Source organism: Leucopleurus acutus (assembly GCF_964270905.1).
Source record: "Leucopleurus acutus genome assembly, chromosome: 2".
Taxonomy (NCBI): Eukaryota; Metazoa; Chordata; class Mammalia; order Artiodactyla; family Delphinidae; genus Leucopleurus; species Leucopleurus acutus.
The window spans coordinates 157,499,324-158,070,143 of record NC_139143.1 but is presented as its reverse complement, the minus strand read 5'-3'; the positions used below and the strand labels follow the sequence as shown (position 1 = coordinate 158,070,143).

At 48.5% G+C, this 570,820-nt stretch overlaps 10 protein-coding genes and 2 pseudogenes across 17 annotated transcripts; 11 read left to right on the top strand and 1 right to left on the bottom strand.

The window, feature by feature from the left end:
• Positions 1-18,058: 18,058 nt before the first annotated feature.
• Positions 18,059-104,341, top strand: PTPRF (protein tyrosine phosphatase receptor type F). Of its 2 annotated transcripts, XM_082834744.1 has the most exons (34): positions 18,059-18,231; positions 25,536-25,612; positions 32,664-32,799; positions 41,680-41,825; positions 42,007-42,148; positions 54,262-54,450; positions 62,999-63,109; positions 72,514-72,783; positions 74,306-74,887; positions 75,107-75,243; positions 75,677-75,821; positions 79,370-79,675; positions 80,315-80,508; positions 84,028-84,054; positions 85,390-85,507; positions 85,587-86,165; positions 86,835-86,932; positions 87,112-87,365; positions 87,457-87,550; positions 88,169-88,384; positions 88,662-88,816; positions 91,398-91,513; positions 95,820-95,917; positions 98,789-98,912; positions 99,084-99,259; positions 99,961-100,080; positions 100,398-100,552; positions 100,631-100,916; positions 101,017-101,195; positions 101,408-101,534; positions 101,706-101,831; positions 102,096-102,250; positions 102,337-102,472; positions 102,751-104,341. In XM_082834744.1, exons 3-34 carry the CDS (start codon positions 32,709-32,711, stop codon positions 102,817-102,819), a joined length of 5,721 nt encoding a protein of 1,906 aa, XP_082690870.1. In that variant the 5' UTR covers positions 18,059-18,231; positions 25,536-25,612; positions 32,664-32,708; the 3' UTR covers positions 102,820-104,341. The 2 variants fall into 2 exon arrangements, with proteins under 2 accessions (XP_082690870.1, XP_082690871.1); XM_082834745.1 differs by lacking the exon at positions 84,028-84,054.
• A 17,585-nt stretch (positions 104,342-121,926) lies between these two features.
• Positions 121,927-164,158, top strand: KDM4A (lysine demethylase 4A). 2 transcript variants are annotated; one of them, XM_082863536.1, is made up of 22 exons: positions 121,927-122,004; positions 124,851-125,027; positions 125,653-125,828; positions 128,672-128,786; positions 130,787-130,980; positions 133,048-133,097; positions 133,821-133,924; positions 134,330-134,467; positions 135,180-135,430; positions 136,521-136,720; positions 138,010-138,386; positions 146,995-147,115; positions 150,508-150,689; positions 152,241-152,445; positions 152,918-152,994; positions 153,683-153,738; positions 155,394-155,502; positions 155,843-156,028; positions 158,815-158,985; positions 162,377-162,496; positions 163,011-163,103; positions 163,239-164,158. In XM_082863536.1, exons 2-22 carry the CDS (start codon positions 124,890-124,892, stop codon positions 163,377-163,379), a joined length of 3,204 nt encoding a protein of 1,067 aa, XP_082719662.1. In that variant the 5' UTR covers positions 121,927-122,004; positions 124,851-124,889; the 3' UTR covers positions 163,380-164,158. The 2 variants fall into 2 exon arrangements, with proteins under 2 accessions (XP_082719662.1, XP_082719663.1); XM_082863537.1 differs by lacking the exon at positions 121,927-122,004 and adding an exon at positions 122,283-122,299.
• A 2,644-nt stretch (positions 164,159-166,802) lies between these two features.
• ST3GAL3 (ST3 beta-galactoside alpha-2,3-sialyltransferase 3) lies at positions 166,803-403,798 on the top strand. 2 transcript variants are annotated; one of them, XM_082834380.1, is made up of 12 exons: positions 166,803-166,880; positions 192,888-193,032; positions 275,906-275,953; positions 305,629-305,671; positions 332,990-333,082; positions 376,410-376,504; positions 380,040-380,103; positions 380,995-381,090; positions 381,365-381,551; positions 397,755-397,901; positions 398,080-398,226; positions 403,435-403,798. In XM_082834380.1, exons 2-12 carry the CDS (start codon positions 192,918-192,920, stop codon positions 403,522-403,524), a joined length of 1,125 nt encoding a protein of 374 aa, XP_082690506.1. In that variant the 5' UTR covers positions 166,803-166,880; positions 192,888-192,917; the 3' UTR covers positions 403,525-403,798. The 2 variants fall into 2 exon arrangements, with proteins under 2 accessions (XP_082690506.1, XP_082690505.1); XM_082834379.1 differs by lacking the exon at positions 166,803-166,880 and adding an exon at positions 169,766-170,965.
• On the top strand, positions 298,390-298,634 carry LOC309958480 (small ribosomal subunit protein eS27-like; annotated as a pseudogene). The gene has a single exon. The product of its transcript is annotated as a small ribosomal subunit protein eS27-like (transcript).
• Positions 403,799-409,417: 5,619 nt separating the features above from the next.
• On the top strand, positions 409,418-410,455 carry ARTN (artemin; the record flags this gene model as incomplete). The annotated part of the gene is made up of 3 exons (XM_082832515.1): positions 409,418-409,477; positions 409,771-409,915; positions 409,989-410,455. 3 exons carry the CDS (start codon positions 409,418-409,420, stop codon positions 410,453-410,455), a joined length of 672 nt encoding a protein of 223 aa, XP_082688641.1.
• Positions 410,456-420,161: 9,706 nt separating this feature from the next.
• On the top strand, positions 420,162-439,885 carry IPO13 (importin 13; the record flags this gene model as incomplete). Of its 2 annotated transcripts, XM_082865640.1 has the most annotated exons (20): positions 420,162-420,855; positions 422,632-423,368; positions 428,553-428,693; positions 428,784-428,925; positions 429,018-429,184; positions 429,389-429,509; positions 429,596-429,743; positions 430,184-430,365; positions 430,451-430,477; positions 430,650-430,784; positions 430,960-431,103; positions 432,430-432,510; positions 433,055-433,192; positions 433,384-433,480; positions 436,402-436,454; positions 438,706-438,772; positions 438,861-438,919; positions 439,072-439,161; positions 439,454-439,635; positions 439,725-439,885. In XM_082865640.1, the coding sequence occupies exons 1-20, from the start codon at positions 420,772-420,774 to the stop codon at positions 439,819-439,821; spliced, it is 2,892 nt and encodes a 963-aa protein (XP_082721766.1). In that variant the 5' UTR covers positions 420,162-420,771. The 2 variants fall into 2 exon arrangements, with proteins under 2 accessions (XP_082721766.1, XP_082721767.1); XM_082865641.1 differs by lacking the exon at positions 439,725-439,885 and having other exon boundaries at positions 439,534-439,602.
• A 2,251-nt stretch (positions 439,886-442,136) lies between these two features.
• On the top strand, positions 442,137-445,185 carry DPH2 (diphthamide biosynthesis 2; the record flags this gene model as incomplete). The annotated part of the gene is made up of 6 exons (XM_082864926.1): positions 442,137-442,283; positions 442,457-442,569; positions 442,831-443,054; positions 443,253-443,936; positions 444,030-444,206; positions 444,287-445,185. The coding sequence occupies 6 exons, from the start codon at positions 442,137-442,139 to the stop codon at positions 444,409-444,411; spliced, it is 1,470 nt and encodes a 489-aa protein (XP_082721052.1). The 3' UTR covers positions 444,412-445,185.
• A 1,670-nt stretch (positions 445,186-446,855) lies between these two features.
• Positions 446,856-450,057, top strand: ATP6V0B (ATPase H+ transporting V0 subunit b). Its single transcript, XM_082862130.1, has 8 exons — positions 446,856-447,000; positions 447,691-447,739; positions 447,954-448,037; positions 448,165-448,242; positions 448,456-448,525; positions 448,645-448,696; positions 448,917-449,107; positions 449,777-450,057. The coding sequence occupies exons 1-8, from the start codon at positions 446,934-446,936 to the stop codon at positions 449,801-449,803; spliced, it is 618 nt and encodes a 205-aa protein (XP_082718256.1). The 5' UTR covers positions 446,856-446,933; the 3' UTR covers positions 449,804-450,057.
• A 2,839-nt stretch (positions 450,058-452,896) lies between these two features.
• Positions 452,897-460,774, top strand: B4GALT2 (beta-1,4-galactosyltransferase 2). The gene is made up of 6 exons (XM_082856536.1): positions 452,897-453,215; positions 453,429-453,664; positions 457,017-457,207; positions 457,350-457,472; positions 457,592-457,696; positions 460,281-460,774. The coding sequence occupies exons 1-6, from the start codon at positions 452,912-452,914 to the stop codon at positions 460,429-460,431; spliced, it is 1,110 nt and encodes a 369-aa protein (XP_082712662.1). The 5' UTR covers positions 452,897-452,911; the 3' UTR covers positions 460,432-460,774.
• Positions 460,775-461,917: 1,143 nt separating this feature from the next.
• On the top strand, positions 461,918-465,191 carry CCDC24 (coiled-coil domain containing 24; the record flags this gene model as incomplete). 2 transcript variants are annotated; one of them, XM_082832342.1, is made up of 8 exons in its annotated part: positions 461,918-462,043; positions 462,278-462,453; positions 462,595-462,711; positions 463,401-463,478; positions 464,072-464,126; positions 464,611-464,680; positions 464,792-464,870; positions 464,954-465,191. In XM_082832342.1, the coding sequence occupies 8 exons, from the start codon at positions 461,918-461,920 to the stop codon at positions 465,189-465,191; spliced, it is 939 nt and encodes a 312-aa protein (XP_082688468.1). The 2 variants fall into 2 exon arrangements, with proteins under 2 accessions (XP_082688468.1, XP_082688467.1); XM_082832341.1 differs by having other exon boundaries at positions 462,278-462,498; positions 463,404-463,478.
• A 1,396-nt stretch (positions 465,192-466,587) lies between these two features.
• SLC6A9 (solute carrier family 6 member 9) lies at positions 466,588-491,969 on the bottom strand (the record flags this gene model as incomplete). Its single annotated transcript, XM_082833637.1, is given in 16 exon segments — positions 466,588-466,782; positions 466,895-467,065; positions 469,952-470,052; positions 470,142-470,241; positions 470,348-470,482; positions 470,573-470,810; positions 471,217-471,320; positions 471,417-471,551; positions 471,747-471,879; positions 477,579-477,849; positions 478,252-478,383; positions 478,967-479,123; positions 485,500-485,579; positions 485,582-485,611; positions 485,614-485,644; positions 491,940-491,969. Coding segments are annotated over 16 exon segments (2,043 nt in total).
• A 5,192-nt stretch (positions 491,970-497,161) lies between these two features.
• Positions 497,162-569,518, top strand: LOC309974797 (annotated as a pseudogene). The gene is made up of 5 exons: positions 497,162-497,386; positions 508,143-508,159; positions 508,684-508,776; positions 568,796-569,010; positions 569,249-569,518. The product of its transcript is annotated as an uncharacterized misc_RNA (transcript).
• Positions 569,519-570,820: the final 1,302 nt, after the last annotated feature.

The following is a 570,820-nucleotide window of genomic DNA, read 5'->3' as shown; positions in this document are numbered from 1 at the left end:
CATGCATGGACCTCAGTGCTGTGGGGCAGCCTTTTTGAAACTGTACCAACTGCTTCCACGGTCCATTTACGAGGCACACAGGATTCTGTGTGATACCCGATAATCGGGGCGATGTCCTAGAGTAGGACATTTGGGCCATAAGAGGAGCCTCATACCCTCCCTGCTAGAAGGATCCACTTCTTCCCCTTCACTGTCAACCACAGCTCACTTCCTGGCAGAGCTCTTTGCTGACTCCCCACCTCCATCTGGGGAGGCACAGTTGGGTTATGTAATTCAAGGTTGTAAGTACAGCTTCTGAGGGTTGCCCCAGGCCGTCAGCCAAGCCTCTTTTCCAGACCCCTTTGCCATTCCAAATGGCCTGCACTCCCTCATTAAAGATGGTCTCAGCGACCTGAGAACATGACCTTTGCAATGTAGCAGCTGCACCTTCAGAGCAGATGATAACAATGCTGGAATTACAGGCCCCTGGAGCTTCCATCCAGCTTACCTCTTCATACCCAATTCGGTACTGGAAAATGAGGCAGGGAGCAACCCATGCCAGGAAGGGTACACCATACTCATATTCCTTAAATGTATTCTTGGTAATCCACTTCAGCATTAAAAACTCTATAGTCTGTTAATGGGGTCTTGGGCCTCACTGCCAGGTGGGCTTTGATGAGCAGTGTCACAGTTTTATTATTCCCATAGACCCAATATTACATCATCTTCCATCTTCTTGTCCTAGACCAAGGTTGTCTGTCTGCCTGGCATACTTTCCTGTAGGGAACCATCCCCCCTCTAATTCCATGGGGTTTAGGTGTCACTGAGCCCCACTCAGTCCCCAGTCCCAGAGCCCAGAGATGGGTATGTGACACAGGCCTGCAGATCATTCCATTTCACTAGCCTTAGTGATTAGTTCAGGGATGGGCACATAGCCAAGCTGGGCCAACCTGACGCTTCCCTGAGAGTTTTCTGTCAGCTCCATCAAGAAAATGCTCCCTTCTTTTCTGAGAGTTCAAGCTGGAGCCACCTGTGGCCATTTCACTGTCCCCATGGAGGAAGAATTCTACAGTAGAAGAGAATGAAGCCAACAAGTCAGCTGAACCAGAGATCAAGTAGAGATGAGAGATGAAGAGAGACACAGACAGAGACAGAGAAAGAGAGCACTTTGATGACCATATTTGAGCCCCTGGACCCAACCATGTCTGAGTATCAATCCTTTGAGGAAATAAAATATTATAAGCCCCCAATCTCTTATTTCATGTATGTTTAGAAATGTAGTTGAAACAACAAATAAGGAATCTTGAGAGAAGGAGAAGTTATTGCCATGAGGGCTTTTGAGAAGGCAAAGCATTGGGCTGGATATAATTTTTGTGTGGCAAAGATTAGGAGTAAGTTGAAAGGTACAAGGAATACATAGAGAGAAAGGGGGGGAGGCGAGAGGGAGGGAGGGAGAGAGAATATTAACCGTATGGAGTTAAGATCTTATTTCAAATTACATTTATTCTTATTTTATATCTTGTCATGGTGATATTGAGTAGTTTGTATGCAAGAAGTTCTATAAAATTCTATTCTAACTACAATCGTTTATTGTTTTATAACCCTTAACCTTGAGACTATGATGCTTGTTTATTGTAGGAAATTGTACTTACTCATTGTAAGTTTGTTATAGGAAATTGAACTTTCCATCAACCTTGTAATATTTAACCTGCTGAGTATGACTTCAGTGCTTTTGTTTTATTTAAACCAACCAGCAGTGTAAGTATGGTAGAGTTTCTTGTCATTTGGAAAAACAATTTGTAAGTTTTTTCCCCCTTGCAGAAATTATGTAAGAAAAACAAGTACTAATTATAGCCAACTCACATTAAAAACACAATGCAGAATTTAAACTTTTTCTTCCACACCCTGGACTTTTCAGTTACACAGACCAATGCATTGTACTTTCTCTGCCATGTGCAATGGAAAGAATCCTGACTAATGTACCTTCCAAGGAGGAGTGGTGAGGGAGGCCGGTCAAGTGGGTCAGCAGGGCCATCCAGGAGCACAGAGTAGCTGATCCCTGGGGTTCTGAGTACGCTGCCCTCTTTCAGGGCCTGTGGCTACCCCAGATATTTTAGAGATCACTGAGCATCGGCACTGACCTAACATTGATTCCCAGAGCTCCTGATACCAGTAGGTCCACTGGTTAGAGTGGGAGTGTGTGGGGCTGGGGGCAAATGGAGATCTGAACCTGAGTCCACCTCACAGAAGCCCCAGTGAGGCCCCGACACTATCTGCAGCCATTCCCCTCAGGTGTAGCCGGGACCCAGAGCTCCAGCAGCTCCTGACCCCCACCCAGATCCCTGCCCTGGATGGATGAAGAGCTTTTTTCACAGGAGGGACCTAGTGTGAGCTCCTGGATTCTCCCTCTCCATCTAAACAAAATAAAAGGTATCCTAGGGGGCTTCCCTGGTGGCGCAGTGGTTGAGAGTCCGCCTGCCAATGCAGGGGACACGGGTTCGTGCCCCGGTCCGGGATGATCCCACATGCCGTGGAGCGGCTGGGCCCGTGAGCCATGGCTGCTGAGCCTGCGCGTCCGGAGCCTGTGCTCCGCAACGGGAGAGGCCACAACAGTGAGAGGCCCACGTACCACAAAAAAAAAAAAAAAAAAAAAAGGTATCCGATATCCCTGGGACAATTACGTATGTTGGTGAAACCACTAATAACTTGAAATATACAGGATTCGTGATTTCCATCACATACCAATGCTTCCTCATTTCTTTCGGCCCTAGCCTTGGAGAATGGCAGTGGATCATCACACGCTTCCTTAGTGACACTGTTTGCATCTGTTGCTCCAGATGTGCTCAGATCATACATGTGCACGCAGCTCCCTGCACGGCTGCCTCCCCTAGACGTTGTCTGGGGCTGCCTGGTTGAACCATCCATGCTCGACAATTACACCCTCCAGCCACTCCGGAGCCAGGTGTGACTGTAACCTCTCGCTCCCCCCTACCCCGCCGCTGGCCCCACCCCGGGTCTCTCTTCTTTTTCCTTCCATTGCTGGATGCCCTTTTTTCCTCCTTACCGTTCCTAGGATATCACAGTGGGGAACATTGGGATGAACAGTAGCATGGTGGGGCTGCCAGCCTCGGTCGATACTTCTGGGTGGTTTTCACTGACACTACTCAACACGACTCTGTAAACGTGGAAGTGAGGGAGAAGTAGAGTTTACTGTAAACAACTGTACTATTAGAAAAAGGCATATACCTAAAGCACTAAAACCATCATTGACTTCTGACTTGAGTTTTTCTTCCAATCTGTACAGTGTATCCAGAGAACTTTCAAGAATGGCTGGACCCTAATAGCGGCGCAGTCAGCAAGGGCCTTTTCGTGCAGGCTCTCAGCGCACCCCAAACCACCACCCTCTTGAGCCTGGGAGGAAGAAAACCCTCTCCTGAACCCTGTCTCTCTCTTCTCTGGCTTCCCCCGTTTGTGTCTTGTCTCTCCTTCCCTGGTGCAGGAGCCTGCCTCCTTGAGCTCTGGTTCAGGCTGTCAGTGGTTCAGTTCTGTGGTTTTAGTCCAGACGAGTAGGAGTGGGGTGCAGATGGGGGCCGTTGGTTGGGAGAATATCAAGAAAGAAAGACTCTTCCTACCACCATTGCAATCTCCTCTTGCGTGTTGTTATGTACAAAGGGCTCTTGTCTCTTTGGTCAGGAGTCACACGGCCACATGCCCTTTTGGTCACTCAGGCCTTTGTATGTCTCATGCTTCAGGAAGGCATATATGGGCCCAGAGAGGACCTTGTGCCACCACAGTTGTCATTTCTATCTCAGAGTGGTTTCCACAATTTCCGCCTGACTTTGAGATGGGATTCCAAACTTCATCACAGCTCAGACCTGATCAATCTTCATTTCTTGGTACCATACATCTGCAAGCTTGGCAGTCACAGTGAGGTTGGGCTCTGGAATTTGAGAAGAATGATTTAATCCAAGATGCAGGTAAGTACCACCCATCGGGTAAAAAAATGCCGGTCGAGACCCAGCCTTTAATCCCCACATGACTGGATCTCCCACAGCCACTGCTTCTGCCACCCTCTGCCAGACAGGAAGTTGGTCTCTGCACACCATGAAATCTCCCCAAATACAAACCCACCTCCCATGTGACCAAAAGTTTCTTGGAGCACTGAAGAGAAAGGTGCATGACCTTTCTCTTCATTCATGCACAGCAGAATCCCCTTGGGTCCTCACTCCTTCAGCACCTGTCCTCACGGCAGAACCCACACTCACCCCTTCTACCCCCATCCATCCACATTTCAGCCTCTCCCTGCCAGCCTGACCTCCCTTCCCTGCCCTGTATATCAAAATCCTGTCAGCCTGAACATACCACTCAGCAAAGAGAAGCCAGCCAAAGGGTGCTTTGTGAAACAGAAGCCCAGTTGTTAGCCGAACAGCTAAACTAACCAAATGTTGTTCCCCAAACGAGAGTGACCCTGGGGGGCCGAGTTTATCCCACCACTCCCCATTCAAAAGTTAGAAAAAGTCGAAACATATCTATGTTAAACTGGTTCCTATTTTTTTAAAATAAAATTTCCACTCTTATCCCCAACCCATCTTTTTGCCCCTGTTCTCAATGTGTGATGTTATGAAAGCAGACTGAAGAGTTCCATCCCTGCCAAGGTTGGGCCAGAATCACTCTTTCACCAACGTTCTGAACTCCAAACTCTTTTTTTAAATTAATTTTTATTGGAGTACAGTTGCTTTACAATGTTGTGTTAGTTTCTACTGTACAGCAAAGTGAATCAGCTATACGTATATGTATATCCCCTCTTTTTTGGATTTCCTTCCCGTTTAGGTCATCGCAGAGCACTGAGTAGAGTTCCCTGTGCTGTACAGTAGGTTCTCATTAGTTATCTATTTTATACCTAGTATCAGTAGTGTATATATGTCAATCCCAATCTCCCAATTCATCCCACCCCCGCCTTTCCCCCCTTGGTGTCCATACATTTGTTCTCTATTGAACTCTAAACTTTTATTTGTTTTTCCTAAACTCTCTAGCCTAGCACCACCCAGTAGAACTTTCTGCAGGGATGGAAGTGCTCTATAGATGCACCGTCCAATATGGTAGCCACCAGCCCAGGTGGTTCCTGAGCACTTGGGATGTGGCTCGGGTAACGGAGAAATGAAATTTCTAATTTTATTTAATTTTCATTTCAATGGCCACATGCAACTCTGGCTACCACATCGGGCAGCACAACTCTAGCCTAATTCCACCAATGACAATGAGGGATGTTCTAGGAAACTGTCAAAGAAAACGCCATAGGATGTTGACTGGTTCCTATATTGCCCGCTCACTAGGAAAAAATCGTCTCAGGTCTAAGGAACTGAAAAGGCAAAGCTGCTCTTAACCAGTTAGTCTTGTTTTGTTTTTAATCTTAAGGACAAGATTAAATTGCATACTCAACTTGTTTCCTTTTCCCCTTTGGCTGTCAGAAAGCACAGCCAAATTTAGAGCCCACCTCTACCTATGTACCCTTGGATACTAGCATCACCCTCAGTTCCATTATTTTTTTCCTACCCTGTTGTCTTGTATGGGATGGGATGTAGAATGTCAACACCCTTCCCCACAAGAATAATCTTTGGGAGGAGGTGCCAACTTGAGCATTACTGATCAACTTGCTGAAGGCTGCAGACATGACTTACAAGTTATCCTGGGGAACTGAATGGGGGAAGGGAAGGGATCTAGGGAGTTAGACCCCCATCCCGGTGGGGAAGGAAGGGATTTTCTGTGTTGCAAGGGGGAGTTGACGAAGGATGCAGTTCAGAGAAAACCTGTATAAAGGAGGGGAGGAGAGTGAAACCCTCATTTGATTCTTGAGATACTTTTCTCTCTGGTCTCAGGGAAAATCCCAGTTATTACCCAGCTATAATTTTTCTCTTTCTTCACTGTGTGTGTTTGTGTGTGTGTGTGTGTGTGTGTGTGTGTGTGTGTGTGTGTGTGTAGCGTTAAATGATTCTTAGTAAAATTACAGAATTGTGCAACTATGGCCACAAAACATTCCCAGCACCTCGAAAAGAATCCTTGCGCTCATTTCTAGTCACTCCACATTCCCACCGGCAACCACTAATCTATTCTCTGTTTCTGTAGGCTTGCTTTTTCTGGACTTTTTATATACATGGATTCATATAATATGTGATCTTTGGCTTCTTTCACTGAGTATAATGTTTTTGAAGTTCATCTGTAGAATCTATTAGTACTTTATTCCTTTTTATTGCCAAGTAGTATTCTACTGTACAGATAGACTACATTCTGTTTATCCATTCACCAGTTGATAAACATTTGGGTTGTTTCTTCTTTTTGGCTATTGTGAATACTGCTGCTATGAACTTTCACATATAAGTTCTGTGCACATATGTTTTCATTTCTCTAGGGCTGTTACCCTGAAGTGAAATTGTTGGGTCCATGGTAAATTTGTGTTAAGAATCTCAAACTGGGGCTTCCCTGGTGGCGCAGTGGTTGAGAATCTGCCTGCTAATGCAGGGGACACGGGTTCGAGCCCTGGTCTGGGAAGATCCCACATGCCGCGGAGCAACTAGGCCCAGAGCAACTAGCCCCGTGAGCCACAATTACTGAGCCTGCACGTCTGGAGCCTGTGCTCGGCAACAAGAGAGGCTGCGATAGTGAGAGGCCCGCGCACCGCAATGAAGTGTGGCCCCCGCTTGCCACAACTAGAGATAGCCCTCGCACAGAAACGAAGACCCAACACAGCAAAAATAAATTAATTAATTATTAAACTCCTACCCCCATCATCTTCTTCAAAAGAAAAAAAAAAAGAATCTAAAACTGTTTTCCCAAGTGCTGCACTATTTCATGTTCCCACAAGTAATGTGTGAAGACTCTAGTTTCTCCACATCCTCATCAACACTTGTTACTTGACTGTGTTTTTGATCACAGCCATTGTAGTTGATGTGTAGTGCTATCTCATTGTGGTTTTAATTTGCATTTCCCTAACAACGAATGATGAGCATCTTTTTATGTGCTTATTGGCCATTCATATGACTTCTTTGGTGAAATGTCTGTTCAATTCTTTGCCCATTTTTTAAAATTTTTATTTTATTTATTTTTGGCTGCGCTGGGTCTTCATTGCTGCGCGCGGGCTTTCTCTAGTTGTGGCGAGCGGGGGCTACTCTTTGTTGCCGTGCGTGGGCTTCTCACTGCGGTGGCTTCTCTTGTTGCGGAGCACGGGCTCTAGGCGTGCAGGCTTCAGTAGTTGTGGCTCGCAGGCTCTAGAGTGCAGGCTCAGTAGTTGCTGCACACGGGCTTAGTTGCTCCACGACATGTGGGATCTTCCCGAACCAGGGATCACACCTGTGTCCCCTGCATCAGCAAGCGGATTCTTAACCACTGCGCCACCAGGGAAGCCCCTTTGCCCATTTTTAAATTGAGTTATTTGTCTTATTATTGAGTTTTAAGAGTTCTTTACATTTTCTAGATACAATTTCTCTTATCGGGCATGAGATTTACAAATATTTTCTCCTAGTCTGTGACTTGTTTTCACTTTTTTTTTTTTAATCTTTTTAGTTTTAGCTACGTTGGGTCTTCATTGCTGCGCATGGGCTTTCTCTAGTTGCAGAGAGCGGGGGCTACTCTTCTTTGCTGTGCGGAGGCTTCTCATTGTGGAGCATGGATTCTAGGCGTGTGGGCTTCAGTAGTTGCGGCTCACGGGCTTAGTTGCTCCGTGGCATGTGGGATCTTCCAGGACCAGGGCTCAAACCCGTGTCCCCTGCATTGGCAGGCAGATTCTTAACCACTACGCCACCAGGGAAGCCCATGTTTTCACTTTCTTAATGGTGTTTTCTGAACTGAAAAGTTTTTAATTTTTGTGAAGCCCAATTTATTACTTTTTCTTATATTGCTTGTGTTTTAGTGTCATATCTAAAAACTCTTCCCAACCCAAAGTCCTGAAGATTTACTCCTATGTTTTCTTCTAACAGTTTTATAGTTTTAGCTCTTACATTTAGGTCTATGACCCATTTTGAGTTAGTTTTTGCATATGGCATCAGACAAGAGTCTAAATTCATATTTTTGCATGTGGGTATCCAATTGTCCTAGAACCATTTGTTGAAAAGACAATCCTTTCCCCCATCGAATTGTCTTGGCACCTTTGTCAAAATCAGTTGACCATAAATGTAAGGGTTAATTTCTGGGCTCTCAAGTCTGTTCCATTGATTTGTAGGTCTATCCTTATGCCAATATCACACTGTCTTGATTACTGTCCTTCTTTTGGGTGTTTTCTTTTTTTCCAGCCTTTTCATATACTTCAATTTTTATTTAACTGGGAGAATAGGCCAACCCCCTTCTCTTTCCCCAGATTGATATTAGCTCTTGGCAAGAATATAACTGAGGCGTCCTAAAATCAAGCCATCAAATCCTCGCTTGTGAAAATCACTGAGAAATCATTAAAGGGACTATGACCATATTCTTATTCAAACAAATCCCAATGGGGATGAAGAAGGGCACAGACATTCTAGCCTTGCCACAATAATCGGATTTACTGATTCCCAGGGAAAAGGGAAGACACGATGCTAATTATGAGGCCGTTTAGAAATTACTTCCTTTCTCAATATGGTTTTAGAATGTACTAGACCTAAGAAGTAAAATCTTTGAGCTATGGGTATGAATGTATTTGTTTAGCAACTTCAGTATTTAAGGAAACCAGTATGGATAATGAATATTGAAAAGAATATTTTCATTTTATTTATTTATTTATTTTTTGGGCTGCATTGGGTCTTCGTTGCTGTGCGCGGGCTTCTCCCTAGTTGTGGCGAGTGGGGGCTACTCTTCGTTGTGGTGCACGGACTTATCATTGCAGTGGCTTCTCTTGTTGAGGAGCACGGGCTCTAGGTGCACGGGCTTCAGTAGCTGTGGCACTGTGGGCTCTAGAGCGCAGGCTCAGTAGTTGTGGTGCATGGGCTGAGTTGCTTTGCGGCATGTGGGATCTTCCTGGACCAGGGCCCTTGAAGAAAAGAAACCCGCCTTAAAGAATGGGAATTAGAATGCCAAAGCTCTTCCCCACAAGAATAATCTTTGGGAGGAGGTATCAATTTGAGCATTACTGATCAACTTGATGAAGTCTGCAGATATGACTCAGGAGTTATCTTGGGGAACTGAATGGGGGAAGGGAAGAGATCCAGGGAGTTACACCCCCATCCTGGTGGGGAAGGAAGGGATTTTCTCAGTTGCAAGGGAGAGCTGATGAAGGATGCAGTTTAGAGAAAACCTGTATAAAGGAGGGCAGGAGAGTGAAGTTAGTATTTGATTTTTTTTCCTTTTTCCTTTTTTTTTTTTTTTGGCCGTGCCACGCGGCATGCGGGATCTTAGTTCCTGGACCAGGGATAGAACCCCCACCCACTGCAGTGGAAGCACGGAGTTTTCTTAACCAGTGGATGGCCAGGGAAGTCCAGCATTTGATTCCTGAGATACTTTTCTCTCTGGTCTCAGGGAAACTCCTAGTTATTACCCAGCTGTAATTGTAATTCTTTTAAGCTGCCCTTCCCTGCATTAGAGCAAGTCACATATAGCAACTCAGCCTCATGTAACGGTCTTGCACAGAACAAAAAGGTGCCGTGGTGAGGGGGCAGGGGGCTTGCTCCGCCTCCCACCTCTTTGCTGGGGTTCAAGGGGAGGAAGCAAAGTGTTCTTGAGTTATCTACATCCCAGGCTCCAGGTGGTGACTAGCATTATGAGATGTGATCCCCTGCAGAGCCTAGAAGAACATTTAAAATGGTGCACCAGCTTCTAATGGAACAACTCAAGGGAGGTCTAAGACTGAACCTTCTACTTGTCTGTTTATGTTAGATGAAACCTCTGAAGGGGGGATTGGGGAGAGGGGAACTTCTATGTAACTTTTTTTTTTTTTTTTTTTTTTTTTTTTGCAGTACACGGGCCTCTCACTGTTGTGGCCTCTCCCGTTGAGGAGCACAGGCTCCAGACGCGCAGGCTCAGCAGCCATGGCTCACGGGCCCAGCCGCTCTGCGTGGCATGTGGGGTCTTCCCGGACAGGGGCACGAACCCGTGTCCCCTGCATCGGCAGGCGGACTCTCAACCACTGTGCCACCAGGGAAGCCCTATGTAACATTTTTAAATGTATTCATTTATTCACAAGTATAAGAGAGTCCTACTATGTACCAAGCATCTTATATTACATGTTTTTAATGTCACCCAAGCCCTTTCAGAAAGAAGGTAGAGTAGAGAAAGAGGAAAAAGCACTCAATAAATCTTGGTTGAATCAATGAATTTCAAGAGCCAGATGGCGTGAACCTTAAATGAGCAGGAATTTTTCTGAGAGGCTGAAGGAATATGATCTGGGAGTGGCTTTTGTGAGAGGGAAGGCTCTGCCCCCGCCTCTTTACTCTGCACTTGTGGAGAATGGCAGCTTCCCTGGAGATAGTTGCTGGGTCCTCAGTGAGGCAGGAATTGGAGGAAGGACTTCTGAAGAGGCTGAGGGTATACAGAGGGCTACAGGGGAAGGCTGGGGAGGGAGCAGTGAAAAGTTGGATGGGGGGGACGAAGTGCAGAAGGAGGTTGATGAATGAGGAAGCTGGCTCTCATTCAGACAGTAGCTGAAGATTACCAGGATATGGGACCCAGTGGGATTAGCTTCTAAATGGTCCTCCAAACCGATGCTTTTAGAGGCTTGATTATGCTAATTCTACTAATCATCAAATACCTTCTATTTTCAAGAACCTGTGATGTGAAGCGCAGATGAAGCTCTTTACAAACACGATTTTATGGCAGTTTTACAATGCTGCAAAGTAAGTAGTATCCCCTTTTTACAGAAGAGGAAAGTGAGGCTTAGGCAGAGAAGTAATTTGCCCAAGACCAGATAGCTGGTAAGTGCCACAGGTATAATTCAGACCAGGTCTGTATGTCTCCAAACGCCGGCCTGCCCCGCAACTGGTCTGTCCTGACTGGGGCCAGTTCAGCCCGGGACATCCAGTGTCATCGACAGCTTGTGGGGAGCCCCTGGAAGCGTGGAGGTGTCCATGATATACACCTGTGCAGCTCCAAGCCCCTGGTCAGAAGCCCCCACTACACTTACTTCTTTTATATTGATTTATTTATTTGGCTGCAGCGGGTCTTAGTTGCGGCACGTGGGACCTTAGTTGCCATGTGCGGGATCTTCTTTGCGGCATGTGGGATCTTTAGTTGTGGCATGCGAACTCTTAGTTATGGCATGTCGGATCTAGTTCCCTGACCAGGGATCAAACCCGGGCCCCCTGCCTTGGGAGCACAGAGCCTTAGCCACTGGACCACCAGGGAAGTCCCCCATGACGCTTATGAATCCCAATGCCCACATGGCCTGGAACCCCCATGGACTCCACCCACATCCCACACAGGGTGAGGGGCTCAGAGAGATATGTATGTAATATAATTATATATGGAAGAAACAGGACACAGTAAGAATGTGTAACAAACAACCCTGACCTACAACAGGGAAGGTTGCCCCAAGGAAATGATGCTTGAGTGAAAAGTGAAGAATGAATTAAAAAGTGAAGTGATGGAGTAGAAAAGTCTTCTAGAAAGAATGTGCAAAGGCCTGGTGGTTGGGATGGGTGGGGGCACATATGTGTGTTTGAGGAATTGAAAGGAAGCCAGTGCAGCTGGAGGGCACTGAGCAGTGGGGAGCGGGGAGCAGTGATGCTGGACTGGTGCTGGGGGCAAGGGGAGGGCCTTTAGTACTTGTTAATGGGTTGGCTCTTTATCCCAGGAGCAATGGGAAGTCATTAGAAGGTTTTAAAAGGGGAGTGAGTGACGTGATAAGACTGGATAAGGACAGGGCAGACACAGTAGGATCAATTAGGAGCCGCTGTAGGAATCCAGATAAGAGGTAACAGGAGATTAGAGAGATGCTTTGGAGGTAAAATTAACAGGATTTGGTGATGGTTCCTAAGATTCTGGCTTGCCTGTTAGATGGACAATGGTACCATCCACTGAGAAAGAGAACGCTGGGAAGGTGAGAGAATGAGGACCACGAGTTAGGTCTCAGACGTGTTGCGGTTGAGGTCCTCTGAGAAATGGAGGTGGAGATGATGAAGCCATTGGCTAGGCTCCCGCTGGAGCTTAGACAGGAAGTTCTCCAGGCTGGAGACATGAAGGTGTGAATCATCAGCAGATGAACGGTAACTGAAGCTATAGCATGGATGAGATCACCAGGGAGGGTCCACAGTGAGAGGGGGAAAGGCCTAGGAATGGGCTTGAGGAACACCAGCATTTAAGGGAGGAGCAAAGAAGACTGAGAAGGAGACCAAGGAGCTAAGAGACAAACCAGGAGGGTATGGTGTCAAGGGAGTCAAAGAAGCTAATGTTTTAGGAGTTGAATAATCAGGAGGTCTAATAAGATGAATACTGGGAAAGATGCCCATCCAGTTTTGAGACATGGAGGTCCTAGCTCAAATATCATGTTTTGGGGAAGTTGTGGAAGATGAAAGCAATATAAGACTGAATGTTGGAGTGGACAGGAATGCCCAACGACCAACAGTGGGGGAGGGAGCCAGGGTTAAGGTTGCAGGGGCAGGTTGGTGGGAAGGAGAGCTCAGAGAGGGAGAGGATAATGGATAGAGAAGCAGCAGGGGCTAGGGAGTCAAGGGTGGGCAGCAGCCCTGGCCTGAGATAGGAGGAGGGGTGCTTCCTCTGAGGCAGCAGGAGAGGGGGCAGGTGTAGGGAGATGTGTGACTGAGTTAGTAGGAAACTGGGTGGTGGGGGCGGGGGTGCGCGGGTTTCTGTCTGTGGCTTTAATCCTGTAAAGGAGCAGTCGAGGTCACATCTGCCAGCAAGGAGGAAATGGGCTGGTTGGAGGCTTAAAGAGAAAACGGCAAAGGTTGAAAACAGCCACTGCAGAGAAGGGGGTTCCAAGCTGATGGGAGAAATGTGTCGAGGGCCCATATGCAGTCAGCAGCTATGATTTATGGGAACATCACTCTGACCTGTGGAGTTCCTTGGCTGTTTGAGCACAGCACAAGAATGCAGACAGGAGGGCTCATCCGGCGCTGGGGGCTTGCCAGACAGATACGATCAAAAGGCAGAGAGGCAGAGGGGCTCGGGGTATTGACGAGAGTGTTATCAAAATGTTAAGCCTTGAAATCCAGGTGGGACAAGAAGAAAAGCAATGGAAGGAGAGAGCAGATGCATTAGGAGAACACAGAGAGGTCCACGGTGGAGAGGTCTGAGGAGACCCAACAGTTATCTCATCTTGAGGTCACCTGAGCAGGTGGTGCAGTGAGGGACGGGACGAGGCCCAGCAGGTGATGGTGTGAACAGGTGACCCAGTGGCCTGCAGATGGGGATTCGACAAGGAGGTCAGGAGCTGGTCTGTGTGTGCTGACACTGAAGGGACTGAAGTAGCAAAGGCCACTGAGAGGTCCACTAAGCTGCAAACGCGCAAGGTCGTTGGATTGGGCAAAAGGGAGGTGAATAGTCATCATGTCAAGAGCAATTTCAGAGGGGTGTTGGTCCCGAACGCTGTGTCATAGTGGACTGAGTGTGTACAGGAGACGGGAGGGCGGAGGCTCCCTGTGTCAACAGCTCTTGGGTTTGCTGTGAAGGAGAACAGAGAAACGCTCCATCTCTCCCACTCTGGACAGGCCGGTGGGGTCCAGGGAGGGGACTTTTTAGGGTGGGAGAGACCTGAGAATGACTGCAAGTCGATGGGAATGGTACAGTAAAGAGGAGGCAGGTGGGGTCAGCCCCTGCCATGACACGGCGCATCTCAGGAGGGAGAGAGAGAGGAAGGAGTAGATGGGGTGGATTTGTGGATTTGATAGTGGGGGATGGAGATGTCCTCCCCGTTAGCCTCTGTTTTCTCAGAGAAGCTTGAGGAGAAGTCATCAGCAGAGTGTTCTATTGAGACATTAACTCCTATCTCATTCACACACCCCGCCCCCCACATAGTGACTCACCAGGAAGGAGTGAAAGGCATTAGCATTCTAGGGTCTGGGCCTTTTTCCTCCCACTCCACACCTGAGATGGTACACAGACCGTTTTGCGGTGCTGGCATCTGAGTTCTTTCTGACGGACTGAGAGGGAGAACATCACCGCGTCTTAGGGAGTTGATTCTCCATCATGGAAGAGACGGGCAGGAGGACGGGCATTCCCTGTCCCACCCTGGCATGCACCCCTCTCCCCCCAGGAAAATGGCTGTGTGTGACTGCAAATGCCAAGGTCTAAGGGCTGCAACTTTGAGGGTCTACGGGAGAGACCCCCATAGAGCCAGGGATGGGGGAGTGGCCCTGAAGGTGGGGGACAAATAGTGGGAGGCCCACAGCAGGGACGACTAACGTCTGCAATGGCAGCGCTGGCCTGAAATAGACCTCAGCCCTTCTCTGCAAAGAGGAGCACAGACTGAGCATATTTGGGGCTGTGCAAGCCCCTGGCATTCTTGGACCATTGGAGGGGAGGTGGAGAGCTGTGAGTGATATGGAATTCTCACAGATCTGCTGGGCAGGGACTCAAGCTGAATTTAATTTGATTGAGACCAACTAAGAGATGACTAAGGGTTGTATTTACGTCATGAGTTTGAGCAGTGTCCAGTGGGCCTGGGACCTGGACACAGGGTAAACAGTGAGTGGGAGCTGACATCTGGCTCTCCCCTCACCCTGCCCCCTGGGGCTGGAGCCCGACAGACACAGATCTACCATGTGGTAGCACTCGGCCTTCACAGATGAGCACAAGGCCGTCCCTCCCCACCAGGCCCAGGAGCAGAGCAGCGGGTCGAGTCCACATGGACCCCGAGCTCAGAGTTTGGCCGTCTGGACAGAGCCGTGGCTCCTCTCTTTCCACGGCTCTCAGGCATTCACAGGCCCAGCCACCTGAGGCTCTTGTCTCTGTGGCCCCAGGGCCTGGGCCTCTGGTCCCTTTACTTCGGCCTTGTGTCCAGTTCCAGGCGCTGGGCGTGCTGAGATCTGGGCAGGCTGCTTGCAGCCAACCGCACGCCCCACCTCAGCAAACACCTGACCACACGTGGTACTGAAAGGTGGGTGAGCAGGGGGTCAGAGACCAATGGCTTGAGATTCTGAGAACCCTCTGTCCCTGTGAGGGTTGAAGCAGGAGGCTGGTTGGCCCAGCAGTGAGTGGGTCTGCTGACTTCAGCCATAGGAGTGCAAGGCCCCTGGCCCACGGGCCTTCCAAGTATTTAGGTCACAGATTAGGCAGTGCTGGACAGAGGGAACTAGGCTGCCAGAGCTGCAGACCCACTGAGGCCCAGGCTAAAGGCACACAGGTCAGCAAACACCACAAGCCCCTCTCAGGGCATGCCAGGCCAACAGAAGCCCCAGGTGTGGACGAGCTCTGAGGCTTGGTCAGGGAGCTTTCCCCACCTGATCACTTATGTCTGATGGTCCCTGAGCACAGAAGAGGAAAAGCTATCTTTTTATTCCTTTAACAAATATGTACTGAGCACCTTTTGTGTATCAGGGCCCAGTACTGGCCCTGGGATATGGCAGTGGACAAGGCAGGCTCATCCCTCCTGCCCTGCCCTCAAGGGACCCACAACCTATAAGGTGTGGGGCCGGGGCGGGGACAGACACAGATACTGATGGTGGTGACACCCCGTGTTTAGAGTTTGGGCAGGCAAGCCCTCAACTCAGCCAGGGGTTAGAGGTGGCTCCCTGGAGGAAGTGATGGTTCTAAATAGGTACCATTGGTTCCAGGGTACTGACGCTACTCAACACAGAGTAAGTCTTAAGGGGCGTTTTTTATGACTTATGTGTGAGAGACTTTATGACCAACTTGATTTTGTGTGAACCAAAACCCAAAAGTCAGAAGCTCTCTGTCTCTGTCTCTCTCCCATCTCTTCCCCTCCCCCCCTCTTTCTCTCTCCCTCCCCGACTCCTGCCCATCTCCCTCTGGGATGATCTCTAGTCCCTTTTTACATTTCAAGATTTGCAGGCTTCATTAGATGAGGGTGCAGGAGGGAAGATGCCCTGTTTCTGGCCCAGTGACTGAGTGAATGAGGTGTTGCTGCCTGAGATGGGACTGCTGGAGGCCAGAGGCCAGAGAGAGGGTGAATTCAGTTTACCTGACGAACATCCGGGGAGTGATCTAGAGAAGACTCTTGGATATATGGGTCCTGAGCTCAGAAGAAAGGCCCACACTGGAGACAGAGATTTGGAAGTCATCAGCATTTGGTTGGTGGTGGTAGAGATGGTCCAAGGGACAGGAGGCAGAGGGGAAGAAGGGACGGCCTAGGATAGACCTCGGAAGGAGGAGGAGATGGTTAAAGAGATAGAGAAACGGTAGCCAGGGAGGAGAGTGTAGGCCATTGAAGCCAAGAGTAACTGTTTTCACGAGTCAGCAATGAGCAGGTATCACCGGCCAAAAAGCATACTTTAAAATTTAGAAGAATCCCACCCCCCGAAAGCCTAAACCCACTCCAGTACTGAAAAACAGGCCAAAACGTCTAAAGATGCACGAAATTTGCAATGCCTCCTCCACAGGACACCAAAATTACCAATGGATAAAAAAACCACGGACTAGGAATGTTCATTTTTGATCCGTTTGTCATCCGGAATCCGTATCTAATTGTTTGCCCAGAATCACTGGAGCCAGTCCCATCCCCTTCTCACGCACCAGGGGGCGCACACGCACCGTTTCTAAATCCAAGTCCAGGGCAAATGCAGGCAGTGAATTAGGTGATAACCAGAACTTGACCCCTCAGCCCAGATCCCTAGACCCGCATCTCTCCCCCTGCCCTGCACATTACACTATGATCCCCAAGTCCAGATGCCTCAACAATTCCCAAACTTTCTCACCTAACCTCCAGACTCACAGTGGTATCACAGAGACTCCATAGATCAGAGATCCCATAGGGGTCCTCATCTTACCTAGAGCAGTAGGGGTAGGCACCCCGTCTTTCATGAGGTGGGCAGGCAGGAGACAGCTGGTGTGACACAGACTGGACGATACGTCTGGGGCCGGAGGCTTTGGTGCCAAGGTGTGGCTCTTGGTTTGGAGCTTACCAAGTTCCTGAGTTAGGACTTGGAATAAATCTTCAGGTAAGTTATTGGTTTAGCCCAGAAATTTATAGGGTCAGCATTTGAGTTTGATATGAGGAGTCAGAAACTCAATACTGAGGTTTATATCAGGCTTGGGGGACATTATCAAGTCCTGAACTCAGGGGCCAACTCACAACGTGACTCAGGTTCACAGTTGGAATTGGTGTAGATATTGAGGTGTTGGCCAGGCTCTGGGGTTGACATCGGGTCAGAGAAGTAGAGAGCGAGTATGGGGATTGAGTGGATTTGTGTGGAGTTTCTGCAAAGCCAGTCTCATAAATCTTGGGTTCCAAGATTACCATTAGAGGTGAGTCAATGTAGGGTCTTAAATGGGCCCCCATATGGATGAGGTTTGAGGTCAGTATTTGTATTAGGGTCCTTTTCTGGTGACTCAATCCCAGTTCAGAAAGGGTGTTGGTGTTGACCTGGGATTAGGACTGCAGTATTAGAGGTTTATGTAAGGCTTGGGGTTCAGAAAAGAGTGCTGGGGTCCATAAGAAGGGAGCCATTGGACTTTAGGTTTCATACAGGGATCAGGGATCAGCGTTGGTACTGGGGTCCATTTAAGGACCAGGGTTGGTGATGGGGTCACTATCAAGTAGAGGTGATAAAGGGGTTTAGAGTCAGAATTGGTATTTGAGGTCAATATAGGGGTTCGGATTGAAATTATTACTTGAGCCAATTTCGGGGCACATTTAGGGGTTTGGACTTACTATTGAGTTTGGGGGTGGGTCTGGTCTAGGTATCAGGTTCACATCGAGGGAATGGGGTCCTAGAGTAGTATCAGGTTCATATTTGGATTGAGAGCCTCTAACTGGATCCGGACTTCGTATGGGAGTTTGGGTCTGTCCATGCTCATTTTGGGGTTCCGGCTCGGTACTGGAGCCCGCGTCGGTTTAGGCTCGGGGTTGGGCTGAGGCCTCGTCGGGCCTACGCGTCTCAGCAGCTCTACGAGCGAGAGTGCACGAGGGGAGGGGCGGCGCCGGGGACGCGCACGGCAGGGGCAGGGGCGCGGGCGCGGGCGCGCGGCTGGAGCTGGCGCGGGAGCGACGGGAGCGGTGGCGGCGGCGGCAGAGGCGGCGGCTCCGGCTCCGGCTCCGGCTCCAGCTCGGGTGGCTGTGGCGGGAGTGGGATTCGGTGGCGGCGGCGGCGGCAGAAGAGGAGCAGGAGCAGCGGCCCCAGCGGCTTGGGGGGGACATGCGGACCGACGGCCCCTGGATAGGCGGTGAGTGACCCCCGGGCCCCTTTCCAGTCCCCTCCGCATCCGTCCTTTCCCACTCCCCCGCCCTCTCTCCGCGTCCGCCGAGCGGAGCTGGGGGCGGTCCCGGGGGGCTGGGGGGTGCCGATTAGGCCGGGCCGCGCCCCCACCTCCCGCGCCCGCAGCCTCGGCTAAGCCCCCCCGCCCCAAGCCCGGCGGCTCCTCCCTGCGTTACCCCGCGGCAGACGCGCCCCCCCACCCCGCCGCCGGCTGGCTAGCTCCCCGCCGCCCCTCGCCGCCTTTCCCTTCCTCCCCCTGTCCCCCTCCCTCCCGCCGCACCTGAGCCGCAGCCCGCGCCCCCCTACCCAGCGCAAAGTTTCCCTTTTGCATCCGTGCTTCCCTTCCTGGGTCCCGCCTCGTCTCCCCCTACTACCAGCGCGGACGCGCTCCGGGGGCGGCCCTCGACCTCCCTCAGCCACCCCAGCTCCGGGCGGGTCCAGGCCGCGCCCCCGCCTCACAGGCGCCCCCTCCCAGTCGGCAGGGGATCCGCAGCCGCCGCGCCCCCGTCTCGCTCGCGGCTCGGGCGCACGTGCGGTCCCGGGGTGCGCGGGGCGTGAGTTTGGAATCCCCCACCCCGCGGGGTCGCCGGCGCGGGCTGTGGAGGGAGGGGCCGGACCGGGCTGTTCCCGCCCCCACCCGGGTGCCACGACCCGAAGGCCCTGGAGCGATCTGTCCCGTGAGGACGTGTCCACTCGGACCCGCTCCGGAAAGTTCACTCAGTCGCCGCCCCGCGTCCCGTCCCGTGCTGGTGTGTGCCGCGGTCCTCATCGCTGGCCCACGATCCTGTCTCAGCTTCTTTCTCCGTTTCCCTCCGTGTGTCGGTGCCTCTCTGTGCCCTTCCACGTCTCTGTATCTCTGTCTCCCTGTGTCACGGCCTCCCAGTCTTATCCCCACCCCACCCCCTCCCCCGCCCCAGTAATCCCGGAGTCTCTCAGCTGGCTGCGACTCTCTCGGGGTCTCCCTGTTCTCGCTCCCTGGGTCTCTGTGTTCTTTCTCCCGGCTCTCTGTGCTCTTTGCCAGGTCTCTGTGTTCTCTCCCCGGGTCTCTCTGTGCTCTCCCCGGGTGTCTTTTCTCTCTTCCCAGGTCTCTCTGTGCTCCCTCCCCCATCCCTGGGTCTCCCTTCCCGGGTTTCTGTCGTGTCTCTCGCTGGTCTCTTGGTGTCTCTGTCTCCCACTGACTGGAGTCTCTGCCGCCCCTCTGCTGGCTGGCCTCCTCACCGTTTCTCTGGAATGCTGCCCCTCTGGTTCTTCCACCCCAGGGTGGGGGAGGGGCAGTTTTTCTTCCGTTTTCAACACCCCCCCCACCCCCAGTGCAGGGCCCCGAGTTGGAGCAGGTTGGTGGGTGGGAGCCTGGTACCTGTCTGAGCTGTGAAAAGGAAGGGAGGCTGCTGGCAGGAGGAGAGGGAGGAGGTGGTCCTCTGGATTCCCCTGGGGGCAGCGGGGCAGGCCTGGGAGGCTGGACTGCTGCGTGCTGGTGATGCAGGCTCCACTTCGGCTCCTGAGCAGATGGGGGCAGGGATCCAGAGTGACCTGGTGCGGGATCTGGCCAGAGAATCCCGAGAAGTGCGTTGGGGTGTGAGGCCTGGAGAAGGATCAACGGCTGATGCTTCCAGGGGGATCCTCAATGGTGAGGGATCCCCTGAGAAGGAAGGAGATCTGCTGAGGGATCCTTTGAGAGGCATGAGGGATCCATTGGGATCCAGAGCAGGGTTCTGTCAGAAAACCTCAGGAAATTCTATGCTTGGCTCCTTATCAGCGCCTGCTTCAGGAAGCAGGAAAATCCCCGTTTTTCACTGATTATATGAATGAGCCCAGGGCTTCGACAAGGAGCCGGTGTACCTCCCCAGGCGCAGCCCTCCACCTCCGCAGCCCCAGGCCCAGGCCACACACTCACAGCCCTCTCATTTCCACACTCAGCTCACCCTCCCACCCCCCACCCCCACTCCACATCCACTGTCTCCTGAGTGCCCTCACACTTGCACACTTGGGCCTGCATGGCAGCCAGAGCTCAGAAATCTGCTGTGCTTGCACACACCCATGTACCGGTCTGTGTGCTTGCTTGTGCTCTCACTGCACCCCTATGCACAGTCCAGGGAGGGTGTGTGCACACTTGCAGTCTCATGCATTCTTTTCTTTTTTTTAAATACGTTTATTTATTTATTTATTTATTTATGGCTGCGTTGGGTCTTCGTTGCTGTGCGCGGGCTTTCTCTAGTTGTGGCGAGTGGGGGGCTCCTCTTCGTTGCGGTGCGTGGGCTTCTCCTTGTGGTGACTTCTCTTGTTGTGGAGCACGGATTCTAGGCGCACGGGCTTCAGTAGCTGTGGCGCACGGGCTCAGTAGTTGTGGTGCACGGGCTTAGTTGCTCTGCAGCATGTGGGATCGTCCCGGACCAGGGCTCAAACTCATGTCCCCTGCATTGGCAGGCGGATTCTTAACCACTGTGCCGCCAGGGAATCGTGTGCACACACTTTCTCGCACATTTTTGCTTGCTCAGAGACATTTGAAATGTCTCTGTAGTCCTGTTTTCTTTTCCATTTGCTCTTCCTCTTCCCTCTTTTATATCCTTTAACAAGGAAATTGTTTTCATACAATTCCTTCCTCCCTCCTTCCGCCTGCAGCTCCTGGTCTCCCCTCTTGTCAACCTTGTGCACGTAGTGAGGGTGGGTGTGGTGTCCAGGGCTTCTAGGAGAGGAGGCTGGATTTGGGTGCTGGTGAACCGGTTGGGGCGGTGGGGGGGGCGGTTGCTGTAAGAGTAGACTCGCTACTTTTCTTGGGAATTGTTACTGATGTGTAGCAAAATGCTGGCCTTGGCTCTCTGCGCTCCCTCCACTCTTTCTCCCATCAGTCCTAACTGTAGGAGTCCAGTACTGAGGGCCCTTAGTCAGAGGGAGATGGGACCCAGACCTCTTCCTACAGAGGCTGTGACACATACTACAGCCCCTTCATTTTCCAGTTTGAGAACTTGAGGAGATCCCTTCCTCCCTGAGTCTCAGTTTCACCCCCTGTAAAATGGGAGAGGTCATCCAACCTTGGCCAGTTCTCAAGGCTGTCGTGAGAATCTAAGGGGACTGTGTGGCAGTGTGTCAGCAGCAGTAGCGGTCGCTTCCCATGTGACTGACACTGCCGTGTTCTTGGGCCAAGCTTGCAGCCAGGGCCCTGCCCTTGAGGAGCTTATGGTCCCGGAGGGAACAGATTGCATCATGGGAAGGCAGAGCAATTCAGTAACCTCTTATTGATTGCCGAGTGTGTGCCAGACTTTGGGCTAGGCACTTTCAGCCAGGCTGCCATGCTTCCTGTGGAACTAACAACTGTGTAAAAGAGGCAGCCCACCCCCTAGGAGCCGCTGAGGTTGAGCTCAGCAACAGCTCACCTAAAGCAGCCGCAATTTTGAGCTGAGGTTACAAGATTGGGGGAGTTCACCACGAGGCAGGGGAGAGTTCAGAGGTCAAGGAGAGATGAGTCTCAAAGAAGACCAAGAAAACGGGCTATCTGAATTGCGTTTTGAGGGATGAATAAGAGTTTTCCAATTGAAGAAAGGGCACTCTAGGCAGAAAAGAAAACAGTATGACTAAACACTCAGAGATCTTATCACTAGTGGCATGTTCAGAGATACGGCAAATCACAGAGGATCTCTATTGCCCTGTTAAGTTACTGTAACTTTACTGTGAGAACACAAAAGGGAGATATCAAAGAATTAAAGCTTGAGGGTGTGTGTGTGTGTGTGTGTGTGTGTGTGTGTGTGTGTGTGTGTGTGGTGTGGAATGTGCTATGATCAGATTCATGCTTCTGGAAGAGGATTCTGTGGCTATGGGAAGTAAATGGATACAGGATACCCAGTGAGGAGAAGGGTACAAGTAAGTCAGGCGAGAGAGAATTGTGGCTTGGTAGCATGGAGCCATTTAGAAGGCACATTTATTAGGGCAGGATGATTTATTGGATGTGGGGGTGAGGAAGAGGAAGGGGTCCAGGTTCCTGGGAGTGAGTGGGTCAGGCCTTCACTGAGCTGGGGACTTGAGGATGAGAGGTAGATTTGGGGCACAGATAATGAGCTCAGGGCTGGACATGTTTTTGAGATGCTTGGAGCATTTGAGGGTCGGGTGGGGGACTTATAGGAGGTGGTTGTGTGTGAGGATCTGGAGTTGGGGAGAGAGGTCTGCGCCAGAGGAAGGATGGAGAGTTACACGAGAGGGTGTAGAGCTGTGTTCAAGAGAAGACAACCTCAGTGGTGAGTGCAGACTCTAGTTTCAAACCGCTGGGTTCAACTCCGCTTAATAGCAGCGTGACCTTGAGCAAGTGGCTTAACATCTCTAAATCAGTTTTCCCACTTGTCAGATGGGTATAACAAAAGTCCATGTCTCACAGGGTTGTTGCGAGGATTGAAGTTAATGCAGAAAGTTCTTAGAATAGGGCCTGGCATCTAGTAAGCACTGCCATCTCAGTGTTAGCAGTTGTTATTGTAATAATCCTCAAAGGGCGAGGTGCAAACCATCCCCATCAGAATCTCAGTGGGAGCGGCTTTAAAAACTAGACATTGTTAAGGTTTGGGCACCTGCTCGCGTAAAGTAGCTGCAATTCTGAGCTTAGGTTAGCTGGCTAACCTAACCCAAGTGCCCAGCCCTCAGCCCTCATGTCATCGCTGGGACTGTGTGTGTTGCTCAGGTGTATTTGACCTTCAGGTGGGCTGGTGTGAGAAGACTAGAGGATGAAGCCCTGGGGAAGAGACCCCACATTGGGAGTGGGTGGAAGGGGATTCTGAGAAGGAGCAGCTTTGGTGTGTTGGGCTCCCTGTCCCCCCTACCCACCCTGGGCCCTCTAGTGGGGTGTCTGCCTCTGAGGTCCGGATGCACCCAGACTCTGTCCACAACCTCCAGATCTGAGAACGATGGTTTGGGCTCCTCGGCAGTGTTTTAGCTGTTTCTGGGGACTGTTGCGGTGCAGCTACCAGGGCCGCCTGGGGGCTGCTCTAGAGGGGCGTCCGTGCTCCTGTAGATTTCAGCTTACTCCTCGTCCCGCTGTCAGGCCAGGTTCCAGGCTTGGCAAATGACGGAGAGCCCTGCCAGGGGCCAGCTCCGGCTTGGTGCCAAGGCCTGCGTACCTGATCTTGGTCATGGCTGCCAACCTCACCCCTTATGAGGCCTTTGTGGGTGCCAAGCAGCGATTCCTAACTTGGGTCCGGTACCGGTCAGGCCGTTCCTGAGTAGCTTTCTAGTTGGTCTCCTGGGCACACCCGGCAGCCCTGATTGTTGCTGTGTCTGGGGTGCTTCTGGGAGCTGCTGCTGGTGACTCTGACAGGTGGTTCTGATCGCCCTCCTGGGTCATTTGGGACCCTGGTGGTTCCAGGTGCTGATCTGGCTCTTCTAGAATCCTCTTTGTGCTGTAGGGTCTTTCCAGGTGCAGGGTTCTGTGCCTGTTATGTCTGTTCCCTGACCCACCTCCAGGCCATCTGGGGCACATTCCTCTATCCAGGTGTGGCTCTGCTCAGCTTGGGTCCAGGTGCCAAGCCCGGTGCTCCTGGTGTAGCCTCAGGCGTGGCAGGAGGGCAACTGGCTTGGGGGACCCTCCCCCTTCTCTACCTCAGACTCTGCCCCTCTGCCCCAGGGTCCCTGAGCAACGGTGGAGCTGACAGCCCCACATCTGGCCCTGTGGGGCCCAGGCAGGCGTCGCCGGACAAACGGGCCTTTGAGTTTGGGACACGGAAGCTGGTTTGTCTGGCCAGACCCGCCCGGCAGCCTGTGTGCTGGGAGCGGGGAGGCCACAGGGAACTTTGCGGAGAAGCTGGGGGGCTGGGAGACGGAAGCCTGCGGCCATCCTGAGGCCTGGGTTGTGAGCTGTGGGGGGAGGGGTGATGGAGGCCGGGGAGGGTGTGGGCTGCAGGGTCAGCGCGGGTGGTCGTGGGTTGGCCAGGTCTGTCCTGGCCATGCTCAGGCACGAGGAGCTCCCCTGTGTTGCAGACGCGGTCGGTCTCAAGCGAGGCTGGTTCCCAGGTGCCAGGTGAGAGGGTGTGGGCGTGTCCGACCCCTGCCCCCACTCAGGACGGGGCCCACGCTGGTGGGAGCTCAGTAATTGTCCTGGAAGGAAGGCGCCGGACTCTGTCGCCCTGTGTGTGCCAGCGGAGGAGGCGTCCAGTGGCACACCTTCATTTTAAAAATTATAGAGCAGGGCTTCCCTGGTGGCGCAGTGGTTGGGAGTCCGCCTGCCAATGCAGGCGACACAGGTTCATGCCCCGGTCCGGGAAGATCCCACATGGCGCGGAGCGGCTGGGCCTGTGAGCCATGGCCGCTGAGCCTGTGCGTCCGGAGCCTGTGCTCTGCAACGGGGGAGGCCACAACAGTGAGAGGCCCGTGTACCGCAAAAAAATAAAAAAATTAGAAAAATTAAAAATAAATAAATAAAAATTATAGAGCAGCAGAGAGGCAAAAATAAATATTGCTTCTGAAGCTTCTTTGAAGGCTGCACGGGTGCTGGCACGGTCCTCCCAGGCTGGGCTGTTTTCTGCGAGCTCACTCGCACGTTCATCTGCTCAGTCAGCATATCTTGATGGAGCACCTACTATGTGCCGGCTCTCTGCTGGGTGCTGGGGACACGGAGGTGAGCCAGCACGCACTGAGCTTATGGTTGTGACTCAGCGGCCACTCGGCAGTTGTGTAAATAAATAAATCATATCAATCATGTCGTGGTCACCACTCCAAGGCAAGGTCCAGGCGTGTAGTCCAGGACATCCTGGAAAATGCTGTTGGCTCTGAGATCCGAGGGGTCACTGGCTAGAAGAGGTGAGGAGTGCGGTCCAGGCAGTGGCATAGGGCCCGGGCAAGGCTGAGAGACTGCAAGAGGATGGCACATTTGAGGACCAGAAGAGGAAGTTTTCGGGCGGGCGGGCTGGCTGGCTGGCTGGCTGGTGAGAGGGAGCGTGGCCAGATTGGGCTACAGAGGTGGGCAGCGCCGACTGCCGTGCTGGAGGGTGGTGCTGAGGAGTTTGGACACAAGTTTTTCTGCTGAGGTCAGGGACTTGGTCTGTGTTGTTCACGGCTATTTGCAGGGTGCCTGGCAGAGAGCCTGGCACGTAGTAGGTGCTCAGGAATATGGAAGAAGTGAGTAAATGAAGTGAAGAGATGGGCATTTTTCTAAATGGGGCTCGTCCTGCAGGAACAGTTCCATAACCTGCTTTTTCCTCCCCCTTCGTAAACAGCAAATTTTGAATGTCTTTCTGTGTCAATACCTGCTCTGCTGTAATGAAATTCTTAACATTTCCTTATCCTTTTCTCTCTTCCCAGGAAGGAGCAGAGGCCACAGTGCCCTGCCCTCAGTGCTGGTTGTCCAAGAGTGACGGGCGTGAGCAGTCAGAGTCCTGGTGAGTGTCCCCCAGGTTGTGGCCGGGCAGGGGTGCCGAGGGCCAGGCCAAGAAGCTTGGATTTTTTTTTTTAATTTATTTTATTTTATTTATTTATTTTTGGCTGCGTTGGGTCTTCGTTGCTGTGCGCAAGCTTTTCTCTGGTTGCCGCGTCTTTGTTGCGGTGCGCAGGCTTCTCATTGCAGTGGCTTCTCCTGTTGAGGAGCACGGGCTCTAGGCGTGCAAGCTTCAGTAGTTGTGCAGCGCGCAGGCTTTAGTTGTGTGGCACGCAGGCTTAGTTGTTCCGTGGCATGTGGGATCTTCCCAGACCAGTGCTCGAACCCGTGTCCCGTGCAGTGGCAGGCGGATTCTTAACCACTGCACCACCAGGGAAGCCCGAAGCTTCTCCACCAGGCCGGTGGAGAGCTGTGGAAGGGTTGTCACTAGGGGCGTGAATGATCCAGTGTGCGTGTGGCAGAGAGGTGATGGAGGCCTGGACCAGGAAGGCGGTGATGGAGGTGGAGAGAAGGGATTTGAGTGTTATTTAGGGAAACCAAGTAGACAGGACATGGTGAAGGGTTGAATGTGGGGCATGAGGGAGGGGAGGTGTCGAGGATGGCTCCCGGGTTTCTGGCCAGAGTGGGTGACGGAGGTGAGTGGGGAATGATATACAGCTCGTCAGCTGCAGTAGGTGTGAAATAGGCTTCCGGGTAACATTCTAGGACTTACACCAGGATCTCTATGCTTCCCATTCACCGTGTTTCTGTAGAAAAGACTGTTCCGAACTGTAGGTTGTGGTAGAAAGAGCAAGGTACTCACAGGACCTGGGCCCATCCTTCTTCGTCTCTTTGAGGTCCACTTCTTTCTGCTAGAAGCACAGACGTGTGGGTTGGAGTTACAGGGAATGAGGTTGGGGAGTTAGGTTGGAGTCAGAGTGTGCTGGGCCTTGGTTGTCAGGCTAAATAAAGACTGTAGCCTCTCCTGAGGGTGGTATGAAGGCACTGAGGGTTCGTAAGCAGAGAAGCAACATCCACACATTCATCTACCCGTTGCCCATTCGCTTGTTCATTCATGAAACATTATCTGCATGTCTCCTGGGGGATAAAGAAGCCAACAGAGCTGCGGGCCTTGATCAGATCTGCATTTTTGTAAGCTGAAAGGGGGCCTTGGTTTGTTTGCAGGATGGGCTGGAAGGGAGTGACCAGGGGCAGGAAGCCCACCGAAGACATGGGCGCTGATGACGTCTTCCTAACACGGCAGTGGTTGGGGTAGAGCCAGGGCAGATTCAAACGTATTGACCAGTGATATACGTGGGATGAGGAAAAGGGAGAATTTGCGGAGGCCTGGCTGGCTTGGGTGGGTGATCATGGCGGTGTCACGGAGATGGGGACCTGGAGAAGGAGTGGGATTGGGGAGGATGCGTTCTGGTTGGGCCATCCTCTGTAAGCTCCTTGAAGACAGAGCCCATGACTGTCTTGTTCATCACCCTGCCTTCTGGCTCAGGGCCCAGTAGGGCCCACTGGACAGTTCTGCATGATGGCTGGCGAAGAGGGCTGTGGAAGAGATGGGTCTGGTCTGGGCGTGGAAGGGAAATGAGCATGTATTGGGTATCTGCTGGGGGCCAGACCCCGTGCGTGGTGAGGTGAGCTATGGGGCTATGTAGAAGGTGCGGCAGGAAGGCTGTGTCACAGGTTGGAAAGGTCAGATGGGGAGGGTGGGTGTGGAGATACCTTTCACCTGGCTATCCTCAGATGATGAGTTTGACCTTCCTGGGAGCCCAGTCTCACCATAAAAGGTGCCTGAAATTGGAGCCCTCTGTCCTCTGGGGAGGCCACTTGTTGATGGCCTGTTGAAGGGGTAGGGGTGGGGTGTGCTGTACGGCCCGGCTCTGGAGGCAAGACTGACTTGGAGGGGGAGGGGAAGGTGCTGTGAGATCCCGAGGCCTAGGTACAGCTAATATATGTCAAGCCTACCTGGGGTATTGGGGCCCAGGGTACCCATAGGGACTGAGTTCTGGGGCAGGGACCAGGGCAGCAGGCCTTAGGTGACATGGGCAAAGGATCTTGCCGTCTGCATCAGGGTTTCTCAACCTCAGTATTGTTGACATTTTGGACCAGATAACCCTTTGTTGTAGGGCCTGGCCCGTTATTGTAGGATGTCTAGCATCATCTCTCGCTTCTTCCTACTGTGCCAGTAGCACCTACTCCCCCATCCCCGTCGGACAATCACAAATGTCTCCAGACATCGCCTAATGTCCCATAGCAGGGCAAAATCACCCTGGATTGAGAAGCACTGTTCTACACCACTTCTTGCTGCCTTCACTGTGCTGTACAAACCTGGGAAACTGGGGAGGGCCACGCAGGGAAGATTCACAGTGATAGGCCACGGGAGCTGAGTTCTGGTGGGTGAGTAGGTGGCTGAGGCCAGGACAAGGCATTCTTTACAACGGAGAGAAGAGTGGGTGCAGAGGCCTAGACGCAGCCACGTTGGTGAACATTAACCCAAGGGAGGCTCCACTCTCCAGAGGAAGGAGGCTGGACGGCTGGTGGCTTAGGGGTTTTAGCTGTAGGAAGGTGCCTCTGCTGGCTCCCTTGGTCTTCTGCCCCCAGAGCTAAGCCTCTGCTGGAGCTTGTGCCCCACCCCCAAGACTCTGGGATGCTCTTCCTAAGCTCCTCGTCCTCTTGCAGGGGAGACCGAAGAGCTGAGGGCTGCCAGAGGGTAAGTAAGGTCCCAGCTTCGAGAGGGAGGGAGGGTGGGCAGATCCTGGCTGTGCTCACAGACTCTGGCCAACTGGCTGGAGGAGCAAAGGCAGCCTGCCGCAGCCTCCCTTCCCGGAGCTGGGGTCACGGCTGAGACTGATTTATTCCTGTCGTAATCTGGTGGTTGGTTTGGTGAGAGTTGGAAACATGTTGGTTTTCCCTTCCCAAGTGTAACAAGGCCTGTTTCCGCTTCCCCGGCCACTGCTGCAGTGCCACGTGGTGAAGTGTCCGGGACGTGACAAAAGGGTTAGCTGCCCACCGGTTAGAAGATGAACAGCGCGGGGCTCTGCCTGCTCTCACGCTCCTCTGCCCCAAGCGCTGGCCTCTCCCCTTCGCCGGCCACTCCTTGGGGCCCTGGATACCCCTCCTTCTGCTGATGCCCATTTTGGGGCCCCAGCCTCCTGAGAGCCAGGGTCCTGGCCTGGGGAGGAAGCAGGGAGGAGGCTGTAGGAACAGGTGGTATTTGGAGACTAATTAATATTTGTGAGTAATAACACGTGCCCAAGGGAAACAAATCAATTTGTGTTTTCATATTCATGAGGAGGCCTCGGAATGATCCCAGATGTTCTCCAGCCAGGGAACCACCCCCCGCATGTTTGGCGTCACATGGTCTCTCCTGGGGGGCCCCCCACTGAGGCTGGCAGGGGTGGTTGGGTGGGCCGCATGGCGGTGACCTAGCCTCTGGGTAACAGGCCTTTCTGTGACGTTTGTATTCGAATCCTGTGGCTCGGTGTGGGGCCTGCTCCTTCCTTTTCCCTCAGAGCAGTGATTCCCAGGCTCTTCAGTTTCACAAACCAGTAGTTTCCAAAAGTACTTGGGGGCCAGACATGGGGTTGGCAAAATTTTTTATCTTGCCAAGTAAGGACATTATAAAAAAACAACTGGTATCTGCTATCACCATCACTTCCTACAAGAAAGGACATTTTAGCACCAAGGACGTAATTTCAGAATAAAGGACAGCTCTTCCTAAGAAAGGGCAGTCGGCAGCTTTACACTGATGTAGCAAAGAAAAAGGGTATGTTAAAACCATTCTGAGTGTAGAAAAATGACATTTGATGATATTGTACAATATCGTTCAGTATGGAATTGTTTTCCTGCCCAAGTGTGTCAGTTGGTAGAACCGATGGTCCGCGGTGCAATTCAGAGACGAGCTGAGTGTACAAGTGCTCAGGCCGTATTTTCATCTCGGCCGTTGAGAGCCCAGACTCACCCAGCCGTGGGCGGAAGTGGACGCTCTGCTCTTAACGCCGCTGCACTGATTTCAGAAGGTTCTCAGCTACCCCAGCAAGGCTAGCGTCGGTCCACCTCCCTGCTCCCCTCCCGCCACCTCCCCACAGGTGACCCTGAGCACTCTGGGGTGGGGGCAGGGCCAGCGTCTAGACGGAGGCCAGACCCAGGAGCCAGGACTCCTCCTATGCGGGGCCCTGGAGCTGGGAGTGGCCTGTGCCGCCTGACACTGGGGCAGGCTGTGTGCCCAGAGTCTGGGGCGGAGGCAGCTTGCTCACACCAGGAGCTGGTGAGGGAGAGGCCCTGGCCCGGACAGCTCTGTGGTTGCCTGAGTAGTTCCCTGAGAACGTGTCCATGTCTGTGTGTCCCCGCGTCTCCCCGTCTCTCTGGGTGTCCTCGTGTCCATGGACCGCTGGGAAGAGCTCTCTGGGAGGGAATGTCATTGTTTTCAACTTCTTCACCTCTGTCTGTCCTACTTTCTGCATCTGAACAGTATCCTAGGCACTCCAGACCCAGATACACAGGAGGACCCTGGGGTCCCCAAGTCACGGCCACTTGTTTTTGTTACAGTGGGGGTGGGGTTACCAGAGGCAAGCCCAGTTTCTCTGACACCCGTGGGCAGAGTCTCATCCAACAGTGTACCACACGATGTCTGCTCTGGAATTAACACCCCCTTGATGGCTGTCCTGGGGACTGACCCCCCATGACGTGTATAACAGGGTTATTCCTCTATGATAACATACCCCTGTAACGTCCATCGGGCAGCTGCATCCCCATGATGTCTGTCTACACTCACATGATGTCTGGACAGGACTGCTACACTTCCGTGATGCCTCTCCCTGGGAGTTGCACTGCCATGATTACTGTACCAAGGCAGCTACAGGGGATTACGCCTCGATGATCATTGTACTGGGGAGTTTCACCCCATGATGACTGTGCTGTGCAGTTGTACCTCCATAATGTCTCTTCTCTGTAGCTTCATCCCCTTTACATCCATACCAGGGAGCTATGTCCCCCATGGTGTGTGTTCCTGAGGGTTATGCCCCCATGTTGTCTGCACTGGGAGGAGGGTTCACACCCCGACTGCTTGTACCTGGGAGTGAAACCTCTGTGAATACGGTATTGTTGCACCCTGTGATGTCTGTACTAGTCCCCTCTGCCTCTGTCCTTTGGTGTAACACACCGCTGATATGTGTACCAGGAGCTGCAGGATGGTTGTATCAAGGGACCATACCCCCATGACACCCTGGCCAGGCAGTTCACCACCTGATGTCTGCTGGGAAGTTGAATTCTACTGTTGGTCGCACTGCTGCACGACAGTGCCATGATGACAAAGCCCAGACAGACAGGGCCTTAGTGATGCACGTCCTCCATCCCAAGTTGGCCGTATGGGGCATGGTGCTGGGGACTTCCTCTTTCCTGGTCTCGCCACACCGAGCGGAAGCCCAGGCCTGGTGTAACTAGGGCTGGATGCCCACCATGCTGCTTCAGTGTGCCTGCTTTTGTTGCTTAGCCTGTCTCAGACTTTCGGTGGGATCTTGGGACAAGGGGCATCTCCCACCCTTTCCCCTTTGTGTTCAGCCCCTACCTCACTTCACAGCTGTACCTGCTTTGTCCCAGCACCTTTGCTCACCTCCTGCCCTCTGATCTTATGACCTTCGACTGTCCCAGTTGAGACGGATCTAATTTCCAAGGAGGAGCAGAGCCATCTTTGAGGCCAGCCTCTTCCTGTTCACCAGCCCTGTCACCTCCTTGCAAATATTCTTACCGTTGTGGGTTAGTTGGCACCTGGGTCTGATCCCCACCCTCCCACCAGAATCCGTAGGTACCACTGTGGGGCCCCCAGGTGTGTTCACCGTCACTCACTCCCCTTCTGCGCCCTGTGGTTTCTCCAGAGCATTAATGAAGGGCTTTGTGCACCAGCCCCTGGCCCAGAGCAAGGTGTAAGCAGAGCTGGTGGGCACTGGCACAGATCCCCAGAAGCCCCCTGAAAGGGAGCCATGGGAGAGAGACCCTTGGGAGCTCGCCACCGGGGCTGGAGAGTGATAGCGGTGTATGTGTACCGTCTGGGGCGGCTGTGCTGAGGGCTCCACACTGGTGCTGGGCGGAGGGGGCGGCGGGGGCACACCTGGCTGTGGAGCCCTGTAAGCAAAGGCCTGGGGGCATTCAGGCAATCCCGAATGGTCTTCCCCATGCCCAGGTTCCTGACTCAGCCCGGATGGCAGTTGTGAGCAAGGGCACCCCACCCCTTGATATGCTCTGGGCCACTAGGGCAAGGGCCAAGGAGGTGTGAGGTCGACTCTTAGGGTCCAGCACCCCCAGTCCTGGCCACTAGGGCCTCCCTGTGGTTTCCCTAGTGGCCAGGACTGGGAAGGTGCCATGGGAATTGGGTCGGATGAGGGTAACCAGGCGGGGCGGGTGCAACTTGTCCAGAGCATGTCCTGGCGAGCCCGGACGGCTTGTGGCTTTGGCTCCAAGCCTCTGATACCTGGATCTTGTCTGCCACGACCAAGGCTGTGCTCTGAGGCTTGTGCCCAGCCTGCGGGCTCTGCTGGGGAGAGGAGGGGCAACAGGAGACCCCAGGGACTCTGGAGTCCCTGGCCTCTGTGGGTCTGCTGACTACTCCGTCTCGGTCTTGCTTTGTTTGGTCTCTGTCTCCACCTGTGTGTCTCTGTGTCTCTCGGACCCCGTTTCCCTGTCCCAGTCCTCTTATGGAGGCAAGTTGGAAATTCTGGGTCTGCAGCGGAACATCCCTATACATCCTCTGGTCTCAGTGGTCCCTGCCCCCTACTCAGGTTTAGAGAATGACCTGGGGGCCTCTTGTACTCTCTCCCTACAGTGTGACTGGTGGGTTATCCTCGGAGTCACTAGGGGATCCATAAGGAGCCTGGGTTTTCACAGGGGTCGGAAGGTCTGGGTGGTCATCGCACAGTCCAAGGGGGGGTGGTATCTGTTGAACTAGGCTCTGGGTGGTCAACGACGATGAGTGGTGGTCTTGGTGGTGAGTGGGGGCCAGGAGGTGGCATGTGGGCAATAAGATATTGGTGGGTACCAGCTAATTGGCTCTGCCCTTCTCTCTGTCACAGGTTGATTGTCCTGGACTGTAGCTGGCTGTGGCGCTGGAGCCCTGGATGGCCCCTGAGCCAGCCTCAGGGAGGACGATGGTGCCCCTCGTGCCCGCACTCGTGATGCTTGGTTTGGTGGCAGGTGCCCATGGCGACAGTAAGTCTGACCTCTCAAGGCATGGGATCTCCCAGATGGAAAGGTGCATTCCTCCCAGCAGGACTCTGGAAGGGGGGACGAGGCCAGCCACTAGGAGAGACAGGATGGCTAGATACACCTCCAGACCTTCTGTCCTAGAGAGACCCCCCCCCACTTGGGACCACCCCCCTCCAAGTAATACTACTCCAGCCCCGTTCTTCCTCGGAGCATCCTGTGGGATCTCGCATGTCCCTTAAGGTGCTCCAGGGTGGGGGGTGTCTGAGTGGGACCCTGTTTATGGGGTGGAGGTGAGGCATGTCCAGGATTCGTGTGGTCATTAGTGATGTGCTCCGGCGTGTACTGTGTCCGCTGCTGTGGACCTGTGCAGAAGGCACAGTGTGGGCCATGTCGGTGTTGGTGTGGGAATGGGGGGCTGCACACAGGAACACGTATGGACATGTGAGTGGGATGCCAGAGGTGTCCACAGGTCCAGGGAAAGATGGGAAGGTGAGCCACCAGAGCCCTTCCCCTGGGCCAGACCTGTGTGTAGACACTGAGCACTTCCTTCCCTCCCCACTTCAAGGCAGAGGGGCATCCCCTCCCCCAGCCCTCAGCCCTGAGAATGGGGGAAGATTGCACTTGGCCACAGGAAGCTGGGCTCCAGCGCCCCTCTCTGTGTATGGGGGGAGATGGGATTGTCCCCTGCCCAGATCCAACTACGAACTTTGGTCCCTTTCCTGCCGCCCTTCCCCCTGCCTGGCACTGCAAGACTGGCCGCAGCCCGCCCCGTTGCCATGGTTACCACTGCTTGGTTACCGGTGGGAGGCGGGGCACAGGGCAGATTTAGCCAATCTGCACACTGAGGGGGAGGGTCGAGGTCGGAGCCAAGGTCCCTGGGGAACAGAGCTGTTCCCATCCTGTCCGGAGCCCAGAGGTGACAAAGGGCCAACCTGGGGGTCAGCGCAGGGGTCAGCAGGCCATAGGGTTCCCCCACCCCGCTCTCCCTGTGTCTGGGAGCAGAGCTCTCTTCTTGCCCCACCCAAACCCTTTCTCCTAATGGCTCATTAATTATTCAGGACCAGATCCTGGAGGAGGTGGGACTGGAGCACCCCGCCCTTTGTCCTCCAGGTTGGGTGGGGCCAGTAGAGCAAGGAGAAGGAGAGGGCATTCCTCCTGGGGCGCAGGGTGAGGGGTAATGGGAGCCTTGAGGTGCGGGTGATGAGAGGGCTGGGCTAGCAGGAACAGGGAAGATTAGGGGGTGCCGGTGATCTCCAGCTCGGTTGGGGCTGCTGGGAGAGAGCTTGAGCCTGCAGGGCCAGGCTGGGGTAGAAGTCACTGGGTAGGTGACAATGGCAAGGAGGCGAAGGCTTGTGAGAGCCAGCCCTCGGACACTGAAGTCCTGGCCTTGCTCCCCCACCCTCACTCTGGACGCTCTTAGGCCCTTCAAATGGGAGCTTGAGAGCAGAGGGAGGACCACCCGGCTGGGCTTTTGGAGACAATACATCCTGGGAGCATAACTGTCTTCCCTCCTACTCAGACCTAACATGCTGGAACCTGTACCCTCACCCTCATCCTCCCAGACGTACCCGTCTTTCTGTGTTCTCTCTCCTGGTGAATGGCTTTCCCACCCACCCAGCCACCCAAGTCAGAAACCTGGGCCTCCTCCCAGCCTCCTCGCTCTCTCATACCCACATCTAATCCATCACCAAGTGCTGCCGTTTCTCCCTTCTGAATATCTTTGGAATGCATCCACCTGTCTCTGCTGCCCTCACCCAAGCCGTGCTCGGCTCTTGCCGGGGCTTTTGCTGCAGCAGCCTCCTAGTGGCTTCCCTGTCTCCAGCCTCTGTCCTCACCATCCAGTCTCTGTTCCATGGTTGGAGTCATGTTGCAAAATGAAAGCCTGATCATGTCGCCCCTCATTTTAAAATCCCTCGCTCTCTTCCCCTGTCGCCTTTCGGATCAAGCCTTGGGGTCCAGGCCCTGCATCTTTAAGCCTCTGCCAACCTCATCCTTCACCTGCCCCACCCCACGCCCCCGCCATGCTGACTTCTCAGTTGCTCCCGTGCTCCCAGGCCTCTGTTCCTTCTGTTTCCTCTGATAGGAACCCTCTTCCCCATCCCCTTCACCTGATGAGTTCCCACTCACCTGGAGCCATCACCTCCTCTAGGAGCCTGGGTCATGTGCTGCTCCCCTGGGCACCTGTGACTGCTTCAGGTCTGTCTGTCCCATTGGACTGTGAGTCCTGAGCCGTCAGACCATTGTCCAGTTCAGGGCCTGGAGTGTGGTAGATGAGTGAGTGTAGGGGTGGAGTCAGGCCTGAACCCCTAGTAGGACTCAGGGGGCAGGGCGGAACAATTTTTAGAGCAGAGGCCAAGAGCCTCCGTGCTGGTCCCTTAAGGACCAAAGACCAGGGTCTTGAAGGTAGGAACCAGCTGGAGATGCCGAACTAGGTGAGTTGGGCTCTGCTCCCAGGCAGAGAGCCACGGGAGAGGGGCATGGGCTGGGGGCTGTGATGACCTGACCCCAGGAGCACTGCACATACGTTTGGATCTGTCCCCCGCGTCATGGCCAGGCTTGGGCTGGGCCTGCGAGACTGCTCGCTGGGGCGAGTAGTCAACGTGGACAGAGCTGCTGCAAAAGGTAGGGCAGGCGCCCCAGAGAATTGACGACTGGAGCAGTGGAGCGCAGAGCGGACAAATGTGTTTCTATAGGCCTCTTAACGAGACAAATGAATGGGGGCCCTGGCCTCTGAGGGGAGTGCAGGGAAGGGGGGGCGGAGAAGCAGCTGCCAGGGGTTAGCCCCGAGGCCCCGGCGTCAATGCCGAGTCAGCTCTGATGGGGACCTGGGCACGTGGGGCTCGGCGGCTCCCCCAGCTGGGGCTCGTGGCTTCTCACGAGGGAGGCTCGTGGGGCCAGGAGTGGTCCTGAGCAGGAAGAGGTTTCTGCTGATCCGCTGTGTGCATGTCAGGTGCTCCGTGGGAAGAATCCACACAGGCCTGCCTTCGGAGCCCGCAGTGTGGGTTACTACAGCGTCCACTGTGCTGGGGTGGTGCTGACACAGAGGTAATGACCTAAGCATCGTTGCGGGGGGAGGTGTAGGGGGCTTCCTAGAAAACAGGAGCCTTGAAGGTTGAGTGGGCGTTTGCTAATGGGGGCCATTGCCTGATGAGATGAGATTAGGGGGAAGAAGCAGGAACGGGCCTGGGCTTCTCCCTGGAGCCCATGGGAGGACCATGATGAGGACCATCTCCCTTTTGTCCCCACACAGCTTAGCACAGTCCAGTTACTTAGAATCATAGGAGCCCAGAGCAGGAGGCCTGATGGCTAGGAGTGTAGGTAGGGGCAGAGGCCTAAGTAGCTGAGGAGGTATCTGTCGTATCACCGCCCCCACCCAGCCTGGGGAGCTGGAACATGGCAGGGTGCTGCACGCAGTTCTGCGGTGCCCTCCTCCTCATCCTTGGGGAGGCAGGACCTGGTGGCCCAGCTAGACTCTGCCCTCCATGGAACTTCCGGCAGGTTGCTTTCTCTCTCAGGGCCTGTTTTCCTATTGCACAATGAGGATAATCACTTCTACCTGGAAAGGTTAACTGAGGTCACATGTTCAAGGCACCTGACACTTAGTATGTGCTCCCTCCATCCTAGGCCATGACCTGGGGCTCCCAGTGTGTCCCCTGGGAAACCAGGGTTGTCTCTGAGCGGGCTGCCCTCCCGGGGATGCCAGGAGTGGTCACAGGAGCCAGCATTAAGGAGTCCCCAGCTCATCGGACTGTTCAGGGCCTGGGAAACCCGCCTCCCTCCCCTGCCTCACCACCCCTTGCTGCTGCGTGTATGTGTGCTCTGCAGGGAAGGCGGAAAGTAGGTGGCTCCGTTTGGCTGGACCCTGGGAGGTGTGGGGGGCCCCCCACCCCAGCCCCCGCCCAGGCCAGCCCACTTGTTTCCTTTCTTAGGCCACTCCCTCCCACTTTGCATGGGCTCAGCTACCTGTGCGAGTCCAGGGCATGCCCCTGGGGACCGCTGCCCAAAGACCTGTGCAGCCCACGACCTCCATGTGCTCGGGGAGGGGAGGTGGGCCCACATCCTGGTGGGGCAAAAAGCCCCTCCGGGCATATGGTCTTCAGAAGTTCTGTTCAGACCCTCCCCGAACACTAGCTCTGTGTCTGTACTGGGCGAATGGTCAAGTCACCTGATTTTGTCTGCCTGCCTGGGGACCTGACTGGTCACTGTGGCCCGCGGGCTGCGGGACGCAGAGCAGGCTCCCACAGGCTAGAGAGTAGGGTGCACAAGAGGGGCAGGGCACGCACGAAGGCAAGGGGGTACCCACAGACCTGGGTGGGTGATGCGGCCACGGGGCCTGAGCTGTGTCCTGCGCGGTGCTTGGCCTGTGGCAGGTGCTGGGGTTTTTTTTGAAAAAGTCAAGAAAGCCTGGAGAAGTTAGCAGGAGTGAGTGTGGGGAAGGGAGCGGGGAGACAAATGTCAGCACAGGGTTTGTGCTCCCCAAAAGTCCGCCTGGTGAAGAGAGGCGAGGGCTTGGCAGGGCTGTGGGAAGAGAGGTGCCCACCCGTGGGGGTGAGTGGGCTGAGGGAAATGAGGGGCTGGTCTGTTGGAGCGGAGGTCCTGCCCCCTGGGCTGCCCCGGGCCCGCGTGCTGCCAGTCTTGCCAGAGCCTGGTGGGTGGGTGGGCTGGGCAGGGCTCTGGCCCCTCTCCAGCCTCCGGGGCGGGTGGTGGGGTCCACCTCCTTGATGGCCCCAGGCCTTGGGCGCCGTCCAGCCTCTCCTGTACTCAGGCCTTCCCCTTCCTCTCTCTCCCTCCCCCCGCCCCGGCCCCCCCACACCTGGCTGCCTCCCCAGCTTCTGGTTCTTTGTTTGGCGTGGAGGCCCTGCCCCCAGGCACACTCACCCGGCCATTCTGGTTCAGCAGGTTCCAGCCTCTGGTTTCTGCAGCTGACACGTTGAGGCAGGAGTTTCACCCAGGGCTTCTCTCCCCAGCGGGCAGCAGGGGCTCCCCAGTGTGGTGTGTGAGGGGCCGAGGTCTCCATCCTCTGCAGGCCTTCCTTTGTGGTCAGGTCACCTTCACTTGCCCGCCCCACCCCCCGTACCAGGAATGGGGTCGGGCGCTGGGACGGGGGAGAAGCAAGGCAGGCGTGGTATCTGCCCTACTCAGGGTTATTGTTCTCTGTCGGGAAGCAGCCATGAATTAAATACTCCTCCAAAGTGTGGAGAAAGTAATAACCTCACACGTGTACGTAACAAACCATGAGCAGTGCTGTGAGAGAGGCAGCGGGAGTCTCCAGAGAGCCTAAAACCCAGAACTGAGCTGGTGGAGGTGGGGCCACAGCAGGGGGACCAAGGAAGGTTTTCTGAGGAAATGATGTTTAAATTGAGATCAGAAGGGTGAATAGGAGGTAGTGGATAAAGAGGTAGTCTAAGAGGTTTGTGGCAGAAGGAACGGCTTATGCAAAGGCCCTGAGGCGCAGGGGGCATAGTTTATCCAGTGGACGGGAAGCCAGGGCTGTGTGTGTGTGTGTGTGTGTGTGTGTGTGTGTGTGTGTGTGTGTGTGTGTGTGTGTGTGTGTGTGTGTGTGTGTGTGTGTGTGTGTGTGTGTGTGTGTGTGTGTGTGTGTGTGTGTGTGTGAGAGAAGGGCTGGGGTGAGACCTGGCAGGGCTCCAGGTCTGAACTCCATCATGACGGGAGTTTAAATCTTGGGATTTAAATCTTGGGAGACCTTTGGAGGGTTTTGATCGGGGAAGAGGCTGCTGCTTCACTCTGGCTGCTGAATAGAGACTAGGGACGCAGCTGGTTAGGTTGGTGGAGTGTCCAGTCGAGAGAGGGTGATGGCAGTGCAGAAGGAGAGCAGGGAGCTGCTGTCTGGAGGTGTGGGGGAGGGGCGTGCAGTGTGAAGGGGGGTGGGCAGGAGACTCTTCCCCACCCCCAAGTCGGGCAGGGGCGTCCTATCTGAGAGGATCTCACTGAGAGGACAGGCTCTGCAGACACTTGCAGACTGGGAGAGTCCGTAACCTCCTTCAGAGGGCAGTCGGGCAAGGGTGAGGCAAACTGAGGCTTCCTGAACCTTTGTGATGTCCCCATACCCCTCGGGTCCTCAGCAGGTTTGTGTGCTTCCCCAGTAAGGCTGCCCTCACCCCCTCTGGGTATTCCAAGAGCAGTCAGGTAGGCCCCCGCGTCTCCTTCCTCCAGGGAGGCCCTGGGTGCTGTAAGATGTGCTTAGGATTTGGAATCCTGGATCAAACCCTAGCTCTACTCCAGATCAGTCTGTGATTTGTCTGTTGTTTAACCTTCTGGGCCTCCGTTTCCCCATCTGTAAAACGGGGGTGATAGTACTACTGATGCTAAGGAGGGTGATGGCTGCCCACAGGCAAGGTCCACCACGTGTCCAGCCTGTGCAAGCAGCCTGCAGACGTCATCACATTTCGTCTGCACAGATCCCTATCACTAGCACCATTCTGCAGATGAGGCTCAGAGATGGTGAGTGACTTTCTTAATAATTACATAAAACGTCCAGAGCCCACTGGACCCTGGGCTGCTGGGTAAGATGGGCCCCTCCCTGCTCCCTGCAAGGCTGAGCCCTCCCAGCTCTCTGTACCTGCAGCTGTCACTCCCGACCCTGGTGGTCCCCCAGACCCTTCCCTCTGCCCCATCTGCTGTCCCTCTTCTCTCCACTGGATCAGCACCTTCTCCCTCTGCTGGCTCCTTCCCATCAGCATTAACTAAATAAATAAATATTATCTTTCACATCTTAGGAAAAAGAGAAACAAGAATAGGAATTTCCTTGGTGGTCCAGTGATAATCCACCTTGCACTGCAGTGGACGCGGGTTCTATCCCTGGTCAGGGAACTAAGATTCCCACATGCCGTGGGGCAGCTACACCCCCGTGACACAGTTACAGAGCTCGTGTGCCCTGGAGCCTGTGCGCCACAGCTAGTGAGAGAAAACCCGCACACCACAACCAGACAGAAGCCCCCCCACACCACAACGAAGATCCCGCACGCCTCAACAAAGATCCCGTGTGCCGCAACTAAGACCCAACACAGCCAAAAATAAATTAAATAAATCTTAAAAAAAAAAAAGAAACAAGAATGTAGAAACCTCCCTTCAACCCTTCCTCCAGGCGCCATCTTCTCTTTATCTTCCCCATCACAGCCAATCTTCTTCTTTTTTTTTTTTTTTTGACCGTGTTGGGTCTTTGTTGCTGTGTGGGCTTTCTCTAGTTGCGGGTGAGCAGGGGCTACTCTTCATTGCAGTGCGCAATGGGCTTCTCATTGCAGTGGCTTCTCTTGTTGTGGAGCACAGGCTCTAGGTGCACAGGCTCAGTAACTGTGGCTCGCGGGCTCTAGAGCACAGGCTCAGTAGTTGTGGCTCGCGGGCTCTAGAGCACAGGCTCAGTAGTTGTGGCTCGCGGGCTCTAGAGCACAGGCTCAGTAGTTGTGGCTCACGGGCTCTAGAGCACAGGCTCAGTAGTTGTGGCGCACGGGCTTAGTTGCTCCGCAGCATGTGGGGATCTTCCCGGACCAGGGATCGAATCTGTGTCCCCTGCATTGGTAGGTGGGTTCTTAACCAGTGCACCGCCAGGGAAGCCCCCAATCTTCTTTAAGCAGTCACTGTACTCTGCTTTCCACTTCTTCGCCTCTTGCTCCTTGACCTCCTTGGGTCTGGCTTTGGCCCCTGCTGCCCCACTGACTGCTCTTGACAAGGCCCCCAACTGTACCAATGTGAACTGTATCTGGCAGGTGTCTTGGAGTCATATAGGCTTGAATTCAAATCTCAGATGTGCCGCTAATTGGCTGTGTGACCTTGGGCTAGTGACTTGACCTCTCTGTGCCTCTAAACTGGGGATAACAACGGTGAAGGACTAAATGAGATAAAGTACCTGGTGCAGAGTGGGATTATCATCATTGAACAAACATGTTTTTGTTCCAGAGACCAGACCAGGCCTGGGCTCATCCGCACCGAGCAGGTGGTCTGAAATGTCATTTCTCATGGTATCAGCCTTCCTGGAGCTGTTCATTGGTCTGATTAATAGGAAATGGATCCGCTATCAGGATTAGCAAGGCATTTCTACATCTTAATGAAGGCCGTGTTTCCAGGGTCTTGTGACCCTGGGTGATGGGATTCCAGGTTGGCCCTGGTGTGTGTATCAAGGTGACATGGGTGGGCATGGCAGTACAGTGTCCAAGCCCCCTCCTTTCTCCCCCTCCCCCTGCCTCTCTGTGGACACTCTGGGGAGACGTCCAGGCCATCGGAAGGCAATTACCCAGCCAGTGGGAGCCGGGTGGGGAGGGCAGATTTACAGGACAGCGTTCACCTGGGAAGACATCCAGAGATACTTAGGAGGTGGAATGTGTAGGCCTTCAGGACTGATGGTGTGTGGGGGCCGGGGAGAGGTGGAGTCACGGTTTCTGGCTTGAGCCTTGCGGTGGATGGAGGTACCATCACCCTGGTGGAGAGGAGCTGGGGAGGGACGCGTCCACGGGAGGTGCTAGGGCTGCTCCCAGCAGCTCTCAGCATGCCTTTGTCCTAGAGCTTGGACTTGATGGGGGGATGGGAGACAGAAGAGTGTAGCAGTTAACGTATGGACTGCAGACTCAGTCGCCTGGGTTCAAATCTTGGCTCTGCCACTAACCAGCTGTCATGTCAGGCAAATCCCTTAACCTCTGAGTGTCTTGACTTCCTTCTCTATAAGCACAGATGAGTGTAGCACCCAGCTCATGTGCTCACAGCTCTTTGAAGAGCGCCTGGCACATAAGAAGCACTGCATAAGGGTTAGGCGTCGCTACTGTTATTTCCTCTATAGATCTTTCTTGCCCCCCACCCCATGCCTGCCGCCTGTGGTAGAGGCCATGTCGGCGGTGACTGTGCCATGATGACTTGGTGTCTCTCTCTCTCCAGGCAAACCTGTCTTCATTAAGGTCCCTGAGGACCAGACTGGGCTGTCAGGAGGGGTGGCCTCCTTCGTGTGCCAAGCCACGGGGGAACCCAAGCCCCGTATCACGTGGATGAAGAAGGGGAAGAAAGTCAGCTCCCAGCGCTTCGAGGTACAGTCTCGGGTGGGAAGGGGCAGGCAGGGCTCCAGGCCTGCCTATTCTGGGGTCTGGTCCTACCTCACCTGCTCTTGGTCTCCCTCCTTGGGGGCCTTTTGGCAGTGAGAGGATGGCTGACCCTGAGCAGGCTTCTGTGTCCTGAGCAGGCTGTGACCACGTGTCTGTCCTGCGGCAGGTAATTGAGTTTGACGACGGGGCAGGGTCTGTGCTGCGAATCCAGCCATTGCGGGTGCAGCGAGATGAAGCCATCTATGAGTGCACGGCCACCAACAGTCTGGGAGAGATCAACACTAGTGCCAAGCTCTCAGTGCTCGAAGGTACGTGCTGGGGAGGGATGGGGCCTGGTGGGTGTGGAGACCGATGCAGGGATGAGCCAGCCAGCCAGGCCCGTCCCCACCGTGGGCTGGGGTGTTTTTATGGAAAGGAAAACTACTGGCCATCCTGGGGTCAGCGAAGGTCAGTGGTGGGCAGGGACGGTCACTGGATTTTTGGCTTGTGCCAAAGCCCGCTGTGTGCCTCGTGTCTTTGTGTTCTGCAGAGCCGGGATGTTGCTCGGTGGGTCTGGGGACTGACTTGAGGTGTGGGGCTGCAGCTACATAATCGCTTGGGGTACATGACTCGTGGCAGTGGATGTGATTTTCATGGGGAACCTGCCAGTAGGCTTCAGAGAGGTGTGTTCCCAGTCACTGTTAGGAGCAAGGGCCCTAGGCTGGAGGCTGGGGCTCTGTAGGTGGACTTTAATGACTTCTCTCACTCCGAGGCTCCTCCATTCATTCCCAAACACTCCCTAATGCTGCCTTGTGTCCTGCCAGTTATCTGACCCGGTCCTGCCCTTGAGACTTCAGTCTCCAGTGAGTCCTGCGGGTGTGGCCCAGGGGACTGGGGGCAGGGTGCAGCGTAGAAGGGAGCTGTGGTCTGAGTCCTGGGGACAAGTGGGAGTTGGGTTGGGGGCCTCGGCAGGGGAATAGCATCGGCATGTGCAAGGCCCAGAGGCAGGAGAGAATGGTGCTTTCAAGGGACTCTGAGTGGTTCCGTTTGGTTTTGGGGTGGGGGGGCGTCACTGGAGGACACAGAGAAATGGGGAAGAGTAATTCAACATGAGCCTGGAGAGACTGGAGAGCAGATGACACAAGACCAGGTTGAGAAATGAACACTTTCCTGGGGACATAGGAAGCCACAAATAGAGAGTGACACGATCGCCCCCCCCACCCCAGCCATGATGGAGTCATCAGTCTGAATATGTCTGCCTATATTTTCAAAATATGGCATTGATTGTTGCTTTTTAAAAAAAGATTACAGTAACAATACCTGTTCACTGTTGAAAATTTGGTAAGTATAAAATAGCACATAGGAAAAAATAAAAATTGCCTGTTTATCTTACCTCTACTATTAACTTTTGGTTATTTCCTTACAGTCCATTTTCTGTGCATGCATGATATATGTAACAAAAACAGGATTACATTCTGCTCAATGATTTGTGGACTGCTTTTTAAAAAAACATTCCATGAACATCTTCCTTGCCATTTTTTTCTGCATCATTATTTTCAATGGCTGTGGGTAAGTGTCACATGCAAGTACCCTAATTTATTTAGCCACTCCCTTATTGTTGGACACATATGTTGTTTCCAGTTTTTTGCTTTATAAATAAGGTGCTATACGCTTCCTTGCAGATAAGATGTGTTCACCTTCCTGATTATTTCCTTATTCTAGATGCATGGAAGTGGAATTGCTAGATCAAAGGGGACGTGTGATTTTAAGCCTTTTCAGTATTTCCAGAAGACTGTGTCGGTTTACACTCCCACCAAACAGGGCATAAGAGGGGCCTCTTTTCTGCTTATCCTCACCAGCAGTGGGAATTATCATTTTAAAAAGTCTTTGCCAAGTTAATAGGCAAGAACTGGCATCTCAATTTAATTTGCATTTCTTTGATTACAGAGCAGTTGAACATCTTTTCGTCTTGGCCATTTTTACATTGTGGCTTTATGTGTTCACACGCACGTCCATTCAGTAACTCCTTTGTGACTGTGTGTCTGCTGCGAGGCGGGGCAGGGCCCTCCAGCTTAGAGGGGCAGTGGAGGACAGTGGTTAAGAGCAGGGCCTCTCGACCACTTACTCTCTCACCTTGTGACCTCAGGCAAGTAACCATGCTCTGAGCCTCATTTGCTCGATCTGTAAATAGGGACATAGTACTTGCCACCCAGGCCAGTTGGGAGGATTAAATGGGAGTTAAGCACTTGCCGGATTCCAGCATGAATGGTAGCTGCTACTGGGCTAGAAGCAGCACATCCCAAGGCCCAGATGTGTGAGCTGGCTGTACCTGGCGTCATCTGGGTGATGCAGCCCCCACCATCCACTCCTGTGGGGGGCGGGGGCCCAGAGGACAGGTCCTGGGCCAAGATCCCTGATGGTTGAGTGCTTTCAGGGTGCTCCCTGCCACCCCTGACCTCAGTTTCCCCACTTATGACCTCAGGACAGGTATTTCAGCACTACCCTCCCTCCTGTTGCTATCTGCCCCAGCACGAGCCATCTGCCTTGCCCTGGCATTTGGGAGGTGGCTGAAGGGCCAGACTGGGGCTCCCACCCCAGAGGGCATCTCTCAGGCCCTCATATTAAGGGAAAGAGACCCTTCTTATTAGTGTTGGAAGAAAAGTCCCCCCAAAGCCCCTACACCCCAGTTCTGGCCCTTGCTCTCTGCAAGTCCTCTGTTGGCACTCTCCTATCCCCACCTCTGCCCTGGGCAGCTTTATCTTTTAAAGGGTTGAGGAGGATTGGGGTGGTCTTGCAGGAGCTGAGGTGAGGGGGTTCAGACTTGCAGGGGTCTGTCCTTCTAGAGGGGCCTTCTTGGATGAGGGTTTCTCTAGCAGGGGTCTGGGGTCTGTCTGTGCTTCTCGGTGTGGGAGGTGTCTGATGAGGTTGGGAAGCGTGTAGGGCCCTACCCGGGCGCCTGGCCCAGCCGAGATGGAGCTGTGGGCCTGAATGAGCCCCTGCTGCTCCTGAAACACAGCACCCGCAAGATGAAATGCTGACTTACCATGTTGGTCTGCATAACCTTGACCGTCTGGCTCTGGGCATGGCAGAAAGGAGGGGAGTGGGAGGCCTCAAAGGTGCCAGGGGGCAGGGCCAGAGGAAAGCAGCCCCGCCCTCCCGCGCCAGGCCTCCTGTGCTGGCCAGGGAAGCTGGGTGTGTGTAGGAGTTGGGTGAAAGTATGGTGTGAATACAGCTGTGGGCTGGGGCCAGAAGACAGCCAGGGTCACTCTTGGGAGGAGGGCTGGGGAGAGGATGAAGCCGGCTTGGGGCCTGGGAATAAAGGTTGAGTCCCTTACCCGCATCATAAACTGCATGTGGCTCACCACACACTGGGCTCTTCAGGGGAGTGGCCCGGGGCTCTCTGGGGTGACTTGGCTCAGGTGAGGGGTTGCTGCCTCCCAGGCCTACGAGTCCACGCCATGCGCCCTGCCCTGCCTTGCTCTGCGCCGTGCCCAGCTCCCCTCACACTCCGGGAGCACCCCCCACCCCTCCCACTTCGTGGCCTTTGCAGCCAGCTCTCTGGGCAGGACTGCCAGTCCCAGTGAGTCCCGACTGCCCTGTGATGCCCAGCGGGCTGCTCCCCGCCCCCTAGGCCCCGCTGGGTACTGGGTGGGGGTACCCGGCACAAGCTGGCTGGGGGTAAGCCGCCCAGTGTTCCTGTCTGAGTGGTAATTGAAGCCATTAGCGCACCAGTCTCTCCCTCGCCGGGTAATGGCAGGAAAAGCTCTTCTCACGCCGCACTCTTGAGGCTGAATCACTCCCCCTCCAACCCGCCCGCTGCCGCCACTGAGACAGGGAATCTGACATTCTCCCTCGCGAGGGAGGGGGAGTGGAGGGGGAGGGGAGAAGGGCCTTGCTTCCTGGCCTTTCCCTCCAGGGTGTGGGGAAGTGGGGAAGCCGGGAGGGTCCTGGAGCTCAGTCTGGAGGTTGTGGATTCACTTGGGCCAGTGGGTTCCAGCCGGGCGGTCCTGGTACTGTGGTCAGGAAAGCCCCAGAGGAGGCCAGACAGCAGAGGTGTGGGCAGGGCCCTGGTGACTTGGGCAGGTTCTGGAAGGGCCAAGAAGGAGGAGGAGAAGGGAAAGAGGGACAAGGAGGAGGGAAGAGGCCGAGGAGCAGGGATAAGCCGTTTCTGACTTTGTGGTGGGCACCTGGCTCTGGGGCCCCCGAGTGCAGGAGGCAGCATTTGCCTCGTGGTCATGGCTACAGCAGGTAGCGTGCACCCTGCGTGTGGTGAGTGCCATTTGTGCTGTCTGTAAGGCAGTGTGTGTGAGGTGTGTGGTGTGGTGTTACAGTCTTAGGGGCTGTGTGTGCCTTATGGGTTGTATATAAAGCAGGGGGCGTGCGTCCGGCTGTGTGTGTGTGTGTGCGCGTGCATGCACACATCAGGCAGTGTGTGGGGGGTGTGGTGTGTACAGCAGGTGGTGTATACCTTATGGCCTGTGTCTGCGGTGGGGGGAGGGGTGTGTAGCAAGCAGCCTGGGCTGAGTGTGTGCGGTCCGTCTGGTGCTGTGGCAGGCCAGAGATGCTGTGTCTGGCCTCATTGTCTCCTGGACCCCACAGGATCCCTGCTCGGAGCTGTCGGTCAGCCAGGACAGCTGGACAGAGATGGACGTGGGGCAGAGTGGTTAGGCTGAGCTGTTCTCAGTGCCTCTGAGAACTGCTCCTCAGCAGTTCCTCTGCAGCCAGGCCAGAAGGGAGGGGCCCCCAGATAGGGATCCTGCCCAGACCTTGGGACTCTCTCCTCTTCCTCCCCTCCCCTCATTGAGCCCAGGCTCCCTTTCACCTGTTCCCACCTGGCCTTGATGTCTGCTGACTGGCCAGGACCACACCGCTCAGGCCACACAGGAATCCAGGTACCCGCATGGAGTGCCTGGCCTTGCCCGCTTCGTTCTGGATAGGCCCTGCGGGAGGCCAGCTGTCAGGCATGTGGGGTCGTGACTGGGGGAGGCGGGCAGTCCGTGCTGGGCTGGGACCCCCAGGCTCCTCACCCTGGTTTTGGGACTGTAGGATGATGGAGGCCCTCTTGAACCCCACCCACCTACCCACAGCCCCTTTGGAAACAGCCCCAGGGACATGAGGGCTGATGAGCAACATATGACCCTGTCCTGCGGTCCTGGGCTGGCTGAACCGGGAGCGGGGCCAGTACAGAAGCTTGTGTTTTCAGGGTGGGTGGGCGTTTTCCCATGGAGTCATCTCTCCCTGGCCCAGGCCTGACTTAGGAGGGTGGGGAGTTTGGGTAAAGGGCTACCAGGCAGAGGATGACTCCTTAGGTGGCAAGATGTGCCCTCTTCTGTTGCCTGTATACGTGTCTAGGTCATGGGCTTGTTTTGAGGAAGCTGGGCCTGTCGCCTCCCTGATTTGCATCCATGGAAGGTGTAGAAGGAGCCCCAGCACCTAGAACCCAGGCCAGCTTCTGCTCCTCCCCTCGCAGCTGAGGCATGACCTAAGTGCTTCTGGCCCAGTGACTGTGGGATCTGTGACCTGTCCTTCCCCCCCCACCCCCCGCCCCGTTGTGACTGTAGTCGCATTCAGAACCATGCAGATACGAGGCTCTGCAACCATTTCCTGGAGAGATCTGGGCCCCAGGCGTGGGGGTGGGAGAGGTGTCAGTTAGATGGGCACTGCCAGGAGGGTCTAGAAGATCAGGCTCTGGGTTTCTTGGTACCTGGGATCCCCCATTTTTTTCTAGTTCTGATTTGTGTTCAAGGTCCAAGCAGACTCCCTTCTGAATGGGTCCACTTGTGGGGTGGGCAGTACGCCTGCCTCTTCTGTTAGCCACAGACAGTGGACACATTCCCTGTGCCTAGCCTGCCGCTCCCACCCCTGTGGTCACGGGTGCTTACGTGGCCCTGCTGTGCCCATGGCTCCCTCGCCCACTGCCATCTCCCCCAGCCTCAGGACCACAGCGGAGCCAGCACCTCCGGGGACAGCTAGCCAAGTCGGAGGTTTTAAATGCCCCTGTGTGTGTACCTTCCCCATCCCTGGTGAGGTGCCCCCTCTCTCTGGTTGCCAGGGAAAGAGGATTTTAATCAGGGGAATGACTTGATAAAATTTATGTTCAGAAAGGTCCCTGGGGGTACAGAGTGGGGTACAGGGACACCAGTGAGAGGCCAGGGCAGCACTGCAGCCCAGGCAAGAGGCGGTAGTGGCCCAAACCCAGGCAGTGGGTAGGGAAGGAAGGGAGACTGGGTTTCACGCAGTTTAGAGAGAGTGGGGGCCTGCCTGGCCACCTGTGGGACTGGGGAGGTGGGAGACTCGGGGTTGCTGGCTCTGGGCCAGGCAGATGGCAGTACTATTTTCTAAGGTTCAGGTATGGGAGGAGGACCTGGTTTGAGGGGCAAGTTGATGAGTCCACTTAGAAATCCGTTGTATCGGGTGTGCAGGCATTGGAGGTAGGGGTGTCGAGGAGGACTGGCACTCTGAGGGACATCTGGAGATGCAGTTCTGAGGGTGGAGAAATGGCAAATCCTACGGAGCCAGAGTCAAGGGGGAGGAAGAGGGCCCGGATGGAGCCCCAGACTCTAGCTCTAGCTCTCCATGTTGGGAGGGGAGTTTGCATAGGAATCTGGTGAGGAGGTGTCCGAGAGGTAGGGGTGAGTCCCAGGAAGTCAAGAGAAAAGCGTCTGGAAGGAGCAGGGAGGGGTGCTGTCGAGAGGTCAGGCAGGATGAACGATGAGACGTGTCTTTTGGACTTAGCTCCGTGGAGTCATGGTTGACCTTGGTGAGCACGCTGGCAGGAAGCCATGGGGGTGGCAGCTGGGCTGCAGGGACCTGAGGAGTGAGTGGGAGGCTCTCAGTGGTCTGGAGGGACTGGGCCTGAACCTAGGGGAGTAAAGGGATCAAAAGAGTCGTCCTGGAGTAGGACTGAGGTGGGGACCCCAGGAAGAGTTCGCTGTGGGTCAGGGCCCAGAAGCTGGAATGTGGAAAGGGTATGGGCCTGGGGACAGTGCCCAGGCTCACCTGGGTGTGTGTGGCTGGGAGGCCTCACCAGCCAGGCTGTGTAGAGCCCTGTGAGGTGCCAGGGAAGCCCTGGGGGTGGGGGACCGCGAGGGGGAGGCCTCGGCTGCTTGGCCGTTCTCGGCTAGCTCGTGCTGCCTACAGGCCCCAAACAGCTCAGACTCGAAAACAAAACAGGCTTTTAAGATGCCAAGTTTGATGAAATCTGAGTGCTAAAAGAGGTGGGAGTTTTCTCTTAGAAAAAGCTGAAAATCAAGCCTGAAAGCTGCGAAGGGAGCCCAAAGCTCCCCAGGCCCCCCTTACTGCCTGGAAGTCTGGGGGTGGGGTGGGGCTCTCTGGGAGAGTGTGGGAGCCTGCGGGTCTGAGGAGCCCTTCCCACCTGCTAGGGGGTGTCTTGGCCCTGACCTTGCTAAGGATGGAGCTGCCTCAGGGACAGGGCCCGAGGCAGCCTTGGTTTCCTTAGAGTGCCAGGAGGGCTGGGGGAACCAGCAGCCCTGCCACCCACGAGGTCCCCTCGTGCGTCCCTGTCTGCGTTTCCCGGCTCTGTCCCTGCATGCGTCTCCAGGGACATGTGTGTCAGCATACGTGTTATCTCTGCATGTCTGCACATGTGTGTTTCTGCGTCTCTGCGCGCTCTCCCTCTGGATCTGGTTGCATGAGTCTGTTTCCACAGGTGCTTGTCACTGCAGGTGCCCCTCTGCACGCACATGTAGGTTTCTATTTTTGCTCCTGTCTCTTTCTCCACGTATATCTCTGTGGGTCCCTGGTTGTGCATGTATCTAGGTGTCTACGTTCAGACAAGGGGCGAGGCCAGGCCTAACACTCAGGCACAGGGGAGGGGTTCAGGCCTACAGACGGTGCCACCCCAGGGAGCCTGTGTATGTGTGTGCCTGTGTGTGCCTGCGTGCGCACAGAGCCGCCAGGAAGCTGGGTAAACACGGGTGAGAAGTTCGCGCTGACAGACGGTGCCGCCCGCTCCGGGACCCCGCAAGGCGTCCCCATCTGTCCGCTTCCCTGGCGCAGCCCCCTCCCTCTGGCCCAGACTCCGCCTCAGGCATCCCAGGCTGAGCTGGACAAAGAGACCTGTGTGTGCTTTGTAGGGGGCCTCAGCAGCCCCCTCCCCCAGTCATTGCAGCCAGCCTAGGCTGAGCCCCTGTCCACCTCCACCCCAGCCGCATCCATCAGGCCTTAGCTCCAAGCGGCCTCACCTTCCCACCGTCTCCCCGGACCACTGCCCTTACTCAGGCAGCCCCTCCCTCCCGTCCACCAGGAAGCTCTCCCTACCTCTCCTGTTCAAGTGTTTCCTACTCTTGCATCTCCCTCCTCCTTCAGGAAGCCACCAAGATAGCAGGTGAGCTGTGGAGTTGAACTGATCCAGCTCCACTGCTGCTGTGGGGACCTCAGCCAAGCTCTCGCCCCTCTCTGAGCCCTAGGCTCCCAACACCCATCCCCCAGCCCCCCACACCCTGTCACCTTCCTCTGCCCAGTGGGGATAGCAGGGAAGAAGGGGCCAGGGTTCCCACTGCAGTATCTAAAGACCATCGCAATTCATGCACACGTGTGTCCCCACCACAGGTACGCAGATCTGTGCGGGCAGACACTAGGAATGTGTGCGCCCTACATGTGCATGCAGGCAGAATCCACAAACGGCTGTAGAGGCTCCCCAGTACCTCTGAGGTCCCCTAAAGTCCCTATGGGTTTCTCTTTCCTTCGCGGGGACCCTTTTATCAGAGGATTGATAGACCTCGCCCCAGAGGCACAGACACTGCGGAAGTCTGGCACTGAGACTGCGAGGCAGGTGTAGGGACCTCCCGGCGCTGTGCACGCTAAGGGGGCAGCCCCCAGCTACGCGTCGGTTGAGCGTGAAAGAGGCTGGGCTTCCTGGGGTTGGGGAGTGGGGGCCTGAGAAGGGGCGCCGTGACTCCACCCAGGCGGGGGCGGGAGGGGGGGCAGCGGCTCGGACCGCAGATGCGCGCCCCGCGTGGACACGGCATGTGCCGCCTTTCCGCCGCGGCGCGGAGTCTCCGCCGTTGCCATAGTTACCGGCGGCCTGGAAGGGGGAGGGACCCTTCCTCTCCTGGCGCTCCGCAGCCCCTCCGCCCTCGGGACGGGTTTTGAGAGGATTCGGCGTGACCCGTATATGCGTGTGTTGGAACGTGGGTGCATTCCCGAGGGTGGCCATGTGTGGGGGACAGTCGTGTTCGTTTTGCAGTAAATAAAAACGCTGCGGCGTGTGTGCAGGTGTCTGCAGCAGAGCTGCGGGCCTGAAGCCCAGCCGGCAGAGGGCGTGGTACGGGGGCAGGATGGTGGCTGGCTCCCCGAGGACTCCCCTGAGCCCTTCCGGAGCCGGCGCCCCTAACCTGACAGGCGTGGAGTCCCACCCGCTGGTCTCGTGCCAGCCCCACCTCGACTTAACTCTGTGACCTTGGGCAGGTTCCTAGATATCTCTACACCCCCATTTGCTCACGTACCTTACATAGTTTCGGTAAAATCATTTTGTAAAGCATTTTAACGCGGTACCTGGAACTAGTAAATGCTCCATAAACCTGACCTTTATCCCTCATCTCTGGACCTCTGCTTTCCCGGTTGTTGATGGGTTTGGAGTGATCATGCAACGTCAGCCTGAGGAATTTGCCCTGGTCCTTAGCCTGAGTGGTTCAGGCTACAGTGGCCCCAAGCTCCTGTGGTTCCTGGGCGGGGGGTGGGGGAGGGGAGGCGGGGGTGAAGAGGATAAATGTCACAGTCTGATGGTGGGTCAGTTTACACCATCCTGCCCAGTGCTCAGTTTGTCCAGAAACACGCGGGCGTCAGTAATGGCTGCTGTCCTTGGCTATATTTGAATGTGCCGGAGGCCCCCGCGGGTGAGCATAGAAGGAAGAGCCAACAGCAGGTCATTCCCGAGGGGCTGGAGTCCTCCTGTGAGACACGCTTCCCTTCCCAAGGTGCAGAACTGCAGCCTTCTGACTTGTCCCTGGAAGCCTAGTTGGCACAAGGGACTGGCTTTTGGGTCCCGCTGTTTTATGGACAGCTCTTCACACACGCCGGTTTGTGCCTGAGGGATGATCTGAGCCAAGGACAGAACCACTGAGGGCACGATAATTGAGGGAGGAAAATTAATTGTCCTTAATTTGGCACAAATCCCAAAGACTTTGCCCGTGTTAGGCATTCAGCGTATACTCCCAGGACACAGGACTGCAGATGTTTGTACTTCCTCCCTTCTCCTTGAGCAGCACCTTGTGGGTAGAGATGAAGGCGAGCTGACTCCTGGGCCCTGACTCTGGCAGGCCCTGCCCCTCTCCCTCCTCCACTGCTCTGGAGGGCTGAGCAGGTAGGATTGAGGTCTGGGAAGAGCTAGACTGGTGCCCCAGTGGGCTAGGATGGCTCCAGCAGCCCTGAGTGTCCCCTGGCTGTTGGGGAGGGCAGGGAGGGTGGACATGGACGGAGCCCTGCCTGGGCCTTCCTGGAAAAGCAAGTGACGGCAGGACCAAAGGAGGCTGTTCCCCTGCCTGGTGCATCCCAAGTCCTGTTCCATTTCCATCCTCCCTTTCCTTGCCACTGTTAATGTTGTCCTTTTAAAAATCAGAGCTAAAAGTCAGGACGCTGTGGGATCATATTTACAGCCAAGGACACGCTGGGTTCATGTCTGGAACTTATAGGGCTGCAGGTGGGGAAGTATTCTGCCAGTTACCGGGAGAACCTGGGAGGCGAGACCGTGCTGGGAGTCCTACTGCTCCCCAGCCCAAGACCCCTCACTTCTCCTGACAGGGCCACAGTCCCTTAGGGATGCCCCAGGCAGCTGGAGCCTTGGCAGAGCGCCCCCTGGGATGTGGCAGCAGATAGAGCGATGTCTTGGCCCTGCCTGCTGAGGCTCCTCCAGCTTCCTCTCCCGCCTGCCCACCAGCCAGTCCCCCTGGGTCTCTGGGGGGAGCAGCCCCGCCAACCTCTGCTTTCCTCCCTTCTGAGGATCCCACTTGTCTTTTCCCTGGCACAGGAGCCTGACCTCAGCAAACATCCCCACACGCCCATCTTGTGCTGGGCCTGCAGGAGGGAGACGGGAGCGATGCTGGTCTCCCGGTCTCCCCCACCATTGAGCCCCGCCCCCCTGCCAGGAGACTGACAAAGAACAGGGTTCCCCTTCCCGCATTGGGTGTGCCTGGCATCCACACTGGCAGAGAGGCTTTGCCAACTTCTCACGCTCACTCTGTGGTTTGCTCCTGGAAGGGAGCGCCTCTCGCCAGCCCAGGATGGGAGAGGGGGCCCCAGGCCCAAGTCTTGGTACCTGTCTGCCCCCAGTGGCCCGGTCCTTGCTAGTTATAATAATAACGTCAACCAGTAGCCGTTGGGTTCGGATTCTTCGTCAGGCACTCTTCAGCACCTTATGTGTAGCATTGCATGTAGTCTTCACAACGGCTCTCCAAGGAGGGCACTTGAACCCTGTTTATAGGTAAAAATGGATAAAGGGAGAGGATTAGTAACACTCCCAGGTCACAGAGCTGGCGAGTGATGGAGGTGGGAGGTCCACTTGGTCTGTACTCATCCAGAGCCTGTGCTGCCAGCCCAGTGTGTGATCCCAGGGGTGCGGAGTGGGCAGCCTTGCCCCATCCCTGGCCCCTCAGGGCTGATGCACGAGTCCATGTGTAGTGAGAGTAGGGGTGTGCTGCAGTGGTCCATGCCCGTTGCTCTCATGGAAGTGAGCCCTCACCCCCTGGCAAGCCGGGAGAAGGCAGCCGTGGAGTTTTGCCCCCCTCATCATCTTTTGGTATCCTCACAGGGCGTTTTTATCTCTTTAGCCTCCACGTGCTCAGACATGGTCCCCAGGCCTGACCATGGCTTCCAGGGTCAGGACTGAGTGAGGGAGGAGGGTCAGGGTCAGGACCGGGGGTCGGAGGTGGGTCATTGGTAGGGCAGAGGGCGCCCAGAGTCGGGGCCAGAACCCAGGCTATGATGTGGGGCTCTGCCACGTGGTGGAGCAGAAGGCTGGATACAGGCAGTAGAGGGGACACTGCACGTGCAGGAGAGGGAGTGGGGGCTGAACAGCACGGGGCGCCTTTGGGTTGAGCTGTGGCTGTTGATGCCACTGTGTGAGCCCTGGGCCCCCTACAGCCCAGCATCCGTGGAGCACTTTCTGCTGTGGCCAGTAGAGCCTCAATCCTCATTTTCCCAGGCCCTGGAGAGATAAGTGCTCATGTCTGCAGTCCGAGGCATTGCTTCTCAGACCTGGAGACTTCCTGACAGGGCAGGGTGGGCCCCACGGCAGCTCCCTGGCCCTGTGAAGGGCAGGGCTGGGCAGTGGGGCTCGGGACTCTGGTTCCTCATGTCAGGGCAGGCTTCATGCTTAGAAGTCAGGGCAGAGATAAGTCGATCCCAGCCACCCTGGGAGTCTTGGGGTGGTCCTCGTGGGCAGGCAGTGCCAGCCTTAACGTGCACATCTGCTCTTCATCTGCAGAGGAACAGCTGCCCCCCGGCTTCCCCTCCATTGACATGGGGCCTCAGCTGAAGGTGGTGGAGAAGGCCCGCACGGCCACCATGCTGTGCGCAGCAGGTGGGAATCCAGACCCTGAGATCTCTTGGTTCAAGGACTTCCTCCCTGTGGACCCCGCCACGAGCAACGGCCGCATCAAGCAGCTGCGTTCAGGTGAGCAGAGGGCGAGGGTCAAGGGGCCGGAACCCAGCGCAGCCTTCCTTCTTGGGCCTGGGTGCCTGGGAGCCGCAGGAGGCCTCAGCCTGGGGCTGAGCAGAGGGCGCCCAGTGGACGGGCCAGATCCTGCTATAGGCCCACCTGGCCCACCCAGGAAGAAAGCCTGGCAGCGAGGGCTGGTCAGCTGTGTTTCTTTCACCTTCCCGGGATTGTCAGACTCCAGACTTCAGTCCAGGTCTGCTCCATGAGGCACGAGTGTTGTTCCCAGCCTGGCGTTGGGCTCTGCGAAGGTGCTCCGTGGGCGCTCATCCTTCACCTTCCCTGGAGCCTGGCCTGAGGGGGGCCTGGGTGATGCTTCTCTTTGCTACTTCAGATGGCAGGGAAAGAGGCCAAAGATGCCTGGTTCATCAGGCTTCAAAAGGCTGGACCTCAGAGGCTTGGAGCCAGGGGGATGTGCTGCCATCCCTCGGCCACCAGGGCCACCTGTCTCCTCTGGATGTCTCAGTCGAGCCAACTTGGAGCCCCGCGAGCAAGGATGCCGCCTTGACCGGGCAGGAGGTGTCGCCCCGTCGATCGATCTGCCTGCGAGGCTCCCGCCAGGATAATTGATTCAGTTTTTGTGGGAACAGAGCAGGCGGGAGAGGAGCCTTGGAATGCGCTTAGCTGCAATTCTGCATCTGCTGCCAGCATGGGCTGCACTGATAGACCTTGGTCCAGGAGCCCTCCTGCTGGCTGTGGGATGGCGGGCTCAGGCAGGATGGCTCGGGCAGCACCAGCCAGAGCCCCCGCTGCCCATCACCTATGGTGTCGACACCGCAAAGGAGGACATGACTGTGCCCCTTTCAGGGCCCTGCAGGCTGCAGAGGTGCCCCGCCACTCCCTGGGCTGCCAGCCCCTCCTCACCAACTTCTGCCAGGTGGGCACCCCTGTGGTGCCCCGGGGAGGAGTGAGGGATAAGCCACCCAGCAGGGGCAGGATTCTGGCCCCAGCCACGGCCACCTGAGACAGCCTGTGAAGTGTTAGCTCATTTAATTTAATTTTAAACTCAACAAGATGGAGGCAGCTGTAGCGCAGTTAATTAAAACAGCTATAATCAAGGCAGGAAACGGTCCACCAGCGTTTGCGGCCACTGCCCAGCGCGGCACAGTGACCGCCATGGTTCAGCTCCTCTGCGTTTCCCCGCAGCCCCCAGGCAGGCTCCCCAAACAGCCAGATGGTCCTCCCCGCAGGCCTGGCCTCTGCCCGGAACGGCGCTGCCTGTGGCAGCAGTTCTGGGAAGGCGCGCTGTCTCGCCTGTTCGTTCGTTAAGTATTTATGTAGTACTTGCTGTGTGCCGGGCCCAGTGGCACCCATTCGCGGCCCTGTGAGTCAGCTCCCGCCCAGGACTCCACTGGTTGCTGCTCGCCGGCCTCCTCAGCCTCTCAGCAGCCGCCAGCACCCTCCCTCCCTCTTAGCCACTCTCTCCTCTGTCTCCCTGGCTTTCCTCTTCCTTCTCCGAGTGCCCCTTCTCTGTCTGCCCAGCAGCCCCTCCTGCTCGTTCCTCCAGCCGGGGAGCCTGTGAACCCTGCTCTTGTCCCATAGACACAGCCGTTCCCCCGCCAGCTCACCCACCTTTATAGCTTCAGGTACCATTTACCTCCACTCCTGAGATTCCCAGTTCTGTCTAACCCAAACGTCTTGCTGGAGTTCTAGACTAAAACACCCATCTGCCTTCTGGGCGTCACCCTGACTGTGAAGCGTGGTAACTTCCTCGCCAAACAGCGGTCACCTTCTCCCCCTGACCCTCTCTCTGTTGAGTGGCAGCCCCTCTAACCTGAAACCTAGGACACACTGCAGCTCCTACTCCATGTAAGGAACCACCAAACCCTCTTGATTTGTCACCCACATGGTTCTCAGTTGGTCCCCTTTTCTCCTTCTGCTGCCTTGGCCGTAACCCAGGTCACCAAACACTGCTCTCCCTGCCTCCAGACTCTCCCCTTGAATCCATCCTGCAGCACTGGTGGAGTTTTCTGCCTGCACCCTCTGTGCTCTGACAAGCCCAGTGGCGTCTTATTGCCTCCATGGTCAGGTGCACACTCCTGAACAAGGCACACAGAGCCCTTCTCGCCCTTCCCCAGCTCCCATCTCCGGTTCATCTCATCCCCAGCTGTCATCTTCCCCAGCTCATCTCATCAGGTCCTGGCTGCACTCACTAGCTCTTTGGCCTCGCTTAGGTTATTTAACTTTGAGCTTCAGTTTTCTCCTCTTTAAAAAAGAGTTACAGTGAGGCTTAAGTGAGACAAAGGCAGTGAGAGCTGTAGTCGACTGGCGTGTGATGAGGGTTCCGTGAATGGGGCTCTTTGTAGCTCCGGCCACTCCCCGACTTGCACTGAGCCCCCGACCACATCCTCGCCCTCTGCTCACGTTCACTGGAACGTGAAGCTCCCCTTCTCTGCCTGAGACCTGCTCCTTCAGGACTCACCCTGCTTTGTGTTGTTACCGTCTGGCTCCAGCTCTGCTTACTTCGGCTGGGCACTCTGCAGGGAGGGCCTGGGATTGGCTCCCGTCTGTGAGGGCCCTGCAAGTGGCCAGCACAAGCCCCGCCATAGGACAGGCATCTCTGAGCCCTTAGGATGAATGATTTCCTGAACGTGACCTTTGGGCCCTGTCCTTTCAGACTAACATTCATTCCCCCTGCTTTCTTGTTTGACCTTCCCTGCCTCCTGGAAGCTGTAACCTAAGGGTAGTGGGCCCAGCGTCCAACTCCTGGGATGGCACCTGAGGGGCCTCAGTCATCCCACCTCCGCAGTAACTGACAGGACTGTCTCCAGCACTGCCTGACCCCGGGCCCTGACCCTTGACCCAGTAGCTGCTGCCCCTGTCCTGTACCGTTGAGAAGTGTGCTGGGGCTGTGCCACGCACACCTGACATGCCTGCTGGAGTGGAATCGGGGCCCTGAGCGCTCGGCTCTTACAGGGGCCTCACGGTTAACGCATCACCAACAGTTTACAAAGTGCTTTCCTGCCTTTGGTTGCATCTGATTCTCCAGCAACCCTGAGAAGTAGGACAGTTTGTGATTATCATGCCTCCTTTACAGCTGAGTTAGGGAGTCACCCACCCCGGGTCACGTGGAGATCCGAGGCCGGGGAGCTCCCCCGGGACGGCATCCAGGGGGCTTCTGTCACATCTAACTAACCTGGAGCCTGGGGAGCAGCTGGACCCTGCTAGGGCCCCAGAGCGCCGGAGTCTCGTCCTCTCCGGACCTCAGGCCCGCCCTGAACAGTACCCAGAACCCCTCAGGCATCTGCGGGCCGAGGCCCAGCACGTGTCACCAGGGCGTGAAGAGCTGGAGAGGAGGGCAGCTGGCGGCGTGCGCGGCCCAGGCACGGATTCTGCTCGACAGGCGCCTTCTTCTCCGAAGTGATGTCACCTGCCGCCACAGCCTGAGCCTCTTGGAGGATTTTCACTTGAGGCCTGGTGTGGGCCCTGGAGGAATGGGCACAAGCTCAGGGAGAGTGGAAGTCAGGAGCGGGCAGCATCCCTGGAGCAGCGAGGGGGCTGACCTCCAGGTGGGGCTCCAAGCCACTGCTCTTGGCCCCGCACTCTGCCAAGCCTGGACGGGCCCCTGCAGGACACCGCCTGTGCTCCGCTCCTCCCGGCGCCTGCGTGTGCACGCCGCCATCCCCGTTACCCTGTCCACTGCTCACCCTGACACCTGAGCCGGGATGCCGGCATCGGGCGCGGGAAGAGGCCCGCTGTCCCAGCGGATGGGACTCTGTGGTGGGCTGAGGGCTGCAGCCCCTCCTCTGTCCCACCATCAGCCGGTCTGCCAGGAGGGCCGCTCTCAGTGATGGTCCCTCTTGTCTGAACACACTGGCACCCCTCAGGGGCAATGTGAAATCTGGGGGACCCTCCAGTCTCCCACACCTATCTCGGGAAATCGAAAAGGCAGATTCTTTCCGTTTGGTGGGGAAACGACTTTTCGGAGAGGCCCAGAGACGTGTCACACAACAGGCTGGGTTTCGGAAGAGCTGAGGCCGGAAGCTAGGGTGTCCCAGTCCTGGAGCATCCACGCTGCCGCCCCTCCCTCTCCCAGTTCCCCTCCCCATCCCAGGTCAGGCCTGGACTGTAGGAGTCGATCAGCCGTGTGGACCTTTTGGTCTCGGGACCCCTGATTGTAAATATCAGAGGACCTCCAGGAGCTTTGGTTTGTGTGGGTTTTATCAGTATTTGCCCTATTAGGTGTTAAGACTGAGAAGATTTTAAATATTTATTAATCCACTTTAAAATAATTAAAAATCGCATTACATGTTAACGTAAACAATATTTTTGAATGGAAAATAATCATATTTTGTGAAACAAAAGCATTTAGTGAGAAGAGTGCCCCTGTTTTACACTTTTACAAACCTCTTTAATTTGGGGTTTAATAGAAGACAGCTGGATTCTCATACCTGCTTCTGCTTTTGGTCTATTGTGCTGTCACATGTCCTGAAGCCTCTGGGAAACTCCACTGTATGTTCATGAGAGAACAAGGCTGGAAAAGGCAAAAAGCTTCTCAGTATTATGAAAATGGCTTTGACCTTGCGGACCCCCCCGAAGGGGCCTCTGGGGACCCTGAAGATCCGTGGACCACGCTTGGAGGATCACGGTGATGATGGTTCTTCCTGGACAGCCTCTGCGTGCCTTGCACACAGCCCAGGTCCCAGCAGCTGCCTTGGCCTTGTCTCCAGCCTCTGTGTCCAGTGGGAAGGCTGTGAGCCAGACCTGGTTAGTTCCTGCCACCTCATAAGCTGTGTGACCTTTGGCTTTGGGCACTTAATGTTCCTCAGCCTCTGTTTCCTCATTCTTGCCGAGGTGGATAATTCCTCCTAAGTGGGTGTCTTCAGGTTCAATGAGATAGTAACCAGTGTTTGTCTCCCTGCACACTTCCCTCCCCGGAAGTGGGCAGAGAAGGGCAGGGTGGACGGGGCTGACCTGGGCCTGCCCACACGCCCCTCACTCCTCCGGATGGGGCAGTGGTAGAAGAGGGGGTCCCTGTTGGGAAGGGAGCGTGTCCAGACCTCATAATTGCCCCACAATAGGCATTTGCAGGGTGAGCGGCCTAGAGGCTGCTGATTCCCCGGGTTACGAGGCAATGAACAAGCAAGGGGCGGGGGCGGGGAATGGCCCCTGGCTCTCGCCAATCAGGTGGGAGGACTGTGCCGTCAGTCGGGTTTTAGCAAGGTCTTTAGCAAGGTCGGGTGGCTTTACAGGGGTCTGCCACCAGGTGGTGAGTAGAGGGCTGGTGTGTGTGTGTGTGGAGGGCTGGCCTGGTGATAGCCTGAGGTGAGCTCTCCCTTTAGCCCTTTCTTTGGTCTGCTTAAATGCCCTGCTTTGGGTGAGTGCTGTTTGGAAATCCTACTCACCTGTGGAATCTGGAGAGCCCTGCAGGGTGGGGCTATCGCCTCTTCTCTTCACCTTGCCCTTCCACTGAGCTCAGCCGGTGGAGTCTGCAGGAGCCCTGACTCACCACCCTGATTCCTGGCACCCCCAGCCCTGCTGGCCCAGCCTCAGCCTCCCCCTCCCCAGAGCCGTGCCAGCGACCTGGGGAGCACAGCTTTGCCTACACGCAGCCTGGTGTTTGCTCGCACCTAAGCCACGCCTCAACTTCTCTGTATATTTAAGGCCCTCTCTCATGTTTTACTTTATCTGATTTGGCTTTCCTTCCTTTTGTACTAATGCTTCTCTCTGATCTTATTTGCATTCAAATTACCTCGCCAGGTGGTTCACCAATCAGAGGTAAGAATGCTGTCCGTGCATCTCGCCACACCACGCGCCTCGCCGCCACCGCCGTCACCACCACTCCATCCCGTCCAGTCCCGTCCGTCACCTCCCGCATCCCCATCCCGACCTCTCCAGCCTCCTCATCTCCAGCTCCAGCCCCTTCAGCACCACCGGCCGCCACACACATCCACTCTCAGCCATCCCCTCCTGTGACTCATCCATTGCAAGTCTGGATTGTGGAGATACTCGGCTCATCCCTGTTTTGGGGCTGGAAGCCCAACTGCCCAGGCCTTCTAGGCCAGCCGCACAGAAGGGGCTCTGTTGACTCCTGCAGGGAAGCCAGGCCCTGGTCCTCAAGGCTGGCCAGAGACGGAAAGTCTTCCCGTGAGGTGGGGGAGCATGACCGAGCCTCGCCTTCCCTCTTGAGAACCTTCTTTGTCTTGGGCCCTCAATTATCACTAACTTCCCCGTTAACATCCCAGCCCTGTAGTAGAATGAGGATCCCCCTGTAAATCCTCCAGCCCAGCAAACGCTAGGAGGGACGCACAGTTAAGACTTTCATGTAGAGGCTGGGATGACACCAGAAATAATAGGATCCTAGGTAGCCTGATCCCCTGACCTATTGGCCCCAGCTGCTTTCCTGCAGCAGGACCCTACGTTCTGCGGTTCCAAGGCCAGACTGTACTCAAAGGTCCGGTTCGAGTTTGACTCACCTCAACTCCTTTAAAAACTCAATTTCTCTCTCAGAAGTCTGTTTCCTCTTAAGTCAGGGCCAGGGCCCCACCTCCCTCGTGGGGTCGTGAGGATTAGAGGAGAGGAAGAGGATTTGGGCAGTGTCTGGCCCGGAGCAGGCACCCTGTAAAATGATGGCTTCCATGATGCTTTTATTCAGTATTCTTGGGCACGTCTAGACCCTCAGAGTTTAGGGCCAGGCTGCTCTTGGCACAGAAGATGTGGCTGGGTGGAGCAGCTGCTCCCCTGTGGTGCATCTTGTCCATCACCCGCTGAGGACAGGACTCAGCTTCCGGATCCCCCCGCCCATCCTCTCAGCCTGTGCTGGCTCGTCAGTGCCCCCGCTGCTGGGTCTTGGTCTTGGTTCCAGATTTGGGGGTTTCTGTGTGCAGTAGGCTCAGGGTCTGTGTTGGGTCCCTTGACCAGTCCTGGCTCTCAGTGCAGGGGAGCCTCCTCCCCCAGCAGGGATCCCACCCAGGTACCACTCCCTGCTCCTGCCTGTGGCACCAGCCAGGACTCCCGCTACCCCCAGCTGAGCTGACCTTGATATAGCCCCCCTCCCTCTGGCCAGGGCCCTGAGCCCCACCTGCTTGAATGAACATTTTCTGTGACAGCGTCCATCCATCCCATAAACATGACCTGTTGAGTGCCCATCGGGGCTGTTCTCGCAGGAGATGGGTATTTGGCACAGGCCCTGGGCCCTCACACTCCCTGATGCTGGTGGGGAGGGCTGCCCAGGACCACAGAGCAGGCCAGCCCATTTTCCCTTAGTATCAGGGCCCAGCCTGGGCACCCCTCTCCCCACCTCCAGCTCCTAGCCCCTTGGATGTTCACGCCCCTCCTGCTACCCCAGGTCTAGGTGGCGGAAGAGGGGTGTCGGGTGGTGAAGGGGCTGTAGCTCAGACGCAGTGGCCCTCCCCCTGGGACCTGAGCCACGAGAGCGTGGCCTGGAACTCTTCTAGTGGCTCCGGTCAGGTCAGGTCAGGTGGGGTCAGGCAGTTCTGTGTGTGTCCTGTGTGGGCGTGACTGTCAGCTGGCCTGGGCTCTGGGAGGGGTAGGTCTGTGCAGGCAGTGGTTTTTGTCAGGCTGTGTCCTGTGGGGTTGTGAACTGTCCATTGGACCGTCCTGTGTGGGTGTGATTGTCCGTCGGCTTGTTCCAGGGAGCGGGCGTTGCTGGTCCCTCGGGATGTTCCCTGTCACAGACGGTTTGCCCGGTGTGCTCTCACCAGCAGAGTTCTCAGGCGTTTACTGCCAGGGCTGGAGGTGGCCATGTCAGCCATGTCACCCCCTTCTCCCACCCCACCTTCACCTCGGCCTCCCTGGCCTGGACCTGCCAGGACTGGCCCCAGCCCTTTCCTCCACCCTCTGTGAGCGTCCTCTTCAGCGGCACCCCCAGTCCCGGCTCCTGTCTGTCCGTCTGTGGCCAAAGCAGCCCTTCAGGGCGCTGTTCCGAGCGCGAGCTGCATCCTCCATTAGCCTCCTGAATTATGCAGGAGCCGTGGTGGGTCGAAGCACTTTAGCAGGACCAGGCTGAGGAGAGGAGCCGGAATGGGTGGGGCTGGTGGGGGGGGGCGGGGGTGCTGGGAGCAAAGGCTGCTGCTGGGCACCGGGCCCCCAGGACCACCCCTTCTTTCCTGTGGGTTCTGGTGGGTGGCAGAGTCTCAGGTCTTCCCGAGGGCATTGCACGCTCAGAGGTCCCAGGCCAGCCGGTCTACAGGCTGTCCCACCCATGCCTGGCTCCAGTGCTCTGATGGGGATGCTCATTGGCAAACGGGCTCCAGTACCAGCCAGAGGATGGCAGACACTCAGTGGAGATGGGGGATGGGGTGGAGCCCCTGGGCGAGCCAGCAGGCCCAGCTGGACCGCGCGTGGGGCGGGATTGTGCTCCAGAGCACGACCTTCCGTTCCAGCCAGGAGGCCTCCGGGCTTGTCAGGGAGAGCTTCCCGGAGGCAGCACTAGTGCCGGGGTGTGGCCCTGATGTCTGCAACGTCTGCTCAACACAAGCCTCAGATGCTGTCAAGACCCCCTCCTCGGGTCGCAGGCTTGACCGTTGTCTTTGTGTCCCCACAGGTGCCTTGCAGATTGAGAGCAGCGAGGAGTCGGACCAAGGCAAGTACGAGTGTGTGGCGACCAACTCCGCAGGCACACGGTACTCGGCCCCCGCCAACCTGTATGTGCGAGGTAAGGACTCAGGCGGTGCCCAGCCCTGATTCTATGGAGCTGAGCTGCCCTCGCCGGGCTTGCTGCCCCGAGCCTTGGTGTGGACTTAGCGGGCTGCCGTGGGCCCAGTCTCTCCTCCTTTCCGCCTCTTTCTGCAGCAGCCGTAGCAGCAGCAGCTCCCACTGGGCAAGCTCCTAACATCCGCCCCGACTTTGCCTTCCTCCCGCAGGCCCTTTGGGAAACAGACACTCTTGGGAGCATTTGTATCTCTTGTAGGTCCTGCCTCATGGGACCAGAGCCCCGTGGGAGTCTAGAGCCTTCCAAGCAGACATGCGTGTGTGTGTGTGTGTGTGTGTGTGTGTGAGAGAGAGAGAGAGAGAGAGCAGGCACACGTGTGTGTGTGAACGTGTACACACCTGCCTGGTCTTCCTTGAGTGTGTCCTGCCCAGCCCAGCAGGGTGGGCTCCGGGCCAGGTGCACCTGCCTTCTGACCAGGTTTGCCTGGGGCCTTCCTGGAGGAGGAGCCAGCTGTGCTTTGTCATCAGCCAGGACCCTGTGTAGGGGGTCAGGCCAAGGCAGCTTTGAGCCCCTACAGGTGAGCACCTAGTGTGTTTTAGGTGTTCCTTGCTGGGACTTCGTGGATCCCACACTTGCACAAGTCCGGGTACCCAGCAGAGAGGGTCTGGGGACTGTTTTGGCCTGTCCAGTCTGTTATGCTCACAGCCCCAGGGGAACCAAAGCTGGCCACCTACCCCTTCCTGAGAGCACTGGGTTTTGTGTGCATGGTGTCCAGGAGGGGCCCTAGGCGCCCCTCCTACCCCTGCCATCCCCCCCCCCCCCCCACTTAACCCTCCCGCACAGATGGGCATCATTAAAAGTGAAACCGTCTCCACTCCGGGGATTTTTAAAGGAAAGTGGTTGCAGTTTCCTTGCAGCGATGATTTCATCATGCTAAGTGCATATTGCAGCTTCGCAAAGGGTGTCGTCTGCCTGTCCGCCCAGGGCCGAGCGTGGGGCAGGGCAATGGCAGTGGCCTGTCCCACTCTTCGGGGCCACATGGTCAGACAGGGCAGAGAGAATTAAGCCATCAACCCATGTGCTTATTGAGGGGCTGTGATGTGTAAGGGCACAAGATCCCGAGAGGCCACAGGTGATGGGCAAATTGTGCTTCAGAGACTGGTTGATGCCTCATCGGAATCAGGGGCGTGGGACGGGAGGTCCCCACTGGTCCCCTTCTCAGCTGTTCTGCTCTTCGAGGCTCCCCTGAGCTGACCCAGGGCCTGTCTTAAGGAGCAGCATCAGGGCATGGAGGCCAGGAGCGTGCAAGCCACCCAAATGGCCAAGCTGAGTGTTGTAGATTGCACAGCCTTCCCCCACCCTGCCTCAGGCAGAGCTTCTGACCAGCGCACAGGGGCCTGACGCGTCCCCTCTGAGAGGAGCAGCTGGATCAACCCTCCTCAAAGACCTGCCTCCTCGCACCCGGACCACTCCCCCTGCTGTGTGGGCCTGACCAAGCACTTCTTCCAAAAGACCATAACCTCGAGAATGTGGAGGTTCCGGGCCTTGGCAACAAAGTCCTTCGCTGCGTGTGGCTGCACCAGGGAGAGGAGAGGCGCGGCAGAGCCGCTGTGTATGCCAAGCAAGCTTGGGTGCGGTCATAGGGGCACGTTTCCTGGGGCAGAGCTGCAGAGGCCGTCCTGAGGCAGGAGAAGGCCCAGACCCAAGGTGTGGCCTGGGCATCGTCGTCTTGGCTGGGCAGAGTTCTCCAAAGTCACCATCACACCAGCCTTAGCCCTGAGGCAGGACAGTGGGTCTCTTTGGATGAGCTGAGCTTGGCTGCTGTTGTAGCTGGTGGCTCAGGCACCGACCAGGAGGCTCTTACCTGCAGCCCCTCTTACCCTTCTCCGTGGGGACCCCACTGTCTACACGTGGTGAGCTCAGGCAGGACTCTGGCCCATCCCCCCTTCCACCAGGTCTTCTGAACTGCCTTCCTGGGCCCATTTCCACAGGCCTTTTGGGCAGGGAATGTAGGGGTTCCTTTAGTTCTAGCCCCATTTGCTAGGGATTCTGAAATAGGGTGTCCCAACCCCACTTGCCTTGTCTCTCCCTCTCTCTGATACATGCACACACACACACATTCCTGTGGGCCCTGGTGTCTAAGGGCCTGTTCTAAGTCTGTCCCTAGGACCTGCCTCATAACCAGGCCCCACCTGAATCTGTGCCTGCCCGGCTTTGCAGAGAGCAGTTCGCCCTGTAGCCCCAGGACAGGCCTTACTCTGGACTTGTAGACACCTAGAAAGCCCTGCTCCTAGGACCCTGGCCTCTGGGGTCCACCCCCTCCTCATCACGGCCCTGGTAAAGCCCCTGCTTTCTGCCCCCAGCAGTGCTGAGGGCCCGTCAACCCCAGCTCCTCGGGCACAGCCTCTGCGGTGCTGGCCACGAATTCTGTACCCCGAACCCTGCTTGTGGGTGGTCCATGCATGGAGAAGCCCCCAGTGCTGGCCTGCCCACCGGCCTGTGCCCCGCTGCTTCCCAGCCAAGCGGCAGCCACTGGGAGGCCCCCACTGGGCTCCAGCCATCAGGAACCTCAGCATCCGGTTCAGTGTGGCTTCCAGCTCCATTGCCATTTGGGGCCCAGTAACCCTTAGCTGTATGGGGCTGTCCTGGGCATTGTGGGATGTTTACTGACCCACTAGGTGCCCGTAGCACCCCCTTGTCACAACTCACAGTGTCTCCAGAGCTTGCCCAGTGTCGCTTGGGGGAATCCTCCTCCCCCCCCCCCCCCCCACCGTTAAGAAACACTGCTCTGGATGGACAGCCTCGCGCTGGCTGTCGTCTCCATCCGTCTCTGACTGTCGTCTGCCGTGCCCACGGGGCCTGAGGCCGTGTCTCCTCCTCGGATTTGGCTTCAGTGTCCACCTCACGTCCCTCTGTCCCCCAGACTTGGGGTTCCCATTGTCTCTCTGAGAACTGCAGTTGCTGCATTTCATGGGACCGTGCATGGAATGCTCCTGGCCCAGGGCCGGGCACACAGTCCGGAGCTGCTCCCGCTGTGGGGATAGCAGTGTTGGGCCTTCATCACCCAGTTTTGTCTGACTCTGCTCACAGTTGCCCGCAGCTCCACCCACAGTCTAGCAGGCCCAGGCCTGCTGGGTGGACCAACCTCTCTCCGTCCGGCTCCCTCCCCCAGTGACTCACTCTCTCCTTCCATCCGCAGCGTCTCTCTCCTCCAGCTCTTAGGACACACAGCTGCCAGGCACCCGGGAGGAGCCACGCCTCCCACAGAGCCTGGCCTACCTGCCCCCACCCTTCCCCCTTCTCTGCAGGGACCTGGCCGCTGGGCCACAGCTGTCTCTAAGCAGGGCGATGGCTCCACGGCCTTTCTCCCTACAGGCTCCCAGACCAGCTGTTCACGCTCTGGTGCCACACAGCGTGGGGCTGCCTCAAGGTGGCGGGGTTCTAGTGGCCCATGCGCCTTGGTGGGTTTGTGGGCTGGGTGGGCCCTGACCCCAGAACCCAGCTCACTGGGTCTGTCCGAGCCTTGAGGTGCGCGTGAGGCATGGGGGCCTGCCTGTGCCCCACTCCCGCCCCTCCCTGTCCCACCCTTGGCACCCAGTGCCTGCCAGCGGGACGCAGCCCTGTCCGCCGTGTCCTCCATGAGTCCTGAGTCTTTTGTGAGCGGCGTGGTCCGCGCGCACCTGCGGGCACATGCGTGTGCGTGGGGCACGAGAGTCTTGTCTCGTTTCCGTGCTGTGTGGGCAGATGAAGGTTGGCCTGTTTTTACTCTCTGTGTTTCTCCTTGTCTTTTTTTATTTCCTCCTCATCCTCATCGCACTCTACCATCAACCCAAACTCTCATCTCTCAGATCAGCGAGAAGGTTGGTCCTTTTCACTTCTTATCCATCTACAGTTCGCCCATCGACGGGATGCTCCCGTCCGTAGGGAACGGCGGGCTCGGTCAGCTCCTCAGGCCCCAGTCAGGCCTGCCCGCCCATTGGGCTCTGCGCTCCACTGTTTGGGCGGCAGGCGGGCAGGACCAGTGGTGGGTGGGCAGGCCCCCCTGCCCCGCATGTTTCTGCTGCTTGGGTCCCTGACACCCCATGTGTCTGCATGTCCCCTTAGCTGGGCTCCCCTGCTGGGGAGGTCAGGTGGGCATGGTGCATGGCACGAGACTGGTCCCTGCCTTTGTGCCCAGGCCAGGCCAGCTCTCTGCTCCAGGTGGAGCTCAGGAGTGGTTGTGGGAGCAGTAAGAGCTGTAGGGATTTACGCATACCTGTGGGGCCTTCCACAGTCCCCCTCACCTAAAATCCACGTTTGTCCAAGCTCAGTCGAAACCGCTGGGAAGATGAAGGGCAAAGGCTAATGGAGAATGAGCTCACCCCTCGAGATCCTGCAGCACAGGGCGAAAGTCCTACAGAGTCTGCGCCGTCCTTGAGCCCCTCTCCCAGGCTGGATGGGCAACAGCCCTGCTCTGCCTACTGAGTTTAGGGTCCAGGGCACTGGGTGGGGGGCGCCATCGTGGCTCACTGAGGAAGTCCCCCAGGGACTTGTCTTTTCTGTCTCCGATCAGATCCAAATGAGGGTCTTCCCACCTGCCCCGGGCCCTTCTCTCTGCCCAAGCCCCCCAGACAGCTGATACTTCCTCAGTCCCATGCTGGGTGCTGGGCATTCAGAGCAGGAGCTCACACCTGATTGAACGGTCAACTTCCATTTAGGGAGGCCCACGTGGGGGCCTGCAAGAGGCCCTGGCCCAGCCGCAGTTTGGGGAGCGCTTCTTAGAGACTCCAGCAGCCCATTCCAGAGCAGTCTCACACCCCCAGGGCCAGGCCCCTACCTCCTCCAGTCCTGGGACCAGCAGTAAGGGCTAGCGGTCCTGTGTCACATGGTCTGAGTGGTCAGAGGAGGTCCTCCTGTCTCCTGGGCTTTGGGCTAAGCCCCAGGGAGCAGACCCGGGCCACCTGGTCCCCTGTTGCATTCTCTCTGCGGCTTGAGTTTCCTCCGCGAGGGAGAGGGAGCCAGTCGGGAGGAGGGCTGTGGCCTCGGCTCAGATATCAGCCCCGAGCATCCGTCCATATGCACTCCTGAGCTCTGGGGCATTTCAGTTACACCATTTCGCTGACCGGGCAGATCTGCCGGGTTGGTTCAGAAAACAGTCATCAGCAGAGAGAGCCCAGCCTGCAGCCGCCTACCCCTGCGCCCCTTCCCCCACCCTCCTAGTCCCTTGTCCCTTCTTCTCTCCGTCTGTGGTCCCACCAAAAATAAGCATGTACACAAATCTTTAATGGCAAGGCATAAATGAGTTTCTAAATATTCCAGGGGGATTTGCCCGGCTGGTAATTTGTTTGGCGCTGATAATTCCGTCTTAACATTTTTCCAGCTTTACTTAAAACTGTGTGCCGGCATTTAATTACTGCTCTGCGGCAGCCGCAAGGTTATTTATTAAAGAGTTATTTTATCTTGATACAGTGGATCCTGCCCCTTATCCCCTCCTGAACGCTGTGTTATTTTCATCAGAGAAATTTCCGTGAGTAAATGCAGATTGCGGGGCTGCCTGCCCCCGCGGTTAGGCTGTCACCCCACTGAATGCTGATGCCTCCAGGTGCCACTCCACCCTGTCATACCGGGTTGTCAGCTCCAATTATTAGACTTAAAAGTTACAGCTGGAATATCATCCAGCAATGGCAAGGCCCTGTTTGGGAAATTGTCTATAAAATGTCAGCTCTGAGGATGCACAGGGAACGGTAATAGACTGGCATTGTTGGAGCTCAAGATTAGACCCTAAGTGCATTTTTCCCCGGCTCTGGTTTTTCCTTCCCTGCTGTTGCTTCTGTCAATAGACCGAGTCCCTGGCGAGTCCTGCCCCTTTGGGAGGCCTTGTGTCTGTGACAGCGGGAGGAGTGGCGGTGGGACTGTTGCAGGGAGACGCCAGCCACCCCTGGCTCTTGGGACGGGGGTGGCCATCCAGGCAGGTCCCAGGTGCGGGCCCCCATGGTCACTCGGGGTCCCAGGAGGTAGTCTCTCGCCTCTGTTGCCCCCACCCTCCCTCTGTGGACCTACCCTGATCTCCCTCACACTGTGGGGAAGATGAGTCTGAGCTGTGGGAAACCGCGTCCAGGCTCCTCGTGTGTGGCTGTGTATCCCTGTGAAAGCATGAAGGGTGGCACCCTGCCAGGGTGTGCCTTCCAGGAGTCCCTGGGCTTGAGGCCCTTGCGTGGTGCTAGGGATGACCCCAAGGGTCACACCTGACCTCTCACTCACCTTAGCCCCTGGGCTTCTCCCTTCCACCTGCATCTAGGAGGGGGAAAATTAAAATAAAAACAGGGCTTCCCTGGTAGCGCAGTGGTTGAGAGTCCGCCTGCCGATGCAGGGGACACGGGTTCGTACCCCGGTCCAGGAAGATCCCACATGCCGCCGAGTGGGTGGGCCCTTGAGCCATGGCCACTGGGCCTGGGCGTCCGGAGCCTGTGCTCCATCCGCAACGGGAGAGGCCACAACAGTGAGAGGCCCGCGTACCACAATAAATAAATTAATTAATAAATAATAAATTAATAAAATAAAAACTCTTCTCGATGTTAGTTCCCAAAGGGCCTCCGTTTCCTGGCAGTAGCACAGAAAACCCTGTTCTCCGGGACTATTTGAGTTAAAGCCCAGTCAGTTTCCTGCACTGCTTAGCTTGGGACCCAAGGTTTATTGGCCAAGGACCTACTTCCTTCTCCTGGGGCTCTTTGTTCTTATGTCCAGGGACCTGATCAGGTCCCAAGATTCTGCCACTGACCACAGTCAGGCTTGCAGCTGTGACCTGACACAGGCTCAAGGCCCATCCTCATGTCAACTGGAAAGTGTCTTCTCCTGGCAGCCTCGGCTGACCCAGAAGCTTCTTCGTGGAGCCTCCTAGGTCTCTCTTTTCAGCCCTGTGAGCCGGGTTTCAAAGGGGCGCGAGCTTTTTCATCCCACAGACCTACTCTAGTACGTGTATAAACTCGGGCACGTCCCCGAAGTGTCAGTCTTCAGTCAGTTCCCCCGTCTGTAACTGGGAGGTGCTAGCATCCACAGTGTGGAAACCTGCAGCACATAGGAGGTGCTCAACAGTGGTTTCCTTCCCCCAAACCCATTTGGATGCCTATGAACAAGGAGGAGGCGGGGCAGCCACTGGCTGAGAGGAGAGTCTTCACTTAGTCAGTTAGGACTGCTGCGCCTTTCTGCTCGAGCCAGGGCTGTGCCTTCACCGGCAGGCCTGTCTCTCCTCCGTGGCCTGCCCCCCAGGCTCAGTGCCAGAACCCAGGGAGAGCCTGCACCATGTACGTGCCTCCCAGCCTCACCCTTGTGCCATTTGCGGGGAGTGCTCAAAGGAGGCTCTCTGTCGTGGCTTCTTCCTGCCAACCATGTACCCGGGATCCACCTGTTCCCTGCTGCACAGCACTGCGGCACAGGTAGAGACCTGTGACATGCTGTTGTCATTCAGTGTAGACTCCCAGCTTTAGGACAGCTGACAGAAGCCCACTACTATCAGCTTAATCGCAACAAGGAAACTTTTGTCTTACAAAAGTAAAAACGTAGAAGCAGATTTGGTGTCAGGCAGGCCTGGATGCAGATATTTGAACGGTTTGGTTGGGCGTTCGTCTAATAGTTTTCACAGCAGTCCGAAGGCTCTTTCTTGTTAGCCAGATCTGGGTCATGTACCCCAAGAACCGAGAGTGGGGGCTGAGATGGTTCTCCTAAGATGAGGATGCCGATGCTAGGGGGAGGCAGAACGCTAGACACCCGCGGGACACGCTGAGAGCCCAGTGAGCCTGGGGCACAGAGGGAAGTAGACCCAGCCCCTGGTGGTGGTCATGCCCGGCCCGCTGGGTTCTGTCTGGAGGCCTTGGAGTCGAGGCAGGGGCTGAGGAAGGTGTAGTCTGGGCTGAGGAGTCCTTTAAAACGCCACGCGGGAGATTTTAACATGGGGGTGATATGAGCAGACTTGGATTTGTGCCAGGTGTTTGTGGTGGGCCAGTTACGGGATCGGGGGCCCAGAGGACGCCAGCGAGGCAGGAGGAGCAGAGGAGAACCTGGTACAGCAGTCCAGGGAAGGATGGTGGCTTGGACTTCGGAGGTGGCGGTCACCTGTGGACTTGCGGAGAAATTAGCGTTTGACAGATATGTTAGGTGGTGCATTAGCAGGACCTGGTGATCTGCTGGACGTCTGGTCTGTGGGCTGCCACTCTGACCCCTGTGTAGCGAGGTCATAGGTCGGAGCAGGTGGTGTCTGCAGTTACTTCGAGCTCTGACTCTGTGCTTTGGGGCCGTGCGAGCAGCAGTCTGGCACTTGTGGTAGAGGTGCTCTCGATGTAGCGCCATGGGTCCTCCGCATGCCTGGGCTCCCCAGCAAGGGCCCTCAGAGACCCACACTCGGAGTGGTCCCTCTGGCCTCTTAGGCTCGCTGCCTGCCTTCTCCAGCCCCGTGTGTAGGGCTGCCCAGGAAGGACACACCCCAACCTCTGCCCACCAGCTGCATGCCCCGCCTGCATGCCAAGCATGCCTGCCCACGGCTAGGTCTTGCCTGCCTTCCCTCCCTCTGCATGTTCCGAACGTCTGTGCCGAGCTCGCGACTTTGGCAGGGGGGTGGGGGGTCCAGGCTGCACCTTGAACTGAGAGGCTCAGAACAGCTTCCGACCCGGGGAGCCCAAGGCCGGAGGTCGTGGCCAGGCACAGCCACCCTCCTCCTTGAGATCCTCGTTCATTGGTGCTGAAGGCCGTCTGCTTGGCACCCTCATCATGTTACTGCCATCGTCATGCCCATCCTGCCCGCGGACCACGTCCCTGGCCCGCCCCGAACCCAAACCCCTGCCCAGTCCCTCCTGGAGGCCGCCCCTACTCCTGGGTTCTCAGGCTGTGCCTTGAGCACGGCTGAGGTCCTGGCAGGTGGTCATGCCACTGCCCTCATCTCTTCCTCTGGGACCGTGGTCTGGAGGTGGAGGCAGTGGCTCGAGAGAGGGTGGCCGTGTCACTTCCAGGCTGACCCTCTGCCCTGCCCCAGTCATGCTCTGAGGACCCTCCACCCTGGGATGCCTGGATCTCTTTCACTAGTGCCCCAGCTAGCCCCTCTGGAGACCCCTGGGGGGTCAGGAGCAGGTAGGGGCGGGCACTGGAAGGCGACCTGGGATGTGGCCCTGACAAGGCCTTGCAGGGAGTCCCTGTGTGACCCTGGGCCTCAGTTTCCTAGGCTGTATAATGGGAGCTTGGTTGTGGAATCTCTCGTGTTCCAGACAGTCCCTGAGAGAGGGGTGGGAGGTGGTCAGCCGGGACCCAGGGACTCTGCCCCTCCTGTCTCTGAGGTGGGCTTGGCTCTGATGAGAGGGGCTTCCTGGATGAGGGGCCCCTGGCCTTGCATCCCCCCACGTGTCCTGCCCGGGCTGTGAGTGCCTCTCTCCCTCCTCCCGCAGTGCGCCGCGTGGCTCCTCGTTTCTCCATCCCTCCCAGCAGCCAGGAGGTGATGCCGGGCGGCAGCGTGAACCTGACGTGCGTCGCCGTGGGTGCACCCATGCCCTATGTGAAGTGGATGATGGGGGCCGAGGAGCTCACCAAGGAGGACGAGATGCCAGTCGGCCGCAACGTGCTGGAGCTCAGCAATGTGGTGCGCTCCGCCAACTACACCTGCGTGGCCATCTCCTCGCTGGGCATGATTGAGGCCACGGCCCAGGTCACCGTGAAAGGTGAGTGCCGCTGGCGTGCCTGCCGTGGCCCGTGGCCTTCCCTGTAGCAGGGGACGTGGCAGGCGAGTGTGGCTGCCGAGGCACAGGCAGGGCTGAGGGTCGTTGCTCTCCTGGTGCCCGGCCTCGGGGTCCTCCTGGCCCTTAGTTGGTGGAGGGAGGGGCTTCTGTCAGAAATTGTCTTGATCCTTATAGCTAACAGGTGTTGGGTCCCTGGGGGCAGGCGCTGTGCTGGTTAGTAAGCAAAGGTTATTTTGTTCAGGTGGTGTCACGCTTGGAGATAGGTGCTCTCATTGTCCCGATTTTATTTTTTAAGTTAGGAAACTGAGGTGCAGGGTCACACGGAGGTAAATGATGGGGCAGGGACTTGAACCCTGGGCGTCTGATTCCACCGCACACCACTCTAACCACTACATAGCACTAGGCCCTCCGCTTTACCAGCCTCCTGGCAAGAAGGATGGGAAACAGTAGAAGGAGGGTGTGTTCTCCCCGCCCGGAGCCCTGGGACAGGTGCATGTAGTGCAGACTCCTTGGGGTGTCCTGCTTCCACTCTCCCTTCCAACACACCCCCATTCTGCAGCTGGAATCATCTTTTTCAAAAGGTAAAAAAGGCAGGATCATGTTACCCCCTTTAAAGAAAGGGAGAAACACCTTCCAGTGGCTTCCGGCTGCTTTTAGGATAAAGACCAGGATCCTCACTGCCATGAACCGAGCAGGCTGACAGTCCTCAGTTTCGCCGTGCCCCCACCCCTCCCTTGCCGTCGCTGGCTCCATCTCGCTCTCCAGGTCTCAGTTCTGTGAAGCTTTCCCCGATCACCCCATCCAGGAGCACCCCTGGATTTTTCTCCATCTCAGCACCCTGCTTTCTGCTGTCTTTACCCATACCAGAACCATGATTATCAACTCACTGATCGTCTCTCTCTTACGCTGGAGTGTAAACCCCACGAGAGCAGGGACGTGACCGTGCGACAGTGTGTCCTCAGCCCTAGCACGGTGCCTGGCACAGAGTCGGCACTCAGTATTATTTGTTGAGTGATTGGCTGTGGACCTGGGACCTCACCTTCAGTTTGAGCCAAGCCACGCAGTCTGTGGGGCCAGTAGCCCGTCACTCTTTCTCAAATCCAGGGCCATTCCCTAAGGAAGTCCCTCTCCCAGCCCCTGTTACACATTCTTGCCAGTGGAGGAGCCCAGACATGCTGCAGAGGCAGAGATCTCTGCTCCCCAGCCTGTGCGCCTCCCATCTGCGTGGGGTGCAGGCAGGCCCCCTCTGGGTCTGTTTGTTAGATGAGTTACCAGGGCTGATGTGAGGATCCAGGGAGTCCTAGAAGTGACTTGGGTAGACAGTGAATGACCCAAGGCCCCAGCCCCCACTAAGTGAACTCAGAGGTCACCAAGGGCCTTCCAGGCCATTCTTCAGGGTGGGCTGTGGGGCTCAACCACACTCCGGTTGGATGAATCCCAAGGGCAGGGTTGGCTCCTAGAGTCATGACCTCAGGAAGCCCTGAGCTTTCCACTTTGTCCCCAGCTCTGCCGAAGCCTCCGATTGACCTTGTGGTGACAGAGACAACTGCCACCAGTGTCACCCTGACCTGGGACTCTGGGAACTCAGAGCCCGTGTCCTACTATGGCATCCAGTACCGTCCAGCGGGTGCAGAGGGCCCCTTCCAGGAGGTGGATGGCGTGGCCACCACCCGCTACAGCATCGGCGGCCTCAGCCCCTTCTCAGAGTACGCCTTCCGCGTGCTGGCGGTGAACAGCATCGGGCGCGGGCCCCCCAGCGAGGCCGTGCGGGCGCGCACGGGGGAGCAGGCGCCCTCTAGCCCCCCGCGCCGCGTGCAGGCGCGAATGCTGAGCGCCAGCACCATGCTGGTGCAGTGGGAGCCTCCTGAGGAGCCCAACGGCCTGGTGCGGGGCTACCGTGTCTACTACACCCCCGACTCCCGCCGCCCCCTGAGCGCCTGGCACAAACACAACACGGACGCCGGGCTCCTCACCACCGTGGGCAGCCTGCTGCCCGGCATCACCTACAGCCTGCGCGTGCTGGCCTTCACCGCCGTGGGTGACGGCCCCCCCAGCCCCACCATCCAGGTCAAGACACAGCAGGGAGGTAGGCACTGGCCGGCCAGGCAGACCTGGGGTGAGCGGGGCTGGGCGGCGCCTCCTCCCTCAGCCATGAGCTTGGGGCCCGTGTCCGCCCACACGGCCACTGGGGAAGGCGGGGCGGGCGTGGGGGTGAGACCCTGACTTCCCCTACCTCCTTCCCCTGGGTGCCTCTGCCCTCGGGGTGACTGGCGAGGCTGACGGCACCGGGCACGGGGTGTTGCAGTGCCCGCCCAGCCCGCGGACTTCCAGGCCGACGCGGACTCCGACACCAGGATCCAGCTCTCGTGGCTGCTGCCTCCACAGGAGCGGATCATCAAGTACGAGCTGGTGTACTGGGCGGCGGAGGACGCGGGCCAGCAGGTGAGCGCTCAGCGGGGCCAGGGGCGGCAGGGCTCCGCCTGGCCCTTGGCGATCTGTGGTGGGCTCTTCTCGATTTCTGTGGTTGTGTGGGCACAGCCCCTTGAGGCGCTGGGGCCCACGTGGCCCGTGTGGTTCTGTAGTCTTTGTCACCCCTGTGCCAGGGACAAAGGCCCTAGGTCTGTGCTGGGTCTCGTAGGCTCTGGCTCACGTGGCTCCAGTAGAGCCCTAAGGTTCCCTGGGGCCACGTGTCCCTGGTGTTCCCATGGCCACGTGGTCGGTGAGATGCCCTTGCGCGGTCCAGGTGGCCACGTGGCAGGGAGCCGGCCCTGCAGCCACGGTGGGTCCCCAGGGATCAGCTTCAGCCCCTGTTGGGGGTGACCTCTGAGTGACCTTTGAGGTCAGGGCAGTCGGTGAGTGCTCCTTGCTCTTCCAGCACAAGGTGACCTTCGACCCCACGTCCTCCTACACCGTAGAGGACCTGAAGCCCGACACCCTGTACCGCTTCCAGCTGGCTGCCCGCTCCGAGATGGGGGTGGGCGTCTTCACGCCCACCATAGAGGCTCGCACAGCACAATCCAGTGAGTGTCTCCCGGGGCCACTGTCTGCCACGGCTGGGCGGGACGCGGACACACACACACCCCTTCCCTTCGACCAGGGGGGTGGTCAGATCTGCTGGGCCCTGGGCTCAGTCTGGACCCCAAGTGAGGGGCAGGTAAGTGCCCTCTAGTCTGCATCCAGGCGGCTGCTGCCCTCGCTGCTCCCTGCCCGACTCCTGCCCTCCCTCAGCCCCACCCCCGCCCAGGTAAGTTCTATGTCTCTGATTCGTCTCCTCCTCCCACCCGGTCTGTGCTGGTCACACTAGCCCCCTGGGCCACCCTCAGTGGAGGGACCGCTGTGCTCACTGTGTCCCAGACCAGCTTTGGTGGGCGTCTTCCCTCCCCACGTCCCCACATCTCATCTCCCTGTTACCCGTATTCCTACCTCTCCATGAGAATCTGTGTGAGCCACGCAATCGCACTGAGCCAGCTGCACACGGGACAGATGAGGCCGTGTGACCCGCGCTGGGACTGTGTGGCCGCCCGTGTGCTGGACTGTCCGTGAGGCCATGTGTGAGCCCACTTTGTGGCGTGGCGTGTTCCTGTGTTCCTGCGTGAGTGAGACTGATGCCGTGAGTGTGTGCCCGTTCGAGCAGCTTAGCTGCAGCACCTGAACGTGTATGTCACCGTGATCGGGTCTGTGTGGCTGTTCTGAGGACTGGAATCCAGCGAGTGTGTCTCGGGGTGTCTGGGATCTCTGCAGCTGTCCCAGTGACAGACCGTGAGCCCACAGGCTGTCTGGTCACGCGGCCACGGTGGGCCACTGTCTGTGAGGCTGTCTGTGATAACGGGGCCATGTGTGTGTGGCTGGGATCATGGCATTGAGACAGTGAGCACATGTGATGACATGTGATGGTCTTCTGAGGCTGTCCATGTCACGTGGGACTGTGTGAATGTGCCATGTGTGACCCGACGTTCATAGATTCATTCCAGAAGCACCTGCCATGCTCCTGTTAGGGGCCCATGCACGCTGCAGGGCCAGCAGCGCAACCCTGACACAGCCTCTGCCCGAGGGGGTCCTAGTCTAGTGGGGAAGACAGATATTAAACCCACAGTTATCCAAATGCGCTTTTAATTATATTTGTGTAAAGTGCTGCAGAGGAGACAGTGGAGGGATGATGTGACAGGAACCTCATCTGATTTGAAGGGTCGAGGAGGGCTTCCTTGGGTGACACAGAAGCCCCATGCAGGGGGTCAGCAGGTGCAAAAGACCAAGAAGCAGGAAGGCACTTGGCTGTAGTCAGGGACGAGCAACTGGCCAATGTGGCTGGAGCAGCCGTCAGACCAGCATTCAGGGCCTCGGGGACAGAGGACAGGCAGGAGGGCTGTCTGCCTACCGCGTGCAAACGCACGGGCCAGCCCGACAGGACACCGGAGACCAGTGAAGAGGTTGTGCATCGGTCTAGGCAAGAGACGACGGCTCGGGTGAGGTGATGGGGTGGATCTGAAAGCTCTCTGGGATGCCGCTGGCCAGACTTGGGGAGGGGTTAGGTGTGGGGGACTGAGAGAGAGGGACACGTGGGGTGAAGCCTTGTACGTGGTGTGGAGGCTTGGGAGGAGAGCGGTGCCGCTAGGACGGGAAACGGGACAGAAGCAGGTGCGAGGGGCCCCTAAGCTCAGGATGCTGTGTACCATCCAGGTACTGATGCTTGGCAGGCTGCTGGAGTCCTGGCCCGGGGCTGGAGGTGGACTGGGGAAAGGAGGACCAGAGATGGGAGGAAATCCAGGAGAGGGGAGTCTTGGAGGTTGGAAGAAGAGGGTTTCAAGAAGGAGACCAGATGCTGCTGCTGAGTGATCAGGGCCAGAGGGACGCAGGCGTGTCCTCTAGGTCTAGTAATGTGGAGGGGTGGACCTGGCATGAGGGGCCGAAGCTGACTGGAGTTCCACGAGGCGTGTATGAGAGGTGAGGAAGGAGAGACAGAGCTTAGCTGGGGGGAGGGAACACTGTAGCTGGTGTAGTCGGTAGGGGGAAGCTCTGGGGCTGAAGATGGGATGTGTCTTTTAAGATGGGGAAATCTTGAGCGTATTTAAATGCTGTTGGGAATGTGTCAACGAGGAGAAGTAAAAAAATATGGAAAAGAGAAAGGCAGTTGGAGGCTCAGGGGGTGGGGAAGAGGGCAGAGCACGGGCGATGGGAGAGATTGGCCTTGGACGGGAGGGCACCCCTCTCCCTTCCCAGGGGAGGGAAGGGGAGACTCGGAGCCGAGGCAGGCTGGTGGGTTTGGTAGCAAGAGACGGAGGAGTTGGGGAGGCTAAGGTTTTCTCTGCAAAGTAGGAGATGGGGTCACTTGCTGAGAGGAAGGGAGGCGACAGGAGCTGGAGGTTTGAGGAGCGTGGAGGAGGTGGAAGGTACTTTGTATTAAGTGGCGGAGGGAGCCGGACAGAGAGCAGAGACCGGCCAGCAGCATGGACGGCCCGGGGGAGGCCATGGGGTGCTCACAGAGTGCCAACCTGCCTTGGTGGCTTTTTCTACCCATCCCCATGCCACCTTGGAGGAGATGGGGGGTGGGTGCATTCAGAGCTTGGGACGGGCTGGGCAGGAGCTCAGAGAGGGGAATTTGGGGTGTTGGTAGGAGTGGTGAGGTTCTAAGCTGAGTATCGAGGGCAGTAAGGAGGTAGGTCAATGGATGAGGTCCCTGGGGGTGAAGAGCAGGTGCAGTGCTGGGGGCCCTGAGCAGCTGAGCTGGGCCAAGAGGTGAGGGCCTGCGAGGGGGTATTGGAGGCCACAGTATTAGAGAGAGTGGCAGCATCTGGGGCAGGACCACAGCAGCACAGGGGAGGAGAAAGCTCTGAAGATGAGGGGCTTGGGAGCCAGTGGATCGAGGGGCAGCTGGAGTCACCTGAGCAGGAGGTGGTGGCGGAACTCCAGATGAGAAAGCCCAGGTGGTGGCAGCAGAGTCCTCAGTGGGAATAGGAGCCGGAAACACCACTGGGAACGAGGAGGGCACAGACCCACCTCCTGACACGCAAGGAGCCTGATGAGTGAGAGCCCCTCCGATGGGCACTTTCCCTCCAAACTGCCTGGGGGCCTCCAGTCTCTGCGGTTTCCGGTGGCTCAGCCGCAGACACCCTGTCGAGGCAGCCTCACACCAGAAGAGCCATCAGGTCACTTGTCCTGGGAAGAGCGAGAGCTGTGAGCACAGCAGCTGGGGAAGGTCTCCGTGTGTGGTTGTGGGTGTGACCAGGAGTGAGGGTGGCGTGGCCCCGTGCTTGTGTGTGTCTGATGCCCTGTGCGTTGTGTGTGAGACAGTGTATGTGTGTGAGGTGCTGTGTTAGAGCTGTGTGTGCGTGTGTGTGTGTGTGTGTGTGTGTGTGTGTGTGTGAGAGAGAGAGAGAGAAGAGCCTATGGTCCAGAGGGAGCCGGGCTGTCTGGCGGCAGTGGCGGTAGCCTGCCTGGAGGGGCCCTGGGATAGCCATGACGCACCTGGGGAGTAGCCTGCCTGGGTGAGTTTCCCGTCCTCTGTGACTGGTCGCCATGTCTCTGACCCCCACCCTCCATCTGCCTGCTTCCCCCCATTTGTCTTCCCCAGCCCCCTCCGCCCCTCCCCAGAAGGTGACGTGCGTGAGCGTGGGCTCCACCACGGTCCGGGTAAGTTGGGTCCCACCGCCAGCCGACAGCCGCAACGGCGTTATCACCCAGTACTCGGTGGCCTACGAGGCGGTGGACGGCGAGGACCGCGAGCGGCACGTGGTGGACGGCATCGGCCGCGAGCACTCCAGCTGGGACCTGGTGGGCCTGGAGAAGTGGACGGAGTACCGGGTGTGGGTGCGGGCGCACACGGACGTGGGCCCCGGCCCCGAGAGCAGCCCGGTGCTGGTGCGCACCGACGAGGACGGTAGGCAGCGCCGAGGGCAGGCGGGGGCGGGGGCCGCCATGCCGCTGGATCCCCGCGCCGGGCTCCCAGGGCCTTGGCCTCCCGCAAGCCCAGGAGGACTTGCTGTCTTCCCAGTGCAGGCTTAATGGCCCCAAGTGGGGAGATGTAGCTTGTGGGACAGCCTGTGCCCAAATCCCAGCTGCGGGGCTTCCTCAAGGCAGCTGGAGCCTTAAAAGGCTAAGGCCGAAGAGGCAGGCCCCCCAAGATTTGAAAGGAGGAGGACTGGGGAGGCTAGTAGAATCACTCAGGAGAGTCACTGAGGCTCTGCCTCTCTAGACGTTGGCGTGATGTGGGGCCCAGGAGATAGACCAGGTTGTGCTGACTTGGGGTGGTCGAAGGCCTGGTGCCCCGCCTCCACCTGTTCCCCACCTCTGCCCTCCCCACCAAGTGAGGCTGCCCTGGGCCAGAGGGGTCGCAGGGTCCCGGGCTCTTCCCCATGCCAGGCAGAAGGAGCCCTCCACGTTCTCTCCAGGGCAGGCAGTCTAAGGAAACCGCACCAGGGCCTTTCCTGGGGCAGTGGGTTGCGAAGGCAAGGCCCTGGATCATGCTGTGCCCGGATGCATACCACGCACCTAACTTCCTTCTCCACCTGGTCCCCAGTGCCCAGCGGGCCGCCACGGAAGGTGGAGGTGGAGCCGCTGAACTCCACTGCCGTGCGCGTCTCCTGGAAGCTGCCCGTCCCCAGCAAGCAGCACGGTCAGATCCGCGGCTACCAGGTCACCTACGTGCGGCTAGAGAATGGCGAGCCCCGCGGCCCACCCATCATCCAGGACGTCATGCTGGCCGAGGCCCAGGTGTGACACTGGGAGGTGGGCGGGTGGGCGAGACCAGCATATTCCACTCGCTCTTTGGAACCCAGGTTTGCTCCCCTCCCCTTCCTGCTCTCAGAGGGACTGTGACACCAAGACATCCTTTCGTATCGGGCTAGGGAAGCGCTGAGACCAGGAGGTTAGGGCCAGGTGCCCGGAACACTCCCTCCTCTTGTGTTAGGTCTGCCTGAGCTGTGCCAGTCCGGGCTCGGCCAGCCCCATCTGCCCTGGTGCCAGTCCCAGCCTGGCAGCCACCGCTGTGGTTCAGCCACCAGCACTAGCAGTGAGGAGCACTGTCTGCACAGACCCAGGCCTCGGCCCCCTCGAGCCCGCCTTTGTGGTTTTCGGAAAGTGCCTTCGCTGTCGGGCTGGGCTGTCGAGATGTACTTTCCTCCTCGCAGCCCTCCTCCCCCAGCCGGGTGGTCATCTCCCCTGACTTGGCCCGTGGCACTGCAGAGTCCTGTGAATGGCCGGGCTGGGGTGTTGCTCTGTGCCTGGTACGCAGGGGGATGGCACAGCGCCTGATGTTTGCTCTCGAGGGCTGGGCCTGCGCCCAGTGGCACACCTCACTCTGTGCCCTTTGTCCTCAGAGGAGGATGATTTTGCCCGTGAGCTTGGGGTGAAGTCCCTGGGCTATTCTCAGCACTGGTTGGCTACCCAGATGGAAAACCTGGGGTACTGGGAGGCTAGGCGAGGGGGCCTGAATTTCCCAGTGAGGGGTGGCTGAGCTCAGATAAGAAGCCTGGTCTCAGGATTCCTGGGAAAGGGCTGTAATTGCTACCACGAGTTACCACCCAAAATATTCTGCTGAAGATTCACAACGCCTGGTGTGTCTGTGCTCAAGGGCTTTCCATCCAGAATCGGGGCCGTGGCGGGGTAGAGCCCGATTCCCCCGCCTGTCCAGGATAGGTGCAAGCACGTATCCTGCGTTCTACGTGCTGCGCTTAGAGGTGAACTTACCCACAGGCAGACGAGGGCCTTTGTCTCTCCGGCTGGACTCAGCCCACTGCCCAGAGGGCGCCCTCTTCCTCCTCCGGCCTGCCTGGTGCTGAGGGAATGGGGTGGAGGAAGTGGGCTTTTGGACCCTCCTGCATTCCTGGGGCAGGCTGAGGGCTCTTCCTGGAGTCTCAGCGGACACACCCACCCAGAAACATCCTGGGAATGAGCTCCCTCTGGCCCCTCCTGCCCCAGGGGGCCAGCAGCACAGCTGCAGCCAGTGGGGTTCCAAAGAAGCCACGTCACTTCGGGTGCCCCCTTCTGGTCCTAAGTGGTTTGGAGGGAGCTGGGCCATAGGATGAGGGACAGTCCTCTTGGCCACAGACAACCTGTGACAGGAGGTAAACACGAGCCCGGGCTCTAGGGAAGCCGAGTGAAGGCGGAGGGCCTGCCCTTGCAGCTCCGCCGGGAGTGGATTGTTCTGCTCCAAGCTAGGAGAAGAGCAGATGGGGCCCGGTCCCCAGCCTGGCCACAGGGTCCAGCTGTCCCCCGAGCACCTGGTCAAGGACACCACGGCCTGTCCTTCCCCACAGCACCATCTGCTCAGTCCAGGCCCTGTCAGTTCTGAAAGAACCGTGGGGGGCGTGCCTCCACCGCTGTGTGGCCAGACCTGTCTCCTGTCATGTGTGTCTCCATCTCAAGCTTGTCTGTTTCTCCAGGTCTCTGACTCCACCTCCCGTCTCCTTTTTTATTTTAATACAACTTTATTGGAGTTTAGTTGCTTCACAACGCTGTGTTAGTTTCTGTTGTACAACAAAGTGAATCAGCCATATGCGTACAGATATCTCCATATCCCCTCACTCTTGACCCACCCTCCCTATCCCACGCCTCTAGGTGGACACAAAGCACCGAGCTGATCTCCCTGTGCTATGCGGCTGCTTCCCATTAGCTATCTGTTTTACATTTGCTAGTGTATATATGTTGATGCTACTCTCACTTCGCCCCAGGTCCCCCTTCCCCCCAACCCCGTGTCCTCAAGTCCATTATTTATGTCTGCGTCTTTATTCCTGCCCTGCCACTAGGTTCATCAGTACCTCTTTTTTTTTTTTAGATTCCATATATATGCATTCGCATACGGTATTTGTTTTTCTCTTTCTGACTTACTTCACTCTGTATGACAGACTCTAGGTCCATCCACCTCACTACAGATAACTCAGTTTCGTTTCTTTATATGGCTGGGTAATACTCCATTGTGTGTATGTGCCCCATCTTCTTTATCCATTCATTTTGTCCCTTTCCCATGGTCTGTCTTTCCTTCCTCTCTCTGTTTCTGTCTCTCCCTCTCCCTGAGTGTTTTTGTCTGTCTCGTTCTCTTCTCTTTCCTGTCCTCTAATCCCTTCCATCCTCTCGCCCTCTGTTTTGCTTCAGCCTCTGTCTTTCCGTTCTTCTCTCTCACTCTCCTCCTCGTGAGCACCTCCATTCCCAGGCCTGGCTTGGACATGGCAGGATACCCCAGGCAAGGAACCTAGAGCAGCGCTGGGCCCAGCCACACCCTAGAAAGTGGCCGTGGCCAGGAGGGACAGTTGATGGCCTCCTCCCGTACTTGTCCCACACTGCTCGCAAGGACTTTACAAGAGAGCTTCCCAGAACAGAGGCACTGGGGCCATTGGACAGAGACCAGACCAGCACTGCGAGGGTCGCTGGGCCGGAGGACCCCATGGCACGTCTATCCTGGGGATGGCATGGACCATCTCCCTGTGCTGTGCTGGACAGCTGCCAGCCGCCAGCCCTCCAGTGCCACAGAACCTCCCTCCCTCTACCTGTCCAGCTAGTAAACATACATGCACCATGGCCTGAAGAAGGATGTACCAAGAATAAGCAGCAGTGCCAGCCCAGAAATATGCCTTCCTACCTTGATTTTCAGGCATCCCAGGGGTCTGAGGGCTTCCCCTTTGCCTGTGGGGCAGGGTCCAGGCTCTGAGCTTGGCACTCACGGCCCTTATCATCTTGCTGGCCATCCTGCCTGGGCCCCTTCCAGCCACAGTATAGCTCCTGCTGTTCCTAGGGCAACCCTCCTTGCCTAGGGCCACTGGCTAATCTGTCTTCCCAACTGGGATACTTTTGAGAGTGAGAGGAGACATTGTGAATAATCATACCAGGTTGGCAAGCCTAGGCCAGGACTGGCCCCGGCAGAACAGATGTACTGCCCTCGGCGTCTTCTCTCCCCTCTGCCTGAGCTGTGCAGCCCACCCCTCAAGTCTGGCAGCCTTTCCCTCGAAGTACCTCCAGGTGGCGCCCTACGACCCCTCAGTGTCAGGGAGCCCTCTCGCTCTGGCCCTCCGCTCTCCAGGTCTCACCTCCTCAGCCCTGGTGCCCACAGCTGGGCCTACACACATTTGGGCTCGTGGGGGCAGGGGCTGGGATCCTTGGATGGGGAGTGGTCCTGGGTTGCCACCCCCCAGGGCACTTCAGAGGCCCTTGCCCGCCATCTGCCCTCCCTGGCCAGGCCCCATCAGAGCCAGAGTCCTTCACATCCTGTCTCCCTTTCTCTCCCTCTCCCGCGGTCAGTGGCGGCCAGAGGAGTCCGAGGACTATGTAAGTAAGAGGTGTGCGAGCGCGGGCAAGACCTGGGTCAGGCTGGGCTCGTGGGACACTCCCCCTCCCCCGCCTTTCCTCCCAGCCTGAGCCGCCAAGATCCACAGGGCACCAGCCACGTCCAGAGAAAACTGGCGCTTAGGCAGGAGCCCCAAGCTGAGCAGTGATTGGCATTTCCTCTAATCCTTACTTCTCACCTGTCGAGCGGCAATTTCAGGCCTGTGTTCAAGATCGACCAGGGCCTGGCCCCTGCTCTAGCCAGATGGAGATGGAGTTAAATCCGATCCTGATAGTTAGGCCTTATTGATCCGCGGAGTGAAAAGTCACCTGCTCCAGGCGCAGGCTGGGAAGGGAGGCTGGGGGCTGGGTTCCAGCATCGGTGTCTTCCGGAGCCCCAGCCCTGGGAGACCCTCCAGCCAGGGCAGGAGGGGACCTGCGAGAGGTTGGTGGCAGCTGCAGCGGCCCCACCCGAGGCTCAGAGCTGGAGGGACACCAGGGTTGGTGGTGACAGCTCTGTTCCCACTGCGCGGTGCTCCCCTCCCTCTTCCCCACTTTTCCCTCTGTGTGGTGTGGCTTGGCCTCCCGTGGTGTTTCTCGGCATGTCCAGAAATGATGCCTTGGCTGGAGATGGGCGTGTGGGCAAGGCCTGCCAAGGCAGGGGGACGCTGCCCTGGCTGACTTCTCAGGCATCGCTGGGGACAGTGTGCTCCCCAGGGTGGGGTTCCTCTGTCCTCCTCGTCTCCCCTCCCTGGCTCAGGAAGCACTGCAGGGCGTAAGGTGCTCACAGAGCCAGTGCCTAGAGGGGAGCAGGAGGGGTCCCGACTTGGTCCTGCAGGGTGGCACCCCGGCCCACCCCTCCACCTCGCTCTGTGGTGTGCGTGCACGTGCGTTAGTATCTACAGGTGGCCCTCCGCCTGCTGGTGCAGGAGGAGCCGCAGGCTGCATGCATGTGTGTGCCGAGAGCCACGCAAGGTGCTCTGTGCATGCGCGGCTGTGTGCTCTGTGTGGCACACGCGCCCAGACCTCACGAGGTGTCATTCATGGTACAGTGGAGCGAAGGAACAGTGCGGCACTTTGTTCTTGTGTGAAAGGAAGAATGAGCAGACTGTCTGCCTTAGGCTTGGTGCTCCCGGCATGGGCTGGGTCCTCCTGGGCACACATCCACCTGCCTGTCCTGCCTTCTGCAGAGTCCAGCAGCTCACAGCCCCCTCTCCGGGGACCTCTGGCCCTGTGTGCCCTGGGGGGGCCCTGCCGGCTAACGTCCTGAGGTGGCTGGCCTGCTCTGGTCCCTCCTTGCTCTCCCGTGATGGGAATGGGCCCTTCCTCCTGCCTTAGGAAACCACCATCAGCGGCCTGACCCCGGAGACCACCTACTCCATTACCGTCGCCGCCTACACCACCAAGGGGGATGGTGCTCGCAGCAAGCCCAAAGTTGTCACGACCACGGGAGCAGGTGAGTGAGGGGTCAGGGACGGAGCGGAGGCGGGGCCAAAGGGGGGGGCAGGGCCAGAGCCCAGTGCGTGGTTGTTCAGTCCCAGGCCGGCCCACCATGATGGTCAGCACCACGGCCATGAACACCGCGCTGCTCCAGTGGCACCCACCCAAGGAGCTGCCTGGGGAGCTGCTGGGCTACCGGCTGCAGTACCACCGGGCCGACGAGGCGCGGCCCAACACCATCGATTTTGGCAAGGACGACCAGCACTTTACGGTCACTGGCCTGCACAGAGGGGCCACCTACATCTTCCGGCTTGCTGCCAAGAACCGGGCCGGCCCGGGCGAGGAGTTCGAGAAGGAGATCACGACCCCCGAGGATGCTCCCAGCGGTTTCCCCCAAAACCTGCGTGTGGTAGGGCTGACCACATCTACCACGGAACTGACCTGGGACCCCCCGGTGCTGGCGGAGAGGAACGGGCGCATCACCAACTATACCGTGGTGTACCGTGACATCAACAGCCAGCAGGAGCTGCGCAACATCACTGCCGACACCCACCTGACGCTCTCCGGCCTCAAGCCAGACACCACTTATGACGTCAAGGTCCGTGCACGCACCAGCAAAGGCGCCGGCCCGCTCAGCCCCAGCATCCAGTCCCGGACCATGCCCGTGGAGCAAGGTGCGTGCTGCGGGCACGTGGCTGCGCCTGGGGACCTCTGCTCTCCTTGACCCACTGACCTCTGGCAACTGTGATCCACCAACCTCTGGTGTGTGACACTCCAATCTCTCATGTCCATGACCACTAACCTCTAGTGAAGGGGTGCCACGTTCTCGGTGTGTGACCCCTGACCTCTGCTGTCCTTGACCTACTGACCTCTGCTGTGTGACTCTCCAGTCTCTCGTGACCTTGACCCACTGATATCTTTTGACTGCATCACCACTCTTGGGTATGCGACACTAATCTCTTGGGGCCACGACCCCCTGACCTCTAGTGAACACAGCCCACTGTCCTCTGGTATGCGGCCACATGCTTCTGACTGAGTCCCTCTGACCTGTGGTCACTCTGACCTGGTGTCTGTAAGCTCCAGCTTCACCCAAGCACTTCTGGAGATCCTGACCACGGGTCCTGTGGCATCTGCCCCGCTCGGTACTCGCTGCGAGGAAGAGCCGGGGCTGGGAGCTGAACTGTGTGCGGTTGAAGCTGGCGGGAGTGGGGGGTGCCTGGTCCTCTGCAGCCTTTCCTAACCGCCTGGGCCCCTGCGCGGCGTCTCTTCCTGGCCGGGAAACCTTGAGGCCCATTCACCCCAGCTACACAGCCAGAGCTGACTCCCTCCTTATATCCCAACAGTGTTTGCCAAGAACTTCCGTGTGGAGGCTGCAATGAAGACGTCTGTGCTGCTCAGCTGGGAGGTCCCTGACTCCTACAAGTCAGCTGTACCCTTCAAGGTGGGTGAAGTCAGCTGCACCTGGCACACACACACTGCTGCGGTCCCTCATTGCAGTCCCAGCTTCTGCGTGTGTGTTTGTCATGCCGGATCCTGGTTGGGCGTGGGCGCGTGCTCTGCCCCGCAGGCCCACGATGGGAAGCCTCACTCAAACGTGCTGCCTGCCCCCGTGCCGCGCAGATTCTGTACAACGGGCAGAGTGTGGAGGTGGATGGGCACTCTATGCGGAAGCTGATCGCAGACCTGCAGCCGAACACAGAGTACTCGTTCGTGCTGATGAACCGTGGCAGCAGTGCGGGGGGCCTGCAGCACCTCGTGTCCATTCGCACAGCCCCCGACCTCCTGCCGCACAAGCCGCTGCCTGCCTCTGCCTACATAGCGGATGGCCGCTTCACTCTCTCCATGCCCCACGTGCAGGACCCCTCGCTCGTCAGGTGTGCAGACGAGGCCTCAGGGGAGGGGGGCAGGGCTGGCCACGCGAGCGCAGGCGATGACGGTCCTGATTCCCCCCCTCTGCCCGCCCAGGTGGTTCTACATCATGGTGGTGCCCATTGACCGTGTAGGAGGGAGCATGCTGGCACCGCGATGGAGCACGCCCGAGGAGCTGGAGCTGGACGAGGTGCCTGGGGACCAGGAAGGGTAGCACTGATGATAGTCCCATTGAGGTGGTTGGCTGTGGCCCCAGGGACCACCCCCCCCCGCAAACTGGAGTCACTCTCTGATTGGCAGCCTGCCCTCATCTCTAAGGAGACAGATGCTGAGCTGGTCCCTGGGCGCTTTCAGAGAACTCCTGGAGGGCTTACAGAGACTTCCCCAAAGGGGTTCGAGGAGGATCCCTGGGGGTGGGAAGTGGCAGAGACATCTCTCAGATCTAGAGAATCCCGGGCCCTGTAAGCTTCGGAGTCCGCAGGGTCTGGAGGCCGCACAGGGGCTAGAGTGGAGCCCCAGCGTGTTTGGAATCTGCCATCCTCCTCGCGGTGGTGTGCAGCCAGCCCTCTTAGGTTAGGCTGGGGCAGGTTACCCAGAGGGCTCCTTCTTATCAGGTTGGCTAGGAGGAGGGGCATTGCCTTGTCTGGCATTCAGCATGTTTCTACGAGGACTCTGAGTCAGGCCAGGCTTGAGCCCCTTATGTGGAAGGTGAGCCTAACCTCATCCCAGGGGGCGTATGTCCCAGGCCCCGGGCCCAGGAGCATGTGCTCCAAGGCCCCTGCGTGACTCCTGTCCTCTGCTCTGTCAGCTTCTGGAGGCCATCGAGCAGGGCGGTGGGGAGCTGCGGCAGCGGCGGCAGGCAGAGCGGCTGAAGCCATACGTGGCCGCTCAGGTGGACGTGCTCCCTGAGACTTTCACCCTGGGGGACAAGAAGAGCTACCGGGGCTTCTACAACCGGCCGCTGTCTCCAGACCTGAGCTACCAGTGCTTTGTGCTTGCCTCCCTGAAGGAACCCGTGGACCAGGTCTGCCTAAGGCCCAGGGCCTGACCACACACCCCCCAGGCCATTCTCAAACACCCCAGAGGTCCCATACCTGCACTGGGGTCTCAAGGCCCTAACCACTAAGACCCAGAACGCCAGACCCGACCTAGCCCTAGGGTCCCAGTCAGCTGACCAGGCCCAGGTCAGCCTCTTAGTTCTGGGAGACCAGGCCCAGAGCCCATTCTCCAGGTTGGCGGGGCAGAGGGTGGGAGATCTCACCCGGGCTCACCACCTGTGCTGTTCCTCCACTGGGCCACAGAAGCGCTATGCCTCCAGCCCCTACTCCGACGAGATCGTGGTCCAGGTGACACCAGCCCAGCAGCAGGAGGAGCCCGAGATGCTGTGGGTGACGGGCCCCGTCCTGGCAGTCATCCTCATCATCCTCATTGTCATCGCCATTCTCCTGTTCAAGAGGTGAGTGCTCCCGTGGACGGCCACCTGCCCTGGACTCTCAGGCGCTCCCTGGCTGGGTGCATTCAGGCCTGGGGCAGCCACACTGGCCTGCGCCCCAGGGTGCACCCCTGGGCTCGGTGGGAAGCCAGGAGAGCAGAAGCAGTGCGTTTGCACACCCATGGGTGTGGCCCAGGTGCGATGAGCAGCCTTAGCTTCACAGAGGGCTTGTTCACGTGCATCCCCGGGCATGTCTGTGTGTCCGTCTCTGTGTTTTCAGTGGATGTGAGCCTGTCTGTCTCTCAGCTTCAAGACACGGCCTTCTCCTGGTCTCCTCCCTTCAGCACCCCCTCTGCCACCATCCCTAAATGACTCCCTGCCTGGCTCTCCTGCTCAGGCCTTGAGAGGTCCAGACCCAGCTCCAGGGCCGTGTGCCCGTGGACACTCACTTGGCAGACATTTATTCAGTGCCTGCTGTGACCATAGCATCTGCAGCTGTCCCAGACTCAGGGTGTCTTGACCCTTCCCACAGCCCTCCCCCAGGGTCCCTATCACAGGGGATGGGCCCATCCACCAAGTTATCAACCGGAAACCTGGGTGTCACCCTCTCCCCTCCTCCCTCTCCCTCCACCCAGTCTCCCGTGAGTCCTGCCCTGGATATCACTGGACCTGCTCCCCCCTCCCCACCGTAGGCTCCCCACGAGGTAATGCACGTGCACACGGCACGCCTCAGTCCTCTCTCGGGTAGCTGCAGTCTCCTAATCTTGGAGTCTCCCCTTCCTCTCCATCCTCCTCCCAGCCTGAAAGGTGTTTCCAAAGATTTACTTTGTCACCCTCAGCTTAACACTTCTCAGTTTTAACTAAAGAGTTTTATAGTCCGATCTCTGTAGCCTGAGGTCCATCAAATGCCTGGTCGGTCTGGCCCCTGCCGACACCCCGACATCGTCACTGAACCAGTGCAGTTCCCGGCCAGCCCGGGCTGAGCCCCTCTGCTCTGCAGCTCTCTTTCCCCCTGCCCGGGCAACTGCCATCTCATCCTTCAAGACTCCTTTCCAGGCTCTGGTGCCCACGAGGCTCTGCCGGGCCCCTCCTATACCCCTTCGCCACACTGTCCCCCACTGTGCAGTGGTGCTTCCACGGGAACGTCGCTGGGCCTGTTTCCAGCACCCAGCGCAAGGCTGTCGGTGAACGCTTGTTGGTCCGTGTGTCTGAACATGTTCACACACGAGTTCCTGTCCCCAGTGCCCCATCTCTCCCTGCCCCTGCCCCTGACCCTTGACCTGGACCTGGTGCCTCCTTCCTGAAGTTAGCTCCTTCCTCCCAGGGTGAATAGGGACAGTCTCGCCTGGTTCAGGGCCTGGAGACCCATGGGTGGGGAACCTGAGGAGGGTTCCACACACCCATTCATCCTCCCCCCACTGCCTCTGGGTCCTGGTGTCTGCCAGGAGAGGCAGCCCCTCCCCGTGAATGCCACGTGGGTGTCATAGATGGGTCCGCAGTGTCCCCCATGTCGTGAGAGGGTCTGAGTGCTTGGCGGAAACAGTGACCGTTCGTTTCTTCTGTCCTTGCCTGTCTTTCGGGACCTAGTAAACAAGAAAGGTAGGAGTCCTTCCTTCTCTCTTCACACGCTTCCCCCTTCACTTCTTATCCCCATGCACACTGCGGGCCCAGCAGGGAGGGGCGCTGCTTGGGCCGGAAGCCTCCCGGCCCGCGGCTGTCTGGTCAGCTTGGCAGGCGATGGGACAGGCTCTGTCACTCTCTCGACTGGTGCTCTGCACAGGGGATGCCCCTTTTCCGGGCACAGGCGAAGCACAGACCTCCACCACTTCCCCTGCAGGCACAGACTCTGAGCTCACCAGAGCCTTCCCCCAGGCTCCCAGGTCTCTGAGGTTACCTGAGCGCTGCAGGGGACAGAGTCTGGCCTATGTGCAAAGAGCACTGGCTGCAGGGCAGCGGGGAAGTGTGTGCTGCACACTCATGCACACTCACGTAAGTTTCTTCCCCAAGCACACCTGTGTCCACCGCGCAGAAGCGGCCCCTGGATACTTGTCAGCAGCTGGACATTGCAGTCTGTCTCTCATCCTGTCCCTGTAGCCCGGGGAGCCGAGGCCAGCAAGGGAGGACTCTGCCCAGCTAGGGGGACGCCTTCCCCGTCCCTCCCCTGCTGCTCTGCACCTCTACCCTTGTACCGAGAGCCAGATAGCTGAGGCCCAGCTCTCTGTGATGTTTGCATATCTTAGGTGTCGTTTGCATGTTTCCTCCTGGTGGTTCCTGCTGTCTCAGCTGTGGGGCCCTTGCAGACAATAGCCACTGCCCGGCAGTGACCTGCCCTTTACGGGAAGGAGCCACAGCCTCTGCGGCCCCTTCCTTTCTCGCTGGGCTGGCGCTCTGTCCACCCCCTATTCCCGCTGTCTCCGCACCCTCCACCCTGTGTCCTCTCATGTGAAGCTGCTCTGGCCCTGGTTCCCCTGCACTCAGAGACCCCAGGCTGGGGTGGCAGGAGCAGGGCCATGGACACAGGGCCTCTGTGGTAGCAGGCTATGCCATGCATCTCTGTTCTCCGCCTGGACCTCAGTTCTCACCAACCGCCCTTCTGCCTCTCCAGGAAAAGGACCCACTCCCCATCGTCCAAGGATGAGCAGTCAATTGGGCTGAAGGACTCCTTGCTGGCCCACTCCTCCGACCCCGTGGAGATGCGGCGGCTCAACTACCAGACCCCAGGTAGGGTGGCCCCCTCAGCCTGCCTGCCTGCCCCACCCAGGCCTGCCGGTCTCCCCCGAGGGACCCTGGCCTCACCCTGGCCCCCATTTCCTGTTCCTCCCTTCTGCCCTTCTCCCTGTACCCATCCACTTTGATGAAGTGACCGAGGAACCCCTATATCAAGAGCTGGACAGGCACCCCAGGGCCCGGGAGCCTCTGGGGCTGGGGGGCAGCTAGCTGCTCAGACCCGACCTCGTCTTTGGTCACGCCCTCCAAGTATGGGCCCGGGACCCACACAGAGCCACATCCCAGCCCCGGGGTGGCCAGCCTCTGCACCCGTGCTCTGGTCCCTGCACACGAGAGGTTTGTTAGTGGGAAACGGCCCATCAGACCCCTGTGGCGGGCTGGGGTACCCACATCTGGCCCTTCTGGTGGCTGGCCCCAGATATCCTGTGCGAGTACAGGGACCCCGCACAGGGCTTGGTGCCCGCCTTTCCTTCCCCGCCACTGCTTCGGGGCTCTCTGGCTGCCCCTTCTACCTGAGCTGTCACTCCCTCCCTGTGCCCCAGCAGACACAGCTCAGGCCTCTTCCCTGTGGGCAGGGTCGTTCCTCGGCTCCCAGACGCTGCTTCCATCATGCCGCCTCCCACCCTGGGCTGGAACTGCCTCAGTGACAGAGCTCTGTGGAGCCAGGAACTGTCTTCTTCCTCTCCCATCCCATGGGTTGTGCACACGGTGGACTCTTGTTGAGCGCCTGTGAAACAAACACAAGGCAGCTGAATGAATGAGTGAACTCCAACACACAGGGTTTGTGTGTACACGAGCTGCTTATGGCTGCGTGTTAAATCACCGCAGAACTTCGTGGCTGAAAACAATTATGTACTATTGTCACCGTCTTCATGAGTCAGAAATCCAGACGGGAGCGTAGCAGGAGCAGCCTGTCTCTATTCCAGAATGTCTGGGCCCTCGGCCGAAAGACTCAAAAGCTGGGAGCCAGAATCATTGAGATCAGGGGTCAGCAAACTATGGCCCGAGGCCAGATGCAGCCCACCATCTGTTTCTGCAGATAAAGTTTTATTGGAACGCAGCCACGCCCATTCATTTATGTATTGTCTGTGGCTGTTTTCATACTACAAAGTAGAGCTAAGTAGGTGTGATAGACACCATATGTCCACAAAGCCAAAAATATGTACTAGCTGGCCTTTTATAGAAAAGTTTGCTGACCCCGGAATTCTGGAGACTCATTCATTCTCATGTCTTATGGTTGACACTGCAGTCAGCTGTGAGCTCACCTGAGGTTTTCGGCTCTCATCCTGTGGCCTGGGCTCCCTGACAACATGCTGACTGAGTTCCAAGGGCACGTGTCCTGAAAGAGAGAGAGCCAGGCTGACTTAGCAGGCTGTTGCAACCAGATGTGATCAGATCTTCAAGGAATCAAAGCTGGGGCCTGGAGGGCAGAGAAGCCTCCTCTGAGAGGGATGCCAAGCTGTGTGGGCCTTAGTCGGGCAGAGAGGGGGTGGGAGGGAACGGAGGGAACTCCCTTCTATGGCAGTAGCATGTGGGGAAGCAGCTTTTGGGCACTGTGTCCTGCGGCACTGGAGCTGGGGTCGTTGAGAGCCCAGAGATGAGTCTGGAGGGCTAGGCCGAGGTCCGGTCACAGAGGGACCTGCACGCCAGGCTAAGGGGTTTGGACTTTGTCTTGAGGGTTCCAGGGAGGCATTAAAGGTTTTCAGCAGGGCAGCAACAGGGTCAGAATTGTGCTGTAGAAACATAGCTCTGTTTGCCATGTGGAAGGCAGATTGGAAGGGGAGAACTTGGGGAGGCAGGCCGTTGAGAAGGTGCTGAGGACCTGGACGAGGCGGGTGGCAGTGGGGAGACATGAGCGAGACCTAAGCAGCAGGGCTCAGGCTTGACTCCATGTGGGGTGAGGAAATGGGGGCAGAGGTCCCAGGATGCCTCTGTGGTTGCTGGCTGAGCATTGGGGTGGGAGGGTCCAGGGAGACCTCCACACCCACATCCTGGCTGGAACCACGGGCGTGGGGCATGCCACGGAGCACACAGCGGTCAACGCCTGCAAATAGATGGGCTCTCCCAGGAAGAGGGGGTGGGGGAAGAGAGCAGACGAAGGGCAGCCAGGGAAGGAGGTGAAATGTTGAGGAAGGATGGGTGAAGGATAGCCAAGGAGGAGGAGCCAGAGGGAGAGAGAGCTCGGGGAGAAGAGTGTCCCAGAGGCCAGATGGGGAGGGCTGTGCAAGGAGGACCCAGACAAAGGCCTTTGGCTTCGGCAGTTGGGACCTTGGAGAGCGTGTGGTGGGCGGGTCCTGGGGGCAGGAGCATTTCAGTGGGCTGAGGCCCAGTGAGTGGGGAATGAGCAAGTGGGTGTGAAGGCCCTGCTGGGGTCTGGATCCTTGTGGCTGCAGGGCCCGGGGGAAAGGGCAGGGATCTGAGAGGAGAAGGCGGGGTGGAGCACAGGCAGTCAGAGGTGGTGTTAAAAGGGATGGGGGGACTTCCCTGGTGGCGCAGTGGTTGAGAGTCCGCCTGCCAATGCAGGGGACACGGGTTCGTGCCCCGGTCCGGGAAGATCCCACATGCCACGGAGTGGCTGGGCCCGTGAGCCATGACCGCTGAGCCTCTGCATCCGGAGCCTGTGCTCCGCAGCGGGAGAGGCCACAACAGTGAGAGGCCCGCGTACTGCAAAAAAAAAAAAGAAAAAAAAAAAAGGGATGGGGGTCCAAAAGGACAGGAGGCTGTGGCCCCGGGCGGACCGTGGGGAGGGGCACAGTGAGGGTCACCCGAGGTGCTGAGATCGGGGAACAGGACTGCTGGTGGGGAGAGGTGTCTTTGTGCACAGGGGTGGTCTGGGAGGGAACCGGTGACCAGAAGGGGTGGCGGCGATGGCAGCACTGTCCACGGCTGAGGGTTTCCTTCTCGTTTTTTTCGTTCAGCAGATGTTTATTATTTTCTATCATAATTTAACTCTTCTTCTGAAAATGCTTCAAACGCACGGAAAACCTGAAAGAGTGATACAGTCCCCATCTGCACATCCTCGTGTGGACTCACCCTTCTCTTTCTCACCGCACATGCCTCATCTCTCTCTCTGAAAGCACACTTCCCTTTTGCCAGTTCATCTGGAAATAGTCAGGGTCAGACTTTGATACCAGAGGGCACGAGGTTGGCTTGGACCTAGACTTCCATCATAGAAAGAGGCCCCTGAGAGCGCCCAGGCTCTGGGTGGGAGATGCATCTGCTCCTCGGGGGGCAGAGGGGGCTGCAGTGGGACTGCCCCTGCGAGCCCCCAGCCCCGCACTGTGTTCAGCAGCAGTGTAACCAGAGGTTAACGGGTTTCCTTCTCTTGCTCCCCTGTTTTTGTTCTTTTTCTCTGCAGGTTCCAGTGTCCCCAGTTGCCCGAATATCTCAAGTTAGTTTTCTGCGTTCCCGTGTTTGGGGCCCACTCTGGCTTCTGTGTGTTTCCTCTACTTCTCTCACCCATCGCCTCCCTCCTTCCTTGAGTTCTTCTCTCCCCTTTCCTCTCTTTTCTCTACCTTCTCACTGCCCCGTCTTTTCTTTGTCCACCCTGCTCTCTCCCCACCTTGCCCCCTTCTTCCCGCCCTGTTTTCCCTCCTGCCACTCTGTCTGTCTCTGCCTCTCGCCTCCGGTCTCAGTCCGACCCCTCTCCCGTCTCAGTCCGACCCCTCTCCGGTCTCAGTCCGACCCCTTTCCCGTCTCAGTCCGACCCCTCTCCCATCTCAGTCCGACTCCTCTCCTGTCTCCCTGCCTCCCTTTCCCCACATCTCCCTCCTCCCCTTTGCTTCTCCCTCCGAGTTCTTCCACGTCTCTGCCATGTACATCGTGATCACTCCATCCACATGCTGGGTGCTGGGACAGGGACATCACCCAGCCTCCCATGGTGACTGGCGCCAGTGAGGGCAGGAGCGCTGTCCAGAGGCAGGACCCGCAGGCGGGGTGCAGGCTGAAGCAGCCCAGCCCCATCCTGTCCACTGCCTTCCACCTGTGCTTCCGGCCCCGGCCTGGGAGGGGGGAGGCCTCCCATGCCTGTGGAGAACCCGCCACTCAGCACCGTGTCACACGGACATGCTCACTCGCGCTCACACCACACACCCTTCCACCTCTGTCCTCTCCCGCGCCCACCCCCAGCCACTGTGTGCCCCGCCATCCCTGTCGCCGCATGTGCCGCCGTCTCCATGCCACCAGTGACGAGTGCTCCATGGTCACACGTGTCCACATGTGCACATACATGCATTGGGGCTGTCTCCACCACCCCTCTCAGGCCTCACGCTAACTCTGCCTGTGTGTGCCCTGCTTCCAGGTATGCGAGACCACCCGCCCATCCCTATCACCGACCTGGCGGACAACATCGAGCGCCTCAAAGCCAACGACGGCCTCAAGTTCTCCCAGGAATACGAGGTGAGACTTCCCCCCTCACCCCCGCTTCACACCCCCTACCATGTGCCTGGCCCCAGACCGGCTCCTTTCCTGCCTCGGGCTCCAGGCTTCTCCAAAACACACACTGGAGGGGTCAGCAGTGGCCAGCAGGGAACTCAACTCCTCAGGTCTCAGGTTCTGGGCCTGACAGAGGCCCTTCCAGATCCCCGGGTCAGGATACTCAGTCACATGCCCCGATGCTAACAGAGGCGGACAGGTCTCTCTCTCTCCCTCTCTGTGTCTCACACACACACACACACACACACCCAGGTCAGTAATAACAGCTGGCATTTATGGAGAGCTTCCTGCGGGCCAGCTCTAGGCTAGGTACTTTGCGTACCATTCTGCCCTCCCCACACCCTGTGAAACGGATACTGGTGTTATCCCATCTTACAGATGAGGAAGCTGAGGCTTAGAGGAGGGGAAGTGACTTGCCCAAGGTCACACAGCTGATGAGTAGTGGAATGTGTCTGTCAGCCTGTACCCTGCACATGCATGTGCTCACGGGTGTTCTCAGAGTACAGATCACAGAGATGGGGAGCTGGGGGGCCTGAATCTTGCCACTTGGGCTGCACAAACCCTCCTGCTCAGGGCCCTCCAGGTACTCCCTTCACTCTGGCCTGGACCCTATCTGCTGGGAGCTCAGACTTCAGAGCACTGCTCCTGCCCAGAGTCAGGGCTTCCAGGCGCCCGGCTGGGGAGGTGCTTTGCTAGTGAAAGGGGTGTAAAGGAGGTGATAAGGAGAGCCCCACCTCCTCTAAGGAGCACGGGCGGAGGTGTTGTTAAGGCATCTTCTGCCTCTGCCCCACTCGGCCCCTCCAACCCCCCGCCCCACCCGCAGCGCAGCCCTGGCACAGGATGACGGGTGGGTGGATGGGTGATTGACGGGCTGGCTCCACCCTGCCTGTGAGCCCGCCCCGCTCCAGTCAGATGTCCACCCTCAGCTGGGCTGCTATCGCGGGCACCAGGGCTCCCCTTCAAGGGCTGTGAGCCAGGTTTCCGCAGAGGAAATTGAGCTTGGCCGGGGAACTGATGATCACCTGTGCCGCGAGGAAGGCGTGCCGCTTCTCCCTGCAGAGCGCCCACGGGGGGCCTGCTCTGCACAGCCCCGCCATGGGGGGGGACAGAGCCGCTAAGGGGGGCTCCCTGCCTCCAGCTCCTTACCTGGCCTGGTCTCCCGCCCACACTCATCCAGTCCCACGTCCCACGCCGCCCTTCCTCCCATGGGGCTCTGCGGCTCACTGTCCAGACTCGGTGTCCCCCGTCCACCTTCTGCCTCTTCTCTGCTCCAGTCTGCACTCTCCTCACCACAGCCTCCTCCTCCAGGAAGCCTCCTCTGGCCACCCGGCCTGCCGAGAGCTTTCCTGCAGCCAGGATCCCATAGCTGTGTTACCTTTAACGGTCAGTCAGTCGCTCATCTGGCATCGTCGGGCACTTAGCCTGTGCTGGGCGTTGGGGGTGTGGAGGCAAGTGCCCACAGGGAGCTCAGCCAGCGGGGAGACGAGCGCCGACAGATGAGAGACACTGAATGTGACCTCACACCCTGGGGTTAAACACGCAGACGTGCGGAGAAGGTCAGCCGGCCGACAGCATCGAGGCAAGCAGGCTAGGGGTGGGGTGTGCTGGGGTCTCACGGAAGCAGTGCTCGCTGACCCGTGGAGAGTGACAGGCCGGCGCCAAAACCTGGAGGACACGGTGTGCTACGCTGAGAACTTCGGGTGGTATTCGTCTGTAAAAGGAGGGTGGTAATAGAACCTGTTTCATGGGAGGATTAGACGAGGGAATACACGCAGAGTGTTGAGAACAGTGCCAAGCACACGGTAAGTTTTCGCTGAGCCTCAGCTGTTACTATTATCATCTGAGGCGATGAGGAGCCATGGGAGACATTAAGCAGGGAATTGATCAACAGATCTGCATTTTATAAGGATTTTTCCAGCTGCAGGACGGAGTGGGGCCAAGCGAAGAGGCAGGGAGATGCCAAGTCTGAGCAGAGGTGGCCTGGCTGAGGCCCTGGCAGCAGGTTGGAGAGAGCTGAGGGGCTGGGAGTGATGGGATGGGGCACAGAGGAGTTTTGAGGACGACTTGCAGGTTGTGGCCGGGGCTTTGGGGTAAGTGGGGACAGTGCCCTTCACTGAGATGGAGCCCCAGCAGCAGAGCCGGGTTTGCAGGGGGAGCTGATGAGCTCAGCTTGGCAAGGGTTGAGACCGAAGGAGTGTGGGATGTCCAGGTGGGACGTCCAAGGGGCTGCTGGCTATTCAGACTGGGAGCTCAGGGGAGACTCCGGGCTCCAGCTGGGGTTATGGCAGCTCCAGCATATGGGCGTAAGGTCCTGAGAGCAAGTGAACTCACCCAGGAAGGGCTGGAGAGTGCAAAGAAGGCCCAGGAATGAACTCCAGAGGAGCACTGCGTCCTGCCTATGGGAGGGAACAGCCAGAGAGGGAAGAGGAGAGCTGGGCAAGGCCATGCAGCATTGGCCAGAGCCCCAGCAACATTGGGTCGTGCGCAGCTGGCCGCCGTTGCTTCTGCACTCATTCATTAGCTGGATTCAGGGCTTGAGGGACTTCCCTAGCCCCCACCCCACCCCAGACCACTCTCCTGGGCGAGGGGATTTGTGGTACCTTGGTCAGAGGAGTCTTCGGTCCATCGCCTTGCTGATCGGTGCCGTGCCAGCCTCTTCGCTCCGTGGCCAGGGGAGCTGGTGCTCAGCCTTCACCGGCACCATGCAGTAGAGCGGCTGGCTGTGAACCGGGAGTGAAGGCCGGATGTGGACACCACCTGGAAGGCTGGGTCTCCCTGGAGGCACTAGGTAGTCAGCTCTTGCCCCACTCCACCTGCCTCCTCCATTCCCTGCAGTCAATTGACCCTGGACAGCAGTTCACGTGGGAGAATTCAAACCTGGAGGTGAACAAGCCCAAGAACCGCTACGCCAACGTCATTGCCTACGACCACTCTCGAGTCATCCTTACCTCCGTTGATGGTGAGCTGAGGGAGGGGCCCCCTCCCATCCCCTTGATCTCCTCCTCGCTGGGTGGCATTTCATCCTCCAGGAGAGGCCCACAGGTCCCAGGGCGCACCGAGGAGGTGTGGAGGGACTGGGTTGGAGGCCCCAGGGTAATGCTCTCCCATGTCCCTTCCTGCCTGTTCATAGGCGTCCCGGGGAGTGACTACATCAACGCCAACTACATCGATGGCTACCGCAAGCAGAATGCCTACATTGCCACGCAGGGCCCGCTGCCTGAGACCATGGGCGATTTCTGGAGGATGGTGTGGGAGCAGCGTACAGCCACTGTGGTCATGATGACACGGCTGGAGGAAAAGTCCCGGGTAAGGCTGTGCAGAGCCCTGCCCAGGGCGGGGGAGGGGGGTGGCAGTGGCTACTCAGCCAGCAGGTGACTTCAGACACCTTTTCCCATCCCTGTGGGAAGAAGCTCCTCAAGGGACTTGCCAAGTGCTGTTGTTTTCCTGGGGTGTCTTCGTGTCCCAGCTGCTGGGCGTTCCTGGGATGTGGCATGTTCCCCATATACTAGTGGGTTCCCAGCATGTTAATATGTTGCCCCAGATGCTGTCATTTTCCAAGAATGTTAATATGCTCCCCAGTTGCTGGCATGTTTCTGGGATATTCGCGTGTTCCCCAGATGCTGGAGTGTAGCTGGGGCATTAACACGTCTCCTAAGTTAATTAGTGGAAAGAGCTGCTGTTATCTGTTTATGCACAGCAAAGCGTTGACTGGAACGTGAAATTTACAGAGCTTGAAAATGGTGCATAAACGTTATGGGTAAATTTGGCAGAAAACGTGCCTGGTGAAATCTGGTCATGAATAAACAATTTTCAATTACGTCCCTCGTTCCCCTGGTGAGGGCAGGGGTGGAGGCGTATCGTGAGACCATGATAGGGTTTGGTGACGGGTGGCATAATGGATCTGAGAGCTCGGGGCTGAGGGCTAGACCTCCCACCCTGCTTCTGCCCGCCTGAGCCTTTGGGTACCTCCAAACACCCTTGCACCCTGCCCTGCTGTCCCTCTGCAGGTGAAGTGCGATCAGTACTGGCCACCCCGTGGCACCGAGACCTACGGCCTCATCCAGGTGACCCTGCTGGACACAGTGGAGCTGGCCACCTACACCGTGCGCACCTTTGCGCTCCACAAGGTATGGTCCTGCCCCCGTGCTTGTCCCCCGGCCGGGACCTATGAGGACAATGGTCTGAACGTGGTGTGCTGGCGGGGAAGGGGGCGAGTGGGAGCCCGGTGTTGGAGGTCGGGGCTTGGAGGTGTGAGCGCACCATGACAGCCGGTGCCATGGGCGGCATGGATGGAAGCAGCACCCGAGCTCCTTCAGGCTGCCCCGTGTGGCTTCTGAGTCCCGTTGGAAAGCTGGGGTCTGGCCTCAGCATTGGGGCATCCTGCCCTGAGTCTGTAGAGGGTACACTCCCTGGTCACACCGTCTCTCCCCGCTCTCCTCCCCAGAGTGGCTCCAGTGAGAAGCGGGAGCTGCGTCAGTTCCAGTTCATGGCCTGGCCAGACCACGGAGTTCCCGAGTACCCGACCCCCATCCTGGCCTTCCTGCGGCGGGTCAAGGCCTGCAACCCGCTGGACGCCGGGCCCATGGTGGTGCATTGCAGGTGAGGGAGTGCCACGCCACCGGGGGGTGGGGCAGAGGCGGGGTGGGCCCCTGCCCAGGCTGAGTCCGTGTCCTGCAGTGCGGGCGTGGGCCGCACGGGCTGCTTCATCGTCATCGACGCCATGCTGGAGCGGATGAAGCATGAGAAGACGGTGGACATCTACGGCCACGTGACGTGCATGCGGTCGCAGCGCAACTACATGGTGCAGACCGAGGACCAGTACGTGTTCATCCATGAGGCACTGCTGGAGGCCGCCACGTGTGGACACACGGAGGTGCCTGCTCGCAACCTCTATGCCCACATCCAGAAGCTGGGCCAAGTGCCTCCTGGGGAAAGTGTGACTGCCATGGAGCTGGAGTTCAAGGTGGGCTCAGGGCTGGGCCTGCCTGGCTCCAGGGCCTGGACTGGGTCCCGGGGACAGTCCTTCAGGAAGCCAGGCCTGACCAGCCTCTCCCTCTCGCTAGTTGCTGGCCAGCTCCAAGGCCCACACATCCCGCTTCATCAGCGCCAACCTGCCCTGCAACAAGTTCAAGAACCGCCTGGTGAACATCATGCCCTACGAACTGACCCGTGTGTGTCTGCAACCCATCCGCGGCGTGGAGGGCTCCGACTACATCAATGCCAGCTTCCTGGATGGCTATAGGTCAGCACACTTGTGACTGCCCACCACGCCCATGGTAGCCAGGCCTGCTCCTGGCCGGCTGGGGGCGCAACAGAGTAGGGCCAGCCTGGAAGACCAGGGTGGGCTTCCTGGAGGAGGGGTGATCTGAGCGGGGCCCCAAGGGACTAGGCAGCCATGGGGAGACTCGGGGGACAGCAGCACCTCCAGCATGTCCAGTCTTATGTCCACCCCAGACAGCAGAAGGCCTACATCGCCACGCAGGGGCCTCTGGCGGAGAGCACTGAGGACTTCTGGCGCATGCTGTGGGAGCACAACTCCACCATCATCGTCATGCTTACCAGGCTTCGGGAGATGGGCAGGGTGAGCACGCCAGCCACCCCTTCTCTATCGTGTCCTTCCTCTCCCGGCCCTGTCAGCCTCAGACCCCATTATCACCACCTGTGGCATCCTGCCCCCGAATCCTCTGAAACCCGGAGCTCCCCTCCCCACTTTTTCCCCACCTGACCGTGGGGCCGGGCCCTCTGTCCACAGGAAAAGTGCCACCAGTACTGGCCCGCGGAGCGCTCTGCTCGCTACCAGTACTTCGTCGTTGACCCAATGGCTGAGTACAACATGCCCCAGTATATCCTGCGTGAATTCAAGGTCACAGATGCCAGGGTGAGTGGACAGGGGAGTGTGTATATTTGTACAAAAGCTTGTCTGTAACGCTGCCGGAGCCCCTGTGGTGGGGCTGCCTTTGTGGTGCCCCAGCTCCAGCTGCAGGAATCGAAAGTGAGCTGTGGGCGTGCAAGCCCATTTCCCAGGGTGGCCTCGGTGTAACGACCTCAGGGTGCTTACCTGTGCTACCGCACTCTCCGCCTGCCCTGGGGGGCTGCTGCCTGAAGCTCCAGCCCTGACCCCGGCCTCTGCCACCTCTCCCAGGATGGGCAGTCGAGGACGATCCGGCAGTTCCAGTTCACAGACTGGCCAGAGCAGGGCGTGCCCAAGACGGGCGAGGGCTTCATCGACTTCATCGGGCAGGTGCACAAGACCAAGGAGCAGTTCGGGCAGGATGGGCCCATCACGGTGCACTGCAGGTGGGGCCGACCCCACGGAGGTCTGGGCGTGTGGGGGGTTGGGGGTTCGGGGGCAGGAGCCCTGACCCAGCACTGTCGCTGGGCAGTGCCGGTGTCGGCCGCACCGGGGTGTTCATCACGCTGAGCATCGTCCTGGAGCGGATGCGCTACGAGGGCGTGGTCGACATGTTCCAGACCGTGAAGACCCTGCGCACACAGCGCCCAGCCATGGTGCAGACGGAGGTATGCAGGCCACTGGCCGTGCCAAAGCCAGCTCCTCACAGACACGTGCTGGGGAAGGCTGGTGATGGTACACAGGGTACCATCAGGGTACACGATCTAGGGGCAGAGTGGGGGTGGCAGGGGGAAGCCTGGGCAGATGTCTGGATCTGGCCCCTGCTGCTGGCCAGCAGAGGCAGAGGCTAAGTCCATGACCCACTGGCTGCAGTGCGAGTGCCCTTGGCTGCGTGTCGGGGTATCCCCCATCGCTGTCTGTGCTGACCAGACCCCTGTCCCGGCAGGACCAGTACCAGCTGTGCTACCGCGCAGCCCTGGAGTACCTCGGCAGCTTTGACCACTATGCAACGTAACCACCGCCCCCCTCTCCTCCGCTGCCCCCACCTGGGGGCTCCGGAGGGGACCCAGCTCCTCTGAGCCATACCGACCATCATCCAGCCCTCCTGCACAGGTGCTGCTGCCGGCAGAGCACAGCCCGCCAGGATCACAGCGTTTCAGGAACATTGCCACACCGAACGGAGAGCCCAGAACTGCCCTGGGCGAGGGGGTGGGCCGGCAGGCGTGCACTGAGGCCACGTCTCTGTCCACCAGGCCCGCCCCGGAGCCCCTGCGAGCTCTCTGTTCCGCTGCCGCGTTTCTCATGCTTCTTCTCGTGGGGGGGATGGGAGCAAAGCCTCCTTTTTTATACTTTAAGTGGGGTAGACAGGGATTCTAGCCTCTTCCCTCTGACTTTTCCTTTTACAAATTCTTAACTGCAGAATGGGGTTGCGGTGTAGCTTGTGTTCTCTTTTGAATTCGCTCTGGACCCTTTCTTGGTACGACTTTCACTGCTGAAGGATGGAGTGTGCCTTCCTCGTGTGTGTGGAGCTGGGGCCGCCAGCCTGCGCAGAGGCATCGCTGATCCAGCTGCTCTTCCAGCCCTTCAGACAAGATCCTGTTTTAGCCAAACGCAGGGAAACAGTTTTTTTTTTTTGGTTTAATTTCTGTTTTGTTTTTCCGTAAGAGCCTTATTTTGGGCCCCATAGACAGTGGTGGGCGGGGCGGAGGTAGGAAGCACTCATCCGCAGTCGTCTATTCCAGTGTGTGTTTAACATTCACAGCCCAGAACCACAGACGTGTCTGGGGGAGCCTGGAAAGGCATTCCTCATCACCATCGTTTGCAAAGTTTAAAGATAAAGCAAAGACAAAAAACAAACAGACAAAAAAATCCAAACAAAAAAAAACACAAGAAAGAAAGAGTCATCCCCTGGCCTCTGCTTCAAACCCCTGAGAGGGGAGGTGGCTCCGTGTGCCTGGGATTCCCTCTGGGTCCACAGAGCCTTGCTTTTCGTCCCCAGCATTGTGGGATGGCGTGGTGTTGGTAGGCTGTGGGTCTGGCCGTGTGGCCAAGGTGATGGGCACCAGTCAGGGTGTGTGCCATGCCCCACACACCTCTGGGCCAAGCAGGGGTGCAGCTGGCCCTTCAGGTGCATGCCAGTGGGCCTCGTAGCACACATCTGTCCTCGGAGCAGGGGCCAGATGACTCCCCTCCCTGGTTTGCAGCTGTTTTCAAAGCCCCTGAGAATCGCTCTTTTCCACTCCTTCAAAGATGCCCTCCTAAACCAATGTGGCAAGACTACTGGACTTCTCTCAGTGGTACTATACTCAATCCTTATTATCTCGGCTTGCTGAGGGGCAGGGAGCCGCCTCTTCCTCTGGGCAGCACTATCTAGGTAGGTAAGTGGGGGCGGGAAGGGTGCATAGCTGTTTTAGCCGAGGGACTCGAGGCAGACGTCCCCAGATCTAAGTAGGTGGTCAGGATCAACAATCCAGGGTTGGTAATGTTGAATGAGACATTCATTTTTACCTTGTGGATGCTAGTGCTGTAGAGTTCACTGTTGTACACAGTCTGTTTTCTATTTGTTAAGAAAACTACAGCATCATTGCATAATTCTTGATGGTAATAAATTTGAATAATCAGATTTCTTACAAACCGGGCCTCTGTCTCGGCTCTTTGCGGAGTCTGGGCTCTCTAAGTCAGTCCCTAGGGGTAGGTTCTGCCGATTTCCTGCTCCTCAGGAGACAGCGAGGCTGTCCTGAGGACCTGTGAGGAGACGGGCTCCTGGCCTGGTGCCCACTTTCTGATGGGAGCCTGAAGGCTGAGCCACAGTGCGTGGAAGGAGCACCTCCCATGGGCCGCGACTCCCCGGGCCAGAAGCACACCCCCGCCTCTCCTCACCCCCACCATGTTCTGGGTCGCCACGTTGTGGGTACCAGGACTCCCCAGACCACACACATCCCCTTCCGTCACCTCCTCCCTCTCTTCCTCCCCTGCCATGAGGAGAAGGATGGCACTGTGGCAGTGGAGGCCAAGAAGGTATGGAAATCGGTTAGTGAGGACTCTGATAATTCTTGCAGTGTGGGTACTGGACACAGTGTGGCCGTCTGGCCCCTGGACACACAGCAACATCTGCAGTGGTCTCTCCACTGGTGATCAGATAAGTCCTACCAGGTTGTCAAACCATATGGAACCTCTGGGGACAGAAGCCAAGCAAAGCCCAGAACAAGTGAGGAAGAAAAATACAGGTAGTCAGCAGTGACCAGACTATAGAGAGTGCCACGATGAGCCCAACACAGAGGTGCTGTGGGTGCACTGAGGCAGCACCTCACCCTGCGGCAGGATCAGGGAAGGCTTCCTGGAGGAGGTGACATAAGCTGGCTTCTGAGTGTTTCATAGGGTGCGTAAGGGCTACTTTCGAAAGATGGGAGCAGCATTTCCAATGGAGAGAGCAACTCGCACAAGGGCTTGGAAGCATGAAACAGACCAACAAATACGAGAAACTACAAGGAACGCACATGATCCGGGTAGGGAGACATAAGGCCAGAGGTAGGCTGGAGGCAGCTGATGGGTTTGAGGTGATTGAGAATGGGATGCAGGTGTCCCTGCTGGGTGACATGCCTCTGTACTGCGCTATGCCACCTCCTTCGAGGCCCTCACTGCGCTCTAGTATTGCCAGCTGTCTCCCTGGCGGCCCTGAGTGACCAAGGCCTGGGATCGGGGCTCTCGGCTCCCCCAGCTCCTTGCTCGCTGCCGGGCATGTGTCTGTTTGTTAAGAAAAACAACACCATCGTTGCATACTTGATGATATTAAATTTGAATAAATATTTCCTCATGAAAAAATGAGCCATTAAACATTTGCAAGTGAGGGCAGCTATCGGATTATCACTTGAGCGACAGCATACAAACTGCACCAGGCAGGCAGACCACAGGGCAGGTAAGCGCCGGTGTTGGGACCCACACACACCTGGTTATGTCTGCTCCAGAGTCCCTGCCCTTTCCTCCGGCTGGTGTCTGCCCCCCTCCCCTTGGCTGTCACCACCCCCTCCTCCCAACCCACTCCTCCAAGGCTCCCCATCCACCGGTCCCCAATCAGGCATCCCTTCCTCCCTCACCCCCACATCCAACTAATCACCAAACCCTGCCCATTTGGCCTCTTCTGCACCTGTTCCGTCCTCTGCATTCCCAGGACCACCCTCTCCTGCAGCCATGCCTGCTCCCTGGTCTGCCTGCCCCCAGCCCTTGCTCCAGCCAGTCCATCCTCAGCACTGAGGCCAAAGTGATTCTGTTGGCAGATGTGACCATGGCACTGTCCTGAGGAGACCCTGCCAGGGCCTCAGAATCGGCCCAGACTCCACAGGTTTCCGAGGCTGCAGGACCCAGCCTCTGCAACCTTACCATTCCTCCTGGCCCTTGGCCCCCGCCTTTCCAGTCATGACCTGGTCAACTCTTCATGCTTGCCTCAGCATTCTCTCAGCTCCAGAGCTTCCCATGAGCTATTCTGGAGAATCTCCCCCTCCACACCTCTCTAGCTGGCTAACCTGGTCCTTAGTAGTTCTTTCAGGAGCCATCCTAAACGAGGGTAGGTGACCCTGCTGTGCAAGATATTTGACATACATATTTTTCATGTAATCCTCAAAACAATGTGTGGGGTGGGTCCTATTATGCCCGTTTTGTAGATGAGAAAAATCAGGTCTCATCCACTCATTCAACAAATACTTGAGCCTTTGGGAAGGGTGAGTCACTTTAGTGCAAAGACTCCTGCCCTTGTAATGTTTATACTCTAGCAGGAGGAAATGTGATGCACACAAAAAATAATAAATGTATATATAGTTTGTTAGAAAGTGATGTGTCACGAGGTGGGGGGGAACTAGAACAGGCACATGGGGAAGGTTTTGTTACTAATCAGGGTGGCCAGAGGAAGCATCATTGAAAAGATGGAATTTGAGGAAAGACTTGAAGCTGGTGAGGGATTTTGCCTAAACATCTTCGAGATGAGCATCCAGGCTGAAGGAGCACCTGGGGCGGAGGCCCTGGGTGGGAATGTGCCTGATGGGTTGAGGCGGGTGTGCCCATGACACTGTGAGCAGGACGTGAGAGAGCAGCGGGAGATGAGGTCAGAGAGGAAATGGGACAGCTTGTAGGCCAATGGGAGGACTTTGGCGGAAATCCAGGCATGGTGAGCAGTGGCCAGCAGATACTGGTTCCGTCTTAGAAGCAGAACTAAGAGGATTTGCTTCTGGACTGGATGAGAGAAAGGAGTCAAGGTTGACCCCACAGTTTCAGCCTGAGCAACTGGAAGGATGAAGTTGTCATTTACCAAGATGCGGAAGCTGTGCGTGAGGGCTGAGTAACTTACTCCAGGCTCCCAGCTGGAATTGGTGGATCTGCCTGACTCCAGGGCTCTTTCCCCACTGCTACTTGCCCATAGCTAGAGACAGAGTCAGATGCACAGAGAAAAAACATATTTGGAAGGAAATACACCAAGAGTTGTGAGGTCGGGCGATATTTTTTTCTTCATAATTTTCCAAATAATCTGTAAAGAATTAATATTACTCTAATTTTTAATAGAACAAAGTTTTAAAATGGTACCACCAATAATTCATTTTTGAAAACAACAAAAATCTTCCACATAGAAGTATAAAACATTAAAGTCCCCATCCTCTCCCTGCCCCCCAGCTCCCTGGAGGGAGTCCCAATTTAGTCTGTATTCTTCTGTGTGTTTTCTATGAATATGCAAACGTGTATATAAACTATTTTTTATACAACTATAGTCGTATTGTTCATATCTTTCTGCAAATTGCCCTTTTCATTTAAGTATATTGGGGACTTAAACATGTTAGTTTTTTAACATTTTTTAAACTGCTACATACTCTTCTGTTATAGACGTGCCATAATTTTTTTAATGGTTATCAATATAGTTTTTTATTAAAGAAAAAGTGGATGCACACGTCTTCTTTAATAAAAATAATTCAAACAGTCTTAAAGGATACAAAAGTTATGCTTTCAAAAAAAAATAAAAACGTTATGCTTTCCTCCCTCTTCCCTCAACTCCAGTTTCATTTCCTGGAGTTCTTTTTTTTTCTTTCTTTTTTTAAAATATTTATTTGGCTGCACCGGGTCTTAGTTGCAGCATGTGGGATCTTTAGTTGCAGCATGCGGGATCTAGTTCCCTGACCAGGGATTGAACGCTGGCTGCCTGCAGTGGGAGCGTGAAGTCTTAACGGCTGGACCACCAGGGAAGTCCCTCCTGGAGCTTCTGATTTTAGTTTTTCAGGTGTAAGCAGTACATCTTCAAACAGTTGAAGAGTTGCACCTTCAACTAAAGTTGCACCTTTAGTAGATATACCTGGTGAGTCCTCAATAAAACCTGTGGAATTTGGTCAATCTATGTGAACTCCCACCTGTTCCTCCTGATTTTGTTACATATATTATTACTTTTAATTCTTTGGGGGCTCCCTCATGACTTTAAACAATATATTTAAACATTTATTTCCTGATTTATCACCCTAAGCAGCATCTATTGATTACCCTCTATGAAGAACGAGAACATTAGCTCACTTTCCTTGACTCTCTCTCGTCCAAGTACCATTTTTTATTTCACATTGTCAAGGCTTATAATATTTTCTGATCTGTTAGTATAATTAAGTCTTTCATCCTAACATCAAGAACCTATAAATAGGTTCAATTTCAAATAAGTCTTTCTCTGCTTTTTTCTTTATTTCCTTCCCTCCTGGAGCGCACTCAGCTGCCGCAGTTTCTTACACAGAATGATGAGCCTTTTTCTTGACTTTGGTGGAGTACCTCTCACAAAAGTTTTTCTCATAGGATTATAAACTTTCTGATCTTTGTATTCCTCACAATATCTTTGTCTTACATTCACTCTCAGTTTTAACTTTTTCTGGCAAGGGCTTCTTTATTAAAAAAAAAAAAAAAATTGTCCCCAGAAACTTTTAAAGATACTGTTTCTAGTTCTGTATGAAACAGTTGTTGAAGGAGGAGGGTTCTATGACACTGTTGATGTTTTGCTAATGGGTTTCTTTATCAAGTTACCCTGATGTTTGCCTGGTCTCCCACTTCGATTTTTTATTTGTAAATTCTGAACTTAAACCCAGTCCAGGCTTCTCTTGGGAAGAATGACCCCTGACTCAAGGATCTTGGGCTGTGTTTTTCTCAGCCCTGATTTCTCCATCAATCTGAGTTCATCTGCTTACTATCTTTGGAATTTTTATGTTTGAAAATACTTTGGTGTATGGTTCATGTGAGTATCTAAACTGGTTTTCCCCCCCAATAATTATTTGTTTAGATCACCTTTCTCCCTGTACTGATTTGTAATGCCTCCTTTTTAATCACATATGAAGTTGTTATAAGTACAGAATCTACTTCTGGGCCTCAAGTCTGTTTCATTCATCTGTCTGTCTAGTCAAAGCCAGAACTACTCATTTAACTGTTGTGGCTTTGTTTTCCTACCGGATACAGCTAGTCCCCCATCATTATATTTTTCTGTTAAAACTAATTAGTGCTAGTCCCCTGTTTTTCTTCCACTAGATATTATTTTTTGAAAATTCCATCCTCGATTTTGGTTGCAGATAAAATTGACAGCGATGTATCTGAAGAATATATGTTAACATAAAAGAAAGAAAAGCTAGTTGGAGTCTAAATGAAGCCTAAAATTTGGGATCAGAAGTAAACTTGCTCATCCAGCCCTGCTGAGAGGGAGGAAATGCTGTCTGATGTGTGCAGCCATCCCAGTTTCTAGAACGAGGGCTGTAATGCATACAATGCAGCCTCTTAGCATCCCCAGGGTCCACAGCCTGGCACTTTAGACCGTGATGTTTTCCTTCAACAGTTGGCTCGGGCTTCCCTGGTGGCGCAGTGGTTGAGAGTCCGCCTGCCGATGCAGGGGACACGGGTTCGTGCCCCAGTCCGGGAAGATCCCACATGCAGTGGAGCGGCTGGGCCCATGAGCCGTGGCCGCTGAGCCTGCGCGTCCGGAGCCTGTGCTCCGCAACGGGAGAGGCCACAGCAGTGAGAGGCCTGCGTACCGCAAAAAAAAAAAAAAAAAAAAAAAAACAGTTGGCTCATCTCTCCTTGAATCCTGTACTCGAGGTTTATCTAAATACCATGGTTTCTTTTTTTTCTTTTATAAATTTATTAATTTTATTTATTTTTATTTTTGGCTGCGTTGAGTCTTCGTTGTTGCGCGTGGGCTTTTCTCTGGTTGTGGCGAGCGGGGACTTCTCATTGCGGTGGCTTCTCTCGTTGCGGAGCATGGGCTCTAGGCATGGGCTTCAGTAGTTGTGGCATGCAGGCTCAGTAGTTGTGGCGCACGGGCTTAGTTGCTCCGTGGCATATGGGATCTTCCCGGACCAGGGCTCGAACCCATGTCCCCTGCATTGGCAGGCGGATTCTTAATTGCTGGGCCACCTGGGAAGCCCCTAAATACCGTGGTTTCTTAAGCACACCATGCTAAACCTTTGTAACAATCAAGGGGTTAAATCCAAAGCTTTCAAATCAATAAGAACAAAAGTAAACACCCTAATAGGAAAATGGGCATGGACACAAATAGGCAATTTACAAAAGAAGATACACAAATTCCAGTAAAACTGGGGAAGATACTCAGTCTCTCTATTAATCAAAGTGCAAATTGAAAGAACACTGAGGTACTATTGTGCGACTATCAATTTGGCAAAAGTTATGTGTTCATATGATGTGGGGATCTGAGCACTCACATATTGCTAGTGGGGATATAATCTGGTTCTACCCTTTGGGGGGAATATTTGGAATATCTATCAAAAGCCTTAAAATATACTTTACCTGTGACCCAGTGATACACATTTAAGAATGTATATAAAGGAAACGACCGTACAAATATTTTAAAAATCTCTGGGCAGAGATTCATGGCAGCATTGTTTATAATACTGAAAAGTTAGAAACAACCCCAAATACACACACACACACAAATAAAGTCTACAGCCTTGCTCAAGTGAATATGGAGACCATCAGTATCTGCATCAGCTGGGAGCATTTTAGAAACTGAATCTCAGGCCCCGCCCCAGACCTACTGAATCAGGATTTGTATTTTGGCGGTTCCTTAAGGCCTTTGTAAGTTAGAGAAGCGCTGGCAAGGATATACACTAAAATGTTAGCAGTGATTTTTCCAGGTGATGATACTCTCCGTTTGGGTTTTTTGTTTGTTTGTTTGTTTGCAGCAATCCCCCACCCGCACCCCAACACACACGCCTTTCTGGACCTCAGCTGTAAAAAGGGAATCTCCATACTACTTTTTTCCATGCTAACAGTTGGGGCCGAGAAGGTCATAGACAGAAAAAGTTCTGAAAACTCCAGGACAAATGGGGGTCCTCCACCCACAGGTAGGACAGATTACTGCCCTCTCCCTTGGTGGTCCTCCAATACAGTCTCCAAACAGCAAATCTTCCAAAGTGAAAATCTGATCCTGTCAACCCTCCTTAGAACCATTTTATTCTCATCTAAATGTAATCCAATTTCTTATAAGGCTACAAGGTCCTGCTGGATCTGGCATCCTGTCACTCCAGAGCAATAAGGTCCAACCACGTGGTAGTGTAGTTCCCTCAGGTTCCTAGTTCTCTCTCTCTCCCATCTTTTCTTTTCACACATCATGCCCTCCCTTTGCCTGGAAACTTCTCACCCCACCACCTCGCTGACTGCCCTCTAGCCCCAGGCCTCCTGAGGCCCAGGATGTCACCTCTTCCAGGAAGCCTTCCCAGGCTGCCCAGGAATGGTTAGGGGCCCCAGTAGCACAGGTGCCTGGTCTGTTGCTCCGCAATTGGGTTGTCAGATTCGTGAAGGTTGAGGCCACATTCCCACGGCCTTTGGTCTCTGCACTGAGGCGGGACATTTTGAGGCCGGGATTCAGTGACCTCCCAAAGGTGTCCACCAGCTCTGTCATTCTGCCCTGGCTCAGGTGGTTTTGACCTGGAGCAGGGCTGCTGACTGGGACTGGATATTTTGGGGGGGTGCAGCCAGCTCCTTGGCAGAATGATGAGGAAAAGAGTTGTATCTCTCTAAGGCAGAGGACGCCCCAGGAGCGTGCCCCTCATAAACATGGGTGAGGCCCTCCAGCTCGCCCCAGGGCCTGCCCCTTTATGCTCCCTGTTTTAAACGCATTTTCTAGTTTCTCTCCTTCTGACGTGTACTTTTTTCATAAAGATGTGTCCGTGGTAGACAAACACACCAGGCCGTGGTCGCACGTGCATGGATGCCCTTGCTAGCACACCTCACCCAGCACAAGTCCTTGAGGAATCCTCTTTTGGCCCCTACCTCCCCCACCCTCGGCCAGACAGCCTCACATCCAGCTGTGTTGTTGGTCCAGTAACCATAGCACTGTGCCGAAATTATTACTCTTTCTTCTTCCGCTGTTCACATACTAAGATAGGAAAAAAAATACCAAAGATATTATGTAGGCTGTGGTGCAGAAATGAAATGCGAATTGACATTATAATTATTGTTTGATTCATCTGTCTCCTCCACTGGCAAGGACCCTGTCTCACTTGCCTCCCAGCCCAAAGTAGGGACTCAATGAAGGTTTGCTAAAAGGATAAAACGGGAGGTGTTTGACCTGGCCCCGAGGCAGGAAGTAAATCTGTTGGGTGGGATTATGGCTGGGCTGCCAGAATACTCATCCTTAGAATCTCTACTCCCAGCTCCTCCGAGGCCCTTCCTTTCAGTCTTACCCTGAGTACACACCCTGAGTCAGCTCCTAGAGGGTCTTCCCACGCCCCCAACCTCCTTAACTAGGAAGGGGTCTGCATCCATTGCAGCAAACTCCACTCTCTCCCTAATGCACTGCTTTTCTCCCCATGCCCCACACTAACGGTAAGAATGGCTCATATGGAGGTTTCCCAAGGAATAATATTTTTTTAATTTATTTTTTACACAGCAGGCTTTTATTAGTTATCTATTTTATACATATTTGTGTATATATGTCAATCCCAATCTCCCAATTCATCACACCACCACCACTCCCCTTGGTGTCCATATGTTTGTTCTCTACATCTGTGTCTCTATTTCTGCCCTGCATACTGGTTCATCTGTACCATTTTTCTAGGTTCCACATATATGTGTTAATATACAATATTTGTTTTTCTCTTTCTGACTTACTTCACTCTGTATGACAGTCTCTAGCTCCATCCACATCTCCACAGATGACCCAATTTTGTTCCTTTTTATGACTGACTAATATTCCATTGTATATATGTACCACATCTTCTTTATCCATTCATCTGTCAATGGGCATTTAGGTTGCTTCCATGTCCTGGCTATTGTAAATAGTGCTGCAATGAACATTCGGGTGCATGTGTCTTTTTGAATTATGGTTTTCTCTGGGTATATGCCCAGTAGTGGGATTGCTAGGTCATATGGTAATTCTATTTTTAGTTTTTTAAGGAACATCCATACTGTTCTCCATAGTGGCTGCATCAATTTACATTCCCACCAACAGTGCAAGAGGGTTCCCTTTTCTCCACACCCTCTCCAGCATTTGTTGTTTGTAGATTTTTTGATGATGCCCGTTCTGACTGGTGTGAGGTGATACCTCATTGTAGTTTTGATTTGCATTTCTCTAATAATTAGTGATGCTGAGCAGCTTTTCATGTGCTTCTTGGCCATCTGTACGTCTTCTTTGGAGAAATGTCTATTTAGGTCTTCTGCCCATTTTTTGCTTGGGTTGTTTGTTTTTTTAATATTGAGCTGCATGAGCTGTTTATATATTTTGGAGATTAATCCTTTGTCTGTTGATTCGTTTGCAAATACTTTGTCCCATTCTGAGGGCCGTCTTTTCATCTAGTTTGTGGTTTCCTTTGCTTTGCAAAAGCTTTTAAGTTTCATTAGGTCCCATTTGTTCTTTTTTGTTTTTGTCTCCATTACTCTAGGAGGTGGATCAAAAAAAATCTTGCTGTGATTTATGTCAAAGAGTAGGAACAATATTTTTTAAAGAAAGAAATAAATGAGGATCAACCAGGACCTGGACCGGAATTTGACCTGTGAGGAGGTTTTGGCCCCAGAAGTAGGCTCCTCAATCTCTCCCCCAAAGACCTTGCGTCCCAGGCCTCTTTCCAGGGATGGTCCTTTCCAGCCTCCTCTCTGGCACATTTTCAGGGCAGTCTCGGCAGTTACTCCAGTCTGAGCTCCTACGTGGTCCTAAAGATTTAAATCCAACAAACACATGGTATACACCTATGATGTGCTATAATAATACCTGCTAGCATCACTAACCACTTAAATGTGCCAAGCACTTTACCTGCATTGTTGAAATTTATTTCTCCCAACAGCCCTGTATAGTAGCTCATATCAGTATCTCCTTTTGCAGCTGAAGACTAAGATTCAGAGAGGTCAAGCAACTCACCCTAAGTCACACAGCTACAAGGGAAGCAAAATCTAGGTTTGAACCTGGATCTGTGTGACTCCAGAGCCTGAAATGCTTAACTATTATACAAAGTGGAATCTGTGTGGCTTCATTTATCTGTTCTTTCCACAAATAATATTCCAGGAATATTCAATGAGTACTTACTATGAACTAGGCATTGTACAAAGTGGTGAGATTTGATGGTGGAAAAACAAAGTCCTTTTCCTTAGCGGCTTGGTCTGGTGGGAAACAGACATCAGTCACAAAAATCTTACACACATACATAATTACAGACTCTTCTAGATGCTCTCCAGGGAAAGTGCCTAAAGCAAGGAGAACAGCATAGAGCTGGAGTGGGAGTCAGAGAGGCTTCTGCGAGGAAGGGGTCTTTAGTAAAGGCCCTGAGGCAGAGGGGGGCACAGCTCTTTTAAGGAGGGTTTTAGAAAAACAGAACAAAGGCCAGCGAGGCTGGAGCCCAGAGAGCAAGGGGCAGTGGGGCAGGATGGGGTGGAGAGTGGGCAGGGGCCAAATCACTCAGAGCTGGTAGGTCAGGGCAAGGGGCTTGGAGTTCATGGTGAAGACACAGACATCTTTTCAACGGTTCTCAGTAGAGCACTGAATTCAGATTTGCTCTTTAGAAAGATCACCCTTGCTGCTCTTTGGAGAACAGGTTGGAAGGGGAAGTGGTTGCAGGGGTCTGGAAGAAAGGTGATGTGGCTTGAAGTGGGATGGTAGTGCCAGGGGTGGTAAGAAGAGTAGGTTCAGGATAGAGTTTTGAAAGCAAGGTCAATAGGACTGGATGTGGGCTGCAAGAGAGAAGAATCAACACAGACTTTGGACACCTGGATGAAGACTGGTGCCTTTACTGAAACAGGGAACACCAAGGGAGGAGTGGGTTTAGAGGAGAACCAAGAGTTTGCTTTTGCTGAGTTAGAGGTGCCTGTAACGTAGAGGGATAGAATTGTCCTCATCTTTGTATCCCCAGAGTCGGCACAAAATAAGCACCCAGAGGTGCTTATTTAAAAAGTCTTTAAAAAAAAGAAGAATGCACAATGGGTAGAATTTGAGTCAAGTCTTGAAAAATGGTTTGGCTTTGAAATGAAGATATTTTGATGGCTGTTTGTTTCAAAACGAAACAAAACAAAACAAAAACCAAATAGAAAGTTGGTGAAAGCAAAGGAGAAGGGAGTGATTGTGATGTAGAAGTGGCCCGCGGGGCGCCTCTTGCTGCAGCTCTCCAAGGCTTTTGTGCCTCTGCCTGGAACACTGAGCCATCCTCTGCATGGCCAGAGAATAAATCAGAGCCAGAAAGGAAAATTGTGTTTTTGTTAAATGTAGAAATCCAGGGTGTATTTGTGGGTACGTGTGTGTCTGCCTTGGAGCATTTTTCTATTTGTATTTTTATATTTCATAGGCTAGAAGGCCCTGGGCTTTCCAACCGACTTTGTCTGCAAGGCTGAATTGAGGCTGGATTCTCTTCCTATGTACGTGGACTGACCTGGCTGCAGAAGCTCCCCCACACCCGCACCCCAGTGGTCCAGGTTGAGCAGGTCAGGCGGTGTCAGTCTGTTTCCAGTGCTTACGGATCATGGCTTCTTTCCTGGGCAACTAGTATCAGACCCTTTGTGCAGAGCCTCCCGAAGCTCTGGAGAAAAATGTTTACATTCGGCAGCTAGTGTCCAGAGACAAGGGTTGGAACGTGACTGACCCAGAGGTGAACACCAAAGGCATCATTAACGTACAAACATAGTCCTTCCCGTTCGTTTACTCATTCAGTTCATCATTCATTCATTTATTCGACAGATATTCTCAGGCTCAGTGTTTGTTTCAGGTTTCTTAACCTCCCTGCCTCCCAGTTTCCTCAGCTATAAGGTGCTGAGGATCTTGGTGGACAAAACACAGATCCCTGCCCCCATGGAGGCAGATATTCTAATGGGGAGAATTAAATCATAGAAAAATAAATAGAGCAAATAAATGAAGCATGCAGTGGTGGTCCCGGAAAGCTTCACTGAGGAGGTGACATATCAGCGAGGCCCTGGAGCCGGTGAGGGAACAAGCCCTTCAGACTTAGGGGAGCAGGAAACTGGAGCAGAGAGCTGGGGGCGGAGTTATACAGGGATGGGGGTGGGGGAAGAATGTAGGCCATTATGAGGACTTGGCTTCTCTCCAGAATGAGATTCCAAGTCATTTGATGGTTTTAAGAGGAGGAGTAACATGATCTGGCGTCTAGTATTAAAGAATCGCTGTGCCTGCTGAGCGTTGAGCAGACTGCAGGGGGCCCAGCAGAAGCAGGAATTATCCTGGTCAGGCTGTAGCTGATCGTGGCTTGGATCAGGTGGTGACAATGGAGGCGGAGGGAAGTGCTGGGCTCTGGATAAATTTTGGAGGCAGGACAGAACTATATGTTAATGTCAATGCACCAAAAGCACGATTCATAAAAGAAAACAATTGATAAATTAGGCTTCATCAAAATGAAAAACTCTTGTGCTTCCAAAGACACTATTAAAATGAAAAGACAAGCCACAGAATGAAAGGAAACACTTACAAAGCCTATATCTGATAAAGGACTTGTATCTAGAATATATAAAGAATTCTTACAACTCAATATTAAGACAAACAACCCAATTAAAAACTGGACAAAATATTTGAATAGACATTTCACCAAAGAAGATATGTGAATGGCTAATAAGCATATAAAAAGACACAACATTGTTTGTCATCAGGGAAATGCAAATTAAAATCCCAATGAGATACCACTTCACACCCACTAGAATGGCTATAATCAGAAAGACAGTAACAAGTGTTGGCAAGGATGTGGAGAAGGGGATGATGGGAATGTGAAATGGTATGGCCACTTTGGAAAACAGTGTGGCAGTTTCTTAAAAAGATAACCAGGAATTTACCGTAAGACACAGAAATTCCACTCCTAATTGTCTATCCAAGAGAAATGAAAAGATCTCACACGTAAATGTTGACAGAATCCCTATTCATAGTTGCCAAAAGGTGGGAAACAACCCAAATGTCAATCAGTACTACAGAAGGATACTATGCAGTATTAAAAAGGAATGAAATACTGATACATGCTATAGCATGGATGAATCTCAAAAACATTATGCTAAGTGAAAAAAGCCAGACACAAAAGACCATCTACTGTATGGTTCTATTTATATGAAATGTCTGGAAAAGGCCGATCTATATGGACACGAAGTAGATGAATAGTTGCCTGGGGCTGGGAAGGGGGATAGAGAGTGACTGTAACTGGACACGAGGGACCTTATTGAGGTGATAGGTTTCACTGAGGTGATGGAAATGTTCTAAAACTGGATTGGTTGATGGCTGCATGACTTGGTAAATTTATTAAAAATCCTTAAATTATACCCTTGAAGTAGACAGATTTTATGTTATATAAATTATACCCCTATAAAAAGTTTTTATAAAAAGAAAAATATTAATGACAATGTAAACAATTTTTGTGTATATAAAGCATTTAGCATAATGTTTGGAACATTGTAGGTGCTCAATAAATGTAGTTAACTTTTTTTGTTTGTTTGTTTTGTTTTGTTTTGTTTTGTTTTTCTGCGGTACGCGGGCCTCTCACTGTTGTGGCCTCTCCCGTTGCGGAGCACAGGCTCCGGACGCGCAGGCTCAGCGGCCATGGCTCACGGGCCCAGCCGCTCGGCGGCACGTGGGATCTTCCCAGACCGGGGCACGAACCCGTGTTCCCTGCATCGGCAGGCCGACTCCCAACCACTGCGCCACCAGGGAAGCCCGTAGTTAACTTTTTAAGCTAATGTTATTGCCACTATTATTACCGATGTAATGATTACTATGTGCTAGGCACTGTGCTGGGTGCCAGACGAAGTGAAGCTCCAGGAAAGAACCCTTGAGCTAGAAGCGTGCCATGAACTTTATGCCACAATGACAGTTTAATGTCCAAATCCTACCACCGTTGCTAGCAAGTCACTTTAAAAGTTGTCCTCCCCTCTTTTTTTCCTTTGTAGCAAGCACAACTTTTGTGATTTTATTTATTTGTGTGAACACTTATTTCATGTCTGTCTCCATCATTAGATTGTAAACACCATGAAAGCAGGGATACTTCTGTTCCACTCATTACTGGTAGGTGGACAGATTCTGGGAGACTTTTTGCTGGGTCTGATAGGAGTAACAGGTACTGCTGATACTGTCCCTTTCCTCCATATCCCCATGAATGTGGGCAGGATGTCTGGGGCTTCAGCACTCGCCTTATGATCATGAGGTGCACACATGAGGGTGAAAGCCAGGTTGTGAATGAAGTATGTTGGAGAAAGATGGAAAGAGCCTGTATCTTTGGTGACTTTGTGGAGCACTGAGCCAATGCCAATAAATGCCCCCTTCTGACTTATTACATTTGAGAAAAATAACTTTGTATTTGTTTAAGCCACTGTTGCTAGGGTTTTCTATATCTGGCAATGGAACACATTCCTAAATGATACCACCAATAAGACCGAAGTGATCCCCTTGAGAGATTTTTGTCTCATGGAGGAAGATGGGCATGTAAACAAATCCAGGCATTTGTAAAGCACTTGTTTTGTGGAACTTTGTATGCGTGAAGTGATGGACCGTATCAAGGAATCCCTAGTTGCATACTGGTTTCTGGCTTGCTTTTTTTTTTTTTTTTTTTGGTTTAGGTGATCCAGTGGATGGCTGCCCCACCGAGATAGGAGACCTAGGAGGTGGAGCTCATTTGTGGAGTGAATAGATTAGTTATTTATTAGGCATGTGGGTTTTACGTACCTGTAGGACACCCAGGCGGTGGGGGTGGTGGTGTCCAGAGATAGGACGATGTATGGATCTGAACTCAGGGGAGAAGACTTTACTGGATCATCAGTGTGCATGTATGAGTGAACCCTGAGAGTGAAAGTGTATTGAGCTCTGGTTTCAGGCTTTATGCTAAGTGCTTTGTATCTTTACACCATCATCATAATCCACCTTCACAGTTAACATTTACTGAGCACTTACTACCTGCCAATTTGACTTCTAAGTGCTCTGTCTGCATTATCTCATTCAGTTTTCACAACCAAGAAAGGGAAGTGCTATTCCAATTTTAGCTATAACTGAGGATTAGAGAAGTTAAGTAACTTGCCCTAGGTCATACTGCTAGAGTTGTGAAACCAGAAACACCTAAACACTAGAAACCAGGACAGAGAGCCGTGAAGACATCAATATTTTTGTTTTCTTTTAAAAAATAATTTGCTTTTTAAAATTAATTTTGTAATTTAATTTTAAAAATTAAGGTATTGTATTCATGGAATGTTATGCACAACTTATAAGTGTACAGCTCAAAGCAATGTGAACACACCAGTGTAATAACCACCGTCCAGATCAAGAAACAGAACATTACTAACACCCCAGAAACGTTCCTTCTATTACCCCCATCATTCCCCGTTCCCACCCGAAGGTAAACCCAACTCGGACTTCTTTCACCATAGATTAGTTTTGCTTCAAATGTGAACATTTAAGGGGTGGGAAAGGAAAGATGAGCTTAAAAGGGTGACGAAGATAAACTGGTCAGTAATGTGGGAGGATGTCAAGAGAACTGGATCTAGGTTCCACCTATCATGTGCACACACCAAGTGGAAGCTAGTGATACAAAGTAAGAGCGATCCTGGAAAATCCTTTTTGGCAGCAGTGGGAAATGTAACAAGATTAAATTCCTGGAGTAGTTGGTAGTGACAGCAGTGCTAGCCACTGTATCCATGCCCAGGACAGTCAGTGAGGCAAGCTACAGCACCTCATGTTTGCGGGCAGCATTGAGGAGAGTGGTGGGTGATTTGGGGTGATTTTCCTTGTTATGTATACTCCAGGTTGGATTCTTCAGCCATTCTCTTAGCAATTTTCTGAGCTAAGCAATATAATCTGTTATCTAATTTATTACCTTACTAGGTCAAGAGAGAAAACCTGTATAATTGTTGTGAAAGACTATTGGTTGCCTACCCAACAGTCATTCTCTTGTCTTTTTTGAAACAGAACCATGCTTTCTTTGGGGGGCGGTGGGGGCAGCATGTGCCCAGCCCCTGGTTATAAATCATAGTTGTTTTATGTCCATTCCATTCTATGTAATACCATCCTTTTTACCAACATATATTAACTCTCATCTTTACAACAATCCTGCAAGGCAGGTATTATCTTTTCCGTTTTACTCGTGGGAAAACCCAAACTTAGAGGAGCGACTGGTTTTGAACAAGATCTGACTCCACAGCTCCTTTTTTTTTTTTTTTTTATGGTTTTCTCTGGGTATATGCCCAGTAGTGGGATTGCTGGATCATACAGTAATTCTAGTTTTAGTTTTTTAAGGAACCTCCATACTATTCTCCATAGGGCTGTATCAGTTTACATTCCCACCAACAGTGCAAGAGGTGGGAATTTCTCCACACCCTCTCCAGCATTTGTTTTTTTTTTTTTTTTTTTTTTTTTAACATCTTTATTGGAGTATAATTGCTTTACAATGGTATGTTAGTTTCAGCTTCACAACAAAATGAATCAGTTATATATATACATATATTCCCATATCTCTTCCCGCTTGCGTCTCCCTCCCTCCCACCCCACAGCTCCTTTTTTTAAAAAAAAATATTTATTTATTTGTCTGCGGCGGGTCTTCGTTGCGGCACGTGGGACCTTTAGTTGCGGCATGAGAACTCTGAGGCATGTGGGATCTAGTTCCCTGACCAGGGATGGAACCGGGGCCCCCTGCACTGGGAACGCAGACTCTTAGCCACTGAACCACCAGGGAAGTCCCTCCATAGCTCTTTACAGTGCACCACAGCACTACTCATCTGGGAGTAACTTTGTACATCTTTCATGACTCAGGTTGAGGGTATTCTACTTTTCTCTTTGACCTATCAGAGTGTCCTGTCTGCTTCCTTCCCCATCACCCTTGACAATCTGGGTGCTCCTTAGGGCGACTCACTACCTCTCAGGAACAGTTCCTAATGACTTCCAGGGACCCCCTCACCCGCCAGAAGTGTGTTTAATGACTTCCAGGATCTTCTCCCCTCCACCTCAAGAGTTGCTCCTAATGACCCCCAAATCCTTACTCACGGAGGAACTGCTTTTTAATGACCCTAAGGACATCCCTGCTCAGGACTTATCCTAATGACCCACAGAGCTCCTTTCCCCTTAGGAACTGCTCCTTTCAAGAAATGTCCCGGTTTGCCGGCAAGTGAGGGGGTTCCCAAGACACGGGACTTTTTTCGTTTTAAAAACCGAGACAGTACTGGGCAATCTGGGACAGGTAGGTCACCTTATCAGGAACTCCTTGACCTCGGAAGCCACCCCTAAGGGTCCCCAGCGCACTTTTACCTTAGGTAAGGGTTCTACTCACCCCGCAGAAGACTGTCCCCACCCTTTCGTTAGAAACATCCTACAACAACCCCATCAGTGCCTTTACCCTGGCCAACTAGCCCATTTCTAGGCACTCAACTCTTTTAATCCAGATTAGCTACGGGCGGCCAGAAGCCCGCCTGCGATTGGCCAGTTCTGCGATTCAGCAGAGATGCTCAGTGGCCGCGGTCGCGAGTGGTACAGCGTTTCCTCCCGGCAACAGCCCTAGCCGGCGCTCATAGGCTGAGCCGATTGATGTGCCAGTACTTTGGGGCGGCTGCAGAGCGCGTTCATTGGCTGTTTGAAGGCTTCTGGCAGCCCCTGGATTGGTTGACTCTGTGGAGCGCTGTGCGACTGCGCAGAGGCCTACTTTAGAGGAGGCGGAGCTTCGTCCTTCGCCGGCTGGGAAAGCAGAGGGATCGGCTAGTGGCGACAGCAGAAGTCGGGCCTTAGCCCTGCCGGGGCAGTGGGCTTTAAGTAAGAACCAGAGGGTTTTTGAATCCTTTAGGTTTGTTGCTTCTGTTAGCCGTGACCGTGAGCTCTGGTGGGGGAGGGGCGGAGGGCGGTCTTCAACGGTCAGTGATAGGCATGGTTCTCGGTCAATGGGAGCAGGCGCTTCTGAAATGGGTCCTGAGATTGGCCCTTTCCAATCTCTTATAGCCAATGGACGTCGGGAAGGGTGGGCGGGTCTACTGGGCCTTATTTTCTTCTTCCTGCGGCCCGGACTCACTCGCCTAGGCGGCGGGGCCGGGAGGGGCCAGGCGTCTACGCGGTGAGCTTCGGGGACCTTGGGAGCGGGGGGCTACTTTGGGAGCGATACCCGCGGGAGCATCTGCGAGGGGAGGGGGCGGGAGTTTGAGGTGGTTGTTAGCAACAGCTCCCTTTATTGAGTTGATAAGTACCCGGCCTAGTGCTTAGCGTTTCGCTTGCATCATCTGAGTTAATCACAGCAACCCTGCCGGGCAAGGAGGTTGGGATCCCCATTTTACAGGAGGAGAAACTGAGACTCGGGCAGCTTACACAGCCAAGGTCACACAGCTAATAAATGGCAGAGACTGGATCTGTATTCAGAGTTGTTTTAACTCCGGGGCAGTGCTCTCTTAAACCAGTAGGCTTTGTTGCTGGGTTGGGAGAGGAAGGTGTCAGGGACTGGGAACTTTCCCCAGGAAATAGATTGAGGGAAGGGAATCCTAGGGTAGAAGAAAAGGAATGAGCAGTTGAGGTAAGAGGAAAGAAATCGGTTACTCAACAGTTACTGAGTGCCTACTCTGTGCCGTGCATTGTTCTAGGTTCTAGGCTTACAAAGATGAATAAGGCCAGAGGCAGGTGAAGCCCCATTAGGGGTTTGGGAGGCCCTACGATGGGCCCTAACACTGTGTTCACATGATTATGTGTCTTTATAAAATTTGCAAGAGTAAGATATTTTGTATTCTTTTTTTAAAGAAAGGGTCTTCAAGATTGCATAAAACTTTAGGTTCCTCTACACTTGGATCTGCCCTTGTAAAGGGCTTAGACTAAGTGGAGATTATGCTGTAGGCAGCACAGTGTAATGGCAGGAGCACTAGGAGAACATTACAGGACTGTGGGTAAATTTCCTGGTATGTAAAACAGGGCTTACAGTATATCTGCCATGCAAAGTTTGACGAGGTGCAGGAAAGCACCAGGCCAGGAACGCACTTTATTTTTGGTGAAATGGAACCCGGAGAGATGCAGGTACTGGGACTTGTCTTCTCTCCTACCTGAGACAGTTCTACTCCATGCTGTCTTCCCAACCTTTTACTAGATTGTTGGTAGGTTGGACACAGTTTCCTCCCTTCTGATCGCTCCAGCTCTCAAGGGACTCTTGGAGCTGAACTGCCATGGCTTTGGGACCCAGATTTGGGGGAATTGAGTAAAGAAAAGGACATACGGTTTTTGCTTCTAAACTGGCTTCTTTTAGCTGGTGTGCTTGGTTCTTATTCAGTCAAAATAGTCTATTGTGTTACCAGGCAATGGGGATGCACCCACTTAACTGAAGGCCTCATCTAAAAACAAAGTAGTATTTATTTCACCTCCAGTCAGTTATGAAGTTTGCCCTTTATTGCCAGTTTATTGCCTGTTTAAATTTTGTCCTTTGAGTTCTGGGTACAGCGCAATTGAACTAGTCTCTAGCTTGACTTCGTATAGCAGTGCCGAAACTGCATTTTGGTTTAGATATGAGAATAATTTCACTTTAGAGTTTTAAAAATCATAGCTCAGGCTACTAATATCAGGGTACTCTTTAACCCTTAAACTTTGTAATCTGGTAGCCAACTAACTTTTCTTAGGAATCTAGAATCCTGTTTTAAAGTTTTGCCCTAGAAGGGAGCCCGTAGATTGATTTTTATTTAAAAAAAATCTGGTTGTAGTATATTGAATTTAATACTTAGAAACAGCAAGGTGTGAATAAGGGAGCAGCTGAAAAGAGAAGGGGAAAATATGGGCGGGGCAGCTGCTTTGTTAGATGGGACCAACAACCAAATAATTGCAGTTTCCCTTTTTTAGCTGAAACAATGTCTCCATGTAAGTCAGGTTTAAATACAGGCAATTTTATACATTAGAATCCTTTAGACAGAACCTTTTCTGTCCCAGTGTGTCTTACTCATTTAAATGACCTGCCTAGAGGCAGATTCCAGGTGGGAGGTCTTACAGCTGCTTCAGAATTTCTTTCAGCACTGACATTTCCAGCATTCAATCTTAATTACATTTTATATAATTTTTTTTTTTTTGTGGTACGCTGGCCTCTCACTGCTGTGGCCTCACCCGCTGCGGAGCACAGGCTCCAGACGCGCAGGCTCAGCGGCCATGGCTCACGGGCCCAGCCGCTCTGCGGCATGTGGGATCCTCCCGGACCGGGGCACGAACCCGTGTCCCCTGCATCGGCAGGTGGACTCTCAACCACTGCGCCACCAGGGAAGCCCCATTTTATATAATTTTTTTTAACATTTTAAAAAATATGTATTTTTGGTTGCGTTGGGTCTTTGTTGCTGCGCATGGGCTTTCTGTAGTGGCGGTGAGCGGGGGCTACTCTTCATTGCAGTGTGCAGGCTTGTCATTGCAGTGGCTTCTTTTGTTGCGGAGCATGGGCTCTAGGTGCGTGGGCTTCCTTAGCTGTGGCTTGCGGGCTCTGGAGCGCAGGCTCAGTAGTTGTGGCGCACAGGCTTAGTTGCTCTGCGGCATGTGGGATCTTCCCAGACCAGGACTCGAACCCGTGTCCCGTGCATCGGCAGGCGGATTCTTAACCACTGCGCCGCCAGGGAAGCCCACATTTTATATAATTTTATGTTCTTAATGTATTTCTTCAGATTCCTGCCTGACCAAAGTGACCTCAAAAAGGAGGGAAAATGGCTTCTGAATCTGAAACCTTGAATCCCAGTGCTCGGATAATGACCTTTTACCCGACTATGGAGGAGTTCCGGAACTTCAGTCGTTATATTGCCTACATTGAATCCCAAGGAGCTCATCGGGCTGGGCTGGCTAAGGTGGGGGACGGGGCCTTTGGGACTCAGGGTGGCAGTAAGATTTTTCCTAAATGAAGGCTGGAAGAACCGAGTTTTACTGAAAGGCAGGCTTGGTGGTAGTTGAATATTTGCTGTCCTATTTACAAGTTAATTCCTTTCGTTAACATCTGAAGCATCTCTTTTTAGGTTGGAGAAGAGCTGCTTAGAATGTTTAAAAGGGAGGAAGAGAGCAGTGTCCCAGGGCCAGCTGCTGTGGTGCTTCCATCTCTTGGTGGAGAAGGGTGTTTTCATCAATCCAACTTCTCTCGTTCTCGGTTTCGGTCTCATCCAGCACTCTGATAGTAATTTGGCTTCCCATGTGAACTTTCTGTTAGATTGAGAGAGAATCAACTCTTCAACCTCTTGTCTTGGTGCCCAGATAAGATTCTGAGGCTGAGAATTCCGTACCTTAGATCATTGCAACGAGGCAGCTAGTTGGTAGCAGAACTGGATCAGGGCTAGCATGACAGTGTGACTTGCCGTGTTTGGGCGAGCATGGTTAAATCCATGTGACTTTTTAGTAGAATCGGCTGTTGGCCTGCACACTTCTTGGACTCTGACCAGCTTGTCAGGTTTCTGATCTCTTTGTTTCTTGTGTTCCCTACAGGTTGTTCCTCCAAAGGAGTGGAAGCCACGAGCGTCCTATGATGATATTGATGACCTGGTCATTCCTGCCCCCATCCAGCAGCTAGTGACTGGGCAGTCTGGCCTTTTTACTCAGTACAACATACAGAAGAAAGCCATGACTGTTCGAGAGTTCCGCAAGATAGCCAATAGCGATAAGTGAGTGAAAACACATTCCTTCCCACCTGTCCTAGCATCTGGGACCTGATATCTCACGTGCAAAGCAGTCTCCAGGACTGCTGCCATCCCGCTGAAAAATAGTTTCCTCACCTCTAGTATCTGTCTCTCTGTCCGCTCTTTACATGGAAGCGTTCCTCATCTCGGTACACAGTCACAGTCTAAACTTGTACATATTTTTACATAAAGTAATCCCATTGTTTTTCCTTCAAAAGTAGGATCATTTTCTGACTCTAATAATTTGCAAGGTTGCAAAGGGGAAACTTGGAGTTGGTTCAAGAGGAGCGTTGGCCGGATGTATTGATACTACCCACTTATCAAAAAGTGGCCTTCGTAGTTTAAGTTAATCTCTTCCGTCTGGGTCCTCCTGTCTTTAATCATGGCAAACTCCTCACTACCCCTACAGATGCTATCTCATTTCCTTTGTGACATTATCCGAATGTGAGTGAACTACCAGGCTGGTTGCTGTTTTCTATCACTCCATCATCATCTGTACATTCTTGTCTCTGTTGGAAACATCTTTGTTTAGGTCTGCTGTCTTCAGTTGTTTTTCTCTGCTGTTTTTAATATTTTGCTCTCATTACCTCAGATTTACAGAGAATAAGTTGTGTGTTCCCCTCGTTGGGCTCTGGCTAGTCCTTAATCCTCTTGCTTGGATCTTCTCCCTTCCCTTGTTACTTCTTCACTTTGTGGCTCCACAAGGGATTCCTCCCTCCCCCTTGCCTCTTCTCCTGAGCCTTTTTGGTCCACACATATCTTGGTTTCAGCCAGACTTTTTTTTGTTTGTTTGTTTTTTGCGGTACGCGGGCCTCTCACTGTCGTGGCCTCTCGCGTTGCGGAGCACAGGCTCCGGACGCGCAGGCCCAGCGGCCATGGCTCACGGGCCCAGCCGCTCTGCGGCATGTGGGATCTTCCCGGACCGGGGCACGAACCTGTGTCCCCTGCATCGGCAGGTGGACTCTCAACCACTGCACCACCAGGGAAACCCCCAGCCAGACGTTTTTGCGGCTCTGCCGTGGAGGCTCGCAGTAGAGCCTCAGCTTGCCAGGCTTCACACTTGGAGTGCTTTATCATCTCACATCAGGTCGTGCTCTTTCTCCGTCTGTGCTCTGCCTTCTTTTCCTTTGACATAGCACAGTTCTAAGTGTGGGCTTCCAATTTTATTGGCAGCCTAACTCTTAAAGCATCTCTATTGCTGGCCAACCTGCTGTCTAATGAGGGAATCTGTGTAAAAGCCTGTTGAAGAAGTGTGCCATGCTCCGCAGATGAGAGGCAGTGCCGTCTTCATGTCTGCTTCCTAGCTCTGCGCCGTGCCAAGCACACTTGCTTTGTTTCACGTCGGGTTGGCCTCACTCAGGCCCCTGTGCTGTTCTTCCTGTCTCATCAACATATGGTAGGCCTTACCTTCTTTCAGGACACCTCTTTTTAAATCAGCCGGTCCTGTGTCTTTTCCCTTCATCCGAAATACAATCAATTCTTACCTTTGATTTCTGTCTGTGTGGTCAGCCAGCTTTAAGAAAACCCAGTAGGGTAAAAACCTAAACTTTTAAAGCAGATCAGTTGGAAGTAGAGTTATTTGTATTTAAAGGGTTTAGAACTTGAGAATTCTAAACTTCATGATTCATTAGTTTAACATCAAAATGTAAGGCAGTATTTAAAGTAAGATTTTTTTTTTCCCACTCATCTCATCTCCACACAGTTTCATTTTGGTCTTCCACTCCTTATCATGTTTTTTGGCCATTTGAGTTATAGTGTGCATTTTCAAATACCTATTAGGTTTACACGTTACTCTTTTTAAATTGTGTAGTAATTTTTAAGTGGTTTGAATTTTTAAAAGATTGTTTTGGGAGTAAGTTTTCAGTATGTGATTATTGAGCTAAAGAGTACAGATACTGGGCTTCCCTGGTGGCGCAGTGGTTGAGAGTCCGCCTGCCGATGCAGGGGACACGGGTTCGTGCCCCGGTCCGGGAAGATCCCACATGCCGCGGAGCGGCTGGGCCCGTGAGCCATGGCTGCTGAGCCTGCACGTCTGGAGCCTGTGCTCCGCAACGGGAGAGGCCACAACAGTGAGAGGCCCGCATATCGCAAAAACAAACAAACAAAAAAAAAGAGTACAGACATTTTTAATGGTATTATGTGGGGAGATATAGATAGATAGATAGAGAGATAGTGGTGTGTGTGTATTTGAGTGTGTGAGCATATGTATACACATGTATTTTGCTAAATGGAACATTTGATGTGCAGAAACCTATTTTTATGTTTTTAGGACTATTTTATATTTTTATTAAAATATTTGGTTTTCAGGAATGATTATTTGTTGAATGTTAGCCACACTGCATAGGATGCTGGGAATGTAGCAGTGACAACTGAAGTTAGCCCTCTTGGAGACGCTTCCTTAGAGTGCAGGGAAGTAAATTCTTTTCCAGGGCCTCAGCTCTCCATGTGCTGGGTTTTGGTTGTCTGTGGATACATAGGGATTTGCAGTCTTGGTTCTCACAGGTTTGGAAGCCTATTTTCTCCCTGTGTGGCCAGGCTACTCCTGACGGGTGCAGTGTGTAGTTATAGTAGAGTCTCTTGAAAGAGTGGAGGATATCATTCTTAAGGAAGATGGGCTTACATCTTTGTGTATGTTACCTTTTTTGGGCCCAGAACGTTGAGGGAGTTACTGGGTACTGTATTGGAACCTTGAAGGCCAAGGTTATGTCTTGTTCATTTGAAATGTCTTGCTATCCCTGGAACAGGGATTGTGTCTCGTGCCGTTCATAATGCCTCATGTATTTAGTCCCTTATAAGTGGCTAACACTTTTTTTTTTAACTTTTTAAAGGTACTGTACCCCACGCTATAGTGAATTTGAAGAGCTTGAACGGAAATACTGGAAAAATCTCACATTCAATCCCCCAATCTATGGTGCAGATGTGAATGGCACTCTCTATGAAAAGGTGAGACTTCCTGGGATCTCTATGCAGCATTTTTGCGATTTTGTAATTTAATCCCATTTTCATCTGCCCAGCATGTAGTGGGCACCAAAAAGCTGTTTTGCTGAACGGGTGTCTGGACAAAGGAACGGCCCACCACCAGGTGATGGGCTGTGCTCACTTAATTGTGGGTAGTTTTGCATGTGACTGAATTTTATTTCTCCCACTCTACATGTGAATTGGATGATATGGTGTTTTTAGCAAGGGCTGTTAGAAGAGTCCGTGGGTGGTAGCTCTGATGAGTTCTAGAAAGGGTGGGATCACAGTAAATGAAATGTTGGGGGAGGGCAATGTAGTTTCTGAAGAAAAAAGATCACTGACCAATATAATGGAAGGGGTATATATTTAAGAAGAGGAACATATTTAGATTTGCAGAATCCTCAAACAAGATTCTGTAGCAAAAGCTGTTTTAACAAATTGCATTGGCTTAGGGTTTAGTGCTTTTTGGCATAGAGAACAGCCTTAGATACGGTACAAGGAAGAAATATTTGGGACTGTTTTTTGGATGATTAAAAAATCTGTAGGGGGCTTCCCTGGTGGCGCAGTGGTTGAGAGTCCGCCTGCCGATGCAGGGGACATGGGTTCGTGCCCCGATCCGGGAAGATCCCACATGCCGCGGAGCGGCTGGGCACGTGAGCCATGGCCGCTGAGCCTGCGCGTCCGGAGTCTGTGCTCCACAACGGGAGAGGCCACAACAGTGAGAGGCCCGCGTACCGCAAAAAAAAAAAAACAAAAAAAACTGTAGGGTGTTTTAGGGATTATCACTCTGATTAATTTATTGTTTTTGTAAATTATTTGAAGGAAGATGTTTAAAAAGTGGATTCCAGTTTTGTTGATGACAGCTTTTTTGGGTGGTGGGAAGTGAAGCTTGTAGGCATAAATCCAGAACGTACTTATAGGAAGTGGGCTCCTCGATGACCTTTACAACTCAGGATAACATTGTAGACTTTTTTTTTTTTTTTTTTTTTTGCGGTACGCGGGCCTCTCACTGTTGTGGCCTCTCCCGTTGCGGAGCACAGACTCTGGACGCGCAGGCTCAGCGGCCATGGCCCACGGGCCCAGCCGCTCCACGGCATGTGGGATCTTCCCGGACCAGGGCACAAACCCGTGTCCCCTGCATCGGCAGGCGGACTCTCAACCACTGCGCCACCAGGGAAGCCCCCACATTGTAGACTTTTTACTGAAGACACTGCCCAGTGGAAATAAGGGCTGGATAAGTCACAAATGAGTACAGTTGATTCCCATGCTTTGTATTTTTTATGGTTTGACAGTACTTTGCTCTTTTGACTTAAGTTTCTTTCTTTTTCTTTTTTTTAAAATTAATTTATTTTTGGCTGTGTTGGGTCTTCGTTGCTGCGCGCGGGCGTTCTCTAGTTGCAGCGAGCGGGGGCTACTCTTCGTTGCGGTGCATGGGCTTCTTTTTGCGGTGGCTCCTCTTGTTGCGGAGCATGGGCTCTAGGTGTGCAGGCTTCAGTAGTTGTGGCATGTGGGCTCAGTAGTTGTGGCTGCGGGCTCTAGAGTGCAGGCTCAGTAGTTGCGGTGCACGGGCTTAGTTGCTCTGCGGCATGTGGGATCTTCCTGGACCACGGCCCGAACCCTTGTCCCCTGCATTGGCAGGCGGATTCTTAACCACTGCACCACCAGGGAAGTCCTGACCTAAGTTTCTTTAGCTTCTGTGCAAACTCTTCCTCTTGGGTTTAGAACAGGTGGCTGTCCCTCCTTTTTCATCTTTCATGTACTAGTGTTCAGTGTTGTTCACCAGCTGGTGTTTGCCCTTCAGAGGTATAATGGCGTCAGTTCCAGTGGCAGCTCTGAACAGCGAGTGAGGGGTGCTGTGGTCTTCAGGGCCATGTAGTTTCAACATTATTCCTAATCTTTGTTAGGAGTGACAGCTCACCTGTGACCTGCTCTGTGATTGGTGGGTTCAGAGCCTCAGTTTATATTCAGTGTAACTTCCTCTGCAGCATGTTGATGAGTGGAATATTGGCCGCCTGAAAACAATCCTGGACTTGGTGGAAAAGGAGAGCGGGATCACCATTGAGGGCGTGAACACCCCATACCTGTACTTCGGCATGTGGAAGACATCCTTTGCCTGGCACACCGAAGACATGGACCTGTACAGCATCAATTACCTGCACTTCGGAGAACCCAAATCCTGGTAAAGTCGGCCTGCACTTGGCACTGGGGCTTCTCAGCTTTCATGTACCCAGGGAACACCTTGGAATCGGGCAAAATGCAGATTATGGTTCGGCAGGCTTAGGGTGGGACCGGTGTGTTACATTTTGTTCCGACTTTCAAGCAGTAAGGTGCTGTTTGAGCTCTGGTGCTCTCCCTGCCCTTGGGAGTAGCAAGCGTTAGTGGGCCGGGCACTTAGTACCACAGTATGAAAACAGAAAGGTGCCTGAGTGACCGAGAGCCATGGGCGCTCTCCCACTGTCTGGTTCCTTTTTCTGAACAGGCCTGAGGCATTTCTTAGAGGCAGACTTCCAAGACTGGAGTCACTTCTTCAGATGATAGAAAGCTTTCTTTTCCTCATGGAAAAAATATTTGGTGAGCAGCAGTGTGTGCTTTACTCACGAGGGGACGCAGGACCACTCAGCGTCCGCTCCCCGTTCCCCACCGAGGCCGCCGTCTGGCTGGGGAGAAATCAGAGAAAGCTCTCTCGTTTCTTCCTGCGCCCACCCGTCTATCTCAGCATGTTAGCGAAGATGCTGCCTTCGGCAAAGCAAAAGACAGATGGGGTGCCCACCCTCACACCACTAGGGGACTGGTCAGGAGAGAGAAAGTGGGAGAAAAGCTCTGATGGGGAACAGTGGTTGTAATAGGTTCACACAGGAAGGTGTGTGAGCATGGGGACTAGAGAAGGCTCCCCTGGAAGAGGTGACAGCTGAGCCGAGAGCTCGCAGGTGAGGCCGTGGCTGGGTGTGGTGGTGGTCGGTTCGGAAGGCGGACTGAGGGGAGGGTGTCTGGGTGGTTGTAACAACACGTGCAAAGACACTTGAGAACGAGCACGGTGTCTTGAGTAACTAGAGGAAGGAAGTCCCTTGTGGTTTGCGTGCTGTGTGTGAGGACGGAGGAGTGAGGAGGCCGGAGGGGACACCGTGGCCAGGCCATGGGGAGTCGTGCAGACTGTATCTGTCTCCATTCCTTTCCGGTACCTTCAGTCACATCCTTTCCCAGGACTTTTCTTTTCTTCTGGCAGATGCTTTGCAGTTTCCAGTATTGGAAGGGGGAAAACCCTTTTGAGCCTGTGATTACCCCCTAACTACTGTCCCAGTGCCTTCCTTAGGTGGCTAGACTTCTAGACTCTAGCTTTTGTGTCTTCACCATGTTTACTCTGAAGGTCCCTGAAATTGGACTTTTTGTTCTCAGGTCAAGGGATTTTCTAGTTGCTATATACACTCTTTAGGTCATCTGAAGTGGTTCCTTTAGAGACTTCTGTGCAGTGTTGCCTGATGGATCACAGAGTCCTTTAGGTGACAAACATTTTCCTTAGCTCCTCATCTGTTTTGTTGCATAACAGAGCTATTTGGGATGGGAAGGTTTTGTTGTGGAATCATCTTTAGAATGCATTGTAAGTGTAAATCAGACTTACCGTGAGTTCCCGAATATAAAGCTTAACAGTTGTGCAAAAGTTTTAAATAGTCCTCTATGTGTTTTTTATTTTTTCTGTTCAATTTTTAATGAAGGGCAATTCCTATGGTGTCTAGATACGCACGGGGGTGGAGGAGTGAGTGCTTACTGGATAATCGGTACACGGTTGTGGAGACAAAGGGAAATGGGCTCAGCACATAGGGGCCAGGTCTCTGGTAACTGATCCGTTGTCACCTCGTTTCCCATCTTCCTCCCTCTATCTCATCCCAGTTAGGCCTTTCAGGCTCTGCCAGGAGCACTTTAATGCCATCCTCCTCCTTTTTTTTTTTTTTTAACTTTTATTGCATGAACAACATTATAAAGGAGAACAACATTGAGTGTGTACCCTAAATCCTGGTTCATGATAAATATTCAATAAATGTCTTGTTAAATGAATGAATATAAAAGATAAAATCGCTCACACTTCTGCGTGTGCTCTGCCCTCCTCTGCCCAAATAGTCTAATACTTCATTTCTCCAGATCCCTATCTGGTTCTCGTGGTTGAGAAGTTGAAAAGTCTGATATTTCAAGCTGTCCTGAAGGGGGAGACGAGCCCCTCTGCTCAGCGGCTGACGCTCCTTTGTGCTTGCAGGTACTCCGTCCCGCCTGAGCACGGAAAGCGGCTGGAGCGCCTGGCCAAAGGTACGGGGTCCACTCCGCTTGCTGGGTCAGACCTGCCTGTGGGCTGCGCTCATTTTTCTAAGGTGTCCACTTGCTGTGGTCCTTTCTCAGGCCCACATGTGGGGAGTGAGCCAGACTGCCAGATTGGTTACATATCAGAGCGACTAAAATCAGAGCCTTTTCCCACTTTGTCTTGGGAAGGGACTTAGTAAGTCTCAGACTGTGTTTGCCTCAATTTTATCATGCATGGGTTTATTTGACTAGGGATAGTGTATTGGTCATATTGGGTCTGGTTCTTTTGCCAAAAACCCAAATCATCAAGTCAAAGTTGAATTTTATGCTTTGGTTCTTTTAAGTGGACTCCAATAGATTTGTACCTCTACAGAGCCTATTTCACAAGCGCTTGGGTCGTATGTGCTGTAGTTGTGCTACTAACAAAAGGTTGAGGATCCCAGTGAATGGAGAAAGGCTCTGAATTGTTTCAAAGGTCTTTGTGAGAACAGAGGCACCTGGGGCAATCCCCCAAACAGGATTTGATTACCCATGTAACAGCCTACACAGGAGGCAGCGCAGAGGTTCATTGTGGAACCTTAGGATTGACCTGAAGCTAGAAGAATATGTGGAGATCACATTGGTGATTCATCCTCCTTATCATGTAGATGAGATGCACGGTGTGAGGTGACTCCAGGGTTACAGAGCCAGCGTGGGGCTGTGTATTAACTGTGCCCGTTTTCAATTAAACAGGCTTTTTCCCGGGCAGTGCTCAAAGCTGTGAGGCTTTTCTCCGCCATAAGATGACCTTGATTTCGCCTTTAATGCTGAAGAAATACGGAATTCCCTTTGACAAGGTGAGCGGATTTCGCACACAGCAGCCCTTGGCTTACGCGGAAACCACCCTTTCTGGCGTGTGTTTCACAGAGGAGCTTTATTCTACTTGATTCTCTGTACCAGGTGTGGGCCAGGGCTAATCTGTATCATCGTTTGATCTCGAAGCATTAAAGGTGGGCTACCCCTTCCTGGTGCCAGAGGAGGGTCAAGCCCCCTTGAACAGTGTCATCTGGAGGAGTCATTAATTATAGTCATGGTGTCTGATGTGTAGAGACTTTGCATGTCACAGAAGACACCAGGTCCCCAGTGGTTTTGTGACCCAGCCCTGGCCACTGAGCTCAGTTGTAGCAGAGCTGGAGCGCAACTTCCCAGGTCTCTAGACGCCTGCCGTTTGCTGCAGCTGCTTCCCGTCTGCTTTTGTTCAGGTGACTCAGGAAGCTGGAGAATTTATGATCACTTTCCCTTACGGGTACCATGCCGGCTTTAACCATGGCTTCAACTGTGCTGAGTCCACTAATTTTGCTACCCGGCGGTGGATCGAGTATGGCAAACAAGCTGTGCTGGTAAGTCCGCTGGGTTTCCTTCACAGTAACCGTGTCTAAAAATGACTGGTTGAGCCAGCCAACCTTCTTAGATACACAGGCTGGTGATTAGAACATTTCTTTGAGCTGCTGGGATTCAGAAGCAGAGTGGCGGGGAATGTGCAAAAGTGCCAGCATCTTGTGTTCACAAAGAATTTTAAAAGATCTGCTCCGATTTGAGTCGCATAAAATGCGGTTTCCGTGCTTGAGTCCATTGAGGATTAAAACTACACCTACACACTGTGCTATTGCTTTCTTTAGCCACTCTGGGATTTCTCTGTTGAGGAGAAATCTTAAGGGCTTCGTTTCACATTAGGGAAGCAGCAGGGCTGGACGTTTGGCTGGGAGTAGACTCGCTCCTGTGGTCCTGGCTTGGATAGACCGCAGAGGGAAGGTGGACGTTGACCATCCAGGGTCTAACGCTGAGCCTCATCTCTAACCGTTCTCCATGCGCCCTAGTTACCGCCCAGGTTGACTCGCCCCAGTGCCATGTGTCCTCCACCCTTTTTTCCCTGCTTCCTTTCATGTGTGAAGGCTCTGCAAGGATGTTATGCCCTCAGCCTGTAAACCCAAACATTTCAGCCTTAAACTGTCTTGTGTCTTTTCCCATTCGGAGGGAGGAGATGGGAGGAGGGGCTCGGGGGAGGAGCAGGGCAAGTGTCTCACCTGGAGCTCCTCTGGCACCTTGCCACAGTGCTCCTGCAGAAAGGACATGGTGAAGATCTCCATGGACGTGTTTGTGAGGAAGTTCCAGCCAGAAAGGTACAAACTCTGGAAAGCTGGGAAGGACAGCACCGTCATCGACCACACTCTGCCCACGCCAGAAGCGGCCGAGTTTCTCAAGGAGAGTGAACTGGCCCCGAGAGCCCAGAAGGAGGAGGAGTGCCCGGAGGAGGATGACATGGAGGGGGTCGAGGATGGAGAGGAGGGTGACCTGAAGAGGAGGTAACCCTGCAGCCCTCGGGCCCAGCTGCCTGAGGGAGGCGTGTCTGGCAGCTCCCGTAGCCTGCCGAGAGGCTGCTTCTGAGTGGGGTGTTTGAGCACAGCTGAGGGAATGTTTTTTCTTGGTACAGGCCCCAGAATCCTCAATGAGGTGTTCAGGCCCTTCCTCGTGGCTGCCACCCAAGGGTGGTAGCACCGCTACATGGGCCGTAGTCTGCTGGAGCAAGGCTCACATGCGTGCGAGGGCATGGCTCCCTCGGAGCCAGAGAAGCCAGTTTTCTCACTGCCATTTGAGGGCTTTTTAAAAAATAAATTTACTTATTTATTAATTTATTATTATTTTTTTATTTTTGACTGCGTTGGGTCTTTGTTGCTGTGCACGGGCTTTCTCTAGTTGTGGCGAGCGGGGGCTACTCTTCGTTGCGGTGCGCAGGCTTCTCATCGCAGTGGCTTCTCTTGTTGCGGAGCGTGGGCTCTAGGTGTGCGGGCTTCAGTAGTTGTGGCTCGCCGGCTCTAGAGTACGGGCTCAGTAGTTGTGGCTTGCGGGGCTCTAGAGCGCAGGCTCGGTAGTTGTGGCGCACGGGCTTACTTGCTCCGCGGCATGTGGGATCTTCCCGGACCAGGGCTCAAACCCGTGTCCCCTGCATTGGTAGGCGGATTCTTAACCACTGTGCCGCCAGGGAAGTCCCCATTTGAGGGCTTTTTGAAAAGGAGAGAGTAGTGAAGGAAATGAGACTCACAAGGGCAGGGGCCAGGGTCCTCGGTGTCTGAGCCAGAGGATCTGTCCTCAGGAGAGTTTCTCTTGGGCTGTGTGGGGAAGAAAGGAGGAACATTTACGGGGACCTGCTGTACACCAGGCGCTCTGCCAGGTGCTCAGCACACCTCTTCTTAAGCTTCATGTCAAACCTGTGAAGGGGGTGGTGACGTCCCTGTTTGCATTTGATGGAGCAGGCTCAGGGAGGTGAGGTCCCCGGTCTCAGGTGGCACCAGAGTGTGAAGCAGGCTCTGGCCGTTGAGTTGGGTTGCGTGGGGAGGTGTTTGTGTAAGTGGATGTATACTGGGGCTCTTAAAAAGCTTGCCCTCCTCCTTGCAGCCTGGCCAAGCACCGTATCGGGACAAAGAGGCACCGAGTTTGTCTTGAAATCCCACAGGAGGTGAGTCAGAGCGAGCTCTTCCCCAGGGAGGAGCTGGGCTCTGGACAGTACGATATGGCGGAGTGCCAGGCCGCCCTTGCTCCTGTGAGGCCCACCCACAGCTCCGTGCGCCAAGTTGAGGACGGTCTCACCTTCCCAGGTGAGTTGGTTATGGTATTTTTCCCCACAGCCCTAATCATTCTTTTCTGTGTTGGACGCCACATCAGTGCGGGGTCACAGATGTGACAAAGGGGAGGCGGGTCTGTGAGCAGATGGTGTGATTGGAGTGTGGGAAGCGCTTTGGTTGGGGTCACCCAGGGCGGCTGAGGAACATGGGCGAAAGGCCCCCGCCCCCGCTCTGCCTGGTGAAGTGCCCGTGAATTAACTCTTGCAGAGTAAGCAGCGATTTTCCAGGCAGACAGACTGGGGGGACATAGAAGGGGCTTCCCGGATAGGAGGAGCAGGGCCCAGGCCCGGAGACGTGCGCAAGCATGAGCTGCTTGGGGAGCTGGCAGTGATTTCCTGTGATTTGAACAAGGGGTGGGAAGGGTGGGAGACAGGTGTGTCACAGGAGCGACCTGAGAAATGGGATGAGACGATGTGGGGACTGCCTGCCGCCTGAGTGTTTGCTCATTGGGAGGCTCGAGAGGCCGTTTGCATTTTAGGAGAGGACAGACAGTGTGGTCCAGTACAGTGTTTGAAAGCATTCACTAGGACAGTTGTTGAGGACAGATGTGTTAGGAAGGGGCTTGTATCAGTCTCGGGTCAGGTTTGGAGGGTCTCTGCGTCGACAGGACCTTGGAGTGTCTGCTGAGAGCCAGTCAGCACTATGGACTTGGACCCTGGGGCCCTGCCGCCTCCTGTTGAGCCGTCTTTCTAGCCTGGCTTCTCTGGGTCTCTGCTGAGCTGCAGGAGACTTCTGAGGAAGTGACAGCTGCTACTTAACTGAGTGTCTGCTGTGTGCAAGGCTGTGCTCCCACCTTACACGCGGCAATCTTACTTAAGAACCCTGGAGAGAGGTGGTAGCGTCCTCAAGTTACAGAGGATGAAACTGGAGGCCCAGAGAGGCTAAGCAGCTCGCCCCAGATCACACAGGGACCCTGTCGGTGGTGGAGTCAGAGTTCAGAGCCAGGCCTCACTTGCTGCCCATGTTCCTTGGTCTTGTCACTCTGCCTTTTTTTTTTTTGCGGTACACGGGCCTCTCACTGTTATGGCCTCTCCCGTTGCGGAGCACAGGCTCCGGATGCGCAGGCTCAGCGGCCATGGCTCACGGGCCCAGCCGCTCCCCGGCATGTGGGATCTTCCCGGACCGGGGCGCGAACCCATGTCCCCTGCATCGGCAGGCGGACTCTCATCCACTGCGCCACCAGGGAAGCCCCACTCTGCCTTTCTTGAAATTCAGAAGCACAAGAGAAAGTGGGCTCCGTCCAATGTGTCTGTGTGTTTCAGATTATTCCGACTCCACCGAAGTCAAATTTGAAGAGCTTAAGAATGTCAAGCTGGAAGAGGAGGAGGAGGAGGAGGAGGAGGACCAGGAAGCGGCCGCCTTGGACCTTTCTGTGAATCCAGTTTCTTTTGGGGGTCGCCTCGTCTTCTCAGGCTCCAAAAAGAAGTCATCTTCCAGCCTGGGCTCTGGTTCTTCACGGGATTCTATTTCTTCCGATTCAGAAACCAGTGAGCCTCTGTCCTGCCGAGCCCCAGGGCAAACGGGAGTCCTCACTGTGCACAGCTACGCCAAAGGGGACGACAGGGTCACCGCAGGAGAATCATGCACGAGGAAGAAAGGGGGCACCACCAGGAGCATCAACGAGCGGGAGCTGGCCGAGGTGTGGGCGCTGGGTGGGGTGGGGGGCAGGGGGCCTCCTGTGTTGGGGAGGGAGGTGGTTCTGAGGCTGGGCTGCTGCAGAGTCCCAGATGGCAGGAGAGACCCTCAGGATGGACCGCCAGTCTGCAATTGTGTCAAGCAAAAGCCAGGTGGCAGTGGGTCACCTCAGCTTGTTCTTTGCTCGGAGTTCCTTTCTCTTATCTCTGTGGGACGGTTGTTCCAAAGAATTGCCTCGCAGCCCCCGTGGCTGCCCTCGGTGGATCTTCAGCTGAGTTGGGTGCATCCTCTGCCCCTCGTGGCCTTAGGGGCCAGGGTGAGAGTGGCAGTGGTTGTAGGGTTTGAGGTTTGGGGTGAGGTGGCCTTTCTTAGCCTGGACTCCCCTGGGAGTTCTCCCTCTACTCCCCTCTTCATTCTTCCCCTCCTAGTATAGCACTGCTAACGCAGCATCGTTTTGGAGGCCAGGATGAACTCCAGAGCTGTAACCGTGGACATATCTGTTCAGGCTTCCTCTCAGGCCACGCTGTTGTCAAAAGCTCTGTCTTTTGTTTGTTCTGTGTAGAAAGGCGTTTGGTGGGTCTGAGTGGGATACAGCAGGGCCACGTTGGGTGCAGCCGACTCAGGCCTGCCCTGAGTGACCTGCTCTCTCCCCAGCCTCGCAGCCCAGGCTGGGGGTGGAGTGGGGTCACTGGCAGGTAGTAGAAGTCAGCACAGACTTCCCCGTTCCCTTCCCTTCACCTTTGAAAAATTTATCGTCTAAAAGTTTTTATTACGAAACATTTTAAAAGTATATGCAGATAGAATACTGTCATGAGCTCCACGTGTGCCCTTGTTATTTCTTCATATTAACAATTGGCTTGTTGGCTTTATCTTTTTTTTGGCTGAAATACTGACACTTAAAATCCTCTAGTTTTTCCAGCAGTGCCTTTCTGTGGTTGGTTTTTCCCCTTGTCTTGAACACCCGATGTCGTTTTTCTTTCTGCCTTTGAATCTCGGGCTCAGTTTCTGTAGACCCCCTTTCTCCACGTGACGGTCCCCATTCCCTCTCACACGGCGTGTGGGTATCCACCGTACACCACCGTGCAGCCTTCTCGTTGCCTCTGATCGCCGCTCCCTCCGCCGTCCTGTGGCTGCTTCCACAGGAGAGGGCTCTTCCGCTTGGAAAGCAGAACCCCTTAGGTTCCCTGTGGCCGCATCCCAGCCATCCTTCCCAAACTCTGGCCCTCTCCTGCATCCTGCTGTCTCTGCAGGCCACGCTGTCCTTCTCTTGCCCTGTCCTCCTGACTTGCTTTCCTCCAGCTGCATTCACAACCACAGAAGCCGCTAACAATAGCAAGGACTTACTAGACACTTGAATGCGTTGTTCAGACCACATGTTACTGCTGAAGCAATCTTACCACAGTCAGGTTTTTTGTGGCTTTTTTTTTTTTTGGTGGTGGGGGCAATACATGAATAACAGCCATCTTTTCTCCTCCCCAATTAGGAACCAGTTAAGTTATGGATACAGGAGGCGGGCACATGGCACTCAGAATGCCACTTAGTTTTTTTTTTTTTTTTTAATTAATTTATTTATTTTTGGCTGTGTTGGGTCTTCGTTTCTGTGCGAGGGCTTTCTCTAGTTGCGGCGAGCGGGGGCCACTCTTCATCGCGGTGCGCGGGCCTCTCACTGTTGCGGCCTCTCTTGTTGCGGAGCGCAGGCTCAGTAGCTGTGGCGCACGGGCTTAGTTGCTCCGCGGCATGTGGGATCTTCCCAGACCAGGGCTCGAACCCGTGTCCCCTGCATTGGCAGGCAGATTCTCAACCACTGCGCCACCAGGGAAGCCCAGAATGCCACTTTGTTACCAGTTAAAATGGTTGAAGAGAGTGGCTTCTAACCTGTGGCCGAATGGCCCTGCCACTCATTTTACCCTCAATTACAGATGACCCACCTAGTCACAGGTGGCCCTGGACGACTCAGGCCCCTCTCACAGCGGCAGAGAGTTTCCCACTCACCTTCTGTGTGTTGTGCACACAGGAATGCACTCCCTCTGCAAAAGGCAGATGCCAGGAAATGAAAGCCAGGACTCCTCCCGTGGAAATAGGCTGGGAGAGGAGGCTTCTCTCTGACACGCCTCTCTTGTGCAACCCCTGCTCCAGAACCGTAGCGTGTCTTCCTGGTTCTTGTTTGTTTGTGTGTGGACCTCTCAGCTGCAGCCTGATGGTAATAACTTCTCCGCTCTGTCACCTGCCATCTCTCCCACCTCTCCCCTTGACGTGCTGGCGTCCTCTTCGCTTTACTCTGTAATGGTTTGTACGCCTGCTCTGGGCTAGGACTGTGCCTTCAAGGAGCTCATAGTCTAGGCAAATAGATGCGAGCAGGGAATTCTAGTACCTGGTGATGAGCATTGTAGCACAAGTGGAAGAGTTAGCAGCTCGGCCTGGGGTTGGGGTGAGGAGGCAGAGAGACAGCAGGGGAAGGAGCTTAGCGGGAGCATGCTGGGAGGATGGGATGAAATTGGAGCGGAAATCTAGGGGAGGAGAGGGTTCTGTTTGGTGCTGGGGGCTCATGCCAGGGTCAGAGCAGGTCGGGGGTCCACAGTGGTTTTGCTGGTCTCAGGCATATGGAATGAGAAGGCCTTGGGAGGAGCGGGTGGACTGTGTCAGGAGCCGGGTCCTGGAGTTCTGAGGCTCTTTGACTTGAGAGTCGGGGTCGGGGGCAGTGGAAGTTTCCCTGCCATGTGTTTTTGGAGATTGAAGATTTCTATAGCACGTTTTTTAATACACAAAGATGCCTATGGTATAATACAATGAACCACAAATACTGATCGTCAAGATCTAACAGTTGTCAGTATTTTGCCACATTTGCTTCATCTGTCCTTTTTCTTTTTTCTTCTTCTTTGTGGCTGTGCAACTTGTGGGATCTTAGTTCCCTGACCAGGGATTGAACCTCTGGCGCAGTGAAAGCGCTGAGTCCTAACCACTGGACCGCCAGGGAAGTCCCCATCTGTCCTTATTTTATTTGCTGAAGTATTTTATAGCAAATCTGGATGTCATGTGATTTCTTCCCTACTTCAGTGTGTATCTCTAAAAAATATGGGTGTTTTCTTAATCACCATGCCGTTTTATACCTAACAAAATTACAGAAATTCTCTAGCGTCATCTAATACCCAGTTCACAATCAAATTTCCCCAGTAGTCTAAACAAAATTTATTCTACAGCAGGTTTGTTTGAATCAAGATTTAATAATCTTACATCTTATGTCTGTTCATTATGTCTCTTAAGTCTGCCTTAATCTAGAGCAGTGCCCCTCTGTCCACCTACCACTGACTCACTCAAAGAAACTGTCAGTTCTTTTGCCCAGTGAAGCGTTTTTTAAGCTTTGCATTGATGTCTTGGAAGATCATTTTGGAAGGAGTATAAAGGTTTTTGGGGGAAGAAGGAGGCAAAATTAGAAACAGCAGAGGTTCCCTTGAAGATGAAATTATAGATGATTTTCACTTCCTGCATTTGTAAATTGTCTGAATACTTTTTATGAATACGTGTTACTTTTATAATCAAATACTGCTCCTTCAGGACAGGAGGAAAAATGGTTTGCAAGAGGGAAATCAGTTGGGAACCTGTACATTTAGTCTGAGAGGTGGTGAGGACCTGAGCCGTGAGGTGCTGGCAGGGGTGGATGGAGGGGGCTGGGGTAATGACTGCTTGGAAGGTGGGAGCGCGGGGCCGGGGGCTGGTGTGGGGTGAGTGGGAGGGCAGTGCAGGGGTGACCTGGAATTCTGGCTCGTGTTACTTACCGGATGGACAGGGGTGTATCGGTGGAGGATGGAGGTGGCAGGAAAAGGGAAGGGGGTTATTTGCATGTGACTCAGGTGTGAGTTCAGCCTGGGGCATGCTGAGTGCGACCTGCTTGTGAGGCAGGCATTGGAGACGTGCATACACGCACCTTAGGTGGGTAGTTTTGGGAGTCACCTTCACCTGGAGGGTGTCGGTGGGTGTGGGAGAGTTCGCCCGTGGGGCACGTGGAACATGAAGAACAGTTTTCACAGTGCGGGTGTTGGCAGAGGGCCCGGGAAGGAGAAGGACAAGCAGAAGAGAGCAGCCAGAGGTTCAGGAGCTAGGAGAGGGTCGTGTGTGCAGAGCCGGGGAGGAGAGAGTGGAAGATGGGGGCAGCTGGCCGAGTGGGCCTGTGTTAAAGAGGGGCGGTGGGACATAATGAGGGCGGGAGAGGTGGGGAGCTCTGACAGGAGGGAGGGCTGGGGTCTCTAGCAGAGGCGGGCACAGGAGAGGATGGCTGCAGGTGGGTTTTTTATTGTGGTAAAATATACATGACATAAAATACCACTCTAACCCTTTTCTAGTGTACAGCTCAGGGGCCTTAAGTGCCTTCGTATTTTGTGCAGCCATCGGCAGGCTGCAGGTAATTTTGAGGTGGGAAGAGGCACTTGTCTGTCCTGGAACAGTCTGGTGCTCAGTGGGGCCCAGCTCCTTTTCAAAAGCCAGTATTCCTGGAAACCTCTCGTTGCTTCTCAGCTGCGTCCCTTTCTCCTTCCAGTCCCTCCAGCACTTCGCTCCTTGTCTAAGACGCTGTCTTGGTCTGGGTGTGGTTGTCACAGGCGGGTGAAGGTGCACTTCTAGGAGCCAGGTACTGGGCCACATCCAGCCTCGCCTCTTGAGGCACTGGCGTGGTCTGCGGGGCCTGGCCCAGGAGCCTCTGTAAACGTGGGTGAACCAAATGGAAGTTTAGCTCCAGTAAGAAGCTGACTTGAGGGTTGATTGATTGGGTGGGATGGCAGACTGACAGTCAAGCCTTGGGCAGAAGCTGAGGCACTCTGCGTGTCCCTGGAGAGGTCTAATAGCATTGTGTCTATATCTGGAAACAGTTGGGTTTTGAAGAACACCCTTGTGGGCCCCCTCCTCTCACTTTGAGCGTCCCCCAAGGTATAATTCGGGCCATCTGCTATTCAGTTAGCATGCTGCCGTCTTGTGTCAGGGGCCATGGTAAAAGGGCCCCTGGTGACTGACTGCTGAAGCACCACCGCCTGAGTCTTCACAGCAACGTGTCTGCTGCAGAAGTTCTTGTTAGTTCAGGCTGCTTTGAAAAAGTGAGTTCCCTAAAGAAGGAGAGAGAACACTTGGTTCTTTGTACAGAACAAGCCCCGTCAGGAACATTGACCTTGACCTGGCAACCCACGTGTCGGGGGTAACAGAGAACTCGAGAGAGAGCCTGGAGCTCCAGCTCTCTTGCCGGCAGCGGCCTGGGAGACCTGCATGCCATCCCACCCCATCCTCACAAAGAGCTCTGAGGGGCAGTGCTCTTTGCCCCCTTTTATTACTGGGTTGCCACTTGCTCGGGCTCACCTGGCTCAATGGTTGAACGAGGAGTTGAACCCAGCTCTTTCTGTTAAATCCTGTGGGAAGTTAGAAATTGGAGTACGTTGCAGGGAAAGGCAGCACTGTGAGGAACTGGAGGAGGAGTATTTAGCCAGAAGAGGGGAAAAAGTGGGAGGATGTTCAAATATTTGAGTAGATCTGACCGCTTTGGTCAGAGGCAGAGTGATGGTAGCAGAAAGGGCAGACTTAGACCCTGGCTGGGTTGTAAGCCCCTTACGGTTAGAAATCCCATATCACCGTCTCTGCGTTGCCGCAGCACCAGGCATGGTACGCTGGGCATACCTGCTGGGCTCGCGGGAAGCCCTTTGGTTAAACAGATGTGGACAGAGGCGGCCTCCTCCTTTCCCAAAGCCAAGTTCTGGGGTTCCTGGTCCTGACCCCTCTACCTCCTCCAGTGCTTGCCTGTAAAATGATTCGTCTCCACCTCCTACCCCGTATTCATTTTCTGTTGCTGCTTTAACAAGTTACACAAACTTCACAAATTTACCATCTTCTTGTTCTTCAGTTCAGAAGTCTGAAATAGGCCTCATGGTGCTAAAGGCAAGATGTCTTCAGGGCTCTGTACCTTTCTGTGGGGAGTCCATTTCCTTGCCCTTTCCAGCTTCCTTGGGGGCACCTGTATTCCTTGGCCATGGCCCTTGCCTTCCACCTTTAAAGGCAGCAACATCTGGCCAAGTCTTGCTCATGTCACCTCACTTTGACAGTGACTCTTCTGCTTCCTTCTTCCATTATTAAGCGCTGTTTGCATACATTGGGCCCATCCAGATAATCCAGGATGATGGTCACCTGATTAGCAGCCTTAACGGTTCTTTGTCATGTTAACCTAACGTATTCACAGGGATTATTAGGACTCTGCATCTTTGGGGGACAAGCTTCTTCACCCATAAAACCATACTCACAAAGCCCCTATCTTAAAATACAATTGGAGGAAATTACCTCCTCAAGCTACCATCTCATTCCTTTCCTGGTCTTCGCAAAAATAGTCTGTGTGGTGTGTACTCACTCCCTAGTTCCTTATTGTGTGTCTACTGGAACTTATCTCTGAAAAAGTCCTGGCACCTCCCAGTTGCCGAGTCCCTTGGCCACTGCCTGCTCAGCTCTTCTGTAGTGTTTGGACTGTGGGTTTCCCACTTGAGGGCCCCTTTCCCCCAGCATCTCCTCTTTCTTCTTACTCCTGTCCTGGAAGGCTTGGTCTTCAGTCAATTTATCTTCCACTGATCATCTCATCCATTGCATGATTTAAATTCCGAGCCCAATGTTGAGGATTCCCAAATCCACAGCTCTTGCTCTGACCTTTCTGAACTCCCAGGCTGAATTTCTTTGTGCCTCCGGGTATTATATCCAGATGAAGGACCCACAGGTAGGTGTTGTGTGTACCATAGGCAGCACATTTAACTTGGCTAACTTGGCTTGTTACCACTCCCCCCTCATCCACAGGAGCCCTCTTAGTCTCTCACACCTTGGAGACCCAGGCTGGAAATCCCCACCTTCATTGGTTCCTTTATTCTCATGCCTTTACTTCCTGGTCTCTGCCACATCTCACATTTAGGCCTGTTACCTAGGTGGTCTTCGTAGTAGGGGATGCAAGAAGATTACGGGGATGCAGGAATCAAATAATGGAACTTTATTTTTATCTTAATCCTTGTACAGTCTATTTTTGTTTTAAAGTGTTTTGTTTTAAAGTACATTAGTGTATGTAAGTCATCAGTAAGTATACGTGTGTTGGGGTGCATATCCCTACATTTTTTATTTTCCTGGTAACACTGTCAGATAAATTTGGTATTTCCAGTTTGTTTTAGACAAAGAACCCCTTCTTTAAGTGACCTCTTATTCATTTAAAAAATGTAGATCAAAAGCAGGGCTGTTGTGGTTGGAACGGAGCCCCACCTGTTCACTCTGATGGAGGCTTTCTCAGGCCTCTTGATGTGCATTTTGGAAACTGCCGCTTTAGGCTGTCGGTGTAGTTCAGGGCTGATTAAAGTCTGTGCTTGTGTTAGCCTTTCGTGGACCTCCTCAGTAGGAGATCCCTACCATCCTCACTCCTCCACCGCATGGCACGCTGCCGTGAGCATCGTCACTCACGTAAGCAGGGAGCACATCCTAGCGGTACCATCTCTTCACACCTTCCTTCCCTGGGCAGACCTTCCGACTCAGTAGGGTCTCGGTAAATATCTGTTGAATGAATAGGCAAATAGACCCTCAATTTATGTTTAGAAGAGCAGGCTCTGTGATTTGCTCAGCATTTGGTTTTTCTTGACATTCCAAGTGTGGGCCTTAAGTCCTGGGGTTCTGTGTGGTTGCATGTGGAGTCTGCAGGCCCAGTGTCCCTTCTCCAAGGTGGCACCGCAGTGCTGACACTTCTCTGCAGCACTCTAAGGCATTGGTTTTGGTCACGGTTGCAAAGTGGCCCTCTTCCAGGCCTCATTTCTTTGCTCAGTGGGTTTTGCTATAACCCGTGTCTCCTAATGTCAGCATAACCAAGTGTTAAATATGTTGGTTAGAAGGAAGCTCTGATGTGGTATTACTGGTTCAGTCCTGTACACCTTAAACCTAATTACATTTGCTCTGACATTATGTAAATGCAGCGTTAAATCAGCCTTTCTTTCTGCAGTGGGCCAGAGTTTCAGAGGCGCTCTGTGTCCTGGCCGACGTTCTTCCCTGGAGAAAGAGGATCGAAGAGTATCAGCTAGAGCTGAGGTCTTGACAGTGCCTGAGCAGACGTGGCCTACTTTCTTTTTAATGGGTCCGCTCTTCCTCACCCCTTTGAATGAGGGGTGCTCTGGCCTTTCAAACCTGTTTGGCCCAGCTGCCTGATACTTTGTAACGGGTGCTACTGGCCTCCTGGTCCAAGGAAAGGGGCCTCTGGGGCTCTCAGACGTGGACACACGTCAGTGAGCTGAAGGAAGGGGCTCTCCTTTAGAGCTGGAGTAGGTTTATTTTCGGTACATTTGTTTCAGCCTGCTTCTGAGAAGGCCAGGACCCACACTGACTAGGCACAAATTTTGCCCTAAACGGTTTATATAATCCTGGTTTACGCTGGTTTGCATGACACTGTCGTTTTGGCTTTTTCTAAGTCGGGTGTTTTCCATGTCGGGTTTTACATTTCTCTGTGTCTCTCTGCCCCGCTCTTTCCCTTGGGTTTTTTTTTTTTTTTTCCCCTTGGTTTTTATTGTAAGACTAACTTCTGCTGTATCCCGAAGTGGAGGCAAGACCAACTTGATTCCTTCTTGTGGTTTGTCCAGGTTGCGGATGAATACATGTTTTCTCTGGAGGAGAGTAAGAAGTCCAAGGGCCGTCGTCAGCCCTTAAGCAAGCTCCCCCGCCACCACCCGCTCGTGTTGCAGGATTGCGTCAGCGATGATGGTAAGTGTTGTTTTCACTCTTCACCAGAGGAAAGCCGCTCTCACTGCATCAGGACCTCCTCCGACAGGACCTCAGGGGGCCAAGCTGAGGGCCAGGGGTGGGCCTGTGGCTTAGCTCTTCTCCCAGATACTCCATAAAGAGGGTAGGATTTCAGGTTATGGGATTTATAATCAGGTTTCATTATACGTTTGAGTGTCTTGGAATGTGCCTAATACGGGATAATTGGATGCAAGTTCTTCCCTCTTTGAGGAGGTCCAAGGCTGATTTTTCAGGATAGCAGGTTCTGTAACTGACGCCAAGCCCTGTGCTGAATGTGTGGTGACAAATATAACTGAGATGTGTCCATGCCCTCAGGAAGCTCACAGGGTAATGCACTGATCTAAAGGGAGGAGATGTTAATCCAGGCAGACTGGGCAGTGCCAGTAACCATGGCAAAGACAAGCAGGAAGTTATACTCAGAGGAACCAGCTTGCTGCGGCTGGTGTTACAGGGCCAGGCCAGGGTGGGATGGGCAGAGGAGGAGGAGTGAGGTGGTCGTGAGCCAGAGAGCTTTGCTCATGGGCGTTCCGAGCCCTGCAAGTGTTTTAAGCAGAGGGGTGATGCAGTTGGATTTGCATTAGAAAGATTGTTCCTAGACTTCCCTGGTGGTGCAGTGGTAAAGAGTCCACCTGCCAATGCAGGGGACACGGGTTCGAGCCCTGGTCTGGGAAGATCCCACAGGCCGCGGAGCAGCTAAGCCCGTGCGCCACAACTACTGAGCCTGTGCTCTAGAGCCCGCAAGCCGCAACTACTGAAGCCTGTGTGCCACAACTACTGAAGCCTGCGTGCCACAACTACTGAAGCCTGCGTGCCACAACTACTGAAGCCTACGTGCCACAACTACTGAAGCCTGCGTGCCACAACTACCGAAGCCTGCGTACCACAACTACTGAAGCCCGTGCTCCTAGAGCCCATGCTCTGCAATAAGAGAAGCCACCGCAATGAGAAGCCCACGCACCGCAACGAAGAGTAGCCCCAGCTCACCGCAACTAGAGAAAACCCACGCACAGCAATGAAGACCCAACACAGCCAAAAATAAATAAATTAATTAAAAAAAAGATTTTTCCTAGGGATTGCATCTTAGGAGCAGAGGGCTTTTGTCATGGCCTCTGTGAGATATGAGGGTCTGAACTAGGACAGTGGAAGTAGGGGTGGGGGAGGGGAAGTGGTGAAACCTGTTGGGAGGATAAAGTCCACTGGATTTGGCAACCTGACGTGGAGCTGTGAGGGTGGTAGGAAGAGGAAGCCTGAGCTGAGTGCCTCCCTGGGTTCTAGCGTTGCTTGGGGTGTGTGGAGGTGGTATTTGTTATCTCTATTAAATGCGGCTGCTCGGGGAGAGGGCACAGAGGCAGGGGTTAGGAAAACTGAGGAAGAGGAGCCTGTGAAGGAGACAGAGGGGAGTAGGCAGGGATGCAGAGGAGAACTGGAGCTCAGGGAGTGATCACCATCAGCGCAGTGTGGTCTCCTGTGCTGCCCGGAGCCCACAGACCCCGTAAGATCCGCCAGTGACCAGGCCCCTTTTTACTGCTGCCTGATGCCCAGCCTCCTCCTACCCTGTCCTGTCCTTGCCTGCGCCCATGGAAAGCCCAGAGTCTCATCAGCCCTTCCTCTGCTCCACAAACCTCACGTTCCCTTTCTGATCTGATGTCGATGCCCATCTCTACTGTTTTCCTTGGTAGAAAGATCATGATAAGCTTGGTGGGAAAGCCTCTTCAGACCTTGTAGCCAGAAGCAGGCAGACTTCCATGCAGAGTCTTAGAAGCCCTCTGGGGCCTTCCTCTAGCCCCTGTGGGGGTCTCAGGTCCTCTGGGTCGCAGCAGCCTAGCTTCTTGATTTCTCCCCAATGCGCTAAAGCAATGTAGACTGTGGAAACCTGGGGAAGCGGAAAAAGTTACAAAGAGGACAGCAAGATTACCCCACAGAGATGACTACTGTGAACACTTTAATGTGTTGATCTTCCTGACTGTCCTCGTCAGATGTTAAATTATGTCCATGTATGTCTTTGTATAATAACGTGAGATCATAATATACCTCCCTCAAACTTTTTATGATTAAAAAATTTCAAACGTGGAAAAGTTGAAAGAGTAAGAATACTGTGTCACTTCCAGTATTCAACAGCTGTTGCCATTTTGCCATAATCACTTGTCTCTCCCTGTGCGTTGCTTATGTACGAACAAGTACATGCATATTTGCTGTATTGTTTGAAAGTCAGCTGTAGGCGTCAAGTCACTTCACTTAAAGTGCACCGATAGGCATCTCCTAAGGAGGATTGTCTCCTATATAAAATCCACTGTCATAACACCTTGGAAAGTAAGCAGTAACTTCATAATGTCCTCTGATTCTCAGTCCATATTCGTCTTTCCCTGCTCATTCTAAAAATGTGTTTTTATAGCTTTTTCCCTTTAAACCAGTATGAACCGAACTAGGGTCGCGCACTGCATTTGAAAGTTTCTTTAGTCTCTTAGTCTCACACACCCCTTTCTCCACTGAAAACATTTTTTCTCAGTTGAGGCATAACATATTCAGTGCAGTACATATGCCTTAACTGTATAGCTCGATGAAGTTTTATCTGTGTAAACTGTAAAATTTTGATTCCTACAGTTTTTATTTAACATAGTGAACATTTTCATCATTCGTTCAGTATTCACACGTAGGACGATTCTTGGCCACTTTTGGTTTTATAAGCGGAGCAGATGTCAGTGTGGTAGGTTTTCTGTTGTGATTGTGAGCAGTCCGTTTCTGTTCCTTCCCTCCTGTCTCGATCACTCTTGTTCTGGCCAGGATGCAGAAAATATCTGTGCTTGGATTTTGGCACCACGGCTCCTGGCTAGGCCTGATTGACGGGGCTTACAGGGGTTGATTTTAATTGTCTGCGTCGGCCTAGATATGCTGTGGTACCCTTCACCGAGGTCACATGCACTGGCAGCTGCCAGATCCCTTTGGATTAAACATGACTGAAGGCGGAGCAGATAACAACTGTTTATTTGCACTGAGCTTGGGTTGCAAGGAGTAAACACATAAATGGGTATCTTCCGTAGGTATGTTCCAGAGCTTTCCTTGGGCTACTCAGCGTAGGACTCCAGGGTCTCTTGGAAAGTACGCCTGTCTGGGAAGGAGTGAGAAGGTCATGGAGGGGCTGTGGCTGTGGATTGCAGGGCTCCCCACAGCATCGTCCAAGTACTGAAGGAGTCTTTTGCAGATCGCCTCTGCCCTTTGCCTTTGTCACCCATAGGATCTTGGGTTAGTCCAAACCTGGGACCAGAGCCCTGGGCTGAGCTCGTCGGCTCTCCGGGCAGAGCCATAGTTGTGCAGGGCTGGTGCTGACTGACTCACGCCCCTGCTTCTTCCTCTAGATGTATCAGAACAGGGGACCCTTGAGGAGGAGGCTGAGGAGACGGAGGCCTGGGCCAAGCCCCTGAGCCAGCTGTGGCAGAACCGACCTCCAAACTTTGAGGCCGAAAAGGAATTCAACGAGGCCATGGCCCAGCAGGCCCCTCATTGCGCCGTCTGCATGATCTTTCAGACTTACCATCAGGTAAGCCCACCACGTCCCCTCTTGTTTACCCGGGACCAGCGCTCAGAGGAAAGCTAGGTTTAATGGTGGGGACATAGCTTGGGAAGGGCATGTTTTCCTAGTGTCTTCTGCCCCATCCACGTGTTGGAAAGGCTTCACCAGGCAGATAGCCATGCAGCAATGCGGGTGTTCCCTTGAGAATGCTTTGGGGAAGAGCTGAGGGTGTGGCTTAGGCTCTGGGGGATTCCCTGCTGCCCTTGGCACTCACTGTTTGCTGAGGAATCTACTCTGTTGTTATTCTAGTCAGTGATGATTCCTTCCAGGTGGTTTGTTGACCTTGCCAGTCAGCCTGGAGAGCAGGGGATTTCTTTAAATCGTTCTGAATGTCAGGTGAATAGCCAGTTCCTCCAGTGTTGTCTCTTCTTTCCCTTCTCATTGCCACCTCGGATGTTGGCAGTAGCGGAAGGGAATTTGGGAGGTGTAGGAGCAGAGGGCCTGCAGGAGGGAGGGGGATGGGAAAGCACCCTGGCTGAGCTTAGCCGTGCCCCTCCCACTCCTGGGGCATTTGATGGCTCCACCGTCATGGGTCTCTTTGGGTCCAGCTCTAGGGGGCCAGGAAGGCACCCACAAGTCACATGTGCCAGATGACCAGGTCAGTCTCAGCTGGGACCTACACAGGGTGGCATGTAGAGAACCAGTCCCCTGATGGTGGTTAGAGTAGCATGGCTGCCACTGAGCCTGGCAGGGCCCCAGGTTCATGTTTGCCAAAGAGTGAAACTTCAGACCAGAGTACTTTTGAGTTAGTAACTCGTTCCTTCTTTCCATTGACCAAAAGCAAACCCAAAAGATCTCAGTGTGCCCTTGCCTGTGAGGGAAGCAGGCAGATGGCCAGGCTGTACTGCCAGTAGATCTGCTGAGAGGGGCTCAGAGTTTCATGAATGGCACAGGCTTGGGGGGTGACATGTTTCTGGGCCCCGTCCTTGGAACGGGGGTGATGGTACCATCCAGCGGCAGAAGCGGCAGATTCTTGCAGTCAGGCTGTTTGCCAAGGGAAGTACATGGACATAATGTTCTTCCCAAGGGGGCCCCAAGCCAGGAGTGGCTCTCGGGGCTCCAGCCATGTGACAGTGCTGCAGCTCAGGTGACTGCTGACATGGGCCCCGAGAGGAAATCAGTGCTGGCCCACGGAAGCACCTGCTCTGCGTCCTCTCCCTGGGTGGGGCGCCCATGCCGTGCATCGCAGAGGGGAGCCGCCAAGAGCAGCCTCACCAGCCTCACCAGCCTCTCAGTGCATTTTATTACCACTTGGTTTGGGAAGATTGAAATCCCAGTTGCCTCTTACCTCGCTTCCTTTTCTCACTTGTCCCCGGGGGCCTTTGTTTGATGCTGCTGTGAGAAATCGAATTGGAGTCATTGGCGGTAACTTCAGTTAGCGGCCCTGGGATAATGGCTGTGCACCCGGGAGCCTAGCGGGGGCCCTGTCAGGAAGAGAGCAGCTTTCTGCTGACGGGGCAGGCGGAGAGCTGAGGACACGGGGCTGTTCACTGAGGTGTGCACTTGCTCCCTCCTTAGGTGGAGTTTGGAAGCCTTAGTCAGAACTGCGGCAGTGCTCCAGATTTAGCGCCCCAGAAGCAGAGGACCAAGCCACTGATTCCAGAAATGTGCTTCACCTCGACTGGGTGTAGCACGGACATCAACCTGTCCACCCCTTACCTAGAGGAGGACGGCACCAGCATCCTAGTGTCCTGCAAGAAGTGCAGCGTCCGGGTCCATGCCAGTGAGTGCCTCACTTCTTCTCTGCGTCCGGTCCCAGGGGCGGGGGCGTCTGACTGGAAGTCCTGCCGCCTCTTGGCCTCCCTGCGACCTCCCAGTGACCTCCCCAGCTCCCCAGTGCAGATGGCTTATGTGTCTGTTCTTGGAGTTCGGTGCTGATTGAGTCTTGAGTTTCCTGTGACTCTGGGCTCCATGCTTGTACTGTCTACCCTGGGCTGTCCCCTTGATTGTAGATACCAGGAGGGGATTAATCTCTGCTGCTCGCTAGGTGTTGGTAGCAGTGAATCTAGTTTCTGACTTTTTGAGACTGTGGGCCATACTGTATGGCTGACCCTTGGGGGCCTTGATGCTAGAATTCAGGGGTTTCTGTAAGATTTGGTTGTAGCTTTGGGAAGTAGTGTCTGGAAAAGAGTTGCAGGTCTACCTTCTGACTCTGGCCTCTGGGTTTAATTTGCTCACCTCGGTGTCCCTGTTAGGTTGCTACGGGGTGCCCCCTGCAAAGGCTTCTGAAGACTGGATGTGTTCTCGGTGTTCGGCCAATGCCCTGGAAGAGGTGAGTGCTTCCATGCTGTTGCTGTCTCCCTGTGAGACAAGTTCGCTCACGATCGGACTGTTTCACGCGGACTCTATGTCCCAGGGGTCTGTGCAATGCCTGGTACACAGTGATGTCGGTGAGCATTGTCGGAGTAAATCCCCACGACAATGAGGATGTTTGCTGCCCACCTGTGGCAGAGCACGATGGAGTCTGGAAGCTGTGTGTGCTTCATTGTGTCAGGACCAAGTAGAGGTTTTCCTGTGGATGGACCATAAGCTCCTGTAAAGAATTGAGCCATCTGGTTGGAGCATCAAAATGGACTCAGATGGTTCATTTGGTAGCTTTCCCTTTATTCCTCCCCTCTCTCTGGAACCTGGCAGTACCCACATAGGAGGCAGTCAGAGCCCTGTAATGCCCCCAGCTTGAGCAGGGTATCACCCGTGACTTTGCTTACGGTTGTTGTTAACAGTACCAGCGAAGACGATTATGTTAAGTCAGGAGAATAATTGGCGCACTTCAGCCCCGAGTGGCTCCCTGTCTTCCTGCAGGGGAGTCCTGTTTACAAGGTCTGTGCAGGCGAGGCCCCGCCTGCTGTGGGCTGCTTTCTCACGTGGAGGCTACCGTGGCCCGCAGGAAGTGGCGGGGAGAGCAGATGGGACGTTAATGACTCAGCGGTGACCACTCTTCCTCCCCGTCTTCTTGGCAGGACTGCTGCTTGTGCTCATTACGAGGAGGAGCCCTGCAGAGAGCCAATGACGACAGGTGAGTTCTCTGGGCTCTGAAGCCGAGTGCAGGCACGCCGCCAGGGTGGTGGCCGTCATCGGTATGACTGACGAGGACTTGGGAAGCACACTGTTTGGGGCCGAAATAGCATCTCCAAGACTGATTTTAAGGATGGGAAGCCGAGCAGTCCCAGAACTTTCCAACCCGAGCTTCCCCTCTGAGGCAGCCTTGTAAGTAACGTCCTCCTTTTGGAAGAGCTAAGATGGACTCACGAGGGTACGAAGACCCTGTGAAGATGATGCGGGGGCTTCGTGGAGGAAGTGAGGACAGTTACCTTGTTACAGCTGGGGCTGGTACAGAGGTGGCCACGGCTGTGAGCTAGTGAGCCCTTCCTGCAGGCGGACTCCCTGGCTGTTTGGAATGAGGGCAGCTGTCCTTAAGAAGGACAGTGGGACGTTGAGGAGGGCCCAGCCATGACTGCCCACTACTCAGTCGATTCTACAGAGGGTTCTGGGTACTCAGCCCAGAGCTGGGCTTCTTGGCCGTCTGGCAGCTCGCTTTCACTGAGCTGAATTTTTGTGCTTGGTCATGCGTAGCTCAGTGGTTCAGAGGTAGAAATAAATGTAAGGTGAATGAGGTTTTCGCCCCGAAGACCGGCTGCTTAGGGGAGAGTACTCCCAGGTCGATGGGGAACCAGCAGTGAAGACCCTGCTTCCAGCTAAAATCCTGTGGGAACTTGAAGCACACATACCGCCCGGCATCCTGCCTCACAGGAATCCCCTTCATGCCGTTCCAGATAGATGGCTGCTCTGCTTGCCGCTTCCACTCCTCTAAAGGCACTTGCTGCCGTGACTTGAGGTCACTGTGTTCCTCAGAATTGCAAGATAGTGCTGTTAAAGTTCTTCCTTTTTTGCAGTGGAAAGGGCTCTGCTTGCACCTCCCACCTTTACCTCATGATCCTTGGTCTGCCCTCCAGGGCCATGCAAAACAAATCTGTTCCCACTCACACACTGCAGGTGGCTTCCACGCAGCCCCAATGCTGTCTGTTGTAGGTTTTCATGTGGCTTGATCCTGAGAGTTTTCACCGTCTTAGTTAATCTCATCTTGGTGTGTGTCAGTTTCCCCAAATGCCCAGAACTTACTTTAATAATTCTCTAAGGTTGTCCGTTGAACAGACCTCTCAGAGTAAGTGGGGCTAGGACCAGACCTTAGCGAGTGAGTCTGAGGTGGAGGAAGGGAGAGGTCACTTTGGCCCCGGGAGAGGTCTGGCCAAAGGCCTGGATGGGGAGGGCTGGGATTACTGGTACATTGGGGCACAGCTGGAGATATTTTGAGGAAGTGCCCAGGTCCTCTGGTAAAAGAGGCGTGTATGGGGCTCTCTAATTTATTCTCACTCCCTGGAACCTGCCACACGCAATTAGCTGTGGCTCTGTTCCTGTTGCAACAGGCGGTGAGTGAGTGTGTAAGAAGTGTGACCCTGCGCTGACCCGGGATGTTGTGGTGGGGACCTTCTTCCGCTTCCTCAGCGTGGAAACGCTTCTGGTCTTACCTCACTGGGTCCCAGGAACTTGCTGGGAAGTCCAGTGGTCACGCTGGGTAAGGGAGGAAACGCTATAGACAGGCCCATGTTAGAAGAGAAGGCCACAGGGCCTTGGAGCTGCAGGGGGACTGAGGTGGCCTTTGCCTTTTGACAGGTGGGTCCATGTCTCGTGTGCGGTGGCGATTCTGGAAGCGAGATTTGTCAACATTGCAGAAAGAAGTCCAGTGGATGTGAGCAAAATTCCCCTGCCCCGCTTCAAACTGGTAAGCAGAAAGAGATGGGCTCGTGACCCTGCATCCCTTCCCTGTTTCCGAGTCTCTGGATAGAGGGGAGCATAGCGTTTAGGAGGGCATCGCCTGGTTGGCCCAGTGGCCATCCTTTACCCCTCAGTTTCGGTCATGGATTACGATTCTCCCCCTCTGGTTAAAACTACTTAGTGAGGATGCCTGTGACTGGACAGGAGATTAACAGAGGGTGCGTGTACCTTCATGTTTTGGGAAGGGGGTGGGCTCTTGCTCATAAGACTCTGCATTTGGGTGCGGGTACAGTAGAGGAGACCATCCTAGTTCCCAGAATCATTGGCCTGCTTCTCCTGTGTTGTAGAAATGTGTCTTCTGTAAGAAACGGAGGAAAAGAACTGCTGGCTGCTGTGTGCAGTGTTCTCATGGCCGTTGCCCAACTGCCTTCCACGTGAGCTGTGCTCAGGCTGCAGGAGTGATGATGCAGCCAGATGACTGGCCTTTTGTTGTCTTTATTACCTGCTTTCGGCACAAGATCCCTAATTTGGAGGTGAGGAGGGTGCCATTCTAGAGTCCTCTCGACGGTTTCCGGGATCATTTTCTCTGCAGGCTCTCCATTTATTGTGTCAGCAAGTATCTCCTCAAGCGCTGTGCTTCCTGGAGGCTGCTAATGAGTGTGGGATTAGGAGACGGCCCCTGTCCATCCTCTGCTTCCTGCTTTGTGCTTCCTAATCCAGTGGAACCAGCTGCTTGTGGTTGATTCCTTGTTTGCCTCTCCTGGATAAACTCCTTGAGGGTCCATGTCTTGTTAATCTGGGTGTCCCTATACTTAACACAGTGTCAGGGACATCGCAGAAGCTCTGTAAGTGTTGTGAACTGATGGGAAGAAGAGTTAACCATTAACCCCCATACAGTAGTGATTTTTGCACTTCTCTGAACGGTGAAGCTTAAATGGGTCTTAAACAATAAGTAGGAATTGTGAGCAGGAGTGCAGTCAAGTCTTCAGAAACAGAATGAGCGAGTCTCAGGAGAAGGAACGTGTGAGACTGGCTCTGGGAACGTGGCAGGGGATGGTACTGGAAAGGCAGGCAGTGCCAGAGGATTAAGACCCTGGGCTGCCACACTTAGGGGTTTGATGTCTCTTCCACTAGATAAGGGGAACTTTTCCAATATTATGATTTTGAGCTATATGTTTTTTTAACAGTTACTCTGGTGGTGGTTTGCAGAAAAGATTGAAGGAATAAGAATTTGAGGCCGGGAGACCAGTTAGCCTAGGCGAGAAGTGAGGTCTGAAATGGGAACACAGAGGGAGAGCTTTAGGGTCACAGCCAATGCTGGGATCCTACAGTGGGTAGAACTGACGGGGTTTGTTGGCTGCCATGGGGAGCGGATGAAGAAAGAGGAAGGGATGAGGGAGTGTGAATTCAAGATGACTCAGGCCACTTCCTTAAAGGTGGAAGGGATGCTAATATGGTATTAACTGCGATCAGGAACTGAGATGGGGCAGGGCTGTTTTGCAGAGGAAAGTGGGGGAGATAAAAGTGAGGGAAAGACCTGTAGACTTTGAGGTCGCTGGAACATTCTGATTGAGGTACCAGGAGGCAGCTAGATTAGCTGGATTAAGATTTGGATATTATCAGCCTTTAACAGCATAATTAAACCTAATTCCCGTTAGAAACTGGACTCTGGAGATTCCTAGTATAAGGAGCAGATGGTAGAGCAGGAAGCAGCGAAAGCAGCTGAGAAGCAGAGAGACGTGGAGAGAAGGAGAGCCCTGCAGCCAGCAGAGGCTGAGGAGGGCCACGTGCTGTCGGGAAGACAGGGCTGCTGGCATGGTCACTGTGCACCCCAAACCGGGGGTTCCATGGGTAGTCAGGTCAGAAGCCAGAGTGCCATCAGTGAATTACAGTCCAGTGGAGGAGACCCGATGAAGGCTTGTCAACAGTGTGGTGAAAACAATCATAAAAGGAAGGACACAGTAGAGCACCAGCCCAGAGGACAAGCTGTCCTCCACCATGGAAAGGGCCTCGTTGGCTGACTGGATTCCCCTTTTTCATTAAAGATGTTCTATTGAGCGCAGGAGGTGGGCAGAGGTGGGTTAGGAGCTTAGGAAGAGGGAAAAATAGTCGATACGGGAATGAGGAATAAAAGCTTGAGGTACCGTTGAGTCCTGGCTGTGGTAAGGAGATAGCAGCTTTGTGTTGGAACAGGGTAGTGATTTGGTGATGGTCATTAGCCCCCCATGCCCTCACATTGGCAGCTGTAGATGGCTGGTGCTATGAGGAAACGGGGTACTGTTGAGTATTTCTTTCACTGATTCATTCTTCACATACTTACTGGGCATCTGCTACATGTCAGGCACAGTTTTAGGTGCTCGGAACATGCTGGTGAACAAGACAACAGTGCCTACCCTCCTGCTGCATTTAGTGTAGTTGAAAGACACGTAGAAACAAGTAAATGTACAGTGTATCAAACGGGGAGAAGTGCCGGCATAAGAATAAAGCTGGATACAGGAATGGAGGAGGAGAGGTAGTAAGGTTGTCCATAAGTGGACACTTGGATGTGAGGGAGCCAATGTGCAGATGACTGAGGGAGAGCCTTTCAGGTAGAGGGAACAGAGGCACAAAGACCCTGAGGTGGGAACACTCTTGGCACGCATGCTCAGAGGACAGAAGGGAGGCCAGCATGGCTGGAGCACAGAGCTTGGGCAGCTTGGGGAGGGGCGGTTGGACACAAGACCACCAGATGCTCTGTGATTTCGTTTGCATCAAGGACAAGTTCAGAATGAGAAGAAGGGTGATGTGAGGGCCCCAGAGATGGCAGAGCTGTGGAGCTGTGTATAGTGTGCAGCTGAGGACATCCAGGGAACCTCAGTCTTTGTGCCCTGGCCCTGAGGGTAGAGCTGGTGCTCAGATCTGTGTGGAGCATTGTGTGGGGACCCTGGGCCTCAGATCACCTGTTGAGCGTCCACTTTGATGTATGTCTAAACTATGTGAATTAGTAGGTGCTGTTTGGTCAGCTCCTCGAAACAGTAGGGAAGTCACAAGAGTCTGTTTTGGGAGTTTGTGGTGAGACAGGATGGCAAAGGACCAGTTGTGGACTGGGAATGAGGGAGGAGCTATATTTATGGCGAAAATATGACACTAGGTTCTTCCGTGTCCTGGCTGGGGTGTGGACATCTGGAAAGACCTGTTTCACTCCCATCTCCTGCTCCTTTTTACTTTTCCTGTCTCATGCTTATCTTTCCCTGGTAAAGAAGAGCCCCCTGATCTTGGTCCCCGTTCGCTAGGCCTGTCAGCTCAATGTGGCCATAACCCAAGCCTCTGTTTCTTCCAGCGTGCCAAGGGGGCCTTGCAGAGCATCACTGCGGGCCAGAAGGTCATTAGCAAGCACAAGAATGGGCGCTTCTACCAGTGTGAGGTGGTAAGGCTCACCACGGAGACCTTCTATGAAGTCAACTTTGACGACGGCTCCTTCAGCGACAATCTCTATCCCGAGGACATAGTGGTAATGTCTGCAAGGAGCTTCATGGGCATTTTGGGGTGGGGGAGTTTCTTGGTCTGACTGGCAGACTGGCTGTGGGCCTGCCTGCCTTTTCTATCCAGGCCCATGGTCCCATCATTCGGCCCCCAAACAGAAAGAAGTGTTTGTACTGGTCTTTCTGTACAAAGAATATCGTGTGCCGCTAGGGTACCCTGCTTCCTCTAGAAGCTTGTAGGAACTGGCGTTTTTTGCCATTCTTTGAAACATACTTGTATTTTAGTCTAAACTACCCTTTGAAGGTGTTCTGGTGCAGTGGAAGAAGAGCCCAGGCTTTGGAATCAGACCAGTGTGCCAGTACCAGCTTCATTGCTTAGTAGCTGTGTGATTTTGGGAGAATTAGCCAATTATCTCTTTTCTGCCATGCCCTCTTAGTAGATTTATGGAATTTGCTTTTGGTTCTTTACAGTTGATGCCTTTGGGGGCTGAATAGAAACTGCTTGGAGATATCCCTGGCCTGCTTGTGTTATCAATACCTGAGACACTGGGGGCCCTGCCTGGACTCAATCCTAGGTTTCCTGGCTCTGGACTCAGCACTCAGTTCAGGTTTCCCCTGTCCATCGTTCGTCCGTCCGTCCATCCTCATCCCCACCCACTACCCCCCCCCCCACCTTTTCATGTTAGACCGAGCACCAGCCTAGTGGAATGAAGCCACTTCTTCCTTAAACAACAGGTGTTTCCCACATCTCTACCACGTTAGCAACTTAGTTGCTAAAAGTACATTCATTAGTTGTGAGGCAGACTTCCATGTAGTGAAGATGGTATCAGTAGTGTTTGTGGCATAGACTAGCTATGCTTTATTAAGCTCTTCCAGTTTGCCAGACGCTAGGCTAAGTACTTTACTCGGGTATCTCTGTCACTTCTCATACCAACTCTGAGAAGTAGGTGGTATCTCTAACTTAGAGAACACTGATCTCAGGACTCTTCTAGAAGTTACTGAGGACCCCAAAAGAGCTTGTATTTTTGTGGGTTATGTCTATCAATATTTGCTCATTAGAAATGAAAACTGAGGTGAATTGATTTGAAATAATCCATTTTTTAAAACGAAAAATTATTTTAAGTAAAACAAAAAATATTAGAAGAGTGCCACTCTTCTACAATTGTGCAAACCTTTTTTACATCACATCTTCAGTTCGTTGCAATATATTGTTTTGGTTAAAGTATGTGAAGAAAACTCGGTCTCACACAGATATGCGACTGAAAAAGTAAGGAGTAAAATTTAAGTAGCCTTTCAGATGACTGTGGTTATTCTACTTTGATACTACACCAGACCTCAACGAGTGGTAGTTTCTTAAAAGTTAGCTGCAGTGTAGACTCTGAAGGCAGCTTGGTGAACGTACCCTCTTACATTAACATTCTCTGGTCTGTCTTACACTGAGAATGGCTCTTGCACTCATGCGTGATTTTGTACCATCATCCGTATTGGTGCAATGGGCTGTGTAGATCTTCCAGATGTTGTTAAATTTTATTAGACAATTCCAAAAAAGTCATTTTCATTTGTAGCACTAAGCTCAGAAAAATCTTTAAATTTTAGGGAGCTTCAAGCTCATGGTGGTGACACAACTTTTCTGAAATTGTAATTTGTGCTTGAAAGCTTAGGTTTTATCATTGGCAGCATACCGTCAGTCCATTTTCCTCGAAGTGACAGGCTCACTTCATTCATTTTCAAGAAGATGTCTGCCATTACCCAAGTCTGAATAACCACAGTTTGTCTGTCAGTCATTTTTTTCAAATAAAGCTGGTGTTTCATGGAAAAAGCAGTTACTTCTTACAACTCAAACAGTTACAGCATGCTTTTCCTCAAGACAACCATCATGCTTCAGCGTGTAGCAGAAGTGTCTTTTGAGTACTTAACACATGTACTCAAAGATTGAGGTTTCACACAAAAATTTTTTCTGCTTCATCAAGGGACGTTGTTATATGAAACCAGGTTTTTTCCTTTTGCTCCTAAATCATGAGTACACAGTGGTTAAGGACGCAGTAACAAGTAGTAGAGCTTAGGGCCATTGCGTCAATTTGTGCTGAAGCACCAGCAGTTGCACCCATGTTAGGTGTTACACCATCACTGGAAATGTCTGCGCAGCAAAAGAGGCTAATGTTTTAATATTATTGTGAAAACCATCGTGCTCTCACGAACCCCCGCTAAGGTCTGCAGACCATACTTGGAGAACTGCTATTGTAGTAAAACTTAATATCTGAGAACTTAAGGGATTTATCAAAGATCACATATTTGGCTAGTTAAAACTTCCACTTCAGATTCTTTTGGGGGCAGTACTTTCTACTTAGTTGTTGAACTCATACACGATATAGTTACTGAGTACCTGTCAATAATGAGTTGGCAATACAGTATAGAGCCATTTCTATTCAGTAAGTGAATTGGCGTGTAGGACCTTCCTAACTCTTGTCATGTAGTGGAATTGGTAAGAGCAGTTGGAATATCACAGCATTTTAGACTCTGCTCTGCTTCCGCTCCAATGTGTACTTCTTTGGGCCATGTCCGCAAGGACCTTCTCCCAGGTCTACCCATCAGAACTTTTATTCAGCTGCCATGACCATGTTCATACACTGACCTCCCACTATATACCAAGCCCTCTGCTGGGAATGCAGCAAGGACTCCACCCATCCTTAGGGTTCCCCTGAGCAGGGAGTAAAGGTCCTAAAGTTTTTTGCCAGGTGGTAGGTGGTCTTTTATTACCTTTCCTTCAAAAAAAAGGTTAAGAACCCTTTTCTTTCCTTTTTTTAAAAACTTTATTTGTTTTTATTTATTTATTTATTTTTGGTTGTTTTGGGTCTTTGTTGCTGCACGTGGGCTTTCTCTTGTTGCGGCGAGCGGGGGGCTACTCTTAGTTGCGGTGCGCGGGCTTCTCATTGCGGTGGCTTCTCTTGTTGCGGAGCACGGACTCTAGGAGCGTGGGCTTCAGTAGTTGTGGCACGCAAGCTCAGTAGTTGTGGCTTGCGGGCTCTAGAGCACAGGCTCAGTAGTTGTGGCGCATGGGCTTAGTTGCTCCGTGGCATGTGGGATCTTCCCGGACCAGGGCTCGAACCTGTGTCCCCTGCATTGGCAGGCGGATTCTTGACCATTGCACCACCAGGGAAGTCCTAAGAACCCTTTTCTTAAATAGTTGAATAAAGTTTGAGTATTTCTTCCTGGCAGAGCCCTGTCCCGCTGTCCCTTAGAGAGACAGTTGAAGGAACTTGATCATGGCACATGTCCTTTACATTTATTAAGTTTATTATGGCTGCTTTTTTCTGTCAGTTAGAAGCAGCAGCAGCCAGCAGAGATAACGGGGTGGACTTGGACTTAGCAGGTCTCTCAGGTGGACCTTCCTTTCACCCTTCTTCCTTAATGTTCCCTCAGAGTCAGGACTGTCTCCAGTTGGGTCCTCCTGCTGAAGGGGAAGTAGTCCAAGTGAGATGGACAGACGGCCAAGTCTATGGAGCCAAGTTTGTGGCCTCTCACCCCATCCAGATGTACCAGGTAACCAAAGGCTTTTGTTGGGGATGGGGGAGGGGGCCTGATTAATTCAGTGTTTCCTCTTGAGCAAGAGGAAGTCTTTGCTCTTGGGAGAGCTAAGGCAGTGGTCCCCAACCTTTTTGGCACCAGGGACACCGGTTTCGTGGAAGACAGTTTTCCATGGACGGGGGTGGGCGTGGTTCAGGCCGTAACACGAGCGGTGGGGAGCGGCTGATGAAGCTTCGCTTGCTCGCCCACCGCTCACCTCCTGCTGTGCGGCCCGGTTCCTAACAGGCCGTGGACTGGCACCAGTCTGCGGCCCGGGGGTTGGGGACCGCTGAGCCAAGGGATCAGTGACAACTCTTTTCAGAGCTAGGGGCTGCCCTGTGTCCAGTATGCCAGGTATGGCTTCAAACATGGCAGGCCTTACTTCAGTGTTCTAAACCCTTCCTGTGACTGCAGGAAATTGCCACTGTGCGTGATGGACCAGGGAGAGAGTCAGGGAAATCTTAGCTAAAGGCCTTTGTTTCCTTGGTAGGTGGAGTTTGAGGATGGCTCACAGCTTGTGGTTAAGAGAGATGACGTGTACACGCTGGATGAAGAGCTTCCCAAGAGAGTCAAGTCTAGACTGGTGAGTGTGTACTTTCTGTGTGCCCTTGGTTCCCGTCTGGGAGGGAGGGAACGAAGCAAGGATGTGTCCCTTGGTTTTTCTTCTTCGGGGTGGTTGGCCATAAAGTGCTCACTTGGCTTGCCTATTCTTCTGTAGTCAGTAGCCTCAGACATGCGCTTCAATGAGATTTTCACGGAGAAAGAGGTTAAGCAGGAAAAGAAACGGCAACGAGTTATCAACTCAAGATACCGGGAAGATTACATTGAGCCTGCACTATACCGGGCCATCATGGAGTAGGTGCTTCCAGCGGCCAGGAGAGTCCCAGCTGCCAAGGCGAAAGCACTCTGGGGTTCCACAGCCAGCAGACACTTGGAACTCTGAAGTCTCTAAAAGTGAACTGTAAAATGAAAAGGAATGAAATAACCGACCCCATCATCTTCTCACCCCACCCTCATCGCATTCCACTGTAATGAAACAATAAGCCGTACTTGGACATGTGGCAGCAGCCGCTGATCTCCCAGCTGATGGGCTGAGCACTGGAACGCTGTGGCTGCATGGGCCCCAGTCTGTAATGGGGTCGACTGTGCTGGCTGGGCTGGTTGCCCTGTTCCTGGCCTTGGACTTAGCTTCCTAACGATCACCTGCACCAACTAGGCAGAGGTGCTGGTGCTTGCCCCCTCCCCCTTTTTGTATTTATGTGTGTGTGTGTGTGTGTGTGTGTGTGTGCGCGCGCGCACGTGTGCACACGTGTGTGTGCATATGTATGTTTGGTCTGGACCAGCTTCTGCCAGCCCCTGGCCTTTACTTTCTTCCTTGCCTATGCAGGGCAACAAAAATGTGAAATTCTGCCCTCAGCTGAACTGAGTAAGGGCCCCTGGGGGTTGGCTGCAGATGGCTGTGGCATCCGTTTGTCTCTGGAACTGCCTCAAGAGAGTGCTGGCAAAGCTGCAGCGATGAGATGCTAAGGAGTTAACGCCACCTCTTTGCCTTCTCTTGAAGGAGAAGATAGGGGTAACCTGGGTGTGTGCCCATATCACTCTAGGCACAGAGCCTCTGTGGACAGTATTAAAGGGTGTGGGTGGGGAATACTCTGAAGGGGGATCTAATGATGGAAGCAGGCAGAGCCTGGCGGATGAGTCTGTCAACAGAAAATTGCAATCATGCAGGGGCTGGGAGGGTTAAGATGAACTGGGGCCGCTGGAGGCCAGGGGGTGGGTTTAGATATGCCCCCTGGTCTGGGGGTGGGAGGGAGCTGATTTGGGAGCGGGGTGGGACTGGAGGGCAACGCTGAAGGGGTTAAACAGGTTTTTGCTCCTTATGAATTTGTTTGCCTGGGCCCAGGGTTGGAGGGATTCACACTTATACCGTATGTATACAAGAATCAGATTTTAATACTTCCCCTTTTTTTGTTACGTATGAACGCTATAAACCAAATTATTTTGAAAACCGGTGCATCACCTTGTCCTTAGCAATAAAACGTGTTGAGCAGAGGATTGGCTGTGTCTGCCCCAAGGAGCCTGAGTGGCCCAGGGTCAGGCCGGGAGTGTATCTAGAGTCATAGGCTCTGGAGCAGGGCCATGCATTTTAAGAAGACTCAGTAAGGCAGGATCTAGGAAGCCCTCCTAAAGAGATGGGCTCCTTGTCAAGTTCTGGTCCTGTGGCTCTGTATGGTGGGACCTGGGAAGTAGAGGCACCTCTGGCCGTGAGTACCTCCTTTTGCTTCTCTGGCCCTAGAGATGGGAAGGAAGAGGTGATAGATGAAGGACCAGACCACTTCCACAACTTGTAAAACTGAGTTTGATCTCTGTCATCTCGACCCCACTTGTTAACTTCATCGAGCAGGTGTAAGTTTATGCCAGTGTCCGTTCCATAAAAATTGTAGAACCAGCTTGAAAGAAGGCAGTACATTTTAGGTGCTTGAAAAGCAAGGGATTGACAACCCCTGCCCCCCACCCCGTGCACGCTTCCCTTAGGTCCTGAAGCTGTTCTGAGTTGCCTGTAGTTGGTGAGACGCTTCCCCGGAGGAAGACCCGGTCCCTTGGACCCCCACTGGGTTCCTGAGGTCCAGGTGGACAAGGTTAGAGCAGCAGCAGCAGCAGGGGTGGGAGGGGCAGTGAATTGGGCACAGCAGAGCTGTTCAGCTGGTCTTGGACAGCCAGGCACTAGGTCCTATTTCTTGGCCCCTGCCAGGTGCGGGAGAATCTTGGGTCAGCTCAGCAACTCAATGCTTCTTTGTGTCCTGGGGCTTGGGAGGTGGCTGCCACCTCTGGTGTCTGATTGTGGGGGAAGGGAGGAGCAGCAGGTCTCAAAGATACCTACTTTTCTATGCCAGTTCCCTCCTGGGGCCAAGAAATGGAGGCTGAATTTTTTGTCCAGCACCCAAGGATTCCCAGGTGAGCGTGGACAGAGCCAGGCCTTAATGGATTGGCAAGCCCTGGGAGCACACATCTTTGGAGGGAAGAAACACTTCCCCAGACTTGGCAGGGTCCCAGATCTCCCTACATTTCACTGACCCTACCATCCCCAGCCCTGCTGAAGGACAGGCAGGGTAGTCCCTTCTGTAACCCCAGCAGAGTTCTTGCTCAACAGCTATTTTTCTAGAAACTTTCACGTTTTGTTTTGGTCAAATGTAATAACCTCCTGGGAAACAAGTTTAAAGAGGTGGTGAGAGTCTCAAGTCCCACGGAACAGGCCCTCTTGCCTGCAGTCAGGCCCAGGCCTCAGCGGACTGACTGACTCCAGGGAAGCGTGCACCAGCCTGTCTTAGGCAGGCTCCCCTCAGAAGCCTTTTGGCCAGGGCAAACTGCCCTCCTTTGGTGAGGCAGCGTCTTTGGGTGGGCAACCAAGGATCACAGCCGGACAGTTCCTCCTCTCTTCCGTAACTCCCCTCGGGGGAATTACGTTTTAAATTGTGCCCCAGTAGGGTGGGAGAAAAGCTGGGACCTCCGGAACTGAAAAGGGTAGACGAGATGGGGCGGAATGGTCCTGTGCCCGGAATAAAAAGAGGCTCTAAAGTAGTAATAAGGGCAGCCAGCGACCGCTGTCCACCCAACTCCACAGGATTGCGCAGGGTCGCCCAGCCCGTGGAGGTCCACAGCCTTGTGTCTCAGCCTGTTTCCAGGCGGATGCCTGCGTCCCTCAGTGTGGAATGACCGTGTACCCCCGTCTCTCGCATGGCCGAGGAAACAGGCTCTCGAGGGGTCATCTCGGCGGACAGCGAGCCCTGCGGCCGTCAGAGGTCCGCATCCCAGACGCGCGCCCTGCGGGGCGTGAAGCCGGGGAAAGATTCCTCAAGGCGGCGGATAGGCTCCGGAGAGCCGAGGGATGGGCGTCGGCGCGGAGCCAGCAGGCCAGGCCCGCTGGACCCACTCCCTGAACCGCCAACAGCCCGAGTCCCGGCGGGCGGGCGAGGCGAACGGGCCGGAAAACTCGGGGGTCCAGTGTCTAGCGGGCCGCTTCGGGCTTGCGTCCGCTCTCTGCCTGCAGTGCAGCCCCGCATTGGTCAGCCCGGCGCCCCGCCCGGCTCCCGCGCGCCGATTGGCCGCGGATGCCCAACCCCCGGTGAGGGCGCTGAGGCGGAGAGTGGGATTGGTGGTCCCGTCGTCCACGGGTCGGGGTCGCGGCCGCGCGCTCCGCCCGCCGCTGCGTCCCCACTATGGCGGCGCCCAGGCGGCCCACCGCGACTTGGGCGCCCGCTGGGGTTCCCCGCGGCTCCCGCCGCCGCATTCGCCGTCGCCCCCGCCTTCCCAGCAGCGTCGGGCCGGGCGCCGCCTACCCCCTGCCTCCCTCTCCGCTGCGGTAAGGGCCGGTCCTGCGCGCGTCGGGGCGGGCAGTCACCACGGCTAACGGGCGCCGCCGCCCCTCCCCTCCCCCGCAGCTCGCGGTCCCCGGGTTGGTGGGGTGCGGAGCCCGCGCGCGCTGGTGCTGGGGAAGGAGGGGTCGGGCGCGGCCCAGCCATCTCCGAATAACGAAGTCCGGCTCGGACTGGGGGCTCGGGCCGGGAGTCCGGTCCCTGGGAGACCTCGCCTGGGTAGGGGCTGCCAGGCCTCTGGGGAGAGGACGGCTGAACCCGGGCCGAGCAGTCTGAGGTCACCTGCGCGCGAGACCCCGCAGCGCTGCGCACCTTGGCGCAGAGGAAGGACCTGGTCAGGCGGGCCTTCGCTATGGGAAGAGGGAGGAAAAGTGGAAAACCTGAGTGGGAATCAGCAGCGTACGGGTAGCGGCTGTCATTGCTTATTGCTCTACCAGCCGCCAGATGTTCCGGGGACTGAGGTCAATTTTACTGACAAAGTACGCCTCTTGCTTCCTTTTCTCTGGCATTTCTCCCCATTGTTTGCCCTGTGATTTTGTTTGCAGGAGGAAATGTCTTAGTGATGAGAGCAGGTTTGATTAGGATAGTCTGCCACGAACATTTTGAATTCCTCTTTGCAACAGTGCTCGTTTTTATGATTCCTTGATAGACCTCACTTATGTTTGTGTTTCCCGCACATAGGAGGAAGGAGAGAAACGTGTGAACTGACTCAGTGCAATTAATTGAGAGAGGGACCAATGAAGGCAGCTGTTATTTTGTTAAAAACAAAAAACAAAACAAAAACACAACAAAAACTTACAAACTTTTCTGTGGATACACTTTGAATTAACTATACTATAGCTAGTTGAATAGGAAGGTAGAAAAAAAGCACTTATTGGGTTCATGAAAATAAATAGACCGCATGGAAAATTAGGTTATTTCTAAGTCAGAATCACCTTGGAGTGATGATCATTTAACTGTTGGGTATACTGTTGGGTCAACAGGGTTAAAAGGAAGCTGTCACAAAAATTTATGACCGAAATGGTATTTTCAAATAATCTCTTAAGGCAATAGCAGCTCCTAAGATTAAAGATTCTTAACTCAAGGATATTTTGAAGTATTAAGTGATGAATCTCCCTATTTCACATGTCTAAATGTCTAATCAGAGCTTAATAAAAGTAAATTATTAATGAGAAAAAAAGATGTGCATATTCTTAGAGACTAAGTGACTTTGATCATCAATAAAGTGTCTATCAAGTACATATTGTATGCAAGGCAGTGCAACTGTGGGGACCTCACGACCTGTATTGTATGAGACTTGTTCTCATGGGCCTATGAGATGGTTGTGGGGATAAAGGGCACACAAGAAAATGATCACTAACAAAATGGTCTCTAGAATTCTAAGATAGTAGGTCTATGAAAATTCTGGAGAAGGAGAAATCCATGTGTTTGAAGAAGGTTTCACAGGAGAGCTGAGGCTTGAGTTGAGCCATGAATGGGTAGGCCTGGGTGGTGAAGAGGAAGGAGAAGTGAGGAAATGAGAAAGTGAGGATGGGAAAGGTGGCAGGGGAGAACCCAAAACTCTCATGGGTAGTTCCAGGGGGTTCTTATTAGAAAAAGTGGGAGATGAGGTTATACAAAAAAGGCAGGTTGATGGCATCAAATCAGGAAGTAACTTTGTCCTGGGTGGAGCAAAGGGTAAACAAGTAGTAGTACTTCCGGTGAAACTGGAGCTAGCTATTAGAAAGATAGACAGTAGCACTTTATGTGCCCTTGTCACTTTTCTGAGTAACCTTAGCTATTTAGAATAATGGTCCTCTCAGCTACCCAGGATCTGCACCTCAAGAATCATTCTTGCCTTTCTTTTTTTCCCCCCTTGTATTAAGTTGGTTGCCAGGTCTTGTTGCTGCTACCTCCACACTATGTCTAGCTTCTTTCTGTTCCTACTGTCATCACACTGATCTGGGGCCATTGATCCCATTCCCTCGAATTACTGCAGAAACCCCCTAGCTTTCCCCCCCACCCCTTCCATCTATCCTGTGTACTGTCATCACTTGCAGGTATCTCAATTCCCCAGGCTAGACTTTTATTTATTTTTTTTGGCTGAGTTGGGTCTTTGTTGCTATGTGCGGGCTGCACACGGGCTTTCTCTAGTTGCGGTGAGCGGGGTCTACTCTTTGTTTTGGTGCGCGGGCTTCTCACTGCGGTGGCTTCTCACTGCAGAGCACGGGCTCTAGGCGCACGGGCTTCAGTAGTTGTGTCTCGCGGGCTCTAGAGCACATGCTCAGTAGTTGTGGCGCACGGGCTTAGTTGCTCTGCAGCATGTGGGATCTTCCCGGACCAGGGCTCGAACCCGTGTCCCCTGCACTGGCAGGCAGATTCTTAACCACCGCGCCACCAGGGAAGCCCCAGCCTAGACTTTTAATGGCTTCCTACCGTCTGTTGAATTAAGCACAGACCAGCCTAGCCTGGGCAGTATGGGTAAACTCATTTCTTGCCATTCCCTTAGATTTTATTATATTTTCCAAGTTTGTGGAACTATTTGCTCTTTGTTGCTGTCGTGCTCTGTTGCTTTTTCTATCCTAAATGACCCCCTTGAATCTCTAATTGTTGGTTCTCACCCATGTTTCAGGGCCATTTGATTGGAACTCTCTTTGTGAAGCTTTTCTGTACTTTTCTCCCTATCTAGATGGGACTTGTTTCTCCTTCAAACCATTATAACGCTAGAGTCTGCCTTTTGCCCCAATTGCCAACATAAGACTGCAGCTTTTTCAAGCCATGGGCCATCTTCTTCATTATCTAGCACAGTGTTTTGTACATAGGAGGTACTTGGCAAATATATTTTATATTGAACATAGCTTTGAACCAGGATAGATGCAAAGAAAATTCTTTGTGCAAACAAAATGTCCATCATAAAATCTGTAAATGAAGTTACTTATGTGAGATAATTTGTTACTGAGAGAGCTGGTGTATTGGTCTGGATAGCTTGGATTAGGCTTCATTAACAAAAACCCTTAAGACTTCAGTGGCCTAACAGAACAAAAGTTGACTTCTCATTCATGCCACATGTCCAGCATGACTGCACAGGTAACTCTCCTCCTCTCAGTCACTCAGGGACCCATGCTGTTGGAAACTCCATCTTAATATGGTGTTCCCATGATCATTTTGATCGAGTGGAAGATGGTGATCAAGGGACACTGGACTTTCAAGTTTCCATCCTGAAGTGGCACCTGTCACTTTCATTTCCATATCATTGGCTAAAGCAAGTCATATGGCCATGCCTAACTTTAAAGAAGGGCAAGGAATTGCTGTCTTAGCATGTGCCTGGAAAGCAAAGAGCCAGAAGTAACTGTTGGACAGCAGTAATGACTGCTACATCTTCTTTGAGTATCACGGCCCATAGAAGATTAGAGGTAGCGAAATCAGATGGGCTACTAGAGAGAAACACATTGACAGTAGCAAGAAATAATAGCTCTAACTAGGCGTGGAATGAGGGTGGATTGGAAGTCAGAAATCCATTACAAGCACTGTAATGCTTGTAATGTAACAGGCCGAGGCTGTTGATACGAGGGCAGTCAGTGATTTTCCAGTCATAGCACAGTCATTCCTGAGGGCATCACTATTTTACAGCACCCTCAGTGATGAACACAGAAATAGTCCTGAGGCATCCACAGAAAGTTCAATTATATTCAGGATACACAATTTAAAAAGCAAGGAAGTGTGTACTAACTCAAGGTACATTTTCACTTGAATGGTTAAAAAGGATCCTAGTTCAACCTTACTGGTTTAATTGGGTTTAATTGAGGCTATAAAACTTTGGCGCTTGGGGAGGAGATTTCGCTTTTAACAAAGAAAGTGAAACCTGGGTTGAAATCTTGCTCCCGCCATTGATTATCTAACATTGAGCAAGTGTCTGATTCTGAAGTCCAAGTTGCATCATCAGTGAAATGCGTAGGTAACTCATAAAGTGAGTTCACTTTATGTAAAGTGCTTTGCCCAGTTCCAAGTTCAAGGTAAGGACTCATGATCATGATGATCAACGTCAGCAGCAGCAGCAGCAGCAGCAGGATTTGAAGAAACTTTGAGAAATCAGGTAAGGAAATCTCAGGATTTCCCCAGATTTTCCTTCCTTTTTCCACTTCCTTGGCATCCTGTCACACCTTTCTTTCTTTTTTTTTTTTTTTTTTTGCGGTACGCGGGCCTCTCACTGTTGTGGCCTCTCCCGTTGCGGAACACAGGCTCCGGATGCGCAGGCTTATCGGCCATGGCTCACGGGCCCAGCCGCTCCACGGCATGTGGGATCTTCCCGGACCGGGGTACGAACCCATTTCCCCTGCATCGGCAGGCGGACTCTCAACCACTGTGCCACCAGGGAAGCCCACACCTTTCTTATTTTCACATTTATTCTATTTTATTTTGCTTGGTTGTATATGTGTCTGTGTCTTCTACCGTACTAGGCCCTCTAGTCACCCCATAAGTAGCTATTGAGCATGAACTGTCTGCTAACCTCTGTGCTAGGTTATGGCATTACAAAAACAAAAGGCGTATCCCAGGCCTCAAAGAGCCTTTAGTCTGGTAGGACCAGAAACCAGTGAACCTGTAGTTAGAATACATTGTAACGGGCTATGTTTGAGGGTCCTGTGGGATCTCCTAAAAAGAGAATCTGATGCCACACAGGGAATATAAATAATGGTTTTCCAGAGAAGCTCACACCTACCTAAGTCTTGGATCACTAGTTAGTAGCTGGGTAGATGTGGGTTTAAAAGGCTTTTCAGGCAGGAAACAATGTGTAATGGCCTAGAAACACAAGACAGTGTGGCTGCATTCTGAAGATGCTTGAAAGGCAGGAGAATAGGGTATGTTTGGGGAGTGTGTGGAGGCTGCAGAAGTTAGACTGAAGCTTGTGAGTTCAGGAGTTTATTGTGATGAGGAGGAGGAGCCACTGAAGGGTTTGAAGGTAGGAAATGACTTTATCAGCTTTGCCTTTTAGGAAGATCAGTGTGTGTGGAGCAGCAGAGGAGTGAATGTCCTGTTTCTCTGACATGGGAGGTTCTGAGGTTTGCAACCGTAGTGCAAACTGTCTACGTAGTGACTGTCTGCTACAGTGTCATAAAATATTATGGATGAAGAGAGCTTAGAATGAGGTGAGGCTGGAGGGAAGGTTACCATTTAGGCTACTGCAGTAATAGTAAGGGTGTGTCCATGTCCTGCCTGGGGGTAGAGGAGAGTCAGCCGACCAAGATTTCCATCATGGCTTCACCAGTTTCTAAGGTGTGGCCTTGGGCAGGCTTCAGAACCTCTTGTGTACTCTCAGTTTTCAAATTGGTAAAATGCGGATAAAAATACCTACCTTGCAAGGTTCTGAGAATTTGAGCAAATAGTTGTAAAAAGCCTGGTCCTGTACTATTAAATACATAAGGGACCTCTTATTATAAAAATAATAGTTTTAAGATTTTAAAAAATTAAGTAAGTAAGTAATTTTTGGCTGTGTCGGGTCTTAGTTGCAGCATGCCGGGATCTTTTGCTGTGGCGTGCGGGCTCCAGAGTGCGTGGGCTCTGTAGTTGTGGTGCACGGGCTCGGGCTTAGTTGCTCCACGGCATGTGGGATTTTAGTTCCCCAACCAGGGATCAAACCCATGTCCCCTGCATTGGAAGGTGGATTTTTCACTGGACCACCAGGGAAGTCCCAGTTTTAAGATTCTTAATGCTTAGTATATTCCCTGGTTCACAGTAGGTGATCGTTAGCCTAAAATCATCTGCCAACACTGTGGTTTTATTTATACATCTTTTTTTTTTTTTTTTTTTTTTTTTTGCGGTACGCGGGCCTCTCACTGTTGTGGCCTCTCCCGTTGCGGAGCACAGGCTCCGGACGCGCAGGCTCAGCGGCCATGGCTCACGGGCCCAGCCGCTCCGCGGCATGTGGGATCTTCCCGGACCAGGGCTCGAACCAGTGTCCCCTGCATTGGCAGGCGGATTCTTAACCACTGCGCCACAGTGATGGTGGTCTGGGTGGGTTGGGCATGAGAGAATTATCCTGAGATCAAGAAGGGAAGAGTTGGTTGATATGAATATCATACCAATTTAAACATTCTTTAAATGCCAACAAATTATATATGGTCATTCAGCCGTTCCCAGCCCTCACCCAGAAGTGACACATGCACATGTGCATACACTCTTGTCGCTGATGTTTTAATGTGCTCACTGCTTGGGCTGCTAAAATGTATGTGCTTCTTCAGTGTGTCATCATCGTTGTTGACTGTGTCCCCTTGAAATTTTGCTCCTCCTCAGTCTTCTTCTGAAATGTTTGTAAAGATGATAATGGGGGTTTAATCCCAATTTGTTCTCCTTTAGGTTCTGCCTGGTCATCCTGGTTGACAGGAGTTCCTTCCCTGTGAACTTCTGCACAACTTATATTATTCTGATTAAATGTTATCTACTGCCTTGTCTTATTATTTGTCTATATGTCAGTAAATTCCCCTTTTCCTTGATGCTAGTTTTCTTTACAAAATAATGGAAAGATGGCGTGTTTATGTATTTTTGACATGACTTAAAACCCACAGAAACCTTGTGTTTGAAATATGTTAAACAGGTTAGAATATTCTGTTCCTAAGTTTTCAAAGTATATGGCAGTGATTTTCAGAGTTTTTGATCTCAGGACCCCTTTATAAGTTATAAAAATTATTGAAACCCCAAAGAACTTTCATTTTATGGGTTTTGTCTATTGATATTTAATGTATTAAAAGTTACTGAGAAAATTTTAAGTCACAAGAATACACAAGCACGCATTCCATTAGCTGTGAGGACAGTGATATAGTCACATGTCATCATGTGTTACATAGCCTCTGGAAAACTGTGCTGGACCCTTGGTGAGAGAAAGAGAGTGAACAGGGCAAATAATGTCTGAGAATTACGTGAAAACAGTTTTAAACTCGTGGATCTGAAACTGTGCACCTCAGATTGGGATTGAACCCACGTGCCAGGACTCAAACCCAGCCTAAACCCAGATTGGGATTTGAACTCATGTGGCTGGGACTCGAACCCGGCCAAAAGCCACAGTCTTCCAACTGAGATCACACACTGGTTTCAGGACTTAATGAAACTCAGGTTCTTGATGTCTCTTCGCAGAAAGAATTCAGTGAGAGACAAAGTGATAGGTAAGAAGTGGGTTTATTTAGAGGGAAACACTCCACAGACACAGTGTGGGCCATCTCAGAAGGTGAGAAAGGCACCAGGGTATGGGGTTGTCAGTTTTTATAGGGGTGGGTGATTTCATAGGCTAATGAGTGGGAGGAGTATTCCAGCTATTTCAGGAAGGGGAAGGGATTTCCAGGAATTGGGCAACCGCCTGCTTTTTAATCCTTGTGGTCTGTCTTGGAACTGTCATGGTGCTTGTGGGTGTGTCATTTAGCTTGCTGATATGTTACAGTGAGCGAATACTGAGGCTCAAGGTCTAGTGGAAGTCGACTTGTCCGCCATCTTGGACCCATTTGGTTCTAATCAGTTTATGTCATGTTCTAGAGCTATGTCATTCTTTCAAAGGTTGTGCCCTATCCCCTTCCCTCCTGTTTCAGATCCACTGAAAGGGTCTTGGGGACTGTCTGGGGTCCTTGGACCACAGTTTGAGAACTGCTGGCATGTAGATATGAGAGTTTTTATAAATGACACTTTTACATCTTTTTGGCAACAAAATAACATAAGGATGGAAACACTGCCAAACATCTGTTGTCAAAATGCACTCAACGTATTTTCTTTAAAAACAAACAAACAAACGAACAAAACTAGTTTCTAGCTTTTGTTAAGACATGTTCTTCACCTTGAAAGGGCAGATGTGTGTATTTTGGAAAATCTTCTAGGTGCCATACTATTAACAGACATTTGCCATCCCAGAAAAGTTTAGCAAACTTGGAACACCAGTATGTTTGTAAAAGAAGAATATACAGCTGCTCTTTAAGTTCTGGAAGTCTTATACCTGCTTGGCCAGATGATAACCAGAGAACTTCTTTGAGGCACAAGAGTTTCATGGTTACTCACCATCTCATTGTCAAGTTTAGTTATGATCCTATTTATTTAAAATATGATCCAATTTTTATGAAATTAACCACATTGATGTCACTTAATGCATAAACTGCACTGCATCACGAAGCAAATGGTAATTACGTAATGGTACCATTACCCCCCACGCTCTGGAACTTTCACACTTTTTGAGGATTCTTTCTGAACCTCATGTGCCCCAAGATGTCTGACATAGGGATTGTTTGAGGAGGCCAGTGTCCACTGAAGTTAAATATCAGAAAAGTTTATAAACAGGAGTTCTGGTATTTTCTTTTGTTACCTTGGTGAATCTTTGTGTGCCTTTGAGATGTCTATTCTCTCTGACAGTGAATGGCCTGGGCTGTTAAAACAGCCTCTTCTTGCTCTTGCTTGGCCTTTTCCAGGCTGTCCTCTGTATTGCTACTCAAGTGATCTTTCTAAAATACAGATAGGACTATATCATTTCTCTGCTTACTCCCTTCACTGGTTCTCCATTGCCAGTGGGATAAATTTCAGACCCCTTAGCATGGCATCTAAAGCCTCTCTACCTTTTTACTGCTTCAGCTTCTTCACTGAAGCTTTTCTGAAACCTCACAGACAGTCATAAATTTCCAGCACCTCATAATGTCTGTACCTGTTTACCTACATGCATCACACTGTTCTCGAGGGCAGGTACCACACTGTGTTCCTACTGCTATACTCAGGTGTGTAGTAATGGCTTCTGCCTGGACTGCTAAGATGGCATAGCTTCCATCGTGGTTCCAGCATAGTTATTCTGCAATATTATATTTTTTTCCTTGCCCTTTTTAAAAAAAGATATGAGCAGATAAACAATGTGGAACTACTACATAGGCCTAAGACATCTGAAGTCTCAGAGACATAATAGCAATGAAAGGGAACATTTATCTTGTATTTTCTAATGATGTATTTTACACATACAAGAACAGAATAATATGACGATACCCATCACCAAATCTTAATATGCCATATTACGTCAGTTTTTTTTTTTTTTTTTTAAGAAACAGAACATTACAGTTCCAGTAAAAGCCTCATGTATTTTTCCCTGGTCTCCTCCGTCCTTCACCAGAGAAAACACTATCTTGAATTTAAAGTTTTAAACTTCCCATGCATGTTTTTATGCTCTTGTGGTTTTGCTACATGCTGTGTGTCTATATGCCATGCATAGCAGGGGCCAGCAAACAGGCCGGCAGGTTTTATTGGAACACAGCCATGCCCGTGTTTAAGTATTGTTCTTGACTGCTTTTGTGCTGCAACCTTCTGTTTCCAGTTTTCTGGACATGCTGCCGTCTCCCAGCCACCTTCAACACCAGTCCCCACCATTTCATCTCAGCTGGCCCAAAGCAAGATCATCTTTTCAAATATTCCAGTTGCATTTTCTCAAGACTGATTGGAGTCAACTTTTCCAAATAAAGAATTATGTCTAGAAGCTTGTCCTCTGAACACACCATTAAAACAAATAATCAGAAACCCAATAAAACCAAACATTAACAGCTCTTATTCAGAAAGGCTTTTTGTTTGTTTGTTTGTAAAAACAGAAATGAACTAAAACATGCAAAACTGAAAGTTCTGTTTCCTTGGATTTTTACCCCTCTCCCCTAGGCTTTTTTCTCAGCTACTAATAAAGGGAACATCTGACCAGGGACAAAATCTTTGCAGTTTTACTCTTCTGCCTTCCATTTTTAAAACCTTAGTGTAGATATCTAATTTGTACTCAGAAAATCACTGACTGCCCATGTTACACAAGTCTAGGTCCAATGACGTGGTACTTTCAGCAGGTAGAGTTTAATGTAAGGACTATTAACTTTAACAGGTGAATTGGAGTAACGAGATTAGCTAGTAAGTAGTAAAGAAATAAGCACTTGGAAAGATGCTCAACATCATTAGCCATCAGGGGAATGCAAATCAAAACCACAATGAGGGGCTTCCCTGGTGGCGCAGTGGTTGAGAGTCCACCTGCCGATGCAGGGGACACGGGTTCGTGTCCCGGTCCGGGAAGATCCCACATGCCACGGAGCGGCTGAGCCCGTGAGCCATGGCCACTGAGCCTGCGCGTCCGGAGCCTGTGCTCCGCAATGGGAGAGGCCACAACAGTGAGAGGCCCACGTACTGCAAAAAAAAAAAACAACCACAATGAGATACCACTTCCTACCCACCCACTAGGCTGGCTATATCAAAAAGACAGATAATGAGTGTTGGCACAGGTGTGGAGAAATCAGAGCTCTCATACACTGGTGGGAAAACAGTGGCATTTCCTCAAGTAGTTAAACATATAGTTACCATATGACCTGGGTATATTTCACTCCTACATATATACCCAAGAGAAATTAGAACTTATGTCCCTATAAAAATTTGTACATGAATATGCATTGTAGCATTATTCAGCCAAAAGGTGGAAACAGCCCACATGTCCATCAGCTGACAAATGGATAAATAAAAGATGGTCCATATAATGGAATGTTATTTGGCAATAGAAAGAAATGAAGTACTGATGTGCACAAACCTTAAAAACATTGTGCTAAGTGAAAGAAGCCTGTCACAAAGGACCACATATTGTTTGATTCCATTTATATGAGATATCTATAAACATTTGCCTATTCTATGGAACAAAGGAGTTTAGTAGTTGCTCAGGGCTGGAGGTTTGTAGGGGATGACAGCTAAGGGGTGTGGGGAATCATTTCGGGGTAATAGAAATGTTCTAAAATTGATTGTGGTCATGTTTGCACAACTCTGAAAATACTAAAAGCCATCGAAAGGTATACTTTGAATGGGTGAGTTGTATAGTGTGCGAATGATATCTCAATAACGCTGTCAAAAAGCAGTAAAGAGAACTCTAGAGAATATACAAACAGATCCAAGGAGCAGCCGCCACCTCAGGGATGAGCTAGAGTGCTCGACAAAGAGCTCCCCAACCTGCCTCACACCCACCACAGGCCGAGATTCAGACTTTGGTGTAGTGGACATGACAATGGCTCACTGGATTGCAGATGAGCCACTGTGATGCTGCATGGTGGAGCTTGCCAGAAATCTGCCGTCTTGGGTACTGGGGAAAGCTGTTTACAGAGAGACGTCCCACCAGAGGCACTCTGCTACAAAACTGCCCAAGAGAAGTGCTGAGGGAAGCTGTTGGCCGCTGCTCACTGCTGGCTGCTGTCCACTGGAAAAGTCCTGTGTGCTGCAGGAGCCTACCTAGAGGAACACACTGGAACACACTAGAACCCAGAAGCCATGGCTTTCCAGCACCGTCTAGTGACAAAGCTTGACATCATGTCAACTAGCAAAAGGAAAATATTGAAAGGGCCCAGATCCATTTTCACAGAGCAAGCAAAAAGGATGAATTTGGAGCTAAGAGGCAGTAAGTCTGTAATCCACACAGCGGGTAATCGGAACCTCGGCATACCCTTAGCTTTTTAATTCCCTTTGCAGATCTTCAGGTTATCCTTGCCACCTTGGCTATTGCGGCTCAGAGAAGCTGGGACTCTGTATTTTGGGGCCAACTTGCCCTCAGCCCAGTTCTCTCTGATTATCCATTTTTGCATATCTTTTTTTTGTTCTGTATGCTTGGTTCTCTTTTTCAGACACCAATCATACCTATGCCATATGGCAACTATTGTATTTTTGTTTTTTGTTTGGGTTTGTTTTGGTAAATCCTTTTAAACCTTTTATTCTTTTTCATTTTATCTTCCTCATTTTTTTTTTTTTTTTTGCGGTAAGCGGTCCTATCTATCACTGTTGTGACCACTCCCGTTGCAGAGCACAGGCTCCGGATGCGCAGGCTCAGCGGCCATGGCTCACGGGCCCAGCCGCTCCGCGGCATGTGGGATCTTCCCGGACCGGGGCACGAACCCATGTCCCGTGCATCGGCAGGTGGACTCTCAACCACTGCGCCACCAGGGAAGCCCTTTATCTTCCTCACATTTTATCCACCAGGGCCTTCATGACTCTTACTGTGTTTTCAGCAGTTCTTAATTGTTCTCTTTCATTGAGGCTTTTGTTTTTGTGGTGGTGTTATTTTTCTTTCTTCACTTTTCCTGAGTGTTAAATTTACTTTAAAAATGTTGTTTCACTATTTTTTCCCTGAGGCTCTCACTTTAATCTTGGCTCTTAGTTACCGCTTGTTTTTTAGAGCCTTTTGGGAGTGGCGGAGGGGCTGGTAGAACCTTTGTTAATGATCTGTATCCATCCTGTGACAAAGTTTTTTCTGTTGTGTGCTCTTCCTTTACCACACTTCCCCTTGACCCTCCGCCTTCCTTTCTGCCACTTTTGTTTAGATTCTTCACTGGTTACGTTTCATTTTTGTTCTGTTGTACCATATAACTTCTTCAAATGAAAAAAATTATATGACTGAAGTCAGATCATTTGGATTTGAATCCTCAGTCTGCCACTTACTAGCTCTATGATCTTAGATAAGATAATTTTACCTCTCTGTGCCTCAGTTTATTCTCTATATAATGAGAATGATAACCTTGTAGGATTGTTGAGAAGATTCAGTGAATTAAATAATATAAAACTTTTAGAACTGTGGCTAGTCTGCAGTAAGTACTATGTGAATATTAGCAATATTGATTATTTTATCCCCTGCATTGACTTGCAATTAGAAAATACACAATTCTTCTGCATAGAATAATGTAATATATTGCATGTTAATTAACTACTTAAATCTGCTTAGTCATGCATAAAGTCTGAAAAGGAAGTGTACATTCAGCAAAACCATTTAAAAAAATTGATCTTTTCAGTAACTTGTTCAGGAAGCTGGGTAATAAATAGTACGTAATAGTTTCTAATTAGCTTGCCTCAAAAGGATTCACAGGAGACTTGTTCAGGAAATACTTTGTGGCTTTTGCTCTGTGTAATTTTGTCATAATTGAGTTCATATTCATTATGGCTGCTATTTGAAGGTCAACAAAATTCTAACATTTCAGACTAAAAATTTTTGCTAGGTATAGTTTAGAAAATAACCACATTGTAGGATGTTTTAGAAATGACAGGAGTTTGGTGTACTTTGTTTCAGTGAGTTCAAATTTTTGTGGAATTTTCTTTTATGGCTAATTAAAATAACCTAGTTTTTTGTACCTATTTTTGAGCAGACTATAAGTGACTGAACATTTGGTCAGTGAGCAGATAGTTTTTGAATATCTACCAGGGATGCAATGGTGAATAAAATAGACCTGTTCACTGCCTGGATTAGCCAGAATAAAATTTTAAGCAAATTACTGTAAATACTCCTGAGTATAAATGCATTATGTAGTAGATGGGGGTATACGGGTGCTGTGGGAATTTCTAATAGGGAGACCTAACCTAAAGTGTGGAGACGGGTAAGGCTTCCCTGTGGGACTAACTTTTAAGCTGAGACTTAAAGGCGGAGTGACAGTTGGCTAGGTGAAGTGGTAGGGGCAAGAAGGCTTCAGCCTGCCATTAGGAGACAGGATGACAAGTTCAAAACACTGAAAGGCGTTCATTGTTGCAGACTCACAGAGGTAAGGTGGTAAGAGATGGTAACAGAGATGGGAGGAGATGTGGGCAGGGGCCAGATCATGCAGTCTTATAGGCCCTGTTAAGGGGTTTGGGACTTTACCCTAAAGACAGTGGGAAATTTACAAAGTTTAAACCTGAGAATAAAATAGATCCACATTGGCTGCTATGTGGAGAATGAATTGAAGAGGATCAAGAATGAATATGGAAGTACCCAAAGGAAATGAAAACAGGATGAAGTATACATACACACCTGTTTATCACAGCATTATTCACAATAGCCAAGATATGGAAACAACCCAAATGCCCATCAATAGATAAATGGATAAAAAAAGATGTGGTACATATACACAATGGAATACTTATTCAGCCATGAGAAAGGAGGCTATCCTGCCATTTGTGACAACATGGATGGACCTTGAGCACATTATGCTAAGTGAGATAAGTCAGGGAAGGACAAGTACTGCACAATATCACTTATATGTGGAATCTGAAAAGCAAACCTGTACAAAAGCAGAGAGTAAATGGAGGTTACCAGAGGTTGAGGGATGGGGGAATAAGTCTGATGACGGTTAAGGGCAGAAACTTGTAGCAAGTAGTAAACAAGCCATAGAGATCTAACATACAGTATAATGAATATAGGCAATAATATTGTACCATAATGTAATGTGACAAATGTTGCTTAAATGGCAGACATATTACAGTATATAAATATATCAAAGTAACACGCTATACACCTTAAATTTACAAAATGTAACGTCAGATTTATCACACACAAAAGAATGGACATGGGAGGCTTCTTAGGAAGCTATAGTTGTAGCCCAAACAAAGGGTTATAGTGACGTGAAATACGATGGTAGCAGTGGAGATAGAGGGACAGATGGATTTAAGAAGTATTTAAGAGGTAAAATTCATAGGGCTGGATGACTGATTATATATGGAGGGTGAGAGTGAGAAGGAGGGTAGTGTCAAGGATAATTTCCAGGTTTTTGACAGAAGCACCTGTGAAGGTGTTGCCTTTTATTGAAATAGTGAATACTGGAGGAAGAGGAGGGTTTTTTGGGAAGTCTGAGACATCTGTGAAACATCTAGATGATGATACAGAAATTAAATAAATGGAGTTCCCTGGTGGCCTGGTGTTAGGATTCTGGGCTTTCAGTGCTGGGGCCTGGGTTCAGTCCCTGGTCGGGAAACTGAGATTCTGCAAGCTGCACGGTAAGGCCAAAAAAAAAAAAAAAAAAAGTTAAATAAATGGACATGGAACTTAGAAGAAGTATCTGGATGGAATATATAAAATTTGGGATAGGGATGGTAATTGTAATCATGGAAGTGGAATGAGATTGCCTTGGGGATATCTGTGGAATGAGAATATAAAAAGCCTGAGACGGCACCCTAAGCTTCTCTCTACATTTAAAATTGCTCGTGCGCTCCCTCTCTCTCTCCCTCCCTCTGTCTCTCCTTCTCTCTCCTCTCCCTCTCTCCCTCTCTTCCTCTCTCTCTTCCCCCCTCCCCCTCCCGCTCCTCTCCTCTGTCCTCCCTCCTCTGTGTCTCTATCTTTCTCTCTCTATATACACAAACACACACACATTATGTCTTTAGTATATATTACTTTTTGGAATGTGTACAAATTATATTAATTGTGTTTAGAGTTGGGGGAATATAATTAGAAATATATTAATTTATTTTATCTTTAAACAAACACTTATTGAATGTGCTGTGTACTAGGTGCTGTGCTGTTACATGTAGGCGATTCACAGACCTAAGTTATAGATTCTGCTTTCAAATTGTATGCTAATTCCTTACAGAGACAGAAAAATAGATAAGATATTTTACAATTGCTGTGATAGAGGTAAGCATTGGGTGTTTCGGGAGCACAGATTGCCATAGTGTCGGGCAGTGTTTAAGGAAAGCTTTCTGAAGGAGGTAAGACTTGAACAGAGTCCTAGAAGATGAGTTGGTATAGCTAAGTAAAGAAGACAAGAAAGAGCTCTTACCACCACACTGTACGCCTCTTACAGTTTCGGATGCTGTAGAAAGGTCAAGTCATGGGAGGACCCTGGTGTCCAGTGGCTTTGGCAATTAAGAGGTCAGTGGTAAACTTAATTGAGCGACAGGTAGGATTGGAAGCCAGATCAGATTGTGGTGGGTGGAAGAATGAATGGGGAGTGAGAAGTCAAACTCCTCTAGGGCAGGGTCTAAATCTGATGGTCTTAGTGTCCTCTGTGCCTTGCATAATCCCTGGCACTTGGTGTTTGTTACCTTAGTTTTGAACAGAAGAGAGACAGATCCTTCTCTGAGATAAGATGAATGCATGAGGAGGGGATGAGTCCAGCTGCTGCATTCCCTCTACATGCTGAAGAGAGTTTGCTGTGAGCACTTGTAGCTCTTTACCTGCGTGCTTTTTTTTTTTTTTTTTTTTTTTTTTTTGCAGTAAGCGGGCCTCTCACTGTTGTGGCCTCTCCCATTGCGGAGCACAGGCTCCGGATGCGCAGGCTCAGCGGCCATGGCTCACGGGCCCAGCCGCTCCACGGCATGTGGGATCTTCCCGGACCGGGGCACGAACCCGTGTCCCCTGCATCGGCAGGCGGACTCTCAACCACTGCGCCACCAGGGAAGCCCCTGTGTGCTTTTTTTTTATGGCTGTGCAGGGAGGCCAGGTACCGTCCTGCAGCCAGAAAAATTCTCTGCATTCATCTGTTAGTGTTCTTATGTTTTTATTCTGGTCTTTTTCTTTCTTTCTTTCTTTCAACGTTTTTCATTTGTTACTATATCATAAGCATTTTTCCATGTCATTAAAATTTTTTCATAAACAACATCTTAATTGGCTGCATAATATCATTTGATGTTTATTTGAACATTTATTTGCGCATTTGGTTTAAGTTTTTTTCTTTTTTAAAAACTTTTAATTTTGAAATAACTTCAAACTTACAAATAAGTTGCAAAAATATTACAAGAACTCCCATATATCCTTCAGCTAGTCTGTGGTGGTGTCTATCAGGTTTCTGCATTGTAAAATTACTCTTTTCCTCTCTGTAATTAATAAGTATCTTGTGGGGAGATACTTTAAGATGATATAATATCCCATTTCTCAAAATATTACTTATTAATTTTAGCAGCCTTTGATGTTTCATAGCTGAATTATTACTAAAATGATTGCTAAATAGTGATTTTCTAATTACATTATTCTACACTCATTCCACTGTAAGGGAGAGCTTTAGCCTCTCCTCACTTATTAAATTCTTATTTAATGGGTCATAATCTGTTATTATCAGTCTAAATTGCCCCAGACCTGGCCATTAGGAGTCCCTCAAGCTGCCTGCATTTTCCTTTTCACATGGCACTCTTTGAGCACTTTCCTACTTTCAGGCTTATCTTGATAGTGCCTTCTCTGCCTCAGCCCTGGAATCAGCCATTCTTCCAGGGACCCCTGGTTCCTATTACATAGTGGAGAATAGTATTTAAAAACCAAGATCGAGGTGCTAGGTGTGCTCATTGCTACTGGGATATGATTGCTGCCAGGCCCTTTCAGTGGACAGAGCTAGGGCTTACAAGCATGTACATACACAAAAGCACACATACACTGTCCACATCTATAGTTATTTTTATATTTTTGTATGTGTATATATTGAAAACCATCAGTTCACGCTGATACCTTCAATTCCAATACAACCCAAAAGGTTTATTCTAGTTTTTCTTTTTCTACATTTTCAACTCACTTCTCCATCACTGAGAAATCTGGCTCCTGTTAGCCTCAGTATATTTACTTATTTGGTCAGTCCCTTATCACCTCCTGCCATACCCCCAGACTTATCATGATGGTCTGATGCTCCTCCCCCTCTTAACTCCAGATATATGTGCCTACCTTGCTTGGCCCCTAAAGCCTAATGGCTTTTAGATTAAGTTATTCAGAAAGGAAGAGAGGGAGAGAGCTCATTCCTTTTAAGATTTATTTTTATTTTTTATTTATTTTATTTATTTTTGGTTGCGTCAGGTCTTAGTTGTGCATGTGAGATCCTTGTTGAGGCACGTGGGATCTTTCGTCATGGTGTGCAGGCTTCTCTGTAGTCGTGGTGTGCGTGTTTTCTCTCTCTAGTTGTGGCATACGGGCTCCAGGGTACGTGGTCTCTGTAGTTTGCGGCACGCAGGCTCTAGTTGAGGCACGTGAGCTCAGTAGGTACGGCGTGCGGGCTTAGTTGCCCCGCGGCATGTGGGATTTTAGTTCCCTGACCAGGAATTGAACCCGCATCCCCTGCATTGTAAGGCGGATTCTTTACCACTGCACCACCAGGGCAGCTCCCTCATTCCTTTTTATGGCTGCATAATCCTCTATTTTGTGAATACACCATAGTTTATTCAATCCTTACTGAAGGGTTTTTTTCTCTTATATTACAAATAGTGCTGCAATAAGTAGCCATGTGCATAAGTCTTTTTGTATTTTTTGTCAGTGTATCTTTGGGATAGTTTCTTAGAAGTGAGATCATTGGGTTAAAGGGTAGAAGCACGTATGGTTTTGTTAGATACTGCCAAATCCCTCCTACCACCAGCAATGTATGGGCGTTCTCCCCACAGCCTCCCCACTAGAATGTGTTGTCAAGCTTTTGTCCTGGCAGTGAGTTTGAAATTTCATCTCTTTCCGAATTTCGAGATGTTATATTCCTCCTTGTTTTGGAGGTTTTGGCTTATTTTAAGCTCTTACTTGCTTCTTTGTATGTCACCCACTTCTGGAGATCAGCTTCCTGTTTAGGCTGTTTGTTCTACTTCTTTATTTGAAAATCGTTTTCCTTAATGGAAAAGTCAGAAATAAAATAGGTGATTAGTTCGCCATTCTCACTGTCATATCTGTTGAACAAATGGGTAAATTCGTTGACTGACTGACGGTCGTGTGTCTGCCAGAGCCTTAGATTGAAGTCACAGTATGGCTGTGGCAGTTCAGATGTCACATCTGCATTCAGGACAGAAGGAGGGGGGAAGGGCTGGGAGCAGCCACTTCAGTCCCCTTTTAAAAGGGAAGAAAAATCTTTCCAAGAACCACCTGCTTTTTGTAGGCAGGCTGTTTATATCTTAAATTTCTCGTTTTTGTCAGAGGATTGGACAGAGTACATGTCCTTTGTGCTACTGGAAATGCAAGTCTCCAATTTCTATTTCACTTTGAAAACTTTGTACATTTATTACTTGCATGAGTACGAATATTAAAGTTAAATATACAAATACATCGTGAAAAATACCCTCTCCAAACCCACTTTTCAGAGGTAATTACTGTCAACAGGTTGGTGTGTATTCTTTTATCTGTGTACTTCCTTCTTAACCTTAATTTTAAATATTACTGTCGGGGGCTTCCCTGGTGGCACAGTGGTTGAGAGTCCACCTGCCGATGCAGGGGACGCGGGTTCGTGCCCCGGTCCGGGAAGATCCCACATGCCGCGGAGCAGCTGGGTCCGTGAGCCATGGCCGCTGAGCCTGCGCGTCCGGAGCCTGTGCTCCGCAACGGGAGAGGCCACAACAGTGAGAGGCCCGCGTACCGAAAAAAAAAAAAAAATTACTGTCTTCCTTGTTTGTTACCACCAGTATGGGGCTGTACATACATTCACATACGTACTATTCTACAAGATTTTTTTTTCACTTAGCGGTATACTCTAGCTATTTTTCTATGTCAGGACATGCCTGTGTGTCTCATTCTGTTAACTGTTACATCATATTCTATACTTGTTATTTTCCTGCCTTCATCAATCCATTGTAGGGTTTCCCTGGTGGCGCAGTGGTTGAGAGTCCGCCTGCCAATGCAGGGGACATGTATTCGAGCCCTGGTCTGGGAGGATCCCACATGCCACGGAGCAAATAAGCCTGTGCATCACAACTACTGAGCCTGAGCTCTAGAGCCCATGAGCCACACTACTGAAGCCTGCATGGCACAACTACTGAAGCCCGTGCGCCACAACTACTGAAGCCCGTGCGCCTAGAGCCCATGCTTCGCAGCAAGAGAAGCCACCGCAATGAGAAGCCCACGCACCACAACGAAATGTAGCCTCTGCTCGCTGCAACTAGAGAAAGCCCTCGCGCAACAACGAAGATCCAATGCAGCCAAAAAAAAAAAAAAAAAAATCCATTGTCCACCTTCTTTCCTCTGTGTGCTGGTGGCTGACCTCTACAAACTGTACCATCTGGGCTTCCTTGCCTTCTGGCTTCCAGTTGGGATCAGCTGATGAGAGGCACTGATGGGTATCAGAGGACCAGTGGTGAGAGAAGTCAGAGTATTTATTGTCCCTTACTGTCCCTTGCCATGGCCGTAGTAGTAGATGTGTTCCTCTGTGGCCACTGCTCCTGTTGGCTGGCCTCTCTTCTCCAGCCAGCTCTTGCTGGGCTCCAGTATCTCCCTTCTTTCTCTTTGCCTTTTCAACTCCAAGGTAGGAGTAACTTCCTATTGTTTCTAGTTCCTGGATGTGTCACTGCCCCTGGGTAGTTCCTCTAACCCTACAAAAAATCTTGTCATTAATTCCTTTGGTTAACTCCTTTTCATGTGCTGTCTACTTCCTGCCAAGACCTCAGTGATAGCAATGATATAAATATCATTGTGTACATGTACCATAATGTATTTGTCTGGTTCCCTATCGATGGACATTTGAGTTGTTTCTAGTATTTTGCTCTTATAATCAGTGTTGCTAATAAACATCCATGTATTGATACTTTTAAAATAGTTGTTGGAGTGTTACTCTTGGAAAAAAGTCATAGAAATAGAAATGTGGAGTCAAGGTGTGTGAATGTTGTAAATTTCAACAGATACAGGTTTCCCCTGCTATCTGAAAGTAGAACATTCCTATGAAACCTTTCGGAAGCCAAAATGGTAGAAAGTGAAGAAGCGAATACCATTAATTTATACGGAAAACTTTCTGAGTGTCCTCAGACCCAAAGAATAACTACCAAATCATGCCAAATAACAGTTAAAACCTAAAATAACACTAACGTATATTAAAAGCAGGAATGACATGATAAATACATTGCCTGTATAAAATAGAAATAATGTATTTATGGTGTAGTTTCCCTCACCAGAGTCAAGAAGACAGCAAGCACACTGGAAGGCTAAGAGGTGGTGGTGATGGTGTGTTAGGCTGAATCGTTGGAGGATGGGGTGGTGGGAAGTATAGGAGACTAGGGTGTAGGAAAGAGGGGAAGAGGGTCATTTCTCAACATCTCATCATTGTCTGAATCCATCAGACCAGGCAGGTCAGTTATGTCTACACCTTCTATGGCTGTCTGCCTTGATGTCAAAGGTTGAGGTTCATTGTCTGCTGTGGCTGATGTGACAGGCTTGAATAGGACAGTATGCTTGATTTGCTTAGCCTCACGCATTTTTCTATCATACAATTCTTTATAGACACTCAAAACATCCTGCAAAGCTGCCCTAAACTTGTGTGTCCTTTCAAAATTAAAGTCATACTTTTCTGCAATCATTGCAGCACTGTCGTTCATAGTGAAAATCTCATGTAAGTGCTTTATATTTAGTTTCTGGTTGACTTCACTCATGGGCTATTTGCTACTGAGTTCAGTTTCAACCTATATCTTTTACTCTTGCAGTTGCATCAGCTCTTGGTGTGTCAGTTCTTGGTCATGGGATGCTAAAACCTCTTCAACATCTTTATCAGCTTCCACAAACCCAGGCTCCTTAGCCATAGTCACTGTTGCCATATTTATTGTTGATTTGAAGCCTTTAAGATTGCTCGTTACTTCAGGACACAGTCTCTTCCAAATGCCAATTCCCACCAAGACTTTTAGCCTAATGAAAGCATCTCCAGATTTAGCAGTAGCCAATTTTATTTATTTGTTTTATTTTTATTTATTTATTTATTGAATGAAAGATTCTTTATATTCTATAGTGCTTTGCAATTTTCAAAAGTGTCACACACATGATTTCATATAATCCCATAATAACCTTTTTTTCCCCCTACCCCTGTATTGCCCCTCATGCCTTCCCTTTCCCCACTAGTAACCACTTGTTTGTTCTCTATATCTGTGAGTCTAGCAATTGCAAATTTTATGTTTTAATTTTTCCAGATCTCTCATAATGCTCTGGAGTTTCCCTCTCTGTCAGTGGCATTTATAATAAAATGCATCACATTTTTGCATACAGTAAGCCTTAATTGTGGCTCTTAGGCCTTGGCCACGCAGTTGCAGCAACAATGTCATACTTGGCGGTAAGAACACAACACAAATGTTGCTGCTATACCTGGTACTGCCAGGTGGATGAGCAGCACAGTTATTGACAACCGCAAGACACCGATTATGGAGGTTATTTTCTCTACAGTATTTTCCAGCAGAAGGGCTAATGTATCCACTCATGTACTCAGAAAAAAATCACCTGGGTATTCCAACCACTTGGATGTGAATGAAACATAATAGGAAGTGTATTCTTATCAGTGCCTTTAAGTGCCCTCAGATTTTCTGAATGGTACATTAGTTGAGGCCTTAGGACAGCATCACCAGTGGTGTCAATAGTAGGCATTAGGATAAGCCTCTCCTTTGATGCCTTGTGTCCCTTAGCCTGCTTTTCGTCTCTTGAACGGTCTTGCTCAGCAATTTTTTCCAATAAATTACAGCTTTGCCATAGTCAAACACTTGCTTGTGTAAACAGCCACCTTCTGGGAACTTTTCAGCAGCTCCAGTATCAGCCAGAGCACTCTGTCCAGTAACTTTTAAGCTATGAAGCTGCCCTCGCCTCAAAAACCAATGAAACCACCCACGACTACCTTTATTTCTTTTTTTTTTTTAACATCTTTATTGGAGTATAATTGCTTTACAATGTTGTGTTAGTTTCTGCTGTATAACAAAGTGAATCAGCTATGCATATACATATGTCCCCATATCTCCTCCCTCTTGCATCTCCCTCCCACCCTCCCTATCCCACCCTTCTTGGTGGCATGACTACCTTTAAATTTGACTCTCGTAACACTTTCATTACCATTGTCCAGTGCTTGCTTTCTTTTTTTTTTTTGGCCACGCTGTGCAGCTTGTGGGATTTTGGTTCCCTAACCAAGGATTGAAACTGGGCCCTCAGCAGTGAGAGCATGGAGTCCTAACCACTGGACCACCAGAGAATTCCCCATCCAGTGCTTTCCGTTTCAGCTTTTTGAAAAGACTGATTTCTCCTTGAGTATAAGATAACTTAATGCAACACTGTGCTTTGTACACCCATCAATCCACTCAAGCAGCAGACTTTCCAATTTATCCATTACTGGATGCCAGTTAAGAGAGACCCCTTTCCTACGAGCAGAACCAATAGTAACTTCGGCAGCTTTCAATATTCTTTCCCTCTGAGTGTAAATAGTTTGAATGGTGGACACAGGAACGTTCGAAGCAAGCGCATCTTTATTTTGTTCACTACAATCTAAATGCTTAATTACGTCCATTTTTATGCTGAACACGACACCCTTACAAGTTCTCTTAGGCTTTTCTGATACCTTAGGACACATCTTGCTAACAGATGCACAAAATAAATCAACATAAAGCACAGATACTCACACATAGAATTCAAAGCTATCTATGGTGGTTTGATGCAGAAATGCCGAGTGTACTTCCTGGGAAAGGAGGTTGGTGGTGCTACTGTCGCTGCTCTGGGTGCCTGCTGCCTCTATAACCGCTGGATGCAAAACATGCTGAAAGCTATTTTCACCTCTTTTGATAAAAGTGAAAATCTTCTTTGGGTTTGTTTCATTTAGGTCTTTCATAGAAGCGAAGTGGCGTAAAGCGAGCTTTCAAAAAGCAGGGGCTACCTGTACTTCCAAATTCCTCCTAAAAGAGTCTACCAATTTACATTTCTACAATGCGTTATTTGATTTTTTTAAATCGAAGTATAGTTGATTTATAATTTCTTAGTTTCTGGTGTACAGCAAAGTGATTCAGATATATATGTATTATATACTGGGTTGGCCAAAAAGTTCGTTTGGGTTTCCTATAACTTTTTGGTCAACCCAATATATGCTTATATATTCTTTTTCATATTCTTTTCCATTATGGTTTATTAGGATATTGAATACAGTTCCCTGTGCTATACAGTGGGACCTTTTTTTGAAAAATAAATTTATTTATTTAATTTATTTATTTTTCCTGCACTGGGTCTTTGTTGCTGCACGCGGGCTTTCTCTAGCTGCGGTGAGCGGAGACTACTCTTCATTGAGGTATGCAGGCTTCTCATTGTGGTGGCTTCTCTTGTTGCGGAGCACGGGCTTTAGGCGCACGGGCTTCAGCAGTTGTGGCACACGGGCTCAGTAGTTGTGGCTCATGGGCTGTAGAGCACAGGCTCAGTAGCTGTGGTGGCACACAGGCTTAGTTGCTCCACAGCATGTGGGATCTTCCCGGACCAGGGCTCGAACCCGTGTCCCCTGTATTGGCAGGCGGATTCTTAACCACTGCGCCACCAGGGAATCCCTCATTGTTGTTCGTTAAAAAAATTTCTTCATTCTTCTTGGGCATGAACTCTTCAGATTAACATTAGATCTAAGTTTTAAAAAATCATGGGTTTTGACTAGATTTATAGAGAACTGACATTTCAGGAGAACTGACATGTTTCCAATATTGAATCTTCTCATTTGGGAACCTGTTATGTCTGTTTATTTATTTGGATCTTTTATGTCCTTTGGTGAAAATCTTGTTCATTTCTTCCGAAGTTTAGTTTTAGGTATTTTATAGATTTTGTTGCCATCATGAGTGGAATTTTTTCCCCTTACAGTTTTTAATTGGTTATCGCTGGTATAGTTTTTAAGAAGCTGTTGATTTTTGTAAGTAAATCATATAATCACCTACTTTATTGAATTTTCTATTGGTTCTAATGATTTTTCGGTTGATTCTCTTGGCTTTTCTAGGTGGACAATTATATAGTCTGCAAGTGCTAACTCTTTATCACTTCATTTATAATATGTATACATAGGTTATAATATTTATAGTATTTCTCATAGATTATTTCATGACTAAGATAGCTGAGTGGGGTTTGGGACGGGTGCTCCTAGGAAGCCTTCTTGGCTGATGCTACATTTAAGGTGAGTATCAAAGAACGTGCAGCAGGTGAAATAGGTGGTGGAGAATGTATTCCGGACAGACCTTGAGGAGAGAAACAACAAGAAAAGTTCAGTGACTAGAAAGAAGAGGGGCTAGAGCATAGGATACAAATGAGGTTGGGAGAAGCAGGAGATGGTTGGAGAGTAAATAGGGGTGCGGTGAGAAGCTACTAGACTCTAAGGAGCAATTACTTTATTTTAAAGGAATTGAGAATTTAATGAAAGGTCTGTTAGGCAGAATGGTCCCTCAAAGATGTCCACATGTGGGAATTCCCTGGCGGTCCAGTGGTTAGGACTGCGTGCTTCCACTGTAGGGGACGTGGGTTCGATCCCTGGTCAGGGAGCTAAGATCCTGCATGCTGCACGGCGTGGCCAAAAAAAAAAGAAGAAAAAACAACGACCAAAGACGTCCACACGCTAATCCTTAGAATCTGTAAACGTGTTACTTTACATGGTAAAAGGGACTTTGCACGTGAAATTAAGGCTACAGACCTTAAAGTAGGGAGGTTATCCTGGATTATTCAAGTGGGCCCAATCTAATTGCGTGAACCTGAAAAGCAAGGAAGTTTTTCCGGCTGGAAACAGAATCAAGATGTGGTAGAAGGGGAAGTTGGTGAGATCAGAGTAAGAGGGACTTAACCCACCACTACTGAAATGTACCACGTGGAAAACAGGAGCAAACACTGTCTGATAACCAGCAAGGAGACAGGGACTTGGGCCCTACAGCTGCAAGAAACTGAATTCAGCCTACAGCCTGAAGGAACTTGGAAGTATGTTCATCTCCAGAGTCTCCAGAAAGGAATGCAGCCCTGCTCAGCCCCTGGTTTTGGCCTTGTGACATCTTATGCAGAGGACCCTGCCGAGCCACACTATAGCTGGAATTCTGGCCTTCAGAGCTCTGAGATAATAAATTTGAGTGGTTTCAGGCTGCTGACTTTGTGATAATTTGTTAGAGCAGCAGTAGAATACTAATACAAAGGGGTTTAAGCAGGGAGGGAATGTTAGACTCTGTGTTATTAACAGACTGTTCGTGTGCTGTGTGGAAGATGGCTTTGGGAGAGTGCAAATTTGGAGGCGTGGAAACTTGTGGGAAGACAGTGGTTGGCATGGGCTAGGGTAGTGATGGTGGGAAGGGGGTGTGATTTGAGATTTATTTGGGAGGTTAGACTTGCCAGAGTTTGGTCATTGATTGGGTGTCAGGAATGAGCGAGAGGAGGGACACAAGGATGACTGCTGATTTCTGGCTTGGATGCTGACTGATGGTGAAGCTGTTCTTTGAGCCGGGCTTGAGCAGGTTGGAGGATGCCAGGTCATCAACTCAGTGGTAATTCTAGGTGGTTCTTCATTTGGAAATTCTCCTATAAATATTTATTTTAAGGTAGAGTATATCAATAAGATGATTGCTTTATCAGTTAAGACCTAAATTGTTTTTTGGTTTTTTTTTTTTTTTAGGTCATGTAGGAAATCGTAAATCATGTGAAGATGGGACTCTTGGTATTTGTACGCAATCTGCTGCTAGCCCTCTGCCTTTTTCTGGTACTGGGATTTTTGTATTATTCTGCGTGGAAGCTACATTTATTCCAGTGGGAGGACTCCAGTAAGTATGGTCACTCTAGCCTACCCCCAGAAAAAGCCCGCTGCAGACCAGTTATTGGGTTTTCCTGTGGCTGCCCTCATGTTCTTCAGAGATGGGCAGTGATAGTAAGCTGAGCATTCCTGGGACTTAGGCTTAGAAACTGCCTACCACGTTTGTTGCTTTAGATTGAGAACTTTGAAGTGTTTTAAAAACTGCATGCCATGGCAAATCCTTTTATGAACTCAAGGAAAACATGCTATTCTTCAATAAAAACCCAAACCATACCAGTACTTCTGGTTCTCGAATGTTGTTCTTTTTAAATTATTATACTTTATTGCCACTCCCATTTGCCAGTTACTGCCTTAGGGCTTGCTATTGCAGTTGGTTTTTTAATGACCTTAAAGCATTCATCTTTACCTTTTCCTTGGATTTTGTTTTTATTTTTAAATTTTTTTAATTAAAAAAATTAATTAATTAATTAATTTTTTTGGCTGCGTTGGGTCTTCGTTGCTGCGCACGGGCTTTCTCTAGTTGTGGCGAGCGGGGCTTACTCTTTGTTGCAGTGTGCGGGCTTCTCATTGCGGTGGCTTCTCTTGTTGTGGAGCACGGCTCTAGGTGCGTGGGCTTCAGTAGTTGTGGCTCACAGGCTCAGTAGTTGTGGCTCGCGGGCTCTAGAGCGCAGGCTCAGTAGTTGTGGCGCACAGGCTTAGTTGCTCCGTGGCACGTGGGATCTTCCCGGACCAGGGCTCGAGCCCATGTCCCCTGAATTGGCAGGTGGATTCTTCACCACTGTGCCACCAGGGAAACCCCAGTTTTTAATTTAATACTGTCTTTGTTTTAGTTTCCCTAAAGAAATTTTGTCTACTTAATCTTTTTAGCTCTTGCTGGTACTGAACTTGTACTTGAATGGAATAATGGCTTTTCCCCTACCCAGTAACTCCTAATCCCTTGCTCCCATTTGTAGTCATTCTCATGTGATACACTGTTTTCTGTAGGGCTTCCTGACCCCCCTCCCCCAACACCGACTTGGTTCTGGTTCACCCAGTGTTGCCTGTGCTGTGGTTTGGGGTTTGCAGTTGAAGAGGTTGCACTGAGCTGCACCAGCCTCTGCACACTGTCTTCTTGGCTGTAGCTTCACGTGTCACACACTGACGATGCGTAGCTTTCCTTTTGATTCTTTTGTCTGATGGCTGTCTGAGCTGGGTGCAGGAAAATTTGGGTAGTCTGTTCTGATTCCTAATGCCTCTTCTCTAAAATAGTTTTATTTTTACAAACACCTACTGGATGCCAGTGTGGAATTCACTTGAGAATAGAGTCAGGCTCTAGATAAGAGGTTAAACTGAGTTAGAATGAGTTGGAAGAGGCAACTGGCAATTGGCCTAATACTGTATTGACTCCTTAACGTGGGAACTGTTCCTATGAAGTAGTTCATTATTTTCTCACATGGCCCAAACTACTGAAGCAGTTTCAAGCCAATTTAAAAAGTATAGTGTTATATCTTTCATATATTGTTTTATATGTAATGTTTAAGTGCCTCTTAAATGCATAGCTTATAATTATCACTAATTACTTTGTGTTTCCAGGGTTTATTTATATTTTTCTGTTCCAACTTATTTTTAAAATCAAGGAGACGACCCAGAGTAAGGGGTGTTTATATCAGTGCAGTGTAAAATTCTGTAGTTAGAGACATTGTCCATATCTGTAATGGATGGATTCATCTGTATTCATAAAAAAGGTGGAAATATGTACAAGGAAGGGGGGGGTCTCCTTTTCTGTTAAGAGCTACAGTGGAAGACATAATCAAGGATTTGATAATTTTTTCCTAGGGAAATTGAGAAAAACATTAACTTTATGGAACACCTGTTGTGTGTCAGGTTTTAGACTAGATAATTTACAAATTTAATTTACTTCTTACTATAACCATGTGAAGATGCTATTATTATCCCTGTTTTCCATTTGAGCAAACTGAAGTATTTAGTTTAATTAATTTACCCAAGTTACATAGCTAATTATTAGAACTGGAATTGAGTCCTGATTTTCTTTCTTTAAAACCTATGTTCATTATTTTACTGAAAAGTATAATAAATACTAAGGATAAGGTTTAATTCTGTATTGTAGTTGGTAAAAACAGAGAAAAGAAAGACTCAGAGAAGAAATAGTAAAGAGTATCAGCATGGAGATGGATAAAGAAAAGGGAAGGAAAATAAGGGGAAGGGAAAGAGAAATAGAAAAAGTCCTCCAGGCGGCAAAGGGGTTTATTAGGTTGAAGGTGACAGGTGCTGTTCACGTTCTGTAGGCTTCCGTAGTTTGTTAGTAGTTATCTGCTGTCCTTTGAGTTAGTTTTTAGCTGACTAACCTCTATCTGCACCTTTTTTGTTATTCTGACTCTCAAGTCTTTCAGATATTTGACTTTGAATAGGTTGTTTAGACCTTCTTACTATAGCATATTATTTCTGTGCTGTAATATCGGAGAATAATGTCCAACCCTGATGGCTTACCAAGTCAGGGTTTACCTTTACTTTTACCTTGTTTACCTTTACTCAATAAACAAGGTCAGGCTGAAGGAGCTTCCAAAGCAGATGACTGCTGTGTACTGAAATTTAGGTGTTGGTTTAACAGTATTGATGATGATGCCGATAATAATGAAATGAAAATAATAATTTGTTGAGTGTCTACTGTATGTCTGTATTATAACATGGGAGCTTTATATTCATAATCTCATAGTTTATATTGATTATTATTATCCTCTTTTACAGATGTAGAAACTGAGGCTTCAGAGAGGCTCAGTGATCAAGGGTTTGTATGTCTCTCATCTGCAGAGCTTAGAGGGCATTTCCAAGCTTGAAAAATAAATGTCTTTAGCATTATTTTTCCTTAATTTTTATACTATTTATGACTTAACCAAGATTAAGTATTGGAATTCCTTCATGGTGGGGTGGGTGGAAGAAGAGGAGTCTAGAGTCTTTTATTATTAAATTATTCATTCCATAAGCAGTATGTTCATATTATGGCCCACAAACTGTTCTGTGTAAACTGGATATAAGATGAATATAGACTTTATGCTCTCAGCCTATAACGTGAGAAAGAAATAAAACAACATATTATAATATGTCATGTTCTAAAAGAGAGGTCTGTGTGAAATGCCATGTTAGAGCATGGAATCCCTTCCAACTAGAAAATCTTAAGATTTAATTAATTCCAAGGCATGTTGTAGAAGAATGCAAACTGTTTTGTTTTGAGCAGTTTAGAGCTACACATGGCCAAGGCCTAGTCAGATTGCCAGGACTTGAGTCAAATGCTTAACCTAAAGGCTTCCTGTTTGAGATTGGTCTAGTTATCAATGTATTTTAAAAAGTTCTGTAGCTTGAGGTTTCCTGTTCTGCGTGTTTAGGAGCTTGGAAGTTGCCACTGTGACCTAACAAGTGAAACACAAACAGACTGAAAATTCAACTCTTCTTTGCTCTATAAGAGAGGGGAGCACATAGGCAAACCGCTGCCAGCAAGGCTGGAGAGAGAGGTGAATACAGGGCAACCCCTAAGAAAAGTTTAAAAAGTATAACCAGTATGCTGAAAAAGGAAAGAAAGTGGAATCTTAAAATGCTCAATTAAAACCACAAAAGGCATAAAAAGAGTAGAAGATAAAAATAGACACAAAGAATAGGGCAACAAATAGAAAACAGTAATGTATATGGTACGTATTACTCCAGATGTAATCACTTTGAACATCCGTGGTCTAAATACACCAATTAAAAGACAGAGATTGGATCAGAAAACAAGACTCAACTGTCTGTTGTCTTCAGGAAACCCATTTTAATTATAAAGACACATATAAATTAAAAGTAAATGGAGAAAAATATACTATGGTAACACTAGTCAACAGAAAGTAGGAGTAGCTGTATTAATTTCAGACAAAGCAGGCTTCAAAGCAAGGAAAGTTATCACTGATAAAGAAGGCATTACATAATGATAAAGGGGTCAGTTCTCCAAGAAGACATAAAAATTCTTAATGTGTATATATACCTAACAATAGAGCCTCAAACTATGTGAAGCGAACATTATAAAATTGCAAAGAGAACTAGATGAATCCACTGTCATAGTTGGAGACTACAATACCTCTTTGTCAGAAATGGACAAATCCAACAGGCAGGAAATCAGTAAGAACCTAATTGAACTCAATAACACCATCAATCAATTGGATATAATTGACACCTATAGACTGCTTCACTTAACAACAACAGAATACACATTTCTTCTCAAGCTCATGCAACATTCAAGATAGACCACATTCTGGGCAATAAAACACATTTTTTTTTTCTCTTGAAGTATAGTTAATTTCCAGTGTTGTGTTCGTTTCTGGTGTACAGCAGAATGATTCAGTTTTATGTATATATACACACACACAGACATATATATTCCATTATAGTTTATTACACGATATTGAATATAGTTCCCTATGCTATACAGTAGAACCTTGTTGTTTATCTGTTTTATATATAGTAGTTTGTACCTGCTAATACCAGACTCCTAATTTATCCCTCCTCCCCTTTTCCCTTTAGTAACCATAAGTTTGTTTTCTATGTCTGTGAGTCTGTTTCTGTTTTGTCAGTAAGTTCATTTGTATCATACTTAATTTAATTTATTTTATTTTTATTGGATATAGTTGATTTACAATGTTGTGTTAGTTTCAGGTGTACAGCAAAGTGAATCAGTTATACATATACATATATCCATTCTTTTTTAGATTCTTTTCCCATATAGGTTATGACAGAGTATTGAGTAGAATTCCCTGTGCTATACAGTAGGTCCTTATTAGTTATCTATTTTATATATAGTAGTGTGTATATGTTAATCCCAATCTCCTAATTTATTCCCCCCCTTCATCTTTGGTAATCATAAGTTTTTTTTCTACATCTATGAGTCTGTCTCTGTTTTGTCAGTGAGTTCATTTGTATCATATTTTGGATTCCACATATAAGTGATATCATATGATATTTGTCTTTCTCTGTTTGACATACTTCACTTCATATGATAATCTCTAGGTCCATTATGTTGCTACAAATGGCAGTATCTCATTCTTTTTCCATAAAACACATCTTAACAAATTTACAAGAATAGAAATTATATTCAGACCACAGAAGAATTAAGCTAGAAATCAATAAAAGAAAGATAACTAGAAAATCTTAAAATGCATGAAGATTAAACAACACACTTCTAAGTAACACATGGGTCAAAGAAGAAATATAGGAGATATTTTTTAACATTTTTAACTAAATGAAAATGAAAACTGATCAAAAATCATGGGGTGCAGCAAAAATAGAGGGAAATTTATAGCATTGAAGGCATATATTAGAAAAGGAGAAAGATCTAAAATCAATAATCTAAGTTTCTGCCTTAGGAAACTAGAGAAAGAAGAGCAAATTAAATCCAAAGCACACAGAAGAAAAGAAATAATAAGGATTAAGCAGAAATCAGTGAAATTGAAACAGTGGAACAATAGAGGAAATCAATGAAACGCAAAGCAGTTTCTTTGAAAAGGTCAGTAAATCAATAACCTTCTAACTAGGCTAACAAAGAAAAAAAGAGAGATGACACAAATTACTAGTATCACAAATGAAAGTGGGATCATCACTACTGATTTAATGGATGTTAAAAGGATTATAAACAAATACTCTGAACAACTCTATGTCCACAAATTTGATAACCTAGACGAGATGGAGCAATTCTTTGAAAGACACAATTTGCCAAAACTTAACACAAGAAGAAATTGACAATCCAAATAGGCCTGTATCTATTAAAGAAATTGAATCAATAATCAGTACCTTCCAAAACAGAAAGCACCAGGCCCACATGGGTTCACTGGTGAATTCTACCAAATTTTAAGAAAGAAATTAAGCCAATTCTCTGTCATCTCTTTCAGAGGATAAAAGCAGAGGGAATATTTGCTAACTCATTCCATGAGGCCAGCATTACTCTAATACCAAAACTAGACAAAGATATTACAAGAAACAAAAAAATAGAACAAAAAAACTATAGACCAATATCTCTCATGAACATAAATGTAAAATTCCTCAATAAAATATTAGCATATCACATCCAGTAGTCTATAAAAAGAATTATACACCATGGTTGTGGGATTAATTCCAGGTATGCAAAGCTGGTTCAACATTTGAAAATCAATTAGTGTAATACATCACATCAACAAGCTAAGGAAGAAAAATCACATGATCATATCAATAGATGTAGAAAGGGTATTTGATAAAAATCCAATACCAAGTCATGATAAAAATTTTCAGTAAACTAGGATTAGAAGGAAATTTCCTCAGCTTGATAGAGCATATCTACAAAAACCTACAACTAACATCATACTTAATGGTGAGAAAATAGAAGCTTTTCCACTAAGATCAGGAATGAGGTGATGATGTCCCCTCGCACCACTCCTTTTCACATTGTACTGGAAGTCTTAGCTAGTGCAGTAAAACAAGAAAAGGCAATAAAAGCTATATGGATAGGGAAGGAAGAAATAAAACTGTCTTTGTTCACACATGACATAATTGTCTATGTAGAAAATCCAAAAGAATTGACAAAAAAAACTCCTGGAACTAGTAAGCAATTATAGGAAGGATGCAGGATACAAGATGAATATGCAAAAGTCAATCACTTCCTATAAGCCATCAATGAACAAGTGGAATTTGAAATTAAGAACACAGTACCAAAGGGACTTCCCTGGTTGTGCACTGGTTAAGAATCCGCCTGCCAGTGCAGGGGACACGGGTTCGAGCCCTGGTCCAGGAAGATTCCACATGCCGCAGAGCAACTAAGCCCGTGCGCCACAACTACTGAAGCCCGTGCACCCTAGAGCCCGTGTGCCGCAACTACTGAGCCCATGTGCTCTAGGGCCCATGTGCCGCAACTACTGAGCCTGTGTGCCGCAACTACTGAAGCCCGTGCGCCTAGAGCCTGTGCTCTGCAACAAGAGAAGCCACCACAATGAGAGAAGCCTGCGCACCACAATAAAGAGTAGCCTCCGCTCGCTGCAACTAGAGAAAGCCCACGCGCAGCAACGACGACCCAACGCAGCTAAAAAAAAAAACTATTAAAAAAAAAACACAGTACCCAAAATAAAATACTTAGGTATAAATCTAATAAAGTATGTGCAAGATCTATATGAGGAAAACTTTATAACTTTGATGAACAATATAAAAAAAGAACTAAATAAATTGAGAGATATTCCATTTTCATGGACAGGGGGATTCAATATTGTCAAGATGTCAGTTCTTCGCAACTTGATTTATATATTCAAGACAATTTCAGTTAAAATCCAAACAGGTTATTTTGTGAATATTAACCGATCCTAGTGTTTATATGAAGAGGCAGAAGACCCAGAATAGCCAACCCAATTTTATCAAAGAGAACTGGCATTACCTGACTTTAAGACTTACTATAAAGCTACAGTAATCAGGATAGTGTGGTATTGGCAAAAGACTAGACAAATAAATCAGTGGAACATTGATACAGAGCCCAGAAATAGACCCACATATAGTCTACTGATATCTGACAAAGGAGCAAAAGCAAGACAATGGAGAAAAGATAGTCTTTTTAACAAAGTGGTGCTGGAACAACTGGACATCCATATACCGAAAAAAAAAAAGCAAGAACAAATCTAGACAGACTTTATACCTTTCACAAAAATTAACTCAAAATGGGTTACAGATCTAAATGTAAAACATAAAACTGTAAAATTTTTAGAAGATAGAGGAGAAAATCTAGATGACCTTGGATTTGGTGATGACTTTTTAGATACAACACCAAAGGCACAGTTCATGAAAGAAAGCACTAAAAAACTGGACTTCATTAAAATTAAAAGCTTCTGCTCTGTGAAGAGAATGAAAAAATAAGCTACAGCTTGGGAGAAAATATTTGTAAATGACACATCTGATAAAGAATTGTTACTCAAAATATATGAACTCATAAAACTCAACAATAAGAACACAGGTAACCCAATTTAAAAATGCACCAAAGACCTCACCAAAGAATGTATACAGATGGAAAATAAGCACATGAAAAGATGCTCTATGTCATATGTCATCAGGGAAATGCAAATTAAAATAACAATGAGATATCACTACATACCTATTAGAATGGCCAAAATCTGGAACACTGATAATGCCAAAATGCTGGCAAAGTTGTGGAGCAACAAGAACTCTCATTCATTGCTGGTGGCAATGCAAAATGGTACAGCTACTCTGGAAGACAGTTTAGCAGTTTCTTATAAAATGAAATATACTCTTACTCTATGATCCAGCAGTCACATTCCTTGGTATTTATCCAAATGAATTGAAAACTGTGTCCAAAACCTATACTTGGATGTTTATGATGTTTTATTCATAACTGCCAAACTTGGGAGCAACCAAGATGTTCTTCAGTAGTTGAATGGATAACTAAACTGTAGTACATCCAGACAATGGAATGTTATTAAGCACTAACAAGAAATGAACTATCGAAGGCATGAGAAGATGTGGAGGAACCTTAAATGCATATTGCTAAGTCTTAAGTAGATGAGTCTCATCAAGTTAGAGAAGTCTGAAACACCATGGACTTTCCTCAGATCTACACTAAACATAGCATAAAATCATGGCTACATAAGTTTAGGGTGGTCAGGCAGTAATCTTAGTTCCCCAACCAGGGATCGAACCCATGCCCCCTGCAGTGGAAGTGTGGAGTCCTAACCACTGGACCGCCAGGGAAGTGCTTGAACTGCCTCTTAAAATACAAATCAGCACTCTTCAGAGGAAGATAATAGTACTCATAGTTTCTACATGTAATATCCACAGTGTCCAGTGTTCAATAAGAAGTTACATACAAACAGGAAAATGCAATCCATATTCAAGGAAAAACCCCCAAGTCTTGGTAAGATGGCCCAGATATTGGACTTAGCAGACAAAGTAGCTATTATGGATAATCTGAAGAATAAAAAGAGATACAGTGAACAGTAAGTAATCTTAGCAGATAAGTAGAAACTATAAAGAAGAACCAAATGCAAATTCTAGAACTGAAAAGTATAGGAACAGAAATGAATATTTCATTTAACAGTAGACTGGATAAAACAGAAGAAGTCAATGAACTTGAAGAGAGTGCAATAGAAATTATCTAGTCTGAACCACAGAAAGAAAAAAATATTGAAGAAAAACGAACAGAGCCTCAGGGACTTGTGGGACAATATAAAATTTTCTAATATATATGAGAATTGGGCAGAAAAAATTTTGAAGAAATGATGGCTGAAAACTTCCTAAATTTGGTGGAAACAAATTAACTTACAGATCTGAGAAGCTCAGCAAACTCTTAAGAAGGATACATTTTGGGGGAGAGAGGAAATCTAGTTATATCACAGTCAGACTTCTGAAATCCAGAAATAAAGTGGGGACCTCCTTGGTGGCGCAGTGGTTAAGAATACGCCTGCCAGTGCAGCGGACACGGGTTCGATCCCTGGTCCGGGAAGATCTCACATTCCGTGGAGCAGCTAAGCCTGCGCGCCACAGCTACTGAGCCTGTGCTCTAGAGCCCACAAGCCACAATTACTGAGCCCGCGTGCTCTAGGGCCTGCATGCTGCAACTACTGAAGTCCATGCACACAGAGCCCATGCTCTCTGCAGCAAGAGAAGCCACAGCAATGAGAAGCCCACACACCGCAATGGAGAGTTGCCCCTGCTCACCACAACTAGAGAAAGACTGCATGCAGCAAAGACGACGCAATGCAGCCAAAAATAAAATAAATAAAAATAAAGTGAAAATCTTGAAAGCAGACAGAGAAAAGGAAACATTACATATGGGGGTAAGAAATTCCACTGACCTTTCACTATAAAGATCAGAACACAATGAAAGATCTTTAAATGTTGAAAGAAAAATACCAAAAACCTGTCATCCCAGAATTCTTTATGTAAGGAAAATATCCTTCAGAAATGAGGATGGAGCTTCCCTGGTGGCACAGTGGTTGAGAGTCCTCCTGCCGATGCAGGGGACACGGGTTCGTGCCCCAGTCCGGGAAGATCCCACATGCCGTGGAGTGGCTAGGCCCGTGAGCCATGGCCGCTGAGCCTGCGCTCCGCAACGGGAGAGGCCACAACAGTGAGAGGCCCAGGTACCGCAAAAAAAAAAAAGAAAGAAATGAGGATGAAATAAAGACATTTTCAAATAAAGAAAAGTTAAGAGAATTTGTTGCTAGCAGACCTGTATAACAAAAGAATGCTAAAGGATATCCTTTAGGCCAGTGGGAAGTGATACTAGATGGAAACTTGGATCTATAGGAACAAATGAAGATCACTGGACATGATAAATAGTGGGCAAATATAAGAGACTCTTTTTCCTTTCTCCTCATAGCTTGCTTAAAAGACAACTAATTGCTTAAAGCAAAAATAGTCACTCTGTAAAGTGAGATTGAGAACATGTGGTGAAATAAAAGATAGGACAACACTTGCATAAGGAGTGGGGGGGTGAGTAAATGGAATTTTAGTGCTGTAAGATTATTACATTTGTGAACAGGAAATAAGAAATGGGAAATAGGAATATTGCATATAAAGTGAGTAAAGGGTAAAGTCAGAAGTATGAAATGTCATATGTAGAGAGGTATTATATTGACTCTGTATAGACTCTGATAAGTGAAGGGTGTGGTATTCCTTAGTAGAACAACTAGTAAAAAAAAATAACGAAAAGAGGTTTATATCTAAGAAATCAATAGAAGAAATAAAATGGAGCACTAAAAAAATTCAGTTAACCCCAGAAAACAGCCATATAAGAAGAAAAAAACAGAAGGGAGAAATGGAACACAAATGATAAGACAGTTGACTTCATCCTTACTATATAAATAATTACATTTAAATGTGAATGGATTAAAACTCCAGTTAAAGGCAGAAACTGTCAGAATGGTTAATGAAGCATAATCTAACTATGTCCTAATATGAGACATATATTTTAAATTTAAAGACACAGGTTCAAAGTAAAGGATGGAAAATAATAAGCATAAGAAAGTTGGCACAGCTACATTAATTTCAGCAAATTATACTTCAAGACAAAGAGTTTGCAAGAGATTAGAGAGGGTCGTTACATAACGATAAAAGGAGCAATTCACCAGGAAGACATATATTATGTATGTACCTAATAACAGAGTATCACACCTCATTAAGCAGAAACTAATACAACTAAAGGGAGAAAAGGACGATTCCCCAATCATGTTCAAATATATTAATACCCCCGTCTCTCAGTAATTAATAAAACAAGTCAAAAAATCTGCATGGCTATAGGAGGTCTAAGCAACACTATCAGCTACTTCTACCTAATTGAAATTTATGGAACACTTTACCCAATAATGGCAGAACATGCATTCTTTTCAAGTGTAAACAGAGTGTTCATTTAGGTTGACACTAGGCCATAAAATAAAGTCTTAATACATTTTAAAAAATTGAAATCTTACAGAGTATAGTCTATGGTTATGATGGAATTAAATCAGAAACCAATAATAATAAGACAGTAATTACAGGTACAGGCAAACTAAATCTTGCAGGCCAAATCCAGCCTGCTGTCTGTTTCTGTAAAGTTTTATCAGAACACAGCCATGTCAATTCATTTACATATTGTCTATTGCTACTTTTGTGCTACGATGACAATATTTTAAAAATTTATTTTTATTGAAGTATAGTGGATTTACAATGTTGTGTTAGTTTCATGTGTATGGCAAAGTAATTCAATTATATACACATATATATATTTTTTCAGATTGTTTTCCCTTATAGGTTATTACAAAATATTGAGTATAGTTCCCTGTGCTATACAGTAGGTCCTTGTTGTTTATCTGTTTTATATATTGTAGTGTATATATGTTAATCCCAAACTCTTGATTTATCCCTCACCCTTTCCCCTTTGGTAACCATAAGTTTGTTTTCTGTGTCTGTGAGTCTGTTTCTGTTTTGTACATAAGTTCATGTTATTGTTTTTTTTACATTCCACATATAAGCAATATCATATGTTATTTGTCTTTGGCTTACTTCACTTAGTATGATAATCTCTAGGTCCATCCATTTTGCTGCAAATGGCATTATTTCATTCTTTTTCCTGGCCGAGTAATATTTTAGTGTATAAATATACCACATCTTCTTTGTCCATTCATTTATCAATGGCTGCTTCCACATCTTGGCCATTGTAAGCAGTGCTGCTATGAACATTGGGGTGCATGTGTCCTTTTTTTTTTTGCGGTACGCGGGCCTCTCACTGTTGTGGCCTGTCCCATTGCAGAGCACAGGCTCCGGACGCGCAGGCTCAGCAGCCATGGCTCACGGGCCCAGCCGCTCCACGGCATGTGGGATCTTCCCGGACCGGGGCACGAATCCGTGTCCCCTGCATCGGCAGGCTGACTCTCAACCACTGCGCCACCAGGGAAGCCCACATGTGTCCTTTTGAATTATGATTTTCTCTGGATATATGCCTTCGAGTAGGATTGCAGGATCATATGGTAGCTCTGTTTTTAGTTTTTTAAAGAACCTCCATACTGTTCTGCATAGTGGCTGTACCAATTTACATTCCCACCAACAGTGTAAGAGGGTTCCCTTTGCTACACACATTGAATAATTGTGACAGAGACTATCTGGCCTGCAAAGTCCAAAATATTTATTACCTGGCCTTTACAGAAAAAGGTTGATGCCTCCTCAAATATTTGCCTAATAAACAAGCTCTTAAGTAACTTATGTATTAAATAAGAAGCCATGAGAGAAAACAGAAAAAATTTTAAACTGAATGATTATGAAAATACTGTATATTAAAATTTGTTGGGTACAGCAAAAACAATGCTTAGAAGAAAACTTATAGCTTTAAATGACTACATTAGAAAAGAAGAAAGTCTTAAAAATAGTGGTCTTCATTTCCACCTTAAAAGGCTAAAAGAAGAAGGGTAAATTTAATCCAGAGTAAGTAGAAGAAAATAAATGATGGAGCTATAACAGAAATCAAAGGAATAGAAAACAAACAATTGAGAAAATTAACAAAACCAATATTTGGTTCTTTGAAAAAATTAAGAAAATTGATAAATTCCTAACAAGAATAATCATGGATGACACCAAAAGCGTAGACAACAAAAGAAAAAATAGACAAATTGGACTTCAAGTTGAAACTTTTTTGCCTCAAATGACACTATCAACAGCATGAAAAGGCAACCCATGGAAAGGGAAAAAATATTTGCAAATCATGTATCTGATAAAGGATTGCTGTCCAGAATATATAAAGAACTCCTACAACCCAACAATGAAAATACCTGATTCAAAAATGAGCAAAGGATTTGCGTAGACACTTCTCCAAAGGAGATATATAAATAACTAATAAACACATGAAAACATGCTCGACATCGCTAATCATTAGGAAAATGCAGACCAAAACCACAATGAAATACCACTTCACACCCATTAGGATGGTTATTATCAAAAAACAAAATAACAGGTATTGGCAAGGATGTGGAGAAATTGGAATCCTTGTTGCATTGCTGGTGAGAATGTAAAATGCATTCTATGTGCATTCCTAAGTCTACCTGCTATGGAAAATGATATGATGATTTCTGAAAAAATTAAAAATAAAATTACTATATGATCCAGCATTTGTACTTCTGGATATATACCAGAAAGAAATGAAAGCAGGGACTTGAACAGATATTTGTACACATGTGTTCATAACAGCATTATTCATAATTTTCAAAAGGTAGAAGCAACCCAAGTGTTCATCAGCGGATGAATAGATAAACAAAATGTAGTACATACATACAATGGAATATTATTTCACCTTAAGAAGGAAAGAAATTTTGACACATGCTGTATTGATGAACTTTGAATTCATTGTGCTAAATTTAATAAGCCAGTCACTAAAGGACCAATACTGTATGATTCCAGTACATGAAGTTCCTAGAGTAGTCAAATTCATAGAGACAGAAAGTAGAATGGCGGTTGCCAGGGGCTGGAGGAAGGGGGGGAATGGAGAATCAGCTTTTAATTGGTACAGAGTTTCATCTGGGAAAGGTGAAATGTTCTGGAGATGGATAGTAGTGATGGATTCGCAGCAGTGTGAATATACTTATCATCATAGAACTGTACTCTTAAAAGTGGTTAAAATGGTAAGTTTTATGTATATTTTAATTACAATAAATAAATTTTTTAAAAAATCAGGGAAATAAGAAAGAAAACAATTTAGGAAGAGATGTGGTAATATTACTACAGATCCTACACACAGTAAAAAGGTAATTGGGGAATATTATGGCCAGTATTATGCTAATAAAATTAACAGTTTAGGTGAAATGGACAAATTCCTTTGAAAACACAGCTTACCAAAACTGACTGAAGAGGAAATAGAAAATTTGAGTAGCTTTTTATCTATGAAACAACTTAGATTCATAATCAGAAGGCTTCAGGCTCAGACAGTTTCACTGATGAATTCTGTAAACATTCAAGGAAGAGTTTAATACTAGTCTTGCACAAACTCTCTCTGAAAATACAGGAAGAAATACTTCCCAATCCATTTTATGAGACCAGCATAATATTGACCAAAACATGACAAATATATTACAGAAGGCAAGATTATAGGTCAGAATCCTTCATGAGCATAGGTACAAAAATCCTCAACAAAATGTAAGCAAATTAAGTCTGGCAATATATAATTACAGGATATTACAGCATGACTAAGGACTTCAAAGTTGGTTCACCGTTTAAAAATTAGTCAATGTAATTACCACATTAACAGAATGAAGAGGAAAAACCATATCTTAATCATTGCAGGAAAAAATATTTGACCAGATATCAGAATCTATTATAAAGCTACAGTAATTAAAACTGTCATACTAGCCCAGGAAGAAATTAATAGATCTGTTATCTACAGTGCATGATCATATATATATATATATATATATATATATATATATATATATATGTGTGTGTGTGTGTATATATATATATATATACATGCAGAAACGAGACTATTACCTATTTTATTTAGAAAAATTTACGTCACTTTCACACACCTTATACAAAAATAAATCCAGTTAGATACAGATTTAATTGTAAAAAGCGAAATTAAACTAGCAGGAAAAAAATAGAATATAGCATTGGGGTTGAGAACGATTTTATTAGCATGACACCAAGGTAAGAAACAACACAGTAAAAAAATGAAAAGTTTTATTATCTTTCATATGAAACTTTTTTATGGAGAAATAAATTTTGTTTTGCTTTTTGTTTTTTGCGGTACGCGGGCCTCTCACTGTTGTGGCCCGTTGCGGAGCACGGGCTCCGGACGCGCAGGCTCAGCGGCCATGGCTCATGGGCCCAGCCGCTCCGCGGCATGTGGGATCTTCCCGGACCGGGGCACGAACCCGTGTCCCCTGCATCGGCAGGCGGACTCTCAACCACTGCGCCACCAGGGAAGCCCTGGAGAAAGAAATTTTAAGCAAAGTTAAATGACAACTAACAAACCAAGAAAAATATTTTCAGTATATGAGTGTAAAATGAGTTACATTATTTTTACCTTCCATATTGACAGAGATTTTAGAATGATTATGCCCTGCACAGGTGTGAGTAAGCCATTATTCTTATACACTTTAAGTGGATTTCTGGAAGACAGTATAACAATATGTATTCAAAAGTTCAAATATGCATACCTTTTGATTCTGCAGTTTTTACTTCCTGCATAATACAGAACAAGCGTGCAGAGATATATGTATATGTGCACATTGCAGCATTATTTATTAGAAAAAAATGGAAACAACCTAAACAGCTGATAGAGGATTGAGTAAATAAAATATGGTGTATGCATTCAGTGGTTACTGTACAGTGATTGAAATGGCTAAGGTAGATCATTAGGTCCTGACACAAAAAGATGATGTTTTTCACTTACACACACGCACACACAGACACACTCAAATGCACACAGACATATAGGTCAACCTTAGGCCTCATTTGTAGGAAGTTCAAAATCGCCAGCACTTAAACATTCATTTGCAGTTAGAATATGCCTGGCACTGTGTCGGGTCTTTGGGATAGAAAGATGAATATGGCGCTGTCCTGCTTTCATGGTGCTTATAATCTAGCAGTGCTGTGAGGTGATAACAGGTAACATCTTTTGAACACTTAACTATGTATTTGGAGTTGCACTGTTCTAAAATGCTTTGCGTGCATCACCTTATTTAATCCCCTGCTTGTTATGTTTGGTAGTATTTTCACAATTTACAGGTTAGGTTATTGAGGCTCAGCAAGTTAATGCCTTGTTTGAGATCACATAGGTGGAGGGGTGGAGTCTGGGCTGTTGTCCCATTTTACAGATGGGAAAACAGAAAGCTTTAAGTGAATTGGTCACTAGTGGAGACAGGGAACTAAAGACTTCTATCCTCAAAGTTTGTGCTCTTAGTAGCAATACTTGATAGCTGAAGTCTTCTTAATATACTAAGTCTTTTTTCCTGAGATGTTCCTCCTCAGTTATTCCCTCACAAACTTTTTTGACCATCACAAACTTAGGGCAAGAGACCTCTTAGTCCACTTATTCCATCTATTTTCACTTTTCAGTGGAAAAGAACTGGGTGGTGTGGGTGGACTATCTCTCTACAAGCAAATTTGGGGAGGATTATGTATAAATCTACTTTAAGAGATTGTTCATATTTGAACAGTAACTCACGTATGCCTTGAGGTTTTGTAATTCGAAAACTGTCAGAAATGTTTTTTTTTTAAATTAATTTATATATTTGTGGCTGCACTGGGTCCCCGCTGCTGTGCGCAGGCCTTCCCTAGTTGTGGCGAGTGGGGGCTCTCTTCATTGCGATGCGCGGGCTTCTAATTGCTGTGGCTTTTCTTGTTGCAGAGCACGGGCTGTAGGCGCGCGGGCTTCTGTAGTTGTGGCACGTGGGCTTCAGTAGTTGTGGCTTGCAGGCTCAGTAGCTATGGCTCGCGGGCTCTAGAGTGCAGGCTCGGTAGTTGTGGCGCACGGGCTTAGTTGCTCTGCGGCATGTGGGATCTTCCCAGGCCAGGGCTCGAACCTGTGTCCCCTGCATTGGCGGGCGGATTCCCAACCACTGCACCACCAGGGAAGCCCCTATGTCAGAAATCTTATGGATGTAAATATGCATCAATACTCATTGTAGAGTTAACAACTAAAACAACTCAGAACAAACAACTAATGGCTAAACTAATAGAAATTTATAGTTTAAAAGCAAGAGTAACAGCAATTGCACTCCATGTCCAATTCAAAACAGCACTGGTGACACACGGATACAGGTGTACCTTGGAGATATTGCATGTTCCGTTCTAGACCACTGCAATAAAGCGATTCACATGATATTTTTGGTTTCCTGGTACATATAAAAGTTATACTTATGCTATACTGTAGTATATTAAGTGTACAATAGCATTATGCATAAAAAACAATGTATATATCTTGATTTAAAAAACTCTATTTCTAAAAATTGCTAACCATCCTCTGAGCCTTCAGCAAGTTGGAATCTTGTTGCTGGTGGAGGGTCTTGCCTCGGTGCTGGTGGCTGCTGACTGGTCAGGGTGGTGGTCGCTGAAGCTTGGGGTGGCCGTGGCAGTTTCTTTTCTTTTTTTTTTTTCAGTATTTGAAAATTAAACAATGAAATCCATCATATTAACAGGCCAAAGAAGAAAAATCACATGATCATATCAATCATTGCGGAAGAAGCATTTGACAAAATTTAATATTTATTCATGATAAAAACTCTCAGAAAAATAGGAATAGAGAGGCACTTCCTCACTTTGATAAAGAACATCTACAAAAACCCTATAGCGAACATATTTAATGGTGAAAGACAATGTTTTTCTCCTAAGACTGGGAACAAGACAAAGACTATCTACTCTCACCACTTTTTTTTTTTAACTCTACAAAATATTTTATTGCTTGAATGTGCAAGATAAATTTAGCAGGCAGAAGAATAAATACTGGCTCTCAAATTTCTTTGCTAGTGATACACAGAATACAAAAGGAATAGTTTGACAAGTTACAGTCAGTTCAGTTTGGGATACATTGTTTGAGTATGAGTCTGAAACGCCAAGAAGAGTCCTAGATATAGAATTATGTTGATTTTTTTCATATAAAATTATCTAGCACAATATATTGATTAATCAATATAATGCCAATTTATAATAACAGCAAGTTCTCATTATATGTGGGTCATTTCTTGAGCACTCTGAACTGTTACATTGCCCACTCCCATGCCAACATTACACTAGTTTTATTTTAAAAGTCTTGTTATTGCATAAATAAGTCTCCACACCTTATCACTACCACATCTTCTTCTTCCTCTTCAAAATTATCTTGGCTGTTTTGGTTTTTTTTTTTTTTTCCTAATACAGCAGGTTCTTATTAGTCATCAATTTTATATACGTCAGTGTATACATGTCAATCCCAATCGCCCAACTGATCACACCCCCACCCCCACCCCCACGCTGCTTTCCCACTTTGGTGTCCATACGTTTGGTCTTTACATCTGTGTCTCAATTTCTGCCCTGCAAACCGGTTCATCTGTACCATTTTTCTAGGTTCCACATATATGCGTTAATATACGATATTTGTTTTTCTCTTTCTGACTTACTTGACTCTGTATGACAGTCTCTAGATCCTTACACGTCTCAACAAATGACCCAATTTCATTCCTTTTTATGGCTGAGTAATATTCCATTGTATATATGTACCACATCTTCTTTATCCATTCATCTGTCAATGGGCATTTAGGTTGCTTCCATGTCCTAGCTATTGTAAACAGTGCTGCAGTGAACATTGGGGTGCATGTGTCTTTTTGAATTATGGTTTTCTCGGGGTATATGCTCAGTACTGGGATTGCTGGATCATATGGTAATCCCATTTTTAGTTTTTTAAGGAACCTCCATACTGTTCTCCATAGTGGCTGCACCAATTTACATTCCCACCAACAGTGCAAGAGGGTTCCCTTTTCTCCACACCCTCTCCAGCATTTGTTGCTTATACATTTTCTGATGATGCCCATTCTAACTGGTGTGAGGTGATATCTCATTGTAGTTTTGATTTGCATTTCTCTAATAATTAGTGATGTTGAGCAGCTTTTCATGTGCTTCCTGGCCATCTTTATGTCTTCTTTGGAGAATGTCTATTTAGGTCTTCTGCCCATTTTGTTAAAAATTTAATTTATTGGGCTTCCCTGGTGGCACAGTGGTTGAGAGTCCACCTGCCGATGCAGGGGATGCGGGTTCGTGCCCCGGTCTGGGAAGATCCCACATGCCGCGGAGCGGCTGGGCCCGTGAGCCATGGCCGCTGAGCCTGCGCGTCCAGAGCCTGTGCTCCGCAACGGGAGAGGCCACAACAGTGAGAGGCCCGTGTACCGCAAAAAAAAAAAATAAAAAAAAAAAAATAAATAAATTAATTAGTTTATTTATTTTTGGCTGTGTTGGGTCTTCGTTTCTGTACGAGGGCTTTCTCTATTTGCGGAAAGCGGGGGTCCTCTTCATCGCGGTGCGTGGGCCTCTCACTGTTGCGGCCTCTCTTGTTGCAGAGCACAAGCTCCAGACGCGCAGGCCCAGTAGTTGTGGTTCACGGGCCTAGTTGCTTCATGGCATGTGGGATCTTCCCACACCAGGGCTCGAACCCGTGTCCCCTGCATTTGCAGGCAGATTCTCAATCACTGCGCCACCAGGGAAGCCCCCTGCCCATTTTTTGATTGGGTTGTTTGTCTTTTTAATATTGAGCTGCATGAGCTGTTTATATATTTTGGAGATTAATCCTTTGTCCGTTGATTCATTTGCAAATATTTTCTCCCATTCTGAGGGCTGTCTTTTCGTCTTGTTTATGGTTTCCTTTGCTGTGCAAAAGCTTTGAAGTTTCATTAGGTCCCATTTGTTTATTTTTGTTTTTATTTCCATCACTCTAGGAGGTGGATCAAAAAAGATCTTGCTGTGATTTATGTCAAAGAGTGTTCTTCCTATGTTTTCCTCTAAGAGTTTTATAGTTTCCGGTCTTACATTTAGGTCTCTAATCCATTTTTTTTTTTAACATCTTTATTGGGGTATAATTGCTTTACAATGGTGTGTTAGTTTCTGCTTTATAACAAAGTGAATCAGTTATACATATACATATGTTCCCATATCTCTTCCCTCTTGCGTCTCCCACCCTCCCACCCTCCCTATGCCACCCCTCCAGGCTGTCACAAAACACCGAGCCAATATCCCTGTGCCATGCGGCTGCTTCTCACTAGCTATCTACCTTACGTTTGGTAGTGTGTATATGTCCATGACTCTCTCTCGCCCTGTCACAGCTCACCCTTCCCCCTCCCCATATCCTCAAGTCCGTTCTCCAGTAGGCCTGCGTCTTTATTCCTGTCTTACCCCTAGGTTCTTCATGACATTTTTTTTTCTTAAATTCCATATATATGGGTTAGCATACGGTATTTGTCTTTTTCTTTCTGACTTACTTCACTCTGTATGACAGACTCTAGGTCTATCCACCTCATTACAAATAGCTCAATTTCGTTTCTTTTTATGGCTGAGTAATATTCCATTGTATATATATGCCACATCTTCTTTATCCATTCATCCGATGATGGGCACTTAGGTTGTTTCCATCTCCTGGCTATTGTAAATAGAGCTGCAAAGAACATTTTGGTACATGACTGTTTTTGAATTTTGGTTTTCTCAGGGTATATGCCCAGTAGTGGGATTGCTGGGTCATATGGTAGTTCTATTTGTAGTTTTTTAAGGAACCTCCATACTGTTCTCCACAGTGGCTGTACCAATTCACATTCCCACCAGCAGTGCAAGAGTGTTCCCGTTTCTCCACACCCTCTCCAGCATTTATTGTTTCTAGATTTTTTGATGATGGCCATTCTGACTGGTGTGAGATGATATCTCATTGTAGTTTTGATTTGCATTTCTCTAATGATTAATGATGTTGAGCATTCTTTCATGTGTTTGTTGGCAGTCTGTATATCTTCTTTGGAGAAATGTCTATTTAGGTCTTCTGCCCATTTTTGGATTGGGTTGTTTGTTTTTTTGTTATTGAGCTGCATGAGCTGCTTGTAAATTTTGGAGATTAATCCTTTGTCAGTTGCTTCATTTGCAAATATTTTCTCCCATTCTGAGACTTGTCTTTTGGTCTTGTTTATGGTTTCCTTTGCTGTGCAAAAGCTTTGAAGTTTCATTAGGTCCCATTTGTTTATTTTTGTTTTTATTTCCATTTCTCCAGGAGGTGGGTCAGAAATGATCTGGCTGTGATTTATGTCATAGAGTGTTCTGCCTATGTTTTCCTCTAAGAGTTTGATAGTTTCTGGCCTTACATTTAGGTCTTTAATCCATTTTGAGCTTATTTTTGTATATGGTGTTAGGGAGTGATCTAATCTCATATTTTTACATGTACCTGTCCAGTTTTCCCAGCACCACTTATTGAAGAGGCTGTCCTTTCTCCACTGTACATTCCTGCCACCTTTATCAAAGATAAGGTGTCCATATGTGCGTGGGTTTATCTCTGGGCTTTCTATCCTGTTCCATTGATCTATGTTTCTGTTTTTGTGCCAGTACCATACTGTCTTGATTACTGTAGCTTTGTAGTATAGTCTGAAGTCAGGGAGCCTGATTCCTCCAGCTCCTTTTTTCGTTCTCAAGATTGCTTTGGCTGTTCGGGGTCTTTTGTGTTTCCATACAAATTGCGAAATTTTTTGTTCTAGTTCTGTGAAAAATGCCAGTGGTAGCTTGATAGGGATTGCATTGAATCTATAGATTGCTTTGGGTAGTAGAGTCATTTTCACAATGTTGATTCTTCCAATCCAAGAACATGGTATATCTCTCCATCTATTTGTATCATCTTTAATTTCTTTTATCAGTGTCTTATAGTTTTCTGCATACAGGTCTTTTGTCTCCTTAGGTAGGTTTATTCCTAGATATTTTATTCTTTTTGTTGCAATGGTAAATGGGAGTGTTTTGTTGATTTCACTTTGAGATTTTTCATCATTAGTATATAGGAATGTCAGAGATTTCTGTGCATTAATTTTGTATCCTGCTACTTTACCAAATTCATTGATTAGCTCCAGTAGTTTTCTGGTAGCATCTTTAGGATTCTCTGTGTATAGTATCATGTCATCTGCAAACAGTGACAGGTTTACTTCTTCTTTTCCGATTTGGATTCCTTTTATTTCCTTTTCTTCTCTGATTGCTGTGGCTAAAACTTCCAAAACTGTGTTGAATAACAGTGGTGAGAGTGGGCAACCTTGTCTTGTTCCTGATCTTAGTGGAAATGCTTTCAGTTTTTCACCATTGAGGATGATGTTGGCTGTGGGCTTGTCATATATGGCCTTTATTATGTTGAGGAAAGTTCCCTCTATGCCTACTTTCTGCAGGGTTTTTATCATAAATGGGTGTTGAATTTTGTCAAAAGCTTTCTCTGCATCTATTGAGATGATCATATGGTTTTTCTCCTTCAATTTGTTAATATGGTTTATCACATTGATAGATTTGCGTATATTGAAGAATCCTTGCATTCCTGGAATAAACCCCACTTGATTATGGTGTATGATCCTTTTAATGTGCTGTTGGATTCTGTTTGCTAGTATTTTGTTGAGGATTTTTGCATCTATGTTCATCAGTGATATTGACCTGTAGTTTTCTTTCTTTGTGACATCCTTGTCTGGTTTTGGTATCAAGGTGATGGTGGCCTCATAGAAGGAATTTGGGAGTGTTCCCCCCTCTGCTATATTTTGAAAGAGTTTGAGAAAGATAGGTGTTAGCTCTTCTCTAAATGTTTGATAGAATTCGCCTGTGAAGCCATCTGGTCCTGGGCTTTTGTTTGTTGGAAGATTTTAAATTAAAGTTTCAATTTCAGTGCTTGTGATTGGTCTGTTCATATTTTCTATTTCTTCCTGATTCAGTCTTGGCAGGTTGTGCATTTCTAAGAATTTGTCCATTTCTTCCAGGTTGTCCATTTTATTGGCATAGAGTTGCTTGTAGTAATCTCTCATGATCTTTTTTATTTCTGCAGTGTCAGTTGTTACTTCTCCTTTTTCATTTCTAATTCTATTGATTTGAGTCTTCTCCCTCTTTTTCTTGATGAGTCTGGCTAGTGGTTTATCTATTTTGTTTATCTTCTCAAAGAACCAGCTTTTAGTTTTATTGATCTTTGCTATTGTTTCCTTCATTTCTTTTTCATTTATTTCTGATCTGATTTTTATGATTTCTTTCCTTCTGGTAGCTTTGGGTTTTTTTTGTTCTACTTTCTCTAATTGCTTGAGGTGCAAGGTTAGGTTGTTTATTCGAGATGTTTCCTGCTTCTTAAGGTGGGCTTGTATTGCTATAAACTTCCCTGTTAGAACTGCTTTTGCTGCATCCCATAGGTTTTGGGTCATCGTGTCTCCATTGTCATTTGTTTCTAGGTATTTTTTGATTTCCTCTTTGATTTCTTCAGTGATCACTTCGTTATTAAGTAGTGTATTGTTTAGCCTCCATGTGTTTGTATTTTTTACAGATCTTTTCCTGTAATTGATATCTAGTCTCATGGTGTTGTGGTCAGAAAAGATACTTGATACAATTTCAATTTTTTTAAATTTACCAAGGCTTGATTTGTGACCCAAGATATGATCTATCCTGGAGAATGTTCCATGAGCACTTGAGAAAAATGTGTATTCTGTTGTTTTTGGATGGAGTGTCCTATAAATATCAATTAAGTCCATCTTGTTTAATGTATCATTTAAAGCTTGTGTTTCCTTATTTATTTTCATTTTGGATGATCTGTCCATGGGTGAAAGTGGGGTGTTAAAGTCCCCTACTATGAATGTGTTACTGTCAATTTCCCCTTTTATGGCTGTTAGTATTTGCCTTATGTATTGAGGTGCTCCTATGTTGGGTGCATAAATATTTACAATTGTTATATCTTCTTCTTGGATTGATCCCTTGATCATTATGTAGTGTCCTCCTTTGTCTCTTCTAATAGTCCTTATTTATTTTATTTATTTTTTTTTTGCGGTATGCGGCCTCTCACTGTTGTGGCCTCTCCCGTTGTGGAGCACAGGCTCCGGACGCGCAGGCTCAGCGGCCATGGCTCACAGGCCCAGCCGCTCCGCGGCATGTGGGATCTTCCCAGACCAGGGCACGAACCCGTGTCCCCTGCATCGGCGGGCGGACTCTCAACCACTGCGCCACCAGGGAAGCCCTAATAGTCCTTATTTTAAAGTGTATTTTGTCTGATATGAGAATTGCTACTCCAGCTTTCTTTTGGTTTCCATTTGCATGGAATATCTTTTTCCATCCCCTTACTTTCAGTCTGTATGTGTCTCTAGGTCTGAAGTGGGTGTCTTGTAGACAGCATATATAAGGGTCTTGTTTTTGTAGCCATTCAGCCAATCTGTGTCTTTTTGGTGGGAGCATTTAGTCCATTTACATTTAAGGTAATTATCGATATGTATGTTCCTATTCCCATTTTCTAAATTGTTTTGGGTTCGTTATTATAGGTCTTTTCCTTCTCCTGTGTTTCTTGTCTAGAGAAGTTCCTTTAGCAGTTGTTGTAGAGCTGGTTTGGGTGGTGCTGAACTCTCTCAGCTTTTGCTTTTCTGTAAAGGTTTTAATTTCTCCATCAAATCTGAATGAGATCCTTGCTGGGTAGAGTAGTCTTGGTTGCAGGTTTTTCTCCTTTATCACTTTCAGTATGTCCTGCCACTCCCTTCTGGCTTGAAGAGTTTCTGCTGAAAGATCAGCTGTTAACCTTATGGGGATTCCCTTGTGTGTTATATGTTGTTTTACCCTTGATGCTTTTAATATGTTTTCTTTGTATTTAATTTTTGACAGTTTGATTAATATGTGTCTTGGCATATTTCTCCTTGGATTTATCCTGTATGGGACTCTCTGTGCTTCCTGGACTTGATTAACTATTTCCTTTCCCATATTAGGGAAGTTTTCAACTATAATCCTTCAAATATTTTCTCAGTCCCTTTCTTTTTCTCTTCTTCTTCTGGAACCCCTATAATTCGAATGTTGGTGTGTTTAATGTTGTCCCAGAGGTCTCTGAGACTTCTTCAGTTCTTTTCATTCTTTTTTCTTTATTCTGCTCTGCAGTAGTTATTTCCACTATTTTATCTTCCAGGTCACTTATCCATTCTTCTGCCTCAGTTATTCTGCTATTGATCCCATCTAGAGTACTTTTAATTTCATTTATTGTGTTGTTCATCGTTGCTTGTTTCATCTTTATTTCTTCTAGGTCCTTGTTAACTGTTTCTTGCATTTTGTCCATTCTATTTCCAAGATTTCGGATCATCCTTACTATCATTATTCTGAATTCTTTTTCAGATAGACTGCCTATTTCCTCTTCATTTGTTAGGTCTGGTGCATTTTTATCTTGCTCCTTTATCTGCTGTGTGTTTTTCTGTCTTCTGATTTTGCTTATCTTACTGTGTTTGGGGTCTGCTTTTTGCAGGCTGCAGGTTTGTAGTTCCCGTTGTTTTTGGTGTCTTTCTCCAGTGGCTAAGGTTGGTTCAGTGGATTGTGTAGGCTTCCTGGTGGAGGGGACTAGTGCCTGTGTTGTGGTGGATGTGGCTGGATCTTGTCTCTCTAGTGGGCAGGTTCACATCTGGTGGTGTGTTTTGGGGTGTCTGTGGCCTTATTATGATGTTAGGCCGCTTCTCTGCTAATGGGTGGGGTTGTGTTCCTGTTTTGCTAGTTGTTTGGCATATGTTGTCCAGCACTGTAGCTTGCTGGTCGTTGAGTGAAGCTGGGTGCTGGTGTTAAGATGGAGATCTCTGGCAGATTTTTGCCGTTTGATATTATGTGGAGCTGGGAGGTCTCTTGTGGACCAGTGTCCTGAAGTTGGCTCTACTACCTCAGAGGCAGAGCCCTGACTCCCGGCTGGAGCACCAAGAGCCTTTCATCCACACGGCTCAGAATAAAAGGGAGAAAAAGTAGAGAGAATTAGTAGAAGTATGAAGAATGAAAGAAAGGAAGGAAGGAAGGAAGGACGAAAGAAAGAAAGAGGCAAAGAAGGAAAGAAGGCAAGAAGGAAAGAAAGGAGGGAGGGAGGGAGGAAGGAAGGAGGGAAGGAAGGAAAAAAGACAGAAAGAAAGAAGATACAGTAAAATAATATAAAGTATAATAAAGTTATTGAATTAAAAAATAATTATTTAGGAAAAAAAAGGGACGGATAGAACCTTAGGACAAATGTTGGAAGCAAAGCTGTACAGACAAAATCTTACACAGAAGCATACACATAACCCTCAGAAAAAGAGGTAAAGGGGAAAAAATCATAAATCCTGCTCTCAGAGACCACCTCCTCAATTTGGGATGATTCGTTGTCTAAAGGAGGGAAGGAAGGAAGGAAGGAAAGAAAGAAAAAGAAAGAAAGAAAGAAAGACAGAAAGAAAGAAAGAAAAGTATAATAAAGTTATTAAAATTATAATTAATTTTTAAGAAAAATAATTTTTAAAAAAACCATGGATGGATAGAACCCTAGGACAAATGGTGGAAGCAAAACTATGCAAACAAAATCTCACACAGACGCGTACACATACACATTCACAAAAAGAGGAAAAGGGGAAAAATATCATAGATCTTGCCCTCGAAGCCCACCTCCTCAATTTGGGATGATTGGTTGTCTATTCAGGTATTCCACAGATGCAGGGTACATCAAGTTGATTGTGAATTTAATCCGCTGCTTCTGAGGCTGCTGGGAGAGATTTCCCTTTCTCTTCTTTGTTCTCACAGCTCCCAGGGGCTCAGCTTTGGATTTGGCCCTGCCTCTGCGTGTAGGTCGCTGGAGGGCGTCTGTTTTTTGCTCAGACAGGACGGGGTTAAAGGAGCCGCTGATTCGGGGGCTCTGGCGCACTCAGGCCGGGGGGCGGGGAGGGAGGGAGGGGCACTGCATGCAGGGCGGGCCTTTGGCGGCAGAGGCCAGCGTGACGTTGCACCAGCCTGAGGCCCGCCGTGCGTTCTCCCAGGGGAGTTGTCCCTGGATCCCGGGACCCTGGCAGTGGCGGGCTGCACAGGCTCCGCGGAAGAGGGGTGTGGATAGTGACCTGTGCTCGCACACAGGCCCCTTGGTGGCGGCAGCAGCAGCGTTAGCGTCTCCCGCCCGTCCCTGGGGTCTGTGCTTTCAGCCGCGGCTCGCGCCCGTCTCTGGGGTTCCTTTAAGCAGCGCTCTGAAACCCCTCTCCTCGCGCACCAGGAAACAACGAGGGAAGAAAAAGTCTCTTGCCTCTTTGGCAGGTCCAGACTTTTCCCAGGACTCCCTCCCGTCTAGCCGTGGTGCACTAACCCCTTCAGGCTATGTTCAAGCCGCCAACCCCAGTCCTCTCCCTGCGCTCCAACCGAAACTCGAGCCTCAGCTCGCAGCCCTGCCCGCCCCAGCGGGTGAGCAGACAAGCCTCTCGAGCTGGTGAGTGCCGGTCGGCACCGATCCTCTGTGCGGGAATCTCCCCGCTTTGCCCTCCACATCCTTGTTGCTGTGCACTCCTCCGCGGCTCCAAAGCTCCCCCCTCCACCTCCCGCAGTCTCCGCCCGCGAAGGGGCTTCCTAGTGTGTGGACACTTTTCCTCTTTCACAGCTCCCTCCCACTGGTGCAGGTGCCGTCCCCATTCTTTTGTCTCTGTTTTTTCTTTTTTTCTTTTGCCCTACCCAGTTACGTGGGGAGTTTCTTGCCTTTTGGGAGGTCTGAGGTCTTCTGCCAGCCTTCAGTAGGTGTTCTGTAGGAGTTGTTCCACGTGTAGATGTATTTCTGGTGTATCTGTGGGGAGAAAGGTGATCTCCGCGTCTTACTCTTCCGCCATCTTCAAGGTCCCTCTAATCCATTTTGAGTTTATTTTTGTGTATGGTGTTAGGGAGTGTTCTAATTTCATTCTTTTACATGTGGCTGTCCAGTTTTCCCAGCACCCCTTATTGAAGAGACTGTCTTTTCTTCATTGTCCATCCTTGCCTCCTTTGACATAGATTAGTTGACCATAGGTGCGTGGGTTTACCTCAGGGCTTTCTATCTTGTTCCATTGATCTATGTTTCTGTTTTTGTGCCACTACCATATTGTCTTGATTACTGTAGCTTTGTAGTATAGTCTGAAGTCAGGGAGTCTGATTCCTCCAGCTCCGTTTCTTTCTCAGTACTGCTTTGGCTATTCAGGGTCTTTTGTGTCTCTATACAAATTTTAAGATATTTTGTTCTAGGTCTGTAAAAAATGCCATTGGTACTTTGATAGGGATTGCATTGAATCTGTAGATTGCTTTGGGTAGTATAGTCACTTTCACAATATTGATTCTTCCAATCCAAGAACATGGTATATCTCTCCATCTGTTGGTATCATGTTTAATTTCTTTCATCAGTGTCTTTTAGTTTTCTGCATAGAGGTCTTTTGTCTCCCTAGGTAGGTTTATTCCTAGGTATTTTATTCTTTTTGTTGCAGTGGTAAATGGGAGTGTTTCCTTAATTTCCCTTTCAGACTTTTCATCATTAGTGTATAGGAATGCAAGAGATTGCTGTGCATTCATTTAGTATCCTGCAACTTTACCAAATTCATTGATTAGCTCTAGTAGTTTTCTGGTGGCATCTTTAGGATTCTCTATGTATAGTATCATGTCATCTGCAAACAGTGACAGGTTTACTTCTTCTTTTCCAATTTGTATTCCTTTTATTTCTTTTCTCTGATTGCCGTGGCTAGGACTTCCAAAACTATGTTGAATAAGAGTAGTGAGAGTGGACATCCTTGTCTTCTTCCCGATCTTAGAGGAAGTGCTTTCAGTTTTTTCACCATTGAGAATGGTGTTGCTGTGGGTTTGTCGTATATGGCCTTTATTATGTTGAGGTAGGTTCCCTCTATGCCCACTTTCTGGAGAGTTTTTACCATAAATTGGTGTTGAATTTTGTCAAAAGACTTTTGTGTATATATTGAGATGATCACATGGTTTTTATTCTTCAATTTGTTAATATGGTGTATCACATTGATTGATTTGTGTATATTGAAGAATCCTTGCATCCCTGGGATAAATGCCACTGGATCATGGTGTATGATCCTTTGAGTGTGTTGTTGGATTCTGTTTGCTAGTATTTTGTTGAGGATTTTTGCATCTATATTTATTTTGCATCTATCAGTGATAATGGTCTGTAATTTTCTTTTTTTGTACTATCTTTGTCTGGTTTTGGTATCAGGGTGATGGTGGCCTCATAGAATGAGTGTGGAAGTGTTCCTTCCTCCGCAATTTTTTTGGAAGAGTTTGAGAAGGATGGGTGTTAGCTCTTCTCTCGGTGTTTGATAGAATTCATGTGTGAAGCCATCTGGTCCTGGACTTTTGTTTGTTGGAAGATTTTTTGTTGTTGTTGTTGGAAGATTTTTAATCACAGTTTCAATTTCATTACTTGTGATTGGTCTGTTCATATTTTCCATTTCTTCCTGGTTCAGTCTTGGAAGGTTATACCTTTCTAAGAATTTGTCCATTTCTTCCATGTTGTCCATTTTATTGGCATAGAGTTGCTTGCAGTAGTCTCTTAGGATGCTTTGTATTTCTGCGATGTCTGCTGTAACTTCTTTTTCAGTTCTGATTTTATTGATTTGAGTCCTCTCCCTCTTTTTCTTGATGAGTCTGGCTAATGGTTTATCAGTTTTGTTTATCTTCTCAAAGAACCAGCTTTTAGTTTTATTGATCTTTGCTATTGTTTTCTTTGTTTCTATTTCATTTATTTCTGCTCTGATCTTTATGATTTCTTTCCTTCTACTAACTTTGGGTTTTGTTGATTCTTCTTTCTCTAGTTCCTTTAGATGTAAGGTTAAATTGCTTATTTGAGATTTTTCTTGTTTCTTGAGGTAGGATTCTATAGCTATAAACTTCCCTCTTCGAACTGCTTTTGCTGCATCCCATAGGTTTTGGATCGTTGTGTTTTCATCATCATTTGTCTCTAGGTATTTTTTGATTTCCTCTTTGATTTCTTCAGTGATCTCTTGGTTATTTAGTAATGTACTGTTTAGCCTCCATGTGTTTGTGTTTTTTACGTTTTTTTCCCTGAAATTGATTTCTAATCTCTTAGTGTCATGGTCAGAAAAGATGCTTGATATGATTTCAGTTTTCATAAATTTACTGAGGCTTGATTTGTGACCCAAGATGTGATGTGATCTATCCTGGAGAAGGTTCTGTGCGCACTTGAGAAGAAAGTGTAATCTGCTGTTTTTGGATGGAATGTCCTAGAAATATCAATTAAGTCTACCTGGTCTATTGTGTCATTTAAAGCTTGTGTTTCCTTATTAATTTTCTGTTTGGATGGTCTGTCCACTGTTGTAAGCAAGGTGTTAAAAGTCCCCCACTACTATTGTGTTACTGTCGATTTCCTCTCTTATTGCTGTTAGCAGTTGCCTTATGTATTGAGGTTCTCCTATGTTGGGTGCATACATATGTATAATTGTTATATCTTCTTCTTGGATTGATCCCTTGATCATTATGTAGTGTCCTTCCTTGTCTCTTGTAACATTTTTTATATGAAAGTCTATTTTATCTGATATGGGTATTGCTACTCCAGCTTTCTTTTGATTTCCATTTGCATGGAATATCTTTTTCCATCCCCTCACTTTCAGTCTGTATGTGTCCCTAGGTCTGAAGTGGGTCTCTTGTCGACAGCATATATATGGGTCTTGTTTTTATATCCATTCCACAAGCCTTTGTCTTTTGGTTGGAGCATTTAATCCATTCACCTTTAAGGTAATTATTGATATGTATGTTCCTATGACCATTTTCGTAATTGTTTTTGTATGTCCTTTTCTTCTCTTGTGTTTCCCACTTAGAGAAGTTCCTTTAGCATTTGTTGTAGAGCTGGTTTGGTGGTGCTGAATTCTCTTAGCTTTTGCTTGTCTGTAAAGCTTTTGATTTCTCCACTGAATCTGAATGAGATCCTTGCTGGGTAGAGTAATCTTGGTGGTCGATTCTTCCCTTTCATCACTTTAAGTGTACCATGCCACTCCCTTCTGGCTTGTAGTGTTTCTGCTGAGAAGTCAGCTGTTAACCTTATGCGAGTTCCCTTGTATGTTATTTGTCGTTTTTCCCTTGTTGCTTTCAATAATTTTTCTTTGTCTTTTATTTTTGCCAGTTTGATTACTATGTGTCTCAGCGTGTTTCTCCTTGGGTTTATCCTGTATGGGACTCTCTGCGCTTCCTGGACTTGGGTGGCTATTTCCTTTCCCATGTTAGGGAAGTATTCGACTATAATCTCTTCAAATATTTTCTCAGGTCCTTTCTCTCTCTCTTCTCCTTCTGGGACCCCTATAATGCGGGTGTTGTTGCATTTAATGTTGTCCCAGAGGTCTCTTAGGCTGCCTTCATTTCTTTTCATTCTTTTTTCTTTATTCTGTTCTGCAGCAGTGAATTCCACCATTCTGTCTTCCAGGTCACTTATCTGTTCCTCTGCCTCAGTTACTCTGCTATTGATTCCTTTTAGTGTAGTTTTCATTTCAGTTTTTGTATTGTTCATCTCTGTTTGTTTGTTCTTTAATTCTTCCAGGTCTTCGTTAAACATTTCCTGCATATTCTCGATCTTTGTCTCCATTCTTTTTCCGAGGTCCTGGATCATCTTCACTATCATTATTCTGAATTCTTCTTCTGGAAGGTTGCCTATCTCCACTTCATTTAGTTGTTTTTCTGGGGTTTTATCTTGTTCCTTCATCTGGTACATAGCCCTCTGCCTTTTCATCTTTTCTGTCTTTCTGTGAATGTGGTTTTCCTTCCACAGGCTGCAGGATTGTAGTTCTTCTTGCCTCTGCTGTCTGCCCTCTGGTGGATGAGGCTATCTAAGAGGCTTGTGCAAGTTTCCTGATGGGAGGGACTGGTGGTGGGTATAGCTGGCTGTTGCTCTGGTGGGCAGAGCTCAGTAAAACTTTAATCCACTTGACTGCTGGTGGGTGTGGCTGGGTTCCCTCCCTGTTGGTTGTTTGGCCTGAGGCAACCCAGCACTGGAGCCTACCTGGGCTCTTTGGTGGGGCTAATGGCAGACTCTGGGAGGGCTCACACCAAGGAGTACTTCCCAGAACTTCTGTTGCCAGTGTCCTTGTCCCCACGGTGAGCCACAGCCCCCCGCTCCCAGCCTCTGCAGGAGACCCTCCAACACTAGCAGGTAGGTCTGGTTCAGTCTCCCTTGGGGTCACTGCTCCTTCCCCTGAGTCCTGATGAGCACACTCCTTTGTGTGTGCCCTGTAAGAGTGGAGTCTCTGTTTCCCCCAGTCGTGTCAAAGTCCTGCAATCAAATCCCACTAGGCTTCAAAGTCTGATTCTCTAGGAATTCCTTCTCCTGTTGCTGGACCCCCAGGTTGGGAAACCTGACGTGGGGCTCAGAACCTTCACTCCAGTGGGTGGACTTCTGTGGTATATGTTCTCCAGTTTGTGAGTCACCCACCCAGCAGTTATGGGATCTGATTTTACTGTGATTGTGCCTCTCCTGCCATCTCATTGTGGCTTCTCCTTTGTCTTTGGATGTGGGGTATCTTGTTTGGTGAATTCCAGTGTCTTCCTGTTGATGATTGTCCAGCAGCTAGTTGTGATTCTGGTGTTCTCACAAGAGGGAGTGAGAGCACGGCCTTCTACTCCACCATCTTGGTTCAGGACCTCAACAGTTTCTTAAAATAAGACACCATGTGGTCTGCAATTTCTCTGTAGCATGCAGTGCTGTTTGATAGCCTTTTACCCAAGGTAGAGTTTCTTTCCAAATTGGAGTCAATCCTCTCAAACCCTACTGCTACTTTATCAACTAAGTTTATGTAATATTGAAGGGAATCTTTTTTTCTGAGCCGTAGGTCTCAACAGTGGGCTTAAAATATTTAGTAAACCATGTTATAAACAGATGTGCTGTCATCCAGGCTTTGTTCCATTTATAGAGCACAGGCAGAGTAATATTTAGCATAATTCTTAAGGGCCCTAGGATTTTGGGATGGTAAATGAGCATTGGTTTCAACACAGAGTGGCCAGATGCATTAGCCCCTAATAAGAGAGTCAGCCTGTCCTTGGAAGTTTTGAAACCAGGCATTGCCTTCTGGTCTCTAGCCATGAAAGTCCTAGATGGCATCTCTTCCAATGTAAAGCCGTTCCACCTACACTGAAAAGCTACTGTTTAGTGTGACACCTTCATCAATTATCCAGAGCTGGTAGATAACTCGTAACAGCTTCTACATCAGCACTTCCCGCTTCACCTTGTGGTTTTGTGTTATGGGGATGGCTTCTTTCCTTAAACCTCTTGAACCAGCCTCTGCTATCCTCAGACTTCTCTACTGCAGCTTCCTCACCTCTCTCAGCCTTCATAGAATTCAGGAGATTTAGGGCCTTGCTCTGGGTTAGGTTTTTGCTTAAGATAACGTGGCTGGTGTGATCGTCTATCCAGACCACTAAAACTTTCTCCATATCAGTAGTAAGGCTGTTTTGCTTTCTTATCATTCTGTGTGTTCCCTGGAGTAGCACTTTAATTTCTTCCTCCTCCAAAGAACTTTCTGCATCCACACCTTGGCTGTTTGGTGCGAGAGGCCTAGCTTTTGGCCTGTCTTGGCTTTTGATATGCCTTACTTACTAAGCTTAATCGTTTCTGCCTTTTGATTTAAACTGAGAGACTCTTCCTTTCACTTGAACACTTAGAGGCCATAGTTGGGTTATTAATTGGCCTAATTTCAATACCGTCGTGTCTCAAGGAAGCCCGAGGAGAGGGAGAAAGGTGGAGGACCTGCTGGTCGGTGGAGCAGTCAAAATACACACAACATTTGTCCATTAAGTTCACTATCTTATATGGGCACGGTTTGTGACACCCCAAAACAATTACAATAGTAACATCAAAGATCACTTATCACAGATCACTATAACAAATATAATAAAAATGAAAAAAAGTTTGAAATATTACAAGAATTACTAAAATGTGACATAGACCCATGAAGTGAGCAAATGCTGTTGGAAAAATGTTTCTGATAGACTTGCTTGCTGATGCAGGGTTGCCACAAACCTTCAATTTGTAAAAACCGCAATATCAGCAAAATGCAGCAATGAAATGAGGTATGCCCATAATAGGGTGTATTGCAGATAATTATAGGAATTCCGAGTGGTAATAGCTGCGCAGTATAGTTGAATATTGCATGGTGTCCACGTTTCCTAAGGGAACACTGATTTAGAGTTTATAGTAAACTCCAGTAAAATGTTAATTTTGGTTTTACTTATACCACATTTTTGTAACTCAGTTATTTACTTTGTGAGTTTCTAATAACTAGGTAAGGCCTAATTATAAATAAAAACGAAAGTGTGTGAAATTCCATGTATCACAAAGAAAGGAGTACATATTTGGATCAGTTTGTAGACCAGAAGAACCTGTTAGTAGACCATAGATCATACTTCGAGAATCACTACTTGCTGTAAGAGTGTATGTGACAATGGGAGGGATGCGAATAGCTCTCTCTTCCCTCTCTGTTGCTGTCTACTTCTTTTGCCACCCTTGCTGATCTCATGTTCTAAACATATTACAGCCACTCTCTTCTAGATTGCTGACTTTCATCAGTGTGTTTCTGCCTCTGGCTTGATGAAAGCTCTTCCTGTTTCTAATGAGCGGCTGTTTCCGAAGGGATTCCCCCAGCTGGGCCTCTAGTAAGCCAGTTCTTTCCTATACACAGTTGTCTCAGAATTTACAAGTGCCCTGGGTTAGAAGGGCTAACTAAGAGTGTGTGTGTGTGTGTGTGTGTGTGTGTGTGTGTGTGTGTGTGTGTGTGTGTGAATCTAGTCCAGCCACCTTCAGAAAACCATAGCTCATTACAGAAATCTGTACCTACTTATACCCAAATTATGGGCTAGCTTTATTTATCTCTGTGAAGAGGAGGGACTTGCCCTCCCAGGTATTAAGACCTTCTTAAAGCCATACTATTAGAAATAGTAGTGTTGATGCTAGAACAGAAAAAGTGACCAGTTAAAAAAAGTAGCTCAAACCTATGCATATAGGAATTTAATAGAGCATAAAAGTGACACCGCAGATCAAAGGAGAAGGGACATACTGAGTTAAAGAAAGCTGGATCCATACCTAGCTCCATGTACAAACGTAGACTTTAGATGAACTAAAGATTTAAACGAGAATGCTAAAATTAGAAACTTAATAGGAGAAATGAGAGATTCTCTTTGTGACTTAGATGTCTAGGGGAAAGACTAAACAAAACCTTAAAAGCACAACTCATAAAACAAAAAAAATTGATGAATTTGTCTAAGTAAAAATTAAGAATTTTTATGCTATTAAAGACATTGTAGACAAATTTAATGGACAGATATTATACTGGGAGAAGAAGTTTTCAATGTTTAAAATTTGCAAGGGTTGATATCTAGAATATACAAGGAACTCCTGAAAATCAAGAAGAAAAAGCTAGCAATCCCAGTAGAAAATGGGCAAAGAATTGGAACAAGGAATTTACAGAATGAGAAATTCATATATAGAATAGATATTCAAACTGATGGGCTTTGAGAAACATTAAAATTAAAACAGCATATCACTTTATAATACCTCTTAGAAGCTGGATAATGTCATATGTTGGCAGGAATGTGAGAATATAGTAACCAGTATCCTTTGCTGTTGGGACGGTAGACTGGTAAAGCCATCTGGAGCTCAGTTTAGAAATAATTAATCAACTGAAGTATATGCACATCCTTTAGCTCAGCAAATCTGCTCCTTTATTTATATTCCATGGAATTTATCAGAGATATTCGTCATTTGTGGGCTCAGGGGACTGGAGAATGAATGCATTTCTATGCTGGGGTGGGGGAGAATAGGTAAAAATAGGGTATTTATACTTGAAATGATATGCAGCTGTTATAAGTAACAGATCATATATACATAAAACAACATGGATGGAACTTAAAAACATAGTTTGAGTCAAAAATGAAACAGGATAACACAATGCCACTTATATAAATTAAAAAGGTATACAAAGATTTCTTAAGATACAAAAAGCATTAAAAATGGGTACAAAAAGCATGAACTATAAAATTAAAATTTGATAAACTTTACCAAAATTTAAAATGTTTGTTCTTTAAAAAAACACTAATAAAATAAAAAAGCAAGCCACAGAAGGGGAAAGAATATTTAATACTTGTTTAATATTAATACAATATTCAATTATAAAATATTCAATAGTTATATATATTTGTATCTGAAATATATATACAATTTTTATAAGTTAATGATAAGAGGGTTAATAGCCTAATCAGAAATGGGCAAAAGATTTGAAGAGACACTTTACAAAAGAAGAGATACGAATGGCCAATAAACACATGAAAAGATTCTCAATACTGTTATTCATCATGGAGATACTAATTAAAATCACAATGAGATAACACTACATACCTATTAGAACCACTCGAGTTTTTAAAGAAATTATAACAAACCATTGGCAAGAATAATGAAACAATTGGAATTCTCATATGTTGCGGTTGTGAAGATAAGGTGGTGCAACCACTTTGGCAGTCTCTTAAAAAGTTATGCACCTGCCAAATGACAGTCATTTCACTCTTAAGTATTTATTCAAGAAAAATAAAAACATATGACCGCTTAAAGGCGTCTACATAAATGCTCATAGCAGCTTTATTCCCAGGATCCCCAAACTGGAAACAACCCAAATGTCTATCAACAGGTGAATGGATAAACAAAATGTGGTATATCCACACCATGATGTACTGTTCAGCAGTGAAAAAACAAACTTGATTCACACATCATAGATGAATGTCAAACTCATATCTGAGCAAAAGAAACCAGACACCAAAGAGTACATATTGTATGGTTCCATTTATATAAAATGCAAACTAATCATTGGTAACTAAAAGCAGATCAGTACTCAACTGGGGTGAAAAGTGAAGGGAGTGATGGATTGCAAAAAGGCACAAGGAATTTCTTGAGATTGATAGAAATGTTCTGTGTCTTGATTGTGGTGGTGGTTTCATGAATGTATATAACTGCCAAAACTCTTCAAATTGTATAGTTTATTTTTTAAATTTTTTATTTTATTTTATTTTTTTATTTATTTTTGGTTGCATTGGGTCTTCGTTTGGGTTTTCTCTAGTTGCACCGAGTGGGGGCTGCTCTTCGTTGCAGTGCGTGGGCTTCTCATTGAGGTGGCCTCTCTTGTTGCAGAGCACAGGCTCTAGGCGCACGGGCTCAGTAGTTGTGGCTCGTGGGCTCTAGAGCACAGGCTTAGTAGCTGTGGCACACAGGCTTAGTTGCTCCGCGGCACGTGGGATCTTCCCAGACCAGGGATCCAACCCGCGTCCCCTGCATTGTCAGGTGGATTCTTAACCACTGTACTACCAGGGAAGTCCCAAATTGCATACTTTAAATTGAAGCAATTTATTTTATGTAAGTTATTCCTAGATAAAGTTGGTAAGAAAAAGTAAATGCACATAAAACATATACTAAAAGAAGATAAACACATACACATATAAAACAATAGAATGGTTGCCTTTGTAAGTGGAAGGAAATGGGGAAAAGGGGGAATAAAAATTATGACTTGATTTCTATTATTTTCCACAGGGTTCCTTGCAGTTCGCTTGGTATGGTTGGGTAATTTTTCTGTATGCATATACATTTCATGATAGTTAGGAGGATGGTCTACCTGAGCGTAAGGAAGAAGGCCTTCTAGGAAGCAGAATGGCCGTTATGTACCTTGAAAACCACAAGATATTGCTGTGAGAAATGAAAGAATATTGAAATAGAGATATACCATGTTCATGGATCGGAAGACATGATTATTCCCAATTTGTTTTGAGATTCAGTGGATTCCTGGGAATTCCAGGGCGGTCTAGTGGTTAGGACTCCACGCTCTCACTACCGAGGCGTGGGTTCAGTCCCTGGTCTGGGAACTAAGATATCCCACAAGCCACACAGTGTGGCCAAGGAGAAAAAAAAAAAAAAAGAGTCAGTGGATTCCCAGTCAAACTCCCAGAAGGCTTGGTGGGTTGTTTTATTTTTGGGGGTGGGGAGGGGTAGAAATTGACAGCTGATTCTAAAATTTATATAGAAATACAGAGAATCTAGAATAATTGAAACACTTTTATAAAATAACAAAGTTGGGCTTCCCTGGTGGCGCAGTGGTTGAGGGTCCGCCTGATGATGCAGGGGACACGGGTTCATGCGGGGAAGATCCCGCATGCCGTGGAACGGCTGGGCCCGTGAGCCATGGCCGCTGAGCCTGCGCGTCCGGAGCCTGTGCTCCGCAGCGGGAGAGGCCACAGCAGTGAGAGGCCTAAGTACCGCAAAAAAAAAAACCAACAAAAAAACAAAGTTGGAGGGTTTATATTACCTGCTTTCAAAACTTACTATAAAGCTGCAATAATCAAGATAGAGTGGTACTAGTATTAAGATGGACATTATATCAATGAAACAGAAAACAGTCCAGAAATAGATCCACAGATATATGGCCAACTGATGTTTGATAAAGCTGCTAAGGCAATTCAGTGAAAAAAGAATAATCTTGTCAATAAATGGATAAACAAACAAATCTCAATTCTTATTTCTTACCATATACAAAATTAACTTGAAGTGGGTCATACACTAAATGGAAGTGCTAAAACTATAAAACTCATAGAACAAAATATACAAGAGAATCTTGAGTTTGGTAAAGATTTCTTAAGTAGGGAAAAAAAACTCACTAAAAATTAATAAATTGGACTTCATCAAAGGTAAAAAGTTTTGCTTTTCGAAAAACATCACAAAAATTTAAAGGCAAGCCACAGACTGGGAGAAAACTTTGCAAAACATGTGTACAGCAAAGAACTTGTATTTTGAATTTATAAAGAACTCTTACAATGTAGTAATAAGACAAAGAGCCAGTTAAAAGTGGGCAGAAATATGAATAGACACTTTACCAAAGTAGATATGCAGATGGCAAGTAAGTACATGAAAAGATACTCAACATCATTAGTCATTATGAGAAAATGGAAAACAAAACCACAATAAGATATTATTCTAAACTCTTTAGAATGGCTAAAATTAAAAAGATGGACCATATCAGGTGTTGTCCAGGATGTGGAACAACTGTAACGTTTAAACACTACTGGTGGGAATATAAAATGATACAACCACTTTGAAAAGCAGTTTGGCACTTTAAAAAAAAATTAAACATTCACCTTATCATACCTCAGCCATTCCACTCCAAGAGAGGTCAACCATATGTTCATATAAAGACTTGTACATGAATGTACATTGCAGCTTTACTTATAATAACCAAAAACTAGAAATAACTCAAAGATAGGTAAATGGATAAATTGTGGTATACCTACACAATGGAAGACTACTCACTATTAAAATGGAATGGACTATTTTCCAGTTTTATTGAGACATAATTGACATATAACATTGTATTGGTTTCAAGTGTACAGCATGACGATTTGATATATGTATATATTGCAAAATGTTTACCATAGTAAGTTTAGTTAACATTCGTCACCTCCCATAGTTATAAAAAGGCAATTAACTGTTAATACACAAAAAACATGGATGAATCTCAAAATAATTGTGCTGAGTGAAAGAAGCCAGACACAAATGAGTACATAAAATATGATTCCATTTATAAAAGGCAAACTTGGTTATAGTGACAAAAAGCAGATCTGGGTAGCATGGAATGGGGTAGGGTGACAGGTGGATTTAAAGGGGCATGAGGTAACTTTTGGGCTTGATAGATTTCATTATCTTAATTGTGATGATTTCGCAGATACATGTCAAAATGCATCAAATTGTACACTTTACCTATGGACAGTTTATTGTATGCTAATTATACCTCAGTAATAACTGTTTTAAAAAATAGCTAGAGAAGGAAAGACTGATTACCTTCAGAGGAATAACAGTTGGACTGATAGTTCACTTCTCAAGAGTAGCAATAAAAGCCAGAAGACAGTGGACCATTTTATTTGAAGAAAACTGTCAACTTAGAACCTGCATATGCAGTGAAACCATTTTTCAGGAATGAGACAAACACTGAAGAAAGTTAACTACCAACAGATAAAAGCACTTACAAAATATAAACTTCAGAACAAAGAAAATGATTTCAGAAGGAAGCTGCAGGAAGGAATGGTGAGCAAAGAGAATGATAAACATGTGGGTAAATTTAAGTAAATATTGGCTACATATATATATTTTGAATGGCAGTATTGTCCAGTATTTGGCATTATAAAAACAAAGGGATGGAGCCATACTACTAGTCAATAATAACATATAAATTGAGAGGAAGTTGTTAAGAGTTAAACAAGAGCTTCTTGTATTGTTTGGTAAGAGGGTTAAATATATTGATAAATTCAGAGTTAAATATTCAGGTAAGATTTCCGGGTTAACTACTGCACTGTACAAAGAGTGCATAACTTAAAAACTAACAAAAGGAAAAATGTAATAAGAAAAAAAAAGAAGGCAGGAAAGTCAAACAAAAAAGTAATTTTGAGGAAAGAGGCCAACACTTAATATCTGAAACAAAAGGTTGAATAGTTGGTAATTTAAGCAAGGAGAGTCGTGCTTCTAAAATGTCATCTCTCTGAAAAAAGCAGAGAGCTCTTTTGTAGCAGTGGTTTTCAAAGTTAGGTCAAGTGTATTTTCATATTAATAATAAGATATTGATTGCCCATTGCAGTGTGTTGACATTTGCACTAATACTATAAAGTGATGGTGGGTAAAACTGTTCAAACCTTTGCACAAATCAAAGCAGTGGCACCAAACTGTACTAGCAGTCGTATTTTTCACTCCCACACAGAGTAAAAACAAACAAACAAAAAGAACCAGTTTCAGAAACTGGTGAGAATCCAAATTTCTCTTATTAAGTTGTAAATTAAAGAGATTTGCAAAAATGTAAAACGATGCCACTCTTTTCCTACTATTTGCTTTGAAAATAGTTGTTTCTTCATAGAATTATATTGTATGGTAATATTTAATGGGTTTATTATTATTAATTTTAAATGAATTCGTATTTTAAAATTCCTTAATTTCCAATATATTAAATACTAATATAATTATTAACCTATATACACTAACACTCTTTGGAGCCCTCAGTGAGTTTTAAGAGTGTAAAAAGGGCCTGATACCAAAAGTTTAACAACTACTGTTTATTCTGGAGTCTTCAGAAGAGTGGAGTTCAGGGATTGGTGGACTTTCAGAAGGAAGAGTATTTAGGGATTGGTTGACCTTTAGCTGTGGGTTCACAGTTATCTGAGCAAGACTCATTGATAGGGTGACTTTCAGAAGTATGGTCATTGACTTCCCTGGTAGCCCAGGGGTTAAGAATCCACCTGCCAATGCAGGGGACACGGGTTCAATCCCTGGTCCGGGAAGATCCCACATGCCGCGGAGCAACTAAGCCCGTGCGCCACAACTACTGAGCCTGTGCTCTAGAGCCCGCGAGCCACAACTACTGAGCCTGCATGCCACAACTACTGAAGCCCACGCGCCTAGAGCCCGTGCTCCGCAACAAGAGAAGCCACGGCAATGAGAAGCCCGTGCACCACAACGAAGACCCAACACAGCCAAATATAAATAAATAAATTAAATTAAAAAAAGAAAAGTATAGTCATTGAGTTGAAGGTGCTGTTGTCTGGCTTTCAAAAGCTTCTATTATGGTGTGAAGCTATCACTGATTGATTTGGATGGGTTTAAAACTAGTTATGGTGGTTACTTCTTACTATAGAAGAATAATCAGTACTTTCCTAGGTGGTTAGGAACCTTTTATTCTCAATGGAAAAGGTGGGGAAAACTCTTATAGCTCAATAATAAAAAGACAAATAATCCAATTTTTAAAATGGGCAAAATATCCAAATAGGCATTTCTCCAGAGATGATATATAAGTGACCAGTAAGCACATGGAGAGACGTACAACGTCATTAGTCACTAGGGAAATGTAAATCAAAACCACGAGATACTGCTTAACACCCATGAGGATGGCTATAATCAAAACGACAGATAATAAGTGTTGGTGATGCTGTGGAGAACTTGGAACCCTTATGCACTGCCGGTTATAATATAAAATGCTGTAGCGACTTTGGAAAACAGTCTGGCAGTTCCTTAAAAAGTTAAACTTAGAGTTACCATTTAACCCAGCAGTTCCACTCCTAGGCATAAACTCAAGAGAAATGAAAACATATGTGCACATTAAAACTCGTACGCAAACATCCATAGCAGCATCATTCATAATAGCCAAAAAGTAGAAACAACCAAAATACCCATCAACTGGCGAATAGGTAAATAAAGTGTGGTTTGTCTGTACAATGGAATATTATTCACCAATGAAAGGGAATGAGGTACTTATAGATCCTAGCAACATGAATGAACCTTGAAATATGCTAAGTAAAAGAAACCAGTCACAAAGGACCACGTATTGTGTGAAATGTCCAAAATAGGCAAACCTACAGAGATAGAAAATAGATTAGTGGCTGATTAGGACTCGGGGATAGGAGGATGATAGCTGAAGGGTATAGAGTGGTTCTTCCTTAACCATCATATGTCAAGGCCACATCAGGGTGGGCAGTGGAAGGAATGCCCTTCCAGGGAGCTGTATAGCTTTAGCAGTTCATTTCCTGTTGGTGAGGGTTTGGGAGCCTGGGAATTCTTTTAAGATTTGATAATCACAGGCTATTGCAGGCTGGGCTTGGAATTTCTTTAGCTGTACAGTTCCCTCAAAACCTAAGTAGCCAAGTGTAAAAAGGTTTTTTGAAATAATTGTGGAAATATGAATGTGGACTGAGCATTTGATGATATTAAGAAATTAACTTTGTTAGGTGTGATGACATTGTGGTCATGTAAGGAAATGTTTTTGGGTTTTATGATTATGTCTAGACATATTTAGGGATTGAACAGCATGATGTCAGATATTTGTTTTAAAATAATACAGCTGGGTGGTTGAGAGTCCACCTGCAGATGCAGGGGACACGGGTTCGTGCCCCGGTCTGGGAGGATCCCACATGCTGCAGAGCGGCTGGGCCTGTGGGCCATGGCCGCTGAGCCTGCGCGTCCAGAGCCTGTGCTCCGCAGCGGGAGAGGCCACAACAGTGAGAGGCCCACGTACCGCAAAAAAAAAAAAAAAATTAAAAAAAAATAAAATAATACAGCTGAAAAAGAGAGAAGGAGAAATAAAGAGGGGCGAGGGAGGGCTGGGAAGGGAGAGAACAAAACCAGGAAGCCAGTAGCAAAATGTTTAATTGTTTAATCTGTAGGATGGGGCTCATGATAGTCTTCTCTCCACTTTTGTGCGGTTAGAAAACTTTCATTAAAAAAAAAATCAAACAAAGCTTTTTATAGGTTAGTAACCACAGCTGCCAAAGACTCCGATCTTTTGTTTACTGGCCTCTGTGCTCTATCCTTTCTCTAGCCCTTGAATTAATTTGTGGCTACTTTGTAAGAACTTTTGAAACAGTAGGCTAGAGTGGGAGACAGTACTTCTAACCTTACCTTCTCCTGTGGATTCACTCCACGTGTCTGGCAGATAACTATAGGTGGAAAAGTGTTTGGCACCACAGTTTTCTCCTGGGAAAGTTGCTGCTTGGCAGCATCCCCTTAAATTGCTTCAATTCAGGTTACAAATCCTACCATTTATATACAAATATAAAATATATTTATATAGCAAGGGGGAAGGCTTGTGCATATATATTCATATTTATACATACACAGGCACATATATTACCTACAGATTCACGTAAATATGTATAAAATAACTCTGGAAGCATAAAACCCAGTAATGATAACGTTGGCTGCCTTCAGGGAAGGAAACTGATAGCTAGGAGAGTATGTAGGATAAAAGAGACAAAGGACCAAATCCTGGGGTACCAGCATCTAAGGGGTGAGCGGTAGATGGTCACTTCTTGTAAAGTCACCCTGAATAACCAATGTTTCTTACACTTTTAAGGAAGCATGGGAAGGACTTCCCTGGTGTCTAGTGGTTAAGACTGCCCTTCCACTGCAGGGGGCATGGGTTCGATCCCTGGTCGGGGAACTAGGATCCTGCATGCCATGTGGCTTGGCCAAAAAAAAAAAAAAAAAAAAAAAGGCATGGGAAGAGCCCTAGAAGGAGCAGCCAGAGAGATAGGAGGGAAAGTCAGAGGAAGGAGTTTCAAAAAGGAAGTAGTGCTAAGGCTTGCATGTGCCCTTTGACCCAGCATTTCCACTTCCAGGAATCCATCTACAGGTATACTCGAACATTTGCAAGATGGTCTGTGCACAAGATAATCCACAGCAGCATTTTTTGTTCGTTTGCTTTTTGCATCATTTTTGTAATAGCAGGAGTTTGGAAGCAACTTACGTGTTCACCAGTAGGGGTGCCCTGCACCTGAATGAGGAGGCTGTAAATTTGCTGATATGAAAAGAGTTCTAAAATATATTAAGTGTGAAAAGCAAGGATCTGAATCCTTGGAACGTCTTAAACTTTTATCATTGTTCTGAAAGGATGTAGCTTATAATTGTATTCTTTATTATCATGGCAAAATACTTTGGCTGTGCCCATGCGCGGCTTGCGGGATCATAGTTCCCCAACCAGGGACTGAACCCCGGCCCTCAGCAGTGAAAGTGCAGAGTCCTAACCATTGGACTGCCAGGGAATTCCCGCCAAATACTTTTTTCTTGTTGTTCTCTGAAGTCTAGTATTCTGTTATTCTTATTATGAGCTTTCTTATTACAAGCAGTGGTTAGCATGATCAAATTTTTTGAGTTATTAAATCTGCTCCCTTTGAGCCAATCACAGTTGCCTCCTGCTGTTTTGTGTCCTACTGCCAAGGGCCTTTATATGGTATTTTAGCTTTTTAATGGAGCTTTGATATGTAGCAGTCTCCTTGAGCCACAAGAGGGCAGAAGAACCTTTTGATTGCCTCCGGACAGGCTTGTGCTGCTATCCTTCTGGCAAAATTGTGCCTGGAATTGTTCTTTCACTAATGCATTCACTAGGCTGTGTACCCCTAGAAGGCAGGGCTTCTGCCTGTCATCGGTAGAGGGATGAGAGGAGAGACCATAGATTTTGGAATCACAGATACCTGCCTTTTGCTTTCCCTCTGTCCCCCCTGCAAATTACTTAGTGAACTGGTTGCAGTTCTTAAGCTCTCTCAGAGCTTGAATATGCAGAACATATATGCAGTACGCAAGAATATGTAAGACTTACGAGAGAGCTGAGGCTTCAGAGTAAGCGGGACCTAACTTTGAGTCCCAGCTATGCGACATTGGGTAATTTATTTACTCTGTGAACCTGAGTTTTATCACCTGCAGAACTAGTTAAGGGTTCAACGAGAGAGTGCACATAAAGCTCTTAGCACTGTGTTGTAACAAGCACTGAAGAGGTAACTGCTTTAATTATAAGACCAGACAACTGTACAGGTGGATAATAGATCGTCAATAATTTTTGTTATGTGGCTCTTTGCTATGTATGTACTAATTTTTTACTTGATTACAAGCAAGGTGGTAATATTTTCTTTAGGACAATTTCAAAGCACCTTTTCTTAGAGGGGCTTTCAAAATGTGCTCTCTTATTTTCTTGCAAAGAGTTAGTCTTTAACTTTTTGATTTTTAATTTTTTAAATTTTTATTGGAGTATAGTTGATTTACAATGCTGTGTTAGTTTCTGGTATACAGCAAAGTGAATCAGTTATACATATATCCATTCTTTTTTATATTCTTTTCCCATATAGGCCATTACAGAGTATGGAGTAGAGTTCCCTGTGCTATATAGTAGGTCCTTATTGTCTACTTTACATATAGTGTGTATAAGGAGTTAGTCTTTTAACACCATAATACATTCTGAATTTTTGTGGAGAGTCTCAGTTTTAGAGCTTCCATCCCATCGTGATTTTGTGTATTTTTATTTTTGATTGGAAAATATGATACTTGGGCCCTACCTGGAGGCAGTGTCATGGTATTGCATCGAGGATACAGTGCCTGTCTCAGGTTGGGATCACAGGGAAGTGGCTCTGAGATAAAGATTAGTGTGTGAAGAGCTTATTGTGTAGTATTTTGGGGATTGACACCCCTGGAAGGAAAGGATATGAAAAGGAAGCAGGATTGTCCAGAGGGAGGAGCTGGGCCACAATGAGTCCCAAGAAAGGCCTCAGACTACCCCATGGGGACTGTGCAGTTGGGATGGTCCTGAGTTAGGGGGAGGGGGCTGTGCATTTGTGGTTTCTCCTTGACTAGTCATTGGATGCCACTAGTCTTGGATGAGGCCACCTGAGGAGGGGCATGACCCTGGGCAAGACAGCTGTTTTCTGCCAAGACATTTCCTGAAAAGGGCTGAGAGCTGGGGGCTTTCTGCCCACCGTGATCCCAGCAGCTGGACTAGTCCTTCATGACTCGAGGTGGGATCCGAGGGGTACCAGTGCCCAAGTCACCCAAAAGGGAAAATAGTAATACGGCTAGTGAAGTTTAACAAAATATAGCTTTAGACAGAATTGCTTGTAAGGAATACTTAGGAATAATTGTTACTTTTAACTTTAACAATTCAGGATGATATCGATTTAATCAAGGTAGACCCATTACTATTATAGGCTATCCCCAAATTGCAGTGGCTTAGCATAATGAAGGTTCATTTCTCTCCTGACAGAATCTAGTGCAGATCTGTGAGGACAGGGGCAGGAGTTCTGTCCTACCTCATTCATTCAGGGACACAGACTCCTTCAGTCTAGTGACCCTGCCAGCTCCTAGGGCTGTGGAGTCTTCCACTGGGTCCTCTGGTCCAGCTCACAGGGCAGAAACGGGCAAGAACATGGAGAATGTGCAGAAGATCTCAGTGGGCCAGGCCTGATGGTGATGTGTTTCTACAACCCACATTCCACCAACCAGACCCCAGGCACATATTCCCACCTACCGAGGGGAGCTGGAAACTACAGTAGTGGGGCACCCAGGAGGAACAGGACGGACGTAGAACCCTCACGGCTTCAGTAGTACCTTGCTCACATCCTTGTGGTGGCTGGATTTAGTCACTATTGGAGAATCAAAGACACTTCAAAACTGTATGTTTTTGATTTCCCAGAGTTACATATTTAAATTGCCATCATCATAATATTGTGGTTTTATTTACCTGGGGATATTTAATTTAATTTAATTAATTAATTTTAGTTTTTTGCGATATGTGGGCCTCTCACTGTTGTGGCCTCTCCCGTTGCGGAGCACAGGCTCCAGACGCGCAGGCTCAGCGGCCATGGCTCACGGGCCCAGCCGCTCTGCGGCATGTGGGATCTTCCTGGACTGGGGCACGAACCCCGTGTGTCCTGCATCGGCAAGTGGACTCTCAACCACTGCGCCACCAGGGAAGCCCACCTGGGGATATTTTAAAAGGCTGAGGAAAACAGAATTTTACCAGAGAGAAAGGATAGAACAGAGTTACACAGAGCTGAGAATTTAAGGATTCCTTCCTCTGAAAAGGCAGAAAGAGGCAAACTAACTTCAGGTTTGTGTGTGTGTGTCTTTAGTGGTACAGAAGAAAATTGAGAAGCCTTTGATCCTGTCATGTAGCTATGAAAACAACCTCTTCTCTCTCCCTCAGCTAAAGGAGGAATGTCTTCCTCGAAATATCATGGAGGTAATTGGGAGAGATAGGATTACAAGGAAATGGTCATGCAAGTTGCGCTGATAGCTCCTTGTGGGGTTTTGTGTAAATACCACCCAAACAGCCCTTGAGTTGGAGGGAGAGAAGCCAAGGTAGAGATATCAGGGACTTTTTCTGTCAGTCAACAAGAAGGATTACTGCTGAGTGAGAGTTGGTTACTTACTCAGCTTTGTTCTAGGCAGTGTGGGGCACATAGGAAGAGAGGCACGGGGGCCTGAGAAGTTTGCAGACTGAAAGCTGAGGCCACAGAAAGGAACCAAGGATAAGAAAGGGCCAGATTAACTGTTTCAGAGATGAGAAGGAAGACATGAAATCATGCGAGGCTTGAGAGAGAGATGGGCTCTGAAGCAGGGACCCTGACAGGTGGAGTAGGACATCTGGGGACCTGGGGGAATGCTCCAGATAAGTAGAACATTAGCAGTATTTCTGAAGCAGCAGTAATTGCTGACAGGGATATGAAGAGGTGAGGAATCGTGAAACAGAAGGCTGGAGAAGGAGGGCAGAGTCAGATCACAGAGGGCCTTCGTGTCAGGTGTGCGAGTTTAGATTTGATGCAGCGGGGGGCCATCAAAGGTTCTTACACTTAATAGAAATGCCTGGAAATGTGGTGTTCTGGACTTCTGTGTGGAGGAGAATTAACAGAACCCAGAGGTTTCTTGTGGAATTTCTATTTGAGTACCTAAAATGTTTGTTTTCCTTTATTCCCTTAGCAGAGTTCATTCCACAGCCATTTAATTGTATTTACCAAGCTAGTTACTGTACCAGTCTCTAAAGATCAAAATTAAGCCCCGGTCCCTACTTCTGAGGAAATTACAGTCTGGTTAGGTAAGACATACTTTTTAAAAAATGAGTTCATGAGGTTTTACATATGTGAAGATAGAGGGATGTATAGCTGTGCTTACAGTGCTTGGCATCCTTTTAAAAAGCCCACACCCTGCTGTGAAAACATTGAAATCTCAGTCTCTCTTAACTGATGTTTACAAATAAAATAAATACCATAATTAAAAGTTAGCTTAGGGAAATCCTCCTGCCCCTACCACTCCCCTTGATTATTACCGTTAGACAGGGAGTGATTAATCGGACACAGAAGTGCAGTGTCAGGGATGGGTGCAGGAAAGCCTTCATAGAGGAGGTGACTCTCAAGCCTAGACTTGAAAGATGAATAAGGTGAGAAGTGCCTTTGAGGCAGAAAGAATAGCCTGAGTAAAGGGGTAGGGACCTGGAGAAGGGCTAGGGGAGAGTCTTGTAAAGAATGCTGAGTTTGGACTCTTACAGGGAAGCTGCTGAGGCAAGGATTTTTTTTTTCTTATTCTTTTTAAAAAAATTTTAATAGGTCTTTACTGGAGTATAATTACTTCACAATACTGTGTTAGTTTCTGTTGCACAACAAAGCGAATCAGCCATATGCATACACATGTCCCCATATCCCCTCCCTCTTGAGCCTCCCTCCCATCCTCCCTATCCCACCCCTCTAGGTCATCGCAAAGCCCTGAGCCGATCTCCCTGTGCTATGCTGCTGCTTCAAGCAGGAGAGAAATGTGGGATTTGCATTTTAGGAAGATGACTCTGGCAGCAGTGTGGAGGATAGATTGAGACAGAAAGATGGGAGGTAGGGATACCAACTGCCACAGCACTTCACCAAGTGGGGAGGTTCAGGGATGGGGAGAATGCCTGGAAAGGCTGCATGGTGGAGGGGATACCTGAGCTGAATAGGAGGCACAGAGAATAGCAGCAGAGGCAAAGGGAAGCTTATGGGCAAAGGCACAAAGTGTGAAAGAGCATGGCATGTTTGCAAAACTGTGGGAGGTCGTGTATGGCTGGCCAATAGGGTATAAATGGGATTATACTCGGTGGGTAGGTAATGATTCAGGTAACATTGAAGAGGTTAAACTTTATCAGGTAAATGAAGAAGAAGCCACGGACCACACATGAAGCAAGTCCCAGCAAGTTTCCAAGGGTTGATAGCATACAAAACAAATTCTCTGGCCACAGTGAAATTAAGCTAGAAATCAATAGCAGAAAGATAACTAGAAAATCCTTGTATGTTTAGAAATAAAGAAATGAACTTGTAAGTCATCATTGGGTCAAAGAAAAAAAAGTCATAATCATAAATAGATTGAACTGAATGGTATTGAAAATACATGTCAGAACTTGTATAATGCTACTAAAACGAAGCTTTGAGAGAAATTCATAGACCTAATGGCATATATTAGAAAAAAGCACCAAAGGCTGAAAATCTAAACATCTATTTTAAGAAGTTAGAAAACATACTGTAACAAATTAAGCCCAAAGTAGGAAAACGAAATAATAAAGAGTTTGATGAAAAAAAAAAAAGTTTACAATATAAAGGACTAACAAAGCTCAAAGTTTGTATTTTCAAAAGATTAATAAAATTGACAAGCCTCTGGTAAGACTGATCATGGAGGAGCAGTGGAGGTGTGTGTGTGTGTGTGTGTGTGTGTGTTTAAGCACCAGTGCCGAAAGTGTAATGCCAGGAATAGGAATGGGGACAACACTGGAGAAGCTATAGACAATCAAAAGATAGAGGATATTGTGAGTAATTTTATACCAAAAGTTTTGAGAACTTTATGAAAATAGATCAATTTCTAAAATAATATAATTGACCAAAACTAACTGAAGAAGTAATGAAAACCTTAAAATCCTATAAATATTAAACCAATGAAATCAATAATCAAAAATCTTTCCACGAAGAAAACTCCAAGCTCAGATGGCTTTACTGGAGATTTCTTCAAAAGAATGAAAAGAATAAATAAATAATTCCAGCCTCATACAAACTCTTCCAGAGAAGAGGAGGGATACCCCTTCTTGTTTTTTGAGACTATCACCTCCTTGATACCAAAACCCAATAAAGACAACTCAAGACAGGAAAATTACAGCCCAAGCTACTTAAAAATATGGATATAAAAATCCTGAACAGGGCTCCCCTGATGGCGCAGCAGTTAAGAATCCACCTGCCGATGCAGGAGACACGGGTTTGAGCCCTGGTCCGGGAAGATCCCACATGCCGTGGAGCAACTAAGCCCACGCACCATAACTACTAAGCGCATGTGCCACAACTATGAGCCTGTGCTCTAGAGCCTGCAACCCACAACTACTGAAGCCCGTGTGCCTAGAGCCCGTGCTCCGCAACAAGAGAAGCCACTGCAAAGAGAAGCCCGTGCACCGCAACAAAGAGTAGCCCCTGCTCGCCGCAACTAGAGAAAGCCTGCGCAACAACAAAGACCCAGTACAGCCAAAAAAAAAAAAAAAAAAAAAAAAATCCTGAACCAAATTTTAGCAAATCCCACAATACATAAAAAAATAATACATCTAGCTGGGCTTACCCTAAGAATATACCTGGTTGACTTAACATTAGATAAATCCATTAGTGTAATTAATCATATTAATAACTTAAATAGATTTTAGTAGGTTAAATAGAATAAAAAGAAAAGTCATATTATTTTAGTAGATATAGAAAAAAACATTTAATAAAATACAACATTCACTCATGCTAGGACTGCTTAGCAAACTAGGACTAACAGAGAACTTTAACCTGAAAAAGGTGTCTATCCATAAAAACTCCACAAAAAACATCTCGTTTAATTGTGAAATTCTGAAGGTTTCCCTTTCAAGATCAGAAACAAGACAAGCACCAAGCATGACTGTTTTTCAGTATTGAGCTGTGTGCCTAATGCAATGAGGCAAGGAAAAAAAATGATGAAAATCTAACCTGAGGAAGTAATGGGACGGAAATGAGGGCATGAGTTTGAAAGAAATTTAGGAAGGCTTGTCTGACTGAGATTCATGGATTCATTTATTTTGTTGATTAAATATATTGCCTGGTAATGCTACCAAGTCCAAGCTCGTGCTGCTCACCGCAGGACAGGCCAGTAAATCAAGAGACGAGTTTTTGGGGCGACTTGATTCGGAAAGCCAGCAGACTGCTAAGATGGCGGACTAGTGTCCCAAGGAACCCTCTTACCCAAGGTAGCATTCAGGCTTCTTTTATACTAAAAGGAGAGGGGGTGTGTCTGGTTGTTGCAAACTTCTTGATGTGGGACTCCTTTGTTCTTGCAGCTGTCCAGGTAGGTCTGGTCACAATGTTCCTATAAACCTCCAACATGACAAATGTACTTCTTTGTTCTGCATCTTTTTATCTCTGTGTGAATGGGAAAGTGTTATACTTTTAAAGGTCAGAGTCTTGAGAACTGAGCTATCCTGTATATTTCAGGCTATAGGCAACATTCTTTTACAAAAGGTGCAGAGCCAGCATGACTAAGCACAGGCAACAAAAGGTTAGAGCTAAAGGAATAGATCCAATATGCAGTCAGATTTGTTCTTCTCTGTTACGGTAATGGGAAAATAGGAAGTTGAAGCAAAGGAAAGGGGCCTAATATTTATTCAGTTCTTATTCTGTGAAAGTTCCGGACTAGATGCTTTCACATATTTAATTATTTTAATCCATACATTCTCTTCACTATCTTGAAAACTCATGCAATTGATGATTAGGGAAGCGACATGAGAAAAAGGAAATATATTTGCATAAATTTATCCTCATTGTTAAATACTAGTTCAAGCTAAGCTCATATTTAGGTACTAAGAATAATGTGTACTTTATGTATTTTTCATTCATTTTTAATTGTATAGCAGGTCTGAGGTAGAATGAAGTTTGTCAAATGGTCCTTTTCTAATTTTATAGGTGAAAAAGCAAACATAAAACTATACTGATTAGCTCAATGTCAATATCGGATCAAGGCTTTAATCTTTCACTCCAGGGAGCACATGAACTATAACTTGAAAGCACATAAGCAAAAGATTTTCGAAATGGAAGTATGTTGGGGTCCTAGAAGCATGGTTTGGGTAATCACACAGGATATCTGTAGTTAGAGCCTGTGTAAGACTATGAGAGAGATGGGGTGGGGTGGGGTAGATGGGGGAGAGCGGGAGGGAGGGAGAGAGAGAGAGAGAGAGAGAGAGAGAGAGAGACCTCCTCTGCCCCAGTGACAGGCCTCAAGTCCACAGCTGTATGCAAAGATTAACCAACACAAACAGAGCAGATTTTAAAAGTATTGACACAAGGAGGGAGCTACAACCTTATTATGACTTGCTGAGATAGAACTGGTGACAAAAACATAATGAAAGGGAATGTCCCATTCAGAGACCAATTTATTGGGGAAAAAGAAGCCATCCTGGAAGTGACACTTAGAGATGAAAATTACTGGGGCAGTTTATTGATTGTCTGTTAACACTAAAAACAAAGCATCTCATAAAATCTTACCTTGCTTCTCATTGCTTAGAAGGAAGAAGAAATTATTTCAATTTAGCAAACACTTCTGAATTCCTGCTGCATGCCAGATAATTTGCCAAGTGCCTAGGATGCTTAAACAAGTTCAGTCTCTGAGCTGGAAGGAAGCTCTGAGCCCTGATCTCTAGCAGAAGGTGTCCAAAACTTCCTCTCACGGTATACAAAGCCCTTCACGTTTTGAATCTCCAACCCATCTTTGCAGCCTCATCTGCCAGAGTAACAAAGTTAGTTATCATCTACTGTGTTTCAGTGCTTTACATCCTTATCTGCCTTAATCAGATCTTCACTCTTCCAGTTATTTCCAGTTGCCAAGTCCAATGGAATTTTTTTGTCCCTTATCAGCTGTTTCTCACCATCAGTTATATTCCTCTCTCTGACATTTCCATCTTCCACTTTTTCCTGGCTCTTTTCCTTTGGGCAATAACATGCTCAGTTATTTACATATACATAAAAATTGTGAACGTATTTTAGTACATTGAGTAAGTGCTTGAATATGTCTGCAATAAACGGATTGACTGGTTTAGAATTAACATGAATTAGGGATCTCGTTTCCATGTACTATAAAACTGATTCTTAGAACTTATTATTTATATTTAAATAAGTGAGAATGTTGAGTGATGTCTTTTGGGGAAACCACTTTTGACTCAGTGATCTAAAAATCAGACCAGAACTCAGAAATTATGGTTTTTAATAAAAATTTATATGTATTTGCACCATTATAAAATAAGGCTAATTATAGAATAAACATTTACAATTCTGTCATTCGGAGGCAATCTGAGGTGATTTTTGTTTTATCTTCTCCTGAACTTTTTCCTAGCTTTTTTCTTTGTTGTATACAACTAATCACATTGGTGTATAGATAACACATATTTTTAAAAAGTTTTTAATTGTGTAACTTATATGTTATAGCATTAATAGTCTGAAATTATAAGATCACAGGGCATTATGTAATTCAGTTAGGCATACATGTTATACATGAATACATGCTCATTTAAATACCTTCAATAAACAAGTATACAGAGTAAAAAAATAAGTTCTCCATCACACAGTCCCAAATTTAAAGGTTTGGTGTGTATTTTTCTAGGCTGTTTTTCATGGATGTGTATTTTGTGTATGTGTGTGCAGTGTCTGTACCATACAGGCTATGGTGGTTATAGATGTGATGATTATACTATTAATTCAGGCAAGTAAATTTCTTAGACAAACGACACCTTGTTTTAAAGAAAGTCTCTTTCAAAGGGGTGTGCTCCTGGACTTGGGACATCATTTTTCTTTCCTCCAGGAGCATGGACGTTAAAAGAAAAATTAAGAAAAGGGGAAATATTAGAAGTCTGCTGACTTGAAACTGAACATATCCAGGAGAGGTGTAGGCCTGTGCCCTAGATTCTGTTTTTTGCCTGTGGATGTCCAGTTGTTCTAGCACCACTTGTCTTTGCTCCATTGCATTGCCTTTGCTCCTTTGTCAGAGATCAGTTGACTATGTTTATGTTGGTCTACTTCTGGGCTCTCTCTTCTGTTCCATTGATCTATTTTTCTAGTCTTTTGCCAGTGCCACATTGTCTTGATTACTGTAGCTTTATAGTAAGTCTTGAAGTCAGGTAATGCCAGTCTTCCAACTTTGTTCTTCTACAGCATTGTGTTGGCTATTCTGGTCTTCTGCCTCTCCATATAAACATTAGGATCAGTTTGTCAATCCACAAAATAACTTACTGGGATTTTGATTGGAATTGCCTTGAATCTGTCAGTCAAGTTGAGAAGAACTAATACCTTGACAAAACTGAGTCTTCCTCTGGAACATGAAATATCTCTCCATTTATTTAGTTCTTCTTTGATTTCATTCATCAGAGTTTTATACTTTTCCTCATATAGATCTTATATGTATTTTATTAGATTTATACCTAAGTATTTTATTTTTGGGGTGCTATTGGAAATGGTTTTTTTTTTTTTTTTTTTTGCGGTACGCAGGCCTCTCACTGCTGCGGCCTCTCCCGTTGTGGAGCACAGGCTCCGGACGCGCAGGCCCAGCGGCCATGGCTCATGGGCCCAGCCGCTCCGCAGCATGCGGGATCCTCACGGACCGGGGCACGAACCCGTGTCCCCTGCATCGGCAGGTGGACTCTCAACCACTGTGCCACCAGGGTAGCCCAATGGTATTGTTTTTAATTTCAAATTCCAGTTGTTCATTGCTGGCCTATAGGAAAGTGATTTGACTTTTGTATATTCATCTTGTATCCTACAACCTTCCTATAATCACTTACTACTTCCAGGAGGTTTTTTTAATCCGTTTTTTTGGATTTTCTACATAGACAATTGTGTCATGTGTGAACAAAGACAGTTTTATTTCTTCCTTCCCTATATGTATAGCTTTCATTTTCTTTTCTTGTTTTACTAGCTGAGAGTAGTAAACAGAGTGGTCAGAGGGGACATCCTCGTATCGTTCCTGGTCTTAATGGAAAAGCTTCTATTTTCTCACCATTAAGTATGATGTTAGCTGTAAGTTTTTATAGATATTCTTTATCAAGTTGAGGAAATTTCCTTCTAATCCTAGTTTACTGAAAGCTTTTATCATGACTTGGTGTTGGATTTTGTCAAATACCTTTTCTGCATCTACTGATATGATCATGTGATTTTTCTTCTTTAGCCTGTTGGTGTGATATATTACATAAATTGATTTTGAATGTTGAACCAGCCTTGCATACCTGAGATTAATCCCACAACCATGGTGTATAAGTCTTTTTATAGATTGCTGGATTTGGTTTGCTAATATTTTTTTGAGGATTTATGCATCTCCATTCATGAGAGATACTGGCCTGTAGTTTTCTTTTCTTGTAATGTTTTCGTCTAGTTTTGGTATTAAGGTAATGCTGGCCTCAAAGAATGAGTTAAGAAGTATCTCCTGTGCTTCTGTCCTCTGAAAGAGATGATGGAGAATTGACTTAATTTCTTTCTTAAAATATGGTAGAATTTACCAGTGATCCCATTTGTGCCTAATGATTTCTGTTTTGGAAGGTGTTGATTATTGGTTCATTTTATTTAGTAGATATAGGCCTATTCAGATTGTCAGTTTCTTCTTGTGTGAGTTTTGGTAATCTGTGTCTTCAAGGAATTGGTCTATCTCATCTGGATCATCAAATTTGTGGGCATAGAGTTATTCATAGTATTCCTGTATGTGAAAGTAAGTTGCAGAGTTTTTGACACTTTCTCTTAAATACTTCAACTTGGATCTCCTAAAAACAAGGATAATCTATTACATAGCCACAGTACCATTATCACACTAAGAAAACTGACTTATTAATTCTCATATTAATTACTTAATAATTAACTTACTAATCACAAAGGAAGAAAACATTCTGAGGGTCAACACCTTAACCAAATGATCAAATTTAACATCACCGGCTTCCCTGGTGGCGCAGTGATTGAAAGTCCGCCTGCCAGTGCAGGGGACACGGGTTCGTGCCCCGGTCCGGGAAGATCCCACATGCCGTGGAGTGGCTGGGCCTGTGAGCCATGGCCGCTGAGCCTGTGCGTCCGGAGCCTGTGCTCCACAACGGGAGAGGCCACAACAGTGAGAGGCCCGCGTACCACAAAAAAAAAAAACCACAACAAACAAAAAAATTTAACATCACCAATATGGTAGGCTGACATTATCTGCCTTGTAATGTGACACAATAAAAAGCATACATCGCTTTTGGAGTGCTTGTGCCAAAAATGTTTAATTTGAATCTAATCGTGAGGAAATAATAAGACAAATAAACATGTAGGACATGCTACAAGTCACCTGACCTGGACTTTTAAAAAAAAGTCAGTTGACCAGAGGGCAGACAGCAGAAGCAAGAAGAACTACAATCCTGCAGCCTGTGGAACAAAAACCACATTCACAGAAAGATAAACAAGATGAAAAGGCAGAGGGCTATGTACCACATGGAGGAACAAGACAAAATCCCAGAAAAACAACTAAATGAAGTGGAGATAGGCAACCTTCCAGAAAAAGAATTCAGAATAATGATAATGAAGATGATCCAGGACCTCGGAAAAAGAATGGAGACAAAGATCGAGAAGATGCAAGAAATGTTTAACAAAGACCGAGAAGAATTAAAGAACAAACAAACAGAGGTGAACAATACAATAACTGAAATGAAAACTGCACTAGAAGGAATCAATAGCAGAATAACTGAGACAGAAGAACGGATAAATGACCTGGAAGACAGAATGGTGGAATTCACTGCTGCAGAACAGAATAAAGAAAAAAGAATGAAAAGAAATGAAGGCAGCCTAAGAGACCTCTAGGACAACATTAAATGCAACAACATTCGCATTATAGGGGTCCCAGAAGGAGAAGAGAGAGAGAAAGGACCCGAGAAAATATTTGAAGAGATTATAGTCGAAAACTTCCCTAATATGGGAAAGGAAATAGCCACCCAAGTCCAAGAAGTTCAGAGAATCCCATAGGAGATAAACCTAAGGAGAGACATACTGAGCCACATAGTAATCAAATTGGCAAAAATTAAAGACAAAGAAAAATTATTGAAAGCAGCAAGGGAAAAATGGCAAATAGCATACAAGGGAACTCCCATAAGTTTAACAGCTGATTTCTCAGCAGAAACTCTACAAGCCAGAAGGGAGTGGCGTGACATACTCAAAGTGATGAAAGGGAAGAACCTACAACCAAGATTACTCTATCCGGCAAGGATCTCATTCAGATTCAACAGAGAAATCAAAATCTTTACAGACAAGCAAAGCTAAGACAATTCAGCACCACCAAACCAGCTCTACAACAAATGCTAAAGGAACTTCTCTCAGTGGGAAATGCAAGAGAAGTAAAGGACCTACAAAAACAAACCCGTAACAGTTAAGAAAATGGTAATAGAAACATACATATCGATAATTACCTTAAACATGAATGGTTTAAATCTCCAACCAAAAGACACAGGCTCACTGAATGGATACAAAAACAAGACCCATCGATATGCTGTCTACAGGAGACCCTCTTCAGACCTAGGGACACACACAGACTGAAAGTGAGGGGATGGAAAAAGATATTCCATGCAAATGGAAATCAAAAGAAAGCTGGAGTAGCAATACGCATATCAGATAAAATGGACTTTCAAATAAAAAATGTTACAAGAGACAAGGAAGGACACTACATAATGATCAAGGGATCAATCCATGAAAAAGATATAACAATTATACATATATATGCACCCAACATAGGAGCACCTCAATACATAAGGCAACTGCTAACAGCTATAAGAGAGGAAATCGACAGTAACAAAATAATAGTGGGGGACTTTAACACCTCACTTACACCAATGGACAGATCATCCAAGCAGAAAATTAATACAGAAACACAAGCTTTAAATGACACAATAGACCAGACAGATTTGATTGATATTTAAAGGACATTCCATCCAAAAACAGCAGATAACACTTTCTTCTCAAGTGCGCACAGAACATTCTCCAGGATAGGTCACATCTTGGGTCACAAATCAAGCCTCAGTAAATTTAAGAAAATTGAAATTATATCAAGCATCTCTTCTGACCACAACACTATGAGATTAGATGTGAATTACAAGGATAAAAACGTAACAACCCCAAACACATGGAGGCTAAACAATACATCACTAAATAACCAAGAGATCACTGAAGAAATCAAAGAGGAAATCAAAAAATACCTAGAGACAAACGACGATGAAAACACGATGATCCAAAACCTATGGGATGCAGCAAATGCAGTTCTAAGAGGGAAGTTTATAGCAATACAATCCTACCTCAAGAAACAAGAAAAATCTCTAGTAAACAACCTAATTTTACACCTAAAGGAACTAGAGAAAGAAGAACCAACAAACCCAAAAATTAGGAGAAGGAAAGAAATCATAAAGATCAGAGCAGAAATAAATGAAATAGAAACAAAGAAAACAATAGCAAAGATCAATAAAACTAAAAGCTGGTTCTTTGAGATGATAAACAAAATTGATAAACCATTAGCCAGACTCATCAAGAAAAAGAGGGAGAGGACTCAAATCAATAAAATTAGAAGTGAAAAAGAAGTTATAACCAACACTGCAGAAATATAAAGCATCAGGCAACTCTATGCCAATAAAATGGACAACATGGAAGAAATGGACGAATTCTTAGAAAGGTATAACCTTCCAAGACTGAACCAGGAAGAAATAGAAGATATGAACAGACCAATCACAAGTAATGAAATTGAAACTGTGATTAAAAATCTTCCAACAAACAAAAGTCTAGGACCTGATGGCTTCACAGGTGAATTCGATCAAACATTTAGAGAAGCGCTAACACCCATCCTTCTCAAACTCTTCCAAAAAATTGCAGAGGAAGGAACACTCCCAAACTCATTTTACGAAGCCGCCATCACCCTGATACCAAAACCAGAGAAAGATACTACAGAAAAAGAAAATTACAGATCAATACCACTTATGAATATAGATGCAAAAATCCTCAACAAAATACTAGCAAACAGAATCCAACAACACATTAAAAGGATCATACACCATGATCAAGTGGGATTTAAGCCAGGGATGCAAGGATTCTTCAACATACGCAAATCAATCAATGTGATATGCCATATTAACAAAGTGAAGAATAAAAACCATATGATCATCTCAATAGATGCAGGAAAAGGTTTTGACAAAATTCAACACCCATTTATGATAAAAACTCTCTGGAAAATGGGCATAGAGGGAACCTACCTCAACGTAATAAAGGCCATATACGACACAACCACAGCAAACGTCATTCTCAATGGTGAAAAACTGAAAGCATTTCCTCTAAGATCAGGAACGAGACAAGGATGTCCACTCTCACCACTATTATTCAGCATAGTTTTGGAAGTCTTAATCACGGCAATCAGAGAAGAAAAAGAAATAAAAGGAATATAAATTGGAAAAGAAGAAGTAAAACAGTCACTGTTTACAGATGACATGATACTATACATAGAGAATCCTAAAGATGCCACCAGAAAGCTACTAGAGCTAATCAGTGACTTTGGTAAAGTAGCAGGATACAAAATTAATGCACAGAAATCTCTGGCATTCGTATACACTAATGATGAAAAATCTGAAAGGGAAATTAAGGAAACATTCCCATTTACCACTGCAACAAAAAGAATAAAATTCCTAGGAATAAACCTACCTAGACAAAAGACCTGTATGCAGAAAGCTATAAGACACTGATGAAAGAAATCAAAGATGACACAAACAGATGGAGAGGTATACCATGTTACTGGATTGGAAGAATCAATATTGTGAAAATGACTCTACTACTCAAAGCAATCTACAGATTCAATGCAATCCCTATCGAATTACCCATGGCATTTTTTACAGAACTAGAACAAAATATCTTAAAATTTGTATGGAGACCCAAAAGACCCCGAATATCCAAAGCAATCTTGAGGGAGAAAAACGGAGCTGGAGGAATCAGTCTCCCTGTCTTCAGACTATACTACAAAGCTACGGTAATCAAGACAATATGGTACTGGCACAAAAACAGAAATATAGATCAGTGGAACAGGATAGAAAGCCCAGAGATAAACCCACACACCTGTGGAGGGAAGGGTATACAATGGAGAAAAGACAGTCTCTTCAATAAGGGGTGCTGGGAAAACTGGACAGCTACATGTAAAAGAATGAAATTAGAACACTCCCTAACACCATACACAAAAATAAACTCAAAATGGATTAGAGACCTAAATGTAAGACAAGACACTATAAAACTCTTAGAGGAAAACTTAGGAAAAACACTCTTTGACATAAATCACAGCAAGATCTTTTTTGATCCACCTCCTAGAGTAATGGAAATAAAAACAAAAGTAAACAAATGGGACCTAATGAAACTTAAAAGCTTTTGCACAGCAAAGGAAACTACAAACAAGACGAAAAGACAACCCTCAGAATGGGAGAAAATATTTGCAAACATATCAACGGACAAAGGATTAATCTCCAAAATATATAAACAGCTCATGCAGCTCAGTATTAAAAAAACAAACAACCCAATCCAAAAATGGGCAGAAGACTTAAATAGACATTTCTTCAAAGAAGACATACAGATGGCCAAGAAACACATGAAAAGCTGCTGAACATCACTAATTTTTATAGAAATGCAAATCAAAACTACAGTGAGGTATCACCTCACACCAGTTAGAATGGGCATCATCAGAAAATCTGCAAACAAATGCTGGAGAGGGTGTGGAGATAAGGGAACCCTCTTGCACTGTTGGTGGGAATGTGAATTGATACAGCCACTGTTGAACAGTATGGAGGTTCCTTAAAAAACTATAAATAAAATTATCATATGACCCAGCAGTCCCACTACTAGGCATATACCCAGAGAAAACCATAGTTCAAAAAGACACATGCACCCCAGTGTTCATTGCAGCACTATTTACAATAGCCAGGACACGGAAGCAACCTAAGTGCCCATCGACAGATGAATGGATAAAGAAGATGTTGTACATATATACCATGGAATATTACTCAGGTACAAAAAGGAATGAAATTAGGTCATTTGTAGAGACGTGAATGAATCTAGAGACTGTCATACAGAGTGAAATAAGTCAGAAAGAGAAAGACAAATGTATATTAACGCATATATGTGGAACCTAGAAAACTGGTACAGATGAACTGGTTTGCAGGGCAGAAATTGAGACACAGATGTAGAGAACAAACGTATGGACACCAAGGGTGGAAAGTGGCGGGGGTGGTGGTGGTGGTGGTGGGATGAATTGGGAGATTGGGATTGACATGTATACACTAATATGTCTAAAATGGATAACTAATAAGAACCTGCTGTATAAAAAATAAATAGCATAAAATTGAAAAATTCCACACACACACAAAAAGTCAGTTACATGAGTAAACACAGATGGAGGAGGTAGTCTGTTCCTAATTAAAAGAGGCTAAACAGCCAAATGCCAAGTGCAAACTCTTGACTGGAACACAGATATGAGGAAGAAAAGCCATAAAGGACATTTGGGGGACAACTGGGTCAATTTTAATATGTATTGTATATGATAATATTGAATCCTTGTTATTTAAAACAGTGTTAGTTGTGGTGATTCTAACTTGTTTTTTTCTTTTGATATTTTTATTCTTGTCTCACTGAACAAATGCAACAGTATACCCCATATTTTAATAAAAATCAAAGCTGTTTTCTGTCTCATTCCCTTGTGGAGTGTTATGCAGTGAATGTTTCCGGAGGGCCGCATCCTGCTATGTATGGGTGCAGGTGTTGTGTCGGCCACTGAGTGGGCTCCTCTCTCTGGCAGATTCAGGAGCTTTGCATTGCTGATCAGGAACTGGATTTTTTAGGTTAGGGGCCAGAGAAAGGATGAGAGTCGTAAAGGATAAGTATGGGATAAGCCCTGTATGAAGGAACACATTACTCATCTCTTTGAGGGAGGTGGAACCAAGCGTCCTGTGGATATTCTAAAATACAGGCTTCTAAAAATCTGTAGTGTAGAAATACTGTGAGAGGGAATGGTAGGAAGACTATCTCTTTGAGATGTTACCTCAAAGTGTAGCTCTAAAGATGTTTTTTCCTACATCTCCATGCTATGCTTCTGATTATGTTCAGTCCCTGTCTGCCTGATTCTTTTATGTTTTCTTCCCTAGTTTTAGAGTGAGGACCAGAACTTATTCCTTGAGTACTTTGGATATCAGTTTATAAAGATAATTTGTTACCCTTGCTGAATAAAGAAGCACTCTCCTCTATTGCCAGAATCTGCCCATTTTTCAAGAGAAGCTGGAAGTCTACATTTTTTTGTGAAATCTCTTGACTTATGAATGTAATAAATTTAAAACTTTTCACACTTTGTGGACTAAACATAGCACGTATGTGAGCCTCCAATTTGCAACATCTGCTTGAGGGGACACAGAAGTATAGGTATAGGAGAATTCTAAGCCAACAATTAGGCAAAACTTCCTTCTTGCCCAGCCCTAAATTAAAAAAAATTTTTTAAGTTGCTGAATAAAAGATTCAGAATACTAAGGACAGAAACCAGAAAAGGTATTTTGTTTGTTTGTTGTTGTTTAAACCAAGTCCTTTTTATTTTCTCCTCAATATAAAGTGATAAATAATTATTACTTTCACTGATTTCTTAGCCCTCTGCTGGTGAGGTTTCTTTCTTGCTTTCATTTAAAAAATAAAATCCAAACAGTAAAGTTCCCTCTGTTTTATGAGTGGCAGACAAATGAGATTTGTCCATGGCCAACCTCTATGACCACAGAGGTTTATGTTTCCCTAGAGATGAGGTGAACTGCCTTCCACTCCTTTTTATTTTTTAAGGTAACAGCTTTCTTAAAATATAATTTACATACCATATAATTCTTCCATTCAAAGTATACAATTCAATGGTTTTTAAGTATATTCACACAGTCTGCAAACATCACAATTAATTTTAGAACATTTTCATTACCCCAGAAAGAAAGCCTGTACCCATTTGCAGTTGTGCTCTGTTTTCCCCTAACCACCTCCAGCCCTAGGCAGCCACAAATCTACTTTCTATTACTGTAGATTTGCCTGTCCTGGACATTTTATATAAATAGAATCATACATTGTGTGGACTTTTGTGACTGGCTTCTTTCACTTTGCGTTCAGGATTCATCCATGCTGAAGCATGTATCAATACTTCATTCTTTTTCATGATGAAGTAATATTCCATTGTGGATATACCACATTTTATTTATCCTGCCAACTTTAATAATTTAATAGCCAGTTATTTTACCGGCAAAAGTGAGTTTATATGGGAATAGAAGAGGACTTGCAATTCAAGAAATGTAAGCTATGGTGAACCATAGGTAAATTCAGAAAACAAGGAAGGGGAACTTGCTTTTATAGGGAAAAGAATGGGATTTGGGAGGGGCTGTGATAACCAGAGAGTCCACTGGAGGAAGCTGGGAGTCCAGAGTATAGAGGCTTCTTATTGGTTGGACTGCTACAGTCTCTGATTGGCTGGGCTGTCCTGGGGTGGAGAGAAGTTTTCTACCTCCTTCTGGATAGTATAGTAGAGCCACCTTTCGGTTGGAGAGCTGGCACATCTCTTCCTGTTTGGAGTAATTGATGGTACCTGGTAGGGTGTGAGAGCTCTTCCTACAGGCCTGTCCTGACTCCAATTTTAGCTGAGGTTTCTTTAATTCCATATTTCCACCTTTTGCTTAAGCTCTGTCCTTGAAAGCATTGCTGATCAAGAGTCAGGATCTCCACATGTAGTAGTTTGTCCCTCAGACCTTCCCTGGTTGTCATATTCCATGTCAAAGGGAAAATACTCAAATTAGAAACCTCATGAGGGCACATTTGAGTAACTCTCAGGAATTTCTTGTTAAGAGTCCATATTTACTCAAGGTTGTAAGTGCTATAAATTATCCTGAAGAACTGAGCTAGCATCATCTGATTAGGCAGGTCATTTTTATAAAGATTTGAGAAGTAACAGATGCAGAACTTAGCAAGTGTATACAGCAGAATTTAAAACAGCTTCACAAATCCAGTTTGCAAGGTGGTTCTAAACCAGGAACCCAGACCCAAAGATGGCCAGTTGAATACATCAAAAGACGGTGGGTTGTCAGGTGAAATTGGCTGTAACCAGTGTGCTTGCTCTTTAATTTTATGTAATTGGGTCTTTACTTCCCCAGAGGCATTTACCCACATTTAACAAGAGGTGTTTGCTATTGCACAGATGCCTCCTTGTTCAGCAAGTAAGTAATCAAGGGCTGTGTGGTGATCCAAAACCACTTTGGCCAATGAGATAGGTGAACACTGCACAGCTGAAACTGTGTTGGTTATGGAGTCAGCTAACTCCTAATGTCAGGGAGAGGTTCCTGATTATTTGTTCATTGGTGCTCACTCTGATCCATCGGAAGAAAGCTCTCCCTACAGAGGCAAAACCAGAATCTTGAATGCCTCCTGGACGTTCTCGCTTAAAGTGGTTGTAAAGGTTTAATGGGATGGACCAATGAGAGGCTTCTGTTTGATTATGTAGGGAGAACAAGACAGTGAATATTAGCAAGGGTAGGGCTTCTCTGGTGGTGCAGTGGTTGAGAATCGGCCTGCCAATGCAGGGGACACGGGTTCAAGCCCTGGTCCGGGAAGATCCCACATGCCACGGAGCAGCTGAGCCCGTGAGCCACAACTGCTGAGCCTGCGCTCTAGAGCTGGCAAGCCACAACTACTGAAGCCCTCGCACCTGAGCAGCCAAAAAAAAAAGTGTATATATACATATATATATATATATATATATATACACACACATATATATATACATATATATATGTATGTATATATATATATATACATATATATATATGGCAAGGGTACACTGTCCTTGTATTCTCCAGCTATCAAGGCAATGAGTTGCCCAAGCATAAAAGCATTCCCAAAACTTCTACATATGAAGGTGTAACCAGGCGATATAAGGCCCCTACATAAATGATAGCATCTATGGAGTCATTTGTTGGCACAGAGGTGTTAGCATTACTTAACCAAGGCTCACACATTAGGTTGTTACACACCAAGAGGTTACCTAGACATATAGATGTGTCAGCAAGTTTACAAATGATGCGACTTACACTGGCAACTCCATAGAACCTTTCATACAAATATTTAAAAGATCTTGTTTTCCCATTCCAAGGTTGGGTCAAATGGAAGCAGGGGGACTCCCTGGTGGCACAGTGGTTAAGAATCCACCTGCCAATGCAGGGGACATGGGTTCAATCCCTGGTCCGGGAAGATCCCACATGCCGCGGGGCAACTAAGCCCGTGTGCCACAACTACTGAGCCTATGCTCTAGAGCCTGTGAGCCACAACTACTGAAGCCCATGCACTGCAACTACTGAAGCCCGGGCGCTCTAGGGCCGGTGCTCTGCAACAAGAGAAGCCACCACAATGATAAGCCCATACACCGCAACGAAGTGTAGCCCCTGCTCGCCGCAACTAGAGAAAGCCTGCGCACGGCAACGAAGGCCCAATGCAGCCAACAACAACAAAAAATTGAAGCAGGGAGTAAGTTTAGGCAGGCTTAGCACACTGACTCTATAAAATGGGCCCATGAAACAATTGGGACAGACAACAGCATTTGGAACCCCAGTGAAATTACTTATAAGGTGAACAAAAGGGTCATTGCTATCTTGGATGGACTGATGTTTCCGATGGCAAATCCAGGAATCAGAGAGGCTTCCCCCTTTTACAAGGGATTGGAAAATAAAAACAAGGGCATTGTCCTTCAGTGGAAGGGAGGGAGAAAAGGTGAGGGACAGTATTGAAAGAAGGTACACAGGCTTGGTTCAGACATCTTGGGAAAGCTGTCAGCCTCAGATATACTGCTTCAGGTCCTAGTGAGCTTTATCTTCAGGTCGCCAGATGGTCCATTTGGGGTTCAGTGCCTTCTTTAAGTGTGACGTGTGGATCCAGGAGTCTACTCCTTGGAGTTTTACAAGGGTTAGTTAGCAGTACCTGATAGGGGCCCTTCCAGTGAGGCTGGAGAGAGTTCTTTTGAAGGTACCTCTTCCAGTACACAAAATCTCCAGGTTGTGGAGTGTGATGTTTGCGGTCTTTGTCTTCTGGTAATGTGCTGCAAAAAGGGGGCTCTACTAGGGCATGGTTATTTTTAATAGATGTAATTAGGCTTTTACAGTATAGAAGTATGTCTGTATCAGTTGTGGATTGAAAGGAGCAGGAGCCAAGTGCAATGGGCATCCTGTTACTAGGAGAACAGACTCCCATTGAAGCTATGCAGATACATACATTGTCATGAAAAACAAGAATATTTAATAAGTTTCAGAACTCTTGGGGAACCAGGTAGGGAGAAAAAGATAAATGCTTCAATCATTGTTGCGAACGTACACTTTACCAAATTGCTGTGAGTTATAGATAGCTTAAAGGAGAGGAGAAAAAGGGTCTCTTTACACCTGGAAAACAAAACATTAAAGCAATTGGTTTTCCATTAGTTTTAGAAATCCTTACCCAGTTCAGTCTTATGATCTTAAAGTTATCAAAAACCCTTCTTCCAGAGTACCTGTCAGAGCTTTTTAGATGAATCTCTTTAAAGAAGAAACATATTTGCAAAAGCATTAAAGTAAAGCAGTAACTGCCTATAACTGACAGAAAGACTTGAAAATGCCCATTATTAAATATCTGATGAGAGTTCATTATAGTGGGATTGACAAAGGGTTCTCTTACCTTCCATGACATACATTTTAAATTATGACTCATAACATTGTAATCAGGACATCTTAGAATTTCAGGAATTTCATACAATTTTTGGAACACTTTTATTAACATATACCTATTACAAATAAAAGGTAAAAACGTTTAGTAAACCTTCTTATTTGACAAATGTCTGATAAAATTTAACATATCAAATAAACCTGATTAGCTTAACATTTTACCAGGTGAGAGACAAATTCTTTGAGATTTTCCAGGGGCCTGTGGAAGGTCCCAGAGTTAGTTCAAGGTCAGAAAGACTTCATTTAGAACTCGGTTTGGGGGAAGTTTGTAAAAAATATCAAAAGGTTTTGGACATTTGATCAAACAGGATCATAGATTATTATGAAATGATATTTAATTATCTATTTGATCAAAGTAACAATAAGTAACACATTTCAAAGGCAAATACAAAAGGTTACATAGTTGTAGGCAAAACTTAGCTCTTTTAATATTGAGAAGATTCTGTTTTCTTGAGTAATCAGAGACCAGATTAAGACAACATGAAGCATAGAAAAGAATTTTGGTAAAACACAAATCTTTGTTTTCTAAGGAAATTACTTAAAGGATAGGAAAACCCTTTTTCACAATCTCTTATTAGGAACAGGCCAATAGTCCAATAAAACATTGTCCTTTTAAGAGATTAAAAACAAAATTTGTTTTGGACTAGTGTATTTTGACATTAAACTCATTTTTTAGATTTTTTTTTTTTGGATGTGGACCGTTTTTAAAGTCTTTATTGAATTTGTTGCAGTATTGCTTCTGTTTTATGTTTTGGTTTTTTGTCCCCCAGGATGTGGGATCTTAGCTCCCCGACCAGGGATGGAACCCACATCCCCTGCATTGGAAGGTGAAGTCTTAAATACTGGACTGCCAGGGAAGTCCCTTTTTATTTTTAGATTTTTTTTTACATTAAACTCATTTTTAAATAAATTCATTTTAACTTAGCCAGCTTGACCACACATAAAATTTTTTTCAAAAAATTTTTTTCCATAAATCTTCTACAACTTACTATTTCCATTCAGCTGTTTTTCCTCTTTCCTATTCTGAAATAGTAAGCCTCACTTTAGGACAAAATTATTTTCTTTTCCCTCAATAGAATGCATTTCCATTCTTCTACCTTTTCTTAGCAAAAACACATATCTTACTTTTCTTGCATACATAGTTGTTTCCCCTTATTATTTCTGGTAGCTTTAAACAGTTATGAGTGGTCTGTTACAAATTTATGAGTACCTTTCATAATTCCTAAAAGCATATTTTCCTCATAGGAAATTTTCCAATGTGGTATGTTTACCAGTAGACCCAAATATCTTTAGTCCCTTTGTAAAGGAAGCCAAAAGTAGATGAACCTATTTTAAGTAATATTTCAGTATTTTATCTTATTTGGAAATGATCTAGATATTTAATGACTACCTATTATTTAATTTAACTTAGCAAAACTGTAAGGTTTCAGGATGCCAAAAAGATTTGGGGAAGCTATTTAAAAGGTTTACCTAGAAACTTGTATCTCATCCACATCCTTTCAATTCACTTGTTTTCGACACTCATGAAAAATTTTATCATACCACGCACGTATTTTTCTTGCTGATAAACTTTGTAGCAAAGATAACATGAACTTAGCTGACCAATAAACCCAGGTAGAATAAAAGTTGTATGCCTGCATTATTTTCAGCACTGGTAACTCCAAAGCCATGCCTGTTTTAATTAAACCAATAACCCCAAACTAGCTTTCAAAACTAGATCATGTAAACCCAAAAAGCACCTGGGCCAGTTTACGTTATATTTTAATTCATTTAAGTGTGTGTTTGTTTCTAAGCCAATTAAATAAGGCTCTTTTACAAATTAATTTTAGCAATACCATCCAGAGGTAGAAAAAAAAAAGTACCACGCATATATACATACATATATAGATACACATGAGTGCACAGACAGATGCAGACAGGGACCTTATAGTTTTATTTAAAATGTTAGCCATTTCTCAGGTACAATAATACAGAACTAAGAAGAATAGTTTGATCCAAGGTGTGTTTCTGGCATACTGTAAGGATCCTTTTAGAGCTGTTTTTGGAGTCAAATTGTCTTTTAGAAACTTCTGCATATCCGTCAAAGAATGCAGTCTGTTGTCTCCTGAGTGGCTTGGAATTCTCTCTTTTAAGGTTGCCCCTTAAGATGGACTTAAAGGTTTTACCCTTTGACCAGGCTAGGTGACTTACCGAAAAGCTTCACCAAACAGATACAGAAAGCAAATTTCCTCCTAGGAGTTTTGCAGTCTATTTGTCTGTTTTCAAAAATCTAGGACTATTGCTGTTTAAGTCTTTCCTTTTAGTTGTTTATTTGCTCCAGTTGTCTTAGAAACAGTAATTAGGGGTTTAGCATTTGGATCCTCAGAGGGCCTTATTTTTAAAGGGGCAGGTTTTTGCAGAGGAGAGAGGAAGATGACATTGGGGGCAGGGCCTGGGCGCAAGATGGCTGCCAGAGCAAGAGTCTGAGAGCAGGCAGAGAAGACACACAAGATGGTGCCCAAGACAAAGAATCTGGGGGAGGGGGACACAAGGAGTTTGAGGCTTTGGAAGACATTTTGTTCTTTTTTAGGTTTTTTTGTTTGTTTGCTTTTTGGTTGTTTTGGCCAATTTAGAAACAGAATCTTGCAAAGGGGCAATTTTAGAACTGTGGTCCTCCAATTTAATCTTAAGAAAAATGAATTTGGGGAGATTGAAAGTTCTCCACAATGGCCACTGTAATTCCTGATTACTTTTAGTTTGGCCCACTTAGTTAAAAATGCACATAAAGGGTGTACACAGTTTTTAAACAGGAACTGGCCAGAGTCCCCAAAGGAGGGCTGCCTTCAGAACATTTAGATGACTGGAATCCCATTTCCCTAAGTTCTCCCAGAAACCCACGTAAGTTGATAGAGTCTCAGCCCAGATTCCAAAAGGAATAAAACAAACTCAGTTCCCAGTTAGCTCAATCTCCAAAAGAGAACCTAGCTACCGCATGCTCCAGAAAACAACTTGAGTACTCACCAAGGACAAAGCCTTGAACCAGAAAGGCCGAAACTTCTCCCGTAGAGGACAAAGCCTTTCCAGATCCTGAATAAAGTTGGAGAGCTCAGAACGCGGAAGAGCGGAGCTTGGAATGCGAGAGAAGACTCCCCATATTGAAAGCAGGCAGCAACTCGCTGAAGCGATAAACACAAGGGGCTCAGTGCAGGTACCTCACTTGATTCCATGAGCCATCATCTCTCGGGGTTTGCCTCCTTTGGACCCCACTTGTGACACCAAATATGTCAACTTTAATAATATAATAGCCAGTTATTTTACCAGCAAAAGTGAATTTATTCGGGAGTACCAGAGGAATTGCTATTTGGGAAATGCAAGCTATGGTAAACCATAGGCAAATCCAGAGAACAAGGAAGGGGAACTTGCTTTTATAGGGAAAAGGGTGGAGTTGGGGGTGTGGGGCTGTGATAACCAGAGAGTCCATTGGAGGAAGCTGGGAGTCCAGAGCATAGAGGCTTCTCATTGGTCGGACTGCTACAGTCTCTTATTGTCTGGGCTGTCATGGGGTGGAGAGAAGTTTTCTTCTTCCTTCTGGATAGTAGAGGCACCTTTCTGTTGGAGAGCTGGTGTGGTCTCTTACCATTTGGAATAGTTGAGGATGCATGGCAGGGTGTGAGAGCTCCCCCTACAGGCTTGTCTTGACTCCAGTTTTAGCTGAGGTTTCTTTAATTCCACAATTCATTCATCAGTTGGTGGACATTTAGGTTGCTTCCACTTTTTGGCTATTGTGAATAATACTGCTGTAAACATTCATGTTCAGGCTTTTGTGTGGACATAAAATTTTCATTTCTCTTGGGTATATGTATACCTAGCAGTAGAATTGCTGAGTCATATGGTAACTCTATATTTGACCTATTGAGGAACTCCCAGGCTGTTTCCCAAAGCTGCTTTACCATTTTACATTCCCATTAGTAGTGTATTCCATTTCTCCCCATGCCTTCCACTCTTAGTACTTAAGATGAATGACAGTGATGTCAACCAATTACTTTTCATTTCCCAATTGTGGTACTGAGAGGTACATATCTTTTCTTTTTAAATAGAAATAATACAAAGTAATAGGTATACAGTTTTTTTCATGGCAAAATATAAAAACTTTATTGAGCAACTTTTCATCTTATTCCTTCCCTTTGTCTTAACTAAGTTATCTCTTGAGAATGGAATGGCACCGTACTCTTGATGGTAGCCTATCAAGTACATCTTTTTCCAGATGAAGGAAAGAATGTTATATGGCAAATGACTTAATAGTCTCATCCTGTCCAAAGGTCTCTGGCACATGTGAATATTGCAGGCCCTGCTCTCGTGGAGATTCATATCTTTTTTTTATTATTTGGATTTAAAAAATTAACTGGGTCATAAAGCAAATCCCAGACATCAAGTCATTTTACCCATAAACATTTCAGTATCATCTCTAACAGTAAAGAACTTAAAAAAAATAGCCATTATGTTATTATCTCACATTAACTATAATTCCTTAGTATTTTCTAATACCCAGTTCATATTCAAATATCACTAATTATCTTAAATATGCATTTCCACAGTTGGGTTTTTCTAAAAATCTGGGTCCAAGCAAGGTCCTCACATTTGATTGTTTTATCTTTTAACTATCTTTTATTCTAGACTAATTATTTTTGATAGATCATATTTAGATAATGTAATCACAAAATAATATAAGATAGTACTTAGTAAAGCATTAAATAGGTTATAATCAAATATGAGTCTTCTAGGTTTCTAATAGACTCTTCATTGACCCTGTTGGTAGATATATAAGTTAGAGAACCAGATGGACTAAATTTGAAGCTCCGGCCCTACCAATGTAGGCTGTGTAATCTTGTGCAAGTCAATTTAGTGTTTGTTCTTATTAAAGTTATACATGTGCATAGTTCAAAAAGACAATTCTGCAAGACTTGTTACCAACAAAAATGAACAAGAAAAGCACTCCCCCATTACCACTACTACTTGATTTCCTGCCTCCAAGAGGCGTTTGTTTTCAACTCTTTTAACTAATTTGTTTGATATTTACCTCCAGATCTCTAAATAACATGGTTATATTGCTATTCTTGATATTTCTTTTTTAAATGTTAATTTTTAAACATTTATTTTATCAAAGTATAGTTGATTCATTCTTGATATTTCTGTTTTGAGTATTACCTATTGACTTTCTCTAATGGAAGCTGAAGATTTGGTACTTAGTACTCTATCACACTCACTGCTCCTCCACCACAGATACTAAGTCCATCCTCCCATTCTCCTAATATAGTTAGAACAACATTCAGTCTGTATATTATGGCCATGAAAATGCTATTCATAGATACCATGATTACTGTTTTTTCACTGCACATTTTATTTTTCCTGAAGTCAATAACAGTCTTGCTTTTTATTTTGCTTAGTTTTCTATGTATTGACCACTAATTTAACTCTATACTCTTCCCCAGTTGTATAAATCTGCTCTCCATATGTTCAAACACATTAGTCTATCAGTTTCATTTGCTTGAAGAAATCTCTCTAGGAACCTTCTGACATGCACTGCTCTGGACTGTTTCCTCTCTATCCCTGCTGCCCAACTATGGTCTTAGAGTCTCCCATCACCATCCTTCTCTTTTGGTATATCTCATTTCCTGGATCCCATGTTTTTTTCATTTTCTTCTTCATTTACTGGAACACATCCTCTAATAATATCCTAGGAAGGATGCATGAGAAGTGAATTTCTGAGACATTACCTGTATAAAAGTGTCTTTATTCTAATCTCATATTTAATTGATAGTCTGGCTGGGTATAGAATTCTTGGTTGTAAATTATTTTCCCTCAGAATTTTGAAGATACTGCTCCACTGTATTTTAGGCTTTCAGCGTTCCTATTAAGAGTTCTGAAGCCACTCTGATTTTTTTAAATTATTTGTATAAAAACCTCTTTGTTGTTTTTCTCTCTGGAAATTTGAGTGTTCTGAAATTTCATGATGATGCATTTGTTGGAGGACTATTTTCATCTTGTGCGGTACACTCAGAGGGCCCTTTCAGGCCCCAAAACTCAAGTTCTTTAGTTATGGGGAATATTTCTTTGAATATTTTCTCCCTTCTATTAAAATTTTTTTTTCCTTTTGCTAGAACTTTCATAATTCAGTTGTGATGGTTCCTAGACTGATCCTCTAATTTAAAAAAAAAAAAACACTTTTGTCTCCCATTTTCTATCTTTGTCTTTTGTACTACATTTTGAAAGACTTCCTCAACTTACTTTTTAATCCTTTTTAATTCTGCTATTATGTTTTTAATTTTCAAAAGTTATTTTTTGTTTTTATTCACTGAGTGTACCTTTTTTAAAAAAATGAATTCTACTTTGTGAATAAAATATTTTCTTTCTGAAGATTTTAATGATTTTTTAAAGAGTTTTCACCATTATTTGTGTTTTCTCTTTTTCCACATTACATTTATTTTATTATTATTTTTTAAATATTTATTTATTTATCTGTCTGCACCAGGTCTTAGTTGTGGCATGTGGGATTCTTATTTTTTTCCAGTTGCGGCATGCAGGATTTAGTTCCCTGACCAGGGATCGAACCCGGGCCCCCTGCATTGGGAGTGTGGAGTCTTACCCCCTGGACCACCAGGGAAGTCCCTCCACATGGCATTTATTTTTCATTTGTTTTGGTCTCTGTCTTTATATTAGATACTTTCCTCTAATGCCTTGTGGTCTTGGCTGTCAGCCTATACTTAAGAGTGTAGTGTCTTGTTTTTAGTATCGTCTTCTCTCCTACTTCTAGTGGTACCTGGTGCTGCCAGCAATTGAGCCTTTGGGGAGTTCTGTGGTGTATTTCAGGACATATTTCAGCCTTCCCCACTACCAGTATAGGATTCACCTTTCCTGGTTTTGCTGAGTAAGTTCTTCTTGTTTATCTGCTTTCCAAAACTTCTGTTGCTGGTGTCTCCTGTTCTCTTTGTTCCTGTGCACTTCTAATTTACAACAAACAAATGACCTTTTCTGTCATTTTGAGGGGTTTGGAAGGGAGTGAGGTGTATGTGTAATCTAAATCAGTGTTCAGCAAATGGCTCCTGCACCAAACCCAGCCCTTTCCTATTTCTAAGGCACCATGACTGACACTTTCCCAGGCCCCTAAAGTTCCAAACTTCATCCTAGCATCTCACTCTCAGTCTCAACACATGCCTAGTACCATTTTCATTCCAGCTTCTGTTGCACCAACAGGTGTTTGGAAGCAGTGCCACCCTTTCCCCCTTCCCTCCACCCTCCTAGAGGGCAGTAGGTAGTGGAAATCTCGCTACTCCCAGATTTCCTGGTCTCCCTGTGGTGCTGATGCCCCAGGGGGTGTCCTGCCCCTGCTCCTCAGCTAAGTGCCTTTTGTCTCCTGATGACATAGCAATTTCTTCCTCAATTTCGTGGTGACTCACTTGTTAAAAATAGTCTTTGATGTGTCAAAGCCTTTTTTGAAAGTCTAAACAGGTTGTATTGACTAGTTCCCTTTTAGTCACATGCATTTTTACCTCCTGAAAGAAACTCTAATATATTAGTTAGGTATGATTTTACCTTCCTGAAACCATGCACCCCTCACTTTCCATGCTTCAGCCTCTCCTTCAGTGTTCCCACCCGACCAGCACAGCCTGTCCCAAAAGGTTATCTCACAGCAGCTCAAATACTGTCTCCTCCATATCTTCCCAGCTTCTCCCAGAAAAAATTCTCCCTCTTGCCTCTTAACTCCTGGAGCACCTTTTCTAGAGACCTGTAATATAGTTCAATTGTATCTTTGTATTATCCTCCTGATAGTTCATAAACTCCTTCATGTCAGGTACCATGTCTAATCTTTTGATTAGTCTCTTGAGCTTCGAAGAACTCTGTATATGTTTGGTAAGTTAAATGAATGACATAAATCTAAGGAGAGACTTCTTGAAATAAGTCTACTAAGTCAACAGCCTCCACTTAACCCATTCACAACTGAGTCCCTGCAGTCTGATCACTGTACAGAAATCGTTCCCACTAAAGTTACAAATGCCCTCCCAGTGAGCGATTCTGCAGCATCTTTTCATCCATCAGCTTCTTCCACCTCTTTACCACATTTGGATACTCCTTTTTATAAACAATTCTTACCTCCTCTGGCTTCCTCTGTCCTGCTACTCCTATCTCTGATTATTTCACTGATTTCTCTTCCATATACCACATTCTTCTAAATCAACGGTTGTGTTTTGTTTTCTGTCCTCAGGCTTTTTTTCTCTATGTAGCTTCAGGAATCTCATTTACTCATGTTTTGTTTGTTTGGGATTAGGGTTGAGAGGGAAGAAATTGAGGGGCTCAGACTAGGGGTTAGAGTCCCCCAGGATCTAAGCAGTGGAGAAAGCAGAACAAGACACAGGTAACCATATGGCTATGGAAGTATCAGTTTTGCTGATGGACCAGTAAATCCCCAGAGTTGAGAGCTCTTTCATAAAGCTAGATTGGAGAACACAGCTTAGACCCAAGGTCCAAGTAGGGCCTTCTACTTCTCCTGAGATTTAGACCCTTGGGGTGAGTCGTGCTTGGAACAGGTCATTGGGAATGCAGAAAGTGCTCCCGGGTATTAAAGCATGAGGACTGGAAGGTAGAGGAGGTGAACTTACTCAGACTATAGACAGCCCCAAGATAGCAGGAGACTTAAAAACGAAACTCTCAATTATAGGCCAAGCCTCAAGGGAACTGAGGAAGAGCTAAACCCCAAGGCATCGTGGAAAGATGATCCGTGGGATAGCTGGCTGCCACAGAGGCTGGCACTGGAAGAATATTCTGGATCCAAGGCAGCTCTTTGAGGTGTCATGTTGCCCTCAGCAGCAGCGTTGTGGCTCTTCACTGTGATGCTCTGCCACTAACATGGGCCCCAAGGCCCAGCATCAAGTCCAACCCATAGCCTCCTAGCCTCTGCTCTTCTTTGCTTTTCTGCTTGTATCTCCTACCAGCAGCCCCAACTCTCTGTGCATCCCAAGTCAAGTCTCCAAAAGACACTCCAAAGGCAGAACCTATCTGCCTATGGATTGCCTTCTCTTGGGTCAGGTGCCCACCTGTGGTCCAGCTGTCTGACCAGAGGAGAAGCAGGGTTATGTGGTTTAGATGGAGGCCACACCCACTTAAGCAAAGGTCAGCATCCATTTGCCCAAGGCCAGAATGTAGATATAATCCTTCTTCTTCTTAATCTCTTACTCATGTCCCACAAGTCACTAGTCCTGTAAATTTTCCCTTTTAAACATTATTAGTATCCTTTTTTTTTTTTTTTTCCTGTTGTCACTGCCTTGTTCAGGCTGCCATCACTTCTCATCTGGAATGTTGCAATCTCTTCTACCAGTCTCCTGGCCTTCAGTCTGTCTCCTCTAATCTACCTTTTACTCTGTTGCCAGAACAGTCAATTTGGTTCCCGCATAGCAGTGAAAGTTTATGTTTAAGAGTATAAGTCAGATCGTGTTACTCCCGGGTTTTAAGCAGGGGCTTCTCTCTGCTATTGAAAAATACAGTGCAGACGTCTCTCGATGGCCTCCTACATAAGGCCTCCTACGGATCTGTCTCCTGTCTTCCTCTCCGACCTCATTTCCCACCCCTCTTGTGTTTTTCGTGCTGTGTTCCAGCAACACTGGCCTTCTCGCTGTTCCTTAATGTATCAAGATTACTGTACTTGCTTTCCTTCAGCCTGGAACTCTTTTTCCCTTGGTCTTTTCTTGGCGGGCTCCTGTCTCCCAGTCTCAGCCATACGTCACCTCCTCAGAGAAGCCTTCCCAAAACACCCAACCCAGCATTGCCTATACTTCCCCTCATGGTCACTATTACATCATTGAATATTCTTCATAACCACTTATCACTGTCAGAAGTTTTGTTCTTTTGTTTACTTGCTTTTTTTCAGTCTTCCTGACTAAACTATAAATTCCTTGAGAATAGGAGCATTCTCGTTCTTCTTTACTATTGTATCCGTAAGTCTGGTGTATAGTACTTGCTTAATAAATATGTTGAATTAATGAACAATGAAGTATCGCCCTCATTACCCTTATTTCCATACATATATTATACTTAGCTTTCCCCCTCAGCTTTATTGAGATGTAATTGACAGATAATAATGTGTAAGTTTAAGGTGTATAGTGTGATCCTTTGACAAACGTATGTCTTGTGAAATGATTACCGCAATAAGGTTAGTTAGCACATCTATCACCTCACAGCTACCTTTTTGCATGTATGCGTGTGGTAAGAACATTTAAGATCTACTCTTAGCAGATTTCAAGTGTACAATAAAGTATTGTTAACTGTAGAATGCTTAGTTTTATATGTGTTTTTACTTTACCTGTTAGGTTGCAAGCTACTTCAGGGAATAATTTTTTTCATTCATTCTTACGTCTCTAGGGCTTACACATGGTGGCTAGCAGAATATGTGTGTTGAATGTGTACCATGAGAGGTAGTAGCCAAAATGTAACTCGTTCACTGCATAATTTGACTTTTGGAAGCCTCCCCAATGACTGGAAAGACTAAGCCTCATTCTTCATCCTCTCTTTATATTCTTTTTATCTGCTTCAGAAACCAGACACAGGAAACATCTGACCATAATAAAAGGTTTCCAGTAAATTCTAGGTTTCCTCACTGAACAGAGTCACGTGCAGCAATGCTCTGTTGTGCTTTGGTCTGTAATTCTGTTTGGTCACTTGTATAGAACCCCACATGGCCGCCTCTGGCCTGGGAACCAGGAACAGCTGGAACCCAGGATGTTTGAAATAAAAATGACATATCTCTTAGCCTGAGAGGGAGAAGTCTGGATATTCTTGCTCCGTTTCTTGCAAAACAAACTTCTCAATTTGTTGAACACTGAATTTTCCCTTCAGCTGTCAAAGTGGTTTATAACTCAAATGATCTTACATCCTTTAGAATAAACACAAAAGATGAAGGGCCGAACTGATTCTCACATCTCTGCCTTAAATGCTCAAAGCAACATCCGTCCAAACTTACACAAAACACGATATATGTCCCTAACTTCCTCCTGGAGTTTCTACCCTCTCACTTGCATCTTCTGCAGTTTAAAGGCACATGCTCTTGGGAGCATTCCACTACCACTGGAAATAATATTTACAAAAACTCCAACTTTTCCTTTCCAGTAAGACTGTCATCTGTTTGGTGCTTGCCCCTTGCTCACCATTATCACACTTTATTTTAAGTGCCTCTTAACCTCTCTGCTTCCTTGGCTGGAAGGCAAAGACCAGCTCCTATTCAGCTCCATATCTCTAGTATCTGGCACCAGGCCTGGCACATAATAGGCACTTGATAATACTTGTGAGAAGGAAGGAAGAAGAAACGAATTTTTTAAAAGCCAGTCTATTTAGGAATTGAGGTTGCTGAGGTATATTTAAGTGTCATGAAGTATAACGATGACCTCAGTATAACTAAAGGGAAAAGCTGAATAGCTTTTCAGCATGTACAGTGAATAATGAAGGGAGATCAAGAACCTTCCATCCTTTTGCATTGGTACCAGTGTGTTAGAGGTTAAAATCTTAGAGCTGGATTAGAGAGTTCTTTTTTGACTGTTTTTTTTTTTTTTTCTGAAAATACAAGTTACATGTTCACTCTGGAAATTTTTCAAAAATACAGAGAATAAATATCATCTATAATTCTTTCACCCAGAGACAACTGTTGTTCACATTTAGTTAACTTGTAGCCTTTTTTCTTTACATTTAGATTGAAAACTCTAAAGGAGATTATTTCAGGACTGCTTGTGAGTACAAAGAAAGTAAATTGAAATTGGAAAAATACTTGTCAACTGTGATAAAAATTTGAGATGCTGTTCTTATTGTTGCTCATCTGGGCAGTCAACCCCTCAGAAAGGCTTTCCTAATCTTCATCCAGGTGACTGTGATCTCTCACCTAGAAAGCGCCTAGGGCCCTTTCCTTATTCCCCCTGCACTGCTTTGTGGGAATGCTTTTATCTTTCGAGGATGAGGCCAGGCTCGAACGTCTGAAGCTTCATGGTATAAGGACATTTCAAGGTTGACTTGAATGAGAATCTGTTATGCAGGATGGATCTCTCCCCTCACCAATTTGTGAAATATCACTCAGATAACATCACCTTTGAAAGAAAGCAAAGACATTTACTAGTTTATTCCTTTGTTTAGTGAACATATTGACCACCTTCTGTGTGTCAGTCACTGTCCTAGGCATCAAAGCCTCAAAATGAACAGACAATCCTTATCCTCAGGGAACTTGCAGTTTAAAGAGAGAAAAAGACGAGTAAACAAGGATTATAATGCAGTATAATAAATGCCATAATAGCAGTGCAGTGACAGCCTAAAGAGAAGGGGCAGAACTGATCAGAGAAGCCTTCAAGAAGTGGGGATGATTGCCCTGGGTCTTAATAGAAAAGTGGGAGTTTTTAATGCAAACAGGCAGAGAAAACAGTATGTTTGGTGTCTGAAGACACAAAGATACATATCTCTTTGGAGAAATAGAAGTTGTTTGGCATATCTGGAGCATGAGGCATGAGGCCAAAATGGTAAAGATCTTGAAGGTCAGAGCTTGGAGTTTATCTTACAGGCTACGGGAAGCCACTGAAGCATTTTAATCAAGAGCAAAGACGTAGTCAGGTATACTTTTTAGAAAAATCATGCAGAGTATGAAGGATGATGGAAGTGGGCTAAGCTGGAGGTAGGCGTGTGGTTAAGGGGCATATCAGAACAGTCCTAGCAAGAAAAGGATAGGCAGATGTCCACAAAAGGCAAATCTACAGAGACGGAAAGTAAATTAGTGGTTGCCTGGGGCTGGAGGTGGGAACAGGGCATGACTGGGCACCTGGGCTCTTCTGGGTGATAGAAATGTTCTAAAGCTGCATATGTTGATGGTTAAACAACTCTGTAAATTTTCTAAAAATCATTGAATTGTACACTGAAAATGAGTGAATTTTATAGTATGTAAATTATACCTCAATAAAGCTCTTTTAAAAAGAGAGAAAAATAGGGCCTTCTCTTCTGAAAGGGCACAGTAACATTGAGAGGAAACAGATGTAGGAAACATTGATAAAGAAGTAGAATTTGTAAGAGATGTTGATTGTATCTCATACAAGTTAGGATGGTCACCTGTCTGATTAGACAAGTGTTCTAATTGTGCTTCTACATTTTTGTGAAAGAAAAAAAAAGTCAGCCTTACCTTTTACTTGGTAGGTTTCAAAGCATATGGATCTGCCCTTAACTGGCAGTACAGAATATCTGCCTCTGGATACTCACCAAAAATTGTATCCTGCAGGGCTTCCCTGGTGGCGCAGTGGTCGAGAGTCCGCCTGCCAATGCAGGGGACACGGGTTCGTGTCCCGGTCTGGGAAGATCCCATATGCCGCGGAGCGGCTGGGCCCGTGAGCCATGGCCACTGAGCCTGCGCGTCCGGAGCCTGTGTTCCTCAACGGGAGAGGCCACAGCGGTGAGAGACCCGCGTACCGCAAAAAAAAAAAAAAAAAAAAAATTGTATCCTGCAGCTCTCTGCTACCCAGTTCTTAATAAACACTTGATTATGAGAAAAAGGGATTATGAAGGATTACCTGAAGGAGTTGAAGTCCATCCATTTCTTGAGGCACTGTCTTTCAGCAAACAGTTATTGCCTGCCAGGTGTTATGCTGGTAACATAGCAGTGAATAAAGCAGATATAGTGTCTGCCTTTATAGAGCTTACAGTCTAGCAGTGCAGACAGATGACTTACAGTTATGATAACTCTTGTGTCAGATTTCCATGTGCAATAAGAAAAAATGACATACACCTGAGATCTGAAGGATCATGCTGAGGTGGGATGCTGCCTGTGGTGTAGACGCTGGGCCTCATGCAGCCAGCTAGCATTCCTTTGTAGTGAGTGAGCCTTTTTTTTTTCTTTTTTTTTTTTAAAGGGAACATGGGTTTTATTTATTTTTACTTATTTATTTTTGGCTGCATCGGGTCTTAGTTGTGGCACGTGGGATCTTCGTTGCGGCACGCGGGATCTTTGGTTGTAGTGCATGGGCTCTTCATTGCACCGCGCTGGCTTCTCTCTAGTTGTGGCATGCGAGTTTTCTCTTTCTAGCTGTGGCTCACGGGCTCCAGAGCATGTGGGCTCGGTAGTTGTGGCGTGCGGGCTTAGTTGCCCCACGGCACGTGGGATCTTAGTTCCCCAACCAGGGATCGAACCCACATCCCCTGCATTGGAAGGCGGATTCTTTACCACTGGACCACCAGGGAAGTCCCATGAGCGAGCCTTTTGAATGTGATCCCTTTGAAGTCTGGGGTGTCTGGAGTTCTTTTGGGCCTTATATTATCTTGGTGTCCCTTATAATTGCTTTCATTGAGCTGTATGTTGGCCTATGCCATCATTTGTGTTGCTCCTGTTGTAAGAAACAGCCATAAAGATTCACAATTACTTATTACAGAAATGTTGTAGAAGTTACAGTCTTCAACATCGTGCAGGATCTCCCTTTATTAAGACCCATAAGAGGAATTTCTTTCTAATCACCGTATGGTATTTGCTTTTATGTATGCTTTGCTCTTGTGGTTGCTCTGAGGTGCCCTGTCCCATCCTGCGTCAGGTCTCCACACACAGCATCCTCTCTGCCTGGAATGCCCATTCCTTCTTGTCGGGTTTAACCCTTACTTATCCTTCCGTTCTTAGTTCAGGTGTCACTTCTTTAGGGAAGACTTCCCTAACCAACACCCACTCCCTTCCAAAACTAGGTCTCCTCCTAATAGAAACTTCCTCAGCACTATTTTCTTTTCTTTTTTTTTGCGGTACGCGGGCCTCTCACTGTTGTGGCCTCTCCCGTTGCGGAGCACAGGCTCCAGACGCGCAGGCTCAGCGGCCATGGCTCACGGGCCCAGCCGCTCTGCGGCATGTGGGATCTTCCCGGACCGGGGCACGAGAACCCGTGTCCCCTGCATCGGCAGGCGGACTCTCAACCACTGCGCCACCAGGGAAGCCCTCTTTTCTTTTTTTACTTAATCAGTTTTTAGTTGAATAACTTGTTGGGTAACTTTTTTTCTCTTAGACTGATGACAGATCCGTGAGCGTAGAGACCATGCTTTTTTTTGTTTTCATCTGGATCGCAAAGACATAGTATAGTATCTTGCACATAGTAGATGCCCAGTAAATATTTACTGAACAGCTGAATAAATGAATGAATGTATGTATTGTGAGCACTCAATCTGGTTTATTTTCTCATTTTCTTCAGCTGTTTGGGAGCTCAGGCCTCATTGATTCTACCTGTAGCGTTTGTTTAGGTCCTCATGGCATGCATTTTGTGCACTAACATTCCCCTGACTATATAATATTTTTCCTTCCTTTGACTTCTTCATTTTTAAAATTCCAGTGTGTACTGTAAATTCCTGTAAGTCACTTTATGCCTTTGGGGGGAAGAAATAATAAACATTGAGCATATGAATAGGAAAAGAAAACAAGTCAAAGGGAAATGTTAGTGCCTTCAGCCAGATGCAGGAGGGAAGTTTTCCTTTGCTTTGTTTTAATTTTATTTTCACTATGAGAAGCAAAAAAGAAGTAAATGTGTCCCTTAATTCGGCAGGAAATGCCTCTGAAGAATTTGGGGCATATCTGTGCCCTGAGATGTTCCTCCCAGTGGCACGAGGCTTGGGCTGGGCTCGGCAGGGCCTCCTGGCCCAGTGGATGGGTGAGACGGACCAATGGAGGTTGTCTGTGCAGCTGAGTTCCAGTCCAGTTGACTTTTCCTTGGGAGAGGGTTTGGGCAAAGCCAGTGGGAACTTGTTTTTTTGTTTTTGTTTTGTTTTATTTTTACTGTAAGAAAGAGAAAGAAATGAACTTGTCCTCTTGTGTTGCAGATTCAGTGGTTCTTTCCTTTGACTCCGCTGGACAAACACTAGGCTCAGGTACCACTCCCTTCCCTTCTATCATCCTTTCAGCATTCAGCGCTGGCCACCTTTGAAGTGGAACCTAATGAGGTGGGGGAGGGGGCGTCTGGGGAGGGCAGTGGAATATCTCAGTATTGTGGGAAAATCTCAAGAAGCATTTCTAGGGACCCACAGTCTAGGAGGCAGCAGTGGGCTACAGCATCCAGAAGACTTCTCCAGTTGCTTTAGAACTGTGCACCAAGGAGTTTGCAGCCCCTTCCTTATTCAGGGTGGTCCAGCGTCACAGAAAAGGTGTCTGTTTCCTGTGCACATATCCTGTCTCAGAGAGTGGGGCAGAGGGCGTTGAGAGACCCCAAGCTCTGGGCACGCTGGAGTAGCTAACCATCAGGGCTCTCCAGCAGCATGCCAGGCTGGTGAGAGTATCACAGCTTCCTAGGGACATACACCCTGTTGCGTGTTCACATGCACACCCCGTATACTCAAATACACACGTCCTCCAGGACGGGCACTGTACTGTGCACATGTGCCGACGTACTCCTGCTCTCCCCTGTGTCAACAGTGCAGGACACACAAATCGGCGCACCCGCTGCTTTGACACAAATCACGCAGGCTCAGTGGAGCTCAGCTTTCCCCTGTCGGAGGCAGTCTGCCTGCCCCACAGCACTGTGCTGTTGGCAGCGAACAGAAAGAGCAGATACTTGGGTTCTTCAGCTTGCTGCCATTGTGTCCCTGTGGGAGCCCCAGAATGACTTCACCTCGTGAGGAGAGCATCTCTATGTACCAGGTCTTAATTTTTAGCTGAAGACGGTGGTCCTCGTACCTTAGGTGCCGCCTGTGAGTAACAGGGAGACTTTGCTGGCCTGTTGAGGGCAATTAACCCATTTTGCTGTCCTTAACTGCAACAGATTGATGTTTCACAAAGCAGCAATGAGGTTCCAGGCCACTGTAGCAATGTGGACAAGGGGAAGGTTGATCAGAGAATATGATCGCAGCTGCCACTGTTTGCTGAGGGCCTACTGTGTGCCAGCACTATGCTAAGTGCTTTACACACATCTTGCAAGGTGGATAGTACATCTTTACTTGTAAAGAAACTTAATTCTCAAAGACTTGAAGTACCCTGTCCAGGGCCACTCATATCTGTCCACCCCTGGAGCCTGCACTGTCTGCCTTGTCATCTTGCTGTCTCATACTTTGATGCCTGAGGTGTCCGCATTGAAATGCTGAGATGGGAGAGGTTGCTTTAAGACAGAATGGGCCTTTAGAAAGAGTTTTTAAGTAGATGCAAAGTTGCGTCCATTCACATAGGAAAAAACTGATCAACTTTATTACATTAAAGTAGGACTTCTGTTAATGAAAAGGTACCATTAAGAGAGTGAAAAGGCGGAGTGAAAAAAGACATCTATAACACAAATAGCCAACAAAGGGCTTGCTTCCAGAATAAAGGACTACAAAAATCAATGTGAGTAAAGAAATAACCCAGTATAGAAAAAGGCAAAAGGCCCCAACAGGGACTTCACAAAAGAGGAATCCAAATGGCCAATAACCCTCTGAAAAGGTGTTCGATTGTATTACTACCTAGGGAAATGCAAATTAGCATTTCAGTGAGATACCACTGCGCATCTACCAAAATAGGAAAGCCTGAGAAGCTTGATACTCCAAGGTTGGTGAGGAAGTGATATGGTGGAAACTTTGAGTCTCTACTGGTCAGTGGGTAAGCTGATTACAACCACTTTGGAAAAAAACTATGGTAGTGTGTAGCTAAATTTGAATATATACATACCCATGACCTGGCATTTCCTCCCCTAGGTATATTCCCTGCATAAATAGATACTTATATATATACCAGGGTATATGTATAAGATACATGTGTAAGAATCTATCACTGTCATTGAATGCAGCTAAAGGCCTGGACAGAATGCATTTAGCAGCTATTTGAAGACTCTGAAATATAAATAGTAGTAGACAGATTGGGGGGAAAACTAGAATTAGAAGTGCTGCCACCCTGACAGTGAATTTCTCATTTTTCCTCTGGTATCCCATGTCCTGGACTCGAGACAGCCCAGAATCCGGGCACAAACAGAGTGGACATAAGGGCACAAATGGAGAGAATTCCAGAAGACCTCTGGTTATGGCTAGAGTCTGGTTGGGAAAGGGGCTCTAAGGCTCAGACAGGGATGGGAAATCCCGAGGGTTGTTTTTCTCTGTTTTCTCATGCCCTAGTCCCCAGGCAGGCCCCTCGGTGGTGGTGGTGGCAGTGCCCAGTAGCAGCAGTGGGGCCTTCAAGCACCTAAAACTGAGGAAGGGAAACCTTCTTTGATCAAATCTTCCTGTCTGTAATCCCAAGGGGGTGGGGTGAAATCCAGTTGCTTTTTTCTCTCTCTGCCTTCCTGCTGCTTGGTCCCAGATTTGGGTACAGTTCAGGAAATGTGTGGCAGAAAGTGTAACTAAAACCCCAGATTTCTGGCCAGAGAACCAAAAAGGGGAGGACCAATGAACTGGAAAGTACAAGGAGAGCAGAAAGGAAGGAGCTCAGGAAAATGACTCCATAAAGTTGTGTATGAACTTCTGGGCTAGCCCTGAGCTGTGCATGTGTGCATCTGATTCTAACCAACACACCAAAGACTTTGAGAACAACTAAGGGATAGACCACCACCTGAGTCCCAGACTGGACACTTGGTGGTACACACCTGAACAGGCTTTGAAAATGGAACTGGCATTGAAACCACAACTCAGAAGAAGGCTGGTCAGAACTTGCCAACTAAATCCAATCTGCCTGATTGTCTGGTAAAACAAAAATATCAACATTCTCCACTGAATTTAAATAAGACCTAAAGTTTCATGACATAATATTCAAAATATAGAGGATACAATCTAAAATTAATTATCACATGAAGAACTTGGAAAATCGGAACTTGCCTGGGAGAGGCAATCAGAGGATGCCGATGTCAGGGCTTCCTTGGTGGCGCAGTGGTTAAGAATCCGCCTGCTAGGGCAGGGGACATGGATTCGAGCCCTGGTCCGGGAAGATCCCACATGCCATAGAACAACTAAGCCCGTGCACCACAACTACTGAGCCTGCACTCTAGAGCCCGCAAGCCACAACTACTGAGCTCACGTGCCACAGCTACTGAAGCCCACGCACCTAGAGCCTGTGCTTTGCAACGAGAGAAGCCACCACAATGAGAAGCCCGCGCACCGCAACGAAGAGTAACTCCTGCTCGCCATAACTAGAGAAAGCCCGTGTGCGGCAATGAGGACCCAACACAGCCAACAATAAATAAATAAATAAATAGATGCCGATGCTGAGATGACACAGATGTTGTAATAATCTGACAGACTTTAAAGTAGCTTTTATAAAGAAGCTCCTGGCCCCCTTTCCCCACCTCTTCCATCTGGCTGTTGCTGAGTTGAATCCTTTCATAACAAACTGGTAATCTAGTAAGTAAACTGTTAAAAAAAAATGCCCCCAAAAGTAAGGGTAAACATTGTTGACATGAATGGAAAGATAGAATGTGTTAGCCAAAAAAATAACCCCGTGAACCATATATGTATATATAAACCAAATGGAGATACAAGAAAAAAGATACGATAATGGAAAATGAAAAAACTCTGCTGCATGGGCTCAATCACAAAATGGAGATGACAGAGGAAAGAATCAGTAAACTCGAAAATAAAGCAATAGAAACTATCCAATCTGAACAACGAAGAGAAAAGATTAAAGAAGCTGAACGAAGTCTCAGTGACTTATGGGACAATACTGGAAGGTTTACCATCTGTGTCATTGGAGTCCCAGAAGGAGAGAAGGAGTGCGGTACAGAAGAAATGTTTGAAAAAATAATGGCTTAAACTTCCCAAACTTGGTGCCCACGTAGGCTTTATTCTGGGAATGGAAGGTGGTTCAACATTCAAAAATCAATCAGTGTAATCTACCCTATTAACTGTCTGCAGAAGAAAAACTACATGGTCATGGCAATTGATAAAGCATTTGATACAATTCAACATCTACTCATGATAAAAGTTTTCAGCAAACTTAGAAGGGGACTTTTTCAATCTGATATAGGGCATCTACAAAAAACCTACAGCAAACATCATACTTAATGGCAAAAGACTGCTCTCCCCCTAAGATCAAGAACCACTCCTGGAAGTCCTAGCCAGTGCAGTAAGAAGAAAAGGAAATAAAAAGAATACAGACGGGAAAGGAAGAAATAGAACTAACCGTCTTCATAGGTGACATGATTGCCTACATAGAAAAATCCCAAGGAATCTAAATATTTTTAGATTGGTCTGGACATACTTGATATCATGAATAGAACTGAATTTACTGTATGCCCAGCTCTAGACATCTTCTTTTCTTCCCAGGATAGAAGGGGAATGGTGCATGACCTCTTTGCTTGCATTGGGATGGGGCTTCCACCTACCAATGGAGGTTCGACACTCCGTTGGCCCCCAGTACCGTCACAGCTGTGCTGTGCTTGGGTGGAGGGCGCATAGTCACAGGGCACCTCGTCTTATCAGGACCTCCTCGCTAGGCCTCTCTCCTCCCCCCACACCAATGTACACCCATTTGAGACTGGATTTCAGTTTGTGAACTTCTAAGTTATTTTACTGGGTCAGTTAATTTAGTCCAGGTCAGTGAATTTTTCTGTGTTTATTTTATAAAACTGCTTTTCCTATTTTAGTTTGTCTTTGATTAACTGATCCTATGTGATAATTTATTTTCCTGACTCAGGATGATGTGGGAGCTGTTTGCACTTTGGCCAGTCCCTCTTGGGTCTCTGTGGACTCCCATGGTTCATGTGTGGGCATGGCTAGGCCTTTTGACACCACCCTGGGGCAGGGGGTGGGAGGTAAGGGTAGATCATTGCTCTCATGGCAGCTCTCCTAATATGAGGGGGTCTGCTTTCCTTGTTTTCCTCTGAGAGTCAGTGTAGAGTAATGTAAAGAAAAGAAGCTGCAGAGCCAGACCTGGGTTGGTTCAACTGCACCCAGCTGGTCCATGTGCTGCCTGGGGATCTTGAACACATTATTTCCCCTCTCTAAGACTCTGTTTCCTCCTCTGTAAAATGGAGAAAATACCCACCTCGTAAGGGTTAAATTGAGAGTGTAGGTGAAAGTACTGAGAGCAGCATGAATTCCCAGTAGTTGCTCAATAAATAGTAGTTCCCTCAGTTCTTCCCTTTGTCCGGCATGTCCGTTTGCAACTGTTGCCAACTTCCTCCAACCCAAGCCAGGATATATATTACTTATGTTTAATATAGCCCATGACTTTTATTCGAGGCTGTACAGTGCCTTTTCTTTAGAAGAGAGGGATCTATTTTGGTTAGGATAGGTCCTCATTCCATCTATCCCTATGCCCTATGCACTTAGCAATTCATCATATCTCAGAGGTTGGAGCCAAAGACCCCTTTCAAGAAGCAGAGCTTCTTCTCTGCTTGGAGTTTTCTTGCCTAAAAGCAGGCCTATCCTGCTTTTCTGGCTTTTGTGCATTCTAATATGAAGCGCTGCAGTTTCCTGATAGAATAAAGTCCATGTTTTTTCCCATATACTAAACTTTATCTACTTCAATCATGTTTCTCAAACTGGCCTTCCTGGGAAATATTCATTGTTGTCATCTGGCAGCAGTTATTTCATAGGCATCTGCTTTGTGCAAAGCACAGCGACAGCCCATGGGAATTTGTGGTGGCTCTTTACAGTGATCAAAGGAGGTGGGTCACTGGGGACTGAAAGGGCCAGTCGCACAATTGGTTCATGATGTGCACCTATATTCCCTGAAAGTCCATTTCAGGGCTCAGTGGCCTAAGAGTGGAGCTGGAGTAGGACACTTTCTCTCGGGGAGCTCCCCCTTCATCCTAGAATAGGATATCACTGTGGAGTCAGAACCCCCAGCTGTTTAAACATGAGAGCATAAGTGGAAAGTGATAACACTTGTACACCCTGCTAAGATAAAAGGAGGGGACTCAGGGTTATTTAATCAGGGCATTGTGAAAACATTTAAAATTTTCTTTACATTATAGAATCATGATGAGCAAAATGAAATACAAAGTGTTGTGGAATGTATTAAATGTTGAATTGCTATAATATAAAAATAAATATTTTTAAGTTAAAAACTTGAGCTTGTTTCAATGTGTGTTAGTTTTTATCTCAGGGTTTATGCCTCTCAGGTGGTCAGTTTTCATAAAGGTTCCAAATATGCTTAAAAAGAATGTGCATTCTCCACTTGTCAGATGTAAGGTACTCTGTGTATCAGCTAGTTCAAAATTTATTCACTGTTCTGTTCAAATCTTCTGATTTCTCAACTGATGCTGTGAGCCTGATTCTTCAGTGGTCTGTAAGGTTCCCGTTATAATGACAGGAGACCCATTGTATATTTCTCCTTGTAATTCTGTTAATTTTGCCTGATACAGAGACATTATTAGGTGCATACACACTTTAGTGCATGGCCTCCTTTTGTTTATGTCCAGTTTCTGAACCTTCCAGGAGTCTCTATGAGTTCAGAACACCAACTTCTTCCTTTGAAATGCCAGTGGAAGAGTTAATGGTTAGTTTCAAAGACAGTCAGCATCGGACCAGGCACTTTATGCATTCACAGGTCTGGCGTGGTACACATGTGGAGGAGAAGAGCAGAGATTTGCATCATGCATGCCACTTCCCACCTTGAGCCAGGCAGGGGACACACATGTGCTCCTTGGTCAGGGCTTTCCAGCCTGGCTGAGGCAGGGAGCCTAAACCACCAGACTAAACATCTCCCCTTCACTGTGCAGCTGTGGTCTTGCTGCTCTGACACCTGGGAGGAGAGTACCTTCAGGTGCCAGGAGAGCTGTACATATACATCAGTGCACATTGTGCCTGGTGACTTGAGAGTCCCAGGATCTTTTTTTTTTTTTTTTTTTTTTTGGTTAATTTTTAGTTAATTTTTGGAGTATGGTTGCTTTACAATGTTGTGTTAGCCTGCACTGCACAACAAAATGTATCAGCCATACACATACAGATATCCCCTCCTTTTTGGACTTCCCTCTCATTTAGGTTACCACAGTGCACTAGGTGACTTCCCTGTGCTATACAGCATGTGCCCATCAGTTGTCCATAAATGGGTGTTGAATTTTGTCAAAAGCTTTTTCTGCATCTATTGAGATGATCATCTGATTTTTATTCTTCAATTTGTTAATATGGTGTATCACATTGATTGATTTGCATATGTTGAAGAATCCTTGCATTCCTGGGATAAATCCCACTTGATCATGGTGTATGATCCTTTTAATGTGTTGTTGGATTCTGTTTGCTAGTATTTTGTTGAGGATTTTTGCATCTATATTCATCACTGATATTGGTCTGTAATTTTCTTTTTTTGTAGTATCTTTGTTGGTTTTGGTATCAGGGTGATGGTGGCCTCGTAGAATGAGTTTGGGAGTGTTCCTTCCTCTGCAGTTTTTTAGAAGAGTTTGAGAAGGATGGGTATTAGCTCTTCTCTAAATGTTTGATAGAATTCACCAGTGAAGCCATCTGGTCCTGGACTTTTGTTTGTTGGAAGATTTTCAATCACAGTTTCAGTTTCATTACTTGTGATTGGTCTGTTCATATTTTCTCTTCTTCCTGGTTCAGTCTTGGAAGGTTATACCTTTCTAAGAATTTGTCCATTTCTTTTTTTTTTTTTTTGGCTGAGTTGGGTCTTCATTGTTGCGTGCAGGCTTTCTCTAGTTGCGGTGAGTGGGGGCTACTCTCCGTTGCAGTGCGCACACTTCTCACTGCAGTGGCTTTTCTTGTTGCGGAGCTCAGGCTCTAGGCGCACAGGCTTCAGTAGCTGTGGAGTGCAGGCTTCAGTAGTTGTGGCGCACGGGCTTAGCTGTTCCGTGGCATGTGGGATCTTCCCAGACCAGGGCTTGAACCTGTGTTCCCTGCATTGGCAGGCAGATTCTTAACCACTGCACCACCAGGGAAGTCCATGTCCATTTCTTCCAGGTTGTCCATTTTATTGGCATAGAGTTGCTTGTAGTAGTCTCTTATGATGCTTTGTATTTCTGCGGTGTCTGTTGTACCTTCTCCTTTTTCATTTCTAATTTTATTGATTTGAGTCCTCTTCCTCTTTTTTCTTGATGAATTTGGCTAAAGGTTTATCAATTTTGTTTATCTTCTCAGAGAAACAGCTTTTAGTTTTCTTTATCTTTGCTATTGTTTTCTTTGTTTCTATTTCATTTATTTCTGCTCTGATCTTTATGATTTCTTTCCTCCTACTAACTTTGGGTTTTGTTGGTTCTTCTTTCTCTAGTTCCTTTAGGTGTAAGGTTAGATTGTTTATTTGAGATTTTTCTTGTTTCTTGAGGCAGGATTATATTACTATAAACTTCCCTCTTAGAACTGCTTTTGCTGCATCCCATAGGTTTTGGATCATTGTGTTTTCATCATCATTTGCCTCTAGGTAATTTTTGATTTTCTCTTTGATTTCTTCAGTGATCTCTTGGTTATTTAGTAATGTATTGTTTAGCCTCCATGTGTTTGTGTTTTTTACATTTATTTCCCTGTAATTTATTTCTAATCTCATAGCATTGTGGTCACAAAAGATGCTTGATATGATTCCAATTTTTTTAAATTTACTGAGGCTTGATTTGTGACCCAAGATGTGATCTATCCTGGAGAAGGTTCTGTGTGCACTTGAGAAGAAAGTGTAATCTGCTGTTTTCAGATGGAATGTCCTGTAAATATCAATTAAATATGTCTGGTCCATTGTGTCATTTGAAGCTTGCATTTCCTTATTAATTTTCTGTCTGGATGATCTTTCCATTGGTGTAAGTGAGGTGTTAAAGCCCCCCACTATTATTGTGTTACTGTCAATTTCCTCTTTTATAGCTGTTAGCATTTGCCTTACGTATTGAGGTGTTCCTATGTTGGGTGCATATATATTTATAATTGTTATATCTTCTTCTTGGATTGATCCCTTGATCATTATGTAGTGTCCTTCCTTGTCTCTTTTAACATTCTTTATTTTAAAGTCTATTTTATCTGATATGAGTATTGCTACTCCAGCTTTCTTTTGATTTCCATTTGCATGGAATATCTTTTTCCATCCCCTCACTTTCAGTCTGTATGTGTCCCTAGGTCTGAAGTGGGTCTCTTGAAGACAGCATATTGATGGGCCTTGTTTTTATATCCATTCAGTGAGCTTGTGTCTTTTGGTTGGAGCATTTAATCCGTTCATAATTAAGGTAATTATTAATATGTATGTTCCTATTACCATTTTCTTAATTGTTTTGGGTTTGTTTTTGTAGGTCCTTTTCTTCTCTTGTGTTTCCCACTTAGAGAAGTTTCTTTAGCATTTGTTGTAGAGCTGGTTTGGTGGTGCTGAATTCTCTTAGCTTTTGCTTGTCTGTAAAGATTTTGATTTCTCTGTCAAATGTGAATGAGATCCTTGCCGGGTAGAGTAATCTTGGTTGTAGGTTCTTCCCTTTTATCACTTTAAATATATCATGCCACTCCCTTCTGGCTTATAGAGTTTCTGCTGAAAAATCAGCTGTTAACCTTATGGGAGTTCCCTTGTATGTTATTTGTCGTTTTTCCCTTGTTGCTTTCAATAATTTTTCTTTGTCTTTAATTTTTGCCAATTTGATTACTCTGCGGCTCAGCATGTCTCTCCTTGGGTTTATCCTCTATGGGACTGTCTGCACTTCCTGGACTTGGGTGGCTATTTCCTTTCCCATGTTAGGGAAGTTTTCAACTATAATGTCTTCAAATATTTTCTTGGGTCCTTTCTCTCTCTCTCTTCTCCTTCTGGTACCCCTAAAATGTGAATGTCGTTGCGCTTAATGTTGTCCCAGAGGTCTCTTAGGCTGTCTTCATTTCTTTTCATTCCTTTTTCTTTATTCTGTTCCATGGCAGTGAATTCCACCATTCTGTCTTTCAGATCACTTATCTGTTTCTCTGCCTCAGTTATTCTGCTATTGATTCCTTCTAATGTAGTTTTCATTTCAGTGGTTGTATTGTTCATCTCTGTTTGTTTGTTCTTTAATTCTTCTAGGTGTTTGTTCTTTAGTTCTTCTAGGTCTTTGTTAAACATTTCTTGGATCTTCTCAATTTTTGCCTCCATTCTTTTTCCGAGGTCCTGGATCATCTTCCTTATCATTATTCTGAATTCTTTTTTGGGAGGTTGCCTATCTCCACTTCATTTAGTTGTTTTTCTGGGGTTTTATCTTGTTCCTTCATCTGGTTTATAGTCCTCTGCCTTTTCATTTTGTCTATCTTTGAATGTGGTTTTCATTCCACAGGCTGCAGGATTGTCCCCCATTTGTTTATTTTTGTTTTAATTTTCCTTATGCTAGGAGGTGGTTTAAAAAGATGTTCCTGTGGTTTATGTCAAAGAGTGTTCTGCCTATGTTTTCCTCTTAAGTGTTTTAATAGTGTCTGGTCTTACATTTAGGTCTTTAATCCATTTTGAGTTTATTTTTGTGTATCCAGGGTCTTTCTTATTACAGATTTGCGGTGAGTGGACTGCCGGTGAGACCTGGGCCTTACTGCCAGCTTCCCCAGAGATGAATTGTCCCTGTAGAGTTGGTACACGCGAAGTAACATTTCCATTGTATAAGCTGAACTCACATGCTACTTCAAGAACACATTTGTATACAGTGAGATGCTCTGGGATATGCAACCTTGCCCAAACCCAACAGTAAGAAGCTCTGCTGCTGTATATCCAGAGCATTATGCCTGTGACTTCCTGATCGCTTTCTATTCTGGTTTATATTTCCTAAAGATTATACTTAAGCTTTTCTGCTAGTCAGAGAACTCTGTGAGGGACTGTGCACAGTAACAGCTTAGGAATATGTGGCATATTCAGTAACCGCTTGTGAATGTGAGAATAGAATGCTTGTCAGATAAGATCCCTGGCTGGGTTGGAGATGGGGCAGTAATGTGTTACTCAGGAGCCTCCAGAAGTCTTTGTGGAGAAGGTTAAATTTTAGGCTTTTATAAATGACAGGAGAAAATTACCCTGACAAATTTGGAGTCATCAGAAAGGAACCCCAAAGTAAAAGCCAGAAACTGAAATTAAGGAAGAGTGCCTAAGAAGAGCCAGGGCAGGCTCTCCATAGGCAGGTGACTTTGATGTAATCAGCTGGATGGGCTGGGAACCAAGAATGCCCAGAGCAAGAGAAGCACCACCTTAGAAGGTGGTTGGGCTAGTGGCTGGGAGAGGCAGCAAGAGGTGGAGGAAGACAAAGAATCAGGTCTTAGGGCTCCTCACCAGATTCTCTTGGTCATTTGGTCACGTTCATTCTTCCACTCATTCAGCATATGTGTGGAGCACCAACTATGCCAGACCCTGTATTAGGTGCTAGAGATACAGATACATACAGTTAGGATTATTTATTGTAAGCAACAGAAACTGACCCTGACTGACTTAAAAGGAAAAGAAATTTACCAGAAGGACATGGGAACCCACAGAACCAAATTAAAAACCAAACCACCAGCCCTCAGAAGACACATTAAGGGCAGTGCCGGGAATCTAGACTGAAGCAACTGTTCCATCTCTTCAGCGTGCTGTTTTTCTCCCTGGTGTCACTCAGCTTGCAAGAGAAAGAGTCCAACCAACCTAGCTTTTGTCAAGTATCCACACTTTGGAAAGGCACATCCCATTGATAGTCTGACCACTTGTCTGCAATGGGAGAAGGGTAGTTCCCTGAAAGAAATTCAAGGGGCTTCTTTCTAAAAGAGGACAGAAACAACAGATGTGCACTACAGACTCGTGAGCAAATAAGCAGAACTGCATTAAGTTCTACAAGTTTGGTGGAGAGCACAGATAAGGGGACACTTAGGCTAACAGTTTAGATCAGAGTAGGGGTTGTCATTCATCACTCATTTATCATGCCAAGCACAGTGTTAGGTGACGAAGCCTTAGAACTTTTAGTCTGTGGAGGAGAGCCACCAGTCAAATAGTCTGCTAAATGTATAATTACATTTGTATAATAGAGTAATTGCTATGAGGGCAAGTAAGACACTGTGTGAAAGGAGCATGTAGGAGGGGGACAAGCCAGACAGGAGGGTCAAGGCATGCTCTTCTAAAAGAGTACATTTGAACTAGGGCCTTAAGAATGAGCAGGAACTAACCACATAAAGAGAGGAGGACATGTTTCAGGCAGAAGAAACTGCTTCTAAGAAAAAGGCGTATGTTGAGAGAATTCACGGCTCATTCAAGGAACTGAGAGACGGCCAGAATGGCCAGAGCACAGTGCCCAAGAGAGAAGATAGTACAAGATAGAGCCGGAAAGGTAGGTAAAGGCCGAATCATGAAGGTCCTTATGGCACTACAACAATGTCTATTACTTTTAGCTTTGGTGACAGCTATATCTTGAAGGACGAGTGGGAATTTACCAAGTTAACAAGGGGAGTGAGAGCATTATAGATTGAGGGAACATCATCTGCAGTGGGTCTCAGGCATGAAGGCTGCCTGAAAGGGGTGGCGGAAGATGGGACCGGGAAGACAGGTAGAGACAGATTACGTGGTTGCTGCATGGCCTAAGCAACAGTGAAGACTCCAGCAGAAGCAGTGACCAATGGTAGAGGGAGGAGGATCTGTACTTAGAAATGAGAGAAATAGGGCACACCAAAAACTTCATTCTTGGGGGACTGAATGGTGATGCTGTTACCAAAGAAACAAAACAGGCTGTGGGGAGGGCAGGGAACGGGGTGAAGATAAGTCTGATTTATAGCATTTTGAGTTTGGGGTGACTGTGGGTCATTTAGGGACCATGTGTAGGAAATAACCAATGTGAAAAGGGGTTGGGAATGATACTTTACGTGAAGGGAAAAGCAGGCACGAAGGCCTGGAAGTGATAAGGTACTTTGGAGGAACATAACGTAGCTCAGTCTGGCTGGAGCATAGAACATGGCAGGGGCAGGGTCGGGTGATGCAGGGAGTCAAAGGGTGAACTTAGGGTGGTCACTGTAGGCCAGATCATGAAGGCCCTTGTAAGCTAAGAGACTGGCATTTATTCTGAGAACAGTAGAGGCCGTTTGAATGTTTTAAGCAGAGTTATGACATAATCATATTTATCTTATAGGAAGATTGCTCTGGTTACATCGTGGAGAATCCATTAGAAAGGGACAAGACAGGACGCAGGGAAACCTGGTAGGAGGCTGTTAATAGTAACTGAGGTGAGAAGTGAAGCTGGCTTAATCAAGAATGGTAGAAATGGAGAAAAGTCAGTGGACTTGAGATCCATGTAGAAGACGAAATTAAAAGGACATGGTATTTAATTAAATGAAATAAGAGAGAAGCACGGATCAAGGAGTTCCCTCAGGTCTCCAGCTTGGGCAGCTGGGTGAAAAGTGGTACCGTTCATTAAGGTAGGGAATACAGGAGGAGGTTGTACACGTGTAAGGGTGGTGAAAATGAACTCTGTGTGAGGCAGCCTGAGTTTCAGGTAACTATAGGATGTCAAAGTGGAGATGTCAGCTGCATACACAAGTCTGGAGCTCAGGCTCTCTAGAGAGGGTTGAGCAGGAATGAGAGATTTGGTTTGGGTGCAATGGAAAGATCATTGGGCCAGCTAAACTGAATAGTTAAGCAAGGTGAAGTCTAGACCAGATAGACTTTTTCCCAGACAGGGAAAAAGTGAAGAAAGGAGGAGAAACAACTGAAAACTAGACAAAATATATGAAAAAAGAAAAAGTTTCTTCAGACATTGAACAATAGGTAGCCCAGGACCCTGGTCTTTGAAAGAAGGGAAACAAATGAGATTTCCAGACCACAGCACAGGGAAGAAGAGCCCAAACAGAACCCAAGAGTCTTCCTAAGAGGAAACAGAGTTGAAAATTTGAGGAGACCAAGGCAGCCAGAATTCATGGGCGGAGTACCAGAGAGGAGAGAGCTGCACACAGAGAGAGCACTGGAGATCTGCTGAAGACTGCTTGGACTCCTCAGCTGATCAAAGCACGTGTGTGAGGAAACGACTGGAGGCCAAGGAAAGAAGCACTGAAAAGGAGCAGGAAGAGTACTCTCTATAGCTCACACAGGGCTGGGAATAATGGGGAAATGTCATAATACATGAGGCATCACATAGCGTACTTAGAAGGGTATTGCCTTAGCAGTGGGGCAAAATTAGTAATGGTGCAAATTAGCCCTAGACTAAAGTCCACTTTTGCTTCTAACCCCAACCCTGCAAAGCTTAAAAGCAAGTGTTGAAAGGATCAAACTGTTTCTGAGTAATTAAACAGCGCCTCAAAAATACTTAAGGAATGCACAAATATTCTGCATCCAACAAGGTAAAATTCACATGGTTGACATCCAATCAAGAATGACCGGGTTGCCTTTTTTTTTTTTTTAATCTTTATTGGAGTATAATTGCTTTACAATGGTGTGTTAGTTTCTGCTTTATAACAAAGTGAATCAGTTATACATATACATATGTTCCCATATCTCCTCTCTCTTGCGTCTCCCTCCCTTCCACCCTCCCTATCCCACCCATCCAGGTGGTCACAAAGCACCGAGCTGACCTCCCTGTGCTACGCGGCTGCTTCCCACTAGCTATCTATTTTACATTTGGTAGTGTATATATGTCCATGCCACTCTCTCACTTTGTCACAGCTTACCCTTCCCCCTCCCCATATCCTCAAGTCCATTCTCTAGTAGGTCTGTGCCTTTATTCCCGTCTTACACCTAGGTTCTTCATGACATTTTTTTTCTTAGATTCCATATATATGTATTAGCATATGGTATTTGTCTTTCTCTTTCTGACTTACTTCACTCTGTATGACAGACTCTAGGTCCATCCACCTCACTACAAATAACTCAATTTCGTTTCTTTTTATGGCTGAGTAATATTCCATTGTATATATGTGCCACATCTTCTTTATCCATTCATCCGATGATGGACACTTAGGTTGTTTCCATCTCCTGGCTATTGTAAATAGAGCTGCAATGAACATTTTGGTACATGACTCTTTTAGAATTATGGTTTTCTCAGGGTATATGCCCAGTAGTGGGATTGCTGGGTCATATGGTAGTTCTGTTTGTAGTTTTTTAAGGAACCTCCATACTGTTCTCCATAGTGGCTGTACCAATTCACATTCCCACCAGCAGTGCAAGAGTGTTCCCTTTTCTCCACACCCTCTCCAGCATTTATTGTTTCTAGATTTTTTGATGATGGCCATTCTGACCAGTGTGAGGTGATAGATACCTCATTGTAGTTTTGATTTCCATTTCTCTAATATTAATGATGTTGAGCATTCTTTCATGTGTTTCTTGGCAATCTGTATATCTTCCTTGGAGAAATATCTATTTAGATCTTCTGCCCATTTTTGGATTGGGTTGTTTGTTTTTTTGTTATTGAGCTGCAAGAGCTGTTTGTAAATTTTGGAGATTAATCCTTTGTCCGTTGATTCATTTGCAAATATTTTCTCCCATTCTGAGGGTTGTCTTTTGGTCTTGTTTATGGTTTCCTTTGCTGTGCAAAAGCTTTTAAGTTTCATTAGGTCCCATTTGTTTATTTTTGTTTTTATTTCCATTTCTCTAGGAGGAGGGTCAAAAAGGATCTTGCTGTGATTTATGTCATAAAGTGTTCTGCCTATGTTTTCCTCTAAGTTTGATAGTTTCTAGCCTTACATTTAGGTCTTTAAACCCTTTTGAGCTTATTTTTGTGTATGGTGTTAGGGAGTGTTCTAATCTCATACTTTTACATGCATCTGTCCAGTTTTCCCAGCACCACTTATTGAAGAGGCTGTCCTTTCTCCATTGTACATTCCTGCCTCCTTTATCAAAGATAAGGTGACCATATGTGCGTGGGTTTATCTCTGGGCTTTCTATCCTGTTCCATTGATCTATCTTTCTGTTTTTGTGCCAGTACCATACTGTCTTAATTACTGTAGCTTTGTAGTATAGTCTGAAGTCAGGGAGCCTGATTCCTCCAGCTCTGTTTTTCGTTCTCAAGATTGCTTTGGCTATTCGGGGTCTTTTCTGTTTCCATAAAAATTGTGAATTTTTTTGTTCTAGTTCTGTGAAAAATTCCAGTGGTAGTTTGATAGGGATTGCATTGAATCTGTAGATTGTTTTGAGTAGTAGAGTCATTTTCACAATGTTGATTCTTCCAATCCAAGAACATGGTATATCTCTCCATCTATTTGTATCTTTAATTTCTTTCATCAGTGTCTTATAATTTTCTGCATACAGGTCTTTTGTCTCCTTAGGTAGGTTTATTCCCAGATATTTTATTCTTTTTGTTGCAATGGTAAATGGGAGTGTTTTCTTGATTTCACTTTCAGATTTTTCATCATTAGTGTATAGGAATGTCAGAGATTTCTGTGCATTAATTTTGTATCCTGCTACTTTACCAAATTCATTGATTAGCTCCAGTAGTTTTCTGGTAGCATCTTTAGGATTCTCTGTGTATAGTATCATGTCATCTGCAAACAGTGACAGCTTTACTTCTTCTTTTCCGATTTGGATTCCTTTTATTTCCTTTTCTTCTCTGATTGCTGTGGCTAAAACTTCGCAAACTATGTTGAATAAGAGTGGTGAGAGTGGGTAACCTTGTCTTGTTCCTGATCTTAGTGGAAATGCTATCAGTTTCTCACCATGGAGGATGATGTTGGCTGTGGGTTTTTCATATATGGCCTTTATTATGTTGAGGAAAGTTCCCTCTATGCCTACTTTCTGGAGGGTTTTTATCATAAATGGGTGTTGAATTTTGTCAAAAGCTTTCTCTGCATCTATTGAGATGATCATATGGTTTTTCTCCTTCAATTTGTTAATATGGTGTATCACGTTGATTGATCTGCATATATTGAAGAATCCTTGCACTCCTGGAATAAACCCCACTTGATCATGGTGCATGATCCTTTTAATGTGCTGTTGGATTCTGTTTGCTAGTATTTTGTTGAGGATTTTTGCATCTATGTTCATCAGTGATATTGGCCTGTAGTTTTCTTTCTTTGTGACTTCCTTGTCTAGTTTTGGTATCAGGGTGATAGTGACCTCGTACAATGAGTTTGGGAGTGTTCCTCCCTCTGCTATATTTTGGAAGAGTTTGAGAAGAATAAGTGTTAGCTCTTCTCTAAATGTTTGATAGAATTCGCCTGTGAAGCCATCTGGTCCTGGGCTTTTGTTTGTTGGAAGATTTTTAATCACAGTTTCCATGTCAGTGCTTGTGATAGGTCTATTCATATTTTCTATTTCTTCCTGATTCAGTCTTGGCAGGTTGTGCATTTCTAAGAATTTGTCCATTTCTTCCAGGTTGTCCATTTTATTGGCATAGAGTTGCTTGTAGTAATCTCTCATGATATTTTGTATTTCTGCAGTGTCAGTTGTTACTTCTCCTTTTTCATTTCTAATTCTGTTGATTTGAATCTTCTCCCTTTTTTTCTTGATGAGTCTGGCTAATGGTTTATCAATTTTGTTTATCTTCTTAAAGAACCAGCTTTTAGTTTTATTGATCTTTGCTATTGTTTCCTTCATTTCTTTTTCATTTATTTCTGCTCTGATCTTTATGATTTCTTTCCTTCTGCTAACTTTGGGGTTTTGTTTGTTCTTCTTTCTCTAATTGCTTTAGGTGCAAGGTTAGGTTGTTTATTCGAGATGTTTCCTGTTTCTTAAGGTAGGATTGTATTGCTATAAACTTCCCTGTTAGAACTGCTTTTGCTGCATCCCATAGGTTTTGGGTCATCATGTCTCCATTGTCATTTGTTTCTAGGTATTTTTTGATTTCCTCTTTGATTTCTTCAGTGATCACTTCGTTATTAAGTAGTGTATTGTTTAGCCTCCATGTGTTTGTATTTTTTACAGATCTTTTCCTTTAATTGATATCTAGTCTCATAGCGTTGTGGTCAGAAAAGATACTTGATACAATTTCAATTTTCTTAAATTTACCATGGCTTGATTTGTGACCCAAGATATGATCTATCCTGGAGAATATTCCATGAGCACTTGAGAAAAATGTGTATTCTGTTGTTTTTGGATGGAATGTCCTATAAATGTCAATTAAGTCCATCTTGTTTATGTATCATTTAAAGCTTGTGTTTCATTATTTATTTTCATTTTGGATGATCTGTCCATTGGTGAAAGTGGGGTGTTAAAGTCCCCTACTATGAATGTGTTACTGTCAATTTCCCCTTTTATGGCTGTTAGTATTTGCCTTATGTATTGAGGTGCTCCTATGTTGGGTGCATAAATGTTTACAATTGTTATATCTTCTTCTTGGATCGATCCCTTGATCATTATGTAGTGTCCGTCTTTGTCTCTTCTAACAGTCTTTATTTTAAAGTCTATTTTGTCTGATATGAGAATTGCTACTCCAGCTTTCTTTTGGTTTCCATTTGCATGGAATATCTTTTTCCATCCCCGTACTTTCAGTCTGTATGTGTCTCTAGGTCTGAAATGGGTCTCTTGTAGACAGCATATAATGGGTCTTGTTTTTGTATCCATTCAGCCAGTCTGTGTCTTTTGGTGGGAGCATTTAATCCATTTACATTTAAGGTAATTATTAATATGTATGTTCCTATTCCCATTTTCTTAATTGCTTTGGGTTTGTTATTGTAAGTCTTTTCCTTCTCTTGTGTTTCTTGCCTAGAGAAGTTCCTTTAGCATTTGTTGTAAAGCTGGTTTGGTGGTGCTGAGCTCTCTCAGCTTTTGCTTGTCTGTAAAGGTTTTAATTTCTCCATCAAATCTGAATGAGATCCTTGCTGGGTAGAGTAATCTTGGTTGCAGGTTTTTCTCCTTCATCACTTTAAATATGTCCTGCCACTCCCTTCTGGCTTGAAGAGTTTCTGCTGAAAGATCCGCTGTTAACCTTATGGGGATTCCCTTGTGTGTTACTTGTTGTTTTTCCCTTGCTGCTTTTAATATGTTTTCTTTGTATTTAATTTTTGACAGTTTGATTAATATGTGTCTTGGCTTGTTTCTCCTTGGATTTATCGTGTATGGGACTCTCTGTGCTTCCTGGACTTGATTAACTATTTCCTTTCCCATATTAGGGAAGTTTTCAGCTATAATCTCTTCAAATATTTTCTCAGTCCCTTTCTTTTTCTCTTCTTCTGGGACCCCTATAATTCAAATGTTGGTGCAGTTAATGTTGTCCCAGAGGTCTCTGAGACTGTCCTCAGTTCTTTTCACTCTTTTTTCTTTATTCTGCTCAGCAGTAGTTATTTCCACTATTTTATCTTCCGGGTCATTTATCCATTCTTCTGCCTCAGTTATTCTGCTATTGATCCCATCTAGAGTATTTTTAATTTCATTTATTGTGTTGTTCATTGTTGCTTGTTTCATCTTTAGTTCTTCTAGGTCCTTGTTAAATGTTTCTTGCATTTTGTCTATTCTGTTTCCAAGATTTTGGATCATCTTTACTATCAGTATTCTGAATTCTTTTTCAGGTGACTGCCTATTTCCTCTTCATTTGTTAGGTCTGGTGGGTTTTTATCTTGCTTCTTCATCTGCTGTGTGTTTTTCTGTCTTCTCATTTTGCTTATCTTCCTGTGTTTGGGGTCTCCTTTTTGCAGGCTGCAGGTTCGTAGTTCCTGTTGTTTTTGGTGTTTGTCCCCAGTGGCCAAAGCTGGTTCAGTGGGTTGTGTAGGCTTCCTGGTGGAGGGGACTAGTGCCTGTGTTCTGGTGGATGAGGCTGGATCTTGTCTTTCTGGTGGGCAGGTCCACGTCTGGTGGTGTGTTTTGGGGTTGTCTGTGCGTTATTATGCTTTTAGGCTGCCTCTCTGCTAATGGGTGGGGTTGTGTTCCTGTCTTGCTAGTTGTTTGGCATAGGGTGTCCAACAGTGTAGCTTGCTGGTCGTTGAGTGAAGCTGGGTGCTGGTGTTGAGATGGAGATCTCTGGAAGATTTTCGCCATTTGATATTATGTGGAGCTGGGAGGTCTCTTGTGGACCAGTGTCCTGAAGTTGGCTCTCCCACCTCAGAGGCACAGCACTGCCTCCTGGGTGCAGCACCAAGAGCCTTTCATCCACACGGCTGAGTATAAAAGGGAGAAAAAGTAGAAAGAAAGAAAGAAAGAGAGAGAGAGAGAGAGAGGAAGGGAGGGAGGGAGGAGGAAGATAAAATAAAATAAAGTAAGATAAAATAAAATAAATTTATTAAAATAAGAAGAAAAAAAATTTTAAGTAAAAAAACAAACCAAAAAAACCGGACAGATAGAACCCTAGGACAAATGGTGAAAGCAAAGCTATACAGACAAAATCTCACACAGAAGAATACACATAGACACTCACAAAAAGAGGAAAAGGGGAAAAAATAATAAATCTTGCTCTCAAAGTCCACCTCCTCAATTTGGGATGGTTCGTTGTCTACTCAGGTATTCCACAGATGCAGGGTACATCAAGTTGATTGTGGAGCTTTAATCCGCTGCTCCTGAGGCTGCTGGGAGAGATTTCCCTTTGTCTTCTTTGTTCGCACAGCTCCCGGGGCTCAGCTTTGGATTTGGCCCCGCCTCTGCGTGTAGGTCGCTGGAGGGCATCTATTCTTCGCTCAGACAGGACGGGGTTAAAGGAGCAGTTGACTCGGGGGCTCTGGTGCACTCAGGCCGGGTGGAGGGAGGGGTGCGGATGCCGGGTGAGCCTGCGGCGGCAGAGGCTGGCAGGACGTTGCACCAGCCTGAGGAGCGCCGTGCGTTCTCCTGGGGAAATTGTCCCTGGATCACGAGACCGTGGCAGTGGCGGGCTGCACAGGCTCTCGGGAGGGGAGGTGTGGATAGTGACCTGTGCTCGCACACAGGCTTCTTGGTGGTGGCAGCAGCAGCCTTAGCATCTCATGCCCGTCTCTGGGGTACATGCTGTTAGCCGTGGCTCACGCCCGTCTCTGGAGCTCCTTTAAGCAGTGCTCTTAATCCCCTCTCCTCATGCACCAGGAAAGAAAGAGGGAAAAAAAAGTCTCTTGCCTCTTCGGCAGGTCCAGACTTTTCTCCGGACTCCCTCCCGGCTAGCCATGGGGCACTAACCCCCTGCAGGCTGTGTTCAGGCCGCCAACCCCAGCCCTCTCCCTGCGCTCCGACCAAAGCCCAAGCCTCAGCCCCCAGCCCCGCCCGCCCTGGCAGGTGAGCAGACAAGCCTCTCGGGCTGCTGAGTGCGGGTTGGCACCGATCCTCTGTGCGGGAATCTCTCCGCTTTGCCCTCCACACCCCTGTTGCTGTGCTCTCCTCCGCGGCTCTGAAGGTTCCCCCCGCTCCCGCCACCTGCAGTCTCTGCCCGCAAAGGGGCTTCCTAGTTTGTGGAAACCTTTCCTCCTTCACAGCTCCCTCGCACTGGTGCAGGTCCCGTCCCTATTCTTTTGTCTCTGTTTATTCTTTTTTCTTTTGCCCTACCCAGGTACGTGGGGAGTTTCTTGCCTTTTGGGACGTGTGAGGTCTTCTGCCAGCATTCAGTAGGTGTTCTGTAGGAGTTGTTCCTTGTGTAGATGTATTTCTGGTGTATCTGTGGGGAGGAAGGTGATCTCTGCGTCTTACTCTTCTGCCATCTTCCCCCTCTCTCCAGGCTGCATTTCTATACACTAACAATGAACTATCAGAGAGAGAAATAAAGGAAACAATTCCATTTACTATCACATCAGAAAGAATAAAATACCTAGGAATAATGCTTGGTAAACTGTAAGACACTGATGAAAGATACTGAAGACAACACAAGCAGATGGAAAGATATACCATGTTGGAAGAATTAACTGGAAGAATTAATATTATGAAAATGACCATACTACACAAGGCAACCTACAGATTCAGTGCAATCCCTATCAAAATACCAATGGCATTTTTCACAGAACTAGAACAAATAATTTTAAAATTTGTATGGAAACACAAAAGACCCTGAATAGCCAAAACAATCTTGAGAAAGAAGAACAGAGTTGGAGAAATCACACTCTCTGATTTCAGGCTATGCTAGAAAGCTACAGTAATCAAAACAGTATGGTCCTGCCACAAAAACAGACACATAGATCAATGGAACAGAATAGCCCAAAAATAAACCCATGCATTTGTGGTCAATTAATCTAAAACAAAGGAGGCAAGGATATACAATGGAGAAAAGACAGTCTCTTCAAGTAAGTGGTGCTGTGGAAACTGGACAGCTACATGTAAAAGAGTGAAATTAGAACATTCTCTAACACCATATACAAAAATAAACTCAAAATGAATTAAAGACTTAAATGTAAGACTGGATACTATGAAACTCCTAGAGGAAAACGTAGGCAGAACACTCTTTGACATAAATTGTAGCAATATTTTTTCAATATTTGCTTTCCTCTCCTAAAGCAAAGGAAATAAAAACAAGAATAAACAAATGGGACCTAATAAAACTTAAAAGCTTTTGCACAGCAAAGGAAACCATCAACAAAATGAAAAGACAACCTACTGAATGGGAGAAAATATTTGCAAATGATATGACCAATAAGGAATTAATATCCAGAATATATAAACAGCTCATAAAACAACATAAACAACCCAATTTAAAAATGCACAGAAGCCTTTCCCACGGTGACGACCTCCCCACGAGAACATGCCTCTCACAAAGGATCTCCTTCATCCCTCTCCAGAAGAGGAGAAGAGGAAACACAAGAAGAAGCACCTGGTGCAGAGCCCCAATTCCTATTTCATGGATGTGAAATGCCCAGGATGCTATAAAATCACCACCATCTTTAACCGTATGCACAAACAGTAGTTTTGTGTGTTGGCTGCTCTACCATCCTCTGCCAGCCTACAGGAGGAAAAGCAAGGCTTGCAGAAGGATGCTCCTTCAGATGAAAGCAGCACTAAAAGCCCCTGGAATCAAGATGAATAGGAAACCATCCCAATAAACACATTTTGGATTAAAAAAAATTGTGCAGAAAACCTAAATAGACATTTTTCCAAAGAGGAAGTGCAGATGGTCAACAGGCATGTGAAAAGAGGTTCAACCTCACTAATTATTAGGGAAATGCAAATCAAAACCACAATGAGGTATCACCTCACATTGGTAAGAATGGCTATCATCAAAAACCCTACAATTAGTAAATGCTGGAGAAGGTGTGGAGAAAAGGGAAGCCCCCTACAGTATTGGTGGGAATGTAAATTGATACAGCCACTATGGAAAACAGTATGGAGGTTCCTTAAAAAACTAAAAATAGAGTTACCGTATGATCCAGTGATCTCCTGGACATATATCTGGACAAAATTATAATCGGAAAAGATACATGCACCCCAAGGTTCATTGCAGTAGCCAAGACATGGAAGCAACCTAAATGTCCATTGACAGATGAATGGATAAAAAAAGATGTGGTACATATATACAATGGAATATTACGTAGCCATAAAAAAGAATGAAATAATGCCATTTGCAGCAATATGGATGGACCTAAAGATTATCATACTAAGTGAAGTAAGCCAGACAGAGAAAGACAAATATCATATGATAATGCCAAAATGTGGAATCTAAAAAAAAAAAGATACAAATGTACATATTACAAAACAGAAATAGACCCACAGACATAGAAAGCAAACTTATAGTTACCAAAGGGGAAAGAGGGGGAGGGATAAATTAAGAGTTTGGGATTAATGTATACACACTACTGTATGTAAAATAGGTAACCAACAAGGACCTACAGGGAACTATACTCAATATTTTGTAATAATATATAAAGGAAAAAATAATCTGAAAAAGAATATATATGTATAACTTCAGGTGCTATACACCTGAAACTAACACAATATTGTAAATCAACTATACTTCAATAAATTAAGACAAAAAAAAGAATGAAATTTTGCCATTTGCAACAACATGGTAGCACTTGGAGGGTATTATGCAAAGTGAAATAAGTCAGACAGAAGAAGACAAATACTGTATGATATCACTTATATGTGGAATCTAAAAAACAGCAAACTAGTGAATATAACAAAAAAGAAACAGACTCACAGATATAGAGAACAAACTAGCAGTTTCCAGAGGGAAGAGGGAAGGGGGGCAGGGCAATATAGGGGTAGGGGACTAAGAGGTGCAAACTATTAGGTATAAAGTAAGGTACAATGATATTATTGTACAGCACAGGGAAATTAGCCAATATTTTATAATAGCTATAAATGAAGTATAACCTTTAAAAATTGTGAATCACTATATTGTATTATATTGTATATAATATTGTACATCAACTATACTTCAATAAAAAAAAAAAAAAGAATGACCAGGTAGTTCAGAAAAGCTTGAAAATACAGCCCATATGAGGAGAAAAATCAGTTGATAGAAACAGGCGTAAAGATAACACAAATGATAGAATTAGTAGGCAAAGATGTTAAAACATATTCCATATCTTCAAGAAGGTAGAAGAAAGCATGAGACTATTAAGGGAAGGCATGTAAAATATAAAAAAGAATCTTAGATATGAAAAATAGTGTTTGAGAAGAAAAATATACTCAATGTATAAATGACAGATTAGACACTGCAGAAGAAAAAGTAGTGAACTATAAGATATATCAATAGAAACCATCTAAAAACTACTAGAAACAAATGAACAGAGTGTCCGTGAGTGGTGGGATGTCAAGCAGCCTGATACATGTGTAACTGGAGCCCCCAGAAGAGAGGGGAGGGCAGAAAAAGTTTTGAGGAAGTAACAGCCAAGATATTTTCAAGTTTGATTAAAACTATAAACCCACAGATCCCAGAATCTCAGTAAACCCCAAACACAAGAAAAATGGTGAAAACTATACCACAGGACATCATAATCACTCAGTTCTCACTACGCACAGGTGCTTGGCTTTTGAGAGAAAAAGCAGCCTCCTATTGAGAGCCATAGGAAAAGCCAGGTGTTGCAGGGCAGAGTCAGGCTTCAGGCTTCAGGTCTGCTAGGAGGTAGAGGGAAGTAAGCCCGGTGATTGGCATATGGGGTCCAGAGGGCATTATGAGAAAGATTTAAAGAGGAGATTGGCCAAGGAAGAAAAAACCCACAGCAGAATGGACGAGGACAGGAGAAAAAAAGTCTGTGGCCCATTTTAACAGTGGGTATACCTATTATACCTGGGAGATTGGGCTAGCTTTAAGTTTTCCAAGGACTTCTTGCTGTTCCCAGGAGCTTTTATTTGTTCAGGACAACACATTCCTCCTTCTGGTAAATGCTCCTTCTAACCAGGTGTGTCATGTCAGAATCATAACTTTTCACAAACCCCATCTTCTTGATCACTGTGATTCAGACAGTGGGTGAGGAGCTGATGCAAGCTAGACCGCTTGTAGCCCTTCCCTGGGAGTTTTGCCATTAGGAGCAGAGATGCCAGGTCTCATAACCTTTTCAGTGGCAGAACTGAAGATATGGCCTGCGAATTGCTACTGGCTATGTGTCCTGACTTAGGAAGAAAGCTAGTCAGGGAGAGTAAAGCTAACTGAGGGAGGCCTGCTGGCATTCCAGTCACTTTCAGTCATCTCTGAAGCCCTCTGCACCCTGGCCCTTCCCATGCTTTGGTTATGTGAACCGCTGAATCACTGTATTTGCCTAAGTTAGTGCAACCAGTATGTTGAACATGCAGGAAACATCAGGGGATAATCACAGCCACTTTCATTGGAGTCTCTCTGTCCCCATAAGACGTTTTCAGTGTGGGAGGTCCAGAGAACTTTTTGGTACCTCTGAGGTAATAGAAATCCCATGGTCACATTGAATCACCAATTCCAAAATTAGTGTCCTGCCTTATGGCAATGGTCATAGCTTTCTGTTCGTTCAGAGCTGCAGTGACTTCCCCTCCCTGCACAGGGCTTAGAACCAGCGGTGCCGACCCAGGGAGGGGATGTGCCCTGCTTGTCCTCCTCCTTCCACTCGTCCCCCAGTTGCTGGCTGCGGTTTTGGACCTCTCTGGAGTTGGTGGGGAAAGGAGAGGGAATGAGCAGGGAAGACACAAGATAGTGTCAGCACTCCCTGAACTGGCAAGTGTGTAAAGCTGACCCTTGTGGGGTTCTCTTGTAGACATTTTGGAGACCCCTCCGTCTGGGGACCTCTCCTCTGTAGGTCTCCTGATGTGGGCAATGCACTCACCAAAGCCTTGTCACTCACTCCTTCTGTAGCTCCTGGGACTCCCGGCGTCTGCTCTTGATTCTATCTGCTGAGGACCCTTCAGCCTGCTGGACACGTCTTTAGGAAAGGACCTAAAACAACCCAAACTAGCTTATTCATGCATCATTTTCTGCAACAAATTCTGGGAGTGCAGGCCAGTTGCCATGCAGCTCTATGCTTTGCAGCCAGTGCATCTTGTGTCCTTTATGTTTCTCAGGTAGAATTCAGACACCTGGCGGTCCACTGTATTCCCCATTCTTTAAGGGTCATGTTAAGCTTTTCTCACCAGGCTTGAGTAAGAGCCAAGTACTACCCATTTTTCCCCTGCAGGAAGGTGGAGTTCATAACACTGCTGTCTCCAAAGAAATTCTTCAAGTCCTCTCTCCCTTAATGTCTCACAACCAGTTCCTTTTATATTTGATGTTGGGAGAGCTTTTAGAATGATGTAACAAGTTTTCAGATATTTCCTTGGAAAATCTGCATCCTAGTCTAGCACCTCACTTCAGTGTCTGAAACTTATCATCCTAGAGGCTTGGCTGAAACTGTCTTAGCATCTTAGCATCCTGTTGGATTTATGACCACTGTAACCAAATAATCCTGATAAGAACAGTTAACAAATATTTATTAAGTATGCAGCCACAAAAGAAAAACGCCTCCAGCCCTCTGCCAGTGTAGGACAGAGTTTACAAACTGTTAGCCTGCTGCCTGAATCCTGTCCATGGACATACTTTGGGTGATCCTCATAATCTTTCATTTTTTCTTGAATCTATTGCCAGTATTTACAAATAGAGGAATTTTAACCTCTGGAATTTAAGATCTAGATTCCTGGCTTTAAAAAAACAGAAGATGTGGGGGCTTCCCCGGTGGCGCAGTGGTTGAGAGTCCGCTTGCCGACGCAGAGGACGCGGGTTCGTGCCCCGCTCCGGGAGGATCCCACATGCCACGGAGCGGCTGGGCCCGTGAGCCATGGCTGCTGGGCCTGCGCGTCCGGAGCCTGTGCTTCGCAACGGGAGAGGCCGCAACAGTGAGAGGCCCGCGTACCGCAAAAATAAAAACAGAAAATGTGGCGACGCTGGGACTGCATTGCTGCCTGGCATAGTTAGCTGGAGGTGGTGGAGGCTGCCCCCTTTGACAGGAGGGACTCCATTCCCTCTTGGCTCTGTGACCTGAAGCCAATGTCAGTTGCCATTTATCATCATTGGGCTCATGCAGTTACCTTTTCTTAAATTAAGAACTAAAGTGAAATATTCCTGGTACTCCTGTTTCTTAACAAAAGAGAAAAAAATAGATAGTCCAAAAGAGCCATGGAAGGGAGAGACATAATTTATTTAGAGATACAAAGTATTCTTATGTGTTTAATGTGCAGTTAGTGTGTTTGTGTACGTGTGTGTGTAAAAGACAACTTAAGATGCCATTGGAAAATAACCCATAAATATAATCATGGTTACTATACAAAAATATGTGGTGAGAAAAAGACATTTCAACAGGATTTGTTTTTAGTGCAACTAAAGTAAGTTGTGTGATTTGCTGCAGGAGGGCATTACATTCTCCCACTTCCCTGGCTTATGTTATGTTCTTACTTGGCCCCTGATGTTTCAGTTTGCAGCAAGGGGAAAATATTCTCTGGCCTCTCTGCAGGGAATCAGCCAAAATGTGGATTCATTGTATATCCAAGGGGGTCTTAGCTCAGATCTGAGAAGGAGTAACAGGATAGTTTCCCCAAGGCTATGGCCACTTGGAGAAAAAGCAACAGGTGTTGGCAAGTTAATGAGGTTTTCTTTTTCATGGAATGATAAGATAGGATTGTTGAAAGAGTATTCAACTTTGAAACTAACTCTTTTGGCAAATTTTGTTTTCAGTTTATTTTTTAAATTGAAACCTTATTGATTTTTATAAGTTCCTGTTAAGCAAAGTCTGTTATCCATTTATCTGAATTAGAGCAAAACCAGAATTATTTTGAGGAAAGGCTTTCACTTGCCCAAGTATATTCTCTTAGGAAGCAAGCCTTCTGTTGAGTTGTGTGTTGGAATTGTTATATCTTCAGTTTTAAGAAGAGGAGTTATTCTCTCCCTCCAGCTCTGCTGCTTATGAAAGTGCACAGTCTGGCCTTAATTGGCCTTGCAGAGTGGCTCCTGTGAGGTTCTTGTCAGTGTGTGTAATTTCCCTCTTTTTGCCATTCATTGTTTATTAAAGACTGAGTTCTTTGGAAGCTGTGCTGCATGGCCTTTTCCAAACAGTTGTTTGGTCTTGGTATTGGGTTTTACCCTCAGATTAAGCGAGGCCAACTAACTACATTCCTAGACCACCTTATTTTGGCACAGCTACTTTACACACACACACACACACACACACACACACACACACACACACACTTTGCAATCATTGAATAAAGCTATATGAAACAATCTTATGACACTTCCTGTCATTTCTTTATAGAAATATTTTTGAGGACACAGAGGAAACTTCCCTAAATTCTTAGTATCAGGAAGAGCTGGGGGTTGGGGAGGGGGGTGGGATGAATTGGGAGATTGGGATTGACATGTATACACTAATATGTATAAAATAGATAACTAATAAGAACCTGCTGTATAAAAAAAATAAAATAAAATAAAATTGCAAATCAAAAAAAAAAGAGGAAGAGCTGGGATTCTCCTGGTTTATATTATGGACACTGTAAACCATTAAAACAGTGCGTTGCCTTTAGTTTTAGCTGTGAGAAACCTTGGGGATATATCTATAATCCTCTTCCAGCAAGCACATAAAACCTTAGGACAACCACTTTTGGTATTCTTATCCTGGCTGCTTTTTACTATTTTTCCTATGCTGATTTCCCCTTTGCCTACAAGATTTTTAAAAAGATTTCTTCTTTTTTAAAATCTTGTACTTCAGGGCTTCCCTGGTGGCGCAGTGGTTGAGAGTCCACCTGCCGATGCAGGGGACACGGGTTCGGGCCCTGGTCCGGGAAGATCCCACATGCCGCAGAGTGGCTGGGCCCGTGAGCCACGGCTGCTGAGCCTGTGCGTCCGGAGCCTGTGCTCCGCAACGGGAGAGGCCACAACAGTGAGAGGCCCGCGTACCGCAAAAAAAAAAAAAAAAATCTTGTACTTCAGAAAATTTTGTAAAACTGCTTCAACTTTGTTTTAGAATGAGGCAAGATACAGAGAAATTAAGTACAATATCAATGATTTATCATTTGTTGCAAACATATTACCAATTTTTTTTTAGATTTCATTTTAAATTTCCTGTCCTTTATGAAATCAGGTCTATCGCTTCTTTGTGATTGTCATGAAGAGGATCATTGCCATGGATTTGAGCACCCCTTGCTACCATATTTTTACCCCATAGTTAACATGACTGATTCAACATAAATCTTAGAGCTTATAGCTTAGAGGAAGCAGAGGTTGCTTCTGACCCTCTTACTTCTCCAAGGGTCCCATTTAGTGGCTAAATTTCAGTTTCAAGTACCACATTTGAACAGGAGGACAGTTATATGTCAGCATAGGAGTGGTTGGCCTATAAGGCCTGGGAAATACCTGGCATTGAACCTGGTCCTTCACAAGACAGGTATTCAGCAAGAGTTTGGTGACTTAAATTTACTTGTGGCTTATGTGTTTGGATCTGGAAGCAGTTGCCCGCCCTTGTGGTCTGGGTCTGGGTTGGGGAGTGTAATCTGCTAGTGTCAGCAGTGGCTTGACACCAGTGACATTTTCTGCTTTGTTTTTCTTTTTCAGAATATGATCGGTTGGGCTTCCTCCTGAAGTTGGACTCTAAACTGTGAGTAGAATGAGACAGTTCCTTGACTCTGTTGTAGAGGTCTGAGAGCTGGGGGCCAACCTCGAAGGGCCAGCTCTCATCACACCTGTGGTTGTTGGTGGATCCCTGGGGCCTCTATCCTCAGTCTGTCAGCTGAAGCTTAGAGCACATTACAGTCTGCAGGGGCCTGGAGAGGATGAGATTGTGGGTGCAAACATAAGGCCTTAGATTTGGCTGGCACAGGAAGCTTGTTACAGAAGGAGCTCCCGCCAGGAGTTTGAAGGACAAGGAGGAAAGGCTTCTGCTGCAGAGTGGAGGATGATGGAGTCACAGCAGGAGGCATTGCAAAGCCTTTCAAAGATGCTCTGCAGCCAGGCAGGCAAAGCCTTCTGTGCTCAGGCTTCCTGCATGCTTTAACTCCTGTCTCTCTCCCACAGGTCGATCCTCCCTTTCCCTTCTACTCTTCTATATGTTTTTTATCTGTGTCTGAAATCCCCTTTCCTTTCATGTCCACTAGGAAAACTTAAAGTCCACCTCCTTCCTATACAGAATTAATTATCGCTTCCTGTGAATTTTCTACCTCTGACACCCATTATCTCATTATACTATAATTAACTGTGTAATAGTTATTAATTTATTAAGAGCACAGGCTCGGAACCAGGCCATGCTTGGTTCAAATCCCAGATTGCCATTTACTTTCTTTGTGATTTGGGGCGGACCACTTAACCACTCTGAACCTCACTTTCACCTGTAACATGAGGACATCAGTATACCTACCTCACAGGGTCATTGTAAGGATTGAAATGAAATGGTGAATTTATGGAGGCTTTCAGATAGGTATCTAATTCTTTCAGAGTCCTTCCCTGTCCTGGCCCTCTTGGTCTCCCTAGCACCTAGGCAGCTCTGCCATATGTTTGTTAGGTGCTCAGTAAACACTGAATTCATGGCTGCATGGATGGCTGCATGGCTGCACGGATGACAGGTGGATGCCTGTGTGCTTCCCTCATTAGACTGGGCTTCCTGGAGATTGGGCTCTATCCAGTCTGCATTCGTGCCCTGAACAGGACCCCTCACGTGGTGGATGTGCAGGAAATGGTTGCAGAACTGCCTGTGGCTCCTTTCTGTGGTTAGTCATCTTTGTACACCTCTGCCCCTGTCCTGTACCAGACAGACGTGAAAGATCAGAATTGTGTCTCTTTCTTTCCTCTCTTGCATGAGACCTTGACCACAGCTGCTTCTGATAGTGACAGCTGCACCTACATACGAGGCATCAAACCCAGGGTTATTTGGCTTTCCCACTGAATTGTCTGGCATCTAGCCCCTTTTCCTGGCAACTGGCTTCTTGGCTCTGGTGCCTCATACTATGAGTTCAGGTGTTGTAATTCTCCCAGCTTTTATACATCATGGAGGCAGACATGAGGGAAGAACAGTCTCTTCTATACACCAAGCTAGTATAGACATGTCAGTCACATGTTAACATCTAGGGAGTGGGGCTTGATTATGCTGGAAATCCACAGCCTTCTTCCTTAGAAAATTCTTAATTTAGTGCTCTGGGCAAAAAACAAATCAAGCATAAGCTATAAGCAAGTGAAATGCCTCCAGAACAGAAGAGATGTAGTAATTTACCAAGTTGAATCACATTGATGAACAAAAGACATGTTATCCAGGACACGTTAACTATACTATTTAAACTGTCTTCAGCAGTGTAGGGAGGGGAATTAAGAGGACACTCCTGCCCTGCTGACCTGACAGTTGGGTGGTACATGGTAAGCTGTTGTATAGCTTTCTTTTGTGTACCAGACCAGTTCCATAAAACATTTGAGTCAACTTGGTCTTTAGCCTGGGAAACTGGCTTGGCTTCATTGTATTTAACTCACAATTTAAGGTATAAGCTAGAACTTTCCTGCCTCTTACTGTAAAAACTTTTCTAATCCAATGCTATCTTCAGAACAAAGCACAGATACATGGGAAAGGTTTTTACCTGCTTCCAGGGAGAAGTTTCTGAGTTAAGGATCCTGGGTTTTGGAGGTAATTCCTTAGCAATATTCAGATCTCCCCTTATGAAGTCTTTCTCTGTTGTGTTGTGTTCTATTTCTGATGTATAGGAAAGGACCTGAACTTGGAACAGAACTGGATTTGAATTCTGCCCCTTCTGCGTAGAATTATATGACCTTAGATAATTCATTTTGGCTCTCCGAATCACAATTTTCGTTTATGAAAAACCTAGATAATAATACCCATTTCCTAAGGTTTTTATGAAGAATAAAAGAAAGCATTCTATGAGTAAATATACAAATGTAGGAATTTCTCTTTGTTTATCTTGATTGGATTAATTTAGCGTCTATAGTGTATGAATTCATATGTTCTGGAAAATTTTTAGCCAGATAATTTAGCCAATTATCTCTTTAAATTTTGCCTCTGCCCCATTCTCTCTCTACTTCTCCTCTGAAACTCTGATTCAGTGTAAGACTTTCTCATTCTAGCCTCCAGGTCTACTAACTTCCACATTTTCCATCTTTTGATCCTTTCTGCATTGAACTTAAGGATAACCTAGAACTAAACCTGTACCTCTAAATCAGGACTGCAGGAAACATTCCCAGAGCTCTGAGCAGATCAGGGCAGTAAGTCAATAAAAAAGAAACGCTTGATACTCACAGCCAGGGCTTTCATCACTCAGGTGATCCACGGACTTCAAGCTATGAACTCCGTCCGAGGTCTTCCAGACTGGCAGTGCCTCCAAGCTCCTGGCAGAAGCAATTGCAGTCCCTCTCTGGAGGAAGACATGAATTCCTCACAGATAACTTTTCAAGGGAATGAATAGCTCACAGGAAAAGCTACTAAGCACATAAGGAAACAAGACTCCATTAGAGAGAACCATGAAAAACAGACAACAGAGGGGTACCCACAAAGACTTCTGAATTTGGAATTACCAGACACAGTTTATAAAGCGATTAGATAGATTGGTTCAAGATGGCAGAGTAGAAGGACGTGCTCTCACTCCCTCCTGCGAGAGCACCGGAATCACAACTAACTGCTGAACAATCATCGACAGGGAGACACTGGAACTCACCATAAAAGATACCCCATATCCAAAGACAAAGGAGAAGCCACAATGAGACGGTAGGAGGGGCGCAATCACAATAAAGTCAAATCCCATAACTGCTGGGTGGGTGACTCACAAACTGGAGAACACTTATACCACAGAAGTCCACCCAGTGGAGTGAAGGTTCTGAGCCCCACTTCAGGCATCAGAACCTGGGGTCCGGCAACGGGAGGACGAATTCCTAGAGAATTAGACTTTGAAGGCTAGTGGGATTTGATTGCAGGATTTCGACAGCACTGGGGGAAATGGAGACTCCATTCTTGGAGGGCACACACAAAGTAGTGTGCACATCGGGACTCAGGGGAAGGAGCGGTGAACCCATAGGAGACTGAACCAAACCTACCTGCTGGTGTTGAAGGGTCTGCTGCAGAGGCGGGGGCTGGCTTGGCTCACCGTGGGGACAAGGACATTGGCAGCAGAAGTTCAGGGAAGTACTCTCTGGCGTGAGCCTTCCCAGAGTCCACCATTAGCCCCACCAAAGAGCCCGGGTAGGCTCCAGTGTTGGATCGCCTCAGGCCAAACAACCAAAAGGGAGGGAACCCAGCTCCACCCATCAGCAGACAAGCAGATTAAAGTTTTACTGAGCTCAGCCCACCAGAGCAACAGCCAGCTCTATCCACCACCAGTCCCCCCCATCAGGAAACTTGCACAAGCCTCTTAGTTAGGCTCATCCACCAGAGGGCAGACAGCAGAAGCAAGAACTACAGTTCTGCAGCCTGTGAAACAAAAACCACATTCACAGAAAGATAGACAAGATGAAAAGGCAGAGGACTATGTACCAGATGAAGGAACAAGATAAAACCCTAGAGAAACAACTAAATGAAGTGCAGATAGACAACCTTCCAGAAAAAGAATACAGAATAATGATAGTGAAGAAGATCCAGGACCTCAGAAAAGGAATAGAGGCAAAGATCGGGAATATGAAAGAAATGTTTAACAAAGACCTAGAATAATTAAAGAACAAACAAAGATGAACAATACAATAACTGAAATGAAAACTACACTAGAAGGAATCAATAGCAGAATAACTGAGGCAGAAGAACCGATAAGTGACCTGGAAGACAAAATGGTGGAATTCACTGCTGCGGAACAGAATAAAGAGAAAAGAATGAAAAGAAATGAAGACAGCCTAAGAGACCTCTGGGACAACATTAAATGCAACAACATTCGCATTATAGGGGTCCCAGAAGGAGAAGAGAGAGAGAAAGGACCCGAGAAAATATTTGAAGAGATTATAGTCTAAAACTTCCCCTAACATGGGAAAGGAAACAGCCACCAAGTCCAAGAAGTGCAGACAGTCCCATAGAGGATAAACCCAAGGAGAAACATGCTGAGCCGCATAGTAATCAAATTGGCAAAAATTAAAGACAAAGAAAAATTATTGAAAGCAGCAAGGGAAAAACGACAAATAACATACAAGGGAACTCCCATAAGGTTAACAGCTAATTTCTCAGCAGCAACTCTACAAGCCAGAAGGGAGTGACATGACATATTTAAAGTGATGAAAGGGAAGAACCTACAACCAAGATTACTCTACCCGGCAACAATCTCATCCGATTCAATGGAGAAATCAAAAGCTTTACAAACAAGGAAAAGCTAAGAGATTTCGGCACCACCAAGCCAGCTCTACAACAAATGCTAAAGGAACTGCTCTAAGTGGGAAACACAAGAGAAGAAAAGGACCTACAAAAACAAACCCAAAACAATTACGAAAATGGTAATAGGAACATACATATCTATAATTACCTTAATCATGAAAGGATTAAATGCTCCAACCAAAAGACACAGGCTCGCTGAATGGATACAAAAATAAAACCCATCGATATGCTGTTTATAAGAGACCCACTTCAGACCTAGGACACATACAGACTGAAAGTGAGGGGATGGAGAAAGATATTCCATGCAAATGGAAATCAAAAGAAAGCTGGAGTAGCAATACTCATATCAGATAAAATAGACTTTAAAATAAAGAATGTTACAAGAGACAAGGAAGGAAACTACATAATGATCAAGGGATCAATCCAAGAAGAAGATATAAAAATTATACGTATATATGCACCCAACATAGGAGCACCTCAATACATAAGGCTACTGCTAACAGCTATAAAAGGGGAAATCGACAGTAACACAATAATAGTGGGGGACTTTAATACCTCACTTACACCAATGGACAGATCATCCAAACAGAAAATTAATAAGGAAACACAAGCTTTAAATGACACAATAGACCAGATAGATTTAATTGATATTTATATGACATTCCATCTGAAAACAGCAGATTACACTTTCTTCTCAAGTGCACACGGAACATTCTCCAGGATAGATCACATCTTGGGTCACAAATCAAGCCTCAGTAAATTTAAGAAAATTGAAATCATATCAAGCATCTTTTCTGACCACAACACTATGAGATTAGAAATCAATTACAGGGAAAAAATGTAAAAAACACAAACACATGAAGGCTAAACAGTATGTTACTAAATAACCAAGAGATCACTGAAGAAATCAAAGAGGAAATCAAAAATACCTAGAGACGAATGACGATGAAAACATGACGATCCAAAACCTATGGGATGCAGCAAGAGCAGTTCTAAGAGGGAAGTTTATAGAAATACAATCCTACCTCAGGAAACAAGAAAAATCTCAAATAAACAATCTAACCTTACACCTAAAACAGCTAGAGAAAGAAGAACCAACAGAACCCTAAGTTAGTAGAAGGAAAGGAATCATAAAGATCAGAGCAGAAATAAATGAAATAGAAACAAAGAAAACAGTAGCAAAGATCAATAAAAGTAAAAGCTGGTTCTTTGAGAAGATAAACAAAATTGAAAAACCATTAGCCAGACTCATCAAGAAAAAGAGGGAGAGGACGCAAATCAATGAAATTCGAAAGAAAAAGGAGAAGTTACAACAGACACCACAGAAATACAAAGCATCCTAAGACACTACTACAAGCAACTCTATGCCAATAAAATGGACAACCTGGAAGAAATGGAAAATTCTTGGAAAGGTATAACCTTCCAAGACTGAACCAGGAGAAATAGAAAATATGAATAGACCTATCACAAGTAATGAAATTGAAACTGTGATTTAAAATCTTCCAACAAACAAAAGTCCAGGGCCAGATGGCTTCACAGGTGAATTCGATCAAACATTGAGAGAAGGGCTAACACCCATCCTTCTCAAACTCTTCCAAAAAATCGCATGGAAGGAACACTCCCAAACTCATTCTATGAGGCCACCATCACCCTGATACCAAAACCAGACAAAGATACTACAAAAAAAGAAAATGACAGACCAATATTACTGATGAACATAGACGCAAAAATCCTCAACAAAATATTAGCAAACAGAATCCAACAACACATTAAAAGGATCATACACCATGATCAAGTGGTATTTGTCCCAGGGATGCAAGGATTCTTCAATATATGCAAATCAATCAATCTGATACACCATATTAACAAATTGAAGAATAAAAACCATATGATCATCTCAATAGATGCAGAAGAAGCTTTTGACAAAATTCAACACCCACTTTTTATAAAAACTCTCTGGAAAGTGGGCATAGAGGGAACCTACCTCAACATAATAAAGGCCATATACGACAGACAAACCCACAGCAAACATTCTCAGTGGTGAAAAACTGAAAGCATTTTCTCTAAGATCAGGAACAAGACACGGATGTCCACTCTCACTGCTATTACTCAACATAGTTTTGGAAGTCCTAGCCATGGCAATCAGAGAAGAAGAAGAAATAAAAAGAATCCAAATTGGAAAAGAAGAAGTAAAACTGTCACTGTTTGCAGGTGACATGATACTATACGTAGGGATTCCTAAAGGTGCCACCAGAAAACTACTAGAGCTAATCAATGAATTTGGTAAAGTTGCTGGATGCAAAATTAATGCACAGAAATCTGTTGCATACCTATATGCTAATGATGAAAAATCTGAAAGCGAAATTAAGGAAACATTCCCATTTACCATTGCAACAAAAAGAATAAAATACCTAAGAATAAACCTACTTAGGGAGACAAAAGAGCTGTATGCAGAAAACTATAAGACACTGATGAAAGAAATTAAAGATGATACCAACAGTTGGAGAGATATACCATGTACTTGGATTGGAAGAATCAATATTGTGAAAATGACTCTACTACCCAAAGCAGTCTACAGATTCAATGCAATCCCTATCAAATTACCAATGGCATTTTTTACAGAACTAGAACAAAAAGTCTTAAAATTTGTATGGAGACGCAAAAGACCCCTAGTAGCCAAAGCAGTCTTGAGGGAAAAAAAGCAGAGCTGGAGGAATCAGACTCCCTGACTTCAGACTATACTACAAATCTACAGTAATCAAGACAGTATGGTACTGGCACAAAAACAGAAATATAGATCAATGGAACAGGATAGAAAGCCTAGAGATAAACCCACGCACCTATGGTCAACTAATCTATGACAACAGAGGCAAAGATATACAATGGAGAAAAGACAGTCTCTTCAATAAGGGGTGCTGGGAAAACTGGACAGCTACATGTAAAAGAATGAAATTAGAACACTCCCTAACACCATACACAGGAACACAACTCAAAATGGATTAGAGACCTAAATGTAAGACCGGACCCTATAAAACTCTTAGAGGAAAACATAGGAAGAACACTCTTTGACATAAATCACAGCAAGATCTTTTTTGATCCACCTCCTAGAGTAATGGAAATAAAAACAAAAGTAAACAAATGGGACCTAATGAAACTTCCAAGCTTTTGCAAAGCAAAGGAAACTACAAACAAGACGAAAAGACAGCCCTCAGAATGGGAAAAGGTATTTGCAAATGAATCAACGGACAAAGAATTAATCTCCAAAATATATAAACAGCTCACGCAGCTCAATATTAAAAAGACAACCCAATCAAAAAATGGGCAGAAGACCTAAATAGATATTTCTCCAAAGAAGACCTAAAGATGGCCAAGAATCACATGAAAAGCTGCTGAACATCACTAATTATTAGAGAAATGCAAATCAAAACTACAGTGAGGCATCACCTCACACCAGTTAGAATGGGCATCATCAGAAAATATACAAACAACAAATGCTAGAGAGGCTGTGGAGAAAAGGGAACCCTCTTGCGCTGTTGGTGGGAATGTAAATTGATACAGCCACCATGGAGAACAGTATGGAGGTTCCTTAAAACCTAAAAATAGAACTACCATACGACCCAGCAATCCCACTACTGGGCATATACCCAGAGAAAACCATAATTCAAAAAGACACATGCACCCCAGTGTTCATTGCAGCACTATATACAATAGCCAGTTCGTGGAAGCAACCTAAATGCCCATTGACAGACAAATGGATAAAGAAGATGTGGTACGTACATACAGTGGAATATTACTCAGCCATTAAAAGGAACGAAAGTCGGTCATTTGTAGAGACGTGGATGGATCTACAGACTGTCATACAGAGTGAATTAAGTTAGAAAGAGAAAAACAAATATCATATATTAACGCATATATGTGGAACCTAGAAAAATGGTACAGATGAACCAGTTTTCAGGGCAGAAATTGAGACACAGATGTGGAGAACAAACGTATGGATACCAAGGGGGGAAAGTGGTGTGGGTGGGTGGTGGTGGTGGTGTGATGAATTGCGAAATTGGGGTTGACATATATACACTAATATGTATTTAATAAGAACCTGCTGTATAAAAACTAAAATAAAGTTCAAATATTCAAAAAAATAAAGCAGTTAGATATACTCTATTTAAGGAAATAAAGATAATATTGAACTATACAGATGTAATAGGGAACTATAAAAAGCAAAACATTAGATTGGAGAAACAAAACTAATAGAATTGAAAAATATAGTGACCAAAATTAAAAATTCAGTAGAAGGATTTAGCAACAGATTAGATACAACTGAGGACAGAATCAGTGAACTGGAAGTTAAGTCAGAATAAATGACCTATAACAAGGTTGGCCAGCTCTTTTTGTAAAGAGTCAACTGGTCAATATTTCTGAGTTTGGGGGGCTTTGTTGTCTCTGTCACAACTACTCATCTCTGCTGCTGTAACATGAAAGCAGCCATAGAGAACACATAGACAAATGAGTATGGCTGTAGCTATATTCCAACAAAACTTTGTCTATGGACACTGAAGTTTTAATTTCATATAATTTTTATGTTATTAAGTATTATGCTTCTAATTTTTAAACCAACCATTAAAATGTAAAAGACATTCTTAACTCACCGACCATACACAAAACAGATAGTGGGTCAGATTTGCCTCACAAATCATACTTAGCTGCCCTTCACTGAGAATGCAGCAGATATATCTGCATGGGAATGGCCTCCCCGGCCCAGGTGTTTTCTATTCTTCAGAACCTATTACAGTTGACCCTTGAACATTTGAACTGCAGTGCATCCACTTATATGTGGATGTTTTTCAACAGTACCTACTACAGTACTACATGATCTGTGACTGGCTGCATCTGAGCCTGCAGAATCATGGCTATGGAGGAACTACCTATATGGAGGGCTGACTATAAGTTATATGCGGATTTTTGACTGCATGCAGGGTCAGTGCCCCTAATCATGTTGTTGTTCAAGGGTCAACTGTTTATAGAAATACACTTAAAATAGCTCTATATCCAATGATACTCCAAGAACCTGGAAATAGATGTCTTGGATTTTTTTGGTCTTCATTATATTCTTTTAATTATGCCTTTGTGGAATAAATGGTTTCTATTTCCTTTGAGAATTCCCTGCTACTTGTGTCTTCACGACAGAATCACTTGTCAGTGCTGTGAAGATTATTTAAAATACTTATATGCAGTGAGCTGTACAAAACCTTGTCTTTTAACTGCAAACTCTATTGTTCAGGAGGGCAATATGTTTTGGAGGTTAAAAATGTGGGCTGTGCTGGGCTTCCCTGGTGGCGCAGTGGTTAAGAATCTGCCTGCCAATGCAGGGGACACGGGTTTGAGCCCTGGTCCTGGAAGATTCCCACATGGCGCAGGGCCACTAAGCCCCTGCGCCACAACTACTGAGTCTGTGCTCTACAGCCCGCGAGCCACAGCTCCTGAGCCCACGTGCCACAACTAGTGAAGCCCGCGTACCTAGAGCCTGTGCATCGCAACAATAGAAGCCACTGCAACGTGCACCACAATGAAGAGTAGCCCCCACTCGCCACATCTAGAGAAGCATTGCTTCTGTGCACAACAACGAAGACCCAACACAGCCAAAAATAAAAATAAAAATAAAATAAATAAATTTATTTAAAAAAAATGTGGGCTGTGGAGTCAGACGTTGATTTTTAAAGCCCAGTTCCACATCTTACTAGCTATAATCTTGAGTGAGTTATTTAACTGTTATTGCTCAGTTTCTTACTATAAAGTGGGATCATAATAATTGCCCAAGTATGAGATTCAACCTATCCATTTACCTTTATTGGTGTCTGGTAAACTGGGAAGGCTATAGCCACAAAATCAAACCTTAACCTCAGCTTGCCTCCTGCTTCTTGCCCCAGATTTCATTTCTTCGACTCATTCATTTAGCAAATATTTCGTGAGTACCAACTATGTGCTTTGTAATTGGGATAAAACCGTGAAATTTTTAAGCCATATGAACAGCCTTGTAAGCTTGAATGGAAAGGATGTCTTGTGAGCTGAAGTCTTAGTGAAGGGGGAGAGAGTAAATGAGAACAGCAAGGGAGGGTAGGAGGTAGTATTTCTGGATAGCATGAGCAATGAACAGGTTTTCTTTTCTCTTTTTTAAGGAAAGTGACATACTGGTGACTCGGAAGCATAAATAGAGTACAAGGAGGATATGAGGGACCTTCAGATGCATGGGGTATAGAAGAAAGAGCAGCCTCCATCACATAGGGCTGTAGAGGAAATGGCGTTTTCAGTGAAGACCCAGGTTTCTGTGAAATTAGAAGATGGAAGGAACATTCACTGAAGAAGTCGAGGCTTCATGGAAGACAGTGGAAAGTTAGAATATGGTGAGGTGGGAGAGAAGTGGGAGATTGAACCATGAAGAAGAAGGAGACAGCAGTGACTTGAGCATGAGAAAACTGATGAGGATGTCATTGAGGGAGTGAATAACCAGGATGTGAGGCTGGCGTGTTGGGTTTTGTTGGCCTCAAAGTTGTCCAAGAATTAACCTTGTGTTCCCTGGTGGGTAGGCACTCAGGCTGCTCAGTGCAGTCAGCTGCAGCCCAATTGGATGATGCCTCCAGAGGGTTCAAGTCTGGTCCCTGGAGAGGCTCTGGCTTCCCAAAAAGGAGTCTACTGTTCAAAGTGGAGGGTCCTAGGGAAAGGCTCAGGGCTACAGTCTGCTGCCCAGACATCGAGGTAAGCGCTTCCTCATTCATTCAACAGCTTCCTTGAGCAGCTACTGTGTATCATGTTCTATGCTCTGAGGATATACCAGTGAACAAGGTGGTCAGTAAACAAAAAGTGTGATAAACAAGTAACGTTTTCAGTGTCTTGGAAGGTAATGAGTGCTATGAAAGAAAATAGAGCAGGACAAGGGAATGCTGGAGAAGAGATTGCAAGTTTAAATGGGACGGTCAGGGCAAGCCTCAATGAAAGGTAGATTTGAGCAAAGACTCAGTGGAAGAGAGGGAGTTAGCCCTGCCTGTATCTGGAGGCAGAGCACTCAGACAAAACCCTAAGGAAATCTCAGTCTTGGTTATGAGGAACATGACACCGGAGCTGGGGAATGTGCCCATTAGTCCAGCAGAGACAGGAACCATCTGGAGTCTTGAAGGTGCCAGATCCTGGTGTCCAGGTGTGTTTTTCCTGAGCTGATGTCAGAGTTCTGGAAGCTGATTTAATTAAATGGTGGTGTCATCTGTTTCAGCTGGGTGTAGGTGGGTGCTCCGTGTGCTGGGAAAGCTCCTGTCTGTATGATGTTTTATGGTTGCCATGTGGGCAAGAGCATGGAGGCGTTAATGCTCAGTCTCATTTCATAAGGAATTCCTTGTGAAGACAAGGATATAGGAGCCAAAACTAACAACTTTTAACCCCCAAAGGCTTGTGAAAACCAAGCCAATTGTGAAAGACCTATAAACATAGGGCAGTCTACAATACACCCTGAGGCATAGCTTACTATTTCCAGAACAGCCTGTCAAGTTCCCTATGGCTGCATGGGGAACTTTCCCCTGTGGGGAAAGTGTTTATTGAGCACCTACCATATGCCAAAAGCCAAATTCCTACTTTGTAGCTCACTTGGAGCTCTCAGCACTGTGGTTCTTAACCTTGACTGAATACTGGAATCACCTGGGGAGCTTAAGAAATTACTGACACCTGCCTCCCACCCCCTAGAGATTCTGAAGTCATTGGGTTGAGGTGTAGCCTGGGCTTTGGGATTTTTAAAGCTCCCCATGTGAGTCTAATACTGCTCTAAAAGATTCCATATCCTGTCTGAGGAACTCTTCACTTTCCCAGGTGATTGATACCAAAAATAAACTCACCTTTGAGGTGAGGCCCCTGCCTGTACATAGGACATGTCTATATACAGTGTTTCTCAGCACAGGACTTCACCACCCAGAGATTCTGATTTAGTTGATCAGGAATCAGTTACCTTAATGTTTAAAAGTTCCACCAGGTGATTCTAACATGCCAGGGTTGAGAACCAGGGTATAGCCTTCAAGCCTATCACTATAACCATATTTGAATATAGCATAATGACTACCACAGAATGTAGTAGTAGTTATGTTAGGACAGTTGGATTGTGAGTACTTTTTTCCTTTTGAGTTTACCTTTTCTGTATTGTCCTTATATACCTTTAAAATGAAAAAATATATCTGGATGTGCCTTCTTTTCTGTAATTAAAAAAGAAGAAAACTTTTGGGACTTCCCTGGTGGTCCGCATTTCCACTGTAGGGGGCGTGGGTTCGATTCCTCATTGGAGAACTAAGATTTTACATGGCGCGTGGCGCAGCCAGAAAAATAAAACCCAAAACCGCCCCCCCCCAAAAAAACGCAAACTTTCATTATGATCTCTAGGTCTCTAAATACTATTTTCAAAAATCCATTTTATATTAATTTTTGGTTACCAGCCCTTTCTCTAGTTTTTTTCTTCATGGTCTTTTAAAATCTGAATCAATTGAAGAATTTCCTGTAAATTCTATTGGCCTATTTAAATAGTTCTTCATTATCTATACTGGGAATAAATATTTGTGTAAAAACTTAATATGTCTTTTCTATGCTGTCAAAGCTCCAAGAGGTCTAAGGATGAGACATGATAAGTCTGGAGGAATAAGCAGACCAAATCATGCAGGGCTTTAGAGATAACAATAAGAAGTTTGGGCTTCATCTTGAAGGCAAAAGGTGGCATCGAAGTATTTTAAGCCGTTGAAAAGCATTAGTTTTGACTTGTAGGAAGGTGATTTTGCCTGTGGGAAGGTAGATGGGTTGGAGAGGAGCAGAAGTGGAAAGGGAAATAAGACTTAGGAGACCTTCATAGAAACAAAGAGTAGGGGGACTTCCCTGGTGGCGCAGTGGTTAAGAATCCCCCTGCCAATGCAGGGGACATGAGTTCAAGCCCTGGTCCGGGAAGATCCCACATGCCGCGGAGCAACTAAGCCCGTGCACCACAACTACTGAGCCCACACTCTAGTGCCCATGAGCCACAACTACTGAGCCCACGTGCTGCAACTACTGAAGCCTGCGCACTCTAGTGCTGGTACTCTGCAACAAGAGATGCCACTGCAATGAGAAACCCGCATACTGCAACGAAGAGTAGACCCTGCTCGCCACAACTAGAGAAACTCCACCCTCAGCAACGAAGACCCAACGCAGCCATAAATAAATTAATTTAAAAAAAAGAAACAAAGAGCAGAAATAAGTAGAGCAAATCAATAAAACCAAAAGCTGATTCTTTGGCAATATTAATAAAAGCAGTAAACCTCTAGCCAGGCTAGCCAAGAAAAAAAGAGAGAAGACACAGATTACTAGTATCAGAAATAGAAGAAGGATCATCACTACTGATCCCATGGATATTAAAAGCGTTAATAAAGGAATATTATGAGCAACTCTGTGCCCACAAATTTGGTAACTGAGGTGCAATAGACCAATTCCTTGGAACACACAAACTACCAAAACATACAAGAAGACATAGATCATCTGAAGAGGCCTATATCTACCAAAGAAATTGAATCAATAATTAGTATCCTTCCAGAAAACCAGGCTCAGATGGTTTCACTGGTGACTTCTATCAGACATTTAAGGAAAAAATGATACCAATTCTCTACAATCTCTTCCAGAAAATAGAAGCAGAGAATGTTTCTAACTTGTTCTGTGAAGCCGCATTACCCTAAAACCAAAACCAGATAAAGACATTCTCAATTACAGACCAATATCTCTCATGAACATAATGCAAAAATTCTCAACAAAATATTAGCATATTGAATCCAATGATGTACAAAAAGAACCACACACCTAAATGAAGTGGGATTTATTCCAGATGTGCAAGGTTGGTTCAACATTAGAAAATCAATTACTATATTGCATCACATCAACAGGCTAAAGAAGAAAAATCATATCATATCTATAAGATGCAGAAAAGCGTTTGATACAATCCAACATCCAATCGTGATTTTAGGAAAAACTCTCAGCAAAATAGGAATGGAAAGAAACTTGCTCAATAAGATAAAGAACATCTACAAAAAATCTACACCTCACATCATGCTTGATGATGAGAAACTAGATGCTTTCCCCCTAAGTTTGGGAAAAGGCAAGAATGTCCCTTTTTACTACTCCTATTCAGCATTATACTGAAAGATCTAGCTAATTCAATAAGACCAGTAAAGGAAATAAAAGGCATAGATATTAGGAAGGAAGGATTAAAACGGTCTTTGTTCACAGATGACATGATTGACTATGTAGAAAATCCCAGAGAACTGGCAGAAAACTCCTGGAACTAACCAGCAGTTATAGCACTATTCCAGGATACAAGGTTAATATACAAAAGTCAGTTGCTTTCCTATATACCAGCAATGAACAATTGGAATATGAAATTAAAAACATAATATCATTTAAATTATCACACACAAAAAGAAATACTTAGGTATAAATCTAAATATATTGATATATAAAAATTTATATATATAATTACAAGACTCTGATCAGAGAAATCTAGATAAATTGAGAGCTATTCCATGTTCATGGATAGAAAGATTCAATATTGTTTAAATGTCAGTTCCTCCTAACTTGATCTATAGATTCAACGTAATCTCAGTTAAAATCCCAGCAAATTATTTTATGGATATCAACAAACTTATTCTAAAGTTTATATGGAAAGGCAAACAACTGAGAATAGTCCACATAATACTGATAAAGAAGAACAAAGTTGAAGGACTGATGCTACGTGACATTAGACTTAAGATAAAGCTACAGTAATTAGGACAGCATGGTATTGGCAAAAGAATAGACAAACAGACCAATGGAACAGAATAGAGAGTCCAGAAATAGAAATACACCAATATAGTCAATTGATCCTTGACAAAGGAGCAAAGGCAATTCAACAGAAAAAAAAGGATCATCTTTTCGACAAGTGATGCTAGAACAATTGGACATCCATATGTAGAAACTAAATCTTTCACCTTACACTTTTCATGAGAATTAACTCAAAATGGAATCTAATAGACCTAAATGTAAAACACAAAACTTCTAGAATATAACAGGAGAAAATCTGTGTGAACTTGGATTTGGCAATGAGTTTTTGGATACAAAACCAAGAGTACAATTCATGAAAGAAAAAATCAATAACTTGACTTACTGAAATTAAAACCTTTTGTTCTGTGAAAGACACTGATAAAATAATGAAAAAACAAGCCACAAACCAGAAAAAAATACTTGCAAAACACGTTTGATTTTTAAAAGACTTTCATTCAAAATATACAAAGAACTCTTAAAACTCAGCAATAAGAAAAACAACCAACCCAGTTAAAAACGGGCCAAAGACTTTAACAGACACCTCATCTGACAAGATGTATACAGATGGCAAATAAGCATATGAAAAGATGCCCATATCTCATGTGTCATTAGGGAAATGCAGATTAAAACAAGAAAAAATATCACCACACCTATTAGAATGGCTAAAATACAAAATACTGACACATCAAATGTTGGCAAGGATGTGGAGCAACAGGAAGTCTCATTCATTGTTGGCAGGAATGCAGAATGGTTCAGCCATTTTGGCAACATATTAAAAAGCTAAACATAGTCTGACCACATGATTTAGCAATTACTGTTGTAGGTATTTACCCAATTGAGCTGAAAACTTATGTCTATACAAAACTGCACACAGTGGCACAGTATGGCACAAATGTTGCACATTGCTCTGGTTTATACAGTAATAAGGGCCTTTTTGTTTAATTATCTTTAAAAAATCATAGTCGCCAACAACTGGAAGCAACCGAGATGTCCTTCATTAGGTGAATGGATAAACAAGCTGTAGTACATCCAGACAATGGAGTATTATTTGGCTCTAAAAAGAAATGCACTATCAAGCCATGAACAGGCATGGAGGAACCTTAAATACATGTTGCTAAATGAAAGAAGCCAGTCTGAAAAGTCTACATACTATATGGTTTCAACTGTATGACATTGTGGAAAAGGAAAAACTATGGAGACAGTAAGGAGATCAGTAAATACTATGCTACAGATCTTATGAGATTTATTTAGCCTTTCCGCTGAGCTCAGTTATGCAGTGGCATGCCAGTTGAAGACAAGTCCCTGTATATGAGATGTTGGCTTCATTTCAGCGGCCCTCCTTCCCTGTTCCCAGGAGTCTCCTGATCTTCCTGCTGATAGGGCAGAAGTTTGGAGACAGCCAAGTGAGTTGGAGAGAATAATCCAAGTAAGAAAAATTTTAAAAAAGCGGTTTTTTTCTTCATTAAATTAGTGAAATGGGGACTTGCCTGGTGGCGCAGAGGTTAAGAATCCGCCTGCAAATGCAGGGGACACGGGTTCGGGCCCTGGTCCGGGAAGATCCCACATGCTGTGGAGCAACTAAGCCTGCGCGCCACAGCTACTGAGCCTGTGCTCTAGAGCGCGCGAGCCCCAACTACTGAGCCCGTGAGCCACAACTACTGAAGCCCACGCACCTAGAGCCTGTGCTCCGCAACAAGAGAAGCCACCACAACAAGAAGCCCACGCACCACAACAAAGAGTAGACCCTGCTCGCTGCAACTAGAGAAAGCCTGCGTGCAGCAACGAAGACCCAATGCAGCCAAAAATAAAAATTAATTAATTAATTAATTAAAAAATATTAGGGGCTTCCCTGGTGGTGCAGTGGTTGAGAGTCCGTCTGCCGATGCAGGGGACACGGGTTTGTGCCCTGGTCCAGGAAGATCCCACATGCCGCGGAGCGGCTGGGCCCGTGAGCCATGGCCGCTGAGCCTGCACGTCCGGAGCCTGTGCTCAGCAACGGGGGAGGCTGCGGCAGTGAGAGGCCCGCGTACCGCAAAAAAAAAAAAAAAAAAAATTAGTGAAATTATGATGATAATTCAGGTGGTCTAGAAGTAGAAAAAGCGGAAGTCAAACATTAAAACAGTAGAAATAGTTAGTGACATTTGTATAGCCTTTCAAAGAATGTTCTGTCCTACATTGTTGCAGGAAATCATTTGATCTTCCCACCAGTCCTGTATTTATTAAAGCTATTTTAAGAGTTAAGAGAACCGATTATCTCATGCCTGAGGTTACACAACTAGTAAGTGGAAGAGCTAGTTACTTAAACTCCGGTCTTTTTACCTTTAAGCCCACTCTTCTTTCTACCAAAGAAAGCAAAGGCTTTGGTGAGAATAAAGGATGGGTTTAAGAGTCAGTTTCTCTTGTCAAAAATGATAATGATACTTACCCCCAGAGTAGGGCTGCTCCAAGGGTGTGCAGAGTCCTGGCTAATATTTTTGTAAGGTCTCTGCTGTATAAATAACTTGATGGGTCCATGTGAGATGTAATGACTTATTAATGAGGATTTAGAACAATAGGGAAAGAAGAGATACTTATGTATGTGTATATTATCCAATCAGTGCACATGAAGTTTCTTCAGAGTATCCAGATACCCCTTCTTCCTGTTCAGGTTCAGGAACCATCTCATCATGTTTTCTTTATTGTCAGGTGCATCATTCCTGGCTAATTTCACATCTCCCACCATAAGAAAAAGGTAGCAGTACTGTTATTATTTACAGTGCCATGGCTTTCTGGAACCTGTTTTATAGAAACAATATAGATCTTCTTGTCTCTTCAGTTCTCTAGTACCCTTTATTTCATGAGGGTTACATCATTACTCTTCTTTTTTTTTAGCATCTTTATTGGAGTATAATTGCTTTACAATGGTGTGTTAGTTTCTGCTGTATAATAAAGTGAATCAGCTATACATATACATACATCCCCATATCTCCTCCCTCTTGCTTCTCCCTCCCACCCTCCCTATCCCACCCCTCTAGGTGGTCACAAAGCACGGGGCTGATCTCCCTGTGCTATGCAGCTGCTTCCCACTAGCTATCTATTTTACATTTGGTAGTGTATATATGTCCATGCCACTCTCTCACTTCGTCCCAGCTTACCCTTCCCCCTCCCCGTGTCCTCAAGTCCATTCTCTATGTCTGCGTCTTTATTCCTGTCCTGCCCCTAGATTGTTCCGAACCTTTATTTTTTTTTTAAGATTCCATATATATGTGTTAGCATATGGTATTTGTTTTTCTGTTTCTGACTTACTTCACTCTGCATGACAGTCTAGTTCCGTCCACCTCACTACAGATAACTCAGTTTCGTTTCTTTTTATGGCTGAGTAATATTCCCACATCATTACTCTTGATGCCACACTATCCTTATCCTTCATGCTGCCCACAAATACTGGCTTCCAGTGACTCTGAAAGGTTGTGACTGTGCTTTGCTGACAATGACCACAAACGCAAGTCTTACCCAGAGTATGAAGGGGAAATGTGAAATGTAATTAGTTTGTGGTCATGTTAAATTTACCATTTGAAACTATCAAGACTGAATCATGAAGAAATAAAAATCCAAACAGACCAATTACTAGTAAGGAGATTGAATCAGTAGTCAGAAACCTCCCCCCAAAAAAAGTCCAGGACCAGATGGCTGGTGAATTCTACCAAACATTTAAAGAAAGAATACCAATCCTTCTCAAATTTTTCCAAAACATAGAAGAGGAAGGAACACTTCCAAACTCATTTTATGAGGCCAGCATTATCCTGATACAAAACCAGACAAAGGCACTACAAGAAAAGAAAATCACAGGCCAATATCTTTGATGAACACAGATGCAAAAATCCTCAACAAAATTTTAGCAAACAGAATTCAACAATACATTAAAATTCAACATACACTGTGATCAAGTGGGATTTATTCCTGGGATGCAAGGATGGTGCAACATCCATAGATCAATCAATGTGATAAACCACATTAATAAAATGAAGAGAAAAAAATCATATGATCATCTCAGTAGATACAAAATGAGCATGTGACAAAATTCAACATCCATTCATAATAAAAATTCCCAACAAAGTGGGTATAAAGGAAATGTACCTCAACATAATAAAGGCCATATATGATAAACCCACACATAACGTCATACTCAATGGTAAAAAAGCTGAGTCTTTCCTCTAAGATCAGGAACAAGACAAAGATGGCCACTTTCACCACTTTTATTCATTGTAGTACCAGAAGTCCTAGCCAAAGCAACTAAGAAAGAAAAAGAAACAAAAGGCATCCAATTTGGAAAGGAAAAAGTAAAACTGTCTGTATTTAGAGGTGACAATAGTATAAATAGAAAATCCTAAAGATTCCACCAAAAAAAAAAAACCTGTTAGAATGATTTTTAAAAATTCAATAAAGTTGTAAGATACAAAATCAATATACTAAAATCAGTTGTGTTTCTATACACTAATAATGAACTATCAGAAAGAGAAATTAAGAAAACAATCCCATTTACAATTGCATCAAAAAGAATAAAATACCTTGGAATAAATTTAGCTTAGGAGGTGAAAGGCTTTTTACAATGAAACTATAAGACACTGATGAAGGTAATGAAGAAGACACAAGTAAATGGAATGATATTTTGTACTCATGGATTGGAAGAATTAATATTGTTAAAATGTTTATAGTATCTAAAACAACGTACAGAGTCAGTGCAATCCCTACCAAATTTTATCATTTGAAATTTTATAGTGTAAACGGAGAATAGCACATCTTCCAACCATGCTTCTCTTGGACTCTTTTAGCCCCACATGCCTAGGTCTAAGGGCTGTACTCCTTAAAGGATTATTGTAAAGTTACATTAGATAATTATGTCAACTGTGTGTGTGTGTGTGTTTTAATAAAATGTAGAAACAAAATTGAATTGGAGCAGTTGCAAGAGATTCCTGGTGGAAAGTGTCGGTGAGAATTGCATATACAGCTCAGGCTAAAGCGTTTGCAAGAGCTTACTAGAGAGCATCCTCCCAGACAAAATGAAGTAAATTACAAGGCCCTGGAGACAAAGATAAACTGCAGTAATGTCAGCTCCAGAATCACTGATCAAAGAGCAGAGTGGCTGATTTGTTGAGAAGATACTGCAGTGCCCAGTAGCAAGAGCTGAAAGGCAGGGCCTCCAGAGCTGAGAAATACCCCAAATTCCAGATCATGCAAATCAAGCAGTCCCTCTTCTCTTAAAGTGATAGAAGAGACATGAGACAGTGCCTCCATGTTTATCACAGATCACTGTAAGTGAGGCAAAACCGTATAGAAGCCCAAGTCTGCAGTGGAGTTCACAAAGAGCAAAGGGTCAGTGATGCCCAGGGCAGGATGGATTGGCACACCCCAAATGTGGGTGAATGAAGAGACGGTTGATAATTCAGGAAGAGCCAGCAGACCTGTAATCGTGGGGGAGAGGCAGTCAGAGGAGATAGAAATTGTCCTTAGGGAGAAAACTTTCCATCTTGGAGCTTGAAAGGCTCTATGGCAGTATTAAATAACCTTTCTTACATAAAGGCTATTTCAGGAAAAAAAAAAAAAGAAAATGAAAATGTTTAATGACGAGCTAGGATTACTAGAGCTAACCTAAGCTGCTTCTGCCATTTCCCAAATCATGTCGTCATTCCAGAAGCGTCCCTCTAATAATTGCAGAAGTGCATCTTCATCAGGAAGGTTAGAGAGGATAGAACTGAAGAAGCAGTGGTGGGGTGAACTCTGTGCTGAGAGTTCTTACCTGTGTTTATCATGCAAGTCCTCCCAGCACGATTGTACTGGCTACCTTGATTAAGTTGCTATATTTGCTTTAAAAGAAGCTAATATTTGTTAACTATGGTTTGTGAGGCAGTGTGCTAGGTGTTACACACATGGTCTTACTCTGTTCTTGCAACCAGTTCCTTGAACTGCTTCCAGTAAACTAGCACCTGGAATGAGGGAGGGGGCACAGTAGGGGGCTAAGTTCAGTCTTTTCTGAGAGGTTCTAGAAATTAGCCCATTGGTCAAGGGATGCCCAACAACACTGATCTATACAGTTCTAATCCTCAAAGTCCTTTCTTCATTTTCCCCAGCCATCACCACCTCATACCCACACTTCCTGTCAATTAACCTTCCAAGTCAAGGTAACCAATTGAGTTCAGTCCAAAAAACATTTTGTTGGGTACTTATATAGTCAGTGCCGTGCATGGTACTCTGTGCTAGGCACTGTACTCAGATTTCATGGTCTGGGAGAGAAAGATGTTTAAATGGACAGTTATTCCTTTTTTTTTTTTTAATAAATTTATTTATTTATTTTTTGGCTGCGTTCAGTCTTGGTTGCTTCCTCTAGTTGCGGTGAGCAGGGGCTACTCTTTGTTGCGGTGCACGGGCTTCTCATTGCGGCGGCTTCTCTTTGTCGTGGAGCGGAGGCTCTAGGCACGTGGACTTCAGTAGTTGTGGCACATGGGCTCAGTAGTTGTGGCTCACGGGCTCTAGAGCACAGGCTCAGTAGTTGTGGCACACGGGTTTAGTTGCTCCGCGGTGTGTGGGAATCTTCCCGGACCAGGGCTCGAACCCGTGTCCCCTGCATTGGCAGACAGATTCTTAACCACTGCGCCACCAGGGAAGTCCCTAAATGGACAGTTTATTCTTCAGGGTAACAAGTGCTAGGCCATAGTTATGTCCTAGTCATCACTGTATCCCTAATCCCAGGCCAGCGTGTGGCACATAACAACAATGAGACTGTTACAGTTAGCATGTACTGAGGGAGAACTATGTGCCAGGCTTGTACTAAACATTGTATTGTCAACATAATCCTCACAAGAATTTTATGAGGTATTAGTATAATTCCAGTTTTAAAGATGTGGAAATTAAGGCACAGAGCGGTTAAATAACATGCCCAGCTGGTAAGGGATGGAGCCAGGGTACAAACCCAAGCAGAGTGACTCTGTTGCCTCTAAATATCTGTTGAGTGAATGAATGAATGAATGAGTGAGAGGATGGAAGGGAAGGAGGTGGGAGAGAGAGTGGGGACAAGTGAGCAAGGTCAGGTGACTGTCAGCTCTAGGTAAAATGGGGTCCACAGGCAGGAGAGGTTGGTTCTGCTTGGCGGGGGAAGCAATCAGGAAAAGTTTCACAAAGGAAGTGGTGCTTCACCCGAATGTTGCAAGATGAATAGGTAGTCACTAGCCAGGGCAGGGCAGGGTAGACAGAGCGAAGGCCAACCCTTCTACTTTTGTGGTAGATCCTTTCTCTCTCTCACCTTCTCGGGGACATTTCTCCAACTGTCCCATTTCTGTTGCATCATGCTTGAGTTTTCCTCTTATTCTAACCAGCTTATATGCATGCTGAAAAATTTCCTAACCTCAAAAAAATCTTTCCCTGCAATTCCCCTCCAGCAATTGCCCCATTTCTCTGTCTCCCTTTATAGCAAAACTTCTAAAAATGGTAGTCTCTATTCCCTGGCTCCAATTCTTCTGTTTTCTCTGAAACCCGATGAAAGCAGCATTTCACCCCCACACTCCAGTGAAACAGCTCTACTCAAAGTCAAGAGCAACCTCCGTGTTGGCAAATACAGCTGTCAATCTTGTGGCTACCTTCCCAGGCCGAGCACAGTGTTTGATGCAGTTGGTCCCTGTATCCTTCTTGAGACACTTCATTCCTTTGGCACCTGAGACATCACACTCTCTCCTGATTATTTTTCTATCTCAGGGACTGCTTCTTTCAGCCTTTTGCCATGCTACTCCTCAGCTCCCAAATGTTGATCCTTAAAATGCACACGGTGATCAGGGCACTCTCCCACTGGAAATCATTCAGTGACTCTCCCCAGGACAGGATCCAAACTTGAGCATTGGAAAGCTCCGCCACCTCACCTGTCGCGAAGTATTTGTGTGGTGCTCTAGAGGACAGCCAGCCCCTCCAAATGTTCTTTTTCACCACACCCTCCAAGATCTCTGAGAGCTGAGTGGTTCCCATTTGCAGATGAGGAAGCTGAGAAGCAGATTGTCCTTCACTTGCCCAAGGTCATGCAGCTTGCAGTGTCTTTTATGAAAGCTTCTAATTCCACGTCCTGTATTCTTCCCATTTACAACCTGTTGTTTGACCTGATTCCTTAAACTTGGGGCTTCTGAGTGAAGCAGAGGCGTGGAAGTCTGGTTCCTTCTTTTAGGTGCCAGCCTCTCCATCTGGATTTCCTCTTAAGAGTGCAGTGGTTTACACTCTTCACCCCAGGCTCTTGGTAGTCACGTTTGCAGGACAATGGTGCTCTTACTGGTCGAAATGCTAAATCTCCCCAAATGAGAGGCCAGCTGCAGAGTAGGAGAAGAACAAGGGCTGAATGATTTGATCAGACATCTGTGGGGACCTCCTGGCATTTGGAGTGTGAGCGCCTTAGAGAAACTAACTATTCTGGCCCGAGGGAGTTGGAGACTGTTAATCTTGGTGGTTTTGACCGCTAACTGCCCCAGAGGTCCCAGCCTGCTGTATGACTCAGAATCCCCAACACTCCCCCTATTCTTCTCTCACTGGGATAGTCAGGAGGCCATTCCTAAGGCATTTTAATTTGGTAATAACTTGACATGGCCCACTATGCCCAGGGCTGTATGTTTTAGAAGTTACTGTTGCTTGGGGTTCGGTTTAGAGCTGCTCCATCCTTAATATCTGATTGCCCTGCACTGGCCTGGGAAGAGCCTTTCCTGGTGGGCTCTGGCTTCCTGTGTTCCATCTTGCCTGTGCGCTTTCTTCTCCATTATGGATTACCTGAGTCCATAGACCCTGGACTATCCCACAGCCCGATTCTTTTTTTTTTAATTAAAAACATTTTTATACATTTTTTAAAGGTTACTTTCCATTTACAGTTATTACAGAATATTGGCTGTATTCCCCATGTTGTATAGTACATCCTTGAGCCTATCTTACACCCCATGGTTTGTACCTCCCACTCTCCCACCCATATTTTGTCCCTCCCCACCCTTCCTGCTGGCAACCACAAGTTTGTTCTCTATATCTATGAGTCTACTTCTTGTTTTGCTATAGTCACTAGTTTGTTGTATTTTTTAGGTTCCACATATACGTGAGATCATACAGTATTTGTCTTTCTCTGTCTGACTTATTTCACTTAGCATAAGGCCCTCCAGGTCCATCCATATTGCTGCACATCTAGAGCCCTGATTCTTGAAGCATTTTGCCAGAAGTTGATCGTGTTCACTAGAGAGAGGAAAGATGTGGCTGAAGGTTTGTCTGCTGTTGTACATGCATTTCCACGTGCATTTCTGCAATGCACTATGTTAAAGGGACGACCACCATCCATCTTTCCTTTTCTTTGTGAAACTATCTGGAATTCAGAAAGACCATAGGAACCCACAGTACCAGGCAAGCAAGCGGGTGGTGAGGGATTGGAGACAAGGATATGAGGGACTCATAATGCCTCACTGCTTGTTACACACTTCCAGAGAGCTTCCCTACGCCATCTCCAACTGCACTGACCACTCGTGCTGTCCCTGGACGCTGTGCTTCCCTCTGTGATGGCACTGTCTGTGAGCCACACCAGGGCGGTGCCATGTTAAGAGCTCCTGGGCTTCCCTGGTGGCGCAGTGGTTGAGAATCCGCCTGCCAATGCAGGGGACATGGGTTCGAGCCCTGGTCTGGGAGGATCCCACATGCCGCGGAGCAACTAGGCCCGTGAGCCACAACTACTGAGCCTGCGCGTCTGGAGCCTGTGCTCCGCAACAAGAGAGGCCGCGACAGTGAGAAGCCTGTGCACTGAGATGAAGAGTGACCCCCACTCACCGCGACTAGAGAAAGCCCTCGCACAGAAACGAAGACCCAACACAGCCAAAAATAAATAAATTAATTAATTAAGAGCTCCTGCACTTGTGTCAGGGAGAAATAGTTTCACGTCGTATCCACTACTTACTAGCTGTATGATCTTGACCAAGTCTCTTCATCTTTCTGAGCTTGTATGTAAATTAATAATTAATAGCACCTACTCACCTGGCTATTGAGAGGAGTAATTGAAGAAATCTATAATGTCTTCATCACTGTGCCTAGTCCAAAAGCTTCCGGTAGGTTTAGTAATTGCACTGAAGTTTATGTTTCGTTTCTGAAATACAGTTGTTTATGTAAGAAAATATTGTTATGTAAATTTCTCTTGTGAAACCCTTGACTTTCTTCTGCCTACCAAATAAAGGCCCAACTCTGGCTTGTCGCTCAGCATTTACGTTTGCATTTCAGGCTTTAAATTTCATTGGTAGGGAAAGCTAAAAAAATGTAGATGTTTTAGAAGAAATTGCACATAGATACAGATGAGTTTGTCTAAATTCAGTGAGCAGTGACTCTGTATAAGGCCCTGGGCTAGGCTCAACAGGGCACTGAGTGAATCACATATGACGCATGATAGGCGGTGGCATCATGGTTTCTGGCTGTCCTGTATAGGCACCAGCCTCCCCTACCCTGGACCCACCCCGCCCCCGCCCCTGCAGAAGGCAGCCCTGAGGGAAGACTCACCACAGAGCCCCAGCACAGCAGAGCAGCTGGGCATCAGAGGGCTGGCAGCTGGCCCAAGGGTGGAGACTGGGGAAGTTGGGACTGGGAACTGGCAACGAGCCAGGGCTCCTTCAGGTGCTCCAGCACGCAGGGCCTCCAGCCCCAGCAGTCACTGAATGTGTCTTGTTCTTCCTCTGTGGTCTTCTCTAGACTGCACTGGGCAGGGTTTTTGGTCGCAGGGCTGTGACTCCAGCTGCACACTGAACACATATGGACACTGAAGCCCAGAGATATGAGGTGACTTCACTACAGTCACACAGCCGCAAAGCCAGGGCTACAACTCACAAGCCTTCTGAAAAATAGTGCTTTCTGACTTATGGACTCCTGAGATTGTCTTATGTCCAGTCCAAGTGTAGTGAGATTGTCAGGGCCATTTTGTTCCTTCAGAAAATCATAAGGGTCTTCTGTGTGCCCATCTCTGTGCAAAGAACTGGGGGTACAGGGTTAAATCAGACCCTGACCTTGGGAAGTTACAGTGCAGTGAGGGAGACATACTACCGACGATTGCAGTTCCGTACAGCGAGTGCTGGGCAATCATGTAACGTGGGTGGCAGGGGGTGGACAGTGAGCGCAGGGAGGCACTTGGCCCAATCTGGGGGTCAGGGAGTTAGGCCCAGAGAAATTGACATCTGAGCTGAGCTGTGAAGGACCGGGAGGCATAGGCAGGTGGAGAAGGACAAGGAAGAACATTCCAGGCACAGAGGATAGGAGAGCAGGAGAGCCTCCTTAACTAAACACCCCAACATGTATTTGATCTCTATTCAGGGCACTGTGAGTGGTTCCCACTGGCTGAGTCATAGTGTGTGTGGGGAGAATAGAGGCAGATGAGGCTGGACATGTAGACATATCCAGGAAGGTTGAAAGGGCAGTGCCTGTGACTTTATCAAAGTCTGGCGGCTCTCTCCTTAGGTCTCCAGGCTCTACTCACCCAGTCTGGGAGCCCGGATGGAGTTCCTGATTTCCGTGGAATCTGGTTTACTGCAAAGAATCTATGCAAAACCCAGTGAGCTCTTTTTACCAAATTCCACTGCTGGGCCTTGCTTGTTTATCCACCTATTCCTTTAGGGGTTCTTGGCTCCTCCTCCTTACCCCCACCTCCAGGGCCTTGGTGTGGAAAAGGGGCTGAAGTGCTGATTGTAGGGAGTGAAGCTTTGTTCAGGGTTTAAACACCTACAGCTCTTCATGAACTAGTAACCACTGCCCAGTGCCTGGCAAGCCGTGACTCTCTTTCTCTTCCTATAGGCCTGCTGAGTTAGCCACCAAGTACGCAAACTTTTCAGAGGGAACTTGCAAGCCTGGCTATGCTTCAGCCTTGATGACTGCCATCTTCCCCCGGTAAGTGCTCCTGTTTCTTCCCGTCACCTGGATAGCCTGGTCCATGGCCCAGGACTCAGACACCCTGCCCCGTGTGGCAAGTGGTGTGCCTCTGAGAAAATGAGATTCTGTGGTACCTTTCCTCCTGTGTCCTTGAGTCGGTGGGTGCCTGGAAAGGACTTTGCTTTTGGTTGGTTCCTACTCCAGTCCCACTCTAGGCCCTTGCTACACCTTACCCCCGTCTTCCTCTCAGAGCTTGTACCTGCCAGCACAGCTCGCTTCTGTGGAGGAAAGAGACGAGGTAGAACCTACGTGGTTCCCCTTGGAAGCCAGGTATCCAGAGGCCGCCAGACAGTGCTCCACGGCACAGAAGCTCGTAGTCTTTTTTGGAAGCTGGGACCAACTACCTGGCTTCAGGGAGGCAAAGCCAAATAAAGCAGGGAGTAAAGAGGAGTTTCTGAGGCTGGCGTTCTAGAGTTCCTGATTTCCTCGACGGGAGCTGCTGAGAGAAGCTGTGCCAAACCCTGGGAGATCCTTTCACCCCGTTCCACTGAGAGGCCTTGCTTGCTTATCCGCCTTTTCCTTTTGGGTTTTCTTTCCTGAAACCTTGGTGTGGAAAAGAGCCTGACGTGCTGCGATCGTCTTGTCTGTGGTCTGAGCGCAGTGAGACCTCTGGGGTCGTTTTGTTCCTTCAGAGAGTTACAGGACTATCTGACTTGGAGGGGATGTAGGAGGGGCTGCTCTGGACCTCTGGGAGTCAGGATGTAGCACTCGGACCACCAGAGGAGCCCTAGGGGTGGCCTCTTGGGATGGGCTGTGTTCACGGGGGAAGGGTATGCACCCCATCCCTTAGAAGGCTGAGGTTAGGGCACACGGTGTGCTTGCAAAGGAATGCTGACAAATAGCTTGCCCAGAAGCAAATCCAGGGTATTTGGATTTTATGCTCCTTTTCTTTCCTAATGTCAGCAATCCAAGTTTAGCTCCTCGTATAAAACAGGAGGCTCCGCTGGCTGAATACCTGGTGTTCAGTTAGAGATCCCTTTGTCTGGGGTCTGCCTTCTGACGTGATTCCAATGTTTTGCTTCCCCCAGCTATTTACTGAGCACTTCTTCAGTGTCTGGCACCATGTTTCATATTCTTGCGTGGGTTTTCTCAGACCTACATTGCTCAGGCCCCTGGGCCAGACACCTGTGAGTTTTCCTTGACCTGTGTATGGGTTTTCTAATTGAAAGTAATACAAGCATGTGGGGAAAAAAAACTCAAACAGTACAAAAGGGTATATATTCCCACTCCAGATCCCAGAGACAGCCAATATTACCATAAACAGGAACATACTGTATTTATTGTACTGTATCTTGCTTTTTACTCCTAACAATATGTCTTAGAGTTTATCCTATTACCAGCATATATGGATTCATCTCATATTTTAAATGATTGCATAATATATAATTGTTTGGAGGTGTCATAATTTTATTAAAGATTTGTTGAGGTTTAATTTACATACAGTAAAATCTACATATTAGTATAGTTGTATGAGTTTTGAGAATACCTTTGTGCAACCACCGTAACGGTTAATAGAACACGTCCAACATCACCCCCAAAAGTTCCTTCATGCTTCTTTGCAGTTAACCCCTCCCTTGATCCCCAGGCCCTGACAACTACTGTCCCTGTAGTATTTCCAGAATGTCATATAAATGGATCATATAGTAGCCTTTTGAGTCTGCCTCTTTTGTTCAGTATAATGCATTTGGGATTCACACATGTGTGTAGCAGTTGCTTGTTCCTTTTTATTGCTGAATAGTATTCCATTATATGGGCATAACATTGTATGTTGTTTATCCATTCAACAGTCAAAAGACATTTGGGTTAATTCCAGTTTTTAGCTATTATAAGTAAAGCCAACATAAACATTTGTGTAGAGGATGTATGCTTCACTGCATAAGAATTTGCCAAACTGTTTTCCAAAGTGACTATACCGTTTTGCTCTCCTGCCAGCAAAGTGTAAGAGTTTTAGTTGTTTTATATCCCTGACATCAATCTTTTTAATTTTAGCTGTTCTAGTAGGTTTAGAGGGAAGGGAAGGCTTAGAGGGCTTACCAGGGAAGCCCTGCTTTTGATGTTTTATCTAAGTCTTTCCCAGGACTTCTCTGGTGGTACAGTGGTTAAGTGTATCATTTTATTTTTAGATTCCACATATGGTCAGTTACTAACAGAGGGATGTTGAATTCTCCATTTATCAGTTTTTGCTTCAATATATTTTGAAGCTCTGCCATTTAGTGCATACACATTTAGGATTGTAGCCCCTTGCTGAATAGATTCCTTCATTTTTCTGAAATGTCCCTTTTTCACTGGTAATAATCCTTGTTCTGAAATCTTCCTTGTTTGATATTAATATAACCACTCCAGCCTTTTAAAAGTTAGTTTCATCATGGTGTATGTTTTTCTATTCTTTTACATTTTCTGGTGGAGAAGGAGTTTGTATGTTTATACCCTTGAGCATCAGAGAAGTTGGATCTTAGAGGTGTGGTTGGCAGCAGTCCCTCCTTTTACATTTAACCTATCTGTTTCTTTATAATTAGAGAGGGTTTCTTGCGGACAACACATAATGGAGTCTTGCTTTTTTTATCCAATCTGACAATGCCTGCCTTTTACTGGAATGTTTATACTGTTTATATTTCATGTAATCATCAGTGTGGTTCGGCTTAAATTTACCATCTTCCTATGAGTTTTCTGCTAGTTTCTTTTTTCCCTTTCTTTTCCTGCCTCCTTTTGGATTAATTGAGTGTGTTTTATGGTTTTATTTTACCATAAAATAAAACTGTTGGTTTAATAGCTATGCCTCTTTGTTTTATGTTTTTCATGATTATTCTAGAGCTTACAATATACATCGTTGATGTATAGCACTTCGCTTAGAGCTTATGAACCTTAGAACAGTATACCTCCATTTCCCCTTCTGCCCCTTGTGCTATTTTTTGTCATATTTTACATTGATGTATTATAAACCCACACAACACTGTCCTTATTTATTTTTGTTTTAAACAGTTAATTATTTAAAGTGAATTAAAAATGAGCAGGAAAAGGCAACCTACAGAATGGGAGAAGGTATTTGCACATCATATATCTGATGTGGTGTTAATATCCAGAATATATAAAGAACTCCTACAACTCAATAACAACAACAAATGGGTGAAGGATTCAAATAGACATTTCTCCTAAGATGATATACAAATAGCCAACAAGCACATGAAAAAATGCTCAATATAATTAGTCATTGGGGAAATGCAAATCAAAACCACAATGAGAGGGCTTCCCTGGTGGTGCAGTGGTTAAGAATCTGCCTGCCAATGCAAGGGACACGGGTTCAAGCCCTGGTCCAGGAAGATCCCACATGCCACGGAGCAGCTAAGCCCGGGTGCCACAACTATTGAGTCTGTGCTCTAGAGCCCGCGAGCCACAACTACTGAGCCCACATGCCACAACTACTGAAGCCCATGTGCCTGGAGTCCGTGCTCTGCAACAAGAGAAGCCACTGCAATGAGAAGCCTGCGCACCTTAACCAAGAGTAGCCCCCGCTCACCGCAACTAGAGAAAGCCGGCGGGCAGCAACGAAGACCCAACACAGCCAAAAAAACAAAACAAAACAAAAAAACCACAGTGAGATACTACCTCACACTCATTAGGGTGGCTGCTATCAAAAAAGCAGAAAATAGCAAGTGTTGACAAGGATGTGGAGAAATCAGAACCCTGTGCACTGCTGGTGACAATGTAAATTGGTGGTGCAGCCACCATGGAAAACAGTATGGTGTTCCTCAAAAAACTGAAAGTAGAATTACTATATGACCCAGCAATTCTACTTTTGGGTATATACCCAAAAGAAATGAAAGCAGGGTCTGAAAGAGGTATTTGCACATCCATGTTCATAGCAGCATTATTCACAATAGCCAAAGCAATCCAAGAGTCTGTCAACTGATGAAAAGGTAAAATGTGGTATATACATGGAATGGAATGTTATTCAGCCTTAAAAAGAGGAGGAGTTCTGACAGATACTACGGTGTGGGTGAACCTTGAGGACATTATACTAAGTGAAATAAGCCAGTCATAGAAAGACAATACTGTTTTATTTCACTTATGTGAGGTACCTAGGGTAGTCAGACTCACAGAGATAGAAAATAGAATGGTGGTTGCCAGAGGCTGGGGACAAGGGGAAATGAGGAATTGCTGTTTAATGGATATTTAATAGACAGAGTTTCAGTTTTACAAGATGAAAAGCATTCTGGAGATTGAGTGCATAACAATGTGAAAGTACTTAACACTACTGAATTGTACACTTAAAAATGTTTAAGGTGATAAATTTTATGTTATGTGTATTTTACCACAATTTAAATTTTAAAAGTTTTTAAAAATTAGGGTGAAAAGTCTTTTTTTTTTCCCCTCGGATTTGTTTTCATTCTCCCTTTGCTTTTTGATTTAATTTTTTTTTTTTTTTTTTTTTTTTTTGGCTGCGTTGTGTCTTTGTTGCTGCGTGTGGGCTTTCTCTAGTTGTGGTGAGCCGGGGCTACTCTTCATTGCAGTGCATGGACTCTAGGCCTGCAGGCTTCAGTAGTTGTGGCACATGGGCTTAGTTGCTCCGCAGCATGTGGGATCTTCCTGGACCAGGGATCGGACCCACATCCCCTGCATTGGTAGGTGGATTCTTATCCACTACGCCACCAGGGAAGTCCCTGAAAACTCTTGTATACTTACCCACAAACTTAGTTTTACTGTTGCTCTTTCTTCCTTTGTGTTAGATACATATTTCTATATGGTGTTCTTTTTCTTCTGCTTGAAGAACGTCTTGTAACATTTCTTATGAGGAAGATCTTATGGCAATGAAGTCTATCAGCTTTGGTTTGTCTGATAAAGTCTATTTTACCTTCAGTTTCGAAAGTTTGTTTGTTTGTTTTTGGCTGTGTATACAATTCTAGGTTGACAATTTGACAAACATGCAGTACTTTAAAGATATAACTTCACTTTCTTTTGGCTTGCATAGTTTCTAACAAAAGTCTTCTGTCCTTCTTACCTTATTTATTCATTTAAACTTTATTTCATTATTTGTCTGCGTCAGGTCTTAGTTGCGGCACGAGGGATCTTCGCTGTGGCGTGTGGGCTTCTCTAGTTGGGGCTTCTCTCTAGTTGTGGTGTGCGGGCTTAGTTGCCTCTGGCATGTTGGATCTTAGTTCCCTGACCAGGGATCGAACCCGCATCCCCTGCATTGGAAGGTGGATTCTTAAGCACTGGACCACCAGGGAAGTCCCTTTACCTTTGTTCACTTCGTATGCAATGTTTCTCTTTTCCTCTGCCTGCTTTTTGCGATTTTTCTCCTTATCGCTCATTCTCAGCAATTTGATATGATGCAGTTTGTTGTGGTTTTCTTTATATTATTCTTGGCTTGCATTTATTTATAAATAAATAAATATAGTTTATAGTTTATTTTTTAATCAAATTTGGATGCATTTTGTCCTTATTTTTTCAAATATTTTTTCTGCCCATCACACTTCACAGGATTCCAATTACATGTATGTTAAGCCATTCATCCAACTGGTTTGTTTGATGCTAGGTTTGTCTGGTGTTTTTTCCCCCCAATTCTTTCTTATTTCTCTTTGTGTTTCATTTTGGATAGTTGATATTGCTATGTTTTCACATCCACTGATATTTCTCTTGTGGTGTCTAATCAGCTGTTAATCCCATCTGGTGTGTTTTCATTTCAGATATTGTGTTTTTAATCTCTGTGGTTCCATTTAGGTCTTTTTATAGCTTTCATTTTATTCTTTATTATGTTCATGTGTTCTTCTACCTTCCTGAACATAGAGAATATATTTAGAATAGCTATTTAAACATCCTTGTCTGGTAATCCCATCATCTGTATCATTTCTGGGATGGTTTCTATTGATTGATTTTTCTCCTGATAATGGCCTATATTTTTCTGATTCTGTGTGTGCCTGCCTGGTAGTTTTTTATTAGATTCAAGACAATGTGAAATTTTTGTTTTTCTGTGCTAGATTTTGTTATATTCTCTTAAATAGTGCTAGTTTTGCTTGGACATGTAGTTAAGTTACTTGGAATCAGTTGTATCCCTTTGAGATTTGCTTTCAATATTGTTAGTGCAGGTGTTGAGCAACCGTTTGTCTAGGGCTAATTTATCCCCATAACTAACGCAGTACCTGTCTGGGGACTGGACCCAGTGCCTTGTGCATTATGAGGCATTTCCACTCCGCCTGATTTATTTCCACAATTGTTTTGTGAATACAAACAATTCCCAGCCCTGTATGAACACCGGGAATTGTTTGATCTACCGCTTCCTGGTGGACTTTCCTCAGCCTCAGAATTTCCTCTCATATACGCCCAGGTCAGTACTTGGCCAAAGATCTGAGGGGACCCCTTTGCAGATCTCTGGGGCACTCTGAGCATCTCTGTCCTCTGTGGTAGTCTCCACAAATTCTAGTCTTCTTGCCCTCCCTAAACTTTGATCGCTTTTTTTCAACTCAGGAAGACCACTGGGCTCTATTTGGGTTCCCCATCCCTGCACTGGTCCGAAGACTTGTTTCATCTATTTTGACTTGTTTTCTGGTTGTTGAAGGTAGGAGGGTAAATCCCACCCCTGTTATTCTATCATGGTGGGAAGCAGAAATCCCTTCTTCACACAGCATTCCATGAACTAAACTATAGTTTACTGCATCAGTTCCCTATTGATGGACAGTTAGGCAATTGCCATTTTTTACTACTCTAAATATTACTTCAGTGAATAACCTTTTTTACACAGCACTCCCCACACATGTGAGATTATCTAGAATAAAGTGATATTTATGGATCCAAAGTTGTGTGTGTTTATAATTTTGAAAGTTATTGGCAAATTGCCCTCAGTAGCAGTTTTGGAATTTATATCCACACATAGTAGTTTAATCTTCATCCAGTACTTTCTCCCGTTGCGGAGCGCAGGCTCCAGACGCGCAGGCTCAGCGGCCATGGCTCACGGGCCCAGCCACTCCGCGGCATGTGGGATCTTCCCGGACCGGGGAACGAACCCGCGTCCCCTGCATCAGCAGGCGGACTCTCAACCACTGTGCCACCAGAGAAGCCCCATCCAGTACTTTTATAGCTTTATTATTTATATTTGAATTATTAATCCATCTGAGTTTTTATTGTTTTGGTTTGGATTTACTGTTAGGCGTGATCCCTGGTGTTGGGATCTAGGATTGTTTAATTTTTTTCCTCGTGGGTAACTAGTGTTTCTGGATATTTTGACCAAAAAGTTGTAAGTAAATTCAGGATTTTGATTTTTGTAGTAATAATATTTTGACACAAGGGGTCTTAGGCAGCTCTTTTGACGTGTTAGTTTTGACCCGATCTAATAAAAACAAGCCATTAAATCCCTCTCTCTCTCTCTCTCTCTCTCTCCTCTCTCGTTACATAGTGCTGTGGGAAGGGTATTCTCACTCTGGCCCTAAGCCTCACTCCTCCTTGATCCCGCCCAGTCACTGCCTCCTACGCCTGAGCACAGACTGGGGAGCAGGCAGTGGTAGTGGAGGGGTGCTGGTGGGCTGGCCCGTCCAGGGTGCAGAGTCCTGCTTCTCTGGGAAGCCAGCCTGCTCCCTCTCACACCTTTGCGCTGTCTGCTGGGAAGTCCTCCTTGCCTGCCTGGATACATCGTCCTCTAACGAGAGAGATGGGGAGGAGGGGGCATGAGGTCCAAGGGAAATCAAATTGATTGAACATCTGCTCTGCTGTAAACATTGGATTAGGGCTTTTCATCTATTGGTCTCATGGAACAGAAAGTCTTCCCTGACCTCCGTTCCTGCGCACACCCAGTTACTCCTTCCTCAACCTGTCCCACTACAGTGCTGCACACATAGCTCTGTTACAGTACTTGTAATTATGTATTGATGTTTCTTCTCACATAGTAGGCTGTGTACCTGTTAGCATAGAGACATGGTCTTATTCATGGCTGCCAATACTTCGCAGAACCTTTAGCACTTAATAGGCACTTAATGCGTGTTTCATGAGTGGATATGGATTTCTGCCCTTGGGAGATTGAGAGTCTGAGGGAATGAGGAATGTTGATGAGACACTCTTTCAGTGGAGAGAGTTACTGAAGAAAAATAATTATTTTGACATGTACCAATATATGATAGATTGGAAAGAGATGAGATTTGGAGATAGAAAGTTCTCAGAGCTTTCTCACTTAATGGGCTATGTGTGATCTTGGAAAAGTCAGAGCATAACTCATTAGCCAAGAGAATGAAATGAGAGGATGTACCTTGGGGCTATCAATGTTAGATCATTCCAGCAAAATTTAATGTTAGACACTAAGTGAACTCTGTTTTCCCAATGACTTTCGTTAAATCAGGGAAGTTTTTTCAGGGAGAAATAAAGATCCCAGAATAGGTCATGGTAAACATTTAAAATATAGGCTTAAAGAAAAAATACAACTCACAAAATCTTAATTGACACTCCCCATTTTCCTAGCAATGCTTTACTATAAACATTTGAGTGGCTTTTTAAAGGTGCTTTGGTGAAAGATCGAGTATCACGTCTTTTCGATGGTAACCCGTGAAGCCACTTAACGTCAGGCACAAGCATGCATCCATAGGCGAGGCCTGCGGCGCACAGTTTCAGCCAAAAGCAGAACCCAAATCCAGGCTGTGCCCAAGTACAGCAGCAACACTGACAGCCAGCAACACCTACTGATGTGTCAGTACTGACTTCTCAGATCCTCTGCTAAGACCTTTTCCTGTGTTTTCTGTTTTAATCCTCCCAACAATCATATGAAATAGGATTGTTATTAATACAGTTTTAACTCTGAGGAAATGGAGGCGTAAAGAAGTCGAGCAGTTTGCCTGAGGTTACACGGATAGGAAGTGATGGAGCCCAGTTTGAACCCTACTCGGACCGCCTAGCCCATATGCTTAACTGCCACATTCTATTGCCTCTCACAGCTGCTGTCCCATGGACAGGGTGCCTAGGGGCCAGAGTGCAGAGGTCTACCAGTTGCCCGATGGGGGCTCAGGAGGCACTGGTTTAGAAATTGCCCTCTTGCCTGGCTCTACAGAGGGAAACCTCACTTCTCTTGGGATGCTCTTTGCTTTGGGAAGGCCAGGGTGCGTGGCTTGTGTCTGAGACTGTGTGTGTCTGTGATTCTCATGCTACTAAGGAATCGTTGCCGTGGTCCAAGCTGGCCAAATTCCCCCGAGTGCAAAGGATGGCTTTTGAAACCTTGCTGAGCTCTCTGAGGCAGGAAGTCTGGAGTATTGACAGAGTCCCAGCTGCCTGTCTTGGGACTCTCGTGTGAGAAGGTTCAGGAGGCCTACTGCACTGCTCTAGGGGATTTGAAAGTTTATGGGCTCCTGGTCAAGGTAGCTGGGTATCTGGTATCCCCATATTCCAAAGACCCTCCTTCTCTGCCCTTCATGGGTTCTGGGACTTTTTTTTTTTTTTTTTTTTTTTGCAGTACGCGGGCCTCTCACTGTTGGGGCCTCTCCCGTTGCGGAGCACAGGCTCCAGACGCGCAGGCTCAGCGGCCATGGCTCACAGGCCCAGCCGCTCCGCGGCATGTGGCATCTTCCCGGACCGGGGCACAAACCCGTGTCCGCTGCATCGGCAGGCGGACTCTCAACCACTGCGCCACCAGGGAAGCCCCGATTCTGGGACTTTTATCACTACAATACCAGGGAGGAGTGGTAAGATTGAGAGGCATCCTTGTAAAGCTTTGTCCCAAACCATCAATTACAGAGGAGAATAGAGCACTGTCCACATCCACAGAATCACTGTCCTTCTAGCCTGGGAGCGAGCTGAGCGTCTCCCCACCCAGCAGCGTGCAGAAGACTTGTTACCATTGTTCTCTCCGCTTCCTCATGTCCCCTAACTCTTAATCTCTGTACTCTCACTTCCACTCCCACCCCTCTGTTCCCTGAAATGCTCTTGTCCAGATCACCCAAAAGGACTAACTGACACATCCAATGGGTGAACCTCTTTTTTTTGACCTCTCTGAAGAGTTTGGCAGTATTGAACTCTTCCTCCATTTTGAACATTTTGCAACTCTCTCTTCTCATTAACTCTTCATCTAAACTCCCTTCCTGTTCTCCTCCTGTTTCTCTATTTTTCCTTCTCAGTCTCTTTTACAAGCAATCTCTTTCTGCTGTGCCCACCCTTAAATGTTGATGTAAAAAAAAAAAAATGTTGATGTCTGCCAGGGTTCAACTATGGCCCTTTTTCTTCTCTTCTCACTATGTGTTAGCTAACACATACATGCTGATGAGTCTCAAATCTGTTTGGAGCCCAAATCTCTTCTGATCTCTAGACCCACATAGCCAACTTCCTGCTGGACAGCTCCACTTGGATGACTCTTGGGCATCTCAAACTCAGTGTATCCAACTCACCAAAATTCCAGTAATTCTCATCAGTCCATGTTGCCTATTTCACTGAGTGTTACCACTATTCACTCTCACCTGAGCCAGAAATCTGGGCGTTTTTCTTTCTCCTTCCTTTCTCAACAAGATATCAGTTAGTCATTGAGTTCTGACACGTCTACCCTCTATAGAGAAGTCAGTCCCTTCCCCTGAGCTCTGATTTCCCAGCCTCTCCTGTATCTTTGACCCGAAATCAGGAACCTCGATCTTCATTCTCTTTACTGACTCCTTCGAATCACTGTTTAATCTTACTCAGGTTTCTCTCATCCCTCAAGAAGTTGCCACATTGACTCCACTATCCTATAGTAGACCTAATGATAATAGCTACCACATCATTCATTCAACAAATCTTTATTGAGCAGCTCCTATGCACCAGACACTCTTCTAGGTGTTAGAAGCTTCAGCATTGTATAAGGTACATAAAATCTCCCCCCTCAACAGCTTACACTCCATTGGCAGATGCAGACAGCCTGTGTGTATAAAATATCACAGTTTTATAGCACCCTTGCTATGTGCCAGCCACTGTGCTGAACACTGTATATTCATTACCTATTTAGTCTTTTCAGTAGCCCTGTGGAGTAAGTGTTGTTATGCCCACTTTACAGATGAAAAAAGCTGTAACTTACCCAAGGTCACAGCAGCACAGATCCAGGAATCAAACCCACCAACCCCACCTTATGTCCTGAGTCATGGCTCTGAACCATGAACCTATAGGGGATTACAGATGCCTTTTGATTGGAGAATGTTTTAAGTATTTTCAGTAGGTACCCCTGCAATGAAATACTTGGGTGATGGGCCTTTCTGGAAAGAGCAGAGTGCTGAATAACTAACGCTTCTCTGTGGAGTGTCCAAGGGCTGACAGTCCTGCCTGGGCTGGACAGCTTACATGCCTGTCCTTGACCTGGACTACAGCTTGTAGCTGGAGGAATTGCCATCTGTGTCCTGTTGGTTTCTCTGCCATGAGTTTTTTTTTTTTTTCATGTGTTCCTAAGTGACAGTGTTCTGGCCTCCTTGGGAACCAATCCATGATCTGCCTTTAAAGTAACTCCACTTCTGGGAATTCCCTCGTGGTCCAGTGGTTAGGACTCTGTGCTTTCACTCCTGAGGGTGTGGATTCAATCCCTGGACAGGGAATTAAGATCCCCCAAGCTGCGTGGCCAAAAAGAAAAAATAATAATAATTAAATAAGTAAATAAAGCGACTTCTCTCGTGGTCTCAGTCTACCCCTCCTGTTTCCCTGACCTTTCCAGGAACTCAGCCCCCCAGGACCCTGTAGCTATACTCCCGATCTCCTTCCTCTTTGCTCTGTCTTCCAACCTTTATAGGTGGGTCCATAGTACATGGCCCGAAATGTGTTTTCTTTGGAAAAATCTCCTTGCCTAGATGACGAAGGACCCACACTTCTTTGCGCAGGTGAATGCTGCCAGCCCACCTGGTGGGGTTCTTCCCGGTTATTAATTCATCTGCTATAGACGGAGTGCCAGGCCTCAGTCTGCTCACCGCTTCTGATGTTATCAGAGCGTGGCTTCTCCTGCCCCAGTTCAGGACCTGAGGAGCTGGGTCTCACCCTCTCTCTAACTTCTCTACCAAGAGCCCTTGGCAGAATGGCCCAGCAGGCACCCGGCAGGTGCTGTGGAATCAAAAGTGTGTGAACTGATTCGCAGCGAGATTTTTGAGAAATTGAAAATGACGTTTTAGAAATGTCTATAGCAATTAGAGTTTTGTCAGTTGAATCTAATAATTTAAAAGTGGAGCTTATATTTTATGTGTGTCTTTTAATTTTTCTAGTGATTCATTTTTATTATCCTTTATAAAAGGATCACTCTCTGTGACAGAATTGAAATTTAAAAAGCAATACAAACTGGTCCTTCTTGACAGGTGGTTTGAGAAGCGTGGACTGTAGTGATACGAGCACAGGCTGTGGAAGTGAAGAGGGCTGGCTTGGCATGACCTCTCCAAGCCCCCCTTTCTTCCTCTGTGCCTCCAGACCCCGAGGTTAAGGGAAGCAGCACCTGGACGCGCACACCAAGGCGCGTGCGCTGTGGAGGAGGCCACGACAGAGGGTTGCGGAGGCACAGAGGAGGCCCTTAAGCAGGGAGGGGCAGTGGGAGGTTGACTGGGGGAATTCCTGGTGCAGGGGATGCCTGGGCTACCCCTGGGAGGATGGGGCTTCAGGAGTAAAGTCAGACACACTGATGGGAGCAGCTTCCCCCCTTGCAGACCCAGCTCCAGGCTCTGCCGCAGAGCAGGAACGCTAGATGTGCTTAGCCGCCCGACGCCCGGTGAGAGCAGGCGGCGGGCTGCATTCCTGCGGTATTTGGAGATTGACCTCTTCAGATTAGCAGCTTTGCTTTTCTTGGTTCAGGTACAAGATCCCCACGTGGGGAGCTCTGCTGCCTGTGAGGAGCAAGAGCTGGTGAAAGCACGGAACGTGATCCTGGCCCTTCTCCAGAGCTGTGCGCTGCGTGAGGCTCTGGGCCAGGAACAGCCCAGCCACAGGCTACTCAGCGGGAGGGAGGGCCTGAGTCTGAGCTCCACCCACACAAGTCCCGGGCGGAGGCAGCCGCGCAGCACAGGGGAGGATGCTGGCAGTTTTAGGACCTCATCGTGCCCCCCCTACTCTATTTGCACCCCCAGGGTGGGGGTGAGGGGCACCACTGGGTGACTGGCCTCCCCAAATAAATATCTAGAGCTGGAGGGGAGAAGCAGCGCTGAAACCTCAGTTCTCCCAGGTGGAGGCAGGACGCCAGTTCATACCTGCCTCCTGTCACGCGAGCTTTCTACTCTCTGCCCCTGCGCCGTGCATGGAGCCCAGGCCGAGGCAAGTGCAGTAGCCAAGGGAAGCCACGGCCCCACCCAGGAGCCTGGCTTCAGTGAATCACTTAGGAGAGAGGTCTGGGCTGGAGGAAGAAGAATGGAGATAATCCATTTATCCATCTCGGAGGGAAGGTGGACGAGATTGTCCAGGGCGATGTGGAGAGGACGGGGTAACATGGTCTCTGCTCTTGGGAGACCCTCATGGGGGAAACACAAGCCTGACTGCTGACAGCAGCACAGCGGCAGGCCTCTTGACAGCTGGCCTCACGACACCTCTGTGCCTCTCATGTTGGGACAGACGCGTGCTCCCTCCCTGTGTTCCCAGGCCTTAGTACGGGGAAGTTTCCTGCAGCAGGACAACTTGAGAACTGATGGTCGCAAAACACAGGAGAATACCTTGCACTCTGTTGCTCAGCTCCTCAAGAGTGGCTGGGCCAGGGGCCAGCTACAGAGCTTGCCCCGAGAAGCACATCCCCACATGGAGCAAGACCCCCAAAGGGGCAAGGCAAGTACAGGAGGCCTGGGCTCGGAAACCAGCTCTGTGGGGCCTGATTAGGGATGGTTCTGGGCCTGCCGTCCCCACTAGTCCTGTTCCCTTGCGTCCAGGGGCGGCTGACTTCTGCGGGGTCTGGCCAGCCCCTTAGCTGCCTCCACCTCATTCCCCATCTCCCCCACCACCCTCCTGCACACCCCCAGGACCAGCAACAGGGATTGAGGCAGGACGTGGCTCAGCTGTGTGCTTGCCCTTAGGACCTTTTTAACCCTCTCTAAGCGGCTGCCTGTACACCCATGCCTTTCTCCTCCTGCTCAGAGGCCGTTGCACGCACAGGTGCCCCTGATATCCAGGGCCCTTCCCCCACAGTGGGCCTGTCTCCACTCCTCCCCTACCCCTGAGGGAGCATGCAGTAAGAGTCATCACTGGTTTGATTAGGTTCTGTGAGCCCATGTGTTTCCCCTGATGGAAAAAAGACCTCAGAGGCAATGACCTTTTTTTTTTAATATGGTCAGCAGCTGCCTCTGGTGTAGCCAGTGCTGCTGGTAACCTAGTCTTCCTGAGGTAGAATGAAGAGCAGTGCCAGAGGCAGCAGGCAGAGCACAGCAAACCATGCCCCAGCGCTTGAGGCCGGGGGGAAAAGACGGCTCATCCGGGAGACTTGGGCCCTTGACCCAGACTCGTCTCCAGCAGGCTCCAACAAAGTCACTGACCCTCATGGAGATAAATTCCTCTGCTGCCACGCAAATTACAGGGAGGAAACAAAGGGTTTGGGGGCTGCAGGCTGGCCAAGGCGAGCTGTCAGCACAGGCACAGCTGCAGATAGGGTGCAAGCCCAGGAGTGACCTGGAGGAGCATTTGCCGAAGGGAGAAAGGAAGGACCAGCCGTTTTCTGCCCTGCATCTGGATCCCCAGGGCCGACCTCTGTGAGCAGCAGGCCTTGTCCTTGTCGCTTATGAGCCCCTTTCAGGCAGAGCTTGGGAGCTGGATGCAGAGAGGGCGGGGCAGGGACATGGGCTACAGGGCTACAGCCACCGTGGTCCCTCTGGCTGGAGCGTGCTCATTTTCTTCCCAGACCATGATTGGGCCTAATTACTGGCTACCTTTCAGCCCTTTTCTGAGTGTTTTCCTGAATTTCAGGAAGTAGAGAGATTTGTAGCTGAGGCAGAAGCGGTCCAACCACACTTAGACTCTGATCGCTCGGTGCTGGCGTGAAGTTGGTCAGCGGAAGTGGGGAGGGGCATCTTTGCCACCTGACTTCACCCCAGGTCAGTGACCTCTTGAGGTCAGCACCTTGCCAATACCCATGCCAGGTCCCCAGCATCTCATTCCTGCTATCTTAGCAAAGACTGAATGGGGCCGGGGCTCGCCTTCCTCAGTCTGGGCAAATGAAAAGAGCTTGGGTTTTGGAGTCAAGCGAACTTGGGTTTGAATCCCAGCTTCGCCACTTAGCTAACTGTGTGACCTTGGACAAGTCCCCTAGCCATGCCCAGCTTCCGCTTCCTCACCTGCAAAGTGGGAATAACAGTCCCTACCTCGTGGGCAGTTACGAGGATTCCACAAGCTGACGTTCTCAAGGTGTGTGGCCTGGCCTGGTGCTGGCATCAGTGAGTGCGCAGCAGGATTGGTTATTGTTGCTGTTCTGTCCTCACACCTTGACTGCCACAACTCCCACTGGGCCCTTCTGATGTGTCTCGGCTGGGAGCTATCAGGACTTGTACAGACTGTGCGTACAAACGCAGGTGATTGGCATTTGTTGATACAGGAATGCCTCCACATATCAGGAAGTGTGGATTTGGGCAACGTCAGCCCCCACACACAGGATGCAACTGATAACTTGTAATTTAGGAGGAAAAAAAAAAAAGTCTTCTGACCCACTGACAGAGCCACCAGAGCACCAGGGAACTGATGCCTGCTGGTGCCCTAATCCCTGGGGGGCACTGCCCTACAAACCGTAGTCTTCTTCACCTTTATGCCATGCAGATGCTCTTCCCCCAACCTGGCATGCTCTTCCCCCAATACTCTGCCTCGAGAACCACTGCTTTGACGACAACGGGCAGCTCGAGCATCACCTGCCACAGAGCACGGCAGTCTCTTGTGTGCTCTCTGGGGTGCACCTCCACACACTCTCCACCTTTCAAACTCCAGCTCAGATGGCGCCTCCTCTGCGAGCTTTCCCCTGGGTCCACGCGCAGAGGTTGACTCGGGGCTCCCACAGCTCCTGTGCCTCTCTCTCTCTAACCTTTCACACGTTGCATGTAGTTCCCTCCTAGGTCCTCCACTAATCCTTGTCTAATTCTCACCTTTAATTTACCCTGTGTTGCCACTTCCTGAGAACGAACTGGGGACCGCTCCCATTCCCTCGCCTTTGTCTGTCCCGTCAGCACAGTTGTCACAGCCGGCTTTGGCTTGGAGCGGGAAATGGAAGTGGGGGTCCTGCTGACCTTCCTGTACCACAGGCACACGCACTGTGACCCCAGACCCAGCACTCGGCACTTCCTTCCAGCAGCCACACCGCCAGCGTCAGCAGTGGGAAAGGTCTAATAAATTTATTCAAGGAAACATTAAATTCTAGATAATTCTTCCCTCAAAACATTGGATTTGATGGGCTCCCTAAATAAGCTCAAATAACTGGGAATTGCATATCTGTTTGTTCACTCATTTAATGCATTCTTGTGGAGTGCCTGTGTTGGACACTGGGAAACTGAGTTTGAAAAATGCAGGCGTGGTGCCAGATCACCATCTGGGGGACATACATTGGAGCCGTACCTTGGGGCTCTGGTGACATTCAGGCCAGGTTGAAAGGCGGGTGACGGCTGAGAGCCCTCACCGCTGAGTCCTGCACTGGCCTTGCTCTGGCTACAACACATGCCGTCCCGGGTGAGTGTCACAGGGTACTTCTGTGGGCTGTGGCGGGACTGAGAGGGTGGCAGCTTTGTAGCCGCAGAAAAACTGGCTTGTGAATAGCTTTCATGGAGCAAAGTTGTAAAGAGACAGAAATGACATCTGAAAAGACTTCTGAGCCAGTCTTCTTGGCATGTTCACCCAAGTTGAGCCCAAACAAAAGGCTGTTGATACTGTGTCTTTTGCACAAGTCACGAAAAGCTTCAGACTTAGGGTGAGCAGTTTCTGCTTCTGCAATTCAGAGACCATAAAAAATGAAGACTGGCTGGGAGAAGTTGTCACTCTGTCATTAAGCCAGAGTCTGCCCCCTAGAATTGACCTTGTCTGGGCAACATGTGTTCTTAATCCCCCAGCACCGCCCCCACCCCCCACCCCACCCCACCCAGCAGAGGCTCCAGTGCAGCAGAGAGTGCCCTCCGGGCATGGGAACAAGCCTCCCACATCCTCCACCTCTGGGGGGCCGGCACCAGACCTCACAGATCCCCATCTGGACCCTTCCGCTTGGTGACTGCTTGCCCCATGCCTGACGCCCAGGGACCCAAGGCAGATTCTGCCCCTTCCTCAACCCCTAAGCACCCTCTCTCTGCCAATCCTTGTGCGGAGCTTTGGGGGACAGCGATAAGTAAGAGATAGTGCATGAGAGAGACAGAACAGTGTGGTGACCGCAGGGTCAGAGCAAATCAGGGAGCTGTGCATGCCCAGATGAGGGTCACCTAAGCCAACTGAGCAAGCAAGAAGGGCTTCCTAGAGGAGGTGCCACCCGTGCTGACTGTTGGAGGACAGTTAAAAACTGACGAGGCAAAGGATCTGGGAGAGGTGCCCACACTGAGGAAAGAGATGCACTGGCAAGTAATCTGGGCTGTCTGGGGTATGGGCCCTGGGGGGAAAAGCCTTGAATGCCATGCCGAGGCGTTTGCCCAAAATGTAATATAGCGTTGATGCTATGGTAGATGAACGTACAGGATGCCATGAATATACAGAAAGGAGACACCAAATTAAACTGTAGCGGTCAGAGAAGGCCTTTTTTTTCCTAAGGCAGATTTCTGGGTTCACGTCTCTGCACCATTGTTATTTACAGCACCTCTTGACCTTCATTCTTATAATTTGCTTCTAGCATTTAAAAGCCATAGAAGATCCTCTCACTGGTTTATTGGTGAGTGGTGACTCACCATCATTCAGTTGAAAAACTTTCTTTCCTTTTTTGTTTCTGTTTTGTGTTTGGCAGGGGTAGGTACTACAAGTGTCAGTGGCTGGAATAGATCATGTCAGTAGCTCTTCAAAATATGTGGCTTGTGGACCTGAAAGGTTCATGGGCCCCTCAAGGCAATGCCCAACCAGAACCCAAGAGCTGTGCCTTTTCCCTGGTCTCCTGACCTTTTCTGGAATCATTCACTGTTTGCTCCACACCCCCATATTTTCTCAGCACTGCCTGTTCTCAGAGACATCCAGGTAAGGACATGTCATCAGCCCCCTCAGCAGCCTGGGCAAAATGCCTTGGAAGTTCCTTTCCCTCGCCTGCTGTAAGCCTCGCAGCACTGGGAGGGCGTGTAACACAACACTTGGAGAAGCCATCTTTTTTGGGCAAAGTGGTCTGAGAAGGATTTTTGAAGGAAGTGATATTTTATCCAAGCCTTAAAGATAACATAGGAATTAAGCAATTGAAATCAAACGATAGGGCAGGTGTTCTAGACAGAAGGACTTCATAAACTCAGAGCATGAGGTACCCAAGGATATTCAGAGAGCTGCAAGTGATTTGGCATGTTTGGGGCATAGTGTTACATCCTAGAATACTGGAAGACAAGATGTCATCCAGGGCCGGGTCCAGGGAGGCCTTACAAGTCATTCTAAAAGGATTTTGATTCTATCCTACTGGAAGACATGGGGGAATTATTGACATGTTTTAGACAAGAGGTAAAAGAATGCCATGGTCAGCTTCGCTCCTTGGAAGGGTTGCGCTAACCCATTATGGGAGATGAGTTAGAGGAGGAGACACGCTGAAGGCAATCCCACGGGGATGGAGTAGAGGCTATTTGAGGAACACTTAGGAAATGGAATCAAAGAGTCCCTCCCCTCCTCCCAAAACGTCTTGTATGGCCTTTCTTCCACCACTGCCACTGCCACTTCCAGGCACGATGCTGTTGTCTGTCTCCCCTCCAGGACGGGCACGGCATTCCTCTCTGTGGAATTCCTCTAACAGCGCCTGGCCCTGATTAGGTGCTCAGTAAGTGCTTATTATGCCCGCTGAGTTGATCTGATGATCAACTGAGTATGGGAGGCTGGGCAGGGAAGAATCTGGAATGACTCCCAAGTTTCTGGCTTCCAAAACAGGAAAAATGGGAATGCCGTTTCATTGAGATAGGGAACCCAAGAAGAAGGGCGGTTGTATCTGATTTTAGAATTCTGGCTTTTGTTAAGAGAAGAGGACAGGGCAGAGATCACAAGTCTGGTTATGGACAAAAGGAGTCTGAGATCCCTCTAGGACACTTAAGGAGAGATGTAGAGCAATCATTTAAATGTCTGAGTCTGGAGTCCAGGAGGAGAGGTCAGAGCCAGAGATGATGCAATGGGAATCTCAGCGTGTCCATGGAGTTTGGGCAGTGGGTGAGGTAGTGCAGGGCAAGTCTGTAGCCTGGGTCCCAAGCTGGCAGCTTACAAGATAAAGTAGACGTTCTTTGTATGGCTGGCACAGTGTTTTCAAATAATGTGAATACTTTTAGGCAGTGTGTCCATTCTAACTTGCCATGACCCTACCACTTCCTGTCTTACATCTGGCCCAATTAACATATTTATAGTATCTTCTTGGCTCTGGTAGGCATTTGAGCTTATAATTTTTGGAGGAAGAAGAAAAAAACAGAAGGACACAACCCTAGGGAATATCAACCCATAAGGGATGAACAGGAGGGAGAAGTAATGAAGGAGGATGGGAAAGAATGGCCAGAGAGATTGGAGGAGATCATGAGAACAATATTTTGTTCTCTCGAAAATGATGGGAAACAAAGTGTAACAGAGTGTAAAATGTGGATTTCCTTTGATCCAGCATTTTTGCTTCTCAGTATTTAACATCAGGAAATAATCATATCTGTGCACTCAAGTTTTTGTAACGTGATCCTTGTGGCGGCGTGTTTAAAGTAGCAGAAAATTGGAAACAACATAAGTGTCTCTTGGCTGAGAATGATTAAGTAAACATAGTCCATGTGATGAAATAATACGTAGTCATAAAACATGATGTCAGACTTTATTTCCTGACATGACCCCACAACTTCTTGTTAAATTTTTCAGAAGCAAGTTATGGAACTGTCCATATTAGATCATTCCATTTATGTTAAATATCTAGTTATAGTTATAGAAAGAAATGTCTGGAAGCCTTCACACGTGAATCGCGAGAACCTCCCAATATCTAGATCTAGGAGACCTTTCTCTGGCCTCTGTGTCTTCGACCTTTCTTGGTTTTTGACACTGTTAACCTTTCTTGGCTTCTGCTCCTTGTCGTCATTCCCTGACCTTTGTCTCATAGGCTGGCAATCAGAACTGAAAAATGGCAGACGCAATCCTGGGAGAACCCTTCAAAACTGGCAGCTTGTTTATATACTAGACACACCCAAAGCAGGGCACTTACTGGGCAATTCTCTGGAAAGGAGCAGTTAGGGACAGTATTTCCCTGGACCTTAGTCCCTTTGAATCTATATAACTCTTCTGGAATACAACCCTTCCCAGGGTCTCTGGGTTTAAGTTTCTTCTCCTTACCCACCTCTCCCACCCCCTAGCAAAATTGCCTGGCTATCCCCTCTCTCCCACGCCTTCTGTTCAATCAAGGGGTTATTTTTAACAGTGTTGTGTATACCATACTTAAATCCTGGCAAAACACCAGAACTTTGGAATACACACCGAGATGGAAATAGTCTCCCACAACCTTCCCCCTTTCTAAAGTGTTTCCTTTTAAAGAGAGAAAATTAGTTATATAAATCTAAACTATAGACAGCCCTACCAAGATAGTCCCTGGACTCTCGCACGGAGTGACTGAACTCGCAGCCTTGGCCCCCGAGGTCACACTGGAGGCTGGACCTGCCGCCACTTTGGGCCCAACTTCAGCCCAGGGGAGACCAGTGGGGGCCAGGGGAGCACAGGGGGAGATGGTTCCTTCCACTTTTCCAGGCTTGGTGGGTCTAGAACCCCTGTCTCAGGATCATGGAGATTACCTGATCTACCTCCCATTCCCAATAGCCAGTGGCTCTTAACTTCCAGAAAAAGCCCATCTACTTCAAGATACTCAGTGACTGGAAAATTTTAACTAAGAAAAGCCCAAATCTACCTTTCAGTAACTTCTACCTGTGGTCCTGATTCTACCCGCCAGAGCCACACAGAACAAGTCTAATCCCTCTTCCCTATCAGATGGTCAGAGATTTGAAGCTGGTGCTCACGTGCCCTCAAGTCCTCTCTAGCCAGACATGTCTGCTTTCATGAGGTATGATAAGGCCCCTCCCTACCACAGTGGTTCTCTTCTCTGGGTCGGTTCCACTTTATTACTGTTCCCTTTAGGAACCACCCAGAATGGAGCTCATGCTTGATCAGAGGTGACCTGCCAGGTGGAAAGGATGCAGGATAAACATCTCCCCCCTTCTCTTTCTTTTTTTTAACAGCTTTATTGGAGTATAATTGCTTTACAATGGTGTGTTAGTTTCTTCTTTATAGCATAGTGAATCAGCTATACATTTACATATATCCCCATATCTCCTCCCTCTTGCGTCTCCCTCCCACCCTCCCTATCCCACCCCTCTAGGTGGACACAAAGCACTGAGCTGATCGCCCTGTGCTATGCAGCTGCTTCCCACTAGCTAGCTATTTTACATTTGGTAGTATATACCTGTCCATGCCACTCTCTCACTTCGTCCCAGCTTACCCTTCCCCCTCCCTATGTCCTCAAGTCCATTCTCTACGTCTGCGTCTTTATTCCTGTCTTGCCCCTACGTTCTTCAGAACCTTTTTTTTTTTTTTTAGATTCCATATATATGTATTAGCATATGGTATTTGTTTTTCTCTTTCTGACTTACTTCACTCTGTATGACAGACTCTAGGTCCATCCACCTCACTACAAATAACTCAATTTGGTTTCTTTTTATGACTGAGTAATATTCCACTGTATATATGTGCCACATCTTCTTTATACACTCATCTGTCATCTCCCCACTTCTGATGCTCCTCATGGCGACTGACACCCCAGAGACACTACTTTAGTGGTCGTGTCATCTTGACATGCTGCTGCTAAGTCCCCATCCCCTTCTTACTCAGCATGTCTGATGGACTTTATGGACCCAAACCAAGCCTGGCCATGTAGCTGCCTATCTGGAGTTTCTGGGATCCTCCTTGGACCTCCAACATAAGCTGTTTCTTTCCTTTCTCTTTGTCTTTCATAGACTTGATGACGAAGCCCTTCTATCCTAGAACAGCATCTTCCACTGACCTGGTAGGCATGAGCAGAACTATTGGCCAGCTACCAAGCTCTCGAATTTTCCTGCCATCTAGCGCACGTTGCCATCCATCTCTCATACTTTGCTGGATCCACGTGAGATCCACGTGAGAGGGCGCTTGCCACATGCCCTTCTGGGACCTTGTCCCTGTCCACTTGCGGTGCCTGACAGCCCTATGCACAGGACTCATGCAGAATCCTAGGAGGAGCACCGACTTTGACATCAGAAATGGCAGGTTTCAGCCCTGGCTCCATACCTTCTTCCCTTGGACAAATCACTTAAACTCTTGAACCTCAGTTTCCCCACCTGTAAATGAGGGGAAACGTAGTCCTTGCTTATTTCAAATGGCTTTTGTCAGGATAAAAGGATTATAGCATAACGAAAAACAGTAGGTAAGAGTAAGGTGATGATAATTATTTCATAAACATTTATTGAAAACCCACCAACACGTAAGCACCACGAGTGACACAAATAGGAACCACACAAGGCCTGATTTTGAGCCAGCAGGAGGTTTGGATATGCCACAGTCCACAGCAATCCCAGGCCGTGCCAGGAGCAAGGGAGCTGGAACCTGGGGAGAGGGGACGTCAGGGCTCAGGGACCCAGGACAAGGCAGAACAAAGGCTTCCCAGGAGGGTCTGACGTCAGGCTGAGAACAGTCAGCCTTTGCTAGTCGGGTCCAGTGTCAGGACACATGTTGAGAAGAAGAGGCTTAAAACCTGCGGAGGCAAGTCAGGAATGGGAACTCAGAGGTTGGAACTGGAGCCAGAGAAGTCCCCGGTGATAGCCGTGTCTCTGGAGTAGTCGGGGTGGCCTCCAGCCGACATCAAGCTGAATCATGAGGAGAGGATCCGTGGTCACTGCGCGGGGACTGCTCCCGGGAGAGCATGCCTGTGACGGGAGAAGGAAGATGGGCTTGAAGCTGCGGCAGGTGCGGCCGTGAGGGTGAAGTGGGTGTACGGGCCACCAATGGGAAGGATCCTGTCCATTGAGAGGAAAGCGGAAATACCGGGGAGAATGATGGGATAGATGATACAACAAGGTCCCTAAGGACAATGAGGGGAGGGATTGGCCTTTGCTTTAAGAGGGAGGCTTCTTCTGTTCTACAGCAGAGCAGAGTGGTAGAAACATAGATGGGCTTGTAAGTGCAAGGTAAAGGGGAAGGAATCCCCTTCTGGTGGCTTTTATTTCCTCTAGGAAGCAGGAAATGGGACCATGTGCTGAACACGAAGGGCACGGTGCTGGGAGAGAAGGTTGAGAAGCGTGGAGAACGTTTGTAAGGGCCCTGTGGAGAATGGAAGAGATTGTTTACCAGGGCAACCCAGAAACTGTCCCGCAGCAACAGAGCAGGCCAGGTGGGCGGCCATGACTCTGCAGTGGCACCAGCAGGCTTAGTCGTCCAAGTGTGAAGGCAAGGATTCTAAAAGAAGTAACCCCAGCCCAGAAATTTTGGCCCAGGTTGACTGTGCTTCCTAGGGGACTCGTCTGTAGGAAACAGCCCCTGTTCCTAAAGTGAGGAGAAAGGTGCTGGGAGTTGGGCACCTGAAGGGGGCAGCCATGGCCAGAACGGACTGTGCCAGGCGAGCATCTGACCAAGGATGGTTAGTTCGTGGGACCCTCCCTACGTGTGGAGACGGCAGTAGTCTCTGGTAGACCAAACACTCCGGCCTTCCTGAGATGCAGTGGCCAGAGTCCTTGCAGGTTGTACATGGAGCTTGGAGGGGCCCAGGAGAGGCGGGTAGGAAGTCTAGAGAAGGGGGCTGGGGAGACAGCCTGGCAGTGCTGCCGCATAAACCTGTGAGACTGAGCCGTTAGCCCACAAGCGAGGGCTGTCGGGCTGTGTTTGGGGTACGTGTGAGAGGCTGGGGTACGAGGCACAACAGCCCCCGGGGCCCTTGATACAGAGATGTGGTCGGAGGACAGGACTTCTGAACGCCTCCCTCAGCCATTCTGCAGGCTTCAGCTTCCTGAGTTAAAGCAGGGCAGCTCACATCTAACGGGAGAAACCAGCACCTGGGAGCAGGGCTGAGGCTGGCCCAGGGCTGTGGGAGTCCTGGGGGGCTGTTGGTGGCTACTGGTAGGGCAGCGACCACCATCAACCCTGCCTCTGACCTGGCACTCCCTGGGGAGGAGGAGGGCATCGCTGATACCAAAACTGGCAGGGAGGGAGGGGGCAAAGGAAACTGACAGTTACTGAGCAACTGGTGTGCTGGGAACTTTGCGTGCCTTGTGTCACTTCATCCTCACAGTAATCTGTGATGTTGAGTATGATCAGCCCCGTTTTGCAGTCATTCATTCAACAAATAATTTATTGAGTGCCTGCCAAGTGTCAGGTGCTGCTCTAGGCGCTGGAGCTATAGCAGTGAGCAAAACAGGCAAACATTCCTGCTCATATTCTAATGGGGAAGCAAGCCCCAAACCCCAGATGTGTAAACAAAATGTATAGTATATTAGGTAGCGGAGATGCTAGAGGAAAAAAAGAGTAGGAATAGGGAGTGAAAAGTTAGGGCGGGGTTGTCATTTTAGACAGGGTGACTGGGAAAGTTGACATTTAAGTGAAAACCCGAAAGAAGTTAGGGAGGGGCCGTGCTGATTATCTGGGGGAAGAGCCTTCCAGGCAGAGGAAACAGCCAGTGCAAAAGCACTGAGGTGGGATCCAAAAACAGGAAAGAGGCCTATGTTGCTGGAGTGGGCAGTAATAGGAGATGAAGTCAGAGCATTAAGAGAAGTCTGCAGCCTGGGGACACTGGAGATCATTATGAGGATGGAGGATCCTGTGCAGGGAGTAACTTAGGTTTCAGAGGATCATTCTGGCTGCCTTGATGAGGAGAGACTCTTGTGAGGCAGGGAGGCCAATTACGAGGCTACTGTAATCATCTACGAGAGAGATGCTGGCGACTCAGGTGCGGTGGAAGCAGTGGAGGTAGTAAGAAATTGTCGCATTCAGGCTGTGTTCTGAAGGGAGAGCTGACAGGTTTGCTGACAGCTCAGACCTGGGTATGAGAGAAAGAGAAGAATCTAGGCTGACTTCGGGGGTTTCACCTGAGCAACTGGAAGAATGAAGGTGCCATTTACCAAGATGGAGAAATGATTGCAAGAGAGCAGGTTTTAGGGGGAGTATCAGGAACTCAAGTTTAAACATGCAAAGCATGAGATGCCTCTTAGACATCCAGACGGAGATATCGAGAAGGCGGGGGATATACAAGTCTGGCATTCAGGGGAAAGGTGTGGGCTGTGAAAATGGAAGAGACTGTCACATAAGTGAATGAAGAGGGAGAAGCAAGGACTGAGCCCTCGGGCACAGCAACATGTAGTGGGGCCAGAGATGAGGAAGAAACCGCAAAGGAGGAAAGCCCAGTGTGATAGTAGCAAAGTCTGGGAAATGTGGTATTCTGGAAGCCAAATTAGCAAGTATTTCAAGAGGAGTAACTAACTGTATAATATGTTGCTGGGCGGTAGGGTGATGGTATAAATTATTGTCCAAACTAGGACACTTTTGAGAGTGAAAGTGGTTATTATTCATAGTTACTCCAGGATAAGACATATAACCAAGGTGGTCCCAGACAAATCAGAATGTTGTATGGTCACTCTGCTGATAGGTCAGTAAGAATTGACCATGAGATTTAGCAGCGTGAAATAATTAGTGACCATGAATGATCAGAAATGGCGAGTGTAAAGTGAAGTAAGTCAGAAAGAGAAAGACAAATACCATATGATATCACTTTTATGAAGAATCTAAAATATGGCACAGATGAGCCTATCTACAAAACAGAAACAGACTCACAGACATAGAGAACATACTTGTGGTTGCCAAGGGGGCAGGGGTAGGGGAGGGAAGGACTGGGAGTTTGGGATTAGCAGATGTAAACTATTATATACAGGATGGACAAACAACAGGGTCCTACTGTATAGCACAGGGAACTATATCCAATCCTGGGATAAACCATAATGGAAAAGAATATGAAAAAAACATGTTTCTATGTGTATAACTGAGTCACTTTGCTGTACAGCAGAGATTGGCATGACACTGTAGATCAGCTATACTTCAGTAAAAATAAAATAAAATTTAAAAAAGAAAGAAAGAAATGGCGAGTGTGGATAGCTCCTTCTCAAGGTGTGTTTCGGTAAAGAGAAAGAAATGTGTGATAACTGAATCTCGGTGGTCACTGTACTGTTCTTTCAACTTTTCTGTATGTTTGAAGTTTTTTCATAACAGAGAGTTGGAAAAATGAAAGTGTTAAAGCTTTTTGTGTGTGTGTGTGTGTGTTTTGTGTGTGTGTTAAAGCTTTTGAAAATATTTTTTTAATATGGGAAAAATAACATTTGTTTGCTATTGGGAAGGGACAAGGTCTAGGGAACAAAAGTTGGCCTTAGTTATGAATATGGACACTTCAGAGAGAAAAGAAAGTAGAGATCGTAGGCACAAATGCAGACAAGTGGTGGTACGGAACCTGTAGAAGTTCTGTTCTGATTCTGATATTTCAGTGCAGTGATGAGCAGGATCATCTGTTGAGAATAAGAATGAGGGAGGAGGTGTTGGAAATGTGAAGTCAAAGAAGAAAGTATGAATAGTTATCTAGGGGAATGGGAGAATAACGGGGCTAGTAACTACAGGACAATTGCTCAGCAGTTTAAGGGCCTCAATCCCTTGAATTTTTTTTTAAGAATTTTTTTCCAGCTCTATTGAGATTTTTAAATTGAGGTGTAATTGACATACAACATTATATGAGTTTCAGGTTATAGCATAATGATTCCGTATTTGTATATATTGCAGAATGACCCCTACAATAAGTCTAGTTAACATTCATCACCACACAATTACAGACTTGTTTTCCTTGTAGTGAGAACTTTTAAGATTTACTCTCTAGCAACTTTCAAATATGCAATACAGTTTTATTAACTGTAGTCACCATGCTGTGACATACATTTCATAACTGGAATTTTGTACCTTTTGACCCCCTTCACCCATTTTGCCTGTGCCCCAGCCCCCCCAACCCCATCTCTGGCAACCACCCGTCTGTTCTCTGTTTCTGTGAGCTTGAGTTTGTTTGTTTGTTTATTTTAGATTCCACATATAAGTGAGATCATATGATATTTGTCTTTCTCTGTCTGACTTACTTCACTTAGCCTAACACCCTCAAGGTCTACACATGTTGTCACAAATGGCAAGATTTAGTTCTTTTTTATGGCTGATAATATTCGTGTGTGTGTGTGTATCACATTTTCTTTATCCATTCATCCATTGATGGACACTTAGTTTGTTTCCATATCTTTCACTCACTTGAACTTAAGGTGAGACGAGCCAGCATGCGTTTTTCTCTCGCCAGCTGCATTCATCTGTGCAGGTCCATGCCCAGAGTAGGAAGGAAGTGGAATTTAACCAGAGTTGTGTTTCAGCTGAGTGAAGGAGGAGCAAAGAAGTTGAGGATGAATGCAAGGAGGTGGTTGTACTGTTTGACTTGGAATTTAAGCTGGGTGAGAATAGCAGTAAGAACATAAGGAGGTAAAGGACAGTGAAAAGATGGTAGAACCAATGGCTTGAAGATCCCAGTGTGTTGAAGGATTGTTGGAGTTTTGCTACAAGAGCAGGTGAGCTATAGACATATAGATAGGTGGAGATAGTCAGAGACTGGGAGTTTGAGATTGAAATTAGAGAGAGCTTTAGTTAGTAATGGCCTGGTCTAGGGTATAATTTAGGAGTAAATAGCTGAGGTAAGGTAGAGAGTAAGATCACTGGAGGAGAAGAAGTCAAGGCAGGTCTGGAGTTTACCAGTTTAGATTTAGAAGGAAGCTCATCTCTCCTGTTTCCTGCTTTGAAGAAGGAATACACTATAGGTATTGAGACTGATGATAATTGCTTCAGAGTTTCTCTTCTTCATTTTATATTTGACTGAGCCTGCAGTTGAGGGGGGAGGGAACCGCCAAGGAAGGTGGTGCTAGACCAAACACAAGGATCATTAACGGTCTATGGCCATAGATAGTCAACCATCAGGGCTGCCAGAGATCAGAAAGGTCATAGAGAGCCTGGGGGAAGAGAGCCAGACAAGCATCAGAATTAAGGCTCTTGGCTGTCACATGTAAGAGATTAAGTCACAGAGGCCCTCACAAGGTACTGAGGTCAGGAAAGGCTAGGGATTTGAGCCTAAGTCAGTACTATCAATAATATGGAGCATCTAAAGATCTTCCAAGGAGTGGCCAAGATGGGCTGGGGCTTGCTTGTCTCCAGGACCCTTTACTGTACCAGGCATTAGCAGTGCCATGTCTTGGGAAGGTCCCTAGAATGACCTACAGAAAGTCTCTGGTTCTCTTCCTGATGGTTGGCTGGTTGGCTATTGGGTGCTGAGTGCAGCAGAGAGTAGGGGAGCTCAGGATGGATGCATGTGAAAGAGGAAATTGAAGGCTGCAGCTCAGTGATTTTTTTTTTTTTTTTTTTTTTTTGCTCAGTGATTTTTGACTGTGACAAATCCCTGCTCCATGTGCAGGGCCCGTTGTTGTGGCTGTTTATTCATTTGTTCATTGATTACCTTAAACATGCTATGTGCTGTTCTAAGTATTAGGCGTGTGTGGTAAAGAGAATACACAGTGGTAAGGCAGTCTCTCTCAGAGTGCCTCTTAGCTTGTCATGAATTCAGATATAGGACCATTTGGGTTTGCAGGGGTCAGGACATCTGTGTAGAGGTGAGACGTGGCAGTAGTGAGAGTAGCAGCATCTTTGTCTGTACAGGGCCTGGAATTCTTATTGTAGTGCAATCTCCCTTTGCATCCTGATAATACAACCGTGACAGGGGTTCCCATCTGTCACTAGCATGACCCATTCCATTTGGCAATTGATCTGGTGTCTGGGGAGAGAGAATTCTGCCCCTGAGGCCTCACCCAAGGTCTCCAAGGTCAAGAATAATGCTGGAGCCCCTGGGCTAAAGAAGGTAGCAAGAGTATTCCCCATAGGCCTAGAGCCCCCAGCTAGGGCCGAGAAGGACCAGCATGGGAAATGCCAAGAGCAGAGTCTGCATTAATGTATTGCCCACCCTGGGACAGTGAAGAGAAGTGTGATGAAATCCAGCCACATGGGTTCAAGGGCTTCAGACTTCCCTGGCCAGCACAGTTGGCATTGCCCTTCACCCTTCCCTGCAGAGAGAAGCAGTTAGGTCACGCTCAGGCCCTAGAGGCAGCGAATAGCCGGATGGGTTGCCCCTCAGTCTGTGACTTGGGTGCTCTTCACTGAAGAGAGAGGGAGAAAGAGAGAGAGGAATAGGTTTAGGGGGAGAAAATAGACTCCTTTTTAAAAAGACGTTGAGCGTAGGTGCCAGTGGAATATCTCAGGCAAGAAGTTTCAGAAGCGGTTGCATGTAAGACTTGAACTCAGGGTAAAGGTCTGAGCGTAAGATGGAGATCATCAACCACCAGTTGGACATAGGCGTCTGGATGTTTGGAACTTGAACCCTCCTGAAACAATCACGTTTTCCAGTCTTTTCTTTGCAGTCCTTCCTGGGACTGTAAGCAGTGGTGGTCGGCAACAACCGCCCCTGTGCCCTCACCCGGGCTGCCTCCCTCAGCCCCCCTTCTGTGAAGGTAGAGGGTCTCATCTGAGAGCAGAGCTGCTGCTCATTCACCGTCATGTTGTCTCATTTCTGAGCAGAGAAAAAACTGGCTGAACCCTTCTGGAAATTCCATTTTCTTATGGGGCTCAGAAAATAAGGTACCTGGATTCGTTTCCTTTTGCTCCTGTAACAAATGATTCTCTCACAGCTCTGGAAGCCAGAAGTCCAAAATCAGCATCTTTGGGCTGAAATCAAGGTGTCAGCAGGGCTGCACTCCCTCCAGACGCTCTGGGAGGTTATCCGTTCCTTGCCTCCTCCAGCTTCTCGTGGCTGCTGGCATCACTTCAGTCTCTGTCCCTGAGGTCACATTGCCTCTTCTTCTGTATGTGGTGGAATCTCCCTGTGCCTCTCTCTTTTAAGGGCACTTGTGAATGCATTTAGGGCCCACCTGGATGATCCAAGACAATCTCCTCATCTCAAGATCTTACCTTTAGGAAGCTTTTATACTAATAGGGAAACACCAACAATAAACAACTTATAAGCAAATTATTTAGTAAATGAGAACAAGACAAATACTGTGGGGGAGAAAAGAAACAGTATGGCAGAGTGATAGGAGCAGGTTGAGTGTTAAATAGGATGGTCAGGGTTCACCTCCTGGGAAAGGCAGAATTTGGGTATGGACTGGAAGGAGGTGAGGGAGTTAGCCAGCCGAATATCTGGAGGGGAGTGTGCTAGGCAGAGGAAACAGCTCCAGTAAAGGCCCCAAGGCAGCAAGGAGTGTGGCTGTGGTAGAGTGAGAAGAGGGACGGTAGTGGGTGGGGGAGGGAGGCGTCTGGGATCGTGGATGGCCTTGTAGGCCACTGTGAGGACTTCACCCTTTACCTGATTGACATAGTAAGACATTGCACATGAGGAGAGGTTGGTCTTCAACAGCTGAGTGGATGCTTCCTCGTTGTTAGCAGGAGGAAAGGAGGAAAAGTGGAGCAGATGCCAGTGGTTTTGTAGACTTGGTGGGAGGCAGATCTCACTTCATAAATATTAATTCAGCACCTACCTACCATGCAAGGCACAATTCTAGGTGCTGGGGGATATGGCAGTGAACTAAATAGGCAGATCCCTAGTCACACAGAGCTTGCATTCTCCAATTATAATAAACTGGTACACATGAGAGAGAGTAAGCAAGTGAACAAGATAGTTTTAAATGGTGCTAAATGTTTACGAAGAAAATAAAACAAAGGTGAGTGATAGAGACAGGAGGAGGAACCCCACCCTTGACAGAGGGGTCGGAGAAGACGTCTCTGAAGAGGTGACATTTGAACAGAGATCCGAATGAAAACGAAGAGCCAGCCTCGGGAAGGTCCAGAGGGGTTCTGGAAAGGTCTAGAGACAGAGCGATGTTTGTTGTATTCAAGGACTGGACAGGAGGCCAACGTATACTGTTTCAGGGTGAGTCAGGAGGAGGCCCTGAAATGAGGTGAGAGGCAGGTGAGGAGGGTTAGTCATTGTCATCTGTAGTTTGGTTTTGTTCAGAGGGCAGTGAGAAGGCAGTTCTAGGCAGAGGAATGTCATGATATGGTTGATGATTTAGGAGTACGCTTCTGGCCTTTCTAGAGCATGGAATGAGGGGCCAGAGCAGAAGCTGGTCACTGACCATTGCAGCAGCCACAAGGTGATGATGTGGACCTGGTGGTAGCAGCAGAGATGGAGATAAGTGGATGGATTCACATTATGTTTAGAGAGTAACAGGATTTGCTGATGACCCAGAAGAGAGACAGACAGGAAAAAGAAATGAGTCAAGAATGACTCCATCCCAACTGGCAAGATAGAGGATTGTTTATAAAATAGGTGTTTCTCTTTGTAGAATGTGATGATCCAGGGCAACTGGGACTGAAAAAGAAAAGAATGACTCCTAGGTTTCGCTTGATCAACTGCACTGGCCTGGCCTGGCCTGGCCTTCCTCACCATCAAAACCACAGCCACCACCCCTCCACCACGGCCCTATCCATCATCATAGGTATTCTCACCATCTGGTTGAGTTCTGTCACGCTCCTGTCCTTCCAGCTCACCTTATAAAGCAGTGCCCGAACTTGGTGAAATTGATCCAGCCACTTTTCCTGCTTGTTTCCGGGCTGCTGAACTGTTAACAGAGACACACGAATACATGTATTGGCCCCACGGTGGCGTCCTGGTCTTCAGCCTCTGCCAGTGCTCAGCATTGCTCAGCAGTCCCGTCCCTGGTTGACTTACCACAGTGACTGCTTCAAACCTCTCCCACTCATCAGTTCCTACAGCCCAGACCTGCACACTCGTAATCCCAAACCCCAGAGATTCCCCGGAGAAATGAGGTCCCCCCAGCTCCCAGTGCACCTATCAGGGTAGCCACCCTCGCGTGCTCCCCCTTTTCCCAGGGAAAAGGCACCCTGCCCTCTGTGTCCCTCTCCCCGTACTCTGATCCAGTCCCCTTCGCCTCCTGGTGGCCTCTCCACTGCTGCCTCTCTGTCTCTCGCACCCCCTCCCTCCGCCTTCTCTGCGGGCTCCTTCCCCCAGTACAAGCAGACTCGGGTCTCTGCCTCCCGCTTCACTCGCCAGCTCCCGGTCCCTTTCTGTCCTCTCCTCCACTACCACGTTTCTACAGAGATCACCTCCTCTCTCTCAAACACTTTCGCTTTTCTCCCTGTGCAACGCCCTGTGGTCTGGTCTTGCCCTCTCCATCCCTGATGGCGCGCTTCCCGAAGGGTCCGGTGACTTTCATGTATCCCGAAGGCAGTGCCATAAATAAAAGTATTGATGCACGTTGTGCCGATCCATGAGGTTCTTGTGTGGATGAAATAGGACGACAAGCATAGAACACTTAGGACAGTGTCTAGAACGTTGCAAGAGCTCAGTACCTGTGAACTGCTCTTATGACTCTTGTTATTGTGGCGTTTGTCGTATGTCTCACTATTGCCTCTGTGTGTATTTGGCTGCCTCATCCATTAATCACGAAGCTGGGACTCTGAGCTGTTTATTATCATATTCCCAGTGACTAGCACGGTACCTGGGATAAGCTGGGGCTTAGCACGTATTGGAGAGCTGGAGGGTGGGTCTGGGGATCGGACCGTGTCCTTGGGCTCTGGGTTAAGTGGCCTCTGTAGACATTCTGGCCATTGTCCAGGCTGTCACTGGGGGAGGTGTGCTTGCCTCTCGTAGCGGCTTCTCAGCTCGCCGTTCTCTCCTCGCCTCCCCACGCTCCCCTCCCCTTATCAGGAAGTCGGGCCCCTTCCCTTCCTCCTCGGTCCACTCTGGGTACAGGCTGTCAGCAGAGTCAGGGGAGCCCTGTCAGCAGGAGCCCAGGCACTGCCCCCTTGAGAGCCTCCTTCAGCGCAGGCCTCCCTGCCTGTCATACATGTCATGCATGTGGCTCCAGCCTGTCTGGACACAGATGTGGCCAAAGTCCCTAAGCAGGCAGAGGGGCAGCAGCTGGCAGTATTTCAGACCAGGAGGGGTTTACTAGGAAACAGTAAGGACATCACTGGAAGCCCGGCCCTTCGGAGCAGGGAGATCAAAGTGTCCATGATGTGCCGCACAAGGCAGTCCTCAGAGCTCCGCAGGTGAGCAGAAGCTCCACCTGCATTGGCCCAGGGAGATCCACACTGTGGAGCCGGTCACCCTGAGCGCTCCTCCCTCTTCCAGCCAGCAGTCAGTTATGGAGCACCTGCTCCATCCTGGCTGTGTGCCGGGGAGGGAACAGGCACATTAGTGTGCAGTCAGTGCCAGGAAGGTGCACGGAGAACAGTGGGGACCTGGAGAGGCTCCGTCAGCCCTGTGTGGCTCAGGGAAGACCCTACCTGTGCAGAGGCAGAGACGCTGGAGTTGGGCTGAAGAAGGAGCAGAAATTCAGCATGCGAATGAGAAGGGGAAGAGAATTCCAGGCGAAGGGAACAGCAAGTGGAAAGGCATGGAGGTGTTAAAGAGCCTGGCAGATTCTAGAATCTATAAGTAGTTGGATATGGCTAGAGCTTAGGGGAAGGGAGAAGAGAGGGGTATCTGAGGTGGGGAGGTTGATGCAGGAGAGTCAGATCACAGGGGCTTTGGAAACCAGACGAAGGAGCTTAAGCATTATCTTCTAGTAGCTGTTGTAGTCGGTAGAAATCCATGTCAAACTAATTCAAGCAAAAAGGAAATTGATTGGCTGACTTACCTGTTAAGTTCAGGGCTGAAATATCTTCAGGCCCACCCGGACTAGGACTCAGCGTCTTTCTCCCCACGTCTTGGCCCTGCTTTCCCTGGGTTTGACTGTTCTGTAGACAGTTTCTCTGTGTAGCCACAGAAGATGGCTCCAGCGGTTCTAGGCCCAGGGGTGGCAAATTTTTTTTCTTAAAAGTCCAGATAGTGAGTAGTTTCAGCTTTGCAGGCCATATATTCTCTGTCACAGCTAATCAACTCTGCCGTTATAACATTAAAGCAAACAATAAACATTAGGTAAATGAATGAGTGTGGCTGTGTTTTAATAAAACTTTATTTATACAAACAGGCAGCTAACCTCTGGGCCATGGTTTGCACAAGCACGGTTCTAGGCTTACATGGTCTTTACAGCTCACTATCTCGGAGAAAAAGAGAGACTCCCATATACCCTAGTGTCCAAATATTAAATCCCAGAGAATTTGATTCATCCCACTTGGATCACGTGCCCATTGTTGAAACAGTTACTGTGGTTCTGAGGGGTGAAGTATCTTAATTGGCCAGCCTGGACCACGCGCCCATCCCAGCAGCAGTGGTGGGGGTCAGCTCAACTAGGACCATATGGAATAAAAAGTAGGTGCTTTACAGAAGAAGTGGGGGAGGAACGCAGATATCCACTGCAAGGCGCTAACAAGAAAGAGCATGAGCTGAGTGCCCCAAGTTGCCAGTGATGATCCACCTTGAAACTGGCCCTGACACTGCCTCGGGGCATCAGGCCAACCCTGGCTGTGCTGATGCACACCCTGCCCCGGCCTCTTCCCTCTGTGCAGAGCCTGCACCTCTGCTGCCTTATACTTACACCCAGTCAGAATGCACTCGCCCACTCAGTCCTTCCTCACGCATTGCTGCGCCTGCCTGGGTGGGACTAGAGGGCAGGTCACTGGGTGGGAGGCCAGGCTGAAGCTCCCCTGCCCTTGGCAGGTGCTTCCACCCTGGCAGCTTTAGCAGCCTCTCTGCTTGTCTCGAAGGGAGGGTTGCTTCTGGATCTCTTCTCTCCTGTGCCCTTGTCTGCACGACCCTCCTCCTTGAATACCCTTCCCACCGTGCTCCAAGAGGCTCACATTTACTTGTCTTCCAAGGCTCAGCTTGGTTTTGTCATCATCTCCTTCAAGATTTTGCTATACCCCTAAGCTGGTCTGAGACCTTTATACCACTCCCTATTCAAAACACAGGCTGTGCAGACTTATTTTCTTATGGTTATTTGTTTACCTGTGTCTGCCATTAGCTCCTGAGGAGAAAGACCAAAGCTAGTTTACCTTAGGTCCCCAGCCAGCACTCAGCACGGAGCCTGACCCCGAGCAGGCAAGCAGTTGTTGGATGGGGCTGCATCCTCCAGCTCCATCTGGTCCTGCCTAAGATTGGAGGCAGGCACTTCATGCTCTTGCTTGGAACGGTACTAGTTGGTTGATACCTGCTGTTTTTCTTCTCTGCCTCTTCTCGCAGGATATAGACCCACCTGCCCTGCATATTCATGACCCTTTCTCCTCAGACTTCTGCTCTCTCATGGGACCCATTCAGGTGGGTCAGCAAGAGAAGGGGCAGCAAGGCATAAGCTGGACAAGGCATTGACAAAGTGCTTATCTTGTTTGCTTGGACATATACCAAGGTCTTACTGTGCAGGGCCATTTATGGTGGGGCTGCCACAGCGAGATCCCAAACAAGAACAGGTAGATTCTAGAAAACGTGTGTCCCTCTGCTTCATCCACCCCACCGCTTCCCAGAGCAGGTTCTAGAAAGGAGGATCTCTGCGGTTTGGCTTTCACCCTACTGGATGACAGTCTCACTCATTTTGGGCCAAGGCCTGTGGCTGAATCTGGCAGACTGATGTGCTGTGGGCCCTGGTCTCGGGACCCACTACTGGGCTCTGCCTTCCTCTTGTCTCCTGGGCTGCTTGGGCTCTTGTGGCCAGAAGGCTGGCCACACAACCAAACAGGCACAGATGGAGAGCTGAAACCGTGTGTTGCCCTAATCCAGCAAACCCACATCTGGAGGCACCTTTTTCTTTTTTTTTTTTTTTTTGCGGTACGCGGGCCTCTCACCACTGTGGCCTCTCCCGTTGCGGAGCACAGGCTCCGGACACGCAGGCTCAGCGGCCATGGCTCACAGGCCCAGCCGCTCCGCGGCATGTGGGATCTTCCCGGACCAGGGCACGAACCCATGTCCGCTGCATCGGCAGGCGGACCCTCGACCACTGCGCCACCAGGGAAGCCCCTGGAGGCACCTTTTGCCGTTGGGATGGTGGGAACTAGGAGGAAGATCCTACTCTGTGTCTGCTGGTACCACAAAGAACTACTCCCCTCCCAGTTAGTAAGACTCAGTTAGCTTTCCTGCTGGTCTCAGGGCACAGGCTTGATGTTCTGGGCCTTAGGAATTGGTTTAGGTGGGCGAACCAGAATTGGGGACATTCACCTTCTACACTTCACCTCAGCCACACTGCTGGGCATTAAATGAACTAAGAGATCCCTTTGAGGTGTCCTGGGTTGCCCATCCTGGCTGGCAGACTGACCATCGTGCCGAGTCATCATTATAGGCCTGTGGGCAGGGCAGCCTCATGGGTCCTGGGGTCCAGCCTTGTTATGAGAGGCACAGGGGTCAGACCCACCCTTAGCATGTACCCTCCTAGAGCCTCAACTCTCCACATTGCTATGCTCTAGGATCCAAGAAGAAAAGACGCACAGGTCCCCGTACAACTTCTGCCTCCCCCTTCCCCTGTTCCTTCTCACGCACTCACACACACACCCTTCTGAACCTGATCCCAAAGCTGCTTTGTGTGCAGAGCTGGCGGGCTGGGGCCTGTCTGCTGGAGCCTGCCCCACCCTGCCCCACTACCCCCTTGGCCAAGGCAAGCAGGTCAGGCGTCGCACACCCCTGCTAGTCTGGCCAGTTATTCTGCACCTCAAGGGCCACCTCCACCCTGGCTGGGCCCCCAGACTGGCACACTGGCCTCTGGACAGAAGCCCCTGAATTCTCTTCCAGGTGTAGCATGGGGCTCTGCCCAGACGGCCTGCAGAATTAACACAAACACACACACATACACCACCTCTACCATCACCACACCCCATTTCCTGTTGTTTATGGCCCTCCCCGCTCAGCTTCCAGGGCCTCTGCAGGCACTGAGCCACCTCCTGGGGGAAGGCTGTCCAGAGGAAGCAGCATCTGAACTTAAAGAATGAGAAGGGATTTTCCAGGCAAATAGAGATGGAAGGGATTGGGGAATACAGGGAAGGGTGACAGGGGTACATTTCAGGCAGAGACTGCATGTGTAAATGCATGAAGACTGGCATGTTCAGGGAGCTACAAGTAGTGCACGGTTGGTGGGACACAACTAGTCTCAGAGGAGTAAAGTCCAGATTGCAGTAGGTCGAGGAGTGAATAGGAGATGAGGAATTTGAGACAGAATAGCCACTGCTCTTTATCGAGGTTTTGCCATGAAAGGATAGAGAGAGAGACTGGCAGCATGGGTGCGTGGCCAGGACAGTTTATTGAGTTTGTTTGTTCTCAGGTAGGAGAGACCTGAGCTTGCTGTGTGCTTAGGGGGAAACAAACAGGAGTGGGCTGCATCGTGTGATGGAGAGATCAGCTTTGATGGGTCTAGGGTGGGGGAAGGAAGTAAGAAGCTGAAGGAGTTCCTATCTGATTGGCTTGGTTTTGTCTGTGAAGTGAGAAAAAAGAAGAGCTACCTGCTTAGATAAAGTGGGAAAGGGATAGAGAGTTTATGGAGAGTGGAGAAGGTTTGGAATAGCTGCTGAGCAAAGGTGCGGGTCCAACTAAGGCTCAGTCCATGAATTTGTAGTGGTACCAGTCTGTGTGTGTGTGTGTTTTCTAGCAGCACTCTGAGTATATGAAGTGCAAGAGTGTAGGATTCGATTCATCTCTGATTGGGTTTTGCTTTATGGATGGGACAAAAAGACAATGGAACAAGAGGGTATAGCATCCTGGCAAGAGAGAGACTAAAGAGGTGGATGGGATTCTAACCAGGAAAGAATATAACCTGGGAATGAAGAAAACTTTTTAAACTAAAACTCAAAACCCAGAATCAATAAGGGAAAAGATTGATAAATTTGACCCTTTTTAAAAAAAATTATTTATTTATTTTTGCCTGTGTTGGGTCTTCATTGCTGCGTGCGGGCTTTCTCTAGTTTTGGCGAGCGGGGGCTACTCTTCGTTGTGGTACGCAGGCTTCTCATTGCAGTGGCTTCTCTTGTTGCAGAGCAGGGCTCTAGGCGCGTGGGCTTCAGTAATTGTGGCTCGTGGGCTTAGTTGCTCCACGGCATGTGGGATCTTCCTGGACCAGGGCGTGAACCTGTGCCCTTGCATTAGCAGGCAGATTCTTAACCACTGCGCTACCAGGGAAGTCCCAACTTTTTTTTTTTTTTTTTTTTTTTGCCATGCTGCACGGCCTGCTGGATCTTAGTTCCCCAACCAGAGATCAAACCTGGACCCTTGGCAGTGAAAGCGTCAAGTCCTAACCACTGGACTGCCAGGGAATTCCCTTTGACTACACTTTTTTAAAAAATCTGTTGTAAAAAAGGGGGGAAAAGAAAGCAAGAAAGGAAAACACCACAAGCCAAGTGAATAAATAAACTCAATTTATATCTCAATAGAGATATATTTGTAACCATATCTCAGAGGATTTATATATTTAATATATAAAGAGCTTAAAAAAAAAAGAGAAGATTGTTAGCTAGTGCTGTAGTAGTAATCATATTGTCACATATGTGTATGAAAACATGTACACCTTAAACTTATACAGTGTTATATATCAATTATAGTCAATTGTATCATAATAAAGCTAGGGGAAAAAAGAAAAAACCCATAACCTTTTGGAAAAATGGGCGAGAGATATGAACAAAATTCATAGAAAAATTCACAAATGGCCCTTCCATATATAAGACAGTGTTCAATTCCACACACAGTAAAAGAAATGCAAATTAAAACCACACTGAGATACTGTTCCTCTCCTGTCAGACTGGCAAAATTGAAATGTTCGACAGTATACTCTGTTGGTGAGGCTGTGGCGAAAACGACACTGTCATTTGTTGCTGGTGGGTAATGTGAAATGGTGTGATCCTGGTGGAGGGGAGTTTGGCAATATGGAGCAAAATTATATATATGCATTTTCCCTTTGATTCAGCAAACCCACTTCTAGGAATCTATTCCAAAGATACATTGGCAAATAGAAAAGATATATGCATGAAGTTATTCACTGTAACCACTGTTAGTGGTACCTACTCTACAACAGACTGGAAACCACCCAGGGGACTGATTGAATGATATATGTACATAACCATAATGGAGTATAATCAAGTATATACCTCTACTGCTGTGCAGTAATTACCAGGATATATTGTATAGTGAAAAAAATCAAAAGGTAAAACTGTATATGTTACCTTTTATTGAATATAGATGTATGGATAAAGAAGATGTGGTACATATATACAATGGAATATTACTCAGCCGTAAAAAAGGAACAACTCTGGGTCATTTGTAGAGATGTGGATGGACCTAGAGTCTGTCATACAGAGTGAAGTAAGTCAGAAAAAGAAAAACAAATACCGTATATTAACGCATATATGTGGAATCTAGAAAAATGGTACAGATGAACCTATTTACAGGGCAGGAGTAGAGACGCAGACATACAGAGCAGACATGTGGACACGGGCTGTGGGGTGTGGGAGAAATTGGGAGATTGGGATTGACGTATGCGCACTGCCATGTGTGAAACAGATAGCTAGTGGGAACCTGCTATATAGCGCAGGGAGCTCAGCTCAGTGCTCTGTGGTGACCTAGATAGTTGGGATGGGGGGTGGAGGGTGAGAGGGAGGTCCGAGAGGGAGGGGATATATGTATACATATAGATGATTCACTTCATTATACAGCAAAAAGTAACACAACATTGTAAAGCAACTATACCCCAATTAAAAAAAAAAAAAAGAAGAAGAAGAAGAAGGGAATAGGAATTCACATACACATATTATGTATTTGCTTATACCAAAAAAAAAAAAATGAGGAAAAAATAAAAACTAATAAAAATGAATACTATACGGGAATAAAAGTAACAGGAGTTGGACACAGAAATGAAAGTTTGACTTCTCTGAATATATCTTGCTTTGTGAATTTAATTTTGGAATTCTATAGGGTTTTTTTTTGTTTTTTTTTTTGTTTGTTTGTTTTTTGTGGTATGCGGCCCTCTCACTGTTGTGGCCTCTCCCGTTGTGGAGCACAGACTCCGGACGCACAGGCTCAGCGGCCATGGCTCACGGGCCCAGCCGCTCCACGGCATGTGGGATCTTCCCGAACTGGGGCACGAACCCGTGTCCCCTGCATCGGCAGGCGGACTCTCAACCACTGCGCCACCAGGGAAGCCCTATAGTTTTATATCATCATAAAACAAAGTTAAATTAATATGAGGGGTAAGCAAACTCTAGAAGCAAAAACAGAATGAAACAAATGAACTTAACTATGTATTGCTGACGAAGTAAACTCAGCAGGATTATTCCAAAATAATTCTGCAAAAGCAAAGTAATTTATCTGTATTTCTCTGGGGGGTATTCCCTAAATCATTTTTAGTAATGGTAGTATTAGTAATAATACTGGTGTTTTTATTCTGAAACTATTCTACATATTTTATATATGTATCTATATGTGTAGATATATTAGGATAAAGCAAATAATTATGTTACTATCACTATAAACAAGGATATCAGCTTACGAGAAAAGAGATATAAATATAAAATCAAATGGTTTCAGGGTATTTTTCCATTTGTGTATCCTGGTACATTTGATTTTGGGAAGTCATTTTTAATCAGGTTACCAGCCGCTTATGGTTTTTGTTCTGTCCATTTGCATAGCAATATTTTCATAATATTATAAAGTGAAAAAAGTAGTCTACAGCGCAATCTAAAAAATAATATGGGAAAAGGAAAGTCAGTATGGATATATACCAAAGGTTAATTGTCTCTGTGTTGTAGGATTATGAGTACTTTTTACGTGTGTGTGTGCGCGCCTATCTGTATTTTTTTCCAGAATTAACACTTTATAAGCGCCAAAAATGAGGCGTTTTTAAAAATTTTATTTATTTTATTTATTTATTTTTGGCTGTGTTGGGTCTTTGTAGCTGCGCGTGGGTTTTCTCTAGTTGTGACAAGTGGGGGCTACTCCTCCTTGTGGTGCACAGGCTTCTCATTGTGGTGGCTTCTCGTTGCGGAGCATGGGCTTTAGGCATGCAGGCTTCAGTAGTTGTAGCACACGGGCTCAGTAGTTGTGGCTTGCGGGCTCTAGAGCGCAGGCTCAGTAGTTGTGGCGCATGGGCTTAGTTGCTCCATGGCATGTGGGATCTTCCCGGACCAGGGCTTGAATCCGTGTCCTCTGCATTGGCAGGCGGATTCTTTTTTTTTTTTTTTTTTTTTTTTTTTTGCGGTACGCGGGCCTCTCACTGCTGTGGCCTCTCCCGTTGCGGAGCACAGGCTCCAGATGTGCAGGCTCAGCGGCCATGGCTCACGGGCCCAGCTGCTCCACGGCATGTGGGATCTTCCCAGACCGGGGCACGAACCCGTGTCCCCTGCATCGGCAGGCGGACTCTCAACCACTGCGCCACCAGGGAAGCCCAGGCAAGCGGATTCTTAACCACTGTGCCACCAGGGAAGCCCAATAAGGGGTGGGGGGGGGGTTTAAGTAAAAATTAATATAATGAACTTTCTATCAGCTGAAGATGGAGGAAGAGAGAAGACAAGGAAAAAATGTGTTGAGACCATTTGGCTAGATCTTAGGAGATTTTGCTAGCATATGACATGCAGTACATATTGGGAGGCAGATAAAATCATGTCCATGCCTGACTGAGAAACTGCAAAACTTTCATAAGCTCAGTCCTGACACAGGAGAGGTTCTTGCCCCAGGCTTATCCAGGGACCTTGTGGACTCTGGTCAGAATCCTCGGGGCCTCTGGTAAAACATCAAATGTATTAATTCACTTAGATTATGTGTACTAGGTATGAGAAACATGAGTGACCCTTCTACACAGAGGAGAAGTGTGCTAACTCAGAAGCCCAGAAGAAAGCGGCTGTGCGGGAATAGCCCTCCCACAGTATCACGTGTTGACAGTTTCTTCCTAGCAGCAAGGGATGGGGAGGGAGCAGCATTGAAAGTTTTCTGCCTCTTTCAAGTTCACTTCAAAACCTCTAGTAATGATAGACCTCCAAGTGATTAGTGCTGTTTTTGCCCCTGGTCTGGTGATTGTAATGGTGTTAGTGATGATGGGAATGAGAAATGGATGCTGAGGTTAGAGTTCATTGGGGGACGGTGAGTTCCAGCTTCTGGGCTGGGAGGGCCCCTCCTCCAGTCTTCAGTTTTTCAGTGGGCTGATTCAGGCTGTTAGAAACAAGAGTCAGCCACAGGGGCCTAGGCCCTCACACCTTCGTTCTCAGCTAGGAAGGCCCTAAGCACACCCCGCAACAAGGTCAACACACAGGAAGTGACCAGGTGCTGGCCATCTCCTGGGCTGCTAGGTTACCTGAAAGGTCTCAAAATCAGGGTGCTAGGTTCCAAGTGAAATCGTGCTGTCCAAGCATCTCTGAAGAGCTTGGTTCCTCCTGTCCCTTCTCACTCTGCCCTCACTTCCTTCTGCATCCCTCTGATGCCATCCCCCACCCCCCAGCCTCCCCCCTGCCCTGCCCACTCCTCGGTTTCCCAAGAAGAGCAAGGCTTGCCTTTTCTCTCCACAACTTGGCATCGCCGCATGACTCCTTCTCTCCCCCTTTTCCCTCCCATCTTTCCTCCAGACCAAAACTCCCCCTACCCGTAAACTCCTTGTCCCTCCGCCACCTCCTGTGGAGCTTGGCATTCTCACGGTCCTCCTCTCTGCCAGCAAAAGTGCTCAGGCTTCTGCTTGTCTGAAGCCTCCCCGCTGCAGGATACTGTGATTTTTTTTCTTCTGTCAAACCTCTAACTCCTATAACTGTTCACCTGCTTTGCCCTCTCACCGTGAATTCTCCTTCCTCCTCACCCTGGGTGATCCACCTCCCAGAATTCTCTCCCAAATTCTGTCTCTCCGCACGGGCTGCATTTTGGGGTATTTTTCTGCTCACTGGACAGTGTCTCATCTCCGTGTTCCCAGATTGCAGGAACAGCGTGGGCAGCAGTGACTATTTGATGGATGCGCACGTGAATAACCTCCCAGGGAGCTTCTCGCTCTGAGATGCTGATCCTGCGGTGTGCATCTTGCCTCTCCACTCCTACAGCTGGCCACGTAAGGACTGGCCAGGCCTGCTCCTCCACACTCAGGCTCCACTGAACCGGATCTGTCAGACCCCGCACAGCAGCTACCCAATGTGCAGGCTGGAGTGGGGAGGAGATGCTGGCACATGGAGGATGGCTTCTGGCGGACCCACAGCCAAGACAGATGGACAGAAAGCCACTTAGCACTGCAGCCTAGTGCACTCTGGGACTCTCAACAGCCCTGTTGTATTCCAGGTTCTCCAAGCCAGCACCCATGTTCCTGGATGACTCCTTCCGCAAGTGGGCTAGGATCCGGGAATTTGTGCCGCCTTTTGGGATCAAAGGTCAAGGTATGTTGGGAACCCTGCCCCACTTTACATTAACATCTCATCCCCCAAGCTACCTCCCTAGTGTCAGGACAGGGCTGTACCCTCAGAAGTCTCCCTGCTGGGAATCCACCCCTCTCAACAATGCCCTACCTTCTCTCCCTCTTTCCTGTCCTTCCTTTTTTCTTACTTCTTTTAGTGGAATGTTTACTCAGAAACCACCACTTTGCCGGGGGCTAGGTACACAACAGTGGAGTAGACAGATGTGGTTCCTCTCCTCAAAAAGTTCCAGTCTAATGCAGACACAGGTACTTGGAGTGCAGTAAGGACTCTGATGAGGGAAGAACACTGTGCTGTGAGATCACACAAAACGGGTGCCAGAGACAGCAGTGCTAGAGGACTAGATATGAGGGGGGAAATCCCAGAGAAAATAGAGGCCATCCGGATGGCTGCCCCCAGGGCCCTCCATCATCCCCTCCTGATTTTTTTCACCTTAACCTAGCCTCCCCTCCAGTCCTTTTTTATCCTGTCCAAGGCTAACCTTTCCCCCTATACTCTCAGAACTGTCCCCTTCTATTGCCTCAAGGACCTCACCCATGCAGTTCCTGACATAAGACTTTCCCATCCCTGAGAGTTTTACAGTTCTCTTTCCGTGTCAAGTTACTGCCCTATTTCATGGCATGGTAGAGTTTCAGCTTTAGCGTCAGACATAGAAGGATCCGGTCCCAGTACTACCTCTTTATTAGCTGTGACCATGGACAAGTTACTAACATGTTTTGCTTTAGTTTCTTCATCAGTGAAATGGAGAGAATAATACCACTGTATTAGGTTGTGGTCAGAATTAAATAAGATAACGGTTAAAGGGGTGATATCATTTGGCCAGCAGACTCAAGAACGCCTGAACCCTCTACTTAGCTGGCCCACCCCTCCCTGAAAAAAAGACAGTGGCCAGCAAAAGGATACTCTTGAACTGGAGCTTTGACCTTCAACCTCCAAGGACAAATCTCATGGGTTGGGTTGAACCCCACGAAGAACTCCTTTTTCATGGGTGCAGGTAGCCAAGCAGCCTAACTTTTCTCCTAAATCCTCACTCAAGATTCGGATCCTGCTAAGCCATGAAGGGCAGGAAAGCCCGATACACAGCCCACCATCCAGCAAGAAAAAGCACCCCACAGTTTATGACCATTCTGCTCAGGTTCCCCTCCTAGAAAACAAGAACCCAGTCCACACCCTTGGCCTTGGCCAGTGAGCAGCAGTGTGCTTTTCCTTAGAGGTGAAATTGGAGGCGGGAAAAGGAAGGGATCTGTGACCTGCCCCGAGGCCCACCATGAAGTGTATCTGAAGGCACTTAGTACAGAACATTTCCTTCAAGGTTTGTTTCTTTACGCTTTCTCATGCGACTTCTAGAAAGATTGCCCGTGCCGACTGTCTCCTCTTACTCACCATTTACTCTTGAAGAATATCTTCTCCCCTCACCACTTCAGTGAAACTGCTCAGTGCCCCCAGGAGAGCCAAAGGACGCTTTTCATTCCTTAACTTGACATCTTGGCTGCATCTGACAGTGTCGTCCGGTCCATCTTTAAAAAAAAATGATGAGGTTGCTGTGTTTAATTTCAGAGGCATCCTTTCTTTACATGAAGTATTTCAGGCATATAAAAAAGCATAAAAAATAATATAATGAGCACCCACGTACTCTTGTACCCAGCTTCGGAGATAAAACGTGAGATACGACTCAAGCTCTGTGTAGCCCGTCCCCCTCCGTTCCCTGCCTTCTCCAGGAGACCAGTATCCTGGTTGTCCTTCCATGCCTGTTTATATATTTCTACAGCATATTTATATATCTGTTTAAAACACGGCATGAATGGGCTTCCCTGGTGGCGCAGTGGTTGAGAGTCCGCCTGCCGATGCAGGGGACACGGGTTCGTGCCCCGGTCCAAAAAAAATATATATATATATATGGCATGGTTTTTGCACTTTACAAACAGTATTGTATATCGTACTTGTGTGTGTGTATTTTTCAAATTGATTTTTTTGCTTACGCTTTTCAGATGTATCTGTATTGGTACACATAACTCTAGGTCACTGATTTTGCAACTGCTGTGTAGTATTCCATGTACCACATTTAATCTATTTTCCTTCGGTGGACCTTTTTTTTTTTTTTTTTTTGCCGTATGAGGACCTCTCACTGTTGTGGCCTCTCCCGTTGCGGAGCACAGGCTCCGGACGCGCAGGCTCAGCGGCCATGGCTCATACGCCCAGCCGCTCCGCGGCATGTGGTATCTTCCCGGACCGGGGCACGAACCCGTGTCCCCTGCATCGGCAGGCGGACTCTCAACCACTGCGCCACAAGGGAAGCCCTCCTTCGGTGGACTTTTAGATTGCCTCCAACATTTCACTATTACCAACAGTTCTGCAATGAACATTCTTGTACAAGTCTCCTTAAACAAATGTGTGAGTTTTCTGATGCTCTCCACCTAGGAGTAGAGTTGCAAGATTTTAGTCTATGCACAGCTACATCTTTACTTGATATTAAGATGCTTTTCACTGTGATTGTACCGACTTACTTATCTTTAGGTCTTTATGTACATTACCTTTTTGTCTTCCTAACAATTCTGCACAGCAGGAATTACCATCTTCATTTGGAAGATGAGGAAACTAAAGCTCAAAGAACGTAAGCGATTTATCGAAGGTCACAGAGCTCATAAGCAGCAGAGCCAGGATTTGAGTCCGAGGCTGATACCATTATCTGTTATATTATAATGCTCTCATTATACCAGAGTTTGAAAGGAGAGCAGTCATCATTGCCAAAACCAGAGAGAGGTCAAGAAGAATGAGGTCTGAATATGGTCACAGGATCTGAGAGCACAGAGGTCACGGGGCCCTTGCTGAGGGGCAGCCTGAGCGGAGTGCAGGTGGGCAGATGCCAGGCCACTGGGCTTGAAGAGGTAAGGAGGTAGAGACAGCCTGGCAAGAACAGGATTAGACGTCAGCAGTGTTAGAGGGAGGAAGGGAGGGGAAGATGGTATCAGAAAATGAGGCAGAGTGGCCTGGCCCGGGGAGCTGGCTGGGAGCACTCTAGCTCTTCACCACTGGTTGGCTCCTTGTTTGCTTCCTGGTGTCTGCTTGGTGGGGGGCACAGAAGTGAGCACGTGGTCTCTGCCTCTGACCGGCATTGCCATTCTGGGGGACACTGAGATGCCCCAGCTCCCAGGCAAGGCCCACGCCTGGGGGCGCATGTCCCAGGGCCTGATGGCAGAGCCTCCGACAGCCAGCCGAGACTGCCAGGGAAGGGCCAGGGAAGCCTGAGGAAGGAGCTGTGCGCGGGTGCCGGGGGCTGGCTCCAGGCAGAGATGTGTGTGCCGCCTCTTCTCCTGCCTGCATCTCCTATCTCAGGGAGAAAGTTAGGCCAGTGGCCCAGCCTTGTGTCCGGAGCTCCCTCCCCAACCTTCACATCCACCCTAGCCCCAGGACCACGTGCCTTCAAATCGGCTCATCGGCAAACATCTCGTGGGAACCCTTAAGTGACCCTCTAACAGTTGCCTCCCTCCTCTGTCCACAGATAATCTGATCAAAGCCATCTTGTCCGTCACCAGAGAGTACCGCCTGACCCCTGCCTTGGACAGGTGAGCCACTCGCTGCCCAGTATCCTGCGCCTTGGCTGCCCAGCGTGTGCAGAGGGGCTGAGGCCCAGCTGGCCTTCCCTGGACCTGGGCAGATTCTCCAGCACACCCACACACCCACACACGCATACACACTGGGGTGGGTGAGCAGCGAAGCGGGGCCGCCGCACTGGACTGGCCACCCCCGTGGGCTATAAGCGGTTGGCAGGACATCTCAGTCCTCAGGCAGCAGAGATCCGAGGGTAAGAACTGAACGTCCTGGGCTGGGATCAGCTCAGCACTGGGACTGAGTGGCTGGGTGCTGGGGCGGCTGAAGGGGCTTAAATCCAGGAGGCAGTGACAGCTCTGAAGCCAACAGACCCTAGGTGGGGGAAGCCCCCGGGTCAGAGGTGCGAGAAGCAAAGTGAGTAGGGTTCTCAGCTGGCTACTGGGTGCATGGGGGCTTCTGAGTTAAAAATAAGTCCAGCCTTGAGTCCTGGAGCCTCCAGGCTCATTCCTCTGTTCTTGCTTCTCTAGCGTAGCCCTCAAGCTCAGCCCACTTTTCCCTCTCCTCTGAAGGCGGCCCAAACCCACTAACCCTTGGGGAGTCTTTAACCCAGAATGCCATCTTACCAGAGCTCCTTCCTCACCACCCCAGAGCTAGTGCCCAAGCCCCTTCCACACCCATGTTTCCCTGGAGAAGTGTCAGGGACCAGGGGTATCTGAGAGCCCTGAGTGGCCCAGCTCTCCGCAGCGTGGTTCCGGCCTCTCAGAAATGCTGCCAGAACCTCACTGGTCTGCCTCCTCTGTCCCAGCCCGTGCCTGGTCAAGGGCATGGGGTCAGGGGCCAAAGGGGCAGGGGGAGAGGACATCTGGTGGACAGCTCTCCAGAGGTCTCTGCGTCTGTCCCCTCAGCCTCAGCTGCCGCCGCTGCATCATCGTGGGCAATGGAGGTGTCCTTGCCAACAAGTCTCTGGGGTCACGAATTGATGACTATGACATTGTGGTCAGGTGAGCTCCTCAAAGCAGTGCCTCAGGCACCTTCACGTCCTGGTCCCTGAGCCCACTGAGAACTGTCTGTCCATCTGGCCCATTGGGCTGGAGGTCAGTAGAAGCCTCAGGAAGAACCCTGGGTTGGAGGGCTTTGGAATGGAAAGCCCAAGGCCTGGGCTCCCTGTCCTCTGCATCTGGGGTATTCTGGGGTCATGGTGCCTCCCCACACGCAGGCCTACAGACCACATGCAGTGAGCCCAAGGCAGTCTCTGACTGGGCCCACTCTCTGCAGACTGAACTCAGCACCAGTGAAAGGCTTTGAGAAGGACGTGGGCAGCAAGACTACGCTGCGCATCACCTACCCTGAGGGTGCCATGCAGCGGCCCGAGCAATACGAACGGGATTCCCTCTTTGTCCTCGCTGGCTTCAAGTGGCAGGACTTCAAGTGGTTGAAGTACATCGTCTACAAGGAGAGAGTGGTGAGCTCCCTGTGCCGCAGCTCCTTCCCCTCTTGCCCTGGCCCTGCCCAGCTTCCCAGTCAGCCCCCTTTCCCTGAACCAGGCGAAGAACAAGTAGGAACCTTTCAAAAGAGGCATCAAGGACCCAGATGCAACCAGGGGGCAGAGAGGCCAGGAGATGCCACGGCCACTGGCCCAGACTCCTGGAGCTGCTGTGCCTGCTATCTGCTACCTGCCTCCAGAGACCCAGGCTGCAGGTCCCTCCTCAGCCTTCGCTAGCCAGACCCCAGGTGCCTCCTCAGCAGACCCTGTGGGCCCTTCCCTGGCCTCAGCCCCCCGGTATGGAAAGCTGTCACCCAGCTAGACCCAGCTTTACTGCTGATCTTCACAACCCCCGCCCTCACTTTCTACTTGCCCCCCAAGTCCCTCTTACCCTCTGTGAGGTCTCTCTAACTGTGGTCGTGTGGGTCCCCCCTCATTCCCAGCCAGGGGAAGAAGGCCTTATTTGGACCCTGGGGCCATTCCACAGGGATAGCAGACCCCTCAGCTTGAGGGTGCCAGTTCCCAAAGTTGTAAGTCCTGACCTCTCTCCACTCTGTGCTTGTACCACTGACTCGTGGTTGTGTCCCCAACCTGCCATTGAGTCTGGTTCCACTGTGGGAATGGCCAGGTTCTGTACTTATTGGTCTAGGCAGACAAGGGCCTGGGCCCGTTTCTTCAGAGAGCTTATACGGCCAAGTAGGGTCAGACTGCTCCTTACTGGACCACCCAGTGAGGCCCCTCCTGAGTCCTCTGTCTCTCAGCCCTGGGCCAACTTGTCCAGGCTCCTTCCCCCTCTCCCCTCAACCAGCTGTCACCAGCCACCCCAGGGGAGGGGCGCCGCAGAGTTCAGGTCATTCATCTTCCAACACCCAAGCCTCTTACAGAGGAGAATGATGACAGACAGCGCTCCGCCTACAGTGAGCAGCTAGTTGCTCTTCCTGGAGGTTTAGAGGAGAGCTGGGGGGCTGGAGCAGCTCCTCCTGCCTATGGACGTCTCAGTGCAATTTGGTTTAACTCCACAGCCTTTTCCCAAGCAAGGCCAAGTGCAGGCAGTGTCAAGTAGGTAGCAAGCGAGAGCGAAGACAGAAGTCAGGTCCAGAAATTCAGGTAGGTGGGACAGTGGGGAAGGGGGAGCCCATCTCAGAGACAGGCTGAATGTGGCAGCCAGCGTCCCCAGAGGGGAGGAAAGGGTTTGACCTTAGCCAGCCCCAGCGGCGAGCAAACCAGCTGCCCATGCACAGTAGGCGGCGTGTGGGGGCTGAGGGGGCACGCCTCCGTTTTCAGAACCCTAGGACCTGAGCATCTAGTGTCCTCAGAGCCCTTCTCTTTGTCTTGAAGGCAAGAGAATTGGGATCACAGGTAGGCATCTTTCAGGGAGAAATGGGAGGAAATTGGGTCTGCCCTGGGGAACCCCAGAGAGCCTGTGGGCTGCTTCCTCACCCTGCCTTCTGCCCATCTTCCCACCCCCTCCTGGCATATCCTTTCCTCTGCTCATCGACACCTGTCAAAGGAGCTCCTGGAGGGCAGGGCCCTGATCCCCTTTGCTTTTCTCACCCCTCAATGCCCAGCCACCACAAATGATCTGGAATTGGCTCAAACACCAGATCCTGCTTCTTGCTGGGCACACTGGGATAGGACAGGCGACCCATATCAGGAGGCCGGGCCAAAGGGTGGGTCAGGGCCAGCCAGGTGGGTGTTGTCACATGATCCTTCCAAGAACACCAAGGACAATTAATTCAAGACTCTTACAAGTCATCCAAGGGAGTCTGGAAAGAAAGAAGAAAAGGAAGGAAGCCAACTAGAGTTGGAAGACTCAGGCCACTCAGGGAGCAGACAGCAGGGCCTCACTTCTCCCCGAAAGACTCAGGACCTTACTGCCTGGCCTGGCCTTGGTGGCGGGCCTGTTCAAGGAACTAACTGGAGCAGTTGGGATGAAGAGGTGTGGGCCGTGCTCAGGCACACGCTCATTGTGCCGATGTCTGTGTCCTGTTGCGGCCATGCCCAGGGATCTAGGACCAGCCCCGTGGTCCTTGGTGAGGACTCCTTCCCAGGGTTGGGAGATGTGAGTGGAAAGGGGAGAGAGGAGCTGGGAAGGAGTCCTCTGAAGTTCATGAGGCTTCCTTGACTCCAAAGTCAAAGATAATTGGGGCCTTTAGAGTGAGCTGCCAGAGGAAAACCAGTGATGCCCACGGCCTCGCCCGAGTGGGCCCGCCCAGGCCCTTTTGGTTACCCTGGAAGCCTCTTTAGTGCCCTCCTCCACCCCAAGCCCAGGGCTAATGCCTTCGCAGGACCTCTCTCATGCCCTGCTTCACTTCTCTGGCGTCGCAGACCCAGGTAAATGTGGGAGAGGCTGCTTCTCCAGGCCCCCTCCTGTCTGGTGCCCAGCTGCAGGCTTGCCCTGCTCCTGCAGTTATGTTTCTAACCATGCAGCCCCTGGGCTACTGGAGAGCCCTCTGCACCTGTCTGGAGCCTCACCTGCAGAATTCTGGCAGGAGGCAGCTCTGTGTTTGGGAGCCAAGGCCTGGCTGGGCAGGGCTGGGACAGGTATTAGGCCTCAGTCAGGGCCGCTGCCTGCCGCTCGCTACATGAGCAGTCGCTCACTGCCTGTGTAACTTCCTGATTCCCAGGAGTCCTGACAGGGTATGAGAAAGGGAAAGATATAGGAAAGGAAGACCAAACAGCCCAGAAACAGCCTGTGCTAGAGCTGACCACGCTTTCTTCATCCACATGGGAGCTGTCCTCTTCACCATTTGTGGCTGTTTGATTTCCTGATTCGCTGGGCAGTAGCACAGCTAACTCTAAACAAGTTACCTCTAAAGGCCCTTTATCTCTCAGATCCCAGGAGGCCAAGTCATCAAGCAGGTGGAGGAGTTCCCAGCAGGCCTCGGGGCAGCTCAGAGGAGCACCAGCGGACTGTTGAGCAGGGAAGCTGAGGTCAGGGGGAGGGGAGGAGCTGGGGACACGGAGATGCAGGTATATGTGGGCCATGGAGGGAGGGGCGGCCTCCAGCTCTTGTGAAGTTCTTCTCAGAGGCACATCTGGCTCCACCCCTCCACACGCTTACTCATTTGCCAGGCATCGTCAGGTGTTCTCTGTGCTGTCACTGTGCTGCTCCCTGGAAACAGAAAGTCACTCAGTCTCATGGGAGAGACAGTCCCCGAACTAGTTATAATGCAGTGTAGTAGATGCTGTGCCCTCAGCATCCTCCTCCTGGCGTTTGATGAAGGCTGGAGACGCCCTGTCTGTGGTCCTGAGGACGGAGCCCTGGGACCTGGAGAGGACGGGACATGTGAGAGGCAGAGCTTCTCGTGCTGTGTCCACTGCCTCTGCCAGACTCCCCCACCGGGCCCCAGGATGCTGCTGACCCAGCACTTCAGAGCCCCGGGGAGCTGCCTTCCAATCCTCTTCGTCCTCACTTGGGAAACCCCGGAAAGCTGGCCTCACTGCTGAGTGGCCTCTGGGCCTGAGGCCTGGGCTGGGTTGGTGGGTGTGGTTCCAACCCGGCAGGCGGGGAGGAGAGGACAAGGGCTAGGGGTTGGCCCCTGGACAGCCTTGACCCAGGCCTGACCTTGCAGCTTTTGTTCACTCCTTGGGGAAGGCAGAGGGATCTAAGAGGCCGGCCAGGGCCCCACCTCACACCCAGGGGGACTGGGCCCTTGAATCTGAGAGACAACGGTGGTTGAAGAGGAGAAGGCAGCTTAGGCCTTGGAGTCATACAGACTCCGGTTTAAATTTAGACCCTGTCACTTGTTAGCTGGGTTCTTAGACAAATCACCTAGGCCCCTTAGACTTCATAAAACAGGAGTAGTACTACCCATCTCTCAGGGTTGGTTTAAAAGTTAAACAAGATGAAGTATAGTGCTTGACACTTAGTAAGTTCTGTCTGTGGCAATTATGAATACTATTTATTATTTTATTATTATTATTGGTGGTGGTGCTATTAGAAAAGCCCAGTTGCACTAGGGAGTGAAGTCTTTGTCTAGACTCTAGGGCCTGACCTAGGAAGTAACCTAAAAGCGGGGGTCAGAGGCCAGGCCTAGAGGAAGGAGAGACATGGACCACCTAGTGAAAGGCCGCAGGGGTGGGCTAGCAATCTAGCACAAGGCAAATGGCCACCAGGTCCCCGCATGTGAGGCCTTATTGGACCAGGCCTGAGACAGGGAGTGAACATCCATCTGCACCTAAACCCGTGCTCTGTCCAGGCCTGAGAGGGATGCAGAGCCTTAGGATGGGCTCTGCCTAGCAGGAGCTCGGTGTGGACACAACCTTGCCTCTGGGGAGACTCTGTGCAGGGCACCTGAAAGCATGGTGAGGCTGGCAGACACCGTTGCCTCCTACTGCTTGAGAAGGCCTCTGCTGAGCCAGCTCGATGCTGCGCACCCCACAGTCTCCCTTCCAGACCTCTGAGACAAGCTCTCCTGGATACCATTTCCTCTGCAGCCATGGCCAGTGGACACAGCTCTTTTTCACAGATCCATTATCCCCTGTGAGGACCAGGAAGACTCCCTGCACATTGCCCGTCCTGCATCCTGCCCGTCGCTCCTCCCCCACCAGGAAAGATGCTCAGGGACGGGGGCTTACGTCATCATCCCCTGTGCTCCTCTTCATCACTGTCATCCAGAGCCTCTTGCTTACTTACCTCACGATCCCTGTTATTCTTCCTCCTCTTCCTCCTTCCACCATCCTCATCATAGACGTCATTTAAGATCTGCAGTTTGCCAGCTTTCTTTGAATTCCTTTATTCAGTTTTCACCATGACCCTGTTAGATAGATACTATTATGATCCCCATCTCGGGGTTTAGGAAACTGAGGCACAGAGAGGATGAGTTACTTGCTAAGATCACACAACTAGTTAAGTGGTAGAGGTGACCTCAGACCCAGCTCTGGATGCCATCTCCTCCCACCTTCTCAGGAACTGTCTTTTTTCACTGATCTCTTTTCTTACCTCTTTACTGGATCTTCCTCTCACATCTACAAATTTGTTCAGCTATTTTTTTTTCATTTCTCTCACCTCAAAAATGAAAGTCCCAGGGACTTCCCTGGCAGTCCAGTGGTTAAGACTCCACGCTTCCACTGCAGGGGGCACGGGTTCAATCTCTGGTCGGGAAACTAAGATCCCGCGTGCCACGACGCAGCCAAAAAAAAAAAAAGAAAGAAAGAAAGCCCCCTCTTCAGCTGGTATTCACCCTTTCTCCTTCCCTTCTTTTTCAAGTTTCTGGGAAGAGTCATCAGCTGTCCACGATACGTATCTCCACGTTTTCCCCCTTCTGTTTCTCAGCGCTCTCCACTCTGTCTTCCAAACCTATCCCTCTATGGCAGTGACCTTCTGATTCTAAATCCAGTGGACTCAACTTTGCCTCACTTTAACGGAACGACTTGTCAGCAGATATTCAGTGAGCATTTACAGTGTACCGTACGCAGTGGTAAGTTCTAGGGAGAGTCCTTGATTCTTACAAACTCATGGCCCAAATCCTGGGAAGGATGCTCAATTCTTCCATCTCCTCTGCCTTCTCTATTCAGTCATTCAGCCTCCAGATCTGTGGTTCTCCCTTTTAAAAATGTCTTCCTTGGATTATTTCAGCAGCTTCCTATCTCCCTGCATCCAATCAGGCCTCCCTCCAATCCATTCTCCACACCTGTATCCAAAAGACTCATCCTAAAGTGATGATTGGTTCATCTGGTTGGTTCATTCTCCTGCTTAATGGGTCCCCGTTGTCCAAATGCAGCAGTTCTCAGAGTGCTTTCTCCTTTCCAGTAGCATCAGTATCACCTGGAAACTTGTCAGAAATGCATTTTGGGACTCCACCTTAGACTGTGAATGAGAAACTCTGGGGGTGGGCCCAGCAGTCTGCTTAATGGCCCTCCAGGTGGTTTGGATACAGGCTCAAGTGTGAGAACCACTGGCCTGCAGGGTAAAATTCCAACTCCATAGCATAGCGCTCCATGCTCTGGGCCCTCCAACCCCTTCCTTGTCCTGACCGCTCCTTCTTGCACCCAAAATTACTCTCCACTCTGCCCATACCAAAGTCTATGCCCATTTCACACCTCCATGTTTTATCTGCTTCCCTTCCCAAGGCTGTATTAGATGCTTCTCTTCTGAGCTCCCAAGACACTCATCACTCTGTTATGCATAAGGGTTCTCTTATAAGCCCCTGGAGGGCAGGGACTGTCCTGTTTATCTCTGTAAGCCCATCGCCGCCTGCAGTGTTGTGTTTGAGACAGAGTTGGCATGCGTAAACGAAAAAATAACTGTGGACACTGAGACCCAGAGGAAGGCAGGAACTTGTGGCAGAGTCAGGATTCCAACCCAGATCTTCTGACTCTCAGTGGGGGCTCTTTCCTCACAAGTAGGCCGCCTCCCTCCTCTGTTGCCCCAGAGATCATTCTTTTAGATTCGGACCCTTGCGTCCTTTTGCTCCCCTCTTGCCTCTCCTGGGCACCTCTCTCCTCTTAGCCATGTTTGATCTTCTTTCTGAGGTTCCGAGATCATTCTCCTTGATTAAAAAAAAGTGAAAACTGAACAGTCCCTGGCCTCTGCCTCGTTCAGTTGTCTGTTGATATCACACAGCCGGCCCCAAACCGACTCCTCTTTTTGTTCATTGCTTTTTCCAAATATAGCTTTCAAAAAGGTTTTTGACCCTCTCCTCATAGCATGCATCAAAATAAATTCCAAATGGACTAAAAAGTAAAATATAAAAATACAGCCAAAGGAAAGTAGTACTTTTGAAGAAAATAGAATAGAAATCACAGCCCTAGAGGGAAGAGAACTTTCAAGGGACAGAGTGCTAGGAAAAATCAGATTTGATAATATATGAACACTTTAAACAACAACCAAAAAAGACTGGATACCACAAAACTTTGAAAAGTATGTTTAGGAAATATGACAAATGGTTATCATCATGAAAGTTGACAGGAAAGCCATTAGGACCCCAGCAGTTAATGAGCAGGAGACTGAACCGATCACACAGAAGGCAATATAACTAGTAAACAACAGAAATATGTTTAACCTTCCTGGCAGTCAGAAAATTCACGTGAAGGTGACAGGATGCCAGTTATCACCTATCATGTCTTCAGAGAATGTGTTTAAATTATAATACGTGATTCTGGCCAGAGTGCAGTGAGAGGTGCTCTCAAAGGCTACGAGTCAGAGTGTAATTGGGGACAAGCTTTTTGGAAAGGAAATGACACTTGGCACCAGGAGCCATCACCCAAGGGAAGGAAAAATCTGCCTACAAAGATTTTTATTATAGTGTTATTTATAATGGCCAAACTCAAATATAACCTAAGGGGTTTATTATGAAAAGTATGGCTCAACTAGCGTATGGAGTATAAAGGAGCAGCCCAGTGACCCTGCAGAGGCTGCGGGCACCTGGACCAGCCAGCACAGCCGCTCCCACTCCTGCTCCTTTGGCGTGGGTGGGGCCGCTGAAACAGCACTGGATTCAGTACCAGGAACGGGTGCCTCTGCCTCAGGCCCCGTCTCTTGAGTTTCATTTTCCTCTTCTGTACAATGGGGATGGTGAAAACTTCTCGGGGTGGCTCCCAGATACACTGCTGCAAGGAGCCGCTGGGACAGTGCACTGACAGCCCCTGGCACACTGTGCTCGCTGCAGTGGCGAGCACCTGTTGAGAAGGTCAGTGCTTGCCTTGCTGGGCCCCTCTTCAGGGCTCAGAGGGAAATGCCCACCCCAGTCACATCCTCCCCTGCTAGACCATCCCCAGGTACTGGAGACCTCAGAATTTCTTGCCCCAGCAGTGCCAAGTCCACTTCTGTCCTCTTGAGGGTAGAACACACCTCCCTGTGCAGACTCCAAAGTCCAAAGAGGGATGTTTGCAGAGCCTGTAAGCCGAACTTGGATGTCTAAGCTGGGCAGTCCGCACACGTGTGCAAACAGTACTTCCCACAGCGTGAGATGGGACCAGGGTGGGAAGGGAAGGGGAGGGCAGGCTGGGGCTAGCTCTCCCTACACCATGGGCCAGCACGGGTCTCCGGGAGTCAGAATTCTCAATTCAAACCTGGCCTTCCAGATGGTTTTTCAGGGGAGGATAGAATATATTTAACATCTTGATACCCTCACTGTCACTGTCACATATTTGGAATCTAAAACTTAGACATGTGGTATGTGGACATCCATTTGTAATTTTGTCCCTAGCCCCACAAATCTTAGGGGTTTGAGCCTTGACGGACATGGTGGCAATGGCTGGAGGTGAGGCTGGGTAGACAGGGGACAGACGGTGAAGGGTCTTGTCAGCCAAAGTCACATCAAGGAGCTTGGACTTTGTCCTGTGGACTAACAATAGCAGAAGCTAACGAGCTGCCTTTGTGCCACACGTGATGTGTGTGACTTGTAACTGTCACGGCACAGAAACACTATGAAGAACAAGCTAGTCTGATTTCCCATATTCTTAGATGATGATAATGAGACTTTGAAAGGGTGAAGAACTTTCTGAGGGATACAGAGTTAGTAGTTAGGGTTCAAAAGCCGACCCACAGAATTACTGGGACAGCCCAATCCGCAAGCAGGGGTGGGCTGAGGAAGGCGGGAAGGAGGCAGTTGTGGGATGGATCTGCACAGGAGCCACAGACCTGGTGTTGCTAGGTTCTTAGAGACCTGAGAGAGGGAACCATCAAGGGAGAGTGAGCATTCAAGTCGGAGTCATTGTGGAGGAATGGTGGTCGCTGGATCCCTTGGGGGAAATGGATTAGATAGGAAGACAAACCTTTCAGGGCCTTGGTTTCTGTAAGAGGGGATTAGACCAGATGTTCTTTTTTGTTTTGTTTTTTGGGGGGGTTTTTTGTTTGTTTTTTTATTGGAGTATAGTTGATTTACAGTGTTGTGTTAGTTTCTGCTGTACAGCAAAGTGAATCAGTTATACATATACATATATCCACTCTTTTTTGGATTCTTTTCCCATATAGGTGATTACAGAGTATTGAGTAGAGTTCCCTGTGCTATACAGTAGGTCCTTATTAGTTATCTATTTTATATACAGTAGTATGTATATGTCAGTCCCAGTCTCCCAACTTATCCCTCCCCCCGAAAGCAATTTTTTAAATTAATTTATTTTATTTTATTTATTTTTGGCTGCATTGGGTCTTCGTTGCTGTGCATGGGCTTTCTCGAGTTGCAGCGAGCTGGGGGCTACTCTTCATTGCGGTGCGCGGGCCTCTCATTGTGGTGGCTTCTCTTGTTACAGAGAATGGGCTCTAGGCATGCCATCTTCAGTAGTTGTGGCTCATGGGCTCTAGAGCACAGGCTCAGTAGTTGTGGTGCACGGGCTTAGTTGCTCCATGGCATGTGGGAGTCTTCCGGGACCAGGGCTCGAACCCTTGTCCCCTGCATTGGCAGGTGGATTCTTAACCACCGCGCCACCAGGGAAGCCCCGAAAGCAATTTTTTTTTTTTTGCGGTACGCGGGCCTCTCACTGTTGTGGAACACAGGCTCCGGACATGCAGGCTCAGTGGCCATGGCTCACGGGCCCAGCCACTCCACAGCATGTGGGATCTTCCTGGACTGGGGCACGAACCCGTGTCCCCTGCATCAGCAGGCGGACTCTCAACCACTGCGCCACCAGGGAAGCCCCCGAAAGCAAATTTTTTTAAGTTAATTTTTACTGGAGTATAGTTGCTTTATAATGTTGTGTTAGTTTCTACTGTACAGCAAAGTGAATCAGCTATATCCCCTCTTTTTTGGATTTCCTTCCCATTTATTTCACCAGACAGAATTGAGTAGAGTTCCCTGTGCTGTACAGTAGGTTCTCATTCGTTGTCTATTTTATACATGGTATCAATAGTGTATATATGTCAATGCCAACCTCCCAATTCATCCCCCCCACCCCCCGCCCAGACCAGATGTTCTTAAAGGTCTCTTTTTGTATGATGGTAATCAGTGTTTTGAGGGTTATTTGTTGTCTGAAATATTATAGAATATATTTGTACAGAAAGTAAATAGCTTATATATAACAGAGACTCATGTATTTGTTGATTGGTTAATCCAGGTTCATCATTAGTTCTGAAATATTTTGTACATCTGTAAATAGCTCTCTTTTCAAGCTCTACTTCATTTTACTTATAGTTTCCTTAGTATGTCACCTTGCTCTTCCTCCCATTTTAAGTTTTATGCATGTGAACATTTGGGGGTATGTCTTCTATGTATATATTTTACATAAGTATAGCAGATGTTTTAAACCTCTTTTTGGCTTTTTCTCATATCATAATAATTATACCGTGTATTGAGATATTTGTACACAGCCCTGTCTTTCCTCCTGGGTTATAAACTCCTTTTGAGTAAGGGAAAAAAAAAAAAAAAGACCGGCACTCAATGCTCCTGACAAGCTGTCTCAGCGGGTGGCGGAAAGCCTCTGAAGATGTTAGCCCTGAGAGTGTCAAGATCAGATTTGTGCGGAATTGAAGGAAGGCACGATGGAGGCAAGGAGGTCTGGTGGCTCCTGGAGTGACCCCAGCGAGCTGGTGACCTGTCCTCAGGCAGTAGCAGCAAGGAGGGGTGGTGGTGTAGGCAGGAGTGACCACACCTGCCCTTACTCCTGGCTGCAGAAAGCCAGCCACGGTCAGGCTCTCCACTCCCAGACCTCTCATCTTGGCAGGCAGACTGCTTCTCTCCCCACAGAGAAGGAGGAAGAGGCTGCAGGAGAAGCAGCCTGAAAGGGCGCAGGGAAGCACTGTGGGAGCCCGGCTGGGCAGGTACTTCTTCCCAGATGCTTTCCCCCATTGCTCCTGGCTGTTCTGACAAGAGCAGAACGAGTTGTATCAGCAGGAGACCAGCGGCTCCACGCAGATGAGCTGGGTCCAGGCTGGACTGAGGCAGGGACATTCCGGGAGGAGGGATTCAGCCAAGCATGCGGCCCACAGGTGGCCTTGAGGAGAGCTTTGGCCACTCCAGGCCAGCGTCATTGGCTGGCTTTATAGGCCTCTGCGCTGTGTCCTGTGGGTCAGGGAAACGAGATGTGAGAGGCCTTGGGCCGTTGGGATAGGCCTTCTGGAACAGGGCTGTGTTCTGGTGGCAGGCTTGGCAGTGTCACCCAGCAGTAGGAAGGCCTCCAACATCCACTGCCCTCCTGCAGGGCACCCAAGGACAAAGCTGGCCCCCGTCTGAGTGTGTGTATAGTCTGTGAACTGGCCTGTGTGTGGCCTCTAACATTGCTGGCCACACCCTCTGCTTCACTCTCGGCTTCTGTGACGCTCAGAATCATAACAGACAAGATTTATTGAGCCCCTGCCATGTGCCAGACATGGGGCCAGATGCTGTAAAATGCACAGCACTTCATTTAATCGTCACGGCTGTCTGGGAAGTGGGCTTGACGCCCCCGTTATGTGCGAGGAACTTGAGGCCTGAAGAAATCCTGTGACACGCCCTGGTTGCACAGATGCGGAATCTGGATGTGGACATGGGTTTCCCAGACTCCGAGGCCCACAGTCTCCCGTGGCATCACACCCTCCCTGCGTCTCCTCATCACTCTTACTGTTGGTTCTCAGTCTCCTCCGCAGGCTCCGCTGCTCCCACCGACCCCTTCAGTGTTGGTGTCTATAAGGTTCTCCTCTCTTCTTGCCCCACACAGAGATTCTCAATCTCAAGTCGCCAAATGCCCTCGCTTCCAGGGACCCTGCTCCCTTTGGCAGTGGTGTGCGGCGTGTTGTGTGTGTGTACCTGTGTATGATTTTTCTGAGACGGGGAGCCATGGCTTTTATTTGAGAGACAGGCTGCAGTTGTGTTTACTTAGTATTTGTCTGACACAGTGATGCCCCAGCCAGATCCTGGTCTTCCTGTTCCTCCTTTCCCTGTGATTCCTGAGGAGGCCCTGCACCAGGACGGTGACAGGTGGGAAAAATAAAATAGCGGTGCCGGGTCCCAGTGCCCTAATGCAGGCTCTCTGAGACTTGAGTCCCAAGCATAAGACTCGTTCCCACCCCGTCCCAATCTTGCTCTCTGCCCGAAGGCGGTAGGAGCTTCAGCGCTCTTAGAACAGGTGAGCAGAGCAGGGACCGGAATGCCGGGCCTGCTCCAGGGAGGCAAGCTCTGCCTTGGCGTACCCGCTGCTGCCTGGGCACAAGGAGCCAGAAGGAGCTGTATGTGTACCTGTGACTTTGCATTTCCTACTAGTAAACGTGACACACGTCTCCTCAAATCCAAGAAGTCACATGAGTTGTTTCCCCTCCTGGGAAAGAGTAAAGATGGGAAGAGAGGCAGAAGCCTCCCCTCCACCCTGGAGCGTTTGTCAGCTTCTCAAAGGGGCTTGAGATCATAAGCTAATTTCCTACCGTTTCACGTGGTGGTTACATATGGGACCCTTAAGCACATGGGATAAGCCAAGAGGTGTTGTCTCAGAGAGGGAAGCTCGTGTCACAGAAAGACCCAGGCTCTGAAGTTGAATCCAGCTCAGATTCTCCCCAGCTGTGTGTGCCTCGGGGCAAGGCCCCTCGCCTCTCTGAGCCTCAGTCCCCTCTGTGAAACAGGATGCAGGGCACCAACCGGAGTGACCCCAACTCACCTCAGCGCTTCTGGCGGGGAGAAGGGAGGCCCCAACCATCCTTGACTAGCCCCCCAGACCTTCTGAGGTGGGAACAGCAGTGCTGATAATAAATGGTGTGGCAGAAAGAACACCCATCCTGGCATCACGACGTTGGGTTTGCATCTTGGTACAGACTCTTACGTGACCTTGAACCCGTTGCTTCATCTTGGGTCCCGTACCTGTGAAGTGGGTGAAAGTTGAAGAGACATAAATAATATCTATGAAAACCAGCCTGTAGCCTCCACCCCCCCAGCTGTGCCATTACTGCCTCTCCGTCCCTTCCCGAGCAGCCCCTGCCCTTCCTCCTCTTTAGGGGTATGTGGGCAGGCGTGGGCAGGGACCCGGGGTTGTAGGGTGCGGGGAGGATGTTGGGGCCTGCTGGGCTCTGGAGAAGGGACGGGGGCTGTGCTTTGCTCAGCACAGGCTGGTACCTGCCATTCCTTTGAGTACACACCTGATCCTCCCAGGAGGGGCTTCTCCCCAGTTCTGCATAAGGTCTTGGCCATTTCTCCACCGTCCCCTTTCCTGCTGGGTCTCACTGTCCCGACCTTTACCCCCTTACACACACACACTTCTGGAGACAGAGGGAGGCACAGGAGGAAGCCGGTCTGGGGTCTGCTGTCTCGTCTCACTGGGGCTGAGACCCAGCGAAGTTGGCCCTAAAGGCCCATCCTTTGAGCTGACGTCTGGAGGACGGATAGAATTTGCCCGAGAGAGAGGTGTTGCCAGAGACGGGGAGATGTGAGGAGGGGGTGGCTGGAGCAGACAGTCCATTGAAGGCCACAGAAGACAAGCCTGAAGAGATGCTGAGGGCAGTGGAGGAGCCGGGATGGACTTCATGTCCCCTTACACACCCGCACCCGGTGCTGCGCTGCTGGGCCGCAGAAGTGAATCAGATGTGAGCCCCTGCCCTGGGGCTAATGGCGGTGGTGATAGGAGCTGACCAGTGACTGTGAGCTGGGCACTCAGCCTGAATTATCTCATTGAGTTCTCACAACACAAGATAAATACCCTTGGTATCCCTGGTTTATCCATAGGGAAATGATAGTTTTCTTGCCCAAGGCCTCCACACAGTTGAGTGACCAGAGCTGAGTTTGGATCTGGGCCCAGGGATCTTCTGTCTTAGTCAGCTCATGTTGCTATAACAGAATACCACAGACTGGGTGGTTTATAAACAACAGACATTTGTTTTTCACAGTTCTGGAGGCTGGAAGTCCAGGATCATGGCACTGGCAGACTTGGTGTTTGGTGAGGGCTTCCTGGTTCATAAATCATTATGTCCTCACTTGGTGGAAGGAGCGAGGGATCTCTTGGGCCTCTTTTGTAAGGGCGCTGATCCCATTCTTGAGGGCTTCACCCTCAGGACCTAATCACTTCTCAAAGGCCCACCTCCTAATACCATCACCTTGGGCATTAGGTGTTCAACATAAATGAATTGGGGGGCGGGGATGGGCCACAAACTTTCAAAGCATAGCAGATCTTTTTTTATATAAATTTATTTTATTTATTTATTTTTGGCTGCGTTGGGTCTTCATTGTCGTGCACGGGCTTTCTCTGGTTGCGGTGAGCAGGGGCTACTCTGTGTTGCAGTGCGTGGGCTTCTCACAGCAGTGGCTTCTCCTGTCACAGAGCATGGGCTCTAGACATGCAGGCTTCAGTAGTTGCGGCACGCAGCCTCAGTAGTTGTGGCTCATGGACTCCAGAGTGCAGGCTCAGTAGTTGTGGTGCACGGGCTTAGTTGCTCTGCAGCATGTGGGATCTTCCCGGACCAGGGCTCAAACCTGTGTCCCCCGCATTGGCAGGAGGATTCTCAACCACTGTGCCACCAGGGAAGCCCCTATAGCAGATCTTAACTCCATATTTTATCACCTCCCAAAGGCTAGAGGTCATTTCTACCTTGGGATGAAGGTATTCAGGAAAGACATGAGAAAGGAGAAGATGCTGAGTCTTAAGAAACAAGTAGGGTGGATCAGGTGGGTGGAGGCGGGGAGACCATTAGAGACAGAAGGAGCAACATCAGCAAAAGAATGGAGGCACGAATCAGCAGATGCGGACTTAAGATGGGCTGAAATGAAAACTGGAGCAGCAGGCAGCATTACTGGCTAAAAATCTCTGATCTCCTGTGGGCAGTGGTGATGTGATCTGGTTTGTATATAGAAAGATCATTCTGGCAGAGAGCAGAAAGTGGTTTGGGAGGCAGAGGTGGCCCATTCTGGGCACTCATTTTGGGTGAATGGAACTCAACAATTATTTTGTACTTTTCCAGTCTCTCTACTGGGCTCTGGGGGCGGTTAGTGGCCAACAAGACAGACACTGGACGTGGCCTCATTATAATAGTCCATTTGAAAGATGATGAGACCTGGACTTTAGGTGGTAGCAGTGGGCTTGGGAAGAAAGGATGGATCCGTGGGATTCTATAGAAAATAGAATCGAAACGACCCAGATGACCAGTAGGACAGAACGAGCTGGAGAGATGAAGAGGGATGCAAAGTCGATTCCCAGGCTTCTGGTTTGGAAGATGGAGTGGACAGCAGAGGTTAGGGAACACAGAAGGAGGAGCAGATCTGGGGGAACCAGAAACAACTGAGATGTCCAGCAACAGAGGGGTTGCTTACATAGGCTATGGGACATCCCTGGGACATCTCTCCAGCCTACAGGGTTGGTTTGTGACTTTCTCCAGCAGTACTCAGGAGCCCAGTTGTAAGGGTGGGAAAGGTGGATGTATGGGTTGATCTAAGTTCATGGTTCCCCTGGGCTAGGACAATAGAATGACAAGGGGCAGGGAGTTGAGTGTGCTCGCGAGAGAGTGGCTGAAGCGATATACTCAAGGGAGTAGACGAGGGAGGGCTCGTGTACTGAACAGAAAGGCAGGGCTGGGAACTAGAGGAAGGGAGAGAGGTAGAAGGAGAGGAATTTGTGGCCCTGGAGTGGACCCTGGGGTGTCAGGTTTGTTTCAGAGCTGATGCCTTTCCCATCCGGTACTGAGATCCCTCAGGGAAGAATCATCCCATTCTGCAATTAAAGAACTGAAGCTTAGAGAGCTCGTCACCTGCCCAAAGTCACCCAACTCCATCGGTGGCAGAACTGGGGTTGGAGTGTTGTTTTCTGCTCTGCCATACTAGCTCACATTCTGTCTTTATTTTTCAGGTTCACTTTAGAACAGTTGACTGAGAGCGAGGAAATTCAGCAGAAGGGAAAGGAGGCGAGCCCAGCAGAGCAGATAGGAGAGAGAGGGCAGGCTCCTCCTGGGCCCCTCAGTAGCGGCGAAGGGGAGGGGTACTGCTGGGCCGTTGGGTCTTCCTCGTGGCCCAAGACCCACCCCCCCGCCCAAGGTCAGAGCAGCACAGCCCAGTGCCCCACGCCCTGTGCCCCGCCCTGCAGCTCACTTGGTATCCTCCATCCACACTGGCCCCACTGTGTGCTCGCTGTGCCCTACCATGTACCTTGTCTCTGCCACACATCCTGTGTCCCCAGCACCCACCAGGTCGTCCGTCCTCCAGCCGTGTTTGTTCCCCATGCCCCAGGCTCCCTGTATATACCTTATGCCCCCCACCTTGTTTCTCATTAGCCTGTACACACTTTGGGTCCCCACCACTCACCCAGTCCCATCACAAGCTGTGTGCCCGCTCATGCCCACTTGTGCTGTGTCTACAGAGCGCGTCAGATGGCTTCTGGAAATCTGTGGCCACTCGGGTGCCCAAGGAACCCCCCGAGATTCGCATCCTCAACCCATATTTCATCCAGGAAGCCGCCTTCACCCTCATCGGACTGCCTTTCAACAACGGCCTCATGGGCCGCGGGGTGAGACGTCTGGATCCTGGGAGAGGGAGAAGGGGACCTGGGCCAGAGGTGCCCTGGGAAGGAAGGACAGGGCGGCAGGGTGGGGACAGAGGATTCAGTTCTCAGGAGCAGAGCTCAGCTCTGGAGAGCTTCGCTGAGGGTCTCCGCCTCACTCGGAACCCCCTTGCCCCCCATCCAGAACATCCCGACCCTCGGCAGTGTGGCAGTGACCATGGCACTACACGGCTGCGATGAGGTGGCAGTTGCAGGCTTCGGCTACGACATGAGCACACCCAATGCGCCCCTGCACTACTATGAGACCGTGCGCATGGCAGCCATCAAAGAGGTGCAGGGCTGGGCGGGGGGCAGCCCCTGGGCAGGACGAGGGAGGGCTAAGTGCCAGCAGGAAGGACAGCCTCTGACTGCGGGTGTACAAACGAACGGCCAAGGGACGAGCCAGCTTCGGGGCTGGCTGCTCAGAGCTCCCTGGAAGGCATCCATCCCTGCCCGCAGGCCTCTGCCCACCAAGCGTCCTTCTCCCTGAACTTCCCCTCCCTGGCCCTCTCCTTGTCCTGGTCCAGCCCCTGCCTCCTCCTTGCTGCTCCCCAGCCACCACATGCCCATCTCGGAGCAAGCTCACAGCCCTCCTCTGCTTCGATTCTCCTCTTCCCTCAGAGGACCTCGTCACCCCCTCAAACAACCCACAGACGTTACCTCTCCGTGCCAGGATGCCCCCATACCTCCTCCACCCTTCCCCGTGGCCAAGCACTAAAGCTTTCTAGCACCCAGAGTTGCTTCCCGGGTGATTCATATGTTCAGGTACCTTAAGTTCTCCCAGTCAGCTCGCCTCTCCCGGCACCTCTCCCTTCACAGCAAGAGCCCACGTGGAAAACCCAAACGCCTCTTATAGCACCCTTCGCTTATATCACTCCTCTCCCGCTGCTCCCAGCCTGGACCCTGGGCATCTGGAGCTTGTGCTCTGAGCAGCTTCTCTACTCCTGCATCTGGGTGGCGAGGGTGGTTAGTGTCAATCTCCCGGAGTCCGAGCAGACTCACGGTTCAGCCAGCGCTCGTCCCTGCTCATCAGTCTCTCACATGCCCGTCTCCAACCCCACTGCACTGTTCAGGCCTTATGCTCCCCAAAGCTCCCTCCCTCCCTCCCCTCCTCCACCCCCTCCACCGTGAGAAAACTGGAGAAAACTGCAGCCCCAGGGGTGCTCTGCCCCTTCGCCCTCCTCACTCCCACTCACCCTTCGTCCCTCGCAGCCTGGCTTCCCCCTTCACCTGACATGCCTCCCACCAAGTTCACCAGTGACTCAAGGCTGCTGAGTCCAAGGGACACGCATCAGTCAGTCCCGTCCTTTCTGATCGCTCTGAAACACTTTCTGTGTTGAGCGGCCCTTCCTGAGACGCTCTCCTGCTTGGACCCTTGAGTCGGTCATTTCAGTGCTGCTCCTGTTTCCCTCGCCAGGCTCTCTCATTCTCTTCCTCCGTGTCCTGGATTTTGGAGCATCCCTTAAGAGTCAGCATTAGCTAGGGCTCCATCCTAGAAGTCTTCTCTTCTCACTCCACATGTTTCCCAGGAGATTCACATCCCCATCCTTGGCTTCCGTTCCCATCCATATTGTCTTAGGCTTTTTGGGTTCATTCAGTCGGGCTCGAGTAATTTCGAGTTATTTCAAGGAAATAAGAGAGACTTGGGAATCTCTTGAGAAGCCAGAAATAGCCTTACAGCTGGGCCTCCTGTTGCCTGGAATGGGGTTCAGGAGTGGAAATCTCATCTTGGGTCCGGGAGAGCCCCTGACCTGTCTCAGCCCCTCAGCAGTGGCTCCAGCCCTGCCTCCTTTTCACCAGGACCCTGGTGGTCTCTCTGTCTCTGCCTCTCTTCACATATCTTCCTGCTGCTTCATCCCCTGCCAGCACCCACTGCAAACTGCTCTCACTGCTTTTACCTGCCCCCTGGCTTCTGTTTACTCCTATGTTTGGTCTCTTGCATATTCCTTTTATATATACTGTATGTAAAAGTTTTAGGCAGGAGGTGAGAGGCCGCAGACGTAGGCAGTAGCCGGATCACGAAGGGCTTTCTCTGCCACGGTAAGGAGCGTGGACTTTGCTCTGAAGGCAGGAGGGAGCTATGGACCAGTTTTAGGCTGTAGATTAGCATGCAGTCGGGTCAGTGTGGCTGCAGCGTGACCTAGAGGGTGCCAGGCAAGAACAGAAACAGTTGGGACACTGTCTCAGCAGTCTAGGCAAGAGATGAAGGATCCTGCACTGGAACTGTTCAGTGCTGATGGGAAGACAGAGGTAAGAAACAGGATTTTCAATCAGCAAGGCCTGGAGGTGGCCTCCATGCAGGAATGAGGTGGAAGGACACCACCTTCCCTGAGGTGCCCTAGTGGAGGCTGTTCCCTTTCTGCCACCTGCCACATCTCAGTTGTCAAGCCATTGCCCCCGCCCCCCTTCCTCATCCTGTGGAACCGTCTGGCTCTGAGGCTCACGGCATCTGCTGCACCACCTCCACGTGGAGTGCTGAGTGCTGGCGATGAAATCAAATGGCCTGGGTTCAGAGCCTGGCTCTGTACCTTCCTTTCCTTATCAATACAAGGGGTAATGTTAGGCCTGGGAAAGAGTCGCTGTGATAATGTATAGAAGAGGCCTGGCCATGATAAGCGCCCATACGTGTTAGCCACTGCTATTGATATTAATTTTTTCACCCCTACTTACTCTTGTTACCTCTCAGCACCCTAGGGAAGTCACTGAAATGCTGTTGCTTGGATGTAGGGTCCCTGTTGTCACATCAGGGTGTCTTCAGAAGGCAAGTGAACCATTCTGTGCCCTGGCCCCACCGTTGCTTCACCTCCACCTGACTGATCAGTCCATTCTCCAGGCCCAGTGAGAGCCTGGGGATGTGAAGACAGTGGGGCGAGGACCGAATGCCGGCGGGCTATGTGAGGGGTGTCAGAGGCGTTCATAAAGGAGGAGAGGACTTCCCTGGCGGTCCAGTGGTTAAGACTCCACACTTCCAATGAAGGGGGCGCTGGTTTGATCCCTGGTCGGGGAACTAAGATCCCACATGCTGCGCAGCGCACCCAAAAAATTAAAACAAAACAAAAAACATAAAGGAGGAGAGAGAGTAGAGAAGGGTTAGAAGTCGCAGGGTTGGGGAATTCTCTGGCGGTCCAGCGGTTAGGACTCTGCGCTTTCACTGCTGACTAATATCCTGTAAGCTGTGCGGCGTGGCCAAAAAAAAGAAGATGCAGGGTCGTGGAGACCAAAGGAGGGAGTGCCTACAATGTCCAGCACTGCAAGGAAGTCCCGGGAGATGCGTGCTGAGAAGTGGCCGTCAGATGTACCAGCCCCGAGGGACTGGGCAGTAGCCAGAGAGTGAAGTGGGCTCACACAGGAGTCTGCCATGGGAGGGAAATCTGGGCTGGAAATGAGGATCTGGGGGTCGTGAGCACAGCTGCTTGTTCAGATACAGGGGAGGCACGGATGAGGTTTCCCAGGGAGATGACAGAGGAGGACGTGCGATGGTCAGGGCAGAACCCCGGGGGCACAGACATAAAGATGGGAAAAGAGCTGTGAGAAGGAAGGCTCCTCTGCGAGCGTGGTCTCTGCATCCAGAGTCAGGGGTCCTGGTGAGGCTCCCAGAATCCTGCCGCAGCCCGGGGACAATGCAGGCGGCGTAGCGGGGAGAGCACTGTAGGCTCCTGCGCTGTGTGCGCCAGGGAGAGATTGGGAAAAGAGCGCCAGAGAGGCGGTGTTGCCTGGTCCAAGAGAGAGATGCGTCCAGGCAGACTTTTTTGTTTACTCTGTTATTACGAACTTTGTCAAACACCTTCAAAGTATAGAGAGTAAAATACTGCACTCCCACGTGCCGTCACTCCCTCCCCCAGGTATCAGCATGGGGCCAGTGTTGCTCAATCTGCTCTTCCTCCCATGCCTCCCCTCCCCGCTGGTTATTGGGAAAGAAGTCTCAGACATCGTATCATTCCAGCCATAAACATTTCAGTAAATTTCTCTAAAAGATAAGGATGATTTTTTTTCAATATTATACCATTATCGCACCTGGAAATTTAACAGTAATTCCTTGATATCATCAGATATCCAGTCCTCTGCTGACCTTTCAACCCTCAGGGACTCCCAGTGGGTGTTCTTGAAACTGATCCATCAGATTGGTTACTTCTTCCTGGGGAGTGATGCAGGCATGGGTTAAGTAAAGAGCTTTATGAGTTTCTGTGCTCGCTTGGATCCTGGCCCTGCCATTCTTCCATGCCTGCATTTTCTTACCTGGAAAATCTAATTTCATTCAACACATATGTCCTGAGCACCTACTCTGTGCCAATCAGTCCCTGCCTTCAAAGACAGACAGTGAGCCAGGTGTCTGAATCTTCAAGGAATGAGGGTGAGTCACCCGGTGGTCTGCGACACGGACGGGCAGTTTGCAGACGGCTGAGGAGAATGCCAGGAGTCAAAGGAGCCAGAGGTTCAAGGGAGTACACAGGGACAGTTGTGTAGATGCAGCAGCAAAGGGTGAGGGAGAGCCTGCCACCTCCAGGCACCATGAGTGTGGGTGTGAGGGAAGAAAGAGCATGTCTGGGGGATGCTGTCCTTGGGGGCAGCCAGGTTTGTGGTTAGCACAGGAAGTTGAAGGGGGAGTTCAAAGAAGACGAATATAGGAGATTTTGCCCAAGTTTCAGACTGAAAAGATTTGGAAGGTTGGAGGAGGTTGACTGGGTCAGATAAGGACCAGATAAGAGCTGTTAAGTTCTCCACACCGCTGTATAGTGGCTGTGAACATCCTAGGGTGAGCCTCAGTGCTGACGGATGCAACAGAGCGGTCAGCTGTGTCCAAACTGTGACAAGGCCATTGGCTTTCGTCGTTCCTCTATTCATTCAATCCTGTTTCATTCTTTGAGAGACTCAGTCATCACAGCTTCCTGGTGAGAGCACTGGGGAAAGGAGAGAACCTGAGCCTGGGTGCAGTCTTCCGCAGGAAAGCCCTGGAAGGCAGCGTCTTCCCTGCAATTTTCATATTAACCGTAAGATGAGCCTCTGGCCCCCTGGCTCCTCTGGTCTGAGAGGCAGGATTTCATTAGCTGCCCCCAGGCCTGGAGAGTGGATTGCAGCAGGCCAGAGAATGACTAAGCCGCCCCACACGGTTCCCTTTCCAGCAGGGCCCAACCCCAGGCCTGGGCCGGACCTAAGTGACTCACATTGCCTGACATCAGGGTGCCTAGGACCTAGGGGCCCGGAGAAGCCGCCAGGCAAGGACAGGTGGAAGGAGTGAGAACAAGGTTGGAAAGCCTACATCTCTAAGACTTGGAAGAAGTTAAGAGGCCGGGGAAAGGGGTTAGAAGGTTATTTCCTCCAGGTCCTGGGAAGGGAGGAGGGTGAGCTGTGGCACCTCTAGGGCAGACCTCCCACAGTCAGAGCCTCGGAGGGCGGTGGTCGGAAGAGGGCGTGGAGCCCTGGGAACCTGCGTTCTAGCAGGGCCACATCCCAGCAGCCACCTGGGCTGCCCAGCTGACCACTGCTCCATCTTCCCTTTCAGTCCTGGACGCACAACATTCAGCGAGAGAAAGAGTTTCTGCGGAAGCTGGTGAAAGCGCATGTCATAACTGACCTAACCAGTGGCATCTGAGGTGGACCCAGCACGTGGCCACAGAAGTCCAGCCACCGCCACCTGCCACTTCATTGGCCTCGGTCTGGCTCTGCCTGAGAGGTGTGGGAGCCTTCAGACCCAGAGAAGGACAGTGCCAAGTGGCCCCAGGGGTGGTGAGGCCTTGGTGGGGCAGCCAGAGTTGTGTCTGCTCAGAGCCCAGCCTCAGAGACCAGCACTAGGCCTCACTCTCAGCCTGGGTCCTTGAAGCCAGAGGGCCAGGAGGCCACTGGCCATGCCCAGCGGGCCCAGCATGCAGGAGGCGGACATTAGGCAGCAAGGCTGCTGCCAGAATCATTTCTCCAATCAGTGTTCAGTGTATTATCATTTTGTGAAGTTGGGGTGGGGGGAGGGTAGGGATAATTTATTTTTCAATAAGGTTGGAGATGTCAAGTTTGGTCTACTGACCGTGCAGAAGACCCACTAAAGGGCCCCTCAGGCAGTGGTACCAATGGGCTCCCTGTAGAGTGGGAGTGCCAGGACTAGCCTGTGCCCTGCTCTGGGGCTACAGGGAGATGGGCAGGATCTCAGGCCAGCCCCTTCCGGCTCATGACACTGTTTGGCCTTTCTTGGGGAGCAGATGAGATAGTCCCACTCAGCAGCCCCCAGCTGTCCCACAGAGAAACGCTGGAGCCATCCTTTAAGCCAACAAGACGCCCCTGGGCTTGAGTGGAGAGAACTTCAGAGCTCGGGCGGTGAGGCCTGGCCCAACCTGATGGGAATGCCCCTCCCCCCCCCCAGCTGCGGCCGACCCAGAGGACAGTGCCCCGGGCCTGGAGTGACAACGTGGCAGCTGTCCTGGGTTTCAGCAGTGAGACTGCCAGGTCCTTGGGTTCTGCCTTTAGCCTGGACCAGAGGGAAGCGAGGCTCAAGGACCTCACCCAGGCTGTGGCAGGCATCCTGAGCAGCCATCATGGAAGCAATAAAGCTCTGCCCTGAACCCGGCCTCCTCTTGCTTTCTCTGACTTTCCTGGAAGAAACAGGAACCTGGGGCCTCAGCAAGTATGCTAAACCCAAGGGCCATCTCTCCAGCCCTCCTGGGTCCCTTTCACTTCTCATGTTAGCTACAGGACCTGGGTAGCCACCTAGGGGCCTTCTGGAGCCTCTCCTGTCCTATAGCCGTCCTGCACCCTCTTTGCCTTAAGAGAGGCAGTCTAGGGGCATCAGGACATGCCCCAGAATCTACCCTGCTGCCTCCTACAGGAGCCAGAGTTCAGAGGATTGAAGCACCACCCCGTGCACAGTGCCACTGGGTCATCACAGCCCCAGCACTACAGGGACAGAGGTTCCTGCAAGCACAGGAAAGTTGCACGGCCGGGCCCCCAGCACACAGACCTAAACTACTCCTGGCAGCTCCGCTGAGCCCTGGAAAGACACGCCCTCCCCCTTAGCACACAGGCACCCGGTCTCCCCTCAGGACCCCTCTTTCTGCACAGAACAGGAAGGCACAGCCCATCTCTAGGCCCCCTCTGGCAAACATTATTTTATTATTATTTTTTAAATTTATTTTATTATTATTACTTTTTTAAATTTTATTTATTTATTTTTGCGGTACATGGGCCTCTCACTGTTGTGGCCTCTCCCGTCGCAGAGCACAGGCTCCGGACGCACAGGCTCAGCGGCCATGGCTCACGGGCCCAGCCGCTCCGTGGCATGTGGGATCTTCCCGGACCGGGGCACGAACCCGTGTCCCCTGCACCAGCAGGCGGACTCTCAACCACTGCGCCACCAGGGAAGCCCTATTTTATTATTATTATTTTATTTTTATTTATTTTTGTCTGAGTTGGGTCTTTGTTGCTGCGTGTGGGCTTTTCTCTAGTCGCGGCGAATGGGGCTACTCTTCGTTGCGGTGTGCGGGCTTCTCACTGTGGTGGCTTCTCTTGTTGCAGAGCGCGGGCTCTAGGCGTGTGAGCTCAGTAGTTGTGGCTCGCGGGCTTAGCTGCTCCGCTGCATGTGGGATCTTCCCGGACCAGGGCTCGACCCCATGTCCCCTGCATTGGTCTTAACCACTGCGCCACCAGGGAAGCCCCTCTGGCAAACATTAGAAAGGACATCCCAACCTTACCCCCTAGAGCCCTGGAATCTGCTCTCTCCCTTCCCCAGCATTGCCAGGCAGGCCTGAGAAAGGCCAACGCACTCCTGCCCCGGAGGCCATAGGCCTGGGAGTGAGCTTCCTGCCAGAGCTGCCACGTGGCAACAGGTGGGCTGCCTGGCCCCGCCGCCTCTTGCCTGGCGCCCAATCCAGGTGCCATTCCCCTCCGACTCCCCATGCGCCCCTTTACTGCTGCGCTTTGTGCTCAGACAGAGGCCTCCTCAGCCGAAGGGAAAGTGCGGCTCTGACTGAGGGACAGGAGACCCAGAAACTCCCTTCGATTCTGCTGTAAACAAGGCCACTGTGATGCAAACTCCAATGCTTCCTGCGTCCTACGTGAATGGCGCCCCCTGGAGTTGTGCAGGGCTTAGGCTGCATGCCAGCAAGCAGCAGCCCTGGCTGATAAAGCCCTGGGGCAGAACCCACCCCCACCCCCACCCCACCCCCCCGAGGCAGCCAGCTTGGGGAGGCAGCAGAACACAGAGCTGCTCACCGCCTGGCCTCCTGTCCCACAGGAGTCCTGCCGAGCCTGGGAAGGTCTGGCTTCTAGTCCCCACGACTGCACATTAACTGCCCTCCCAAAAGCTGCGGTTCTCCACCTGGCCATACACCAGAGTCACCTGTGCAGATGTGGAAAACTGCACATGCCCATTCTGATTCAGGTCTGGGGTGAGGCCCAGACTCAGGTAGTTTTAAAAGGCCCACAGGTGGTTCAGACGCACAGCCAGGGTGCAGCTGGCCCACACATGTTCCCTGAGCACTGTCAGCTTCACCCACGGCTTCCAGCTGTCAGTTGGTCAACGATTCCCAAATTACCATCTCCAGCCCAGTTCTCTTCGCTTTGCTCCAGGCTACGAACTCAGTCACTTCCTGAACATCTCCACTGGGATAATCCACAGGGCCCTCCAGCCCGGCACGTCCAACACTGAACTGATGAGCTCCTGCCCCCAACCTACCCCTCCTTCAGGAGCCCCAGCTGCCAGAATGCGTCCCCTCCTCCCGGTCACCCAGGCCAAAGGCATGCCATCCTACTTCCTCACCCCATCCAATCAGGCACCAATTGAGTTTTCAAAAAGATGTGTTCCTGAAAGAGCGCACAAGGCCCCGCACTCTCCCCACAATTCAGCTTCAGAATCCTCTCTCCCCCAGCAGCCTCCTGACTACCTCCAAACCACCCTCCCCACCACAGCCAGAGCCAGCCGCTGACATGCACGTTGGATCACACCATTCTCCTGCCTGAAACCCTTCAGTGGTCCCCAGTACCACTAGGATGAAGTCCAGACTCCCTGTTAGGACACACAGGATCTGGCCTTTCCTTACCTCTATCCATGTTACCCATCCAACCTCCATCCCACCACACCAGCCAAACTGCCATAATTAGGCATCTGAAATACTAGCCTCCAGCTCCCACCTCAAGCCTCAGTGCAAAAGTTCCTCCGCCGGTACCCTCCCCTTCTTCAGCCCCTGGCACCCACTCCTACCAGCGCCGCTGTGCCAGGCTGAGCAGCGGTGTTTGCAGGTGTGTCTGTACTCCAAGCCCCAGGCGGCAGCGGAGAGAAGCGGCAGCGGAGGGGAGCGGCGGCGCCACAGGAGCCGGGTCAGACCGTGAAAGCCCCAGCGCAGTCAGTGCCTCTTGGACTCAAAGAATGCAGTGGGTCTGTTGGGAGACGAAACTAGCGGTGGATCAGAGAGAGCATCTACTGCAGAGCGGCCAGCCAGGACGGCGGGAACCCGAAGGCCGGTGGGCCAAGGCAGGGACCGGCCTGTCCCCTCCCTCTCCCGCCCTCTGCCCGGCCTCCCAACTCCCTACTCCCAGTGTCTACAAACTCCGAACACTCAGTGTCCATGCCGCTGCGCCGCCTGGGTTCTCCACTCTGTCCTGGGGGCCCTTCCCAGCATCTCCACCCCACCCCACCTCGGGGGACCTAGTAGAGCCAGGGGGACCAGATTCCAGAGGGTGGAATGGCCAGGTGAGCCCTGAAAGGTGGGGCGGGGCGGGGGGTGCTCGGGCCCCACCCCAGGATCCGGTGACGCCGGGGCTGGAATTTGACACCGGACAGCGGCGGGCATGAGGCTGCTGAGGGATGGAGTTGGGCCCAGCCCCCAGACACGGTCCACGGGCTCCACCAGCAGCAGGTCCCTCGGGTCCCAGCCCTCGCTGTGTCCCAGACCCAGAGCCCTGCACTTGCGGTAAGCCGACCTGTTTGCCCACCTCTCGTCCCAGCCCAGGGGCTAGAGGGAGCGGCCAGGGTCGACCCCCTCCACTCCTTTCTTACATCCTCCCTCTCCTGGGCCTGCTGCGCAGCTCTCCGCCCCTCCCAGCCCCCCCGCAGTCCCTCTTGTCGCTTGTTGGACTGTGCTAGCCCTGCTGGCCCGCTGTAACGTGAGGCTTCCGCTGCTGCTACAGGGCTCAGACTGGCTGCCAAGCTTTTGGCTAAAAGGGGCACTGCCAGGTGCACAGCCCTGGGCATGAGCCTTTCGAGCTGCAGGGGAAAGCCCAGCACTGGTCCCAGGAAAGGTGCCTAGGAGAACACAACACAGAACCCCCGTGGTGAGTATCGTGGGGCTGGTAGATGGGGAGGAAAGGCAAGGGCTGGAGGACCAAGTGGCCCCAGATTGCCGGGAGGGATACGTAGGGCCTGAGCTGCCTACGTCCCAAGAGACCTGCTCCTGGGCTCCCCCTAGTGCAGGGGGCCTTTAACCCTGCCTTGCCGGGCTTTCCCTCCATCAGTGAGAACAGTCACTAGCCTGGCTCCTCAGGCCCGTATTCCGTTAGCCGAGCACACCTGGCCCTGGAGGACCTCACCAGGGAGGACTGGCCTACAGGTATGCAGACATTCTGTGTGCTCGGGGGTCGGGGTGGAGGTGACTGCTGGGACCAAAGAGCAGGCCAGCTAGTGAGGGCTCATGAGGCTCCAGAGAGGCGTTTGGGAGTGCCAGGCAATGTGGGCTCACAAAACCTGGTGGGACTCCGAAAGCCCAGCTGGGCTCAGGAAGGATGGTTCGTGGGGGAAACTTCTAGGAGCAGGGCCAGGCTGCCAGATCCAGGGGAAACTGGAAGGGGTACAGACCTGGACCAGCTCTCAGGGTGGCTAAGCTCTCAGAGGCCAGTCTCATGTAGAAGCAACTCCAGGGAGTTGCTGGGGCCTGAGTCCAGCTGAAGGTAGGGGAAAAGCCCACCCCCCGTTTGAGTCCACAGGCTTGGCAAATGCTACCCCCTGGTGGCCACAGGGAGCCATGGCCCAGGCCTCATGTTCCTAGAGGGCTCATCACCCTCCACCATCTGCTGGGTGGGCAGCACAGGCTGAAGCCTGGGCCTCACTATCATCAGATAACTCAGGTCAACCAGCAAGCACCCTAATTTTTCCCCAGGCCACAACTTCCTCCTCTGTGGCATGGAGAGAAGGCTCTCTGTGAGATCAAGGAAGGTCCCCTTCCCCGCACGGCTGCGTGGGTCTACCCTGGCGACCTTAGATAATTGCTGAGCTTCTCCGAGCCTTGTTTGCTCATCAGGAGAATGGGGATAACACCATTTACCTCATGGAGTTGTGAGGTCTGAAAGAGGGAACAGGTGCAAAGCACCACGAAATAGGTTCTCCATGCAGCCACTTCTCCTGGGTTGAGCCCAGCTGCCCAAGCCCCTTGTCCCTCATCTGGAGAAGCTGAAGTGGAGAGATGACCTGCTCAAAGGATAGCTCATGTCTCAATGTTCCAAGCTGCCTCAAGAGGAGGGTGGGGGAACAGGTCAACTACGGCTGATGGGAGTTCCTGGTGTTGACAGAGATGGAGCCTGGACGTGGAAGCCCTTCTGTGCTGCCCCTCTGGCCCGGGCCTAGGCGGCAGGTGAGTGGTTCTCCCAGTAACTCCCACCTGGTATCGAAGAAGGGTGGCTTGACTAGGGAGGGAGAGCAGGGCTCCCTAGGCAGGCGTCAGCAGTAGGTGGGGGAATGGTCAGGGAGGGGCCAGGAGGAAGGAGGAAGGTCAATGCCCTCCGGTGGTGATTCCTTACCCGGGCTCCCCGGGGCAGCTGATCCATTATCCTCCAACCCGAGCCCTTCCATCCGGCCCCAGCCCCTCCCTGCGCCCACCAGGGTTTCTTCCTACCCCCTGAGGCTCCACCTCGTCTCTCCGAGCAGCCTGCCCTGTGGCCTACCCTGGCCGCTCTGGCCCTGCTGAGCAGCATCGCCGAGGGCGAGGCCTCCCTGGGCCCCGCGCCCAGCAGCCCGGTCCCCCGAGAAGGCCCCGCGCCGGCCCCGGCGCCCCCCGCGGGTCCCCTGCCTGGTAGGTGAGAGGGCGAGGGCGCGGGGCGGGGCGGGCTGGCCGGGGACCCGCGCGTGACTGCGTCTCGTTCCAGGGGGCCGCGCGGCCGGTCTGTGCGGCGGAAGAGCCCGGCGGCTGCCGCCCCCGCCGCCCGCGCCCTCGCCCTCGCCCGCTGCCCCCCGAGGGCCCCGCGCTGCGCGGGCTGGGGCCCGGGGCGGCCGCGGGAGCCGGGGGAGCCGCGCGCGGGCCGCGGGGGCGCGGGGCTGTCGCCTGCGCTCTCAGCTGGTGCCGGTGCGCGCGCTCGGCTTGGGCCACCACTCCGACGAGCTGGTGCGTTTCCGCTTCTGCAGCGGCTCCTGCCGCCGCGCGCGCTCCCCGCATGACCTCAGTCTGGCCAGCCTGCTGAGCGCCGGGGCCCTGCGGCCGCCCCCCGGCTCGCGGCCCGTCAGCCAGCCCTGCTGCCGACCCACGCGCTACGAGGCCGTCTCCTTCATGGACGTCAACAGCACCTGGAGGACCGTGGACCGCCTCTCGGCTACTGCCTGCGGCTGTCTGGGCTGAGGGCTCACTCCGAGGGTGTGCAGACGCACCCTTACCTGTGGGTCTAACTGCCTGGGACCAGCCAGGGGCCTTGGCCGGAGACGGAGGCTTCAGCCGGGTGAGTGACGGACATCAGCCCTGCGGAGATAGAGGCACCACTGACCAGCGGCCCCAGGGCTCTCACCCTGCCGGCCTCAGCCCCGCAGACCCCAGAAACCTCAGCTGTGGAGACCCGAGGACCCACTGCTCACAGACGCTGGCAGTGACCAGGCCATGGACCCAGGACTCCTCCTCTGGAGAACCCAGATGTGTCAGGTCGCAGCCTCAGCCCAGGCCTGGGGGGACAGATCTGGAGACACATTGCAGTTGTGTTGCTGAAGTGCCTGTGCTGGAGTGGGCCTTGGACTCACTCGTGGGAGCTGGACCCCTATTTATTACTTCTAAGTTATTTATTTACTTCTGTGGTTTGTCAGATCCTTTGCTGGGCCGTGGGGGCCGGATGGAGGTCACTCCCTGACCATCCCACTCACAACTTCAGGCGCACTCAGCAGTCATAGGCCTGGCCCGGGACTGCTTGTGCCCACCCAGCAGCTCTGGGAAACGAGGGGCATGGAACACAGGCAGAGTGAGTGACAAAGGTGTGTTCACCAGTCCCAACAGGCCAGCCAGCTCACAACCCCTGCACAGTCCCCAGCGGTTGGAGCCTGGGGTTACTGGTGGAGAAAGCCATACCCTTGAGACCTCTGGCATGCTGCAAGCCTTGTTTCATGGTGAAGATGCAGAGAACCATATATTGCCCCACCCCACTGTCACTGATCAGAGTCCAGGCCACCCTGACAGATGCATAGACTGCCTGTGCTTGCAGATGGCCCAGCACGGGGAGCTCACTACCCACATTCCGTGAAACAGCCCAAGTCAAATGATGAAGAGGCTGAGGGTGGGGAAGAGGGTGCAGTGGGAGGCTGGTTTGGGGGGATGAAGCACAGAGCATCATGGGGATAAGAAAGCAGGAAAAGACTGAGGGTGCCTAGAGAGACCTGCATCTTGGGTAATGAACAAGGATATTCACTTATTCATTCAACAGATATTTATTATTTTATGTCAGATGCTGGGTAGACAGCAGGGATACAGAAGTGAACCCATGATCTCAGCTCTTAAGCTTAAACCATGAGAGACAGACAATAAATAATTTACATAAATAATATTTAAATTCAGTTTGGCAAACAGTATGAAAAGGATAAGCAGCTAACAGGTACACACTCTCATCTGGAAGGAAGAAGAGATTAATGCTGACCCTGGCCTTCCACACTGTCCCCAAATCATATCTAAGGAGTCAGTGCAATCCCTCTGAGCTGCTGTGTGTGTCCTGTGAAAACTTGTTTCCTGGGCCCAATGAATTTGTCCTACATGATTTTTTTCTTTGCAAATAAGATCAGGATATGTGTTTGGACGCATGCTGGGTCTGAGGAACCATGGGACATCCAGAGGGGTCGTCAGGAGGCAATGGGCTGTACTGGTCTGGAGCTGAGGAGGCAGGTCTGGGCTGGAGATTGATTTTGGCAGCTGTGAGGACAGAGGCAGTAGCTGCAGCCAGGGGTGCACGAGGCACCATGAGAGTGAGGCAGTTGAGGCTGGGATCCCTCAGGCATTTGACCGCATTAACCAAAATTCCTTCGAGCTGCCTAAGCGCCTGCCCGCTTTGGCACAGGGGCCCCCTTTTCCCAGGCTACAGTGAGGAGCTGGCACGGGCTCTCTGAGGGCTGTATGCATTCCGGGTCAAGGAGGAGAAACAAGTCTGCTTTCATTCTTCTGTGTTCACTGCCTCAGTTCTAGGTGCCCCCAAAACTTTGGTGCTCTCGTGCTGCCCTCAAACACCCCCTTGGCCCTTCTCTCTGCCTCCAAACTGATTCAGGATCTTCAGTCGCCAACCCCCACCTCGAGCCAAAGAAAATGGCAGCAGTGCCATACAGTTTGGAGACACCTCATGAAGGCCTGGGCCCTGGTCCTGGCTGGGGGTGAAGGGGGCGTTCTGTCAATTCCAGGGTCATTGCGACCAGGGAGCCCCTGCTGGAAAGACTCGAAAGCCTGGCAGAGTTCTCAGACCCTCCAGGCCCTACCCCTTAGTGGACATCTGTGCTCTCAGAGCCACTTACAGGAGATGGGTTGAAGCCACGTCTGACAGGGCTCAGAGAGAGAGCCAGGTCAGAACTCCAGCCAAAGACGCTAGCTCTCAACACTCCCCAGATTGTCAGTCCTTGGGGAGTAGGGTCCCCCCAACTCAAGGCTGCATTCTGGGCCCCAGAGAGATTGTGCCCGACAGCTTACAAAATTGTGGATGAAACAGCAGCTTCTCCAAAAGGAACACATTCCCGCAAGAACTAGTCTCAGTCTGCAGCCCACAATGAACCAAATCCCTCTTAAAAATAAGTGAAGGTGTTTTCCTCAAACAAGTTGCAGAGCTCCTCTTCTCCGTCTACAACTTAGCAGAGGTCGCCAGGCACGTGACCTCACCAGGTAGAGCACTTCTGCTCCTCGGGAGCCACAGGTAGCTCTAGAATCTCCTTTTTTTTGGGCTGCACCACAAGGCTTCCAGGATCTTAGTTCCCCAACCTGGGATAGAACCCATGCCCCCTGCAGAGGAAGTGTGGAGTCCTAACCACCGGCCCGCCAGGGTGTTCCCCAGACTCTCCATTTTGACTGTAGTCTGTTTCATATTTGCAAAATGACGTTGCCCACTTGAATGATCTTCCCAGAACTAAGGTATGGTCTCCTCCAAAGGGGTATCAAGACACCACCTCTTGCAAGACAGAAAACTACAGATGCCTTTAAAATTACAGTTTTTCCAGCTTCAGGGGTCACCCAAACATCCCTCTAGATTAGTTTCATCCAGGAATCAAGGTTCAGGGATCCATGCACTCCTCCTGCCCCGGCCAATGGCGTTCCTCCTCTCTTGTCCAGGGACTGCTGCATTTCCCCCAGCTAGAGAGCCCGGAGAGTTCATGTGGACTGGCTGCCTAACCGAGGCCTCATCTTGAAAAGGAAAGGTAGGGTAGAAAGCTGAGAGATCAGAGAAAAGATCTAAGAGAATTTGTGCCATGTGAGATCACTTTTCTTGTTCACAGGGGTGGTGCCTAACCTGTTGGTGGAGTTGTACAGTCCTTACGGAAACTGATGAAAGCCAAGGATCCTCCCCACCTCCCACCTCCCACCTCACTGCTGAAAAAAACACCAATGTGTAAATCTGGTGGACAATTTGAGGGAGCCCACAGACTTTCCGAAGCTCATTCAGAGATTCCGTAGGAGTCCATGGCCCTTGGGCTTTCCTGCCCTGTTCTAGGTACTATTATTAATGTCCTCCTGCAGCTAGATTAGTTCCTCTGTCTGTGCTCAGGTTCCCATATCAGGGCTCTCTGTCTCCATTATGTACAAGCCTCCCTATTCTTCATCCTTTTTCTACTGAATGTCTTCTTTCCCTCTGCATTTAAACTCACTTGAATATATCACAGCATAAAAAAATGACACTGTGATTACAAATATATAAATATATAATCGACTTCCACCTCTCCTTCACTAAAAGAGCTCTTGCTGCGGTCCCCAGTGGCCTCATCATTACTAAACCCAAAGGCCACTTCTCAGCCTTTAGTCCTTTGGACTCTCAGGGGCGCCCAACTTTGTCAACCCTCTTGGAACACCTGTCTTCTCTTGACTCTCTATTCCATACTCTCCTGGATTTTCTCCTACCCCTGCTCATTCTCAAACTCCTTTTGGGTTCCTTTTCCTTTCTCTGCCTCTTAAGTGTTCGTCAGGGCTCTGATACAGACCTTCCTTCCCCATCTTACTTTCCCTGAGCAATGTCACCAACTCCCATGGTTTCAGTTACCGCCTCCAGGGTAATGATGCGCTCACTGTACCTCCAGCTTAACCTTTCTCCTAAGCTCTGTCTGTATTTCCAATACTTCTGTCTGCGTAGCCTCAGAAACCTCAAACTGAACTTACCTGCCCTAGATGTCTTCCATTCATTCCTTCAGATGCTCTCTCCACCCTTCTCTACCTGCTCTAAGCCCCACATCGATGAGCTTCCCTGCTCTCCAGCCTCCGAGCCTCCTCCAGGGTTCCCTCCCAAGTGAATGGCACCGACCTCCATCCAGGGACACGAGTCAGAAACTTGGACAACAGCCTAGACTCCCTGAGCTTTGCCGCTTCCCTTTTCCATCAGTTCTCAGATGCTTAGATCCTGCAAGCCCATCCCACTTTCTCTCTTCCCAATGCTATTCTGTTGAAGTCTTCCTAATTTGTGGAATGGTTTATTGCTCATCCTCCTAACTGGTCTCTGTCTCCAGCCTCAACTCCCTCCAGTCATTCTCAGCCCTGTGACCTCTTAACATTAATTGAGCACTAACAGTAGTGCCTTGGGCCAGTTACAGGGATTCTGAGGTCAGCTAGAAAAATGTTCTACCATCAAGGAGACCACAGGTGGAGGTGGAGGTGGGGGAAGGGCTGCCCGTTTGGCAAATAAAAACAGGACATCCAGTTAAACTGGAGTTTCAGATAAGCAATACTTATTTTTTTTAGTAAGTATGTCTCATGCAATAATTGGGATATACTTATACAAAAAATGTTAATCTGCTATTCAGATTGAACTGGGTGTCCTGGATTTTTTCTGGCAACCCTAGGTGGGGGTAAACAAGTAAACAGAAAATGCAATCAACCACCCTAAGTCTCCCAGTAGAAGGATGGCTAGGGTACAGTTATGTATGTCAGGGTCGGGGAGGATTCTATACTCATAAAGGGAAAGGAATCATTTCTACCCAGATGGAAGGGGCAGAAGAGCCAGGAAAGTCCTTGTGAAGGAGGTGGTGCTTGAACTGGGCCTTGAAAAATGAAATATTTGCACAAGGTAGATAAGGGGCATTGGGCCTGTACTGGTTAGCCTTTATCGCCTTCGTGGCTTCTTAGCTCTGAACTCCCCCTTTTCACTGGCCATGCCCTCTCCAGCAGGGTCGGGACTCAGCCTTGGGCAGGAGTGGGAGGTGAGGGCCTCTCCCTTGGGCTCTATCTCAGCCCTAGGACTCTGCTACGCCTGTGTTCTTTAGCGTTCTCTTCGCTTCTTACTAGCCAATCCCTCATTCCTTCAATCCCCTATTACAGTTTAAGATTTTTATATTAAACCGTCCCTGTGTGCTTACTGTGTGGTTTCTCCTGACTGGTCCTTGTCTGACACACAGCCTTCTCAGCAGAGGCAGCAGCGTGAACAAAGGCAGGGAAGAGCCAGCAATTTCATGTAGAATTGGGGGAGGACCCTCACCAAGACAAAAGTCAGATCATAAAGGCCCCTGAGTGCTACACCAGGGCGCTTGGACTTGGTCTCGGGTAGAGCCACTGAAGGATTTTGGGTGTGACTGCCTAGAGACTTGCTTCAGATGAATTACTGGCTGCTGTATCTAGTTTGGACTGGAAGGGGCAAGGCAGGGAGGCACCAGTTAGACCTGGAGCAGTTAGCGCTGTTCGGGCAACAAATGCTGGTACCTTGACCTAGGGCAGAAGCAGTGCCGAAGGACAGAGAGATGTGAGGCACCATGCACAGGACTCGGTGATGAACTGGTTGTGAGGACCTGATGAGAGGGAGAGTTTCCAGGAGTCTGGCCTGGGTGACTGGTAAGAAATATAGGGGATGTAGTATTTTTAGCCTGTGATGGGGGTAAGGTGTGGGGGAAGTCATAAGCTGGGTTTTGTACGTGTTCAACTTGAGGTGCCCATGACACCTTCAGAGGGCGAGGAGGCTGGCAGCAGCTGGGTCTGAGGGTCAGGAACGCAGGACAGTCTGGACCAGAGAGATGTGGGAGTCACAGATCAAAGGCAAGGGAGTGGTGAGATACGCAGGAACAAGAGGAGAAGCAGAGGCTAAGGCCTGGAGACCCAGCATTTAAGGAACAGGGAGAGGAGGAGAGACAAGCCTGTGAAGGAGACCAAAAGGGAGGGACCAGAGTGGTGGAAAAAAACAAAACAGAACAAAGGGAGGGAGTGGTCAAAGGGGCCAAATGCAGCAGAAAAATCAAGTCACATAAGGACTGAAACTGCCCATTGGGTTTTCTGGCAACATGGTGGCCTAGAGACTCAGGCTAAGCTTCTTGCTGAAAACAACTAAAAATACTAGACAAAACATATAGTTTTAAAGATTAATGTGTCCGTGAGCTGGCAAACACATGAGAAATGTTCAGGCATGAATGAGTGAATGGATGGATGGATGAGTGAATGCAGGAAACTACAAAAGTAAGCAAAGCTCAGTAGTTGGTGTTCACCTTGAAGGCATTTTCCTTACCTGGGGGACCTGGGAATTGGTTTGTAAGGGCTCCATGAGCTTATGGTGGGGGTCTACTTGGAACATTCTCCGTAAGGCCAGCACCCCAAAGGACTATGCCCACACTTAGGGCAAACTAGAAATAAACCTTCCCCTCCTTTTCCTAACCTCTTTCCCTCAAACCAGGGGACTACAAAGAAGTTGCCTGCAATTAACTTTAGTACTAAGTGGAAAGGGGGCAACCTCCCCTGAGAATTCTTAACTACAGGAGGGCCCTCAATTCACACTGTTTTAGAAAGCTGAAAAACTTCAAACTGGTTAACTTGTCATGGACATGGATTGCTAGTGGTTCCAGGTGACCAACAGAAGCTCCTTCTCTTCCTCTCCTGGGCTTTGGAATACTTTCCTGAATTTGGGGACCCCCTCCCAGGGTTGTCACAGGTTCTGGCCCCTATATGTCCTATTCTTATCTCTCAGAGGAGAGAAGAACCCATCTGTAACTAGTTCCCAAAGATTCATTCCCCAATTGGCTCTAAGCTATCCTGGATTGCCATCCATGTCTCCTAGAAGTCCCCTTTGCTCTGGTACCCAGAAATGCCCCCAACCCTGCCTGGGGCTCACTTCAATCTGTCTGTCCTAGGTGAGTTTATAAAGCATGTTCAGGAGCCACTGTTGGTGAGACTTGGCTTCTTTCTCTGCCAGGGGAACCCCCAGGCACCAGGAAGAAGCCCTAGATTGGAAGCAGGGAGAAAACTCACTTTGACAAAGTTGTGGCCTCTGGGCCAAACCCTAGTCATACACCATCACAGCTTGTCCTTCACTGCAGGAATTACTGTTCTTGTTTTTTATAAAGTGAGTTTCAGAAGAAGTCAAGGTCTTATGGCTAGAAAGAGGCAGAGACAGGTTTTGAGCATAGGCCTAAGTCCAGAATTTGTTCTCTTAACCGTCCCCCCATCCCCCCACCTGCACAATGAGATCCCAGTATCAGGGCCAGGCATTTCACACCTCTATGCACAGACCTGGAATCAGTTACTTTATTTTGACTTCCTGTTTCCTCCTTCCAAATCCCCCCGCCTCTACTCTTTCCCCTTCAATGTATCACACTATAGATATATTTTTCTAAAATGCAAATCCAATCATCACTGCCCACTTGAAACCCCATGATGGTTTCATATTGCACTTAGGATAAAGTGTAAACTGTTCCCAACTGAGTCTACTGTTCCCAACTTGTCTTTCCAACCTCATCCCTTCTCCCTTCCTCACCCCCACAGACATCCCCTTAAAGCGAGCACAAATTACTAGTTATACTTAAAACAGTTTCTTTTTTTTTATAAATTAATTAATTTATTTTTGGCTGCATTCGGTCTTTGCCGTGTGTGGGCTTCCTTTTTATTTTTATTTATTTATTTTAAAAATTATTTACTTATTTATTTTTGGCTGCGTTAGGTCTTCGTTACTAAGCGTGAGCTTTCTCTAGTTGCGGCGAATGGGGCTACTCTTTGTTGCATTGCGTGGGCTTCTCACTGCGGTGGCTTCTCTTGCTGTGGGTCACGGGCTCTAGGCGTGCGGGCTCAGTAGTTGTGGCTCATGGGCTCTAGAGCGCAGGCTCAGCAGTTGTGGCACACGGGCTTAGTTGCTCCGCGGCATGTGGGATCTTCCCGGACCAGGGCTCGAACCCGTGTCCCCTGCACTGACAGGTGGATTCTTAACCACTGCACCACCAGGGAAGCCCTCAAACATTTTCTTAATAAAAATTTGTTGAATGACTAGATTCCCACTGGGCTCATGCTTACCAGATAATCAAGCTCCCTCCTCCCCAGTCTCTCGCGGTGTTCTTCAAGCTCAGATCAAGTTTCTCCTCCTCAGGGAAGCCTTCATCCACCTTCTCAGTCCTCAGCGGCTATAGCCAATGCCAGCTTCCTCCACTGAACACAGAGTACAGAGGTCTTTTCCCTTTTGATTTTTTTTTTTTTGTCCCCTGCTGGGAAAGCTGGCAAATGTTAATGAAACATGAGGTGGAGGAGTAAGGGGTAGAGACTGCTGGGGTCTGCGGCCAACCAGATCTGTGGCTGATCTCTGCTACCCTAGCTGTGTGCCCAGGGACAAGATAAGCTCAACTTTCCCCAACTTCAGTTTCCTCATCTGAAAATGGTGAATGAAAATACCCACCACAGAGTTGTTGACAGAATTGGACCTAAGGGGGACTTCCCTGATGGCACAGTGGTTAACAATCTGCCTGCCAATGTAGGGGATACGGGTTCGATCCCTGGTCTGGGAAGATCCCACATGCCGTGGAGCAGCTAAGCCGGTGTGCCACAACTACTGAGCCTGCGCTCTAGAGCCTGCAAGCCACTACTGAGGCCGCGTGCCACAACTACTGAAGCCCGCGCACCTAGAGCCAGTGCTCCTCAACAAGAGAAGCCACTGCAATGAGAAGCCCGTGCACCGCAATGTAGAGGGCCCCCCGCCCCCCCCTCACTGCAACTAGAGGAAGCCTGGGCGCAGCAACGAAGACCCAACGCAGCCAAAAAATACATATAAATAAATTTAAAAAAAAGAATTTGGACCTAAGGTATGTAAAGTACTGTTCCTAGCACTTAAATGTGAGCTATTCTTATTTTAATTACTCATAAAGAGACGTTGCTCCCAAGAACCCGATGAAATTCTCCAAGCACTGTCCATGGTATGTGGTTTCCCAGTTGCTCACTGGGTGGCCCCGAGAGCCATCGTTTTTTATTCCTGAGGCGCGCCAAGCCCCCTTTCTTCTCAGGGTAGTGCGGACGCCTTCCCAGACGGCCCCTTTCCTGGGCCCCAGGTCGTGCCGCCAGCGAAGCACCGGAGTAACCTCTGCCCCCCCAGCACCCCCTCCCCCCGCCCCACCAACACGTACCTTATCCTCCAGCCTGGGTTCCCAGCTCCACCCACCGGCCCCTTGAGTCACGTCCTCCTAGGAAGCTGCCCCGCAGCGCCTCCCGCCGGTCGGACCTGGAGTGCCTGTTGGCCGCGGTAGGCCTGCGGCTGGCGGGGCTCGGCGGGTCCCGAGCCCACGTGCTCCCCGCCTCCGCCGCAAGGCGCCGCCCTCCCGCTGGGCGCAATCCGGACTACATTTCCCAGGGTGCGCAGCGGCGGGGGCCTTGGCTCGGCGGGGGCCTCGAGCGGCGCGCCGCTCCGCCGCCTGCTCGGGAGCACGCGGGCTGGCGGGAGGACAGGCAGAAACGAAGACCCGGAGAGAGTTTCCGCGCAGTTACGCCGGGCCGTGCTCGGCTGTGCCGTGCCGAGTCGGGCCAGGGCAGGAGCGGGTTGGGGGGTACGGCCTCTGAGTCGGCGGTGCCGGGGACAGGCGCTCGGGGCATCCCGCGCCTCTCTGAGGTCCCCGCCCCGTCCCGGCCGGGCCAACTCGCCTGTCAGTCAGTGGGGCGGAGGCAGCGACGGTAGAGGGGCCGGAGCCGGGCACGGAGAAGAGCGCGGGCCAGGCCGAGCGGTGGGGACCTGCCCCTTAACTCCACGGACTCTTCGCCCCAGACTTGCGAAGCTGTACCCCCTGCGCTTCGTTGGACGCCTCCGTAACCCGCGAAGGGCTCTCTTCCCCCGTAGCCTCCCACCCCCGTGACCTCTTCCTAGGACCCGAGAGCTCACTCAGAAGAGGGTGTTGTGGGTACAGGCCATCGACCCTGTGACCCCTCACGGGCCAGGGCCTTGGTTTCCCTCAGGCCTCCCTCCCCTATGACTCCCTCCTCATAGCTTCTGGGGACAGAGCCCTGACCTACCACCAGGACCCCTGCCTGCGAACTCCTCACTGACGGCTTCCTCCTAGGAGTCCCCCTCAGTGGGTCTCCTCCTAAGAGCATCCCTTTTGGCCTCTGGCAAGCCCCCCCGCCAACCGAGGTGGGGAGGCCTCGGCAGCCATGCTCGCCCTGGGCCCCCTGTCACCCCACCACCCCCTGGGCACCGAAGCCGGAGTCTAGCAGGGGGCCAGCAGCCAAGAGGCTGGGGCAGGAGACAGGTCACGGTCCACCTCCCTGCTGGGGAGGGAGCAAAGATGGAGCGGCGGGAGGAGCAGCCGGGGGCTGCAGGGGCTGGAGCAGCACCAGCCTTGGACTTCACTGTGGAGAACGTGGAGAAGGTATGAGGGCCCTGGGGTGGGCACTCCAGTGACAGAGCAGAAGTTCTGGGGACTGACACTAATGCCAGAGCCCAGGCTTGGGCTGGGTGCCCGTTGGGATGGTGCCTCCAGAGCACCTGGCATTTGCTGTCTCTCCGGGCAGGCAGGACAGCAATGTAATGGTGTCTTAATAGGCTATTTGGGGCTTTCCTTAGACATGGGTCCTCTGTGGATATTCTGGGGTCTTGGGGTGGTCCTTCCAGGGTGCTGACGGTTTAGACTTCCAGCCAGACTGGCTGTTCTCCAGCTCCATGGAAACGGCATGAGCAGTGCAGTAAGAAACCAAGGACCCGGGAGACCTGCAGCTCAGTCTCCAGAAACCATAGTGCTATTGAGCCATCCTGGACCTGTTTTGTTGAGCCAGGGGTTCAGAAAATAATCTGAAACTAAAACAATCTGGGTTATGTTTTCACTCTTCCTTGGAGAAGGGTCCTTCCTTTATTGGATGGAGGCCAGACCACTCCTGGGCAGGCAGGAGTAGGGTTGGCCCCCTTTGTTTTGTGCTGGGTCCAAGGAGCCTGGTCCTGCTGGCAGCTTCAGAGTTCTTCCCTACTCACCTGCCCACATGGCTTCCTGCCATGGCACTCCCAGTTTCCCCCACTGCCCAGTCCATCTTTTTTGAACTGCTTCTCTGTTTCTTTTCTGGGTTCTGCCCCCAGAGGCCTGGAATGCGGAAATGAATTTTCCCTGGGATGAATGGGGAGATGGGGCTACCTTGCTGGAAAGCAGAGAATGGTTGCAGATATTCGTTTGTTATTCTTGAGCCCCGTTTACCATACCCAATAGTGAGGATGTGTCTCTCTGCTTCTGTTCTCTGCCTGCCTCCGCATCCCTGAGGGTCCAAACAAGGGACAGTGGCCATAACTGGCTGTCAGGGATACAGAGAGGGCTAAGTCTACTTGGACGGAGCCTGCTTAGGGGGTGAGAGTCCTAGCCTCACTCTTCTACCCCCTGGGGCCGGGCAGTGTTGGCATGGTGGCGTACTGTTCCATGTGCTACCAGGGAGATAAACCACTGTTTTCTTACTGTGTGAAGTCCTTATGGAATTGGGACCCTGGGGATTTGGCTAGTTGAAAGCTCCAGGCTAGGCGTTTGCCAGGGCTGCAGGCCAAGACTTCTCTGGACCAGCTTTTTGGACCCTCTCGTGTGCTCTCTGAGGAGTGTTCTCGCCCTCCTCTCCAGTTTGTCCCTGCCCTAGGGCTGCCTGGCAAAGCCTTAGTCCTGCTCAGATTTCACAATGGCTTTGGTGCCAGCATCTGGAGTGACCTAGGGATGATCCTGGGGGAGCTAAATGGAGCTGTTGGAGTAGATGAGAGCAGCTGTGCCTGGGAGGGTTGGGGGGCCCCTCAGGCTGTTTCATACTCTTCTCAGGTTTAGCTTCTTCCCTGTGGAGCCATTCCTTCCACCTGGGCCTTGCCCTTTACTTCAGGTGCTTCCCCTCTGGGGAACTCAGCCTCCTCTTTTGCTGCTCTCCTGTGGAAATTCATTTTCTGAACCCATAATGTTTTGCTATAAGGAGAAGAAATTATGGTAGAGTATGGGCAAAGTTCAGGCACTCAAGATATCGGCAGGACTCCAGGCCCAGGAAACACTGCAGAGCCCTGAGCTCTCCCTTCCCGCTCAGCCCCCCAGTCAGAAAGAGAGAGCAGTCTTGCAGGACCAGGTCCTGCCCTCTGTTCTGGGCTCTGGCAGGATCCAGGGTAGCCAGCACCTGCTCAGTCCTGTGCTGTCCTGCAGGCGCTGCACCAGCTCTACTACGACCCCAACATTGAGAACAAGAACCTGGCTCAGAAGTGGCTGATGCAGGCCCAGGTCTCCCCACAGGCCTGGCACTTCAGCTGGCAGCTCCTGCAGCCCAACAAGGTGCCTGAGATCCAATACTTTGGGGCCAGTGCCCTGCACATCAAGATCTCTCGCTACTGGAGTGACATCCCCACTGACCAGTATGAGAGTCTAAAGGCACAGCTCTTCACCCAGATCACCCGCTTTGCCAGTGGCTCCAAGATTGTGCTGACTCGGCTGTGCGTGGCACTGGCCTCGCTGGCTCTCAGCATGATGCCTGATGCTTGGCCGTGTGCTGTGGCAGATATGGTACGGCTCTTCCAGGCTGAGGACTCACCAGTGGATGGCCAGGGCCGCTGCCTGGCCCTGCTAGAGCTGCTGACAGTGCTGCCCGAGGAGTTCCAGACCAGCCGCCTGCCCCAGTATCGCAAAAGCCTGGTGCGGGCCAGCCTGGCAGTGGAGTGCGGGGCTGTCTTCCCGCTGCTGGAGCAGCTGCTGCAGCAGCCCAGCTCACCCAGCTGTGTGCGTCAGAAGGTGCTCAAGTGCTTTTCCAGCTGGGTGCAGCTGGAGGTGCCCCTGCAGGACTGTGAGGCGCTCATTCAGGCTGCCTTCGCTGCCCTGCAGGACTCAGAGCTCTTCGACAGCAGCGTGGAGGCCATTGTCAATGCCATCTCGCAGCCTGATGCCCAGAGGTGAGCCAGTCCCCACCTTCCGGAGATGGACAGTCTGCTTGGCCAGCCACGCATCCATCCATCCATTTGTTCAGTAAACACTAATTGAGTGCCTACCACATGCTTGGTCCTATGCTAGCAATAGGTCCAATGCTGGAACCAAACAAGACATGGTCCCTGTCCTTATGGTTCAGAGAGGGAGACAGACATCAGACAACTAACTATGTAATGAATTATTCCATGAAAATATTTGACTCTCCCTTCCCTTTCTCTCAGTCATGCAGTCACAAAGTTCTGGTGTTCTGCTTCTGACTATACTGTGTATCTGTTTTTTCCATTTCCACTACCACCACCCTGGTGTAAGCTGTCCTCACGTCTCTCCCCAGAATACTGAGGGGCTTCCTCACCAGTCCCCTGGTTTTCACACTTATACCCTTCATTGCCCACCCAGCACCCAGAGCAGTCCTTTAAAAATGAGGATCTAATCTTTCCTTTCTGCTCAGAAATCTCCAGTGGGTCCTCACTGCTCTTAGGATAAAGTTCAGAATCCTCAACGTGATTCACAGGGGCACTGCACAACATGGCGTCCCCAGCCTCGTCTCGTACCATGCTCCCTGCTTTCTTCACTCTCACACAATCTCTTCAGTTCTGTGAGTGTCCCAGGCTCCCTGTAGCCTCTGAACCATCACATGTACTTGTCACATCACTGCTGCCTCAGCTGAAACTTCGCTTCCTTAAGGAAGTCCTCATGATTTTTAAGACTCAGTTTGGTCTCTATTATTTTATCTTAGAGCTCCCAGTGTGTTTCCTTCTTAGCCCATAACGCAGTTTCATTATAAATTAATGTATGTCTCCCCATTAGTCTCTCAGCATTGTGAGGACAGTCACTCTGTCATTTTATTTTGTCACACTGTGCCTGGCAGCACTTGGTAGCATTCATTATTTTTTGAACGGATGAAAAGTAGGAGTTGCCTGAGTGGTGAGGGGTGGGGGTGGGGTAGGGAGAGGTTGGAAGGGGAGGGAGTGTTCCAGGCTTCGGGAGCTACAGCAGGTGCAAAGGCCTGTGGTGGGCAGCACCACCATACATTACACTCACCGAAAAAAGGTGAGTGTAATGAGATGCTTCTTCAGCAAGTGTTGCTTGAGCGTCTGTTTATGTGTGGGGCCCTGGGCTGAGCACAGGGAGCCTAAAGATGGGTTGATTTCTGCAAGATAGGAGCTCACAATCTAGTAGACACTTGGGTGGGCAAGTAGAGCCTATGTGATGAACGCTCTAATGGAGGGAGCGGGTGGCTGTCAGAACCCAGAGGAGGCATTTAACCCAGTCTGAGGGTTATTAAGGGCTTCCCAGAGAAGGTGACAATAGAGCTGTGCTTTGAAGGCTGTGTAACAGTTAGCCAGATGGAGGGGATGGATATGGGGAGGACCTTCCAGACAGATGGAAGAGCCCGAGCAAGGGAAGGGTGTGAGAGAGCCTGGTGAGTAGATGTGATTAGACAGCAGAGTATAAGGGCCACTGGTAGGAGATCCAGGCCCAGATCATGCAAGACCTTGCTGGCCAGGCTTAAGATTTTGGTCTTCATCCTGAGGATGATGTAAAGCTATTAAAGGATTGTAAGCAGAGAAAATGGCATGATGGCATTTTTGGTATAAGTTGGATTGGCCAGGGCAAGACTGGAGGACTGACACTTAACATTTCAGAGAAGATGCTTTGGGAATGCTTGGCAGAACCAGAGGGGAAGATACCACTGAAAGAGATGGCCTGGGAAAGTGGTTGATAGTTCTAGCCTTGGCATTAGTCATGTCTGAGTTTGAATCCCAGAGGGCTCGCCTCCTAGATCTGAGACCTTGGGCAAACCACTTTTAAGCCTCAGTTTCTGTCATCAGTGAAATGGGTGTGATCATATTACAGAGTTTAAGTAGGATAATGTGCCCAGGGCCTGCCCCTGGTATTCTGTGGAGAATATTTTGGTATGAGAATTAAATAAGAGAATGTCTTGTGAAAGGTTTAGTTTAGCATGGTTCCTGGATACTCCGTAAACGGCAGTGACTAGTATTTGGTATCATTATTGCATTGGCAGTTAGTACGAGCCCTTTCCCATGGCTTCTCTGGTTTTCCAACTTCAGGTGGGTACCAAGTCCCAGGTCAAGGCCTTTCTTGGCTGGCTGGGCTCAGACAGTTGGTGGCTGAGGGGAATTGGCAGGGCCAGTGCGTGGGTGATGTGGGGTGTCCTTGGATACACCCAGGTTTACCCGGCTAGCCAGTGTCTCGAGGGCTTTGGTAGGTAATTGATGCCTCTTCTCCTCTGAACGAATGAGCGAGCAAGGAGCCAGTGAGGGAACCTATAGCCTCCTGAGCGCCCATTGGCTGCAGCCCCCTTGGTTGCTTAGCAACTCTCCCCATTTTCTCAACTCTGCTCCCAGAGCTCTAATTGCAGGTCTGGGCTGAGCTCTGTGTGAGTGGCAGGCAAGGAGTCCCAGCAGCCCTGCCCCGGCAGCTCGAGCTGACCAACAGGAGCCAGGCCTTTTGAACCCAGGCTCAGCCATGGTGCTTAAAGACATCCGCTCTATCTTCCTCCCCCACACCTAGAAGCCTCAAGGCCTCAGGCCCGTGTCTGCTCACAGGTCTCAGGCACAGGTGCCCAGGTGGTAGGAAATCTATGCAAGAGTTTCCCCCATGGGTGGGCTGCATCCAGCCTGGAGTCAGTGTTGGGCCTTGCTCTGTCTAGTCTGTTTCCTAGCTTTGGCTTGAGAAAGTCACCTTCAGTGGCTTTGACTTCTGGGTCATCCAGCCACCACCTCCCCAGGTGTCCTGACGTCAGCTCCCCTTGGCTGAGCCCGCACTCAGGTTACCCTTTTCCCAGCCCTCCACAGCTGCTGCTGCTTGCCTGGCTCTCTCTCCTTTGAAAAAATTTTTTTTTCCCTGAGATTTGTTTTTAATCCTGGAAAAGCTTTTCACTGGGGGCTGGGGAAGGGAAAGAAGGTGAATTAGACAGGCTCTTGGGGGCTCCCATCAGTTAGAACTTGAGATGTGGGCTGAGATCTCCATAGATCCTTTGGGGAAATTCAGGTTGGGCCTTGAAACAGAAGCAGATCTATAGCTGTGAAAGGAGCTGTCTTAGCCTGGAATCTGTCTCTAATTTGTTCTGTGACCTTGAGTAATACTCTGAGCTCTACTGGGCTCTACTCTTTGATTTATCCTATTATGAGGTATAGATGAGACAAATTAAGAACTTTCATTGAGTACCTACCGTGTACCTGAATTTTGAAGGTGTGAGGGAACCTTGGAATACAGTGGGGATGCTGTGAGGGTAGGGCACTACCTCCTGCCCCTGTCTCAGCTACTGGGGAGTTTGCGGGCCATGGCCTTGGCCCTGCCCCTACTCATTGTGCCGGAGTCTGGTCTGAAGGTGCCCATTGTCTTGTGGTGCAGCCTGTGTCAGGGCCATGAGACTGAAGCTATCCCCGCTGTCTCCAGGCAGCACCCTCTGGAGCTGTCTCTGCGCTGTGGGTACCCTGGTAGGGACGTCTTGTCCCACCAGAACCAGGATGTGGAGAAAGCCAACATCCTGGACTGGTTGCCTCTTGTCCTTCTCATCCTCCACCTAAGGTTATGGGGCTACCTCCGAGCAACCTGCTTGGGGCAAGTCCAGATAGAACTCCTTCTGGACCCTCAGTAACCCCTCCCCTCCATAGATTGCTATGGTGACTCTGTGATTGACAGAAGAGGGATCCCCCCCTGAGAGTATCACTTCTCTGCTTAGTCTCATCTCCACAAAGCAGGTTTCTGGGAATGAAGCTAGCCTCCTCTCAGGCTCCTTTGTATACTCTGCTTCCTCTGCTGCTTCTTTAGGCATCATTGTGCTCTTTTCTCTCATTCAACACTTTCTTCTTGGGCAATTCTCATGTGCTCCCATTGCCGTTTGCTGATGTTTCCAAAATCTATGTCTCTTGCTCAAACCTCTCCATCGGGCTTCAGGTTTTTATCTCCAACTCTCTGGACACTTCTACCTGCCTATCTCACCAGGTACCTCTGATTCAACGTGCCTAACACTGAACTTACCACCTTCTAGCCTCCCATTAAATTTATTACTGTTCCCCTCTACCCGCTCCTCCAGGTCTCAGTAAATACCTCCACCAAGGAGAGTTGTTCTTGACTCTTCCCCATCCTCATATCCCTGTTTTGCCTCTAAGCTCCCTCTGAGTTCATCATCTACTTCTCTCCCTTCCTTATTGCCACCAGAGTCCTTAGGAGTTAGGATTTGGTGGTAGGGGGTGGAGTGGAAGGTGGAGGTTGATGCTCTCAGGATTGTTGCTGCCTTCTAAAGTCTTTAACGGGACTCCTAGCCTGTGTTACCTCTTCTGTCTCCCACCCTCGTTCGGTCTCCCCTGACACTGAGTGTATTAGTTTCCTAGAGTTGCCATAATAAAGTGCCACACACTGGCACACACAACAGAAATTTATTGTCTCACAGTTGTGGAGGCTAGAGGTCTGAAATCAGGGTGTCAGCTCCGTCTGAAACCTGTGGGAGAATCCTTCCTTGCCACCTCCTAGCTTCTGGTGCTTTGCTGGCAATCTTTGGTGTTCCGCTCGGCTTGCAGCTGCATAATTCCAGCCTCTGCCTTTGTCATCATATGTCATTCTCCCTGTACGTCTCTGTCTTCACATGAATGTCTTTTAAGAACACCAGTCATATTGTATTAGGGCCACCCCCTACTCTGTGTTCTAATCTACAATGACCCTATTTCCAAATCAGGTCACATTCTGAGGTACTGGAGGTTAGGGCTTTAACACATCTTTCTGGGGGGGGGACACAATTCAATCCATAACAGTCTGTTCTCTGGTCCCCCAAAATTTATGTCCTTCCCGCATGCAAAACGCATTCACCTCATCCCAACCTCCCCAAAAGTCTTAACCCATTTCAGCATCAACTCTGAGTCTAACTGGAGGACACAAGTCCACCCATAACACTTACCTTCTCGTACTTCCTTCCCAGAATTCTTCTGGAAGTCTCTGACCTAAGGTTCTTCTCAAATTGGGCAGCATCAAACCTGCCGTGTAGGCCCTGACCTCTTTTTCACTTTGGGTTTGATGTGGGAAGGAAGGGGGGCTTTGATGGATGACAGGGAAATTGTGCCTTTCTCTTAAAGCTGGTGGGGGATGGGCAGACAGCTATGATGGGTCTCCTCACCTTATGCCTCCAGGTATGTGAACACACTCCTGAAACTCATCCCACTGGTACTGGGACTGCAGGATCAACTGCGACAGGCAGTGCAGAATGGGGACATGGAAACCTCCCACGGCATCTGTCGCATTGCTGTGGCCCTGGGCGAGAACCACTCCCGGTGAGGAGAGGGGCAGCTGGGGGTGAGATAGTAGGGCCCTCTAAGAAGTGGGGGAGGCGGAATGACCTCCCTATGTCTCCTCCCTCCCAGGGCCTTGCTGGACCAAGTGGAGCACTGGCAGAGCTTTCTGGCCCTTGTCAACATGATCATGTTCTGCACGGGCATCCCTGGCCACTTCCCTGTCAATGAGACCACCAGCTCCCTGACCCTCACCTTCTGGTACACGCTGCAGGTGTGTCATGTGACCTTCAGTAGGACTGGGCCATGATGGAAGAAGGTGGATCAGGGGCTTCTCTGGCTAACTCTCCTCCCTGGCTCTCTCAGGATGACATTCTGTCCTTTGAGGCAGAGAAGCAGGCTGTGTACCAGCAGGTATACCGGCCGGTCTACTTCCAGCTGGTAGATGTGCTTCTGCACAAGGCCCAGTTCCCTTCTGATGAAGAATATGGATTCTGGTCCTCAGATGAGAAGGAGCAGTTCCGAATTTACAGGTGATGGTAGCAGGCCAATCCTAGCTCTAAAGGGAGTCCTGAAATAATGAAGGCAATGAGGGGAGGGGCCCAAGGCCAGGCTCCCTGAATCCTGGGCCTCCTTTCTCTATAGGCACTTTGGCAGGGCTCTGAGGGAACTGGGGTGGGCGCCTGGGCTTGGGGGAAGCAGCCAGGTGGTGTATAAGGCCTTTATCTGCTTCTCAGGGTGGACATCTCAGATACACTCATGTATGTCTATGAGATGCTGGGGGCCGAGCTGCTCAGCAACCTCTATGACAAGCTGGGCCGTTTGCTTACCAGCTCAGAGGAGCCCTACTCCTGGCAGGTACCTCCCCCGCCTGATTCCCTCAGCCCTCTCAGACCTGTCGCACCCTCCTCCTGAGCCAAGCCAGTGGCATCCTCTTTTCCCAGCACACAGAGGCCCTGCTCTATGGCTTCCAGTCCATCGCGGAGACCATCGATGTCAACTATTCTGATGTGGTGCCCGGGCTCATTGGCCTCATCCCACGGATCAGCATCAGTAATGTGCAGCTGGCGGACACTGTCATGTTCACCATTGGTGAGACCTGGCACACACCCATGAGCACATTCCCAGAGCCAAGGCACACATCCCCAGCCACAGCCAGCTTGCTGGGTCCTATCCAAAGTGGGAGACATACATGCCCACACACACAATCAGAACTGTAGCCAACTGACTGTCCTGGCATGTCTAGGGGTCCTTTCTACAGTGCACTGAGCTGCAGTTCAGTGAGGGTAGTTCACTGTCACTGAAATAGCAGCACTGGGCCTCTACTGCATAACTCCTTCCTGCTTCTCAGGTGTAAGGCTCATGTTTGAGCATGTGCGTGCGTGTTTGCCCATTCAGTCCTCTGAATGAGCAGCGCTCCATACAGGGCCTGCAACTCCACCCTGCCAGGAGCTCTGCCTGCCTCACAGGGACATGGTACACAGCCAGCCTGGCCTGCCTCAGATGTCTTGCCTTCTCCCTTCTTCCCCCAGGAGCTCTGTCTGAATGGCTGGCTGACCACCCCGTCATGATCAACAGCGTTCTACCCTTAGTACTGCATGCCCTAGGCAATCCCGAGCTCTCTATCTCTTCTGTGTCCACCCTCAAGAAGATCTGCCGAGAATGCAAGTATGACCTGCCGCCCTATGCTGCCAACATCGTGGCTGTCTCCCAGGTACGCGGGGGCCCTGGGTGTGTAGCTGGGCCTCAGGGCACACTCTGCCCTGTGCTGACACCATATTCCTTCTTTTTTTCCCCAGGATGTGCTGATGAAACAGATCCATAAGGTGAGTTCAAAAGTTTCTAAGGGGCTCCTTGGGGTATTGTGGGGAGCTGTAGAAATCCCATCTTCTGCCTTTGCGCCTTATTCTCTGTTCTCAGAACCTTCCCCAAGAGGTTCATTCTTCCCACCCACAACCAGGTGTGTCTGGGACTGACCCTCGATGTTCTGCCCCACAGACGAGCCAGTGCATGTGGCTGATGCAGGCACTGGGCTTCCTGCTGTCGGCCCTGCAAGTGGAGGAGATCCTTAAAAACCTGCACTCGCTCATCTCACCATATATCCAGCAGCTGGAGAAGCTGGCGGAGGAGATAGTGAGTGAGCTGGTGTGCGCGCGCGCGCGTGTGCGAGTGTGTGCGTGTGTGTGGCTGGGGAGCAGCAGTGGGACTATGGGACTTCCCTTCGTGTTGGCTGTGACTGCTGAGGGGTGGGGCTTGAGCTGGCAGTCAGGGCTGGGAGACCCAGAGCTTGGTTCCCTTCTCCCTGTAGCCTAATCCCTCCAACAAGCTGGCCATTGTCCACATCTTGGGGCTTCTCTCCAACCTCTTCACCACGCTGGACGTCAGTCATCATGAAGATGATCATGAAGGCTCTGAGCTCCGGAAGCTGCCAGTGCCGCAGGGACCCAACCCTGTGGGTGATGTTGTCATTGCTATTGCCCCCCCCAACCCTGTGGTAATGTCATAGTCACCCCTGAACTCTACGGGTGATATTGTCATTGTGTCCCTGGCCCCATGGGGCATGATGCATTTGGTCCTCTGACCCTGTGAATGACCCTACCATTGCCCCTTACTCTGTAGGGAGTGATGTCATTGTCTCAGTCCTGTGGGTGATGTTGTCTTTGTCCTCCCCACCTGGAGTGGTGGTATAGTGTTTCCTTCTCCCCATGGGGGACACCGACATTATCCTACAACCCCAAAGTGATGTAATTTTGGACCCTTGTTTAACCTCCAACTCTGTGAGGCCTTCTACTTCAGCATTCGCTGTCCCCTACGGGCACTCCACATGTAATAGTTCTTGCCTTTGAGTTGCTCCTAGTCTAGAAGAAATACATGTAAACAGATTGTCACAGAGCAGTGTGATAAGTACCGCAATAGGCTCGGGCACAAAAGGGGTTGGGATGACCACTTACAAGCTGTTTGGTCTGGGGCAAGCCTCAGCTTCCCATTCAAAACTATGAACATCAAGATATCTGGTGCTAAAAAAAAAAAAAAAAAGATATCTGGTGCTCATCTCATAGAACTGTGCTGAACAGCCGGGGTGGTCTTGATTGAAAGTACTTTGCATACCATAAAGCTCTGTACAGATGTGAGGGACTGCCTTGGTCATTGTTCCAAGTAGCCCCTCCAGGGTTTCTCCTGGAGAAAAGGAAGCCACAGTATCCTGGTCTCTGTACTCAACTCCCCACCCCAGTTTCAGTTACCCTTTTGGCTCCAGACCAAACGGAGGACACTGTCCTCCCACAGAGCCCCTTCTCCTATGGTAGTCATCGTCCTGCCTTCCCTCACCTCCCAGGACCTCAGGCTGCTCTCTGCTCCACCATAAGTTGCCCGTATCTACGCATCCCCTGGGGCTCTCTACCCTAAGCCTATCTGGGTGAGACAGCATCTCTGCTTCTTCAGGGGCTAGCCCATAAGCGTTTGGCACTAAAATACTTCTACTGAGCAGAAGTAGATAAGGAGTGACTTTTTTAAAAGGTTATCTTTTGAAGCACTTGTAAGATGCCTGCTTTGCAGTTTGAGGCTTCCTCTAAGGTGATCCCCAGAATTCAGGGTATCCTCTTTCATTCATGGGGATTCAGCAAAGCATTCCTGCCCCCAGGGTCCCTTGCACTGAGTCCTCAATGGGCAGTCTGGGGCAATAGATTCGAACTCCTGGCCTACTGCCAGCTACTGAGTAGTCCTTCTTGGGTGGGTGAGAGAGGTAGTGGGGGCACCTCACTTCTTCCTTTGTCTTCAGGTGGTGGTGGTACTGCAGCAGGTCTTCCAGCTTATCCAGAAGGTGCTGAGCAAATGGCTAAATGATGCCCAGGTGGTGGAGGTGAGTCCTGACCCTTGCCATCAGCCCCTGTGGTGACTTTGCTCAGAGGTGGAGCAGGAAGAAGGTGTTGCCGCCCCACCTCGGCTTGAGATGACCTGGAGGAAGTAAAGGAGATGAATCCTGCCCCGTAGACACAGGGATTCTCTGGGGAAGACATTCAGAGCTTCCCAGCATCACAAGAAGTGCTCCACCCCAGGACTGTGATGCTGGGGCTGAGTGACAGGGATCCATTTTAGCATCAGACACCTGCTTTTGTTCTGTTCATTTCAGAAGTTTCTCACCACTGTTGCTCCCTGAAAGGCAATGGTGAGGATGTAAGTAGCAAGAGTTAAGTTACAAATTTCCATCCTCAGCCCCTCTGAGAAGGGCCTTTTAGCCTCCTGCCTTCCAGGGTGAGGGTCAGACTTGCCTACCTTCCTTGGTTCGCAGAGCCAGGCAGGGCTTGTAGGTAAGGGCCCATTTTTAGGCCTCCTCTGTGCAGGGCCTCAGTTCTGCTCCAGCCAATGGTGACCTGCTGACCAGGGCCCCTTTGCTTTCTTCCCAGGCGGTGTGCGCTATCTTCGAGAAGTCAGTTAAGACGCTGCTGGACGACTTTGCCCCCATGGTGCCACAGCTGTGTGAGATGCTGGGTCGGATGTACAGCACCATCCCTCAGGCCTCCGCTCTTGACCTCACTCGACAGGTGGGCCTTCTGGTGGATGCAGCAGTGTTTGGGATGTCATCCCAGGCAGAGATCTGACGCAGGGGTTGGGCGGGTGGGTGGAGTGGGGTGGATGGCTTCTCTGGCAGGGGTTCTCACCTGCATCCCAGGGATGTTGGCCTGTCCTGGTGGGCCAGGGCCTCAGTTGACCGGCATTCCCTGCTTTATTGTAGCTGGTCCACATCTTTGCTCATGAGCCTGCCCACTTTCCCCCAATCGAGGCCCTCTTCCTGCTCGTCACCTCCGTCACACTCACCCTCTTCCAGCAAGGTAGGTCCTGACCAGGGTCTCTGCTGCTGCCGCCACTGCCACTGCCTCTGCTTCCCCAACTGGGGAGCCAAAGCTGCCCACTCTGTTCTCCTCTCTCCCCTGAGTTGCACCTGGGACTTGATGGGAAACTAACGGGATCAAGCACAGCACAATTGTCACCTTACAGATAGTGGACAAGAGAGTGAATGATGTCTTCTACTGGCCTGCTGGACTCAGGGCCAGTCTGGATGTGGGGGAAGATGGGGCTGGAAGCTCTGAGGGACTTGGGGCACCAGGCTGACTCCATTTCCTTTGGGATAGAATGAAAAGTGGAGAGAGCGTGGCTTCGAAGTCAGATAGACCTAGATTCTAAGCTCATCACCACCAACTAGTTGTGTGACCTTGGGCAAGTCACTTACCTTTTCAGAGCCTTCATTCCCATATCTGTGAAATGGAGATTTTCAGATACTCGATAGGATTGTTACAGGTATTAAAGTAGCATCTTTTGGGCCCCTGGCTTGGGGTTTTTGCACACGATGTACTCAGTGATTGCTGGTTCCTTTCCCTACATTGAGACTTATTCCTTTCTAGGCCAAAATCCTTTGGTTGTGGTCCCAGTGCCCCATTCACTGCGGCCCTCTGCCTGAGAGAAGTTGGGAGCAGGGGGCTCCAGGCTTCCCCTGCTGCCTAACCCAGGCTTCTCACTCAGAAAGGAAACAGTGTTGTTCCTCCAGCCTCCTGAGTTTTGCCTGGATTTGTGGTCACAGGTTTGAGGCTCACCAGGAGTCTCAGCTGGAGCTAGAGCACTCTCTGCTTCTGTCCTCGGTGTCTGGTCCCATGATGCTGGCCTCTTCTCTGGTGGGCCATGGGTAGTTTCCAAAGTGGGGAGAAACCTGAGCCAGAAACCCGGATGTGGTCATCCTCAGCGCCACCTCTCCCCCTCCTCGTATCCAGCTGGGGACAGGTCGTGGTGGTCCTTCAGCCTGCCCACTTCTCCCCACCCTCTATGGCCACTGCTCCAGTGTACGGTGCCATCTGGATCAGCTCAGCTATCTTCTAACTGGTTTCCCTGACATCTGCCCTTCTCCAATTCATTCTGCACCATGCAGCTGTAATATTTTTTATAAGACACAAATCTGAGCATTTTCCCTCCCTGGCTTAAAGCCCTTCTGTTGCTCCCCATCACTGTGGGGTCATCGTCCCACTGCCCTCCACATGATATAGCTCCTGCCTACTTCTCAACGTCCATTCCTGAATGGCTCCAGCAGTTCAGCCATCCTGATTTTTCCTCACTGTGTCCCGTTTGATCCCTATGCCTTGCTCCTCTGCCTGGATTGCCCTGTGCCCTTTACTGGGTGAGCTCTCGCCCCTCCCTGCCTTACCCATGCATCAGTCCTCAGAAGCTCCTCTGAGGCAGAGCTGGGTGCTTCTGACCTTGTGCCAAAACTGCATCGTGCATGCACTGCTGATACAGCACTGATCACACTCAGTAAGCAGCTCCCATGTCTGTCTCTCTCCCTGGACTAAGCTCCTCAAGGGCAGGCTTGGCTCTCTTTCCCTCTGCGTCCGTCAGAACAAGGCCAGCATAGAGTAGGCACCAGACGCTGTTGAAGAAAGGAGGACAAGGACTCCTTGCCCTTGGAGCCTTTCTTCCTCACTGTCCGGCCCACCTCTAGCAGGGTGGCTGCTGAATGCCAGACCTGCCGTCTGCAGGGCGACCCAGGCATGGGGCACACCAGGCTTCGTTTTCCAAGACTTGAGTAACTTGGGGCGCAGATGTGGAAGGGACGTGCTTTATCAGTGGCTCCTCACAGCCCGAAGGAAGCAGGGGAGAGATTATTATCAACTTGACAGTCGGGGAAACCGAGCGTCTGTGGCTTGCGCAAGATCACACAGCTGCTTAGTGGTGTCTCAGGCAGGGGTTCCCGCAGCACCTCCTCCTGAGAGTGGAGCGGCGGGCAGGACCTCCAGGCGCACGCCTCGTCCGTGCCACAGGTGTCCTCAGAACTGGAAGCAGAGTAGTGTCCAACATCCTGTCTGTTGGGCTTGTTGGTTGTCTTACAGGACAGGATGGTCCCCTCACCTGCTATGCTGTCCCAGCCTTGCCGTACTTTCCTCGGGCTCTGCCCTCCCACCACACCGTGGGGTGACTGGTTTCCCTCTTTCCTCGTGCGTCCAGATGGTGGGAGCTGGTGGTCAGCCCTGAGCCTGGCTCTCTGCTGGGTCTGTGTCCATGTGGAGGGGCTTTGTGGGTGGGGTTCTCATTTTTGGCCTCATGATGCAGTTCCCTCCCCTAGGCCTTGCAGTGGCTTGCCTGGCCATCCCCACAGCATATGGGGCACTGCAGTACCCAAGAAGGAGTCTTCTGGTTTAAGAGAACCCAACAGATTCCTTTCTTTGGCTAAACCAAGAGCCCTAAGGCCATGGAAGGCAGGGGGCGCCTGCTCAGACCATGATACACGGCCCTTTCCAGGGCCTTCAGCCAGGCCTCCAAAGGCAGTACCAAGGACCGACCTCCCACCAGCCCTGCCCTCCTCTTTGATGGCTAGTGATGGGGAGGTATGTGCTAGGAAGCAGTGTAGGGCCACTGCAGCGTGCCAGAGGCCACAGCAAGAGTCTGGGGGCTGTTTGTCCAGCTACATGGTGGCCAGCGTTGCTCGAGCATCGCAGGGTCACTTGGGGACTGACCTGAGGAGGAGCGGGGAGTAGGTGGAAGGCCCCTCGGGAGGGAGCTGGGGCAGACCGTCCTTCACTTTGCCGTCTCTTTCTGTTGGGCTTCTCCCAGTTCATGGTTTTTGTATGTTTTGTTTCTTTATCTTGCTTCCTGCTGCTCATGTGCCCCCACGCTGTCTCCCTGCAGGCTCTCAGTCCCACATAACTATATGAGGTTGAGTTGCTGTTTGTATAATTTTTTCTTAAGTTCCATCTTTATTATATTTTAGGGCCCAGGGATCATCCTGATATTGTTGATTCATTTATGCAACTCCTGGCACAGGTGTGTTTTAGTTTTATTCATTCACGTTCTGTTCTCTCTCTTTCTCTTTCTCTTATGTTGAAATTCAATTTAAGCCTATTTTTAGCTTTCTGTTGACAAATTTTTTTTTTCTGTTCAGTTGAATAGAGTTTCTTCATCTGTTTCCGTGGAAGTTGACAACCCAACATCCTCCTTTAGTGCCCCTTTGCCTCAACTAGCTCAGTCCTCCACAGAGACCAGGGAGAGGCTGATCCCGAAGGGAGGGAGCTGGGCTGGCCTGGCGGGTGGGGAAGGGAGGGGGTGGTAACTGTGCCCAGCAGCTCCTGTGGGGCTGGGGTGGCCCAGGAGTTCAGGGGCAGGACCGGAGTTGAAGGGCCTGGGGTTCATTGTCCCCGTGCTCCTGCCGGGAACTGCCTGCCTCAGTGCCCCCAGCCTGCTCTCAAGAGGTAGGCTGGGAGGAGCTCCAAGGGAGGGGCCGAGCTGAATGTGCTGCGGTGGAGCCCAGAGCTTGGCTGTCGCTGGGCTGTCAGATCCTGCTGCTGCTGGGAGGTGGGGTGCTGGCTTCATTGTGAGATGTGTCTGGTGTGTAAGTGTGTCAGACCTTACTTGGATGTTTTGAGTTTGGTTTGGGAAGGGAGCAGAAATCACGTGGCTGCCGTAAGTAGTACGTGTATTGCGTTGAGTGTCGGGATAAATGTGTAGTTGAAGTGTGGTACTGGGCATTGTTGCGTGTTGTGTGTTGATGTGCGTTAGGCATTGATGGAGTTTGAATATTGATGCGTGTTGGAGGCGTGTGTGTTGGGCTGTGGGAGTGCGTGTTATGGAGGGTTAGGCGTAAGTACGGTAGTGGTGTGTCTGTATTAGGGGTTGTATGTTTGAGAAGATATATGTGTCGGGCTGTGGGAATGTGGGGTTAGTATGATGGGGGGTTCTATGTGTCAGAAGTTCCTGTGAGTTGGGGGTTCCCATGGGTTGTGGTAAATGATGTGTTTCTTTGCTTAATCACTGCACAAATATATCTTGAGTGTTTAATACGTGCTTGGTGGTCTGCTAGGTGCTGAGAATATAACGGTGAGCAAAAGCAGCCACAGTTCTTACTCTCTTAGAACTTACAGTCTAGTGGACGGGGCACAGGAGGAGTGGGATGGGCGGTGTGTCCTGGGCCTGGGTGGACATGTGTGAGGGTATCCATGAGGGTGCATCTTTGGGGTGAGGGCGTTTGAGTATGTATTTGTGCCTGTGCGTGGGGAGAGTGCACGTGCTGGGAAACCGGGTGGAACAAGGGTGTGGGCGTGTGGACATGGTTTGGGGACGTGGGGGGGGTGGGATGTGAATATGTAGTGAGGGTGTGTAGCAGATGTGGGAGAGTGGTGTGTACAAGGGATGTGATAGAGGTGTGTGATAGAGGGTCAGTAGGGCGTTTCAAGTGAGGGTGCATGTGGGGCTGTGTGCACAAGAGTAAACATGGGGGAGTGGAAGGTATGTGAGGACTGAAGGGTTAGGGGTCGATGTGGTACGCATTGGGGGGCTACTGGGGAACAGCAGTGCTTGATGACTGTGGGAGCTGTGCAGAGCATCTTCTGTGACCTGAGGATGTACCAGTCATGCCCTGGTACCACTTGGGGTGGGCTCTCAGCCCCTATACTCTGTCCACTCCCCCTGACATGGCAGCCCTGGCTCCTGGGCTGGGTATAGAGGAGAAGGGCCTGGACACAGGGTATCCTGGGTGAAAGGTGGGGCTGTGGCTCCCAGGCTCCTGCCCTGCTTTTCCTCTTCCTAAGCTGGAGAGTGTCTGAGGAATGCAGGCGGGACGTAGGAGGGGGGCTCTTAGACTGGGCTCCATGTCCAGCTGCCATCTCTTCTTCCTGCTGCCCTGTTAACAAATCCAGGGGGCCTCAACTGCCTCTGTGAATCAGAGTGAAGTCACTGCTGGCAACCTGGAGCCTGCAGGAGGTCTGGCCCTGATGGTGGGAGGTGGGGAGTGAGGTGTTTGATTAGGGGTGACTTGGGGCCCAAACTTTTGCATTATGACTCCCAACCTCTCTCATATACCTGTGCGTTCATGTACACATACATGTACATAGCGTCCCTTGGCTGCTCCCCTCCTGACCTACTGAGCTCTGGAGTGGTCTGGGTCCCCCAGAGACGGCTGGGGGGCTGGTGTTGACAGCCTCTACTTGTGGTGTGTGAACTTGGGGTCTGGGTGGCAGGTGAGTGGGGGGATGGTTCTTGGAGTTGGCTGGGCTGGGCTTACCAGCTCCACCTCCTGCAGGCTCTGAAGCGGAAGCCAGATTTGTTCCTGTGTGAACGATTGGATGTCAAAGCTGTGTTCCAGTGTGGTAAGTGGGGCCAGGTGGACAGGTGGGCCTGGGGCCCCTTCTGGAGGATCCTTGACACCCATCTGATCTGCCTCTGCCTCTCCCACAGCTGTGCTGGCCCTCAAGTTCCCCGAAGCACCTACTGTCAAGGCCTCCTGTGGCTTCTTTGTGAGTCCCGTGCTGACCCCTAACTCCCCACCACCCCTATGCCTAGCACACCCTGCCCAGGACTCTAGAGGGTAGGGGTGTGGTGTACAGGTCTTGTCTCCAGGGGGACAGGAGAAAGAGCTGGGGCTGACGGGCCTCTCCATCCTCTGTAGACAGAGCTGCTGCCTCGGTGTGGGGAAGTAGAACCTGTGGGAAAGGTGGTACAGGAGGATGGCCGTATGCTGCTCATAGCAGTGCTGGAGGTGAGATGGAGCCAGGTGTGGGGGGTTTGATGGGGGTTGGGTGGCCCTCACTGTTGGGGCAGCTGCCTTCCTGGGGAGCTTGAGCCTTGGTTCCCTAAGCTCTTGTTTCTCTGTCAAGTCAGTGGCTGGAAGTTGTTGGGTTTCTGTGAGGATCAGCTGGCTCTTGAAAAGCAGCGCTCACCTGTCATATGCACTTTGGCTGAGGAACTGTCCGGGAGTGGGTGGGTGTGGCTAGGCACCCTTGCTGCAGAAGGGGCAAGGCCCTGGTGTGCTGAGAACCCGTCTCCCTCAGGCCATTGGGGGCCAGGCCTCCCGCAGCCTCATGGACTGCTTTGCCGACATCCTATTTGCTCTGAACAAACACTGCTTCAGCCTCCTGAGCGTGTGGATCAAGGAGGCACTTCAGTCACCTGGTTTTCCCTCTGCCCGCCTCAGCCCTGAACAGAAGGACACCTTCAGCCAACAGATCCTTCGGTGAGCAGAGCTGGCCGGGCCTGGGCTCGGGTCGGGGGCAGAGGAGGCGTGGTGGATGCTGCTAACTTGCTCTCCCTTCTCTTCTTCAGCGAGCGAGTAAACAAGAGGCGGGTGAAGGAGATGGTGAAAGAGTTCACACTGCTGTGCCGGGGGCTACATGGCACAGATTACACAGCTGACTACTGAGGGGCGCCCCCGTCCCACCCACACCTCCTCCTCACCCCTTCCTATCCCCAAAGAGTAAACTTGAACCTTCACTGCACTGCTGTCTCTGCTTCCTTTCCACTGCCACCACCGCCTAACTGGGCGACCTCAGAAGACCTGGGGGAAGGATGGGAGGATGCTTGGACCCAGGCCTTGGTAGGGTGTGGTGGGGCCAACCTCTCGCTCCTGGGGTGGAAGGGGCACTGCTATAGCCAAGCCGCCTAGGCTGGAGCCATTCCAGATACTGCGGATGCGGGGTAGGTGGGGACTGCGGTAGTGTCAGCAACCCCCCCCCATTAAATTAGTCCCAACGTTTATGCATGCATACATTTACTTAATCAACAGTGCTGAGTACTAGGCCCCTAATTCTGCCATGCCTTGTTCTGTCTGAACAAAAGCTGATCTAGTCCATAGCTACCATGCTAACTAAGCTGGGAGAATGGGACCAATGAGGAAGGCTGCATGAAGGAAGTTTCATTTCTGAAGGGAACGGGAGGCTTCCTAGGTAGAGGACTTGAGGCCTTGGGCTGGCAGTGAGGTGAGGCTGGGCTCATTTGGGAGGGAAGAAATGGAGAGTGGCTTTGAATTCCAGGGTGTGTTTCTTGTGTGGGGTTATTGAGGCACCCAGACTTGCACTTGGTTGAGAAGAGGTATAGAAAGCGGGGCTGAGTATGTGGGGGAGGAGATATGGTGGACCCCAGAGGAAGAGGAAGGCAGGCCCTAGTGTTGTCTGCAAACCCATAGCTCCCCAACTCTGTGGTACCTGACCAGCACGTGATGGTCAGGGTTTGGTCAGGACCAAGGACAGCTCCCGGCCTGCTGTTGCTCTCCTCCCTTAGCAGGGTTCCCTCCCTTTCTGTCTCAGCCATAGTTCCACCCTGGCTGCCTCTCAGGCACCCCAGCCATCTCCTCAGTAAGATCGCAAGAGCAGGATTGGGTTCTCCTGACTCTCAGCCCTAAGCCATGAGTCTCCTTGGAAGTGTTAGGAGAACTGGTTACTCCCACGATTGTCTCACTTTTTCTCCTGTTCTTTTCCCAACCTCTGCACAAATTCTGTGTCCTCCATTCTTCATCATTCAATCTCTTCCCACACCAGCCAGCATCAGCCCCCCTTTCATGTCATCCCCTGAGATCACTCTGTCCCCTTTCCCTTACCCCTCCTCCATCCCATTCTCACCTTACTCTTGATTTTTCACTTCTGGAGTATGTAGAGATGTTTCACATACTTTCTGTCCTTTTCTCCTACGACATAGCACCCGAGTGTCTTCCTCCCTGCTGCCATGATCCAACGTAGCATATATAACCTGGGAGAATGAGGGGTCTAAGGAACAGCTTCTGAAATCAGACCTGGGTACAGATGGTGCCACTGATTTGCTGTATCTTATTAAGCAGTTAGCCTCTTTGAGCCTCCGTTTCCTCATCTGCAAAATGCGACAGCTCTTACTCCAAAGACTGAACTCTGTAGTACCTGGTGAACAATTAGTGCTCAGTGTTTGCTTGATTGAGACTGCCGTGAGGATAGTAGTGGATTCTTCCAGTACATGTGCTATGCAAAGGACTACTTTATGAAGTTTTATATCTAAATTAATTTGCCCCAGCAATCCTATTAGAAGTACTATTGTTACAAGTCCCATTCTGCAGATGAGGAAACAGCCATTAAAGACGTTGAGTAACTAAGAGCCTCAGTCATTAGTAAGGGGCAGAGCGCAATATTGAAACCCAGGCAGTTTGGTACCTAATTTAAAAATTATGCAATGCCTAATTATCTATCACCTCCCAGCTGAGAGTACAGGGGAAGTGCTTAACAGTGTAGGCGGATAGGAACTGCTCAAACTGGAGTAGTTATTTTCAGGGAGTCGGTGTCTCTGAGGGCGCTTGGCGGCTGAACCGGAAGACCAGCGCCCGGAGAGGTGGGCCAGGAGAACTGCAACACCCACAAGGCTCCGCGCCTCCTCTGAGCCACTTCCGATTGGCTTCGGGCTGGGAGGCCGACTATTGGTTCTGTGTGGGCTGGAGGGCGGGAGCCGTGCTGATTTTTAGATGGGTGAAGTTGCCATCAGCCCCGCCTCAAGCACCCGGAAGTAATCTCCCTGGGAGGCCCACGTGTAGCGGAGAAACGGGAGTTCGGATGGGTCAGGTCCTGGCCCAACGGCTGCGGGCTGACTGACTCCCCCACGACACCACTCCCTCCCCCCCCCACCCCCTCCCCCGCCCGCCCACCAAGCGACACTATGAGGGCCGTTTTTGAGAAGGCGGGGCCTGAAGCTAATTGAGGGAGGTCCCCGCTGCCTCCCGCTATGGAGTCTACATTCAGCAGCCCCGCGGAGGCGGCGCTGCAGCTAGAGGCGGGCGCTGCCGGGCTGCGCACTCCTCTTGGGGACCTGGACCGAGTGTATGAGCTGGAGCGAGTCGTTGGATTTGTCCGTGACCTGGGGTGTCAACGGGTGAGGAGCGGATGGGTCGCCCAGAGGATCGGGATCTTGGGTGATTTTGTGAGGATGGGAATGAGGGAAGATGCTTCTCTGGGAGGAGGGACTTTGAAGGGTAGGTAGGGACTCCCGGAAGGTTTCCCTTGAAGAGGAGAGGCTGTTCCTGACTCCATGGTTTATGCTTACAGGTGGCCTTGCAGTTCCCTGATCAGCTATTGGGAGATGCTGGGGCCGTGGCTGCACGACTGGAGGAGGCCACAGGGTCGAAGGTGTTCATTCTGGGAGACACAGCCTATGGCAGGTGTGAAGTTGGAGCTTGCCGATAGAGGGTGGAGTAGGTCTAGGGATCCAGGGCTCATGGCATTTCCCCTCTATGACAGTGTCTGACCCCGATGGCTGTGTTTCTCCCTGATGGTGATGTTTCCTCTCCTGATACTAGCTCTTCTCAGTGACAGTGTCTTCTTTTCATAACGTCATATTCTTCATTGACCACATTTTCCATTGATGACGGCAACGCTTTTCTCAATGAGAACCCCTCTCACTAATGGTGTCTCCTCTGCAGCTGCTGTGTGGATGTACTGGGTGCTGAGCAAGCTGGAGCTCAGGCCCTTGTACATTTTGGCCCTGCCTGCTTAAGCCCTCCTGCCCGCCCACTGCCCATTGCCTTCGTCCTTGGTCAGCGATCTGTGGCCTTGGAGCTCTGCGCTAAGGCCTTCGAGGCCCAGAACCCAGACCCCACAGCGCCTGTGGTGCTGCTGAGTGAGCCGGCCTGTGCCCACGCCCTGGGTGAGGGTTTTGCCTTTGCATGCAGGAAGGGTGGGCTGACCAGTTTGTGCCTTAATTTCTCCATGTCAGTACACTCCCATGGAGTTCTTAATATGGGTTTGACCCCAGCCTCTGCTTTTGGTTCCCATTCAGTCTCCTGGGGATGAGGGGGATCCTGCTTTACCAGACCCCAACCCTGACACCACCTCCTTCTTCCAGAGGCCTTGGCCACCCTTCTGCGCCCACGGTACCTGGACCTGCTTGTCTCCAGCCCAGCTCTTCCCCTGCCAGTGGGCTCCCTCAATCCATATCCTGAGCCCCTGGAGCGTTTTGGGCGCCGCTTCCCCCTGGCTCCAGGGAGGTGTTTGGAAGAGTATGGTGCCTTCTATGTGGGGGGCTCTGAGGCCATCTCTGACCCTGACCTTGACCCAGACCTGAGCCGACTGCTCTTGGGCTGGGCACCAGGGCGGCCCTTCTCCTCCTGCTGCCCAGACACAGGGCGGACTCAGGATGAAGGTGCCCGGGCTTGGCGGCTAAGAGCACGTAGACGCTATCTGGTAGAGAGGGCCAGAGATGCCCGTGTGGTGGGGCTGCTGGCGGGCACGTTGGGCGTGGCCCGACACCGTGAGGCACTGGCACACTTGCGGAACCTGACACAGGCTGCTGGCAAGCGTAGCTACGTGTTGGCCCTGGGGCGACCCACGCCTGCCAAGCTTGCCAACTTCCCTGAGGTGGATGTCTTTGTGCTGTTGGCCTGTCCTCTGGGTGCCCTAGCCACCCAGCCTTCTGGAAGCTTCTTCCGGCCTGTATTGGCACCGTGTGAGCTGGAGGCTGCCTGCAACCCTGCATGGCCACCTCCAGGCCTGGCTCCCCACCTCACACATTACGCGGACTTACTGCCTGGTGAGTGGTGGGGGCACTGCCTAGGCTAAAAATGCTTGGCGCATGGAGTTGGGGGGCCAGGATGGATCCGCTTTCTCCCTCCCTCCCTTCCAGGCTCTCCCTTCCACGTGCCCCTCCCTCCACCTGACTCGGAGCTGTGGGACACCCCAGATGTGTCACTCATTACTGGGGACCTCCGACCCCCACCTGCCTGGAAGCCATCAACTGATCCTGGATGCTCAGCCCTAACCCCGAGGCCCCAGCTGGAGCTGGCTGAGAGCAGCCCTGCAGGTGAGTGTGGCAAATCTCCACTCCCATCTGAATTCTTCCCCTATGTTCAGGCCACTCAGCCTCATCCCCTCCCTCTGCAGCCTCATTCCTTAGTTCCCGGAGCTGGCAGGGACTGCAACCCTGCCTGGGTCAGACGCCGGTGACGGCAGCTGTGACCGGAAGACGAGGGATTGCCATCGCCTACGAGGATGAGGGAAGCAGCTGATACCATGTGGGGCCAGAGCCACAGGTGGACTTGAAGACCTTTAGTGCTCCCTGCACCAACCCCACTCTTCTGCCAGGATCCTTGAAGGAGCCTGTCACTGAGGCAGCCCCTCACTGGGGATAGGATTCAGCTCTTCCTGTCCTGTCCTGGTGCTGGCACAAGGCTTAGCACATATTGGCTTGGTAAATATCTGTTGTTTGACTGATGCGGAAACAGCTTTGGGTCTTCCCTGAAGCCTTCTGGGCCATCTGTTCTCCTGGGAACAATAGCACAAGACAGTTGAGGGTCTGCCTTTGTTAAAGGCAGGTGCTAAATGGTTTAGACCATGGTTTCTCAATCTTGGCACTATTGACACTTTGGGCCAGATAATTATTTGTTGTGAGGGGCTGTCCTGGGCATTGTAGGATATTTAGCATCATCTCTGGTTTCTGCCCAGTAGGTTCCGGTAGCACGCCCCTCCCCAGTTGTGATGACCAGAAATGTCTCCAGATGTTGGCAAATGTCCCCTATGGGGGCAAAAGCGTCCCCAGTTGAGAACCACTGGTCTGCACCTATGCTGTCCAATACAGTGGCCACATGTGGCTGTTCAAACATAAATTTGAATTAAGTAAGATGAAAAACTCAGTTTCTCAATCACACTAATCACATTTCAGTGCTCAGATAGCCACATGAGAGGACAGTGCAGCTATAAGACATTTCCATCATTGCAAAAAGTTCTGTCGGGCAGTGCTGGTCTACACTGACTCCAGTTAGTTTCTCAGGGAGATCACAGAAATTTGAATAAACCAGATAATTTTTCTCCTTGTTTCTTTTTATTCATCAAATACCGCAGGTCCTGCACAGGTCCTGTGGGTTGAGATCTGAATTGTATTTGACTGGATTCCTGTCCTCACAGTGTGGCTGGGAAGAGAGGCAGTTAAACAGACAATTGCCACATGGGGAAGCAATATTCTTTATGAGTAGGGAAGCCCCCAGGGGCAGCTGGAGCCCAGAAGAGGCTTCTCAGAGGGGGTGTTACCTAAGCTGGATCGCTTGGAGGGGGAAAAAAAAAAAATCAGAAGTGAGGTGAAAAAGACATTTGGGCAAAGGGTACACCATGCTAAAACAGGCGTAAACCAGCATTGTGGGTGCTTCAAGCAAAGTGGAGTTGCTGGACCCTAAAGGTTCAGAGGGGTGAAATGAAATGACTCACCTCTTAATTCCCCACATTTGCCGAGAATCTCGGCATATTGGCGTTGTCCAGCGTGTTGAAGAAGCAGGTGAACAGGGAGATGTGATTTCTGCCCTCAGGTATTGCCCAGTCTGCTAGTAGAGGCAGTTCTGTAAACCGACCGTGGTAACTGGGACAAGGTGGGCACCAATCATGTATTCTACAGATATGTATTGAGCACCCACTGTGTGCCAGGCACTGGAGATCCAGCAGTGAGCTCAGGAATCCTTTCATGGTGCTTACATTCTCGTGGTGGGGGCGATAGACACAGAACACTTAGTATGCAGAATGGTGATAAGGGCTATGGTAAAGCTGGGAAGGAGTGCAAGAGAAGGGGCTGCAGTATTAAACAGGATGGTCAGAGAAGGCCTTTTGAAGGTGAGCGAAGGCTGAAAGAAGTTAGGAATGAACCACGTGGATAATTTGGAGAAGCAGAGGGAAGAAGTGCAAGTGCAACGCGTTGAGGGTGTGACCGGTGTGTTCAAGGAACAGCCAGGAGGCCAGTGCAGTCAGAGGAGGGAGTTAGTGGGGAAGTATTAGAAGATGAAGTCGGGTAAGAGGCATGGGGAGGCGCAACAGTAGAGGCCTAGTAGGCCATTTTAAGGACTATGGCTTTTATTCCGAGGGAAATGGGGGCCTCCGAGGTATTTCAAAGAGAGTGACATGATCTTGCTTAAGTTTCATAATGATCGCCAGGGCGGCGGGGGAGCCCAGAGCGGGCGCACTCCCCTGCCTCTGGTTAGGGAACCCTTCCTGGGGGAATGGTATCCCAAGACCAGTAGGTGTTGGCTGGGCCATGGGGTGAGCACGAAGAAGCGTGCTTCAGGCAAAGGAAACAGCATGAGCTCAGTAAGGGATGGAGCGGACACCCTCGCGGAACTGGGTGGGACGGTCGTGGGGAGGCCTGCGAGATCAGCACTGGCTTGGAGACTAAGCTAGGGCGGCGGCGAGCAGGAAAGCAGGGCTGGTGGCCGGAGCAGGACGGAGTGTCGGGGCGCAGAAGGAGCGAGCTTGGTCGGACGCGAGGCTGACCGGCCAGGCAAGGAGTCGAGGTACTGAGTAAGAAGGGCATCCGAGGCCCTCAGGGGTGCGAGACTACAACCACCACAATCCTCTGCGTCGCACTTCCGGCATCACCAAGTTCTAGACCGGCGGCGCCGGGGCGCCAGGCCTGGCGTGTGGTCACGTGGCGCCGGCGCGTCACGTGGGCGAGTCAGGTGACACTGCGGGGCGGACGGCGGACGCCGGGACGAGGTTTGAGCTCCGGCCCCCCCACCCCGCCCCCGACCCGAGACCCGCCGTCGTTGCCGCCATGACTGGGCTAGTGCTGCTCTACTCCGGGGTCTTCGTGGCCTTCTGGGCCTGCCTGCTCGTCGTGGGTGAGGCCGGGCCCTGGCGGGCGGGGCCGGCATCGGGCCGAGCTAGCCCGGCTGGAGCCCAGCGGGGAAGCGGAGGCTTGGGAATACTGGGCCCCGGCGCGGGGAGGAGACCCGTATCTCCAGCTGCTTGGGGAGGGGCGCGGGCGGGGCTCGCTGGGGACCGCGAGCGCAGCCCTTGTCCGTTTCTGTCACTGCCGCCCCCTTCCCTCGCTCCCTGCTGTCGTCCCTCTCTTGCTCTTGACCGGCCTGCTTGGGTCACGAGCCGGCTGCTCCAGTTCCTCTTTTCCCGGTAGTCTTGCTCTCCCCCCACACGCACAGCGTGTTGGGTAAACAGCGGCTCGGATTGGGCTGGCTGCATCTGGTGGGGCCTGGCCAGAGCTCTTGCTCCCTCCCCTCCTCCAGGGTATTCAGGCCTGCCGGTGGCTCCTCTTGACGGGTCTGGGTCAGGGAGGTGGTGTCACAGAGGGGATATGTTCCTGAAGGAGTGGCAGAAAATGGAGGTCTGAGTAGAGGCATTTGTATAGGCAGCTGTGCTTTTGCGTGGGGCCAGCCAGAGGACTCTCCCTTGACTTAGGTGTAGGCAGACCTTTTGGGAAGGTGGCCCATTAGCTGGGCAGTAACTTCTTGCCTAAGTTGTGGCGCTTCTCTCTAGAGAGCAGCCCCTAACCCCCGTTTTTCTCACTGCTGCAGGAATCTGCTACACCATTTTTGACTTGGGCTTCCGCTTTGATGTGGCATGGTAAGGGGGAGGTTTCCCCTAGGAGCTTGTTTGCAGCCTGCCCTCTCTGATCTGATCCCTACCGCACCCCACCCCCCAGCTGTCTGGGATGGGGACTTTTGGGAAACATGAAGTGTTTGTCTCAGCCTCGAGGACTGGGGGTGTTGGGGAGGGGGTGGATTTTGTGCCCACTTCTCCACCACGGCTGAATTGTCTTCCGCCGTCTACACACCAGGTTCCTGACGGAGACTTCCCCCTTCATGTGGTCAAACCTGGGAATTGGCCTAGCTATCTCTCTGTCTGTGGTTGGGGCAGCATGGTAAGTGTTGGGGTCATGGGTCAGGGGAGGGGCTGAATCACAGCAAGTGGTGTCACTGGGTTCTTAGTCATCTTGGGGGCAATGACAGGATTGGGCTCTGCTCATTGGTTTCTTATCCGTCCACCAGGGGCATCTATATCACTGGCTCTTCCATCATTGGGGGAGGAGTGAAGGCCCCCAGGATTAAGACCAAGAACCTGGTCAGGTAAGTGTAGGACCCTTGTAAGGTTGTCAGAACCAGCTGCATTGGTAGCTGCCTGTGCGCTTGACCTGCCTGACGTGCTGCTCCTGACAAGCGTCCTGCTGGGGTCGGATGTCAGTGGGGGAGAGGTGGCTGGAGACTCTTCAGGGAGGAAGGTTGGTTTCTTTCTCAACTCTTTCTCCTCTCCACCCCCTAATCCCCTGCTACCACTACCAGCATCATCTTCTGTGAGGCTGTGGCCATCTATGGCATCATCATGGCGATTGTCATTAGCAACATGGCTGAGGTATGGAGGACTAGGTGGGGTGGGCATCTATTCCAGTGTGTTTATATATTGCTTAGTGATGGTGGAGGAGGGGGAGTGGAGTAGGGGGTGATTTCTGATTATTTCTCTGCTTTCCTCAGCCTTTCAGTGCTACTGACCCCAAGGCCATTGGCCATCGAAACTACCATGCAGGTAGGTGGGTATGTGAAGGCAAAAAGTTGGGGCTTCACAGCTGCTTCCCCCTGCAGTGTGCACCCCAGCTTAGATTCTTCATTTTGATGTTCTCTCACCTACTTTGGGCTGCTTTGTAGAGTTGGGGTGGTGGCTGGCCCCATTATTCCATGTTGAATCCCTTGCCCTCATGTCTCCTTGTGTCTGGCTTGGCCTCAGTGTTCCCCTTCCGTCCCTCCAGGTTACTCCATGTTTGGGGCTGGCCTCACGGTGGGCCTGTCTAACCTCTTCTGTGGAGTGTGCGTGGGCATCGTGGGCAGTGGTGCCGCCTTGGCTGATGCACAGAACCCCAGCCTCTTTGTGAAGATTCTCATTGTGGAGATCTTTGGCAGTGCCATCGGCCTCTTTGGGGTCATCGTTGCGATCCTTCAGGTGCTGAATCCCCCCGGGAAGCCTCTTTTCTTGTCCCCAACCCAGCCTCACCCTTCTTCTGGAGGAGCCACAGTGCTTCCGTCTACACCTGTAACCATAAGAACCTCTTAAATAGTTTCCACCACTTAGTTCCCATCTTTTGGGTTTTCCCTTTTGAAGTTCTCCATTTATTTCTGTCTTCAATGTGGTATCACTGACAACTGTCTTTTTTTGTCCGTTGTGTCTATATACAAAAGATTTAGCTTCTCTTTCCTGTTCTGTTATTTTGTCTTTCTTCGCTGTCTTTGTAGTCTAGACCAGGTTGGGATGCGTCTGTCTCAGTCCGTCTTGGTGTGTTTGACTGTGATGTCAGTAGGACAGCACATCGGAGGTGTGTGTGATTAAGGATCAGCCTGAGTGTCTGAGTGTGACTGTGGGCGCCTGACTGGGTTGACTTGGTGACTGGCACTGTCCATATGCCACTTCTCTCTGTCTTGTCTGTCCCACAGTTGAACTCTGTAGTTGTCTCTGTGTCCCTGTTCACTGTGTTTGTCACAACATGTCCATCCTGGTCTAGTCATCCATCTGTTGTGGTCTGTCCATCCTGCCATGGGTCTGATCATCTGTCATTTGTCATTGTCTAATCTGTTTCTCTGTCCCTGACTGATTTCTCCTGTACTTCTTTTGCAGACCTCCAGAGTGAAGATGGGTGATTAGATGATCTGCGTGGGCGGGGCTGTGCCCCACTCTTATTTATTTGTGGTTTTCCCGGGACAGCTGGAGCTGTGCCCCTTAGGCTTTCAGGGGGCTTGGTGTTCAGGGCCCTCCCTGCACTCACTTCTGAGGCACTGCCTGGCTGGATCCGCAGTGTGGGGAGTGGGCTGCTGTTGACTGTGTGCAGCTTGGCACCCGTGTCCCACCTCCACCTGCAACCCATCTTCCCAGTGTTTGTGAAATAAACATGGTATTTGTCTGGGTCAGTGCTGCTTCTCTTGCCTTTCTTCGCCACCTCCTTTCACAGAGGAAGAGTAAACAGGCCTGTAGTTCTCAACTTCATGCCAGCTTCTTGCCAACTTTCCGACTCATATACACTGTCTCTGCTGTGGACAACGATGGCTCCTGGGTTGGAAGGAACGTGTGCTGGGCTGAGGACTCTGTAGCTCTGAACATCTTTATTGAAGGGAGGGGGGGGTCTAGGTATATGGGCCCATGTGTTTGTGTGGGGAAGGGAGGTGTCCTAGTTGCATGCCTTCAGGGCTCTGGTCAGCCCAGCCCCAGTTAGCCACATCTGCTTACCTGGCTCTACCCTCAGGCATCCATCATCTCTACCCCTGGGGCCTTGGAACGCATTCATTTGCCTCTGCCCGTCCCAGCACCATACCCTGCCAATAACTACTTTGATCCCTTGGGGCCATGTCCAGCTCCTCCCACTCCTGTCCAACCTCCTGTTCCCTAGAAGCCCCTGCCACACACTTCTGTCTACGCCTTTCAGTGTCCTGCCCAGTTTTAACTAGCAGCCGCCTCTGGCAGACCCTTAGTCATGCTCCCATCGATGAGCTGACAAATCCCTGACCTCCCTGCACGAGTTGGCCTAACTTCCAGGTGCCCTTCTTTGGCTGAGTTTGCGCTCCAACCCAGACCAGACCCCATTCCTCCGTAATGGGTTTTACCCATCCACACCCTCTCCGGTTCGGACCTCGAATCCATCCCGTTGGATGAGTCTGATTAATTTCTCCCGCCCCTCCCTGGTCCTCCGTCCCCTCGCTCCGTCGCGCTTAGCCGCCGGCAGGGGCGGGCGTCGGAGGCGCGCGGCGGGTACGGGCGCGCTGGAGGCGGGGGGCTGCGGGGGCGCGCGCGCGGGCGCGCGGGCCGGGCCTGCCCCTCCGAGGCGCCGTAGCGCGGGAGGGAGGTGGCGGCGCTGTGGTCTCTCGGTCGGCGGGTCCGTGGGTCTGCCCGGCCGCCCGGCCCCGCCCTGCCCCCCGGGGCGGCTCGGCTCCATGGCCCGCGGCGGCGGCGGGAGGCGGTCCGGGGGCCGCTGGGGCCGCTGACCGGGGAGGCGGAAGGCGGCGGGGCCGGGCCATGGGGGACGGAGCCGTTCGCAGCCGCCGGAGCCCGGAATCCAGCCGGAGCCGGAGCGGCGCCCCCTGCTGAGCCCCGAGAGCCGGGTGAGAGGGGGTCGCGCGCGGCCCCCAGTCCGGGGCCCCGAGATTCTAGACCCGGCCCCGCGAGGGGTGCCCCGAGCGCGGCCCCGAGATCCCCGCCCAGGACCCGGTGAGAGTCGCTAGCGGCCGGACCCCGGCCTGGCGTCACCCCACCCTACCCCCATCCCTCGAGTCTCCTCGCCCCCCTCGGGCTCCTCTGCCCGCTCCCAGCCAGCCTCCCTTATTGTCCTCGCTCACCCTGGCCTCGTGGCGTGGGGAGGCGCTCCTCGCTCCCCTTTCCTCGGCCCCTACCCCACATCCTCTCCTCCAAGCCCCCTCCCCGCCAGGCTCCACACCCACCCTGTCTTCGCTGCCTCCGGGTCTCGGGGTGCCACGTGTTCAGGCCACTGAGCCTTACAACCCCGCCCAAACGCACCTCGCAGCCTGGCAGCCTGACCCAGAACCCCTGCTCCGGAGGGAGGGGTGGGAGTATTTGCACGTGGGTCCGGGTGTTGTGAACTGCCCGGGAGCCCGTCTGTGTGACTCTGTAAGTCCAGGAGCAGCGGCTTTGTTTGTGAGTGCGTGACTCGTTGTGTTGCTGTTACTGTCACCCAGGCGTGTCTGTGACTCTGTATGTAGTTCTGTGTGTCTCTGAGTGCAGGCGACTGTAGCTGGGACTGCGGGTGTCTGTGTGGTTGTGTGATGCTGTGTATCTGAGTGAGACTCACCCTGCTCTCTGAAGCACTGCCAGGAGTACCCCCCGGAAGTGTTGCTGCTGTGTCGGACCCACAGTTAGAGCCATGGCCCAGGCAAGACCCTCTCCTAACATGCTGTGTCCAGGGCCCAAGCGTTCCCCTTTCTGGGAATCAGAACCAGCAGTGCTGGGCAGGCCCCAGAGAGTTCATCCCAGTCCTTGAGGTCTTATGGGAGGTGTGTCTGATGCCCCACTCTGTATTTTGACCTCTTGCTCCAGAGGGAAGGGATCCCATAAACATCTTGTTCAGATTTGGGCCACCTGGATGCTGAGGGCCACTTCGCAGCCCGGTCCCAGATGGCCTGGCTTGCTTGCCACTGGAACATGTCCAACCAAACCACTGTCCCCCATGTTCCCCAGAGGACTAAATGAAGTCTTGAGTACAAAGTGCTCTTGCATGGTAAGTACTCAGTAAATGGTCTCTCTCCCCCAGACCAGGAGTCCTGGGTTGAGGATGCTGGCCTGTGGGGCGTTTGTTCTCTGGAGCACAGAGAACACATGTGGGTCTATACGTAAATGTGTTTCCTTGTTCAGGTATGAGCCAGCGTGAACTAGAGGTCACATGTCCACGTGCTTGGGAATCCATAGGGTGTGTGTGAAGTCGGGCAATAAGGGCACGTACCTGAGTGTGAGGGTGGGTGAGGCTGTGCTTATGAGTGTCAATGAGGATGAGGAAGGAAGGCATTGTGTGAAGATGTGGGAGTAGTGAGTTGCCAGGGACTGTGTGTATTTGCAGGTAGAATGTAAGTCGAAGGGTGTGAGCAGGTAAGCGTGAGGATGCGGGTCTAAGAATGTGAGCGGTGCGCAGGAGGTGGGTGGGTGGCCTAGCCCCTCCGGCCCTGACCTCCTGGGTCTGTTTCTCTCCTACCCCTGCTCAGGCCAGCAGCCGGATGCCCGGGCCCATTGGGCGGGCCGGTGGCCGCCTGCGGGATGAGCAGACTGCTCGGGGGGACGCTGGAGCGCGTCTGCAAGGCCGTGCTCTTACTCTGCCTGCTACACTTTCTCGTGGCCGTCATCCTCTACTTTGACGTCTACGCCCAACACTTGGCCTTCTTCAGTCGCTTCAGTGCACGAGGCCCCGCCCGTGCCCTCCACCCAGCTGCCAGCAGCAGCACCAACTGCTCTCGGCCCAACGCCACTGCCCCCAGCTCCGGGCTCCCCGAGGCTCCCAGCGCCCGGCCAGGCCCCACGGCTCCTGTCCTGCCACCCTGTCCTGACTCGCCGCCTGGTCTTGGTGAGCCTACAGGGTGGGGCTTGCCTCTAGGGGTGGGCAGGGGACTGGGGGAGTGGAGTCTTGACCCACGGGAGTGCCAAGGGTCTGGGTGTGTTGTCAGAGGGCTGTTCCTGGGGTTCCCTTGCCCACCCCAGGCGGAGGGAGAGGGCTGGTGTTCCTGGGTGTTCCTGGGTTCTGATGAAGGCCTGATTCCTGCCACCGTCCTGCCTGCAGTGGGCCGACTGCTGATTGAGTTCACCTCACCCATGCCCCTGGAGCGGGTGCAGAGGGAAAACCCAGGCGTGCTCCTGGGCGGCCGCTATACACCGCCCGACTGCACGCCAGCCCAGACGGTGGCGGTCATCATCCCCTTCCGACACCGGGAGCACCACCTACGCTACTGGCTCCACTATCTGCACCCCATCCTCAGGCGACAGCGGCTGCGCTATGGCATCTATGTCATCAACCAGGTGTGTTGCCTGCGGCCCCCAGGCTGGCCACCAGCCACCAGGGAACCTATGAGTGCCCGTGGGTGAAGGGCCCACATGCCTGCTGGTGGAGCCACAGGGTTGGGGGCATTCGTGGCTGCTTGTCTGCCAGTGGTTGTGCGGACATGTGTACGTACACGTGGGGGCACGTGTATGTCACTGCGTGTGTAGGCAGGTTTGTATGTGCGTTCAGGGGAGTGCACATGTGTTAATGGTGGTGTGCACACTGCCAGGTGTGTGCGTGGCCTCGATAGGGGGTGAGCGCCATTGTCTACCCGTGATAGGCCCCATCCATGGGGGTGGCGGCTTAGGGTGTGCTGGTTATGAGATATGGAGGGCCCCGAGCAGAGGGAGAGTTAGACCTGAAAGAGGGATCAAGTCTGCCTTAGGGCCAAGTGCTGAGCACAGCTGAGATCCAGGAATTCAGCTCAGGCTCTGAGCCCTGCCACGGGCCTGGCTGGGGCTGGCTGCCGGAACCTGGAGAGGATCTGATAGAGGCCCTCCTCCCCACAGAGAATTCCCAGACTTGAACTTGGATCCCTTTAGACTCCAGGACAGAGGTGTGTGTGGCTGGAGTTGGAGCAGGGGGCAGTGGGACCACCAAAGGGCCTGGTCCAGCCCTGGGGTGGGAAAGCGACGATTGAGATGAGTCTTGAGGGATGATCAGGCATCAGCGGGCGGAGGGACTGGAGAAGGCAAGCATTTTATGTAGAGGGACCTGGAGGCCCCAGGCCCCAACGAGAGAACTGGTCTCATGTGTTCGGGAGCTGTCCACTGACGGGTGGGGTCCAACATGTAGGGTGGGTAACAGAGATGAGGTTGGAAGAGCTAGTGGAGGCCAAATCCAGAAGGGTCTTAGGAGGCATCTTAAACAGTTGGATTCCGGCCTGAAAGTGATGGGGCACCATTGTGAGGTTTTAATGTGTGCTTATTAAAAAGATTGCTCTGATTGCTTGTGGACAGTGGGATGGAAGGGGAGCCTGGAGGCAGGGGGCCCGGTTGGGAAGACGCTACGATGTTCAGGAAGGAGGTGGTGAATGTGCATATGAGTCGGGCAGGAGTCGTGTGGGTGAGGGGAGAGATGTGACACAAGTGGCAGAGAGTAAGGAAAGGGAGATGCCGGGACATCTCGAGGGTTTCTGTCTTGACTGTTGGCAGTGTGGATGCCTGCGCCTCTGAATGAGATGGGAACATAGGATCTAGGCCAGGTCTGGGGGAGAGTGCAACTCTGAATTCTTTTTTGCATGTGATGAGTTTAAGTGCCTGGGGGAAGTATAAGAGGAATGTTCAGCAGGCAGTTGGACAAATGAATCGACCTAGGAGTGAGGTCTGAGGTGGAGAGGGATCTGTGAGCCACCAGTACACAGATGATGGTCCCTAAAACCAGCAATGTCAGCCTGCCCAGGGGGCCTGGGAGCTGAGAGGAGAAAGCCAGAACATAAGGGAATGAGTGGAGAAAGAGAGAACACACAGGCCACGCGGGTTGGCCAGAAAGGTTTGAGGAGACCCAGGAGAGCTTGGTGTCCCAGGAGCCCAGGAATAAGCGCCAAGAAGGGAGTGTGGGGCTTCCTGGTGGCGCAGTGGTTGAGAGTCCGCCTGCTGATGCAGGGGACACAGGTTCGTGCCCCGGTCTGGGAAGATCCCACATGCCGCGGAGCGGCTGGGCCCGTGAGCCATGGCCGCGGAGCCTGCGCGTCCGGAGCCTGTGCTCCGCAACAGGAGAGGCCGCAACAGTGAGAGGCCCCGCGTACCGCAAAAAAAAAAAAAAAAAAAAAAGAAGGGAGCGTGGCAGCTGCATGAGCGCTGCTGGGGGAGTAGGGAAGGATGTAGACCAAGAAGCGTCCAGTGGATTTAGCAACAAGGTGGGCCCAGCGAGAGCCATTTCAGGGGCCTGGTGGGGGCGGAAGCAGATTGCAGTGGGTTGCAGAAGGAATCAGATTTGACAAAATGCAAGTAGCCAATTGGAGACAACTCTCGATCAAAAAAAAAACCCCTCTGCTCAGAAGGGAAGGCAAAAGGTAGGGTGGTGGCTAGAGGGAGGGCTTTCTTTGGATGGGAGAGAAATGAGCATGTTTATGAGCCCTGTGGGAGAAACCTAGGGCTCTGGGGTGGTGAGTGAGGTTAGAAAGGAGTTCCAATGAGCCAGGAGAAAATGGACAGTTGCTCCAAGGGCTGGTGGGAAGGTTCAGGGCAAGGAGAAAAGAGAGCAGGTGGGGCTGGGCCATTCAGGGTCCAGGGGAGCAGCTCCCACCCCCTCGGGCCCAGGCTGGCCGGTGAAGAGGAGGGGCTACTCCTCCTCTCCTTCCAGAAGGTCCCACTTGGAGACCAGGAGCCTCTCTGGCTCCAGCCTGGAGATCATGGGTTGGATCAGGGGGCTCAGGGGCCAGCCAGCTCCTTCCATGGAACCCTCCTTGCTCTGGCCAGAATTTGGAACTTGGGGCTACATGGCCAGGAGGCTGGCCTCAAGGAGACCTCGTCCCGCAGCCCATTTCTTGGGGGATCCGAGGCTCACTGTGCTTATCATTTTGTTGGGGAGACAAGTGAGTTGAGCCTGGTCCCGTCCTGGTCCCAGAGGCTGCCCAGGGAGTTGGATGAGGATCTGCGTGAGCCAGAGGGGACAGGTGGCCGAGGCTCATGGCTCAGTCCTCGTGGTCCCTGCATCTTAGATGCTGGTCATTTGGGGGGCATGTTTTGTTCATCTCACTCTGTGACGTGCTCAGTAGGGAAACTGTGTTCAGGGCCAGTCATCTCTAGGATCTGCACCAGCAGAGAGAAGATGCCTGGCACCAAGGACAGGGCCACGTGGCATGTTTGAAGGAATGAATGAAAGGAGAGCTCTAAATTGTAACAGTTGGAATGGACCCTGACATAAGTGAAGCGCACAGGAGGAAATGAGTAATTATACTGGGGCGGGGAGGCTTGGTGACAGAGGCCTTTCCAGACATGAGTTTGATAAGCAGAGAAGGAGAGCATTCCAGGCAGAGGGAACTGCTAACACCGAGGCCTGGAGGCAAGAAAGAGTCTGGCATGTTCTGGGGTCGTGGAGGAATGTAGTACAGCTGGGCCTCAGCATCTGAGGGCAGTGGCATCTGAGGGCAGTGCTGTATTCACCAGGCTGATCTGAGGGCAGAGAGCAGGTGGAGTCAGTTCCTGAAAGGCCTTGCAAGGCCAGGTCCAGGGTAAAGAGCTGGCCTTGATCCCTACAGTCTGGGGGCCCCAGTGGGGGCAGGTGGGGTAGTACTAGGCCCACAGGGACCGCTCTGGACGGTGGTAAAGTGGCAGGTGTCTCTGAGTCTCAGGCCCAGAGCTGACCTGTCCCCTCCGCCAACCCCAGCATGGTGAGGACACCTTCAACCGGGCCAAGCTGCTCAATGTGGGTTTCCTAGAGGCGCTGAAGGAGGACGCCACCTACAACTGCTTCATCTTCAGTGACGTGGACCTGGTGCCCATGGATGACCGCAACCTGTACCGCTGTGGCGACCAGCCTCGCCACTTCGCCATTGCCATGGACAAGTTCGGCTTTCGGTGAGGGCTCCCTTCTCAGGTGGACCCAGGCCTCCCCACCCCACCCAGGCCATCGCTCCCAGCCCCAGTGGCCCCCTAGCTGCCGGGCCTCCGTCTGGAATCCCCGGGGGCCCCTCACTGATGCCTGCCTTCCGTGCCCTAGGCTGCCCTATGCCGGCTACTTTGGAGGTGTGTCGGGCCTGAATAAATCCCAGTTCCTGAGAATCAATGGCTTCCCCAACGAGTACTGGGGTTGGGGTGGTGAGGATGACGACATCTTCAACCGGTGAGTGGTGACAGGGTGGGGAGTAGACTGGGTGCTTGAGGTGGGGGGTGGGGCACAGACCGGGCGGGGCTCTTCGCCCTTCCTGGCGCCTGCTCCAGCCCGGCTGTCCCCGTCCCCAGGATCTCCCTGGCTGGGATGAAGATCTCGCGCCCAGACATCCGCATAGGCCGCTACCGCATGATCAAGCACGACCGGGACAAGCATAATGAGCCCAACCCTCAAAGGTGACCCCCAGCGCCCCCGACCCCAACCGCCCCGGCCCCTCCCTCTGTAGAGGTGATGTCCCGGTGCCACTGATCCCCAGAGGTGATGCCAAGGTCCCCGACCCTTGACTTCTAGAGATGACTGCCACCACCCCGATCCCTGTTCCCCAGTCCCCAGCTCAGCCTCTCCCCATCTGGCTCTCGCCCCTGGCCTGATTCCTAGAAGTGACTGAAGTTTAAAGGCAGGGCTCAGATCATCACTGAGTAGCTCGCATTCCTCTCGGTGCCCTCGCAGACCTCACTTGTGCCAGAACAGATAGGACGAGAGATAGCGGGCCCAGGGTACAGCTACAGGGCCTGCGGACCCGACAGAGGTGGCCCGAGCCATGTGGGGTGGTAGTGGAAATCATTGCTGAGCCCTCTGAGATTGGAGTAGGCGGCTGGTCTCTGAGGAGGAAGCAACACTGGTGTCTGATGCTGGGTGGGAGAAGTGCCTGAGGGCATGTGAAATGTAGGGGCCGGGGGCGAGAGGGTGCAGAGCAGTCAGACCCAGTCCCGGCTGGATAGCCCGTGTGAAGTTCATTCTAGGCAGGGAGGCCGGCAGAGGCAGCACGGGGTGATCAGGGCCAGGTGCTGTCCTGGCAGAAGAGGGAGTGATGGTGGGAGGCTTCCTGGAGGAGGTGATGGTAAACTGGAGTTTGAAAAGAGTTATTCATTCTACAAATATGTGTCACACACCTACCCTAGGCACAGTGCTATATTCACCAGGCTGATGGAGGAGGCCAGTCTGGATAAAAGGAATAATATGTGTAGGAGTCTGGAATGTGAACGTCCATTGTATATGCTGAGAGTCTGAAACTCTTCAGTCTGAAGGCTGGGAGTGACAGGAGAGGAGGTCTCTGCTGATCCCAGGTTGGGAGTTTCACTTTTGTCCCAGAGGCACTGGCGAGTCATGGAAGGGTTTCCAGCGGGGAGGGGGCAGGACCAGATTTGGGTTTGGAAGGATCACCCTTTGAGTTTGAAGAAGGTGAAGGGCTGGCAGAGCTTCCGGGTGGAGCAGGAGGAAGCAGACTAGGCCCAAAGGAGTTGACGGAGCCCCGGGTGCATGTGGTGTGACACTGCCGTGCCCACACGGGACCAGTAGGGATGTTCTGCTCTGAAGCCAGTGCGTCAGAGTGGGGAGGGAGGCGGCAGCACTGATGGAGGGTTGATCTTTGGCAGAAGCGTGACGCACCAGGCGTCCAGGGAGCTGATGAAAAAGCAGTTCAGATAAAAACCATGGTGAGCAGGGAAAGGACGAGAGGCTGGGAGAAGAGGTGCTTCGGGGCATCTGAGAGAGAGTGCTCAGTGTTGGGATGGCTCTGGAGAGCGATCTGAACTGAGCTCAGAAGGACTGGGAGGATCAAAACAGTTGGGATGAGGGTGGGAGGAGCTCTGGAAGCACATGCCAGGGGCCATGGTCCTGTTTCAGGAATAGCGTGTCTAGGTGTCATCCTCAGTTGTGATGTCTGCCTTGGGGGGGGAGTGGCATGATAGCGAGATGTTTCTGGCTTAAGGAACTCTGTGAATGCTGGTTTCATCTACCTAGTTGCTTTTGCCTCAGATCTAGGAGTTCTGGATTCTTCTTTCCCTCACCCTACATGTCCGGACCATCAGCCGGTCACATCAGTGCAACCCCCCAAACATATCTGAGCTGGTCCACTTTTCCCTTTACCTCTGCCCTAGTGAGGCCTCCGTCCTCTTGCCCGGCCGGTTTTCTGTCTTCCCTCTTCTAGAGTTCATGTTCCCTGGCCCTCCCTCCCCCAAACTGGGCGAAAAATCCCTCAGTGTCTTCTCACCCACAGAATAAAAATCTGCTTCCTCTGACTTACAGAGGCCTGCCCGTACATGCTCTAACCTCCCAGCTAATCTTACTCTGGTTTTTCCCCTTGGCCCATTAAGCTCGAGCCACTCAGCTGTGCAAATTCTCATTTCCAGTGTAGGGTCAGCACGTGCTGTTACCTCTGCCTGGAATGCTCTTCCTCTGCTGTCAGCTTGATGGCCCGCACGCACCCCTTCCACAGCAGTCATCCTGGTCTCCCTCTCCTGTCTCCCTTAGCGCGCTGATGTCTTCCTTGTCTGTTACTTGTCTCCCTTAGTGGAATAGACTTGCCACGAGAGGAAGGACCTTGCTGTCCTGTTCATGGCTGTGACCCTGGTGCTTAGAGCGCGCCTAGCACACGGGGACTGCTCAATAAATAGATGGTGAAGGAGTGACTAAAGGATGAGGAACAGAGAAGATGGCACAGAGATGATGGGTGTGAGGAGTAAAGATGGTGCATACGATACAGGACCCGTTGCATTTGAGGTACCTGTGGGGTGCCCTGTGTCTAGGTCTGAGATGAGAGAAAGATTCGTGAGGATGTTGTGATTCTGGACTCAAGGGGGTGAGATCTCTTTTTTGAGGGTAGTTGCAAGAGCCAAAGGGCTCCAGGCAGGTGGAGGGGGTGACGAAGAGAACCGAGTCACCCCAGGAAGAAGCCAGGATGGCGTGCCCCTTGGCCCCAGTGATCTCTGTTGGGTTTGGTGGTGAGCCCTGATCTGGACCCACTTCCATCCTATCTAGGTTTACCAAGATTCAAAACACGAAGCTGACCATGAAGCGGGACGGCATCGGCTCAGTGCGGTACCAGGTCTTGGAAGTGTCTCGGCAACCGCTCTTCACTAATATCACAGTGGACATTGGGCGGCCCCCATCATGGCCCCCTCGGGGCTGACACCAATGGACAAAGGCTACCAGTGCCAAGGATTGCCTGCCAGAGGACTGACCTACAGCCTGGCTGGTGGCTGCTCTGTGACAGATCCCCCAGGACAGAGACTGTGGGCTCTGTTTTCTGAGGGTCTTCAGTAGGCCCCCCAGCTGCACCTGGAAGTTTCAGAACCTACTTCGGGGAGCTTCTGTCCTGGGCAGGCCCCTCAAGTGTGGCCCTCTCTGGGGTCAACCCTTCTTCCTGCTCCTCCCTCCCCAGTTCAGCCCCCCTCACTGTCAGGGTTGGGCCAGCCCCTGCACTGCCTCGCCGAGTGGCCTGGGCCAGGTCACTCCACCTCTCTGTGCCTCAGTTTCCCCCCCTTGAGTCCCCTAGGGCCTGGAAGAGTGGGAGGTATGACTAGGGGGCAATATCGCTTCCAGGGGGAATTCTCAGACCTGGGGATCCCCCATGCTCCCAGGGGAGGGGAAACCTTTTTCACTCAACATTGTAGGGGGCAAACTCCGGTGCACCCCCTGCTGAGGAGCAGCGCCAGGAGGGGACCAGAGGGGGTGCTGTGTCGCTGCCTGGGATCTTGGGGTTGGGCTTTGCATGGGGGCGGTTGGGGCTCGGATCAGTTGGGTTCCTGCCCCGCCCCCCTCAGAGAGAAGGCAGTAGCCCCAGGGCCGGCTCGTGTTTGTACATTGCACAGAAACTTGTGTGGGTGCTTTAGTAAAAAACGTGAATGGAGGAGCCCCTTTGTCTGTTTGGGGATGGGGATCTGGATCCCTAAACCCAGACCCGGAGTGTGTTATGGGACGGCCAGGGGGAACCAGGACAGCCTATCGGTCTGGCCCAGGCTGTCCTGGTTCCCCACGCCCCTCGAAACGCAGTGGTTCGCTAGACTTCCGCCGGCTGGAAGGAGAAATGTTTACCCTGCCGCTGCCTCCCGGCCAGAAGAGACAAAGAAGTAATAAACCCATTGGGCTCAGATTTCTCCGTTCTTTCACCTGCCCTGAAGCCGAAAGGTGCTTGGAATCAGGGCGGGGTGGATGGTTCGCACTCCAAAACCACCTACCACGGCTGTGGGTTGGGCTTTGCGAGCCGGCACCGCCCTGGAATGGGCGGGGGCGGGGCCTTCTGGGGGCGGGGCTTGGGTAGCGGACCCCGTTTCCCGGGTGACGGTCGCGCGGAAGAGGCGGGGCTAGGGCCCCAGTCCAGCGGCCTGGCTCCTGGGTCCCCGGCCACGGAGAGTCGGCCAGTAGAAGAGACGGCGCCAGAGATCGGCGGCTCTGGACCGGGCAACTCTAGTCGTAGGGAGGGGCGGCAGAACGGGGTGGGGCTGGGGAGAGGATGGCCAGAGCGACAGGCTGGGGGCGTGGCATGTGAGACCAGGAAGGGGTGGGGCGTGTGTGGGCGTGCCCGGCCCTGGGAGACCCGCGGTCTCCCAGTAACCCAGCTCTCCGACCTGCTGTCCGGCAGTCCGCGCGTTGTGGGGTGGCGGTGCGGGCAGGCCATGCCTGGGGACTCTCCGCCGCTGTGGGAGCTGGTGGAAGAGCACGTTCCGCTCCCGGAACGGCCCGAAGTGAAGAGGATTCTAGGGGAGACGACGGTGGACCTGAGCCTGGAGCTGCGGGCAGAGGTGGGGCGTGGGAATGTGGGCCCCACTCCAGGCCTATCCCACGACTTGGGTGATTTCCTCACCTCCTCCGGGTCCCTGGCTCTGCCCGGTAACTTTCGAGCTCTTGTCGGATCTCACTGTCCACCCAGCCTTCTGGCTACCAGTTAAACTCTGCACTGCCCCTCACTCCCCTAGCTCCCCTTCCTCCCCTTACTTCTGCCCCGCAGTCGCAAGGGGTCCCAGCTCTCCTTGCAGGTGGTGGTGCTACGATCACTGCTCCGAGAGGCTCGATCCTTCCAAGCCCCTGGTTCGCGCCCCACCTCTGACCTCTCCTCCCTTCTGGCACCACCGCCCCTCCTAAGAGACCTCGTGCGCCAGGAACTGCGGCAGCTGCTCCAAGGTCTCCGCGGGAAGGCCATCTGTGAGGGCAGGTTGGAGCCTCAGACCTGGGGCTGGGCCCTGTCTCTAGAACTCAGATGGGCTAGCCCTGAAATTGACAAGGGGCCAGGGTCGCCTTTCCTGTGGTTCCCTGGAAGGAGCCCCTGAGTGTTCCCCGTGTGCACCTTCTGCAGGGACCAGACCCAGGCTTGGGTCCAGTATAGCCCCGGGGTCCTGCGCTTTGCCTTGGAGGAGCCCAGGCGTGATTTGCCAGAGCAGGGGATATTCCGCCTGAGACCTGGTGAGCCCAGGTATAGTGGTAGGAAAGGAGGGGTCTGTTCCCGCTTGGCAGAGACCCCAGCCAACTGGCGGGCCCCACCTGCCGGCATGGAGGAGCTCCTGGTCTGGGACTGGATACTTCCACAGCCACTTGTTGTAGGGATCAGCACATGAGGGCTGCAGGCCCAGGAGACATGTACCAAGCCTGGAAGCTTGGTTTGATCTGGGTCTTAGAGCATGAGGAACAGACTTCCAGACAGATCAAAAGAGAAGAGCTTTGCAGGAAGAGGGAGCACTACACGCAGACACGGGTGGAAGGAAAGGCTTCATCCAGTGGTCAGTTGTTCCTCCGGCCTGGAGAACAGCTGCAAGGGCTGAGCTAGAGAGGGCTGGGGACTGCACGAGATAAATGAGCAGCAGCGTGTTCATCACTGAATGGCAGCAACTTATTTGTCACACATCCTTAGGAAGTGGGTGATGTCCCCATTTTGCAGATGAGGAAACCAAAGCTCAGAAGGAATGATTGATTTGTCCAAGCTCACACACAGTGAAGGGTGGCAGAGCCCATTTGCAAACCCAGGCTCCAGAACTCCTCCTCTTAGTACCATCTTATGTTGCCTTTGTGAGAAAACACACAAAATTGTCTAGGAGAAATGGCATTTGTGTCCTGAAGGCCTGGGGTGAAGCAACGTGGGAGAGTGATGTTGACTTCATCTGCCAGCAGCTGTCACAGGGACCTCAGCGTCATCAAGGACCAACTGAACGTGTCCCACGTTGACCAGGTTGCCGGATACCTGCGGTGAGGCCCCTGAGTGTGTGCAGTGGGGGTCGAGACAAGGAGGGTGGGACGGGGGATGGATCCTAACGTACTGGGACTATGAGGAAGGAGGAGGGAGGCAGCATACCTGATGGGGAGACCCAGGAGAGTAGGGCTGAGAGGTGGAAGGGGCAGGGTGCTGGTGAGGTTGCTGCCAGGAAGTAGCCAAGTAGGGATGCCAGCAGGGGCCTTGGCCTGAGGACTTTTATCCTGGGGTGTGGGAGAGAGATGGACCACAGAAGAGTCTTTTAAACAGGGGAAGGGCTGTGATCTGGGGGAGAATGGAGGCAGGAGGACTTGCAGGCCCAATACTGTCGTGAAGAAGAGAGAATGCGGCCCCCCAGCGTGGGCGCTGGGAGGCGGGCAAGGAGAGGACACGTCCTGCCCAGGAAGAGGCCGGCGGGGCTGCAAGGCCGTGCTGGGATTGCACTTGGGCAGCAGAGGGAGAGGTGGGCTGAGAAAGGAGGGCCTAGAGGGAACTCCTGGTAAGGCTGGAGGCTGGGTCTGTGTGGCGGGCTCTGCTGTGACCTGGGCCTGCAGCACTGCTGCCGGTGCCGCACTCCCCCGTGTCCCAGGGCCCTCCTGGAGGAGGAGTGTCGCAAGTTGAAGAGGGAGATTGCCATCCTGCAGGTGAGCGGCAGCCCTGGGCCTCCCCACCCCCAGAGCCTTTCTGCTGAGCCTAGACACACCCGTCTCTCACCTGGTGTGTGAGATCCACATGCATGTGTGTGTGTGTATGTGTGTGCAAAGATTGTGTGAGTCCTCTGTCCATTTCTCCTGTATGCACACTTCCCGTACGTGTGAATCCAGATTCTGGTTGAGTCCCTAAGTCCAAGGTCGGCACTTTTAGATTAACCTGCTGGATTTGCCCCTGGTCTTTTGCCTCCTTCTCTTCCCCATGTCTGGGTTCGGGCCTGCCACTACCTTGCCAAGCTCAGCTTTTCAGGGAGGCTGGTGTTCCTCTCAGGAGTGTCCTCAGGTGGCTGGGATGAGGAGGCTGCATGGGGTGGTTCCTGGGCCCCACCATGGGTATCTTGGCCTCTGCATCCTGCCCCGCCCCACCCCACCCCGCCCCTGCCAGTAAGGCTGGGCACTGAGCCAGCTCTCCCTGCAGCGCCGCCTGGAAGAGGAGTATACAGGGGCCCCTTGGCCCTCTGAGGCAACCCTAGAGCCCACCCTGGCAGGTGAGGACCCTGAGCAGGCCCCAGAGCACCCAGCCTCCTGTCCCTGTCCCGCTCTTGTACACACACCCTGGGATTGCCGAGTGCTGTGTCTCAGCTAGACCTCTCCTTCAGAGCTACAAGAACAGAAGGCAGCCATGCAACAGGAGCTGCGGGCACCTCTGAGGCCTTCCTGTGTCTCCCCCGGTCACAGGTAAACCAGAGCAGGTGGACAGCTGGACGGGGTGGGCTAAGCGTCAGGCCATGGCCCCCTCACAGCTACTCCCTCCTGTTCAGGCTGCGGCCCTTGGAGTCCTCCAGCCAGGGCCTCGGACCACTGCCTTGCTTCCGTGGGGCTGCTGGAGTTTGGGCCAGGCCTCTCCAGTGCCACCTGCCTTCTCCTCCTCTGGAGCGCTGCCCCAAACCTCAAGGCCTGGCCGCCACCTGCCGCTGGGGACGGAAGCTTCAGTGCAGCCCCAGAAAAAGGCCAGCTTCCACTCCGATGTCCAGTGTGGCGCCCCAGGCCCCAGCCTGAAGGGCTGGGCAGGAAGGAGACTTCCGCTTCTGCTGGAACTCACCCTGTCTGCTGCTGACACCTCTCAGCTGCCATGGCCCAGCCCACTTTAGATCTAGTCTTGGATGAGCCCTCACCAGGGTTCCAAGGCTGCCTGTCTGTCTGGTCCTCACCCTACCCCCTCGCCTGGTCCTTGGTGTCTGGTCCTGACCATCACAGCCTCTGGCCTTTCTCTTCCCAGGCATCCCTCAAAGGCCTGGCAGGATGAGGTCTCATCCCAGCCCTGACTCTCGTCCCCATGGGGGACCCAGACAAAGCACAGCAGCGGCTCAGAGACAGGAATAGAAATTTCATTAAAATCTATGGACTTTAAAATCCTAGTGGTGCACGGATGGGCAGGGGTGGGCGGCGCACCGTTATTGCTACAGAGGATTAGAGGCGGCTCTTCCGGGGTTGTCACTGCACAGAGGGGCACAGAGGACGGACAAACGGATACTGCAGGGCTTGGGGGAAGGAGCTCTGGCTCCAGAGAGGGGGTGGGGCACGCCGGCTGGGGCCATTTGGCACGTGAACAAGGGCAGCCCATTTTGGGAAGACTGGGCCTTTAGCCTGGCAGAGGGAGGGCAAGGGGGTGTCACGTAGGGTCCCCTTCTCCAGGGCTCTGGGCTCAAGCCTCCTGCTGAACATCACCCCACCCCTTTCCCCAGAAACAAGTTCTTTGGGCAGGCTGTTGGGTCATGGGCCTCTGCTGGCTGGCCCTACAGCCAGTGCTGGGAGGCGGCGCAGAGACCCCAGAGCAGCTGAGTGAGGTGCAGGCAGGCCTGGAAGACAGATTGGGCCCGAGGCCAAGGGCAAGGGGGTGGCAACCACAGATAATACAAGTTTTACAAAAATAATTACACAGACAAACAGGGCTGGGGTTACAGCCTGACATGTAACACTGCACAGCCCCCTAGCCCCTTACCCTGCCTCCAGGTAGGAAGATCCAAACCTGCCTGGGCAGAGGCTGGGGTCTGCTCCGGGGGCAGGAACACTGGTCAGGAGGCTGAAGGCTCGGGGAGGGGGACAGGTAGGGGGCCCACCCAGAACCTTAGCTCAGGGCAACGTGTGGGGGCATCAGAGGCCACATAAAGTCCAGCTGCCTCCGGGGACCTGGCCTGAGACCCCTCCAAAGTGCTTTGGGCCCCCCAGCAACCCTCCCATCACTCACGCCCCCCAGCTGCCATCTTGGCATCCAAAGGACCTGTAAACACTAGGGACACGAGCACGAATGACCACGCAAGCAGTGGTGGCCAAGGTGACAGGAGCCACCCTGGTCCGGGCGTGGAGGGGCAGGCGGTGACACCTGTCCACCGCCTCCCCAGTCTCTGTGGCGGGAGCACGGGGCGGGGGTGGGGCACTCCCCCAGCAGTTGTGCTCATATCCGGGAGTCCTGCAGATGACTGGAGCCGTTACTGCCCACCGTGGGGATCTGGGCCTTGTCTGGGTGCAGCGGCTGGACCTCAAGCCCGTCTTCAGGAGAGGGTGGGATGGTGCGGGCATAGCGCCCCGTTCGGTGCTCCAGGAGGGCGGGCCCCCAGTCTCTGCTTGGCTTGGTCGCATTTTTCAGACGCTGCAGGAGAGGTAGGCATGGTTGGGGGCGGGGTGGGCACGGTCATCAGAAGGGAGCCCTGAAGCCCCATACATCCACCCCCTCCTGGCTGCCCCCTGCCCCCACCCCTCACCTGGAGGAGGGTATCCCCATCTGTGCGGCAGAGCTGGTACAGGGCGTAGAGTGGAATGCAAATGACAGAGGACAGAGCCATGAGGAAGCCGATGGCCACAGCCCAGCCTGGATACTGGTAGTGGTTGTAGGTAATTGGCTGGTACTGGATCACCGTGAAGATGAGAATGAACTGCAGAGAGTGGGGGACGGGAGTGGGCGTGAGTCCTGCCCAGCCCCACCCAGGCCTCAGGCCTCCTATCCGCACCCCCTCCCTCCCTCTCCAGTTTCCCAAACTAGAAAGAGGCATTTTGGGGAGGGCGGGGGTGACGTCAACATTTGGGTGGTGGAAGAAGCTGATGGAACCAGGGGCCCAGGGTATGATGGGCAGGTGGCCACGGTGGAAGGGGAGAGGTCTGTCTTCTGCATAATCCTGAACCGGCCAGGGAGCCACTCAGCTGCCGTGGCCCTTGGAAGTCAGTTCTGCTCAGAGACTCGCAGTGGCCCTGCATTGCCTGCTGAAGCAAGGCCGAATCCCTGGCCTTTAGGGCCTTCTCCGCCTCACATCAAGACCTCGGCTTATCGTTCTGGCCTTACTGTCTCGGTGTCTCTGCTACACCCAGCGTTTCCCGCCCTTCTTACTATGGAGGATCCTCTTTTGCATCTTCCTCTTCAAACCCTATGCAAATGCCACCTCCTTCAAGAAGCCTCCACTGATTTCCAGTCTCCTCTTCCTGAAAGGGCTTTAGTGGCATTTTCCATCTACTAAGCATTTTATGGGTATTTCCCCCAGACCTGGGAGCTCCTGGGATTGCATCAGCTCTGGGTCTCCAGTGCCCAGCCCAGTGCCTGGCACAATCTTGTGTGCTGATCTGAACTGACTTATGCAAGGAGGTGGGAGTAATGGGGGAGAGGAAAGGGCAAAGTCCTGCCAGTCTGTGGCTGTGGAGACAGTGACAGACAGCCTGGGGAGGCTCCAAAGGCTAGAAATCATGAGTGTTAGGCTGGGGATGCTCTCGGGAACTGCTTTGGAAAGAGATGAGGGACATGGGAAATAAAGCCTGGGGTTCCAGTAACGAAAACACTGAAGTTAGCAGAAAGATGGGCAGGTGGCTCATGGGCCACCCAGAGGAGCCGGGGCAGTGGATGCCACTTGCCAGGAGGGCTCAGCGTCCACCCTGAGCCCTCAGTTGTGTCCTGGAGCTCAGGCCCCTCCAGCCTTCTGGGTGACCAAATTCTAGAAGGCGAGACCCACATCCATTCAGGGGTGGGTGGGCCCTCCTAGGACGCTGCACACGGAGGAGCTTAGAGCAAGTTTTCTGAATGGAATTAGATCCTGATCTAAGGTGTGGATAAATTCTTTAAAAAAAAATTTTTTTTTAAGTTTTTGGCCACACCCCACAGCATGTGGGATCTTAGTTCCCCGACCAGGGATCAAACCCACGCCTCCTGCATCGGAAGGCAGAGTCTTAACCACTGGACCACTGGGGAAGTCCCGATAAATTCTTTATTTGAGCTGATAGAAGGATGGAGTTTGTCAAAAAAAGACCTTTTCAGCAATATAAAGAAGTAAAGCCCCCAAAGAAAACCAACAGCCCAGAAACACGTGTCCACAGAGCCTGGCATCCTCACCTGAAGGTGACTCCAGCCTGGCTTTCTGGGCACAGAGAGGGTGCTGCCGGCTTTGACTCAATCTCATGGAGACACTGGACCCAGGGCCCTTCCTGCCTCCTGCCCTGCCTGGGCGGTGCCCTGGGTCTCCGAGCAGGGCAGCAGCCTTCCGGGAGCCGTGGAGGATGAGCTCCCCTGGGGCAGGCCCTGGGCCAAAGCCACAACCCTCAAGGGCACGGCGCTTGGCTGGCATCTACCCTCCCCTCCTCCCACCCCTTACAGGAGACTTCCGTTGCTCCTGTTTCAAAGCTGGGCCGGTGGCCAGAGCTGGTGCCTGCGCCAGGCTCGGGAAGATCCCACACCCCATGTGACGGAGGCCTCAGCCCTCAGGGGCCTTTTATTCAGAAACATGAGCCGAAGTGGAAATCCGGTGCTGACCTCTGTGGCACACAGGGGCTGGCATGACGGGGGCATGACTCCGGACCCTGCCCTGGCCACTGGGCTGACCCCTCCGTCACTCAGAGATGGCTCTGCTTCTTCTCTGTGGAGGGACCATTACACTAGCAAATCCCTCTTGCCCCCCATTTCTCACCCTGAGCATAAAGGAGCAGAATCAGAGGGTTTTTAGTCCATAGACCACCCTTCCTCCTGCACTTGTTTCTAGTGTAGCACGGGCCCAGCACACAGGCTCCAGGCCAGACTACCTGCCTCGCATGAGGGCTCTGCCTCTGAGAAGCTGTGTAGCCTTGGATCAATTACTTAACATTTCGGTGCCTCAGTTTCCTCATCTGTAAAGTGGAGATCATAACGATACCTTGGAGAATATGGTTCCCCCGGCCACGGTGGGAGTTCCCTCCACCAATTCAGCTCCCTGATGAGAGTTTCCCAGGTGTTGAATACTGGTGGAAACCCAGAATTCCCCCTCCCAAGCCGGCCCACTCCAGTGCCTGGAAGGCTTACGAGGGTGTCCCGGATCCTGAGCTGACATCTGACTTGTACAACCTGCTTCTGCAACATGCATTCACACCACATACCCTGAGTACTCTGAGCACCTCGGCTCTCAGGAACTGGAGACAGGAGCTCAGCGAGGCTGACGGAGGCTGACGCCACTGTCAATCATGGTTCCCGAGGCTCCTCTGGGAATGCCAGGCGGGAACACCAGGGAGGGAGGGCCGGCTCTCAGCTGCTGCCAGCCTGCTTAACCCTTCCGAAGCTGGGCACTGTCTTCAAATAAAGGGCCCTGTACTCCCTTCCTAGCCCAAGGCCAGGGCCTGGGTGGTTCTGAGCCTCCACACACCTGTCTGACTCTACGCAACCTTGCTCGGACCCCCAGTGGTCAGATTTGTGGGTGTGGAGCCTCCATGGGGAGCTCTGGCCAGATGGGTGGGCTCTTGCTCTCCTTTCGTTGGTTCCCAAGAGAAGGACGCTTGCCACAGGGCAGCAGGGGAGGGACCATTGAGGAACTTACAAAGATGATAGCTGGAGAGACGAAGCGCCAGCAGATCTGGAAGAAGAGGGGCGGTGGGAATCCCAGCATCATCTGGATGTCCTGGAAGTAGTTGTGGTGCCCTGGAGAGAGGGAGGTCAGCAGGCCCGCAGGACAGCGTGGGCAGGCCAAGGGCCGGGACACGGGAGGCCACGTAAGCTTGGGCACTTACCGTAAATGTACATGATGGACACACACATGATGCAGGAGATGACGACCAAAGAGAAGCTGGCCGCGTAGTTGTCCATCAGCAGCAGCCAGTAGATGCCTGCCTGCGGGCCAGTGGGCAGCTGAGTCCAGGGTGCCCGAGGCTACGCTCCCCCCTTGTTAAGCCCCATACCCTGGCAACTCTGGCCTAGCCTTTCCCTCGGTTCTTACCTGGCTGGTGAGGGGGATGCCCAGCAGGAAGCCAGCCACAGCCACGCCCAAGGTCACATAAGTCTTTTTCTGCAGGATCCACTCATTCCCTACCTCATCCACAATGGCCGTGACCAGCGTCTCTAGGAGGCAGAACTGCAGGATACAGCCATCAGAGCAGGGGCCCGACCACCGCCCCTGCCTCCTCCCTCCCCAAGCCACAGGCCCATGTCCTGCACCTCGTACCTGAGTGCCCAGCCCCAGCAAGATGAGCATGAAGAAGAAGAGCAGGGACCAGAGCGGGGAGATGGGTAGCAGGGTGAGGGCCTCAGGGTATGCCACGAAGGCCAGGCCAGGGCCGTGGTCTGCCACGCGGGACACGTCCACACCCAGGTGACTGGCCATGAAGCCCAGGATGGAGAAGATGACAAAGCCGGCGTAGACGCTGGTGGCACAGTTAGTGATGCTGATGATGACACTGTCCCTGATGGGGAGGAAGCCAGGTAGAGTCAGGACACGCAGCTTAGTTCCCCCTGCCCACTTTGGGCCAAGAGACTTGGAGACAGAGAAAGCTCTAGGAACAAAGGTGCCCCCAATCTCTTTTCTGGTCTGCTCTGGGCCTCTTTAAGTGGGCCTGAGGCTCCTGAGTCCTCACAGAGCCCTGGGGCATCACCGTCTTCACCTCTCCTCTCTTCTGCCAAAGCTCTCTCCGTTCTGCAATGACTGCACCCGGACCCCGCGTTGCCAGGCTCTCAAGGCCATGAGTGGAAGGGAGGGCCCTGGTGGGCCAGGAGGCTGCACTGGACCTGGTGGGTCTGGGGGAGCCGGGGTCAGGCTGCAGAGAGGGTAGGAACTGGGGGCAGTCCCAGGGCTGGAAGGGAGAGTCTCACCGGTAACAGTTGTTGTGGAACTTGTTGTAGGAAGCCATGGTGATGAGGCCGCCCCACGCACAGCCCAGCGAGTAGAAGATCTGGGAGGCGGCATCCCCCCAGACCTGCGGGAGGGGCGGGCCGGTGAGGAGCTGTGGTCAGAAGCTGGTGCCTCCCTGCCTCTCCCCGGCCCTCTAGGTCCCCCTCCATCCACAGCCCACCTTGGCCTCCAGGATCTTGTCCCACTGTGGGGTCAGGTAGTACGTGATGCCCGTGAAGGCTCCTTCCAGGGTCACGCCGCGGATGAACAGGATGGTCAGCACCACGTAGGGAAATGTGGCCGTAAAGTACACCACCTGGGTGCGAGAGGGGCCCCGCTGGACGCCTCTGGGCTCTTCCTGCCCCCTCAACCACCACTGGTCCTCTGGTTCCTCTTCCCCTCCCATATCCTTTCATCACTCCCCCACCCACCCCTCCACACACAAAACCCAGGTAGGGGAGGCAGGATATCTCTGGGTGGGCACAGACCCTGCTGGGGGAGGGGTACTTACTTTCCCTGAAGACTTGACCCCTCGGATGAGGCAGAGGAAGACGACCACCCAGGAGACACCCAGGCAGCCAAGGAGGGGCAGTCGCACCTCCCCGAAGTTTCCGATGTCATCTGACAGCTTCAGCACATAGAGCCTGGAAAGGGGATACTTTGTCACTGATGGCCAGCCCCGCCACCCAGCAACAAACTCCCAAGGCCAGGGCCCAGCCTCGCAGCTCCCTCCTTTCTCACGAAGTCCCAGCAGCTGGCTGATGTGAGATGGGAGCGTCTGTGAGGCGCCAGCCCCGGCAGGCCCAGCCCCCTCTGCCTGCTTCCTCTCCCAGGACCCTCAAGGGCACCTGCAGGCCACACCCTGGTCCTGGGCCAGCCTCTTCAGCCCCTGGGTGTGGAGGTCTCCCTGTCCCTGCTCAGACCCAGCCCAGGCCCTTGCTTGTGTGTTTCTCCCTTCAGGAATGCCCTCTCCTCCTGACTAGACACACCCTGTCTGGCGTCACCTCCTCCAGGAAGCCTTCTGTGATCTTTTCACCCACACTAGTCCTCCAGCTCTGATGAACAGAGGGAGGCAGTGGAGGACTGAGTAAAGATGGGGGCTCCGGAGCACGCAGGCCCAGACTTGAACCTACGTATGTGTGGCTCTATCTGGCGCCCTGTGCCATGTCAGCTGTGCTCTTTCAATCAACTGGACGTTTATGTGCCAGGCCCTTGCTAGATGCTGGGCATATAGACCTGGATCAGGCATTGTGGGTACTGCCAGGAGGAGTGCCTCAACCCCATGGGGAGGAGCACACTGGAAGTCTTCCTGGAAGAGGTAAAGCTTGAGCCAAAGTTCGAGGGATGGGGAGGAGGTGGGTGAAGAGGAGTGGAAGTGTATGCCAGGCTGAGGGAATAGCACACAGCAGGACAGGGGTCAGGAACCAGCACAGCCCCGCCTGGGCATGTCAGTAGCTCAGGAAGGCTGGAGGAGGAGAGGGAAGGGAATAAAGAAAGATGAAGATAGGAAGGGACCAGACCAAGAGAAGCTGCGAAGTCAAGGCTGAGAAGTTTGGATTTTATTCTGAGAACAATGAGAAGCTTCTGGAAGGTTTTTAGAAGAGCACTCTCAGGGTCTCTCCTTGGCTCAAAACCTTGCAGTAGCTCCCATCTTTCGTCATGGAAAAACCAAAGTCCTTACAGTGGCTACAGAGCCCTGCATGATCCATTACCTCCTGCCACCTCCCGGATCTCCTCTCCTCCTGCTCTCCCCCTTGCTCACCGGCTCCAGCGGCACTGGGCTCCTTGCTGTTCTTTAAATGTGCCGGGCATGCTCCCACCTTTGCACATGCTATTCCCTATTGGGAGTACCCTTTCCCCAAATCTCCACATGTCCACATGGGTGTGAGACCTGTGCAGGCACACAGGACCCCATGCTTAGAAGGGCCCTGTGCTTGGTTTAATGCCCTGCCATTGTCATCTTGAAATTCTTAATTCATTTGAACTAGGGGCCCCATCTTTTCATTTTGCAGTGGGCCCCACAAATTATGCAGCTGGGCTTGTCCACCTGGCTCCCGCCCTCTTTACTTCCTTCAGGTCTTCACTCAGGTGTCCTGTTTGCAAAGGAGCCTACTCTGGCACACCTGATTAAACCTGCCACCCTGGCCCCAGCCTGGCACACCTTACCCCCTTCTCTGCTATATTTTCCTCCACAGCACATCTCTTTCTATCACACTGTACATTCTACTATTTAGTTTGTCATCTGCCCTCTGAAGGCTGGGGTTTTTGTCTGTTTTGTTCACTGTTGTATCCCCCAGTGCTTAGCACAGTGCCTGGCACAGAGCAGTGCCCAATAAATATTTGTTGAATGCATGAATGAATGCACGTGATGGAAAATGGACTGAGAAGTATAAAGGGGAGAACCTGGAGGGGGACTGGCTTGGTTGTTGGAGTTGTCCAGGCTAGAAGTGATGAGCAAGAGACAAACTCTTGAGCCTCAGTTTCCTCATCTGTAAAATGGGCATCATAACACCAACCTAGGATAATTTGTAGAGAAATTTAGGTAAATACAGGCTCCTTTCTTTCCCTTCTTTCAGCAAGGGTCTCTCAGCGTAGCTCATAGGCTGTCCTCTAGTCTTAGCTATTTTTACTTTTTTTTTTCCAAATCAGTTCTCAAACCTCATGATAACATGTTTAATACCTTGCGAGGGGTTGTCACTCCGGCCCCTCATGGGACAATGTTGCCAGCCCTGGGACTTGGTGTTTGCTTGGTCAGCCTGCCTGGCTGTTAAGACTTGCAAGCACCTTGTCCTCCCTCCTCTGCCTCAAATCTTCCCCCAGGCCGCCTTACACATTGTGACCTGCAGAGGGCGCTGTCCAACACGCCCCTCTCCTGTCCAACTCCCGCCATAGCGCTGGTTCATTCAACGGGCCACGCCCTGGGCTGGAACCTTTCCAGGCTCTTAGTCCATGGGGGAACTAAAGACAAAGGGATGGAGAGGTTTCCCCCAAGGAGAGGCTCCTGGACCCCTGCAGCTGTGCTTTCCAATCCTTTTCCCTTCGTGGCACGCAGAAAAAATATTTTGGGCCCGTAAGGGCAAATCGACAAGGTCACTCAAAGTAAGGCAGCAGGGCTGGGGACTCTGGGCTGCCCAAGCGCCACCGGACTGGCACACTATTTAGGGTGCATCGTGTTGGGAGGCTCTGCTTTCCAGAATAGCCATCGGGTCCTACTGCTACAGCCGAGAGTCGCTTTACTTTAAGCAACAGCGTTCAAAGTAAAGAAACCATTTCTTGTTTAAAAGACTTTTTAAAAACTTTGCTAATTATACCTGTTAAGCTGGTAGGGCTTTATATTATCTTTTATTGCAAGAGTCCAGCATATAATACGAGAGCTTAAAGATTTTAGAAGGCTAGCCTGGGAACTAAATAATGAACTCTACCTATCTTTTTATAGTACCATATTTAGTGTTTTGTTTTGGTTTGGGACTATGTGCTTTTGAGATCAAACAGCTAACCTTAAAACTTTTGGAACCCCACATATTTACAGGTTGGCTCTCGCATAACATCTCTGGAATTATTCTGCATTATTTTTAAATTTCCCCAACCAGATGGTAAATGCCTTGAGAACAGGACACCCTAATCTATTTCACCGCATCTCCAGCAGTGGCTATCACTGTGCTTACTGAGCACCCATCACTGTTCCTAGTGATTTATGTTGCATCTTTATAACAACAAGAATGATGTTGTAACCACCTCTGCTTAACGGATGAACAGCTGAGACTTAGAGAGTTTTGGTGACCTCCCAAGTCCACGCAGCTGGTAAGTGGCAGAGCCAGGATTTGAGTGAGGTCTGTGTGGCTCCGGGGCTGCCATGAAGACACCAGGAGAGGGGTGCTGGGATCCAAGTCCCACTGGGTGTCAGGTGTCTGCTGGGGAGATGAGAGAGCATGTCCTGAGCTTAGGGCCTGCCTAGCAGGCATTAGACCAGCACACAGGACTGTAAGACAAGGTTGTGAAGGGGTGGTGAAGGAGGGGAAGACTGTGGGCCAAAGGGGGAGCAAGAGGCAGACGTGGGCTCAGAAATCTGCCCTGGGAGCTTCTCTTGCTTTAGAGGAGTCACTTAATCTTTCTTTTGACTTGTTTGTTCACCTGTAAAATGGGAATATTTTATAAAACCTGCACCCACTACCTAACAGCGTTGCTGGGGGGCTCAAATGAGATTGTGCAGCTCTCCAGAGGGGCGCTGGAGAGTGTGGACCAAGAATGCCTGTAGAGTATCATTGGCCTAATTCACACTAGGCACCGGGCAGAGAGGCATGTATATCCTGACACAGCATTGCTGCCTAGTTCGTTAACCTCTGAGCATAAGTCTCTGAATCTGAAAAACAGGGATAATATCATGTAAGAGAATATGCCTGGCACATAGTAGCTGCCCGAGAAATGGGGGTGCTTTGCTCGCCTCACCTCCTTGCTGATGCCATCCGGGGCAGCCCTCTCAAGGGTCATTTCCCCAGGCTCTCCAGGAGGGGGCGGCAGGGAGCCATCCTTCAAGGAACGAGTACTGCCTGGGACAAGCAGCTCCTTAGGGATGCCTGGCTCCAGCCCCGGCTGAGGAGTAGAGTTGAGCTGGCCACCCTGTGGACCTCCTGACCCATGGCTAGTTTTCTTTGAGGGAAATCCCCCTCTAATTGCACTGGATAAAATCTCGTGAGCTTTGCCCTGCAGTGGACCCACCCGTCGGGGAATCCCTGGCAGACGGCCGCTGGGGTGAGAGCTTCTGGAGCATCTCCGGCGTATGGGCGGAGCACTGTGCTTCTGGGAACTTCCAGAAGGTTCACCCCCAGTCTAGATCAAGCTGCCCAGTCCACACCATGCCTCAAATATAGCAGAATACCTAAATGGGCAGAGTCTGTTTCTTACTCCCTGCTCTGTCCCCACTCTGAGTGCTGTGCCTGGTACCTACTAGGAGCTCAGGAAATGACCTGTCCTATGACTGAATGACTGAGTCTGCCCAGAGGTAAATTTGCCCGCCCCTTACTGGGAGGCAACAGCTCTGTTGTCTCCACCACGAGCCCCAAGGGCAGTAACCACATCTTAACCATCTTTGAATGTCTATAGCCCAGCACAGAGGCTGGCACAGGGGAGCTGGGCCCTCAGGGTTTGAGTACTGGGCTTGGGCTTCGAGGATACTGACCTGCTAGGACTTCAGGTATCACTGGGGCCTCGGCCGCTCACCCATGGCTCTCCATCACATTGTGGAGAAGGCCTCCAACCCTCAGCCTGGCGTGAAAAGCTCTGCCCCTTATGATGCCTCTGGCCTCTTCTGTCCCAGTACTCAGTGTCTCACCTGCCCCCGACCCCAGCTCCAGTTGGCCGCCTCCTGGCCTCGGCTCACCTGCTCACGTCTCTCCCAATCCCTCCTATGTCTCCCTCCCTCCTCTGGGAAGCCTTCTTGATCAGCTCCTCCTGTACCCACCACATCCCTGAACATACCTGCGCTGAGGCACCTGCCCCTAAGAGCGGTAACTACCCATCTCCCACCCTGGACTGTGAACTCCTGAGGGCAGGGGCTCAGGGCCATGCATACCCCATGGGCACACAGGGCCCGGCAGGGTGGACGCCATAAATGTTTGCGGAATGAATGAACGACGCCTACCCACCAGTCCACCAAGCCCTCTTCCCATGAGTTCCTCAACAGGACATGGGGAATTTCCTCCAGGATGTCCTGCTGTGCCCTCACACCCACCCAGCTGGGACAAGATCTTCCGAACATCTCCCGCAGCAGCTTTCCCTTCAGCCAGCCCCGAGACTCCGTTCTCTGTCACCACGGAGCACAGTGGTGCCAGGCTATCTTTCCTAAGCACAGCCTGATGAGGACAGCCCTGGGCTCAGGAAACTTCCACGGCTTCTGTTCCGCAGCATTAGGTCTGTGATTCATTCTTGTAAGTTCTCCAAGAGGGGCGGTGCTCCCTCCTAGGCTACCTCACGGCCCGGGAGCTCCCCACACACCTGTCACTCTCATCACAACAGGTTCCCCTCAGGCTCAGGACCAGCCCCTGCTCAGCTGGGACCCAGGGCCTCCACGCGTGCTGTTCTCTCCAGGAAGCCATCCCCCTTTTCCCTGACTCTCCTCTGCAGACTTGTCTGACTGCTGGAGCCCTCTCTCCCTCGCTGCCACTGTGTGAGCGTCAGCCTCTCCTGAACCAGGCTGTGAACTCCCTGTACCTCTTCCCGCACCTCTGGCCCCCTCCATTCCTGGTACCCTCCCGAGGCTGCAGACGGTTGCCTGATGGCCAAGGCGAGGGCTGAGTGTTGGCGCCAGGGGTCCCCCCCAGAAGCCCAGGTCCCTTGGGGGCCTCACCTCCAGTACTCCTCGCTGGGGCTGGTCCTCTGGAGGGTGTGGTTGAGCGTGTGGGAGAGGTTGCCAGGCAGGGTGGGAGGCCGGGAGCCATTGGTGATGTTGGAGGCATCCAGCACACCGGCACAGTCGGGTGTGTTCCAGGGGTTACTGCAGTAGGCCCAGGGCAGCACGGGCGTCATGGACGAGAAGAAGTAGTAGAAGGCGATGCAGATGACCACGTTGTAGTAGATGCCGATGTATGTGGACACCACCATCATGCCATAGCCCACACCTGGGGGAGGAGAGGGGCGGGAGCGGCCTCACACGTCTAGCTGAAGGAGGCAAGGCTAATTCCGAAGGGCGTAAGAGGCAGGCTTTCATGGAGTGCCACAAGAGGCAGCTCAAGGCCTTGGCAGGGGCGAGCTGGGGGGTGAAGGGCCTTTGTGTATGAATGTGGTAGGAAGAGAGCGTGGAGGCCAAGTAAACGTGGATCCCAGCATGTGTCCATGGCCTTGGCCATTGATGTGGGCCTCGGGTTAACACCAGTGTCCCATAGGGGTTGGCAGTGTTTATACAGATGGGTGAGTCAGCATGGTCCCCAGAGGCCCGTGTGTGTGTGTGTGTGTGTGTGTGTGTGTGTGTGTGTGTGTGTGCGCGCGCGCGCGCACGCGCGCGTACCCCACCCAGGCCTCACCTTTGAACATGGGGCTGATCCTCCACACCCCCAGGCAGCCCTGACTTGCAAACTGGCCGAAGGAGAGCTCCATGAAGAACAGTGGGATCCCACAGAAGGTGAGCATGATGAAGTAGGGGAACATGAAGGCGCCTGGTGGGCGGGGAGAGGGCTGGCTCAGGGCGGCTTTGGGGAAATCCCACCCTCTTCCTGCTCAGAACTGACAGCAAACCCTTTGCAACTGGCTGGGCCCCCAGGAGGGTATGCCACGCGCTGGGCCGGAGCCTAAGTCTGAGGCACACTGCTCACCACCTGTCTTTGAACCTGACAGAGGCTCCCAGGAAGTCTGCTCTGAGTCAAACCCAGGGCCCAGAGCCGCCATGTTTGGGTGGGATTTGATGGCTTAACCAAGCAATTTCGCACACATTAGTCAATGGGATCCTCAAACATCCCTGAATCGTTTGGGTGCGGGGCTGCTGAAACACAGGCAGTATAAAACAGGGACCCTTGGGAGGTTGGGCTGCTTTTCTCTACCTCTCCTCCCCTCGAGGGGGCAGGCTGCCAGGGTCGGGGGTGCTGCGCCTTAGGTAAAGGGTACCTAAGCCAGGGATGGGGGCAAAGGAGATCAGGGCCAGAGGCCAGCCTGTCTGGAGTGTGTGCCGCGGAGGGGGCGGCTGGGCCCCGGGGGGTGGGCTCTACCCACGTGGGTGGACCCTGCCCTGTGCCCGCTGGCTACCTCCCCCGTTGCGATAGCAGAGGTACGGGAAGCGCCAGACATTGCCCAGGCCCACGGCATAGCCCACGCTCGTCAGTACAAACTCGATCTGGTTGCCCCAGTTGCCTCGTTTGAGGTTCTGGTCCTTCTTGGTGGCCTCACTGGGCACAGCACCATTCTGCGGGGACAGGAGAGAAGCTACCATCAGCAAGGCATTTGCACGCGCGGTGCCTGACCCTTTGGGCCTCCCCCAGTGGGAACACCATGGACCCTCCAGGCCCCCACCCCACCCCGGGCTTCCCCTCTGCTGGCAGCAGCTGCAGGCAGGCCCGGCAGAGGACGGGAGAGGGAGCAGCGGCCACCGGAGGGTGCTAAGCCGGCCTCCCTCACCAGCCCCCCAGCACACTGTGCCAGGGGCGCCAGCCCACCTGAGCAGCTGCTACCCACATCTGAGAGGTGGGACACTGAGAGGGAGCTCGAGTTGAGGGCCCCCCAGTGCCAGCCCCTCCCAAGCCTCCCCTCTCCCCTTTGGGTGAGGATCTGGGAGCAGCTGAGCCTCATACCAAGCAGCCAAGCTGGGCTGGGCACAAAGGGGCCTGTGTCCAGACAGCCCCCCCAGCCGCGGCCACCACATCGCCAGGCTGAGCACGCTGCCCATGGCAGGCGGTTGCGGGGGAGGGGACCCGGACCCCTCCCCCAGCTGAAGGCTTTTTCCGGGGGGCACACGGTGGGCAGGGCTGTAGGGTGGGGGAAGGGGGAAGCAACTGAGCTGGGCCAGACCTGGGGAGGGCATTCTGGGGCTCAGGATGGGAGGGCCAGGGGAGCCTTGTATATTGCCCATTGACAGGGGCGGGGGCCCTGGGGAAGCTGACCTGGGCTGGGGGATGCTGGCCATGAGTTGGGGGGAGGAGACCAGAGTTGTAGGCACCACGCCAGACTTGGAGGACAGACTCTGCTAGGGGAAACAGAGGGAGTGACTCTAGAAAAGGGTCTCTGAGCTGAGAAGAGGTGGGCTGCAGAAGACGGGCTGGTCAGGAGGGGCTGATGAGGGAGTTTGCCCCAAGGGAAGGATGCCGGGCTGGCCTGGAGGAGCTGCGAGGCTGGACTGGGTGGCCTGAAGCCCCACTGAGGACCCTAACCCCACAGCTGGAACTAACCCAGTAAGTTCCTTTATAAGTGAGTGCACCCCTCCCCCATGCCCTGGCCTTTCCACCCCCTACCAGGTGAGCTGGAAACTGAGCCACCCTGAGCCAGTGCCTGAGGGGTCAGAGGTGTCTCACTAAGAGACAGGGACCCCGAGAGTCACCAACAGAGAAGCCCAGAGTCCTTGAGTGACGGAGACAGTCTCCCAGAGATGGGCTGCTCTCCTGAGAGAAATGGCCAGGCGTCCCTGGAGGACACCCAGGATCAGGGACACAGCCGCACGGCCTCTGAGGGACGGCACTGCAGTGACGCCGACCCTCAGCTTGAAAGAGACATATTCAAGGACAATAGGCACGCTGGCCAGTAAACAAACAGGCCTGGCGCTTTGACACGCTGTCGGACCCTGACACTGACCAACAGATGCAGAGGGGAGGAGTGGCCTCCCCAGGCCTGCGCCCTCCGGAAAGGCCCATTTAGGAAGGCAGGCACAGGAGGCCCCGGCACCTGGTGGTGGCCCCCCAGCCGTGCATCCCTTGCTCCCGCAATGGGTACATCTGGGGGGGTGCTCTAGGCTTGCACACCACGTGGGCACTACAGCACAGACACCCTCGTCCTGCACACCCAATCCAGCATTGCCCGGAGAAGACACTGAGCCTTATACCATCCCAGAAGGTTTGGGAGCACAGTACCAGAAACCGTGGTGCTCCCTTCAAGGAGCACGCAGAGCCAACCGGCAGAGCCTGTGTACTTTCATTCATGCAGCCACGGAGGTTTACGAGCTCCTACTATGTGCCAGGCCCTGCACCAGGCTCGGGGAATTCAGCAGTGAACAAAACACACCCCTACCCACTCAGAGCTAGAAGTCCAGGAGGAAGTAAGCCATCAATGAGATAAACACATAATTTTTAAATGCAACTTTGATGTGCCCACAAAGGGGAATTTCTCAAGTCACAAGAGCATGGAAGGATGACAAGGGGTGGGGCTGGGGGCTGGGTGCGGTCGCAGAAGGCCTCCCTGATGAAGGGGCTTGAAGGCCACCTTGTCTCTGGGAGTGGGCGGCTCCCAGTCCCAGTGTGACAGGTCCTTACAGAATCCTGCCTAAGCCTGTCACCACCTCCTAGGGTCTTTTTTTGGGACAGGCCTAGAAATACCTCAGGGTCGGGGGAGCATTTTTTCAGAGGGTGTGAGGCCTGCTTGGGGCAGTTTATCCATTCCCAAACTAATCCCAGCCCAGTAGGGCTCCTATATGTTGCTCCTACAGTAACACTTTTATTCTGTCCAAGGCTTGTTTACTCAGGGGCACAATGGGGGATTGTGGCAGCTGTGGAGTACATGGGTGGGGTCACGAAGCAGCGGTTACAGCTGTAAAAGAGACAACTGAGGGTCCAGGATGGCCTCATGGGCTGGGCAAGGGCAAAGCCTCTTGCAGAGACCGAGGTCCCCAAGGCCTGAAGTTCAAGGCCTCCCTCCTGGCCCCAGCCCCCTGACCAAGTGCAGCGGGACCAGACTTGGACCTCTGAGGTCTGCTCCTTCCCTGGTGTGGAGGGGGCAGGGAGGGTGATGATGCCTCCGGCCGAGTGCCACAGGCAGTAGCTTGACTGAGCGGTCAAGAGCCATTGGTCACTCCATTCAAGAGCAGCACACCACTAAGCCTTGTGTTAACCAGCTCAGCCCTACCGGCTGTGAGCTGGGGAGGCCAGAGCCTGGGGGACAGGGGCTTGGAACTGGGGATTGGGCTGTGGCGGGAAGTAACAGGCAACACCAGGGGTCTGCTGTGCAGAAGGAGCTGAAATGACGCCCTGCAAGTGGTACGAGGAGCTCGCGGCAGAAGCAGCACCATCTGCTGCTCCCCAGCCCCGCGGTGCCCCATTCAGGGACTGTGGATGGGATGCTGCCGCGGGAGCCTGGTCCGCAGCTAGGCCTCTGACTTTTTTTTTAACATCTTTATTAGGGTATAATTGCTTTACAATGGTGTGTTAGTTTCTGCTTTATAACAAAGTGAATCAGTTATACGTATACATGTGTTCCCATATCTCTTCCCTCTTGCGTCTCCCTCCCTCCCACCCTCCCTATCCCACCCCTCCAGGCGGTCACAAAGCACCGAGCTGATCTCCCTGTGCTATGCGGCTGCTTCCCACTAGCTATCTACCTTACGTTTGGTAGTGTATATATGTCCATGCCTCTCTCTCGCTTTGTCACAGCTTACCATTCCCTCTCCCCATATCCTCAAGTCCATTCTCTAGTAGGTCTGTGGCTTTATTCCTGTCTTACCCCTAGGTTCTTCATGACATTTTTTTTTCTTAAATTCCATATATATGTGTTAGCATACAGTATTTGTCTTTCTCTTTCTGACTTACTTCACTCTGTATGACAGACTCTAGGTCCATCCACCTCACTACAAATAGCTCAATTCCAGTGCGGGCTATGTGCAGGCAGCCTGGCTGGTGAGGGCATAGCGCTCAGCAAGGACAGAAGAAGGCAACCTTCCTCCAAGTACACTGGAGGGAAGGGTCCCTCTGTAGGGGGGAGTCCTAGGGGCTCTAGTTCCCTTCCTCCCCCAGCCCTCCTCTGGGGACGCCCCTCCACTTCCTTCCCTGGCAGCGACGCCCAAGGCTGGTGAGCCTTTTTCAATGCTGCACAACTTTTTTTCTCCTCGCATAATTTTCCCCATTCTAAGCCTCCCATTTTCTTGATCGGCTAGGTGGACGGCGTGTCACTGATATTAACTGTCCCTGCAGAGGTTGTTGGCTCTGAGGTGCGCACGAAAGAATTTCTTTGTGCTCCTGGTCTGCCCAGACTGGTGGCCTGTCTGCCTAACCCAGCTCGGCCCCGCCCACTGGCCGGGCTCCAGGCTGGTCCTGCCCATCACCCACCTCCCCCTGTCAGCCCCTCGCTGCTCTCCCAACCTCCCTCAGTCAGTCGCTCACACCTGGGTGGTGAATTAAACCATAGTGGCCTGGTGCCCCTCTGGGCTGCTCCCCTCCTCCTTGGGCTCCCTGGAGGGGCTCCCCCACCTCACCTCTGACTCGCCCGGTGAGTGATCTCCAGGGCAGGGAATACCCTGCCCTGCCCTGTGCCCGAGCTTCCCCAGGCCCGGCAGGATGCAGGCTACTGGGCGTGCCTTCCACGGCTGTGTGGGTGGGCTGGCTGGTCATCCTCCCTGACGCCTGCCGTGCACAGACATACACGTATAAAACCCTCCATGCCCCTTACCCTTAGAAGCAGTCGTCGACCTGTGTTGCGTTCACAACTTCCCACCCCTGTTCCTGCCTAGAGGGGTGAGCCGCACCGAGCAGTCCCTTACATAAGTCCTTTCCATAGCCCTCTGCCCTCTACGTATTCACTGGTCCGGATGAACTCCTGGAATTAAGGGAGTTCAGCTCTGAGGGCAGAATCCAGATCTCCCTCTATACCTTGGGCTTGGCAGGGTGGAACCCTGCACTGGGGGTTAGAAGCCTAGCATTCTAGAACCTGCTCCCTCAGCAGCCCTGGGCAAGCCACTTCCACTCTCAGCATTCAGCGTCTTTACCTGTAAAATCAGGGGATAGACAGACAACCTCAATAGATCTCCTAATATTCTGTAGCTCTGCCCTGCCTGGAATTTGCTCTTTCTGACTCTCTCCTGTATTTTCCATTAGTTCCCACTGGCTTTCTAAACAACTTAAAAAAAAGAAGGTGTTATTGCTTTCTTTCTGATTATAAAAGCTTATCATTAAAAAACAATTGGAAACTACAGCAACGTGTAAAGAAACAATGCTGCAGAGCCCGCTCCCAGTGGCGGCCACCAGCACCACCGCAGGGGTGGCCCTTCCTTCTTCATGCTCAGACCCAGAGGCAGCCCAGGATTCTACCCTGGGCGGCAGTTGTGCTCTGGCTCCCGACTCCTGCCCGCCAAGAGCGGTGTCCACGGGATATTTCTGTGAACTGTGAGCTCTACTCTTGGTGGGCACTGAGGAATCCTGCAGCAGCCCGGGCAGGGCGGGCCCCACAAGGATCCAGCAGGCTTCTTGTCCAGGACTCTGCAGCCCCAGGGTTTGCTCAAGGGATGAAGCCCCATCCAAGACAAACTTTGTGGAGGAGAACGGGCAAGACCCTACATCCCAGACTGACCTTGCGCCAAATCCAGATCACTGGCAACTTTCTCTGAGTCCCAGTGGGGAATTCAGGCAGAACAGCCAGGACAGTAAACTGTGGCTGCCTCAGGAGACCCTGTGACCCCCTCACACCCCTTGGTTCTTGTTTCCCCAACTTCTCTCCCGTCGGTCCAATCAATCCAGGAGCCAGGCTGGCCCTCAGGCAACATTTGCCCCGCAATGACAGAGCCTTCCATCTTTCATCTGGCTTCGCTCATCCAGACACGGGAAAGATTCAAGGGCCCGGGCTGGAGCAGCAGGACCGTGGGAAAATCTACCCCAGACCCGAGCAGTACGCAGGGACTATTAGTGCCTCTCGCTTCAAGGAAAACCTCCGAGCACCTGTCAGGAGATCAGGCCCTCACACAGGAGGTGAGAGAGGCAAGGACATGCCCGGGGCTGTTTCGTCCCAGAGCCCTGATTGGCAGAGAGTGACCTGCCAGTATTGTGGACAGCAGACAGAAGATGCACCCCAGGCATGCCAGGCTCCACTCCGGGCCCTGGGAGAAGTGATAGGGCCATTGGGTGGGCTCTGCTTCTGCCCTGAAGCCCAGCAGTCATGCCCTGCACTGTGGCAGCCGTGAGCACTCTCTGCCCCGCTCGGTTGGCAGCGGGCTCGCATTCTGGAAAGTGGCTTTGGCTTCTGACCCTGGCAGTCCTGAAGGTGGAGGGCAGCCCTGCATAATGTTTCTCCCAAATGCAGCCCACATCTCCCCAGAGGACATTCCTTCTCTTGCCTTCCGAAGGTCAAGTCAGGATGCCCTCCGGGCACTTGTCCTAGACACTGGCGAACACCGCGTGGGGTCTCTCTCCTCGCAGCCGAGACTGTCGCCCCATCCCGTTCCCCCACGCTCACCACTGAGTCCATGTAACGAGTCCCCCTGCCCCCTCACCACTCTCCCCATAGGAGTAGCTGCCGTGGCACAGACAATGGGGCTGTATTGATTAGTACAATTCCTGGGCACCTCCGGCCCGTCTCCCCGGGAGCTAGGACAATGCAGCTTTGATACACAGAGCAGATTCTCAGCAGGTCCCTGGGCTGGGGGAGCCCTAGTAGCCCCACTCTCCTCCCCTATGCCGCCTCCGCATAGCTAACTCTTCCCGCTCCTTTGCACAGTTGCAACTTTCTGGGTCACTTTTGCTGCTGTCTGTCTCTCTGGCTGGCTGTGCCTGCCCCTCCCTGGCACAGACCACTCAGTCCCTCTCCCCACCCCCAGCCCTGCCTCCCAGTCTTCCTGGCACCAGAGAGGGGGCTCGACCTCCTGGAAGGTGACTGACCTGTTCTGGGGAGGAGGGGGCCACAGGTCCCTGAGCCGCGGCCATCCCAGGGTGAGCACTTGGCGGGCGTGTGCGTGTCCCCTCTCATTCACACCTCTGCCGGCTCCGGCGACACTGACGCATCCCCTGCCTCCTCCACTGCTGGCTGGGCAGCATCAATTACTTTCACCTCATCTCCTCCTGAAGCTCTGCCTACCCCCTCCCCGGCCCTCCCCCTCCAGCCAGTCCCCATGCAGCCCAGCGCGGCTGCTCCACAGTTAGAGCGAAGCGCAGCGTTTGTTGTATTTCTCCCTTGTTCCCAGCAAGTTATTGGAACAAAACACATACACACACACACACACACTCACAGCCACAGGGTGAGGCAGAGCGGGCGTGGAAGGGAGAGCGAGGGCGGCTCAGTTCCATTCCAGAATGAGGTCTGGGGCCCAGATGCTTCTGAGCGCATAGGCCTGGCACTTGGTGGGCTCCTGGTAAGGTGGTTGGGTACCACTGGGCACTAGAGATGGTGAAGGAGAAGGGGGAAGGGGGCGCAACCCACAGGGCACTACCAGAGCATCTCAGACTTCTTAGAATGCTGTGGGCTGGGGGCTGATGGGTCCTGAAGCAGTCCTTCCAGGAGTTGGGGACTCTCAACCAGACAAGACGATGGAGTGTCCTCATTAGAGAATATGACTGACCATGTAAAAAAGCTCTGGCTTAGTGAACGGTGCTGTCACCTGTCTGAAGAAAGATGGCATTAGCCAAGAGGGTGGCTGCAGAATAAGGACCTCTGAGGATTCGTACTGCATCGCCCAGAACCTGAGGTATTCCCTCTGGGAGTGTGTACCGAGTGGGCTGGGCACAGTCTAGCAGGTGTCACCATGGCTGGGGTGGACTGTCACTCAGACCCATCCTATCCCTCTTCTCTGAGGCCACACTCACTGGTCAGTCTCCAGCAGATGCTGAGACCCCACAAACCCATGGCCAGGAAGGTGGGGTGCTGGGAGGGCAGAGCTCTTTTTGGAAACTGATAGGTTGGCAAAGGGTCTGGTACATGGTAGGATCTTAGTAAACATCGGTCAAATGGAAGCATGGATGAATTCTGATGTAAAGGAGAGCTTCCTTGTGAGTTTGGTAAGTGAGGTGACCCCAGTGGGAACATGGCAGGATGACATTTTTTTTTAAGGGCAAAGGCTTTAGAGTCAGACAAGCCTGGGTTCAAACCCCAGCTCTGGCAGTTCTCACTATATATATCTCCTTAGGCAAGTCACTTAACATGTCTGGTCTTAGTTTTTTCATCTCTAAGATGGGGATAATATCCATCCATCTTTGAAGCCAATAGCATTATTAATAACAGTAACAGCTAATACATATTAAGTGCTTACCATGAGCCAGACACTGTCCTAAACACTTTATATATATATTAACTCATTCAATCCTTCCAACAGCCCCTTGAGGTAGGTATGTTGTTATGCCCATTTGGGGGAGGAAGATGGGGACTGACCTCCGCTCAAGAAAGTCTCCTAAGAATGGCCTCAGACTCCACTGACTGAGCTGTTCCCTGGGCCAGCCTCATGCAGCCAGGTCCCCAGACACGCTCCGCGGACTTCCTGTGAGCCCAAACTGAGGGCCAAGGCCCTGGCTGGGCCACTGGCTCCAGGAAGGCCCAGTCACCCATGATGCCCAACTGCTCACTTCCACCCAGGGTGGGCTCCGGGCTTTGGCTGCCCTGGCCTGGGCTGGGTGCCCAGAACAGGCAGCCCTGGCTGGACAGCTTTCTCTGGCTCTGGCCATGGGGACAGGAGGCGGCAGCGGCCCAGCTGGGTCCTGGCAGTAATGAGGCCTCATTAGCGGGATCCAGCTGCTCCAGCCCCACTCAGGGAGGCCGACTCCCCCAACCCCGCCTCTGACTTTTCTTAATAAGAGTGGGCATGCCTCCAGAGGGCCAAGGAGTCTAGGGGCTTTGTTGTACCCTGTGACTCCGAGGGAAGGTCCTACTGAGCCAGGACTGGAAAGTGCTGGGGGCGGAGGGGCTGCAGGGAAGCCGTGTGAGGGGAGGGGAGGCCGCAGGCCTGAGTAGGTGGCCTCCAGGGAGGCCGGGGAGGGGAGGGAGACCAAGGGGAACGGAGGGCAGGTCCTTGGTCCGGAGAGGAAGCCTGGGGAGGTTGGGCCTTTTCCTCTGGATCTAGACATTGTCCATTTCACTGGGGAGGGGGTAGTTGCGCATCTAGGATCATCTAGTTGATTATCTAAGTCTTTGCTCGGGCTGTCCTGGCTAGGAGAGCACCTTCTCTGTGCTAGGCCTTATAGAAGGAGAGTGCCCACTGTGTGTCGGTGCCTGAGGTAAGAGAAGACCTACTGTGTGTCAAACCCGTGCTAGGAAGGCACACAGTGTGTGCCAAATCCAATGCTGGGAGAGCTCCCACTGTGTGCCAGGCTCTGTGTTAAGAGAGCACCCACTGTGTGTCCACCCCACAGGGAGCCCTTGTGGTGTGCTGGGTCCTGCACTACACGAGTGCCCCATGCATGCCAAATTCTGTGCCACGTGAGGACCCAGTATATGCCCAGCCCTGAGCAGGGGGAGCACCCACTGTGCCCCTTGCACTGTGTTAAGTGAGTGCCCAATGTTTGCCATGTCTGTACTAGCTGAGCACTTGTTACATGCTGGGACTCATGCTAGGTGAGTGGCTGGTAAGTGACAGGCCCTCCACCAAGGGAGGGCCAGGTGGGTGTCAAGCCTGTGCTTGCTCAGATCCCAGTGCGTGTCAAGCCCATACTAGTTGAGCACGTGCTACATGCCAGGACTTGGGCTGGGTGAGCACCCACTGTTCACCACGCCCTGTGAGGGCTGCTGCAGACAAGAAGTATCCAAACCCTCTTGTCAAAGCATAACAGAACAGGTCGGGGCGGGGCAGCCCCAGGTGGCCTGTGGTGCTTTCAAAGCCTTCTAGGGGGGCTTCCCTGGTGGCGCAGTGGTTAAGAATCCACCTGCCAATGCAGGGGACATGGGTTCAAGCCCTGGTCCGGGAAGATCCCACATGCCGCGGAGCAACTAAGCCCGTGCGCCACAACTACTGAGCTCCGCCCTAGAGCCCACGAGCCACAACTACTGAGCCTGTATGCCACAACTACTGAAGCTCGCATGCCTAGAGCCCGTGCTCCACAACAAGGGAAGCCACCGCAGTGAGAAGCCTGCCTCCGCTCACTGCAACTAGAGGAAGCCTCCGTGCAGCAACAAAGACCCAACGCAGCCAAAATAACAAACAAACAAACAAACAAATAAATAAAATAAATTTTTTAAAAAAAAGTCTTCTAGGACGATTCAGACGTTCTGGCACCCAGGGCTCTAGCCCGGGTCACACTGCTCTTATTCATCATGAGGCTTCCAGGGGCAGAAGCAACCAGTGAACTCAAAGATGTTGGGGCTTCCCTGGTGGCGCAGTGGTTGAGAGTCCACCTGCCGATGCAGGGGATGCGGGTTCGTGCCCCGGTCCGGGGGGTCCCGCGTGCCGCGGAACGGCTGGGCCTGTGAGCCGTGGCCGCTGGGCCTGTGCGTCCGGAGCCTGTGCTCCGCGACGGGAGGGGCCGCAATGGTGAGAGGCCCGCGTAAAAAAAAAAAAGAAGATGTTGGGAGAGGCCAGTGAGGCTCACCAAGGCCTTTCTGCCCAAGATGCTGTATGAGTGGGGAGCGCACACAGGGGAGGGGACTGAGTTGGCCAGCTTGTGGACTTGGTGTGCAGCTGTGGGGTTAAAGCTGACCCAGTAGGGCTCTCCTGTCCTGGGCTCCTCTCCTCCAGCTCTCTGTCCTCCGAGCCCCAGGCAGCCCGGCCCCACATGTGTATAGAGGCACTAGGTCTCCACGAAAGGACCACCGCCACCCCCCACCCCCAGTGCCCCCAAGCATCCCAGCTGCTCCCAGGCTTGGAGGCACCCCGGCCAGCTGGGTTCCCGCACGGTCCTGTCCTAGGAGCTGCTGAGGCGTGAGGGAGGCAGCTGAGCTGGCCTGGCAGAGACCATCTGGGCTGGGAGCAGGGGGAGGGACACGTGCGGCAGGCATGTGGGTCTGGGCACGTGCTGGGAAGTGGCTCACCCTCCATGGGGCACCTGCCACATGAAGAGCCCAGCAGAAGGTCCAAGGATGACATAGGGTGGACACTGAAGAGACCCAGGGGACACCTGTCCTCATACCCAAACCTGGGGCAAAGGGGGATGGAAGTGAGGACCCCATGGCAGGGGCCAGCTGCCTACTCCCAGCCTACCAGGGCACCAACGGCAACAGAAGCCACAGACCTGGGACAGTCCAAGTGCCACTGGCTTATATGCATGGCCCTCAAGACACTCTGTTCTGCCCCACCATGGCATCCAGAGAAGGAGCATCCTCAGTCACTTGCCCTTAGGGGACCACAGGCACCTAATAAAGTCCAGGCGCAGCTGCCTAGGTTAGCTAGGAGAGATGGCACTCCTCAGAGGCTGTATCCTAGAGACAAGCACTGAATGGAGGCGGAACTGGTTCCAAACTGGGTCCCGAGAATAGCGGAGCCCAAGGTCATAAGCAGAACTGAGAAAGAAGCAGGAATAGAATCTCGAGCAACCACTGGGGGTGCCCAGGGGACATGCTATGGAGCCTCAGACTCAGCAGCGGCGGGCAGAAGTCAAAGGTCAGAGGGCACGGAGGAAATCGAGCCCCAGCTATCTTTAGGCATATCCTGGTGCTGGGAACAGGCGTCCCAAGGCAACATTCCCTTCCACAGACGGGCTGGCCTGCTGGCCGGCAGAGCCCAGGGTCCGGGAAACTCAGCTCCGGCAGGGATTCTGGGACCTTGTGATTCACGCTCCCTATGCTGCCCACGTGGGTTCCACATCTCTCCTGCCTCCCTGCCCCAGTCCTCTGAGGGTCACTCCAGAGAAAGCAGAGCAGCCAGTACTGAGTAGTACAGAGTACTCGGAGGGTTTCTTAAGTTTCACGGGACACAGAATTTCCATGTAGGGAGGGGCAGAGCCACTTCCTGTAACAGGCCCATGGCAATTCCAACACTTCCGGGAAGGGTGAGGCCATTTTTGATTCGATCACAGCATCCACCCCCTAGCAAGTATTCAGGTCAGGAGACCTCCAGCTCTGCCCACATCTGAGCACTCAGAGTTCAGGCTGGCTGAGGAATACTTTGAGAAGCTTAGTGCATTCGGACATGTTCCAGTCAGGAGGGGGCCAGACCAGAGCAGGTCTGAGGGGCTGGATGCTGGAAGTTCAGAACGGGATAGAGGATAGAGGGTCCTGAGCCTGGAGCATGACTGTCCAGCTCTCTCCCCCAGACCATTCCTTTGGACCAAGTACTTCGAGTCCCAGAAATCAAATCCCTGGTGAGGGACAGGGCTTGTTTGGGGAGGGCTCGGCAGAGACCCTGGGCCAATCAGTCTTTCACTGAATGTGAACAGCAATAGGAGAATCCAAGTGGAGAAGGGAGGAGCCACGGGAGGGGCCGTGCTCAGTCACTGGCTTCCTCCCCTGACAGCTGCCCAGTGTCACTGGCTCCTGAGGCAAGATCCCAAGTGAAGGAATACAACCACTGCCCTTGGGGTATCTTCCTGGTTCCTGATTCCAGTGCTGGCCTGTTCCGTCCATCAGTGAGCCGGCCCTTGCCCACTGCTTCTCACCACCTCTCCTGTGCTCTGAGGCAGTGAGCAGTGAAGAGCTGTGGCTTGGGGAAGGGGGAGAGGGAGGTTTTCTGAGGAGGCCTCAGGAGAGGATTCAAAATGAAACGCTCTGGGCTTCCCTGGTGGCGCAGTGGTTGAGAGTCCGCCTGCCGATGCAGGGGACACGGGTTCGTGCCCCGGTCCGGGAAGATCCCACATGCCGCGGAGCGGCTGGGCCTGTGAGCCATGGCCGCTGAGCCTGCGCGTCTGGAGCCTGTGCTCCGCAACGGGAGAGGCCGCAACAGTGAGAGGCCCACGTACCGCAAAAAACCAACCAAACAAACAAAACCAAAATGCAACGCTCTATGTTACTTTTCAGAGTGGAAGAAGAAAAAAATCAGACAGGCTCTGAGGACCCCTTGATCAGCACATGCTGAATGCTCCCCACGGCAGGCAGAGCACAGCGTTGGGGGTGCCTGGGTGTCAGCCACAGGACAGCCCTCCCAGCAGGACTGACTGCAGCCTTCTCTCCAGGGTATCTTGTGATGAGGGTGGGAAGTGTGCCTCGTGCCTCCTAGCATGCCTTTCGGGCTCTGTGGTGGAATCTGCACTGCTATGGGCTCGGAACCATGGCAGCATCTAACCTGCTGGGTGACGGGCTGCCCACCTGGGCCTGGGACAGCCCTAGCACTCAGGAGCCCTGGCAGTGCCAGACTCGGGGCCCCACGGAGCCTCCTGGGCCCTCCTGTCAGGGCCAGCAGCTGACAGCAGGCCCCAGCGGGGATGGTGTCATGACCCCCTCCTCCCTGCAGTCTGGTCCTTGTACTCACCAGCATTGCTTTGGCACCTTTTCCTACCATAGTGGCGGTGGGTTAGGGGCTCTGGAGTCCCGGACCACACTCACAGGCTCTGTTTCTAGCACCTTTCAGAGCACAGGCCTCAAGAGCTGTGGAGAGAGCAGAGAATGCACTGAGGGTTTGGCCCAGGAAGGCAGGGCAGGACATGTGTGGCCCTCAGGGCTCTTCAGAACAGGTAGTGCAGGGCCCAGACCACCAGCTGGCAGGCCCCCTCTTCCCTCCCGCCCTGGCCCAACCCCTGCCAGACCATTTCCTGTCCTGCTCATTTCTGGATGACCCTCCATCCAGTTCCTACCTCACTCTTCTCCCAAACCTTCCCCTGGATCCCTTGGTCTCCAGACTTCCTGTCCCAATGGGCAAAGGTCTATTTTTGACTCTCCAGATGCCCAATTCTATAAAAGATAAAAAATGAACACAGAACTGGGACAGGGTCCAATACCTTCATCATCTGTGTGAATGGCTTCAACCTTTCCCCTGACGGGGAGTCAACTTGGCTCAGCACATGCTCCCCAACCTCGCCCCAGCCAGGCGTCCAGGATGGTCCTTCCCTATTCTGGTGCCACTCAGCTTGGGCTCCAGGCAGTGGGCTCATTGTTATGTCACTAACTTGGACCAGAAGCTCTAGGCACACCAAACACAGCATGTGTAGGCACAACGCTGCCATGCCCGTGCTCAGGCTGGCCCCTGCCGAACACCTTCCCTCCTGTTCACCAGGTGAAATTCTACAGATCCTTTAGAAGCCTGCTTAAGTATCACCTCTCCTCTGTAGCTTTTCCTGACACTGCCCCCACTCCACCCCAGAGTGAACCAACTGTCTCCTCTTTTGTGTTTTGTGCAGACTTCTACCAGGGTCCCTATCAACTCATTTGCTTACGTCTGTCAACCATGGGTTGGTCGGCCAGTTCCCTGAGGGGTTGGATGTGTTTCATCTACCCCTCTGTGCCCAGCACCTGGCGCGGTGCTCAGCTTGTAGGGAGTGTTGGTGGAACTGAGTTGAAGGGAAATGGGTAAGGCTGAGGCCTTGGAATGAGGGGCCAGGTCAGCCGGAGATCTCGTAGGAAGCCTCTGAGAGGCGAGGTGGGGCTGGTGAGCGGGAGGGGCAGCCATGCAGCTGCTGGTATCTGCAGGTTCAATGCTGGATGGACGCAGATGGAAGAGTGGGGAGTTTTTGACAGGTCACAGGAGTGGAATCAACCTTCAGGGAGCCTCAAAGAATTCTCTTATGGGAGGAAAACCCGGGGTCAGATGCACAAGGACATTCACGCTCCATAGGGCCTGGTCCTAGGAAGGACTGGGGCCTTCTCTGGGTTCTCTCAAGGAGTCTCTCTACTCCAAAGGCTGTTTTGTGCCACTCTGCCCCCGCCTACAGCCACATTCAAGGGCCACCTCCCACCCACAGGCCCAGGAAGCCTTTGGAAGGCTAGAAAAGAGGAGGAAGAAGCTCTTCTTTGCCTATGCAAATCAGCCCTTGGCTACCTTAGGCCCTTGTCCTGGCCACCAGGTGTCCTGCATAACCTTCCCCCCAGGGTGGAGCCAGGTAGGGATGTGACTTGCGACCATTTCCCTTTGGTTAGACACCGAGGCCGGACTTCCTGCCTCTCACTGTTCCCTAAAGAGGTCCCTGCTTGTGGCTTTGGTCTTCTGGGGGCAGTCAGAACAGGGGGTGTGCTCCCTTAGAAGATCATACCCTTGTCTTCGCTTACCACACCCCTCCCTCCAAGCTGTACACTCTAGATTTGCTGTCCTCAAAGCTGTCCCTCTTCAGCTAACAGATAACAATGACAATGATGGTAATAATGACAATGATGATAGTAATGACAGCAGATGGCATTATTAAGAGCCACCTCACTGGTTGGGCATTACGCCCTCCGGTCAGGTGAGTAAACTGAGGACACTCCATCCTGGAACCTAAATTCCAGGGTGTTATCCCTAAGCACTGCAAATACAGCCCTTGTGGTCAGGGTGCTGACAGATTAGTGGAGAAAAGGTTGCTTGGGGGCTGCTTCCAGGACAATGAGTTGGGTGTAAAGCTTTGCTTCTTCTCCTGCTTCTGCCATTTCTGTTAAACGGCCCCACCCATCCATTCAAAAAGTACCACCTGAATGCCTACAATAGGCCAGGCCCTCTTCTAGGGGCTGGGCATCCACATTACCCAGGCACCAGGCCTGCCCCTAACCCATATATGGGCCACTATTGACAAGCTCTCCATCTGTGCCACATGGGTTAGAGCCAGGTTAGCTTGTGATAAAAAGCTTGGACTCTGGGACCTGGAAGGAGGAACTGGCTCTGCCACTCACTAGGTATGTGACTTCAAGCAAGTTACTTAACCTCTCTGAGCCTCAGTTTTCTCAATCTGGAAGACGGGGCTAATCATACTTCCTTCGTACATTCTGAAGTTTGTGCTTAATTTTGACTCTACAAGTCCTCCACTTTTTCCTCCCCTCCAATCCATTAATCTTCCCAAAGTCCTAAAGCCCTGATTCCCTCCAACAGTTTTCCACAGCCAACAGGATATGGCCTAAATTGTTCAGCAGGCATTTAGGGCTGGCCACAATTCAATTCATTTACTCTGCAAGTATTTATTTCGGGCTTGCTCTGGGCCAGATCTGTGCTGGGCACCAAGATCTCTTCAGTCTCTGCCCTGCTGCAGCTTGCAGGCTGGTGGGGAAATGAATGAAACTGGTGACTCAAATGTGTATAATTAAAGCCTACAATAAAGGGTGCGAAAGTGAAAGAACTTCTTTACGAAAATCTACACCAGGGGGGCCTGGTCTTGTCTGAGAGTTACAGAGGACTTTCCTGAGGAAGTGATGTTTAAGAGTCAGAGGGGGATGATTCGGCAACAGTGAGCAGAGAAGAGGAAGGGAGATACAAGCAAATGAAATACTATGGGCAAAGACTGTGAGGCTGAGGCTCAGAGAGTGAGGGAGAAAGTGGCCAAAGACAGAGGTGGAGAGATAAGCAGGTTCGGGGTCTTCGGGGCCTCGGTTTTGGTCTTTATCCTGAGGGCAATGGCAGCTACGGAAGTCTTTAAAGGAGAGTTGTGACTGCCAGGAGGAGCAATTGGTGGAAGGTGCATTTTGAACACATCACCCTAGATTAGTGTGGAGAAAGGACTGGAGGGAGGGAAGAGGGGAAGAGAGGAAATCAATTAGGAGTAGGCCAGGCCAGGGATGAGGGGACTTGGCTCAGGAAGGTGATGCTGGGGTGGGGAGAGGTACAGAGATGTGAGAAAAATAAAGAACGTAACTTTGGTAGGAGACTTGGTGATGAAATTGGACTTAGGGGGTGAGGGAAAAGGAGGGGTCTCTGGTTTCTGTTGGTATAATAGGAAGAAGCCTGTGCTAGTCCCAGAGACAGGAATGCTGGGGATGCTGCAGGTTTGGAGTGGGGAGAGGATGAGCTGGGTTCGAGTTGCCTGTCAGCCACCCAAGGGAAGATGGGGAGAGGGTAGTCATAGGACCCAGCCCACCTTTACTGTCTCACTGCTCAGTCTTCCTCTCCTCCAAACAGGACCGTCAGGTCAATCAATTTTAAGGGTCCATCTGGGCCAAGACCTGGAGTCCTCGCTGGGGATGGAAAGGTGACAGGTTCTTTCCTGGCCTTCAAGGACCTCACAGTTTAGGAGAGAGATAGAGGAGTTAACATAATCTCCATTCACTGTGACGGAGGGAGTGGAGGGGCTGTGAGGGTAGGGGAAGGCCCTGGATCTGCCTAGATTCAAGGTCGGCTACCTGCAGCCACTTGCGGCCACCTGCGGCCACGTGGGACTATTCAGCATCCCCAGAGGGTTCTTGTCTTCATGCCTTTGCTTAGGCAGTTCCCTCTTCCTTGAGCACCCTTGTCCCCATATCTATCTGTATATACCCCGCCCGTCTTCAAAACCTGTCCCAATGCCATTATCGTCAAGAAGCCTTCCTTTCTCCTCTCATTTGCAGTCAATCTTTAAATGCTACTCCCGGTTACCCCCAAAGCACGCTGTGTACATCTGATTAATATGCTCCTCACACGGAGCCGTTGCGGCATGGTTACTTGTGTCCCAATCTGCCTTCCCCACCAGCTGGAGAGATCATCCAGGGCAGAGGTGTGATTCTTCTGTGTCCCCAGAGCTGGGCACTGAGCCTCAGTCGCAGTGTAGGCCGAGTAAGGGGGCGTTTTCTCTGCGGTCCTTGGAAACATTTGGGCATGCTCAGTGTCGCTCTTTAGTCCCTTCCTAGAACCAGTCCCCTCACCCACTATCCTCCAATCTTCTGACGCTCCCTCACTTTGGGGTTCTTTAACCTCTCAGGTCCTTCTCTCCTTCTCCACTCCTTGCTCCCCAGCCTTTATCTTCTAGCGGCCGCAGCATCAGGCTTGTTTCGGCAAAGAAACAGATCTAGGCTTTGTGAGGGAGCTGTCAGAGCGCTGGGGACGCGGCTCCTTTAAGAGTGACCAGCGAGGGGGCGTGGCCTGCGGAGTACAGGCCCGAAAGGGGGCGCGGTTCCTTTAAGAAACAGCCGGCAGGCCCAGAAGAGGCCCTGGAACGGCAGGAAGAGGCGAGGTCGCTCTCGGAGCTATAGCACCGCCTGGAGCGCCCAGATTCCTCGAAGCGGGGCGCGTCCGCCTTAATCGGGGTGCGAGGTGTCGGGGGCGGGCGTTACATCAGCCGCCACGTGTGGGCCTCTCAGCTGGTGTGGAGGCAGCAGCCCCGCCCCCGGTCCCTGCCGTGGAAAAGTACCCGGGCGCCCAGGTCCCCGCCCCCTTGCCCCGCCCCCGAGCCGGCTCAGGCCCCTCCCGGCCCTCCGGGAAAGCCCCCTCCCGCCCGGCCCCGGCCCGCCACCTGCTCCCGCGGGCCGTGGCTGCGGGGTGCGGGGCGCCGGCTGGGAGTGGGCGCCCCGGGCTGCTAGGCCCCTGCCCTCACCTGCGGCCGCCTGGGCCCGCCCTACGCGCACCGGGAATGAAGGTTGGGCTGGGGAGGGCGCGGGTTACAACCCCCAAAGAACAACGCGGCCGTAGCCCCTTCCCAAAGCCGTGGCCGGGAGCCGTGGACAACAGCCCGAGGGCACCGAGACTCCCCGGCGCGGCTTCCCTGGACCTGCTGGCGCGCGGGAACCCTCAACCGACCGCCGAGTGGGCGGGCAGATAGTGAGGCAGGCCGGCTGGAGGGGCCAGATAGGCAGCTTGGCCGGCCAGGGAGATGGAGAGCAGGAGCCCGCATGAGGGGCGCAGACACCCGGCCCACCGGTTCCGGGCGCCCGCAGGCCCCAGGCGCGCAGACCCACTGGCGCCTCAGACAGAAGCTCTGGTTCCGGCGCTGCCGGCACATCCCCGCTCCCGCAACCCCGGACCGAACCGGCGTCAGCACGCAGCTCCCCCTCCTCCAGGAGCGCCCCCCGCCCCGCGCCGCCGTTCCCTCCCGCTTCAGCTCCTTGGTGACAGCGGTGACACCCAGACGCGCGCACCTACCCCGACCTTTCCGACGAGACAGACATCCCTGTACGTGCACCCACACTCTTACCCCCAGATGCCCGCATGCATGCGCGATCTCACACACACACACACACACGCTCGCCCGCCCGCTGGTCCTGGGGCTCAGCCCCGCGTAGCCACCAAACACCCAGACCGACGGCGGGACAGACAGAGGCGCGGGCCGCAGCGCCCCCTTCCCCCAGGCTCCTTACCATGCTGCAGCCCCCGGCCCAGGCTTGCCGGGTCCGCACCGCGGTGCGCCCAGGTGGCTTTCTTAAAGGGAAAGTTGCATCAGCCTCCTGAGGCTCAGTGCCGCCTCGAGTCCGCCCGCCCCGCCGCGCCGCTAGCCGCTCCTCCTGAGCTTGTTATGTTTTGGTTTCAGAGAGGCGGGGGCCAAGAGTTTGGTGAAAGTTTGGAGAGTGGAGAAGGCTTGGGAGATCCAGCCAAGTCCCTCCCCTCTCTGAACAGCTCCCCTGGCCTCCCTGCGCCCCCCCCATCTCATCCCCACCCCCGGATGACTTCTCAGGCTCCTCCTCCCAGGGAATAAAATTACAAGTTGCTCCTGCTTTCAGTTGATTGATCCCCACGAACCCCTGGGGGTGGGCTCCGCAAAGGAGCCCCCTTCTCCGCCCCTGCCTTGCTGCCCTTCAGCTGGGGCCCTTGGAGGAAGCAGATGTCCCCTTTGGGCTAGGCTGGAATGAAGCCAGAACGCCTGGGGCACTTGGGGGGCTGGAGCTGGAGTTAGCCTGCCAGGCCCCCGGCCTTCTGCGCCTGCGTTCCCCCTAGAGAGAAGTCAGAGCAAATTCCATTCCCTTTGAGCGGTGCCGCTAGGGACTGTGGGCACAGCTGGGTAAGGCCTGGGTCCTACTCCTTGGAACTGGAGGGCTCTGGATCCTTTCTCCATGGACCCTCCTTTGACCACTGGTTTGGTCAACCCTACATTGGCCATTGTGTTACAAGTGCTGCAGTCACCAACCTGGGCCCCCTCTTCTCTCCCTGGGGAGACATACCTGGGTTCCAATTCCAGCTAATGGAGACTTTGCCAAAGGGAGCTTTGCTGAGCCTCAGTTTCCTTCCTGCAAAACAGACAAAACACATTGCTCCAGGCTGCCCCCGAGCAGCAAGGCTTGGCAGTTGTTGGAAAGGGGCTCGCACAATTGCTTACCTTGAGAGCCACCAGCTTTCAAGGAGAAGGGCCGGTTAGTACTGGCTGTCAGGGAACAGTTGTTGCCCCCAGCATCTGCTCAGGAAGGGGACCAGTCTCTTCTCGGCACCCTGAGTCTGTCCTCACTGTTTTCTGGCCAGGAAACCAGTTTTATTTGTTCCCTGGGGATAGTCAGCCTCCAAGAAGCTGATTCACATATGCCAAACTCGCACAAGATCAATTGACAAGTGAGATTCCACTTTATTAATTTACAATCAGAGGCACTGAACAAGATAGCAGGTATCAGGCACAGATACTTCCTGCCAAGGAGTGCTCTCAGGCCACACACAGTCCATTCCACCAGGCTTCTCCAGGGCCCTACCAACTCGGAACTTATAACCTATTCACAGTAGAGACTTGACCAGATCTGGGAAGATCTGGAGACATTATTCTTGTCAGCATGATTATTTTCATTTTTACTCTGTCCCCAAACCTAGCAGGTACAGCGTGTTTGTGATTTATATTCTCCTGTGAACGAATTACAGGTGTCTTATGTGTATGTGTGGCCTCTTCTCGAGCAGCCTGTTGCCCCTGTGGATTTGAGTAGGTGGGTCTGTGTTTGTGAGTGACTGTGTGCACTGCAGCAGCTCTGTGTAGGGGTGTGTGTTTGTGTGTGCAACTCTGGGGGCTGGGCTCCTGTGATCCAGGCCCCACCCCCTCACCTGTCCTGCTAGGACATAAAGTCTGTGGCTGGTCTCTCCCTCCCTCCCTCCCCCTGGGGCTTGTCGAAAAGGGCCACCAGACAGGGAAGGCAGGATGGAGGCTGTTGGAAGATCCCCCATGGAGTGGAGTGGGGACAAGGAAGAGTGGGAGGGTGGGACAGTGGCCTCCTTTCCCCTTGAAGCAGTAGACTGGGGTCAAGGGGCCCTGAGAAGAGGGCACTGAGGGTCAGTGAAGCTTCTGGGATCGACCTGGCCACCTCACCCTAAGGACTCCATATGAAGGGAGGGAGGCTCAGGATGCTACAGCCAGACCCTGGGGAGGCTCTCAGAACCTGGGGCTGGTGGTGGGGTGGGGTGGGGTGGAAGAAAAAAGGGGGAGGGGTGCTCAGGGTTCAGCCCTCTGAGGCTCTATCAGGGAGAAAGAGCATTTGGGATTAATCTGGGGCAGGGAGGCAGCCTCACACTTTAGCCCATGGGGTGGGGGAGAGATTTTCCCTGGGGGTGTTTGGGAAAGTTGGAGATATTGCTTACATGGGTTTTGCTAGACAGATGACATAACACAAATCATATTTGCATACGTATAGAGAGATTTATAGATGTGTGTATTTTACACATCTTGATCTAGAAAGGGCTTCAGGCAGCTACACAGTGAGTTGAGTCCTGAGGAAAAGCTTGTGAGAAAGATTCTGGTTTGAAAAACCGTCTGCACGAGTCAGGGACTGAAGCTGCTGTTTTTTTCCAACCAGAATGAGGCCCCAAGGGAGGCAGGTTTGGACCTAGTCCAGGTCAGAACTGGGATGGCCTTCATACCCTCCTGTGAGCTCCCCGCCCTGGGCCACTGGCCCACAGGTTGGGCAGGGCATGGCCAGCCTGGGCCACTGTGAGGAGAGTAGGGGGCTCAGGCCGGAGGACAGAGAGAAGGACTGATGGGGTCAGACACCTCGCTGGCTTGCTTCTTCCTGGGGCAGGGCAGTAAGAGGACAGGCAGCAGCCGGGCCCCACCCACCGCGGGCTAAGGCGTGTCTCAGGAGACTCTAGTTGCAGTGCAATTTCCTGGGAGTGCTGGGCCCAGCGTCAGATCCCCTGGTGCTGACTGGTGTCACTTGTCGTCGTCAGCCTGCAGGAGCAGGAGCCTCTGCTGAGCCACAGGGAGTGGGCTTAGGTGTACGTCTGGTGGGATTAGGGATAAGGGCAGACGTGGGCCACTTCTAGAAGGCAGTGTAAGAGCCGGCAGCGCTGGCCGCCTGGGTGGAGGGGTGCTGAGGGACCCTGCTGAGAAGTTGGGGGAAGGTGGACATTGCTTTGAGTTACAGCCTGGCCTGACCAGGCTCGGAGCCCCAGCCTCAGGAGCTGCAGAAGCCCACCTGGGCTCTGCTCTCAGATTCTTCCTCCCTTGAACTTGGAGCCTAGTGGTCAGTGCCTGGCACCTTCCCTGCCCTGTCCCAATGCAAGGGACAAGCTAGGTTGGTTCCAGATCCAGGAGCTGTCTCTGGGGCTTCATGTGCCCTTCTGGCCATCCTGTTGTGCTTTCTCTGGCCCTGGTCCGGGGTGGGGGGGCAGCATGAGCCAATTACGGGGATCAGAGCAGGGTTCCAGGCTGGACCTCAGCAGCTGCAGGTAAAATTAGGCATACAGACTGGAAACATTGACTTTGGCCTGTCTGGGGTACAGCCCTGATGTCCAGAGCATTCAATGTCCAGATTCCTAAATGCCTTAGACCTCCCTGAATCCAGAATTCCCAATGCCAAGGGTGCCAGAGCTCCCAACACTGCAGAGAACCCCAAACCCAGAGTTCCCAGCACCCAGAGCCCCCTAATGCCCAGGGCACCTAACGTCTAGACCACTGATGTTCCTAACATCCAACGCTCAAAGTGCCAGTGTCCCAATTCACTGGAAAGGAATCTGGAGGGGAGGGAGCAGTGGACCTGATGACCCAGGTCCCTTCAGTGACTGACATTGCCTTAGGAGTGGCCATCATGGAAGCTGGGGCCTGGGGTGGTGCTGGAAGCAGTTTGATGATCCCATCCTGTCCTGAGGAGGGATGGAGGCTGGCGGCTTTTCCTCCAGTCCCTCCCCACCCCGGTCACATGACCTGTGTAATTGCACGTCCACTTACTCACCACGTATGAATGTACATCTACACTGTGCTGGGAACTGTGCTGATTTCTAGGAACTCAGCCCTGAGAGAAAAGGAGTTCCTGCTCTACTGTATGGGATGTGCGACCATGTGCCTGTGTCACCTGCCAATGTGGGGCAACACGTCTCTGTCTGTGACCCGTGTGTGGCCACAGGCTTGGCTGTGAGAATGAATGGCTGCTGGCGTGTGATAATGTGGATGTGAGGCTGTGAGCACAGACTGTCAGCAAGTTGACATATCTGACTGTCACAGCGGGTCTGACTCTGTCCATCCGTCTGGCCATCCTTATGATCCCTCCCTGCCTCACTGCTGAGGAGATGTAAGGCCCCCTCTTCCCCAGGATCGGGCCTCCCTGTGGGGAGCAGGGGGCTGATTCAGAGCTAGAGGCTGACACCCAGAGCCGCCCTGTAGAGGGACGGGAGATTCCTCCCACTGCCCCTGCCCCCGCTGGACCCAGAGCCTCCTTAGATTGGGAGGAGTGGCTATAAGTGGAGCAGCTAACACCAAAAATAGCCACAGCCACCCTGGGGAGGATCCTGTGACACCACCCCGTCTTCCCGGTCCAGCCCAGCCCGGCTTGCTGACCTAGAGCCTGGGTAAGGCTCCCGTCTGACTCCACTCCTCCTGTCTGAGTAACCCCTTCAGACTTGAAGGAGGGACAAAGCCATGATGTGACCACAGATGATGACATCATAGGGAGTTATGACAGTATGGGGTGTGACACAGGGCCCCTCACGCATGGGTGGTGTATGGCGGCCTGAGTGGGTGGGGCTCCACCTGCTGGCAGCACCCCACAACTCCCAGCAGCTGAGGATGGATAAGGCTGTACTGGGGGCCCTGCCTTATCAGTCTCCCCCATGTGTCTGATAAGCCTCTTACCGTGGGCTAGCTCAGGGAGCAGGCTGGAAGAGGGAAAAGGGTCAGTTGGGGCTGGCTGAGCTCCAGGGCAGACAGCCGGGGTCAGGGAGCCCTGGCAGAGTCCCAAGAAGGGGGTGGGAGGGGTCCCTGGGAGGGCAATGGCTGCCTGCCTCCTTATCCCAGGTCTTCCACTTAATAGCCAGGTAAAGTGGAACCTCGGTTTCCTCAATATTCCTCAACAGGAAGACTCTCAGTGTGACTATCAATCGTAGTATTGTTGTGATGATTAAATATGGGTGAAGTGGGCACAGAAGAGGGCCTGGTACATAGTAAGTGCTTATCCTCCTTCTTAGGTGAGATCAGGGTCCTACCTACGAGGTACCCATTTGGCCCAGCAGCACACCCGGCTGGCCTAGGCCTTGCTGGGGTTTCCAGAATCTGTGCAGGCCCATGCCCGTCCCCATCCATACCCACACCTTCCCAGTCTGCGCTTGCCTCCAGACTCCTCGGGAATCCTGGACCTTCTGGCAGGGTTTCTTCCAGCGCCCCCCACTGACATCTTGGAACCCTGGTGCCCTCTGGTGACAAAAGCCATACATGGCAGTTACAGCCCTATCCCTAGGGCACATCTGGCCAGACAAGGTGCTGTCCTTTGTCTGGTTATTTTATGTCTTCCCCACATCATGTTTACAAGGTAGAGATTATCTCCATTTTCTAGAACTAAGGCTCAGGCAGGTTAAATTATTTGCCCAAAGTGAAAGAACTAATAAGTGGTAGAACCTGAACTTGAACCCGGGTTGACTGGTCTCTACAACCTATGCTCTCACCTTGCGAACAGTATGCACACAAGGTCACATGGTGACCCAGTCAGTGTTTTATGTGCCGTACTGACAATTGGAGTGCAACTATGATTGGGTGTGTGCTCACTGAAATTCTTCAACTGTGAATACAAAATTGTGTGACTTAGTTTTGAGCACAATGAGGTTGGATGTTTGCCTATGGGGACTTTTTGTGTGGCTTTAGTGTGGCTGTATGATCTTATTGTGTGAGCGTAACCATGGTTAGTCTTGTCATTTATGCTGTGTGAGATTAGCCATGGCAAAGTCTAGCTCTGTGTGTGTGTGTGTGTGAGTGTGTGTGTGTGTGTGTGTGTGTGAGTGTGTGTGTGTGTGTGTGTGTGAGAGAGAGGGAGAGAGAGAGAGAGAGAGAGAGAGAGAGAGAGTGTTGTGGACGGGTGTGTGGCTAGCTAGAGAGACTGTGTGGGGGAAGGTGACCGAGGGCCCTGAGTTCCCAGCACCACTTGCCTTGGCGGTCCCAGGATTGTATCTGCTCACCATGACACACATGATGGATGGCTTCACATGCTTGATACACTCCCATGGGCCTCCCGGTTCTTAATCCTCCCCTTTCCCTGACTTTTTTGGGAGGAAGTAAAGCAAATAGTACCACAAATGGAATCGGCTTTCATTTTTTCCATAGGATATTTGTGAGAGCATTTTATAAACCTTTGAGTGATAACTCCAAAAAAAATCATTTAAAAAGAAAAGTAAATATGGCTATTCTAATTCTTTAATTTGAATTTGAGTGTCAGTTCTTATTCATTCTCAGGGTCTTGTTCACAAATCCCTGGGGGTCTCCAAGACCTTTCCAGGGGATCCACAGGGCAAAAACGATGTTCATAATACTACTAAATTGTTCTTTGCCATTTTCACTTGGTTGATCTTTGTGCTGATGATGCAAGAACAGCAGTGAGCAGAATTGGTGGCACCCAAGTAGGAATCAAGGCGTGGCTCCCAACTGTACCAGCAGTCTCTGTATTTTTCTCTGCCACTATGCATGCAGAGTACAAAAAAAAAAAAAATGAGAGAAAAAGGGCTGGTTTCACTGTTGATAAAGCAACAAAATTATTAATTTTATTAAATCTCAACTCTTTTAAAAAAATTAGTTATTTTTATTTTATATTTATTTTTGGCTGCATTGGATCTTTTTTGCTGAGTGCAGGCTTTCTCTAGTTGCAGTGAGCCGGGGCTACTCTTCATTGTGCTGCGCGGGCTTCTCACTGTGGTGGCTTCTCTTGTTGCAGAGCATGGGCGCTAGGCGTGCGGGCTTCAGTAGTTGTGGCTCATGGACTCTAGAGCACAGGCTCAGTAGTTGTGGCACGTGGGCTCAGTAGTTGTGGCTCGCAGGCTCTAGAGCGCAGGCTCAGTAGTTGTGTTGCACAGGCTTAGTTGCTCCGCAGCACGTGAGATCTTCCCGGACGAGGGCTTGAACCCGTGTTCCCTGCATTGGCAGGCGGATTCTTAACCACTGCGCCACCAGGGAAGCCCTAAATCTCAACTCTTGAGTATGTCTTTTTAATATTTTGTGTGGCAAAGGGGAAGTATGCATACTGAAGTATGATAGTTATCTCCAGGAAAAGCACTCAAAAAGATTTTGAGTTGTGAGCCAAAAGTCACTTTTCTCACTGAATGACTACTTTCACTTAAAAGAACACATGACAAAAAAAGTTATTCAGACTTGGGTATTTGGCATGATTTTCTCAAAAGTGAATGAAGTGAGCCTGCCACTTCAAGGGAAGAAAACTATTAGTGTTTGTGGCCAGTGATACAATTAGAGCTTTCTAGTGAAAATTAGAATTTCGAAAACTTCCGTCTGCTACAGTGAGTTTGAAAACTGCCCAAGTTTGATGAGATTGGTAATGACATTAATGAATGTATGGGCTTTTTTGTTTTTTGGATTTTTGTTTTGTTGGTTGGTTGGTTGCTGGTTGGTGTGTATAATGAAATGTGTCAACATTTGGAAGATCTGATAACTCAGTGAACCAATATTTTCCGAATGACCAGGGTATGATGTTACAGAATCATGCATGGATGAAAGAACCATTCAAAATGCAAGACAGACCAATGGACTTTAATATAACAGAGTATAAACAGTTCATTGATATAGTTTCAGATTCCACACTGTCACTAACCTTTAAGAAATGACACCTGTCGACTTTTGGTGTAGTATCAAAGAGGAAAGCCACAGTAAACTGAAAAGGCTATTAAACAACTTCTCCCTTTTCCAACTACATACATTGTGAGGCTGAGTTTCCTTCACATCTTTCAACCAAAACCATTTAATGCAACAGATTGAAAGCAGAAGCAGATATGAGAATCAATATGAATCAGTATGAATGTCAATAGATAAAACTCAAACAAAACTTTTGGGTCCTCAATTATTTTTAAGTGTAAAGGGTCCTGAGACCAAAAAGTTTGAGAACCACTAAATTAAAGTTTTACTTAAAAAAAAAAGACAAAACTGTATTTAAAAATCTGCTAAGAGGGCTTCCCTGGTGGCGCAGTGGTTGAGAGTCCGCCTGCCGATGCAGGGGACACAGGTTTGTGCCCCGGTCCGGAATGATCCCACATGCCGCGGAGCGGCTGGGCCCGGGAGCCATGGCTGCTAAGCCTGCGCGTCCGGAGCCTGTGCTCCGCAGCAGGAGAGGCCACAACAGTGAGAGGCCCGCGTACCGCAAAAGAAAAAAACCTGCTAAGAAACTAGATCTTAATTGTCCCTAGAAGAAATAATAATTATGGGACATGATAGAAGTGTTAGCTAACGCTGCAATAGCAATCACATTGCAATATATAAATGTATTGAATTAATATGCGGTCCATCTTAAACTTACACAATGTTATATGTTAATTATATCAGTTTTTTAAAAGGAGACTTTTTATTTGTTATTATTAATGGATTATACTATTGGAGAATAAGCTTATTTTACTGCTTCCATCACAATGCATATAGGCCACAGATTTTCAGCATGTTCACAGCGTGATTGGTGACATTTTCTCTCCCTTGTGGGATGTGCACCTTGTCACCTTCTCCCCACACAGCCTGGTCTTCCTTCATGAGAAGAAAAATTGATCCCTCAGTAGCTACAGCTTCCAGGAGCAGTGACGCAGGCAGCAGGCTGGCTGGGCTCTTTGTAATTACTCCTGCTCCTGCTCATCCCGTCTCTCCTGTTTCTAAGCACACTTTTTTTTTTTTTTTTTGCGGTACGCGGGCCTCTCACTGTTGTGGCCTCTCCCGTTGCGGAGCACAGGCTCCGGACGCGCAGGCTCAGCGGCCATGGCTCATACGCCCAGCCGCTCCGCGGCATGTGGGATCTTCCCGGACCGGGGCACGAACCCATGTCCCCTGCATCGGCAGGCGGACTCTCAACCACTGCGCCACCAGGGAAGCCCTCTAAGCACACTTTTAAAAAAGCCATTATTTGTGGAGTACTGTGTTAACAACTTTATATTCATTTTCTCATTTAATCCTCACCATGATTCTACAGGCTAGAAACTATGATTCTCATTTTATAGGTAAGAAAACTCAACCTCAGAAAGGTTAGGAGAAGGCTTTAGGAATGTAAGTGACCCTAAACCCCTTTTAATCTATACATTCAAAAAGTTATTCATCTAAAATTTAGTACTTTAATAATTGTTCTTAGTAACAAATTACCGCTGAAGGGAGACACCAGCACAGATCCACACCTAAGCCTCACCTGAGCTCCACCTTTGGGTCCTTGCCCCTGAGATCCCACTGAAGCCCATGTCACGTTGGGGGCATGTCTGAGCCCCAGTACTGATGTCTTGTCTGGACTGTTCCCAGATTTGTGCACAGCCTTCACATCCCCATCTCCACCCCCACCCCCCATTCTCTCCCCCGGCATCTCTCTGAGCCCTTACCTGGGGCAACATGATCCTCACCTGATCCTACATACCTGAGCCCTTTGATCAGCCATCACACCAAAACCCCTCTCCTGGTGTTGAAATATGGGTGGATTCGGACTCCAGGGCCACCCCTTTCAGGGAGCAGCGGAGGAAGTGGAAGCTGGAGGATGAGGGCAGTGGGTAGAGACAGGGTGTGAGCTGAGAGAAGCAGGAATGGAGAGGAAGCCTGGGCTCTCAGCCCCCAGCCACGGTCAGGAACGTTCCCAGACAGTGCTGACCTCTCACCCCAACCTGCTTCAGCTCAGGATCCACTGCCCCCGCCGCCCCCACTTCAAGGACCAGCAGCTGCCTCTGGAGCAACTGGGGCATCACCATAGCAACCAGGCCAGGCCAGGATCGGGGTGGGGTGGGGCTGATTTAAAGTCTTTTGTGGCTTCCAAACATAGACCTGATCCTCTCATCCTGGTCATGTTCAGGGGCCCTGTGGATTGGGGGATCCAGGCAAGTAGGGACCATCTGCTCCCCACCATGTCTCTCAACTCAGGGAAGGATGTTTCTCTGGTCTCAACCAGATCTTTCCCGACACAATCCGGTGGGAAATTCAAGCTCTCTGTCCCCCCACCCCCACCCCCGCCCCAACACTCTAGATGCTGGCTAACGTCTCCTCCTGGCATTCTGGTGGCAGAGCTGGAAGGGAGGCAGGGAGGGTCTGACCTCTTGCCTCTGCCCCCCTGGGCTGTGATGTATTAGGGATGAGATCTTGTCAACTGAGTACCTGACGGGAGGAGTAGAGGAGTGACTGTGGGGATGAGGGCTGCTCAGGGCTTGGTGACCTAGACAGAGGCCTTGTGTGGTGATTAGCTGTCACGCTGGGTCTAAGCTCCTTACTCTCAGACTCTAGCCTCCCCCGCCCCAGGTCTAATCCAGAGGTGGGGGGAAGGGCCCTGATGGGTCTCCAGAGACACATTTAGCATAACCAGCTGTGGCCCTGTGGGGATGGGCCTTTCTCTGTCCCTGTCTCTGTGAGTCTCTCTGCTTCTGTGGGCTTCTCTGCCCCTCCCTGCCTCTGTGTCTCGGTCTCCCCATCTCCACGTGTATTTTGTGCCTTGTCTCTGTGAAGAGCTCTGCGGCCCTGACTCCGTGAATCTCTGGTTGGTGACACAGGGCATGGACACCGCTAGGTAATGGGCTACACAGATCTCAGTGACAGGACTGTGGGTGACAGGAAGTCTTGGGGACACAAACTGGTAGGTGACATGAGGTCTTAGACAACACGGTCTCAGTGGCAATGCATTGTGGGTGACCCAGGTTTGGGGGACGTTGGGTTGTTTGTATTTGACACACAGATTGGGTGACCCTGAGTTATGGCTAACACAGGATCTGGGAGACTCAACGATAGCAATGCAAAATGAATTTGGAGGCAGTAGAGCGACAGCAGTGGTTCTCAACTGGGGCAATTTGCCCCTTCCCTCCCGGGACATTTGGCTGTGCCTAGAGACTTTTGATGGTCACAAGTGAGGGAAGATATGCTACTGGCATGTAGCGTGTAGAGGCCGGGAACGCTGCTCCACATTCCATGTGCACAGGCCGGTCCCCCACAATAAAGAACCGCCAGGCCCAAATGCAGTGAACAAACTCTGAAGCCCAACTGCCCAGGTTGAAATCCCAGCTCTTGCCCTCTGCGACCTTGCGCAAATTTTCTCAGGTCTAACATGGAGTACCCAGGCAGTATCCTTCTGAGGTTACTGGGGCTGCTGAGCGACACTTGTAAAGTGTTTCGAATAGTGCCTGGCACAGAGTAGGTGCTGTTTACTGACTCAGGCCTGGAGAGAACAAGAGTAGGTTTAGATTCAGGGACTCAAACGTTCTCTCCCTTTCTCATTACAGCTTCTGCTTCAGACAGGCTTCTTCCATTTCGGGACAACGCATGGCCAACAGCAGCTCCCGTAATACTGCTACCCACCAGGGTTCTTGGCCTTCCTTAATCAACAGAAATTAAGAGGCCAGACAAGAAATTCAGGCAAGGCTTTATCGGGGCCCCTGCTGCAGCGAGGGAGAGAGAAAATAAGTGACGTGTTCCCTTGCTCACTCCCCGAGGGGGGAGGGAGCTGGTCCCTTGTGTGGGCGGAGGGTAGGGGTGTGTCCAGGACTCCAGCTGGAGTGGTGACTTCAGTTGTTTAACCACCCCTTTGGTGTTGAGTGCAGGGGGCATGTGTAGTACCTGCTTTTGCTCCTGACACCCTGCTTTTGCTCTGGGCTCTTCAGAAGTGGCAGTTGAGTTTTTGGTCTTTTTGTATCTTGTTGTCCATAATTTGCCCCAACTGCACATGCATGCAGTTATTTTTCATCCCTTATAGTTTCTTTGTATTTTGTTGCTCCAGGAGACGTTTTTCCAGGTGCAAGCACTGCAGCAAAGGGTCCCAGGTCCCACGTCCCGGCCTGTCTCATTATGTCATGTGGGCTCATCGATTTCAGAGGAAGAGACAAGTACATGTAAATCCCAAAGAATGGCTCTGATTGGCTAAGTCTGGGTCACATGATCATCTGTGTTTTGCAGGACACCACATAAATAGATTAACTCTTCTATCCTTCATGGCAACTCTTTGGAGTAGAATTTTTACTTTCCTCATTTAACAGGTAAGGAAACTGGTGCACAGAGGTTCAGTAACTTACTGGTACCTTGCAAACCCAGGATTTGATCCAAGGCAGTCTGGTTTAAAAACATGCACCCTCCATAGGCACCATCTTGAATGACATATAGATATGTCGGGTTTTATTTTAAAATGTGCAATAAGAAGCAATGTTGTATTTATTAGCAAGACGCAGTCACAGAAATGTTTTTATTACAAAAAGTTGCTCAGTTTGGTTTTTCTAAGATAAAGCAGTTGTGCTAATAGCATTAAGCCATCATTTTTTTTTTTTAACATCTTTATTGGGGTATAATTGCTTTACAATGGTGTGTTAGTTACTGCTTTATAACAAAGTGAATCAGTTATACATATACATATGTTCCCATATCTCTTCCCTCTTGCGTCTCCCTCCCTCCCACCCTCCCTATCCCACCCCTCCAGGCTGTCACAAAGCACCGAGCCAATATCCCTGTGCCATGCGGCTGTTTCCCACTAGCTATCTATCTTACTACGTTTGTTAGTGTGTATATGTCCATGACTCTCTCTCGCCCCGTCACTGCTCACCCTTCCCCCTCCCCATAACCTCAAGTCCGTTCTCTAGGAGGTCTGCGTCTTTATTCCTGCCTTACCCCTAGGTTCTTCATGACATTTTTTTTTCTTAAATTCCATATATATGTGTTAGCATACGGTATTTGTCTTTTTCTTTCTGACTTACTTCACTGTGTATGACAGACTCTAGGTCTATCCACCTCATTACAAATAGCTCAATTTCGTTTCTTTTTATGGCTGAGTAATATTCCATTGTATATATGTGCCACATCTTCTTTATCCATTCATCCGATGATGGGCACTTAGGTTGTTTCCATCTCCGGGCTATTGTAAATAGAGCTGCAATGAACATTTTGGTATATGACTCTTTTTGAATTTCGGTTTTCTCAGGGTATATGCCCAGTAGTGGGATTGCTGGGTCATATGGTAGTTCTATTTGTAGTTTTTTAAGGAACCTCCATACTGTTCTCCATAGTGGCTGAACCAATTCACATTCCCACCAGCAGTGCAAGAGGGTTCCCTTTTCTCCACACCCTCTCCAGCATTTATTGTTTCTAGATTTTTTGATGATGGTCATTCTGACTGGTGTGAGATGATATCTCATTGTAGTTTTGATTTGCATTTCTCTAATGATTAATGATGTTGAGCATTCTTTCATGTGTTTGTTGGCAGTCTGTATATCTTCTTTGGAGAAATGTCTATTTAGGTCTTCTGCCCATTTTTGGATTGGGTTGTTTGTTTTTTTAATATTGAGCTGCATGAGCTGCTTGTAAATTTTGGAGATTAATCCTTTGTCGGTTGCTTCATTTGCAAATATTTTCTCCCATTCTGAGGGTTGTCTTTTGGTCTTGTTTGTGGTTTCCTTTGCTGTGCAAAAGCTTTGAAGTTTCATTAGGTCCCATTTGTTTATTTTTGTTTTTATTTCCATTACTCTAGGAGGTGGGTCAGAAAGAATCTTGCTGTGATTTATGTCATAGAGTGTTCTGCCTATGTTTTCCTCTAAGAGTTTGATAGTTTCTGGCCTTATATTTAGGTCTTTAATGCATTTTGAGCTTATTTTTGTGTATGGTGTTAGGGAGTGATCTAATCTCATACTTTTACATGTACCTGTCCAGTTTTAAGCCATCCATTTTCTTGGGTGGGCTGATGAGATATTGGTTGTGACTTTCTTGGGGAGAGAAAACAATAAGAGCTGGTCCTGGGGTGAAGGGTGGGGTAGGAGGGAGGAAGGGACCTTGGTGGTGAGCAGGAGAACTAGGTCTAGATAGGACCTAGCCTGGTGCTGAGATGGGGCTGCCATTGTTGACAAATCCTTTACGTTTGGATGATGACCCAAGACCAGACTCAACCTTTTGACTTTTCCTGGAGCACTGACAGGGATCCAGCACGGTCGAATCAACTTTACTAATAATACATCTGCCATCAGTCACATACATCTTAAGGGAAAGAATGCCTGGATTGTGAGAGTATCTTGCCCTGGGGCCAGGGGCGAGAGACTAGGGGGCATGGATAGGGGTGCTACTTATGTCCTTATTCATATCACCTAATCATTCTTAGGTGCTTAGTATAAGAAATAGGTGGAAACATGAGTGGTTTCTGCAACAAATTGGTGTCGGGGTGGGGTTATAGTCCCCTCTAGTGGACACTTTGTGAATTTACACAATATCGGATTAACGTAGGCTAAATCCACCCAAGGCAAGGCAAACTTTTTTACCAGGGGGTTGGCCTCCAGAGTGTTTGGAAAACAGGCCCATAAGAAACACTGTGTGTGTGTGTGTGTGTGTGTGTGTGTGTGTGTGTGTGTGTGTGTGTGTGTGTGTGTGTGTTGTGAGCTGTGTAGCTTCTCCTAACTTCACCATGCAGACGTAAGGAAATGGTTAGAGAGGCAAGATGTGGGAGTAGCTGATGGCAATATCCCAAGGATTTTATTTAAAATGTGAGAAAACCAAAGGCTGTGGAGATAGGAACTTTTTCCCTCTCTTGATGTAGACGAAGTAAGGTGATTTAAATATGAAGGCACAGCCAGTAACTTTCCAAACGGAATTGGATGTGTGCCTGGGGGGATTCTGGATGTCAGTTAAACTGAGAAGTACTCCAATTCCACTGATTCCCTTGATTCACCCCGAACAAGAAAATAAAACGTGCTGTGGTGCTGTGCCATTATTAAAAAATTAAAAAAAAAAAAATAAGTAAAGGACCAAGAGATAGTATACCCACAGTAAATAAAGGGATGTTTTTGCCAAGATGGGGAAATAGAAGGGTTTGGGGGGAAGGGCATATAAGAGGAGATGAGTTAGAAGTTTCTTCCTAATGGTGAATGTTTTTGTCTTTAAAAGTGTATTTAATTTTTTCTCCTTCTGAGAAGGTACCACATTCTTTGTTTCCGGCCAGAAACTGTCTTTGAGCTAGTTGGTTAAAAATTAGTATCTGGGGATTTAAAAAACATTTTGTTGGCTTGAATGGCTTCTCTTAAGCAAGTGGATGAATTGCTTTATTATGAGCCTAAATTGCTCTTGGCAAAATTGTCTTTATGTGTTTAACTGACCAAGGTATAATTTGTTTCATTTATGAACACAGTAAGATTTATCTATGAAGTAGAGACATTGAAAAAGTTGATTTATTCTGATAATGTTGTTAAGATTTTTTGGTTTTGTGTGTGCAAATAATCCATTAGTTTGATAAAATTTAATTGAAATCACTCATTAATGCATCATTATAACTTGAACACATCTGTGCAAACATAACGTTTTAGTCTGTTCAGGTTGCTCTAACAAAATACCATACACAGGGAGGCTCAAACTTCAGACATTTATTTCTTACATTTCTGGAGGCTGAGATGTCCAAGATCAAGGTGCTGGCAGATTCAGTTCTTGGTGAGAGCCTTCTTCCTGGCTTCCTGGCTTGCAGAAAGTCACCTTTTTGCTGTGTCTGCACATGGTGGGGAGGAAGGAAGGAAGGGAGGGAGGAAGGGGGAGGGAAGGAGGGAGGGAGGGAAAGAGAGAGATGGAGAGGTTAAGCTTTTTGGTTCCAGCTCATTGAGTGACTAATCCCATTATGGGGGCCTCACCCTCATGACCTCATCTAAACCCAATTACCTCCTCCAAGCCCCACCTCATAGTGTAACAGAGAACAAACCTGACTCCATATTGGACCTATTCCTTTAGCTCTAACCTTTGTGCTCTGTTTCCTGTGCTTAGTCATGCTGGCTCTGCACCTTGGAAAGGAATGTTGCCTATAGCATGAAATACACATAATAGCCCCTTTTCAAGGCTCTGCCTCCCAGGCTTGACTATTAAAGGTATAACAATTTTCATTCATATAGAGATAAAAAGTTGCAGATCAGAATAACATTTGTCTTGTTGGAGATTTACAGGAATATGGTGACCAGACCTAGAGTGGACAGCTACAAGAACAAAGGATTATCACATTCCCTCTGGGGTCTGGCCAGCACCAAGAAGTATGCAACAACCAGCCACATCCCCTACTTTTTTAGTATAAAAGAAGCCTGAATTCTAACTGGGGTAAGATGGTTCTTCGGGACATCTGTCATGTGGCGAGCAGTATGAGCTTGGACTCGGTAACAATAATATCATCATATTGGGGGTTAGGGCTTTGACACATGAATCTGGGGGGACACAAACATTCAGTCTGTATAATAACTATCCAGTAAAGATGCCTCCTAGTCACTACCTTCTCTGTCCTCCCCAAAGCAACAACTACCCTGACTTCTAGTCGTTTTGCCTGTTTTTGAATGCTATATAGTTAGAATTAGACAGTAAATACTCTTTTTTTCTGGGCCACACCTTGCGGCTTGTAGGATCTTAGTTCCCCGACCAGGGATAGGATCTGGGCCGCCGGCAGTGGAAGCGCAGAGTCCTAACTACTAGACTGCCAGGGAATGCCCAGTACACACTCTTTCTGTATTTGTGAGATTCCTCCATGTTGTTATGTGTCGTAGCAGCTTATTCATTTTTATTGCCGTATTAGTATCCCATTGCATGCATACACAACAATTTACCAATTCTAGTTTTTCAGTTTTTGACTACTATAAATAATACAAATATTTTGGTGCACATACCTAGGATTGGGATTGCTATCTCCCAGCATATGCATATAGTCAACTTTAGCAGATATCATCAAATGATTTTATAAAGTGGTTGTACCAATTACACTCCTACCAATAATGTGTGAGAGTTCAGCCGTGGTAAAAGTATTTACCCCACAGAAAGTGGCAACTTCTACAAATCAGGGTTTCTTTCTCGGTGAGCCAGTTGTTAAATAGTTATCAGCACACCACTGCCAATACCCATTGTCACAAAAACTTCATATGCTTTTCTTTTTCTTCTTTTTTTTTGGCTGTGCTGCATCTTAGTTGCGGCATGAGGGAACTTTTTTTTTGTTGCAGCGTGCGGGCTTCTCTCTAGTTGCGGCATGCGGGTCTTCTCTTCTCTAGTTGTGGCTCGCGGGCTCCAGAGCACGTGGACTCTGTAGTTGTGGCACGTGGGCTCTCTCGTTGAGGCGTGCGAGCCCAGTAGTTGTGGCTCTCGGGCTTAGTAGTTGTGGCGCGTGGGCTTAGTTGCCCCGCTGCATGTGGGATCTTAGTTCCCCGACCAGGAATCGAACCTGCGTCCCCTGTGTTGGAAGGCAGATTCTTTACCACCGAACCAGCAGGGAAGTCCCTTCATATGTTTTTCAATTCTTGGTATTGTCAGTCTTTTTCTCCACCAAAAAGAAATAATAAAATAATTTTTTGTTCAAAATTTTAATTGAATATATTTTTAACTCTAGCATAAGACAAAATTTAGAGATATTATTTTTATTTTATTAAGATCAAAACTAACACAACATTGTAAATCAACTATACTCCAATAAAATTTTTTTTAACATCTTTATTGGAGTATAATTGCTTTACAATGGTGTGTTAGTTTCTGCTGTATGACAAAGTGAATCAGCTATACATATACATGTATCCCCATATCTCCTCCCTCCTGCATCTCCCTCCCACCCTCCCTATCCCACCCCTCTAGGTGACAGACCAATTTTTATTGCTTCTCTTCTGTGAGTGTCTGCGGTGATTCCCTGCCACTGCTTACTGAAAACTTTTGTTGTTGTTGTTGTTTTTAACATCTTTATTGGGATATAATTGCTTTACAATGGTGTGTTAGTTTCTGCTTTATAACAAAGTGAATCAGTCATACATAAACATATGTTCCCATATGTCTTCCCTTTTGCGTCTCCCTCCCTCCCACCCTCCCTATCCCACCCCTCCAGGCTGTCACAAAGCACCAAGCCAATATCCCTGTGCCATGCGGCTGCTTCCCACTAGCTATCTACTTTACTACGTTTGTTAGTGTGTATATGTCCATGACTCTCTCTCGCCCCGTCACAGCTCACCCTTCCCCCTCCCCATAACCTCAAGTCTGTTCTCTAGGAGGTCTGCGTCTTTATTCCTGCCCTACCCCTAGGTTCTTCATGACATTTTTTTTTTCTTAAATTTCATATATATGTGTTAGCATACGGTATTTGTCTTTTTCTTTCTGACTTACTTCACTCTGTATGAGAGACTCTAGGTCTATCCACCTCATTACAAATAGCTCAATTTCGTTTCTTTTTATGACTGAGTAATATTCCATTGTATATATGTGCCACATCTTCTGTATCCATTCATCCGATGATGGGCACTTAGGTTGTTTCCATCTCCGGGCTATTGTAAATAGATCTGCAATGAACATTTTGGTACATGACTGTTTTTGAATTTTGGTTTTCTCAGGGTATATGCCCAGTAGTGGGATTGCTGGGTCATATGGTAGTTCTATTTGTAGTTTTTTAAGGAACCTCCATACTGTTCTCCACAGTGGCTGAACCAATTCACATTCCCACCAGCAGTGCAAGAGGGTTCCCTTTTCTCCACACCCTCTCCAGCATTTATTGTTTCTAGATTTTTTGATGATGGCCATTCTGACTGGTGTGAGATGATATCTCATTGTAGTTTTGATTTGCATTTCTCTAATGATTAATGATGTTGAGCATTCTTTCATGTGTTTGTTGGCAGTCTGTATATCTTCTTTGGAGAAATGTCTATTTAGGTCTTCTGCCCATTTTTGGATTGGGTTGTTTGTTTTTTTGTTATTGAGCTGCATGAGCTGCTTGTAAATTTTGGAGATTAATCCTTTGTCAGTTGCTTCATTTGCAAATATTTTCTCCCATTCTGAGGGTTGCCTTTTGGTCTTGTTTATGGTTTCCTTTGCTGTGCAAAAGCTTTGAAGTTTCATTAGGTCCCATTTGTTTATTTTTGTTTTTATTTCCATTACTCTAGGAGGTGGGTCAGAAAGGATCTTGCTGTGACTTATGTCATAGAGTGTTCTGCCTATGTTTTCCTCTAAGAGTTTGATAGTTTCTGGCCTTACATTTAGGTCTTTAATCCATTTTGAGCTTATTTTTGTGTATGGTGTTAGGGAGTGATCTAATCTCATACTTTTACATGTACCTGTCCAGTTTTCCCAGCACCACTTATTGAAGAGGCTGTCCTTTCTCCACTGTACATTCCTGCCACCTTTATCAAAGATAAGGTGTCCATATGTGCATGGGTTTATCTCTGGGCTTTCTATCCTGTTCCATTGATCTATCTTTCTGTTTTTGTGCCAGTACCATACCGTCTTGATAACTGTAGCTTTGTAGTATAGTCTGAAGTCAGGGAGCCTGATTCCTCCAGCTCCTTTTTTCGTTCTCAAGGTTGCTTTTTAAATTTTTTAAAAGATCAAATATACAAGCAGTCAGACATCTTTTACTTTCTATACACAAACACCTATCAAATTTAAAAATGATAACCTTATTTTTTAGTCCTTTCAAAATCACATATCTTAATGTCAAGGATGAGGAAAAACCAGGACAAAACTTACATTGTTTTGTGAAACTGTTAACTGGTACAACAACTTTGGAAAACTCCCACAGTATTTCCTAAAACTAAACATACATATACTCCAGACCAGCAATTCTACTCCTGGGTATATACCCAATAGAAATGAGTGCTTCTGTCCACCAGAAGGCATGGATGAGTGTATTCATAGCCATTTTCTTCATGATAACCCACTCTGGAAACAACCAAAATATCCATCAGCAGTAGAAAGGGTAAATACATTATAACGTGTCCATATAATGGAATATTGCGCAGCAATAAAAAAGGAACACAATATGGACAGTATGGCCACAGGGGTGAGCCTCACATAATTTTGACCAAAAACTGGCACAACTAATCAATACTGGTAGAGGCCAGGTAGACGTCACCCATGGGAGTGGTACTAACTTGCAGGAGACAAGAGAGGGTCTTCTGGAAGTCTGGACTTATTCTATTCTTGATATGGGTGGAGATTACATGAGGTATACATATTTAAAATTGATTTGTACACATTACTGTACCTAAATTATATGCCAATAAAATGGGAATCATATAGCTGCCTGTTATTAAGAGTGATGTTACTGAGTCAGATCCTTATGCCAGGTGCAGTCTAAGTCTTATGCTATATTTAGCTGACATTGCCATGTAGCATGAAAATACCATTTTTTGTAAGTATGTTGTAAGATAGCAGAGAATCAAGATGCTTCTTCTGTAATAGTTGGGAGTGCTCTTCATTTTGGCTGTTCCAGAAATCATTAATCATAAGATTTGGCAGCTGCCATCTGACTTATTTTTAATTAAAAAAAATTTTTTTAGAAGTCATTTGGCTGTATTCTCTTTGCTTATGGGGTTTAGACACAGCTTGAGGATAATAATACTCTGCTTTTAATTTGCAGCTTTCTTTTCTTCAGCCATAGATTCAGGGGGAATGAATTTGTGAAGTATGTCAAAATCTATCAGCAAAAGATCACCAGGAACACACCTGTAGTTAACCAAAGCTAGGTGTATTTGGCTTGCTGCAAATACACCCCAAGGAAAATGCTCCCCAAGGGAACCTGAGGGTCATCTCAGTTAGGGAGACTTGGGTTTGGGCTCTTGTTGAGAAGGGATTAGGGAAGCAATCCTGCATTGGATACTGTTAGGAAGCAGGAACAGTTGATGCAGTTCTGAAAGATCAGCCTTTGGGGTGGGATAGGGGGTCACACAGATCAAAAGGTAAAAAAGTGGGAAGTGGACCAAAAGGGAAAATGCTGCCCATGTATCCTCTCCAAAATAACTATTAGAGAAAGTCCTTCAGCCAAATAAAAAAATGAATGAAAAGAGTTAGCTGAAATACAAGGAAGGCATAATATGCTGAACACAGACAGCATCAAGCCAACAAAACCAGTAAAACTTATGGTTAAATGTAATTCTTAATCTTGTGATTGTGGAAAGATTCTTAAATAAATGATCATAGAAAGACATACGCTCCTCATAAGAATTAATACAGAAAGTACTAAAAAGCTGCTAATTGTGTGTACAGAAACACTGACTAAGAACTTTCAAATAATTAAATATGAAAATAGATTGATAGTTAATGCAATTTTTAAGAGAAAGTATGTTAACTAGGTATTTTTAGGAAGAAATTTGTGTTGTTTAAAAGTCAAGAACTGCTATATACTGGCAAAAAAACAGACATGATAGATCAATAGAACAGGATAGAGAGCTCAGAAATAAACCCATGCACTTATGGTCAATTAATCTACGACAAAGGAGGAAAGAATACACATTAGAGAAAAGACAGTCTCTTTAATACATGGTGCTGGGAACTGGACAGCTACATTTAAAACAATGAAATTTGAACATTCTTTAACACCATATACAAGAATAAACTCAAAGTGCTTTAAAAATCCAAATGTAAGACAGGATACCATAAAACTCCTAGAGGAAAACATAGGCAGAACACTTCTTTGACATAAATTGCAGGGATATACTTTTTTTGATCCACCTCCTAAAGTAAAGGAAATAAAAGCAAAAATAAACAAATGGGACCTAATGAAACTTAAAAGCTTTTGCATAGCAAAGGAAACCATTGACAAAATGAAAACAACCTACTGAATGTGAGAAAATATTTGCAAATTATTTGATCGATAAAGGATTAATATTCAACACACATAAACAGCTCATAAAACACAACATCAGAAAAACAAACAACCAGATTAAAAAGTGGGCAGAAGACCTGAATAGACATTTTTCCAAAAGGAAATGCGGATGGCCAACAGGCACATGAAAAGATGCTCAACATCACTAAACATCAGGGAAATGCAAATCAAAACCACAATGAGATATCACCTCATATCTGTCAGAATGGCTATCATCAAAAAGTACACAGATAACAAATGTTGGCAAGGATGTGGATAAAAGGGAAGACTTGTACACAGTTGGCGGTAATGTAAATTGGTGCAGTCACTGTGGAACACAGTATGGAGGTTCCAGGAATTCCACTCCTGGGTATATATCCGAAAAAAAACAGAAACACTAACTCGAAAAGGTACATGCACCCCAATGTTCATAGCAGCATTATTTACAATTGCCAAGATATGACAGCAATGTAAGTGTCCATCAACAGATGAATGTATACACACCACATCTCAGCCATAAAAAAGAATGAAATTTTGCCATTTGCAGCAACATGGATAGACTTGGAAGGCATTATACTAAGTGAAGTTCGACAGAGAAGGACAAATACTATATGATATCACTTATGTGTGGGATCTAAAAAATACAACAAAATAATGAATATAACAGAGAAGAAGCAGACTCACAGATATAGAGAACAAACTAGTGGTTACCAGTGGGGAGGGAGAGTCAACACAGGAGTAGGAGAATAAGGCTACAAGGATGTATTGTACAACATGGGGAATATAGTCTATATTTTGTAATAACTGTAAATGGAGTGTAACCTTTAAAATTATATAAAAAATAAAAATTAAAAAAGTCAAGAACCCTCTTAGATAGCCTCATCCACCAGAGAGCAGACAGCAGAAGCAAGAAGAATTACAATCCTGCAGCCTGTGGAACAAAAACCACATTCACAGAAAGATAGACAAGATGAAAAGGCAGAGGGCTATGTACCAGATGAAGGAACAAGATAAAACCCCAGAAAAACAACTAAATGAAGTGGAGATAGGCAACCTTCCAGAAAAAGAATTCAGAATAATGATAGTGAAGATGATCCAAGACCTCAGAAAAAGAATGGAGGCAAAGATCGAGAAGATGCAAAAAATGTTTAACAAAGACCTAGAAGAATTAAAGAACAAACAAAGGGATGAACAATACAATAACTGAAATGAAAACTACACTAGAAAGAATCAATAGCAGAATAACTGAGACAGAAGAACGGATAAGTGACCTGGAAGACAGAATGGTGGAATTCACTGCTGCTGAACAGAATAAAGATAAAAGAATGAAAAGAAATGAAGACAGCCTAAGAGACCTCTGGGACAACATTAAACACAACAACATTCGCATTATAGAGGTCCCAGAAGGAGAAGAGAAAGAGAAAGGACTCAAGAAAATATTTGAAGAGATTATAGTCGAAAATTTCCCTAACATGGGAGAGGAAATAGCCACCCAAGTCCAGGAAGCACAGAGAGTCCTATACAGGATAAACCCAAGGAGAAACACGCCAAGACACATAATAATCAAATTGGCAAAAATTAAAGACAAAGAAAAATTATTGAAAGCAGCAAGGGAAAAACGACAACATACAAGGGAACTTGCATAAGGTTAACAGCTGATTTCTCAGCAGAAACTCTACAAGCCAGAAGGGAGTGGCATGATATACTTAAAGTGATGAAAGGGAAGAACCTACAACCAAGATTACTCTACCCAGCAAGGATCTCATTCAGATTCGATGGAGAAATCAAAAGCTTTACAGACAAGCCAAAGCTAAGAGAATTCAGCACCACCAAACCAGTTGTACAACTGATGCAAAAGGAACTTCTCTAAGTAGGAAACACAAGGAAGAAAAGGACCTACAGCACCAAACTCAAAACAATTAAGAAAATGGTCATAGGAACATACATATCAATAATTACCTTAAATGTGAATGGATTAAATGCTCCTGCCAAACAACACAGACTTGCTGAATGGATACAAAAACAAGACCCATCTATATGCTGTCTACAAGAGACCCACTTCAGACCTAGGGACACATAGAGACTGAAAGTGAGGGGATGGAAAAAGATATTCCATGCAAATGGAAATCAAAAGAAAGCTGGAGTAGCAATGCTCATATCAGATAAAACAGACTTTAAAATAAAGAATGTTAAAAGAGACAAGGAAAGACACTACATAATGATCAAGGGATCAATCCAAGAAGAAGATATAACAATTATACATATATATGCAGCCAACATACGAGAACCTCAATACATAAGACAACTGCTAACAGCTATAAAAGAGGAAATCGACAGTAACACAATAATAGTAGGGGACTTTAACACTTCACTTACACCAATCGACAGATCATCCAAAATGAAAATAAAGAAGGAAACAGAAGCTTTAAATGACACAATAAACCAGATAGATTCAATTGATATTTATAGGACATTCCATCCAAAAACAGCAGATTACACTTTTTTTCTGAAGTGTGCATGGAACATTCTCCAAGATAGATCATATTTTGGGTCACAAATCAAGCCTCAGTAAATTTAAGAAAATTGAAATCATATCAGGCATCTTTTCTGACCACAACCGTATGAGATTAGAAATGAATTACAGGGGAAAAAAAAAAACACAAACACATGGAGGCTAAACAATACGTTACTAAATAACCAAGAGATCACTGAAGAAGTCAAAGAGGAAATCAAAAAATACCTAGAGACAAATGACAATGAAAACACTGCGATCCAAAACCTATGGGATGCAGCAAAAGCAGTTCTAAGAGGGAAGTTTATAGTTATAAAAGCCTACCTCAAGAAACAAGAAAAATCTCAAATAAACAATCTAACCTACACCTAAAGGAACTAGAGAAAGAAGAACAAACAAAACCCAAAGTTAGCAGAAGGAAAGAAATCATAAAGATCAGAGCAGAAAGAAATGAAATAGAAACAAAGAAAACAATAGCAAAGATCAATAAAGCTAAAAGCTGGTTATTTGAGAAGATAAATAAAATTGATAAACCATTAGCTAGACTTATCAAGAAAAAGAGGGAGAAGACTCAAATCAATAAAATTAGAAATGAAACAGGAGAAGTTACAACAGACACTTCAGAAATACAAAGCATCCTAAGAGACTACTACAAGCAACTCTATGTCAATAAAATGGACAACCTGGAAGAGATGGACAAATTCTTAGAAAGGTATGACCTTCCCAGACTGAACCAGGGAGAAATAGAAAATATGAACAGACCAATCACAAGTAATGAAATTGAAACTGTGATTAAAAATCTTGCAACAAACAAAAGTCCAGGACCAGATGGTTAGAGAAGAGCTAACACCCATCCTTCTCAAACTCTTCCAAAAAATTGCAGAGGAAGGAACACTCCTGAACTCATTCTATGAGGCCACCATCACCCTGATACCAAAACCAGACGAAGATACTACAAAAAAAGAAAATTACAGACCAATATCACTGATGAATATAGATGCAAAAATCCTCAACAAAATACCAGCAAACAGAATCCGACAACACATTAAAAGGATCATACACCATGATCAAGTGGAATTTATCCCAGGGATGCAAGGATTCTTCAATATACGCAAATCAATCCATGTGATACGCCATATTAACAAATTGAAGAATAAAAATCATATGATCATCTCAATAGATGCAGAAAAAGCTTTTGACAAAATTCAACACCAATTTATGATAAAAACTCTCCAGAAAGTGGGCATAGAGGGAACCTACCTCAACATAATAAAGGCCATATACGGCAAACCCACAGCAAACATCATTCTCAATGGTGAAAAACTGAAAACATTTTCCCTAAGATCAGGAACAAGACAAGGATGTCCACTCTCACCACTCTTATTCAACATAGTTTTGGAAATCCTAGCCACAGCAATCAGAGAAGAGAAAGAAATAAAACGAATACAAATTGGAAAACAAGAAGTAAAACTGTCACCGTTTGCAGATGACATGATACTATACATAGAGAATCCTAAAGATGCCACCAGAAAACTATTAGAGCTAATCAATGAATTTGGTAAAGTTGCAGGATACAAAATGAATGCACAGAAATCTCTTGCATTCCTATACACTAATGATGAAAAATCTGAAAGAGAAATTAAGGAAACACTCCCATTTACCATTGCAACAAAAAGAATAAAATACCTAGGAATAACCTACCTAGGGAGACAAAAGACCTGTATGCAGAAAACTATAAGACACTGATATAAGAAATTAAAGATGATACCAACAGATGGAGAGATATACCATGTTCTTGGATTGGAAGAATCAATATTGTGAAAGTGCCTATACTACCCAAAGCAATCTACAGATTCAATGCAATCCCTATCAAATTACCAATGGCATTTTTTACAGAACTAGAACAATAAATCTTAAAATTTGTATAGAGACACAAAAGACCCCAAAAAGCCAAAGCAGTCTTGAGGGAAAAAAAGCAGAGCTGGAGGAATCAGACTCCCTGACTTCAGACTATACTACAAAGCTACAGTAATCAAGACAATATGGTACTGGCACAAAAACAGAAATATAGATCAATGGAACAAGATAGAAAGCCCAGAGATAAACCCACACATCTATGATCAGCTAATCTATGACAAAGGAGGCAAGGATATACAATGGAGAAAAGGCAGTCTCTTCAATAAGTGGTGCTGGGAAAACTGGACAGCTACATGTAAAAGAATGAAATTAGAACACTCCCTAACACCATACACAAAAATAAACTCCAAATGGATTAGAGACCTAAATATAAGACCAGACACTATAAAACTCTTAGAGGAAAACATAAGAAGAACACTCTTTGACATAAATCACAGCAAGATCTTTTTTGATCCACCTCCTAGAGTAATGGAAATAAAAACAAAAATAAACAAATGGGATCTAATGAAACTTCAAAGCTTTTGCACAGCAAAGGAAACCATAAACAAGATGAAAAGACAACCCTCAGAACAGGAGAAAATATTTGCAAATGAATCAACAGACAAAGGATTAATCTCCAAAATATGTAAACAGCTCATGCAGCTCAATATTAAAAAAACAAACAACCCAATCCAAAAATGGGCAGAAGACCTAAATAGACATTTCTCCAAAGAAGAAATACAGATGGCCAAGAAGTACATGAAAATCTGCTCAACATTACTAATTATTAGAGAAATGCAAATCGAAACTACAATGAAGTATCACCTCACACCAGTTAGAATGGGCATCATCATAAAATCTACAAACAACAAATGCTGGAGAGGGTGTGGAGAAAAGGGAACCCTCTTGCACTGTTGGTGGGAATATAAATTGATACAGCCACTATGGAGAACAGTATGGAGGTTCCTTAAAAAACTAAAAATAGAATTACCATATGATCCAGCAATCCCACTACTGGGCATATACCCAGATAAAACCATAATTCAAAAAGACACATGCTGGTGGAGAGGGGGGAGAGGCATGGACATGTATACACTGCCGGGCGTGAGGTAGGTGGCTGGTGGGAGGCAGCCGTGTGGCGCAGGGAGATCAGCTCGGTGCTTTGTGACCACCTGGAGGTGTGGAGTGGGGAGGGGGGAGGGGGGAGGCACGGGGGGGAAGAGATGTGGGGGCATGTGTGTGTGTATAGCTGATTCACTTTGTTATGGAGTGGAGGCTGGCACACCGTTGTAAAGCAATTATACGCCAATAAAAAAATTTAAAAAAATAAATTCTAAAAAAAAAAAAAGACACATGCACCCCAATGTTCATTGCAGCACAGTTTACAATAGCCAGGTCATGGAAGCAACCTAAATGCCCATTGACAGATGAAAGGATAAAGAAAATGTGGTACATATATATAATGGACTATTACTCAGCCATAAAAAGGAATGAAACTGGGTCATTTGTTGAGAAGTGGATGGATCTAGAGACTGTCATACAGAGTGAAGTAAGTCAGAAAGACAAAAACAAATACCGTGTATTAACGCATATATGTGGAACCTAGAAAAATGGTACAGATGAACCGGTCTGCAGGGCAGAAATTGAGACACAGATGTAGAGAACAAACGTATGGACACCAAGGGGGGAAAGCAGTGGGAAGGTGGGGGTAGGTGGTGTGATGAATTGGACGATTGGGATTGACATGTATCCACTAATGTGTATAAAATTGATGACTAATAAGAACCTGCTGTTTAAAAAAATAAATAAAAAAATTCAAAAATTCAAACAAACAAACAACTGACGAGCTCACTTATATGTGGATTTTTTCCAATTAACATGTACCACAGTGCTACACAATCCACAGTTGGCTGAATCCACAGATGGGGAGCTGCAGATATGGAGGTTCGATTTTAAAGTTATCCACAGGTTTTTGGCTGTATGGAAGTCGATGCCCAAAACAAAACAAAACAAATCAACAACAACAAAAAGTCAAGAACTGTTTATAACAACTTAAATAATACAAATCAGAATACTAGTGATCAGATATTACCATGATTCCAATTATAGAGATTTTTTTTGTGTAACAGTATTCGTAACATTCATCAAAATAATCTTTAATAACTGTATTACTTTTGTTTATTAAAAGACACCTCAGAAGAAATAAAAATACAAACCACAAGCAAAGGAGAAGATGCCTGTGACAAACATAACCAACAAAGGATTAATATCTAGTATATGTAAATAACTCCTATAAAATAATAATAATAAAAAAAGAGAATCAATTCAGTAGAGAAACTGACAAAAGACATGCTCAGAAAAGAAATTTTATGGTCAATAATTGATGGAAAGATGCTTAATTTTATTAATAATTAGGGACATTTAAATCAAGACCAGAGTGAGATACCATTTTACATACATTCAATTGGCAAAAATTAAGAAGTATGGCAACATTTTCTTTTTTTAAATTCTTTTTTCTTCCAGTTTATTGAGATATAATTGACATGGAGCACTGTATAAATTTAAGGTGTACAGCATAATGATCTGACTTACATACATCATGAAATTATTATCACAGTAAGTTTTTATGTCAAATAGATACAAAACTAAAGAAATAGAAAAAAATGCGTGTATAATGAGAACTCTTAGGATCTATTATCTTTCATGTATAACATATGGCAGTGTTAATTATATTTATCATGTTGTACATTATATTATGGCAATATTTTCTGAAGAGAATATTGATCAATGGGAATCTCTTATACATTATTGGTGGATGTGAAAATTGAACAACTATTTTGGAAAACAATTTGGCATTATCTTATGTTATTGAATAATCACATGCCTAGAAACTCAACTCTTAGGTATATACCCAAGAGAAATTTTTGCCATGTACACCAGAAGACATGTGACAGGGATGTTGCAACACTATCTGTAAGAGCAAAAAAAAAAAAAAAAAAAAAAAAAGAGGAACAATTCAAATGTCCACTGACCACAGAATGGATAGTTTGTGGTATATTGCACATGGAATACTACACAGCAGTAAAAATTAAAATGATATTCCTTTTCGTGCCACAACTTTGAATAAATCTTAGTAATTATAATTTTAAGTGGAAAAGCAAGTCTCAAAAGACTACTCTTTTCATCAAGATCAAAACCAACTAAAACAGGGCTTCCCTGGTGGCGCAGTGGTTGAGAGTCCGCCTGCCGCTGCAGGGGACGTGGGTTCGTGCCCCGGTCCGGGAAGATCCCACATGCCGCGGAGCGGCTGGGCCCGTGAGCCATGGCTGCTGAGCCTGTGCATCCGGAGCCTATGCTCTGCAACGGGAGAGGCCACAACAGTGAGAGGCCCGCGTACCGCAAAAAACAAACAAACAAACAACTAAAACAAAACAATATCTTATGTAGGCATCAACATATGTGGTAAAACCCTCAGATAGTGGTGGCCTCTTGGGGGAGACATGGGTGCTGGATAGGAGAGGAGCGCATGGTAGACCTAAGTTACTGATAATATTTTAGCTCTTGGGATGAGTACTGAACTCGTGGGTGCTCATTATATTATTATTTTTTTAAAAACTTCTTTCTTGTGTTTAATTGATTAATTTATTTTTTGGCTGCATCGGGTCTTTGTTGCGGCACGCGGGATCTTCGTTGAGGCAGGCGGGCTTCTCTCTAGTTGCAGAGTGCAGGTTTTCTCTCTCTCATTGTGGTGCGCGGGTTCCAGAGTGCGTGGACTCCGTAGTTTGGGACACTCAGGCTCTATCCTTGAGGCGCGTGGGCTTAGTTGCCCTGCGGCATGTGGGATCTTAGTTCCCTGACCAGGGATCGAACCCGCGTCTCCTGCATTGCAAGGCAGATTCTTTACCAATGGACCACCAGGGAAGTCCCTCATATTATTTTAAAAAATAAAAACAAGAAATAAATACGTAATCCTCACTATCTCATCCTTTAATACTAATAGGATTTTCAGTGCCTTCAAACTCAGCCAGGTTAGGATGACCAATCCCACCCCTAGGATGCCAGACTCCCACTCCCTTGAGTGTTAATTGCTGCAACTATTTCTGGTGTGAATCATTGTACTGGTCCAAGTTCTTTGGGCAGACCACAGAATCTAATACTCAGTTTAAACAGAAAGAGATTTATTACAAAGTACTAGGTACTGGGTACTGGGTAAAGCTGAATTTTGAGAGGCGATAAATTGTGGCTGACATGGGGTCGTGGAAGATGCTGATTACGAATGACAAGAGGTCTTTGTAGAGTGGAGTCCCTAGAACAGAGGCCGTTATGGAGATTCTTATTCAAGTGATTTACTGGAGGAGTACTCTTGGGAGAAGGTGATTGAGAGGAGCCAGATAGGACAGAGGAAGAAAGTTAAAGGATGTGGAAGTGGTGTCATCTGGGGACTGGTCCTCAGGCTGGTTTGCAGGGGAGATCAGAGCATGTACCACAGAACTGGTTCCTGTTTCAGGCAAGTGGGATAGGATAGCCCTTTGTACCTAAGGGAAGGTGCCTAGCGTCTAGGGGAGTTGATTTCCATGTGGCTGAGAAGGGGCCACCAGCTCTCACAGCGACTGGTGTTGGGTGCACTGATCAGGACAGAGCCCTGGAAGTGACTCAGTACCAACCTGACCTCACTGGGAAGGGTGGGGGAGATCTGGGACGAGGTCAGGATCAGGGGCCAGGGATGGAGGAGGGCAGTGAAGTGGGGAGAGCAGAAGGGGGCTGTCTGTGCACCCTGGAAGCACAGCCTAGGTTCCCTGAGACCCTAGGGACTTGGCCTCATGCAGCAGTGACCTCTCTTCCCATCTGCACATAGAAGGACAGGCCAAGCCCTCCCCTTAGCTTCTCACTCCAGTGGGTGTCAAGCACATGATCACCCCACCCCAGTCATCAGTGTCACCCTTCCTGTTACTCAGGCAGAGAGAACTAGCCTTCTCTCTTAGCAACCTGCTTCCCCCTCCCTCATCACTACGCTCCCCCACCCTGGCCTTGGCCTTGATCTCAGGCTCTGAAGGTGCTGGATTCAATGTGATGTCTGATTCATTGGGTGATAGGTAGTTTTTTCCCAAGCTGCCTGCCTCAGTCTGGAGTGGAACATTCTGGCCTCATAGGAGGGCAGCCCAGGAGTCACAATTTAACTCCTGCTCTGCCAGCATGATTCTCCAGGCCCAGAACCTGGGGTTCTGAAAATTGTTTTCTCCAGGGTGGCACCAAAGGGAGTCCTGTGGAGGGCTTGTGACACTCCATATACTTCCTCATTCTCACCCAGACCACCCAGGAAACAGTTAATCTGAGTAGAAAGAGTGTCCCCTGGCCCGCCGCCCATTCCAACACAGTTGCCACCCTCTGCCCTTCTGTCTGTACTTTCTGGGGCCACCGATATGCCGTGTCTAACAGAGTGGCCCACCTGTGCCTCCTCCACACCTTCTCCTGTCCACCTCCTCCCAGGGGCCGGACCCCACCTCCAGCAGAGATTTACACCTTCCCGAGCACCCACACAGGAAGCCAGAGCCGGCACAGGCTAGTGGCAGAAGCTCAGAGGCTGAGACAGGCCTGGGTGGGAGATACTGCAACATTCCAGTCTTCTCATCCTTCCGGATGGCGGCTGGAGGCATCTTGGCAGGGTGGGGTGGGGGCCGAGGAGGGGGCGGGAGCTTTCTGGGAGGGGTCTTGGCCAGAGGAGCCTCAGCGGGCTCGGCCCAGGCTGGTGGTCCCTCTTTCTTCCCTTAGTCCTCACCTTGGACGTGCTGAGGGAAAGGCTGTGTCTATCTTTGCCCCTGGCTGCTTCGTGGATCAGGGCCCCACGTTCCAGCCCAAAGGCGCCAACTGCCCCCTCTCTCTTTTCCCTGCTCTTGCGCAGCCTTAGCTGCTGCCCTGCCTGCAGTCAATGCCTGTCCCTTCCTTCAGACCCTGTGTCCCACCAGCCCTCACAGCTGTGGCCACTGCGTTAAGAGGGGGCACCTCTGTCTCAGTGGCACACGGGTGGGGCCTCCACATCCTCAGCTGTCCCCTGTGCTCTGGACCCCCCCATCTTCCACCCTCTTGTTTTATTGACTAGTCCTTCTCACTTGCATTTTTAGCCTCCAAGTCTTTGGGTTTCTATCTATAGCCTATAAACTTGCAAAAGCCTCCCTCATTAAAAAAAAAAAAGAGGCCCAAGTCTCCCTCTGCTGCACGTCCCACCCGCTCTTCTCCCCTTTCCCCTGTCTCCATCAGAGCCAGACCCTGCTGGGTTAATGGACAAACTGAGACGCGCTTCGGGCGCCAGCCAAGAGGAACAACACAACAAATAAATAGTGCGATAGGAACAGGTAAAGTCATTTTCAATGAAAAGTGGCAATAAATTAACGTTGTAGTTAGGATAATTTAGCAAGGGCTTATTTGAATTTCAGCATACATGCAAGTTTTACATTATTTTGAAAATCGAAAAATTAGTTTGTATCACATATAGGAGGGATGCGAACCCTCATCTTTTAAAGGCGTTAATCCTCTCTTCGTCACCTCTCGCTCTTCAACCCTGTGTGTTTTCAAGACACCATTAAGTTACTAACTGCTCCTGCCAAGGCCGCCAGTGACCTACATGTTGACAAATTCGATGGATGGGTTTCCTTCTCAGCTGTGACCCTCTCAGCAGAAGTCAGCTCTAGCCTTGAAAAGCTCTCGGGTGGGTTCGGTCACAACTGCTCTCCTGGGTTCCCCTCTGCTTCGTAAACCGCTCCCTCTCTGATGTGCTCCTGGTTCTTCTTCCTCCCAGAATGTTTGTGTTCCCCAGAGTCTAGAGCTGGGTTTCGGCTCTTTCTACAGATCTCTCCTGGGATGGTTCCTCCACTTCTCTGGTTTTAGTTAGCATCTGCACTCAGATTACTTCCTAGCAGCTTTCCCTAGCTCAGCCATAGCTCCTGACCTGTAGATCTGGGTGTCCCACCGTGTACCCTTTCGGGCACCTAAATTCACCAAGTTTGAACGTGAGTTCTCATGTACCCCACAAAACCTTCCTTCCCTAGCATCCCCTGTCTTAGGGAGTAGCGTCATCATCCGTTTAGTCCCCAAACTCAAAACCTTTCTCTCCCACATCCTCCATGCGCCGCCCCCCACCTCCACAATCTACCAGGTCTGACCTATTGACTCTGTCTCCTAAATATCTTGAATTTATCCTTTTCCCTTTATTTTCTGGCTACCGCCCTAGTCCAAGTCGCCATTATCTCTGGCTTATGCTATTCCAGTAGCCTCTGAACTGGTCTTCCCAGTCTCAACTTGCTCAATCCGCTTTCCTTACTGAAGCCAGTCTGATGAGGTTTCAGTGATTCCTCTTTGGCTCAGGATAAAGCCAAGCTCCTTAAGGTGGCATCTCAGACTTGCCATTTTCTGGTTCCTGACCTCAGGTGTGCATGTGTTCAGGAGAGCATTAGCTCTCCCTGCAATTTGCCACTCACTCTCTGCTCCGACAATATTTAACTACCTGGAGCTTCCCCTCTGCTGCCTAGGCTGCCTTCTTCCCTCTCCCACTCCTCCTCTATTCTTTTTTGGGACAAAAATACCCTGGCAAGAGATGTTGGAGACTTGAACTAGGGTGGTGACATGGATGTGGTAAGAACTAATGAGTTTCTGCACATACTTTGAAGGGAGATACAGTAGGACTTGTTGGATTTGGAAATGTGGGAAGAGAAAAAGAAGAGTCCAGGATAACTCCCCAGGGTTTTTGTTTTTTTTTTCCTGAGTAACTAGAAAAAAATGAATTCCACTAACAAGAGTTGGGAAGATAGTGGGAATAGTGGGTTTGGGTGGGAAGATAAGGAGTTTAGTTTTGATGTGTTAGTGGCAATGGCTGTTAGAAATCCAGTTAGGTATATGAGTCTGCGTTCAGGGGACAGATCTGAGCTGCAGCTGTGAATGTATGAGTCATCAGTGCAAAGATGGTATTTAAAGCCACATGACTGGATGAGAGCACTGAGGGTATAAGTTACATAGAAAATAGAAAGAGGCCCAAGAGCCTTCAGCATTAAGAGTTTGTAGAGATGAGCCTCAGCAGGGAAAGATGCAGGAGGAAAAGCAGGAAAATGTAGCATCCTGAAAGCCTAGTGGGAAAATGATTTGCTGGAGGAGGAAGTGGTCAACCGTGTCAAAGGTCAAGTAAGCTGAGGTCTGAGAATTGACCACTAGAATTAATAACAGGAAGATCACTGATGATGTTGACAAGAGCAGTTCAGGAAATGGTGTGGGCAAAAGCTTGTGGGATTACAACTAAGAGAAAAAGGACAGAGAAGGCTTGGAGTTAGATAGACAATTTTTTAAAAAGAATTTTGCTGAAAAAATGGTACAGTAAAGTGGATGCTAGCTGGAGGGTGAGTTAGGGTCATGAGAGTTTTTTTTTTTTTTTAAGTTTTTTTTTTTTTTTTAAGGATAAATAACAGCAGATTATTTCTGTGTATTTATGGGATTGATCCAGTAGAGAGGAAAAGACTGATGAAACAACAGAGAAGAAATATTTGAAGGACAAAATTCTTGAGGGGTTGAGAGAGGAAAGGACCTGTTCCCCAGGCAGGGAGGTTGGCTTTAGACTGGAGCTCTTCTGAGCTATTTCCGGGGCTTCCTCCCTGCCTTTACTCTGCTCCAATGTCTGCTCTTTGGAGAGATCTTTCCTGTCCAGCCTTCTAGAAGGGTGGTACCCATCACTCTCTATCCTTTTATACTGCTTTACTTTCATTTGTAGTGCTTCTCATAATATTATAGAACAAATATGTTTATTTTCTGTCTTAGTCATTAGAATATAAATTCTATGTGGGGAGAGACTTGGTCTTGTTCACCCTGGATTGCCAGCCCCCGGCATAGTGTCTCACATAGTAGCTGCCCAATATTTGGGCATGAAGGAAGAAGTGTATTTTTCCCCCATGCTCATGGCAACACCTCAATTCTCATTCCATTCTTGTTTTTATTCCACTCTTCTATAACCAGCATCTCTTCCCATTCTCCTTCCCCATTCACCCAAGAAAGCATTCTGTTCCATCTCCATTAGTATCCCCATCATTCCCTTACCACCCCCCCATACTACCCTTATCCTGTGAGTATCCATCCTCATCTGCATCTCATCTCCTCCATCCCGCATCTTAATTCCCCTTCTAACCTCAGTCTCAGCTCTATCCCCAACCACATCCTGTCTGCTCATCCTGATTACATCATTACGGCTAACCTCACTTCCTGTTTCGTGGCCAACACGGTCCAGTTCCACCTCTCTCCCATTCCATTCTCCTGCCATCAACATGCAGTCTCCATCTCCATCACCATCACTTTCCCAATCCCTTTTGCCATCACCATCACCACCTAATCTGCTTCAGCACCCTGGGGAAGAAACATATCTTTGCACTATGTATTGGTTAGAAATTGCCAGGGCCATGGTTAATACAAGCAGCTGTGGGAAGAAAGAGAGAAGGAACTGCTTTTTTTCATAGTGACTTAAGTAAATATTAACAAGCCTATTTTATGGACTAACACTATTCCCTAAAATAGACATAATAAATGACTTCCTGAAATTTTATAAAATATGTTTTACATATATTGGCATTATCACAATCCTTGGCACTAGGGGTTCCAAGCCTGCGAGATTTATTTATAAATTTATTTATTTATTTATGGCTGCATTGGGTCTTCGTTGTTGCATGTGGGCTTTCTCTAGTTGCAGTGAGCAGGGGCTACTCTTCATTGCAGTGAGCGGGCTTCTCATAGCAGTGGCTTCTCTTGTTGCGGAGCACGGGCTGTAGGCACACCTGCTTCAGTAGTTGTGGCACGTGGGCTCAGTAGTTGTGCATCGCGGGCTCTAGAGCTCAGGCTCAGTAGCTGTGGTGCATGGGCTTAGTTGCTCTGTGGCATGTGGGATCTTCCTGGACCAGGGCTCGAACCTGTGTCCCTGCATTGGTAGGTGGATTCTTAACCACTGCGCCACCAGGGAAGCCCAGCCTGCGAGATTAAGACAATCTCTGTGGAAAAACAATCTGTCTTCTCAGAGGGCCCCTTTTTCTTAATTTCCAATGTCAGGAAACCCTGGGAAAGAGTCTCTAAGTTATGATAGAAAATGAAGCAATTCAAATTGAATCTCCCTTGGAACTCCAGTTTTTGCCCCAGACTGACTAGTCAGCTAACAAGGATTTGGGGGTTATAAGTACTCTGTATCCTTCTTTATCTTATCTTCAAGAGAAATCATCAATCCAGGACCTGAATAAGTAATTTTCATGCCCTCTTTATAAGTTTTTCCCCCCATACCAGTTTGTGACCTAGAATTCACTTTTAGTCAAGGCTGGACAAAAATGTGTATACGTTCTAATCAATGAATGAATGAATTATACAATATATAGATATAATAATTGCATGTTATACTTAACATATATAATTACTGTCACATATTAATAAAGCTATTATTCCCAATATAACTATGATTCTTTATGTAATTTTATTTTATTCTTAAGTATCTTAGTAAGATGCCAACCCAAGATCATGGGCCTCAATTCTCAATCTGGTGTTTGACACTTTTTCTTTGGAATTTTTTGGAATGTATAGTAGTGTTGTTTAGCAACAAGGGCACAAACTCCTTTTTTTTTTGGCTAGAATAAAGTCAAGAGATGTGATTTTGTGAAAACCATGGTTGAATTTGCTACCATTATTGTTGTATATAAATTTGACTTGTAAGAATGTTTATTTGAATCAGGATCTAATAAATGTTTCTCAAGTAGGGATATATAGTCATCGAGACCAAGCAAGTAGAGACTTTGGCCCAAGTCACTTTGTCTCCTACACAGTGTTTGGGTGAGCACCACCAATTTAACAATCACCTCTGAGAATCCTATCTTGTTCAAGGTCTGTACTAATCAAAATCCTTCAGATTGGAAGAGATATGGGAACATATGTATATGTATAACTGATTCACTTTGTTATAAAGCAGAAACTAACACACCATTGTAAAGCAATTATACTCCAGTAAAGATGTTAAAAAAAAAATCCTGCAGATTGACACTTTGTTTTCTATTTTCTTATAAATTATGAGGCAAATTATTTTTGCATCCCAAAGAGTAATATGACAAATAATAATACTATAGGGAATGATAATGTATAAGAACTATAAGGCATAAATGAACACCAGCGTATACCCATCATCCAGCTTGAGAAGTAAAGTCTCACCAGTATTTCTGAAGCCTTTTTAGAAGATCCTTCCCAATGCATTTCTCTCCCTCTTCTGCAAGAATAATGGCTACTCTAAATTGTGGAGTATAATCCCCTTGCTTTTTGTTATCATTTTATTACAAATTATGTACGTGACCCTAAATATATTGTTAAATTCTCTGTATCTTTGAGTATTATATAAAAGGTGTCATAATATATGCTATACTTCATGCTATACTATGTCATAATGTATGCTATACTTCATAATGTATGCTATTTTCAATTAATATTTGATTCTTGAGTTTATCCATATGTGTAATTGTAGTTTGTTCATTTTCAGCGTGTACAGTATAGCACAGTAAGAACAAACCACACTTTATTTGTTCATTTTCCTGTTGATGGGCTTTTGGGTTACTTCCAGCTTTTGACTACTACAAATAAATGCTGCTGTAAACGTTTTGCTCCTGTGATCTGGTTAACATATGCACAGATTTCCAAAAGGTATGAACCTAGGAGTAGAATTGGTAGGTTGTAGGGTATATACATCTTCAACTTTACCAGATACCGCCAAACTTCTTTTTTGAAGTGGTTGTACCAATTCAGCATTCCATCAGCACCGTATATGAGTGCCTTTTATTGTGACACAAACCTTGTGTGCCTTCTCAGAGTCCCTCAACCGCCTCCTTTTCTCTCTTTCTTTTTCTGAGCATCTGAACCACACCTGGTCACCTGGCCACTTCCAGATTTGGATAAAATCCACACTGTGGAGATCTGCCAGAGGGCTATAGGTAACAGTCTGGAAGTGCAGGGGAGTAGTTCAATGTGATGTAAACCTTGACTAATGGAAGCAGGGAAACAGAAGGAGCCAGGAGCTTCCTTTCCCTCTTCTGATATGTAGTTCCTCCTTGCAACCCTTCTCACATGAAGAACGATCATGTTAAATGAACAACTTGCTGTGTCTCTTTGAAGCTTGTTGCAAAGCAATAATCAGAAATCTGTGCAGATGTGAACCAGACCACAGGAACAAAGATTTTTATAATAGGATTATCTGTATTAGTCAATAAGCATTGCATTGCATTCTATCTTTCCTAGCATCACTTCTCTTCCTCCTTCACTTTACTGCCCACAGCTGGCACATCCCAAATAAAACATTAGCTTCTTAATCCTTGCCTCAGGTTCTGCTTTCTAGAGGGTCCAGGCTAAGAAAATTCTCATTACTCCATTTCCTCACCAACTGTTTTTTTTTTTAGGGTTTCAAATTCTTTTTTTATTTTATATTGGAGTGTAGTTGATTTACAATTTTGTGTTAGTTTCAGGTGTACAACAAAGTGAATCAGTTATACATACACATCTATCTCTTCTTTTTCAGATTCTTTTCCCTTATAAGTTATTATAGAATATTGAGTAGAGTTCCCTATGCTATACAGTAGGTCCTTGTCGGTTATCTATCTTATATATATATTAGTGTGTATATGTTAATCCCAAATTCCAATTTATCAAATTCTTTTTCTTTTTCATTTTTAATTTAATTTTTGATAGAGCTTTATTGGAGTATAATTGCTTCACAATACTGTGTTAGTTTCTGCTGTATACCAAAGTGAATCAGCCATATGCATACATATGTCTCCATATCCCCTCCCTCTTGAGCCTCCCTCCCATCCTCCCTATCCCACCCCTCTAGGTCACCGCAAAACACTGAGCTGATCTCCCTGTGCTATGTTGCTGCTTCCCACTGGCTAACTATTTTACATTCGGTAGTGTATATATGTCAATGCTACTCTCACTTTGCCCCAGCTTCCCCCTACCACCCCGTGTCCTCAAGTCCATTCTCTATGTCTACATCTTTATTCCTGCCCTGCAACTAGGTTCACCAGTACCATTTTTTTTTTTTTTAGATTCCATATATATGTGTTAGCATACAGTATTTGTTTTTCTCTTTCTGACTTACTTCACTCTGTATGACAGACTCTAGGTCCATCTACCTCACTACAAATAACTCAATTTCGTTTCTTTTTATGGCTGAGTAATATTCTATTGTAAATATGTGCCACATCTTCTTTATCCATTTGTCTGTCGATGGACATTTAGGTTGTTTCCATGTCCTGGCTATTGTAAATAGTGCTGCAATGAACACTGTGGTACATGTCTCTTTTTGAATTATGGTTTTCTCAGGGTATATGCCCAGTAGTGGATTGCTGGGTCATACGGTAGTTCTATTTTTAGTGTTTTAAGCAACCTTCATACTGTTTTCCATAGTGGTTGTATCAATTTAAATTCCCACCAACAGTACAGGAGGGTTCCCTTTTCACCATACCCTTTCCAGTATTTACTGTTTCTAGATTTTTTTGATAATGGCTATTCCTACTGGCATGAGGTAATACCTCATTATAGCTTTGATGTGCATTTCTCTACTAATTAGTGATGTTGAGAATGTTTTCATATGCCTCTTGGCCATCTGTATATCTTCCTTGGTGAAATGTCTATTTAGGTCTTCCGCCCATTTTTTAATTGGATTGTTTGAGTTTTTTTGATATTGAGCTCATGAGCTGTTTGTGTATTTTGGAGATTAATCCTTTGTTTGTTGTCTTATTTGCAAATATTTTCTCTCATTCTGAGGGTTGTCTTTTTAATTAATTAAATCCTACTTGTTTATTTTTGTTTTTATTTCCATTACTCTAGGAGGTGGGTCAAAAAAGATCTTGCTGTGGTTTATGTCAAAGAGTGTTTTTCCTATGTTTTCCTCTAAGAGTTTTATAGTGTCTGGTCTTACATTTAGGTCTTTAATCCATTTGGAGTTTATTTTTGTGTATGGTGTTAGGGAGTGTTCTAATTTCATTCTTTTACATGTAGCTGTCCAGTTTTCCCAGCACCACTTATTGAAGAGGATGTCTTTTCTCTATTGTATGTTCTTGCCACCTTTGTCATAAATTAGGTGACCATATGTGTGTGGGTTTATCTCTGGGCATTCTATCCTGTACCATTGATCTATATTTCTGTTTTTGTGCCAGTACCATACTGTCTTGATTACTGTAGCTTTGTGGTATAGTTTGAAGTCAGGGAGCCTGATTCCTCCAACTCTGTTTTTCATTCTCAAGATTGCTTTGCCTATTCAGGGTCTTTAGTGTTTCCATACGAACTGTAAAATTTTTTGTTCTAATTCTGTAAAGAATGCCTTTGGTAGTTTGATAGGGATTGCACTGAATCTGTAGATTGCTTTGTGTAGTATAGTGATTTTCACAATACTGATTCTTCCAGTCCAAGATCAAGGTATATTTCTCCATCTGTTTATGTCATCTTTGATTTCTTTCATCAGTGTTTTATAGTTTCCTGAGTACAAGTCTTTCATCTCCTTAGACAGGTTTATTCTTCGGTATTTTATTCTTTTTGTTGCAGTGGTAAATGGGAGTGCTTCCTTAATTTCTCTTTTTGATTTTTCATTGTTGGTATATAGGAATGCCAGAGATTTCTGTGCCCTAATTTTGTATCCTACAACCTTACCAAATTCATTGATTACTTCTAGTAGTTTTCTGGTGGCATCTTTAGGATTCTCTATGTATAATATCATGTCACCTGCAAACAGTGACAGTTTTATTTCTTCTTTTCCAATTTGTATGCCTTTTATTTCTTTCTCTTCTCTGATTGCCATGGCTAGGAAGTCCAAAACTATGTTGAATAAGAGTGCTGAGAGTGTACATCCTTGTCTTGTTCCTGATCTTAGTGGAAATGCTGTCAGTTTTTCACCATTGTGTATGATGCTTGCTGTGGGTTTGTCATGTATAGCCTTTATTATTTTGAGGTAGGTTCTCTCTATGCCCATTTTCTGGAGAGTTTTTATCATAAGTGGGTGTTGAATTTTGTCAAAAGATTTTTCTGCATCTATTGAGATGATCATATGGTTTTTATTTCTTAATTTGTTAATGTGGTGTATCACATTGATTGACTTGCATATGTTGAAGAATCCTTGCATCCTTGGGAAAAATTCCACTTGATCATGGTGTATGATCCTTTTAATGTGTTGTTGGATTCTGTTTGCTAGTATTTTCAGGATTTTTGCATCTATATTCATCAGTGATATTGGTCTGTAATTTTCTTTTTTTGATATCGTTTTCTGGTTTTGCCAGCAGGGTGATGGTGGCTTTGTAGAATGAATTTGGGAGTGTTTCTCCCTCTGCAATTTTTTGGAAGAGTTTGAGAAGAATCGGTGTTAGCTCTTCTCTAAATGTTTGATAGAATTCGCCTGTGAAGCCATCTGGTCCTGGACTTTTGTTTGTTGGAAGATTTTTAATTACAGTTTCAATTTCATTGCTTGTGATAGGTCTATTTATATTTTCTAATTCTTCCTGGTTCAGTCTTGGAAAATTGTACCTTTCCAAGAATTTGTCCATTTCTTCGTTGTTGTCCATTTTATTGGAATATAGTTGTTTGTAGTAGTCTCTTATAATCCTTTGTATTTTTGCAGTGTCAGTTGTGATTTCCAATTTTATTGATTTGCGTTCGCTCTCTTTTTTTCTTGATGAGCCTGGCTAGTGGTTTATCAATTTTGTTATCTTCTCAAAGAACAGCTTTTAGTTTTATTAATCTTTGCTATTGTTTTCTTCATTTCTATTTCATTTATTTCTGCTCTGATCTTTATGATTTCTTTCCTCCTACTGACTTTGGGTTTTCTTTGTTCTTCTTTCTCTTGTTGTTTTAAGTGTAGGGTTAGATTGTTTATTTGAGATTTTTCTTGTTTCTTGAGGTGAGATTGAATTGCCATAAACTTTTGCTGTGTCCCGTAGGTTTTGGGTTGTCATGTTTTCATTGTCATTTGTTTCTATGTATTTTTTTATTTCTTCTTTGATTTCTTCAGTGATCTCTTGGTTATTTAGTAGTGCACTGTTTAGCCTCCATGTATTTGTGTTTTTTGCAGTTTTTTTCCTGTAACTGATTTCCAATCTCATAGTGTTGTGGTCAGAAAAGTTGTTTGATATGATTTCAGTTTTCTTAAATTTTCTGAGGCTTGATTTGGAACCCAAGATGTGATCTACTCTGGAGAATGTTCTGTGTGCACTTGAGAAGAAAGTGTATTCTGCCACTTTTGGGTGGAATGTTCTATAAATATCAATTAAATCTATCTGTTCTATTATGTCATTTGAAGCTTGTGCTTCCTTATTTATTTTCTGTTTGGATGATCTGTCCATGGGTGTAAATGAGGGGTTAAAGTCCCCTACTATTATTGTGTTACTGTCGATTTCTCCTTTCATGGTTGTTAAAATTTGCCTTATGTATTTAGATGTTCCTATGTTGTTTAGATAAACATTTATAATTGTTATATCTTCTTCTTGGATTGATCCTTTGATCATTATGTAATGTCCCTCCTTATCTCTTGTAACAATCTTTATTTTAAAGTCTATTTTATCTGATACGAGTATGCTACTCCAGCTTTCTTTTGATTTCCATTTGCATGGAATATCTTTTTCCATCCCTTCACTTTCAGTCTGTATGTACCCCTAGGTCTGAAGTGGGTCTATTGTAGATAGCATATATGTGGGTCTTGTTTTTGTATCCATTCAGCTAGTCTGTGTCTTTTGGTTGGGGCATTTAACCCACTTACATTCAAAGTTATTATTGATATGTATGTCCCTATTACCATTTTCTTAATTGTTTTGGGCTTGTTTTTGTGGGTCTTTTTCTTCTATTGTGTTTCCCGCCTGGAGAAGTTGCTTTAGCATTTGTTGTAAAGCTGGTTTGGTGGTGCTGAATTCTCTTAGCTTTTGCTTGTCTGAAAAGCTTTTGATTTCTTCATCAAATCTGAATGAGATCCTTGCTGGGTAGAGTAATCTTGGTTGTAGGATTTTCTCTTTCATCATTTTAAGTATATCCTGCCACTCCCTTCTGGCCTGCAGAGTTTCTGCTGAAAAATCAGCTGATAACCGTATAGGGATTCCTTTGTATGTTATTTTTTTATTTTTCCCTTGCTGCTTTTAATATTTTTTCTTTGAATTTAATTTTTGTTAGTTTGATTAATATGTGTCTTGGTGTCTTTTTCCTAGGGTTTATCCTGTATGGGACTCTCTGTGCTTCCTGGACTTGGGTGACTATTTCCTCTCCCATGTTAGGGAAGTTTTTGACTATAATCTCTTCAAATATTTTCTCAGACCTTTCTTTTTCTCTTCTTCTGGGACCTCTGGAATTCGAATGTTGGTGCATTTAGTGTTGTCCCAGAGGTCTCTGAGATTGTCTTCAAATCTTCTCATTCTTTTTTCTTTATTCTGCTCCTCAGCAGTTATTTCCACCATTCTGTCTTCCAGCTCACTTAATCGTTCTTCTGCCTCAGTTATTCTGTTATTGATTCCTTCTAGTGTATTTTTCATTTCAGTTATTGTGTTGTTCATCTCTGTTTGTTTGTTCTTTAGTTCTTCTAGATCTTTGTTAAACATTTCTTGTATTTTCTTAATCCATGCTTGCATTCTATTTCCGAGACTCTGGATCATCTTTACTATCATTACTCTGAATTCTTTTTCAGGTAGATTGCCTGTTTCCTCTTCATTTATTTGGTCTTGTAGGTTTTTACCTTGCTCCTTCATCTGTGACATATATTTTTGCCATCTCACTTTTTTTTTTTTTTTTAATGAGTGGGATTGTGTTCCTGTCTTACTTGTTGTTTGGCCTGAGGCTTCCAACACTGGAGTTTGTAGGCTGTTGGGTAGAGCTGGGTCTTTGTGCTGAGATGAGGACCTCTAGGAGACCTCACTCTGATGAATATTCCCTGGGGTCTGAGGTTCTCTGTTAGTCCAGTGGTTTGTACTCAGAGTTCCCACCACAGGAGCTTCGCCTGACCCCCAGCTCATGAACCAAGATCCCACAAGCCACATGGGGTAGCAAAAAAAAAAAAGAGAGAGAGAACAATAACAAAGTAAAAAATAAAATTAGACCAGGAAACTAATAGACATTTTAGAAAGAATATAAAAATATAGATGAATCAACAACTGGAAGGTACAACAGTACCACAATAGTAAAAAAAAGAGAGGAGAGAAAAGAAAAAAAAGGTGGGGGGAGGCCTTTACTGTGGAGGATGGGGCCTAAGCAAGGGTGAGGTTTGGGTGGTGGGCAGGACCTATGCTTAGGACCCACAGGGCTGGAAAAGTCCCTGGGGGCTGTGGGGGGTGGGGCTTAGGTGCACCCTAACAGAAGGGGCCCTGGCGTGCCCCCCCACCCCTGGTCTCAGAGGGCAGGGGACCTCACCTGGGAGCCAGCAGGCTTCCTAGGCTCGAGTGGGTGGGAAAAATGCCCCCCTCTCCTCTCCCACTCCTCCCAGAGGACCCCTCCTGCCTGCCTCTCCTGATCTCCCTGGCCTCCCTCCTATGCCCCCAGGACCCATGCTGCCTGGAGGGGGTTTGGAGGGGGGGGGTACCAGCCTGGGAGCTCAGCAGGCTCCCCAGGCCCAAGTGAGCCGGGCGATCACCTTCTGCTCCTCTTCCACTCCTTCCGGAGGGCCTTCATAGATTATGTATGCTGCAGATATCTTCTGCCACTAGAAGGATTAGTGTTTCACTGTTTTAATGATATCTTTTGTTGAATAGAAGTTTATTTTAATTTAGTCAAATGATCAATCTTTTCCTTTATGGTTGGTACCGTAGATGTCTTAGGAACACCAGCTATTCTTTCATAGTATCTTCCAAAAGCATTATGGTTTGCCTTTCACATTTAAGTATTTATTCAGTTATCAATTTTTACCACTCAGCTCCAAATCCACCTTTCTTTGTCCTGCTTTGTAATACTGGAGCTGGATCTTGTAAGCTGTTCTCCTTGTCAATGGACACAATGCTAGGTCTTGCCAGAAGAGGGCGCTAGAGGGACACTGCAAGAGAAGGGTACTTTTCCTGGTTTGGTGCTTTTCCTTCTTGTTTCAGTGGTGTGGCAGCCAGTAAGTGGCTTCCTTGCCAATGGGTGGCTTCCCGGGGAGTTTTGCCGACACTGGACGATGGGTGGTTTCCTAGCGAGTTTTACCAGCACCCCAGTGGGCAGTTTCCTGCCCAGCAGGTCTGTGGCATCTTCTGTCTCATCCAGTGGAGTCCAACAGGTCTGCCTCTCAGCCTTGGGTGGGGGGCTCTCTTCCAAGTTTGTTCCTTCCTTGGGCAGCTCTGCCTTAGCCATTGAGGTGGTGGCTGCTCCTTGTATCTGCGACACCTGTGTCGTTGGTAGTTGTCTGCTCCTCTAAGTAGTTAATCCCTTTGTAACTAGTTAGTAATTCTTTTTTAAGTTTTCCCAGTTCAGATTACTTGTGTGGTTTCTTTTGCCTGACTGGACCCTGATTGACAAAGGATTTAATCTACCTGGAAAGGATTTTGTATGTGATATGAAACAGGAGTCCAGCTTCACTTTTTCTATACAGATAGCTGATTGGGCACCATTTAGTGAAAAGACCATCATTCCCCACTGTCCTTCAGTGACAGCTCTGTCATATACCAAGGTCTGTCCACATGTGCTTGAGTCTGTTTCTAGGATGTATACCGTATCTCATTTTTCTTCTTATCTGTGCCTGCATTAATGCCTCCATGTCTTATTATATTTTATAATAAGTTTTGTTATCTAGTAAAGCATACATCCCTTCACCAGTTTCATTTTCTTCAAAATTATGTTGAATTTTTATCAAATGCTTTTTCTACTTTTTAGGAGATGATCTTATAGATCTTATATTTTCTTCTTTAATCTACGGTGAATCACATTGATTGCTTTTTTTAAAGATTTTTTAAAAGATTTATTTTATTATTTATTTCATTTATTTTTGGCTGTGTCAGGTCTTAGTTGTAGCACACGGGATCTTCGTTGAGGCATGCGGGACCATTCGTTGCAGGGTGTGGGCTGCTCTCTAGTTGTGGCGTGCAGGTTTTCTCTTAACTAGTTGTGGTGTGCAGGCTCCAGGGCACGTGGGCCCTGTAGTTTGAGGCACGCGAGCTCTCTAGCTGAGGGGCATGAGCTCAGTACTTGTGACGGGCGGGCTTAGCTGCCCCATGGCATGTGGGATCTTAGTTCCCTGACCAGGGATTGAACCCACATCCCCTGCATTGTAAGGTGGAATCTTTACCACTGGTGGACCACCAGGGAAGTCCCAAGTTTTTTTTTTTTTTTTTTTGATGTGGACCCTTTTTAAAGTCTTTATTGAATTTGCTACAATATTGTTCTGTTTTCTGTTGTGGTGTTTTGGCCGTGAGGCATGTGGGATCTTAGCTCCCCGGCCAGGGATTGAACCCACATCCCCTGCATTGGAAGGTGGAATCTTTACCACTGGTGGACCACCAGGGAAGTCCCAAGTTTTTTTTTTTTTTTTTTTTTTGATGTGGACCCTTTTTAAAGTCTTTATTGAATTTGCTACAATATTGTTCTGTTTTCTGTTGTGGTGTTTTGGCCGTGAGGCATGTGGGATCTTAGCTCCCCGGCCAGGGATTGAACCCACAGCCCCTGCATTGGAAGGTGAAGTCTTAACCACTGGGCCGCCAGGGAAGTCCCACACTGATTTCCTTTTAAACGCTAAACTAAATCTGTTTTGTTGTTGTCTCTGGCTGATAGTGGCTTATTTCCCATGTGGCAGATTTTCTTTTTTATTGCTTGCTCACCTTTGGCTAAACAATCTGTAAGATTAAGATTATAGAAATTTGAACCCCAGACTCATGAGAGGGCAAGTTCATAGTTAAAATTCCTCTGGGGAGGCTACTATTATTATTTTCACTCAAGTTGCATCAGAGACAGGCAGGTTTTTCTTGTTATTGCCCTGCCTTTTATAGGCCCAAGACTTGCCTTATGTTTCCCATAATGTCTATTTACCCCAAAAGCTCTAGGTTTCTGGCATTGTCATTTCCCCCAATGATAACTTAGCCTCCATGTTAACATATCACTAATTCTAGCAATTTGCATCTGTTTTCAGCCCCTGGAGATTTTCCTTAGTGTCTTGAAGTCCTAACAAAGTGTGTGAATATATATTTGTTGAAATTTATCCAGTATCAATATGTTTTTAAGCAGGAGGGCTTTTTCCAGTGGGCTATGCTGCTGGTGGCAGAAGCCTTTTTGTTGTAATATCTTCTAGAGTGTTATTATATGTAACATTACCAACTTGTTCTAAAATGTTAGGTAATTTTTATTAATGGACCTGGCAACACCATATATTAGGGAAGTTAATGTCCAAAGACCTTCTGTTTCACTTATTTATCTGAGACCCTATAATTGTGCTTAGGGGAGAGACTGGAAGTGGGGAATAACCAGGATAATATCCCCATAATCACAGAGGCTAGACCAATTCCTTGGGTGCCAAAAGTCAGCTCACGTACCACAGATGGAATAAGTCCTAAGAAATAATCACCAACAGTCTAACCGGGCAATTGAGCAACTGAATAGCAAAAGATTAAGACACAGAGATGTATTGAATTCAGGGAAATACCATAAGGATTAATATAACATTTACTGTAATTACATTGGCTACTGGCCACAGGAATTAATCCATTTTGAATGAAACATTAAAACCCTTTAATGGTGACGGCTATTTGTGGAAAGAGTATGGAAGTATTGGAAACTACACTGGGCAAAGTCTGCATTTGGAGGTTTTTATTGGTCCTCTTCCAGCAGCAACCGGAACAACTTTTTTTTTTTTCATCCTCAGGCTTCAAAAATCTTCCTAGAGGAGTAACACGGGTGTCCCATGAGAAATGATCCAACCACTTGGAGATATGAAGTTTCTTTATGAACGGAAGGAACAGTTTAAGGGAAGAGTTATATTTTTATCCCTGAATTTTTGACACTCAAAAGTTATACAACAGTAATCAGACAAATGCTCATCAATCATCTTGGAATTTTTTTCAAACTTTTGGTTAGTCCTTTCGTCTCCAGAGTGGAAAATCCTTTTTGCTTTAGAATGGCACGTTTTCTGTACCTCAGAAGCAAGACCTAAGACCAAACCAGCATATTTGGAAGGAACAGTGGGACCACTGCCTTGGTGACTGCCTGGTGGAGCTGACGTCATCATTTGGTCTCTTTGCCAGAGGACAGGGGACCAGCACACTCACTGTGTCTGTAAATTTTTATTTATCTATTTATTTATTTATGGATGCATTGGGTCTTCGTTGCTGCGCACGTGGGCTTTCTCTAGTTGCAGTGAGCGTGGCTGCTCTTCGTTGCGGTGCACGGGCTTCTCATCACGGTGGCTTCTCTTGTTGCGGAGCACGGGCTCTAGAACGCAGGCTCAGTAGTTGTGGCTCACGGGCTCTAGGGCACAAGCTCAGTAGTTGTGGTGCACGGGCTTAGTTGCTCTGTGGCATGTGGGATCTTCCCAGACCAGGCATTGAACCCGTGTCCCCTGCATTGGCAGGCGGGTTCTTAACCGCCGCACCACCAGGGAAGTCCCTGTGTCTTTAAATTTTTGAAATAAGAACTAAGGCCTTTTTTTTTTCCCAACGAAAAGATAGCTAATTTGCTTAAGTTTTTTCCTCGCAGAAAAGAGGTTAGTGACAGAATTGTTCTCTGTAAAGTTGCAACCTCTTACATTGCTCACAAACTGGTCCACTTCCAGCCTCTTGTGATAGGATAAGTATCACTAGGCACCCAGAGAGCAACTAATGAGCCAATAAAAAGCATCCACTAAGTGTTCTTAAGGTTAAAAGTCCATGAAATAGGTACGAGAAGCTGCCATGCCCCCGAGGGCACACGTCCTCCTGAGGTGGAAAGCCTAGACCAGGGTATGTAGGTGGTAAGTACAAGCTGGGATGGTCCCCTCCAGTGAAGTTCAAGTGATGCTTCTTTCTTCTGATTAATCTTAATGTATATTCAATCTTCAGTTAGTAGATTATAGCTCAGTTTTACCAGGGTGGTTGTTTAGGCTTCTTGTTACCGTGAATAGAAAATTCCAACACACTTCAGTAAAGTTTTGTAATCAAGTATCAAAATACCATTTAATACATGAATATTTTCCAAGAGAATGGCCACTGAAAGGTTAGCAGAAATTTCATGAGCCTACCCAGTCCTTCTGTTGGCTACACATCTCATAGTCTTGGGAATTATGGGCAGGACAGCTAACCATTTTGGTCTATACATTTTGGCCAATTTACTTTTTAAAATCTCCTTTTGGTTTTCTACCATTCTGAATTAATTGTGGGTGAGATGTGAACAGTGAAAGCATTAGTATTGGTAGGCTTTACACACTTCCTTTACAATTTGGCCTGAAACCTGAGGGCCCCGATCACTGTTGAAGCATAAAGTTGCCTAAACCTGGAGTGAAGCTCTTTATAAGTCTTTGATGAATGGTGACTCTGTAAGCCTTTGCTCATTGTTAAAATTCTTTCTGTTCTAAATACATACATGAGTACCAAGTTCATAACCAAATGAACAACATTTCTTTGCCTGGGTAGAAAAAAATCTAAATATTTACAAATGCCTTTGTGGTAGAGGATGAGCTACTCATATTTATGGGAAGTTGGTGTTACTGTTTTTTTTAAAAAAATTACTTTATTGACATATAGTTGATTTACAATGTGTTAATTTCTTCTGTACAGCAAAGTGATTCAGTTATACATACACATATATATATATTCTTTTTCATATTCTTTTCCATTATGGTTTATCATAGGATATTGAATAGAGTTTCCTGTGCTATATAGTAGGACCTTGTTTTTTAACCATTCTGTATATAATAGTTTGCATCTGCTAATCCCATGCTCCCAATCCATCCCTCCCCCATCCCCCACTTGGCAACCACAAGTCTGTTCTCTATGTCTGTGAGTCTGTTTCTGTTTCGTAGATAAGTACATTTGTGTCATATTTTAGATTCCACATATAAGTGATATCATTTGATATTTGTCTTTTTCTTTCTGACTTACTTCACTTAGCATGATAATCTCTAGGTCCATCCATGTTTCTGCAAATGGCATTATTTCATTCTTTTTTATGGCTGAGTAGTATTCCATTGCATGAAACCAGAGTGGTGTTACTGGTTATTCATTCAATGAATATTTATTGAGCACCTACTATATGCCAGGCACTGTTCTGTATGCTGGGGATAAAGTGGTGACCAAAGAAGGCAAAGATTCCTTCCCTCAAAAAGCTCACATTCTAATGGGAAGACAGAAAACAAGGTAGGGAAGTAACGTGTATATTATGTTGGTAGTACTTAGTGCTAATGAGAAAAATAAAGTGAGGAAAGGGAATAGAAAGTACATATGTGGTCAGTGGTAAGAGGATTGCAATTTTAGTTAAGGTGGCCAGGGCAGGGCTTCCCTGGGAAGGGGACATTTGAATAAAGCCAGAAGGAAGTAAAAGGAAGCCATGTGGCTATCTGAGGGATGGAAACTCCAAGATTATGAGTAGTAAATACTGTACACCTAAATTCTGCTTGAAAAGAGAAATGGTTGGGTGCATTCTTGTTACTGGAGGTCTGGGAGATGAGGAGGAACCAGTAAAAATTTCACTGAGGTAGAAGGATAAATAGGAGATTATGTTGTTCTGGAAGCCCAACGAAAAAAATGCTTTCAAGAAGGAGAGGGTAACCAAGTCTGTCTCTCCTCATCTTGGGTAAGATGAGGAGAGAGAGTGGGCCAGCTCTGGAGGAGCAACAGGGGTGAGAACCCAATTGAAGTGGCTTCAGATGACGAGAAACTGGAGATGGTGAGCACAGACAATTATTTTGAGGGATTTTGCTTTAAAGGGGAGCAGAGAAACAGTACAATAGCTGGAAGGGGACTTAGGTAAAGGGAAGTCTTTGCCTTTTTGCTTTCTGGTTTTGGGGGTTGGGAGATCATATAGCATCTTTGAATGTTGGTGGTGATTATCCACCGGAGAGAGGCTGTATCCATGCTAGAGGAGAGCTAAGAAAATTACAGGAGCAAAGTGAGGGCACAGACAGCCCAGGAGAGAAGGCAGAGGCCTGTGGAGAGATGCTGGTAGACTGGGGGATTTGATAGTGCGAGCTGTGGAAATTCCCTCGCGATGGCCTCTGTTAGTGAAATAAGAAGCAAGGTCATCAGCAGGGAGTGAGAATGAACCTGTATGAAGAGGGAGGAAAGGTTGTGAAATAATTAACTGAGAGTTAATGGACAAGAAAAATGTAGCATAATTGCTAAGAAGTTAAGTGCCCACTGGAGGTAAGTGGTCATGATTTTAAAGTAGTCTAGTCAACAGAATTGCTTTTCTTCAGCCATATTTGGCAGCATTGATGCAGACGTGGAGTAGCTGGGAGAACTGGATTTCATCAAGGTTTGGGTTTTGCTAAGCAAGGGATACAAATTTAGATCTGGCCAAGGGAGTTGAAGGTGTTTGCGGTGGTTGATTTTGATAGATCATGGAACTTAAACCGGGTAAGGAAGTGTCTTAGCTCAGGCTGCCATAACAAGATACCATAGAGCAAGGGGCTTAAACAACAGACATTTATTTTCTCACAGTTCTGGAGGCTGAAAGGTCAAGATCAAGGCATGGGCAGATCTGGTTTATGGTGAAGCCTCTCTTCTTGGCTTGTAGGCAGTTGCCTTCTTGCTGTGTTCTCACATGGCTTTTCTTATGCTTGTGGAGAGAGAGAGAGAGACCTCTGGTGTCTCTTCTTTTTCTGATAAAGACACGAACCTCATGACCTCATTTTTTAACAATTGAAGTATAGCTGATTTACAATGTTGTGTTTGTTTCCAATGTACAGCAAAGTGATTTGGATATATAGATATAGATATATAGTTATATATTCTTTTCCATTATGATTTATTGAATATAACTATATATTCAATATAACTATTGAATATAGTTCCCTGTGCTATATAGTAGGACCTTGTTGTTTATCCATTCTATACATAATAGTTTGCATCTGCTAGTCTCAAGCTCCCAATCCAACCCTCCCCCCATCCCCCTTGGCAACCACAAGTCTGTTCTCTATGTCTGTGAGTCTGTTTCTGTTTCATAGATAAGTTCATCTGTGTCATTCTAGATTCCACATATAAGTGATATCATGTGGTACTTGCCTTTCTCTTTCTGACTTACTTCACTTAGTATGATAATCTCTAGGTCCATCCATGTTGCTGCAAATGGCATCATTTCATTCTTTTTTTAGGGCTGAGTAATTTTGCATTGTATATATGTACCAGCGCTGAGTAATATTCCATTGTATATACGTACCAATCTTCTTTATCCATTCATCTGTTGATGGACATTTAGGTTGTTTCCATGTCTTGGCTATTGTGAATAGTGCTGCTATAAACATAGAGGTGCATGTATCTCTTTGAATTATAGTTTTGTTTGGATATATGCCCAGGAGTGGGATTGCTGGATCATATGGCAGCTCTATTTTTAGTTTTTTGAGGAACCTCCATACTGTTCTCCACAGTGGCTGCACCTAGTTACATTTGCACCAACAGTGTAAGAGGGTTCCCTTTTCTCCATACCCTCTCCAGCATTTGTTGTTTGTAGACTTTTTTTTTTTTTTCTTTTGCGGTACGCGGGCCTCTCACCGCTGCGGCCTCCCCCGCTGCGGAGCACAGGCTCCAGACGCGCAGGCCCAGCAGCCATGGCCCACGGGCCCAGCCGCTCCGCAGCACGTGGGATCCTCCCGGACCGGGGCACGAACCCGCGTCCCCTGCATCGGCAGGCAGACTCCCAACCACTGCGCCACCAGGGAAGCCCCTGTTTGTAGACTTTTTAATGATGACCATTCTGACCAGTGTGAGGTGTTACCTCATTGCAGTTTTGACTTGCATTTCTCTAATAATTAGCAATGTTGAGCATCTTTTCATGTGCCTATTGGCCATCTCTATGTCTTCTCTGGAAAAATGTCTATTTAGGTCTTCTACCCATTTTTTGATTGGGTTGTTTTCTCAATATTGAGTTGTATGAGCTGTTTGTATATTTTGGATGTTAACCCTTTTTCGGTTGCATTGTTTGCAAATATTTTCTCCCATTCTGTAGGTTGTCTTTTCGTTTTGTTGATGGTTTCTTTTGCTGTGCAAAAGCTTTTAAGTTTGATTAGTCCCATTTGTTTATTTTTGCTTTTATTTCTTCTGCCTTGGGAGACTGATCTAAGAAAATATTGCTACAATTTATGTCAGAGAATGTTTTGCCAATGTTCTCTTCTAGGAGTTTTATGGTGTCAGGTCTTAACATTTAGGTCTTTAGACCATTTTGTGTTTATTTTTGTACATGGTGTGAGGAAATGTTCTAATTTCATTGTTTTACATGTAGTTGCCCAGCTTTCCCAACACCACTTGAAGGGACTGTCTTTTCTCCATATTCTTGCCTCCTTTGTTGTAGATTAATTGACTGTAGGTATGTGGGTTTATTTCTGGGCTCTCTATTCTGTTCCATTGACCTATGTGTCTGCTTTTGTGCCAATAACATAGGAGTGGTGAGAGAGAAATCATTGTCTTGTTCTTGACTTTAGAAGGAAGGCTTTCAGCTTTTCACCATTATGTTGGCTGTGGATTTGTCTTAAATGGCCTTTGTTATGTTGAGATATGTTCCCCCTAAACCCACTTCGATGAGAGTTTTTATCGTGGATGGATGTGGAATTTTGTCAAATGCTTTTTCTGTATCTATTGAATGATTATGTGTTTTTTGTCTTTGCTTTTGTTAATGTGGTGTATCACATTGATTGATTTGTGTATGTTGAACCATCCTTGTGACCCTGAAATGAATTCAGCTTGATCATGGTGAATGATCCTTTTTATGTACTGTTGGATTCAGTTTGCTAAGATTTTTTTGAAGATTTTTGCATCTATATTCATCAAAGGTATTGGCCCAAAATTTCCTTTTTTGGTAGTGTCTTTGTCTTGTTTTGGTATCAGGGTAATGGTGGCCTCCATAGAATGAATTTGGGAGTGTTCCCACTTAAATTTGGGGAAATAATTTGTGAAGGATAGGTATAAGTTCTTTATATGTTTGGTAGAATTTCCCCAGTGAAGCTGTCTGGTCCTGGACTTTTGTTTGCTGTTTTTTTTTTTTTTTTTAATTACAGATTTTAAGTATTTCACTTCTAGTAATTGGTCTGTTCAAATTATCTGTTTCTTCTTCTTTTTTTTTTGTTTGTGGTACGCGGGCCCCTCACTGTTGTGGCCTTCTCCCGTTGTGGAGCACAGGCTCCGGACATGCAGGCTCAGCGACCATGGTTCACAGGCCTAGCCGCTCCGCGGCATGTGGGATCTTCCCGGACCAGAGCACGAACCCATGTCCCCTGCATCGGCAGGCGGACTCTCAACCACTGTGCAACCAGGGAAGCTCATCCCTTTATCATTATGTACATGATCCCTTCTTTGTCTTTCTATATGGCCTTTGTTTTAAAGTCAATTTTGTCTCATGTGGGTATTGCTTTCCTTGCTTTCTTATTGTTCCCATTTGCATGAAATATCTTTTTCCATCCTCCAACTTTCAGTCTGTGTGTGTATTTTGCCCTGAACTGAGTCTCCTGTAGGTGATATGTTGTAGGTTCTTGGGGTTTTTTGATCCAATCAACCACTCTATGTCTTTTGATTGGAGCATTTAGACCATCGACACTTAAAGTAATTATTGATAGGTATGTACTTCTTGCCATTTTAATTCTTGTTTTCCCATTGTTTTTGTAGTTTTTTGTTCTTCTCTTCTTTTTATTTTTCCTTTTGTGTTTCAATGATTTTCTTTTGTAATATGCTTGAGTTCCTTTCTTTTTGGTTTTTGTAAATTTTTTGTATGTTTTTGATTTGCAGTTACCATGGAGTTCAAGTATGTTGACCCATAACTATATCTACTTGCTTTAAACTGATAGTCATTCAAGTTCAAACACATTCTAAAAGATCTACTTTTTTATACTCCACTCCCCACATTTTGTAATTTTGATGTCCTATTTTACATCTTCATGCTGATCTTTTTACTGTTTATTGTAGTTATAATTGCTTTTACAATTTTTGATTGTTTTTTAAACTATGTACTGACTGATTTAAGTGATCTTCAATCCTTTTATATATCTGCCTTTCCTATTGTGATTTTCTCTTTCATACAGATTCTTGCTTCTTTTCTACTTAGAAAAGATCCTTCAGTGTTTCTTTTAGGGTAAGTTTAGTATAGCTGAATTCTTTTTTGCTTGTCTGAGAAATTTCTTCTCTCTCCTTTTATTCTAAATGATAATCTTGCTGGGTTATCTATTGTGGTCTTCAAAGGCTGTTTTTATGTGGGAGCATCCCTGTGTAGACTGTGTTCATCCAATGTCTTTGGTGCAAGGGCTGGTTTTGATATGGACACCAGCCACATATTTTCTCAGGGTGTGCTGGCCACTATCACCTTGATAGGGACTGTGGTTGCCGTTGGAGAGTCTAAACCCTGTGTAGGGTGTGAGGCGGGACTTTCTCTCTGCTCCATGGCTTTCGCCGTGCAGACAGGGGTGTAGGTTACTCCCCAGCTGTTGGAGTAGAAACCCTGAGGGCTGGGCTCAATCAGGCTCCATTCCCCTCAAGTGTCTCCAAAGAGGGGAGTGCTGAAGACATGAGGCCTGTGTGCTCATAGAGGACTGATGTGTTTCTTTTTTTTTTTTTTAACATCTTTATTGGGGTACAATTGCTTTATAGTTTCTGCTTTATAACAAAGTGAATCAGTTACACATACACGTATGTCCCCAGATCTCTTCCCTCTTGATGTGTTTCTTGTGTAGGTGTTCGAGGCTCTACTCAGACACAGCCCAAGTTCGAGTCTCTTCACCTGTTGTGTTGTCCCAGATCTAGTGCAAGGCTGTGGCATAGAGTGGGTGGAGCCAGAATATTCGCTAGGCTGGGGCTGGAGTTGGGGCACTGTGGCTGCAGGAATTGACATTGCTGTCCTGCTGCTAGAGATCTGGCCTGCCTCTGTGACAGTCTTCTTCCAGGATTTGTCTGCCCCAGATCCAGTGCCAAAGTGTGGTATGACGTGGGTGGGCTGTTTGCTTAGCTGGGAAAAGGGGCGGGGACAGGGACCCAGTATGCTGGTTCCTAGCACTGCTTGAGTAAGTGCTGACAATGGCTATTGCCTCCCCACCCGGACCACACTCCAGGCCCCTCAGGGCTGTCTCTGTGTAGCTAGTCCAAGTCTTTTCCCAGGGCCCAGTTGGCTCAGATTTTACACCTAGCTGTGGTGTGGAGTGAGTGGGGCCAGGATGTTTGCCCCACTTGGACTGGGGAGTGTGGCAAGGCAGCAGCCACCAATGTAAAACTCGCTCTGCCCTGATTGTTAGCAAGCCAGCACCTGTGCCCTCTTTGTGGTTAGAGTCTAGGCTTCTCCAACCCTTCTATCTGTCCCAGTTATTCTCCCAGCAGCCAAAGGGGTTTGCCTCCTTTGTCTAGGACCCCAGGACTGGGACGTCCTGCTCCCAGGGTGAGGGTCCACCTGTGTGGACCCTCTCTTCCTTTCAGGGGTGGAGGTCCCAACCTTATGCCTTTTTCCTGTCCTACCTGGTTACATGGAAATATTTCTTGCAGCTTTGGTTGTATAAGAGTTCTTCTGCCAGTTTCCAGTTAGTTCTCCATGAGACTTGTTTCATGTGAAGATGTATTTTTGATGTATTTGTGGGGGGAGGTGAGCTCCACATCCTCCTACTCCACCATCTTGATCTCATTCTGATGCTTTCTTAACATGATAAATTGTATGTACCTTAATTCTAAAATCAGCATCTTACTTAAGGGAGAAACACCAAAGACATTTCCACTAAGTTCAGGAACAAGGCAAGGAAGATTGTTATTTTCATTACTGTTAACATTGGCTAACACCAAAGGCATCAGCCTATGCAATTAGACAAGGGAAATCAATTGGAGGTATGAAAATTGGGAAAACAGTAAAACTATCTTTATTTGCAGATAATATGATATTATTCCTGAAAAACTCTAGATAATAAACAATAAAACCAACTCATTTAGTACAAGAATTAAGTAAGATAGCAGCATAAAAAATTAACAGGAAGATATGAGAAATCCAAGAAGAGATGGTAAGAATGAAACTGAAACACTAGACTTTTTAGTCTCCAGCAAGATGGCACATACTTGGCATGTTTGGCACCACTCCTTAATAAATCTGAAGTTGTCCTCAGAAATCTTTTCAAAATAGTTTTCCCTGTAACAATCATGAAGTGAAGGAAGTTAGCATTGGAGAATAAACTTATTTTCTATCTTAAAAAAAATTAAGGGGAATTCCCTGGCAGTCTGGTGGTTAGAACTCTGTGCATCCACCACAGGGGAAATGGGTTTGATCCCTGGTCAGGAAAGTAAGATCCCATATGCTGCATGGCTTTTCCCCCCCAACCCAAAAAAAAAAAAAAAAAGAAAAAAATTAACAGGCATAGATGAATAGCCATCAGGTATATAAACAATAATCAGTTAGCAGATATGATGGTAGAGAAAAAAATCCATTTATAATAGTAACAAAGAAAATGACACTTAGGAATAAACTTAGTAAGAAATATACAAAGTCTATATGAGGAAAACTTGAGAACTCTCCTGAAGCATATAAAAGTAGACATAAGCAAATGGAAAGATGTCCCTTACTTTCAGATAGGCTGATTCAACACAATAAAATGTCAGGAATTCCCTGGCGGTCCAGTGGTTAGGACTCTGCACTTTCACTGCTGATGGCCTGGGTTCAATTCCTGGTTGGGGAACTAAGATCCCACAAGCCATGTGGCATGGTCTAAACAAAACAAACAGGCACAGTAAAATGTCAGTTCTCCTTAAGTTAGTTTATAAATTTAATAGTGATCCCCCCAAATGTCAACAGGTTGGTACTAACTTCATATGGGAAAATAAACATGCAAAAACAGACTGAAAAACACTAAAACAGGAAAGGTAAACAGGAAAGGTATGAGGAGGCACTAGCTCTGTCACTAATTAAAACACAGTCTAAAACCTCTCTAATTAACATAGTGCTGGATTACTTTTGCAGAAAATAAGTGATTTTTTAACAGCTTGGTACTTTATTATTTTTTGATTGACATAATTGACATACAGCATTGTATAATTTAAAGGTGTACATCTTGGTTTGCTGTATTTATATATTGCAATATGATTACTATAGTAGCATTAGCTAACACTTTTATCATGTCTCATATTTGTTATTTCTTTTGTGTGTTGAGGATAGTTAAGATTTAGTATCTTAGCAACTTTGAAGTTCATAATACAGTATTGTTGACTGTAATCACTATGTTCTGTATTAGATCTCCAGAACTTATTTATCTGTTCACCGTAAATTTGTACCCTTAAACAACATCTCCCTAATTCCCCCAGCCCCTGCTAGCCACTATTCTATTCCCTGTTTTTACACGTTCTGTTTTTTAAGCTTCCACATATAACTGAGATCTTACAGTATTTGTCTTTCACTGTCTGACTTATTTCACTCAGCATAATGCCATCAAGGTCCATCCATTTTGTTCCAAACGGTAGGATTTCCTTCTTTCTCATGGCTGAATAATGTTCCATTGTATATCTATACCACATCTTTATCTATTCATTTGTTGACAGACATTTAGACTATTTTCATGTTTTGACTACTGTGAATAATGCTGTAGAAAACATGGGTATATAGATATCCCTTCAAGATACTGATTTCAATTCCTTCAGATATATACCCAGGAGTGGGATTGCTGGACCATTTGGTAGTTCAATTTTTAACTTCTTGAGGAACCTCCATACTGTTATCCATAATGGTTGTACCAATTTACATGCCCACCAACAGTGTATAAATGTTCCCTTTTCTCCATGTCCTCACCAACTTTTGTTATCTCTGGTCTTTTTGATAAAAGGCTTCCTAACAGGTGTGAGGAGATATCTCATTGATTTGATTTGATGATTATTAGTGATGCTGATGATTAATCCCTGATGATTAGTGATGCTGAGCACCTTTTCATATACCTATTGGCCATTTGTATGTCCTCTTTGAAAAAATGTCTATTCAGATCCTTTGCCCATTTAAAAAATGGATTGTTTTCTTTTTTTGCTATTGAGCTGTATGAGTTCTTTACATATAGTTCTCTATCTCTATATATATATATTATATATATATAGTATAGTTCTAATATTTTGGATATTAGTCCCTTATGAGATATATGATTTGCAAATATTTTCTCCCATTCTGTAGGTTTTTTCAATTTACTGATTGTTTCCTTTGCTGTGCAGAAACTCTTTAATGTAGTCTCACCTGTTTATTTTAGTTTTTGTTGCCTGTGCTGTTGGTGACTTATCCAAGAAATCAGCAATGAGTAATTTTTAAAATCAATAAGATATGTAATTCTTTGACTTATTTTGTATGTGTCTTTCCTAGTGACATTCCTGTGATTTCAAAATATGGGTTTGAGAACCTGACAAGATAGCTTTAGCTTATGTAGTTTATTTGCTTGAGCAAATCATTTCTGAATTTTACTTGTGATAGATAAACCAGAGTTTTATGTGAAATGTCGTAGCATCTGGAGATGTTGAAGTACCACATATAGATGAAGTTAATGCAGAGCAACTCCAGTAGATTATTGAGGTAGTCACAGTTTTACCTGTGCGTGCCAAGCATAATTCTTTAAAAGAACAGGCAAAAATCATGTTATCAAAATTTCCAGCTGCCTTGGTAGCCATGTGCAAGTCCCTGTATTAAGTCATTTGTACTGTTCTTTGAAAGTATCAAAACACTTAAAAACCATAGCCCGCCCATGAGTGACAGTAGGGCACTCACAATATTGGGAGAATTTAGCAAGTCAGGTTGTAAAGAAGACATAAAAGACATTGGCAAACAGGACTGGTTAAGTCTACGAGTTTTCTTTTGAAACCTTTTGTAATCAAAATGAAGAATAAAAAATTGTTATTAAGGCAGTGTGTGTGTATGTATGTGTATTCTTTTTTTATTTTATTTTCTAACATTTCTCTCTTTCTAATATGTGTATATATATATATATATATATATATATATATATGTTAGATATGCTGTTATTTGAAAGAATGACTAGTTTGCACTAAAGAACTCTGTCACTGCATTGAATGAGTCTTTCAGTGGTCACTACTTTCCAACCGTTTTCCTCCAATCATTTTTAAATGTTTTCTTTTTTTTTGGTCACGCGGCTACCATGGATTGAACCTGGGTCCCCTGCAGTGGAAACGCAGAATCCTAACCACTGGACCACCAGGGAATTTCCTTAAAATGGTTTTTTAATAATGAAATGTTTGAGGGAATTTCCTGGCATTCCAGTGGTTAGGACTCGGAGCTTTCACTGCCAAGGGTGTGGGTATGATCCCTGGTTGGGGAACTAAGATCCCGCAAGCCACAGGTTGCAACCAAAAATTTTTTTTTAAATGAAATATTTGATAGATTTAAGTTGGAAATTGCTATTTTAATTTTGTAAAAACAATTTACTAAATATGAAATTTTACATACACTTTCATCTGAAGTGAAATGAAAATGAATCAGAGAAGAAATATTGGTTTAAGTGATGGTTATTGTTAACATCTTTTAAAGAAGTATATACATTTTTTTCTGAAAAAGAATTGAAGAAAATAAGACCAAAACCTGTTAGAAATACGAGCAAAACACACAAAAAGACAATTCACAAAAAATATTAACATGCCCTTAAACATACGAAAAGATATTCAACCTTACTCATGATAACAGAAAATGCAAAGTAAATCTACTCTGAGATACCATTTCTCACCCATCAGACTGGTAAAAATTAAAACACATGACACGTTTCTGTTGGTGAGGCTGTAGGGGAACAGACATCCTTATACACTGCTGACGGAAATGCAAATTGGTACAGCCCTACAGAGGGGAATTTGGCAATATCTATCAAAACTGCATATGCATTATTCTCTTGACCCATTTATCTCACTTACAGAAGATATGCCTCAAACAATACAAAGATACTTATGGACTAGTTTATTCATTGCAGGATTGTTTGTAATTGCAAAATATTGAAAGCACCATAAATGCCATACAGGAAAGTGATTGAATAAATGATGGTACATCCACAAACATGAGTACTATGCTACTGTAAGAAAGAATGTATATGAACAGATACAGAATAATTTCCAGAATATACTGTTAAGTGGAAAAAGCAAAGTGCAAAAGAGTATCTACAGTATACTACCTTTTGTGTAAGAAAGAGTGAAAACAAGAAAATATGCATGCATCTGTTTATTTGTGTGAAAGAAGCATAGCATGGAAGGAACAGAAATAAATGAGACTGGTGACCGACACTGGGTGGGTAGGATGGGGTGGGGATGTGGGGGAAAGAATGTGGGGATGGAAGTAGGGTACAGAGAATGGGAAAGGGGAGAGATGCTTTGCTGAGTGGGCCTGTTAGTACAGTTCTGAGTTTTGGAATCATCCTAATGTTTTATACACTAAAAACAGAAATAAACAAACAAAAACCCAAAAATACGGGAAGCCTACAATGGAATACAAAGAAACAAATGAAATTAAATGCATTTTAAATGAAAAACATAACCACACTGAAGAAGAAAAATAGAGCTAATTCAGATGGCTTTTGAACACAGAATTATATGTACAAACTCTCCAGTCAAAGAAAAACAGAAATATGGAGTTCTGTTTAATATCGAGATCTGGTTTGGTTTTTTGCAATGGTATGGGCTAGAGTTTTTGAAACTTCTCTTTCTGTGTATTCCAGGATTGAATATATAAGCCAGGTTTCTCACTGTTGGAGAAGGAAGTTACAAATGTGAAAAGAAGATAGGCTAGAATGAACCCTGTGTTATTGGATTAAAGTTGGAAGTGTTCATATGAATTCACGGTTTGGACATGTGTGTGTATGTGTATATGTATATACATATTTCTTAGCTTGGTCCACTAAGAGTGTCTAAAAACAGTAACACCTTAGTAGCAAGGAGCTCCTCTAGTGTTTAGATCTTGCTTTAGATCCACACTAAGAGAAACCAACACTTGAAGGCTGGGGTTGGGAAAACACACATGAACTTGGGCAATCTTTTTGTGGCAGAAATTAAGAAAGTACTTAAGGAAGGACGGTGACATGTCAAAAGGACACAGGAGCTAGATTAAAGTGGCTCCCTCTGGCCAAATATGGGACGTTTCAAGCATCAAAATAAGTGAGAATATGGATTAGAATGCGTTGAGTAAAACAGGAATCCATGAGTCGATACTGTTATACATAAATAAATAAACAAAGGAGAAGGAGAAACTATTCCTTTCAGTAGAATGCCAACAAATAAATGTAGAAGGATGATTTAATTAAGAATTACTATCTGGCAACCATAATAATACTAATTGATTCAGGCAAGAATCCTCAAAAGATGCTAAAACTAATGGGTAAACTTAACATAGTCTCAAAGATTCTCCCCACAAAGTACTGATTGATCGTGAAAGGAAAAACTGTAACTTTAACCTCCAAGTATTTTGGAATTCTCCAGCTATCTTTCTGTTATTGATTTCTAGTTTAAATCCATTGTTGTCTGAGAGCAAACGTTGTATGATCTCTAGTCTCTTCCATTTGTTAGGGTGTGTTTTATGGCCCAGAATGTAGTCTGTCTTGTTCCATGTGAGCTTATGAAAAATGTGTTTTGTGTTATTGTTGGATGAAATAGTCTATAGATGTCAATTACATGCAGTTGATTGATGGTGCTATAGAGTTCACCTATGTCCTTACTGATTTGCCTGATGGATCTGTCCATTTCTAATGGAGGAGTATTGAAGTCTCCAACTATAAAAGTGGATTCATTTATTTCAAGCATTGTAGTTCTATCAGCTTTGACTCACATTTTTCTTTTTTTTTGCGGTACGCGGGCCTCTCACTGTTGTGGCCTCTCCCGCTGCGGAGCACAGGCTCCGGACGCGCAGGCTCAGCGGCCATGGCTCACGGGCCCAGCCGCTCCGCGGCACGTGGGATCTTCCCGGACCGGGGCACGAAACCATGTCCCCTGCATCGGCAGGCGGACTCTCAACCACTGCTTCACCAGGGAAGCCCCTGACTCACATATTTTGATGCTCTGTTGTTAGGTGCATACACAAGAAGGACTGTTACGTCTTCATGGAGAACTGACCCTTTTATCGTTATGTAATGCCCCTCTTTATGCCTGATAATTTTCCTTGCTTGGAAGTTTGCTATGTCTTAAATTAATACAACTACTCCAGCTTCCTTTTGATTAGTGTTAGCATGGTATGTCTTCCTCTACACCTTTACTTTTAATCTATATGTGTCTTTATATTTAGAATGGGTTTCTTAATCCCATCCAGTTGGGAAAATCAAGTTGGAGTATGGAACATAACTTCTGATCTCCTTCAAGTGTCTTCATACTCCTTCTCTCTTGCTAAAATGAAAGTATTTTATACCAAGAAAAATTAAAGTGGGTTTCTTGTAGAAACATATAATTATGTTCTTTTATCTATGCTGACAATCTCTATCTCTTAATTGGTGTATTTAGACCATTGAAATTTAAAATGATTATTGATATAGTTGGATTAATATTTACCATATTTATTACTATTTTCTATTTGTTGCCCTTGTTCTTTGTTCCTGTTTTTGCCTTCTCCTCTTTTTCTGCCTTTTGTGGTTTTATTGAGCATTTAATGATTTCATTTTCTCTTTCTTAGCATATCAATAAAAATATTTTTAGCATATCAATAAAATTATATTTTTTATCTTTATAGTGAAGAAATTTGTGGTGAAAGTTAATGTCATCAGTAAAAGGACACCAGATATCATACATCTTCTGATACAATGCACTGAGAAGGGCACATCACTTACCCTGTTTTCCTGCCAAAAAATGCATAACCTTAATTAGTCATGAGGAAACATCATAACAAACCCAAATTAAAAGACATTTCAAAATGTACTCTTCAAAAATGTCAAGATCATAAAGGACAAGGAACGACTGAGGAATTGTTCCAGAATAAAGAAGAATTGAGACATGACAACTGAATGTAACTCATGGTCCTAGATTTTCTGTGCTTATAATGAATGTTATTAGTATAATTGGCAAAGAATAATGCTTATAATGAATGTTATTAGTATAATTGGCAAAAGAATAAGGCCATTTAGTATTGTATCAGTATTAATTTCCTGATTATGATACTTATATTGCAGTTATAAAACGAATGAACTACAACACCACAAATGAATCTTGTCCCCTGAGTGCATGAAACAAGATACAAATGATATCATTTGTATAAAGTTCAAAAAAACAAGCCAAAATAACTATATTGTTTAGAGACATATATATGTGATAAAACTACAAAGAAAAATAAACATGTAATTAACATAAAGTTCAGGATCATAGTTACCTCTAGGGATAGAAAGGGGCATGCGATCTGGAGGGAAGTCTTGTATGGGTGAGAGGCTGCCTTTGGGGTGCTAGCTAAGTTCTATTTTTTGATCTGGGTGGTGGTTAAATGAATGTTCACATTAGAATTAGTCATTGTACATCAAAAAGACAACAAATAAGAGAAAAGGGAACCCTCATGCACTGTTTGTGGGAAAGTAAATTGGTGGTTGCCCTAGGGAAAACAGTATGGAGGTTCCTCAAAAAATTAAGAATAGAATTACCATATGATCCAGCAATTCCACTTCTGAGTATTTACCCAAAGAAAACAAAAACACTAATTCAAAAAGATACATACAGGGCTTCCCTGGTGGCGCAGTGGTTGAGAGACCGCCTGCCGATGCAGGGGACAAGGGTTCGTACCCCGGTCCGGGAAGATCCCACGTCTGGGCCCGTGAACCATGGCCACTGAGCCTGCACGTCCGGAGCCTGTGCTCTGCAATGGGAGAGGCCACAACAGTGAGAGGCCCGCGTACCGCAAAAAACAAACAAAAAAAGATACATACAAACCAATGTTCATTGCACCATTATTTACAATAGCCAAGATGTGGAAGCAACCTAAGTGCCCATCAATAGATGAATGGCTAAAGAAGATGTGGTATATATATACAATGGACTATTAGCCATAAAAAATGAAATCTTGCCATTTGTGACAACATGGATGTATCTAGAGGGTATTATGCTAAGTGAAATAAGTCAGACAGAGAAGGAGAAATAACACATGATCTCACTTATATGTGGAATCTAAAAAACAAGCAAACAAAACAAAACGAAAGCAGACTCAGATACAAAGAACAAATTGCTGGTTGCCAGAGGGGAGGGGTGGAGTGGGGGAGAAATAGATGGAGGGGATTAAGAAATACAAACCTTCAGTTAGAAAATAAATAAGCCACAGGGATGTAATAAACAGCATAAGGAATATGGTCAATAATATTGTAATAACTTTGTATGGGGACAGATGGTAACTAGACTTATCCTGGTGACCATTTAATAATGTACAAAAATGTCAAATCACTATGTAGTACATCTGAAACAAATATAATATTGTATGTCAACAATATCTCTATTTTAAAACATGCTGAAAGACTACAAAAATACATTCTGATTACAAAAAAGAATTAGTTGTACTTTACATTTATATTTTATGCACTTTAACATGTGTTATATTTCACAATGAAAGAGTTCTTAAAATAAATAGTGCTTTTATAAGGGATTTAAAAAAACCCACGAAGCACAATGTCAAATTTTCATGACAGCAGTCTCCTGGTGTCCTTTTCTGAATTTGGCAGACAGGATTGCCAGAGGAAAGGCATTGATAGGGGGTGGGGGGACAAAAGCAGTAGTGTGACCTGGCAAAGGTAAAGGGCCATGGCATCAGCTAGAGCAGCGGTCCACAACATTTTGGCACCAGGGACTTGTTTCGTGGAAGACAATTTTTCCATGGACGGGGGTGGGAGTGGGGGTGGTTCACGCAGTAATGCGAGCGATGGGGAGCGGCAGATGAATCTTCACTCACTCATCTGCCTCTCACCTCCTGCAGTGCGGCTGGTGGAGGGGGGGAGCAGTTGCGGACCCCTGAGCTAGAGCACTTAAACTTTAGTGTGCTCACAGACCCCTGGGCATCTTGCTAAAATGCAGACTCTGAATCCGTAGGTCCGGGGATTCTGCATTTCTTAGTTATATATTTATTTATTTTTGGCTGCGTTGGATCTTGGTGCTGTGCATGGGCTTTCTCTAGTTACGGTGAGCAGTGGCTACTCTTCGTTACGGTGCGCGGGCTTCTCACTGCAATGGCTTCTCTTGTTGTGGAGCACGGGCTCTAGGCGCACAGGCTTCTGTAGTTGTGGCACATGGGCTCAGTAGTTGTGGCGCACAGGCTTAGTTGCTCCGCGGCATGTGGGATCTTACCCGGGCTCGAACCCTTGTCTGCTGCATTGGCAGGCGGATTCTTAACCACCGTGCCACCAGGGAAGTCCGTGGGATTCTGCATTTCTAAGAAGCTCCCGGGTAACAGCCATGCTGCTGGGTTCACAAACCACGTTCTGAGTAGCATTTCTACACGGAAAGTCAGTATAAGATTTCTAAAGAACAGTACATTTTGGGGGTGGGGGCAGAGCAGGTGGCTACAGCAAAAGGTAAGGCATATACAGAGCATAAAGGACCATAGAAAATTTTACTCCTCCAGAGGTGAAAAATTCCTGTTTTTCCACAATGGTCTACAATTATGCATCACACCAAGTAGAATAAGGAATAAATATAACAGATTCATGAGCAGCAAAGGAATAAGCTGGAACAAGAGCAATAAATTCATCCTCTTGCGTGCAGTATGTGAAAGGCAGAGGGACCCTCTTTACATCCTCCTGCTGAAACCGGAACTTCCTGAGGGGAACTTTCCTTGAGAATCTCACGAACCTGTTGGTATTTTAGGAGGGGTTAACATAGAGTGGTGTTAGCTTTAATAACTGCAAAGCCATCATGAGCTTCTCTCTTCGTTGGAATTGGAAGTAGGCTGGATTTAACAATGGCAATAATCATATGACCAGAAGAAGTGACATTTCATATCCGCTTTGCTGGGTGCTAGTGAATATCACTGCTTGTTTTCACAGGATGTGAAAGAGCTGCTGTAGGAGGAATGCTCCATCGGTGCTAACCAAACAGAAGTCAGATGGCAGATTGACTGCCACTGGTGAGTGCCATCCCACATCCAGGGAAGACGCGATTCTAATCTTACACAAATGTTTCCAGAGAACTAATGAAGAGGGAACACTTTACATGTGATTTTATGAGGCCATCGTAACCTCGATACCAAAACCTGACAAGGACACTTTCCAATTTTAGTATATGTGCTGCTGAAGTGAGCATGACAAGGACACTTTGAGGAAGGAAGATGATAGGCTGGCCAATCTCACCCCTAAATATAAATACAAAAATCTTAAACATAGCATTAGCACACTATGTCATTGGTCTCAATTATTTGTTGCCCCATCCTATGGGAGAATTATACTTCTAATTCTCTATGGGCATCAGGCGTGGTCAAAGGACTTGCTTAAGCCAATAAAATGTGAGCAAAAGTGACCCACGCCCTTTTCAAGCAGAAGCTTTAGGAGCCATTGTGTGGTTCTACCATGGATCCTTCTGTGATACGAGTAGGGTGTCCAAGATAAGGACTGCTCTACCCTTTTGGGTTCCAGAATGAAGAAAATGGGAATACCGCAGCCAAAATTTAACCTGAGCGTGAAACAAACCCTGTTGCTCCAAACCACTAAGATCTGCGCATTGTTACTGCAGAAATGGCGAAAGTGTAAGAGGATCAGCTGCTTAGCCTGGCGGTCATTGGTCTGGTTGATGATGTCATTGATGGGCCATTTGCTGCTTCTGGGTAATATAAACAAAAGAACTATGCACAGATATAAATAGCAGTCTAAAAAGCCCGGCAAATCTTTGTTCACATATGCGCAGTCTCAGATGACACAAGCAAAGACAGGGAAAAGGAAGTAGGGATCGATATTGACGTGACAAAGTAGGAAACCAAATTATGACATTAATGGACACTCCAGGCCATAAGGATTTCACCCCAGATATAATTAGAGGAGCTGTCCAGGCTGAGGTAGCTGAGATGTGGATACTGGCAGGAAAGGAGTTTGAAAATGGATCATGACCTCCCAATTCATCCCTTAAAGAAACACAGATCCATCTACCCCAAAGAATCTGTTCAAGCTTGCACTCAGCAAAGGGCTCAACTCATCTTTAGTAATGAAACTCCTACCCCTAATGGATTTCCTGTGCTGTTATACTGTTAAGCTGTAAGTGCAGCTGTCATTATTTAAAGATTGAGTAGTGTCTTTAAAAAAAAATATTGATGATGCCACAAAGGAAAAAGAAAACTGATTTGTTAACTAATAGCCAGATGCTACAGATATAGACTCTATGTTTTTTGTTTTGTTTTATTTTTAATTAGGGTAAAACATAACATAAAATTTACCATCTTCATTTTTTTTTTTTTTTTTTTTTTTGTGGTACGCAGGCTTCTCACTGTTGTGGCCTTTCCCATTGAGGAGCACAGGCTCCGGATGTGCAGGCTCAGCGGCCATGGCCCATGGGCCCAGCCGCTCCGTGACATGTGGGATCCTCCCAGACCGGGGCACGAACCCGCGTCCCCTGCATCGGCAGGCGGACTCTGAACCACTGCGCCACCAGGGAAGCCCCATCTTCATTATTTTTAAGTGTACAGTTCAGTAGTGTTAAGTATATTCACATTGTTGTGCAACCAGAACTTTTTCATCTTGCAAAACTGAAACTCTATACTCATAAAACAACTCCCCATTTCTTCTTCCCACCCAGCCCCTGGCAACCAGCATTCTACTTTCTGTCTCTATGGATTTGACTACTATGGTGCCTCATAGAAGTGAAATCATGCACTCTTTGTCTTTTTGTGACTAGTTTATTTCACTAGAATAATGTCTTCAAGTTTCGCCCATGTTACAGCACATGTCAGACTTTCCTTCCTTTTAAAATTTAGTTTAATATTTTCCCCTTTATTGAGATATAATGGACATATAGCACTGAATAAGTTTAAGGTGTACAGCATAATGACTTGACATACATATACTGTGAAATGATTACCACAATAAATTAACATCCACTACTTCATATAGTTACCAAAAACATTTTTTTCCTTGTGATGAGAACTTTTAGGATCTAGTTTCTTAGCAACTTTCAAATATGCCATACAACAGCATTAACTATAGTCACCATGTTGTACGTTACATGCCCAGTACTCATTTATCTTATAACTAGAATTTGTACCTTTTGACCACCTTCATTCAATTCCCCCACCCTTTTCCTTCCTTTCTAAGGCTGAACAATAGTCCACGCTATGTATATACCACATTTTATTTATCCCTTCACAGACTCAAAACTTTTGAGATATACAAAGTCTTTCAAAAGCTAGAGAGATACAGGCTGTTTCAGTGTCTGTGTAACAGCTGCTGGGTGTGGTTGCTGGATATAAGAATGAGAGGTCAGGATTTCTGCCAATTCACCTAAATGCCCAGAAGGTTTAATCTCTGCTTTCAAAAATTCTGTTTACTTAAGCTAAAGAAACAATGTGCACTTGAGATTTTTTTTAATTAGAGAGGAAAAAAGCTATGATAATTGCTAGAAATTATTAATAACTATTCTTTTAGAAAATTAAAAAGTGGTAACAGATAAAGAAGAGGTTAGATTGCCCTTTCTGCTCAAAAATTGGATTTTCCTATGAAATTTTAGTAAGTGGAAGTAAGTTGTTGAGATTTATGGAAACTCTGCCAAATATGTATTAAAAGACATTGCATCAAGGTGAAATAAGCTCTATTTCCAACCAAACTGTAAATGGTTCCAGTTTTCTCTTTTGATTTGCAATTTTACTACATACTTTTAAAGGAAACAACTAAAGTGGATTTAATTGTTAAAGCAGTGGAACATTGACCTGTACCCTTTTGTTCAGGTAACTGTAGGAGAAGACTGGCTGGAGGTTTCAGAAAAGAGATTTTGGTGTTGAATGTAAGAGTTCCTCCTCTAACATGTACATTAAAAAAAATTAATCTGAAATTTGTGGAAGCTGTTCCAGTAGTAACCAAGATTTAGAATTTCAGATGTGTAAATCCAACTAATAAAATACCTTTAGTTTGAACATTCAAAATATCAATCAACTTGATTTACCACATTCACAAATCATAAGAGAAAAATCATATGACTGTTTCAATAGACATAGAAAAAGCATTTGATAACATTTAATATCTATTCCCCAAAACTCCTAACAAACTAAGAATAGAATGACATTTCCTTAGTCTGATAAAAGCTGTTTACAAAAACCCTGGAGCGAGCAACAAAGCTTTCCTTTTGAGATTGGAACAAGACATGAATGCCTGCAATCATCGCTTCTATTCAATGTTGTCCTTGAGGTCATAGCCTGTGATGTATGAAAAGGAAAAAAAATTAAAAGATAAAGGACTGGAAAGGAAGAAACAAAACTGGCATTATTTGCAGATCCTATGATTATATGTATTTAAAAACCTTAAGTAATGTAAAGATAAATAATTAAAACTTAGCACAGTTGCTAGATATAAAACCAACACTAAAAAATCAGTTGTAGGGCTTCCCTGGTGGCACAGTGGTTGAGAGTCCGCCTGCCGATGCAGGGGACACAGGTTCGTGCCCTGGTCCAGGAAGATCTCACGTGCCGCGGAGCGGCTGGGCCCGTGAGCCATGGCCGCTGAGCCTGCGTGTCTGGAGCCTGTGCTCCACAACGGGAGAGGCCACAACAGTGAGAGGCCCGCGTATCACAAAAAAAAAAAAAAAAAAAAAAAAAAAAATCAATTGTATTTCTAAATACATTCCTGTAAGAAAGCAAAAATTGAAATTAAAAAAAAAAATCACAATGGCATAAAAAAAAAATGAAGTCCTAGGAACAAGTCTACCAAAATATGTGCAAGACCTCTTCAGGGAAAATGATAAAACTTTAATGAGAGACATTATAGAAGATCTAAATAGATGGAAAGATATGTTTATGTATTGGAAGAGTAACATATTTAGTTTCTTCAAATATATTTATAGATTCAATGTAATACCAAAGAAAATGCCAGCATGACAATAATGTCATAAAATATTTGTGGGAATGTAAATGGATAAGAATTACCAATTACCGGAGCAGTGAAGAAGAAAGGCGAAAGTAACCCCTGGACTGACCAAAGCTGGTGCACCACTGCATCCCTATGTCCAGAGTCTATGTCCCGTCTCAACCAGGCCCAAGAGAAAGTCTGAAGCGGATGCTAGAGATAAAGCCAAGGTGAAGGACAAACCACAGTGAAGATCTGTAAGGTTATCTGCTAAACCTGTTCCTCCAAAGCCAGAGTCCAAGCCTAAAAAGGCCCCTGCAAAGAAGAGAGAGAAGGTACCCAAAGGGAAAAAAGGGAAAGCTGATATTGGTAAAGATGGGAATAACCCTGCAGAAAATGGAGATTCCGGGGCTTCCCTGGCTTCCCTGGTGGCGCAGTGGTTGAGAGTCTGCCTGCCAATGCAGGGGACACGGGTTCGTGCCCCGGTCCGGGAAGATCCCACGTGCCGCGGAGCGGCTGCGCCCGTGAGCCAGGGCTGCTGAGCCTGCGCGTCCGGAGCCTGTGCTCCGCAGCGGGAGAGGCCACAACAGTGAGAGGCCTGCGTACCGCAAAAGAATAAAAAAAAAAAAAGAAAATGGAGATCCCAAAACAGACCAGGCACAAAAAGCTGAAGGTGCTGGAGATACCGAGGAAAGTGAGTGCATTTTTGATAACTGTGTACTTCTGGTGAGTGTACACTTTGAAATACTATTTTTTTAAATCAAGTTTTATAAAAATGCAAAAAAAAAAAAAAAAAAGAATTACCAATTACCTCCTGAGAAAAACCAAGAGAGTAGGACCCACACTACTAGGGAGTAGTATTTACTACAAACTATCATAATTAAAATAGTGTGGTATTACCAATGTTCATAGCAGCATTATTTACAATTGCCAAGATATGGAAGCAATCTAAGTCTCCATCAGCAGATGAATGGAAAAAGAAGATGTGGTATATATACAATGGAATACTACTCAGCCATAAAAAAGAAATAAATTTTTGCCAATTGCAGCAACATGGATGGACTTGGAGGGCATTATGCTAAGTGAAACAAGTCAGACAGAGAAAGACAAATACTGTATGATATCACTTATATGCAGAATCTAAAAATACAGCAAACTAGTAAATATAACAGAAAAGAGGCAGACTCACAGATGTAGAGGACAAACTGGTGATTACCAATGGGGAGACGGGGAGGGGCAATACAGTGGTGGCAGAGTGGGAGGTACAAATTATTGGGTATAAGGCAGGCTACAAGAATATATTGTACAACACAGGGAATATAGCCAAAATTTTGTAATAACTGTAAGTGGGGTGTAACCTTTCAAAATTGTATAAAAAGTAATTTTTAAAAAGATAGTGTGGTATTAGTGTAGAAACTGGCCAATGGAAAAGTATGGGTTTGGACAAAGGAAGCCCATACCTACCTGTTATCCAGGAGGACTATCTAGCCCTGGGTACCTCCTCATTTAGACCACTACCTTCCATGGAAATGTTATTCTCTAAAGTCTGGAGCCAAAGTCTCCTTCAAGAAGTATGGCAAGGGCTGGAATAAATGCCCATAATGAGAGCAGGAAGACTGCCTCAGGCTACAAGCATTTGGGGACATTCTCCTAGGAGATTTTGTAACTTAGTTTATACAAGGAGCACATTCAAATAGAGTCAATATAGAGCCTCCACCATCCATGACTGTACCTCATAAGAACATACCTTTTTCTGATAATTCTCAGTTCATACTGGGAAAAACCACGCACATCTGTACCTGGAGGAGAGATCAATTTCTCAGTTAAATCTGGTCTGACCGTCTCTTAGCTCGATCAATTCAATGACAATGGTTATAAAAAGATGTTGAAATGGACTTTTTCCTGTTATTCTAGAAGGTCCATTAGGACCAAAGCTGAGAACAAGGCAGCATCAGGTGTTCTGATAATTAAGGGCTGGCCACCCGTTTGAGGACTTAAGAGGTAACCCACTGGCTCTGCTATCCCTAACCACCGTTCCAAAACCCCCCCTCAAAGAAAGCAGAAAAAAAAGGAGGAAGGAGAGAGGGAATGCGGGGGGTTATCAGACATATGAGTCTTTGGCCTAGGGAGAAGAGATATGGCTTTTCTTTTCCCTTCATGCTGGGGAGGAGGAGATTTCATGCCCCTCCCCAAGAAAAGGTGGTCCAAGAGA

Bases quoted from the DNA above. Each gene is read 5' to 3' on its own strand.
- B4GALT2 (XM_082856536.1), top strand. From the start codon at position 452,912: ATGAGCAGACTGCTCGGGGGGACGCTGGAGCGCGTCTGCAAGGCCGTG. The intron at 453,216-453,428 runs GTGAGCCTACAG...TCCTGCCTGCAG, and splicing joins TGACTCGCCGCCTGGTCTTG to TGGGCCGACTGCTGATTGAG. The intron at 457,208-457,349 runs GTGAGGGCTCCC...TCCGTGCCCTAG, and splicing joins ATGGACAAGTTCGGCTTTCG to GCTGCCCTATGCCGGCTACT.
- KDM4A (XM_082863536.1), top strand. From the start codon at position 124,890: ATGGCTTCTGAATCTGAAACCTTGAATCCCAGTGCTCGGATAATGACC. The intron at 150,690-152,240 runs GTAAGCCCACCA...CTCCCTCCTTAG, and splicing joins TCTTTCAGACTTACCATCAG to GTGGAGTTTGGAAGCCTTAG. The intron at 152,446-152,917 runs GTGAGTGCCTCA...TGTCCCTGTTAG, and splicing joins CAGCGTCCGGGTCCATGCCA to GTTGCTACGGGGTGCCCCCT.
- PTPRF (XM_082834744.1), top strand. From the start codon at position 32,709: ATGGCCCCTGAGCCAGCCTCAGGGAGGACGATGGTGCCCCTCGTGCCC. The intron at 54,451-62,998 runs GTGAGCAGAGGG...GTGTCCCCACAG, and splicing joins CATCAAGCAGCTGCGTTCAG to GTGCCTTGCAGATTGAGAGC. The intron at 101,832-102,095 runs GTGAGTGGACAG...CACCTCTCCCAG, and splicing joins TCAAGGTCACAGATGCCAGG to GATGGGCAGTCGAGGACGAT.
- ST3GAL3 (XM_082834380.1), top strand. From the start codon at position 192,918: ATGGGACTCTTGGTATTTGTACGCAATCTGCTGCTAGCCCTCTGCCTT. The intron at 381,091-381,364 runs GTGAGCTCCTCA...CACTCTCTGCAG, and splicing joins GACTATGACATTGTGGTCAG to ACTGAACTCAGCACCAGTGA. The intron at 381,552-397,754 runs GTGAGCTCCCTG...CTGTGTCTACAG, and splicing joins TCGTCTACAAGGAGAGAGTG to AGCGCGTCAGATGGCTTCTG.
- ATP6V0B (XM_082862130.1), top strand. From the start codon at position 446,934: ATGACTGGGCTAGTGCTGCTCTACTCCGGGGTCTTCGTGGCCTTCTGG. The intron at 447,740-447,953 runs GTAAGGGGGAGG...TCTACACACCAG, and splicing joins TTCCGCTTTGATGTGGCATG to GTTCCTGACGGAGACTTCCC. The intron at 448,243-448,455 runs GTAAGTGTAGGA...TACCACTACCAG, and splicing joins AAGACCAAGAACCTGGTCAG to CATCATCTTCTGTGAGGCTG.